A 430,958-nucleotide genomic window follows, 5' to 3' on the forward strand; every position below is an offset into this window, starting at 1 on the left:
GAACACACAGGAAAAAGTATGAAGAAAAAGGTGACAGCCAGGACTGGGAGATAGTACTCCTTACTTCAGTGTCCTAAATCAATCCTGTGTCCAACAGTTGATGCCACACTCATTCTCACAATTTGCAATCCCCTTGACAAGTCAGGATGTAAGATTAAAAACTACAAAGTGATGTGATGTTTTTGTGCAGATACAAGGCAATGTTTTAGGCAGCTGTGCAAAGTTTATTTTTTATTGGGGGTCAGAATTCCAGCAGCACTCTTCCACTCAGGATTCCTTTGGGCACTGGCAGTAAGAAAAGTTAGTCTTTGATGTTTTCAAAGTGATAACACCCTGGCATCCTCTCTGCAACTCCTAGTAATGCAGTTAGATAAGATAATCCACAGATAACACAACGTATACGTGAACTGTCAAAAAGAATACAGAGTTCAGATGGCACCATGGAGTTCAGTCATACCCAATTTTGCATGGCTTCAGGGTACTGGGGTGGTTTTTAGTTTGAGCATGCCATTACACCACTGCAGCCACCTGAGGTCCCTAAAGTCATGTACTCTCTTGGCCATGACAGCTAGCTCACCTTCAGAGCCTGAGGGAATGAGGTGGACAGATACTGACCAGCCTAACTCCTTTCTAAAACTTCACTTGCAAGCTACACGTCAGCAGGCAGTACAGTTATCCTGAGAGCTTATGAACATGCAATAAAGTTTCTCAAGTTTGCTCTTCCTTGGGATGTTAGAAAGCTGGCCGCTGTAAGCAAGCAGTGATGCAAGTGCCTCTTTTCTCACTTCCACTTCATGAGGTATCAGAAGTAAGAGGAAGCACACTAGTAATTCAGCTACAAAATAAGAAAATAGCAGCCAGGGTGCCACCAAAATGTTGGGCTGATTTGATGCTTTAATCCAGCCAAGAACTAAAGTGATGAGGGTGCATCTGAACACTTCAAGCAGGAGCGGAGACCACAACAAGCCTCACAGACTTCCCATGAACTACTCCTACTATTCAGTGCAAAACAGAAGAGTTTCACAAAGGCAATAACTAAAGAGCCGTAGTGGAAGTCATACTTACAGTGCTTTTGTGGTGAGAAGAGGAACGCTAGCCCTGAAACAACGGTGATCAGCCACTTGGAGAAAAGGCAAGCACTTCCCGAATGGGCTGCAAGCACTGACGGCGGGGACGACGGTGATGCTGACAGAGCAGCAGCAGCAGCGTGAACTCAGGTCAGCGGGAAGGCAGCAGCAGCTCAGGCTGTGACAGCCCCACCTCTTTCTGCAGCAGTCACCGAGTGCCAGCCAAGCCCCCGGCTCGGAGGTCTCACCTGGAGAGAGGGCACACGTGCGTGTGAGGGAGCGCGGCCAGGGCACGGGGCTGCTGGGGACACAGACACGACAGACAGCACATCTTTCACCAGACCAGTAATATGAATGCTCTCCTCATTATATCAACCCCGTCTGCAATCCTGTCCACCCACCAGAGACCCTTACCTTGGTTGCCAGCATCCCCAGAGGGGTTTCTGAAGCTGTTTTATTTCACTTGGCAGCAGCCCCTCCGGGCCACCAGAGCCAGCACCAGCACCACGCGCTGCAGTTTGTGTCCCACGTGTGCTAGCCAGGATGTCGGAGCAGATGTTGAGGTGTAAGACTGAAAAAAAAAAAAAAAAAAAAAGAGAGAAACAGATTCTTGATCCAGCTGCTGTGGATTTTCCACGTGTCTATATGTTGTGTTTTACCCCAGCCAGACCCAGTACACTATATACAATAATTTCCACATTCTGCTAAAAAAATGAAGTTAAAAACAATATTTTAATTGACAGGGGTGTCAGGGAGCCCAGGGCATTACAATCTATAAAAGCCCTTGGGATCCTCTGAAGGAAGATGATCTGTTAGTGCAAAGTCTGCTCCCAAGGGCAAATGTTTTTCCATAAGTTTGCAGTTCTGTTTCTCCCTTGGTCCTGGTACTCCTTCTTGGATAGCTCGGGCAATGCCACACTCAGGTAGCTGTTTTTCTGGCCCCAGTTCTTGATATCTAACCCAGAGACAGACATAATTCAGGACAGGTTGCTCAAAATTGAATTCCACAAGGAGGAGGGTTAGTACAGCTACCTTGTCTTACATAATTGATACTTAGATTTCTATACACAGATTTTTCTGACAAACTTTTCAGCACATATATTCCAATCCCCTCTCAGATCACAAAGGAAAATGATTTGGGTCCTATTCTAAAAGGTAGATAATTTATTAGAGAACACCTCATACACTGCAAGCATGCTTTCTAAACTCTCCAAGGACACATTCTCTTTCAAGGAAAGTCACCAGCCTTTCACCTGCAAAGGCACATGAGTTTATTCAAAGTTTGTCAGAGCAAAACCATCAGCAGCCAACATCATTAAACTCCAAGCATTTTCACAAATACACTGCAGTTCCATGATTTTTCTAACCTGCAGTGGTTAGGTGTAGATTATAACTCAGCATGTAGCTGCCTCTCTTCCTGTCATAAATTCCTATGGCTGGGGAAAAGCAACAAAACCAGCTATGAAAAATGGCAATGCTACCGATCATTTTTGTAAGCCCCCCTTAAGAATTAAAAAGCTGCAATGAGGTCACCCTGGAGCCTTCTCTTCTTCAGGCTGAACAGCCCCAGCTCTCCTCAGGAGAGGTGCTCCAGCCCTCTGATCAACTTCATGGCCCTCCTCTGGACCCACTCTAACAGCTCCATGTCCTTCTTGTGCTAAGGGCCAGCAAATGGCGACATTCACAATAACTAGCTCTCTTTGGGAAACCTTTCTAGCTTAGCAATGTAAACTGTTTCAATATCCTTTCCAGGATGATACCTACACAGCAGTATAGAAGAAAACATCTGGAAGACTGCAATACAGTTAGCTTACACCAGATCTCCTTGCACCATCGGAAGAAGTTAAAGCTGTATTAGATGTAATTGCTCCCCCAAACTCTAAAGCAGCATTAATAACCAAGGAGATTAAAGTACCGTGCTGGTTGTGCAAGGAACCTACCTTTAAGGAAACTCAAAATAGCTTTCAGTATTCAGTTTTCAAATTAAGAAAAGCTTTTCCTCTTTGTACTTGCTTTATGCAATATCAAATTTATCAGCATGATCCTTCTTTCAGTGAAACAGCCAAAATCTGAAAAAAATTTTAAGGCAGTAACATTTGAACAGCATGTAGAGAAGCAGGTAGGTGCATAGCTTCTCAGCCACTGCAACAATTCCTTCGTGTCATTTAATTCCCACTTTAAAGACGTAGGTGTGCAAGCACTGGCATAAACGCAGTGGTTCCCTTCTGCTTCCAACTGCCATTGATGACAGTCTACCATCCCTTCCCTTCATCATGCAGAGTTATTCTTATCACTCTTCTCTTACTTTTCCTAATCTAGTTAGTGAATTCACCAATTTTTGGTCTTAGTATGTCTACAGAAGACCTACTGAAGTAATCAAAATGCGCAGGAACAAATTTTTCTTAGGAAAATCTTTTCAAATAAGAAATGGAGTTCACTTGTTCAAGTCCCTTCTCATCACTAATATTCTCTTAAGAATCTATTTATGCAAAAGTTCTTTGATAATACCTAAAAATTCACCTCTTCAACTGAAAATGGTTCTGAAGGCTACTTTCATATTTCATTTCCCTTTGTGTTATCATTTATAGTTGACAGTCGAGCACTGAAGGATTACCAAGGGAGGGAGAATGTCACCAGGCACAGGGTGAACCCTTGGATTTAAACTGACAGGGATCAAAATTATTGGCAACTGATAATTCTGAAGGATGTTCCGTGAACTTTGTAGGATGCAACTAAAGAAGCATGACGATGAAACACATTGACCCCATTTACTAGGTAAGCATTGTTACTACAGTTCCTATTTCAGAATAGGTAAGGTCAAAGAAAGTCAATTTGTGACTTTCTTCATAAATCTGACATGCTTAAAAGCTACATAAAGGCTTGGATTTTAGGGAAAGCCTTTAAAATAAAGACCCTGTCCGCATGCTTAAGAAAGCAGATTTTTTTTCAGTTGGTGACTAAATATAAATGAGATTTTTGAGGAGAATTTTGTTGTATTCACCATTCTTCAGGGGTTCAGGAAGATGCAGTGAACACCAAGTGTAAAGCCACGGACACCAGCACAGCGTTTCGCACAGTAGGTTTATGAGGCAGGAGAAGACACGGGTAACTCTTTCCATAATTTTGAGCTTTTTAATTGATAACCAAACTTATGCAAAACAAAATGTTTCCTTCAAAATTCTTCCAGCATCGATGGTTTTCTGTAGCACAAGTTTTGAAGAGTTATACTTCAGCTCAGTCTTACTATTGCAGTTGAGGGATCTCCATCTAGTGGCATTTTATTGTAGTGAAGAGTCTATCCTTGACAGTAGTGAAAACTCTTCCTTTAAAAAAAATAATTAAATACAACTGTAAAAGCATTACAACATTTTTTTTGGAGCATCTGGACTTTGGATATGCTGGTATAGGTATTTCGTGCCACCCCTATGTCAGCTTTGCAGCATTGTAAGGAAGCATTGTATGCATGGTCATAAAGGCAAGGAAAGAAAACTGACCTGTATTTTTTTTACCTATTTCGACTCTACTTGAAAATAAAGCTATGTTGCTACAGACTTCTCAGTTATTTTTAAAAATACTTCCATTGGTGTTAGTTCTTCTCTTAACTGAGAAAAAATGCACATAAAGTCCACATTTCAAAAACTGCTGCTGGAAGCTTTAAAATGCTTGTGGAAAGAGAATTGATGGTTTCTTGTTGTTAATGTTGATGACACAGTTCACTATCTAGCGATTTTTATCCAAAGAGGAAAGAAACAGAGTGGTACAACTGTGATTTGATGTACCTTTGTGATTTTAAAGGTATGTTATACAATATTTGAAGTATACAGCAAGAACAGAAAGAGCAGAAAACAAAGCCTTATTTAGCATGGAACTCAGAATATGTATTGACTATGTATAAATCAGTTTGGAGAGTTTTAAAAGGCTAGCCTCTGTGACTATACTCCTGCAAGCTCTTACGTAAACAGGACTCACTGAAGATAAAGAATTGAGTCACCCTCCGCATCGCTGATTAGCAGCATCTGAAGGAAAGGAATAACAAAGTGATGTTCCCTGATCAGGAGTGACAGTGCTCACGGCCCTGATACTTCAGTTCAAGTACAGCACGGCCGCTGTGTGATTAAACAGACTACGCAAATCAAAGGAAAAAGATGATAGAGTCAGCGCTGCCTTGGCAAAACACAGTGTCTCTTCCGGTGAACAAACACATTTTCTGAAGTGAAGTACTGAGAAAATAAACCGTCTGAACATCCTAAAACTTTAGGTTTTTAAATGATTGCAGCATAGTTTCAGTAATTCCTAGCATCTTGTATGTGTGCTCATGTACTTAGTGGTACAGAAGGTTCCAGAAAATGCACAGCGGCACATTTCAAAGGAAATGTTACCTAACTTCCTGCTGGTAGGAGCTTGTTGGTATGGGCTTGCTCAGTGTGGTAATAAATCCAGAGTCAATGTCAGTGGATTTAATACCTTCAATTCACAACACACGTAGGAGACCAGTTTTTCCTTTTTTCTCTTTTCTGAGGTTGAGCTGTTAATTGATTACATGCAGTTGAATTAACATTAATTAGCAGCCCTGCTAGTATCCCTGGACTAGTCTACATGTTATCCTGTTGTTGGGTTTGATCTCCTGCTGGGTGTTAGGGAAGCTCAGCACATCGAATATAGGGCTCTACTAAGTCAGCGAGCTACAAACTGAGCTCATTTCCATATTAAGAACCTTAAATCTGGACAAAATGTTCTGCTCTTTTTACGATGCCTTTGCATGGTAACATGGAACAGAAAGGTCCTCCTGAATCATATTTCCCGACACTACAGAGAGCTCTGTTGTACAACCACCTCATAGATTTACCAAGCGCCATATCAAAAACAGGTATATTTTTGTTCCCACTACTTCCATGAAAAAGCCGTTTCAGAATCTGATTGCCATAATGACTAGAAACATTATTCTGATTTCCCGACTAAATTTATCAACGAATAGTTCATATCTGTTTGTTCTTGTATCAACATTGCCCTGCAAATTAAATGGTTTTCATCCTTCGTGTTTACTTTCCTGATGTATTTATAGAGAGCACTCCTACCTCCTCTCTGGTTTTGTTTTATTGAAGTAAACAGGCTGAGCCAAATCTGTTCATATGAAATGCTCTCAGTCTCTCTGGCGACTCACCTAATCTCTCTGCTTCAACTCAACCTCAGCTCAACTATAGAGCAATTAGAAACTTTCACAATACCCCAAATGACATTTCACCCAAGTCTTAAACAATGACACTGATACCTCCCTACTTTAAATGAAAATACATCTCCTGAGGCATTTTCTGGACTTTTGATGATTCCTACGCATATATCATCACCAGATTTCAACAGTATGTTCTTATTAACCTTATCAGGACTCCTAGAAAAACTATGAAATATCCTAAAACCAACCCTTAAAGACTGATATCTTCCTTTTCAACCTTACTTGTGGCTATCTCACTTCACCATCTCTTTCCAAACCTCTGTATACTCATTCATTCCTTCCCAGGTGATACTATATCAAATGTTTTATGGAAGGTTTTTGTTTGTTTGTTTGTTTGTTTGTTTTCTGGAAGTACATCTCTCTGGCAAATCTGAACTTCCCTAAAGTTTTGCATGTGACTGAGACCAGATTTACAGGTCTGTGGTTGGGCATATCATTTGTCTTCTTTTCAAAGATAAGCAATCACAGCCCAGGTTCAGCTCACCTGACTTCAGAGACAAGAGAGAGATGGGGATCTACAGGAAGACATTCATGATGTGACTTCTCTCTGCAGATGCCTCTCTCCACCAAGTTACAGAGGCAGTCTAAGCCAACAAGCCTCCCAACTAGGATCACTCAGACAAATGCCTCGAGTAGGAGGCTGGGCCCACATTTCCTATTCTCTAGAGATCTTGTAACATTCTTAATATATCTGTTGAAAAAACTTGCTACTAGATTTTATGTATCAACCCTTTCAGAATTGCAGATGTTGTCTTCACAAAACCGTAACAGGGAGTTTTGCATTTGTTGCTGCTGTAGTAATTTCTGTTCTGCCACTCACGCTGTCCGCCTTGCTTTTTTCCACGCGATGAAACTATTTTGATGGTCAGGACAGGCATACTTTGAATTTGGGGAATTTAACTGAAGCTCACTAGGATACAGTCACATCTTTTCCCACTTTCGCATTTATATCTCTGAAAAGTTTTCTGCTCTTAAAATTCCATTACGATATGAGGCAAGTACATCCACTAAGTAGAAATTTGGAGTAATTTTAGCTGAAACAGAATATGTAGTTTATTAGTAAAAACAACAGGAAATGGCAGAAAAAGCAGGTCAGAAATAATCAACTAAGTAAAAAGCTTTTGAATTTATTTGTTCCATACATGTGGGTGGAAAGAAAGGAAATATAAAAGTGACAAAGGCCTTCTAAAAATAATGCTAAAAATAAAGAAAAAAAAAAAGAAAAAATCAACATTGAATATAACACTTCAAAACCAAAAAGAAAAAAAAAGGCATTTCATACTGTAGTATCTTGTAAAATTTTACTCACTTGAAGTATTATTTTATCCATCCACCAAAATCATCAAAAGCCATCAGGTCCAATCCACTACGCTTATTCTGCACTCTTTTCTGACTGACCCAGTTGCAAAACAAACTTTTTTTTTTTTTTTTTTTGTCATAGAGAAGTGTGGGCCAGCTGAAAGGTACATGATTAGGAGTTCAGATTTTTTATTCATTCTTTGCTAACTTCATTCAAAACCAAACTTTTTCCTAATTTATTTCTAAGATTTTTGCAATTTAGAGATTCCTTTACCCCAATTAACTAAAGACTATATGGAACTATACATAGGTAGTCTTTTTTAAATATAGGTAACTCTTATTTTGTACAAAATAAAGCAAAATTGTAATAGACTTAAAGTCCAAACAATAATACACAGAAGGATAAAGAGATGTAGCTACTATTTTGCATATATTTTGTAAATCCTTTCCAAATCTTGTCCTAGGCCAGGAAGCAACCAAGACAAATTCTTAAAATGGCACTGGACGACACCCCCTTGTTAGGACACATCCTGAGTTTTGATTAAATGTTCTGTTGGGCTATTTAGCATGGATATGGCACTCTTTTGTAAATTATTATTATTATGTAACAGGTAAAATAAGGTTGAACTTAGTTTAAGTATTAAATTACCGGAAATAGTACTGACTGTCCTCAGGTAGCTTATGACTGTGGTTGAGAGTGTATGGCCTAGCGGAAAGGCTGTAAGAAGGAATGAGAGTATTTACTTTTTCATGAAAATTTATTAAAATTTATTAAATTTTCTTATATATATATATAAGAAAAAAAAACATACACACTGAAAAGATGCTCATGCTATCTGAAAACTACCTATCTCTGAAAAAAAAGACTTGTGAAAGCATGTAGTCACGATCACGGTAATATATTTCCTGAAAACTAATCTCAGTGAAAAGCCAGGTCCTGATTTCTCGGAGTTTCTTGCAAGTTAGTAGCACGTTCAGGAGGCTTTAAAAGCCAAAACCAGCAGTAGGTTTTCTCCCTGGCTGGCATACAGCTGCCAAGGAAAGCGCAGACACCGCGGATTTTGCCAAGAAAACGTGCAGCGCTGGCAGCCGGGACCTCGTTCCAGCCTCCAGAGGGGCCTCAGGCGCCCCTGCCCCTTCCTCGGCCAGGAACGTGAACGGGTGACAGGGCTGAAGCCAGGTACCGACCCCCGCCACGCCTCCCTCACGCCCCGGCGGGCCATGGCCGCCGCCCCCCGCCAGCCTTGAGGGCGCTGAGTGCCGCGCATGCGGGCCGAGCCCCGCCTCAGCGCTCATGGCGGCGGGCTGTAGCCGGGTGCGCTGGGCCCTGCGGGGCCGCTGAGCCGCCCGCCCTGTGCGCGGCCGGGCCGGAGCGCAGCATGGTGCGGGGCAGCGGGGCTGCGCTGCGGAGGGTTAGTGCGGGCAGATATTAGGCGGGGAGCGGGCTGGCGGGGTGGACGGACGGATGGACGGACACGTGTAGGGCGGACGGACGGACACTGGCTGCCCTCCCCTGGCCCCCAGCCGCCTTCCCTGTGAGGCGCCCTCCGCGTCCTGTCCCCGTCCCTCAGACCGGTGTCGTTGCCGGGGATGAAATACTAAACCTTTCCCTTACTATAAACCGTCTGGAAGGGTTGCCTGGCTGTCTTCTGCGCTTTTTTTTATTGCCAAAGCTTACAGTGAAAAGTTCTACCTCAGGCGTTTCAGCCCCGCTGTACCTCATGACTAAAGCGAAAGATAAACAAAGCGTAATGCTGATGTGAAATGTGTTTCCTTGTCAGTATGGCAACTTTATTGATGATTTGCGGCTCTACGTGAGAGGAGGAACTGGTGGCATGGGCTACCCTCGTCTGGGCGGGGAAGGAGGGAGAGGCGGCGATGTCTATTTCGTTGCCCAAGAAAGGACAACCTTAAAGAGTGTTAAGAACCGGTATCCCCAGAAGCGAATTGTAGCTGGAGCAGGAGCCAACAGCAGGTCAGAATCTGTTTGGTGAAAGCTGTTATATTCATTATTTTCTGGAGAGCAAAATGCCAGCTTAGCTTACTCTGCCTGGTTTAATTTCTCCCAGTGTTAGAGCGCTAAAAGGTGAAAAAGGGGAAGATTGTGAAGTTCACGTGCCACCAGGGATTTCAATTCTGGATGACGATAGGAAGCAGATTGGTAAGAACTTTTGCTTTGTTTTAACATATCCTAATAGGTGCTGTCATATTTATTGATAGCGTCCATCAGACTTCCAAATGTACCGATGTTTTAAGATTGCACATCTTCCCCAAATATTTTGTTTTCCTTTTCATGTACAAACAGAAATAGACAAAAATTACACTGCAGAAGTTGTTGGACAAGCAAGGACTCCTTCCAGAAATTAGCAGTAGTTAGTTTGTGATACTATTTGCAAGAGAAAGGAAATTAGTGTTGCAACAAGCCTTTTACTTTGGAAGCCATTGTGATCTTCCATAGGACCACTAATGACCTTATGTAAGTCATGTGTCCTTAAGCTCAATTAAGTGTCCCCCTGACTTGCCTGAATTGTGATACGGCCTAAAAAAATACAGATTCTTGCTGAATTATCTAAAACAATTTTAAAAAATAGTATCTATTAATAACCACCACAGCTCTTTCGGTACAGCATTCTTGAAATAACGCTCTGTGAAAGTGTACAGAAAATTTGCTCTTCATTGAAGATAAATTGGGTTTAAGTAGGAGATCACAACTGAACTATTGCAGGGGATTATGTGTTTTCACTAGTGAATTTATTTTCAGGAGAAGTTAATGCAGCAGGAGAGAGATTCCTAGCAGCTCGTGGAGGTCTTGGAGGCTCTTTGGCCACGAACTTCTTGCCTTGCAAAGGTCAGAAGCGAATTCTTCATCTTGATTTGAAGCTTATAGCTGATGTTGGCTTAGTTGGGTAAGTACTGCAGTTCTGTATTGTAGTTTGAGAACTGACCTTAGAAAATTGAATACTAAATCTGAAAAGTGATTTCACAGAAATTCTAGAGGTACAGTTTGGTAAAAATAAGAGCTTAAAACCATTTAAAATTAATTCTAGAATTTAGAAAATATGGACTGTGCTTTTGTGGGTGAAGGACTTCATGAATCATGGCCATTGGTTTAACATATGTGAATTTAGCAATTGATTATCAAGATGTTACTAGCTAATATTTACAAAGTAAGTAGGAGGTGCAAAACAAAGCCAAGCACAGTGTCCATACTGCACCTTCCATGTTTTGGTACTGGCACGAGTGGATTCTTTCAGTAGTAGTCTTAGAGAATTTCAAAGGCTATGTAACCTACTCTCTCAGATAAACACCATGGAATGTGGGAAGGAACTTAGGAGCTAGAGCAATAGGATTTGCATTTCTTTTGCATTCCTGCTTTTCAATCTTGCTGCTTATTAACAACACAGATAAACATATTTATTTGGAGAAAGCTTTTAACAAACAGCTGTGGAAATGTTGGTCTGCTTAGCTTCTACCAATATTTTCCCCTATGTTCCCTATTCATAAAAAAAACAAAAAGTGTAAAGTGAGAAAAGTGGTTCTAGGTTGAAATAATCTTGATTGATATATATACAATTATATCATTATATATATATATATATATATAATTATATATAATTATATAATATTATATATATAATATATATATAAATGTATAATATAATATATATATACAATTATATATACACTTACAGAATGGAAACTTGATTTTTCTTTTTTTTTTCTTACTATAAATAACTTAATTCTGTTATTAATAGAGCTATTAATTCTGTTATTAATAGAGGTATCACCTATAGTTAAATAATTTTTCAAGTGGTCTTCAGTGACTACATGATACAGAATTTTTTTTCTCGTTTCAGAGTTTGTGAGAAGTAAAAGACTTCTATGACACTGGCGCTTCTTTAATCCTACACTTTGGCTTGTATTTTAGTTGGCGGTTTCCCTTTAAAAAGCATAAAAAGAATCATCAGTTAATTTGAGGAGAATGTTATTTTCTTGTTCTGAGTATGAATCAACCTCTGATAGTTTGTGATTGTACTTTGATCTCTTTGAGTTCATTATTTTTACTTCAGTAGATATGCAAGTGGTTTGTTATTAGATCAGGTCAAAAAAAAGGTAGACTTGAGAAAGGGATATCAAGTTTGGGTACAGGTTGTGATGGGCAGTGTAGGCTGCAATTTAAGCTTCAAAGAAGATATTGTGCCTCAGTGGAAACAAAACACTAGCTTGAGGAGATGACCACGGTAACCTTCAGGTTGTCTTTAAGGCACCTTTTGACATCAGAGAGTGTTAAAACTACCCTTAATAATTTCACTGTTATAACCAGATTCATTATGTATTTCTTTTTGAAGAAAGCTCCTTAATGTAATATTAGTCTTGTTTTTCATTAGCTCACATTCTTATTAGCTGTCCTTGTTAACAGGTTATGATTGTGTGTATTCAAGTGAAGAGTATATAGTTTTTTTGTATGATACATTCTGAGTGACACATGCCTTTGTGACGAGTAATCAGTTGCCTGTGGACAGTTGTTTTTGATCCCTGTTGCAATGAAACACTGTGATGAGTAACCGTGAATTCGAGTGGAACACAAGTCTTGTGTGGTCTCCTGGATGGAACAGATGGCTATAAGTAAAGACGATAGTCTATATCCTGACTACAGCATTAGTTTAATGTTTGACAGGGATCAAGGCTATTATATCTTTTACAGCTCATATTAATCTTTAAAATAAGCATGGCCAAATAGAGCAGGCCATTCCCAGGACCGCATCCAGGTGGCTTTTCAAGTTCCCCAAGGAGGGAGACCCCACGGCCTCTCTGGGCAACTTGTACCAGTGCTTGGTCACCCTCACAGTAAAGAAGTGCTTCCTGGTGTTCAGACAGAACCTTCTGTGCTTCAGTTTGTGCCCACTGCCTCTCATTCTGTCATTGGTCATCATTGAAAAGAGCCTGGCCCTGTCTTCTTTGCATCCCGCCTTCAGGAATTTGTACACATTGATAGGATACCCCACTGAGCCTTCTCTTCTCTGAGCTAAAGAGTCATGATTTCAGGATGGCTCATACAAGTTTGTTGCCTTAAAAACATACACAAACACATCTCACCTGCCTGCAGCCCTTGGAAGCATTGTTAAATGTATAAAAACAATTCGGGTTTGATTTTCAAAGAAAAAAAAAAAGTAATGATCTGTTTCAAAAAGAAAAGTGTGTAAATGAGTCTACATAAATGAGTCTATAGCATTGAGTCTAAGGTAATACAGCATATTTGGTAATAAAATATACAGGAATCACATATATGTTTATTCACTGTACAAATGCTGACTTTCCTTCTAGGTTTCCAAATGCAGGAAAATCATCCTTGCTAAGCAAGATTTCTCATGCCAAACCTGAGATTGCAAATTATGCATGTAAGTTCACACTCGTATTTTAGTGCTGTAATATTTAATGAGAGCAAGAATTCTTTCCTCTGGCTTGATTTACAGGTTTATAATAAAGAATAGGGGATAACCTTGTTGTTGTACTAATTATGTTACACAGATTATTAATTAGAAGAAATAGAGGGAATTTGCCATTTCCTTTTACAACCTCACTTTTTTTCCCGTGTTCACCCTCGTAGTGCTTGAAACTGCTGGTACAGGGTCTATTTAGCATTCACTTCAGTATCAGCACGTTTTATTTCTTCTGGGACTCTCCACGGTGTGCAGTATCCTTACTCTGCTGAATATGCACCGTTGTGTCCCTTTGCATAAGCATCCTGTGTGCTTTGGAAATAGCTGCCACCTGTTCTTGTAACAGTAAGATTTTGGTTTTGAATCTGTCCACTAAAAATGCTATTTTTATTAGTTTTCTATCAGTAAATAAGGATTAGCCATCTGAGCGTTCTTTAATTAAAAAGCAGCCTAATTTGTGCTGCAGCTGCCAGTATTTTGCCTAGGTTTTGCCCAGAGTTTTACCTGCGAAAAGGTGTTATCCTCACCTGCTGTCTCTTCAGATGCTGTGTGTTAAATAAATACATGTTGAAATCTACAGTAAGGTCCGGTAATCCCATTGGGGATTTCATGCGTGACGAGAGGTCACCAGCCAGATAGCCATCACAGTGAGCTTATTGAGAAAACTTGGAGGCTAGTCAAAATTATTTAATTAAGCAGATAGTAACTTGCAAAACAAGCTGCCAGAGAGAAGAATAATGCTTTCAAATAACTACAGTGGTTTCACAGATGGAGGCCACAGATGTTTGCCCTCCTTCCCTTTGTTCTAGACTTTAGTCCCAGATTTACTGACAAAAACACCAAGTCTTTGCATCATCATCAATTCTGCTCCTAGTGATAAAATGCAACAAAACAAAACTGATCTTTGTGATCTCCATTATCGTGGCTGTCTCCATCACTTCTGTTTTAACGTCAGTCTTGAGTAAGCTCTGTAATAGCTACCATTAAAAATAGCACAGCTACAGAACCTGTATTTTCCTTTTTTTCTGCCAGTGAGCAAAGGGATAGGCTGCCTGTCCTAAAATAATCTTGAGGTTTCTGATAACTAGGGTAGTAGAAATATTATGTAGGTAGAAATATAAAGAAATGATAACCACACAATGTTGAAGGAGGCATTCATCAGCCTTCTGAGTGGAACCAAAAGCAGATGACTGGGGAGGAGTACAAGAACGTAGCAAACTTCCCTTACGTGGGCTTACATTTGAGATTCAGGGTGTTCCTGAGCCATCCACGACTTTTATGTGTTTAGTAATCTTCTTTGCCATACCACTCTCTCATTTCCCCCTTCTCAAAGGAAGAGTGGAAGGGAGAAAATATGATGGGGGGGAGGCTTACAGGTTAAGATAAGGATAATTTAAATAAGGGGGGAAAAAAGAAGAAGAAGAAGAAAAAAAAAAAAAGCAAAGTCAGTGCAGAGGCAAAGAGAGAAACGATTATTCTTTACTTCCCATCAGCAAGCAATGTTCAGCCATGGCTTGGGAAGCAGGGCTCACTCAATAGGTGTAGCGGTTGTTCAGGAGGACAGATGGTTTTATAACGAGAGCCTCCTCTTCTCTTTCATCTTTCCCAGCTCTTACTGCTGATGTGACACCATATGGTATGGAATATCCCTTTAGTTGGTTTAGGTTAGCTGCCCCGGTGATGTTGCCTCCTCACCTCTTGCCTTCCCGCAGCCTGCTGGGTTTAGGGGAGGTTGGATACAGTCCTGATGCTGTGCCAGCACTGCTCAGCAACAGACAAAACACTGGTGTGATATCAGGGCTGTTCTAGCTATCAGTGCAGAGCACAGCACTGTATGGGACAGGGAAGTTAACTCCAACCCAGTACATGCCCATAAGTAACTGTTCTGAGTGGTCATGCATCTTGTGGCAAGGGTTCCCTAGCTTTAGCTGTGGTGTTTTGAAAACCACCCCCATCTTTTTGTGTGTGTGTTCTGAGTTGGATGCCACACTTTCTAGTGATGGCCCCTAATGTTTATACTGGAAGAGTACAAGAATCCCAAGTACTGATAACTCCTACTGACCTTCTCTTGCCACTCCTGATTCTGTACAGCCTTTTAATGTTTTTCTTCAGGTTGAAGAGTCCTAGCTCACTTTGCCTTTCCTTATTTGGAAGCTGTTCCATATTCTGGATAATCCTTTTGAGTCCAAGAATTTCTGACTCTTCTACTCCCTTTTTGGGATGAGGGGATCAGTACTGCACGCGATATCAAGATTTGGCAAACCCTTTGGTTTATAGAGTAATGTAATTTTTTTCTCTCTTATTTTTTCTTTATTCCTTTTCAGTAATTAACATTCCGTTTACATTATTTTTCTGCTACTGAATACTTGTTTTATGTAAATATGAAGTGAGAAAATTCTGCAACATTTAAATATTTTCTAACATTAACATTTTTTGAAAATGTTAACAACCGTTTTGTTTTCTTCCCCTCTTCTTTTTCTTCCCTTGTCATAGTTACAACAATACAGCCTGAACTAGGAAAGATCATGTATGCAGATTATAAACAGGTTAGTATGAAAGTTCATTCTGGTTGGTTTTTAAAATGGTATATAATGGTTATGTATGTTGCTTAACATCATTCCAAAAAGAAATGGAAAATTAACTTGTAGGGGTTTTTTGTATGCGTATATATAACGCATACATATATAGTACAATTACATGAATTTAATGGAATCTGTGGAGAAAACACTATTTTATCCAGTAGTACAAGAATATCTTATATAATCTGACAATAATAAAGCTGTCTTATGTAAAGTTGAGCTGATTTCGTGTCACTAATAAACGGCTTCTCATTTTCCCATCTCTTTTCTGTTTCTAATCCTGCTTTATAATCTTGATGAAAATAATTGTTTCAGAGACTAAGTTGTTATTCAGAAGAAGCACATGTTGTGCAAGTTGGCTGTACCGAGAGCTCTGGAATGAATTCTCAGAATGAATTTTAAATAGGGGCAAACTTGTCTAGCAGGTACAGATCCATAGTAGTGAATGAAAAGGAAAATAGTTGCTGTAACTTACTGTTCTGCCTTTCTGAGTTGGCTGTCCTGACTTCTTTTTTTCTTTAAATGGAAAACTAAATAAAAATGAAGTTAGAGTGATTGTCTGAACAGCCAGAATAGCGCAGTACCTGAGGGGTGAGGTACCTGGGTCCAGTTCCTTTTGTAGTGCTGGAGCTCCAGTCTTCTGGAGCTACAAACCACCTTACATATTGTGAACCCAGTTCCTTCCAGCTTCCTCAGTTAATGTTGTCAAATAATTCTGGGGTGCCTGGAATCCTTTTTACAGTATCCCCTGGGGGGAAAAACAATGCTAAATGAGAGTCCTACTAGTATTGTGGTACAGAATTAGACCCCTGGTTCATGTAAGGCTAAAGCAAACATTTTGATTCTTCAAGCTTGAAACTTTGATGTGTTTTTAAGTGTATGACACAGGCAGTGCTGGGCTCATCGCTTCAGAGATAAAAGGCAAATGCATAAAAGAGTTTCACATGAGTTAACCAGAAAAGCATACCCCTCAGATATGAAAAGACAGAAAACACTTTTCCCCTTCAGAAGGAATAATCTTAGAGGATTCAGTAGCTGATAGTCAAAACCTTTATTTATATACCTTTAACAAAATCGTGTGTTAAAGGAAGTAAATTTAATTTGCCAGGCTCTTAAAAATATGCAGGATTTCAGGTGATCTGTACAAGTTCAGACAAACTGATAGGTCTGTGGAATATATGAAGTGTAGCTTTCTCAGCAGTTTGGGTTTTTGCCTTTGAACTGGACAGTTCACTGCAGAGATGCATACATCTAAGGGAAACTTCCTGTATATTCATTTTAGCTGCTAGTTAAAGGTAACCTATCCTCAAAAACTGTGCTGCAAATAACAGGATTGTTCTTAGTCTGAAAAATTACCTGCCAAGAGTCAGGAACTTTTGCTCTTACTGCTGTATTATATTCCAGGAGGAGAACTGCTCGCACTCCTGGCTTGCTTTTCTGCAGCCCGTTTGATGTCATTTTCAATGACCTTTACTTCTTGGGTGATTCTGCATTTCATAGTTTTTACACAACAGTGCTGGGTGCTATATAAGAACTGTCTGGACAACATATCCCTCTTCTAAAATCAAGGGAGCTGCTGATTGCGATCACAGTGAGCAGCTGTGAGTAAGAGGAAATAATTCAGCTCTCAGTACTGCAACTGCTGAAAACAAGATGTGAGCAATTATGAGCAATAATTGAGGTGACTGTCCTGTCATACACGAGAGGGGGGTTCATTGTATCTTTTTTTTTTTTCCCTGCAGAACACTGAAGTTTTTCAAGAAATGCATAGCACTGCAGTTATTTTAGCACATGATAAAGAAGAAAATAAATGCTAGTTATGTGTTGCCATCTGAGTCACTATCTTCTCTTTGCAAAAAGACCTTGTTATCCGATGACACAGAAGTGGAGGATCTGAGCACTAGGCTGGTTCAGGTCCTAGCACAAGATCATGGAAGTTGGCAGATGCTGTCACATATTTTACCAGAATATCTGAACCAAATGCTGTTTGAGAGAATCTGAATTTCTTTGTGCTCTATAAAAATATTCTTTGAAAGACAAGTCAGGAAAAGAGTGGCGATGCCAGTACAGCACCAGAATGCATCACACCAGAAAGCGGATCTTTCTGTTCCAGCTCTGTAGTTATCGACTCCCGAGTCTACAGTTCACCCAGCTCTCTCCCATGTCCCTGTAGATCAAAAATTACGAAGCAAGGACTGAAATATTTAGGAAAATGGTTAAAACGTGACAGAAGGGAGAGTGAAACTCACTCATAGCAGAAAGCCGCCTTCAACAGTACGTTGCATGCTGGAAGTCTTAGCATGCTGGCTTTGGGCCCTGCTTAATTGAATCCAGTTGCTGTCTAAATGGGTATCAGATAGATTTGAAGCCCCTGCTTTTGCCTTTTACTTCACTCTGTCTTAGCTTTCTGTGAGTTACTGAGTAGATGTGGAATTTAGTATTATGCTCTTTTTCAGTCTTTCTTCTTTACAACTGCACCCACCCTTTCCAAGCAGCAGAGAAAGTGACAGGATTCCTGTCCATTTTGGCTGCTCTAGCTGGGCTCTGGTTGGCAGCTGATACACTAATCAAAATCTCATTTCAGCTGAAGAGCACAAGAGAGCTTCTCATGCCCGTAGGGGGCAATGTTTAGTGGGATTGCATTTGGAATAATGATTCTCTGTAGCCACAAGGAACAAACTTCATTTTCTTTTCCTCTGACAGTTTGAATGGCATACAAACTTGATAGCCTAGTTTCCCGCGTTCTAGAGTCTGTTTTATTCTCAGGTAATAGGTAAATTTTGCAAGATCTTTGCAGAGGAGTTATTACCCTCTATTTCAGACAGCTACAAATAAATAGATGGGGGAACATGAGGAGCACAGTGCCTTTGTAATAGTAGCATTTTGTTTAAATCTGCTTCTGATGATAGGTTCTAAATTAAAACAGCCCGTGCATACTGCCAGAGAACTGGCTCTCCACGCTGTTCCAAGGAGTACGCTGTTGTAACAGGGGCCTCTCAAAATAGATTTTCCTCACGTTCCTGTGTCTGGATTCTTTTCTTTATATAAAATCGTAATAGATGTTAATAGTTTAAAATTACTGGTTTTGCTTATTGGAAATCTTCTATTTGAAACCTTTGTTTTCCTAGATACTGGTAGCTGATCTCCCCGGGCTGATCGAAGGTGCACATGCAAACAAAGGGATGGGGCACAAATTTCTCAAACATGTAGAAAGAACCAAACATCTTCTCTTAGTTGTAAGTTGAATAAAATTTACAGCTCATTGAAATCAAAGGCAGTGCAGTAAATGCATCTTAATTGCAGTGTAGTTGGAATTTAGGAAATTGTTTGTAATTTGCATGTTTTTTAATAAATACAGCTATAATACTGTTTTTAGAATGGAAAGTTCAGACAAATGTCTGATGATAAATCCTTAAAAAGAATTTATGACTAAAAGTTGCCAATTAATTTAGAACAGAGATGTGTTGCAAGCATAATTAATGCTGATTGGTACCTTTTTTTCTAAAACTCCTCTCCCCGCCCCTCTAAGATCTTCTTAACAAAGAGGTTTAAAAGTCAGAGCTTTCAGAAGCACCCTGTCAGAACCAAACAGTTCGGGCTTCTAGTGTCTGTTGTTTTCCTTTGGTGTATAGTTGCCCTCTGGTATTAGGCCAGGAATGAGGAGATGTTCATGGACATTGCTCTGCGAAGTAGTTGATGGAAGGTATAACATAATTTCAAAAACAAAAAGCTCTTTTTTTTGGTAACTTTTTCAGGTGGATATTTCTGGGTTTCAGCTGTCTACCAAGACTCGGTTCAGAACAGCCTTTGAAACCATATTGCTTCTAACAAAGGTAACTTCTCAACTTCCTAATTGTCAGTTGTAGTTGTGTGTTGAGCCAAGAAAGAGGCTCAGTTTTGATCAAGAAGTTCCAAATCTTAATGTGTTTTCTGGATTTATGGTACAGGGGCCAATTAGCAAGTTTAGCATTCTTCAAAATTACAAAGTCTTTGTTTAAATCATGCAGATGAAACTGCTTTACTTTGAGCATAGCAGCTCCTTCATTTATCTGTGCAGCAACTGGGATATTTCTCATGGTCAAGTGAAGGTGAAAAGATACAATTTTTTCAGTTTTCCAGGTTTGTAGCCTTTTAGGAAGTAGAAATACACGGGTATAGTTAGATCCCTGGCTCAATGCCCTTGCTACATAGCCTAATAGAGATGAAACAGGCCTCAGTTTTGCAGAAATTCAGTGTTTCCATCTCTTACCATTTCTTCTGATTAAAATAATACAATTTACCTAATTTCAAGTTCAGCAGCTTTTCTCTGTAGCTCTACAACTTTAGATGATGAATCTTCTGAGTTTCAGCTTGTTGCTGTGTTTATTTTTAGCTGAGTCATGCTTGTGATTTTTCTGGTATAAACCGTTGTCCACTAAAATGCTTAAGAATTAGAAAACTCTCCAAAGAATTTCCTTAAGCTTTGTAGATGTGAACTGTTTTTCTTCTGTCAGACTGCTTTGATACATCATCGACCTTGAGCTCCTGAATAAATCTCAGAGCTCTAGGCGCAGAGACTCTTTAGACAAACAAAGAGAGAGTAGATGTAAAATTGAAGAAGCACTTTTTAAACTACAAATACTTACTAAAGTGTATTTACTCGTCTTCTAAGGAACTGGAGCAGTACAAAGAGGAACTTCTGACAAAGCCTGCACTTCTTGCCATTAATAAAATGGATTTGCCTTGTGCAAAAGATAATTTGAATGAGCTTCTGAAACAACTACAGAATCCTCAAGGTAAGTTTCAGCGATTAACTTTGACAAAAGTACTAAAAAGATGTAATTTGGGTAACTTTGCATTGGCAAGCTGTTGTTAGAGTCTAAATTGAATTCAGTTTTTAAATGTATTCTTTGTGTGCATCTTGAGTGCTCTGGCCTCACTGTTGGGGAGGTATTTTAATGAAACAGAGGAATCCTGGAATATCTTGCCCAGCTATTATATGGGAGGGTAAACTTCCAGTTTAGGTATCTTGAATAACAATAGCATCCTTTGAAAGTGCCCTTATAGACACCAAGGTATATACGATTTATGGCTTAATGACTTTGGAAAATGCCCTTGAAGATGCTGGGCAGTCCTATGTAGGTATGCTTCAATTTTGCTGTTAAACTGGGGTGAATTTCTTTATATCTCTTGGAGTGTATAACAACCAGGAAACCTTAAAAACATTCACCTTGCATATTCTACAATGTGGAATTTCTTTGTACTCATCTTAAAGTAAGGATATAGACTCATCTTTTGATAGCTTAAGCATAGTATGATACAAGTGCTATGTTAGTGCGTATCTTCTAAGACTTCAGCTATTCTTTAAAGATGAGTTAAGAAACAATGCTTCTGTAATAATTCTAGTTATGCTTTTCTATTGTAATTGATGAAAGTCTTTTTTTTTTTTTTTTAAATAAATGGGCTTAGGTGGGCTTTTATGGGCTTTGCAGTGATGTGCTCTATGGGCTTTTACTGACTCTTTCAATATGATGTTTCAGACGCCTTACACTTACTACAGGATGAAGTGATTCCTGAGAATACACTCAAATTCAGAGATGTAATCCCTATATCTACGTATACTGGAGAAGGAATCGAGGAACTAAAAGCATGTGTAAGAAAATCACTAAATGAGGAAGCAGAGCAGGAGAACGCAGAATATCGGAAAAAGAAACTATTACTTTTACAAACTTCAGGAGAACAAAAGCACAGAGGCTAGCATTCTTGGCTAGACCCAACGCATTTTAATCTATTTTTGTAGGTACATGAGCCCATTGCTACGTAGACCTTTTTATTTTGTTCCTTCTACCGTCACTGCCCAGTTCTCTGCTCTCCTCCATTGCCTTAATTCCTTTTGGCGCTTGGGTAAAGCGGAATGCAGGAAAAGAACAGTTTTTCAGGTTTATGTTGGCTACTGACTCAACAAAGTAGAGAACAAAGTATGTGCATCTCAAAGCATTGCTTAACAACTAATGAACCCCAAAATATTGTTTGCTAAATGAGATGGAAAGAAGAACTTAAAGCCGTCGGAGGTAGCGAAGGAGTAACTTGAAGCACTTGCGTCTTTTGCTGTGGATGTCAGAAGTACCCAGGGGATGGGGTGCTGCTGGAGAAATTTTGCAGGGTCCAGTGCTTCACAGGTGAACGAGTTGTGCTACTTGGACGGGTATCAGGTGGTGGGGTTTTGTTGTTGTTATTTGTAAAGTTGTAAAGGAAAACACAAATAAATGGTCATAAGGAAGTGACTTGTGGGAGCATGACAAAGCAAGGTTGATGTCTGGGTTTGTGTTTTTTTTTCTGCACATGTGCTAGTGTCTACTGTAATCCTCTTGATTGTGTAAATCCTGATTCCAAATTCCCAAACCTGTTGTGGCAGTTGTGCCTTCTGTGGAGACGTGGCTGTATGTTCAGCTCTGAGGATGGACGTGACTGCTTTTCGACAGAGCTGTACGGTTCGGGGAACAGTTGATGTTCCAGTTTTTGTGTTACAAACAGGCAGGTTTACATTTCACTTAAAAAATCAGAAGTCTGTTGTTGAAAATGGTGTTTCCTACTTCAAAGCTATTCTGATTGCAGAGCAAATTAAGGCAATTAATGAAAGGGTTCCCAACTTGATCCCATGGTGTATGCCTACCAATCGAACCGTTTCTGCACATTGTGTTAAAAGCAGTCACTGGGAAGAAAGCTATCATTACGCATAACCCAATTATTTTATCATTAGTGTTAGTTTAGGATTATTTCCCCGTTAGGGTTATTTACAGCGTTCCCCTGAATCGGGGACAGCGTCGGGGCCTGAGGTGAGGCGAGGGGGCGGCGCGGGGGGCGCTGGGAGTTGTAGTCCGCGCGGGGCGGCGGGGGCCGGCAGGGCGGCGGCGCTGGACTACAATCCCACGATGCCGCGGGGCGCCGCCTCCCGACGGGCGGAGGGGAACGGAGCGATGATGATGATGGCGGCTGTGGTGGTGGCGGTGCCCCGTGTGCGCGGCCCCGCGCCCTGACGGCGAGGTGAGCGGCGGCGGGAGCAGCCCGTACCGCTGCTGCACGGCCCGGCCGGCCGGGGGAGGCTGCGGGAGCGGGGTCCGAGTTGGGCCAGGGGAGGTTCAGGTTGGAAATGAGGAGACATTTCTGCTCAGCAAGGGCAGTCAGGCGTTGGGACGGGTTGCCCAGGGAGGTGGTGGGGTCACCGTCCCTAGGGGTGTTCAAGGAAAGGTGGGACGTAGTGCTTAGGGACACGGCTTAGTGGGTGACACTGGTAGTAGGGGGGTGGTTGGACCAGGTGATCTTGGAGGACTTTTCCAACCCTGCTGATTCTGTGACTCATTCTGAGGCTGCTCACCTCCTGTGGGGCTTCACCCAGCAACAGCCGGCCCCAGACCGGGGGCTTCTCAGGGCCGTGCCCAGGAGCAGCCAGCTTTACTCAGCGTGGGATGCTTCTCTATTAATTCATATAACTTTGCCGTTTATCCTCTGTCTTCCTTTTGTTTCATTTCATTAGCTTGTGGGTAGTGAATTCATTTGCCAGGTTTTGACCGGTTCCAGCCAGCAGCTCTTGTTTCAGCAACATGGGTCTTTAGGCTAAGGTAAAATGTAATGCTGTGGGGAAATGTATTCCTGAAGTGGTATTAGGACTGGTTGTTTTTATGGATTGGGTACAAGAGCCTTGAGTATTACAGCTGTAAGGTGCTTTGGATGTAAGAAGCTTGAGTCTGGACTCTAAGGCAAGACCGAGGTTCCTAGTTGTTCTACACTACCAGTGATAAAGAAAAAAAATCAGGTGGCCTAAACCATGGCAGAAAAGAAAAGGAGCTCCATGTCTGCAGAAATGGAAGCCTTCCTGAACTGGGTGTTGCAGAATATTCCATACTTGCTCCCTGTATGTGTGTTACAACACCTGGTGACCTCAGGTTTTCATCATTTAATGGGAGGGGACTCCTAGGCTGGGCACAGTGCCCTTCTGACAGGTATGTTTGCCAGTACTAATTTTCTACTTAATTATGGTTGTTAGTGAGCAGTGGCTGATATTTTTGGGGGTGTGAACCTCCAGAAGGAGATCTCTACATTTAATTTTTTTTTTTTTAGTTTAGGTTGCTGCTAAATGCACAGAAAACTTGACATTTTTATTTTTATTTTTTAGTTCAGGACTCAAAAAAAGAGCTGCTGCTTCTGTTCCAGTGCAAGTGAACGTGGTGACACTGACCTCTGCTGCCCTGCGTAGGTAGGTGGCTGCCGGATGGCAGCATTCAGTCATAGCAGCCCTGGCTGTTTAACCTGGCAGTGGAAATCCAGTGGGGTGCTTGAGCTGGTTGTGCCTGCATATTGGTGTCTCACATTCATATTGCAGGACTCTAGGCTCAGAAGTTCGCTTTCTCCTTTAGTGAAAAATGTGAGGTTGTGTGAATAAAGGCTGTAAAGCCTCTCATGCCCAGCTGGTTTGACAAAAGAGTTTCTTTTATGCTGCAGACCAGGACACTGTGTATATGAATGTTATTATTTCAAGTTTTGATATAGGAGATTTAAAATAAACTAAGTCTTTGAGCATGGTAGTATGGCAAGCTCACGTTTAGGCTGTAGCTCTTGAAGTTATATAAAAACCTGCTTGTAGGTCTGACACCCTGTCTGGTATAGGAGTGATCCTCCTATTAGGACCTGCAGAGCTGGTCTTGGGATGCTGCGGTACGATTCCCGGATGTAGGTGTAAAGATAATCCACAAGAGGATCCTTTGTCCTCCTCTGGAAGCGGTGGCCAGCCACTGAAAAGCCGTCACCAGTACTTCCTGCCTTTCTCCCTTTTCCTTCAAACCTTTATGTAGAAGCCAGGAAGGAATAGAGAACCACAAGTATATAAACAATTCAGGGTCTGTTTTGTTCTCAGACATGAAAAGTCATTCAGCTTCTTCCTCACCGCTGTGAACGCACAGCCTGGAACCTAACATCTGAAATAGTAATTTTGTATTGCTTTATATGGGTTTTTTTGTTTGTTTGTTTTGTGTTTTTTTGCTAGAAATGTAAAATTCAGGATGTGAATATCTCTGTGCCCTAGAATATCCATGGAAAGGTAGTTTTCTTCCACTCTTCTTACCTGTTGCATAATGACAGGGATGGGTAGACAGAAGGAACGTGCTCTGGGGAAAAATCTTCAGGGAAGGAACAAAGTAGCTTGGCTTTTTTTTTTTTTTTTTTAACAAAAGAGTAAATTCTAGGAAGGTGATGGAGTTGGCCTAATGCAAGTGTACCTGAAGTTCTGTGTCTCTGAATTGCAATGTAAACACATGCTGATACTGCATGAAACAAGTGTGAAGTTGACTCTCTCCTTGTTTTGTTTCCTAGATCCAGCAACACCTCTTTTCCTACTTCTCAAAGTTGCTAAGGTTTCTCTTGATTTGAACACACCACGGGTGAGTACACTGGGTCTGTCTCTAAGACAACAACTATTTTGTTCCTGTCTTAATCAGGGATTTGTAAGTGCTAGCTTTGTAACTGTAATTATAGCTTCGGTATTTGCAAGATGGGACAAGTTTCCCCTGCTGGGGGGATTGTGTGTAACATACCTACAAATTCACTTTTCCTTGATAGCTCATTTTCCAATTAGAGGGCATTTTCTACATCTTTTCATTCCAGACCAGGTCAGATGAGGCCCTGAGCAACCTGGTCTAGTGGGCGGCATACCTGCCTATGGCAGGGGGGTTGGAACTGGGTGATCTGTGAGGTCCCTTCCAACCCGAGCCATTCTGTGATTCTACCCCAAGAGCAGCACTGAGGAGTCTTTCATTAAAAAATGAAACAAACAAACAAAGACTTCGGGCATCTACCAGGAATGGCTAATAACAACAAGTTGTGTATGGCAGCCTAAACGTGCCTTTAGATCATCCTGTAGTTGCCAGGTTAGTCTTCTGTCCATGTAACTGGTTCAGCAGAGGTAATAGGAAAAAGTACAATTTTTCCCATGCTGTCCCAAGACCTGGATGTGTGGTCCTTGCTGTAACTATGCTTTGAGATATCTTCTTTCCTTCTAGATTATTTTTTCTCTCTTCTGTCTGCTTGTATCAGAGAATATGGGTAAACCTCACCCCACTTCCTGCACATCCTGCATTAATTCTGCCCAGATTTTCATCCTCTACTATTGCAAATGAATTGCAGAAACAGTGGGTTTCTGAACATGGTCGGTCTTGTGCTTATTCCGACTGCTTTTGGTAGGGCTCCATCTCAGAGCATGCCCTGCCTGCGTGGAAGTTTTATCCAGGCAAAGGCAAACTCTTTAGGGAAGAGCAGAAGTGGCAAGCCCACAAAGATCAAAATTAGATGCTGTACTACACTGACCCTCCAAGCTCGCTTCTTAGAATTCCATATTTTTTTTAAGTTGGTTGCTCTGACCATAATGAGGTAAAGCTTCAATCAGTTATGATGAAAATAAATCTTGGGTCCCCCTACCCAGGGGTGTTCTATTAATGACGTGCTATCTGGAAAGGTTACTGCAATGAGAGCAGTACTTTGCCCAGGCTCAGCTGTTCTTAGCAAACATATAATGCCACCTTTTCGATGAATAAGGTGCCTTTCAGCATAAACGTGGTTGTCATTATTTTCTTTCAGCAGTGCTTCTTTAAAGAAGTGTGGTCAACAGTTAAATGTTACCAAGATGCCATTGCAGTCATTACATGAAACTCTTCAGGGTTAGATGGGAGAAGAAGTAAATAAATGCCTAATGCTTTCTTGTGAAACAAATTGAAATTTATTTTTCTATAAAGTTTTCTATGAAGCAATGGAGTGCTGGCTAGCCCTATAGCTTGACAATGCTTGTGGTCCGCTGCCAGTGTACAGGGCCTTATCTGATAAGGTCCCTGGGCATTGGATGTTTCCAGGTACACAAAAGTAGCAGGGGATCAGATCCAATTTCCTCTTTGGTTGCAATTGCACCTTTAACCTTTCTAAGATACAGATACTTATTCATCTGTATGTGCGTTAGGCAGAACTTCTGGTACCCATAGAACTGTTTTGTGACTTCAGACAAATAAGCACAATGCAGTGTAACGATTCAGAAGAAATTTCAGTAGGAGTTCATGACCTAATGGCTCTCAGTGGGCAGCATAAAGAATCTGCTGATTTTTTAGGTTCTATAATTTTTAATGTCTTGCTTCAAGTACGCTCTGGAGTAGGTGCTCAGCATCTATTATGTATTAGGCCTTTATAAAATATCTCGGGTATCGAGGGATGGGGTTACTGAAATTCATTAAGCATTTTTTGGAAATATATATGTGTATTTAAAAAGACCTGTTATTGGGACTGTGTCCCGTAATCTCTGCAAGTTTTCCCTTGTGGTCACATAAGAGGCTGTGCTACTGGCTGTATTGAAAAGGAAGCAGTACTCTTTAAGACTTCCTCTGAAGAGGAAAATGTGAAAGCTGCAAAGCCATCAGCTTTCTGGAATTGTTATGTGCTTGGACATCTGATTTTAAAAGGCAGAAGTAGTGGGCAAGAACTGTTAATTGCATTTGGATAAAAAAAAAATCAGTAAATTATTCAACAGCGCCTTCTCCACAAGTTTGCAGCTCTGAATTTGGCCCATCTGAATTGTGGATCATTGCCAATGAATGCAGTCCTGTCCAATCTCTCTAACAATGCTGTTTTAAACAATTCCCTTTTACTGCCATGGCAGCGTGGCAGGACTGAACACACACACTCCGATGTCACATCTAGGCTAAAGAGGGGGAGAGGTGAACTTAAATCATGCGAACTCAGTGGCTGAGCTTCTCCTAGCAGGCTCTGTAAAAGCCCATGCAGTGACACAAGTTGATTTAGCTAGCACAAGTCAAGTGAGCTGTAATCACTCCTTTCGCCATAAACTTGCACCCGCTGATTTATTTTTAATTGAATTCTCCTTTTTAATTGCAGGAAACGTCAGCGGGCAGACATGGGCTGCCGGGACGTTCATGCAGCAACTGTGCTGGCCTTCCTCAGCGGAACAGCCTCGGTGGCCGGACTCCTGGCGGCGGTTCTGCTTCCAAACTGGAGGCAAATGAGACTGTACACGTTCAACAAGAACGAGAAGAACGTGACCGTTTACACCGGACTCTGGATTAAGTGTGCTCGCATTGATGGGAGCAGAGACTGCGTGATATATGACCCACAGTGGTACACGGCCGTCGATCAGCTGGATTTGCGCGTTCTTCAGTTTGCCCTCCCGCTCAGTATGTTTACTGCTGTCTCAGCTCTGTTTCTCTGCTTGATTGGCATGTGTAACACAGCCTTTGTGTCGAGTGTGCCAAACGTCAAGCTGGCAAAATGCCTTGTAAACAGCGCGGGCTGCCATCTCGTGGCCGGCCTCTTGTTCCTGCTCGCGTGTGCAATTTGTCTCACTCCGTCAATCTGGGTCATTTTTTATAACAATTATCTGAACAGAAAATACGAGCCTGTCTTTAGCTTTGACATCTCTGTATTTATTGCCATCGCCAGCGCCGGCGGTCTGTTTTTCACTTCCGTTTTGTTATTTCTGTGGTATTGTGCGTGTAAGAGCCTACCGTCTCCTTTCTGGCAGCCCCTCTATTCGCATGCCCCCAGCATGCACAGCTACGCCTCCCAGCCCTATTCTGCACGCTCTCGCCTCTCTGCCATAGAAATCGACATTCCTGTTGTGACACATACGTCCTAAAGAGATGAAGTCCTGGAAGTCGAGCTCTTGTGCTCACTTGAACCGTGAAAATTGCAGGCTTGGTTCTCTACTGCCTTGTACTGAGCGTAATCATTGCTCTGCACCCCGAGGTGCAGAGCAGTGGAGACCTGAGTTCAGCAAGTCTGCTGTTCTCATGGGTTCTTTCCTGAACGTTTGCAGTTTGGTTTTGGATTTGTTTTGTTTGCTTTTTCCTCTGAGCTCACTACAGACAAAATTGCTGCTAATGCTGGCACAGTACACTAACAGTGGTATCCGTTCATGCAAGTTGTCTTGCATTTTTGTTCATCCTTCCGTTTCTTCAGATCAAAGCAGGCTTGAACCTCTTTGATGAACAATTTTTAGAGTTTGACCCCATTAGAAGAGCTGCATAGATGGAGCCATGCAGCCGTGTGTTATCCAAATGCAGAGAGTGGAACTGGTTGTAGGGGTTTCACTGAGCTTATTGTAACAGATCAAAGAATAACCTAGTACAGTCAAAAGTGTATTGTCATTTAGGGGGAGCAAAGGTGATTAAGAAATAGGTTAGCAAGTTTTCATCTGGATGCATATATTTTAAGATGTGAAGCCTCAAAAGTGAATTTGGCAGCCTAATTCAGTTCTATAGCACTGCTTTTTGTTTTCTAATGTGCACACAAAAAGCTAACTGCTTATGAACCTCCGCAGTAGAATTAGTGTCAAAATACCTTTTATTTTCAAAGTAGCTCTTGGAAGAAATAAGCGATTTAGCTAATAATGTTCTTCTGTACTGTAATAACATTTTGTGAATCACCGGAGGCTAGAAACGGTTTTGTGAATTTTCTTTTCTATTCTTTTTTTCATAAGTTAGTGAATTCACTGGATCTATTTTGACATTAAAACAAAGACCACTTGTATTTTTAAAAAGTCTGTTGAAAAGATTGAATATTTTATTTGAAGGCTATCCTTCAGATCTGAACAATGGATTTGCAAGTCAAACAAGTTTAAAATTAATAATGCTTTAATGCTAAAGTATTATTCAGTTCTGGAGAGGAATATCAGTCACTACAGAATGGATTAGGAAAACCATGAAGAATTCTAAAGGCTATGAAGGATTGTGGACAGTGTTCCAAAACAGCGTCTCTCTAGAAAGGGGATTATGACCCTGTGGAGAGATTTTTAACTTTATTTTTTTTAATGTATATAGAAATAACGACGACCTTGTGTATTTTTCACCATTGATGTTTACAGAAGTTTTATAGTCTGCAGTTGCTAGACTTTCATGCTGTAGCTTATTTAATTATTGATTAAAACTTTCACCTTACAGCTCTGTAAGTATGAGGAAGGGTTATAGATTCCCAGCCTGGGATGTCTAAATCATTTTTCTCTCCTCACATGCAGAGTAGGTCAATCCTAGGGATCAAAACTTTTCGATATGGGCTTTAAAATTACTTGGATATTTGATGATAGTGAATTGAATGCTATTATAATTAAGGCAAATACTTGATTTGCTCAGATTTTGGCAGACTGAGATTTTGGATGTAAGATGTCATTCCAGTACAGAAAGTTATTTTAATTGGTGCCATTGTGGAGCTGAGTGGATATTTGTATTTCATTAATCCCAGAACAGATTTGTTTTGCTGAAAGCAAATTAAGAGTCCTTTGACTCCAGTTCTGCAAACTCGTCCAAGGTCTTGATAATCAGTTCATTTCATTTTGCATTAGAAATGAGCAAATGCTTTACTGGGCAAATGTTGCCCTGTTACAACGTGTGCAATAACAAACACTACGTTAAGAGGAATCACTTTGTCCTAGCTGGCAGGCCTCAGGCTCGGGTGGACGAAGTGAGCAAGCTGATCTCTGCTCTAAGTTCCCAGCAGGGTCAGCAGAGTGACAAGCCCTTCCAGAAGGGGACGCAGAGCGCGTGATGAAATTGCTACTAGGGCATCGATGCCTAAAGATAAAGAATAAGGAATGGGTGATAAAGGAGACAGGCCTCTGAAATTGCATGAATTTAATACCTTCTTAAGTTTTCAAGGTGTGATGTTAGATGATCTTTTTTAATCGGCTCATGACTTGTATCCACTTCTGTTCTTCGGAATTGAACTTTGCTTTACTGTTATCACTCTGTCCAGCCACAGATACTGTTGCCGCTTCAGCTGCCCGTGCCAGTAGATGCTTTGTAAGGTCAACGCACAGGGACCGCTGGTTTGTGACTTCACGTTGCCTTGCTTCCCCATCCCTCCAGTGTCTTGCCTTCTTTGTGCCTTGCTTAAGTTATGAGTTGGCTAGCAAATGTTAGTTTATAGTCGGTGTCTGGTACACTCTTAGAGCCTGAATTTACAACTCACTTTGTACAACTCACTTTGGGAGAGATGATGAATACATCTCTCAATGACTTTAAAAGGATCCGAATTTTCAATATCTCCAGAGCAAGAAAGGCAGCCTGGCAAAGTGATGCTTTCTTCGGAGAGTAACTGCAGCCAGGGTTTTGTTCTGTATGGTTTAAATAGCAGATGTCTGTCACAACTCTTTTGCATTCCCACTTTGATTTTTATGCAGTAAACTTTCAAGTAGTATTTGCTGCTGCCTATGCCTATAACTTGTTGCTTTGAAAATTGTGTCTTTTCAAAAGTCTGAGATGGACCTGAGCTATGAAAAGCGGGGATCCGAAAGCTGGCGGATTCCCGTGTATGCTGTAGTTAAGGTAATCGTCATCAGAAAGACTGTGGCTCCGTGTTGTATCAGAAAGGCACAGCTGAGTCTCTTTCAACAGTGCTGTTACTTACTGTGAGTTGCCTCTGGACCCAAAGTGGAATTACCTGGAAGTGCTGTGCTGTATTTCTCATTGTTTACAGAAGGGGTGGCCAACCTGTGGCAACAGGCCCCAGACCTGGGCAGAAAAACACACGTGTCCTGCGTGTATCCGTGCCAGGGAGCAGCTGCTGTGGAGCAGCACCCCTGCCTCTGCCCAGCTGCTCCTGCCTGGGCTCTTTGCTGGGTGCAAGGCAGACGCTGTGGGTCTTAAACAGAAAGATTTTAATTTGTAGCTCATGCAGGCAAAGGGTGGGTGCTGTGAGATTATGGGAACCTGTATTTTTTTTCCAAGTAATTCCTTTCCAACTTCTTGAGTTGTGTTTAATTACAGTGTAGGTTCTTTTTATGTGAAACAGAAGATATGTATTTTTAATAAAACATTCTCATACAGTTGCAGTTTATTTCAATTGTTTTTGTGGAGAACAGTAACTGTTAGAATATGAAAGACTTTACCTGTTTTGGCATTGATCACCAGACTTGTCAGACTGTTTGAGATACCTTAACAGGCTTAAAACACATTACGTATACTGTATTTTTAACTCCCTAATTTATAGTCCTGCTGCTTAAAAAAAATCTTTGGAAGCTTGACTGTTACTTATTATTTCCTCTTTATTTTTATTGTAGGCTAGTCCTAAAAAGTTCGCGGATTCCATTTTTCCTTAGAGGAAGAAAGTGATTTCCCTTAATCTAGAAGATTCTTTTTCTCTGCTTGTGGCCAGGATGCAGGCTGGGGGCCAGCATCGGGTTCAGCCCCAGCGCAGAGCCAAGGTAACAGTGTGCCGTGGAAAAGAGCCCAGTCCTCACCGTCGCCTTGCAGCCAGCACCGCGTCTTTTCCCCTGTGTCAGTTCTGCTGCTCGCTCAGCCGTTGCTTGCCCAGTGGAACTTGCTAACCCAGGTCAAATGTCTTCTGCGTTGAATTAATTTTCCCCTAGACTGGTAAGATTTGCTTTGTGCGTGAATATGCACAGCATAAAGCAGTTGTTGCCAGTGCTGCACCTTACTTGAGGGGGTGGAAAAATGATTTGGTATTTTCTGCTTCTCTGTTTCTTTTTTTTCCTCCTGTGCTGTCATGTTGAGACAGTCCTCCTGTCTTCTGAGAGCTGGTATGAACCTAGAGGCTGGCTGGGTGTCGGCAGAAGTGCTGTGATGTGGAGAACTCAATTTCTGCCAAAAGATGGGAGTGCCCCATTTTGGGGATTAAATTTCCTAAAAAGCTAGCCTGTGTTCATTGAAAACAAATCTCTCGGGGCAGATTTTCCCGTGTTTTATTTCACAGGAGCTGAGTTGGCACATGTGGTTCAGCAGCTATGTAATGTTACTTACCCCTTGTTCTATCTATAGAGCAGGCAGGTAACACGCCTTAGAAGCAGCGTGTGCTTTTTTTTGGCATGTTTTTTGTTCCACTGCTGCATCAGCACTCAAGCTGGATGCACAGAAGCCTCATCCAAAGGTGAGCATGTGGTTTCTGATTTCAAAACTGCTTTTTATCTGTGTTTGGCTCAATTTGCTCATCCAGGTATTAGGCTGTTAGGGATGGGGACTTTGTCTTTTGGGCGTATCAGCTTGAAGGAGACGTAAAGATTGAGCACAGGGCAGTAGAAATTGCAGTGAGCTGGACTGTATTAGTGGTTAAAGGTGTTTTGAGAAGTGAGATTAGAAAGTTGGACCTCAAGGGCAGGGTTGTTCTCCTAGTTTTGGCTCTAACACAGCGAAAAATATGTAATTGAAGCTCAGCATTCCTTGAAAAAAATCGAAGCCTTTATAACAGGTTATTTTTCAGGTGCCTAGACTACCAGAGTGAATAAGCTTTGCTCAGTATCAGACTCCCCGAACACAAGCACACTTTGAAAGCACAAGGTATGCGTAGTACCCAAGCAGTGCGTGACCTCAGCAGCCACAGATCCTGACCCAAGCGCTGCACGCTACTTCCTTGCAAGGTGCTGTGCCAGGAGCAAAGCCTGGCTCCCTCCCGTCTGTCTGTAGTCTCACTACCCGGTGTTAAAGCACTTCCACCAGTGGAGGGTCTGTAACCATTGACACCACACTCGGTTTCTTCCCAGATCCACGATGTCTTGATAAACAAATAGGCAAGATCACTTACAAATTCGCGTTGGAGTTTACATGAACATTAGTAGTTACATCAAAAATTAATAAAGCATTTCCTAAAATGGGCCCCAGATGTATCTTAACTTACTGCAGGTGCTGTTTGACCTACTCTTCAAAAGGCTTCAGCAATGCAGTTTCTTGATGGGCTTCAAGCAGATGTAAATATAGTCTTAAAACAGAAGATGAAATCCCATCATTTTGCTCCTTTTGTAATTTATTTTCCTGTCTGAAGACTTAGTTTTCAGCCTTCCAGACAGCTAATCTGATTTCCCACCTGGTCACAAGAGCTCCACTGGCAACAGAGGCAGCAGAAGAGTATGTGAATAGAAGGGCAAGACGGCAGCCTTAGGTTGATTCTTCATAAAACTTTACTTTTGAGACCTTTGTTTAATTGTTTAATGAGTATTTTACATAAGACAGGCCATGCTAATTCTGAAATTTTCTTTTAAAGTTAAGTGTGTTTATTAATTATAGAGGTTGTTTAAAAACACTACATTTTGAGAAAAGCATGGAACCCTTATTAGCAAGGAAAAAGTCATGTTTCAAAAGTCTTGTTTCAAAACTTTTTCAAAGTTTGTTCCTATTTTTTTTTAAATCCTCCCCATTCTCTTAAGGTGCAGCAAGGAAAAAAAAAGTGTTTTGTTTTTTTTTTATGAATTTGAAGTTTACACTGCTTACATTATGTCTTTGTCCTGGTTTCAGCTAGGATAGAGTTAATTTTATAATTAATTTTAAATTAAGTCTTAAATTTCAAGTCTTTTCTTTTAAATTTTCAAGTCTTAAATTTCAACAGATGCTGATATTGGTGAAAACTGATTTTGGAATAGGTGATGGTATTAAATATTTGCACTAGCTTATAGGTTAGATCTGAATGGTTTAATGTTCTCTCTGAAGGCAATATAATGCACATTGCACCATTTTGACTTTAATCAAGTCAGCAACAATGAGATACTCAGGTTCTTGCTACTGCTATGCTAAAATGTTCTATACACAGGTTGAATTTTCTGGCAAAAGTACCACCTCAGGAAGCAGCTGACACGGAATTACCTTCAGGCTCAGTGGAAGGGTATTTTTTTTTTTTTTTACAGTACAGCTGCAGATAAATCAGCCAAATTGCACTGCCTTCTGTGGCTGCCTGTTCTGCTCGAGTCAGCTGTACAACTCCCAGAGATGGCCATGAGCACGAAAGCCCAGCCATGGAAAAAAATGACTCCCCTTGCTGTTCTTCCTCAGAACGGGGGGGCAGGCACCTCCAGATCTACGTAACTCTGACCGAATGGTGTTGGCTCCACGACTGCAGAGGTGAGGTATTTCCCTTGAGAGGCGTCGGGAGGGTGAGCCGGGCAGTGCGTGGGCAGCCACAGCGCGAGCCTGCTGGCGTTGCTTGGTGAATCCTGAGGTGCTGGTGGGCTTCCAGCAGTTCTGTGGAATTCCTAAGTCATTACGGTACGTCAGTTCCACTTAGTTTGCATGTACGCTTTCAAATGCCATGTGGCTGCATCTTAATTAGCCAAGGAGTTATGAGAAGCCTGAGAACCACTAATCGTGGCGGCTGATGCCTCTCTGCCTCACTTGAGGAGTCATCTGAGAGCTGTAATTCTCTCAGGATCTCAGCACTAATCTCCTTAAAGCTCCTGTCGGAGATTTTGAACGCTGGGTAGAACAGAATTTGCTTGGGTTGGATTTCCCTACTTATGGCAAGATTCAAACACATAACAGAGGTATTTTTATATATTTTTTTGGTTTAAACCACAGAAAAATAATTCAGAAAGGTCTCTGAGATAACATGAAAACGATAAATTTGATGAAAAATGCCTCTGAGCTGCTTGTGTATTTATACTAAAGTATAAAAACCCTGCAGGCTTTTGACCTTGATTCTCAAGGCAGCTAACTAAATTACTGTTTTCTCAGAAGAAAGGTTACTTTTGACAGTTGCTGTCCCTAGAAGTCTCTCATTTTCTTCTAAGACCCTTTCGGTTCCCTTTCTTGGGCAGCCTTATTACTGAAGGAATTCCTGTCCCTTTTCCCTGCTTTCCTAGCCTGGGCAAGTCACTGCTGTGGGGCCAGGTTTCCACAGCAGCCCTCCTGGAGTCACCTCTGCAAGACGGTGTCTTAGGTGACACCTTCGTATTTCTGCAGGGCACCAGAGAAGGCAGGAGGGTCTCTAATGCTTCTGCATGGTCTGTCATAGATGACATAGCACACATCTGGATTTGCTAGAATACTACTGTAAATTAGCAAACCAAGATTGATTGTGTTGCTTGGACTGGCCCTGGAAATTATTATTTTTTTTTTTTTTCAGAGCTATTTTTACAGTGGTTTGCATTTCATTTAGTTACAGATAATCCTCTACTGCAGCAACTTAACACACTTTCTTGGGTTTATTCATGGGCTCAGCTGCTACATCTTTTTCCTAACAAGAATAAACACAAGTTCCTAATAGATGAAAGCTATTAATTTGATTTTATGAGCTCTTAAACTTTCCTATGTGGCTTCAAGGGGCAGTTGTGTCTTCTGAAAATGTGTGTCCAACCACCACACATCACCTATCCACGCCTGGAGACTTGAGCAGGGAGCCTGTCCACTGGAACACTTGTAATGCTATTATTTTTGAAACAGTAGCTCGCTGCTTTGAATGATACAGGTGAGTCTGTATTGTGAACTGTAGTAACAAAGTAATCAACACAACTCTGTATCTCAACTCCTCCAAAGGAGCAAGATCCAAGCAATTGCTCCAGTCAAGACTCCAGGTTAAGTAATACTGTGATGTGTGCTGGAGTGCTATGTTCCTGCTTTTAAATATGAGAATTTTGTACTGCAAATGAAAGAACAGAAAGGATTTCTTCAGTGGTGTGGAACTAGTATTGCATTAAACTCCTGGCAAATAATTAGGTAGAAATACAAATGCTTCTTAAGTCTCCTGAATTAAGGGGATGGACAGGGGAAGACAGATCGAAGCTACAGCAAGATGTTTTGGCATTCGATTCTTGAGTTACTCCAGTTGATTCCAGGAGAAAATTGTATCACTACTTTATGTTGAAAGTAATCAGGACAGAGCTATGTGAGATAGGTACAGTCTATCTGTAGATAGATAGACAGCATTCTGAACCAAATCCAAGTGTGCCGCAGGGGGAAAGCAAAGCTGAAGCCCTGACAAGCTGGTAAATGTACTGTATTGAGACTAAGATCCAGTAACCAACTTAAAGCTTGTTAAGTCATACTTTATAGATTGTGAAATGTCAAGGGAAAATCTGGATCCCTCACGGTGTAGAAAATGGACTAAATAAGAGCAGCTGTGGGGGTAAGTACTTCTCCCATACTTTGGCACTAAATTGTTAGCTGATCTTTATCAGTTTTAACAAAATAAATCCTTCAGAAGTTAGGTAAGGCCTGGGAAATGGCAGCCAAGGGGTATTTTCTGACAGTTTGCTAAGCCAATAGCTTAAATCGAGTGGAGTCATTCACTGCTGAAATGCAACAGGAAAGCCCTGCTTTTGTTGGGCTGCCCTATTTTGTGATGCTCCTGTTTACCCTACCCCAGCTGACTGCAGTTCTACAGTGTCTCTCTTGCTCCAGCTATGGTTAAGGAAATTTAATAGGGCAAAACCAGTGATAAATGCAAAACATATAATTAAGTCCACAAATACTTAGATAATAATATAGAATTCTATTTATTCTGGGGGAAAACACAGAATCTTGGAAATAGATTTCTGTAGAGGGCAACAGCAATTTTAAGCAGCAGAAAGCAAAGCACCGTGATCCGTGTGGCTCTATAGCCACGTTCCCAGGGCCTTGTTAAACCACGACGCAGAAGGCAACCCACAGGAAATCATGAGTTGCTGATCTTATTTCACAGCTGACTGAACGCTGGTCGGCCCAGTTTTCAATGACAGGGGTGCTGTAGCTTTCTTTGATCTCCTCTGTACCAAGGCCAGGAGCTCAAGCACTTCTCATAGGGTGCCTCCGAGTCCAGCAAACACCCGTGTTGTCTATGCACAGATGTGCCACTCACCAAACCCCGAGTACAAACAGCAGCAGGCATAATTTATATGTTTTTCTACACTGCTGCTCCCCAGACTTTACGCACTCCTAGCTGCAAGGTCACCTGTGCATATTTACAATCCTCCTCCCCAGCCTTCTGTTCTGATGCCATCCTCCTCGCCAACCTCCTGCTTTTGACCCATTCCTCCCAACAATGCACTACTGAAGTAGTCACACAGGATCACCCAGCACAACCAGGGTTGTGAGAACTGAGCAGAGAAGCAGTTAGGAGAGTCTCACCTGATCCAGCTGAAAACACTTGTGCAAGGAAGGACTCCTGTTGCTACTGAGACTGCAACCACCTTTTTGGGAGATCTGAACAATACCCTGTGCCGAGGTCCCAAACTTTTTTTTTAAATACTGTCCATTGTTTGGTGCAACACTGTTCAGTCAAAAAACAAATCATTCTTTCCATCCAGAAAAGTTGGACTTACCATTAGCTTTTTGTCCATGGTTTCTAAAATAAACTAGTCCGCCCTGCTACAACTGATCTGTTCAGTACAAGTTATAACAGAAAGTTCAATGCTCTCCCTTGCTTGAAATATCTGAGAGGACTAAACGTTAACAGCTGTCTATACATTGCCAGATTTTACTGAAATACAATCTTTGAAACACTTGGCTTGTCATTTTGTGCACAGAGGTATTACCATAAATCCAACAGTGGGCTATAATTCAATTAGATTGCAATTCAGTACCATTAACCATTCTGCCAAACTTAGCAGTGATATTCACAAATATTCCTCTGCCAGAAAAACCTTATATGTAATATGAGCTGTGGGAATCAGGGGGAAAAAATCACGATGAGATTTTTTGATGAGACTAACATTTCTATCTCTGTTAGAGCCACAAGATAATGGAGTAATTATGTAGATACTCTTTAAAAAGTATGATTTACTCCCTAAATATTAAGTGTGTGGTCACGTGAGTATGACAATGACAGACAGAGAGAAAAATCAGACGCTTCTTACCACTGCCCTTAGCAAAGATACTGAACTGATCCTATGTATACCCCTAGGCAATCTCTTTGCACTGTAGGTGCAAATCTTACTTGCATGAGAGAAGGCCCCCCCCATCAACTGAGAAGGCTGACTTATTTTAACTGTCCCAGTAGCATTCAGCTGATCATGTCTGAATTTATTAAGACTGTTAACAGTTGATTTAATGTCTGTTTTAATCACAGGGTTTGCCTGAAAGATGAATTTGGGCCATCATATTTATAACAAAATTGCAAAACCTAAAATACACACACACACACACGTCAATTCCTCTCTATACTGCATTGTTCTAATCCCTGAAAACATCTCAAATGTGCATTTGCAGGATTGGAGCTAATGTGTTTATGATATTATTTCTAATCATTAGGATCTCTATGAGTTCTGTTTCAATTAAGATTGTTTATAGAATGGTGGTTATTTGGTTAAGGCAGAAGAAAGATTTTCATCTGGAAGATCTAATGTTCTTTTATTTGACCTTAAGAAATAGCCTCAACTTGTGGCTGGAGCTTTTCCTCTATAAAATGGTGTTATTTAATACTTCAGATTTGAAGAAGAGAGTTGTAAAAGCTAGTTTATTAAAATTTGAATACCCTCTTAAGGATGACTATATAAAGGCACACATACAGCAGGTCTGCTCCCTGGAGGTATTTAATCACAGTTAGTACCCCACTTGAACAAAATTCTAGACCTCACGTGTACCTTCTTGCATGACTTCAATGAAGCCTTAATATGACGCCAACATGCAATTAAGCTGGTCCTGCGGCTGAAAACAAAAGAGGTCCTTCTTCCTCCCCAGGGTATTAGTTATGTCCCCTCAATTCCTCCTCTGATGTGCCAGCACAAGAATTGGTCACCTGCTCAGTGACCGAGACGGGGTATCACTGATGTAGCTGAAAAACAAGTTTTCAACAGTATCAGCTCACTACAGGACAGCAGAAATGTGTTTGTTCATATAGTTTTTGTTGGATCCAAAATCAAGCATTCAGGGAGAGGCAGCACAGAGTACTTTTTGTGGGAACAACACTGATCTAAGTGTATGTCAAACTGAAACCTAGAAACATTTGTGCTCCAGTCAGCACAAACTAAAACAACCCCATTAAGTGGTGTGTTACTGGTACCTTTTACCAAAGCATATGCCCATAAGCCCAACACAGCAGAGAAAACAGCAACAACAAAAAAAAAGAGAGACATTCTAATCACTTACATGATTTATCAGCTGAATTATTTATGCACATTGTAATCAGACAAGCTGGATAAACTCATGGTGATGAAGCAATACTGTCATTAAGGGTATCAACCAAACACACAGACTTTATAACTGCTATTTCACCTATGAGATTGTTACCAGTGGTAATAATGAAAAAACAAACCAGCTGAAAAACAGCCAAGTCTGTCCTTTGTTCAGCTACCGAGTGAATGGCTCCTTCAGCTGTTCTCTCACATGGGAGGAACTGGAACAGAGGTGAGGAAAAGGGGCCCTGGCCAGAGCTGCTGCTGAAAATGCACATGGACAAACCCTGTTCAAAATCCCATACAGAGTCTGTGGAGCTGGCAGAAAAGTTCTTGTTATCATTTCAAATGGAGTTACAGGAAAAAGAAAAAAAAAATTGTTTAAATTTTGAGATTGTTTGCTTGTTTGTAGTCTTAATACATACTGCTTGTTCCAAACCCAGGTTCTTGGTAGATTACATTTTCATGTCTTCTACACTCCATTTCCTGGGAATTTACATCTGCCAAGGAAGTGGGTACCTAATCAAGAAAAAAAAAATGGTTCATTACTGTAGGTATATCTATTGTGAGAGAATTACCAGAGCTGTTCATAAAATATATTAAAGTTTTTGTCCCCCAGAGGAATAGCAAGGGTAGATCAGAGAAGATGGATATAGCCATGCTTCCAAAGAGCCCTCAGCAAATTCTTTTATTTCCCCTTCTCCCATAACTCTTTACTCCAGCTGAAAGACACGTCCTTTACAATTACCATGCTAGAAGCAATTCAAGGAAAAATTACAAGCTCTGGCTTGGTATTTGAGCTGTTTTATGAGAAGTCATTCTTTACTGCATACTTAAAACTATCTGAAACTAAGATATGTATAAAAAAAAAAAAAGCTAGAGAACTTCCATGCTGCCTCAAATGTAATTCAGTACATTTAATCAAAAACATATGGATTATAAAAGAGGTTTTTGAGAAAAAGAAAAGAAAATTAATGAGAACAGCTATATAAAGTCATTTCAAGGGCACTTTAGCTCAGTATCTAGCCTGAAAAGGCAGTCAACAACAAATGCCTAAGGAATAACGTCAGAATAAGGCAAGCATAATGCATCTTCCTTGGAAATCACATGCAGCTTCTGGCAATGTGGTTCGGTTACTTTCTGAACCAGAGGTGATATCTTGGTGTTTAATGTTTGCAAACAGACATATTCATGGGGAGAAAAAAAAATCCAATGTTTTTGGACTAATCTAAGTTTTTAGTGTCCTTAACATCCAAAGACAGTTTCACAGCCTAGCTATACTTTAAGCACCATATTTCCTTCTGAGTACTTTTGTTTTCCATTTTCTACTTGCTAGTTGTGTTTACTGCCCTTTATGTCTTGTATTAGAAAAGATAGCCATGATTTTCCACATCTCTGTCATATGCCTTCTTAGCTGTAGTCTATTGAATTATTCCTATATATGTGAGCAGTTTCATACCTTTGATAATGTTTGTCACTCATCGGTGTGCCTCTACTATTCCGACATCATGCTCCAAGCGATTCAAGAGTATGGAAACATGAAAAAAAAAGCATTTCAGAGCATAAAGATTTAAGGACCTTAACACGTGGCAAGACTTCGTCTTCAGCCAGCTCAAGAAGGCTGAAGAACTCATGAATCAGTATTGTCATATATTAAGCTCACGTAAAAGCATCTTGATTTGCATATGCTGCCTCAGCCCACACTTTGGCTTTCGAACACTCCCTGCAGACAGAGAAGCAGAAACACTAGCGCTGCTGGCAGAAACCCAAAGATGACATACGCTAAATGAAATGTAAATAATTTTTTAATGCATCGGTTGGAATTTCATTTAAGGTAAGGGCAACTTCCAATCTGAAACTGACAGATCTCTCATAAAGCCATCCTGGTGCAATATATCATCACCCTGTCAGCCTTCCTGTGGGGGATTTTAGTGAGAATAATCTCTGCAGTAAGGTGAACCAGATGTCTAAGGTTAGAAACTCAAACACTATGAAGAACACTCATCTTATTCCAGGCCATTAAGGACCCGATAGGCACCTTACCAGTGTCCTACTGCCGTTCAGACGCCCAAAGTCTCAGGTGCACCCTTAGTACCCGGCTGCCTCAGAGAGTTTGGGCTCGGTCTCCTTCATCCCCATCTCCTATCTCACAGCCCTGTCTGGGCGTTTTCTGGACCCCAAGGCACTTTAATGAGCACTACAAGCCCCAGGAGTCACTACTGAAAACCAACAACTCGTTAATAGTTTAAAATGAGAAGGCCACGGCAAATTTTCGTATTTCCCTCAACATCTTTATTCCCTTCTCCAGCCAGCCCTGACTCGGGGCAACGCCTGTTCTCGTTGGCTCCTCACAGCAACGTGACACCAAGAGGCAGGAGCAACGGGTCCTTCCGGAAAAAACAAATTAATTAATTAATTAAACCCAAAGCCTGGCGTATCAGAAATACGCATCTACGAATGCTGTGAGCATTTCAAGCCGCAGCCCACACAGGCGCCAGGTGCACGGCCACCGCTAGCCACGCGACGGGGAGCTGCCACGAGGAAGACGACGAGCCCCCCGGTGGCAGACGGCACGCCTCACGGAAGGCGACGCGCTTCCCCCGGCCGCTCCCCTTCCTTCCCCGGCCGCCTCAGCGCCGCCCCTTCCCCGCCATCGCCGGCGGCTCCCGGTGGGCGCGGGGCCGCGCCATGGCGGCGGTTCGCTGCTGGCCGCTCTGGCTGCCGGCTTTGGCGCTGGCGTGGGGCTGCGCCGGGATGGTGGCCGCTTCCTTCGCCACCGCCACTCCGCCGGTACTGGTGCAGGGTAAGGACGGCCGCAAGGCGTCGGGGAGCCGCGGGGCTCGGGGTTTTTCTCCATCCGGGGGCTCCCAGCCCAGCCCGGAGCCCCCCGGGCTGCCGCCCGCCCTGAGGGGGCCGGGGGGCGCTCGGCTCTGCCCTGCTGCTCGGGGCGCACGTGGGGGCTTTCTCAGTTTGTTCGCCTTTAATAGATGTGACCAGAAAGGTATGGGCCAGGTGAGCTTGTATTAAATTGAGGTATTTCAGATGGACCTTGCCAAGTGTTCTTAGAGCCCAGCTTGCAGGGGCACCTTTCTTTGAGGTTAGGGCTTATGCTTGATGAGAAATATCCAGGTTTTGGGACAGCTGACTTGAGGCAGAAGAGAAAGGGAGCAGTCAGTGTTTCTCAGCTATTGGAGAGGAAGGGACCTGCTAACAACTGCAAGCTAATCAGTTTCTTTCTGGTAGCTTTGAGGAACATCAGCCAAGCTGAAGAGCTTGGCCTGAGCCAAAACTTGGGTTGGTTTGGCAGTCAGTCTGCTTATGGGTGCCCTAGGATTGAACTGTTCACAAGTTTTTATTTCTGTGTGAGTTTAGGAGGTTGCACATGACACAAAGTTTGTTGTTGGTATGGAAAAGGATCCATATTATACAGAGTTAAGGATCTGTATCATACAGATGGATGCGAGGGACCTTTAAGGGATGAAACGAGAAATAAGATTAAGGTTAAAAACTTCTTTTTTCAGACTTTATGGAAGTTTGGCTGTGGGAGGTAAGAAGGGTTTAAGTTGAGAATGTGGGCAGAGAGCAAATTAACTCGAACTACCTTGGTGTAGGTGCGGAAAGGTTTCTGACTGAGTGGTTGTGTCGGTTTTAGAGGCATAGTAAGAGCTCCCTCCCCAAAGGGTCACCGATCCTAAGGCTATGTGGCAGTCCTTAGTGTACAGTGGATGGTTTAAAGCCCTGTCTTCCTTTAAAAAAAAATAAAAAATAAAAAACACAACCAAAAAAATCTGCGTATGCTACCTCCATGCATATTGGAAAGGGGCAGTTCTTGAACAGGGCTTTATTTTCTGTGCTGTTACGTTTTACCCATATTTTGTGAAAGACAAAATAGCCTTTGTGCTGTTACGCTGGTCCCTGAGGACACCTCCCAGAAGGTGAAGTCACACAGGGTGTCATTTTACAATGGGTGCTTCAGTTACTGAAAACATAATTAGTTATAATTAATGCACTACAATTCCTGTACATGTAGGCAGGATTCTAGTCATTTAAAAAAAAAAAAAAAAAAAAATAGGAATGGTAATAACTTTTTCCTATCTCCTTGTGAGAATGTAATCCTCATGCAGCTGTAGCTGAGCCTGCAAGGTGCATTGCATTAATGAAGCTGCTTTAGTAAAACTGATACAGCGTATCGAAATAATGACAGCACTTCTTGGTAAACCAGGCTGGGTATGTAAAAATGAGTTTTCCTTTTCTTTCATCTTAGATGCTTAATGTTGACGTTATCTTAAAATAGAAGGAGTGATTGTTTGACAAATGTTGGCTAAAATATAGTGTGAATGATTGTTGGTAGTTGTGCTGTGGCTTATGCTTTTTTTTTTTTCCATGAAAAAGACATTACAGTAGTCCCTTGAAATATTAGAGGGAGTCTGTAAACTTTATATGTTTGAATACAAACATTTCAAAGTTGCTTTTGTTTAATATGCTGGTATCCATATTGCTTTTGCAAGGTGCGTTGGAGGGGCTGAGTATGTTCTCAGTTGGAGAGGTGGCTTTTTCTGTGCTCTGCTCTTGGAGAGTACACCATGACTGGTGGAAGGCTTGTGTGCCTTGTAAGTTAAGGGACCCAGAGAAATGCATAAAGCACAACTACACTTTTTTTTTTCCTGGTTACTCATGGTAATGTAACATTTTGTAACGGAGTACGTAAATGAAAGTCTGATTTTATTTTTTATAATTTGGGTCTCATTCTTTTGGTTATATGATCTTATAGGCTATATAGTATGTCAGGAATAAGGCAGTTAAAAGAGATAAAAAAAAAAAAGGTGAAAAGCTTTTTGATAAGGATTTAAGGGATGATGAATTTCTTCATTTGATGGTTCAGTTACTGAAAATGTAATGTAAATCACTGGAGATATTGAAGTGTAAGTTTGAGAACTTCTGCAGAGATAGAGGGAAGCTCTCGGGTTGTGTCTCCCATCTTGTCCGTAAAGAATCAATCCTCTCTTGATGGGTTGGCTTACCTGTGCCTTCACTTTGAAAACCATAAATTGTTTTCCTAACGATTTCAGAGGTCAAACTCGACTGCTTTCTATCTCTGTTTGCTACAGTTCTTCTGGAGTGAAAATATTAAGCTTTCATTATTTAATCAAAATTGTTGCACATACCTAGTAGTGGGGGAAAAAAAAAGCCTAAATAATTTGTTAAATGTTTGATATTACTGAATAAAAATAAATGATACCTGTTTTTTTTTTTTTGTTCTCCAGCCTGTTCAGAGTTTTCCTATAGGTCCTGTGAAGAATGTCTAAAAAATGTTTCGGTAAGATTAAGTATCTTTTTTTTTTGACTGATAAGAATTTGGTGATTTTTTTTTTTCCCATTTAATATTATATTGAGTTGTTGGGTTTTGTTTGGCTGTTTGTGGTTTTTTCTTTAGTTGTCTTAAAATGATGAAGCTAGTTAAACTACCCTTAATAACAGGAAATCCAGATCAGTTGGCTCTCATCTGCCCTCAGTTGGTAAAATTGGCTGCCTGATGTCCTTCCTCCCCTTGGAGCCACTGTGCTTTCATTCTCCCAGGGTTACAGGGTGGCCTGTGATTTGGTTGCTCAGGGTATTTCTCTGCTTTGCCTGGAGAGGAGTGACCAAGCAGTACTCAGGCTTCCCCTTCCCACAGTGCTCAGTGCTTTCACAAGTGCAGCAGAGCAAGTTGCTACTACTGGTTTGGATTCTTACCCTCATTTTTTGAGCAGCATTGGTTAAATTTCCATCTTCTGGGAGGGCTGGATGAACTGAATCCTATGCGGATGAAATGCCTTGTGTTTCTTGTATCCAGAATATGAGAGCTGACAAATTCAAGTAAGCAAGCTAGAAATGCCTTTTTCTAGAGATGCCCTGAGCACTAGCACCATGTTCAGCTGAGGCAGACTGGGTCAGTGCTTTGTAGCTGTTCAGACACTGGCCTCTCTGACTACGTGAGACTGAGTGCTTCAGACTGTTGTGCTAGATCACTGCTTTTGTAGCAACGTGTTTAGATTTCCAATGAGATTGTGGTAACGTAGACATTTAAATCAATGGAACCTTATTGCATGCCCTTTGCTCAAAGCCTTTATAGCTACACGGTAAGGGTTGTGATAAGTATCCAAATGTGTCCGTCACTGCAGCACAGAAGAAAACTCATACATTTACAGTGAGAGTGTTTCCAATTCTGACTTTGGGTGTCACTGAAAAGAAATATTTCAGGAGTCTTGAAATTATATAAGTTACCATAAGACTTTTCACTAGGGAAAATTGAGAAATATCTAAACATTGTTCTAGGCATCTTTTGGAATTATAAGAAAAAAAGGGAAAATACAAATTGTGTTGTAGTGGTGTAGCCATTGACTGTGTGCTGCCAGACCTCTATTTGTCATCGTAAGCCTGGCATACTGTAAAGAACTCTTAATCTTCAAAAATACAATGTAGGAAACACAAAATACGGGTTATTAAAGATTAAATGTTTGTCCCTACCACTGGTGTGCCTGTCACTTCAAATAGGTGCTGCAGCTGATGCCTGTAGGTGCTGCAACTGGCGTTATGAGCACCACTTTTATTAGTCTGAGAACTGTGTGCTCACCTTGTGAGCAGAATAAATCCTTCAGGTGTGCACTGAAGCCACTAACAGAGCTATAGATACATTATTCTCAGAATCTGTCAAACCAGTGACAGAGTCCAGGCTTGTTCTGATGACTGAATGGATGATTCAGGGCATCTGCTGCAATAGCATCAGTGTTAACCTTGAGGAGGTGACTTTAGACTTGATTCAGACAATTCATGCATACATCTAAGGAAAAAAGGCTATAAATAAAGCCATTAGGATTTGTGTAAGCAATATGAAAACAAAGGATTGCTGAAGTTACCTTAATTGCCTTCGTAGATGAAATTACCAACTGATGATAATGTAGATAGTAGCAGCAGATAAAAATGAAAATTAAACTTTTCGTGAATAGATAAAAATAATTCCAAGCAAACCATAAAATGTTACCATTTAGTTCAGTTAAATAGAATTGTCATTCAAAACGATCAGATTTTTTTCTGAATTATAATTGCGTTGGTCCTTAGAGTTGATTGATACCAATTTTCTTGTTTTTTTAATCAAGAAGTTCTGAGTGCTTGGTATCTTTATGGAGATGCTGTTGTGTTTGATTTTATTTTTCAATGGTACTGTTTTGTAAGTAATAACATATAAAGGTTTTGGTTAGAGCTTTAGAATCCTGAAACTCTACTTTAATGTGTAAGTAGCTATTGCTTAATGTCTTGAGAGAGTTTTCTCTTTGTGTGATTCTCTTCTTCATTTGATTTACTTTTAAAAAAGATATTTTTAGCCTTCCTTTGTGGGTTGTGTAGAGAGGAATCAAAGTTAAGGAAATGTTATGCCCTTGGGTGTTTAGGCTTTTTTTTTTTCAGTCAATTTTGATAATTAGATCAATTTTTAGTGTCAGGAATAAGTCAATTGAAATATTTTCTTACTTTAACCTCTGCAGTGGTTAGTAGCAGCATCAGCTATTGCCCTTAGGGCTGCGCACCTTTTTAATAGTTGCGTGCAGTAGTCTCCATTACAGGGACACAGCTGGCCTCTTATGCAGGGTGTCACTGGCAGTGCACGTCGTGAGGTCATCTGGTGCCTACTGGAAACAGGGTGACCACTGCATTCAAACCAAGTTTAGCAGTGACTTCCAGTCTACTGGTCTTATTATTTTTCAGCTGCTAGTTCTTGTTATTAAATAGCCAGGCTAACAAAAATAAGCACGTTCTGAGCAAACATGGTTAGATGCATTTTACGGATGTCTGTGACTCAGGCTACCGGCTACAACATGTGAATCCATTGGTTTTGTTGCTTTCCTCACTCATTTCAAGAGAACAGAACCCACTACAAAGGGGTTCTTTCGTACTTAACATTTTCTAACTCTTGAGAGCAAGATAACTGTTTTTGTGCAACTGAGGATGTGTGAGAGATGTTCTTGATAGTCTGGTTAGATAAAGCACAGTTCCTGCATGTGCTCTGTCTGTAATGAATCCTACACAACCCCATTCTGTCAAGGATTCCCTTTACTGTTATCCAAAACTTCTTCATGGATTGCATCTTTTGTTATCTTGCTGCAAAACTTTCTGTAGAATTGTAAAGGTTCTTTATGGTTTTCTTGCTGTTGATAGCCAAATATAGGACTAAAGTAAGATTCTAAGTGTATTTTGTATTCCTCAAAGATACTGCTGGCTTTAAAATTTTGCGTGGTTGGGTCTGGGGTTTTGTAATTCTTGTTAATTTCAGTAATTCTAAACCCAAAGCCTTTTTATCCTCAAGTGTACGGAGTACCTCGGATTGTCCCCAGATATTTTCAGGTTAGTGTAAATATTTATTATCTAAAAGTACAAAATTCAAATTGGGCTTAGTTAGGAAATGTACCAAACTTTAGTAGGTTTCATGCTACTAAGTGCTATCAATGTATCAATGCAATATTGTACTTGGTTAAGAATTTCCTCTGTGGAGAGGAGCACTAGATTGTAAACTGTTTTCTGAAGATCAATAATTTGTTTTTGTTTTTCTTTTTTTTTGCACAGTGCCTTTGGTGTTACACCAACAACACCTGTATTGATTATCCTGTAAGAAGCATTCTTCCATCATCTTCATTATGTTCGCTCTCAAATGCTCGATGGGGAGTTTGCTGGAGTAGGTACTAATTTTACTTTTGCTGTAGAGAGACATTTGAGTGTTTAGTCTAAAACGGGACTGCCACTTACTGCATCTTTTTCCTGATAATTCGGTTGGAGGGTTGGGGAAAAGCAGTAGTTATGATTTGGGGTGAAAGGAGCGGGGAGACGAGCAAAGGAAATTGCTCACCACCTCCCACAGGCAGACTGATGCCCAGCCAGTCTCAAAAAAGTAGTCACCATGGAAAACGACACCTCCTACCTATCCACCTGCTGCTGACCCCTTCTTCTTCTTCCTCTACCTCATTTTGTATTGCTGAGTGTGGCACTGTACAGTATGGAATATCCCCTTGGTCATTTCAGGTCAGATGTTCCAGCAGTGCCCCCCTCCCAGCGTTTTGCCCGCCACCAGCCTACTCGCTGCAGGGGGAACGAAGTCAGAAAAAGAGCAGCCTTGATGTTGAGCAAGCACTGTGCAGCAGTAGCCAAAACACTGGTGTGCTACCAATGCTGTTGCAGCCACAGATCCAAAATACAGCACCATATGGGCTGCTAGGAAGGGAGTTAACTCCCTCCTAGCCAGTAGAGAAAGACGTTTGTGCTGTGTCCTTTTGCAAAGCAGTGATCGCACCTATTTACAGATAGTAAGGGTGCTCTTATCCCTTCACTTTTGTTAGAGAAGGGATTTCTGGCTTGGGCGTGGTTCATGTTTCTAGATTGAGTATAGCTTAAACACAGAATGAAAACTTTGTATTGAAGCACATTCTCAGCAGAAAAAGAGTGTAAATAAATAAACCAACCAACGAAATTTAGAGACAAATTTGCATTTCCTTAATATATTTTTTACAGACTCTATGCAGCAGCATGTTGTGGTCAATACATAGGCTTATTGAGAATATCCTCTTCAGATGTAGCAGGAAACTTAATTACCTGTGAGAATGCTGGGCTTGTTTTTCCTTTCTGCGAATAAAATGAAGAGCCAGGTATTGCCTAAGTGTTGCTGCAAATGGAGTTGAATATTGCAGCTCTCAAAATTCAAAAACAAACGACTGGCTTCCAGTTACAATTTTATATGGAATAAGACATGTTGACGGATCACTAACCAGCAGTGAAGAAAAAAATGGTATGGAAGCAACAGAATACAAATTAGCTTAATTGTTTTGTTTTTCATAAACAATAAGCAAAGAAATAGCTGAGACAGGAAAGCAGACTGGATACTGACAATTTTATTGTGCACTTAATAGCTTCAAATTACTTTTTTTGCTTCAACTAAATGGCAATTAAAAATATAAATAGTATACTTTATTTTCTTAATGGAGATTAAACCATTTTTAGAACACTGAGCAAATTATATTTAGTCGCTTATAACTTAGCGGAGTAACAGAATGAGAGAAGTCATGTGGTGAAATGTTTTCATATGAAAATGTATAGGTTGAGGAACTATATATTAAACTGTATTATAAACCATTCCCAGTAAATTACAATGCACAAGCAAAAATTTGCCCAGAGAAGCTGTGGATGCCCCATCCCTGGAGGTGTTCAAGGCCAGGCTGGATGGGGCTTTGGGCAACCTGGTCTGGTGGGAGGTGTCCCTGCCCATGGCAGGGGTTGGAACTGGGTGATCTTTAAGGTCCCTTCCAACCCAAACCATTTTGTGATTCTATGAAATATTTACAACACTTTTCAACTTACAACTTTATAATTTTGTTACGTATAAGAGTTTATGCATCTTCATAATTGCTTTGATGCTTTAATCAGCTTTAAGCTGTTCATTAGGCTTGGGACACTATAGATATACTTTATCGTGTTCATATTTGTCACCCCAGACAAATAATGATTACATTGTGTCCTGTTTAGAGAAATCCATAATGTAAATGAAGAGCACAAACTACTGGGGAAGTGTTGTAACCGACTCTAGGCAGGGATTATGAAACAAGAAATTAAGATTGCATTTAATTTTGTATATATAAAGCAAAGGTATTTACAGTTAGAGCAGTCAACCTTTTATGTATGCTTACATCCCATGATTAATTCTTTAATTTTTTTATATTGAATTATTTTGAAAGACCTTTGTAAAACACTAGCAAGACTCTTTTCTTTAATCGAAATTCATGTTGTTTGGGACCCTCAATATGTTGAGGCTTCTATTTTAAAACGTGTGTGTTATATGTAAGCAGTACACAAGAAAATGAAATGAAAATTTTAAAGCTATTCTAATGTTTTGAGTATACATACAATAATTATTGTTAATAGAATTGCATGCTGCTTGATTTGGCTGCATGTTGTCATATATCACAAAAATGACTTGAGTTCTATTATCGAGGGTGGTCTTATTGGCAGGGCTCATAAAGCTATAGTGGGATTCAGGGTATCTAAATCTGAATGTCTCTTGCTTGTGGAATGAGCCATCGTGGTTTAGGGGAATAAACAGTGAAGTTGTTGATGTGGTGCAGTAAAAAGGTTGCGAATGCTACAGATTGCTGCTTGTGAAGAGGAATAGGAGTACATCTTCTACTTGTATGCAGCACCATTGTGATAATACTTGAAAACTTCGCATGGTTCTTGTGTCAGTATTTTTTAAAGGATTTTGAGAAAGAGAGGGTTCATGTGAGGATGACAAATTATGATTTAAAAGCTGGAACAATGACTCAGTTTCTTAGCAGTCTGCCTACAAAAAGAATGTTGAGAGGATACTTGGTTAATGTATTGCTACTGAGAAAAGGAGATCATCTTAAAGATGTTTTTAAAATGCACAAGAAGGATACAGAACCAAATTCAATGACTGGAAGATCAAACTGGGAATACTGTCCAAGTCATATGCTGTGTTTCAGTGTGGTTTGACTGTTAAAAGAAACTACTAGGAAACTGGTAGATTGTCCATCGTACCATCTTCGAGGCTGGGATCTAATCTTTCACAGAGCTTGTGAAAGATTAGATCCCAGCCAAGTGTCAGACGCGAGTTGGTGAGGTCAGTGGAGAAGTAACAGACTTAGCAGAAGAAACTCTTCGGCTAATCCATGTGGTCAGAGAGGGCAGACCTTCCGAAACTGACTTGCTGAGTTTGAGTTGCTCATCACTAGTACTCTGAAACAGTAGAAGCTAGAAGTAGCATGTGCAGCTGCTTTTTATTTAGTATGCCAGCATAAGGCTGCTGAATTTTGACAGTTCAAAGGGATTTAGGTAGGAGAAAGGAGAATAGAAGCTTCACTACCACCCCATCATGCTTTGAAATAGCAAGACAGTGTGGGGTGGAGATATTTTTTAATCTGTTGTTAGAACCTCCCTGAGTCACTTCATTTTATGCCCTTTAAATAGCTCTCCAGAGCTGTGTCCATTGCATTGCTTATATTTTGTGTTTGTTTGCTTCTTGGGACGTGTTTTCCAGAACTACACATTTCTGACTTTTTTTTATGAATGCAGTCCTGTCTCTGTTTAGACCAGATACAGTTGTTGGAGCTTATGCTATCAAAATAATAACCTCTGTCCATGTGTTAATTGCTCTTTGGATGTAGGAGATGACTTAGGTAGTGTGGAGTGTCTTTTTGTTGGGCCCCTTCAAATCCCCTGACTGATACTGTCATATCATTTGATTTTGCTCTTTCTCTCCCTTCTGCCTGTAGTGTATACACACTAATGCTGCACCTACGGGACTTGTTGTTCGCCCTGTACAGAGGCTGAGGTAGCAACTGGGGGACAAAACTGTGGAACTGCACCAGAAGATTTACATAATATGAAGTGTTACAGAATGAATGTTTAATAATTTGGTGTATGTAAAGAGCAATTTGTTTTGATGTCTTCTCAGTCTAGATCATGCATAGCACCCAAATTCTAATATGATATACCGAGGTTTAACTGGGGTGACTACACAGAGCTGTGTTTTGTGGTTTTTTTGTACACAGAGTAGAAAAAGGGGTCTTGGGAAGGCGGGGAAGAATTATCAGAAAGGTAAATGCTAATGCTGGAGTCTAACAAGTTGAATGTATTTGTATCTTTCAGTCAACTTTGAGGCTTTGATTATTGCCATAGCTGTAATAGCTGGGCTCATTCTGGTGTCCATAGCTGTCTGTTGCTGTTACTGCTGTTACTGCAGAAAGCGTTCCAAGAGGTAAATGTGTATTTGTTTGTTTCCTTTACCAACTTTTTGGGTGCTGGTCTCCCCTACCTACCAACCTACAATTCTACTTTCCAACATACTAAGAGTCTTTTAATTTGGCGGTTAGTTTTGATCACTTTGTATTTGTTTGAGAAAACAGAACAAAAAGGAGGTGTTTAGTGACATGTAGTGATTCTGAAAATGATGCTGGAAGGACAGTGAAGTGATGTTATTAGGGGCAGAGTTATAGATGTGTTTTTTAAATAAGCTGTTGCTTTACAATTCTATGTTGTACGTTTCCGTATTAAGACTGGACATGAAATATTTGCACGGCCAAATAAATCCTTGCTTCTTGTGATAACAGAACGGATGACTTCTTTTAAGGCAAGCTCATGGTACAGCAAAAAGGTGGGGAATGTGTAACAGAGCAGTGTCCTACAGTGTTTGGTAGTCATGCTTCAGAGTTTGCTCCAGGGTCTGTCAGCATGCTGTCAGTGTCTAAGTGTGTTTGTCAATTCAATTAAATATCCTAAATGTAAGGTGATAATTCTTTGCTCTAAGATACTAAGGAGGACTGACTTATTTTCAAGTAAAGTAATACTGCAAAAATTAAATGTCTCTTAGATCTTGGAGGACTTGTAAAACTTATTTTCTACTGGTGTACTTCTTTGATTGGCTGATGTCCCTCAAAGTGGGGGTGAAACAGTTGATGAGCAGCTTAAACACAGACTCAGTGCTGCCATCTGAAGTGATCAGTGCTTATTTCATAACGAAACACCCGAAAAGCCATGTTTATTGGTACAGCACAACGTTCTCCTCTGCATTGGTCAAGTTTTAGGTTTCTGGGCAGGGTAGTTTGAGCTCGCTCTGTACCTTTCATGCTTCAGTACTTCTCATGTGAACAAAATGTGGACCTTATTTCTTGGTCTGAAACGATTTTGACACTATTTCAAGTACTTATAATTCATTGTTCTTGTTTGATTCTTTATTTTAGAATTTATGCAGTCATGCAGTGGCTTTTTTCAAGCCACAGTAAAATGGTACGCTGTGGCTTTCAAGGAAAAAGAACAATTGTCACTCCCTTCTCTTTTCCCTGAGGAAGATGCATGTACCTGTTTTCCTGGTAGATTGGTTCATCTTAGTGCAAATCCATCCTAGTGCAAAAATTGGTGGCTCTTTAGCCCTGTGCTGATAAGCCCTGAAGACTGTTTCAGGTTTTTGTAAGATCTGCCAACTTCCTCTCAGAAGAGCTGTATTGGCTCCAGTGGCTGACGTGCCAACAAACAGAGCTTGATTCTTGCACAAAAAGAGATTTGTGTCAGAGCTCAGTGTAACTAGCTAAGTCGTCAATCACTGCTGTAACATCTAATTCTAAATATAGAGGGTTAGTTGAGAGTTGGTTTATGTCATGGCTCCAGAGGTGTCAAGCTTAATCTTCTGACACTTAAAAGCTTTAAAGGTCTTGTCAAAGTGGAGTCCAGATTATTTCAGGAAGATCCAGAATGTATTATTACACTGAAGCCTGAGATATTACTGGCTTTAAACCCTCTCATTCCCAGCAGGAATACTTTTGCTTTCTGCTTCCTTAGGGTTGGGAACTCCTTCCACAGAGAACAAAACCAAAACAAAAAAAAATACAACAAAATTTTAAGTATGAATTGGAAAAAGGAAAATTTGTAAAAGTGTAGTATTAGATCTGCTATATTGATTTTTTTGATGCATCTTCTCGCATCTCAGATATAACCTTGTTCGGCAGAAGCATTAGTGTTCCTTTGGAGAATTTGCAAGCTGGGAGGTTTTAACGTTCAGATGACAAAGTTTTTTCTTGAACATGGAATATTTAGAAGCATTAATGCCCTCATTAATGATGTAGTTGGCTCAAGTGACTCCATCCCTACCACAAAATTTCTAGGACTATTGGTGCATCATTTCAGTTCTTTATTTTTTTTATCCTGCATTTGGACTTTGAGTCTGGTTCCATGTACTTGAGATATAATTAATCGTGGAACTATACCAAGTAGACTCCTTGACAACTTCAGGATATTAAAAAAAAAGTGGTTGTTAATTCCAGACTTCCTGAATTTGAGGAAAAACTTAATTCCTTTGCAGTATCTAGAATTGGATGTTACTTTATGCTTTTTTTTGTTATGGGGGAGAAATACATTTTCTGAATCCTGTACCATCATTTCATATATTTGGTGGTTTTATATTTTGCAACACCAACGTGAAGTGAGACAATTGCATAGTTAAGATACCAGCATCTCCAATGAAGTAGTTTTGCAGAAGGATGCCCAAGAATGAGAGCTACTAGTCTTCCAGGACATGCAAAAATGGGGAATTAATTAGTCAAACAAAAGGATCTAACATGCCTTTCTAGTAAAGGTGCATCTGTTTCCTGCTGCTAATACCCCCATTGTCCCCCAGGCTTTCTAACTCTTCAGCTGAAAACAAAAATGGAGGGACTAGAACATCTGTACATGAAACATTACATGGATTCTGAATTTGCTTGCACTTGAACAGCTAACATGTGCAAATATGTGATTGAGCAGATGGAAAAATTGAGTTCAATTTACAGTTCTAACCTGTGACTTTTGTATCTGTTAAAACATGACACATGCTGTAATTAACCACCGGATGTCACTCTTGCTTAACTTGTGTGCTGGTTGTTGCAGATGTGTGGTACTAGAGCTGTCCATTGCTCTATTAGCAGGTGTGTTAATAGTGTAAATATTTAAATCAGACATTTTCAGAGTGCATTTAGTTCTGAAAAACTTCTGGAGAAGCATGGCAGGTGTCCATTTACAAATCCTGAAGAATTGACATTTAATTTTGTCAGAAACAAATAGCAGACAAATATCGTGTGGCATGTGTTTTAGAGTTCTACAACTCTCATGTGGCACCTCTGAATAAGCGAAGCTGAGCTTTCTCAAAGGCAAGTCACAAAGCTTTCCTTCTGGCAGGCAAAGACTGTATGTTGCAGCTCTTACTGTGCTATGCGGCTTAAGAGCATGCATTCAGTAGAGCATACCTGCACCTGCGCAGCTCAGCTCTACCATGTAGACTCAGCACTTCCCAGAGTCACACAGCTGTTGCACTCAGGTAAATTCTTGCTTACTCCATAACGAGGCGGGCAGCTGCCGAGACAGTTCATACAGACCACTTTCCTGGGGCCAACTTGAGATTGGATAGTGATGGTTGTTGGAAAGATAAATAGTTCTGGCATTGAAGGCTTATAAACTATCGATCTTCTTCGAAGGTGCAACAATGAACTTAACTGTGTGTGCAGTAGGCTTACTCTAAATGGGGTGTGACACATCGGGAAAATGGCAAGCAGGAGAAGTCTGCAACATGTTCTTCAGACGCTTTAAATTGTCCTCTGGAGTCTGAATGGCACATCGCTACAGTGGGCAAAGCGTTTGGGTGTAATAAAATTGTGAAAGGGTAATTGTACTTTTTTTCCAATTATACAGAAACGAAGTTATACATTGCTGTGAAGAAGTCTCAGATGAGACTATAAACACTCTTCAAAAATAAGTGTCAACACTGTATAGCACTAAAAATGCTTTTTTCTCCTCTTACGTTTTCCTTCTCTTGTTATTCTTCTAGTAGACGAGATGACGAAGAGGAACAGTTAGCTAGAAAGAGAGAGGAACGAAGACTACAGTCTCTTCAGAGGTAAGTTTTGGCAGCTTGGTATACAGCTATACACTTCTTGGTAATACAGGAGCACTCTGCCCTTCTAAGGAATACACGGAGTACTAAACAAAGAGTCCAATAGCTATTGTGAAGTTTGGCATGACAGTGTTAGATTTTTACAGAACTGGGCTCAGTGAGATTTACAAACCTGGTTAGGAGACTGTATTTCCGTGACTGAACAGGTACCTCTGAGTTAGATACCTATTAGGAATTTTGCTCAGGAAATGGAAAACTTTGCCTCAGGTCTCATTTTAGACTTAGTCCCACGTTGCCATTTCTGTTAAAACTGTAGCACAGCTTAGAAAGAAGTACAAGACTAGTATTGCTACAAAGAGTCAACCCTGGTACAGCCCTGCTCAGTGAGAACAGCATCTCTCCAGATGGAGGATTTTATTACTTTAGTTCTCAAGTGACTGTTCATGGTTTTTACATTGTCTTTATATAAACACTTTTTATAAGTAAGATCGTGATACATGGTACCTACCAAGCCTGTGTACATTTTGAATCGTAATTCCTTCTGTAGTCCTTATTTTGGAGATTCACAGTGGATTAGCTTCAGTGGATTCCTCTTCAGCTAAGAGGAGAGTCCTAACCAGACTAATGCTAGGCTTGGAGCTGTCAGGTGTGGGTCTAAGTCCTTACAGACTTGGCAAGGAAATTGATCCTAAGTTGCCACTTCCTGGTTATGTTTGCTAAATACCTGGTGGCAGTATAACAGGTGGGCTCCTTCGCTGCTGTTGCTGTTTTCTCCTGAGGTCAGATTCATTTTTAATATGATTAGGGACTGCAGGGGGCAAAGGTGTGCTTCCAGGTGACTCCCCTTAGGGAACTTTTGCATGGAGGCATTAAGTTTCTCATGCAGAAATACTCTTTTCTTTGACACCTTAGTGTGGGGCATGTCGCAACAGCAGTGCGATTACTCTAGTAAATTGTGAATTCTCGAGCTCTTCTGAGACATTGTTATATCAGGGTGTATGCCCATGAGACCAGCCTTCACAGCTGAGCTAGCAGTGATGACTAGGTTAATAATTATTGTAATGTGGTGACTGGCTCCCATATGGTGTCAGTCACATGCTTCTCCATAAATTCCATAAATATATGGAAAAAGGGCTTTTTCCATATATCCCTATCCTTTCTTTCTTTCTGTTGTATCCTCTTTTGGCTCATTTTGAAACCAGCGTGTCAACTGGTGGTCTCGTTTCTCCTGAAATGCTGCCATGTGCAGTTCTCTTAGCAGTAGTCTTTCCTATTAGTCATTGATAGTTTCCTGCTTTCAAAAAAAGGCATTCACCAAGTGAAATGGTCCAGGAAGTGTTAATTCACAGGTAGCCAACTATTCTTGTTTTCTTGTTAGCTCATATCGCTCTTGAAATCCGTGATACGGTGAGAGTACAGGTGTCCAGGGCCGCCTTGCTGCAAACATTTATGACAGCCTTTGCCTAGCAGCAAACTGCTACATCCTGTTGTTGAGGAGCTTCCTCCTATACATCTGATAATAGTGCTGTCTTACAAAATACAACGAAATATGAGATGGCAGGAAAAGAAAGAGGATTCTGCTTGATTCTTGGTCTTGAATTCTATTGGTTTTAGGTAAGACTTGCACAAAGGCACCAAGAGGAAAAATACGGAATTCCCAGAGCCTAGCAGGGGTACAGAGTATCATGAAATGAATCAAACTGCATTCTGGACAAGTCATCTGAAAAATTCAGTGTTGTCTTATGCAGCTAACAGCTGGGCGTGATATGCTGCTGTTGCAGCGTTTTTGTCTAAAACCTTAAACTCTATTCAGTTTTTTAAAGAGAATCAAATGGGTCTCGTAGGGAAGATGTAAATGGCTATAGTAAAACAGAAGCCATCCTGTAGGATTGCTTAATGCCTGATCACAGTTCACTAATTGATTTCGAAGATGAAGGGAGATGAGAGAGAAATGAAGGCAAGTGATACTGTATGCTTAGAATGTAGCATCTAATGTGATTTCTCTCCAAGAGTGTCCTGGCGTGATGGAACAAGTCATGATGGGAAAAATGTCCTGAATACACTAACATAAACAGGCATGTTATGCATTCGTTTGAACAGTCAAGCAATTGATATTTTAGAATGTAGAGCGCTCTGATTCCTCTGTCCCTCAAGCTCACTGAAAAATACAAAGAACTGAAAATAAATTGCTTTTTTTTGCACTCTTTCTTTGTAGGTATTCTTTGGAATTTTTTCAGTACAAGTCCTACACTTTGCACACCTGTGCTTGCATTATGATTTTATTTTTAATATCTTTAGGGATAACCTCACCTAGTTGTGCAAGCTTTTAAAAAAAGTCATAGCAAAATATCCTCTAAGATAACTTTTCTGACACCATGAATACCTCCAGAGTTGGTATGAGATGTTTTTTAAACATCGCATCATCCCAACACAGCTTGTTAAGACCAATTGGCTCCATTTCTTGAGGTGTACCAATGTGGACACTGGTTTTTCCTCAAGAACCTTGACAAGTTTGGTGTCTCATTCAATGTTTGTCACTCTGTCTAATGTCAGGAGATGACCTTTACAAAATACCTCAAATAAGCATGATTTTCAATGTCAGCAGTATGTAGCTGATGTGTAGCTGCATTTGTTATTTACCCTTCCTAGATAGCAGTTATTCTGACTGGTTTGGTTTTTTTGAAAACTGGATTGGTGAAGGTGAAATAGAGAACAAAGGAAAAAGAGGAAGAGCTTCAATCTAAAGAAAAGGAGTTCTGTGAGGAATACCAGCGTTTTGTTGTATGTCAAAACCACGTGCCTCGTTGTGCTGAAACGTCTATCCTAAATAATGTGATGTTCAGTGAAATCGGCACTTAACCTGCATTCATTCTAAAGCAGTGGCTCATGACCGGGGGCACAGGGGATAATTGTGTACCATAACCTTTCCACTGTGATGTGTACATCAACTTCAAATTCTTAATACGGTTAATCTGTAGGAAATGTGGTGCTTCTGGAGGGTAGGGTTTGCTGTGCACGCACTGGGCTACGTGCAACACAGAGCTAAGGTTGAATCCGTTCTTGAATTAAGGAACAAGCATCTCTGGGAGCAGACTGCCCTGCCAGAGCGACTGCTGCAGCTTTGGAGCAGTAGCTGTCTTTCCTAGCTTGTGTCAGGACTGTCTGAAGCAGACAAACTGCTCCAATTGCTGCAGGACATAGTCTTACAAGCCTTTTTTGACCAGACAACTACAGAGGAAATGCATATTGTGTTATGTGGGCTATCCTTTCTAGCCGCTAAGGACTTGTTCTTTGCCAGCAGTTTGCCCACTGGAACTCCTCTTTCTCTCCGTGTATTTCTGATGTCTTGTATTGTTGGAAGACTTTGACGGAGCACTGGCACGGTAGCACAGAGAGGCTGTGGCAGTCTTCATCCTTAGAGGTTTCAGAAGCTGTCTGGAGACGGTCCTGGGCAGCCTGCTTTAGGTGGCCCTGCTTGAGCAGGGGGATGGAACAGATGACCTCCAGAGGTCCCTTTGAAACTTAACCAAAGCGATTTTGTGAACTTAGAACTTAAAAAGGAATATGGTCAGTTCCTGTCCAGGAATGTGTTAGTGTGTATTTACAGATCAGTACCTAGACTATTATGTTGTTGAAGAGAAACACAAGTAAATATCTTAAAATAGCTGCTACTACACATTGGTGTTCAGTAAGGATGCTTGACAGCCAGTCTCTAATAGTCTGTTTTCCACCACTTTATCCTTCATCTTCGTGGCTCTTGGCCAACCTACCTTCTGCCAGCCATGTAAAGACATCTAGATCATTTTTTTAAGAGGTTACTTGAAATAATTAAAAATTTAGTTGTTCTGATAGTCTTTAAAACCCAAACCCACCTGATGTTCTTAGCCCCTTGACCCTGTTTATGGGAATTCTACAAAAATACTTCGAGAAGATTGAAATCACTGTTGAAATGTAGAATTTGTACTTAACAAGGAGCAAGAGGCAAAGGAAACTTGGATTCAGTTTTTAGCTACAAGTACGGAAGAAAAATTGATATTTTATTGCATAGCTTTAAACCTTTATTTGAATTTGTTATCTACAACACGAATTATCATATTTAAAAAGGCATCAAGTAGTATGTCTGTCTTCTTTTACAGCTGCAAATATGTGGTACCTTTATGTTAGATTTGTGTAATTTGTAAATCATGATTTGTTAGAAGCTGATAACCAATGAAAAGCAGTGATATCTTGAATGAGAAACTGAGTATAATTTGGTAGGGCTGTGGTAAGGGAGAACAGTGGGGGAGAAAAATAAAGGTTTGCAATTGATTTACAAATAACGAAGTATGGAAAACTATGAACTATTATTATCAGGAAAAATACATTATTATAGCACTGAGGGCAAATTGTAAGAAGAGCCAGGAATTTAGCATGCAGAAGGTGGAATAATAGCAGTAGTATTAAGAAACAGAACCAAGTTGGAGGCACTGTACGATGACATTGGTTGATCGTAGTGTAAGATGTTAATAGTAAGGCTCCTTTGGGTGGCTCATTCAGTCACTCTTCAGAATTGTCTGACTCTGCTCAGTTGATGTGTACCTAAGCCTTAGTGTGCACGGATTTAGTCATGGATTCTATTACACGGTAGTGGCTGCCTGGCAAAGTTTGAATGTTCCTCAAATATTAATAATTTTACCCTTCAGACTAAACAATTTAAAGCTTTTAGATTTTATTTTTTTTAAATAGTCTTGGGGTGGTATCCTAAAGTATTTTGAGATTTAAGGCTTACACAGGCTGATTTCAACCCCCCTTCTGCAGATACTTAGTGCTTTCTGTGTTCAGGGCAGGTTCAGATGGACTGCTGAAGCACTGAGATTTCAATTGAAACTGCAGCGTGAGTCTCCATTATTGGAGTTAGAGCATGCAAAAAGGTCAAAAACATTAGTACCACCAGAAAACTTGGTTTGAGGTCACATAATGTCACATGAAAACCATATAGGAATAGGGATAGGCTTTATACAAGAGAAGGCTGCTTTATGCAGTTTTTTTCCATTCTCTTCCTGAGATCCTGTGCCTCGTGTTTGTATCTTAATGTGACAGAAAGTAGGAATCCTGGGGTCAGCTTACCATCAGCAGGTAACCCTGACTATTCTTCTTGTTCTCTTTAACCTCTCAGCACCCCAGTTTTCTTCCTCTTTCAATTTGGCCAGGTTGTTTTGTTTCCCGTGGTGCCTGAGCCCAAATAGCAAAGTGGGATAGAAAGGAGGGTAGGTATCTCAGGGAAACAGCAGCAGAAGGTTTTGAGTCAATCTCTTCTTGGTTTTCTCATCACACTTTATCTGCAAGCCTTCCAGAAGTGCAGTTGCAGGGAAAGGCCAGTTCAACCCTTCAGACCCACAGGAAACAGGATAATTGCTTCTGAGGATGCACAGAATCTGATTAGCAGTGGGAATTGTTTGAAGGTGGAATATGCATAGGGCAGATGGGATCTTTGGTGAATTAAGCTGTCAGTGCCTAACAGCTTTTTGCTGAATATGTGCAAATTAGAATCGGGGAAAGTCACAACTTGTCTAATTGGGCTGTTTTTTTATAGGGACAACAAACAGCTGATTTTTTTATGTTAGAGGGACATTCTTTTTTCAAATTCTATGTTCTTTCTGCAAAATAAATAGAACCTGGATCATCATAGTGAAACAGTTATGTAGGATCTTGTTGTTTTGTTTTTAAGCAAAATATATGATCCCTTTGAGATGAAGATACATTATCTGAGAAATGATGAAGGAATTTTAAATGGAAAACATCCCATTTTTCCCCCTTTGCCTTTACAAAAGGGAGGGGAAGAAGAAATCAACTCATCAGACACTTGGCTTGTGTGAATGGTTGAAGTTTGGCAATGCGGTATTGAAAACTTATAATTAGATGAAATAACTAGAGGCATCATTTTTTTTAATAGCACAATATTTTAATTTATTCCCTACATGGTTACCATTCTGGATTTTAGAAACTAATAGTTTTCACTTACGCTTGCTGTACTGCTTAAACAAAACAATTACTACAGCACCTTTTATCTTCATGAAATTATTATATTGAATAGTGATTCTGAAGCACACTGTTTTCACAGCTATATTAACAATTATACTCCCAGCTGGAAAGCATCAGAGAATCCTCCAGTATTGCTACTTGCTTTTTATGTGTGTTTATGTATATATGTACATACATACAGGCACATTACTTCTATATAGGAAAGATAATGCATTTCATTACGCTTGGAAATGTATTTTATTTATTGAAGCTATTGATTAGTAAGAAGTTACAGAGAATATTAAAGAGAAGATAAGATGCATAACAGATGTGACTTTTTTGAAGCTTGTAATTGTATACTAAAAATGTTGTAATGTCTTTCAGATATAATTATATTTTGCTCACAGCTTAAAACAGTCTGAATGTTCTGATGCTTTTATTTGTTGCAGGAGACATGAAAGAAAACAGAAGCATGATGAAATACGTAAGAAGTATGGTATGTGGTAATCTTGTTTCGATATTCAGTGTCTAAATTTATTCCTTTTTCCCCCTTTTCCTAATTATTTTTAAAACTCATAGAAGAATCAAGCTGCTTTGTGAGCAACAGAACTAATCAAACCCAGTTTCCTACTGATGCGTGTCTTCTGTCACCGGAACACCTAACCTCGTTGCTGTTACACTCCTTCTCTTCCTCTGCTGTCTCTCCCACTTGGCAGGAGACAATGTGCTGGATGAGTTGTTTGCTTGGGGTGGGCATTTAAATATATTAATTATAATAAATTGTTCTTTCTGTGTCTTCCTAAGTAAGAGCACTCATTTTTATTCTTGAACTCGACAAAACAATCTGGTTGAAATTGGCTAGCAGGCCCATGGTTATTGAAGGAGGACAGACTGACTAGCAGATAACAAACTTTTAAAATCAGGTTGGTTGTTTTTTAAAAAAAAAAAAAAAAAGAGGATGGAGGATGCAGCCTAACATAATGATTCAAATTGTTGGGTTTTGTTTGTTTTTAAGTGGAGCTGTGGTCCAGTAGGAGACTCCTATCACAAGATTGTCAGACCAGATGTGTTGTATAGGAGGCTTTTATTATCTAGGCTTGTCAGTCCTTTCGGTTTTCAATTTGACTTGTTCATAGGGTTAATAGTACTATGTATTCAGAGATAGATATGCTAAAACTATGCTGCACTTATTATGCAAATTGCAATAATGTCAGAGAAGGTGATTCTAGGGGTCTGAAGAGTCGCTCAAAACTGATAATTTTCATCCTCCTCTTAAACTGATTGGCAGTGTCTGGCAGCGCCTTCATGAATCTGCAGCGTGTCCTTTGGCTGATGCAGAAGTAATACAGACAGTCTCTGCGGGGAAGTCTCTGCCTGGGGAATATTTGCAAAAAACACACTTCTTTGCTGGAATGGAGGAAAAATGTAGTGTTAAGCTTGAGCTGCAAGAGGAGGAATGTCATAGAAACAAGTATTTTTGCTAAAGTCCTGTGGTATTTTATAGGATAGTTGTTGACCCTGTTCCCCAGCCGCAATTCAGTTTCAATAGGTTTGTTTGAATTAAGCAGTTTACAGGAGTAGTCCAGATTAAATAACGTGACAAACAGAGTAACAAACTTTTTGTGCTTCTTTCTCCTTAGAAGAGACCCTAGAGTCAACCTTGACAAACTTGAAGCATTGGGATAGATCTGGTGAAGAACTTGTATGTTTAAGACAGTGGCTATGTCTCCAAAAAAGCATGTGTTGCTGTATAGATAAATAACTTTGTGTATCTTTAATGCAGCGCGGCTAAGAGGAGCAAGATCACTAGGTTCTGACTTTGCTGTAACAGTTAGTATATCAAAGCACTGCGCAAGGGTTAAGTGACATTTCAGATGACTGCGTTCTGCTCGTGGAAGTAGTTCACTTGTCTCTGGATGGCCCTACATCTTAGTGAAGACACGCTTCTCTTCGGTGCTTAACATCAGGACTGCTTGGTTGGAACTTGTTGGAGTACTTGAGTTTTCTGACAAGTGTAAGTGTGATTCTGTGCCTCTGGAATAGATACAGCAAATTCAGAATCTAGCTATACTGTACATAGCTGAGTGAGTGTGTCATTTTGCCCCCACTTGAAGCATGTTAGTCCATCAGTGACTTAATTAGGAACAAGTTCCTGCATTCACTGTGTTGGTGGAAGGTGTACCTTCTCAGAAGGAGTCATGCATATTCTTCCCTTTGAGTAGTTATACTTTGCAATGCAGTTTACCCCCAAAAGATCATAATTTAACTATCAGACATAAATTTCAATAGCAAATCTCAGAGGCTTATTTGTTGTCAGGTTTGCTAGTTATAGACACTACGTAGTCAGAGATCAATTTATACTATCAAATAGGTTTGAGGCCTGAATTCCTCTAATTCATTGTTTGCCCTATAGAAGAAAAAACTCTTACCTAAATATTTGGCACACAGTGAGAGGATGGAAATAACTGAGGAGAAATGAGACACTATAAATTATGAAATTCCTAAATACTGCTAATCTGTACAGTTTATATTCTGATAACGTGCAGCCAAATGGCTCTCAAAATAAGTCAGTGGGACAATGCAGTAAGTCCTACTATAACCTTCAATCTTGTCTTAATTTTACACTGCCTAGTAAATACGTATGTTAGCATATTAAACATAATCTAATAAAAATTGCTGCAAATAATTATGGAGACACTAGATTACTTTTGCACTCTTAGGCAGGGCAGAGAGGATTCTCAGTTAAGCAGGCATGGATGAGTGGCAGAATGACAATGACTTTGTTAACCTGACTCTGTAGATTAAGATGATCATGCCTGAAATTTCAGTATTTGGTTGGCTTTAAGGGAATGCCTTTTCCCATTTCATCCACCAGCTTTCCTTACCCTATTTAAATGGTAATTACACATTTATAATGCATTGCAGGTGTCACTCTAGCCACAGTCCTTTGGGAGCACTGGAAGCCATAGAGAGCTTTAGCAACCAGGAATACACACTTTGAATTGTTTCTTTGTTGCGAAATTTGATAGTATTTTTCATTTGCTCACATATGAATGCAATATGATTACACAAATTATATGTTGACTGTTAGAAAATTTTAAAGGAGAATTCAGAGTACTTTGCAGCTTGTATAGCATACAGAGGAACTACAATTTAATTGCTGCTGCATTTGCTGCTATTGTATGTTCAGTATAGCATTAGTAAGAAGCTGCTTTATTCTTTATTTCAGGATTTTGCCTGGTATTAGTGGAAGGCTTCTGTGTCTCCATTTTTACAAAATGATTGCCTCTCATGATTTTGGGCTTCCAAACCACTTGCTTCAATTCTGCAAAGGTTTTAATAGCTACTTTAGTGATACATAATCCTATCTCCTTTATTTTATGTAAGATGCTGATTTTTATATTCAGGAGTTTGTTACAGTAAATGTTCCTTCTGGTCAGGATGCATACTTCTTCATGTTGACCTTCTTTAGGTCCCCTAAGCAGGGAGATCATGTATTGCTGCGCATAAAGCTGTTTAGTTTGTATGTTAAGAATAAACTCGTTAATTTGGGGGTTAAAAATAGAGGAAAAATGTAATAAGGGATGCAGATCTGCAGCATATCACAAACTAGTTCAATTTTTGCAGTATATATGATCTCTTGTAAGAATTTCATTAATTCTATTTTTAGGCAGTGCTGATATGTGATGAGGGTCAGTCAGGTCTTGATGACTGAGAAGCTGCATAGTTAGCACAGTACATAAATGAATATGCTAGAAAGAGGTATTAGATTCTTACAATTGCCTCGTCATTTCATATATTTTAGAAGGCCTCATTATTCCTTAGAAGGTAAGGAAAGGTACTTTACCATCATGCCTTTCAAATTTTCCAGTGCTGCTTAATACTGGTAAGTAGGTCAAATAGTAATCTTGTAACAAAGATGAATAGAAGATGCTCTTAAGTTCTTGTAATTGTCCTGCATATTGATCTTTAAGTTTACAGTAACCTAAAATGGACTTTATTGCAAACAGGATGCCTCAACCTACAAACAGCTAACTTCTTTGAACCTGTAAATGTAAATTACAGGTTGGGTAGTTGCTCCCATGTCAAATGGGAAACAGTTGAGAGACAGCCTTCGTGTCTGGTTCAAGGCAGTCTGCGAGCTTTAGTTGCACCAGACATGCAATCCAATTAGCATAGGCTTGCAGCCCCTCTTTAAGTGTCATGGCTAAGAGCAGCTGTGGCAGCTGACAGGAGCTTTTTGTCATGCTGCTTTTTTCATCTGTCTCTCTAGATTGCTTTTGTCCACTTATTGGAGCCTGAGACAACTTCTTCAGTAAGAATATTGGTGCGAGTGATGAGCTGCTGTCTCCTTCTCGTTTAATATAATCTAATGATCTACTTAAAATGCTGAAGATAAAAGAAATTTAAACCTTGGATGCAGATTTCAGCACGAAGTTTATCTGATGTTGTAACCTCTGTGGCTATCTCCACTCAGGAGGAGGGCTTGTCATTTCTCGTGAAGTACCTCCTTTCCTGGGAATAGAATTTCTGAAGTCACAATCAATGATACTCACACAGGATTCACTCACAGTTCTTAAGGCCTGAACAGTTTGGTTCCAGTATTGTGCAATAAAACAGATCAGAGAACTTGAAGTGAACTTAGAACATGCTAATGCCTATTGGTGGAAAATACCTGCTCATTGTCAAACCAGTTAGTTCATTAAAATTAAAGCAAGTATTGCTGAGAATAGTGAGTAAAAATGGCCCATTCACTTGAACTATCAGGACTAGTTGTCTGAAATAGCTTTGAGTGTGTTGGAGGCGGGGCAGCTAAAAGACTACTTGCCCTCTTCAGAATGATATATGAAGATTTCATCGTAGAAGTTTTGTACCTACCTCTGATTCATTTGAAATTGGCACTACTGGATGTAGAACACCAATTCCAATGAATCTCAGCAATTTAAGCTGCGAGAGAGCAATGTTGAAGGTTTTACTATGTTACCTTCAGATGTATGAAGTGTCAAGTTTGTATTTTGAATGAATTATAGGAGACAAACACTATATAGAGATACTTATGCAAGCTAAGTAAAAATCAGAGTTACAGGTGTGCATGTTTGTTCTTTTCAGGTAGAAGGTGACTTTTTTGGTGTACATTTTGTGGCTGTAATAGGTCACAGACACTTACTGGTTGAGGCAACTCAACCAAGGGGGGCACCTTCTTGATGATTATCTTAGTGAGTATTTTTTTTAAAGACTTAATTTTGATTTTGAGATAACCCCCTTTATCCTTTTATTCCTAAGTTGTTGTTGTCAGGAAATCTGGCACCACCTCTTACAGCTTTGTGGAAGATTGTTTTGAAGTTTGGTGCCTAAAGTTCTGAGTGGAACTGCTTTCTGCAAGTTTAAAGATACAAAAATCTTGATCTCAGTAGTGTTGATAGCTCCCATCAATGCTGTCATCTAGCCATATTCTTATTGCAGAAATGCTTGAAAGATGACTTTTTCTTTAATTGTTTAAAGAAGGGGTAGTACCTCTGATGGCAAGGTATCTATCGGGTAAATAGACTGTATTTCTTTTTACCTGGGTGAAGCTTTATAAATGTGGCTGACTGATGCTTTGGCAAGTAACAGCCATTAGGCGTGAGAGCTTTTGATTTTAACTTCTTACAAACTGGCTGCTTGAAATCTTTACAATTTGAATAATTATAATAGGAATTTTTGTGCATAGTCCTTGATACTTGCTGTTCCCTATCAGGTAGTCAGTCGCAGTTACTGATACAATAATCAGCCATGCTTCTTGCTTGGTATCTTAAAATATGCTGGTAGTTTGAAAGAAATGCCACAGCTGCCACAAGGTAGACAAGACTACAGTCTGCATTTGGTGTTTCTGAGTTTCAGATAGAGCAGTGAATTTTGAATATCTGTGCAGGTGCGTGTGGAAAAAGTATGTTGTGTAAAGATCTGAGGGGGATTCCTAAAAGATGTGGTAGAGACGAACGAGTGCAGTCTTTTCTGCTGTTGTGAAGCTGAACACTTAGGAATTGGGGCTGTTTGGCTTTGCTGTATTCTTGCTCTGTCCTAAATCAGTGATCTAGAGAAGAGTCCAGGCTTGCCAGTCATCAGTATAAAAATGTTGGCAAAAAGGTACTGGCAGTTTTGCTGTTCTTTCACAACAAAAGGTCAGCCTCTGGATTCTTATGGGGCTCCTTTATTTTCAGTGTACGCTTCTGCCTAGTCTAAATCTGGTGTGTGGTTTTTAAGTCTTTTTGAAATAATTGTTGTATGGAACAGTGATTGCTCAACTAATCCTTAAAGAAGATGGTATGCATATCCAGTCACTCAGTAGAACTGGATGGCTTTGCAATGCTTTCTGTGACAATATTCTGGTTAAAACATCAAGAATCTTTGTGATGGAAACACTGCAATCTGCTTGAAGTGGTGCACTTGTTCTATCCCTGGAGGTTTCGGTGAATGCAGAGGTCATCTTCATTTGTTCCTAGAGATTGTTGTCCTGTTCTGGAAATGCAGCAAATGGCTGAAAGTGACAAATGGTTGTGCATATTCAAAGCAGAACTAAGTCAAAATAGCAGTGCCTTACATTTAAAAGGGTGGTGATCTTATAATAACTTTAATTTATAAACTGGCCGGTCTGAATTTGTTCTTCCTGGGCCATCCCTGCTTAGGTTTTGTAAACTCGTCTCTCTCAGAAATGTGCTCTGTGGAGTATACCTCACAAATGAGAAACGTTTTCTCCATAAGAACTTACAGAAATGGTTTCTCCCTCCAAAATCATGAAATACCTGTTCATGATTATAGTCTGAGAAATAAGAGTGTTTTAGAACAATTTCAATTTATTATTTTGAGTGTCTGGGTGGTGATAGGTCGTCTATTACAAGACAAGAATTGCATTTTAGTTTTGTTAAATAGAGTACCTATTTCAGTGGGCTCAGTAACTCAAGCCTTATAAGCAATACTGGTAAGAAAATGATAAATGTAATAATCTTATTTTTGTTTTGCAGGTCTTCTCCAGGATTCTGATAATCCATATAGCAGATTTGAGAATGAATAAAGCTGAGCACATTCCATTAGACATATAGCTCCAGAATACAAGGAGACTTTTTTTGTTTTCATTTGCCCTTTGAGATCTTTTTCCAAAGATTGTTTTCCTTTTACCTCCCCCACTCCCAGTTTTAAAACTAGCTGTGGATGAGGACTGCACGAAATACATCTTTTACCTATATAGAATGATTTTTTTATAAATGCTTTTGGTTGTTGAAATGTTTGCTTATATTGACATTTGTGTGAAACATTACCTTTCCTCCTCTGTCTTTTGTTACCTTATTTAGATGGTTTACAGTCATGATCATGTATTTGAATTCAGTCTTAACTGCCACTTAAACAGTTGTTCCTGTGTTCCTAAATAAAGATTTTTTCCTTACTGTATCCCTTGTATAAAAATAAAAGGCAACAAGGAAGCATAGCTTCACACAGCAGAAATAGCTCATGTTGGTATTGAGGAGGAACTACAACATGCACATTCTTATGTGTTATCATAGAATGAGGAGTGTTTTATTCCCCCCCCCCTCTGGAAAAAGAGGAAAGACTAATGTGTAAGGGTTGAGTGAGGGGAACATCTATGTGTTTGAGTAATTAAATGCAGTAACGGAAATGTTAATGTATACTTTGACTATATTACTGATTTTGAAAAAGAAATTGCACAGCAATATTGGCAAGACCTACATTTGGTAAAAATGTACCAAACCTGATGATCGACTAGATGAACATGTACCTAACTTTAACTTTGTGAACACTTTCTTTTGTAAGCTTAGTGTTTAAAAAGTAAAAATCAAATGTTACCAACATTCTGCAGTTTGTAATAGAGTAAAGGTGGTGGGTTGACCCCTGCCAGCAGCTAACACCACCCAGACACTTGCTCCTTCAAAGCGAAGGGATGAGAGAATGGGAACAGCAAAAGTGAGAAAACCCATATGTCAAGATTAAGATGGTTTAGTAAGTGAAGGAAATGGGAGGAGGAAGAAAAAGCCAAAACCAAGTGCTGTGATCACCACCTCCCTGAAGCAGACCTCAGCCCAGCCAGTTTCTGGGCACTGACCAGCTCCCACCAAAACACCTTCTTCCCTTTTTAGTGCTGAGTATAATGTTGCATGGCATGGCAAATTGCTTTGGTCAGGTCGGGTCAGCTCTCCCAGCTGTGTCTTCTCCCAGCTTCTTGCAGAGCCCTGGCCTATTTTCTGGTGGGGGCAGAGTGGGGAGAATGAGAACTTTGGCATTATGCAAGCACTGCTCAGCAAAGGCCAAAGAACTGGTGTGTTAGCAACTCATTTTAGCCACCAATACAAAGCACGGTGCCATGGAGGCCATACTGTGAAGAATGTTAAATGCATCCCAGCCAGACCCAGCATAGTAAGAAAGTGTTTGTTTTTTAACCTTTTATTCTTTTCCATAATGTGATTTATTTCCTCTCTATTTTCCTAGAGGTGTTTCGTTGAGCATTTTTACTAGCTTACCAGTGTAATGCAACAAGCAAGGAGCTTGTAAGGTTTAAATAACCCCTCTGTGTATTATCCATTAAATAAATGTACAGTATTGAATATATTCATGTTATTTTTATCAATGTTCTTAAAATAAATGCTTTAACATCCTTAATTTGGTTCTGTTCAGTTCTGGTCTTTACAATGTTAACTTGGTTTAAAAGAAGTGATCAATAAAAGAAGTGATCAAGTATGAGTTAGAGAAGGAAAAGAATGTGCTTTTGCTTTCACTGTTTCCTGACAAAAGAATAAGAATGTAATGCCACATAGGTGTGGTGGGAATTAAATCTTGTTTGTGCGTACAAAGGTGAATTGCCATTCCTTCCGGTGCCGGAGAACCTGCCTGTACTTCAGCTTTGGTAACTATCTTCTATTGCTGATTTTGGTACAGTGTTCACTTCCACTTTTTTCACTGTATTTTTCTCTCTGAATATACAGTTCCTCAGGAATTTATGTAAAAATATGGCTCCCAGTTCCTGGATCTGTAGTGGAATTAACATTGATGAAACAATGGCGCAGTTTTCTTTCTTTTTTTTTCTTAACTCATATTTAGCACTTTTTAATTTCATGTTTTCTCAACTCAGCTGTTCTCAAGTCTGAGGTATTACTCAAAGGGCTGTCTTGGGAGAATGATGGTCTGTGATAAGAGTGAGTTGATAGTGTGGAAATAAAACGTGCTGATGGTATTCCCTGGAGAGAACTTCTGCAAAAATGATGGTCTGCCTGCTGTCTCCTGATCCAAGTAGTGACATTCCTGACTTAATAGAAACACATTTTTCTTCAGCACCTGCTACAGTATGTGAAGGGCGAGCTGTCATGCCTTCTAACAAAAGGGGGAGGAGGGCGAACCTTTCTTAAGAAAAGACCCAGGATACTTCGGGGGTATGGAATGGGTGGAGGGAGAATAGTTGCCTATTATATTTAAAGAGAAGGTTGAGTGAAATAAATGTAATTATAAATATGTGAGCCTGGTGGTTGTGGGCATCTAAAAGTAAGAATTGGTCAAATTTATTTTAACCAGTCTGTTAGCATATGCTAAGTTCACAGTGTAGGCTATAATTTATACAAAAGTCAAGCTGGACATCTAGCACTCTATGATCTTGCTTATGCAGTTCAAGACCAATTCAAGTTCAATTTAATGAGACTGCTGTGGGCAGCAGCCTTAAAGCTCAGAAAACACAAATCCCCGAACAATCCCCAGACTTCAGATTATTTAACCTATATTTGCGTGTTCATTGGAGGAGTTAATTGGATGGAACATATCCTCATTTCAGTATATTAATTGCAGCCTTCTCTAGGCTCTCTTGTATATGTATATGTTGTTTCTTACTTTTCCAGAAATAGTGGATTTGGCTTATCAGTAGCAAGGTTGCTAGTCTGGTTGTTGTAGTGCAGTCACAAGAAATTGGGAAAACTACAGTAAAAAGAAGTAACGTCATATCTTTGGTTACCAGGTGGGTGAACAAAGGCATTTATCACTTTCAGTAATGAGCTCCCCCTTCTTCATGCTCCAACAAAAGAATTAGAAGGGATGCAACATATAAACAGAGTGAAGCTACCTAAGGAAACAGCACGACCTAAGCCATAATACCTCTGCTAATCACCTGGTTTTGTCAGGCTTCCCCCCCTTTCGTTCAAGCTCTATTCCCTCTGTCCTCTGGAGGCTTTTTCAGTGGTTATTGCTCATTAGTTTTAGTAGTGAAGGCGTTAGTGTCTGAAAAGGGCAGGCTAAGAAACTGAGAAGTCTAAATACACTTTTATCTTTCAACAGAACGGAACTTCCAGTCCTGAAAACTCAAATCGGTTGGTTTAAGTTTGATGTTGAGAAATGTAATTTATTTATGTAAAGAGAATTTAGGTAGATTGAAGTCTGCTATTTTAACTTTTTTGTTAGTGCCGGAGGATACTTTTTGCCACTTCTGAAATCCTGGGCTTGATGATGAGTCCATTTAGTTTCTGCACCGTCCTATTTATCTGTTATTTGATTATGAAATGGGCATATGAAAATTGTTTTGAAAAATAGTCAATTTTTTATTTATTTATTATAGTGTCTTCTTTGTGCTGGACTTCCATACACAATTTTTGCTGCCTATCCTTTCAAATAATCTGTGTGCCAAACTGCTATTTCTTATTACACCAAGTAAGCATCCAAGGAGGTGACACGTCCTGTGGTTATAGGGTGCCTACAAAAGGGCTGCTGAACACGCAGTGCTTGAGATTTTCAGTTTGTCCTGAAAGGAGTGCAAGAATTAGCTGGCATACTTTTCTTCCCCTCTTCTTTCTGCCAGGAACCAAACAGGAAAATAATAAAGAAAAAAAGAAATTTTTGGAGGAGGCGACTGGGGAGAGTGGGGAAGTCAGTGGCTGGGAGACAGCGATGTTGGCAGCAGTTGCACTTCCTGCCTGTCTCTGAGCTTGGTCAGCTCTGGGTTTGGGGCTGCAAGCAGCCCGGACTGCCCTGTGCTGCAAATCGTGGCTCAGAGAGGCTGCGTGGGTGGAGGCTGTTGAAGGCACATACGTGCTCTCATCTCTCCAAAAGACAGCAGCACCAGACTTGTTGCCAACTGGAGGAGAGAGAGGAAGGAATACTTGTCAAAGTATTTCCCAGACCAAAGTATGGTTAGCTCCAGAATATTCCTGAAGCCAGGTTTCTCCTGGCACTTCACAGAACTGGCTGAGACCACTTCCCAAATACTTCTTTGTCCAAAACTCGAAAGAAAGGGTTATGCTTGTGATACCTTCAAACAAAATCCCAAACCTATAGAACCTTTTTTATTTAATGTCTTCATTATTGTGGTTTATGCTCTGGCTGGGAAAATGCATTCAGTCTTTCTTGTGGCATCATTAATGGTTTGGATGCAGCATAAGAAGATCATATGACTGAACACTTAGAAATATGTGCTGGCTCTCCAGCCAAGCACTTTCATTTTTTCAGCTTCATGGTATCTTCATGTCTAGGTCTTCTTGCCATGTATCACTGGTTGTGTGAGTTCAAGTGCATTTGTCCTCACCAACACATTTTAGTAATTAAAGAAAAAAAAGTCACTGCTTTATCTTCTGATGCTGAGATCCTTACAACAGATATTAAATGCCAGAATGAGAACAAAATTCTTTGTTCCTCTCTGGTTCTTCATGCTTCTTTAAGTTAAAGTGATGTGGTGAAGGCTGGGCAATATGCAAGCAGTGGATGGACCAAACTCTCCATGAAAGGGAAAGGCTGTGAAGGGAGGCAAAAGGGAAGTCACAGCACTAAGTGGGGAAACGGTAGAGTGGTGGTCTTTTGTATCAAAATACTCAGCTCCATTGAGTTGCCTTACCAAGCATTTTCATGTCAATTTATTTGCTGTATCAACAACCAGGCTTACGGTGTATAGGAAGAGTGGCTGAAAATGCCAAACTTTCCTCACTTATCTTACACAGTTTACAAAGGAACTCTTTGGTGGTGTCTTATGTGAGCTTCCACAAAGCAGGAGGGGCAGAAACTAAGTCTAGACCTAGAGAAAACTGCCAATGGGTTTCAGCAGTTTAACAACTTTATCTGCTGACTGGGTGGCTGGACCAGTGGTATATACTGTAAATCAAATGTTGGAGTGACTTTTCTCTTGCTGATAAAGCAATTGTTTCTCAACATGAAAAAGTAATAGAGGGCAGAGTTTTTCAGCTGTCACTTTGAGTCAAATGCTTGCTTGGCAGATAAATGAGTAGGAGTAAGCAAAGTCACTTTGAGAACCATGTAAGCTTGAATCTGTGTGTATATTAACATGATAAAGTAAGACGCAGGATGAAGAAAAAGTTATTTGCAACCTGTCCAGAGACATATTTTTCCTTTTTTTTTTTTTTTTTTTTTAGTTTTGACCTTCAGTCCAGTCTGTGCAAGGATCTGTCAAATGGAAACACAGCTAAAATGATTAGGAAATGTTTAATTATCCCAAGTTTAGGTGGATTTTCATAGCACTGTTTCTGTCACAGTTCCTGAACTAACTGTATCTCTGACCTGCATCTCAAGGGCAAACTTTCCTACACCCTAGCTGTCACCTGGCTTGAAATAGAGTCAGGCACTTGCTGTTCTCAGACCAGCCCTAGTTACTGATTTCCCAAGCAGCAGTTCAGGTATGACACACACACACAACTCTTGACCTCAAGAAAAACGGCCATCAAGCTCTCATCGAATCATGGAATGGTTTGGGTTGGAAAGGACCCTTCAGGATCACCCGGTTCCAACCCTCCTGCCATGGGCAGGGATACATTCCACTAGACCAGGTTGCTCAAGGCTCCCATTACTTCTTTTCCTTACTTCTTTTCCTTTTTATCAATATGGCACTTCTTAATTTCTTATAACCCAATGACCTCTTAAGTCCTCAGCCCTGGCAAAACAGGGCTTACAACTTTTCAAGGTGTTGTGGGAATCTGCAAGGTGACAATTTTACGTATTATATTTCAAATGTACCAAAGTTTTCTTTAGTGCTGCAGTCTTCTTCCTGCATGTTCTTGAAGTTCCACTAATCTACAGAGTAAATTCAGATCAGTGAAGTGCTGGATAGATTAGATTGGCATGGAAAAGATTCAACATGTCATTTACAATGGGAAATCCTGCCTCTCTGACCTGCTGGAGTTTTGGGAAGGTGTCAGTGAGTGCACAGATAACATTAATCTAGTGACTATGGCACAGCTGGAATTACAAAAAAACTTTTGACCAGAGGTTACTAAAGAAACAAACTTGACTCAGGATTGGAGGAAAGGTTCTTTCACGAACTGAAAGCATGTCAAAGGGAAGATGGGAAACAATTTTTAAGAATGGTGAAGGGTGAGCAGCAGGGATAGGTGCTAGGACTCAGCATCCTGGTCACCTAGAGGGGTGAGATCTCCAAGTCTGATGATGATAATGCTGGACTATTGGTGAAGCTGTCCATGGAAAGACCTCACAAAACTGAGTATGTGGACACGTGGGCTTTAGTGCAGATAAAAGTGAAGTAATGCAACTGAGGAGAAAGACTAAGCCTACATGATGCCGAACTTGCAATTGGCATCTGCAGCTCCAGAGAAAGATCTGAGTCGTTACTGACAATTCTCTGAAATCATATAACAGCCAAAAAAAAGTCACTAATCTAAAGTCACAATTCTATTTGTGACTCTTTCCTTATTATTTTTATTTGCGAGCAATGAATTAAACAAACAAACAAAAAACAAAACAAAACAAAACAAGAAGTTTTGTGGCAGGACTGACACTGTTGCTACACACTAGTGAAGTGCTTTGATGCTTTATTTGACCAGCTCACAGCCAGAGCCAGCAGAACACAGGCTTCTTTCTCTCTGCCTCATCTCATTTTGTGGGTGCCGATTGCAGGTACAGCTATGCTACTTTCCTTGCAGTTACAAGCAAGAAGAAGGTGAGCATCTGCATGGCATCATGTTGTCATGGCTGCATTTTGGGGCAAGCTGGTGGAGGGAAGGCTCATTCATGCCTCCACACCGACATGGTACCAAGAGCAGAGCATGCTCCTGATGGAGCTGAAAAATTGTTCCCACCCTTCCATACTCAGCAGCAGAGATTAGGTGCTGTGGTTTAGGAGGGATAACTTTGTTCTGGATTTTAGACTTGACAGTCTTAGTTGTGTCACTGGACAATCACCCTCATGGGTGATTGTCTTTTGGAGTTTTTGCAAAGATCCAGATGTCAGCACAGCAGTCAGCCTCCTTAACAGGCAAGAGAATACTGGCTAAAGGCACCATTGGTCTGACACAAGAGAAAATTTCTTTTGTTTTCAAGGCTACGTCCCACTCCTCGTGTCTGAAGCTATTTGTGTTAAGAGTTGGAGATGGTTCCTTGCAGTGTGCAGACATCCAGAGTTAATCTTAGCCTACGCATGTTAGAATAACGCTAACTGGTGAGAAGTCTTCAAAGTCAGGGAGCAGAAGTCAGTGCATGGGAGCAGGAAGCGTCCTGCAAAACATAAACCACTTCATAATCTGCTGTAGTGTACTTTTTTCCTGCATCATCTTTTCCATTCCCTGTTTGGCCCTTGCTGCATCCATTTATTTTCTTGTTTATCTAACATTAAGAGCCTGGAAGTCCTTCCTGCTGCTGCAAGGATCTCTTATCTTCCATTTATTCTCAAAGTCTGCTTCAGATCTTCAGCAATATGCCCTGTCATGGTGCACTACGATATCTTTGCAGCTTTTACATTTTAAGACATAAGTAACACTTTCAGTTGTGCTGAGCTTGAGTTTTCTGACATGTATGTTTAAGAATTTCATCTCTTTATACATATGCCATTATTTCCTACAAGCTGTGGTCTTCCATCTGAATTTTTTGCATGGTGTTTCACAACTGCATGTCTCAGTGATGTGAGACCTCTTTTAAGACTAAGCCACGTTTACATGGTCTCGTGCATATTTCTGCACTCTACCCTAAATAACAAGGCATGCAGTTTACTTTTTTTCCTGCCCCTCTGTATAGTTAATGGTCTTGAGATTCATAGTACTCTATCTAGACAGTGCAAATTGTATGGATATGTTTGATTTCATCAAGTGATTTGATGTACAGCTGGGGAGAAAAGAGGCAGAGAACCGTACAGATATCTAGTTCAGAGCTACCTGAAGAGTGGTTGGGTTTAACATCCAGTAAACTCTGCTTCTGGTACATTTCTCTAAAGCACGTAAAGAGGCTGACATTGCTTTTAAACTACTGGGAGTCAGTGCTGCTCCCACGTGCTCTGTTGGTTTGACATTTGAGGTCCTGCTTCTGGGGACGCTTAAAAAGCACAGCGCGTGGGAGCAGGAAGCTCAGTGGTGAGGCCAGCTGCAGGCAGTGCTGGAAACCCCTCAGCTTGTAGGGGGGGGTTGAGCCAGTGGAGACCAGTGCCAGAAGAGCAAATGCAAGCGAGGAGCTCTCCCAGGATGGGAGCGAAGAATTTTAGCAGTGGTTTTAGCCAAAATAAAATATCTCACTATTTTGGGAGATTTCAGTTTCTCTTTGCACTTTTTCCTCTTTGTTCATTAACAGCATTAGAAGAACTTTCAGAAGTCCCTTATCAGGAATAATTTCTTACTTTGTGTGCTGTTATACATGTGGTAGGTGGAGTGTGAATAACACAGAATAAAAACATTTAGGGAGGTATTTTTAAAGAGATTAAACATCTATTCTGGGCTACAAATGTCATGACTAGCTGCATGCTCTGATTAGTTTTTGCTTCTGCTGAAACACACAATTCATTTCAGTGCTCAGCCCTGTCCTGTAAATCCAGTCAATTCACAAGAGACCAGAACTCGATGCAGGCTGATATCGTGAATTTCTTTTGAGGCAGTGGGATCAGGTGGACTAGGCCTCTAGGGGAGGAGATACAGCCCATACACACAAATTATGCTAAGGTCATTTCCAATTTTCTTTTTTATTATAATTGGTTTGTAACTGCCATTCCCATCTGTGAGGAAAATCATATTAAAAAAAGAAAGAACAAAACGTTTATAAAATCAAATCTATCAACACATGGGAACTCCTCAGCCATGGCCACTGTTGTCTTTGTCAAACACCCACATTCTAGGAGTATCAGAAACACCAACTTCATCAGACAGTAACATGCTTGGTGTTGTGCAAATATATTAACAAATTGTCCCCTACAGCTTCTCATCCATACATATGGGCATCCTTGTCATATTAAGAGCATTTAAGGCTCAAACAGGGGGCCATGAAACTGTGAAAGTAGGGTATTCAAGGCCATCTTGGTGCTGAGTTAGTCCTCTCATCAAATATAGCATATGGTGGTTCGCCAAAGCTACCAAGTCTGCTGTTATTACAAAACTGACAATAAAATCGCTGCATGCAAAAAATCCTCTAGCAGAAAGATTTTTTTTCCCACTCAAAATTGAGAAAAAGAGTGCAAGGCATGGTATAAAACCTGTTTTCTAGATGGGCTTTGGAGAATCCTCTTTTCAGTGGGTCGATTTCCTGAGAGCTCCTGAGACCAGCTCCGCTTTGCAATGCACTCTGCCAACTGTGCTTAATTCTTAACTCTGGGTTTCACCACTCTGTGTGATCCTTTAAAATGTTATTGTTCTTTTAGCTCATTTTTTGTTATGTAACTTGCAATAGTTCCAGTTATTCAACTCTGTATTTCTATAATTGGCATGCAAACTAATCACTCAATTAGACTGTGTAATGATATTGTAAAAAAAAATAAAATAATAATTAAAAAAAATTAACTGAGCAAGGAAGCATTTAAAAAAGCTTTTAATAGTATTTACTAGACATGATAGTAAAAGAGGAAGGATAGATAAATGAGGTTTATTACATGCTGATAACATGGTACTTTCTGAAATAACTTGAAAGGACAATACCCACTTCATTAGTGTAATTACTTATATGACAAAATTATCAGAATGTAATGAATAAATTTAAAATGTTATCTATACAGTATGTTATCAGTCTAATTCTCAGATTGGAATTAAAACGAACACTAAGAATTACAAGAATTTAGGCATGTTGGCATGACATTCAAAATACTTGCAGATCCTTTGTTGTGTTACAATTGGATTTAGATAATCGGAGATAGGAGTCTCTCTGCTTTCATTTGAAAGGATACATGACTTCAGTAATGTTTTCAGGCATATATGCCTGGATGTGGCAATTTAAATGCTAAATTTTTCTTCCTCAAAGAATAAATCATGAGTTTGAAAACTATTTGAGGGAGGAGGGTGTAAACAAAGGAAAGCCTTCGACTCCTTTCACTTACCTACACAACAAGGAAAGTTCTACCATGTATTAACCTTGAGACAGCGTTCTCTTTTTGCCACTTTCTATTTTGTTTTGTCTTAAAGTCTTCCAACTTTATTAGCATGCTTATTATAAATATGCCTCCGTTTCCAATGTCAGCAGCAGAACTGGGGAAGGCAATGTGGTGTGTTAGTGCAGAGACTTCATCTGGCTGAAAATTAATCACTTTTGGAGGGGAGGGCCTGTGGAGGGTGTTCATTTTCAGCTGAGTCAGGTCCCTGAACTGGCTCATTGAGCAGCCACCCAAGCGTCAGCACCAGTTCACGGGGGGAGGACTGGAGCATGCAGCCATGGAGCGGGGAGCTGCAGCTGCCTGCAAGTGGCTTGGCGCAAATAGCTGTGGAGCGATGCCATTTGAAGAAAAGCACTGTGCTGGTTTAATTTTAATTTGTGTTGAAATATTTTTTTTTCAAAGAAAAATATTTAAAAAAAATAAAAATATGAATGCTTAAATTCTGCAAATATACAGAATTATATCACTCAGAGAAGATATTTAATGCCCTGGGGCTAGGCACCACCAAATCTGATCAGACAGTTCTATGATGGATTTGGATCTTGGATATGATGGAGTAGTTCTACGATGTTGGTTTTAATCATTGCACAGGTTATTACTTTTCTTAAATGAGTATCACAAGGGAACTGTCATTTGAAGGAATACATAATTAGATTAGGATGTGAAGCAAAAAAAGAGACATAAAATCTGTCTTTTGTTACAACGTCCTGACGTTCTTTTCAGTACACCACATAGATTAAAAAAAAATAAATTAATATTTTTTCTTTGTATCTTCTAGTTGCATCACATGATGAACTCCCATTTTAAAATACAGATATATGACATCAGTCAAATTAGGAAAGACAAAACTATACTTATTGAAGTATATTGAAGCATATCTTGAATTGGGACTTGCAACAAGGAACAAAGTGCTGAGCATTTGTTTAATTAATTTTGAACACAGTAAAGCAAACCTTCTCTTCAAGTTATCCTGGGAAGAACTATGAAACAAAACTGCTCATTTACTTAATGTGAAAGCTGCTCAGACGGATGGAAGGATAGATGCAGACTGAGCTGTTTGTCATTACTGAGACCAATGTTCTTGCTGACATCAAACACAGACCATGTATCACAACATCTGAGTTCTGTGTCTGAAAAGACAGATGATCTTTGGACACAACGCACCACAGAAAGCCCTGCTAGGTCACTGACTGTCACCTTCCAAGGCCAACCCCTAATCCTCACTATAGAAATTGAAAAAAAAAAAAAAAAACAAAAAAAAACAGTGATACTGTGCTATCAATGCTTTTATTATTAAACAGCAAAAAAGCACATTTATACACAACACTGAATGTGGTTAAATTTCAGTTAGTGGAAGAAAATTGACATCTTTCTGTTCCTTGATAGCCTGTTTCCTTTATCTCCAATCTGTTTTCTCCTGAAGAATGTCCCGTATATACTCCCTTCTCTTCTGCTTGAGTCTTTTCTTTTTCTCTGCTTTTGCTATAGTACCAAGGAACTCTTTCTGAGGACATGGGTTATTCTGATTTACTGGCTTTCAGTGTTTCCCCTTCTTGTTCTCAGTAAAAAAATGAGAAACAAAGCATTAAAGTTTCATACGGAGTAAGGTTCTTCCATGGCAAAGTAGCTATCTATGAACTGGAGGAACTAGGTGAAAAGGTGGGTTGAAGGCAATAGAGATTTTGTTTCGTTTGACTGGTATGGAGTAATGAGGGCTTAAGTTCACCTCCTTTGGGATCCTTGGAGCACGACATGCAATTATGAGAGCCTTGTTTTGTTAACTCCGGGAGATGAAATTATCAGGGGCTTTCCGTAGGACTGTGTAACCCACAGACTGTTTTTTCTGAAAGACATTTTTCTTAGCAGCACTCTGTCAAGGAAAGCTTTCACCAAAAAAGAGTATACATATATATATATATATATATATATATATATGGAATTTGTCTTGGGAATCACTCCCCAGGGATATTTTTCTGTGGGTATGTGCATTTATTTATGTTGTGCATCACTTTTTATAAATCTTAGAGATATGTCCATCCTGGATGATTGCGAGTGCCAGGGGAATTTCAGAAATATTTTAAATACTTTAGCAAGTAATTTGGGACTACTTACTGTCTAAACTCTTAGTATACTAACTGAATCACCCTGAAAGTCCTGTTCATTTTATTACGTTTTAGAGGTGCCTCCTTATAAAGGAGAAACAAAATATGAAATCTGGAAAATTATATAGAAGTAAATTGAGCCCTGTTAGAGTACCTTGTGATTGGCAAACTTTTCTTATATGACCTCAGTAATAAAAATGCTAATTAGTCCTGAATTTCATACTTCTTCTGATCATACGTGGAGAGTTTGGGTACTTAATTTAAAGCTTGAGGTTAGATGACATGAATATATACTGGGCTTGAAATTTGTTTTGAAATTTAATCATTACAATTGTGGTAAAATAAATAATGAAAAGTTGTAAACTTTGAATAAGGTTAGATTTAGTTGCAATTTCACAGGTTTTTGGGATCAATTCATTGCTGATGTAAGCAGACATATCTTGTAATCCTTGTTTATATATAGACCAACAACACTAATGGATTTGCTCATCAAAGTACTAAGACCTCTGTATTAAGCTCTGGAGTTGCCATGCAGCTCTGGCTAGCAGCTTTACAGGGATGATTTTCTCTCTACCAGACTGACTTCCTTCTACTTAGATCTGAACCTACTTCTCTGTTAATTCTAGCCTAATGGTTCCAGCCCACTGCTTTCCTCTTGCTTGTCATCGTCTCACCCAGCTCTCTCCAATTTGCCTCCTTGCCTCCAGCTGTGGTACCTCAAAACCGTTTTGAACATGCTGGTCAGCCCCTCCTGTTTGAAAGCATTCCCTTCACCCAACATCTCCCCATGATATTCTTTCAGGATCCGATCCTTTCCATCACCCACGCATGGCTGTACGCTTTAAACAATTCTTCCAAGAGGCAGCAGGATCCCAGCTGAGACCAGTGCAGTGCAGGATTGGTGAGCCAGAGTTCAGGTAATGGATAAAATGGACTCCAGGCAGCACAGGCTGCCAGGAGTGAAATGAACTAAGATACCATTAATTCTAACGCAGATTTTCTCTGCTGCAAATTGTTTCTTGCTAGTTTGTTTTGAAAGATACTTCATTAAAATAACTTGTGTTGTCACCTGACTTATAGGTCAGGCAACTTGAGGTTTCACAGCACTGTACTGACAAGGCTGTCACAAGTCCCGTAATTAGTTGGTATGCCTGGAGTTCATCACAAATTTAATAAAATAACCTGGACTTTTCTCCTCCTAATTTTGCAGGAGGTCTCACCTTTTAGCATTTACTCAGTGTGTTGCCTTTTTTTTTTTTTTTAATTTTAACAAAAGACTGAGGAAATTGTCACATCTTATTTTCACAGAGGTCCAGACTCTCTAAACCTGGCAGCTCCTTTTTTTAGCATGGCTTTTCCTCTTTCTCCGTGCAGCTAAAATCCTCTGCTTCTCACAGGCTGGCTACCACAAGTTTCTACTCTTTATTTTTGACAAGGTTTCTTTATACAGCTTCCAAAACCTGTTTTATAGGCCATATTTCCAGCTTATGGTCCTGAGTATTTCTTCCATCCTTTGTTTCTTTCTGCTGCCTCTCCATCTCCTGCTGCATTACACACACACACTCTTTTTTTTTTCCCTTCTAAAACTTTTTATTACTTAATTCCATGTAATTTTCTTCTTGCACCAACCCCTACCTCTAATTAGTGTCGCCAGCTCCTCTTTAGCTGAATTTTCCTTAGAATGTCTTTATGCTTCCTCTAACTCCTGGAAGTAGGTCTTTTAAAAAACAGGCACAAAGCCTCTCTTTAATCTTCCTCAAACCTCATTTTTTACTCGGAAATATATTCCATAGTGGCCAATTTGCTGTGCCTTGTGCTTCTGACTCATTTTGCAGATGATGTGTACTACCATTCTCCATCTATCACATCTACTGGCTGCCTTCCATTGTAAATTTCAACTGCAGTGTTTTTGCGACAGAGTCCGTATCTGCATTACTTGCATGGACAACACTTAGTCCATAAAGGTCACTAAACAGCAACAGGAACCTCAAACTGCTGCTGCAATGTAAGAAAGACCGGGGCTGAGAGATCTTCGAGCACTGCTTTGTGCTGCCTCTACGAAGACCAAAATACATTGCAAGCTAGCAGTGAAGGACAGCACTTATTTTGTACTCAGTACTTAATGGTGGGCAGTGCTTTGTTACCACAGTGATAGGAACTAAATAAAACTGTGAGATAGTTTCCAAAACCTTTCCTGAGCAGAGAGTGGCATGTGGGCTGAACTGTTTTTCACTGGTTAAGGTGCTGATTTTGGGATAGAGCTGAGTGTAAGCAGCAAACCTGAGGAAAGAACAGATGATGTTGGAGTACATACCTGAAATCCATCTCGATTTTAATGTTAAGAACGCAGATTTCCATTTGACACAGCAGTCATTCATGTATAACCATTGCAAATGTTTTGCATTATTGGGGAAGGCGGCTGGGGAGGAGCTTATCTCTCCAAGGGGAGTTGATATTCCCATTATACTCTCTCCTAAAGGTCTGAGCAGTCCAAAAAGGCAGAGATCATTGAATAAACAAACTCCATCCAATATGCTGCTTCTCTGGCACATCTGGTCTAAATGATAGCCATTGCAAATGACTAAAGTATATCAGAAATGGGGAAACATACAAAAGCAAACCAACAAGAAGTTGAATAGATCTTATAAATAAAGTAGGGTTTACCTTTCAACCTTGTTTGTCCAAGATATCAAGAGATATATGTGTTTCTAATTTCACATGTAGCATTTAAATATTCACATCCAGGATCAACTAGGTTTGTGTGCCTTCCCAAAAACAGGGATCACTTATGAGCGGATCCTTGCCCATGAGAAATTTCCTCTGCCTATTCTAAGTATTGTGTTTTCCCAGCCAGTCAGCTGGGCTTTGTATGCATACAGGCGTGATCTTCAAGTTGTACAAACAGAGCTATAGCTCTGATAGCCAGGGACTTTGCTGCAATGAAAAGTAGTGATGTTACAGTAAACACCCTTCACCCAATATTTGCAAAAAAATGACATGATTCACACATGCTTTTTGAGTGCATCTAAACAGATCATCCTCAGTCCTCCTGCTATTTCATTTTGCATCATTTTCATTATGAAAGTATTTTTTGAACACTTCAGTGACTTCAAAGCTTTGGGATCTGATCTCACAATGGCTGAGGCCATTACATTTGAAATCCCACTTTCTTTCTTACTAGACCTTTATCAAGATGTCACAAGAAAATGAGCTCATTAAAAGTTTTTTTCTACTTATTTCACAGGAACAACATCCAGCTTTAATGCTATGTTGCTAGGTAGCCAGGTGAACTTAAACTGAAAAGCATCTCAGCATACAAATCCCTGCAAACCTACTGTACACGTGCCTGCTTAGCAGTATCTCTGAGATTGCACAATTTTTACAGCAGCTTGAATTCTAAAAGCTTTACATTTATAATTGGTACTTACATTTCTTTATTAGTTTGAAGCATGTAGGTTTGTGATGCATAGTCGTTCATGATTTTTTTCTCTCTACATCCTCAGTGTGATTTCCCTCCATCTGTGTGTACTGGGACTGGCTGGGATGGAGTTAATCTTCTTCCCAGCAGCTCCTATGGTGCAGTAATTTAGATCTGTGACCATAATAACACTGATAGCACACCAATGTTTTAGCTATTGCTGAGCAGTGATTGCACAGTGTCAAGGCCTTCTCTGTTTCTGTCTCCCCTCCTCCCCCACCAGTGAATAGATTGTGGGTGGGCAAAAGGTTGGGACAAGACACAAGAAAGCAGATGAACCAAACTAACCAAAGAGGTAATCCATGCCATATAATGTCACACTCAGCACTCAAACAGAGAGGATCAGGTGTGGGTAGGCTAGCCACCTTTTGATTGGGAACTGGCTGGGTATCAGTCTACCTGTGGGAAGTTGCGAGTGATTGCCCTTACATCACTTGCTATATCCTTTCCTTCCTTCCTTCCTTCCTTCCTTCCTTCCTTCCTTCCTTCCTTCCTTCCTTCCTTCCTTCCTCTTCCACTTCTTCTTTGCACATAAATCTATTTTGTCTTGACTCAGGACTTGTCTTACTTTTGTCTTTTTTGTCTTCCTTTTCTCTTCCCACTACAGGTGGTGGTGGTGAAGTGGGTGAGCAGCTGTGTGGTGCTTGGCTGCCTACTGGGGTTAACCCACAACACTCTGCCATAGGCAAACCAGAAAAAGCTCACACTTCCTGATGAATTAAAGTGTACTTGCTTATGTCAGGAGGGAGCTGCCTAGCAGGTACAGGAACTGTAAACATCAAAGCTGAAGATGCTGTGTTACACCTACAGCCATTTCACCACTAAGGTGAGTATAAGGTAAGAAGAAAATAGAAAGTGACCCCACACATCAGTACATGAAGTAAATTGACCACTAGAGGGTACTTGAGAGGTAAATCATGGGTGGCTCAAAGGGTCATTCCTAACCAGCAGCCAGCCATCAGGTGACAGGAAAACCAAACCCTTTGCATTGTGTCTTTGGAGCTACGTGAGCTGTAACTCATCACTTCCTAACCCAGGGAGCGGGGTCTGACAGCAGCAGTCAGGCCTGAGATGTAACATCTGAGTCTGTTTGCCCCCCATTTATCTTCGGGGATGCACCAAATACAAATAAGGTAAATTTCCACAGGTTCATAAAAAATGGGATTTAATAACAATGACCAAAAAGGCAAAACATGACATGTCAGCTCTGAGAGCTTTTGGGGGAACAGCTTATGATGTGGACGCAGATTACACAGGTACTGTTCTTCCGTTACTGCTGAAGTTTAATTTTTGTCACTAATGCATTTTGCTAGCAGAGCTTAAAGGTCACGTCCCTAAGGATATGGCACCGTTTGTGTTAGCAGAGCCTGCCTTTCTCTTTGGATAACAGTCATCATGGATTGAGTATTTCTAGAGGACAAGTGAAAGTGAGATTGCAGGGGTGGGGGGAAGAGAATGGAGGGGTGTTTTGTGGCTTTACATCCATCTTCATCAAAGGAGGGTCACTAAGGAATTGCTGTGTTAACAAGTAACCCAGCTCTGAGCACTCAGTCCCACAGGCCGTGGCAGGGAGAGAGCTTTTCAAGGTGAGCAGACTGGGCTAATGGAGGATGTCTTCGGCCGGGGAGATTTATGAAGATCTACTTTACATTGGCAGTGAAGGCCTGATGGGGCTGTGCCCTCCCTGCAAGAGTTACAGCAGACAATCCTGCTCACTATTTCACTCCCGAGGGAGGCACGGCACTCGAGGTGAGGGCGGGCTTGCCCAGCACCCCAAAGCCGTGGCATTAGCTGCCTCTTCTACAAACACATGCTGCCTTGTTTTGTGCTCTTCGGGTTTTGGAAATTCAAACCCTTGGCCCCACATGGGTTCAAATAGAGCAGGAATGTAACACACTGCCTTTGCGGTGTCCCTAAGGAAAAATGGTGGGGGTTGGGGATGCTGGGAGATCTCAGACCACATGAAGTTACTGTGTGAATCCAAACAGCAAATGCCCAGAGATCTGGAAAATGCACAACTCTCTATTACTCTGCGAGCCACCACCTGTATCACACATCGCAGATTTGGTTTTTGTCATTTCATTTTACCCTGCAAGCAACGAACAGGGCAACTGTGGCCGTCCTATCTAAAGAAAGCAGATTTCTGCCGTACGGAGTGCTCCAGGCCCATTACCGCACTGTTTACAGCTTTAAACAATATGTCAGTTTACACAATAATAAACAACTGCCAACCCTGCTGTCTCCTCTCCTCCAGAAATAACAAACCCAACCCTGTACCTCAGTGCAAAACATTTACATGATTAGGCTCACTGGTCTGCATGATGCATGGAGGCAAATGTTTCCTGTTGTTCAACTTGCAATTGATATCTTGGCAAATATTTTTATTGGACTTGATAATCCTTACATTTGCAGACTGATTCAGCTTGACTCAGTGGCTGTGGCAGAGGTCAAGATTTGTAATGAATTCTTACCAAAGCCAGGCAAGGAGTCATAAAGTAACTGCAAGCTGCTTTTTATGTAGGGTGTATCTTTGGGGAGTTGATGTGAAAAAAGGATGCTTTAAATAAAGTGCCTGGCTTTTTATAATGCAGCTGTCCCATTAAATGCAAACGAGCTTTAACTCTGTAAGACGCTTGTGGAAGAAGGCAGCAAACAGCAATATTCTTTAGCATTTTGTTCATGTTAATTTTCTTATGCCACAAATTGCAAGACTAAAACATAAAAAACAGAGCCAAAAGCTTGCCCCTACAAGGAAGCAAAATGTCATCATTATAATAGCTGCTATCTCTGTGGTTTGCAAATCGTGCATTTCTGCCTTACTGGTTTCCTGAGATGGGTGGTGGAAATACAGAAGAAGAAAAATAACCACCAACTTATGAACTTGATCAAAGCTGCAAAAGTGATTTCACATTCCTGAATTCAATGAGTTTTCAACGCTTGTGCCCCTGGAAACAGAAAAGGGTTGGGCGGGGGAGAGAACAAAGAAGGACTTTAACATACATGTTTCTGTCAAGAGAAAACCACACGGGGAAGAATAACAAAACCTGCAACATGCAGTTTGAAGGTTTCTGCACAGCTTCAACCTCTTCCTTCCTCTGGTGGAGCATGTCTGTGTAATATCTCTGCAGACTGAGATTGTACAATTTTCAGGAGACAAGGGCTGTGTTTCTCTCACTGGCACCACACTGCCGTCTAATTTAGGCAAAATTTTCCTTGATTTAAAAGAGCCTGACATGTGCCTGTAGATTGCTCCCAAGCAGCTGCAAAGCCAGACACTTGTCAAAAATTTGAAGTTGCCTGTACCGTCACAGAAAGCAGAACACACTGCAGTCGTCTGGCAGAGGCTTGTCCTCTGCGCCTGATACCGTTAGAGTTTACCTAGAAAATAGGGGGAAAAATGGGAATGTTGTTCCAAATTCACTAGGTGCTAGAAACATTGGTTTACATTAGTAAGACAGCATCAGTTAAGTATGGTTAATTACAGGTTCCTCAGAAACTATATCCCTAAGTGCCAAGAGAAAGCCACAGACTGAATTACAGCAGTGTTCGTGCAAGTCTCAGCCGGGCAGCGAGGCTGCCTGGCGTGAATGGTATGCACAGAAAGTGAAAAGGGCTCAAATGCTCAGCTTTTGCTTCTGGACCAGAAAATATTATTTATGTTGACAGCATTTTCCTCTTCACTTGGAGTAGGAGTGTTCACAAATATTAGCATCAGATGTAAACAAAGATCAAATTATTTAACTATTATTAAGGACTTAAATGTCATTTTTTTGAACGGACTGAATAAAATATGATGAAGTGCTTGTGTCCTCCCTTTTTTTCTCCTTCCAGCCTCCTTGTCTGTTTCTTCTTCTTCTCCTTCTTTTTTTTCTTTTTTCTTTTTTTTTTTTTTTTTTCCTGTGCCCGTCTGTAAGGTTTCAGCTTCCACCCTGTCTCCAGTTCTTTCCGTAATATGACATATCCGACATTAATGTGGCATTTTAGCTCCTATTTCAAAGACGCTACTGGGGTCATTAGGATTCACACCTCTGAAAGCCTTTTTATCAAACAGGCTGTACATTCAGGGGTTGTGCACAGGACGTTTTGCCAGTGTTACTGTACTGCTATATAGCACGACAATTCCCGTAATCTGGTATATCACAAGAGCCACGCACGTAAGTGGAGAGCAGATTTCCACCTCGAGAAGCTCCATATTTGCCATCCCTGCTACATTGAAATAGACAGATCTGATCCCAAAGAGCTCAGAATTGCAGATGGCTTGAACCCAACTCACCTAAATGCTTGTCTAGACAGATGTGCTTTTAAAATTGAGTTAAAAACTCTTAGCTTGGGCAGCGTCTAATCCCAGTGAATTGCATTAGCTAGCCTCATTAAAACCCAAGTTCATTTTAACCAGATAACACGCATCAAAATACAATTTGAAACAGGTAAACCCAGGTTTTAAAATGTGTTACCTAGCATGTATTGTTCTCGAAAAGTACCTTCTTTCTGTTTTGGACTAGACACGGCCATCCATCTTGATGGGTTAAACTGATTTGTTTTTCAGCAACGTTGGTTCAGTGGAGTTAACAAGATCAAACGCTCTCAACGCTCATTAAGCCGCAGGCTAACGCATCTGCAGGCTTGTTGGCCGGCTGCGTTTTGGGACGCACGTGGGGAGAAGCCCAGCTTTCCACTTGAGGGCTGGAGTGCGTCCTGGGGGGGCAAGGCACCGTTGTGCTCCTGCTGCAGTGGATCTGGGTGATGCCTCGGGCCAGAGCCTCTGGGCTGTTGGCGGAGGGAGGGAGGGATGGATGGGGATGGATAGAGGGATAGATGGAGGGATGGGGTTGGATGGATAGAGGGAAGGAGGGAGGGAGAGAGGGAGGGATGGGGATGGATGGAGGGATCGGATGGATGGATAGAGGGAGGGTTGGGGATGGAGGGAGGGATGGACGGGGCCCGGGGCCGGCCCGCTGTCTCCCCGCCTCTCCCCTTTCAGCCCCCGCTTCCCCTCCCGGCCGGCCCGGCCCGAGGACACCGCCCCGCAGCCCGGCTCAGCCCGGCTCGGCTCGGCTCGGCTCGGCGCGGCGGGGCTGGCTGCAGCCCGGCTCGGCCGCCTCCTCCCGGCCCCGGAGCGGGGCGCCCCTGCCCCGCCAGGCTCCGCCTTTCTCCTCCTCCTCCTCCTCCTCCTCCTCCTCCTTCTTTCTCTCCCGGCGCACCCCTCCCTCCCTGCTGCCTCCCTCCGTGCCCGCACCCGGCCGCACTCCCCGCTCCCCTCTCCCCTCCGCGCGTTCCGCCTGCCCCCGGCTCCCCCCTCGGGCCGTGCCGGGGCAGCCCGGGGAGCGGGGCCGGCACCGCGCTATGAGTCCCGCGGCCGCTGCTGCTCCCTAGGGCTCCGTCCCCGGAGGGGCCGGGACCGGGACCGGGACCGGGACCGGGCAGAGGGCTCCCCGGGCAGGGGGCTCCTGGGGGGAGAGTGGGCAGGGGCCGTGCCCGGCCGTGCCGCAGCCGGGATTGGGGTTGGCGAGGAGGGGGGTGCCCGCCGTGCGTGCCATGATCGGCTCGCAGTCCGCCGAGAAGCTCGGCAGGATGAAAAAGTTGCGGAGAACTTTGTCGGAGAGCTTCAGCCGCATAGGTGAGGGCCCGGCGCGGGGAGCGGGGCCGGGGCCGGGCGGGGGAACGGGGTGATGGTGGTGGGATGGGTGTGCGATGGTGGTGGGAGGGTGGGGTGATGGGACGGTGGTGGTGGGATGGTGGCGGGGTGATGGTGGTGGGGTGATGGTGGGGTTCTGGGGGAGGTCCCGGGTTGCCCAAAGCGCTGAGGGGCTCCCCCGTACCCCCCGCTCCACCTGCGGGGGCTGTGTGGGGAGCGGGGGGTTTGGCGCCGTCACAGCCCCCCCAGGAAGTGTTTCCTACAAGCAAGGCCCGGGGAACACCGAACGGTCCCCAGGCGGTGTGGAGCTGGAGCCGAGTTGGCCCGGCAGAGGGTAGGCTCCGTTGCCAAAGGGAAACCTTGAGAAAAAACGTGGGAAAGGGAGTTGTTTTTGTGGTGTTGTTGCAGGTCTGGTCATTTATTTTTGGTTCAGGCTGCACATTCTTTTAAGTTGAGGCATGAGATGCTGAGGCAGATAATGCTGGAGCAGGGATTTGGGAGGGCAGACAAAAGAAGTCTGTCTGTCGGCTGGTGCTGAACCTTGTCGTGCTTTCCCCGGCATAAAGCATCGTGAGGTAGCGTTATCTGAGCACCACTGCCGAGCGTGGTACCTCCCGGTGTCACCGCCTCATGCCTGGCTTTGACAGCAGGTTGTTTTGCTCCAGGGTCTGTTCCTGAGAACAATGCCAAAGAGTTGCTCTGGTGGTCTTGGGCCAGTGTTTCTCTTGGTCTTCAGCACAATGCTGGGCTTCATTCAGCATTCAAAGCATTAACACCGGCCGCCAGCATCACTGTGCAGCTGGGCAGGGAGAGAAGGCAACCTGGGCGAGGTGTGAGGCGGCTGTGGCCTGAGGTAGTGGGCAGCTGGCACTGGGAGCCCGGGACAGATGAGGGGACACGGCAGCCCCCGTCCCTGCAGGCCCACCAGAGGAGGGCCCTTGGGCAGCCCTCGCCCCTTGGCTGTCCCATCAGGGCACCTTCCCTTGCAGTTGGTCAGGCTGTCAGATGTAGCTCTACTTTCAGAGCTGCGTTGTCCCAGAGAGAGAAAAGGATGTGCCCAGAGCTGTGACATTCAGTCCTCCCTTGACAGCCTCATTGGGGAGGCACGTTAAAGTACATGGGCACTGCAGCTTTGCACGTGTTGTGTGCGTGCTCAACCTCTAGCTTTTAGGGACTGCACACCTGAAGTGTAGGGGAACATTTGAAATCGTCTGTCTGTCTTTTTTTGTCTGATTGAAAGATGGAAAAGACTGAAAGTTCATGTTTGTAAAAAGAATTTCAAGGGTAAATGTCAAGTTTCAATTCTGAAGTGAATATTAAGTCGCAGTTCTGTATCTCTCTGTGCCCATATGAAAATAGCTTTCACCTCTAATCAATCTAATGTCATTTAAGCATATTTTACGAGTTTGATTTAAAAGAGAGAAGTCGGGTGTTTGGTCTCTCACATGCTCGTGTGCCTGTATGCACACACGGACACCCCTGTACGGAGCTGTGGGCAGGTTTTAGCCAGGGGAAGTCATTAACAAAGGGAGGATTTTGAGTGCTACCTTATCATAGCAGTGACAGCCCCCTTAATGCCTTCTTAGCATCAAGACCTCTCTGTGTGTTAATTTCTGCACATTTTAGTGGCTTTGTTGGGTCATCGTCTCTCTTGTCATTTTCCCAAATGAAACGTTTTAGTTTCCTTGGAGCTTTGGCCTGCTGGAGGTACACATGCTGTTACATCTTCCGTATGCTGGCTCTTTGTGCAGTGCAGGAGCAGGGGAGGCTGGCTTGTTTGTTTGTTGTGGCTGTTTTGTCATTAAACTCAGCTGCTACCAGCATGACTGCTCCATCCTCAGATGCTCTAATAGCGGGACCATCACACCGGGGACTGCACTGTGAGCAAAAACTCTAATTTATCAGTGTGAGGTTTGGACCTAGTCCACTCCCCGATACCCACAGCCACAGATAAGCCCAAGCAAAGCCAGCCTCTGTTTAAAACACTCTTAACTTGCATATCAGGAAATGCTCAGGTAAAACACGCGCTCTACTTGTGTTTTGAAATGTAGGAGAAAACCAAAGCCTCATTAGGAAAGGTCTTCTGGCTTTTTGTCACTCTGGTTTTACACCTCTTTTTGGCAATAAGGTGTTCTGTGGTGAGATTAGTAAGTTACTGTATTTAGTCTTGAGTCTTGTCAGTCTTCTGTTCAGTTACAATCAATTTTAAATCTACGATGATCTTTAAACTTTTCCCTTTCTTCTGCAGTCTATATCTTTTCATAGGTTCAAGTACACAATAGTGTTATGAACACAGTCATGTAAGCGAAAGAGTAACCTGGTATTCAAGTCAAATTGTGAGCTGAACCTTCCCCTGCTGCAGCAGCACCAGGCATCCCCCAGTGTTTGCACTATCTGAGCTGCCAAATACAATTCTTCCCATAGTACAAGACCCCTTAATTTTGATACTGATGTTACTTTTAGCTTCTTTGATAAGGGGAGCGGAAACGCATCCGAGTTGTCATTGGCAGCGTGTTTTTGCTAGGAGTTACAAGTTAATACTCACTGAACTACCTTCAAGACCACTTTCTCCCCACAAAGTACTTCCCTTTATTTGAGAGGCTGTATCAGCAAGGAATTCAAAACTTGATTTTTTTTTTTTCTTTTCCCAGTGTGCAACGGTATGTAAGTTATGTTTGAAGCTATTTCCCAAAAGAAGAAAAAAATGAAATGTGGTATGGATGTTCTGGATATTTCCCCAGCATCTCTAGATAAAAGAGAAGGCAGACTTAAAACCAGCTTAGTTATCCCTGGGGCGCAAAAAGGAGCCATTATTTTGTACCAACTGTAGCTTCAAGCAGACTTGGCCCATTTTCCTAACTGTGATCTGATACAGTTCAGCCACTGCATCCAGAAACTGGCAGGGGGTCATGTATTTGTCTGTATTGTATATCCTTATCCTGCAAAATGATGCAGGCTGATCCAGACCATAGCTGTCAGAGTTCCTAGCATTAAACTGTTTATTTTGCTGCTTATGAGCTGAAAAATGTGATGTGTGAAATTGTCTACCTCTGAGCCTTCATCCCAAGGCTCAGAGGTAGACAATTGCCTTGTCCTATTTGCAAGTCTGGTAAAGCACAGTATGACACCATGGTGTGTTGGAAAAAATGCACGTGGCCTGTGGTGCTAAGCTGAAGTCTATATTCTAAAACAGACAGGGTGGCCTTTTATTGCAGAAATTACATGCTGACAGTTCTAGAAGAATTAACCATCTTTGCTGCTTAATGCACCATTTGTGCTGCCAGAAGTTTTCTGGTGTTACAAGGAGTATCTCTTAAAATTTACCATGTCGTGAAGAACTTGCATTGCTAAGAATCCGAAAAATGTACAGAATTCTTTTTATTGATAGGTTTCCCTTCTTACACAAACAGCCAAATTAGTTTACAAATTCTACTTTCCTTGCTTACACACTGTTGTACGTATACACAAACACATCATACTACGTCAACCAACTTTCTGAGTTTCGGTTGACTCCTTGTTTCTTTTAGCATTTAAACCTTTATTAGGTTTGGTTCTTAGTTTTACCCTTTGATAATTATGTAATGAAAATCAATAATCAGTAATTTTATAAAATTGTCATCATCTTGTAGTTATGTAAAGAGTTCCTGGCTATGCATTTGTTGAAGCGAATCTAGTACCAAAATCATATTTTGAGATCTTTTCAGTTCATGCCATTTAACCTCTTTTTTTTTTTTTTTTTTTAATGCAATCTGTTTAGTCAGAAACTAACACCAGGGTCAAAAAAAAAAAAAAAAAGAAAAGGAAGCATTGCTGAAGGTTGTTCACAATGCACTAAAAGTAGTCTGTGGCAGCTCTGAGCATCTATGTGCTGTTACTAGCTCCTCACTGATACAAAGGTTATCTCCACTAATCTCCCCTAATGTACACTTGCATAGCTGGCATACCTGAGATAATGAGAAGTGCATTTCTAAACAGTTTATTTATTTTTTATTTTTTAATTGGGAGAGGCTTTTTTAACTTGCAAAAAAGGATTGCATTAATGAGAAAACATGCTCATAATGTCGTTAGTTGTGTAAAATATGCTGGTTTGATTTTTTTTTTTTTGAAGATGCTATGTAAATTTAATAATTGTGTTGTTTAGCAGAATCTGATTTAATGAGGGGCTAGGACTGTCATATTCCTATTTTTGAAGGTTCATTTAAAAAAAAGCTGTTTTAGTCAAAGTTAGAAGTGAAAGTAAAGACAAGCCAGAAATATGCAGCGGATCACAGATTCCCATTTCTTGTTCTGTTATGTTGTGAATTATGTTGGTTATCTGTTGTTTGGTTATTCCTGGAATGTTTTGGCCTCGTGAAAATCAGGAGTTTTGGTGAGGGACAAAAGCTTGTCAGCATGACCCAGGTGTATCATATTCCATATTTATAGCTTGCATGTCCTTGTGACCTGAGAAGTAAATAAAAAGATTAAAAATATGTTCTTAAAAACTGGTTCATTTTTTTTTTCTCTTTTCTCTATGTCCCAACTCATAATTTTTGGGTACTTGGGAATGACAGTCTGAAAATGTTTTGTCAGGCCTTTAAGACCATAAAAATGCATTTCATGATAAAAATGTACAGTGTGCGCGCCTCAATCTTCTCAGCAAAATCTTTTTTTTAATTTATTTTTTTATTTTTATTTTTTGTTACTGAACATGAAATCTGGAATCTAGATGAGTAATTGTAACACAGCAATTTTCAGAGATTTTTTCAGAGATGGGGGAATACATTTTTCATGTCCCAAAGAAATGCCAATATGAAAGCAAACAAAGGCTGGAGCATCTGTGCTTTCCTGTGCAAGGAAAACTGTGATTTGTAGCTTGCTGCCTGGGGCAGAGGTTGCAGAGCTGCAACACTTTTCTGCAGTGCTGTCCTGTGACAATGCAGAGCTCACCTGCCTCAGTTATCCCTGTGGTACAGCTTGCTATGGTTTGGGGTTTTTATTTTATTTTAAGCTTTTGTTTCTGAAGACAGGGTTTGGAAGAGGTGGTGGATTAGAAACTCAAGTGATTTGAAGGGAGAAGGAGCACCTGAAAAAGGAAACTACCGAAGTCTAGATCCTTAAAGATGCTGCGCACTGCTGAAATCAGTGAAATTTGGGTGTAAGAAATGTTATATTGCTTAAGTGGTCAGGAGCCATCTGAGGTCTATGGTCATTCAGGTTACCTCTGTCGAGTTGCGGACATTCATTATTAAATGGAAAAGTAGTAGTGCAATCATCAGCTCAACGGTTTGTCATACTTTTTTTTTTTTTTTTGACTCTTCAAGAAAAGTCAAAGCAGAGCAATTTCAGGGTGCAGTGTGCAGTGCCCAGTCCCTGGTTGTTCTGTTTGTGGTGTGAAGAGCAAAGAAAGACCTTCTACCTTCCGACTGATATGGTTCCAGTGGAGATTTGGAGAAGTTAAATTGTGTTCTCAGTTCAGTAAAGACACCCAGTATGCTAAAGGAAAAAAGTTGCATCAGATTAATGCTTGCTACAACTTTAAAGCTATTCATATCTGTCTCGCTTCACCAGTTCATGCATTTTTGGTACTGTTTTCATGCTTTCTTTTTTGTTGATTTAGTGTAAGAAAGACAGAAATCTCATCTGTTTTAATGCAAGTCATGTGGTTTAAAGAAAAACACCAAAAGCCTGCTACAATTCATACTTCAATGTAAAGATTTAGTACTTCACAAGCTGAATAGATGTTTAGGTGTTTATTATGCTTTTGCTTTATGAAGTTCAGTCAGGCTCTCCGTAAAATGCTCAGTAAAAATTAAAATAAAGAAACTTGTGGACTTTTACTTTCCTTAACCTGGAAGGATAATATTTTTCATAAATATGTAAATGTAGTTTCTTGGAAACATGCTGTGCAGTCCTACATTCCATTTAGTTTCATATTTTGAGTATAAAATTGTTATTCATGCCAGCATGTTCTTTCATAGTATGACAGGAAAATGTTGCTCTGTTTTTCTCTTTCCTGGAGTTAGTTGTTTTGTGCTCATTGAAATGCAGTACAGATAACTATTTCTTTTTTTCCTTTTATTTTAAAGCCTTGAAGAAAGAAGATAGCGGCTTTGATGAGGTAGGTTAAATATCTGTGTACCTCACATAGTCCAAATCTGCCTTACTATTTCTCACTAGTGCTCAGAGACCCACAGACAGTAGTGTTACTGCATGCATGTGTGTTAATACATGCATATTGCTTGAACATGTTTTCATTTCCCAAATAACTACCAGATGAATTTGTTGGTTGAGGGCTCTGAATGGAATGCTTGTTTTCTTGAATATAATAAAACTGAAAAGTCATATGAGTAGTGTTCGTGTAAAAAAAGTCACATACAGAGAAATGGCGCATGCGGAGCAAATACTTTATAGAACTTTACATACCTGAGTTCTTGTAGGTATGTAGACAATATAAAAATGTAATTCTTGAGAGAACACTATATAAAGTGCTGCTGCATTGTCTTCGTATTGAAGATCTTAAATGAGATAGATGCTGCTTATGAAATTGAAACACACACACACAGAAAACCAACAGCTAGCTTTATTGATAAAACTGATACTTGATTATTCACTGCAGTCGTGTTTGGGGTCTGTCCTATCTGCCATATGATGCATATGTTAATTTTTAAAATATGCTGTTCACAATTTGTGCTTGATTTATTTGTGACAGGCTTTGAGAGGTTCAGGTTAGCATTAGTTGTCCTGCAGCACAAGTGTATACAGGAACAGGTGTAGTTCTTAAGTGTGGTGAGTTGTAAGTATTGAAGTCAGTGCTTGCCTTGTACTGCCCTCCACCACCTTAGCTGGAAACAAACAGTAATATTTTCAAGCGTTGATGTTACGCTTTTGGCAATTCTGTGTCTTCCTTATTGGATGCAGTAAGCTTAAGTCTCGGCGGATTACAGCGAGATAGCTGGTGAGTAATGCCAGATTCTGAAATAAATGGTGATGTAATGTCCTTGATACTGGATCAAATTAGACTTCATCTCTTTCTGAACAGATCACATAAAATTTTATACCCCTCTGCTGAAATTCACTAATAGCAATATAAATGTTTTAAACTTTTCTGGCATGTTGCAGAGTTTGGATACAGCTCAACCCCTCTTATGTCTAGAGCGAAGATCCTGGAGTTGGACTGTGTCAGAAACCCTTGTTGTATGTCAGTGGTCCTGACTATTGCAGTTCTACTACAGCACTGTTAGAACTTGATGCCTTTTTAAAGTTATGACTATTTTGATAAGTGGTTGGTAGCTTCTGAATCCTTCTTTTACAAATCTGGTCTATTTTTGTTCAGTGCTTTCTTTATTCTGAATGCTTCAGTGTTATATCTGTTATAACCTACCCAATAAGTACCTTGTATTATATTTGATACAGAATTTGAATGGATCTATAAAAAGTTAAAAACGCTGTTTTACAAAGATGGCAATTCTTCTGTCTCTTCCCCTTCGGATTGTTTATCTACAGGTTGTATATGTTTTCTTTAAACTTGGCTTTCTGTTTGAACAGGAGACAACTTGAATGTGCTTTCTATTTAAATTCAGGGGTGTGTGTGTGGGGGAAAAAATGTCAGATATGTTTTTAATGGAATCAGACATATTGTTTGTGTGACTTACTGCAGTGGTTGCAAGAGAATGCTAGTGGGAAAAAATGCACAAAAGAATTTTCTTCCATCTCCTGTAAGTATGGAAGAGTTTGGTGTGATGTTAGTATCAATCAGTTCCGTAGTTTTAGGTGACACTTATTGGAAGGAAGAAAACCGGGCATAGTTTTTATATTGTCCTCATTAATCCCTTCAAATTCTTGGCGATCATCTAGCCTAAAGTATGAATCAAATGGACTGTACCATGTATCACTTAATTCCTTTCTTTTCAAACATCCTTCAAATCAGAAAATAAAACAATCTTTGGTAACAGTAGTGCACTTGATTGTAGTTACATAGTTCTAAGGGAGATGACATTTACAAGCAGAGAAGTGAGCACATTTGTTGGTCTCAGAGGGCTATCCTGAAAAACGCTATTCAGACCATAGCATGATATGAAAGGAAAGAATTCTAGTTTTCTGGCTAGTATACATAATATTGGTATTGCCAGGAATGCAGTTATGAACAGAGTTATGATGAGAAGAAATGGGAATATCAGATGAAAAGAAGGGAGAGTAAGTAGTTATCTAGGTAGTGTTTTGCCTCAGCTTTTTAGGTCTTATTATGAAAAATGGTATGGCCAATCATTGAAACTCTAATTGCATTTAACAACTGACACAGTCTCCCTGTTCAATTAAAAGATTATCCTTCTGTGGTGCTGAGAGATGCTGTGCATCTCTTCTCAACAATCACTTCCAGCTTCCGGGAGAAAAGTTGGCCTGTGAAGTTGGGGCTGAACAAGAAGCGATGAACAATGAACTGAAGGCGAAGACTCAGTGGAGAAGGAGGATTCATGGTTTTAGCCATTTAAATTGTGGCCAAAGCACCAGTAGCAAAATCAGTCTAGCAGGGACCTGAAATCTCTGAGGGGAGAGGGAAAATGACCTACAGGGGAAGAAGACCTTTCTAAAGCTGCAAGGTCTGGGTTTGCCGCTAAGTCAGTTGTCAGGTTATTCTGCACATTTTAGGTGTTGCATCAGGCTCTTACTTGTTTATCCTTTGGGAAATGCGGAGGAAATAAGAGCTTGTTTAGTGGATCTTTTTATACCTACTTTATACTTGTATGCAGTAGCTCAGAAATGTACAACGCTGCAGGAAGTCTTTATTTTGAAGAGAAACTAGTAAAAATTAAGATATCAAACATGGCAGGTAAGTGTGTCACATAATTGCTTTCTGTGGGTTATGAAATTAATCTGTCTAGTAAATTAGGACCAAAAGAATCATGAACAGCAAATCCTATGAGTAAGATGCATGCCAGAATATAATTTTAGTTGTTCCTGAAGTGTTATAGTGATCTTTGCAGTGCATTTAGTCCTGCCCATAAGCTTAGAGCACAGCAGTAGCACAAAGGAGTAGTGTAGGATTTGTCACTCTTTTGTACCTGCTTTTAAGTTACTTTGGTTAAATTTTAAATGACAAGAAAAAAAAAATATATGGATGCTGCTAGCCTTTACTTCAGTCTGTGAAAACAGTCAAATTAATATGGAAGTTCAAATCCATTTATATCCTATTTGCCTTCATTAGGATTTATGGCATCTTCCAGGGACTCCTGTGAATAAATGAGTGGGATACAGACCACTTTTTATGTTGTCTTTATGTTGTCTTTTCCTTTTTATCATACCAGTGTTTACTAGTCACCTTTTGACAACTGGAACATTGGCTTGATCCAATACCTACTGAAGTCAGCGAGATGTTCTCATTGTTTTCAGTTGTTTATGGATCAGTTTCTTGCAGAATGAAATATCATAATTTGGGGGTGGGGAGTACAGGACGTTCTTGCCTGTTTTCAGGGTTACTTTGAGCAAGAGGAAGTAAGAAGAGTTTTTTATCTTCTTGTGTCCTGGAATATTGTTACCTGCTCTCTGAAGAAGGCCAACTGCAAAAGATAGTTGTCCTATTTCTTCAAGCAACCTAACCTAAACCCAAGGATCTTCCCTTCTCTCTGAGTGCGGATTTTGATATAGAAAGCATCTGTTTCATTCTTTTAGGCAAAACATTGAGAAGGGATTATGTGCAACGTGCTGCCTCATTATCTACTCCGGATAGCAAGATATGAGGTAAACACTTACAAGGTGTAGTGCTACATGCAAAGAGCTGTCTATAAACAAATGCTTGGCCTTTGAGTGAACCTTTTTTTTTTTTTTTTTTTTTGTATGTGTGTGTGTTCCAGTAGTTTTTTCTGTTACAAGTAATAACTTCCAACTATGCAGGATTATTTTGATGCCTGTGGACTTTCAGTATAACAGGAACTGTGGAATTTGGCCACTGTGTCTTATAAAGGTGAAACTACTTTCTTTTTCACTTGAATGTGATCAAGGCCAATTGGGTGTAGCTGAATTGCAGCATATTTGTTGGAGTGACACCCAGTGTTGATACTGTGACTAAGCCCATCACAACGCTTGTAACCTGTTCCTTTGCTTAGCTACTTGCACTTATGATTTATTTCTAAATTATTGTTAGTCTTGAGCTGTTAGTTCTTGTCCTTCTGTTGTTAGCAGTTTCTCTGAGCCCTTAAATTGTAATTTAAGACCTTTAGTCATATGTATGCACACTGGCTGAATTAACAACAGCGTCATAATGAAATCAAAGTGAAATAATCTTAAGTCTCAGAATAATTTATGGGATTATTGTTTTTTATGTATTTTGTTGTATTGCTGTTGTTTAGCTATATTTTGTTCAGTTTCAAGAGCATATCAGAGAAGTAACTGCAGGGTTTCTTATGAAATACTGTGATTGTGCCTGCCACATACATAATCCTTTCTGACTCCTCCCAGTAATTTTGAAGTTGGCCAGCACTGGCCTCCTAGATACTTGACGAAAAAGCATGTGAGTTGGCTGAGGGACAGAGATAAGAATCTCCTCTGACTGAAAGGCTGGAATGCAAGGTCATGTAAATATAAGAGAATCTGTGTGGAAGGGTTATAAATACTCGGACCTCAGTAAAATCCTTAATACTCATCCACTTCTTACTTCATTTGTAGTCTCCAAGCACAAGGAAGCTGAACTTCATTTATTTAGTTGTTTCATTCATGGAACAACCTCTGTGTTTTTGAAGTGGAAGTCTGTGAAAGGGGAAGGAGTTTTGCCAAACTGCTTCTTGGTTCTGTAATACGTTTGCTCTTGCAACCTCTCTTTCAATAAAACAAAACCAAAAAGGCTATTCCTTCTGTGGGATGTTGCCATTGAAAGTCGTAGTTTAAAAGACATCTATGCTTGAACCAGAAATCTTGTATAGAGAACTTTTTGAATTCAAAGATTTAAAAGGAAGGATAGAGCAGGAAAAAAAAGTAGAGGTCTGTAAGGAATGAACAAGAGGAATACGAATGCAGTAATGCAGGAAGCACATAACACAATAAGTAGCATTTGTGCAATTTTTTCAATGTTTTCTTTGTATGCTTGAGAGAGCAGTGGATATTGGAAAGTATAGATATGGAATGATACCTTTACCTTCTCCTCCTGCAGCAGAGGATCTGGATTATGGGAGCCTTCAACAGAGGTGGAGGAGAAAGAAATTTAGCCTTCTTGAGACTTAATGTTACTTTTTGTGGTATCTTGGAATAAGCATTAGCAGTTTCACACCTGGGAGACTTAAAAGTGTGAGGTTGGTGTGTGACAGACATAGGGAAGAACATGTGATACAAAGGATTCTGGAAACCTGCTTGTTATTCCTCCTTCTTGGGTGGGGTAATTCTTTATTGCTCAAGGTACTGCAAAATCATTACAGCCATGGACTAGTTGTCTGCTTCTTGGTGACTGTTCGCATTTAAGAAGCAGTGGACTGGTGACTACTGAACTGATTTGTGCGGTGGAAAGTTCCAGAGAAGTGGTTAAAATAAGTGTTTTGTGGGTAATGTTTAAGATTAGCCTGCAGACCTTTGGGGAGGGTGGAGGGAGGGCGTTATCAGCAGTGAGAACTGAGGTTTGGCGTAGGGTTTACGATGACTCTCAGCAGCAGTTTTCATCTGCTTGGTGCAGAGGCAAGCAGGTAATATATGGATAACAGTTGCAATATGTGAACGAAGGCTGAGGAAAAAGAGATTTGGGAAGAAGTGCTAGGAAAAAGAAAAAGCTATAATTAAATCTGGAAAACAAACAGAAGTATAGGTGTCATAGCAGTTTCTAAATAATAAGTAGGGAGCTGGGTCAGAAAACCTTCATCTGGTGGTTTACATTAGTTTGCCAAAGATGTACAAAGGTGATTGAAACATCCTGAGAGATGGGTCTGCTCGGACATACATCACAAAGTAAATGAGAGGAAACATAATTCCAGGCAGAAGATAAATTCACTAGCAGTAACTTCCAGTACTGAATTATCACTTGGGACATAACAGAGACGAAAGTTTTCTGGGGGAACAAGGGAGGTGAAAGCTCAACAATCTGGTGGTTCCTGTGGGAGACCTGTCTTCATTTATGCAATCCTTGGATTCACAACGAGGTCTTTGTGTTGTTGATAGAGATTTCTCCAGTCTGCCATCTTTGGGAGAGAGAATGGATGGGGATGATGTCTCCTGGGCCTTTCCTTTACAAAGTAAATTTCCTGGGAAGTGATTTGGTTGGGTCTGTGTTCCTACCTCTCCTAGCTCAACTTCTTCCTACCTCCAGTACTGTTTGCTTACACTGCTGAGGATCTGGTGTTGATCCAGTGGCTCTCTAGAGAGAGAGGGTTTAGCAAGCAGCTTGCGCTACAGATTTTCTCATCGTTGTTGCCATATGCTGGGCTTTAAGGCCATTTTAACAAAGTATGAATCTGAATTGTGGACGGATGTGTGGTGTGACTATGTGCGGGTTTGTAGCAGGACAGTATAAACACTTCAGTTCTTACAAAGATGTTCTCAGCTGCTTAAAGGGAATGATCTTTTCCTCTTGAGAACTGATCATATAATTAACAGAAGTGCTTCAGGTGAGCCTGAGGATGAAGAGAATGGATGGAAGACTGCAAACTTTTGACTGGAGTATGGCAGCTTCTTACTCGATTGGCTGTGTGAGAGATGTGTCTTTCGTCATTTATAAAAAGGCTTGTTTGTGAAATTTCTTGTGGGTTAAAAAAAAAAAAAAAAAAAAAGGCCAAAACTTTGGAAAGCCTCACTTAACTTCTCAGAGAACTACCGAAGTTCATTGTTTTATATGACTTTAAGAGATTCCTGTCACTTCCCTGTGCTGTGTGGCATGTGGAAGAAAGAAGGGTTCTGGAAAACGTGAGATGCTTCAGAAGCAGGCCTAGGTAACCACAGTGCAAACTAATAAGTAATTGGCAGATGGCAGAGAAGCAACAGAGCAAAACTGACTGGAGCATGGCTGCCCCATTGCATTCAGTTTCAAGGCCTTGAAGCAAAATCAGAGACCATTTGGAAGATTTTCAGGTTTACTTGATGGTGACTTTTTACTCAGAACAGGAGTTGACCTTGGTGGGGAACCTGAATTTGATGAGATCAGAATTTTAGAACTTTTCTGTTGTGCTCAGGGGAGGATTTTCATCCGGGGGCATCACTAAATCTGTTGAATGGCAGTGGTTTGACTCTTTGCCCAGCCATGTGCTGAGTCGTGCATTCTTCTGCCTGGTGCGTTTGTTGACAGCGCATCCAGTTACCTTTCAGAAAGTTTACATTATTTACTTTTTTTTTTTTTTTAAAAAAAAAAAAAGGATAAGTCAACCATGAAACTGCTTACTCTCCTTCTCTGCATTCCCTTCTCCTATCGGTAATGGATGGAAGAAGGGTTTGTGTCACTAGTTAATGTGTATGTGTCTTGTGATTAATTTTTCTTTGGAAAAAGACAAGGCAAAAGATCAGAACTTGATCTGAATCCGTGCCTATGGCAGTGATTTGTGAGGATCTGGCCAAAATGCTGGCATATAAGAGTTTTAACCTCTGTTCTGGCCATCAGGGAAATGTTTTAGATATCAGAAACATTACAAAATGAGATGAGTTTCCAGGAATACTTCTCTCACTTGGGCACACGTATTTGCGTGTGGGGTGTTCCTGTGGATCAGACAAGTGGGTATATGCATTCCAGAGACATGGAGTCTGAATGCAAGCCGTTAAAATTTTGGTGAAGTGCACTTATGTGTAAATCCTGCTGTTTATTTTCTTTGTATAGATGGGATGTAGTAATTTATTTGTTACTCTGCTTTGGTTTATCTACCAAACAGAGTACGTTACATATGGGATCAATAGCTTCTTGTTCTTGACCTTGCTGGGTAGTCTGAGCTGCAAGACAAGAAATAATTCTGTGTCCTTCTTGATGGTTCTCTTTCCTACCTTCCTTGTACTTAGACTTTATTGCTTTTTTATTATTTCTTCAAGCCACAGTACTAGCATACGTATGACTATATTTAAATATTGTTCCCTTGAAAGAATCTAAATGAAAATAAATGGTTTCTGTCTATATTTTTTCTTTCCTAAGAAATTCTGTGTGTACGATGCCTCATCTGATGTGTTACAGTGTCATCGATAACTGCGTATTTGCAGAATGCCATCCACAGTAATGAAGGTTCTGAGTCAATTGACATCTCTTGCTTATTTACATGGAAGAAAGAAGAAAGGGAGAATGCAGGTTATACTTGTTTATTTAAGCAAAATGTATTTTATGTGCATGACGCAATGTCATTTTGATGATGATATTAAGGCCTAAAGAAATTGTCATTGCCCTACACCTCTTTCTCTATTTATTCTGGTGTTTGTTTATCTCTTTCCTCTTCCAGCAAAGCTTTGTACTTCAGTGCCAGCTGCTAGTACTTCTTTTGCTCTTTCCAGGTACAGCAGTTTTCAAACTTAAGTTTTGTGATTCAAATGCGAGTACTATAGGTTATTTAAATGTGAAATACTGGTAGTGATTTGATAACCACAACTGAGAGTGAACACTGCTGAAAACTTAGTGATAAAATATGGTGGCAAGACCACTGACAGGGCCTTGTAAAGGTCATTATCGATAATTCTGATTAAGAACTGGAATTGGGTTCTCCTGAGCTGGTTACTTAATCTGACTGAAGTTTCCCTGTAGGATCCAGATGTTCATCTTTTTCAGTCTTGAGAAATAGAAGCAAAGTTACTAGCTTCAGAAGCTGTTCATTGCTGTGCAAGCCCAGAAAAACCAGTGACTTACATAGATATATTTTTTTTTTCTTGCTGTCATGCTCTGTAGGGCTTTTCTTTGTATGTGAACTTCTGAGTCTGATAACACACCATGCAAGATTATGTACTTCCATACATACATGCTTGAGGAATTTTCCTGTTTCTGTTGGAGTAAAATGAAATTCTTGTTACTGGTGGATTTTTAATTGTGCAGAATTGTGGTCAGTACTATTTACTTTAATGGGTTCTTTGTCTTCCTTTTCCTTTGTTGGAACTGTTTCACTGGATTTGTGGCCACGCTGATCCTGAAACCATACCTGAGGCTGGCTTCATGCTGTTCTTGAACTTGTTTTCTGACTACAGTTTTGAAAATTTAACAGTCTCGGGAAATTTGTTTGAGGTCACTTGCTGTTATTAGTTAGGTCAGAGATGCCCTTCAGCTTTGAAATCTGGAAGGCTTTCTGTTATCCTAAGGATGTTGCAAGAAGCAGTGTTGAGACTAGGACGTGTATTTTGGTTCATACTATTTTCTTAAGCTAATACCCTCTCAGCAAAAGCATTTTTCCTCACTGTTTTGTTAGGCAGTTAGAGAGAACAGTTAGAAGAAAAATTTATTGAAGCTGATGTAGTGTTTAGTCAGTATCCCCTTGTTTTTAATCTCCATCTCTTTATTACCATAGAGTGATTTTTCCTGACAGAGAAACAAGATTTTTCACATTATTTTTGATAACTTCTTTTGTCAGAAGACTAGTTCCCTTCCCCCCAACGTGGGGCTGGTGTGTTAAACCACTTCTGTATCATTTGGAATTAATAGTTGTCTTCTTGTAACAGTTTCTGGCTTCATTTTACTTTCATTCACCCAGTACTGTGACCAAAACTGCATTATAGTCAAAGGTGGTGTCCGTAGCTCTTGGTTAAGTCTTAAGGCATATGTATGCTTATTTTATTTTATTTTATTTTATTTTATTTTATTTTATTTTATTTTATTTTATTTTTCCCCTCTGTTTTGTGCCTGATTTTGTTTACGGCTTAGTCTCAGCATGTAATTATCAGTATTCACCATTTATCTTTCTTCTTTTTTGTCTTGTTCTTAGACTGGAACGGTTTCCTTGTCCGCGGTGACAGGGCTGCTGCTGAAGTGCTTGCCAGTTGTAGAGGCAGCTGCAGGCAGCACGGGAGTGCAGCCAGAGGTGGGACCACACGTCCCAAACACAGCAGGCAGGGAGAGCAGGGGAGCACCTGCGGGCTGCCTGCGGCCGTGGGGCAGTAGCAGAAGTGATGGTGGCGCCTCTTTACTGACTTTCCTTCACTGCTTTGCTGATGCCAATTACTGATGCAGTTTTACAGTTACAATAGCAATCTATACTTGCTCAAAAAAAAAAAAAAGTATAGCTTATCCATACAAAGAATGATGCCACTTTGATTCATCAAATTAATTATCATTCTGAGTTTCTTTAAATATGCAAAATGTCTCATGATTGCAGGTTTGCTCTTTCTGGAGGAAAAAAAAAGGTCTCTGTCTATGTATATATTTAAAAAGAAATTACCAGTTAGAAACAGGATGTTACAAACTTCTCATGCTGACCTTGGAGATGCACAGAATTCCAGAAACCAGAGAAGAACATCTGGAGAAATACTCGAGGCTTTATTTATTTATTTATTAGTGCAACATGGCTCAGTTAAATGGGATGCATCTGGCCATTGTCAAGTCGTGATAGAAGCTCAGAGAAGATGAAGGGATACGCTCAATTTGCTTGCCCTTTAAAAGGTGTACTGTAACACTTCAGACTTTTTCTGTTCAACTCAGTAAGAAAATGATATTTTTGTCTTTGAAACCAAAGTTTGAAGTAAGCAAGCAGTTACAAATTAGACTAAGTACGTGTATTTCTTATATCTCCAGAACAGTTATTTTCAGTGGTGTGGAGAGAATACTTAATCATACATTATATGTGGACATAAGACAATGTTTGAGCTCATACTTTGAACCCAAAGTGATGATATTTAGCAAAATACTGTATCAAAAGTAAAAATCTAAGTTACTGTTAAGAAAAATGGTTCTCGTATATTTGAACACTCTTGCCAGGGAAGCTCTTTTTCTAAACGTTGTTTTCTGCATTAATATCAAAAACGTTCTAATTGAGATACTGGTAGGTTTAGTGTAAGCACTGATTATTTCATTCTTCCAGAAGTGTGGTAGAAATAACATGGATTTTTACAGTTGAAATGATGTTTCATTTTGGTGTCACCAGTCAAGCTTCAGGCAGGACACCTATTTGAATCTATGCCTGTAGAACCTGGCAGAGCTCATGAGTATGTTTAATACTCACTGATAAGTTGGTGAGTCCAAGAAGGGATTTCAAGAGGCTGCTAGGGTTCAGTGATGATGTAAGACTTTGGAGCAGATGTTCTGCTGTGAGTGAGTCCTCATTGTGGAAAATTGTGTGAATCCTGTTTATTTTATTGTCAAAGTTTGGAAGAATGCCATGACTATCTTCCTTGCTCAGTTTCTATCTCTTGTGAAAAATGCAGAGAAGAGGCCTCTTGGAGGGGAAGGCAAAAATTTGATTTTTTCTTTTGCCAAAGAACGTAAACGGAATTAGAGTTATTTAGGGGGAAACTATTAATTATACTCAGAGTGTGCTTCTTAGTTTTCTTCAAAACTTAAAATATGAATAGCAAATCAGTGATACAGGCAGGAATTAGATTGAACTTCAGTGAGTTGCAACCCCCCTGTTTAACCCCAGGACAACACCACTTGCACTCGTGGTCTATTGGTGTATCAGTAATGCCATGAACTGCTCCTAGGGACAGTTACATTGCCAATAAATCCTGCGGGCATCCATTACAGCCTTTAACTGGGTACGAGATGAAATCCAGATCAGGGAAAAGAGGTGACTCTGTCTCTAAGACCAGTCAACACTGTTTCCTAAAAATGATTACGTTGGGTACCAACCAGGTAGAGAGCAGCTTTGCAGAAAAAGCGCTGGGGGTCCTGTTGGACACCAAGTTGAATATGAGCCATCAACGTGCCTTTGCTGTGAAGGTGCCTAATGATATCCTAGGCTGCATCAGTATGACAGTTGCCAGCAGATCAAGGGAGGTGACCCTTCCCCTTTATTCATCCCTAGTGAGGCCACACCTGGAATGCTGGGTCCATTTCTGGGCTCTCCAGTACGTGGGCATGTATGTACTGGAGAGAGTCCAGCAAAGGGACACAAAGATGGTTGAGGGAGTGGAGCATTTCTCCAATAAGGAAAGGACGAGTGAGCTGGAACTGCTTAGCATGGAGAAGAGAAAGCTCAGGGAGGATCTTATCAATGCGTATAAATACCTGAAGGAAGGGTACAAAGAAAATGGAGCCAGACTCTTTTTGATGGTGCCCAGTGACAGGGCAAGAGACAGTGGGCACAGACTGAAACACAGGGGGTTCTGTCTGAACATCAGGAAACATCTTATTGTGAGGGTGGCAGAGCACTGGCACAAGTTGCCCAGAGATGTCTTGGAGTCTCCATCCTTGGAGCAGAAGGAGATTGGAAGGCACTCCAGAGGTCCCTTCCAACCCCAACCATTCTGTGATTCATGCACTTTATTGCAGGCTTCTTTTTGCAATCTGTTTGAAGCTTTTTGCATCACTTGTGTCAAAAACAATTGACTTTTAGTTATGTTGTATATAAACACTAATGATATTTTAAATGTTTTTGTGAGGAGAGGTGATCTGCTTCAGATGTAATTCCATACGGTGCATTGCAAGTTTTTGTGGTTCAAGTTCTATAAAGAATGTCAGAGGTGCTGTTTCAAAGCTCTTGTTTATGAAAGCTTAAAAGAAATCCAGATGTGAAGATTCCGTAAAAGCATTTGTAGTGAAAAGCTTTTCTTTAGAAGCTCATTCCTATCCATCGCTCGTCTGCCTAAGACATCTCTGGAAAAATCCCATTTCTTTCCCTCCCCAAGCCTCTAACACTTGATACTCTCGAGTAAACAACACAGTGCTTTGTCAAATGAGGGGAATTCTACACCATGTCTTGATTTTTCTCTTTTTAAAGGACACTTTTAAAACTGGGGGAGGGACAGTGCTAAAGGAAAGCAAACAACTTTCTTTATGTCTTGATCAGTAGTGGTTTTAGGCAGTATGGAGGAGAGGGGAGATACTGATATTAGTATATGGTTTTTCCTTTGTAAACCTAAGGGAAGGGGGAATATCCCATTACGTTTATTACTTACTGCATGTGTTTGTTTTCCGTAGTTTTCTAATTTAGTTGCTCTTCAGACATGTTTCATCCTCTTCACAAATGCACATAGTGTGGAGTTATAAGAAATGAGTCTGTGCTGGTTGAAACCTCTAAATTCTTGATCTAAAATGTGGTCATTATGTGCTTCCTGTGGTGAATGTCTCTGTTTATAGGCTTAATCCTGAATGAAATGTTTCTGGTGTTGGAACTGGCATTAGTATTAAGAAATATCGTATGGAAAAAAGAGTCATGGAACCAGAATGTGACCAGAATTTCTCATTTTCCTCTTATGGACTGTCAGAAGGACTCCTGGTTGTCATTCTTGGTTTTAATGCGTGAAGGCCTTACCCCTGGTTTATAGGAAGGAGTCTGAGAGCTGGTGATGATAATGGGGTTGTATTCCTAATGGGAAGGGTAACGTTGTACCTATAACTTTGTTGTTGTTGTTTATGCGTAAAGCTGCCATCAACAAAACACAGCTGAATGACTTGTATTTCTGAATGCGTGGCATACCTGTATTTCAGTTTTCTGTCTGAGATGGGCATGTGATCACGTACGTAAGTTAAGGCGTAAACTGCTTCATATTAACTTTCTTTCATTTGTCTGGAATTGCCCCTTTACATGCTCTTATTGTGGAGTACCTGCCATTCTGTAATAGCAGGAGAGCTTACATCCTGCTAACTTGTTCATGAAGCTCTGTCTTGATCAGCAAACTTCTTCAACAGAAGAGTTCAAAAGATTGTGCTCATTATGCTAAAAAATAAAAATAAAATAAAAATGGCACCCCTAGGCTCCTGCATGATCAAACTTGGGGACGTTTTAAAACCAGGCCATAATTAATTGTACAGTAAAACAGAATTATTAATTAATGTTTTTAAGAGAATGGACTAAATTATGTTCACCCTCTCTGTACAGTTTTGGAAAAAAGAAATATGCATTAATAAACAACATGACTGTAATTAATTGATGATCCCCTGGAGAGGGTTTGCTCCCAGAGTAGCTAATTACTGTGTAAAATACTAAAAAATTAATCCCAAAGCACATCATGAAAAATCAGCCATGGGTTAGTGAATTGTGGTGATTGAAACAGATTGCTTTCTGTCTTAATGGCTAAAGTTAACAACTGAGACAAATGATGAAATGCAAAACAAAACTCCAGTGTTTAGGTGCATTTTGGCATTTCTAATTAATGAGCTTTTAGCTGTGCCACTAAAAATAGCATAAAGATCTTAGTAGAATTAGTGTGAGCTATAAACCTATCTCTTTTTTTATTACTTGTGGAAGATCTAGACAGGTCCTAAACGTTAGAGTCCTCAACTTCATCATTCCCTACTTCTTTGTTATCTGTCTTCAATATTCTGCTGGGTCTATTAGTTTTCTCCTATTTCAGATAGAATTCAAGTGTGTTTTTTTTTTTTTAATTGTTCACAAAAATAAATTTCAGAAGCTTACTATCCTATTAACATAAATGATGACATAAATTTAGGTACCTTTTAATGAGCAGTTCATTGTGTGTTTCTCAGTTGGCAACTGAGGTAGATTTTGCAACTGGCTTCCTAAATTCTTAGTAAATTTTTGCGAAGACTGAAATTCAGTCTGCTTTGTGCCTCAAGAGCTTCAGTGATTTCCAGGGAAATACATGAATATATCAAAAACTTGAACAGTTGTAGAATCAAGGCCTTGATTTGTAAAATGGTACTTAGTAAGAAAAACAGGCACAAGGTAGTATTTTTTTTTTTTGTTGAAAACAATGGTTATTGCTCAGATAAATGTTAGCAGCATTGATTGATTGCTGACAAGAGGTGTAGAAGTGATTAACATGACAATGTACAAATCATGCCATAAATATTTTTGTCCCTTGCAACTGCAGCAGGCATATAAACTCAACTTTCAGGTATTTTGTAATGTGCTTTTTGAAGGAAAAGCTTTCTTTTTCCTTTGGAGAGAAAATTAAAATTGTTTCATACTTAAGTTTTCCTTGTGAAGTCTCTATAATTCTACTTCAGCCTACCTGGTGCATCTTTTGTACAGTTTAAGCGAAGCTTTGATGCATTCGTAGATACCTCCCCTTCTTCCTTTCCTTCCTCACTCCTAAATCTTATTATGTGGCTTTACTATGAAAATGGACTGTTCCCTAGGCTTCTTTTCAGAAAATGAGTTTTCTCACTCTGCAGTCTGTTTATAAGTCTATATATGTTACGTACATATATCACTCTCTCTCTCTGTAGACTAATAAATAAACTGCAGTGAGAAATGTATAATAAACTATATACATTATATAATTTATATTTTGTATGTTATATAATATATAACATACTGTAAAATAAACAGTTATAAATAAGTATGTTTAAGAGGTAACTAAGGATATCAGAAATATAGTGTGACTTTCAGTCTTTATAGGTAATGATTTAGAAACACTCTGGTCTCAAATATAAGTGAAAATTGGTCATTGGTTCTAAGCCTATTCAAACAATTTTTTTTTTTCTGGGGATGAATGCATGTACAAAATAAATTAATTGCTGTCTGTAAAATGATGTATTCAAACTACAGATTTCCATGTTTGGCAGGTTGGGTCTTGACTTGGGCATTTCATCCTGCCTTTATCTGTTATACATATTCTGTATAAACTTTACCATCTGCATGCTTGATGTAAATCACTTCCCTCACGTTGACTGGAAGGATTTGGGAGGGGAAGCTAGCAGTTACATTGCTGGTGTATTCTCAGCTTTTATAGATAGGAGGCATGCTGCCCAGCTCCTTCTCTGTTTCCACCTTGATGCTCTGAAGGAGTTGGGGAGGTGACAGCAGAAGGAGTTATATGTGGTTTTCCTTTGCATACCTATAGAGGAGGGGTCACCATTTTTTTCTTTGCTCTCGCTGTCTAAGGTACTTTGTTGAGGTGCCTTTGGGAGTTTCTTGGAAAGGCTTGGCTGGAGCTGGAGAAAGTAAGAACAGTTACGGGGATACAGCTGTGTTGTAAGGAGAAACTGAGTAGATTGGGATCATTACGTCTGGAAAAGACCACCAAGGCTGAATATGACAGATATGCAAAATTATGAATGATGTAGATGAGGTGATTAAAAATAAATTGAAAAGACGAAAGTTTTCTGTGGAGAGCTTAATTGAATTGATCTCATCACCTCGTGTTGCTGTTCCTGACTTCCCACAGTAAAGGTGCTCCGGGGCCTGTTCTGGAGGTAAAAGCCTTTACAGGGCCCTTGGTGTGTGTGGGATTTTTCCCAAGATTTGAGAGAGCAAAGCATGTCTGGGCAGCCAAGCAGATGTTGGAGGAGGGGACAAATGAAAACCATCTGGAGGTGACTCTCACTGGAAGGGTATGTGCTCCCTCAACAGAAACCACAGAGCTTATCTATTGACTGTCAGAGAAAGCAGACTGGGCAGAGCAGTTTGATCCAGTATTGGCTTTCTTACCTTTGGTTTTTACTGCACAGAGCTAGGGACGTTTTGAAAATCGCAATGGTCTGGTAATGTTTCTTGGGGCTAATATTGTTAAACAATACTACTACTTCTGGCAAACCTCCAGGCGTAGTCATAGCTTTGCATCGGTTAATCTTTTGCAGTTCATGATTTATCTTTATCAGATGCCTGGCATAAGTGAAGAGAACTTTTTTTCTTCTTTTTTTTTTTTCCCCTGAAATGAGTTGTCTCCTAGAAGTCTACCTAATCTGTAGAGCTGCTGGCAAATCTGATGCAGTATAACCTGGAGCCAAGAAAGAAGAATGAAGAGAAGAACAGTGAAGAAAAGTGGGAGCATAGTGAAGGCATCTGCATGTTTTCAAGGGAGAGGAAGATGTCTTATCACTTAAATAAGATTCAAAATGTGACTTTATTCTCTCCAAGTTTTGTGAACTTCACAGGAAACACTACTTAACATAATAAAACGTTTACCATTAGACTTTTCTCTGCTTTCTTAATAATTCTTAAGACTTCAAAATAAGTTATATCTAAACTGTTTTCCTCCAGCTCCTGTTAACATCTAGTGTTTTATTTCCATTCTTGGTAGGTATAGTTTTACCGTATGGCTTGTATTCCTGTGCATTATTTTCAAATGGGACCACAGGGACTTGCTTTAATTTGTTTGTATTCTGTTTCCTTCAAGCTTGGATATCTCTGTAGGCATTTTTCTTGTGTGCATATATACATGCATATGTGTTTTTTTTTTTTTTTTTTCTTAACATCAGATTAAGAGTTGTGAGTAAAGATTTCTTTGCGGTATAAGCATATAACCTAACTCTTTAAGCTGGGAAATAAACACTTTATCTGTCCTTCAAAGTACTGAGATTTCTGATGCTTTTTTCTTTCATAATGGGACCAAAACCCTCATTTCTCCTTTTCTCAAAGAAGATTCAGCCCACTGTAGAAAAGCTGATCATGTTTCAGCCTGCGTATCTTACAGCCCAGCTGAGTTTGGTGATCAGCAGATAATTTTCTGTCTTGGGAGGCTGATCTATCTCTAATTTTGGTCCTGAAAAATCTTTTCTATAAGACAGCTTATCTGAAACAATTTTTTTAGGGGGGAGCTGTTTTTTTTTCTTTTTTCTTTTTTTTTCCTTTTTTTGGGGGACCAGCCTAGTTTTCTGTAATGTTCAGTTTATTTGAGACTTAACTGTGCTTCATATTTAACAAAGATCATATATAAGTTTTGACCTCTTTCTTACAGTCATGCTTGTCATCTGTATTTCAAAATTGTTTATCTTATGTTCAAGTATCTTGCTTGTAGCTCTTATAGTAATACATCACAGATTGTTGTATATGTCAAACAATTTAGTTTTTGTACTATATATGACTACTTCTGTGGAGTCACTTTCATTTCCCATTCTCTTCATGTTGGTGCTTATGCTTCAGAGTACTACTTGTCTCAAATTAGTGTTTGATTTTTTTTCCTAAAGGAACTATTAGTTCTTTATTTTTGCTCTGTCGTGTTGGAGTTCTTGCAGTGTTGGTGCTGTTTGCACGGCTGTTGTTAGGGGTCTGTTAGCTGTGCCATTACTATTCAGGATTTGCATGAGCTCATAAGTATGCAATAAAATAGCTTTGTATAGGAAAGTGGCATACAAAAATTTAGACTGAAAGACAATCAGACAATTTATGCTGGAAGGGACCTCAGAAGAGGTGAGAGAGAAGGTCTTGATGCTGTGCAAGCAGTGCTAAAACACTGGTGTGTTATCAACACTTGGTCACAGATAAGAAAAAGATAAACTCTATCTCAGCCTTAGATTGTTTTCCAGGTGACACTGTAACAAACAGCAACACCTACAGCAGTGCTTAAATGCTTTGGAAGGGCATTAACCCAGGTGACACAGGACTCTAAGGCTGGAGCTCCTGCTCTAAGGACACTGCTTTAAACGTGATTTCCCAGAAAGAGTTGGCTACCAGGTTTTATGAAGGAAACTTTTGTTTTGTCCGTTAAATTTAAATGAGTCACGATACCACATAGTGTTAACTGACTGGTGACACCTGAGAACTTCTGCTAATAACTGCTTTACTTAATATCTTTCATATTAAGTTTAAAAGGAAAAGTATGTTACATGAATAATTTCATGGCGGACGTGCATATGCATTTTTAGAAACTGATCACACTACTTCTATAGTGAGTGTCGTGGTGTGCCTTGAAGCTGTTGGACATTCTCTTTGTCCACCTTTCTTTGTTGGCATGAGTGCTATGTGGTGACTTACTCTAAAGCTTTGGGGGGTTCCTTGCTGGAAGGGGCAGGCCTGGAGTTCTGGACAAAAGGTCTCAGACCTCTGAGAAAGTGAGGAAACAGCATTCTAGTTCCCTTTATTTGTCTAGCAAGGCCGCATTGTCAAGGACTCTGTAGCTGTTTACAGATCAAAAGAGAAACAGTTGACCCATTCATGCCTTTTAGCATAATGGTATCTCGTATCTCTTCTCTCGTATCTCACTGTTTTCCCAGTAGATTTTAATGTGCTGAATGGCTTGTATTCAGGAGAAAATAATTAGGGAATGTCAAGTCTTACACACAGTTATTGATAAAGAGACTGTGGTAAAGGGAAAAATGAAAATATACTCTGACAAATGTCTGTCAAAGACATAGAAGAAAGGAAGAAGGGTGACTGGAAGTGAGTATACGTCTTCTTTTATCAGTGCAAATGTTGGGGTGTGGGGGATGGAGGGAGAACTCCATCCATTTTTAACTGGAATGGAAAAGTCATTGTTACTGGTATCTAAGGAGGTGCTCTCCTCAGCTGGGCAGGCTTTTGATACTGTCATTTTCCCAGGCATGGGGATGAGAATTTGCAACCAAGGATGTGGCTGCTACATTTTCTTGTTTAAAGTCAGAGAGGCCTATTAAGGGGTGGCTAGAATTGGAGAATATTCATAGTTCTCTGGATGAACTTCTTCTGGCTATACAGTTTAAATAGAAAATATTTCCAGAGTGCATTCTTCATTTGCGTTATTCCTGTTCATGTGGTAAGTAAAGATTACTGCCTCCACTTCTGATAATGAACTGAAATACAGGAAGATGGAATAACTTAAACTGAAAATCCATAGCTGAGGATTGAACTTAGATTTGGTATAGTCTACTGAGATATCATCTGTTTCTTTAAATAAGTCTTGCAGATGGAGTGAACCAGAGTTTTATTACCGCTTAGGAAAAAAGGGGAAAAACAGAGGATTTTAGGAATGGTTCTGTGCATGTGCACAAGTGCACTGAAGAAAAAAAAATCTTGGAAAGTGATTAAGCACTTCAGAAATGTCACATGTTCAAGGAATGGAGATTCTGACATGAAGCTCTAAATGTGGTATAATCGCATCAGCACTCATACTGCTAGGATGAATGACTCCTTGAATTGTTTTAACTTTGTCTGGGAGTCTTGTCATTTGAGATCTCCAGCAGACAAGAGACAAATTTCTATTCAGTGCACTAGAAAGAAGAGCAGGAATTCATGCTTTATATAGCATCTTAGCTCACATGCATTTTAACGTTTACTATCAAAATAATAGTGAAAGAAAAAACAACTCCTATTAATTAATGAGAAAGAAACATTGACTGTATTTGACCAACCTTTGCCCAGAAAGGAATTTAAACAAATTTTAAAACATGCACCAATAATCAGAAATCCATGTGCTGTATACGCAGGTGAACCATTGTAGCAATTGTACGTGATACTTAAAAGGGAATGAGTGCGAGATGTATGTTCTGAGAGACTGCACATCCTAAATCTTCATCTGCAGTGCTTATTTTCCTAGATTTGTTGACATCTTTGCTCAGTAATTTATTTGGTACTGCACAGAATGAGTTCATGTCAGGGGTACATAAGGATACTGAGGGAAGAAAAGACATCTTGGCTTGTAGAAATTAAATTGGAAAGAAAGTGGAGCTTTCTAATAGGGCAGTAAAGGCTGACTTGCCTTTGACAATCAAAATAAAAGTTGAGAAAGGCTCATATGTTAGTGATTTCCAGGTTCCTAAGAAGGGCAGTTTCAGTGTCCAATCACATAGATAAAGTTCTTCCTAGACAAATTATTTGAAAAGTTTGTCAGTTTTCAAAATGTGATGGAAGGGAGTTAAATAACTTATTACAGGTAAGTCAGTGTATAAATATAGGCTGTAAATGACACCAGTTTAATCATCAATGCTGTCTGTTTTCTTTAGCAGATAAATAGGGTAATTTTGTCAAGATAATTAACAAGTGCTTTAATTAACATTTTTGGTGAGATTCAGGCCACAGAGAGTAACGATGTGTCACTTCACCATTCTGATTTCCTGCCAGTTGTGGCACTGAGAGCTTGTCTCTGGTAGAGTTACTGAGGGAAGGCAGTGAATTTGGATTTCTGAACTCTTTCTAGCTGGAAGTGCTTCATGGAGAAGGGTATAATTTTCTGTTTTACTCCCACGACTAGCTTCTGTATGTGGAAAACAAGAAATGTGTAGGAAAAGAACTAAACTGTTTATAAAATGGGGATTTTTAAAGCGGTACTTAAAATTCCTCTTGAAATACTTCACCATTTCTTTTCACTTATGTTTCAGGTAGTAGTCTTACAGGAAAGCACCCCTGGCTTAATGTTTTTGTAAATCTGTTATGAATTTTTTTTTTCTGGTTTTGTGTTGAGGTTGTTGCTGTCTTTTCAAGCTCTCATTGTTCAGCAAAATGCATGACTTATTTTGTCCAGCAGTTCCCATGCAGTAATGTCTCTCTGGTTTTGATTTTGTTTTGTTCCTCAGTCAAAGGACAAAAGTAATTCCATACTTTTGCCATATTTTAAAAATACAAGATGAAAGCAAAACTTGCTAAGGTACTGTGGAGCATATACCAATTAAATGGATGTATATTCTGCTTGTTGTTGCTCTCTCTTCCCCTTTAAGCACAAATACCCATTTTTTAAAAATTAGGAAGGCAGATTGGAGCACTTCTCCATCACGGGAAGGTATGCAGAATATGGTGGGTATATATGTTTGAGGACTGGGGTAGAAGCTTGCTGTGTGGACATGGGAGTCCAAAGGTGTTTGTTTCTTTTTCTTCCTTCCCTGGGTCTTCTTCCGGGGAGCATTAGCCATTTGAAGACACCTATACATGCTCAGGAAGTAAACATTTGCCTAAGTAGTTCTGCAAACCGTACAAATAAACTAGACTCTGTAGAAGGACATCAGACAAGATTTATGACTGGGGGTACTTACTGTCACTTCCTTCAGATTTTTAGCACTAGCGTGATCCCTCTAGGATGTATGAGTGCTTCATTTCTCTAAGAGTGTGTGTGTGTGTAGACTGTTTTGTGGTACTAAGCAATAGCACATGGGAAAGAGGAAGAGCAAGACACTACCGTTTATTTCTCCCATCAGTGAGCAATGCTTTAAGGCATTAGGCAGATTATCTTGTAGATGTGCTCAGCACATTGGGGAACAAATAGGAAAAAGGCTTCTTTTCAGCACAGAAGGCAGAGAGGAGACGGAAAGGGGTAATTAGAAAAGGCGGCTGGCCTGGTGGCATTGTCAGAGTGAAGGATCAGTGGAGAATGAGGAGGAACATGTGGAAAGACTTGGAAGCTGAAGCAGTAGTTGGGAATGTGTAGGGAGGCTTTTAATAGCGCATCTGTGTGGGTTTTTTCTTTCTGAATATCATACATGGAGATGTCCGTGAGGAAAAATATCCCCTAACCTTTTGTAGTTTACATGTGAACTGAGGCAACTGGTGGGAGGGATGCCAGAGGTTGCAGCTTTGCTGTTTAAAACAATTTCCTCTGAAGTGTTGCAAGAAATGAGCATAATGGAGCTGGTAGTGCTTTATGGCAAGAAGTCACCCTGGAAAAGGTGATCTGATTCTGTTATGAGCCTTGTAAAAATCATTGATACATCAAATCAGTGCTGCCTTTGGAGCCTAAGGAAAACTATTGAGGATATGTCATTAAAGGAGATGGAACCAAACAGATATGGGTAAGATTCTACATTTTGTTGCATTTTCTTCTGGTGCAGGGAAATGGTGCTGAGGTGTACTAAGACAGCGTGCATTGGTCAAAGCAGAGGTGAACCTGATCAGTAACCCTCGACAAATAGCCCTGTGCTGGATCTGCATCAACCCATAGCACCTGCGAGGCTGGGGCTGGGAAATGTGTGGGTTTGATTGATTAACTAATAAAGCAGTGTCAGCAGCTGGGTATTAAGCACCTGATAGGAAAGCGTTACGAATGTACACAGCTGCAAACCAGTGCCTGATCTAAGCAGAGTAGATGTGAATGGGACGTACTCCAAATGAGATTAAGGGAAGCATCCCTTTTTCTAAAACTGGCCGGATGAGTCATATGCAGAGGTATTTGGTACAGTTTCGGTTAGAGCTGCAAAATTTAAGTCCCTCTAAGGTAACTGTTTTGGGGAATCTAAACGTCAGTGTGGAAATGTGTCCCAGGCCATGTGTGTGTGTGCCTCTGCAGCCTAAAAGTAATGCAATGCCAGCTATGCAATATCAGCTGATGTCACAGCTTCATAAGCATTCAACTACCTATAAGTCCAGACAATTCTTTGTTCTTATATTTATATTTCATTGCCACAGTATTCATACAGTGTTAGAAGGCACTTTCTCCCGTTGACAAGTCAGTAATAACAAGCAGCTAAATAAAGGACTTCGGTGGCTGAAGAGCCAGAGCCTTCCAAACAGAAGCCCTGCCTTTGAACCTGGACAACAAATGCCGTGTATATGCCAAATATATGCTGTTTGTGCTTTTCTTCTCAGATGTGGTAACTTAAAATTTCATCATGTGAAGGACTGTATTTATTTTACTCATGTTACTAATCTGTGTAATTTAACAGCAAGTAGGGACATAAACTTCACTAAGATTCAGATGATAAAAAACATTTCTGGCTGAGGTCCCGCCTTTCATTCTAACAATACTGAAAGTAAGAAGTGGCAGCAGGAAACACAGGAGTGCATTTAGCTGGGATTACAAGAGCTGCTATTTTTTTGTTGATTATTGCATTATAACCTAAGGTGGTGGTGCAAGTGTGAGACATGGTTTACATTTCTTCAATTTGTATCCTTTGGTGCTTGTCTGATGTGTATTTAGTTGGATTTCTTTTTGTTTGTTCATTTGTACTGGAACCTAGGATAAAAACTAGGCCTTAAAATAGCCATGTGCCTTTTACCTGGGGCTGCCGGTACCACATCCTGCCAAGGCTGCAGTAGGCGAGTGTCCCATCTGTGACAGGCAGGGCAGCAAGGAAGCCAGCTGTGTTTTTCAAGTCTCCAGACAAATGAGAAAACTCCTGGTTTTTATGTATCCTCACAGGCTTTCTTTTGGTGCCACCTGCAATCCGTTCAGAGGATTCCCCCAAACTGTGGTGTATGGATTTCTCACTACTCATTTGATTTTTTTGGTAATTTTATACTTATTAAAATACCTTTAATCTGAAATGTTTGTTTGAATGGATCTGTAGAGCTTCCTCCCAGCTGCTTGTATCAAATGATTAGGGAAGAGGATTGAAAAAAGCCAATAGCACTGTCAATTTCAACACAGAGGTGTTTTTAAGCTGACTCTTTATACTTTTGGGCAAATAATTTGGTTGCCTTAGAGAAATATTTCTTCTCGCAAAAGTCATCCAATAGTGAGGTGGGAGATCAAAATGTATTTACAGCTGATAAATATTGATATTGATTATTCTTAGATGTGATGGATCAGATTTTTTTTTTTATGGTGATGTTAAATTTGAGGATATGATTTCTTATCGAAAGTTGCAATCAAAATTTGTCTCATTTTTTAATTGTCTCAGACATTTCTGCCAGATTTGTGCCTAGCAGATATAATAGGTATATCTTTGGTTTTTATTCTTCAGTGTGTTATATGTTTGTGGCTATTTAGATAGCAAATCTAAAATCTCACTAGGTGAGAATTAATATATATATATATATATGCACACAGTAAAGCTTATTATGGAATAGTCACAATACGCGTGAATACCTAAGCTACCACCATTGGCACAGAAAGTTAAATAAATAAATAAATAAATGCCATGCACTAGTATAGAAGCCAGGTTATCATTGTTTAAGAGGTAGTTATAGAAATGTGCAGCCTTCCATGTTCTGCTCAAATGAATTCATTAATTTTGGGGAGCACACTGTACAGCCTCTAAGAAGAAGTTTTGAGTAAATGATTCTGTTGCGTATTCTTAAAAAGAGAAAGTGGGTTTTTGCAATGATAAGAATAAAGAAGGAATACACATTCTTAATTTGAAGTTGGTAATTTTGAGAGTATAGGAAAGGCAAAGGTTACAAGTGCAAAAGAGGCCTAAGCTGTAGCTTATTTAAAAGGTGTACTCAGAGCAAAGCAGTAAATAATATATTAAAAATGTGTTTTGTATGGCATAATGAAATGCTTTATTTTTTTTCAATAGGGAAGAGGGTGTACAAGAATGCAAGTAAAAGGAGTGGAAGTAGATATGAAAATTAGGATGATTTAATTGGCTTTATGTTTATAAGTAGAGGAAACTACTTTATCAGCAGGAAAGTAATAAATGGTGAAAGAATGAAGCAGCCTGGAAAGCTTCTGATGTAAGGGCATTTTGTGGAAATATTGTTTATGCAGTGAATAGGTTCCTGTTTGTGTAAGTTCAGGCTCTTGTTTGCTTAATTGCGTGCCCCCTAGTACTTGTTCTGAAATCAGACTTTAAAATAACTACAGTAGCATAGATCAACAACAACAGTACCCCAGGGCAAAACTCACTGCAAGCTATGAAGAATGTGAAACCTGAGAGCTGTGAGCTTGGGTCACTGCCATTCGAAGAAAAAAAAACAACAGTAATGCCTGAAAGCTTTGGACACAGTTTCTTGGAGGTGCAGAATTTCTTGACCATAGGTTTGTCAGTCTTGCAGGGAGTCCTTAGAAGGAGTCATTCAGGTCTGGCTTTGACATCTAGTGTCAAACTGCCTGAACACATCTGTACCACGTTTGGGTAATGGGTTATGAGAGCGTGAAATGTATTAACTACCAGCACACATCTAATGCCACAGTTAGATAATACCGAAACCCCTCTAGTCTTCATACCTCTGTATTTTTTTTCTTTCCTATGCTGATAGATGAGGCTGAAACATATCAGATTAGTATGTCTAAAGGTTATCATGTGTCATGCATTCTTTGAGGAAATTATTTCGCCAAACCAGTTTACAACTTCTAGCCCTAGAAGACAGATTTTTAGCTGTTGCATCCAATGTCAGTAACTGTGATTTTTTTTTTCCTTTGTGCAAGAGTGTTTGATGTGTTTGCTGCTTTACTGCAGCATCCTTTCTAGTATATAAATCTCTTTAAAAATAACTGTGTAAGAGAGGAGAAGAAATAGTTCCCTTTCCTGGGAGTAACTTTTTGGGAGGGGCATATACATTTAAAAAATATATCACGTCTCCAATTTAATGAATTAGTATGTTTAAAAAAACATTAGTATAGAAGACAGATACAATGGTGTCTGTATTTGTTGTCAGTAAAGGTTAATCAAATGAATTGGGATGGTATTTGATGTAAACCAGCTATTGTGAGGAGTTAGTGATTTGTCATTCAATGCATTATTGTAGGGTGGTAAAATAGATCTTGCAGTAGACATTTTTTCTTTGCTATGAAATTATTTTTCTTGTTGACATAATAGAGCCCTGAAACTAGGTGTCATACGTGTATTTGTCTGACTGACTAAGTTAAATGTGAGTTAAAGCTTACACTGTGACTGAAAAAGCTGGAAAACTTAGTTGTGTCCGGTGCACATTGATTTAATTTGTTGAGTATGTCCTTTTGACATTTGAAAGTCTGATATGCAGTTGGGTATATTGTACTGCGGGAACTATTTTTAAAACCAAAAGAATAAGCAATGGGAATGTCTTGTTGAAAATGAATTCTTTAGTTAGAACTTTATAAAGTAGTTGCAGTCTCTGGGGCAGTTCTTTGTGCTTTTATCCCCTTGGATTTAAAATGTTGTCGTGGCAGTAATTTGTGGGCAAAAGGGCTATTTTGTTTCCGTATTTTTTTTGTACATTGTGTTCTTGAGCATGCAAGTTTCCATCCAAGTGTCCATCTATAAAACACAGCATGGATTAAAGCATTTGACAAGCTATTAAATTAAGCTGTTTTTGGCAGGATTAGTCAAATGGCATTTGATGCTCAGACTACATTTTTGCTTTTAATTATACAGCTGAGAAACTGACCAGGAGCTATGTTTCAGCAGAGCTTGAGAAGGATAAGGTGTAAAGCTGTGGGCTATGCAAAATTCATAGTAGCCTGGCATTCTCGGCTCACAAACTTAGCCTGAGTTTTGCACAGAACACATAGACAATCTTTCTCACTTCTGTTAGTGGTTGGTTTAATGGTCAGTATTCCCTTTTTTGAAAAAGCTCAGATGAAATTGGTGTCAAATTTTGTGTTCCCCCCCTCCCTTCATGTTATGTTACATTAGGTATTTAAAGTATTGAACTTAACAAAGACATTTAGGTAATAAAAATAAAGTAAATAAATCAGAAGAAAATTTGCTTTCTCTCCATGTGGATAAAGGATGTGTAACTCTTAATCTGATTTCAAACAAACTGAAGAAGGAGTGATGAAACAACTTTCACTTGAATAAACTGTGACTTATGCAAAGTTCAGTGACTTCAAGCTGGAGGTTATTAAAATGGGGGCAAGTAAACGAGTTCTTTTTGAGTTTTCTTTCTGTTATTGAACTCTGTGGCTTCTGCTACAAAATATGGAGGCCATCGTTGCTTTACCTCTAAGAGAACTGCTGCTTCTGTTAACTGTTGTCCAAAGAGAATATTATTTGGTTTTACAAATTGTCTTAAAATCTTCACTTGCATTTTTAAAGGTGCTCTTTTCTGTGTTTAGTACCAGCAAGAGACTCACGGAAAGTACTCCTCTCTGTCTACATTCAATATAGGAGAATCAACTTCAGCAAATAATATTTGAAGACCATTTTACATGATTCATGAGACCAGAAGAGGTAGATCAGTAGTGAGCAAACTTTTTCCTACAAAATATTTTTACAAATATGGTTCGAGTGGATGTGGAATACAACATTCTCAGCTCCCATATAGGGGGATGAGGATGACTGCCTACACAGTAATTCTGAGAACCAATTGTGTCATGATCATCACCCTCGTATCCCTGTTATGAATATTTAAATGGATAGCTTTTCTACCAGATCACTCTTAAAACCTGAAATTATTGCAGCTGGATAAAGGGTTTTCAAAATTGTAAAGCACAGTGGGACCATTCAATTATTCTTTTTTCCTCCAAGGTTTATTGGAAAACGTAATGGTGCCCTATTCCTACTGTTACCCTGTTGTGCCCTATTATTACCCTGCAGTAGTAGGGGACAACAGTTAGACTCTACAGATTTTCGTACAAATAGGAAAAATGGAAAAGTTTAACTTTCCCTATGGCCGCTCTGGATACTGAAGTGATGCTGTGAAATTGGGATTAGTGAGGATGGGAGGGCCTCTACAGTCTTGAGGCAGGCCCCCTGTTCAACTGTTTGGGCATGGCTTTTTGACTCCTACTCTAATGAGAAATCTCCTTCCGTCCCTCTCTCATTTTTGGTACAAAATATTTTAATGTGGCAAAATGTAGTATACTTGGAACTGTCAGTAATTATTTTTGCAAGGATATTTTAGGAGTACACTGAACCTAAAGGCTTTTGAAAAAGTCTTATTTTCAATGCTTTAAAATGTCAGTTTCAAACCAGTCAGTTTCATTCATTAAGTTTCTTCAATTGACTAAGTATGCAAAATAAATTCAGCGGTATACTGGATAAAGAAAGAAAGTTTAGATGAAGAAAATGGAAGTGTGAAAAACTGTCTTGGTTACTATGACCGTGTTGCATAATTGTGCAGCAGTTCTTCATAATATCTTCTGGTGTAAATTAATTATCCCATGTAAAATATACCTTTTAACACAAGATTTGCCAATATATATTCAGCTGTTTTTTTTTCCCAGATTTGCCAAAATAATGCAGCATTCTTTCTTTGTCACCAGGAATTGTGTCTATTGCATAATGAAATGGGAGTGGGTTGAGATCTTAGCTCCAAGCATTTTTTAAATCATATTAGGTAACTGCAGGATTCATTATTTAATACAGCATATATATATATATATATATATATATATATATATATATAAAAATTAGAAGTGACTGAACTAATACGTTTTTTGTGCATCTCCTTGTTCTGTTTGTCTCCCCTTCCTTTCATCACCATACAAATCCTAATTCTCTCACTTCCTTCCAAAATGCCCTTTGTTTTCCCCTCTCTCTTTGCACATCTGGTTGTCCTGTTCTTCCCCCTCCCCCCCTCCAGCCTGATAGTCTCATTTTTAAAGCTTTGTTCCACAAAGTACATAATTAAGCAGTAAGACACGACAGGTCATGAATATTGTTGTATTAATTGAGGAGGGGGGAGAGGGAAACTGAAGGGAAACTACAGAGAAACAATACCAGCTGGCACTCAGTGTGGATATAATTTGCAATTCATTTAGGATAAAGCTTGTCCATGGGGTGGAATTTTCATTTTAAATGTCCAAACCCATGCAGCAACTGGATGCTACCATCTCTCAGACAGAAGGCTTTTATTTGCAAGGGGGAAGTGTTATTGCTGTAGCTCCTGCGTGTCAGACCTGCAACACTCCTACTGCTAGCCTGTCGTGACCAGAGGGGCTCTACAGCCAAAAACCTATTAACCACTAAACAGAGATAGATGGTTTCCTCTGAAGGAAGGAATATTGGAGTGCAAGTGACATTCTTCTGCTGAAAAGTAGGTGTTCATAATATCATTCTGTTGTTAGTCAAAGTGACTGCAGCATCTGTCTGGGTGGTAGTAATTGTAACAGCCATTTCCACTTGAAAATGAGCAAAGAAAACACTAATGAGTGCTGGGTGAGGGCCTGCCAGTGTGACGTCTCTACTGCCTGTTAGTCAAAATGACATACAGCAGGACTGCAGCTTTAGGGAGGAGGAGAGAGGGCATATGTAAACTCTCTTTTGGCAACAGAGCAAGTTGGTGGCAGTCATGGTGTCCTGGTAATTTATGCACAGAAGAAACTCCTGTAGCGACTTTTGTGCAAATGGGTTGTGTCAGACTGAGAACTTTAAAACAAAAATTTTGAATTAATCTCAACCTTTGTCTATTTCATGGACATGTTCTGTTTTGTATTTCAAATACAATACTGAACTGAAGCAAAGCTGTAGAACGTACCCATGGATATTTGAAGCAAGAAGGCCTTGGTATGTAAATATCATTGGCTATGAAGCATGTAGTTTAACTTTGTCCTGCACGTGTTCATAATAATCCATTGCTGTCATTGTATGTAATAGTAAAAAATGTAAAGTACCAGAGATGCACTTCACGGCAGCTCGTAAACTAGTGAATATTTTGTCTGCTGTCTCAGGTTTCCATTCCACTCAGCTGGTTGTTAGCTCCCAAAAAACGTCCTAGTGCTGCTCTTGAGTGATGCAAGAAATGCTGAGAAGTTTTTCAAGAAATAACTGATTTGGGTCACGGCAGTTTGCTTCCTCCTCTTCTGTATATTTGTAAGTCTGAAGTAAAACTTGAAAAATTGTGGTGGTTTTACCCTGCTGGGCAGCTAAACTCCACCACATCCTCTCTCTCAATCCCCCTCCTCAGAAGAAGAGGGGAAGAAGAAAGTATGCTGGAAAGAAAAAAATAGAAGGCTCATAGGTTGAGATAAAGACAATTTAAATAAAGGGAAAAGGAAGAGGGCAAAAAAAACAACCAACCAACCAACCAACCAAAGGCTGCACAGAAACACAGAGAGAGAAGGAAAAATATTATTCTCAACTTCCTGTCAATGAGCGATGTTCAGCCACATCCTGGGAAGCAGGGCCTCAATATGCATAGTGGTTGTTTGGGAGAACAGACATCTACCTAACAAGAGCTTCCCCTTTCCCACCTTTTATTGCTGAGTGTAACACCATAGGGTATGGAATATCCCTTTGGTTGGTTTAGGTCAGCTGTCCTTCCCACCTCTTGCCCACCTGGGGCCTACTGGCTTTGGGGGTTTGGAGGGAGTCCTGATGCTATGCCAATATTGTTCAGCAATAGACAAAACACTGGTGTGACACCAACACTGTTCTAGCTGCTCTAGTGCAGAGCACAGCACTGTGTGGGCCGCTGCAGGGAAAGTTAGCTTCATCCCAGGCAGACCCAGTACAAACATGCAGGTGATTTTGGTGGTTTTTGTAGACTCATAGAATATCCTGAGTTGGAGGGGACCCACAAAAATTGTTGAGTCTGACTTCAGGCTATGAAGTGGCAATAAAATATTCAGCACTAAGAATTAATCCTAAATGTAATTTGATTACCTGGATGCTGTGCAATGTCTATCTATACATAAATTTTACATCACATATGAGATTAATGTGTTTGTGTATGATCAGCAAAGCTCTGGATGCTAACCGTTAACTGCTAAGCAGTTGTTTTTTTTTTTTTTTAAGAAGAAGTTATGATATTGTATCCTCAGAACCATAGTAGGAACAAAATTCTTGTGGGCAGTCATGCTGTTCAGAAGAAATTCCAGATAAAACATTCCAGCTTCTTCTTAGTAATTATCTTGGGCCAGAATAGGAAGTGGGACCCACTGGGATTTCATGCCTTTTTCTAGACACTTGAAAAGATAACCTTGTTCTAATTTTATATTTAAAATGAATATAGTCCTGTTTGCTCCATATTCCTCTGGTTGGCAACTCTGCTTCAAGTAGTGATTTTGACCTTCCAGAATTACCTACATTATACTGATTTATTTTTTCATCATTCTCACAGTGAGAGTAATACTTTGGTCTTTTTTACTAGTGGTGCTTGTGAGTACTAGCTTGTGTGCTGTCAGGTGCATGTGCATGCAGTTGATGTGTTGGTTGCTGTTCCCTGTGAGCTGGGTGTCAGTTATTTCTCAGGTTTGTAGAGGCTAATGATTGTCATGTGTGGGCAACGCCTGCTGATGTTGCTGAGAACTGAACATGAATATCTGTGGGCAGAATGTGGATCTGCCTTGAAAACTGTTGAAGTTAATTTGTTAATTTATTCATTCTGTATTATACTAGAACAGCTTTGAGAAGCTTGTTTTGGTCTCTTGAGAGAAATTCCCTCATAAAGATAAATGAATATATAATGAAAACTCATTGAATCATCTTTTCAGTTAGAACAAAAAAAAAAAAGGAACTGAACTTTAGTCATTCCTTTTATCATATTCTCCTTAAAATTTTAAAATATAACAAATGAAGAGGGGAAACAAACATTTTTCTCTTAACTTTTTGGTGTTTCTTCTAAGTTCTGTGACTGCTGCTTTAAAAAGTCTCTTAATTCTATATTTGCATCCAAACTGAGCTAGACTTTTCTGAATCAGGTTACTCTTCCCCCTTCCTTGCCTACCCCCAAAAGCTTAATGATGCCCATAACATCATCAAGGGAATGGAAAATATGGGTTTGGACTGAAATTTGCATAGAGGAGAGAGGGATGACGAACTGTTCGCCTGGTTTTGTGCCTTTTGGTGCCCACGATGGTTGCAGAGACGTGTATAAAGTGCACTGAGGCACCGCGAGGCTGTTGCTGAAACTGTTCTGTTTCTTGTCAGAGCAGTTGCAGTTTACCTCTTAAGACTATTTTTTACCACATTTATCCAGTGAGCTCTGTGGTCTGGTTGTCAAGCCAATGTGTTACAGGCATAAAGGGTGACCTGGAAAAAATGCACATTCCATACCTTCATTTCCTCACCTGTCTAAGGGAGAGTGTACCTGGCAACTTGAGACTTCATGACTCTATTATTGCAGTGGAATTGAAAGTCCAATTATTACATGTTTGTCTGTCAACTTCTGGCAACTTTCCTCCTTTCCTTCCAGCACTCAGCTGTGCAGTAGCAGACGCCGATTTGATTCCTGTCATTTTTCCTGTGTTTTGGCTCACCTTTTCTGTATGTGCATAGGAATTCAATAACTCTGCTTTATTCTCCCTTTATAGTTTTAAAAGTGATATAGTAGGCTTCAGGCTTTTCAGCTTTTCCATTATAATGGAGTATAAAAATGTCTTTTTGCTTTAGTACGTTTTTGTCTTTCATCAGGAAGATTCCTGTCCAGATTTCCCCACTGGGAGGAATGGATATCTTGCCCTAGTCTGACTCTAGGGGAAGAAAAAACCCAACATTCTTACTTTGCTTTTGTTGTTTCTTCTTTATTGCTATAGTTTCTTAAGTTTGTTATATGATGGCGTTTTTTTTTTTTCTTTTTTCTTTCCAGGTGATGATGACAATGGAAGCTCTTTCTGCCTAGCTGCCTCTTGTGATTCATTTAGTTCAAGGTTCCACCTCATGATTTTCATGTGGCTAATGTTTTTTGTATATGTTTTTTATTTATTGCAGAATATGGGAATATTTCTGATGTGAGACGATGACTTTCATAGAAATCATAAAATCAGGAAACCCAAACCCCAGTTATTTATGCTTAGTTCAGCAGCAGAATGCATTCATTGTACAGGTTGCCCTGAAAGTCAGAGCTGGTAGTGAAATGGCTAGAGCTCATATCTTCTATCTCAGCATCCTTTAGTGCCTGAAATACTTTGGTAAGCAGTGAAAAAACAGTAGTAAATGATGAAATGTTGGTGAGACTGCAAAACCTACGGACAACTCTGGCAAATTTGACTGGATTGGGATGGCTATGGAAGGATAATGCTTAAAAATAGTAGTAAATGTTTAAACATTTGAAGATGGATAGAATCATAAAGGCTGATGTAAATGCTACAAATAGAGAGAATTCTTCCCTCTCTAGACAATCTGAGTGAAAACCAAGGTTTTTACAGAGTACTGGCGGAATCATAGAACAATTAAGGTTGGAAAAGACCTCCAAGATCATCTGGTACAACCGTCCCCTTACCAACAATATTACACACTAAACCATGTCCCCAGGCACCACTTACAACATTTCCTTGAACACCCCCAGGGATGGTGACTCCACCACCTCCCTGGGCAACTCGTTCCAATGCCTGACTGCTCTTTCTGAGAAGAAATGTCTCCTCATTTCCAACCCGAACCTCCCCTAGTGCAACTTGAGGCCATTCCCTCTAGTCCTATCACTAGTTATCTTTGAGAAGAGTCTGACCCCCAGCTCCCCACAGCTTCCTTTCAGGTAGCTGTAGAGAGCAATAAGGTCTTCCCTGAGCCTCCTCTTCTCCAGACTAAACAACCCTAGAAGTAGCAGTGCAGTGTTAACCCCAAGTTAACAAAGGATTGCTGCATGGGGGGATTGGATCTTTGGCTCCCTGGGTGTCTCCTTCCCAGGCTGCCAAAGCTACCTCCTACATGATGCACTGCGATGGAAAAATACTTGGGAATGCCAGGTACAGGTTGTGGTCTGTGACCGAAAACGTAACCTGTATGTGAAATCCTGCCCATGGAGAAATTGGTGGGGAAGTAGAGCAAAAGGAGCATAATGTTGTTCTGTCTAAATAGAAATAATTTTGGCATGAGGATTAGAAAGGCTTTAATGTTCTTTAGTGATCCTTTTTTCTTGCTGAAAAGTCAGTTTCTTTTTCATAAAAATAGAGCAATTTAGAAAAACCTTCTGCAACCAGTTTTCAGTAAAAAAAAGAATTTGACTGGAATTGATTTGCTTTTTTGTCTATTTGGGAGGGGTGAGCACGGGGACGTCAGTTGAGGTTGGCTGTGGTATGTGTTTTCTCCCTCACCCCCAATCACCAAGGAAGAGTAAGTAGTGAAGTTCTGCAGTTTTCTAAAGCTATTGTAGAATATTCACCATTTAAAAACAGTTTAAAATCTGTCTAAGATGAACAGTTTTCAGAAATTGTTTTAATTTAGGCAGCTCTTCTATGGGAATGTCTGTTTAGTCCTACATTCTAAGACGTTTAAGGACCAATGTGGATGCTTTTCAAGAAACGGAAAAAACTGAAGGCCCTGCAAGTCTCCCAGCTGTAAAGTATTCCCAATGCACCTAACTTCACAGTAATGTACTGGGGAGAAATTTATTCCTGATCTCAGCTGGTTATAAGTCTGTGCCCTGGAGCATGACGCTTGAGGTTCTTGCAATTTTTAGTCTAGTTACAGAGGCTATTAATCATTATGTTCAATCCCTTCTTGAATATTGCTAAGCTCTCTGCTCAATATGTTCTGAGTTATTGAACCTCACAGGTCAATTACACAATGTTTATAAAGCTAATTCTGTATTTTGACCAGGAGTGAAAACATAACTCTCAGTGGGATCAGGTATTGCTTTTAAGTCAACTGTTGTTTCTAACTTTACATAGGGGAGGGCAAGAAAAACAAAACAAAACAAAAATCCTTACTGCCAAGATATTCAGACTTCACAGAGAAAGAAAGAAAGCTAAATGCAGATGAGCTCTTGAAATTTCTGGAATCTTATCTTTGATTCTGTTCAGGTTTCTCAGTGGTAATTATTGAGTTAATGTTAACTCTTAACAGATTGTTGACCTTCCCTGTTGCAGTGTGTGATTTACTCCAGTGGATGGACGTCTGCTACTGCTGCGGTGCTGGGATTTGATTCCCTCCATCTGGAGTACAGTGATGCTCGGAATATTTAGATAGTGTGAAATTTCAGTCCTCACTCCCCAAAAGGCATGACACCTGAACGTGGTGTTCCTGGATAAAGACCTGGGTGATGATTCCTATGTTTGTTTTTTTTTTTTGCTCAAATCAGTGGTAATTTCACTAGCCTAATTATGGTGATGTAATTAAAAAATAAAAATAAAACCAAAACAAAACAACCCCACAAATGGAAACAACTCAACTCTAGTATTTTATTGTATATTCTGAATATTTCAGGAAATCATGATTACTGTTAGGATAGCTGTCAATTTATAAAAGGACATCAGCTTCCCAGCCAATTCTGTAGACTTGGGAGAAGACCATCTGGAGGAGAAACGGAGCATGTCCAACAACTGCAGAAGAGAATCATCACCAGTATCATACTCAATTAGTGCAAATGCTCAGCTGCTGAGTTGCTACATAAAAAGCTGAAACAACAGCACCTTGATTTTTCCTTGGGGAAAATTTTAGTGAAGCATCACCCTATTCTGGCAATGAAGGTTGCCTAGCATTAAGATCATAGGCCAAGAGTAATATGTTTCTTTCTCTTCTATTAAGTGTATTAGCTGGGTAATTTGTATGCCATAAAATTAAAGCTTTTTCCTGAGCCTGCCAATAGTTTAACACGTAATTCATCAAGGTGGGAAGAATAAAATCTGTGAGGTTTTCTCCCAAAATGGAAGGTGACACTTTTAGAAGATATTTCACCAGCTTGAACAGGCAAATATCACAGTCCTTCTTTTGAAATGCTGAATGCCGAGAACCTCTGAATCAGTGGTTCTTCATGTAGGAAGTGACCTTCCCTTTCTCCCACATTCATTTACCCTGACTGGCCTCTGCTGGGAGGCTGTTTGGGAACTGGCCAGTTTCTGTTGATTACGTAGGAAAGATACCAACACTCTCAAGTACTTCTGTCTGTAGGTATCAGAACATTTTGCAAATTCAAGAATAAGTTGTAAACCACAGTTTAACTTAATGGGGTTTACTTGAATTGCTTTGTGATTTTTTTCTAAGCAAAACAAATGTATTAATTCACATGACTAAGAAATTGTGCCTTTGTGGATTGCATGCAGTTTCCATCAGGTCACTTCTCCAGCCTGTCTGGGTCTTTCTGGATGGCAGTCCCAGCCTATCAACTATTTCTCTTTGTACAACCACCCTCAATCAACTGCAAGCTCAATGAGAATGCGCTCCATCACCTCCTCTTCCACTTCCAGGTAGCTGGTAAAGATGTTAAACAAGACATGTCCTAGGGGGAAGCCTTGCAGTACTTCATTTTGTACCAGCCTCTAGGCATAGTACAACCTAAATGTCTTTTTTCTACCCAATTAATTGTCCAGCCAGCCAGAGTGTAACATCCTAACTTAAAACCAGCAATGCTGTGAGAGACTGTCAAAAGCCTTGCTAAAGCTAGTGATATTCACCGCTTTCACATTGTCTGGAAATCAGAGAAGGCGATTCAGCTGGTCAGGCAAGATCTACCCTTGCTAGATCCCTGTAGACTGTTCTCAGTCACTACCACTTTCATGTGCCTGGCAACGTGCTCCAAAAGAGGACACATTTTTCCTAAGGACCTTAGTGAGGGTGACCAGTCTGGAGTTCCATGATTGTCCTTTTGATCTTCTTTTTTTTTTTTTTGAAGGTGGGCACATTTGCTATTCTCTAGTCATCAGGTACCTTTTGCAATTTTCATTCCTAAGAGATTACAATGTCTCTCAAAGTCTAGTTCAGGAAGATTGCAGCATTGCTTACTTTGGAAACCTAAATTCTTACTTCCAGGCTGTCTGAAAATACTTGAAAGATAAAAAAAAAAGTCCTTTTGCTCTTGAGAATTTAAAATATTTTTCATTTCTTTCTTTCATGTGTGTGTGTGTGGTTTTTTTCCCCTCTGATACTCTATTCCCTATAGAAAAGAAAGCGTATGGTTAATATGGGTGATTTCATATACGGGGAAGGTGTTTCCAAGTTTTTAATATGGTTGGTGGTCAGCTTACGCATCTGACTACTACATTATCTGGAAATTATTCTTCAGAAACTGCTGTTCAGCACACCTCAGCCTTCCTCCTGTAGCCGGAGTTTGTCAGAGGCTCTGTGGTTGCCGTGACTTGTAGAGATGAGGATGCCAAGTGCTAGCACAGGATCACAGTGCCAAGGCGGTTTGCAAAGTTTGGTGTTTGACAGCATTTCTGTTTTATTCCTTAGTGAGGAGGTTGGTGGAGATTCTGGAAAAAAAAAAAGTGGTAACTTTTTTTTTGGAGGTATTGTTACATAAATACCAATATCAAAGATGCTTATACACTTTGAAATGACTGTGTGCTGTTTTTTCATTGATGTCTGATCTGTGGCTAACATCACCTGGATTTTGAGTACTGGTAGCTGGTGTTTTGACAGAGTTTATTGCGAAGCATGAATGAGAGCTTTTAGTGTTTTATTTGCCTGAAAGAGTTCTCTAGATAGCATCTACGTCTGCCCAGCTGTTTTCCTAACTCCAAGCATTACTCATTTAGCTGAACACTCATTTAGCTGACCTTCTTGCTTTTAGTAGACTCTTGGCTGGATTCTGGAATGCCTGAACAAATATTGTGGAGATCTTAATCTCTATTTTGACTAACACAAGCAGCGGCCTTCAGGTGTCCCGGAAAAGGCTCTCTGATTATTGTGCAAAAACCAAACCTTGGCGTTTTAGGTGAGGAATATGCAAGGCAGATGGATTTGTCATTGCACAAAGCCATAACATCTTGCTGGGCTTGGGAAAGGGCACCTCTGCCTCTGTTTGCCTGTGGCCCATCCGACATGGACATGGCACTGGATCTGGTGCTCGGCCTGGTTTGCGGTGGTGCCGTGAGGCCGGGGCTGCCCGAGCACAGACCGACTGACCTGCCCTCGGGTGCCTGGAGCTCATGGCAGCCTTTTGGCTCTGCTGCTATGTGTGCACGTGTGGAATGAAAGAAAAAATCAAACCTCAAATGGCTCGTTTGCCTAACTATTATAAATGGCTGTAAATACACTGTGCCAGTCCAGCTTTGTTAGCTCATAAAGCGATGTTGTAGGACGCCAGTGATGGTGTTGTCACTACTCTGAGCAGCAGTTATTTAGCCATAAATCATACTTCTGTGCACACGCTGGCAAATATGTAACCTTATTTTGGGGTGTGCACGCATACTGTGTCCTTAAGTCTACCAAGTGTTACTGGATTGAAAAACAAGAGATGCAATAATATACAATGCAGATATGAACACTGATACCCATAGCATGTGTAGTAGGGTCTTACAGAGAGACATTCAATTAGTAAATTCAGTCGGTAACACACTGTCCTGTGCTTACTCAAAGAGCAAGAGAAATAGTGTAGAGTGTTCACTGGTAATGATTTGTGCTGGGGTAAGTGTTGCAGTATGTACGTGCAATTGGTAATTAGGTAATTATCTGAGCTTTTTGTTGGACAACTGTCCTAAAATACTGCCTACAGTGGAGTTGATTTGAAAATGAAGTTGTTTCAGAATATGATGTCCTACAAAAGCATTGTTTCAGGAAATGTTTGTGGAGAAAATTGGAGGCATTTTAAAATTATAATATTCTCCATTTTCAGTAAAAAAACGTTTAATCAGCCAAAATCAGTCAAATATGTAGATTTGCAGGCAGTGTTTTGTGTACTAAAATTTATTTAGCAAAAGATGTATTTTTTTTAAAGGCAATATGTTGGTAAAAGCATATTTTTCTTATACCCAGGCTGGCTATTGTGTGTTGATCGCTATGGTCACCTATGTGTGTTGGCCCATTTTGAAACCTTAAGTCCTGCTGATTTGAACGGATGGTGCTGAGCTCCGATTTCTCTGATCTAATACTGCAGTACCTTCCCCAAATGAAATGAGCAGATTGGCGTTTAGTTTGTTTTAAGATAAAGCCTTTTTATCCCTGCTTCGTATTAACTCCAAACTCTTCGCGTCAGAGGTCTCCAGACCTGCTTCCATCCGCCTATTTGTGTTACCCTTGCCAAAAGTGTTTTCTCCCTTTCTTTCTGCAATTTTGTCATTTTACCTTTTCCCTGCTTGTGCTCCTTTTCCCTTGAGCTTTCTCTCAGTAAACAACTGCTAAAATTGCTTCAACCCTTTTAAATATATCCTGCTTTTTTTTTTTTTTTTTTTGGCTTCACTGCTATCCCTTTCCCTGCATGCTTGACTCTGTGTAGCATACAGTAATGCAGGACATTCCTGTCACGTTAGTCCATATAAGTGAAGAAATGTTCCCAGTTTGTTCTGGTTTTCCTATGGCACACTGTGTCAAATTGCAGGTCTATATAATGCGTTGCTGAGCAGGAGGCTGGATTAGCTACTTGAATCAGTAATTTGGAAGGTAAGGAAGTGTCAGGTCTTTGTAAAATTGGTATCTGCTCTGTGCACAGGAACAGCTTAATCCGCTGAGATGCCAGCCGTTTGAGTGGGTGAAATGTAAGCAGAGGGTTTCAGCTGCACCAGCTGTGCAACTGGAAAGCAGCTGGAGAGCTGCAGGAGAGCAGTTGGCAGCGCCGAGGAGTGACAGAGGGGCTGCCGAGGCAGATAGGAACACAAACATTTGTCCAGCTGAAGTGATTAGGGGAAGTGTTTCTATACCTCCATTATTAGCTGGTTATGAAAAACGGAGCTCATGTTTTAACCCCAATCTCTGATACTACACGTAGACTCATTAGGCATATAGCTCATTTGTGACTGCAGTTGAGATCATTGGGGTGGAAGCAAATTTCCTCTGCATGTTTGGTGGAGGTGGGGGGAGCTAGTGATGATTAAACATCATTGAAAAGTAATTTCAAGTATTTCTTGAGTTTTCAAGTTCAACTACCATGAACTTGAGCAGTATACAAATGGGTGTGGTGGTGGGAAAAACGTTTTGAAGACAAGTGAGTAAAACACAAACCAACCAACCAACCAAAAAACCTTTACTTTTTTTTTTTTTTCTAACATGTTATGACAACCTGTGAAGCACTGTGGTTTAAAATAGGTTTCAACTGGAAAAAAAAAAAAAGTAAAATTTAACTGGGTGGTGGGAAGAAATACCGTTCTGCTGAAGTTTGTGCTAGTTGCATAAGAACATACAGAAAATACCTATCAAGCTGAAGAGCAGTTATTTCTGCAGAAGTAAAATTTTCAACAGATGCTTTCTTAATTCAATAACTGCTTTATTCACAAACCAGAAACTAGTTGGAAGCTGAAAATTGGGATGCTTTCTTCTCATCTTCAGAACGAACCTGAAATGATGATACGTACTGGTTCTCCAGGCCATGAAAAAATAGCAATGAGAAACCTTATTTTACAGTAGCTGCAGATAAGAGTATACTCATTTGAAGTTAAAACTTGTTTTTGTTGTCTACTTAACTGCCTTTAAAACAGTTTTATTTATGCAATTTTAAAATCATGATATTTTAGTTCCTATTTTCTTTAAACTGCTGCTTGAGATAAGTTTTGTGGAAATAATTCTTACTTTCAGTTTACAAGACCTCAGCTACATGTTTCTTAACACTTAAAATTACATGGAGTATTTCAATACACATGTTAAGTCATTTCTGAAGCTTATAGTTATGTTGTGTATTTCTTGCTTGGAAGAAATGTCGAATTTAATATAAAAATTCTGGTTGAAAGCATCTTCTAATGATTACCAACTTATAATATTTAACAATTTAAAGGAAAATAATTTAGTACAAACTTATAACAAGATCTAAAATAATTTTTGCCTTGAATAAAATGGATGATGGTACTTAATTTGCAATGGAGAGTTTTTATATTGATGGAGTTTTTATATGTATAATATATATATTATATAACTTTTATATTTGTCAGTGGTTTTTATTCCTGAAGGCAAAAAAACCCGACCACCTGCCATTAGCTGCCCATAAAAGATCCAAGCATGCAGATAGGTGGGGTTAGATCTTGTATCTGAAAATGTGCTATAGCTAAAGATGTAGCTGAGAGTCAGAGCTCGTCTTAGAAGCTACAAGCTGATTCCTCTGTGAACAGGTATTTTAATTCTGGGAATATTCTTTTTTATAGTGCACAGAAAACAGTTTTAGTTGTTTTCATTTAGTGCTGCCATTTCTTAACAAAGCCACGTACTTGTTGCAAAATATTTTCCAGTGACAAACTTTTCGGTTCTTATGTAACTGTGTCTGGTCTGTGTTTGTGTAAAAATAAAAAACCTGACATGAATCAAAACAATAGTAATTTAAAAAGCACCTAAGAACCAAGTCTCCTGTACAGGTTGTATAAAATGTAATGATAAGTAGAGTCAGGACTTTTATAATTATGAGGGAGGTGAAACAAACCGTGGAGTCATGAGCGATGACTTTCCTATTTGTCTTCTGAAACCTCATTACACCTTGCAAATCTCTTGCCCCTATTAATGCTGATCCACTAATGCTGATTCTTCAGTGCTCAATGCAATATATTACTGGTCTTTTCTGGCTGTCATCAGTAACTGTGAAGACACTATTTATATTTCTCATTGCATTTTTGGGGGGCTTTTTATTTGCTGTTGCTGCTCATCAAAGTTAAGCTAAATTTTTGGTGACATAAATCCAAGCAATGTTGTTATATAGAAAATGTTGAGGGAAGAGCAGTACTAGTTGCTCTGAGAGCAGACAGAAAGAAGCTCTTTCTTCATACGATTGTTAACGTGAAATAACACTAGGAAATGACACTAGGAAATAAGGTGAAATGATTTTAATCTGAATTATTATTTGGTGTAGGTTTGTTATGTTCAAGTGTAATAGGCCATGCTAGGTAGGTAGTGACAACCCAAAAACTGCTTCAGAACTATTTAGGTAATTCCATGTTAGTGCAAAATGTGCTCAAATCGATTTGAGCAATCCATGGTTAGGTCAGCAAGCCTGCGTGGCGTGTAGTGGGAGGTAGCAGAGAACCACAGTCGTGATCCCTCAGGGGTGTCTGGGTGCATGGTGGTTTGAAAGCACACCTTTGTGTCGTCACACGTAGGTAGGTGCAGTCATGCATGCGTATGGGTGGTGATCCAACAAAGCTGGCAGCCTGAGTTAAATACGAGATGCTGACGTCTGTATTTTTGTTCAAAAACATAAGTGCTAAATTTTGCTGGTTGAGAACAAATTAAAAAATCCACTTGTATAAAATGTATTTTAAAAATCGAAGTCAAGAGATGATGACGATGAGGCAATACTGACCCCGTGCTACCTATGGTAAAATGACCAAGCATTTCCGTAATGTGATTACTTTTCACATTAAGCCGAGTAAATTACAGTACATTTTCTCTGAAGTGTGTTCTGTAGTTGTGGTACAAGTGAATTCTAGGGCTTTTAAAGTATTGTAAGTGCTCTGTAGTCATGGCTGCTTTTCAATCAGTTGCAGTTCTGCACTTACTAAGAAACAATTTCTTTTTTAAAGGAAATGTTATGATAGAGACATTTTAAAGGATTACAGTGAATGAAAGATGATGGTTTTGGAAGGAAGAGGTGAATGTAGGGAGTAAAGATGACATGTTTATGGGATTGTGCATAATGCCTTACATCTAATTTTAATACACCGCTTTAATAATAATTGTTGGTGCTAAAGTTAAGCCAAGGTATTTAATAGCACACTTTAAAACTCTAAGGATGTTCTACTGAGTGGAAGTCATTAAAGTGACATTGAAGGATTTGTTTTCATTGGAGTTTACTAACCTGACAGCAGAATAAAAATGGTATAAAAGGCCAGGGCTAAATGACTACATCAGATTTCTTAGTACTTTTAACCACAGAACCAACCTGCACAGAAATGTTGTTTTTGTTCCTCTGGCAGGGAAAGTGCACTGATGCTTTTGGCAAGTTATTAAGCATCTGAGCCATAATTTTCCATCTGAGGGACAAGGAAGTTATTATCGTTCTCTGGATATCAAAATACATTTCTTAGTACAGCTTGAAGATATTCAGATGTTATAGCATGAGGGCGGGAGAATGGCCTTGGAAGTACGAAGATGAAGTCAGACAAAAGTTATTCAACGTTGCTTCCCTTTGCCCCCATAACACAAGGAAGTTTTATTCTCTGTAATGTAGTTTTTGGATTGGTATAGTTTTTTTAGCCTTTTGGTCAAAAACAGTGAAATGAACCTCTGCTAGGACTGAAGTTTGGCATCTTCTTGTGAAAGAGCACTTCATTTCTGATTTTACAAATAAAGACCTTTTATGCAACAGTCTAAGGAAAATCTGTCTTTGCTAGAAAACAGCTTACCTAGTTCTGTTCTTTTGATATTTTATTATGATAAAGCCACTTTTTGCAGGGCAAATTGACAAGCAGCTGTGCATCATTCACCTTGTCACTAATTGTGATAGTAGCATAAATGAGAGGAATGCCCTTTTAATTCTTTACTTTATGAACAAGAGACGTAGTCATAATATTTTCATATTAATATGTTAGCTGGACTTATGCCATGCTTATGTTAATATCCTGGTTTGTTCAGAAAGGATATACATGCATTGAAGTGTGCCAGTTTTATGCAATGTGTGAATCAGGGAATGCCTCTAGCACTTAAGATTTAAATATTGTTTTTATTTATTTTTTTTCACTCTGTATGTGTATTCATGGTTCTGACAAGCATATCTTCATTTGTGTGTTGGCCCTTGCCAGCAGAAGAGTCAGGTTTGTGGGTTTCTTAACTCTATGCTTACATAACAGAGTGGGATTTTATTTAGTGGCTTTATTTTCTTACATATATGCGTAAAAACCTGCTGCTAGAGTGTTTTTTTTTTTCTTCACAGCGCATTGTATAGAAATGGAGTCACAACTCTCATATTTTTACTTTTACTCGAGATTTTTGGTTAAAGAACAGCGGCTTGATAAGGGCATGCTTAATGTTGTTTATACTACCTGGGTTTGGAATGAAAAGCAGCAATTAAAAAATGTAAATGAATATTTCTGGCAAATGACCCCAGGGATGCCCTTGACGCATGTTATTTCCTTCAGTTTACACAATGGAGGCATATTACACAATTTAATATTCAGTGGTATCTTGCTGCCTGTATTCTCAAAAGTTGATCATTAGGGGAATATATTTGACAGAATAAGAATAGAGATTGAAGGATTAATTTTAGTGCAAGCAAATCCTTGAAATGTGGGATCAGATCAAACAGGGCACTACCTTTGAAACCTGTGTTGTCTTTCTGACCTGTACATGCTCTCACCTAGTAACCTTGTCTGCTCCCACTGCATGCTTGTGAAAGAACCACTGCAGCTTCATTACTTGCCTTGAAATGGCTTGGGAAATGGCCTTGCATAATCCTTGGAATTACGTGGCTGCAAACGCTGCTTCATTTGCTTTTGATAGTCAGACACAGACACAGATTTCTAGGTTGGAAGAGACCTCAAGATCATCGAGTCCAACCTCTGACCTAACACTAAGTACTCCACTAAACCATATCACTAAGCTCTACATCTAAACGTCTTTTAAAGACCTCCAGGGATGGCGACTCCACCACCTCCCTGGGCAGCCCGTTCCAATGCTTAATAACCCTTTCGGTAAAGAAGTACTTCCTAACATCCAACCTAAAACTCCCCTGTCGCAACTTTCGCCCATTCCCCCTCGTCCTGTCACCAGGCACGTGGGAGAACAGACCAACCCCCACCTCACTACAGCTTCCTTTAAGGTAACTGTAGAGAGCGATAAGGTCGCCCCTGAGCCTCCTCTTCTCCAGGCTGAACAAGCCCAGCTCCCTCAGCCGCTCCTCGTAAGACTTGTTCTCCAGACCCCTCACCAGCTTGGTCGCCCTTCTCTGGACTCGCTCGAGCACGTCCATGTCCTTCCTGTAGCGAGGGGCCCAAAACTGAACACAGTACTCAAGGTGCGGCCTCACCAGAGCCGAGTACAGGGGGACAATCACCTCCCTAGACCTGCTGGCCACACTGCTTCTTATACAGGCCAGGATGCTGTTGGCCTTCTTGGCCACCTGAGCACACTGCTGGCTCATATTCAGCCGACTATCAACCAATACTCCCAGGTCCTTCTCGGCCAGGCAGCTTTCCAACCACTCATCTCCCAGCCTGTAGCTCTGCTTGGGGTTGTTGCGCCCCAGGTGCAGGACCCGGCACTTGGCCTTGTTGAACTTCATACAGTTGACCTCAGCCCATCGCTCCAGCCTATCCAGATCCTCCTGCAGAGCCTTCCTGCCCTCGAGCAGATCGACACACGCACTTAGCTTGGTGTCATCTGCAAACTTACTGAGGGTGCACTGGACGCCCTCATCCAGATCATCGATAAAGATATTAAAGAGGACCGGCCCCAGTACCGAGCCCTGGGGGACACCACTTGTGACCAGCCTCCAACCAGATTTGACTCCATTCACCACAACTCTCTGGGCCCGGCTATCCAGCCAGTTTCTAACCCAGCGAAGCGTACGCCAGTCCAAGCCCCGAGCAGCCAGTTTCTTGAGGAGAATGTTGTGGGGAACGGTGTCAAAAGCCTTACTGAGGTCAAGGTAAACCACATCCACAGCCCTTCCCTCATCCACCAAGCGCGTCACTTTGTCATAGAAGGAGATCAGGTTCGTCAAGCAGGACCTGCCTTTCATAAACCCATGCTGACTGGGCCTGATCGCCTGCTCGCCCTGCAAGTGCCGCGTGATGACCCTCAAGATAATCTGCTCCATGAGCTTTCCTGGCACTGAGGTCAAACTGACAGGCCTATAGTTCCCCGGGTCTGCCCTCCGGCCCTTCTTATAGATGGGCGTCACATTGGCTAGCCGCCAGTCAACTGGGACCTCCCCCGATAGCCAGGACTGCCGATAAATGATGGAAAGCGGCTCGGCCAGCTCCTCCGCCAGTTCTTTCAGTACCCTCGGGTGCATCCCATCCGGCCCCATCGACTTGCGCACATCCAAGCTCCTTAGCAGGTCGCCAACCATTTCCTCATGAATAGCAAAGGCCACATCCTGCTCCCCATCCCCTTCCGCCAGCTCAGGGCACTGGGTATCCAGAGAACAACCGGTATTGCCGCTAAAGACTGAGGCAAAGGCGGCATTAAGCACCTCAGCCTTTTCCTCATCCTGAGTAACTAGGTTTCCCCTCGCATCCAGTAAAGGATGGAGATTCTCCTTAGTCCTCCGTTTCGCATTGATATATTTGTAAAAGGATTTTTTGTTGTCTTTAACGGCAGTAGCCAGGTTGAGCTCCAGATGAGCTTTGGCCTTTCTAATTTTCTCCCTGCACAGCCTCGCTACATCCTTGTAGTCCTCCTCAGCGGCCCGCCCTTTTTTCCAAAGATTATAAACCCTCCTTTTTCTGCTAAGCACAAGCCGCAACTCTCTGTTGAGCCAGGCCGGTCTTCTTCCACGCCGGCTCGTCTTTGGGCACGTGGGGACGGACCGCTCCTGTGCCGTTAAGATTTCCTTCTTGAGGAGCGCCCAGCCTTCCTGGACTCCTCTGCCCTTCAGAACCGCCTCCCAAGGGACTCGGCCAACCAGCGTCCTGAGCAGCTCAAAGTCAGCCCTCCGGAAGTCCAAGACAGCAGTTTTACTGGTCCCCTTCCTGGCCTCGCCAAGAATAGAGAACTCTACCATTTCGTGGTCACTCTGTCCAAGACAGTTTCCGACCACCACATCTCCCACCAGTCCTTCTCTGTTTGTGAAGAGAAGGTCTAGCGGGGCACCACCCCTGGTGGGTTCACTGACCAGCTGCGTCAGGAAGCTATCTCCCACGCTCTCCAGAAACCTCCTAGACTGCTTTCTCCGTGCCGTGTTGTGTTTCCAGGATATGTCCGGGAAGTTGAAGTCCCCCACGAGGACAAGCGCCGACGATTTTGCAACTTCTGTCAGTTGCCTATAAAACTCCTCATCCGTCTCCTCATCCTGGTTCGGCGGTCTATAACAGACCCCGACCAGGACGCTAGCCTTGCCGGCCTTCCCGCGGATCCTAACCCACAGGGATTCAACCTTATCATTCCCAGCCTGGAGTTCCACAACATCAAAAGATTCTCTAATGTAGAGAGCCACGCCACCACCCCCTCTGTGCTGCCTGTCCCTCCTGAAGAGCCGATAGCCAGGCATTGCAGCACTCCAGTCGTGGGAGCGGTCCCACCACGTCTCCGTGATGGCAACCAAGTCGTAGCCTTCCTGCTGCACGATGGCTTCCAGCTCCTCCTGTTTGTTACCCATGCTGCGTGCATTAGTGTAGATGCACTTCAGCTGGGCCATCGCCTTCTTCCCCAGCCTAGCCATTGTTTCCCCCGGCACGGCTCCAACAAGCCTTGTTTGAGCCCCGTCCCCCTTCTCGCCTAGTTTAAAGCTCTCTCTATGAGCCCCGCCAGCTCCTGGCCTAGGATCCGTTTTCCCCTTGGAGATAGGGACCCGTCTGAGGCCATCAGGCCGGGTGCCGAGTAAAGCTCCCCATGGTGAAAAAACCCAAAATTTCTGTGCCGGCACCAGTCTCTGAGCCACCTATTAACCACGTGAGCTTTCCATGTCCTCTCCGTGCCTCTCCCTTCCCCCGTAGGGATAGACGAAAACACCACCTGCACTCCCGCTCCCTCCACCAACCGTCCCAGCCCCCTATAGTCCTGTTTGATAGCCTTGAGGCTTCTCTTTTCAACATCATCACTGCCAGCCTGGACTATCAAAAGAGGGTAGTAGTCAGAGGGGCGAACCAGGTTTGGAAGCTTCCTGGTAACGTCTCTGACCCTGGCCCCAGGGAGGCAGCAAACTTCCCTATGCGTGGGGTCAGGCCGACAAATAGGGCCCTCCGTTCCCCTGAGTAGGGAGTCGCCCACAACAATCACCCTTCTTTCTTTCTTGGTGGAGGCAGTCCTGAGGCACGGAGTCAACTTCCTTACCTCAGGCATCCTCCTGGGCAGGCTTCCTACATCGTCCTCACCCACCGGTCTCTCAAGCTCCAGGGCCTCAAACCTATTGTTCAAGGGCACCTGGGAAGGCAGCGCCGGAAGGGGAGGGCATCTCCTGCGAGGCCGAGAGGGGACCCGTCTCCATTCCTCCTCAACTCGCGGGTCCCCTCCCTCTGCCCGATGGCAACAGGGCAGGGGGTCCACCCCCCTTTGGGGCGTCTCACCCCGGTCCCTCTCCCTCCGGTCCTGCAGGGAGTCACTCCACCAGTCTATCTCCCGCTCGCACTCCCTGATATCCCTCAACCTCTGCACCTCCTCCTTGAGTTCCGCCACCATGCGGACCAGGTCGTCCACCTGCTCGCACCTCACGCAAGCAGTCCCTCTGCCTCCCGCCGATGGCAGCAAGAGGCTCAGACACTCCCCGCACCCGGAGACCTGAACCGCCGCATGTTTGGACGGGCAGTCGGTCTGGGTGTGTACTGACTTCCTAGAGAAAGCACCGTGCCTGGTGGAGACCATTGCAGCCCAGCTGACGGGAGAGTGCCGTTAGAGGAGGTGTCCCTATGAGCGGGTGTGAGCGCACCGCCCTTCCTGCCCGCGCTAACTGCCGCGTCACTCCCTGTTTGCCGGCCCTGTTCGCCGCGCTCCTGGTCGCTCGCGCTCCCTAAGGGCTGCCTTTGAACGGCCGGGGGGAGGAGCTGTCGCTGACGCTGCTGGCTCCGCCTACGCCTCGTCAGCCTCCCTCACGAGGGCTGCCGGTGCCTGGCGGCTCCCTCACGTAGGCTCGATGCCCGAAAAATAGCCCTGCCTGTCCCGATCCCGCGCTCCGCTGCAGCACGCGTCTGCCCCGGAGCCGGTCGCCTCGGCAAGTGGTGTCTGAAATGACGGTGGTGCCCGATTTAAAAGGCCCGCCGCTGACGCTGTCGCTGACGCTGCTGGCTCCGCCTACGCCTCGTCAGCCTCCCTCACGAGGGCTGCCGGTGCCTGGCGGCTCCCTCACGTAGGCTCGATGCCCGAAAAATAGCCCTGCCTGTCCCGATCCCGCGCTCCGCTGCAGCACGCGTCTGCCCCGGAGCCGGTCGCCTCGGCAAGTGGGCAGTGGCAAGTCACCTGCTACTAGCATGGAAGAACAAGATAATGATAGTCTAACTATTCAGGTATGGAGCAAGAATTTATTTCAGATCTCTGTAAACACTACTGACAGCTTTTGCTGGTAATCTTCATATTAAACAGCCCTCAGTGAGCCAACGTTATTAAGCTACACTTTTCAATGACAGATTTGAATTGCTTGACCTCCAGTTACTGGCTGCTTTGTTGTTGTTGATTTTAACTGTACAGTCAGCAAGTTGGCCTATCAAAAATCAGCGTGTGAACCATTTTAGTTTCAATGCCTGTTTGAAGCAGAAAAATTGAAGGATGTGATAGAAGGTATCCTTTATTATGCTGAATAAAAATCCAAATAATTCTATGTGCTTCCTCTCCACGTTCATAAAGGAACAGAAATGCAGCCTGGAGCCACTGTATGTCAGTTTTCAGGGAAGTTTTAAGCAGGTGTAAGAATGAACAGTAAGTTTAGAAATCAATCATAAGCTCATTACCTCAAATACTTAAAGCTTGGGAAGTCTTCATTCCAAAAAGGATTTCTTCTTTTCATCATTTTATCCAGGTTTTCCCGAAGTTGGAATCCAGAAAAAGCATTTAATGAATACTTATCATAGGTTTGTTAGACAATGGCTGAAACTTTTCAGGATATTGTGTTGTCAAAGTATGTTGCGGCTCCTTATAGGATTTATGCTGACTTACCCGTGCATGTGCTGGAGGATGAGAAGGGACACCCAAATGGAAAGGGACAAGGTCTACCTTGTGCTGCACTGTACCTCCTCAGTTTTCTCCAAGGCAGAATATTCTTTAGAGAATTGGAGAGCATTTCTCCTGAGTATATTAAGTGCTTCTCATATATGCAGAACAAGGAATTTGGAAGGCTTAGGAAGACCTTGCTTGGGAAGTACAAGTGTGTACGTGGGCTTGTGCGGAGGGCTAAGAGTGGAAGCGGTATCGGAAGCTGTTTCAGGGAGGCCAGTAAGAGGTTGGAAGCTAATGGGTATAAAGGGAGAATGGACAAGAGTTCTGGAGTGTGGGGGAAGGTGACCTCTAGTATTTGGAGAAAAGTTGCTTTGGGGAATTCAAATCTTTTTATGGAGTCCTCAGTATCTCCATTCCATTTCAACAGATAGGCATTAACTCACTGATATGCACGCCCTACCTGTGGCTGATCCATTTTGGGGTCGAAGCTATTACTGTTGTCACTGTTCAGGCTTAGTAGTAGAAGCCTGTGGTCTGTGATCTAATCTTGCTGATAGCACAACAGCTATAGATGAATCTGTATGAGATCTATATTACCAGGTATTTCAGAGGAAGGAGCAATATTACAGGCAATGGATTTGAACCAAACTGTCCTGTTAAAACCTAGCTTTAGCTGCAAAGACTGTTTCTTGCACTTATTTTACTCTTTTTTTAGTGTTGCCCTTCCTGACAACTTAATTGTGAATCTCATAACCCTTGATCTTGTTCTGAAATGTTTAGAATTTGTCATTTATATGACAATCATTTTAGCTTTCCAAAAAAGAAAAATCTGCATGGTTATGAAAAGCTAAGAGCTGAAATCAATGTGTACGCTGAAGAGCTACTTAAAATTGCATTGGGGAAGTTGAGTGTGTAAATTACTATAAAATACATTTTTTTTTGATCAAATAGGGCAACAGGACCTGAGGGGGCTAGACACTTGAATTGTTCTTGGGCTATTGTCACTGGCCTTCAGAGAAAATGAGAATGGTGGTGTCTGCCTTCCCCGAGCTGTGAAAACTGTGATAAAACCAATTAGCCATCTGTGCATGTATTGTAATTGGTAGCTCATGCTGTCATGGGCATTTAAAGAACACCCAGTCTTTTCTGTGTTTCTCTCTCAACATACTGGTTGCACTGAGGTTAATGAGACTCCCCAGGATCATAAAAAAACAGATGTAAGAGTAGAATATGAGGTATATATGTTTATTGTAACATATCAAATCGGAAACCTTTTATTTGGGATATGTCAAATCTGTGCTTGACATAGGAAATTTAAAGGCAGCCATAAGACATTTTAAAGTGATCTTGTGCTAGTTTTTTATATCATGGTGACTTCTGTAAAATCTTAGATGAAATTTTTCTTGTCTGAATTTTTATTACCTCAGTAATTCTGTCTGTTAGTACTCTTTACATCTTAAAATATTTCCACAACCTTTTCTGAGGAAAGACAAATATACTATTAGACACATAAGCCTTCAATATTATAAATTCTGAAAGCATTACTAGATTTTTGTCAGTCATTTTTGTCAAAATTGTGTCAGGCATCAGCCATAATGTTATGCTAGAATACCTCATGCATATATGTTCCCACAGACATCCAAATCCATTGGGAATTGTACCTTAAAAGAGTTGTTCTGCAGCATTTACATTTCAAACCTGTCCAAAGTGAAACATTAAGTTGCAGTTTATCATTTAAATGCTCTAGGGGAAACATAATTTTTAATGTTTTGATGCTTCTCCTGTTCTAAACCTCAGTTTTTCACTTAACTTCACTGTAATTAAATGCAGTATTGGTTTTTATGGTAAAACCTTTTATTATTATTATTTATTTATTTTTATTTATTTTTATTCCTGATGCTGTAAAAGGTTTTGTAAACAGAGTTTTATCCAATAAATGGGGATCTATATGCACATATTTTTGTGGACTGGATTATTTTTTCTTTGTGCAACATCTTAAAAGCTGAGTAAAGAATTCCTAATATCATGTGAGAGGCATATTACTACTCAGTGGCATGATATGAGGCAGGCATAACCTGGCCGAAGATGGACTGCTTTATTTGAATATGAGATTGTGGATTGCATGAGAGAAACAATAGTTGCAACAATTAGCTTTAGTTTGCAATCTGTACAATATATGCTTTACAGAAAGAAAAGATGTATAACAGTTGAGAGCACGCTTCTAAAATGACAAGTACATGTCTCACTACAAGTTTCCTTCTTATTTTTTCCTTTTTAACAGTTAGTATAATTACACTTTTCTAAACCAGTTCTCTTAGCTCTCTGCTCAGAGAGAGCTCCTGTCAGCTGCTCTGCTTCCTAACCCACCACCCTCTCTGAAACAGAAGGCAAGGAAAGGTGAGATTCTCTCCCTCTTGCATTTGATTTGGTGGCTAACTGTGACATGGAAGTTCCCCTCAATTCTCTATCAATAAAGTATCTAGTACAGTGGAGTCCTATTTTAATGACTATGCTGCTAGAGTAATGCTAATTTTATTTTTAAGTTTTGGTTGAGAAAACATTTTCTAATTAAAAGAACAACAGAAAATTGAGTATCAGTGATCTTTATGACCACAGTTTCTTAATATCTCTTGTTGAGTTCCCTGCTCCTTTCTGGAAAAGATTTCTTTTAGGAAATTATACAGCATAGCATATTATCATTCTAACTGTATGTAGATGGTCATAGGTCCTCTTAGGTTATGACAATGACTGATTTAGGGGGCTTTGGTGTAGTTCTGTGGTGCAGTAAGAATTCTTGTCATAGTAGTCCTCTGCTAAATCAGTCTAAAACTAAATTTAGTGCCAGTTTTTCTTCCACAGAGGATTTTGCAAGTGAGTTTTGTCTTGTGTGAGTTCTGAAGAAGGCTTGTAAATGTATGAGCACCAAGGCAGCCGTGCTTCAGGAGAGATGCATTGCCACATCATTCTTCTGCTGCAAAATATCTTGATATGTGCGGACTTTAGATATCTTCTGGAACGGTCAAAATAAATTCAGCCACAGATGCTGAAAGAGGTGGTCTGAGGAGGAAAAAACAGTTTAGGTAGAAAATCGTGTGAGAATGGGTGCTCTGTGAACATGTATACTGATGTAGCTGTGCTACCAGTCACTGTATTTTGTACAGATTGTTTTTACAGTATGAGGACAAGGTAGGTTTTTTTTTTTTTTTTTTTTCTTTCTTGTCCTTTCTGCAGTTCTGTCTTTACTCCTCCTCAAATGCTTTCCCTTTCTGGCCTAACATGTCCTGGGAAAATAGATAAGCTGCTCAACACGCATTAAAGCTTTATCAAGTTCTGGACTGAAGTGCCCTTCAGTGAGAATGCCCAGGTGGATGCAGCCCTCTTATCTGAAATACTGAGATAAAACAGGACAAGAAAAGCAGTCTTCAAGGGGCTAGTTACCCAAACAGTTAAGATCTTTATAGGTCAAACCCAATACTTTCTGTTTAACTGAAGAACAGATAAATATCAGTACAATACCTGCAGTGCTGGTGTTTATTTCTTATGAGCACTTGACTCAGCATTGCATCAGGTAGAGCTTTTGCATAGCATTTTTTTTTAAATGTACATTAATATGTGCCAATTTAATATGTGAAGAACAAAGGTATGGATGATGAAGTGAAACTGTTGTCTGTTAGTGCAGCTTTCTACAGAAATACAGCTGGAATAAGGCAAAACGTTTCTCACAGTTTTTTCCCATATTTGATCATGAGAAGCAACATATATTCCTAAATCAGGTATTACTTTAGCATTTCTATTTACTTTTTTTTTTTTTGGTCAGCAACTCCTTCAATCTCATAGTACATCATTATGTAACCTATAGCTTTGCTGTCATCAGACTTGCAAAGCATTGTAATTTGTATGATGCTTATACACTTGTCAGATCTGTCATATATGCCATAGAGAACAGATAAAACATCAGTTTTTGAGACTGAGAGAGGAATGGCAACTAAGCCTTCAGGTAGAAGACCAAGACATGAAAAAAGAATGAAAAAGTGACACATTTTACAAAACTATTGTTTAGTTGAATTGCCAAAAGTTGCTCAAGAATTTTGCAGTGTAGACTATTTGGATGATAACGACATCTTTCATGATGATATTTACAAACTGATATATATGAAGAATTTAACTAGCTGTACATGTGTAATAGCGACTCTAAGCAATTCTACATTATTCCAGGTAAGAATCACAGGGTCATTGAATAATAGGTTGAAGATATTGACCCAGTGTTCAGCAGTAGTCTAAAAATAAGTAGACCTTTAGAAAATAATAGGAAAAGAAAGGAGAAAAAAAAAGCCATTGTTATGCCGTTGCAAAAAACTTATTTATGTAAATACCATATTAAATACTGTCCATCATATAGCAAAAATAACACAAGGTGACACAGAGGGAGAAGACAAGAATGATTAGTTAGATGTGCAATATGGCTTCCATGTGAGGAGAAGGTAATTAGACCCATTAGAATGTAAAACAGAGGACTGAGGGAAGATCAGACAGTATCCTATAAGATCACAAGCTGAATTTTTGCGGGTGAAGAGGGAATACTTCTGCAACATTGCTTTAACTGCTTTGTAGTTCCTACCTACTGAGATATATTCAAAGATTATGTTTGTTTGTTTTGGTTTTCAAGAGAAGGAATAGTTTCTAATTGCACAGTGTCGTGAATCTCTACCACCTGGAGCTTGAGTTATAAATGAGTTCAAAAGTGAATTTCAGAGTTGTAAAGGATAGGTCAAGATCTATTTTTTTCAATTAATAAGTTAACTGCTGGTGACTAGAAGGATATACAGGAAGAAAGATCATATTATGTAACTCCTTATCCTGCAACAAAATTGGCTGCTTTCAGAAACTGACTAGATGAATTTTTATTCTGATGTTGTATGATTATCACTATATATGTTTCTCTGAACAGCTTTTGAAGAGGCTAATATTAAAAATCATTTCATAAAAAATTAAGGTTTTATACCTGTTCCACAGAATAAAAACAGCGGTGACCTGTTCACCATCTAGATTGTAGCATCTCTCGGAGAAAAGCTGAGAACTCAAACTCCATTTAGCAGAACCAAAAGAAAGGAGATTGATTTATACAACTTACTATAGTACATTGCACATGAGCATGTAATCTATACTAGTTAAGCATAGCTCTTTCTCCAGTGTAAACACATTTGTTGCCTGTTACTGTACCCATAATAATAAGACTACAGCTATACTGACTGATAAATATCATCATGCATGTTGAATCCAGTAAGACATCTGAGATGGTCACAAACCAATTATTCTTCCACATCACGAAGTAAGAGGGTCACTTTCTACAGATTGCTCTAATAAGCATGCTTTTGTAGTGTCACATATTTCTCAATAACATCCTGTGACACAGAGTAGCCTCTTAGATACCCATCAGTGATACTTCCCATGGAGAGTGCCACCGCTCCTGGTTTGGTAGGTCTTCAGCCACTTGTCACAGCTCAGAGATGAACATTGTGAAGAGTAAGAATATAAACATGTTATTGACCTGATAAAAGGAACTAAACTTGTGAGGAGCCTGGAATAATTGCTGAAATTCTGACACTACTCAACATCATATTTAGGGTTAAATGTCATTGCTATGAGGTTCATTTATTAACAGTTGCAGTTATCTCTGAAAACAAAACCAATCAGGTGGTTCTGCCTGGAGAAGATGTCTTGGGAGATTTCTCCCTGTCTGCCCTTCAGATTTGGTATCTTGGTACCAAATTTCAGGAAGAACAGAACATAGGGAAATTGAAGAACATAGGGAAATGCAAGGATTCCACTGGAGCTATATGCAGATGAACCTCAGGTCATGTAAAATGTCATGTAAATCATGCACAGTCATGTAAATGTTGTACACGGTTATGTAAATCACTTGGGTTTGCTGATTTGGGGTACTTCAAGGTCCCACGTAAGAGAATGAAGATGAGAAAATTATAACCCTTCCTCAGTTTCTTCTTCCCAGTGAAAGATGACCTCCTACTTCTCACGTCTTTATCAGCTTTTCTGTAAAAGTCCTCACTCTTCTGGAGATACTCCATCTACCTCCTTCAGTGCTAAATGAGTCATCTTTACTTAATGGAGCACTTATGTTCACCTCAACATTCATCAGTGTCCTTCATTTAATAAATGCAGGATAAGCTAAATTTTAAAGTAGATTACATTTGGGGCTTTAGAACACTCAAGCTATCTGACGTCCTGCAGAAATAGTTCCTATGTGTATTGCAGAGATTGCAGAGGAAGCTCTCAGAAGTTCCGATTAATATGTTGAAAATAGTGCATACAAGTCATGGGGTAGTTGGCTGTATCATCTCTACTTTGGGGTACCTTCAGGGTATCATCATTTCATAGTGTAGAATCGCTTAATGCCGTCAAATAGTAGAGTGCTTATTTTGAAATAGCTTCTATCGGTTCCACAGAACACAACCAGAGGTTTGGTCTGTGGGACTTGAATTCATAGATCACATACTTTTTGCCATGATCCTCAGTGGACTTTTCACCTGAAGTTTTGATTATCCTTTTTAATAAAGCCTGTAAGGGAGGGATAGAGGTTGCTGAACAGTTCTTGTGAACAAAAGTCATTCACATGCACTAGACTTGAACTACCAACATACAAGTGTTGAGTCAACAGTTATTCCCATCTGAAGGCAGTTGTTTCACTGTTCTCATAACATAAATTCACTGTTTGAATGTATGGCAAGCTCAGCAGATAGCAAAAGCCTTAAGGACTGAAACTGTGCTCAAAGGAACAGTGTATAAAGAAGAAGAATAGAATAGTTTTTTTTTTTTGAAGTGGACACTGTAAACATGCAACTTATTCTAGTTTATCTATGTTGTAGCGATGCGGGGATTGATTGGCTTGATTTTTATTTTTATTTTTTAACTATGGTAGCTTACATTCTGTACGTAGATTTTTTTTTAGTTGGAAAGCATTTTTTTTCCTTTAGAATGTAGGAAAATGGGGGAAAAAGAAAGCCTTTCATGTGAATATCTCAAAGTGAAAATGAAGGGAAGCTAAAATGCAGTGCTTTCAAATAAGACTAGAATTTTCCGTGCATGACATATTCAGACCTGAAAAAATGATGAAGGCAAACTTATCTTTTTATGTTAAGTTTTAATTCATTTATAGAAAGCTTTCTTCTCCTAGCTATAATACTATGGATGACTTTGAAATGGGATATCATTGAGTTTCAACCCTGTATGAGATCAGCTGTAAGAATAAATGTAGCTTGAAAATGAAACATTTTCAGTGGTTCTTCCCTGGGGATTATACTTGTAGATATCAAAAAGCTATTGTTAATTCTTTAAAACTGTCCCTTAAAAAAAAAAAAAAACAAAAAAAAACAACTTCATAAACTCTGTCTCTAGTATTTGTCATTAAAATTTTGTCACAGAAATATTAATACTCTTTCCTGATTAGCTTAGAATTTATTTTTTTGGACTGTAAATGTGAGAATTGTCCACTACATGGTTTTATGAATTGTATGTTATAGTAGATAGGTTAGTTTAATGTAAGCTACTCCAGTAAGCCATCTTACTGATCGTTGTCATCTTCCAGATAGAGTGCATAAATTTGAATTTTATACTGCTTCAGTTCTTTGTGGTGTTTTTGAAAAATTATTGACTGAGATGTTGATTTAGATGGCTTCTTTCTTTCTCTCTTTCTCTCTCTCTCTCTTCCTCCCTTCCTCCCTTCCTTCCTCTTTTTACTTTTTTTCTCTGAATAGTCTAGGTTGTTGTGCTTTGTACTCAATACATTAAGAGTTTGCAACTGAACGTAAAGTTCTGTATATGCATACATCATAATTCTTAGGAGCTATCGCTTGTTTTCTGTGGAGAATTTTGTGTATTGTGAAGGCACTTCCATTTCTGTAGTGAAATGTTGCTGCTGTTGACAGCACGTGTAACTGTATGATGCTAAAGATGAATGACTCTTTCACTTTACTGTCTTTCAGTTGCTGATGAGGAATTCAGGCAAAAGATGCAGATTATTTCACCTGATGTGGTGTAGGCTACATACACTTTCCAAATTAGTCTTTTTTTTAACAGCATGATTTTAGTATATTATAAAAGCTTGAACACAGTACTAGCTGAGATAGAATTCTGTCCATGTGCAATAGATAACTCTTTCTGCAGGTATGAAACACATGGCCAGTAGAGGAGTATTTATGTATTTATTTTTGTATAGCAAGATGTGCTTTATTTTTGCAAGGTAAGGTATATCTGAGTCCTCTCTTGCGTTTATCTAGATGCCTACCCCAAGTGGAAAAGCATACCGATCTGATCTCTCCTTAAAAGTAACGTAATTAGGAAATTCCATACATTGACTACATCTTGTTCTACCTCTGTTATCCTTGTGTATCAACTGCAAGTCTAAGAGCTAAAAAGAAAAGTTAAGGCTTGGAAAATAGCAGTCAGCTTCCTGAAGAGGAAATCCTAAATCAAGTTAAAATTCAAGATCTTATCATAGATGCATTGAGCTAATGTGTTTTAGTCTGGATTATTTTATTTGTATGAGGTCTTTGCCAGCATAGCAAGAAACACAGAATTAATAGTAACAAACAAAACAATCTAATTGTAACTGTATTAGTATTCATAGGAAAATGTGGATTTGCTAGGAATTTTAGTTAGGTTTTCCTATTGCACACAAAGATTATAATTGTCCAAAGTCATTGAATTGATCTTTTATGTGCAAAGAATGCTCTCACCAAGTTGAAAATGTATCTAGACTGTTTTAAAGTATTTTTTTAATGTGTGAAATCATTACAAAATGTTCTCAATGTTGTTGTTCCCTTTGAACTTGTACTTTAAACATTTTTTATAATGCAAATTATATTTGGAATCAATCCATAAAAACATAAAATATCGTCTTTTATAGATAAAGGTTGCAAAGATAATTGACACCAAGTGTTACATTGCATTTCATTTCAGACAGTGACTATTTTTTAAGTGAAGTCCCACCATGGCAGATAATGCAGATGGTGTAGTTCAAATATTGGTATTGCAAAGCAAGTTTGACAGCATGTTGTACTCAGAATAACTTGTCACACATTCCGTTGTGCAATGTTATTCACTGCTTCCCTTGCCATCTTAAGCAAAAAATGATTTTCTTTGCATTCAACACATTTTTGTTGCTGCTGGGTTGTTTTATTAAGGTCATATCTTGTGTACTCTATGTATTTTAATTTCAAATTAAAACCAAACTGATCAGTTTAGGAAAAGTATCATGTTTTGTGATTGCCAGTGATAACAGGGAACTGAACTGGAGTTGGACAGGTGTTGTCTCATCCAGTCCACTGGTTTTGAATACAACTTGTTAGCCATCTTTTAAAATCAGTTTTTATGAAATATTTTCAGTGGTTTATAAAGTGTCTGGCTAGATGGCCAAATCACTTTCACAAGTAAGAAAATTTTTGAAACTGTAAAGTGTGTTTATTCTTTCTTTGTATATTCAGTTGGTGGGTGTTAAGAGGTGTGCGATGAGCAGTGGCTTTTCTTAGTCATGCAGTTTCTTGTATGAGGAGGAAATGGGCGCTTGTCTGTAAGATACTTGTACAAACTATTGCATGTGGTTATTACTTCATGGGAAGGGTGGAACAGCTGGCCTTTCTCCCTTGTCTTATGTGGAAAACATCCTCTGTCTTGGATGATTTAAAATAGACTGAGAACATTACTTCTAAGTTGTATTTGGACATTATGCAGTATGACCATCGCAGAACACAAAGCAACTAGTGATATTCTTTTCACTATACAGTATTAATAAATGATGGATTGCAATGTTTAGTTCATTGACCATCAGAGCTGTATAATCAGTCTGTTCTAAGTATAATGATTTGCAGATGACTGTACAACGATTATATTGAAAAGCCCCAAAGATGCCCCCATATACATGAAAGATTGTTCTCAAGTGCCACAATCTGCCTTAGGTTGAAAATGGCATGACTTAGAGTACAGGTAATATGAAGCTTGTACTTGTAGTTGGTTTCCATGCAGAAAACCATAGGTATTTGACCTTTTGATTTGTATTGACTTTTTTTTTTTTTTTTCAATTACTCCTCTAGCCCCTTGGAAAACAAACCAGCCTCATGGTACAAGGGGCTCTGTGTGATCCAGATGGTGAGACTTACTGAATTCCAATTGTAATTCTAGACTGCCTCTGACTACCAGCCAGGTTTTCCAATCCAGTTTGTGGTACCATGAGCAGAAACAGCATATATTTGTGCTGCAGGCATGTTGTGTTCAACCACAGTCAACAAGTGGGGTTGGGAGTAGAGATAGGGATAGGGATAGGGCTAACACATGGAGACAACGGGGATAAAGAGAGTAGGGAGTTAGGCAAAAATGCTAGGAGGCCTGCATGGATGAACAGTGTTCTTAAAACTCAGACATAAAAGGGAGTATACAGAAGGTGGAAGCTGGGACTGGTAGCCTGGGAGGAATACAGAGACATTGTCCATGCATGCAGATATGCAGTTTGGAAAGCCAAAGCCCAACTGGAATTGAATCTGGTGAGGGATATCAAAGGCAAGAAAAAGGGCTTTTCTAAGTACATAACTGGGCCAAGGAAGACTAGGGAAAATGTTGGCCTGTTGCTGAATTACAGGGGCCCTGCTGACACAGGGCATACAAAAGACTGAGGTACTAAATGCATTAGTTGCCTCAGTCTTTACTAGCAAGACCAGCCTTCAGGAATCCCTGGATCCAGAGACTGGGGAGAAGTCGGTGGAAAAGGATCATGTTAAAGAAGCAGTCTGGACATACATAAGTCCATGGAAGCCAATGGGATGCACTTGTGAGTGCTGAGAGAGTTTACTGATGTCCTTTCAGGGCCTCTCTCAATGTTTGCTGAATGATCATGTTGACTGCAAGAGGTGTCTGAGGACTGAATTAACTGTAAATATTATCCTTATATTCAAAAATGGCAAGAAGGAGTCAGGGAGCCACGGGCTGGTCAACCACACCTCTATCCCTGTTAAGGTGATAGAGGTGATAGATAATCCAGAAAATCATTTCCAGGCATGTGAAGGGCAAGAAAGAAATCAAGAGTAGTCAGCATGGATTCTGAAGGGAAAGGAATCCAAGGGGATGTCATACTTGACCAACCTCATAATTTTATGGTGAAATGGCTGGCTAGGTAGACCAGGAAAGAGTGGTGGATATTGTCTACTTAGGTATGGCTTTCAACTTTTCTCCTTTGATATTCTCACAGAGAAGCTGTTGAATTGTAAGCTGGATGGGCAGAGAGTGAGGTGGACTCAGACCAATTTGATGTTGGTAGTATAAGGACAAGAAATATAGATGTTTTGAACATGTTCTCATCATTTCAACTCTCATGTTTACTTCAGACCTCCACACTTGGGACACCTGAGAAGAGAAGTTTTGGCTAGAGTGGAACTCTTCTTTTTTCAGGTGAAGCCTCTATCGGCTTAAAAACCAGCCTAGGAAACTGAGTAGTCTTCTGGAATATGCCCCTGTGACTGAGACTAGGAAATAGATGAGTGGAACAAACAAGTTCTACTTCATTTTGGGAGCGTCTTACAGAATTTGTTCATGCCATTCAAGTTTTGTTGCCACTGAAGCCTAGTGATGGTAGACTCAGCTGTGAGCCTTGAGATGAGAAGTATTTAAACATGTCTTTGTGACTGCAGTGGGACTCGAGCAAATGTGTAGAGTTCAAGCATGTTTTGCTTTCTTCAAAGTGGGACTCTGCAGAAGAGCGTATTTCTGATGTTTGTGTGAGGTGGGTCAGTGGAGCAGCCTGGTCATGAGCCAGGGTTGTGTTTTCCCTACTGGATTAATTGCACCTCTTTGTAATGTAAAAATGCTGTCATTCTGTGCTGTACTTTGTCTTTTTTTTTTTTTTTTTTTTTGGGTGTGTGTGAAACAGAAGATATTTCTATGTGATCAGGATGTGTTTTTCCCCATCTTAAGGTTTCACATGAATATATTAGTCCCCTTTCCTAGTGTATTCTCTCCAGTGCTCCCCCAGTCCCAGGAGGTTTCTGGGGAGCCAGGAGCCATCTGAAGCACAGGCCAGCAGGGGTTGCTGTAGGAGTAGGAGATAGAGAAGATGTGCTGCCTCCCCTTTGGAGAAGCCCTCTTTGTGGGTATGCTTCTGCTGCCCTCTTGTACCACACCCAAGCTTGCTTGGGCTCGGCAGTGGCTTCCCAGTACAGAGTAGGTGTCGTTGCTTACTCACAGCTCTGTATATATTGTATGTTCATAAACATTATGTTTCCTCATTACAGTGCTGGAATTAACTTCCTAGTTCATGTTTTGGCTCAATAAATTTTAAATGCTTTTTTGTATTTATTTTTTTTTTCCGTAAAATTGGACAATGGCATTCATAGTGCTTATTTCCAGATGCCCTTAGATTATTATTTTAATGTCATTTGTCACTCAAGAACTTGCTGGCTTCCTTCAGGACTGGAACTTAATCGAATTGGGAATGATTAGTTGCATCCTTTTGATTGAATGTTGAGTTTTTTTCCTTAATTCCTCTGAAATCACCATTAGCTATTTTGGCTGCAGTTCTGCATTCTGTTGAGGCAATACTACATTGTAAATCAATATCTTTTCAAAAAGACTGCTGTAAATTGCCTAGATAGCATATGCATGGTTACTTTGGCTGCAATGCTGCTGCAGAGCTTGGATAGTCTGCCTTTCTGGGAACTCCACAGGCAAGTCCATCATATATTTAAAAAAAAAAAAAAAGTGGTTTTAGAAAGAGCATGGTATTGCTGCTGAAATTTAGACAGAGGAATATAGTACCCTTGGTGCTCATCTGTACCTTTTATATTTTATTCCACTGGGATTATGATGTCTTTAGGGATTTCTTTGTTTTCTGCTTTAGATTTCCCCCTTTCTTAGCTGTAGTACAGCCGTACCGTTTCAGCTTGCTAGTGCAGAAAGATGTTGTGAATTCATTCAGTTGCTGAATGAGCCCGGCCTGACTGCAAACACTAACATTGCCAGAGACATGTCAAAGAGTTGCCGGTGAATGTAACCTGATCGAGGCAACAGTAAAACGGTAAGATGGGGCTTGCTTAAATGTCTGGGATTAATCGAGTGCTGGGGTTTCCCATTTAAACCTGCAGCCTAGTTATCACATGCTTCCAACTTGAGCAGGATTCATTCTGTGCATGTCAGGGTGGGTTTTCTTTGGAATGCTTAAAATCCAGGCAGAGGAAGGCGGTGGGAAGCTGGGGATGCCACATGAGACCTCTCAGCAACCACCCTGGTGAGACTCCCCGGCAGTGTTGCCTGCGGTTTGTAAATATCAGGGAAAAGGTAGGAGAAGGCTTAAAAGCAATGCTTTTCTTGCTATGGCTTTGTATTTCTTCTCGGCAGCCTTATTTATTATTGTATTAAGAGGATAGTATGAGCAATTTTTTCCAATATATGCTTGGCTGAATGCCCTCTGGGACGAGCGAGTGAAGGACGTGATCAGCCACTTTCTCATCTCTGCTAACAAGTCTGTGCATCTTGCTAGATTTGAATAAATGCCTTTATCAGAAACAGATTTGCTTGATATAGGAAGATAAAATTAAAACGATCCCTTATAAATGCAGACTATATCATGTTTGTCAGAGTATCCTTTTGCCTTACGAACCTCTGTAATTATTTTATTTCTGTCACATGCTGTCTTTATTTAATAAAACAAAAAGCGAGGTAGTGGTTTTAAGTAGTCATTCTTGAACGCTTATGTAGGAGTGTGTTGGTAGCATTTTGGATCTTAGTGTAATATTTGAACCTGCATGAGAGCTTAGGGAAGCAGCATGTTTAGGAAAAGAGAGGAGGGAAAAAGCAGTTATGATTGGTACAAGATAGAAAGATCAAAACATGATCATTGTATGGAATAATATGAAATATTTTTGATGACTTAACTGACAGCTACTGTGTTTCAGTTGTTAGTAAAGCCATAGATTAATCTCAATAGAAATCCAGTGGAATTGAACAAAAAAATATATATATTTCACCATATGTTCTAGCACATAAAGCAAACCAACTGTGGTAGTAATGGTAGACTGATGAAATATGTTTTTTGCTGTTAATGATTAAGGGTAAAAGCTGAGGAGTTTTATTTGTAGGGGTGCATGTTTATGCTTTATGCAGCATGTGAATTATAATCCAAGAAGAAATCAGTTGTATATCAACATGGGATCAAGTAACTAGTTTGACAGCAGTTCCTGCTTGTTTTTTTCTGTACTTGCCAATTAAGGTTTTTTTTTTTTTTTTTTTTTTTTTTTTGTCACTGAATACTATTAAAGGGGAAAGATTCAGTCCTATCAATTATTTTCTGAAGTTATTATTTTACTGGAGCTCCTTAGTAAAACCAATTCTTCTCTAATGTGTGACACTATATGTACTGCAGTGTAAGTGATGTGAAGTGGGCTGTTTCACACTGTATACAAACTTAATTTGCATAGTTTTGTCTCAAAAAGTAGAGATGCTTCTTTTGTTTGAGAATAACCTTAAATGCTTCTATTACAATAGCTGCAAGTGCTTTTTATGGAAGTTTTCTTTTGCTTATACCATCAGACCTTTAGCAAACCTTTAGTGCATTTGTCATTGTTTGATACATAGAAGTAATCCAGCCACTTGAGTTTGCTTTTACTTTGTATAAGGAGTGAAACTCCAGAAGCTCTTATGAACGTAAGATTTTTTAAAGCAAATTTTAAATTAGTGTATTTCTTAGTGATGTGTTTTCATTCACTGTTGCTTTCCCCCTAGCTTTCTTTCTCAAACAGTTTTTTCTTCCCAAATGCTAAAACCACCAGCTCTATTCATTGTGTTACGACTGTCTCTGGGATTCTCCTATTTTAGCTTTCTGGGCTTAAGAAATCAATAATGCTTTGGAAATTTTTTGATGCTAAGATTCATTAAACACAAATGTCAAGTAAATTAGGGGAAAAATAACATATAATATGGAAAATGTGACCAGAAGTTAAGAATGCAGATGGGAAAATTAAGAAATACATAGTTTAATCAGCAAGTAGAGGTGAACACTCCATAAAGATTATGACCTTCACTATGTGGATCAGTTTTGTAGCAAGGCTGATGTTTGTCACAGCAGGAGATTAGAAGTTACCTGAGGAATGAATATTTGTCACATTCTCCTCCGTGTCTCTGATTCCTGATAGGAAGAATTTCAAAAAGTTGTAATCGAGCAAACTAATGATCATCGAGGCTATTGTCTTTGCAAAGGAGGTTAAGCAGTCTTTGGAAGTCCTTCCTACAGCAAGACTGGTTGCCTCATCTCTTTTTTATCCATTTTGTTGTGTAAATCTTAAAAAAAAACCCACAGTTTTTAATATTTTTTCCCTAAACCAGTAAGCTTGGAGGAGCTGTTTAAAAAGTAGACCTATGCACTACTTCCCACATGGACAGGCACACTCTCTCTGGCAGGCCGTTCCTGTTTCCCTGAGACCCTACAAACAAGAAAATTGATAGTACTATTAAAAGAGTTTGTGATTACACTGCAGTACAGAAATCCATAGTCAATCACAACTATGGTTGGCGCTGTGACCATGAGTCACGAAGCTCCGGTGGAATCCAGCTGTCGTAGGTAAAGGATCATTTTGTTCTTTGAGAAGAGTCCTAGAACCGTGCCAGCTACCACTGAGCGGTTTGCCTTGTGCAGTTTTCGGTGTGCTGTCCTGGCTTGACCTGTGTGGTGATCAAGAATTTGCTGGGAAGAGAGCTTGTGGCAATGCTCAGCCTGGGTCAGGTGAGAGTCTTGGACAATAAAATTTGGTGACTTCTTTATAAATGTGAGAGCTAGGGTGCTCCTTAGAGCACACAGGAGCAGCAAAATGATCCTGTTTCACAGATCCAGATAGCTTTGTTGGGATTGTTTCCCACTGAAGTCCCAGCAAAGCAAAAATATTTAGCTGTCAGGCAGTGCTAATGCATGGTTTGTAAATTTGATTTGATAATAATAGTGTTAAAATTTCCTAAATGTTTCAGGTAGTGGTACCTTGATAATTGTACCTTACTAAGCATGTTGAAATGAAGGAAAGTGTCCTAGCAAATATAAGTTGAAACAATGGAGAGGCTGTGTGATAACAGTACCCCAAAGCCTATTTCAGAACTAAATAAAATTTTATATTTTATTTATATACTCCTATACTATTTAAATACAATTATATAAATACCGCTGTTCTTGAATCAGGAATCACAGATTAAATATAACATTTTTAATGCTTGAGTTTCCTTAGGTAGGTCCAGACTGGCTTTCAGCCTCTCCCATAGGTTTTTCATTTGATACCTTGGCAGGAAGGTGCATGAATGGAAAGTTGGTTAGTTAAGGAACAGATTCTTATGGGCTTTTTGGTTATTATTATTTTTTATTAACATTAGAGTCAGGAAAACTACTCCTAGCAGCAGCTCCATCTGTAATGAAGTGCTTTTTCCATGTACGTTGACTTCTATGTTTTGGTGTAGTTCAGTAAATACCTTTCTGTGACTACTTATTGCTTTTGAGATAAGTTTATTACCTATTTTCAAAAGTAATGATTGTTTCAAGTGTGGCTTGTTTTTCACTGATACTTCCACTCCATGTCCTAATATAAGCCTATGTAGAATTCAGGATTTAGCAATTTATCAAGATCAAGTAGTCAGATAGCAATATAGCTAGTGTTGGGTGTTGCGTTCAGAGGGTGATATTGTGTTATCAGATTTTTGAATCAACAGCATAAGCAGAGCATTTTGCCTTTGTAAAAGTAACTTCTGGATTTTTTCCTCTGTTGTTGGTGAATTAACGTATTGTGATCGTGCTCTTTTGTTTATCATATTTTTAGGCAATTGAGCTGTCTCTGAAGTTCCTATATCAGTTCTGGACTGGCCCGCTTAGGATGCAGCAGGAGGCAGTTTTATCAGTTAATTTTCTTATTCCATGACAGTGCACGAGTCAGAAATGGTGTGAAAATTGTTAGGTGAGGTTTTTTGATTTGTTTTGCAAAAATGTTGAGAATTTATTATTGGAATTTTTATATGTCACTACTATTATAGAACTTACTGTCTTGTCATAGTGACTAGGAGATCCATTGCAGCTTCTGATTGAAAATAAATTTATGACAAATCTCAGCTAGACTTTTACATAAATGTAAAGTAAGCTAAGTTAGTAACAAACATCATATCAGCAAGATTTTGACCCAGTTTATATCATTCTGTTCTGGAACTTGTATCAGATTCATGTAAGTTGTATTTCAGTTTTGCTGTGTAGGATGCTTGTAATTTAATATTATATTGTATATGACTTACCTGAAGAGGAAAATACCAAAAGTGCCAAGTGAGCAGTGGGGAAATAAAGACTCTAGGAAAAAGCATAATGCCTGTTCGTGTATTGTGAAAGCTCAGCTTCATTTATTCATTTCTGATGCCTTCCAGTCTACAGGTTTAGTATGTTTGAATATGTCCTCTTTAAGTCTACTAAATCTTTGTAGGAGCGCAAAGACAAAGTATTTAAAACTGTAGAGACTACATGTAAAATGTTTTGCCTGGGCTTTGCATAAATAGTGTTTTTATGTAAAAACAAATATTTTCCATTGATTAAATATCAGTTACAGGTATGCTGTTTTAATGTCATAAAGAAGAGTTGTCTTGGAAAATCCTATAGCTTGGTGATGGGGGTGGTTGGTTTTGCCGCTGCCATGGGAAGTAGTGGAGCCACCACCCCATAACTTTCGAGTTGGCATGGAATTACCTGTATTTGTCAAAGTGGTCCAGATACTGAAGAGGATATAATTACAAAATGTGATTTTCCTGCTGATAGACAGGCAGCCATGCAGGAAAAGCCATGCATAATATCTGCGGTCAGTTTTGTTGATGTATTTTCATGAGAAATTTAGTGTACTATATGGATGGAGGACTTCTTACTGGTGTTCGGACTCGAATGCTAGATGTGATTTTTAACCAATTTGCTGCTTGGATTTTGTTGTTTGTTGCAAGTCATTTGAGATGAACTCACAGCTTTGGAGGCACAAATTGCCACTGACTGTAGCAGGCTCAATTGTTTTGTACTGTAGCTTTTTCTCCAAAATTGATTTGAGCACAGCCATAAGTCTACTGCAACACACATTCTCTCTTGAACTCATCAAAGAAGCAGCAGTGATTTTCACTTTTCTGTTGAATTACCTAGTTTTTTGAAAATTGAGCATTATCTCTGAGCTGTTCAGAGAATTCTTGCAAAATTACAGTTGTCCTTATAATGAGCTCTTCTCACTATCATTTCAAAACCTTTCCGTTTAAGCTTTATACATCTTTGCAAGAAAAGATGTATTGGAGTGTTCTTCATATTCTGAATAATTTTGGATGCTACAATTTTCATTACAGCCCCTGACAAAATTCTGAATTATGGGACGTAGGATATTTACAAGGCTTCTGCCATTTTTTCCAGCATTACACATTATGTACTGAGAGGCAAGTTTCATTATGCTTTCTTGCATCTTTTTGCTTTGTAAGCTATTGTGCTACTGCAAGTCTGACAAATCTGCAATGGCTGCTGGAAAATTCCTTTAAGACTTTTCATTCAAGTTTGTTAGAGTTCTGTAACCAGGACTTCTATCTGGGGGGAATAAAAAAGTAACAAAAACAAACAAACAAACAAAAGTCAGGTGTGTGAGAAATCCAAACACAGATGAGGACTCTTCATTTGTTTGTGAAGCTGGACTTGTCATCCTCATCTGAACTCTCAAACTTTCACAGAAGAAAACATTGGCAGAAAGATCATGGATGGCTGTTTCAAAGATTTTTGAGAGACTGAATTGGAATACAGGGTATTCAAATCTCTGATGGTACTTGAACAATAGAATAGTAAGTTTTAGCTTTTTTTCTCTATATCTATTTATACTGATGTGGCAGAGGATACCTTGTCAAATTCAGTGGCTCAGAAGATAATATGTAAGGCACCTGATCTAGCATCACTGGGAGAGCTTTTCTTTCCTAGTGACGTTGTTCTGCCTTGGAAGCTGCATTTCTTAAGCTGTAAGGTTGTTGACCTCAGGGATGAAGCACCTAAGAGCAGGAGAAATTTCTTTCTTGGTACCAGAATGAAACTTTGAAATGCATTAGAAGTGTAAAATAAAGAAAAATAAAGAATTCTTGTTACCTATTTTTTCCTCTAGCTTTTGGTAAAGATAGTAAAAAGGAACTTTAGAAGATAAGGAAGGAAAGGCAAGAAAAAAAAAATGAAGAGAAGAAGGAAGCGAATAAAGTAACTAAATACACACCAACACACACACGTGTATATTAACATGAGAATTAATCTGAATGAAAGAAAAAGGAACCAAACTAACTTACTCTTCTAATCTTGAGTTATTTTTTGCAAGGCACTTTTAAATGGTTTGATGGTATGTGAGATGGTATATTGATTTGTAATGGACTGTAGAGCATGCTGCTTTAGTGCATGAAGGCAAATGGTTGTAAAAAACTTTCCGTGTGAACTGCATATATTTTGCAAAGATGGTTGTATAACCTGTCCCCTTCCTCTTTTCTTTTTATAAGAAAAGTACTCTTTAGCCTATGTATGAAAGTTGGTCTTGGGTTCTTGAGATGATCTTTGACTGATTTTTCAGTCTGAAGTGAACTCTCTGGTTCATTGTAATTATATATATATATATATATATATATTTATCTCATCATATCTCATTGCTTTCATCTGACTTCAGGCTCACCAGATAGAAGAATTTAGTTGAGTTTTTAATATAGCAGTTGGCCTGTAGTCTTACACTATCAGTTGCATGACCAGATTTGACCACCAGCAGCATTTCTGTTGCAGTCCCTGCTTGTAAGAGAATAAATATTGTTTTTATTTTGCAGTGGAAGTACTTGGTGATGCCTGTAAATGAATCAAGTGGCTTGCAAGCATAGGCAAAGGAGCCTAAAAGAGCTAAGCAAAACCTGCTTTCAAGTCATGGAGTTGTTCACCATTTGTTTTCCTAAAAACCCTATTGACATAGCCTTAGAATTTAGCAAGAATAGGCATTTTGCTGTCAAGTCTCTCAAGATTTCTCACACTTCAGTGTGGCAGTGGAAAGACTTTCTGCATTTATGGATACACCCTTGATTACTTCATGACTGGGGGGAGTGTTGGAGGACAAAATAAAAATATAAACCTGTAAACTCAGACTTAATATAATGTTCATACAAAGCTACTAATAATGTGCTTAAGAAAAGAAAACTGCGTGAACTTGCATTGGCACATGGAGCCATCTGTTGGAGCAGGAGGTTGATATGGGAAAGGGATTGAAAATATATTTTTTAATCTTTATTTTTAAATGCTGTTCATATGGTTACAGAGGAGGAAAGACAACAGCTACAAATGGATAACTAAGTAAAAGAATATAGAAACCACCTGTCACGATTTCATGGGAGACACTTTCTCCCCTGTTCTGCCGGTTACGAGGAGCTGTTGGCTTGTGGCACTTGCTGGAAGCCATCTGCTGCGCTGATACCTCCTGCTCCGGTCTGCTCCACTGCCCTCCTGCTTGGCTTGCTGGAGGAGCAACCCTTCTGCTTCTGGGTACAGTAAGTCTTGAACTGGGTTAATGGAAGCAGCAGCCCTGTGCTAATTCGATGATGTGATACTTGTAGCAAACCTGAGCATCGGGCAAGTGAAAGGAAGAATTTATTTAGCAGAGTCCTCAATGCTAACAGTTGTATTTTTAGGGCATAAGTACAGAGAGAGAGCAACGCTCCCCGTTAGATCAGCTCCATTGAGTTTGTCTCTTTTCATGTACGTTACTGGCTGTCAGGGCTTCTGGGTGACCTTCAGCTGAGACCCTGTCCTTAGGTGACTCCTCTCTACTGTTGTTGCAGAACAGGATTTTGTTGTGAGGACATATGGAGGCTTTTATACACCTAAGGTCGAGTCTGGGCTCTCTTCAAAATCAACCCTTTTTCCCTGTGAGGAGAGGAGTATCAATTTTAATGGACTGAAAACCCACTTTTTCTGAAGCTAACCTTTGCTATGAACAGAACAAAAAATAATAATTTTAGAAATGCTCTGCTCCACCTTGCCTTGTCCAAGGGACATATAATCATGTGCAATAATTCTTCACTCGTAGGATTATGCTTCATTTGGTAATCAGGCTAATTTTTAGGTATTAATTTAGCAGATTAAATAAGTGTTATAGTGCAGGTTTGGCTGGGGAGTTGTTTAAGCACTGACCATAATAACTTAGAGTGGAATACTTTATTTTTCCTTGAATCAGGTGTTAAAACTTCTTTTCAGATTTGTATGATTTTGGGATTCCTATTTCAGGTCTGATCAGTTGGCCTTTATATGAGAGTGACTTGTTTCGCACTTGGCAATGCAGCACAGACATTTAATCTGCTCATTGAGTTCAGCCTTTCAGACAAACAGGGAGAATTAATGCCAGAGCTTCCAGTTCAAAAATGCTTCCATCTGGCACTCCAGTGACCTTTTTATATTTGTGTTCTTCCATATGACAAAGACAGTTGGTTTAACATCAGCTTTGACTTCAGAAAGAAAAAGGCCATTTTTGGAGTAAGCCTCTGAGATGGGCTGTCTCACAGATTTATGAGCAAGTTTGTGCGAGGTACAGCAAGGATCCCATGATGTCACTGGATACCACTTTCAGTCTCCAAGCTCTGTTTTCAGTAGTTGCTAGTTCACAGCTAACATAGCTGGCAATATCTGTATCCACATAAAGTTAAACAAATAATGCCTGCGAGTTGTAGTTCTGGGACATTCATTGTAGAGCCTGTTACACCCAGAAGTTACCACACAAAAATGGCAGGCCATCAGGACAGGAAAATAAATGTCTTATTTTATCATAATTTTTTTCCTCACATCTTCCTTCCTTGTCAGACTGTTACTCTGTTTCTTGTCCTTTGTTTTTTCCCCTTTATTTTTCTGTCTTACTCAACTTCTCTCACTGCTTTTGTAGCTGTGCCCATCAGATGTTCGAACCAAAAACCTGGTGCATCTAAGTACAGGGAAAGGTGAATGCTGAAGGGCATCTCTTAAATGTGGGCCTGACTATGCTGGTTGTTCCAGTGTGTCACAGGTGTTGTCTTTTAGCATTACGTGCTCTACTTCCCCTTTCGTAATTTTTGTTCCCTTATCTCATCACTTGTTCTTCCTTGATCTTTTTCCTTAGCACAGCCCGTGCTTTCCCACCAGTTAAACTCTCTTTTCGATCTGTTCTTGTCTGGTTTTTGACTTGTTGGTGCTGCAGCTCCTTGCTGGGGCAGCTGCCGGCCTTCTCAGGGCAGAGAGGGAGCGGCCTCCCCTCAGGGGAGCAGCTGAGGGCAGGCCCGCGGTTGTGACATGACAGGTCCCTCCCGATGTTTTGTTCTCCAAAGAGAATGATCCTCAAGACTGTCAGTTCCCTTTTTTATTTTGAACAAAGCTGCTTATAATACTCCAGAACATTCCCAAATGATGTTTTGTAAGTAGCAAATGTCAAATTCCAGTGCTGCCAGAATCGGCAAATGACTTGTGTAGTTCTCAATTGCCATGGTACCAAGGCACGACAGAAAACAACATGCTTATAGAAGATAATGAAAACTCATACCCAGATAGGATTTTTCAGTGAAAATTAATGCTGGCCGTATGCTCTCAGCAATTCAGCTGTTGGGTTAGTAGTCACTTAACTATTTTTGATTCTTTTCTTTATACATCTGTCAGCTAAATGCAAGTGCTAAGTCTTATTCTCAGCAATAATGAGATTGTTGTGCCACCTTCCAGAGGGCTTTGGCTCTACAAATTATAATCGATATCTTCATAACATTTCACTTAAAAAGCCCAAGTGCTTTGCAAAATTAATTAGTGCTCCTGGTTTCTCCTTGTGACAGGGGCAAGATCGTTATTACAAACAGAGAAATGGAACTGCAGAGAGGTTAAGTGACTTCCTTGCCTCAAGTCATTCAGTATTTTTTTTTCACATCATGGGTGCTAGATCTTGGATTTCTCTATATAGGGTCCTTTCGTATTACTTCTATTGAAAACAGTGCAAATAGGGGAATTCAGATGTTCTGTTTGGATTTTTTAGTAAGAATTTTGGATGTTTGCTCTGGTATTTACCCAGTTGACCACTTCTTCCCAGGATGCTCACAATGACAATGTCTAATAGAGAAGAGTAGCACTAAAACATGGATGGCATTTTTTTGACATTTTATGTAAGTATGTAGGTACTGGATGACCAAAGTGAAAATTTGTAGGGTGCTACATGTAGGAATCCAAAGTCAGGTATAATGCATCTTTCTAAAAGATATGATGAGGTTTAGAATAGTATGTCTTTACACTTTACAAGCATATATATTTTTTTCCTTTTGTGTGGTAGGATGTTTGGTCTGTCATGCCAAAGCTAAAGAAAAGATTGTTCTTTGTTACCGAGGATGTCTTTATTTGTATGAATAAATTCCAGTGATATGGGACAGCCAGTCTTTTACTCAGCACCCTAACAGGTAATTAATTCAGGGGACATTCATGAACGTTTTAAAATTCATGAACCATAAGCACTATAAATTACTTACATGTTTTAACTGATTACTCTCACTCTTTAAATGCTATATAACTTGAAACAGTAACTGAATTAATCCAGAAACCTTGAATTCTAAAAATACTGTTTGCTTGGGAGCTCTGAATCTTGCCGACAGTGATGAATTGAAAAAAGCTTACACTGAAACTGTATCAGGGCAACTAAATTTGATAGTTTTATTTATTTATTTATTTAACATTAAACCCAAATGAAGATTAAGGAATATTGCGTGAAATGATATAAGGTGAATCAAAAGATAACTTTATTTAGAAATGGTTCCATGAGTGGTTACACTGCCTTTATTTAATGGGGCATATTATGGAGTCTTGGATGGAGCAAAAATACACTAGTGATTTCTGTCTCTTCAGCAGTAATTTTTATGGGAAAAAAAATGGGCTGCTTGCAGACATTATGTCTTGAGATATGATAAATACCGTGATGTTGAGGTGGGAGATGTAGGAAACTGCAGCCCAGTGATCCTTACTGATGTAATGATGATTAAGCGTGTTTATCCTACAGCAGCCTTGGGATCTCAAACTGACTGTGAGACTGAGTAGGATGAGAGGGGAAGAAAAGGCTGTCCGAGCTGCTTTGTTGTCTGTTGTACACCATCTCCTGATTCTGATAAGCAACTAAGAAAGTTGCGAAGTATGATCTGTTTTATGCTTTTTTTGTGGTTATAAAATTAGGAATTGTAAAGTGTATGATGTTTTAATGTTCTGGGTGTGTGGTAATGTTTTTTCTTACTTTAAATAAATAAAAACACACACAGAGAAGCACTAAAATAACCTCTAGTACCAGAGTGCACTACCTTTTGTGGGGCTGCTTTTTATTTTGGTTTACATTGCCAGAACCTATAATAGCTCAAGTAATATTAGAATTGCTATGACTGTTTTGATTTGCGACTTAAATAGTCCTTTATTTGTTTATTTATTTATTTTTCAAAAGTAGAAGAAGAGCACTTCAGGCAACTAGAAGGTGGATCTTTGTCCTGTAGGTTTTAAGTGGCAAAAAGACTTCTGTCTCATCATCTCTCATTTTGTCTTAGCTTTTTAGTTAAGACTGACTGAATAATTGGGGACAAATTTAACAAGTAGGTATAGATCAGCTATCAGGGTGTGCAGAGTGATTGAGACATCAGTGATGGTTCTGGTTACTACGTGGGGTATTGGCATAGTGTTTGGCAGCAGGGAGAGAAAAAATGAAGGGAAGTAAAACTGTATTTAACATTAATGATCCTTATGTAAGATGTAATGGGCAGGATGTTCATGGAGCGGTGCTTCTGTCTGACAACACCTAGGCTGACAGGCATCTTTTTTTCCAAGACTGGGGTCAGGGACTCTCAGCTATTAATACTGCTACCTCACTGGGTAGGAACAAACATACATGGCTATTTTCAGATTTCCCATGAAGACGCTGAGTCCCTGGACAATTTCTAAGTGTTGCTTTGGAAATGCTTTTCCCATACAGTAACTTCAAAATAACAATAACAATAAAAAGAGTTTCTGTATAACTGCTCTGTTCTCTACGGAGAAGAACAAGACTCCTTCCAAAGGGAGGTTCAGAGCTGGAGTCTAGTAGGTTGTCTAGGACTTTGGTCTTGGAAATGAAGCAGAGACTTGAGGTATTGATGTCCTATATGTAGAGATTGTTTGTGTGAATACCATACATACCATTCCCTTTGTTTTTTGTTTTTTTTTTTTTTACCTTTTTTCCTTGGAGGCAAGTGTCACTTCCATTGAAATTGTCTGTCCCTTGTCCTTGCCCCTCTGTAGCTGTTTTTGCTTTCATCTGTTTCAGCATGCTTCCTCAAAGAAACCTTGGTGGGATTCTTGCCAAGCTGGAGCTCCAGTGGTGGGAAGTAGGCACAGCTTCCCTTCTGTTTCGTGGCTGGGCAGCCGAAGGTTCCCAAAACGAGAGGCAGTGAATCAGCCAGTGACTTTCCCAAGCCTTTACAATTTGGTGCAAGGTTGGGAAGGAAAATAACGCCTGCTCAAACAGCCCTGGCAAGGCAGAATGTTTTGCTCTATTGTCTGTTGCATTTGTAATAATCTATAGTTATTAAATGTATTAAGTCAATTGGCTTTTTCTTTATCCTGTTTTCTATGAAGAAGAGAGAAGGCATAAACTGAGAACAGATTTCTCCGTTCCCCAAAGTTAGGGAATCTTCTGCCAGAAATACCTCTTCTGAAAGAGAGAGCTGTGACTACACTACACCTGTTCTAAACGCCAAGTAGTTTCTGAAGTAGTCTAGACATCTGAAAGTTATGCTTTGTATATTATTTATGGTGGGAAAAGTATCAAATCATGGTAGAAGCTCCAGAAGGGCAGAAAAAGTTGCTCAGTGTTGACATACCTGAATGTTTATTTGTACAATGTTTTAAGTTTAAAAAAACACACAAACAAAAACACAGTAATTGAAATGCTTAATAGCTCATGATGTTTGCTACATTTTCATTAAATGGATATCATATTTATACTCTCCTCTTTCTCTTGATGACATTTTTTAAAGCATAATTATCATCTCGTGTATGACAAACCAAGATACCACCTGTATTCTCTGTGGGTGCATTTGGGGTAAATATTTGTAATGGTTAAGGTGCCATTGATCACATCTTCTTGTAACACTGCTTTTAGATTATTGTGACATTTACATCCCAGTTGAGTGTGTGTGCTGCACTGTGTTAAGTACAGCATTACATAGATTTATAGAGTAAGGGCAAGAAGGGGGTAATGAATCATACGGATTGACTTCCTATATGTCATGAGCTGTTACACTTGTTTAACTTTGGTGTTCATTCCAGTAACTGTAGCTAAGCAGATATTCAACAAAATCATCCGGTCTTGAGGCAGCAGTGGATGATTTTGTCATCTTTATTGGAATGCAACAGGGGGAGTTCTGCACGTAGGTTTAGTGAAAGGGTAGTCCCCGTTCTAAAGAGCCTGTGGCTTAAGCAGATAACACATGAAATGAGGTATAAAGACATGCTCTGCCTTACAGATGGCAAAATGAAGTTATAGAAAAATTCTGATTGACCCTGAAGAGCACACAGGAGCTTCTGAAAGAGGCTTTTGTGACAAATACTGTGTTTTAATTGAAACATAGTCCTTTATCTTTCATGCAAAAAGCAAGCTGGAAATGAGACATTAGACGTGTGACTACCAGCAAGGAGCTACCAGATGGGACAGATTTACTTTTGTAAGAGCTTCTGAGAAGAATTTTTATCTACCTTCAAGTAGCTGAGATTTATAAAAACCACTTTTGCAGTGCTGGCATAAGCAAAAATGATAGTTAAAAGGCAAAATCAGTGTAGTAGAAAAATTCAACCTGTGCTGTTCTTCAGAGTGATCTGGTCATCTCAGTGAAATCTAAAACCATTTCTGTGCACAGGAAGGTTTCCAAAACATTTGCACTGTTAAGTCACTGTAAAATAAGTCACTGTCAAATAAGTTTGACAATTAGCTGGAGCTCAGGGTGGCACGTCTGCATGCCCTTTACCCAATGGCAAAAGCAGGGTTATCGTGGTAGTTTAGTTCTTGCCGATGGAGGGAAAGCTGAAGTCACTAACGTGTTTGCTGCAACGTTACAGTGTGTAATGCTGAAGCTATCGCCTGTGCTCAGTACTGGTGTTTTAGACTCGCTCAGATTTTATAGAGCGGAATTTTAAGGTTAAGTTTGACTTCGTCTGTGACGATGTAAAACAAGCACCTAGATACTATTTCTCCCAAGAAAAACTCTGAGGCAAGGTAGATGGGTTGGAAATGTATATCCTTAAAGAACAGCAGAAGCTTGGCCCCGTTAGTTTCTCAGTGCTCAGCGGTCACTTGGTGAGATGTTTAATTAATGCCAGCAGACTATTGCGGTCGTTGAGAGAGAAGTGATGAATGAAACAGCGCTGGCATGAGAAGTGCCCCAGTAACAGAGCAGGGAGCAGTCTCTGGTTTTGCACTTCTCTACCATCTTCTGTCTTCTTCACTGGTGATGCTGCTGTGCCGTGCACCCTCTGGGGTGCCTGACTTCTGCCCGGGGGGTTGGCTGCTGCACATCTTGCTTCCAGCCATTTGCAAGTTTGAGGGTGGCTGTTAGAAGATGATGGTGGGGAATTTTATCCCACTCCTGACTCAATCAAGTGACCTGCAGGTGAAAGTGTTTCCCTGCAATATCTAATTCCAAACTATTACTGCTTCCAGTGTAGAGACGATCAATAGTAACAGATGTGTAGCTTTTATTTTATTGTATTTTCTTCCTTTTTTCTTTTAATGCAAGGCCTACTTAGCCCACATTAGTGTACAACATGGAGACTTTCCAGTGGACAAAGAAATGAGACACAGCAGTCGTGGCATTGTTAACCATAGCATGCTTGTAGCTGTGGATTCCAAACACTTTAACCAGTCACAGGTGGCATTTTGTAATTTGGAAGGAAGACAAGTACAGCTTTTCACCTTTTCTCCCTATCCCCTGTCCCTGTTTTCTAGATCATAGGATTTCAGAGGCTAAGAGATACTTACTAATTTATTTGCATCCACGTTGATTAAGCAAAATGAAAGTGTTGCTATTTTAACTGGAATTTCAGTTTACGTTATGTCAAAACATCTTTGTTGGTAGCAACCATCACAAGAACACGAATCTGGAGAGGACAGTGGGAAGTATGTGGGTGCATGCCTGTGCATAGTAGGTTTTTTAGGAAAAAAAGAAAGCCAATTAATTTTACAAGAAGGCTAATTAAAAATTCTTTGTGCAGCAGCTCTTTATCTTTTCTCTCTGAAGTAATAGACCAAAATTACATAATTGCTTTAATTTTGGCCTTAGAGAGTACTACCATTTGGATAGAAGGGGGGCTGTTCCTCTTCTCTGTTAAAAGTTGGTTGTGTTTTAGTCCTGGAGAAGCCACGTTAATGAGAAGAAACATGAACCCTTGTAAAGCTGGCTTGTAATGCTAGTAATGGCCTTAATTGGAGCTGAACTGGTGCATGGTAGTTTGGCCAGATGGCACTGTGTGAGAAGTGCACTTTAAATTTTTAACGTATGAAAAAAAATCTTTGATCTGCTGTTACAGCTGATCATCAAACCCACGAAATGTTAAAAACTCAAGGTATAGCCACATGGTACTTCTGTAAACAATTGGAATAAGTTGGATTTCAAGGCACAGAATTCCTCAGCGGAAGAGGCAAAGAATAATTTTTTGGAGAAGTCTGTGTTGGAGACATTTGGGTTATGGAGGAAGAGTCCTGTTTACATCTTATTTTTTTTTTTCTTCATGTTACCCAGTTTATGGCAGCAGCTTTTCCACAATGCTCAGATTGTGGGTGCTTAAATGGAACATTATGCTTGTTTAAGTGTATGTATGAGAACAGTAGAGTTGATAGCAAATTATCACTTTCTACCCTTAAAGACTTGCAGATATCTTGGAAAAAATACATTGGAGATTCTTTTGATTTGCCTTAAGTTTCAAGGAGCATCTAGGGTCTGTCTGCAACACCTCTCATAGCTTTTCCCTATAGCCTGAGAGCTAAAAGCGTTTCTGTTCTTCCTTACATAAAAGTGGAATCTCTTGTGCAGTATGCAGAAGCTGAAACCTCAAACACCCCCAACCACACCCCAAAACTTGTGTGATTTTAAGAAACTTCTTATAAATTGCAGTGTGAAAAATACATAATATACATAAAACTATGTAACTGGAGTATCTGAGCTCGCTGTGCTGCTCACCGAGTTCTTTTGCACGAGCAGTAACCTATCTGGGTAGCTCGGGAAGCAAGTTGCAGACTTCAGGGCTTGGCAGTATCGTACTTGACCGTAAGGAAGAATTGAACTTCTGAGCTTTAGTGCGCTATTAAGCTGTGGTCTCACATTTCAGTGCCTGGGAATTGATTTACTGATTTCATTTTCTGAGACATATGGTGATAATAATAATAATAACACTGTATAAGCATTATTTAAAAATAAAGTAATATACTGGTATTGGCTCTCTGGCAGGCCAGCACCAAAGTGCACACCCAAACTACCATCATTTATTTAAGTTTAGGCTCATCCAATTTTAAACAAATGGAAATCAATACTGCTTGCAGATATCAGTGGCTAGATTGGAGGAAAAAGCAAAATGGCGTTGTTGCTAGGATCAAACTGTATGAGAAAACACACAAATGAATTTGATGTATGTTCCTCTTCTGTTTTTTTTTCTTCTTTTTAGTACAGAGTAAAAACATACAGTTTTTATTTTTATGACTGTTAGTGTGTGTCCCCTATGTAAAATGCTTGTGTGATTTTAATATTTGAATAGAAAGTAAATGTCTTTGTATTCCAGTGCCTTTTTTGATGGCTGATACGTGGATCGATAAGACTTCAAGCCTGTTAAAATCAATAAATGCTGTTTTTTCCTTTCAGATATGTGTCACAAAGATGTCTACAAGGAACTGCCAGGGAATGGATTCAGTGATCAAACCTCTGGATACAATTCCTGAGGACAAGAAAGTCAGGGTCCAGAGGACACAAAGTAGTTTTGATCCATTTGAGAAACCAACCAACCAAGTGAAGAGGGTTCATTCGGAGAACAATGCTTGCATTAACTTCAAAACTTCATCTGCAGGGAAAGAATCACCTAAAGTCAGACGGCATTCCAGTCCTAGCTCTGTAAGTTCACAAAGCTGATGTCTGCACGGCAAAATGGTGGATTTAACAACACTGAATAAATGGTTTCTTGCTTAAGAGGAAAATGATTGCTTAGAAACAAAACAAGAAGCTTGTGGCTGCCATTAAAAATGTTTCCCATGTATAGTTGTACTGTTTCATTTAAAATATAATATATAAAAAGAAAATGAAATTTTGAAGATAATATGTTTCGAGATTCCTCTCAGATACCAGCTAATATATCTTAAGGGATTTCTAAGCATTTTCCTCTCCTGATCCTGCTATGGCTTTACAGCTGCTACAATGTTTATGTTGGAAATTTTGTGGAAGATTGCTTATTTGTGAGGAAGAATTCTTTCCCATGAAGTTTAGGAAACTGCTTGAATTGTGTCTTTTTTTTTTTTTTTTGAGTTTTAGATTTATGTTTCAGAGAAACTCGAGAAACAAATCAGATTTGACAGATTTTGTTTCCATTTTCAAACTCTCTTTTAAAATCAAGTAGTAAAACTAGCATTTATTTCCCTGTCAGAAACTGTCTGTGTGAGAGAGAGAAAACAACTGAGAAGGTGTTGGTGATACATCATCATTGTTGTTTTATCCTCAAGTACTTTGAATGAAACCAGATAAATAAAATGTCATGTCTTTCATGAATAATGCCCAGACAGATTTCCCCCAAAAGACCTTCAAAATTATTGAAAAACTATTTCCGTTATGCTTTGGCAAGAAAAAATCCATAATAATGTGACCTTTGAGGTGAAGACTACAGATCTAAGCAGAACGTGTGCAATGCTTCAAATCTTAGTTAGCATGAAATAATTTTAAAGGTTGATTGCCCTTTTTTCTCTCTTTTCTTTCTGACTTTATTTTTTGTTGTAGTTTTTGTTATTGTTTTGTTTTGCTCTATCTTCTGGGCACCACCTGTCCTCTGTAGAGAAGTTTGACTGAATTCTGTCAGACTTCTAAGGAGAAGCGACAGAGATTCATTTTCTGCAGATGAGCTTTGTTTAACCCATGTGAATTTAATGGATAAGATGTCATGCCTCTAGGGGACTGTCCTTTGGAGAAAAGGTTACATTTTAAAACGTAACCATCTGTAGCAAAAAGAAATTTGCTTTTCCATCATTATATAGTGTTATATAGCTGCTGCCAAAGATGTCTCCTGCATGTTTCAGATCAATCCATAACAAGGAGGTTTTTTCATAAAACTACTGTAGTCATTAAGGAAGGATGGAGTTTTTTTTTTTTTTTTTCTCAGCTTGTTTTGGGGGTAGTTGGGTGGTGTAGGCACTACAAGCACTGTATATTCAGCATCCTACCCATTGGTCAGACTCCAGCTATTTATTTCTTACCAACACCTTTTAAATCAGAAGTTTCTGGAAGATGAGGAACTCATACATTTACAGTTTGCTCCTTGTTTACTTGTGAGTGATGCCTCATTATTATTTGGCAGCACAACTGTCAATTTAAGTGATTTTTTTTTTTCCCCTGAAAGTTCCTGAAGTTTTTTTGCAGTGTTAGCTTGCTCTACATCTTTGCTGTTTTTGTCTTGTTCCATATAGAAATCGTTACTAGTTTCTGTTAATGCTTTACATACTTTCCTAATAAAAGTGAAGGTTTTTCTTTGCTTTGCTTCCAGAATTTGGAAGCAGATTCATTTTGAAAGTGTGTTATTGACATCTTGTTCTTTTCCAGAGGGCTGGTACTCTATTGTGCCCAGGCAGTGTCCTGCAGTCCCAGTATTTTCTCCTGTTAATGATGTTAATGCTTCCCCTCCTACTGTGCTGCTGGTTAGGTCCCTAGCTAAACACACGCTCTCACCAGTCTTCTCATGGGCTGAGTCACACAGACTTGCTGGGGATGCCTCATGTTGGAAAGTAGATGCATAGGCATTTCCTGAAATACAATTCTGATTTCTTAACTTCCCGTAATTCTCCCTGGTTTTTATAGCTCTGTTCAGTGAACTCCCTTCTTCTGCTTCTAGGCATTGTTAGTCATTTTTTAACTCCTCCTCACAAAGAGTGCTCAGAAGAGCACCTGGCAAGGAATAATTTGTGGAATAATGAGGGTATTCATGTCAATGATAAGGAAGAATAGAACTTCACAGCAAAAGGCAGTGCTGCTGCTCCCCTGATTGCAGGTCACACCTGGTCCTGACTGGCAGACCCGAAATTCAAACATCCAGGGCAGAGATGTGATCAAGCCGTTCCCTTCCCCTGAGCCTGACTACATCGCCTCAAGCACAAGATGTTCTGATGCACATTTCATTGAGCATATGTCTGTGTGGTTAGTTGCAGGAATTTGTCATTCTCTGGTTTTGAGTTACAGTTGAATCAACTAAGGGCTTTTGGTTTAGTTTTTTTTTTTTCTAGTCCCACTGCTGTGTAGCAGATGCCCTTGCCACTTCCTCGTCTGATTATTACTTCTTTTTCTTTCGTGTCAGAGGGCTGCTTCACATTCTCCCTTATAATTCAATAAGTTGCTTCCCTGGAAATTCTTCTGCTGTGCAGATGATGCCATTCTGAACTGCATTTCAGTTTCTGTAAATATGCTTGAGCATGTTATGCCCTGTGGATTGTACTGGCTACAGTCGTGTAGTTGTGTTGCAGTTTTGGCTCTGCTTTGTATGAACTTTCTTTTTAAGATACTCCAACAGATGTATACTACCTTCAGTTTTCACTTTCTATGCTTGATTACTAGAGGCTCTGTATTAGAAAAAGGTTTCTTTTTAGTCTCTTTCCTTTCATCATTTTAAGTCCTCTGTAGCCATCAGGTGAACTGATGTCTTGCAAAAGGTACATGGCTGAGGCTTGCAGGCTCTGTATCAACCTGTATATCTGTCACGCACTTTCTACTCAGATGAAAGTCCCTAATTTGTCTCAAAAATAACATTTTTCAAGAAAGACCTTATTTATAATGCCCCGGGGTGCCATGCTCTTTTTTGTTTAGTTTCAGAAGCTTTATCAGCTCCCTGGCAGTTATCAGCATCAGTGTTTGGTGAAGATCACCAGATAGTACTCAGCAAGTGGCATGTGATCCATTTTATGTTTTCTGTACCTTCTGAATGCTCTGTACCTTGTGATGGGAAAGACGAAACACAGAAGTTTATGAAAGCTGGAACTCAATGTTCCTGCCCACAGATTGTCACTTGGAAAATAAATCATTTGCTCTTGAACACGAAGAAATTGTCTACAGTTACTGTCACACCTCTTTGCAACCCTGTAGAAACTCTGTTGTTAATTAGTGCAGTAGCATTCACTGAGAAGCTAGCACATTATTTTTTCTTCTTATAAGACAAACTGAATTTTTACATTTAAAGTCTTTCCCCCGATATTTACATTCTCATTATGTAAAACAGTGACATTGCATTGCATTGCCCCACCCCTCTTTTAAACGTAAGAAAACATCTATGAATGTGACTTCCCAAATTTTTAAACTGTTTGAAGTTGAATGTTACTATGTAGTGAAATCTACAGCAGAACAGACATGCTTTTTTTACCCAGGATAATGGATGATCTTCACCTTGGACAGAATAAAGTAGGTATTTGCCTACCTGTGGATCGTCTGTTAGTACTGTTAGAGGCAGGCAACTTGACTGGACAGGCCTTTGCTCTGATCCAGGGCATCACAATAATAAGCATATGTACATGTGTACGTATGTAAATATGTATATATATCTTTCAAAAAATCTTTTGTTGAGTCTTTTGCTTACCAAGAGAAGAAACTTGTTTTTCTCTGCTCCCTGTTAGAAGAAAGAGTAAGGCTATGAAACCAACTCGACAAAAGAGAGGGGAAAAAAACAACAAACCACAATTCAAAAGGACAAACTTATGCCCCTCTTCCCAAAATAACACTTGGTCTGGAAGATGATTTGACTAATTCTCTGAAAATCCTGCTTGAGATCCATGCTGTTTGGGCGTGTAGCCATATTTATTGTTCTGTATTTCAAGGTGAAGTTCTATTGTATTCTTTATACATATTTTATATACTGGAATAATACTTTTGCAGAGTGTGTAAATAGAATATTGCAGCTTTTATGAGCTAACTGTCTAGTCAAGATTTAGGTTCGTGCTGGTACACATCAGTTTGTTCTCCAAATGACTTCAGATCCATGGCAATGAATTCAAATTACGCGCTAAGTTATATATACTACCTTTCAGCAGTAGAAAAACTAAATGCAGTGAAATACTAATTATTCTTTTTACCAACTAACATAAATGTAAAAAAAAAAAAATTACAATATGCAATGCCCTAGTGCACTCTTTTGGGGAGAGCAGCCTCTCTTCTGTTTTTCTAACTTCTGTTAATTTTTGGTCCGGTTGCACGTAACTTTCCTCCAAAGAAATACAAGCAAAATCATGAACTGATCCTATTAACTCATTGTAAATTGATTGCATAAAAGATCTAACTTCAAACAGAAACTAAAGTTAGAATTTTGTGTAAGCAGGAAGCATCATTTCTGTCTGCCTAAACACTTTGTGTGTATTCTCACTTGTGTTCCTGTTCAGGTGTATGGAACCTTAACCATTTTTAGGATCCCACCAGTTACAAGGGTAGGTGCATCCTTCTTGGGTAATACTTTTTTATTAAGGTAAGGTACGTTCAGAGCTCTGTGTAGAGAGCTGACTTTTCTTTTCGGGCTAGAGGGAAGCTTCAAGAATCTTAACCCGGGGGATAGTCTTTAACTGGTAAGGCAGATAAAATGTGGCAGCTGGTCCAGCTACTGTGCTTTGATAGCCTGCAGAACAAGTAAATATCTTTACAAACAGCACCAAGCCCTTTCACAGAGCTCTGTGGTAGCTGTGGCTCAGATTGCTCATTTATGGCTGTAGGGACGGAAAGATGCAGGCAAGACGATGGAATCTGGTAGTGGGAGAGCTCAGATTAATGCTCAGATTGGATTCTTGAACATCTCTGTATCCCTTGAACGTGGTCCTAGACAACAATCCACCTTTTGCAAAGTTTAAAATGAAAGAAAAGAATGGGATTGCATTGGACCTATAATTGCATATGGGATCAAACCTTAAGGCCACTCATTACTGTGAAATCTGTGTATAGTTTTGTAAAATGGTTTTACCATTGTGAAAAAGAAGACAAAATGTAGAATGGTTTAAAAAAAAATCTACAAGTTTTGCAATTTAATCTGTTATGACTCTTGGCCTACCTTTCACTTTCAAGTTATTCTAACAATGAATTTATTTCTTTTCAGTCATAGAACAAACCAGATCTTTAGTTTTGGTTTTAAATAATTTACAAGGGTACTGTGAACACAATATTTTTCCCTTGAGGATGGCTTTATAGTGAAGTTTAATATCCCACAGTTTAAAAAAAAAAAAAAAAAGATATTTAAAACTTAAGCTTAGGAGTGTGATGGTTAAGTGTGACATTCACAAGCTGTTTTGCAGTTATGAAAAATGCATGAGAACATAACCCACACAGCTTGTATAAGAATAGTCAGGTGATTTTCAATGTAATTTTCCATTAAAGTTCTCTTTACTACATAGATTTTGAAAAAATCTGAGGAAGACAGGTATTCACATGAGAATATAGTGTGAGGACTCATCCTGTAAGATCTTGGAATAACTCTGTTACCTTCCTATGGTCTGTATCAATGAAATGTTTACTTGAAATGACCTGGTCAGAACAGACTTCTTCCTCTCACTTCTTTTTCTCTCAGTTATTTTTAATACACTAATGTCACTTTGAAATAGCTTCTTCTATTTCTGTATTCAACATTTTGGCATACTCTTTCTATCTTTGTTACTACGATCTATATTTCCTTAGCCAGAGAAAAAAATCTAATCTTGGTTGCTGAAAGCTGTCCTACAAAAGATACCCTCTCCCGGTGCTCAGTGGTGCTGTTAACCTAATCTTGCACTGGGAAAAATGTGGGCTACTAGTAAGAAAACTATGTGAACAGCAACTATTTTCTGAAAAAGCAAAGCGTAAAAGCAAACAATTAAAACTCTCAGTCTGGTTCTTGAAGGGAAAGAAGTGCACCTCTTTGTGCTCCGCTCCTCCTTGGGGGTGATGTTATCCATTGCAATCTGTGCTGGCTTCTATGGTGACTTGGGGCTATTTGCAGTTCTTCAAAGGCTTGAGAGCCTTTACTCCTTTCTGTCTCAGTATCTTGCCTATCTTTCCCATCTGAGTTCTCCAGAAGATTTCTCCCAAGCATGAAGATTCACTTTCCAGTGACTCTCTAATAGTATCAGTCTCTCACTGGTTGTTTGTCTCCTATTTAACCTTTGCCTGTTAAAGCTGACCGTGTTGAATCTTGGTCACATGTACCTGTATCTATTTGTTTTTTTTTAGCTTTCAAACTTTGTTGTTGTTGTCTCCCTCTCTCCCTCCCTTTCTAGTTGTGATGCTGAGCAACGGGCAGTTTTATGCCTAAGCGGTCCCACTGATGTGCAGTATATACAAGCCTGTGTAGCTGTAGGGAGAAAATCTCTCTTTAGCTTCTACCTCAATAAAATCACAATAAAAATGTCATAGAAAAGTTTTGAAAGCTTTAACAAACCGAAAAACAGCACTGTTAGAACAGCCGTGTTCCACTGGTGTTTTGGAGGGGTAAAAATTACCAAGGAGGAGTAAGAAAAAGGAAATAATAATAATTATATTAATATAATTTATTATTTATAAATAAATTTATAAATTTATAAATAAATTATAAATTTATAATTTATTATTAATAATAATAATAATGAAAAAAAGGGAATAAAAGTAAATAGTGGCAGAAGTATTCTAATAGTTGAGCTTCAAAAGGTAGCTTTGAACAAGCATCAAAATATGTGCATTCAGCTAAAATTAATACTCTTTTCTGTTGAGAAATCTTGTCTGGGTCAAAGTGGAGGACTGCAGCAGTTTTCTAAAATGTAGGAAGACTTCTTGAGAGTCTGCTGCTTGTGAGATATGTCAGTGGTTGATGCAAGCATTGCAAATGTGATGTGCTCTGGATATGTCTTGCTTGCTATGCGTATTTCAGTCAACCGTATCCTGGGCAGAATATGGGACTCTTGTGACTCAACAAACACAGATAGATCTCTGTGAATATATATTCCAATATATTTTACTGGAAGGAATAACATATTCAGAACAAACAAAAGATGATATTTAGAAGTGAATTCTAAATGTTGGATTGTAATATTGCCACTAAAAAATTGGTACCATTATCTTGCTCTAATAAGGTGTATTTTTTAAAACAAAAATGGTTGAGAAAGCTAAATATGGAGAAATCTGAATAATAAAGTTCATGGCTGTGAATCTGGAAAATAGCCATATGAAACAGGGTGCAATAATTTAGTAGGTGGAAATTGTGATAATTTTTAGTAGTCACAGAATTTCAGATTATTTAGTTCCATTCTGTAGCCCATTATTTAGATCCTTTTAAACTCCAAATTTAAATTTTAGAAAGTTTCATATTTTTTCTTTATGTAAGTCTGACCTGGTTTTATAATCCAGAAATAGAGGTAAGAAATGTCTGAGCTAAGCAAATGCAAGCAGTTGTAAGTATGAATCAATATGTGAGGCTTCATTAAAAAAAAAAAAAAAAAAAAAGTCTTTTGCTCCCTCAGAGTATTGTCCTGAATCACTGTGGGTAGTATATGGAGATTTTTGATGGTAGAAGCAAGTATGGGAATATAGTACAATTCAGAGCATCTAAGCAACTGCAACAGTCTGCTGATTATTATTATTATTATTTAATTTTTGAAAAATCCTCTGAAGTGCTTTTCTACACCAAATACCTTCAAGAACTGTAAGTCTTTTAAAATTGTATATGCAAGGAAGAATAATGGCCATTTTCTCAAAGGGAGATCTAATAGCCTGAGAGTATGGACCTGTGAGCAATCCCATTCAGTGATCCAGCTGGAACAAAGGGATGAGCTCCACTGCTGAGGAGCTGTCACCTGGAGAGGTGAGATCAGCCACATTCTTTTAGTGTATGTAGGATGAATAGTGGCTACTAACAGGTTGGGTTTTTGGTTGGTTTCTGTTTGTTTATTTATTCATTTCTGTTTTGCTCTGTGTTGAGCGGGCACCAGACAGTGGATTCAGGCTGCTCGTGAGGGCAAGGGGAGCATGGCAGATCAGTCTTGCTGCTGCAGAGCTGAGCTCTGTGACACTGCATGGGGTGGCCGCAAGGACAAATTGGTCAAAACCAGCACCTTTTTGGGGCAATAAGGAATGAGCTTTTCCTCCCAGTCCCGCCAAATGCAAGCTTTTATCATTTAGCTTGTTCTTGGTGAGGATGCATCCGCTCCCAGGAGGAGAATGAGTCAAAAGGCATGACCTTAGGTCAGTGCCTCTGGCAGCTGGAATATGGGATATGAGCCTGAGGTTGTAGGAATAATTACTGCTGCTGATTTACTGTGTGGTAATGGATTAAAGGCATCCTGTTTCTTATCAAGATCTTAAGGCATTACAAGTTGTTGTGACCTTTTATATTATGGTTTCCAGTGGTATAAAATTAAAGTAAATCACAGTGTGAAAATAAGAGTGGATGTGAAACACATGTATAAGCTGTGTCCTTTTTCTTCCCCACTATATGAGGAAACCAGCATTGAACTATTTACTGTTAACTGCAGCAGCATTACCACTCCAAGCAAAGCTACTCACTGTGTGTTTGTTCACTGCTGCCTGTAATGTGGAAAATACTTTGCTATCCCTCCTCGTTATATGGAATACATTTAAACATCTCGATACTTTTCTTCTGTAGTTTCATAATGTTGCATTAGCCCATAATTAGACACTTAAATGAGAAAGTTATTTGAATAAATGTTTTAGTCACCTCTGTTAGTGACATCTGTAATACAACTGTGATAAAAACAAAACAAAACAAAAAACAACAACAAAAAACTTGCATTTCTAACCAGGCAGAATGCCTTTTTAAGTGCAGATTGGGAGATGAGCATATTACTCCCTTATCTATAATTAAGTGGTCCCAATAATGCAAGAGGAAAAAGATCAGAGAGTTCCCATATGGCATATTTTCATCAGTCCATTCATGTTTAGGACTTGGATAACGAAGTAATAGATTGTTCTGTGTATTGGAAGGAGATGAAAAGGCACAATTTTGCAAACATACATGTGTATAGCCTGATATCATTCAATAGAAGGCTGGGATCTTAATCCCAGAAAATGCATGTGTATGCCAAAGTGCCAAAATTATGGTTTAGGACATATTTTGTAAATTTAGTTAAGTAAAAAGAATGTTTGTATTTTCTGGTTCATGGTTAATTGGCAGTAATGAGGATTATGAGGTCTCAAGTTATCCTACCTGGGATGTTCTTGTCTGTTTATTGGAGCAATTTTTAGGCTCAGATGATTTTAAACTTTTGACCATGGTTTTAAAAGAATTTAGACACAGCTGTGTTCTGCACTGCAAACATGCACTGCATGCTTGTCTCCTTCCAGAAAACTGAAACCTGAGTACTTGTAAATCAAGCGTAAGATCCCAAATGTGAGTCTGTACTGTGTGCAGCGCAGGGCATGGCTTAGAGTCTCCCAGTTGAATTCAACCCTAAAAAAGCTCGATTTGCTTGGCTGCTTTCCTTTGCAGTATTACAAACAGAGTGATACTGAGTTAGTCCCTGAATCTGAAGTGAGCATCAGTGCTGATTCTCCAGAATTTCTGCCCTGTTTTCTTTTGGTTGGTTTGTGTACAGAATGTCTGAGTGCTGCAGTCTAAAATATCTGTAGGTGATGCTGGTGGCAGTTGCAGTTCAGTTTTTTACAGTGTCCTTCTGGTCTAGGGGGAGAGTAAAAAGCACTTTTCTTCCAGACAGCTGGAAGACGTGGATGCCTGGGAAAGCAGGGTATACTTCAAAATGTCTGCTAAACTCAGGTATTTTCCAAGAACTTCATCATATGTTGCGTACAAAAATGCTTATCCTAAACTACTTCAGATTACTTCTTTTTGTAAAAGTTAGGATTAATTTACAGCAAAAATGGCCCTTTAACTGAATTTAAAGTACTTAGGATTAAAACTTTCAACTAACCTCTTCATTTCTGCTCTACACTGGCGTGGTCTCACCTCAAGTACTGTGTGCGGTTTTGGGTGCCACAATATAAGAAGGACATAAAACTATTAGAGAGTGTCCAAAGGAGGGCAATGAAGGTGATGAAGGGTCTGGAGGGCAAGACTTATGAGGAGTGGCTGAGGTCCCTTGGTTTGTTCAGCCCAGAGCAGAGCAGGCTGAGGGGAGGCCTCATGGCGGCCTGCAGCTCCCTCACGAGGGGAGCGGAGGGGCAGGTGCTGAGCTCTGCTCTCTGGGGACAGCGACAGGACCCGAGGGAATGGCATGGAGCTGGGACAGGGGAGGGTCAGGCTGGGTGTGAGGGAAAGGTTCTGCACCCAGAGGGTGGTCGGGCATGGGGACAGGCTCTCCGGGGAAGTGGTCATGGCACTGAGCCTGCCAGAGTAGGCAGTAGTATTGACGTACATTAAAAAAAAAAAAAAAGATTGTTTATTACTGAAAATGTATATCATTCTAGTCTGTGTAATTGTAGACCAGGACTTCATTCATGAATGTTGAAATTATGAAAAGCAGATATTGCATCATTTGGAGCAACATTTGTTTCACAGAATAAAAATCAGGAAAAATGATTTTATGCAATGCAATTCCTCATAATATGTCTTCTCTTTCTCAATTTTTAATATCAGCTTTCCAAATGAATCATATTCATGTCAGATGAATTTCTCTTTTTGCAGCTTTTATGGTGTTCTTTGTGAGGCGTGCATAGCAGCAGGGCAGGCAGCAGCCTGGCACAGAGGTGGGCTGAGCTGTCTGGCCCTCAGCAAGGCGCCGTGTTCAGCTTGCTTCCATTTTCAACCCTGCATTTAGGCTGCAGATGTTGAGGCTACAGGATTTTATTCCACTGTGCGGCATATACATGCCATTAAAAACATGGTGTGTTTGTATCCACAAGCTGAAGACAGTAAACATAATTCAGAAGCAAGATACTTTCTTTAAATGTGCTTTCTTTTAGTATTTTGATGACTCTCTGAACAGTGGTAGACGTGCAGAAGGCACTGACTACTTATACAATGTTTTTGGGTGGGCTGTAGATTAAAATATATATATTTTACTTAAGAAGCTTGTGTGATCTGATTTTGTAGGGCAGATTGAAACTGTTGCTTAGATCTCTTAACAAAGATGAGCAGGTTTAGCTGCTAATGATACTTTTCCCTGTACGAAATGATATATGTGAAAAATGAAACAGAAATCTCCCCTTGATTGAGAACAAAATCCTTTTGATAATTCCAGTGATGTAAGTATATAGTTGATATTGAAAACCACCATCTGGGGTGTTGAATGATGTTTGCTTGAGTAGCCTATTAAGACATTTTATTAGCTTTGCGATTAATTTTTTCTTTTATTGTTGGCTGTTAATAACGTGCAGGTCTATGAGTTTTCATAATGGCCTTTGATCTCTGAAAGCTGAATCAAAGCAATTAATGGTGTGGGTGCAATAGATTCTGAAAGGTGTTTTTTTGTTTGTTTGTTTTGTTTTTTTCAGCCTACAAGCCCCAAGTTTGGAAAAGCAGACTCATATGAAAAGCTGGAGAAACTAGGGGAAGGCTCCTATGCTACAGTATACAAAGGGAAAAGCAAGTAAGTGCTGGTTTCTTCTCTCTCTCTCTCTTTCTTTCTTTCTCTCTTTCTCTTTCTCTCTTTCTCTCTTTTTCTTTTCCTTCTTTTCTTTCTTTCTGTAAATGAAAGTAAGCAGAAAGTACTAGGTGATGTTAGTGCACCTTGTGAATGAATGCACAGTGCTACTGATTTCTGTGTGCTCTAGTGAAAGAGGTTGAAACCATATTGCAGAGGTACCATTACTTCAGAACAAGATGAGATTCCATCTTGTTAATCTGATGGTTTCTTTGTGCTTTATTGTTCTATTACTTTTTCAATACCTTTACCAAATTAAATGTAATATATTTGGTTTATATAGATAAGAGCACAATACATGGTCAAGTAGATTTTTTTTAATGTCCTAAGAGCAATGCTGAATATATGAAATGAGTTTGTTGGTCTTTTGTTTGTCTTTATAAAAAGCTTGAATAAAGTACCATGAAGTGAATGAATGGAATTTTGGACTAATGTAAGTTCAGTTTATTTACAAGAGTAGCCTTTAGGAAATAATGTTCAGACGCATCATTGCAACCACTCCAACTCAAAGGAATCTACTCTATACATGCAAAATATATGTTTTCTGCCACTTTAATGTTTTGTTATGACTTTTTTTTTAATTCCTAATGTGCTAAGTACTTTTATATTGTATAAAATAACTTGGTAAAAATACATAAAATACACTTCATGAGCTGTTGCTTCAGTTGAGCATTATCTTCTATCAGACAGTTTATCTTATGCTATAAAGAAGTTCATATATTTAATCAAGCTTTCATAATCAAATTTTCAATAAGCGGTTTTAAGAGGGACATTGGGTATATGCAATATCTTTATTTAAAAGTTTGTCTAATGAATGATGGATGAGGCAACTTTTCATTCTCAGCAGAGTATCACAGCCATGATACAGCCATGATACAGCCATGATACAGCCGTGATACAGTATGACAGCCATGTGACAGTATAGCTACTGAAACAAGGAAATACATAGAATCACAGAATAGTTGAGGTTGGAAGGGAACTCTGAAGATCATCTGGTCCAAACCCCCTGCCAAGCAGGGTCACCTAGAGCACATTGCACAGGAATGCATCCAAGTGGGTTTTGAATATCTTCAGAGAAGAAGACTTCACAGCCTCTCTGGGCAATCTGTCCCAGTGCTCTGTCATCCTCACAGTAAAGAAGTGCCCCCTCATATTCAGCCAGAACTTCCTGTGTTTCAGTTTGTGCCCGTTGCCTCCTGTCCTGTTGCTGGGCACCACTGAAAAGAGTCTGTCCCCATCCTCTTGACACCCTTCCTTCAGATATTTGTACACATCAATAAGATCCCCTCTCAGTCTTCTCTTCTCCAAGCTAAACAGGCCCAGTTCTCTTAGGCTGTCCTTGTATGACAGGTGCTCCAGCCCCCTCTTCCTAATGCAGCCCAGGATACCATTGGCCTTCTTGGCCACAAGGGCACGTTGCTGGTTCGTGGTCCACCAGGACTCCCAGGTCTTTCTCCGCAGGGCTGCTTTCCAGCAGGTCAGCCCTCAACTTGTACTGGTGCATAGGGTTATATTCTTCCCTAGGTGAAAGACCTTGCACTTGCCTTTGTTGAACTTCATGAGGTTAATATGTTAAGGCGTTAATATTTTCCAGTGTCATCAAGTTGTAGGTACTGATTTTTTTTTTCATTGAATATTTGCAGTAAATCAGAATAAGGGATGTTGTCATCTCTCTGTAGCTTTGGGATTGATAAACATAATAGCAGTTAGCTGTTTGGAAAGCATGTTCCAAATTCTACATGTAAAAGATGTATTTACACTTCTGCCATGTCGGTACATGCATTGTATTTCACTGGCAGCATTCTTCAAGAAAATGCAGTTATTTTGTGTTGGTAATGGTTCAGGTATACCTCACTATAAATCCCAGACATAATAAATAAGTAAGCTTTTTATTGGGGTCTACATAATCAGAGAAAAGTGTATAGATTTCAGCTTGTGCCTTATCGCTAAAATCCCTTTGTAAAATCATAACACCTATCTGGTGATAGTTATCTGATATGCCTTGACTTTCAATAGGATCGAACTAAGGAAACAGGGTTACTAGATGTCCCGTCAATCAGTGGAATTGACCAAAAGTTAAAAGCAAAGCAAAGCACTTCCCTGAAGCTATTTCATTCAGTGGTGATTTGTGCACGTGTTACAAAACATAAATTGGTTAGAAATACTTCATTTGTTTTAATGGAGCTGACTGCAGATCTGTAAGAAATACTTCAATGATTTTAGTGGTAGTTGAATAATAAATTGATATTACTGGGTATTCTGCATTCTCCATTACAAATAGCAAGCTCTAAATAAGTGGTGTGAATTATAATAATTATACATAACTTTATTCTGCTGCTTCATAACATCTTTTGCAAAGTCTTTAAATTTTATTTTGAAAAAGCTTGTGTAGAGTTTGGTTAAGAATGCATTTGCAGTAAATACTCTGGTCTCTTCCTAATGTTAAAGTCATATTCCTTCACCTGTTTAATTTTTTTGGCTGTTTTTTTTTTTTTTCCTTCAAGAATTGAATAATTCTCATATTATGTAGCACCATCCAGATTCAGCACCTCCAGTCCAGGCTTCTGTTTCTTGAAATAAAGAAACAGTTGAATTTTACTTCAAAGAAGCAGGAGGTAATTCCTTAAGAGTTGGGAAATAGTACAGGGCCTATCTGCTATTTCAAAAGGAGTTGTTGGACAATGTTCTTCTGTCCCCATGATAAGATGAGGAATCTCTGGCCCTTATGATATTTCAAAAGAAGAGAGAGCATCACTGCTGCAATGTAGTTTCAGTGAAAACAAATGGACAGAGGGGCAAATGGATGGGCCAGCGTTGGCTCCTGCTGTTTCAGTAGATCCTAATTTTGCTGATGCTTTTCTGGCAGATTGGCTCTGACTGTTTGTAGCTTTGTCTAGAATGACACAGAAATAGACAGAGGACTGTTTTCTGGCACCTGCTGTAGATATACAGGCTAAGACTTTGATACGCATAACGATGTTCCCTTGGCTGTCAGTTCAGTGGGAAATAAAATGGGCAAAACAGGTTAACAGAGGGCTGTTTTTAGTTTTGGCATGGACTGTTTTTGACTACTGAAGGATAAAGCCCTCATGGCATGCCATGGAACACAGGAGTACTGTTTATTTGGAGAAGCATGTACTATGTGCACAAAAAGTGTGTTTTTGTCAAAATGTTTAGGAATCCCTAATTCTAGTCTAGTCTAATCTAACCAAGTCTAGTGCTTGGCTTTGTCATTTTGCCAAAATATTTCAGTGATGTGTCCTTAACTGTAGTGGAAGCTGGAGAATTTAAGACCAGGTAGAGTTGTTTTGAATGATGCTTTGTTCTCAAAATTATTGTGCTTAGTATTTATCACCAGGTACACGTGAAAAGTTGTGGGGTTTGGTTTTCTTTTTAATAAATTTCATGAGATGCATAGGCACTAAGGTAATAGAACTGAAGGCAATGTTTCTCAGCTGTAAGAATAAAACATCTTCAAGGTGAAGGACAATACCATTTTGAAGAGTTTAATGGTACAATTTCTGCTAAAGGCATTTTGTGACAACATGAAGTGCTGTATGCAGGTATTTGCTTATTAACACATTGAAAGCTGTAGATAAATATCAAAGTTTGCTTTATAATAATATCTTGCAAGTATTTTGAGAGCAAATTGGCCAAATTACATCTGGAAGAGTGCAAACAGTTCATTTTTTGTCTTATTTATGTTGTTATGTAAGTGTTTAGCTGTTTGTAATGTAGACTTTATTTTTCACCTAACTGCTTAGGCACTTTTGGTTATCTTAATATTTGTTAATAGTAATGACTTATTTCACTTATAGTGAGTGGATCCCATTTTCCATTATGAGCTGTTCCATATTCTTATTACAGCTTACTAGAGAGTACTATGCTATAATTTTGAGTTTTCCAAACCCATTTGCTCTTTGTGTTTATATTTCACTTATATATTCAGTTGCTTGAGAATGTTTCATAATGATCCATGATAAGAGTAAATTTGTGTTTGAAGGTTGGTCAATATATCTTCTTAGCAGTGTGTACACCTCCTAATTCAAGTTTATTCCATTAAACAAAAAGTATCTTTCAATATGTGGGCTTCTTGAATCTCTAGAATAAAACCCTCTGTTTACATTGCAACAAACTGGATCAGGGAGAGAAATAAAAGGAAAACCTGTTTAATTTCTAAATCTACTTTTTACACATTATAGAAATGACTGCTAGCTTTCTCGTTAACATACCACGTTTCTGTATTTGACATACTTAGGCGTGTCACTGAGAATGCCTCCCAGAACCAGCTTGTGTTACTGATCAATGCTATTTAGCATAAAATGGTTCTTGATAAATGACAGCTTTCATTACCGAAGTCTAAATGAAGTCATCAACTAGCTGAAAAAAAAGGAAAGGACACTATCCAAGTACTACAAAGATACTATTGCATACTAAATTCCAGAGCAAATTCAATTTGATTTCAGATTTTACAGAGATTTTTAACATGGAGAAGCCCAGGATTTTTTATTTTATTTTTATTTTTGACAGTTGCTCTCAGATAATTTCTTCTGTTTGTTTTAATTCTGTTATCACGTGCTTAAGCAAGGTATTTCTTCAACAAATAGATGGACTGTAAATGCACCGCAACTGTAATTTCTAAGTCCAAATAGTCGAAAAAGTAGTATATTGTTTGCATGCATTCAGCTATGAGAATCCAAATCCAAATTGATATTTAAATATAAATAACATATAATAAGAGAAGGTAGATGTTAGGAAAGAGGGAGGAATCAGAGATGACCCCAGGTTTGGGTGTTAGGCATCTCTATGGATGGTGATGTTTACATATAACAACTGCAAACTGAGGAAGAGGTTTAAGAGGTTTATAGCAGTGCATATAGCAGTTGTATTCATTTTACATTTCCTTTAGCTTTTTAAACTGCTTATCTCTAATCTCCATGATGATATATCCCTTGAAACAATGACTTTATCAAAATTCCAGAATTTTCTGTCATCTGTTTCTTTTTTTGCTAAATTTCTGATGGGAATTGGCAAAGTGTTTCAATGCTGTAGGTCATCTGGGTTTAGCCTCGTATGGTCTCCTTTTTTTTTTTTGTGTGTGTGCTGCTTTGAATATTCTCATGAGTGTTCTGAAAGTACAGCTTGTTGTGCTGAAGGGGCTTAATGTGTCCTTCAGTAAGCTATTTTATAGCAAAATTCTGAAATAATTAATGTTTGGGATTTCAGCCGTATGGTATCAGTTTCAAGCCTAAAACTTGAATAAATGACTCAAAAAGTTGTATCTGAGGAAGTCAATGTGTTCAACTAATGATATTCCAGGCTGTATTAGGAGAAGTGTTGCCAACAGGTCAAGGGAGGTGACCCTTCCCTTCTACTCATCCCAAAATATTCCTTAGCTGCATATTGGCTACCTGGTAGAAGAGAGGTATGGAAGTAGTGGGGAGAATCCGGAGAAGGGCCACAAAGATGATGAAGGGACTGGAGCACCTTTCCTATGAGGAAAGGCTGAGAGCTCTGGGACTGCTGAGCCTGGAAAAGAGAAGGCTGGAGGGGATCTTATCAATGTATATGAATACCTGAAGGGAGGATGCAAAAAGGACTGAGACAGGCTCTTTTTGGTTGTGCCCAGTGACACAGGTCAAGAGGCAATAGACACAAACTGAAACACAAGAGGCTTTGTTTGAATATCAGGAAACATTTCTTTATTGTGTGAGTGATGGAGCACTGGCACAGGTTGCCCAGAGAGGTTGTCTGGTCTCCCTCCTTGGAGATCTTCAGAAGCCACCTGGGCATGATCCCGTGCATCCTGCTCGAGGTGGTCCTGCTTGAGCCAGGGAGGGTTGGAACAGATGACCTCCAGAGGTTCCTTCCAACCCCAAGCATTCTGACTCTGTAATTACATCTTCTTTCAGAGGTTAAGGCTTTCCCTAATTTTGATGCTTATCTTAAATTTGAATCCATGATCTATTGGAGATACAAAGTCTACAAAGCCCTCTTTGAATCAATTCAGTTGAGCAGAAGTTTCCAGAAATAGCATATAGCTCAAAGTCATTTTTAACTGAGTCTGGTTTTATAGGGTAGTTTGCTGAAATCTTGACAACTTTCTTGTTTCAATCTTTCTTTCTTTCCTTTTTTTTTTTTTTTGCTAAATATCTGCATGTGATTTCTTTTAATGAAGAATCCTTCAGTCTTTTAAATTATTCTCCCTGCTGATCATAATGATAGAATAAAAACCCCATGATCCTAGCTTACCACTTGAAAAGATGAATAGGTACATACCTGCCTACAAAGACATAAAATTAGCCATTCCTTTCTTAAAGTAATGTGCACAGTAACTTGCTTTCAGGGGAAGCTTGGCTTTTTTTAGAACATGGAGCAGAATCAGCAGTACCAAGCCCCTGTCTTCCTATCAAACGTTTTCTTCTGTCTATCTGAGCATCCGTGGATAGTATCCCAGGAATGTGAAATGAAGTGGGCTAATTCCTCTTAACGGATGATGGATTTCTCTTTTCGTAGTCAGATTAAAGTGATTCCCTGGAGTGTGGGGAAGCAGCAGAATGAACAGGACTGTATGACTGAGGAAAGTGAAGCAGTATTCTCTTAGACTGGGCTTTTTTGTGTGTTGGAGAAATAGCCACACAGCCATTTGTTTTTTGGCTGACAGTTGCATCAAGAGGTACATCTGTTTGAGTTCACTTGTTGAACTTCAGATGTGCACAAGATGAGCTTCATTTTCTACTTTCTTTCAGGTTAATTTCTCGCATGTTACTTTGTTGTATAAAATTACAAATGGCTTCTTATTGCATACGTTGATTGAAATTCAGATCACTGAAGGGATTTCTGCTTCTTTTACAGTAAAATTTTGGAGAAATAGACTGAGTAACTTGCTAATGGCACTCTACAAAAAGATGCAAGTTGCATTTACTCTGTGTTTGACTAATGCTGTGAACATGTCATCTCTTTTATTAACCTTGACTTTAAAAAAAATAAAATAATCCTACTGAAGTTAAAAAGTGTCGCAATTTAACTGAGAAACAAGGAGTGGGTAGTGTTGCTGTCATAGTCTCTCTGCCTTGCTTTATATTTTTTTTCTTGACTCCTTTTCAAGGTTTCACATTATTGTTGAAAGAGAGCTCATCATAACATAAGTTTATATACAACATAAATGCTGTGGCTTAACTCTTTATCTCTGCATCCTCCTTGGAGGGAAACTTTGCAAAAACATTACTGTATTTGTAATTAGTTTGCAGAGAACAAATGTTAGAGCAATAGGTTCCTTTTGAATTATCATATCATTTCCATTTGTGATGGAACTGAAGAAATTCTGTCTGTATCAACACACGTATCTTCCTGCTGCCGTTGACCTTCTTCCTTCTTGAGCATGACTAGAAACTTGACTGAATTTACAGCAATGTCATCTTGCTTGATCTGTGACAAATAAATATTGATGTGAGCCCTGAGAAGCCAGGGACAGCAGAGGAGAGACACTCCTAATCGGAGCCCCTTGCAAAGCAGTGTGAAGGCCTTCCATACTTGCCCTGGAACTCTGCACATTGCCCTTAAAGGAAAAAACTGTGCTGTTGGCGATATTATGTGTTGGTACGGTTTGTATCCTCTCATCCCACTGTGTTTAATTGCCCTTCCAGCAAAGAATTAAAGCAGATTACTTCAGTTAAAGTGATGTGGTCTGTGACTGCTGCCTGCACAGCATGAATCTGTGTTTTGAGAAGCAAGCCAATGGTATATCCACTGCATCTCCCCACTGTGATCTCGATCTACCTCTTGCTTACCATATGCTTTTTAGTGCACTGGAAAGGGGTGTTTGTTAAGTTGCATGTGGTCAAAGTATTGCAAAAATGCATAGAACTCTTAACAGAGAGATCAATCAATAAACTTTTGCCTAAAATCCATGCTAAAATTCCATCATTTCAAACAATTTATCCCAAATAAAATGCTTGTATTAAATTCAATTCTGGTCCCTATTCCTGTTAACTATTAATATGAGAACTGGTCTGATGGGGCATGGAGTAATATCCTGTCAAAGCTTGTGCTGTCCCCCAGAGTTCAGCTCCACAAAGGCTGTGGAGTTGTGAAGTTCTTCATTTGAGGTGCCCCTGCAATTGTTGTTTTTTTTTCCCAGGGTGATTCCAATGTGCACCAAAGGATGAACTGAGCTTTTTCATTTAGCCAGGGCATTTTACATTTATATGCTTCAAAGGCAGTACTTTTTCCTATTCACTCAGAAATCAATAGGGAGTTAGTGATATGAAGTGCAGATCTTAAAGAGAAATCTTGCTCTGTAAGACAGTCCCCATGCCCTGCACCAGCTGTGGTTTCTATGCGGTATTATTCTTGTGGCAACAGGGAGTAGTTGAATGATCAGAGGGAACCACCTGTATTTGTTGTTGCCATGATGTATTGCAGTATGCTTTATGAATATATAGCTGACTGTAATATTTCATATATGTGTTTGTGGATGGCTGCTCACAGGAAAATGATCACTCAAGGGTTTTGATTTTTATGTTTAGGGTGCTGAAGCTTCTACCGAAGATCCCTGACAGGGCTAATTGTTATTTTGACTTTATCTTTCTTTTAAGCTGCACTATTTCATTTATTTGTCTTGAAACCTCTATGGCTCTTTTCATCATCTTTTCCTTTGTTTTATGTGCAATCTATTGCAAGTGCCATAGGCTTTGGATAGCCTGAAGAACTTGCCATTGTTTTGTCTGTCACACTTTTTCTGTTTAGTTATTCCCTAAGCATTACTCTATGCGAAGCGAAATATTGTATTCACATGCTCCCTGATGTATTTTATGTGCAACAGTCCAGTTCACAGATAATATGTTTTGTGGTTCATGTCACCTTAGCAACTTAAACTTTCTGAACTGTTTCTTTTCTTTCTCGGAAATTGTGTGAAATCAGTGTTCATCTACAAATGAAACTGCTTTCATCTGTGGAGTACCAGATGGCTGGAAAAGGAATATATATTCATGGATTATGAAAATGCACTTTATAGTTACCTACTTGAGCTGCCTGATATGTTTTCTTTGTTTATTTTTTTTCCCATCAATTTCTTTTTTCAGTTGATAGGTTTTGAAGATTTCTGTAGGCTGCTTTTTATTATACATTTTACAGTCAAGACACAGGTTTATAAAGCGTGTGAGTGGATGATTTATAAAATTTCTAGTATTACTAATCCCTCATAAAAACAGTAACTACAAGATGAACTTGATGTAAAGCTAATAACTTGTTACTGAACTAAAATGCCAAATGGTGAAAAAAATGTTAGAGCAGTGTAAGTACTAAAATAAGTTATTAAATAATTATTCTGTCTGAAAACATTTTAAAATCATGTAAGCTTAAAGATTCTAACTAGAAGATGAGTCATTAACTATGTCAATCACTTACTGAGTGAATTTTTCCACATCTAAAAGAAATACGGGAGGTTTTTCTCTGTAGTTGTATAGATTGAAAAGAGTGTTATACTATTTGCTTCGACCTGTGAAGTAGTTTACAAAGGTAACAAAGCATTATCATCTCTTGTGACAGGTGTGGAAACCAAGGAATGAAAATTCATCGTATTACTAATTGACTGCACAGAAAAATGTGGTACAAAAACTAGGATAGAACATAGCTATATTGAATACAAGTGCTAAAAGTTATTGGATAGTAATTTAACAACACTATCATGTATATTCACAATTGGAATCATAGATTCATAGAATGGTTTGGGTTGGAAGAGACCTTAAGGATCACCCAGTTCCAACGCCCTGCCATGGGCAGGGACACCTGCCACCAGACCAGGTCGCCCAAAGACCCATCCAGCCTGGCCTTGAACACCTCCAGGGATGGGGCATCCATAGCTTCTCTGGGCAGCCTGTGCCAGTGCCTCACCATCCTTGTAGTAAAGGAATGATAGACAGAACACTGAAGAAATTTGCAAATAAAGTGCCATTATGCACCAGTATACTTCCTAGTTAGCCATGGGACTCTCTGGAAAGATCCCTGTAAGTAGGCAGAATTATGAGGAAGGCTGCTCTACTTACAGTAACACCACTACATTTATCTTTGAACCTTCTTTATAAGAAAATCAGGTTTTGTGGAGCCTGAAGGGATGTGAAATGCATTGAGGAGGACTAGGGCTGTACCTCTCTCTCCCTGTTGCCTGTCTTGTGTCATTTCCTTCCAACAGGGACGGAAAAGTGCAGCCCACATGCTGTGGCAAGCTGCTGATATTAGTGCTGAGTGATGTAGGTTGGGAGGTAGAGAGAGGGACCTAGAGTAAATTCTCTGATGTTGCTCACCAGCTCCTGTCCAAATGAGGGCTGTGGTATTGTTTGTGTGGGATTAATTTGAGTCCTGTGAAGAACTAGATCCCTAGGTTCCAGTGGCAATGCTCATTAATAATTCAAATCCTTCACATCTCTTGGAAATCTTTGATCTCTTTTTTTTTTTTTCTTTTTTTTCTTTTTCCCAACCCTAATAAATGTCAACAATGTGAAATATCTTTAATCCACTGGTCTCTTTTAAAGCAAGGTAAAATTTGTTTAAGATGGAGCTTAAAAGATGATAGAAGTCAGAAAGATAAATTGATGAGCCAGGTTATTCCCTTGAGTATTACACAATAGAACTCTAGCAGGGCTGTAAATGTTTTTGTAAATTCCAACTGTAAGTGATTTTCAGTAATAGAAATATAATCCATGTTTACATTGAACAGTCTTCCATGTTAATGATTAAAAGAAGTGAAATCAGTTACTCTTTGATGGAGTAATCTGAGGCGACTAAACCTACAGTGACTTTGCTTCTGTCAGGTTTCTTTCAAAGAAAAATTTTCGCAGAGCTTGGTTTCATTAGGTGATCATGGTCTGATGTGGGTTTCAGACATGCATTTCTGACCTTAATATCACTACAGAGTATGTCTAATTAGATATATTCTGAATTTGATCATCACACTGAGCCTTTCATATAAATAAATATTTAGCAATTGAGAGTTGCTTTCCTTCATAAAAATTAATTCCTTGAAATAAGCATCAAAAACATGAGCATCATACCAGTACTGTCTACTGATTTTTCTTTGCTGAAGTGTTCCCAAGCTTAGCACTTGCTAGAGTTATGAACTAAGTCTCAACTCCAGCCAGCGGTAAAAATCTGTGTTAAATAAACAGATTGAAATCAGAGTGGCAGATTTTATGTTAATTGAATCTTTTAAATGTGTTATATTTAGAACATTTATTGCATCTAAATATAACTGAAGAACTTGTGAAAATAGTGTTATTGTACTCTTTTGTCTTCTGTGTGGCATCATCAGCATTATCCCCAGTAAAGCCCATTAAGTCATCAGTTACTTTATATTCATCACTATTATTTGTTCTTAATGATGCATTAAAGCACTAAATCATTTATAATCTTCTATGCTTTCTCATAAATGGTCATTTTTATCAATGTATTTATTTTGGTAATACAGATATGAGCTGTTTTAGAAAAGGCTGAATGACACATTATATTAGAATTTTTTGTAACATCTGGCTCATTTGTATTTTTTATAATATACAGACTTTTACCATATGCCACATAAAAGTATTCGGACTCGTTTTTCTTTTGCCTACATTGCATGTAAAATCTGAAATTTATTAGAAGAGATTATATAACATTAAAACACTGAATTTCCATAAATTTGAAAACTATCCACCAGCTGCTGGTGATTTAGAGTAATGTTGCTTTGTGTGATCGTTAGAGAGGGGCTTCAGGACTTCTGTCCTTCTCCTGGAGATTTTTGGATAAGCGAGAAAGAGAAGTGCTAGTTTCAGAAGGAGGAAGGCTTGTAAGTTAGAAAATAGGAACTTTATAATCAGTGTTGTCCTTAGTAGAAATTAATGGGACAGCTAACAGGATGGACAGAAGATAAGTGAAATCCTTGGGCATGTTAAGTGTGTTGTTTTGAGATGACGTGGAGTTGTTTACTTTGGGCAAGTGAGCACGAGAGGTGGTTTAATGAATCCTTGGTGTGGAAAGGTGCAGCAGCATTGACTTTTCCCTGTCTAAAATGCTCTCTGCCTACCAGTTTTCTTCTTATATTTGGAAAATAATAAAAATACTGAGCATGCTTTGAAAGTTGTGGAAGACGAATGTGAAGTAATATCTGGGGGGAGTTCTGCTAACCTAATCGCTACTGAAGTCCCAAAGTCAAATTCTGATGGCTTGCAGAAGTAGTTTTCTCTGTGTCTCTTTTTTTCAGTGTTGTTTCTAAGGAAATTCTAAGGAAGTTGCCACATTATTTTGGCAAATCATTACAACATTCAGGGCATAATTTCATGACATAGCTGACTTGATCCCTTGGTGAGCTGCTCCTCAAAGAGGCGGTCCCAGTTCTTGTATATCTTCTAGTGTTTTTCTCTTTTTAAAATAAAAAAAATGCATTTTTCATTTTTTTAAATATGATTTTTTTTTTTTTGAAGGTTCAGTCTTTTCCTTTTTAAGCTCCCCAACTGTCTTGCTGTAGGGTCAGGAAAGAACGAGAGCTGATACAAGACAGCAGCAGGAGTGTGTGGCAGGGATTTAGCAAGAGGAAAGCTTTACCCAGAGGTAACCATTAGCTCTTCTCTGCAGTATCATCTAACTGCATCCTGAGATTACATCAGTGGGAGAATAGCTAAAGGATGTGAATATACACACCTATCTCTTTTAATTGATGATACTTTGTCGATTCTCGTATCTCCAGATGTCCTCTTAAAAATTGTCCTGTTTATAGAAAATGAGCTGAAGAAAAAAAAAGTTTTAATGACTGAATAGTAAATAAGAATAAGGGATGCTTTTTTTTTTTTTTTTTTTCCTGGAAGATGTAGATTGGTATTTTGGATATAAAAAATACTAAAAGGGAGAAAGCAATCCCAGAACAACACTGCTTAAGATTAGCTCAGTCATTTTAATATTGTTAAAAGTTGCCATAATACCTGTCAAGATGATGGTAGGTAACAATGACAAAGTGGCAGCGATAACTAAACAGCACAGCCCACCTACCATGTTTAAGAGCACTGTGTAATTGTGAATCCATCAAAGCGAGTTCCATACTATTGCTGTTTGTGTTATTTATTACTATTAATAAATCAAAGAAATGCAGAAGTTCAGATTAAAAAGAACATAATCTGCACAAAAATAGGTGTTACTTTTTAGTCTCTCTGGCAAGAGAGTCTACATCCACGTTCCTTAGTACCTCAGTGATCTGCTTTTTCCATTTTCTTCTGCATTGCCTTTGCTGAATAGAGATCCATCCTATTCTTGATCTGCAGAATGAGCTTGCTTTTCTTATTTAAATTCCTCCTGCACAGTTATTTCATCTATTGTAAAATAATCAAATTGTCTAGGTGTCTAACTTATTTATATGCATGTGATAGGTGGGGAGGTGTATTGACGGAGGAATTGAAAACTGCACGTGTATATGAACCACGTCTGTCATCAATCTTTCTACTTCTGCCTTTATTATGGTTTACTCTTCTGCCTGTGTATGACATACGAAGTTACATGGGGCAAGAGGTATCTTTTTCTGATAATCACAAGGAGAAATCCAGATAATGTGGTAGGGCTAAGCTGATAATTATCTTTCAACAATGACTAGCGGCTTGAGACTTGAGCTGATGCCAGTATTTTGAATAGTCGGAAGGTGACAAGTAAAGTGTCTTTTGATAATCAGGGTTTCTGAAGTTGTTCAGAATCGTTGTGCACTGCACTGTATAGGTCTAATGAGAATCTGGCAATAGTAAAAGTTAATCAGAAGAAATAATACAGTAGCTGTCATGTCACTGAAGTCATATAACTGCAAAAATTAGAAGCTCGACGGAGGAGATGAATTCAGAGCTGGTGGGTGTCCATGTCGTCTTGCTTAGAAAAACGAATACATCTTCTAGGGTCCAGTGCAATAGGAAATTGCTTCCATGATTGCAGGAGTGTGAAAGCTCCAATGCTTCCTTGGGTCTTGTGCCTGTAAAAGCCAGTTTTGCTTTTAGAGGAGAAAATCGAAATATTAATAGTATTTATTTGGAAACTTTTTGGTAACTTACCCTCACAATTGCTTGTCATATCTTGGGAGTCTATTAAAGCTTCAGAGGTATGAGTTCCTTCCTGAGGATTTTTAAATCCGATTCAGTTTTTGTGAGATTTAATTTGGCTAAAGTGGACCAACTGGAGTTTTAAGGCCTTGAATGGGATTAATGCATAGTGAAATTTTGAATTCCAGAAGTGAAATCAGCAAAGAGATTTGAGAATAAAGTGACTTCTGTTGTGAAGTTTTGTCCCTTGGAGCACCAAATATTTTTAAGGGTATAAAAGAGATTCTTTATAATCTAAAATTAGTCTGGGTCATGTAGTCAAGAATGTACCTCAGGAACAATTGTGCCCTGAAGGGAAATGACCTAGAATGACCTAAAAAATATTTCCCATCTCAAACTTCCACAGCTTTTGGAGGGTAGTAATTATGGGTGTGATGCAGTGGGAAGAAGACAATCAGTATAACTATGGATTTACTGCGAGTTGAATGATTGATTAAAATCATATGCCTTTTTGTTTGAGGGATTTGATCAAATACAGGACAGATGCATTAAAACCAGATTCCGCAATGTGATACTTCTTAACAAAGCTTCAGTTTAGTGCTGTGATAGAAAGGAAACAGACTGACTCACAGAAAACTGAGATCATTTCTTGAATTACATATGGGTGTGAAAATATAAAGTTGACATTATGGAAGCTATGAAGTGTTTCTTACAGTGCTATAAATGAATCATTGGTATTGACAGGAAGAAATTGAATAAGTACATGATGGGAAACAAGTTTTATTAGGAGAAATACTGTTCCTGCTTTAATTTTGTTTTTTATTTTTCCTTCCCTTCCCCTTTTCCCTTTCAGGGTAAATGGAAAGCTGGTGGCACTGAAGGTGATTAGATTACAAGAAGAGGAAGGAACCCCATTTACAGCTATCAGGGAAGGTATGCACAGACATTTAATGAGTATACTATTATTATTATTCTTTTTTGTAATTATGTTGCACTTCTTATTTCAGTGCAATGCTGTAGTGAATAGCTTGAGAATTCAAATTGTATGATTGTGTTCTCTGTAGGAAGAAACTGGTTCTTCAAAAACAAAGACTCTAGTGTCGGAGTTGTTAAATAATGCAGCTCTGCCTCTGCTTTGGCTTGTGTGATTTACTGTGTTTATGAGTACTTAAGAGCTCACTCATGTTTAAGGTGGGTGTGAGAAGTCCCGCTGGAAGATGAAGGAACTGTGTAAGTAGTGCTTCTTGCCTGGGGGCAGCACCTTAAAATGAAGGTAGATGTAAATTGTCATATACCTGCGGCATGAAGAGAAGAAAAGCTTTTCTTGATGAACGCAATCAGAAGATCAGGGCACACAAAATAAAACCATCATAAAAGCTGTGTAGCGTTTGGACTAGCTTTAGTTTGTTTTCCCTTCCCCATGGGTTTGGGAATAACTCTTCTCTAGCTCACTCTGAGATGTCTGTCATCCTTTCTGCTCTGCTCCCTTTATCCTTCCTTGTCAGCCTCTTTCATGCTCCCTGGTGACAGCTGCTTTCTCTGAGCCGGGCGGTCTCAAGCTCCTTTGCAGAAATTGTTCTGTGTGCCTTCTCTGTGTGAGCCTCCCCTGTAGGATGACACTAAAAATGAGCTTTGGTAGAGAAATAGTAAATAAATTGCCATCACAGAGCTGACTCAAACTCAGCTAAAATTGATAGTGAACTGAAGAGCTGAGACTGTTGTGGCTTTTGAGATGTCATTTAAAATAGTGTTGACTGTCTCAGCATCATTCCCGAAGCAGGAAGAGCCAGTGACATCCCAGAATCTCAGCTTCCATAGGGTCCAAAGAGCAGGTCCTGTGTGTGAAGGGTGTGGTTTCATGGACATGTCACCCAAAGTCCCAGCAGCTGCAGCCCTGTTATCCCTTGCTCCTGCCCTCAGGCACATTTCGCACCATCTGCACACCAGCAGCAGTGTTCCCGTCTGCTTGTGCAGTGAGCCAGCCTGGCACTGGACTGGGAAGACATCTTGGTTTAGTGGGACTGGCATCCCAAAGTTAGAAACTTGTAAAATACTGTGGATTACCTTCTTGAGATTTAGCTACATTTTACATTTTAAAGGAGTTTCTTCACAATGGAAGAAAAACTGTGGGTGGCCAAAATATAAAGGAATTTCATCAGTTTTTGTGTGCTGCTTTGTTTGAATCATAATAAATGAATGATCTGACACATTTATTCATAATGGTATACATTTTATCTGAGTTGCCTGTTTCTGCAGCTGTGCCATGATAACGAGGTGTGTAAGGGGTTATGAGCACAGCTTTCAATATTTGCAATGCCGAGTTCAAGGCATACCAGCCTGTGTTTCAAATATGTTTATTATTCTCCAGTCTTTTAGTTTCTAGGGTACTGACTTAATAAGAAAATAGTATGTACAGTTTTCTTGTGCCTGTTTAGTGACACTTAAAAGGTTTTTTAATGTGAGCTTGGTCTAGATGAAAGATCATAGCGACATAACTGTCAAATACAGAATAATGCTTTTTCCTTTACACTTTGTTGTATCAGCTCTGTATAAATAAGTATTCTTTAGGAGCAAGAATAGAAAATTTCTCGTTGATTTTTTTAATTATAGAAGCCCACTTGCATGAAAATATTTTTCACACTGTCTTTGGAGAAGTTTTACTTTTAGCTGTGAGTTCAGCACCATGGTTATTGCTGGTTAAAATTCTTGTACTTGGTATTAATAAAACAAAGCTCTTGTCTAGCAAAGCTCATAAGGGTATTAATTCATATATATTTTCTTAAGTATGCAGTATCTGAATGATTTTGAGAGGACTATATGCATGTTTTGTATTTCTAAGTATTCATCTAGGCTGGGACTAGATACAAAGACTATTATGCTAATGTGAGTTTCTTCTGGACTTTTGAAGACTTTTGGTTAGGAGGAGTCAAATCAGGTTACAGGTAGATTCTTTGTTGTTTTAGTTGTGTGTAAAAGTACTCCTGTCTTCTGGGTAGTGGAACTTCATTTGGATCTGTGAGAGCTGTTAGAAGAAATACAGTCCTAGCTGTTGTATATATATCATGTAGAAGTTAGACATACCTGACATGTAAGTGAGAAGGGGAAAAATCTATATTTAGATTATTTTGGCTCTTGCTTTTCTTTACTTTGATTTTGTCCAAAGAAAATGTTAGGGCCTGAAAAGCAAGGAAGACTGATGGTAAATTGCAAATGTAACTTTTAGAAGGTAATTTTCACAGGGTGGTGCCAGACCTGTATTATTTGACAGTAATGCTGCAGCTGTGGGCTTAGCTAGTAGGACGTGAAGAAGCTGTTGCTTTCCCCTCTGCAGCATCCAATCCATCTCAAACGTGCAGTATTCTATAGCATAGCAGTGGCTGATCTTAGCAGCATAGGTGGGAAATGGAAAGGAAATGCTTCTATAAGCTCTCGAAGTTACCTGATAAGCTTGAGACTGAAAAGCAGTAAGAATGAGACACTGTATTAAGCAGATCTCTGTTGGCTGACTGAGGCCTCCTGCCTTATAATTTAGACTGGGACAATTAGAACAAGGGTAAATACCACTGAAGATGAGATCAACTTCTAATTTTGGTTATCTGAGTAGTAGTGTTGTCCTAATCAAAAAAATGCATGTATGGATGGTATCGTGAGCCAGAGGTCTGCAGGAGGGCGTTTCTTTCCAAAGTCTTTCATAATGGAGGAGCCAGGCAGGTTTTGACTTTGACTTATTCCTTATTTTCTAATTTTCCATAAGTGCAAGGCAAATTCAGGCAGAAGTCTGGTTGTTTGTAAATTGGAACAACTGTAAATTAACTGTTTAACATTTCTCATGGCTCCTTGTGTAAAGAAATGAGAGAAAATAGCATTCCTGCACTGTGTTCCTATTGGGGGTGTTCTGTGATGTTAATTAGGGGGAAGTTACAGGCTGAAATCTTAAGCAGTGGTCATGCTGAGGGAATTTTGTAGCTGTCTGTGCAGAGGGAAGCGTATTGTTACTCTTCTGACAGCAGCAGAATGAGGCTCAAAGAAAACCAAAGCTACATAGAAAAAAAGATCAATTTAAGAGAAACAGGAAGATGTAGAATTTAAATATGGATTATGTGACTGTGGAAAAAGGCACTAACTTGGCTGAAACAACAACAAAAAAATACAATAAAAAGTAAAAGAAACAAAAGAAAAGCCAAAACATACAAACAAACAAAAAACCTCAACCCACCAACAGTAAAGCAGCATAAGAAAAATCATAGTTAACCTTGATGATTGGATGAGGTTTAGCTGAAACTTCAGTGAAAGCTTCTGCTTATAAAGTAATTCTGCTTTTTCAGCAGATGTGGTTTTGCATCTTCCACCATTTATCAAAGTTTGAATGAAAGGAGGTAAATGTGGCTTATCTGTGAGTGCCACTCTGCTCTCTTGAATATGTAGGATGAAATTCAGAGGCAGCCTTTGCTAAACATTCCTTCAGCCTGGTCTAAGTCAGTTGCACCAACATAGGCTTTCATTTAGTGGCATGCAGTTTACAGAATGTTTCACTCTGAATTTAACTCAGTCTGGGGAAATCAAATTTACTTTTGAAAAGCCTGAAACTAAAAAGAAAAAAATAATAATCAAAGGCATCTGATTGGATGTATGTATATGACTGAGATAACCTATGTTATTTTCTGGACGTGGTGCAGGCTTAGTTCCTGTTTGTACACCAGTATATTACAGTAAGGATACTAAATGTGTTGCAACTGTGATATTTGAGACAGTATGGAGTCTGGAAATCGTTTATACACTATTTTCTCATGCTACTGAATACAGATTAGCAAATGATTGGTTTTCTGTGTTAAGTGTATTCTTTTGCTGTATTACTAGTTTAACCTTTTACTGTAGCTATCATTATCAGCTGTTCAGAGATGTCTCAGTAGCAGAGTTAAAATGTGATTAAATCCACTGCAGCCAGCAGAAAAGTTCACTGACCTAAACTTTATCTCAGATATTTCATTCCCTTAATTTCCTGTAATATCATACTTTCATTTAGGCTAAATACTGAACTGTGTGGTAGGTTATAAATCTGGACGCAGCTTGATTTGCTATTCCATAGTTATCATCTTTGAATTCTGAATAATAATATTCTTTTTAGCCAGTATGACAAAGAGTCGACTTTTTAGGTATTTAGACAAACATGCCTTGGTTTTATTGCTACATTGCTTGTAAGGTTACTTGGGCGGTAAAATTATTTGTTCCTCATTCTAATCATGAAAGCTGTTTTTTAATTTTTGTTCCCTCCCCCCTCCCCCAAAAATATTGCTGCTCTTTTGCTCTGCTTAATTTGTTTTACTGTTATTAATAAAACTCTATTCTAGTGGTGTAATATGTAGTTATGTTTTATTTCTGATAAGCCTGGATGAACTTTTGAAGCATCGTGTAAAACAGGTATCTTTTGAAGGTATTTTTGTGCTTTGCCATTTAAATGTCATGATTAGGCAACTTTTAGTCTATTTTTCTCATTTTATTATTATTTTTGTTTACATCTTTTAATTAATATTTATTTGTATTTAACATTTAAAAGTGTTCGGGTCGGAGACTGTCTCTATGTCTTTGGTTTGACAGCTGTCCAGATAATAATTTTCCATCTAATCCAGTATCAAAGCCTGTTACCTTAATGCCACATGTGGATAGCAGTGTGAAAATTAGCACACAAATGCTTTGGGAGCAGCCACCTGTCTTGCATTATGCAATTAAAAAGAACACAGGATTTGCTTTAAAAATTTCTTAAATTTTTGTAGAGAAGGTCAGTGTGTGTACTGAATAAGTTTGTTATGTGTGGGAGAAAACTTAATGCATTTGATTGCTGGCGTAGAGCAGGTGTGGAGATTCTTCATTCTTGGCCACGAAACATCTTCAGAGTTTCAGGCCTCTTCCACCCTTACCTCTGTGTTGTACGAGGGAAGAGACAGGAGTCAGCTGCACTGCTGGTACTGAAACACTGCTGAGGAGGGCCGTTCTTATACAAGAGCAAAATGTGAGTTAAGCCTCCAGCCCTCTGAAGATCTTTTTGCTGTCTTCCCTTCTGTGCTCTACACCTTTTTTCACCTGTCCTCTTCACAGTAAACCTGTTTGGGAATTGTTGACATATGCCAAATGTTTCAACAGTGGCCATGTTACAATTTTAAATTGTAAAGTATACAGTATGAAGTTTTTCTTTGGAACGAATACAAATCTACATTTTTGCATGCTATATGTGAAATCTCACTTCATCCTTAGACAAGAGAATAAAGGCACACAGCTATCGTTCTTAGTAGAAGATCTAAAAGACCCTCGTCCCTTATAAGGGGCCCCCCAAACAGCCCCCTCCTGAACAAAAAATGAAAACCTAAAGGGTCTTCAAGAAAGAAATCCAAGTCCCCCTTTATGCCCCAGACCGGACAGACTTCCTGAATTTGGGACCTTTTCTGAGGCCTCCTGATCTGAAGCTGGCTGTCTGGAGGGTATAAATCTTCACAGAACTTTTATCTGCAGAAAATTGATGCAGAGTAACTGCTAAGAGAAAATTACAGGGAAGATCTGCAATTTGCCAAGAGAGACTTGTTAATGTAAGTGACTGTGAGATTTATTACACAGTATTCCTCATAGGTGCACAATGGTAAGTACTGCTTCGTAGCAACAATACTGCAAGTGAGGTAAAGCATCCATGTTTTTAGATTATCCAAGAGAAATAGCACGGTCTGTACCCATGCCATTTAAGGAAGTGCACCAGAAAATTATATTTCTCCTCAGTAGACATTTATTCTTGTGACCTCATATTGAAATATTACCTGAAAACAGTAGGTGAGTTATTGCACACATCCCAGTTCAGTGATTTTGGACTGATATGTAGCATAATAATCTTTACAAATTTAAGTCAACAAGTAACCTCGTGGCACTAGTTAGATGACTGATGGTGATAAGCCATTCATTGTATGAGAGTAGGTCTGGAAGGTTATATGCTTTAGGACAAGGGCACAGTGAAACAATATCTGTGTATTTCTAGGGGGTCATTGGTCAAGCTACTGCTAGGAGGTAGACATGAATATTGGAATTGGAATCCAGTTTTTGTCTGCCAGTAAAGAATAAATTCTTTTTTTTTTTGTTAGATCATCCTCATAAAAAAAACACAACCCAACCCCCAAAAAAACACAAACAACAACAACAAAAAAACCTGTTCTTTCTTCTCTGTACTAATTCTTTGCTTTTAATTTATTTTTATTAAGTAAACTTGACAGCTGCTTTCTTTTGAGTGATAGGAGTTTGAAGGACTTTCAGATTTCCTTCATGAAGTCCAGTCAAGAAATTTCAATTTCTGTAACTGAAATGCCTTAAAGCTTCATCTATGTCTGGCTCAGCAAGCCTCGGCGAACTTTATGAAATTATGTTTAAGATTACGGAGATGTAACTATTCTAAGCATTCACGTCACATGAGTTATGATGGGATTTTTGCATCTCTGTTTTTAGAGTCTGAGGATAAGTTCAGTCTCCCTAGACGCTGTATTGATTTGGAGTTCTGAAGTAAAAAAAAAAAAAAAAAAAAAAAAGGGCAGTAGCTTGGCAGTAGCTTAGGGAACTTTTTCATTGCCTACAGAGTTGGCAAAGCCGGTGTCTACTGCAGGCTAAATAGCTAGAGCTCAATTAGCTGTAAAGTCCCCGCAAAGCCATTGCAGCTTGTAGTCATAACAGCTTTGATTTTCTTTGTTGTTAAAAATAAAATGCACAAGCCAAAAACCTCTGGGACACGTTGTCACTGGATATTTAAGGTCAAGAAGTATTCAGAGGGAAAAAAACTACAGAAATTATAATTATTCTGTCTGGTCTCTGAGTGTTATGGACATCCTGCAGCCTTACCCACAGTTTGTACTGCATCAAATAGGAATACAAGATTTCCAAATAAAGATGATCAGGGCTTCAAAAATGACAGTCCATTTGGAGAAGGATGTTCCTGGGTTCCTTCTCATGGGAATGGAGTCAGATTTTAAAATTCCCAAGACTTTTGGATAGTACTTATTAATAAATACTCTTTCAGTGCTGTAGGGAAGTGAATATGTATTCCTTCTTACTGAACCTTGATAAAAGAAAAGTGACCGTTAATTTTGAGCTTTTATGACTGGACAGTTTTTTAATAGCTCAATTTTTTTACCATGCTTCATTTGTGCTTTTTTCTGCATGTGAGTTTGTGTGTATTTGCTTAGTTGTGAGAGAAACATGTTGGATCGTCTGCTATGTGGGGCTACGAGGCAGCAAGAGCATTCATCTTGATTCCACTTTCCTCCCTGCTGTTCTCCCTAGCCCTGACTTGCTGCTATTTTTTTTTTCCTGACAATATTCATTTCGTTTTCTTAAAAAGCAGTTGGACTGACTGGCTTAAACAGGTGAAGTGAACTTCTGCTCATCTCAGACGAATGTGGGAGAGCTGTTAGTTGGCCAGTCCCATTCAGATACAGTGCGAGTGGTTACAGTGATGCTGTTTTGTATGGCATTTCAGCATGTTCAAATTGTGCTGTGTTCCTTACACCTTTCTGGTGTACTGAATGAAGGCTACTGTCAGTAGCGTGCTCAGAATTGGTAGAGATTGAATAAGTCTGTCCTACTTCTTTCTTTGTTCCTTGCTATTCATTGGCTGAACATAACCTTTCCTTTTTTCCTCTTTTTTTTTTTTTTCTTTTACCCTGTAACCTGTTAGTGTCTCACAATTATGAATCCTTCAGGAGAGTTGGAATTACATAAATGCAATATAAATCATGATGTTTCCCTTTGGGAATCATGATATAAATTTTAAACTCTTTTATGAACTCCCATCATGTGGGAAAACTGTCATGCTTTTCTGAAAAGTGCAAATGAAAATTCCAAATTATCCAGCTGCCACAGAGTAGTCGTGTGTCCCCCCCATATTTTAGCTGTAGCCTGCTGAGGCTGAGTACAGATGTATCAGTTGCATCTTCATTCTGTACTTTTGAAGTATGAGCTGTGACCTTCTTCTGCCTTTTTTCCGTGGGCACAGTTCAAGAAAGAAAAGAACGTGGTAACACTTTAAGGAAAGATGGTTATTATTTTTGATACCATAGTTTCACCATTTGGATTCCTAATGCCTGTTGTCAGTTAGTTTAATGGTAGACCTTTTGGACTCTGCCCTACTTCCATTCAAGAAGATGTCTGTGCATCATCAGTATTCGCGTGGAACATGATGGATAAGGGCTCTTCTGCTAATTCCAGCACTAGAAGGTTCAGGGATGCCATTGAATATCTGCCTAACCCTCCTCAGAAAGGCCATCTGCCTGCAGTGCTGGCTTCACCTGAGCTTCAGGGTTCTCTGCCTTGACCCAGCTGGGGTGTTCTGCTTTGAGCAAAAGTTTCTTCTGCACAGAAAGTCAATTTCTTCTCTTCCCATTTTTATGCATGATTCAGAACTGTTGCCTTACAGATTTGCCTGGTCTTCTGTTCTTATATGACAGAAAGGGTAGAAAAAGGTGACAAATACAGAACATGACAGATAAATGGAGAGGGGCAATCCTTTCTTTATATACAACTAACTCTAGCACATAACTGTAAATCACACAGAACCCTTGTGCAGCCCTCATGGCTTTCTTGTTTAAGTGGAAGTTGGTGAGGGTCAGTCTTTTTACGTTATATGTAAATTTACCCTCTTTTTATAGCATACGATACCACCATAAAATGTAGAGCACAAGTTAATCCTGCTCAGAGTATTAGCTTTTACCCTGTGACTTGGAGTGATTTGAACAGGGGATACAAATACTAGCTGGTTGTTAATGTGAATGGAGATGATAGCAAGTGATGAAATCCCTGCTTGAATTGGTTAGAGACCCTCAGGGAGATGCCTTCCAAGTGCCAATACCTTCCACGGTCACCTAGTGAAATAGGACTGTGATACCAGCTGGTGTTGAGGCAAAGAAATGTCTCCTAAAAGTAGCCAGTTCCTCAGCCTGTTTTTCCTTTGTTGACTTTTTATGAAAGGAATAATCACAGCAGCAGTGCTGTTTAGCCTTGTGATTAAAGTAACTTTAAATCTGTGCAAGACGTTTGTCTTTGTTAAGATCTTTGAGTGTTTTGTGTGTATTTTTCTGCTGCCGTGTCCTGAATTTCAGAAGTATCAGAGCAAGATGGCAATTCAGCATTCGAACCGGTGCAGTTAGCCTTATTTTTCTCCTTAGTCATTTGTGAATATTAAACTAGTAGGTGCCTATTGTATCTCAGCAGAAGTGTTTTCAAGTTTGGGCAAATGAAAAATATGGATATGAGAAGGTTGTGTAGTCTCCTGGTGTGTTAAACCTCTCCCCCAGGAGAAATACATCACTACATGTATGGATAGGAATGTGGGTGCATATACGTGCATGTGTGTCTCTTGTATGTCTTTAAGACCTGACATAGTAAGCTGATTAACACCATGCACCAAACAACCAAATCCTTTGTGAAGAGCTGTGTGCTGGTTTTGATCAATGCATTGAATGTTTAAGGTGAGTTAGATGTGTATCCAAGTCTAGACAAACGCTTCCAATGAAGGACGTCCATTTCCATCAGAAAGTTGTGTTTAAGACAAGTGGCTACTGACCACAGTCTTCATTCATGAAGTCATCATCAGAACAGTTTTGTTTGTTTTTTTGTCACAGAAAGTTCGTGAATGAATTATCCTTGTTATTCTGACATGAGTAATTTATTCAGAAATTATGAAACAGTCCTGGTTCTTTAGCCATGAGATTAACAATGAAGACACGAACTTCTGAATCAACAGTCGTACCTTTCTTTTCAATGCTTTTGTCTCCATCCTTAGCACAATAACTATTTGTTTTTTCTTTTAAGAAAAACCTAAGTAGTTTATTGCAAATTTCTAACTTCTTTATAAACAGCTGCTAAAATTAAGCACCATTATTAGTCCCTTTCAAGACGTAAGATACTATTTTGTCTTAATATCTATATAAATCACTCGCTATCGAAGGGTGAAGGATACTTATTATTAAATGATGGGGTCATGCCTTCAGAAGAAGCTTGCTAACTGAGAAGACAGGAAGTCTGAAAGAGAGAGGATAAAACTGCTGCAGTATTTTTGCATTCCTGCCTTTTATTCCCTTATTTTCTGATAATTACTCAATTTTTCCTTAAACGTCATATATTCAGGGAAGTAAATGATTCCAGTAAGGTAAAATATTCCATTTAGATCACCATACTTTGCTTAAGACTGTAATCATGAATTGTTTATAAACTTTGAAATACTTTGGAAATATTTTCAGTAGCCTGGATCTTTGTACTGTCACAAGATACAACAGCAGCCACTATAGTGAATAAAAAGCATACACTAACGCCTTTCTTATGGGAAGAAAAACATCAGTTATAATCAAAACAATAGAGAAATGTTAGCAAATATATCTTAAATTGAAGTTATACAGGACAGAAAAAAGTCTTTTTCTACCTTGTTTTTGTTTTCCTCGTTTTTCAAAGGCTGCTCTTTTTTTTTTCCCCCAGATGCTGTTGCTAGATGCTGTAGGCTCAGGTGGCTGGGTCAGGCCCTGCCTTAGGGAGATAGCACTGGTCTTTTTCCTCCCTTGTATTTTCCCATAAACTGAAGACTGTGTTGCAAACATCTTAGTTCCATTTTCCAGTTGTTGTTCTTGTGGGAGATTTATCATTCAGGAATTATATGGAGTTGAAATACGTGCTTCATAAAGGGATCTATACTTGCAGCAAGGGTGGAGTTACTGCTTTCGGGCTTTATAATCAATATGAAGAGAGCAGTATTACAAAATTAGAAATTGACCTTCACTGTCGTCTTCAAAGCAATGAAAATGAATATCCACATTATTTTACTTGGGAATGTTCCTCCTGAATAAGCAATATTAAAAAAAGAAGCTGATAATTTATCGCATTTTTTTTCTGAGATAAAGGGGATCTGGATGGTTCAGGGACTGGTAATAGGATATCATGACCTTCCACCTCTGACCCATTTATTAAAATACAAGCCATGATAGTGGTGTCTAGAAGTTATCAGTGTGGGATATAGTCTACAGCTGTGGAATCTGTAACTGTGTAGTTTGTGAATTTTTAAGGTCTGGTCCACTTGGTACAAACTTCAACAGCTTCTCAGCTGCCAGCGGATTTAGCTGGAGCTAAGTGAAAATAGAAATGAGAACAAAATGAATGGAGGAAGCCTTGTAAATGAGGATATATTAGCTGAACTTGTATCAGTTCTGATCTGATACAGCTTGTTTGTCCTTCTTTGGTGGAGCTTGGTTCAGAGTTGCATTAATCGACGCAGAAGTGGTACTGACAAGTTTTCTTTGCCTGTTACTTTGGGATGTTAGGAAGGGGTTAATATGAATAGAGCTGATGTGGATTTTGCCTTGAAAAGATGCTCAAAACTTGCACTGTCAATGTGAGATAACTTTATGCATGTAGCTTTTTTTTTGCTCAGAACCTCCCAGGGAAGGTTCCTAACACCCTTTTCCATCTATTAAACCGTCTATTAAACTTAAACCGGGAGTTAGGTTTGTAAAGCCCATCTTAGCTGTACAGGTCAGGTAATTAAATATCCTTGGGCTTTATTTAGTCTCATTTATCACTTGTTTTTTCCCTGAGCAGAAACAATCAAGAAGGTCACAAGGGTGGCAGGAACGGTGTACCTCCATGCTGGTCGCACAGACAGGGTGATAACAGGGCTGGTATGGCTGGCTTCCATCTGGAAACATACTCCCTTCCCTCATATCTCCTAAAATTTGAGAGGACAAAGTAACCCAAGTTACTTTGATAACAACAGTCTGAAAAAATAAATAAATTGTACTTTCAAAGTAAAAGGAAAAATCATTAGGTCAATGTTGAAGTTATAGTTTGGATGCAGTTAAAATGGACCACCTTTTACGCGGTCCAAATATTTCTGAACTTTTATAACTAGAGACAAAATAATCTACAGTACTTCTTACACATTTCACCCTCGAACAGCAAGGTAAAGCACTCACACATTCACTTCCTTTCCCTCTGTCTTTGGAATCCAGGAGCACTACACTTGCTCTTTTGTGTACTGTGAAGTCTAAAAATGCGTTTAATACAAGAATGTTTTCATAAGAACATGCACTGGATTGTGTGAGGGTTTTATTAAAAAAACATAAAAACACAAACCCTGAACGTTTAGCACATTAAACGCTGGACAAGACAAAATCTCTCTTTTGGTATTTCGGTTTGGCTTTTTACAGCATAGCAGTGCTACGTTGCTGCCATTAGGAAACTGTCAGTTACTGAAGGGACGTGTAACTTAATGCAAACCCAGTAGGTCGTAGACCCATTAACAAAATCTTGTTAAGAACTTTCACACTTTTCCAGGTTACTTTATCTCAATGTACTTGTGATCCTACAAGATATTTTTCAATTTGCAATTCTGTGTTTGTCAGAAAGTCTTGGTTATAAAACTGACATGGTTGAAATGCTGGCTTTGCATCAAGACTTCTAGCAAAATTAACATCTGAATCACTTGAGGCCCTATTCACAAAGCAGAGGACTATTTGCATAATCAAAAATGAATTATTTTGCTTGTCAGTGGAGAAACTAAGGCTTGTAGCAGCAGTTCACAAGTAAAATTCAAGTGATAGGTATTGATGTGTGTCTGTATGCCACTGTCTCTCAGCCTTCCTTGCACAAATAAGCACATATCTGTATAAATGCCAAAGAAAAGATTTTGGAGCAATGCATATTCTCTATTCAAAGTCTGATTAAACAGGCTTTGGTCAAGGTATTAGATTAGCTGTGGGATTAGATGGACTTCCCATTCTACCAAACATGGACAGGGCACTTTTATGCCTGGCTTGTTGCAAGAGGATAGATGTCTTTCTAAAAATATGCTCAGTAAAAATTTATGAGCTTGAAAATTGCTCCTTCTATTGAGGAGGTCAAACTAAATAACCTGTAAGAGTATATGCCTGTGGATAATGGGTTTGCGACTTTCTTAACACCTTTCTGGCAGATTTCTGGCCGGTGGTCCAAGAGGTTTATGAGTTGTATTAATAACCTTCCCATCTCCCCATGAGCCTGGGCATTTATGTCCTCCATCCTTTTCTGTGGCTGTGGACAGAAATTAGAATGTCACATTCAAATAATTCATTTCTCTGAATGCAAATAACTCCCAGTCAGAGTTCCAGAGTGTGAAGCAACTTCTAACATCTTTGAGGTAGTAGGAAACCTCCGGACCTTAAAAAAACAAACAAAAAATTTCCTCCCTCCCTCCCTTCCTTTCTCTAGAACAAACTTCTGTTTCTGGTAAATCAAGTTCTTCCATGATGTTTAGATGTCCAACCTTTTAGTTCCACAAACAAATTTGAGATATAATTATTGCAACTTCAGATTATTTGACCTTAAAAAGGAGTAAGATGACATCCAGCCTTTGACTTGCTAATGGATGTCAACTAACTGAATTAAAAAAGTCATGAAGGCAATATATGAAGTGATATGCAACTTTTAACAAGTTTTGTGGCATTTTCAAGTCTTAATTGGCTTTCTTTTAGACAGATTGATTAAGACTATATATATATATTTCTAGAGTAAAGGACTTAAAACTTCCATTATAATTGCTATTTAGCTCTAATTAAATTCATTTTTTAAGTTATTTTTTATTTTTTTAGAAAATAAAGTTATTAAAAGCTTGAGGTTTAAACTAAAAAGAAAAAGAAAAAGTGAGGTTTGAGGTTTAAATTAAATGAATAACATCTTGGATAATAGATATGCTCCTAAAAAGATAAACTATAGTTTTGAGCCTTCAGTATCACAATGTGAGCTTTTATTCCTCCCCCTCATCCCCCCCACTCTTTTTTTTTTTTAAATTTGAAATTATACCCATGTAGTAGTATACGTAGTATTCTCAGATGTATCTAGGAGATTGCCTTAATCTCTGGTTTTAGGATTTTAGGTTTCAAAATGTTTTTGATTCTAAGCGTAACATGGCTTGTCATGAATAGGAGTTAGTTGTTTTCTGTACAAAGCTTTCCTCTAAAGCTGTCACCAAAAAGGTGTTGTTTTTTTCTCCATGTTTCATATTTCATATGCCCAAGTTCTCTGCAGAGTATGCTGTTTTTATGGCTGACTGAAGTGCATAAAATTAAAGTAGTTCAGTTTCTCATTCATCTGTTTGATTACAGCAGCCATTAACCTTGTAAAAGCAGTGACAGAATTACAAATCAACATCTTTGAGAATTATGTAAACAAGTTTATAAGAGTTCCTTGAATTAAATGAAAGCCAAACTATACCAAAGAACAAGATTTTATTAACAGTACTTGTTAAAGCCTAACAAAATATTGAAAATAAGCCCTCAGATAATCACACACTTTCTCATGGCACTGACACCACCAGTTACTGTGATGTGTAGCACTCATTGTGAAGTTAAGGTTAAAGATACCTTCAAGGTATGGGTTCCCAGCTTAATTTCTTCTCAAATAGGTGGTGGTTCTTAACATTTTGCAGGTAGCTTATTGCAGTCACACAGAGCTTTGGGAAAGAAATGTGTTTTACTGCTTCAGACCAGGTTTGTTTATCTGTGGAGATCTTGTCTGTTTGTTTCGAATGTTATCGAGTTGTCACATATAAGCGTCCTAGCCAGCTGGGGGAGAGGCATTTTGATGGGCCTACTGAAGTCTGTGATCTGTCATCACTGGGTTGCTGAGCTCTAATTAGATATAAATGAGAGGTGTTCCCATGTCTGTTCCATCAACTGATCTTTCCTTTTTCTGTTGGGGAATATTTTTTTCTGCTTTCAGGGGGCTGGTCCTACTTGAAATATTGAACCGAGGTGGGAATTTAGGAAGGATGTTTAGCATTGCAAGTGTTAGCACTTTGGCTGCCACTGTTTTAATGTGCATGTCTGAACTGGAATGTGCTCTTAGACTTTTGGATGTAATCAGTTCTTGATTTTTAGCCAAAATTTCTGGCATGTGTTGGAAGAGGGCTTTGGTATTCCTCATTTAGTAAGTTCCTTCAGAGATGCAGTTTATTGTTAAGAAGTGCCTGAAGTAGCATACACACTAATTAGCCATGCTGATAAAGAAATTAATTAGCGTCTATTGGTACTTGTTTCTGTCCTAATTCCTGTGAATTTTTTCAGATTAGACTGTGTTCCCTTGACAGAGAGACTTGGCCCTGAAAATTTGGTGGCTTTGTTGAAGTCATTCTTTGATTTACTCACAGGAGGTGATGAGCAGCAAATCACTGGCAAAGAGCTGCAAGGACTCAATAATACTGCTTGAGCTGTGTTTTCCTGCATATTAAGGTGTTCTCACTGTAGCTGTGTAGGTTAAGAATGTGTTTGACCTTGTGTGGTATCTCAAAATACTCTTCCAAATAAACTTGCTTCAAGAGCAAGCTTAAAGCAACATGTGCTCCAGAGGCTTCCAAAGTTTCAGAAACTGCTTCAAATATTCCTGGACCTTGGTCTTATATGCATAATATTTTACTTACACCAGAAACATTCAAATTCTGTTGTGCCATTGCACAGCATTGAGGAGCTTAGTGTCTGTGTTGAATAGACTTTTGGGGCTCAGTTGGTGAAATGATAAGGGTCTTGTCTTTGACCATGCCATACTGATAAGTTTGTAAGGAGATGCTCAGGCCCAATATTGGCTATATATTGGTACCCTGGATGATCTAGTTCAATCTGTGTTTGGTCAAATTGAATTAGAAGCTAAAATTTCATTTCTTCCTCACTTGAGTTTTGTAAATAAAGAGGAGCTCATCAGTTATAGTTATGCCTATTGATTCAGTCACACAAGCTATTAGTATTTTATTTGCTTTAGTCCTTCTGACTGAAAACGGTGTTACAGAAGAATGCAGTGGTCTAAGCATATTGTAGTTCTTCTAGATTCAGCTGCTCACTAAGGTACACTACTTGCTTTCTGTTCTGCTTCTTCTTGGGGACAAAAACCTTCATGCCTCATGTTTTTGGTTAGCAGGTCACTTTTGCGTTCAGCCACAATAACAACTAAGAAAAATTAAGAGACTCATTAAAGAATTGTGTTTATCTCAGGAAACATGTACTCTGTGGGATGATGGACCGAGACCTAAACACTAGGCTTTTGGTTTGTTTTCTTCTCCTGAGTTTGTGGATGGAACTTCAGCCAGTTTCACAAGAGGACTTTTCAAGTGGCATATTTATATTTCGTTGCAAAAGTGTCAAAAAATCCACCCTCTTTTTTTTTTTTTTTTTTTTTTTTTACTGATACTGACAGAGTTGAAAACTCTGCATGCATTATCCATGCCTTTTTTTCCTGTTTTCCCTCCAGTCTTCACTTTACCCTCCTTGGTCCCCTCTCTGCCGTGCTGTAGCAGCCTGGAAGAGGAAGGCTGCCTCATTGTGATGCCTAGCACTGTCCACAGCTGGGCAGTGATAGAGAGGAGAACTAGGAGAAAAATGATGTCAAAAGCTGGTGGTTAAGAATGGACGGCGGTATGAGAATTGCAGGAAGAGAAAGATTACCATTAAAACAATAGGTCTGGAAGAATGTAAATTATAGAAGCCATTCAAAGAAGCACTAGGTTAATTGGAGGATGGAAAGAGTCAGTCACCTCAGCCAGGAGCCTGTGGGATTGTGTTGGGGATTCTTCTTGGACAGGGGTAGCAATTCCCAGCCTTTTTGTCATTAGCAGTGATAAAGAGTGAGAGGGGAGCAGAAATGAAGCAAGGGACTTGGAAACATGTTCATCCAAGAACAGGTTTGGGTTTGTTATTTTGGGGGAACTGTCAAAGAAGTTTTATTGCTAACATGGTCCCCTCTATAGCTGACATTTGATTCCAGACTTGTTGGCTCAAAATTCTTTTGCTTCTGCCAAATGTCTGAATGTTTAAGTGTGCTCAGGGAGGATGGATTCTTCGGGAGATTTTAGCTGTTAAAGTGCAGCTTTGAAGTAGAATTTTCCACTGACCAGATATAAAATTTGACAGACTGGACAGATTTTCAGGAAACAAGAAAAAGCATGTCCTTGACCTGAAGTGTAACTTTTGAAGGCCGCCTTTCAATGCATGAGATCTGAGAACTGTTTGAAGAAAAGGTCACCATCATTAAAGAGCGCTTTTGTTCTCGAGTCCTTTCTTGGAAAAGACTGACCTGTTTTGGCTGGAACAAACTGTTAGACACAAACTGTAAAAGATAGGACATTTGATTAAAGTTTGGCAAGGTAATAGTGTTGTCTTACAGGTACTGGGTACTTTAAGAGGCAGTGCTATCAGTTTTGCTACTGTCATCGTTAATTACTATGATTCTATAAAAAGAATCTTATCTGGAAAAGCAAACAGTAAATTGCCATAATTATAATTGATGCATGACACAACAGGATGGAAGAACTGAGTACGTTTTCAAGAGGGCTGGGAAGCGATGTTTTATATCTGCATGTAGTAGACAGACAAGCTGTTGGTTGTTGAGTTGGCCTTTTAAAAAAGATATGTAATTTCTTACCACCTGTGGTGTTAATGGGTTACTCTGGCAGATTTCTTAATGTATTTTCTCACATTTCTTGGGTGTGTTTTAATTATGTGGTTGCTCAGAATGACTTCCAATATGTATATAGATCCATAGTTTGGTTGGTATCATGCATCCATGTAAGTAAATCAGAATCTACACTTGAAAATTATGGGAATGTTTTTGGCAAAAGAAGGAGGGTAGAAATGTCTAGCTTACCTCGTCTAGGTCTTGTTAGCATCACTTAAATTTCTCATCACCCTGTCACTATCAGCTGTGGCTGTCAGCTTTATGAAGCTGAGACATTCCTTCAGCCCTTCTTTTCTGTTCTAACACCTCTCTTGCTTCCTCTGAGGGCCAGCTGCTTTTTAAAGTAACATGCAGTGCTTACCAGCTCTTGCTTAAAGGGATTTTATGTCCTTTAAAAAGTTTAACATTGTCCACAAGGTTTTAAATGTAAATTTGTGAAATTTGCAGTCTTCCTGGTTTAGATTCAGTTGTATTCCAGGGTGAATAAAACAAAAGTCCTGTGGGTCTGTTTATGGTTTTCTGTTTCTTTCCAATCGCTTATACCTTAAATTCAACTAAAATTGATGATGGATGCTGTGAAGTGCAAGAGTAAATGACAATTAAGGTGAGAGAGAATATCCAGAACAAAGACTGAAGGAGGACAGCACATCAATTCTTTGTAAGCTGATGTGTCCTTTAGATGTGAAAAGAATGCTTAAGTTGTATTTTCAGATAATATGATTCCTAAGTTGATGACCACCAGTGTTGGCACCAAAGTGCTTTGCTGTTGGTGGTACAGCATCCTAGTAGTTTCTGATACAGCCTCGGTGTGTTCTATTTCCTGTCCTTAAAAAATATTTCTAAATGTTCCAGATATTATTCATATTGTAATTATGCTTAAAAGTCCCATAGTTCATTATTTTGAGTTGCTTTTTATTGTAAGTTATGCTGACTGGATTTCATTCACTATATCAGGAAATCCTTGTTCGTTTCCTGTACCCACTCCATGTCATTCTCCTTTCAGTTGCAGAACAGTATGCCTTATCTTCACTGTGACTGATTCTTTTTGCTAAAATATTTGTAAAAATAAGTATTTGTTAGCTTCTTACCGAGTCTGCCTTTCTTTAATCTTTAAATCGTCCCACAAGAGACAAAATAATGCCATGTTCGTTCCAGTGTAATTTTCCAGCTGTAAGTGAAGAGGCATGTTGAGCCTCACCCACCCAGAAAAAGAAAATTGACATGATCCTTTAAAGTCTTCTGTCTCACTCTCTTTTCGAAAAATTGCAGGACATATGCCAGTAGCCTTTTTTTCCTGCAGCCTAAAGTGTATGCTGACAAAAGGAATTCTTTCTTCTTTTTGTGCCGTGTTTTTGCTGGAGGAAATGCCCCACTGAGAAATATAGCAAAAGCATTTTTTTTTAACAAATAGTTTTTCTGTAGCATTCCTCATTTGTTAGTAGTGGATAAAATATGCTGGTGGGCAACTTGGTTTCACGTTAATGCAATTAAATACTTTCTTAGGACTCCTTCCTATCTTCTATGTACAAAAAAAATAATAATAAAAAATCATTCATTGGGGGTATATGCAGTTAAGTGATTTCTTGTACTCTTCATTGGGAAGAATGAGTAACAAAGCTCACACTGACTTCAGCAGTGCAAGGATTTCAGTACTGGTACTCAGTTAATTAGAATGTGTAATACTAAAATTGCAGGTGTATTGTAAAGCAGCAGATCTTTGTAACAACTACAAAGTCAATCATTCATAAGTTGTAGGAATAAAGTTTATCTGTGAAAACTTAATTTGGTCCCTCTCCCTCTGTTTGTACAGCACTATTCTTTAATTACACAATAGCACCATATTTGCTCCTGCTGTGTGATCTCTGCCTGTGTCAGATGATGAACAATTAATTTGTGTTCTTGATGTGTGGCTCTAGCTACATGCACCTACTGTGCATTACTAAAACACAGATGGTTTTGTGATTTTCTAGACCACTTATCACTGTGCTCTGACTAGTTAGCAAATATTTGTTCATCTTCCCAGCACCCTGTTTGTTGAGAGTTCTTTTAAATGATGATTTTGAGATGTTCACTGACTTTCAAAGTACTTGCATAGCATTGCTTAATATCAGCATACAGAGTTGCTTGGCATTCTGTAGTAAATGCCTGCGCTTTTTGGTACTGATAATCATGAATGAAGATCTGAAGTTGACATGGCCAAAAAATAAGGACCATGGTGATGGTCTCAGCTTTAGTGACTTAATGTGATGCTCAGCCAAAGGCAAAGGTAAAGGTCAGGATGATTTTGTTCTGATTTGATCTATGTGGACTTTTAAGCTTCTCTAGTGGATGGACAAGGTCCTACAGAGAACACTGAACCTTCCACTGAAGCTGGACATGTTGCCGGATCAACTTCACACTTGATCCTGCATGTGGGAGGAAAAAATAAATAAAAGAAAAAAAGAAAAGGAGCTGAGAACAATTAGTGGCTTTAGGTGACCTTGTTTGAGCAGGGGATTTGGACCAGATGACCTCCAAAGGTCTCTTCCAACCTCCAACCATTCTGTGATTCTGTACAAGCCCACAAATCAGTCACTGCAGGATAAATTAGACTGTGAACTTAAAGTTGTCAAAGTGCAAGTTAAATACAAGATAGCTAACGAAGCAGCTGTCTGCTGAAAGCTCCTACTCTAGCTTATCTCATAGTAGCCAGTATGTAGAAGCCACAATATACGTATTTTTTCTTAGCTTGGCATGGCTTATTTTAATTCAGATTTCTGTTTATGTAATTTTCTAACCGTTTGAAAAAGCAAGTGGAAATCCATGTTCCATTTTGTGATGTTGTGTCTATACTCCCATTTCATACAGCATTTTTGAAAGCTATAGATCTTGTACAGACGTGTCCTGTTTGAACTGAAACAACAGCTGGTAGCTGTGATAGGTTGATACTATCTGTTGCCTGAAATTAGATGGAAATGAAGAAAGCTGTCAGGTGTTTTCATTGATTCCTGCTGAAAACTGCAGGTTGGTGATCTATGGGAATCTTGAGTTCTGATATGGGCTTAAGTGGAGAATATGTGTTAGTGTCTGCACAGTCTTGTTTACTTCCCCCTAAGCATTAATGCTCATCCATCCCATGCTCTATGCTCTGTAACTTTTTGGACCTGTGTATGCACTCTCCCTTTCATTTGCCTGCACAGCCTGTTCAGTTTTCCTCTGGCTTTTGTTTCTCTGTACACTGCAGTCCTATCTTCCACTGTGGATTATAACCCTTCGAGCAGCCTCCCCTTTCTGTCTTCCTTGTTCCTTTTACTCTGCTGGTTCTCAGCTCCAGTGTCATTGCTGAGGTACTCTGGGTCTCCTGGCTGTGTGTCCCAGTATCACGCCCTGTCATTCGCAGTCCATCTCTGAGTCCAGGTAGCCTGTCTTCTCTCCCTGAACAATCAAGGGTCTTTTCCAAAATCTCACTTCTCCTTCTCCCACAGTCTTGCTCTTAACATTTTCGTGTGTGTTCATATCAAGCCATTGCATAGTTGAATGCTGTCAGCTGCACAGCGTACAGAGGAAGTACCTAGAGTCAGTCTGACCCAAGGAGTAGATTTTAAAAGCTTATAACTAGGCCAATTTTAGAGTGTTTTCATGGAGATGCCAAAATGTGTATTTCTCTTTTAAAAGCCAAAGTATTTCCAATTTTCAAGTATTGACTCCATTAGAGGCTCCCCACGCCCCCCCCCCCCCAGGAACTGTTTACATTGAAAACTTCCAAAGAAATTATACTGAAGTATTGATTTTTGTATGAAATCTGTCTGAAATTCAGCAAAATACCAAGGCTAATAACAATAGCTTATAATAAAACAGTGATAGTTTTATTAGTAGGTCGTGCTTCTAGAGCAGTCATGGTATGTGTGTATAAAACGGCAATAGATGCTTGCTCTCCCATGCTTGCCTACATTGTGGTGTTGTTTTCTGTACACACTGACATATTTTTGGTTTACACAGTTTCCTCCTCTTGAATACTGAAATGGACAGCAAAGGCAAGATATGACTGGCTCCGCCAAGATAGGAGTAGCATATTACAGTCTTTTTCCGTAGTCTGGCTTTAATAGGATAATGTCTCATTATTTTTAACCTCCATCTGCACTTGTGTTTAAAGAACATCGGGAACAATATACAATGCATAAATTTGTATCTAGAAAATAATGAAAGAGACATTCATTTTATATGGCAGCAGCCTACTGTGTATCTGTTAGAATAATATTTTGTCGTGCTTTTCTGAGCTTATTTGATCAGCCTTTCCAACGCATCATTACAGGTCAATAGGCAAAGAGGCTTCATCACATTTTTGATTTGCCGTTTGCTTAGGGGACTACAGCTGTAGTGAGAAGAACCTCTAAAGGTGCCTCTGTTGTTATACATGCTCTTTTTCTGTATTTCTTGTTTAAATAATATACTGCACTTTCAAGTAGGAGCAGCAAGTTGAAATTTCACAAATAAAATGTACTAGGATAAAAGTTCAGCCCACTCATGTGTCAGACTGAATTTCAGCCTGAAGAGGTAGATGCAGCTAATGTGATCCAAGTAGACCAAACTGTCTTTATTTTTTTTTTAACCTAATGAAAACTAGAAGAAAGGAATAAGGGACATTTGTTAAACCTGGCAGAGACTGTCATGAGGTTGGAACTGGCTATAAAGAAGGTAATTCACCTAAGCCTACTTCATAACCAGTTGGAAAAATTTGTTGCTTATTTTCTTGCTCTTCCTGTAGCTCACAGGTTCTTTTGAAATTTGTTAAGAAATTTCTTCCTAGAAATCTTTCAAAGTAGAACTGTGATCTGTATATCTTTATTGCATTGTGCTCATGTGGAAGCTGTCTAATTCTGTGCATTTATTGGTGTGCAGCTCTGAAATCAATTACTTGGGATTACAACTAACGATCACTTTGCAGAATGTATCCTGTGGTGAGCAGATGGGTAGTCTGTGGTCATTGTGGTCTTAGCTGGGATGTACAGTTTCACTGAATTGAATTTTGTCATATCACGGTTGTAGGAAAATACATCTATTAGCTCTTAGTAAATTATTTCAGATGGGTGAACTGGAAAATAGCAAAGCGTAGATTTGGGGACTGCATTTCTGATGAGGAAATTTCGGCACGTTTATTACTGCAAAACCAGCAAAGATTGACAAATTCCTGTCCTTGTGCTATAATTTAAAGTAACTTTTTGCACACAAAATGTCCCTTTGTGTGGGAAGTGGATAAGAAGCATAAGGGACATTGTGCTTCTAGGCCAAATTAAAAAAAAAAAAAAAAAAGCTGTAAAAAATGTGTAGATGGAAACATAAGTTACTGGGAAGGGAAGCAAACTTCTATAGTTTGTGCAGTAAGGCACATTTGGGTATATTTGTTCTGAAGACTTGATGAGCAAAAAGCTACAAATGTTTTCTCACTAAAAATGTCTTTCCAGGAGAGCTCAGAATTAAGAGACTGAACCCAACTGTTTTTGAGAAGAAGTTGGCACTCTGTCAGAGAGCACCGTTGTGTCTGCAGAATGTGACAAGCCACAGAATTTTGCAGCTATCTTGTTTGGCTCTGAAACACAACAAATTACTTGCTCTCACAAATTTGTATTATTGACTAGAACCTGCATGATATGGTGCCTCAGAAATTAAACAGGGCAGCAAAGATGCCATGTTATGTAAACAACACTAGATAGGAGCAAACTGCCATGATGTGCTGTCTTCAAGAGTAAAACTCTCCTAATGAGAAATGTCCCCCTAGAGTAATAATGAGGCTAGAGAGAAAGGGTGAGCAGTGCGTGTGAGAAGTAGCATGGGAGTTGGCCAAGGTGGCGAGCACTGCTGCATGGTTGCCCCATAGGACACCACAACTACTATATACTGAGCAAAGCAGGCATTTTCATGGTTATACTTTTTGGAAGAATAGTGTATCACAGCGTCTCGATATAATAGGTAATCTGATAGAATATCAGCAGTATTTGTACATGAAGGTAAATATGAGCAGCATGAGAGTTGAGCTCTTCTCTTACTGCTGAGAAAAGTTTTAAGGCCACTGAAATACCAGACGATGTGGAAATATTGAGAGATTCTTTTATCTAGGGTTACAGTGGAGACTTGTGATTTTTCTCAGAGTGAGAACAAGATGATAGCCAGGAATTGCAAGAATGAATTAATTGTGCTAGGATGATCCAAATACCATAATTAACGTTCTAGCTCTCTGTACTCCCCATGTCTGAAAGTACCATCTTTGTTAGTGTCACTGGTGAAATGTTCTTCTTCCTGCATGAGGCTTGGAAGTTGTTAGTAATAGCTGCTTCTGTTGATTTTGGCATACAGCTTTGAAATGTTACATTATGGGCATGCTGGAGTAGCATTTTTCAAAGAGAGCTGTTCTGATCCTTGCCTGCTCTCCAAACCTTCTAGAGGTAAGTCAGGACTAATCTAAATGCTGCAAAGTTTTGTTAACGGAGTGCCAGGTTTGAGCTGATGCTCTAACCCCTGCAGGGAGCAAAGCACTGATTTACTGATGCTACTCAGGTTTTGGATAAGAGTTGGCTGCTGTCCATCTGGATTGGCTTGCTCGTGGAGGGAGCATACTTTAGGAACCAGATCATCTGGGAACAGCAAAAAGCTCCTTGACCAACACAGGCAATAAGGCAGCGTGCCAGGAGTTCATAATAGATGAGAGCATCCCCTTGTTGGAGGATAAATCAGTGATGGTTATTCAGGCAATACAGTGTGTTTCCTTTAGGTATGCAAATACGGTTTATTAGCCCTTGATGAAGAAGTGCTGAGTGTTGGTACTTTTAGCGGCTCAGGTCATGAACTTCTGTACAAGTTTCAGAAACGATCATCTTGGATGTCATTAATTATTGAAGTATGTCGCTAATTACGCTGCCCTGTTCTTTATTGCCTGAATTTGCTGTAAGAGAATATACAAAAATGTGTGACCTGTCCATTCAAACGCATACAATGTTTTGTCCAAAGTGTTTTAATAAAGCATTTTAGCATCATGTGCTACTGTGCTTCCTCAAAACTCTTCGGGGAAATGAATTAAAAATGTTGCCATCTGTTTATCTTACATTTAATACAGAGGGTAGAAAACGAATGCCAGCAGTATTGAAGTAGCATTATATAATTCTGTTTTTAAGAATATGAGCTAAGGATACAGAGAATACTAGTATATTGTTCCCACATTTGTGATTTGTAATGCTTCTCCACCAATGTTTTACTCTTTCTATCTTAAAAGTAAACATCTTTGTGTGAAATTCTGTGGGTGATAGCCACTGGATTGAGCTGGTAGTCTGCGGGAGAATGTTTTGTTCCAGGAGTAACGTCAGGCACAGCAGCACCTGACTTCTCATGCAGCTCCAGTGGCAGCTGCACTGGTAGCTTCAAAGTTGAGGTCAGATTTGTCTCAGAGTGATGCCGATAGATTCCCTGGACTGCGTTTCATTCTCTTCAATGTGACTTTCTGGGTTTTGTCTTTGAATTAGTGGAGTTTATCCGAAGTTCTATCCCCTTCCAGCAAAAAGTTGCCCAATCAAGTATTGTATTAGACATTTGTTCTGAAATAGGATGTTTCTGAAAAAAACACCAAAGAATCTTCAGTTGATATTCCATTTTGTTTTTAAAGTATTCCATGGAAAAAGAAACAGCTTTCTTATTTCAGATGGATTTATTTATTTTATTCTTTATTTCTTTTTTCCTTTTTTAAGCAACAAGTCAGCATTTTCATGAAGACAGCTGATCGTACCAGTAGTAATGCTGATAGATGTGCACATGGGGATAATTCTGTTACTGCCACCAGTTACACCCGACTTGTCATAATGGAAATTTACAGTGAAATTGCTATTGCTGTCACGTTGTAAAATTAGTGCAATTAACAAGATTTTGCTTTCTATATTGTATTATTTACTGTATGTTGCTTGGACTAAGGGAGAAGTCAGAAATCTCAACCCGCAGGTGATGTTTGGTAGTTCTTGTGGTATATAGTAGATATTGAATACTGAGGCTATAAAAGGAGAGAATTGGTTATTAGAGAAGATAAATAAGAGGCAAAATAGGGGGAGGGGACTGAATAGGAAAGAATATTTGCAAAGGCCTCAGGGTAGGCTGCTTTCAGTGTACTGTTTAAGCTTTAATGACCCATATACAGATCTTAGTAACATAGTAATGGCCAGCTAGAGGAATTAGAGGCCTGAGGTGATGGACTGAGCAGGAAAAGCTGACAGAGGTCATAAATATTATTATGGTATGGTTTGACAGGCTCTGCTAGGACACAGCTTTGTATACAGCAATCTATCTGCACGTAGGGTCATTTGACAACAAGATTTGAAGAAAGAATTGGTAAAGGCTCAGTTACTGTAAGTGAACTCTGATCAGGTGTCCCCTGATTAAAAGTCTTCGTTTCTGATAGAGGGTTTCTGTATCTGTATCCATACCTCTTTCAGTAGCACTTTTTCACAGTTGTCATTAAAAAAAAATAATAATTCAAATCTCTCTGAGCTTTTGCTCCAAGAAAATCTCCAAATCCTAATGTGGGGATCATGTGAAAATTGCATGTCTTTTTCTTGGGGATTGGGGAGAGCTTCTACTGTATTTGTGGAATGCTAATAATGACTAAGGATGTACTGATCAAGTGTTTAAAAATGACAATAATAATTGCAATAGGAAATTTACAGCTCAGTAGCAACATATTCAGAGCACAGGAAAGATTCCTTTGTGCTGAGCTGTGGAGTGCAGCCCAAAGCAAGCTCATTTGAAGCATTTCTGCTCACATCTTCAGCCAGGCTGAAGAGTTGCCTCATTTCTGGTCATGGAGTTCACTTGCAGGTTTGGAAATCTGTGATCAGGATATTGCTTTGAATCTGCTATGTGCCTTTTTTTTTTTTCTCTTTTCCTTTGCCCTTTGCTATCTACTTTCTGCCTAGTGTAAACTCCCTTTGGATTTTTGCTTGTAGAGAAACAGTGATCAAGTCAAATCTGTGTTGCCATTGTGTTGCTTCCTCAAGTGGTATCGGCTTCTCAGATCTCTTAAAAAACATTATGAGATATGATATGTACTTACCCTAATTCAAAGCTAGATGACCCCTGGGGTTACCTCAATCTGAGGGAGCACCTTCAATAGAATACCAAAGAGTAATTGTGTTGTGGAAGCTCCTTAACTTCCATTTTGCACATTAGTGGAGAGAGACACGCTGTCTTAGAGGTTGGGGGTGCCATTTGGTATTCATTATTTTCTTTGACAAAAGAAGAAGGGTGACAGAAGAAAGTTCCATGTTATTCACTTCTGAAATATGCCAATCATTTGCATGTCTTTGTATCTATTATTTACTTTGCTGTTGTGACTGATAGTCCTGCTCAGATATATGCAGGAGGTGACAAGGCACCAGTGGGGGGAATGACGTTTGTAACAGCACATGGCTTTTCAGCATATATTGCTGAAATATTCCATACCTGTGGAACATTAATATTATGGTATTAACATTAAATATGCATTCTGATGCAAGAGAAATTTAGTGAAGGAGATCATCTAGAAATTCACCAGGTAAATCTTTACTTGCCAGTAGGTTGGAAACATGAGCTGATGCTATTAAAGAAAAAATATATGCTCAGAAAACACCATTTATTTATTCTCGTGAGCTAATAGAAGTGATTCAATCAAACTGTGTTTTATGAGAAAGGGAAATTACTGCTTAAAATGACATTCATAGGATAGATTTAGAATTTGGTTAGAAGTCAGCTTTATTGTGTTAGGATGTTTTGAAAAAAGAAACACACGTGACTTTTATTTGAGACAAAAGCATAATATTTGAGTATAGAAGCAAACTTGGTGTTTGGTTGATCAGAAGTTAATGACTGTAGAGGGGGGCTGCTAAGGAAGGCATCAGTAGCCACAGCTCATTTTTGCCTCTAGGGCAGGCTGCGTTTAACCAGCAAGATGGAGAAAACAACACTGAATAGGAACACATGATTTTCAAATGCACTGAATAGAAGCCCATATACGTAGAAGATGAAATACAACTCTTGGTTGTCAGGTTGTGAAACCCAGGTGTCAAATAATCATCCAAGTCACCAAAAAAAAAAAAAAAGCCAATTAAAGTAAAACATTTTGATCCTTTTTAAGATAATATGTATGTTTTGCTTTACAGCTTCTCTTTTGAAAGGACTGAAACATGCAAACATTGTGCTGCTTCATGACATCATTCACACCAAGGAGACCTTGACACTTGTATTTGAATATGTGGTGAGTAAAGTAACTAATGTTCTGTATATGTTCCAGATTGCATTGAATTCTATGGAAAGCTCACCTTACCATCAGTGATCTATGGATCAGGCCAAAACAACCCTGTACTTTCTTTAGGAGAGTGGAAGCTATGTGAGATGAGGCTTTATAATGGAGTGTGCTAAAAGTAGAAGGCAGGCTGGACTAGACCAGAGTCAGAGCTGGAGAAGTGGCTGCTAGGGCTCTGTAGGGACCTTCACGTTGGTTCATTACTCTGCTTCCTAGGTAGTTTCTTTATTAGAACATTTTCTTTACAGATGTAGTATGGACAATTTTAAAATAGGTGAGGATAATGTAGGTAAGAAGAAAAAATTAAAATTCTTAACAGGTAGATCCTTTATCAGAAGCATGTGACAAATTTAAATGGCTTTTGTTGTGACTGGCTTATGCGTGGTGTCTCTTTATAAGCAATGAAAGTAAAAAAAAAAAAGTCTGACACGCAATTCAGAATTTTGGATTTTTTTTTTGCCATGACTCATTATTTTAGCTACTAATTAAAACTTCAGTTTACACAGTATACAGCATAACGATCTAATTGTGTTCAGAATATTACTTTGCAAAATCTTGGGCTTGAACTCCTAATTAATCTTTTTAGTTTTCCTAAGACAAACATATGGTATTTATGTAGAAGTACTTCAGCATTTATCTGTGGAATTATGCAATATAGTATCACAATCAACCTCCCAGTTTTCACAGATGGGTCCAAGAACATGTAATTTAAAAGAAACAAATGGCTTTAGAGAAGGTTGGCTTTTCAGTGTAATATCTGTTATTGTTTTGCAGTCAGTAAGGCTCCGCATTTATAAAGTAAAGCATTTACTAGTTTGGTTTTTAAAATAGGAAATATTCTATTTACTCTTAGCATGTCCCTACTTCAGACAGATGGATTTTTTTTTTGATTGTGTTTCTTGAGAGCATGCCTAAATTTTTACATGATAGTGCACAGAACTTCTTGTCTGGAGAATCCATTCAGCCTGTCTACTTACATAGAAATACTACATTTTAATAATGTGGGTATTCAGCGACAGGAGCCTGCAGAGCAGTTGCATGCATTACATACGTTTTACTTCAGGTACAGGGACATTATGCAAATCTAATTCTTTTTCTTAAAATAAGTGATTCCTCTGCCTCTAATTTATAAACTGAATTAGCATAGGAAAAGCTTTCATATCTAATTTTATTTAACAGTCAGTGTAGACTTATTTGCAGAACTTTACATGAATACAATTTGCATTTCTTTTTATCATTGACTGTATTAGTTGCATTCATCAGAAGTCATCGAGAAATGAGATATATGGAACATGTTACTCCTCAAAATAGATGTTTTTGCCTGTTATCATAATGCCAAATTCCTGAATTTTTCATGCAGTAACAGTGTGTATAAACGTTTAACTCCCAACCATGCGTTGTTATGTTGCAATCTTTGATCAGCGTGGACACACACTGAACCTCTTTCAGCAGTTATTTCTTTTGAATTCACTTAGGTCTTTGTTTTTTAAACATAGTACTTTTGGGATCAACCCTTCTGGTGCTGCACCTTTTTATTCCCATCATGTTTGGTAGAAATTTAAACTGTGGCAGGATCTTGTTTAATAACAGTTTCTAGCAACTGATTCAAGTAGTACTTTATTATTATGCTATTTTGGCTGGTGAGCAGTGTCTAGAAAATTTGTGTTCAGGAAGAATGGGAAGGATGTTTTGTTCTCTCTATAAGCCTATGTAATATATCTTAATGACATTGTAGGTTACTCTATTCTTTGAGATGGCAGAGCTGCTTAAAAAAAGTCTGTTTACATTGTTCTGTAATGTAAAGTTATGGGCCGATCAAATAGGTAATGCTCTCTGACAATGCTTCATGCTTGAGAATGTTCTAAATTGTGTGCATGATACAGTTCTGATGCGTGTTCACATACATTTCTATAATTGCATGATCGCAATTTTTTTTTTTTGGTTGGAGAGCTCTCAGTGTGATATATGAAGAGACAAAAAATAAGGTTGCCTATTCAAATCTACAAATTTTGGCTAGTTAAATATTCAATCTAGTTATGTAATTGATGTTATAGAGCTCTATGTCTCTAATGCCTTTTAAAACACCTGTACACCTTAGCTCAATAATATGAGTGATTTTTACCAAAATCAATAGAAATGTTCATGCAATTAAAATTACATAGTGGCGGGCATTTTTGAAGGACTGAGGCTGAACAAACCTAAAAGGATTTGAATTTGGTTTATTTCATAAAGTTACATCGTGGAACAGTTACACTATTGCTATTAATTACTATTGACCATTTCAATTGTAATCTTTTGAGTGAGATGTTGTAATTAAATTAGAGATGAACAGTTAGTTATCCAAGAGTTCTCAGCAAATGGAAACTTTGGGTAGATAGTTTGGTGACAATTTCATTGAAATTAATACTGATGACACATCTGAGGTTATCAGAGGTATTCAGTTTCAGCATTGACCCTGAAAGAGTAGAATGAAATTTCATTTCATGTAGGACCTTTCATAGCAAAGTGCATTACAGTAATAAGTGAAAAGCTTCAAGCAGAATATCCTATGAAAGGAAATATGGCAGTAATGAAATTTTCTGGGTACCTCAAATTAGATTTTATTTTTTTTTTAATATGGAAGTCTGTTAGACAAGTAAACATGACAGAACTTTCTAACTTTAGCCTTGGTAGTTACCCAAAGCAAGACAAGACAGTCTTTAAAAATCTGTGTGACAGTTGAAGTGCAGGAGAATTTCATTCTCCACATTGTAAACATTTTGGTATTGAATGGAAAGCTATACATTATTGTGGGAGAAAAGAAAAGGGGCTTGCTCCTTTTGAAGGAAAGAACTTAATTGAAAATAGGTTAGTATATACAGTGGACCATATATTTTTTTGTATGCTTTGGTAATTCTTATGTCAGCTATATGGGATTATTGTTGGTCATTCAAGTGTACTGAAAAGGAAGATGGAACTCTAATTTTGTCACTGGATGACTGAGAGCCATTGCTTATTACCTGAGGAGTTGTGAGGATGAGCTGTTCAAAACCTGAAAGATTGATGTAGTCTTTCTTGTATGAATGCTAGAGAAAATGTTTTTTTTTTGTGTGTAATTAATTGTACCAGTATACACTAAACAGGACCTGAAAACAAAAGACGAAATTTTGACAAGTTTTGCATAAGGTGTCTGAGACAGTAATGGCTTCCAAATGAAAAAGATCAGTTCAGCTTCACAGTGCTGTGGAAGATTATGGCTGTTCATGTAAGTTTATTTCCCCTCCTCTCCAAGCTCTGGTTAGGCATTACTGTATGTCACCTGGTGGATATGCCAGCTGTAGTACTGATATGCCAACCTTGTCAAAGGAAATTATGAATTTTACAGGTGAGATCTCAGACATTTTAACAGTCATCTTTAAAGAAGATGTGTTCACATCTATTTCTTTGAAAATTGTCATTAGCCACTATCATTTGTTTCTTCATTTTTTTAAATATTGTGTAAAAGGAAGACAGTAGTATTTGTAAACACTCAATTCCTGAACGGCAGTCCTAACCAATACATATTACAACTGACTCGTTAGAATGATAATGAGGTTTTTAGTGTTATGTATAATTACATAAGTATGTTATTTTCAAGAAAAGAACTGGTAACTTGTCCTATTCCTGGCATACAAAAGTGAGCTTGTGTAGCAATACGTTACATGATGCTTTCAATATTTATGAACTAGGTTTGAACCAAGAACAGACACATTTATAATTGGAAGTATGAGTAATGAGTAATATTATTTCTGCCTCAACAGTACCAAAAAAAATAAAAAAGCAGAACAACACAAAAACAAACCAGACTAATCTAATAGTATAATTTTAAACCAAGCATTTTCAATTACCTTGCCTATTTTAGTCTTTGTGTATGTTTTTCCCTCTTAAAAATTACTTTTTATTAAAGAAGAAAACCTAATTCTCCTTGCTTGATTACAGCAACTAAAATAACTTGTTATACAATGAGTTGGCTTAATAAAGTGCACTACTTTCATTTTTATCCCATTTCCTCCAAGGGAAAAAAAAAAAAGTAGGTGCAAGTTTCTTATTTTCATGCTGATTGGAAATTCAGATATATATTATTTTGTGGAATTAAGAGTTGCAGAGCTGAAGATCCAAAAACTGTGATTTCGAGCTCAACATGGGACATATTAGAAAAGTATGGTGCAAGAAAATGATCAACACTCATTAGCTAAAAGGATCGCCTTTTTTTTCATTGAAAATTTTATTTTTTTTAACATTGATGATGATTTGGATCAAAATGTATTATTGGTCTCCTGTTTATTTTATTAGGGAAAGTGTATAGAAACTAAAGGTCGGATGGAATTGGTGGTATGTGAAAATAAACAAACAGACAGTGTTGTTTAAAATGGAAGAGAAAGCATGGAAAACCCGTAGAGTCCCAGAGCTGCTTTACTTTTGTCTGAGTTACCTTATTTTGGTGTGACTGAAATGATGGGGCCATTTTCTTCCCTGTTGCTGTGCTTGTCAAACCAGGGGTGTCTGGGAGGACACCCTGCTTGCGGTCCACTTCCTTTGTCTACCTCTGGGAAGGAGGTAGTTTTTGGGGGCTCCCAGGCACAGGAACAATGAAAAAGGTGGTTTCCATGTGCCTCAACCAAAGAAGGAGCCATTCTCCCGTTGTTGTAACCCCTGCCTCGTGTCCTTGGGTTTGCCACAAGTTGCCCTGCTAAAATTGCAGTCAAAAAGACAATGGAAAAAGGCTGAGAGGGAGCAGAGAGAAAGGAAAACCTGTACTATTAAGAACAGGCATTAAGGGAATACTGCTCCTGGGAAACCCTTATTTTTCAAGTATTAATGAGCAGATTGGAGGTGGGAGCTGCTAATGTCCAAGTATAGGGTGGAGATGCAAAGTCAGCTTCAGGAGGCAGGGATTCAGAAGGGATTTCAGAAGGAAATTGCTTGGTGCTTTGGTGAGAGGTAAAGCCTGTGCCAGATGCTGGAATCAGCAGGAAAGAAGGAATCAAAAAATGTATTTTTAAAGCTCATCAGCTCCTGCTAGGTGAAGAAGGCCTAGTGAGAGATCTGCAGAGGCCTAGTGGGAGGAGGAAGGATTTCAAATTCAGTTGCGTCATCGTCGTGACTTTGAAGGTCTCACAAAGTATGTGTGGACTTCGTATGAAGAGTACATACTTATGAGTACATACTTACGAATAGATGAGATTAATCAAGACTATCAATCCAACAGAGTGGGAGGCTGTGTGTCAATTGTTTGTACAATTTACTGATGTTTCTTATAACCTTATCAAATATTGTTTAGTTTGGCACTGTGCTTTCTCCATCATTTAATAATTAACATCTATTATTTATTCTTCTTTTAATGAAGTATTAATAAATGTATTCAATGTAGAGGTGTTTTTTTTTAATAATAATAATTAAAACAGAAATAAAAACAAAACAAAAGTCAAAGCATAAAAAATATCTAAAGGTGAGCAGGCAGATGAAACACTAGAAAACAAGGACGATATTCTATGTACTGAGACATCTCCATTAGTGTTTTCTAAGTTAGAGATGAAAATTTAGAGCATCATTACAGTACATTTAGAGCATCATTACAATCAAAACCACACGCACACATAGCAAGATGCATATGCCGGTGCTAATACTCCACTCAACACAGGTAAGGCCACCAGCTAAAATGGTATATTTGTACAAACATGGAAAATATAAATCAACTGGAAAGCTGAGGGGGAAAAATAACAGGAAAGAGCAACCATCCAGAATAAATGGCTTCTGAGGAAAAGTCAGAAGTAGGGCTGTTTATAATGGGGGGGGAACAAAAAAAAAAAAGATGAGATGGTTGCACACCGTTAAATAGATCATAGAGAAAGACATTGACCTATTTATTTTCATGTCAATAGTAAAGAGAATAAAAGGTCCCTTCCAACCTGAGCCATTCTAAAAAAGAAAAGGACCTGAAGTTACAGTGAGGAAGAGTGAGATTAAACTATTAACCTCTTTAATGTTAAGTATAATAAAGCATTGAAGATAGTACTATGTAGTGATGGTTTCTCTACTACTATCATTCTTTAAGAACATCTTAGACAAATAACCAGCAGAATGATGTCATTTAGAGTAGATTTTGATTGAGGCAATTTTTTTTTTTGTTTGTTTGTTTGTTTTTGAGATCCTTTAAATTTGTATCTTTTTGTATTCTTTATTTTCATCACTTAAATATGTCTACTCATAGTCTTTCAGGGAAATGCATACATTTTCAAGAAAAAATACATTTCTTCAGAAAAACTGAAGAAAAAATATTTGGTGAATATTGGTTTATTTCCATAGTTTAAACAAAAGTAAAAAAAAAAAAAAAAAGGTCCTATTTTTAGAGTTTGGGGTTAATTGGTTACTTCTATGTTATAGACTTCTGCTCAGCTTTACAAAAAGTAATATTTTGGCTGCATCCCACACATTCCTCATCTTTTAATTTCAGTAATAAACTGGCATTGTCCAATTCCCTCTGAGGTAAAACCTGACAGTGTCTCAGCTCCTACTAGAGACTGTCCAATCTAATTACACTTTTTTCTCTGTCTCTTTAATAATGTGGGTTGTAGCTGCACTTTAACTTCTCTTGCAATGAGATGCTCTGATTCACTTGGTGCAGACTGGGGGGGAGGGACGACGGGGGGAAACAAAAACAAACAAACAAGCAAACAAACAACACCAAAAAAAAACCTGTCTGTTCAGAGAGAGTGATGATTACCATAACTCTAAATCTTAAAAATTGATTTTTCTTCCTGAGGTAACAGTATGCATCGTATGCATCTTCATACTTTTTTATTCTTATTGATAGAAAATACATCTAAGAAAATTTTAAAAATGGAAACTTGGGATAAGCAATTCTGGCAAAATAATTATAAAACAATTTCCTGGGAATCAAGAATCAAGCTTGAGTAATAAACAGAGTCAACAATTGAAAGTAAAAACAGGCCTAATTGTTTCTTCTTGTTTTACTGCTGTGAGTAAAGAGGGTATTATCCATGGAAACATCATTTTTTCTTTTGCCTGCCTTGGTCTGAACTGCAAATTTTCCTATAAAATTTTTATTAATTTTTTCTGTGATCATATATGGACAGTTTGGACTAGGAGGCATGGCAGAAAATAAGACACTCAACCAATTTAAAGAGACGTCTGCCTTAGACACTGAAGTGTTTAATGAAAGTGTTTGGACTGCTTTTTTCCTGCCCTGAAGATAGCAGTTTCTTTGCAGCACAGCACATGAGAATAGAAAAGACTCTTGAGGCAGCCTAGCTTGTGCTGGGAAGTCTGTATTGTCTAGTGCTAGTATTGAGACCGTAACGGTGTGGATACTTTACACACTGTGTGTGTGGCTTGTCAGCCTCCCTGCTGTGTGTTTGTGGTCGACTTATGTGATCCTGGATTGACTTCTGTCTCCACCAGCTTAGGGGTACCTGCCATATTCTAAGTAGAAACTTGATGTAACTTACAAAGTGATTTTTTTATTATTATTATTATTATTATTATTATTATTGTATATGTGGATTTAGTAGCTATAAGGATTATAGGTCAGTTTTGTGAAAACCTAATGATTTAGCAAATTAAAGAAAAAATGCACATATAGATATGTGTATGTATATGCATTACAGGTTGTTCATCCCATAAAAATTGTCTGAAACTGTTTACCTCGGGGACTGTAAGTCCATCATGGTTTACACAAGCTGCTAGATTTTTATCGTACTAAACAAATTCCCATGTGTTTTTGAGATGTGATTTTTTTTGTTAAAGTAGTCATGCTCAATTAATAGTGTTTACTGTCCCTTTAACATGTTTTATGTAGAAAGCAGAGTTGATACAATTATTAAGGTGGCCAGAGAATAAGGAAGAGGACAAAGATAAATCTATAGAAAACTGGATTTTGCTGAAGACCTTGCAGTTTGCTCACCAGCACTTTGCACAGTGCTATGTCCTACCTATCTGACTCTCAGACCAGGTTGTTCTCTGTACAATGAGAGAACTTTGTGCAGAGACTTTGTATCAGTAAATATATGCTGTCTAATACCATCCCAAAATCAGAAAACTGTGCATTCCCTTTTCTCTCAGGATTTTCAGGTAGGTTTGTATTATATATCATGTTCTCCCCCATCTCACGACCTCCTTTTCTGTATGGTATTGTTCATGTGTTTTGAAGTGTATTTGTCTTGTTGACAGTGTGTGAGAGATCCAAGTCACCAGAAACATCTGTTAGCAAAATTGTTTTCATTAAAGGTGTCTTTTTTTTTTTTCCTTGAATCCCTAGTATATATCTTTCCCCTGCTGCTCAGCCCAGCTGCTGCTGTTGCCTTCTGCTGATTTTCTGAAAGTTGCTCAGAGATGGCTTGTAGGGTATTTTTTGTTAGCAAGGCTAACACTTTGTGTTCTCATATGGGGAAAAAAATGAATTGTAGAATGTCATAGAAATGCTTGAAAGTGAAGGTCGGTGACACTTCTGAAAACACCAAAAGCATTGAACTGTTGTGCAGTAATCTGCAGATTGCTTTGGCTAGAGGATACATTCAATTTAAATAGAATTAACTTCTCTTTGTTCTCCTGTCACTTCAAATATTACCGCTGCCTGTGCTTTTATTGGTAAATTGTATTATCAGTTTAAGAATTTGTTGGTGACAACAGGAACAGTATTTTAGTCAGTAAAACTGCTAGGGCATAAATAATGTGTGCTCTCCTTTTCACAGAGAAGAATGGCTTGCAACAGTCTTGCTGCCTGAGTGAAACAATACAATCTGTCTGCTGCATGATGTCATTGCCAGAAGCCAAATAGTGTAGTTTTTGTTTTAATGGCAGGGTCCTTTCACATTGCTGGTTTTACATGATGGGAATGTGGTTGGAAATGCTTCCTGTTCCGTTCACAAGCCCCGGGCTCTCCATGCATTTCAGCTTCAAAAATGACAGCTGAAACCAATTAGGCAGAATTATGGGACAGCGAAGTCACATGTAGATTTATCATCACTGAGGATGAGGAGGGAAAGGGAATGTATTGCATGGGACGTAGAAATGGCTAATTTAATTAGAAGAGAATGATGGTCACATTATTATGGAAACGGGCTGCGAAGTAGAGCTTATTTCATGTCACTGGCCGTGCCTTTAAAAGGAGACGTCTTGCCCTTTGTCTGAAAATATTTTATGTTGGCTAGCAGAGTCTCTGATTTCTGAACAAGATAGTTGAACAAAATATTTGACGTTCAAGTACAGAGCATATCTGAGGACATTCATAGCTTGTGGTTTACTCCTCTATTCATAATTCAAATTCTTTCTTCAAGGGGAGGAGGGAGGAGTCTGTATTGTCAACATTTGTCTCATTCTTTTTTCCTGTTTGCATACTCTCTTTCTTCCAGAAGTAGAATGCAATGTATGTAAACCTCGGTTCAGCTGTATAAATATCAGCCTGGTTTCTTTTTCTGTCAGCAGATGACTATACACAGTATGCTCACAAACACACATGCATGTGTCTGCTGACATAAACCAGTCTTACTGAATAGAAATGACCTTCATACGCATATACACTGTCACAAATTTAAAGCAAAACCCAAATTCATTTTTTCCATGTGAACCCAAAGACAAGATTTCGTAAGGTAAACATAAGGTAATAATATTTCATAAAAAAAATAAAAGCATTCCATAAGCTAAACTTTTTGTGGTATTCTTATGGTAGTTCGTGGTATGGGGAAGTGGTGAACTTAACAGAAAGTCTGAGGACATGTACATGTTCTGTTTTTTAATAGTACTATGGTGGTTTTTTTCTTATTCCTTGACCCAAGCTTGATTTTAATTGACCCTTTTATAGCTTTATTTTTTTTCTTTAGACTATATAATTATACTAGACAACTTAATCTTTTTTTTTTTCCTTGTACGTACTGGATTTGAGATACTTGTCTTCATCATAGGGAGGAAAATATTTGAAACTTACTGAAGCTGGAGTGGATCAAAAATAGGCATTCTCTTATGTGCTTCTACATACAGTTTAGAAACAGGAGAAGGGTAGAAATAACCTGTCTTAGTGTAAGTTTTCTCTTCCCTGTCCTAGGAGGCCATGTGCAGTGTCTGTCCTAACCAGAACTCACGCTGCCCATCCAGGGAGGGTCAAGGCACTTGCAGAGGTTTCCTAGTGGAGGTCTAGTTGCTTGAGATGGGCATGGAGGGATGGATTTGTGTTTTATCTTGCTGAGAGAAGGCAGCACAAAGGCTTGACAGAGCCTTCTCAAGGACATGGAGCTATATGTGCCAGAACCTCAAATTCAAGTCACATCCCTGGAGCAATGATCTTCTGGTATGATTTAGCAAAATACAACTCTGAAGTAATAAAATGCCAATGTGTGCTGTGGGTGGCATTTAGCTATGATTTTGAAAATTTCCCCAAATTTGGTCAAGTGATAGGCCTCAGAAAAATAGTCATTTGCACTTAAGACCTATGTCTGAAAACTCCCTCTCCCTTCACAAAGACGACTTTCACAACTTTTAATAATGTAGATTGCATCCACAGAGCAAGTGAATTTGCTTCTGGAGGAGGCGGTAGTGGGAGGAGAGATCAAATTGTTTACTTGAAGCATAACAGATTTTGCACAAAATGTTGTTGTGTTAGTGATGTGGCAAAGTCAAGTTCTTAAAAATTAGTGGGTGCCAAAGTAAACGTTGCATGTGCAATCTCCTTTTGCCATCCTCGTGGAAGAGCCTGTTGTGCAGATCTGTAGAGGACTGTGTAGTGAAGGCATGGTGTGGTGTTTATTGCACTTTTCTCATTTTTTGTGGATGCCACAGTGGAAATTGTCATCATAACCACCGTTTTATGGTGTTGTCACGAGTTGTCTGCATCACAGTTCAGAAATGACTGACTTCTGTTGTCCAACCTGAGATTCTGTCTCCCCTAAAAAGTGTTTTATCCTCACACCTGTAACTGATGTCAGTCAAAACACAGAAGGCCAAATACTCAGAAAAGTCAAAACCAAAGTGCTTTATATTGAGTTCCCCAAATCAGTGTTACTTTGGACTATTTTCCCTTTGCTTTAGTCCCCTACCTGATAAAAAGGGGTAATGCCACAGCTCCCCTGAATTGCTCTCGAAGTCATTTATGTTTGTGAAGCATGTGAATAGAGTAGCAATAAACAGGGCAAGAAAGCCTGTGAGATTAATATTTCTGCCTTCAAAGTAATAAATAAGCCAGAGATTTCAAGCTGTGTGAGAAAGGAAAGGGGAAAAAAGGAAAAACAACAACACAAAAACAGAACAGCTGTTCTGTAATCAAGTACTCCTATTCTGTTCAATGAGTATGTCTTATCTGGCAAGGGGAAAGAAGTGATGTGATCACATCAGGCATTTGTAAAGTTAACATAATGTACATTCATTGAGCAAACAAACAAAAGGTTGGATAAACACCGTTAATCATGGAGTTTTCTAGCTTTTGAGTTCTTCATAGTGGAAACTTGATTTATCTCTATTTTTTTTCGTGTAGCTGTGATAAACAGATGACTGCTAACACACTATTGATACATATACCTGGGTAAATTAGTAGAGTTTTAAGAGCAGGAATGAAGGTGATTCTGGATTTATCTAAAATATCAAATAATCTGTCAGCGTGGAATTACTTGTGGTGACTTATCTGTGTTGGGGATTAACAGTACAGCTGATAGAGTTGTTAAAAGCTAGCTTGAAGCAGAATTGGTCTAGCCATGTCCACCTGGGATCAAGTGTCTCAATGTCTCAATGTGTGAGACAGGCATTTGCAATTACTTGGAAATCTCTGCACTGCGCTTCTGCTGTATCCTGTTTCCCTGTAAGGCGTCTTCACCTCTGAGACAGTGGAAAAAGAACTGAAGAAGGTGTGTTGGTTCATTTGTTTCTTGTTTTGCTACCTTGTTTCAGCATAGTTTTATGTTATGACTGATACGGAATTGAATCTTGAGTTTTCCTTCAGGGTGTGTGTTCTATTAGACCAAGGTGCTAAGCACAGCAAAGCCCTGGTGTCAGGGTGTGTCCTGCCTTATCTGCAGCTACTGTTCCACATGGGGCCTTCTACCTTGAAATATAGTGTGAAAGGAAAATACTTTATTCATCTATGTGGTACCGTAGAAATTCATGGAATATTGTTAGAAGACTACTTTTGTCCAGTTTTCTCCATTTCCTTTTCTAATACGTTCCTGAAACTTACATTCATGTCGTTGTCTTCAGTGTCACTTAAACACACAAGCACTGGAGTGGACACTTGCCCGCCAAAAGGGAAAAAGGTTTTAGAAATAGCTGTCTGTGCAGCGCTGTCGGCTTTCCTGGTTATACTAATACATAATTCAATGTGCATTGAGCCCCTACCTTGGGAAAAGAATAGCAGCTGATGCTGCTTTTGCTTTCCCTCTACCTTTTTTTTTTTTTTTTTAAAGTCAGGAAAAATGTCTTATAATTTTATGAGCTGCTTTCCCATTTCGTACCATAGTGTTCAATTGCTTTTGTGAAAAATTTTCTAGCTTAGTTTTAGGAGGAGAAATTCTTGAAAAAATTGAACAGAAAACACTTTGTATTTCTGTTTGCTGTCTGTCTGAAGATTTGGTAGAGGCTTCTCTGTGTATGTAGCTTGTGTGAGGGAGAAAAAACAGATTCCAAAAGACTGCTGCAACTGCTGCACAATTGGCTTTGTTAGTTTTCAAGGATTCTGTAGAAGCTGGTGCTTACATGAAATTTTTGGTAGATACAGGCAGTCAATTTTTGTGGGAGAGAACTACTGGTGCAGGTTATAGCAGGCTACCAATTGGGCAGGTCCTTGGTTTAGGAAGAAGTAGTGAATGATACATGATACAAACATGATCATGACTGATGTTCATGTATGGAGGAAAACCATCCAAATGATAACTGTAACATAAGGGGAAGAAAATGGTTTTATCCTCACAGGTCATTACAAGTCTCCTAGAAATAAAAAGACATTTTTATTGCTGTTACTTGAGATGTGGCTGAAAATGGTGGTCTGAGAAGGCTTTTGGTGAATAGGAAGGGACAGCTAGTGGGCAGATGCTGGTAGTTCAGAGATGGGACCTTTAGAAGTAGCACTGGGTTTGTCTTCTGGTCTGGTTTCTGTCAGCCGGCTAGTTGCAAACTGTAGAAATCAAGAGAAGGTGAAGGAGGCAGTAGGTTTCCCACTGAACAGGTTATGTCATGCTGACCTGCAGGGAAATGATGGTCCTCCTTCAGCCAACCCAAATCAGTGAGTGTGTATTGCTGGGGAGAATGTGATAGGAATGGTACAGAGGTGCCCTGATCTCCAAGCCTGAGCTTCTAAAGCAGAAATTCAGACCTCTTCTTTCTTTATTACTCCATTCACTAATATCAGCAGTTATGAATTGAAGTATTACTTACTGTCGCTTGTGTTTAGGAAGAAGCTCTGTTCTGCTGTACTTGATGTAGTACATCCGTTTCAGTGTGAGATTCACACAGTTCATTTTGGGACCCAAGCAACATCCTGCAGTGGAGACACTTGCTATCTTAAAGCCATGTCAGAACTTCTGAAAAAATGTGCTAGTGCACAATGTAGTCAGTTAGTGTACCTTATGTCATTACAATGTTAATTCTACATGTACAGTGCGTTTTTCATAGGTTAAGACTTCAGACGAGGAGAAGATGATACACAACAGTTGGGGTCAGCATTGATCTTGCATCTTAGCAGATGTAAACTTCCCTGTGTAACCATATGATACATCTCCAAAAGAGCACTGGAATGGTTCTTGGACTCAGAAATGCTGCACAGAGAAACCACTTTGGTATGCCAAAGGCAGGTTTTCTCCAAAACTCTCACCTTGAAAACTGCCGATATTTTGTCGGTCTGTTTTGTATGTGAGGCAGGCATCGCCAAGTAGCTTTTCAAGGAATGCAGGATGATTTTTGCCAGATGTGTTCTGAAAACAGATGTGGAAGGCAGAGTCAGTCTCAGTTTTTGGTGGTTAATCCAGTGCATATTTTTTCCTTGTTTATTCTGAATATAATTCCAGAAGCTGAGTTGTGCAAACAAATCAGAGAAGCAAAATGCCACTTCACTGACAGTGTGCTGCTGACTCGTAGGAAAGTGAAGAAGTACGAGAGAAGAATTTAGAGAAAATAGTGATTCCATAGTAAAAATAATAAATGCTTATTAGTAAGTAATAAGTATTATAACAGTGAATAACATTAATCTATGCATCGCAAGTCTACTTATTTTCTGAAAAGAGTTTATGGTATATTAGCAGGGAATGTATGCGACTATAAAGTGAAAATGTAAATGTTTGAGTCTTCAGTGAGGCTGTTTGCTAAAGTATCTGTAATTAATAGCTGTACATGTGCATAATGTGTGCTTCTTTTTGAGCTGAAAAGTGTCATTGAGTAACCTGATATGCAGTGCCTTTGACATTTATTTTCTAAACCATTAAACCATCTTAATTTAGAATCACCATAAACTCATATTTTAAAAGGCAACATTTTAATGTGAATAATATGAGTAACATTTGAGGTTCTCCCTTAGTTTCTTCCTCTTCCACCCCTATATTACCTGTATGGCATTGATGGTGATATGGTCCTTACAAGTTATAAAATGATACTGAGATTCAAATAATTAATTTATTATATACAGAACATTGGAAAAAAAATAAATTTAATTTGCATTTGGTGAATATTCATATCAGTCAAGTTAAGATTGTTTAAAGAAAAAAAAAAGGAGCCTAAAGGTAAGTGGAGGGGCAGGAGGGAAATCTTATTTTCCATTTGTTCTTTCCACTCTTAAGTAGGAGAATATTTATTATTGTAGTCTTACAGATATTAATACACATTTTTCCATCTGACTTTCTTTTAGCACACTGATTTATGTCAGTACATGGACAAACACCCTGGAGGGCTTCATCCAGAAAATGTGAAGGTAAGAGTCAAAAAGAGCACACATTCAAGGCATGCACAGTAATGATGAATGTACAGAAAAAGTCCAATCAGTGGTTTTATTGAAGCTGATCATTAACTAAAGTGAAAATTATCAGCATATGAAGTACTTTTAATATTTTTTCTTTAAAATAAAAATATTTGAAAGTTCTTATAAAAAGAACTTGTCAGAAGTCTTTAAAACTGATTCCAAGCCAGAAGAACAGTGTTACAATGTTGGTAACCCCTCTCCTTCGTTCAAACATTGGCTCTTAAGACAAACAATACTGTCTTAAAGCACCTAAGCAAACATATTTTAGGCTGTCAGTACTAGATCTTCAGTGAGGTAAGTCATTGTAGGTTCACGGAGTCTGAGGGAACTATAGTGAGTTATATTAGGTGAATGTACTTTTTACATGAACATATAAAATCTTTTCACCTCCTTTATTTTGATTAGGTACTTTCGTAGCTGATCTCACAGTTATTCTGTTTTTCTTATGTTCTAAGGTAGATATTAAGAATCACTGTGCAGGAAGGGGGTCGTTATTAGAAGGATTTAATGAATAAATAGATTGGTAGAGACTTGATCCAGTTACTTTCTGGGAATTAAGCCAAATTATTTTAGCATAAAAGGGAAGCCAGTCAGACATGCAGAATGTGTCTTCTGTGTATAGATCACACAGATGATATTTGTTACACTTGTCTTGCACTTTGACATCATTCCCTTTGTTGTTCTACTTTGGAAGTGCTTAAATCTTCACTTGTCATACTGAGAATTTTATTCCAGTATTTAGTTTCCTGAACACAAAAATTGAGAAATTCATGGAAAAAATAAATATATTTTCCCTGGAAAACTCAAAATGCCTGTTTAGTATAAGAAAACAAATATTTTAAATGGGGATTTTTTTTTTTTTGCAATACCTCATCATTGTTGTACATCAATTAGTTGTATAACATTGATTAATTTTCTGTGCTCATTCACTGAAAAATGACATGCAGTATATTAAATTAAACAAGAATAACTACCATCAAAAAATAAATGGTTCAATTCCTCTGTATTGCACGTTTGGCCAAGCTAAAAAAAAAAAAAAAAAAAGAATTATTTTTGAAAACAGATGATGTGTATGCTGCAAGATAACATCCTTGTAATGTACGACTGTTGCTCGAACATTTTGGTAGTGTGGACAGGAAAAACTCATGGGTGTCCTCCCAGTTCCTCTGTGAGTGTGGGACTTGGACACATGGTGGTGGGTGAGGTGGGACCTGCTTTTCCATGACTAAAGCTTCTGAGCTTTCTTCACTGCTCAGTTTCATAACTTTAGTTTCATGTGCTGAATACGCTTGTTAAAACACTGGCTCTGTGCTTCATTTCCCTACATAGAAACCTGTACATTCGGCTCTGAGAGGTTAGGGATAAGCTAAGATTAGTTTTGAAAGTCCTTTGTGCCGTTTCACACTCAAAGGAATGCTCCAAGGCTGCAGCGCTGTATAACTTAAGATGTGATATGCAGTAGACATTGTAGCTGTAATTGTTCCCCAATGAGAGGACATCATAATTCACATAACTACTTTTTCTTGACAATATCAGGGCCCACTGAGCTTGTCTTTGAGGAGGATAGGCCTACACGGGTAATTGGGCTTGCTAATGCATCACTCCCCTAAATCCTGAGTTACCTGTCTTCTAAAGCAGATTTATTGCAGAAACCATATATAATTGTGGAGGCAGAAGGAAGATTTAGCAGGAAAGCTTTGCTGCTAAGCTGGCTAGCTGCTCTACAGGTGCTGCTGAATGGGGAGGGAACTGCAGCAGCAGCTTTTCCCTTTCCAAGCTTGCTGCAGCTGTCTTTACAATCTAAGAGCAGTGTTCAGCAACACTTCTGAAGTTTATGGGCATGTTAGAAATATTCCTCTGAGTAGCCAAGTGTAGAGCCTGATGTACTGCTAGTTCAATATTTTTAATGGCCAGTTGTATTATTAATAAAAAGGAAACTGGTATAAAAGGGAGAAAACATGGGGAAGTGGAAGCAGATGAATCTGCCCTTCTGCAACAAGCATCCCATTGGAGAAATAAAATTACCATTTTCTGTTAAATAATATTAATGAAAATCGATTGTATGTATTTTGTAGTATCTCTTACCAGGCCAGCAGCCAAAGCTAGCTTTAATTTATAATAGTAATTACTAAAATCTAATGTGGTGTTTGGAGCTCCTACCAATCTAAAACTGAATCAATCTGTCTGGGCTTTTCAGTGAAATCTTTACCTGCTCTCAAGCTCTGTGTCAAAAATATCTGCTCAGCCGAACACAAGGTTTTCTTCAACTGGGGGGACAGGCTGTGCAGAAAGGAAGGAAGGAACCCAGTCACAAACACTAACAACTCCCAGATCTCAGCAAACATGCCAATTAAAAGTTTGCATCGCTCTTGTCTTGCAGAAGAGATATGATGGTTACTGCATAATATCTTAACACTTTGTTGCACTGTACTCAATTTGTTAACGCATGTAATCACGGTTCTGAGGCTTTGTCACCTATTTTGGTTCTTGCTTCTGGACGCAGTTGTCTATCTGGAGCTCTAGTTGATATTTAAAGGTTGAACTGAGCCATGTTAATTAGCCTTCTCTCCCTGCCAGACCCTTCTTGCTAGAAGTCTTTCAGGAATTTCAGTTTCAGAATTGTAGACAATGTTCGTTCAGAATCACTGGTTATGTGATCCACAGATCCATTTTTAAAAACTTCCAGTTGAGCAATTAAATTCCAGTGGCAACAAATTAGTCTCAGCTCTCTGGGGCTAACCTGTGGGGTTAAGCCAGTGATGCTCTCACAGTGTGACCAAAGGCCCCCTGCCTTTTAATTTTGTTCTTGAGGAAACTGCAGACTACTAATGGATATTCCTTTCCTTTCTGTCTTGTTGCAAGCTATTACAAATACAAAAACAGGTAATCTTTCTTTTTCCAAATCTTTCCTTTTCCAAAGAATGTTGTACATTATTTCCTGTAAAACAGTTCTTTTGCAGAAGCAAAGCCATTATTTGCTTATGTTTTGGTTTCTATGGCATATGTTCATCCTAATTATATTTCTGAATTTTATCCATATTTACAAGATAAAGACAATGCTGTTCCCTCAGGCCTACTTTAAGATGAGGAACTGTAAATAGAATAAAAATCCAAATTACTTTGATGGACACACATACTGCTGTCCCCTTGGGTCTTGTGTTTGACATTGCCTTTCTTTGTGATAGGCTTCAGATAGGCTATTTGCTGTCACTTAAATATTTTAAATAAAGAGTAAGCAGAATATTACAAGTATTTGGAAATATAGAGAACATCTTAATTTGCAGTTGTAAGAGTCTTGGGACAGTATGTTTAAGCAAACAAAAAAATACTGTTTTCTAACATATTAGGCTTAGCTTTTTTAGTGGGGTGTATGTATTCACACATCATGATTTCAGAGTTTTCTACTTCTGTGTGAAGGCCCAAGCCTTACAAAAAGCACAAGGATTTAAGTCCTTCAAAGAATTTGTGTGTGAGGCTGTGAGGCTATTATCTAATACAGTTTTAAGTATACCTGTCCCTGAGAATGTTAAACCAAATATCCTGATGAAAAAAGTGTGGTTAGGTGCCTGAAACTTCTCTATTAGCTAGAAGGGAAATTGGAAAAAAGTAATAGTTTCAGTCCACAGATTCTCCAAATTCTGTTAGTTCCAAATACAGAGTTGTATACATCTTTGGTAGCTACCAAGCCTGTATATCTACCATTTATTTATAACCATATGTTAATATACTGTGTGATATTACAACTAGAGGTGAGGAGAGAAAAAGATAATGATTAAATAAGTCCTGGTTTATAGTAGGCGCAGACACCTCTTCTCTAGTTTTGGAGATGTCTGTTTTAGTTTTTCCAAAAGTGAAGATAGGCAATGTATCTGAAGTACATGGCCCCACATGTAAGTTATGCCCCGTTCTGTTTCTGTTGGAAGCTATTGCTGCAGACTGGATGGAGCTGAGAGCTGCTGTCTTTTGTAGGTGCCTCTTGTGTGGAGCTTGCCAAGCTCCAAAATGTGGCTGTGGCAAATGGAGGTACAAGACTTACTCCTGACTCCCCTGACACTGTTCATTCTGGTCCAAACTGAAATCTGTACTGCAGGCTTCCTCTCCTACCGCTCACGCCTCTTGGACCCTTGAAATATCTGGGTTGCTTCCTACATCAGAAACTCAAGTGGTCACAGCAGCAAACTGACTCTGCCAGTTGTTTTTCATGATAATCTTCATTCTGATTTGTGCATCTTTCTGTCTGGTACAGGGCCATCTCCCCCAGCCTTTTCTTCTTGGCTCTCCTGAGACGTTGTTTGCAGCTCTCTATAAATGGGTCTTGTTTTGTAAACTTATAGTTTAGTTTTTAAATACATTTTCTGTGCACTTCAGCACATCCTGTGAAAATGTATCACACTGCTAAAACTGTTCTTAAATATTTTTTTTACCTTTGAAATAATAGCTCTATTTAACTGCATCTTTTACTTCATATTATGGCATTCCTAGTTGCATTTTATTTTTATCTGCACATAAGATTATTTTTTCATTTTGACGTGTTTGTTTTGTAGTTGAGTCCATTTTCTGTAACTCCTATCGTTGGTGAACAAGTGGAGTGCAGGCTCGCATCTGTCATGCCTGCATTGCCTGCTTGCATTCCTGCCTTAAAAATAAATATATTTATGAAAGCTGTTTTGCTTTTTAATTAGTGATGCTGCATTGAAATAGCTGCAGTCTTTTGGGAAAAGCATCCGTAGTTTTTTCTCTCTGCACTTCTTTCTCTACTGGCAGCTTTAGAGCTAATATTACTTTTTATGAGCATTTGACTTCAATAAAATATCTTTGACAAAATAAAAAGACACTTGCCCCTGAACCACTGTTCCACAATCTGTACAACACCAGACTGAGTGACAACGTGGTTGTCAACCAGACAAAAACTGTCTCTGTCTCTTAAAATCACTCGCTAAATCTTTTACTTCAGGCAGCTTGGAAGGCTCCTATCATCTACCGTGACCAGAGGGAGAAGGAACTTCCAGTTTGATCTTCTTCCATCTAATATTGCTGCTCTGATTTGTTCTTCTCCCTGGACACCTTTTCTTTTCCCAGGGCCAGAAAGCAATAAAGAGAAATATGCAGGCCCTGCTGATGAACTTTGCATGTAGGGAACAGGAATATTTAGCCTTCTACCAGGAGCTCTTACCCATCTCAATTCTGAGCCTTCCTTGTTCCTAGGAAGAGAGATGCAGCAGTCTTCCATGTACAATTTATGGACATGTTTTGAAGCAAAACCTGAACCAGCCAAGTCCTATCTCCACCCACAACCTTCAGAAGTGTGTTTTACACTTGTCTTTACTCACTATAAGACTGAAGGTCTGAGGCAGAGAAAATAACTCACTTTAAAGGTGGCATGTGATATCTGTGGCAAAGTGTGGGTGATGAATTTCCAATGACAGTGCTGTAATCTCTGGTACAAATATGCTTAAAATTCAGAAAGAAAAAAGCACAACTAGTTTCATTCTTAAAACTTTTACAAAAACAGATTAAAAGTAAAATACTTAATAGGCATTATCGGAACATAACGGGGTGCTATAACATTTTTCTGTGCTAAGTGGTCAAAAAGAGATCAGTCAACTTTTTAGTGCTCTGAGTTAACAAAAATGAACAAAACTCCTGAATCGGATATTCCAAAAATACTGGATTTATTAAACCAAGGTTTTATTACTGGCCTCCTGAACAAGATGAAGTGCGGGATGAATTGAAAATGTTGAAATACAGTGACCGTTATGTGATGTTATCAGAAATCTCAGGCTTACTCTGGCACTTCAGTCACTTGCAGTATTCATTTATTCCTCTCCATACTGCAGTGCTGTGAACATTGTCCTTAGCTAATGGTTGCAGTTTTTAAAGTAGAATCTGTTCTTGACAAGATGAATAATTTTGGCTCATTTAATGACTAATATGAAAATTAATAATCTGAGTCAAAGCTATCGGGTAGTTGTCATCGTATGTCTTTTGTAAACATAAATATTTGTAGTTGAATTGATTACTGTTGTAGAATAATCTGAAGCACAAAGGATAGGGAAGCATTCAGAACAGGGAAGGATTAGGTAACATATGTAAGCTACACAACACTTACTGAGTTGGAAGTGCAGCTGCTGAAACTTTGGCAGTAGCAGAGGATTACATACTGGCTCTTGCTAAGCAGAAGCTCCATTCATGATTAGTAATATATAAAAACATATGCTTGTAAGTAAAGCATAGTATCCAAAAAATATGATACAAATGATATATTTTTTTCCCTGGATTTTGGTTGTGGCCTCCCTGTTGTGCTTCTGTTTTCTTTCCATCACATGATTGGTTTGCGGTGTGCTTTGAGGGAGATTTACACTGAACCACATGCAGGGCCTGCCCTGCATCTGTGTGGGACAAATGTGGGACAAAGTGATGTTGGAGAAGTTGTGGCACATGAGCACCTATGTGTATGTAACTAGCGGTGTCTGACGAGAAGGTTGACTGCTGTAGACTTAGATACACTGGAGCTGGGCAGGTGAATCCTGATAGTCCATCTATCTATGGTGAATTTTCATATCTTGTTTCACCCATCTCATTGACTCCCTGCAATCTGGCAAAAACAATCTTTTACTCTAAAGTGAATACATAGTATGGTGGTCCTTTTAATTTTATCGGTCATTACTGGAAGCAAATCAAATTAATGTCATGCTTTTGAAGTCTCCTACTCACTGAATTTAGTGATGCTGCTGATGTAGAGCTGAATTAAAAATGTATTTAAACAGATATGCTAAGTAGGAAGTGAGGCTGCTTAATGTGGTTGAGAAGTTGCTATTTTTCATTCCTCATTCAGAGAACAAGCAGGTGTACGGCAGACAGAATAATGTTATGCCAAATTAAGGTTGTCTTTTACACATGGCATTGAGAATTGATTATTTAAATTAGACTTTTTAGTTATCAGACATTAAATATGGCATCAGCATTTCACTCTACTTTATGTCAGTCTTGTCACTTCAAGTAATGATTTGATAATATGCACAACTGTGAACAGTAAATGCAGAATCTTTATCAGTGTGTTAAAATTCACGCTAGAAGAATGTCACTTTTATATTTACTGCAGCGAGTAATGTGTGCAAACCCTAAACTGAAATGAGTGTGTGCATGTGTAATTTATTGTCTGTATGATCCACATAGTTCACATATGGAAAAAAAAAAGGGCTGAAGAAAACACTTTTTTCTGTGTCTCTAAAAACTGTTGAGGCACCAACTGCCACCCTGACCTAGTTCAGCATGGGAGTGAGTTGATGAAAGGGAGAAAAGGAGATTTAATTATTTAATTAGAATTGGATTTTATTTTTACTTTTGCCATTCAGGAGTAAGAATCTGAAAGTGTCTTCTACTTATTGAACATTAGCAGATGACTCTAACTGATCATAAGGGAGTGTCTTTATATTCAGTTAATTAAGCACACCTTCCTCCTTGCAAATGACTGTAGTTGAACCCAGAGGGGAGAAAGAATGATTAAAAGAACATCAAAGAGAATAGAAGTTAGCCAATTAACACTTTACAGTCTCTTTTCTGTACAGTTCTGCTGCCAGGAAGTGGAAAAGTCTATAACATATACATATATTTTAAATTCTATGATCTGCTTCCCAGTGGCTGTATTGTTATATATTTCTTCATGAAACTGTCTTTGGTAAGACTCTTATGTAAGGAAGGCAGGAGCAAGTTAGAAGCTTTTAAAAATGCTTTTTGGAGAGAAGTATTTTAAAATTCTTTTTGAGAGAACTCGGTTTCAGGGAGGTCAAATAGAAGTACCTTTAATTGAAATAAAGCTTATGATTATCAAAATCAATCTGATTCAAATGGGTAACAATTTTTTATTCAGATAAGTTCCTTTATTCTGTGGGATGCAAACTCATATCAAGTTAACACTGCCCCTGAAATTTTTTCTTGTGACTATTTAAGCAAGAGAGTGTACAAAGCTTTCACCTAAAAAGTTCAGTATTTCCCCAGGACATTGTTAGAAGTGAACAGTTGCATTTTATCTTGTGGGTATTATACTGTTTGGAAGGAGAGAACAGAATAGCAAACCAGCAGTGGTAAAAATAAATAAATAAATAAATAAAAATGCTTCAATAGCTTTTGACTTGCTAGCCAAAGTCACACAGATATATTTCTCGTTGCCTCGGTGATAATACATCTTACCAGCTAGGTTTTTTTGTATTGCATTGGTTTAAAACAACTAGATCTAAAATTCCCAAACAACATAGTAAACCCAAACCTAGCTGAGCATAATGTTTAGTTGAGTTTATTTCTAAGGCTGTGTGATTGTACTGCGTGGATTCATTACCTCCTTTTGCCTTTGTAAGTAGCTAGTAATTCACAGAAGCCTGTATTATCCTCTGGAGGATAGGGAGAAGTATGTTGGTTGCAAGCATGAGGTGTCCCGGGTTGGGTTACTTTTACAGGTATTTTTAGATTTGATGGCCTATTAAGACTGAGTATGATATGGATTGATTCTGAATACACACTAGAGAATTCAAATGATTATGTGATACCCAGCTGGTGTGCTTTAATACGTACAGCAAGCAGGAGCATTTGTGTTATTGGTGACGAGTGATGATAAAGTTTGTGCAGTATGGTGTATTACTTTTCAAAAGTAACTATGCTAATACAGCAATATGAGCTTGCTAAAGGAGTGACACATTAATCTTGTCTTGCTTTCAGCTTTCTTCTGAACCACTCAAGGTCCAGCTTAGCTCAGCTCCATTTGTGTTCTTTTGCTGCAGAGAGAACAGAGCAAAGAGTTGGACTTCTGTGCATCTTCTGTTGTCTAAAAGTTTCCATGTAGCTTTCTACTTTTGTATCTAGGGCCAGGTCCTTTATTCCCACGATAAAACATGTGGTAAGGGAGCTCAAATGCAAGAAATCATTCAGAAATCATTCTGTGCCATCAGGAAAAGATTGTTCCTCACTGAGAAAAGTCCCTTAAAGGGCTTATTAGCCTGCCCTCTTGGGCAGCATCCGTACTGTCATTGGGGTCCTTGGTGCCTCAGCAGATACTGTGTGGAAATGCTACATTTCCTGAAGGATCTCTCTGGGCATGTTGTGAATTTCTTCCTGCTTTTCATGTACCCCAGCATCCTTTGCCAGGAACTCTCTTTACCATCTCTGGGAATGGAGAGCAATGATGTGGAGTCATCTAAGCAGTTCTACACAGATGATCTGTACATGAGCATCCCCCTTTATCATTAGATTAGTCAGAGCTGCCTGAACCAAAGTCAGAAAGCATTAACTCCCATCAGTCCCCTTAGATGTGTTTTGGATGGCCTGTGTCAGTGTTTAGTTTACAAGCTCATTTGGATGAGAAGAGCTCAAGATCCTATGTGACATTCAGAGGCCAACAAGATAGTAAAGCATGTTGCTGCATGTGATCCATCTTGCAGCTGTTAGATGTGTGCATTTAATGGTCTAGCTTGTACCCTTGCCCAGACTCATGAAAAACACCATGAAAGCAGAGCTGTTAATCAAGGCAGCTGGCAAGTCTTTCAAAAATTCCATTGGTTTAAACAGGCATTTGGTCAAATGTTCTGTGTAGCTCAAGTGGCCATCCAGGACTTATACCTTAAAGACTATGTTTATTTGTTGTAGGTGCTGCTATTTTTGTGTAATTGAGGTTTTTCTCTTGTAAGTTTCAAGGACAGTTAATAATCACAGTCCATAAACTCCAGATTAGCTTTGACCTATGTGCAGTTTTCTCATTGTGACAATGAAAATTCTTCATTAGAATATGTAGTTCAGACTAAAGTGAAAGCTGTGTAACTGTTAGGGTAGAAAAGATTTTTTTGTTTGTTTGTTTGTTTGTTTGTTTTTACAGGTATCTTCAATAAACAAGGCCTGAAACACAAATATACATACTGTCTGAATGTAAAACTGTTAGGTGTTCTCCTGCGAGATGAAACCATGCCAAAACCCTGATTGCTATAGACTAACCTCACTTCTCTTTTTTCTCTATTCCAATTTTCATCACAATGACTCTTGCCATTTTATGAGTCTTTCATTTTATTGCTAAAGTGCCCTTCTCACTAATAAACTGCAAACAGTATACAAGTAGTTTGTTTATCAGAGGTTATTTGATGGTTATATAGCTTTGTTTACGATGATGCAAATATAAAAGCTAGTAACATATAAGCTCAAGAACCACAAATATCTTCTGTAACATTTCTACTTTCACAAGCAGCAGAAGGGAAGCAGAGAGGTTTCTCAGGGAGAGCTTTCCTCAAAGACAGCAGAGGGATCTTGTCTGAGAGGAGGCAAAACTATTTCCTGAGGCTTCAGAAATGATTCTTTCCAGTTCATTTTTTCTTCTTGTGGAGTAGGGAACACTTGAACATAGAGAGGCTCTTCTGCTATTCTTGCTTTCCAAACAATCTCAAAGGGCACACAGTTTGCAAAATGTTCTACAGCCAGGACTTAGGTTTGTATTTTTACTTAAATAATAGAATCATAGAATTCTTAAGGCTGGAAAAGACTTCATAGCCCTCCTCTGGACCCACTCTAACAGATCAACAACCTTCTTGTGCCAGGGTTCCCAAACCTGGACACAACACTCCAAGTAAGGCCTTACAAGGGCAGAGTAGAGGGGCAGAGTCACATCCCTCAACCTGCTGGCCGCTCCTCTCTTGATGCAGCCCCAGATGCAGTTGGCCTTCTGGGCTGCAAGCACACACTGCTGGCTCATGTTGAGCTTTTTGTCCACTACAACTCCCAAGTCTTTCTCTGCAAGGATGCTCTCAATGTGTTCTGCTCCACGTCAGTGCTCATGTCTGGGATTGCCCCGACCCAGGTGTAGCACCTTGCTGCAGAGTTCTTGTGCTCTAAGGAAAACATCCTTAAAGAGTTGCCAGCTCTGTTCAGCTCCTTTGTCCCTATGGACAGTGTTCCAGGGAATCTCATCCACTAGGCTTTAAGTAGCTTGAAGTTCACTCTTTAGAAGTTCAGGGTCCTGACCGTGTCCCTAAGTACCACATCTACCCCTTCCTTAAACACTTCCAGGGACAGTGACTCCACCACTCCCCTGGGCAGCCTGTTCCAATGCCTAACCACTTTGAGAATAAATTTTTTCCAACCTGAACCTCCCATGGTGCAGCTTGAGGCCATTCCCCCTAGTCCTATCACCTGTGAGAAGAGGCCAACCCCCAGCTCCCCACAGCTTCCTTTCAGGTAGCTGTAGAGAGCAGTAATGTCTCCCCTGAGCCTCCTCTTCTCCAGACTAAACAACCCCAGTGCCCTCAGCCACTCCTCACAGGACTTGTGCTGCAGGCCCTTCACCAGCTTCGTAGCCCTTTTCTGGACACGTTCCAGGGCCTCGATGTCCTTCTTGTAGTGAGGGGCCCAAAGCTGAACACAGTACTCGAGGTGCGGCCTCACCAGAGCAGAGTGCAGGGGGACGATCACCTCCCTGGTCCTGCTGGCTGCACTATTCCTGATACAAGCCAGGATGCCGTTGGCCTTCTTGGCCACCTGGGCACACTGCCAGCTCATGTTCGGGTGAGCATCAATCAGCACCCCCAGATGCTTTTCCTCTGCACAGCTTTCCAGCCACTCTCCCCCAAGCCTGTAGCACTGCGTGGGGTTGTTGTGACCCAAGTGCAGGACCTGGCCTGTAGCCATGTTGAACCTCATCCCATTGGCCTCTGCCCATCGACCCATCCTGTCCAGGACCCTCTGCAGGGCCTTCCTACTCTCCAGCAGATTGACACTTCCCCCCAGCTTGGTGTCATCTGCAGACTTACTGAGGGTGCACTCATTTCCCTCATCCAAGTCATCAATAAAGATATTAAAGAGGATGGGTCCCAACACAGACCCCTGGGGATCACCACTGGTGACCGGTCACCAGCTGGATTTCACTTTGTTCACCACCACTCTCTGGGCCCGGCCATCCAGCCAGTTTTTAACCCAGCAAAGAGTGTACCTGTCCAAGCCATGGATTGCCAGCTTCTCCAGAAGGATACTGTGGGAGATTGTGTCAAAGGCTTTGCTGAAGTCTAGGTAGACTATGTCAACAGGCTTTCCCTCACTCACCAGGTGGGTCACCTGGTCATAGAAGGAGATGAGGTTGGTCAGGAAGGACCTGCCTCTCATGAACCCGTGAAAAATCTTCTCACGTTTTAGTATCACCAAAGTAAAAAAAAAAAAAATTGCTAATGGGGAAAGGAGAAAACAACAAAACTTGACAAAGTTTACCCTGTAAAGAGTTCAAGGAGATTTTTCCCCTTCTATTTCATGATCTTCCTTCAAGGAGGAAGCAATTCACACAGTGTATGTGAGAGAGTTAAGTGACTTTTGTGGAAGTCCTTCATGAGAAACATGTCTAGAAGTTTGGAACAAACCTATGCTCCAAAGCTGTCCTCAAGAGCAGATGTTTATTCTGTTTAGCTATGAAATTGCTGTTGTTTTTTTTCTTAGTACAATGTGTCAAATCACTTGATGCTTTGCATTAAAGCCAAATGAAAGGCTGCATTAATTAATATATTTTGAATTATAAAGATGACAGTTCTGTAAGATAACGATGCTGAAAATAACAGTTGAAGTTTAATGTCATTGAGTTAGTTTAGCAAAATGGCTATTTTCCATATCTTTTATGAAAAGAAGTTGGAAGTCATTTAGTAGAATTTAACTTATATTTTAAGGCTGTAATGAAAGCCATTTCTGCTTCCTGCCTTTAAAATAGTTTTTGTGTACTGTGAGTTCCATTTTAACCACAATTCAAAAAGGAATGTGCGTGTTACTTATGACTTTCCTGCTATTCTTTCTTTTGTTTCTGTATTTTGCTCTTAAGTTTCCTCAGCACATTGTTAGACTCTACCCTGGCAAGAAGGTGATTGATATGGCTCTTTGTGCCCTGGCTAAATAGCTACACGTACAGTGTATTGTGTCTGCACTTGGGGAAAAAATGAAATGCAATTAAATTCATTTCAACTTCAGTAACATGACATTTCTGTTTCTTTCATGTCAGCCTTTATTCTCTTCTATAATCAGATTTTGTAACCCCTTTTATATTGTCTCCTCACTTCAGCAGTCACTAAATAGGATGCTTGCATTGCAAGTTAATTAGAGATTGTTATGTGCTCAGGTTGACTTTTCCCAAATCTTTGGTGTGGTTTCCACAGCTTCCAGGGGAGCATGTTTCACCAGCTGGTGAGCTGTGAGGCGTGAGGTCCATCCACTCTTGAATCTTCCATTTTGGGCATTACAAATGCTTGTTCTGTTCCAACTCGGGAACTGTAGTACTTCTTTAAATATTTCAGGCAATAGGAATGATCTATGTATTAGGAGAGATTTTTCAAAACTGCAAAGAAAACTCCTAGGAAACAATTAATCACCCTTTGTATTGACAGATATCTGCTAGTGAATGATTTACAGCCTTTTACAGCAGGTGCCACTAGAAGAGTGCAGGAGAATGATGGGAGAGGAGTTGAAAAGGGGAGGACAAAAGATCTCCATCATCCAACTCTTTGTTCATAATTGTAAATTACGAAAATACAAAACATCAGTGCTTAGTTCTAGGGAAAGCATTTGCAGAGTACAGTGAAGAGTTAAAATCAAAAACAAAACAACAACAACAAAAAAACGTGGGAAATGAGTTAGGTTCTTATTTAAACTTAAGACTATTATAATTAGGTTTAAAGAGTAATCTTTTTGTTCAGTGTGAATTGTCATTTCTTAATGAAATATACATAAGCAACTCCCATGAAAGACTTTGAAGGGGAAAACCTCTCATACTTACAGATTACCTTGGGTACACAGGCATTATTGTTATTCTATTAATTTCTTTGTTTTAGCTCCAGTCCCATCCCCCAGCCTTATCTCCCCATCCCTATCCACCCTGTGCTGTTGTTTCCTATAATTAGGGAAGATACACATCTGTCTTCAGGCTACCACCTAATCTTTAAGGCCATATGGGTAAATGGAATATAATTATAATTTAGTAGAAATCGAGCCTTCTGCACATGGGTATATTGCTCTTGTTCTTTTTAAAGAAGGCAAATTGAATCTACAGTATAGTAGGGCTTGGAGAATGGGGTTAGTCCTTGCAAAGTACATATTTTTTAGATTGAAATTTCATTGTGTTCAATTTGGGTGGGGAATTACGCAATTTGGGAGGAATTCTAACACAATGTTACCACAATATGCAAGCACCCTGCATATTGTGAAGAAATCAGCTGTGGTTATATGCAAAATATTAACAGAGGTCATTTTTTGTCCCCCTCTTTTTCAGTTATTTTTATTTCAGTTGCTGCGAGGACTGTCTTACATCCACCAGCGTTACATTTTGCACAGGGACCTGAAACCACAGAATCTTCTGATCAGTGACACGGGGGAGTTAAAGCTGGCAGACTTTGGTAGGCAAGCAGTTAATTACAAGTCTCTTATAATGTTGTAGGAATGTCAGACAGATGGTTCCATTGATTTCTCTTCCCCCCACCCTATTCCTTAGACACACCTTCTTCATTGTAGATAATTGCACATTTTTCTCCTGAGCAAAGAAATTGATTATGGTCAACAAAATGTTTGATTAAAAGGCAGCAAGTGAAAAACAAATATATACTCCTGTTCTCACCAGGAAAATAATGCTGGAAGTATTTCAGTTTTACTTGCCATGAGACCTCTGAATTAAAATTCAGAACCTTTGAAAAGAGAGATTGAGAGAGAGAGAACTGAGGAAATACAGAATATGTGAAGAGCACAGTCACTTTGTGCAAGCAGCTCTCGGGTTGTGGAGATCTGGAAGTAGGATTAACTTTCATAAAATGATGATTGATTGAAAGAGACTGAAAGATTTAAGAATATTTATTCTTTCTAAAGATAAAAGGAAGCTAAGATCATCTGGACTGCTTTCAGTATCCATTCTTAGTCCCTTATGGGGAAAAGCCATATGTGAAGTATAGAAGCAGGAGAAATTGTCCACTGAAAGGTTAGCCCTTTTGTGATATATATATTTTTTAAATTTTGATCTTTAAATACTTTTTAGTGGCTACACTGGAGATGTAATCCTTCTGAAAGTCATCGTGAATGCAGATATGGCAAATGGCAATATTTTTCTTTAGTGATTTTCCAAAAATGTTGTAGGAATTTCTCTTTTTCCAATAGGTCAACTTCTCAGCTACTGACTCCAGCAGAACTTCTGAAGTAAGCTGAAAATATGACCTATCAATTTTTTCAAATGTCTTTTATTTTTATGACTGCTATCCACATCAGGCTTCTCATTTCATTCACCAGCAGTAATGAGGAAGCCTTATGTGCTAATTGGCAATTTCACTGTTAAAGTAGTCCTGTTTTTTGTCTTTTAATTAGTATTACTGCAATTAACAGCTCAGTATGTATTTGCTGTGCTGGAGAACAGAGCAGAAACTCAGGTGGACGCTCCACAAGAACTTGATTGTGAGGTGATTAAAGAAACAGTATTAGAAACAAGAATAATTTATTTTTACATACCATTTTCTGTGGCTGTTTTTCAAAACCTGGAGGATGCCAAAAGTTTCTTAAAGAAACACTTAAAAAAAACATTCCTGCATCTTGTATTTTACTATAATATTTCATTTCTTAAATACTTGAAACAAACAAATCATTAAGTGTTTTTGTTTGCAGTGAAGTATGAATTAGTCTTATGTTGATGGTGTGCTGTTTGAAATAGATAGTTTTGTTGTATTGTTGTTGTGTATAATACACTGTACAGTTATCTGAATCCCAAATATCCCCATATTATAAATCCTTCAAGAGATTATTATGACAGTGCTCCAGCTTTGGAGGATACTGAAAACTCTGACCTTACAAACTCCTTTGTTATGTACAGTGTCTCATATGATGCTTTTTTTTTTCCTTTATTTCTTCCCCACCCCTCAAGCTATATGGCCAATTTGAAGCTATTAAAAAATTAAAAAAGAGAAATGTCATTCAAGAAGAATTAATCTTTTGAAAATATCTCTCTTGAAAATATTCAACTATATTAATAATAAAATAATAATAATATAATATAAATATATAATAATAATAATAAAATAATCATCTATCAGATACAGATATAGTCAATCTGTTATAATTTCATGTTTTTAGTTGTTTCTCTGACTGTAGTCTCTCTTGGGCTAGAAACCCATTTTAAATCAGTTAGTGTACATAGTCATGCTGATCCTCATCTAGGACTGCAAGACATTGCTGTATATTACCAGTACTCAAATAAAGTTAATAGTCCTACTTTGGTTAAATTTGTGGGTTAAATCCTGCTCCATGTGTGGTATAATGAAGTTCTATCCAAGCAATTTGACAAACATGAAGCATCAGAGCAATAACTCTTAGTTCTTTATGTTTTATTATAATGTTAAGTGAAATCCCTGGAAAACCTGTTAAAAATGAAGAGAAAATTAGAAATTTGAAAAATTCAGTGACCGTTGCTTAATTCCACAGTAGCCAGCCCTTTCCTTGAGCTTGGTCCAGTAGCCTTCCTTTTGTGGCTGGGGACAGGAGGCCTTCAAACTTTTCAGATGTGTTTTTAAGAAAACAAACAAAAAAACCTTTCCCCAGCACTGCTAAATTCTTTGTTGGAAATGTGAACCGGTCAATGTGATGCCCAGCTCAGACGTGCAACTGACCACTGGTTGTGTTGGCTGATGTTCAGTAGAATATAAGAAAGCTTGGGACATTTATGTTCCCTATGTGCTTTCACCTTGTTGTAGTAGGAAATGGAGCTCTTGCTTCTGAGGACTTTTTTGTACCTCAGTGCAGCATGAGGCTAATGTTCTTTTGCTGACATCAAAGGCAATATTTTCTCAGCTTTGTGTTGGCAGGAATTAAAGATTGACCGTTATGTATTCTTATGAAATGAAGAATAAAGGTGTATAAGTAAAACTAGAAAGAAATACCAAGTAATAGGCATGTGAATGTATAACGTAGTGAGGATTTTTTTCCTGTTGTAAGTTTGTCTTGATGTAACAGAAACACCTGCATAACCACCTCTTATTTACTGAGAGGAGATTATATGACTCCATATTTTTTTTCAAGCTGTATTTTCTTTCATGGCTAATGAACTTGTAAAATTCAAAACCAGATGGGTTAAATTTCTCTGAGAAACAGGATGAAAAATTAGACGTGATGAGGTTAAAGTTTGAAGGGTTGTGACCTCTTTCACTGGAGGCATGAGAAATGAGAGCATAAACATGTGCATGCACACAAACATGTTCACGAATGCATGTTTACCTATTGAAACACTGTACTGTTAGAGCCCATCTTCCACTTTCCCAGTACGAAAGACTCTTCTTAAACAAGATGTAAGATACAGTCTTGCTTCTTTTAACATATTTCTTCTGCAAATGACTAATTCATGATAATGGCTTGGAAAGGAAGTTGATTTAGATTATATTTTTGATTAATTACATGAGAAGTGGTATGGAAATTAGAGAAATGGGCGCTTTGTTTTAGAATTCACTCAGGGCAGAAGAGAACTTATCATGAAATCAGTTTCTGACAGAGATAGCGTTGACTTTGCTAGCACAATAAATATAAAATCCTAGAGCAAAGGCCTTTTAGTCTCTAAGGACAAGACCTTCAGATTTTGTTTCACAAGTTTATAAAAAATCAACAGCTTGGCCGAAGGTTTTTAATTTGGCATCAGGCTTATTTAATCTCCTCAGTGTGGGATATCAAATACTTAAAAGCAGGCTGCAGTAGATCATAGTTCTTGAATAAACAAGGTAAAAGAAAGGCTATTCATGCCTGCCAGTGCATTGCATTGCAGCTGAAGTGGAATCTTTGAATAACCGTGGGCATGTGTTTTTCTATAGCACAGCTCCCAGACATAGATACTCCACTGTGTGGGAGTGCCTTTGTTCAGATGAACGGGAGTTTGCTTTACTGTTCTTTGTGCTATAGTTGCTATGAAATGAACATTTATGAGAAGACTCGGCAGTAAAATGAAAAGCGATAACAGAACACAGAGACTTTATCAAATTAAAAATTGATGAGGTATAAAAAATAGCTTTCTTGAGAAGATATAATAGGGAAGACTACTTCTTGAATAGTTGTTGCTCTGAAAAATAGTCCTTGAATTCTATTCTTGCATTTTTTTTTCTTCAATCTAATTAAAATTCCAGAGGAAATTAAAGTATATAGGAATTTTCCTTATGAAATGATTAAATAAAATGCAAGAATTATTTTTGATCCTGCACTGTGAATTTGTCTAGCTGTCTGTAGTTTCGGTTATTTTCTCCTGTACAGATGTCTGTCTTGAGTAGAAATAAAGTATTATAAACCTCTAATGAGTATCACCATAAGCAATTACAAACTTAAATGAATAGAGCCTTGTGCTGAATGTTAGCCACCACACACACTGGGCTGCGTAACTGTTGCTTAGGCTTTGGTTAGTTATTTCTTCACTTTAAACTTTTCTGTGCACTATTCACAGATGTATTTATTTGGCCTTTGGATGTGTATTGACTTTAAAAACAAAAAAAAACAAAACAAAACAAAAAAAAACTGGGAGCCTTTTTTTAGGAAAATCATTGAGCAGCTTTAAAATCAAGGTGTGTTTCTAGAATAAATGCATTTATGTTAATTTTAGAGTGTCAAGTGGCTGTACAGCAGTGGATAGGAGCATGAATCCAAAGACTGAACACTAAGAATATCTTTTATTTTTTTCCAAGAGTTACTTGCAATCAGGTGATTATTACTCTAAGCAGAATACCTTTCTAAAGTATGTAATTTGTATTCATACTGAACAATCATTCAAGAATTCTTTGTTTTATTTATATATGAGGTACATATAACCAGTACCACTTGTCATTTCAGCAATCCCTTATTTTTAAGTGTGACTTCAGACCTCTAAAAGATACCTACCAAAGACTGGAGAAGCAAATATAGATGACAACACTAGAGGAACAGACAAGCTCTGCCAGTCACATTATCTTTGACTCGTCATGATGGTGCTTCTGAGTGACCACTCAGGCAGGAGGGTCTACAGTGTTGAAAGGTCTTAGATGGCAGCAGCTCTGCCACCAGTGAGGAGTTTAAGGCACCTGGGAGGAAAATAAGTTGGGGCGAAGGAGGAGGCAGGCAACAACAGGCTGTTGAGGAGGAAAAGGAAAGATGCTGGAGGAGCATGAGGGAGAGAAATAATAAGTGGTTGTGGAAAATGTAGTCCCTTTGCTAAGTGGGGCAGGTGAGGTAGTCACAGCAGACGCAGATAGGGCTGATGTGCTCAATGACATCCTTGTCTTGGTCTTCAAAAATGAAATCTCACAAACCTTTGTTGTCAGAGACACGGTTCATGGAGGAGAAGAGTGAGTGGAAGAGAACTGAGTCAGGGATCTTCTGAGAAATCTTGACCCATGCAAGTTCATGGGTCCACACATGAGACCTCTTGAGGGTACTGGGAAAGATGACTGATGTCATCGTAAGGCTGCTTTCTATCACCTTTGAAAGATTCTGTCAACTGGGGGAGGTCTCCAATAACGGCGGAAAAGTGAACATTGTACGTATTTTCAGAAAGAGAAAGAAGGAAGGTCTGGGATGGGAAGGAAGGTCCCAGGGATGGGAAAATGATGGAGCAAGTCCTCCTACACACAATACCTGCTGTTAGTATTTAGTTATTGTGTATGCCAATATAAATCAAGATTGGCTAATCAGTTTTGCTTACATCCAGATTATTACATTTAAACTACAGCTCAAAGTCTCTGAATGGCTGATAGCAATCAGGTAGGAGATGGGAAGTGGATCCTACTTTCCAGATGGGACTTTCCAGGAAGGATTTGTCTTTCTGTGTTGTGTTTCTTATTCTCTGTCCCCAAAGTTCAGTTAGAAGCCCAATATTCTGGCTCTTCTAGGAACAATGTGGGTGGACCTTTAAACTGATCATATTATGTTTTCTCTTACATATTCTTTAGTTTGAAAAATGTTATGCTCTCTGGCTTGAAAAAATACATGTTCTACTTGCTTGTTATTCTAAATTTTCAGATAAAACAGTTACGGAACTTCTGAGGGCAGGCACATTGCATGTCACTTGCTGATGTACTGAAAAACTCCTCAGGGCATCATAGGTGTATGGAACAAAACATTTGAGCTTGGCTTGCATGTGAAGCAGTCATAGCACCTCTGACAATGTGAGAGAAAATGGCCAAATTATTAAGACTCTTGTCCTGCTTTATCTGTTAGTTGATCAACATGCTGATGGGAATTTTATTTCAGGGGATTTCTTGTTGGTGAAACTTCCCCGCAGCCACTTTTCCCATTTGTCTTTTCTGCTAGGCCTGCAGTATAGGTGAACTGTACAAGTTGTGTGGTTGAGAAGTTTGAAGATCTGTTTGGTCTGCATTTTGGACTGTGCAATTTTCTCAAGTGCAAAGATCTCCTATGTAATTACATCTTTTAATTGGGGTGCCATTCTTTTTAGCATGTACACTGACTTTCTTGCTATGCCATGGCTCCAAGACACAGCGTATGGCTGTGACTATGCAGGTACCCAAGAGGCAGACGTGCAAAATACAATTTCAAAGTGTGAAAGAGAAAGTCTAGAAGGTATTGTTAGCTTGACTGTAATTTGAAAGGATAGAAAAACTTGTTGATTGATTTATTAACATTATTAATTTTTTATTACATTTTGTAAGGCTTGCATAGAAATTGCCCCTTCACCCCCTTCTCTGCACTGATTCTTCTTAGTTTCAGTCTGTTTAACAAGCTTCAGGCTGTGGTAATGCCCCAAAGAGTTCTAGTGTTGCAAGGTGAGTGTGAAAGAACATCAGGAAATAGGTACTTTAATGCTTTGGGGCTTGTTCCTGCAGTCAGAGAGTTGCTCTTTCTTGTCTGTGGGAGTCGGCTTTATAGAAAAAAATGGCAGAAGAATCTTAATGGAAATTTCTTGGCTTTAGTCTTCCAAATAACATGGACCCTAAAGCCTTTCATTTCAGCTTTTTGTTATCTTTTGGGATCTTCTTGGATGAATAAGGAGCTGCAGGAGGTCTGCATCATGGTGGAAATACTGCCTTACACTTTCAGAATTTTCTTGATATAAAACCTTGCAATGTAAGAAAAGACAGTATCAAATAGGTATGATTGAGCCTTGCATCCTTTTGGATATATAGGGTGATTAATAATAGATAACAGGAGCAAAGAGGCTTGAGGATTGTAATAAAGAGAATTATACTCCATAGAGTTGCAGTTTAAAACTGCAGCTGAGTATTAAAGAGGATGTTTCCATGAATTTCCATACAGATTTTACTGCAGGGAGCATGTTGGAGATATGTCATGAGGGACAAAACTATTGCTGTATAGTTAGTTTACTGTTAGGATGACTAAAGCTATGTTGATAACTTGAAAAAAATAGCTTTTTTTTCACAGTAAGAGTCCCGTAAGGAATTTCTTTATATAAATTCATATGAAATGTTGGATAGCATAAAAGATTGCTCACATGAATAACCGCTATGTTTTTCTGTGTGAATGTTCCACAGAGTATCAATTCTTGAAGATATCAGTATATGGAGTTGTCATGGTGCTGGAAGTTTCCATTTTCAGTGATGCTTGGTGTAATTGTTTGTAAAACCCCTCAGGGAATGTCTCTAGCTGTGGACTGGCAACCTCTAACCTTCCTGGCTTTAGGAAACAGCAGGCTGGGTAGCTGCAGTCGTGCGGTTTGAGGATGAGCTATAGGAGCTGCCTGGGTCATCTTGGAGGTAGCTGACCCACCATAAGCCCCTGCCGCTTTAGGAACAGGCTGTGCCAGGGCTGGAGAAATCATGGAAGGTGTTTGAATGTTTTTATTAAAGGCTGCTGCTGGTGATGAAGGGAACCAGCATACCCAAAATGTAGGTCCACAGACTCCTCAAATACCTAGTCTGAAATTAACAGAATGAAAAAGGCATTTATTTCCCATATTCTTGTTAGAGGTTGCTGTTTCCCCAGGTGCAGTCTGGTCCCCTTTGATAATAGCCTTCCAGCCTGAAGAATTCATTCGCATAGCCCCAGGTCAGTAACAGGTTTCTTTGAGGGGCATTGATAACATTTGTATTAAATAGCAAGTAATGAAGATGGCTCACAATGTTGTGAGTTGAAAAAAAAAGGAAGTAGGAACCTGGAAAGTGAAATCTTGAGTTAGCTTGCAGATCTTCAGAAAATACAGTTATTTCTGTAACTAACTGTAACACGGTGGTTTTTGTCGAGAGCAGAAGTTGAGAGTGCTATCCACTTTGACACCTTGGTTCGAGGCCTGGAGCAGCAGAGCAGCCTGTGTACGTTTGGCCTGGCGTAACCTTGAATGCATGCTACCAGATCAGTGAAAAATGCCCCATTGCTTTCTGGAACCAGAGAAAGGGATCCCAGAGCTCATTGTTCATTGTTCAAGTTCATTGGTAGCCAGGGGACCTTCAAATATGTTGTCTTGGAGGAAGGATTAAAGCTGTAGGCTGCGGAGGCTGGGGGTGCTGTGGACCCAGAGACCCTTTCCAAGCTGCTATATCAGTTATTTGCTTCCCCCAGACGACAAGCTGTCCCTCCACCCCCAGTTCTTCTTGGTTTCTAACAGTACAGCTGACTGCTGTCGGGGAGTAGCCAAAGCTGCCTCCTTCCCCTCTCCTCACAGAGGCAATGGCTTCACGTGATGCTTTTCTGACCTTCTTGTATCTTGCCCAGAAAACATGGGGAGTGAGATGAAATGCGTAGGTGGCAGGAAATCTCAAGCAACAGCAGCGCAAAGAGGTAGATTTGATTTCTGGTGCTTGGGCTGATGAATTCTTTTGTGCATTGTTTTAGAGATTAAACTGGAGGAGAATTTGTGGTCCAGTGCTGTGCAAATGCCTTTTGCTTCTCATATCTATTTAGCTTGCTGTTCCCATCATGGACCTCAGTCTAATTTGTTTCATTGATCTGATGGGTTTATTGAGGAATTAGGCAAATCTAATTTAAAAATTGCCATTGTGAGAGTCGATGCAAGAAGAGTATCTTATGGCTGGAAAATGGGTTTGCTGACCTATGGAAAACAAATAGATTTGACATAGGTTGCTTGGAAACAAACTGGACTTTTTGTCCACGTCAGTCTCCACTGATTGTTTTTTAATTGTTGAAATTAAAATTCTTAAAAAATACCCATTTTTTCAGCTATAGCAATAAGTAGATACTGTAACTTGAGCTCTTCCCGCTAAGAAGCACTGTGTAGGATTATTGGCTGATGAAGAAAAAATAATAATTTATTTTTAAACCAATAAGGAGCTGGAGATTGGTTTGAGTCACTAAATGAGTCCCCTGTTAAAAGCATCTCAGATTACCTAGGGTTCAATCCAGTTTCCAATTGTTACAAGTTAGAGATATATTGAGCCTTTAAATAGGAGGAAAGCATCTTAATTATCCATTAAGGGCAATAAAGGAAGTTGGTTATGACACCATTAAAACAACTGTGATGAAAATCTGTTTCAGTGTTTTGTGCTTAGGAAGAATGTGGGATTTGGATGTCATCTGTAATGTGGCTAGCTCAGTGCTGATTGTGATCTTGCATTATTACCACAACCACTATTACCACAAGAGAGGCCCATCAAGCCAAAGGAATCTGTAGATGTATTTAAAATCTGGGCAGCAGTGATAAGCTTTTTGCTTTCATTGCAAAAAAAAAGAAAATATTCAGTCGTGTCCACGATCTCATTTCAGTTTTCTCTTCCTACACATCTTGCTTCTTCTATAGCCTTAGCGTGTAGCCTTGTAACTACTGTGGCTATAAGCCCCTGTGTTTTATTTTTCCAAAGTTTCTTTGCTCACTTCTGATACTGTAGATACAGGGAAAAAATATCAGTGGAGGAAATGATGTAGTCACTCTAATGGTGGCACTTAAAAGGGAATGAAAAAAGTAATCAGAAGTGTGACTTGTGGACTAAGATGGGCCACCTTCCCCCTCCTTTCTCTGTTTGAAAATTGACTGAGAAACACCTCGGTGTGCTGCGTTGCCAGTCTGATTTTGAAATTTCATAAGTAACGTGAGATTTTCACAAGTGTTGAGCAGCTGCAGCCACACTAACTTGTCAGAATGGTGCTTCCTGTGTCTCAGACCCTGGTGATATTTCATTAGTAGTTTTCCTCCTGCCTGAGAAATGGCAAACTGCTTTTGTCAGTGTAGCTATATTCAAAAGCCTGCTAGCGTCATGGTAAAGCTTTTGAGTATAGGTGTCGAGGTTGATCCCCTAGTACTTTCCCTGTTGGCCTTCTTGGTCTGATTATGCTTTTGTTTAATGTTTCCTTATTTAAGAGAACATACTATATTATAATGGGAGAAAATTATGCCAAATTGTAATCATTTAAATTTCATTGATGTGTTAATAGTTATGCAGATTTATTTTGCACAGGAAATAATCAACTATGTGGAAATTAAAGGATAACTGGAAAGCAGTGTGGGTTAAAGAAGAAAAAAATTATCATCAGTCAGAACAAAAATATTGATATGCAAAGAAAAAGATTAATGTGAAAGGAGAATGGCAGTTCATTAAGAGAAATGTGCTGTTTAACACGATATGAAATAATTCCATAATTGAGATAGCATTTTAAAGAAATGATTGCTCTGTAATCTATATCACGGTTTATTTTGTTCTAGATGGTGTAAAACCTTACTGCAACAGATTCACTTTTTATCTAGGTAATTTTTAATAATTTATGCAGGGTTAATTTTCAGTCTTTCTGAAGGATGCAGTGCTGGGTAATATTAATATTTTTTATAGTTGCATGATTCCTATTCATGTGTTAAGAGGAGAATTTCGCTGCAGCCACTGGCCTCCACAGCATCCAGAAGCCATCAGGCACTAAGTTACTGATGGTAAAAGTGGGAGCTCAGGAATCGTGAGCATTTGATCCGGGTGAGGTAGCAACGTTGACAACTGCTTTGTATGAGGGAGGAAATGCTGTTCCATGATTTTCATGTTACATGTTAGGGAAAAAGTCTGGTTAGATCTTCACCTTGTTAAAAGGTGGCCAAGCTCTCCTCCAAGGTCACTTTCAGCTTTTCCCACCTTTGGCTTTTATGCCTTATATAACATATCAGATGTTAAAGTAATTTTTTCCAGAGGCCATTAGAAATAAGGGAGAAGAAGATATTCAGGTGTCATCTCTTTTATCCCTACCCCCAGATATGAACATACTTCTTATCCTTCTTATTTCAGCAATTTTTAGGTCACTTTTTTTTTTTTTTTTTTCTTTTTTCTCCCAGTATTCACTCTTGTGGCTGTATTTGCGCTTAAGGATATTTCATTGCAATGGTCTTTAAGTTAGATATTAACTGTAGTGGGTTGAATTGATTGTAAAAGCAGATACCAAGCATGAGGCACTATAAGGGAAAAACTTTTCATTATATCAGTACTGTCATTGCTGATGGTAAGTTCTGTACTCTTCAAGCAGGGTGAAAATTTTATTCAGCCTTGAACTGTGTGTAGACCTTAGGAAAAAAAAAATATATATATTTTAAAAATCACTGTCTTACTGAAATGCACTTTATGAAAAAAAAAATCCTAATTTACCTTCTTGAAACTTGGACAATTCTTTGCTGAGGGTTACAGCCAACTTTGCCATGTAGGTTGCAGGATGTGATGCTGAATGGATTGTCAGAATGAGATGTGCTCACCTGTGTACTTATGATTTGTTTGTACATGCAAACTTGAAATAGGAAATGGTTTATATAAAACATGAAATGTTCCAAAGTTACTAAGAATATGACAGTAGTATTTTTTCTATGATCAAGATACTGTTAGGTTTACTTTGCTTGCAATCCAGAAAAAGTTTATAATCAAGCACTGCACGGAGAAGCACATCAATAGTCCTTAACTTAAATAATAGAAAAAGGAATGGTTTAACTTCAGTACTAACAATTTTTCATTTGTTTTAGTGAGGTATGACACAGGGATTTGCAATTCCCCTGACTTAGTAGTGTTACATCTGTATATAACAGACTAGATATGGTCCTATAGCTCCGATTTTGCTACCTTGGCAGTGGCATTTCAGCATTTCAGTGCCACTATACAGAAAGTTGCCACATGAGGAACATTTGCTTTTTAACCACACGCTTCCAGAATCATACTGTTAAGGCACAGCCTTAATCCTTTTCCAATGTAACTTTTTAAAAATGAAATTGTCTGTTTTCATTTCTTCCTTCGCTGTGACAAAATTATATTACGAACTGATTAGGTGGCTCTGCAGGAATACAGATGCCTGACTACTGATGTAAAGTCAAATAATCATTTAGATCTTAAGCATATTGGAATGTCTCTCACAAAACTTTCCTTGTAAGATTTGTGATTCAGCTAATTAAAGATGACATAGATATTAAATGAGTTTTGAGGAGCGATTCGATTGAACAGGTGAATCTGAGAGTCCAGAGATCCCTTTCGTAATATGTTGCTCTATAATGCTGCTTTACAGAAGCAAAAATATTTACGTGGGTTTCCTTAATGTTTTCACACTTTAAAGCAAAGTGAAAATAAAAAAATTAATTTAGTGAAATCTTTAGGTCTGCTGCAGTTATTTTGTTTTTTTGTAATAGCTTAGATTTTTTTGTGTTGTTAGCTTTGTACTGGTGCTTGTACTGTATTGTACTGATGTTTTAAGATCATTTTTCTCTGACTTTTTTCATCTGCCAGTGCAGACAGATGTGTGTTTAGATACTGTGGGTATTGTCTAGTATGTGAATGTATCTACTGATGTGGTAACACATGCAAAATGTACTGGAGTTCTTCAGCAGAATGGCCCAGACAGTGTTTCACATGCTAAGGAAATATGTAAGCTGCAGAATACAATGTAATGTATTGCAGTGATACCAAGAATTAGCTGAGTATTTTTGTTTTCTATAAATAGTCTGTCACGGGTCCTGGAAGCAGCCTGGATTAAACTTCTTGTTCACTACAGAACCATTTGTGTCAGTCAAGGTGGCTGTGGTTCAGAAGACGAGGCTGTGAAATGGAACAAATGCCGCTGTGTCCTGCAGCAGGGAAGTGCATGCTGCAGTGACATCGTACCTGGAAACGTGGGCACATCAAACTTAATTGCAATGGCTGTGCAGCGTGGAGGCCAGGAGCTGGTGAAGTTGTTAGCTGAGGAGTTATGCCATTCATGGAACGTCAGACATTGCACTGTAGGAAGTGATTGTTTCAACACCCATGTCGTGATGGTTTTGCATGGTAATGTCAAACGGCCCTATCGGTGTTGGATTTATAAATCAAAATAATAATTAGATCTGATTTTCAGAAGTGTTATTTCTTAGTAGATGTTAATACTCTTCAAATACTTGCTTTTTCACGTAGCATCACTCTTGTTAAATTATCCTAGACTAGTTCCTGGGATCTTAACTGTTTGTAAGTAAATTTACAGTCACTTAGATAGGCTTTTACCTGACCATTACTTGACCTATTATCATCTTTAAATTTCTCTGGCTATTTTACCTCTAAGTTAGAAATGATGAATCAGCAAAATAGTATTATTCCACTGGCATAAACCACTCCACAGAGCAACATCCTAATAGTCATGCAACCAACTTTGCATTTGACCAGAGTGCGTGTTTGTTTTTTTTTGGCACTCTCCAGAATCATTGCACTGAGTTGTGGACCTTGTTAGTGGGAAAAGCAGTACGTATTGGCTGTGGCATCACCTTCGCAGGCTCAGTGTTTTATACTCCTTGAAGAAACAAAATTATCTGAGTGTAAACTGGGATTAGATGTTCAAATATAAAACTTTCAGTGAAACTTAGCTTTTGTGTTTCTGTTTGGATGACTGTGAATTACTACACTAGCAACAAAATGTGCTTATTTAACAGTTCTTCAGCTGTCAGATTTAATGAAGTGTTGCAGTAGAAGGATTTAAATGGTACTGCTGTCTTGTATACAGAGGGATTGAATCTGGTGTGTGTTCAGTCCCCTTAGCACCTCAACAAAGGGGAAGGCAGTTTGTCTACATGATGATTTTCTGCTAATATAAGTCTCGCACAGCACAGAGCAAGCTTATTTATTTCTTTGCCAGTATGTCCTATTTAGCCTGTCTCATGCAATATGTCAAGTACCTACTGCATTTTATCAAGTGATAAGTTATCAAGATACTAGTTGATGAAGGCTGGTTCATTTTTACTTGGACTCCAGATGGAGTAATCCAAAATTGGCTCTTGCAGTCATGCTTTTAGTTTTACAGATGGGGAACAGTTGATTGTTAACTTAATACTCAATAGCACTGTGGTGAGTTGTTGACTTCTGTGGCCAGTGCTTGGTGAACTATTACACTTCATCAAATTGTACATCCATAGTTCTCTCTTTGTCTCCATAGAACAGTTTCCCCGATGGTCTGTAGCACTTAACTTTTTCTTTTCTGAGTTCCTTTTGGTTTGTTAGGGAAAGGTAATGAGAACATTATTCCTCAAAAATGTATGAAAGTAGTCTGTTAAGTTTCTTGTCTTCAGCAAGATCATTGTTCATATGTCTTAAAATTCCATGAATATATATATATATATATATACACACTATTCTTCCGTTTTAAACTCAAATTGTTCCCCAGTGCTGTGCTCATTGATTTGTAGCTGCTTCCCAGTTTTCTCTCTTTTCTTAGGGAGTATTGAAATATTCTGATGTATTACTTCTCATTTTCAGTGGAGAAGTATTTTCTGCCTGTTTGTCCTTTCTAGAACTTCCTTCCCGTCCTTTTGCAGATCTTACCAATTTAAAACCATCTGTTCAGGCTTTGTTAACTATTTGCTTCAAACTTAATAACTGGAATGAGCAACTCTGATATTTTCACTTACAGCCTTATTAGCAAAGTGGTGTGTTCGTGCTGGGATGTTGTTGGGAGGAGAGGTCATCATTTTTCATATAGAATTTTTTCTGTGAGACAACAAAATGAGGATCATTAAGTAAAAATCCAGAAACTGGAAAGCAAGACTTGAATCAGTCAACTGTTAAAATATCGTGGGCACGTATCCCATATTCATAATGAATCCAGGTCTTTTCATTAATGCAGAAGTTATCTTTGATGTGCAATTGCTTGCTGTCCTTGAGTTCTGTTAGCTGTCACGGCTGAGTGCATGTTTACAGTGTGGATTCTTTTTTTTTTTTTTTTTTTTTCCCTGCCCACACCATTATTTTTCTGCTTCTAGACTAGGAGAGGCAATTTGAACATGTTCACACTGACCCAGAAGGTCATGGGGATACATATAATTTCACTGTGTTGAAAGTGAAACATGCATTTCCTTTGCCCTTCCATGCCGCCTACTTTTTGACTGGAACAGAATTATTTGTGTGTTCCTTTCTGCTAATGGAGAATGAATGAATTTGGCAGTCATGGTACATGTTCAGCATCAGTAGGCTTTTTCAATGTGTCAGAAAGTTTTTATAAGGATTTTAAAGCAGAGGAATAACCAGCTTTATAGCTAGGATGGCTTTCAGTCAAATTATTCAAAGAGGTCTTTAATATACAACCAACAGCTGAGCTCTTTTCCTTATCCCACTTTTCCACTGCCTATGATCTTTTGGGTGTCTTGGGATGCAGTCAAAAGAGATGATGCTGGAGTAGTTGAAAAAAGAAAAACTCTTTTCTTGGGGGCTAAATTCTTACTTCCCGTTAACAGAAAAAAAAATACTTCTCTATCTTCCCTTTTTGTAACTTGTGTTTGTCAAATTGATAGTCGAGTCCCTTTCAAAGGCCAGGATAATTATCATCTACATTATTGTAAGTGATTGTCTGACGACATACATGAGATAAGATTTGCAGGGAGAAATCATCTTTTATTAGACCAACTGATACTGCTGGAACAAGCAGGCTGTCAGGCACACATGCCTTTTGCCTTACTTATTGCTCTCTGTCTCTTGAAGGTTGACTCATGCGCTCTGCTTCGGAAGAACAGTCATTTTCCAAGTGCCTTTGGGGAATATTAACAGGGGAACCTGATTAGCCTCTCCCTAGTAGTGGGTAACTTTTGTAAATGAACATCACTACCATAATCTGGTGTCTGCATTAGGACTCAGACGTAGGGTATTGTAGGCAATTTATCATATTTGAAAGGAATTAAAATCAGATATTCTGACAATGCTACAGCTTAGGGGTAGATATATTCACGTAGACAGCGGAGGGACCTACAGGCTGCAGCACACTTTTCCGTGCCAAGAACTGACTTCTGGGCAGAGAGCTGACTGCTTTGTCAAAATAGTGGCAGTGTTTCCACCCATTTTACTTCAGTTTTGTTGCCATTCATGTATTCACTGAATAAATACGCCTCTGTTGGAAAATAAGTACCTGGATAAATAGATTAAGTGAACTTGACAATTCATGATCTACAACAGACAGCATTAATAACATTTTAATATAGTTACTGAATAATGGTTATAGTTTTATAAGCCATTTACCCCAAACTCTAAGTAAATCGTTAAAATAAATAAACATGAAGCTAAGGAAGGAAACATGAAAGGATCCAAATCAAGGAAAAACAACAGAAAAAAAACACTTTCTTGTTTGTTTGTTTGCAATATGTCCCACTAGAGCTCTTTTTGTTATATCTAAATAAAAATAGTAAACAAATAAATACATTTAAGGTATAATGGAAAAGGGAACAATGCACATTCTTGGCAAGCCCTGATTTTTGCAGCCGTGACTGTTTTTTCTCATTTGCAGAATAATGTTCACTGTGAACAAAGGCTTCCTGGTTGTCATATGAACTTGACTAGAAAGCTATCCTGCAGCTAAAGAGATATCAAATATTAATATTTATGCTTATAGCCAAAGGTGTGTGTATTGAATAGGTCTTGTGTCTGCATATAGCTACTGCCTCTTTTAAAAGCCAAATACAATTAAAAAAAAATTACAGTGATAAATCAGTGCAATGTGTTATGTCAATAACTGATGCTAGGTAAAATCAGATACAACCTCTGGGTGTGAGATGAAAGATAGAGCCAGACAAAGCAGAGAAAATTGTGTTTACCACAGAAGGAAATATCTTTTTGTCATTTTTTTTTTTTTTTTTTTAATAATTCAGATTATGAGGCGGAAGGAGTTTTTATATGTTAAAGGCGCATACATAAGCTCTGGGCAGCCTCCCGAGGAGGGGAGGCGCAGAGGGAGGTGCCGGCCTCTGCTCCCTGGTGAGCGATGGCAGGGTGCAGAAGGGCACAGAGCTGCGCCAGGGGAGGGCCAGGCTCGGCGTGAGGAGAAATGTCAGTGCCACGAGGGTGGTCACACACCGGGACGGGCTTCCTGCAGAGGGAGGTGATGCCCCGTGCCAAGTCCTCAAGGGACAGTTGGACAATGTCCTTGGTGACACGCTTCAGCTTGTGGTCAGCCCTGAAGGGGTCAGCAAGTTGGACTTGATGGTCTTTGTGTGACCCTTTCCCTTTCCCTTTCCCTTTCCCTTTCCCTTTCCCTTTCCCTTTCCCTTTCCCTTTCCCTTTCCCTTTCCCTTTCCCTTTCCCTTTCCCTTTCCCTTTCCCTTTCCCTTTCCCTTTCCCTTTCCCTTTCCCTTTCCCTTTCCCTTTCCCTTTCCCTTTCCCTTTCCCTTTCCCTTTCCCTTTCCCTTTCCCTTTCCCTTTCCCTTTCCCTTTCCCTTTCCCTTTCCCTTTCCCTTTCCCTTTCCCTTTCCCTTTCCCTTTCCCTTTCCCTTTCCCTTTCCCTTTCCCTTTCCCTTTCCCTTTCCCTTTCCCTTTCCCTTTCCCTTTCCCTTTCCCTTTCCCTTTCTGTCGGTCAGCCTGTGCTTTAATTAAAGGGCATTGCAGAACATCCTGAGGTTTCGAATGAGTTAAAAGGAAGTTGTGCTTTGTGGCACAGCACAGGTAGATGATGCTGGGGAAGCCTTGTGGCGTGTGATCTGTGAGAACAGTTTCTTCTTCCAGTTTGGATAAATAATGGCCAGAGAAGTAACTGCCTGGAAAACGTTAACCAGTGTCTGTTCTTGCCATAATTACACGCAGCAGGGCTGATGCAACCTGACTTTTTTAATAGCTGTGCCTTACGCTTGGCTTCCTCCTTTCCAAACAAGGCCGTAACAGTGGGACGCGTGTTGACCTTTTATCTTTTGGAAGACGTAGGACCTGGAAGGGAGTTCACCAGCTGTCAGCAAACCATCACTGGCAAAAAGTGTGCAAACAGCAGTATGTAAGTGCTGTGTACTCACCTGGCGATCTCGTCATTTACCTTTTGACTTTTGTTCGCACTATCCATTAAGATTTGAAGTTTTGATGATCGCCCATAAGCTCTGTCTTTTTCAAAAGAGATCGTCACCCTTCCTGTAGAGTAACCATGGAAACATACAGGGAACCCTTAAAGAAAGTGATCGAACATGCTGTGCTAATTAATCCTACCCTTCAGTTTTCTTTCAGCTGAAAGATGTGGTTAAATAAATTTTGCCTGAGTAAGCATATTTGGAGGTGCAAAAGGGTATGAAATACATAGCATCTTTTTCCTGCAGAAGGATATTTAGAAAAACAACAACTGATAACTGTCAACTGTTCGCATCTGAAACATCAAAATAAGAAATGCAGTGTCTTGTTAGTGTTTATACATATATATATAGAGAGAGATAGTGTTGCTTTTAAACTGTAAATATATCTGAAAGATGAGGATATTTTCATGCCTCAGTCATGTTGAGAGACATTTACATTAATTCTGAATCTTTAAATGAAAGTGCTCATAATTGGAAGTGCCTTATTTACGCAGAACGTTCTTCAGAAAAAGCAAACTTTGTTCCCTTCCAGAGACAAAGAAGCTCCTCCAAGGCATTAGCCTAATTTAGGACCTTTGAATTCTGCACTAGAGGAGCTATTGACTGAAACAGAGGGACTGTTCCAAATCTTCCCGTGCCAAAATTTAGCCTTTCTGGGTTGTTCAGTTCTGCTAAATTTGGCCATTTAGTCTGCAAAGTAGTGTTAAGTGCACAAGCAGGAAACCAGTTGGCCACTACATAAAACATATGGCCTGTACCCATAAACCTTAAACCTGGTGCACTGATGCTGTTTGATGTCAATGTATGGCTTCAACTTGCTCTTACAAATTGAAGTTTTACTAATAACTTTCTCCTTTTCAGTAATGATCCTCTTATAACTGAGAAGCCAGATGTAGCAGCTAACCTCGAGTGAGGCTTTCATGGTGTTTTGGAAATAAAAAGCAGATTAAAGAAAAACATTTAGCTGTCCAACCATCTGGGATTAGCCAAAAAGGGACATGCTTTGAAAATTTGATGTATCTTAGCCTGGACCAGATTAGAGGTAGAGGAGATCTAGAAGTAGTCAGCTGAGGAAATAGGAAGGTCAGCAGTCCCTACCGAATGGGAGGACAGGCTGAATGGTCACAGAATAGGAGGAAAGACATATTTGGGTTGGCTATAGTACTTGCAATGCTTCGTTTTGGTCAGCAAGGTGGCAGAAACTAGCTGGCAAGCACAAGCATTGTATTATTTGCAGTTTGATTTCTGGTATGGAAAGGTAGCTATTTATTCCTCCCTACTAGGGAGATTTCTTGAGTCTGTGTGGGTCAAGCACTTTGTGTCGTAGACACCTGCATTTGTTTATCACCGCACAAGCTCTAAAACTTGCCAGTTTTCTTCATATCATATAACATTGCTGGCTTCTTAACAATGCCTTTTCCCTGCCTGCCTGGGCCTTTTCTCCTACCAAAGCTAGGAAGAAGATTAGAGAGGTAAGAGTTTGCAACCAAATTCAGTCATCCTAAGCAACAGTGAAGGGATTCTGGAAGGGCGGATCAGGCAGGCAGAGAATGATGGGGACATTCTCAAATCTTTTCATCATTCTTGTTTAACTTAATAATAGCAAAACCAGATTCCCACCTTCAGGGAGTGCTACTTCAGATTGGTCATGTGGGGTGCGAGCGCTCAGAAACTGAGGCTTGTTTGTAAATGTTTGTGCTAGGAATAAGAACTATTCATCAGTTAGAGCATTTGCTGGTTTGCTTGTAGAAGCAAAAGCACTGATCAGAGGTACTGCAGACAGTATGAGGTTACCTCTTTTCTTTGGGGTTGTGCTGCATTTGCCTACCTTGAATTGTCGGCTTGAACCAAGTGTTAGTCAAGCTGGTGACCAAGTGAACAAATGTAAAGGAGATGGAAGTCTGAAAGCTGGATAAAAAAGAAGAAGGAAAAAAGATTGTTCATATTTGATTTTTTTTTTCAAAGAAATTTTGGCATACGAGTCAAATTATTCCCCTACACTGGTCTAATTGCTATAATCAGCTGATAATGCAATCTACTGGCAAGATTTGCCATCATTACTATGGAGATGTATTCACTGAGATTAACTGTTCTTAAATAGCTTCTCCAGTGTATTGAGAGTAAAGATGCAAAGGACTCTCATCTTCACTTTTATCTGAATTCTCATGTTGCACATTTTTTCTGGAGTGTTTGACTGCTTTTTGGGTTCTGTGAGGTGTAGGACATGACCTTCTGTTTTAGTAAGTTCATTTTTTGTGTGAAAGGGAAATCCATAGTTCTTTGTTTAGGAAGACAAACAGCAGTGGTGCGTTCTCCTGATTTCTGTTACTCGTCCAGTGTTCCCAGTGAGGGAGTGGATAGTCTCAAGGCAGTAGGAAGGAACAAATTATTTGGAAAGGTATTTGCAGGCACATGATGGGAACAGGCACCAAAGTCCTGAAAATCTTTTTTCCAGTCCCTGGATGCGTGAAGCTGTTGTAGGAGAACTGTTAGAAAAGCTTGCTCGTTACTGCTGTTTTTAGCACATGAGAATCTCTCCTAAAATCTTTCCAATTTTCCACGAGATATATGGTTATGCAGTTATGTGAATTATTTTAACTAACTGACAAGCTTGAAAGACAATTATTGTAAATAGTATATCTTTAGTAGGTCAGAGATTTCATAGAAATGATTTCTGTTTCTGAGATTGTTGCACTGCCAACATACATTTGTTGAGAGAGAAGAATTTTGCACATACCATTTTCTGACGTATTACGGCAATATTAATATTTATTTGAATGGAAATGTCTGAGTGTTTCTACTGCTTTCAGATATAAATTTGAATAAGCAGACTAGGGTTTGCAATGTAAGCTGTGGAAGTTTTTTTTAGGCTTCCCTAAAAAAATAAATCTCAAGTATGTCACTATACATCTGGGAGTTTCCTTTCCATTTCTTTTTTCTGAATAACACTGAAATGAAAGACTATTGATGCCCGAGGATGAGTGGTTAATGGAAATGAACAACTTTATTTATTTGTCTTTCATTTAGGTATACCACAATGTACCTTTGCATCTCTCCTGGGTCTGTAGTTGTCAGTATGAAAATCATATTTTATTATTCCTTCATAATAATCACAGCTCTTTTTAGCCAGGTACTAGATGATAGATGCTACCATGTTCTTTCATTAAGCAACATATTTCAATACTAGAAGAAAAAAACACTTGACATCAAGTGATATGATGTGGGCTCACGTATCCTTTTAGGATTGTAACCATACAGCAAACAGTTTCTTCATTTTGTTTTTATTAATTTCTTTGTATTTACCCCACAGGTCTTGCAAGAGCTAAATCAGTTCCCAGCCATACATATTCTAATGAAGTGGTAACCCTATGGTACAGGCCTCCAGATGTCCTTTTGGGATCAACAGAATATTCCACCTGCCTCGATATGTGGTCAGTACAGCATCTTTACTGAGACTATATGTAGGTGTTTTAGCTCTGATTTTGTTTAGATGTTTGAAACAAATATGTGGCAAGATCAGTGGTATAGTTAAAGCTTCAAGTTATAATAGTGTAGCTCATGTGTAGTAATCTCTGTGTGGTTGACTCAGTTATTTCCTTAAAGGAATCCCCTCCTGCAACCCACAGCTTGGCTACCTGGTGTTGGTACACCAGTAGCAGAGCCAGTAGTGCTTTTCAAGAGACTGGGTGAGTTGCTGTTGATTGCTGTTCCTTGGCAAACAACTGCTCGCCCTGAATGCATGATACAGGACATGGTGGCTCATACTATATTAGCAAAACCAGGTAAAAAGCATGGTGGCTTGAGCATTGCAGCTGTGACTGGATTGCCCAGTTTTGCTATGTACGTCAGATCTTCCCAGCTGTAGCAAGGACAAACCCAGAATACTCTGGGTGCAAAAATACAGCCTCTCTTAATCTGCTCTGCTGGTTAGCAGTAAATCAGTATGTGACACATTGCTGGACAACTTTCTTTCACACCTACAGGTTTTGTTTAGACCTGTAGGTTTGAAAGAACAGTTTGCGTAAAGAATACAACACCTTGCTTTTGATAACATCGTTTAATCCTGTGTTGAACGACGGAGGTGTGTGTGGTTTTTTGACTGTTAAGAGACCAAGGCAGAGGTCACAAATCTCTGTAATCTGTACACATTCTGCTGTTAGTTAGAGCATCAACTTTATTGGCAGAAGCAAAGCAGCCTGATTAGAGAAACAGAAATCTGGAAGAAGAATATTTTTATTTATCAAGAAAGTCTCATGTCATGGAATAAGTTAATTTGTTTTGAATGTATATTTAATCCTTTAGATCTACAGAACTCCTTTATTTTGAGGAAAAAATATGTACTGAACGAGTTTTAAAAAAAGTATAATGATTTGTTTTGTAGCTTGCTGAAGTACCTTTGTTTAATTTGTGCAGCCTAAATTTAGAATTATGATTATGTAAAAATCTAGAGGTAATTGTAAGATAAAATAAAAAAGCCCATATGTTTTTCAGACCCGCTTTAACAATGGATAAATATTATTTGTCAAGGTAATCTTGAACTGTTTAGTAGTACTGAAAGCGTTGACCAAGCAAGAGTATTTTCTTTGTTGAGGAAAGAAACTAAGCATGACGAACTTGTGTTTGCTCCTGTAGGTGAGGTCAGAGACTGTGGCATAAAAGCTCTATTTTCCTGGAAATCTCATCTAGTTTTGCCCTGAAGCACTGTAAGTGTTGACTCCTAGAGGCAGGCCTTAGAAGCAGCAGGATTGTTTCAGTTGAGGAGGTTACAGTGTATAAATAATAGAATATCTAATGCTGAAGAGAACATTTAATATAGCTGGGCTTCTGGCTGCAGGGTTGGTTTATCAAGAGGCAGGAAAGGGTGGGTGAACAAACATCTCCAAATGTGAACCTTGTGATACTGCAACTGCAGAGAGGCAAAGGCAGCATCTGTCTGGTTTTCTTCAAGTCATTCTCTACCTCCCAGATCTAAAATCACTTTTCCCTGCATCTCAACTTCTCATCTGTGCTAAAATTGTCCTGTTTTCCCAAAGATCAGTTCAACCTGATGTCTTCACAGACTGCATGCAATCTCTGCATCCCATCTGCTCCTGACGTTTTGCAGTCATCCCAGATACACCTCTGACGTTCTCAGCAATAAGCTCGACTTGCTTAGGGTAATAGGAGGTAGACATAAATAGTTCTTTCTGCTCATCTTCTTATAGTTCAGTCAGCATGTGCTCAGTTTTTCAGAGTCCCGCATCTTTTTGTATATGTGTACGTGTGTGTCTGAACTTCTGAAATACAAATACAATGACAGAAAATATGGAAACCACTAAAGAAAATTTTTAAATGCTTTAACAGAGTAAACTACTCCGTAAGTCCTGAAAAATGCTTTTTAGTCAAAATAGACATTGGATTTTTTTTTGCTGTTGCTAACATTTACCAATTCAAAAAATGATTACACTTTGAATTTAAGGCTTTTTTTTTTTTTAACCAAACAAGGGATTTTTAAACATTTTTGATTCTCACAAACTTTTTCCATGAAGAAAAGTAGTTCACTCAAAAGTTTAACAGCTCAAAAATAGATCTGTTAACATTCCCGCCAATAAATGATTTTAGTAAAAGAGCTATTAAAATGTGCAGTCAAACTACGTGGTATGACTGAGATAGAGATCAAATTGTCATGCAGCTAATTAAAAGCATTTTAAACTTACTATAAATCCAGGCTGACATTGCCTTCATGATCCTATGGGCTGCCGGGAACATCAAGGAAGGACTCAAAATGCCGCTTCAGGAATGAAGGTCATTTTTTACAAGGACTTTCAAAATAAGGCAAGAATACTGTGGAAGAACACAATAATTATATCTTCAACAATATCAATAAATGATGTCCTCTTGTACAGAACACTTCATATAGGTGCTCAGGGACAGAGAGCAGCGTGCTTTGTTTCAAATGCAAAATGAAGTTGGACTGCATTAGATTTGTATCACTGATAAAAGGTTCTGCTGCCCCATACAATCTGGTGAACTATGGAAACCCTAGAAAAAAAAAAAACCTAGTAATGCAGTTTCTTTCACATGGTAGGAATTTATGTAAAGGCTGAGCTACTGCCATATCAGAAGTCAGGTTAGAGCAAATACATATCGTATGTGACAGAAGAGCTTTAGGTTTTCACTTCTATGCTTTGCTGGGTTATCTGCAACAGCTCTTCCAGTGTGGTGGCAAGAGGTGTCGTTCTGTCTTCAGGCCACTGATGCTTGTTTGGCACATCTCGCAGGGAGCTCTGCTGGAGCTCCGGCAGGCTTAGGGTTTTATTCATACAGAGGTTGTACATAGCTGGGCCGTAATTACATTAAAACTGCTTAGCGATTTCCCAGAGTGGGAGGAAGGGAGAGACGTGGAGAAACCTATCTTCCATCAGATACAAAGATAATTTGGTAATTTGTTATCAAAAGTGTGTTTCTAGCATTAGCATTTTTATGCAATTACTGGCATTATGTCCTTATGGCAGATACTGTGTGCTCTCGCGTGTCCTTATTGATAATCTACATTATGACAAAACAAGGCAGCCACTTCACTAAATATTTAAATAATGTTGAGGCACAAAGCACAGCTGTTTTTTCCATTTAGGAAAAAAAATACACAACAGGGTCTTTGCTGTAGGCGTGATAAATGACATTTCATGGTGGTTCCCAAGGAATGGAAAGTGGGGCTCCTATTGAGTAGAAGACCAGCTGCATGAAAAAAAGAGTCCAGATATTAACCACTGGACAGCAGCTAGGAAGCAGGTGGCAGAGGCTGCAGGCTATTTTTACACTTCATTTGCTGGTGTACGGCATTAGTAACTAAAAGCTAATGATCCACACACTGTATTACATTCTCCTGCTTTCTTTTTAAATAGCCACTGGCAATAAAATAATATTAATGAAGACATACATGCATTAGTCGTGTCAGAGTAGTGATGGAAATCAATGCAGTGGGCTTTGTGATTTACTGCTGACAGCATTTGATACAGTGGCATTGTGTGAATGTGTTACGCTACCTAAGACTGCATCAAAGAGTTGTGATAACCTTTGATATGCTTTTTTTTTTTTTTTTTTTTACCTCCTCTTGATGAGGACTTACTATTAGCTTATGAAAATGGCTTTGCATTGCCTCTGGTGTAACTTTTCCTAATCCTTGAATTTTACAGTCCTTTGAAAGTCAATCCAAGGAAAATAAGCTTCAATAGATAAAGGACGTATAAATTACTAAAAACCATAAATAGGTAATACAGAAACATAGGGAAGATCCCCAAATGAACCTATTTTGTTTGTTCCTTACAGAAAGAGTTTAGTATAAGTAAATGATGTAATTTAAACAGGTTATTAAATCATTTTTGGTTCTGGTAATGCATGTACTGCTACATCTGGGTTTCTTAGATCAGGAAGTCACTAGGGATGTTTTATTTTGAAGTGCAGCTGGCTATAAACTGTGTTTGCTAACAGCTGGCAATTTTTTGCATATCCTGTTTTTCTTTTAAAAATACACTGTTAGTCACAATTCAGGTAACATGGCCATGCTATTTTTTAAATTCAGTCTTATTAACTAATCACTCTTATTAACATCAGCTGTGTTTAGTGCTGTGAAAGAAATTGCTTATAACTAGGCCGGTCAAATGTTATGAAATTGCTTATTAAATCACTGTTATTTAACTTTGTAACATCTGGATCGATAGACAAAGTCTTAATTCTGATCTTTATCTAGGGAAAACTATTCACATGAAGTTTTTTTATTCTACTGTTAAAAAATAAATGCTGTTTATCAGGTACATGGCACTTTCCACAAATAGCCTGCTCTGAGTATAGATTTGAGTGTTCACTGTAATTCCATGCGTGCTTTCATGAATATTTGACCAATGAAGACCTATGACAGTAATTAAGTTATTTATTATATAAAAATGAATCTTGTGTTAGACACAGGTGCACCAAATTATGTTTTTACACAGGGGAGATTACAAAGGCATCTTTATCCCATATCTGCTGTAAACAGTTTGCAGTGAAATAAATCTGAGAGTAGGAGTCCCCATGCACACTGAAGAAATACTTCTTGGGGCCCAGGAGAGAAAACAGTGTAGGGAAAATTAGTTCTTTTGCCCTTGATGTTTGTTATGATTGTGACTTCCACTCCAAAGAAATGCTAATTTCAGGATTAGGATATTAAGGTGAGGGTATTGCAGTAACTGTCAGGGTATTGTTAATTAAACTTCTCTCATTGTCAGTGAGGTCTTCAAAAGTTTTATCAGCTGAATTAGCTTTTGATTGGAAAATTCTCATGGGGTCTTATTCATAGGAAGACTGTGTGTGAGGAAAAAAATTTTGTCTCTAGGAAAGGCATTTCAGTTCCTGTCTAAAAATTACTTTTATCCATTTGAAACATGAGATTTACTATCGTTTTCACACAGCTAAAAATATGTAGCGTATGTGTGTAAGGAAAGTACTTCATAAAAAGTATCTGGATCCATGGAAGGAAAAGAAAACCAGGAAGAACGTGTTGAACAGGAAAATACCTTATGGCAGGATGTTGTTTAAGTTCAAAGGTGATTTTCTTGATTTATTTTATTTTGCATTCTTCTTTTACAGAGGAAATGAGTCTAATTGAAAGATTCTAACAAAAAGTAATTAAGTACAATTTAATCCTTCATGAATATAATATTTCTTAATATAGAAATTGAAAGTTTCTATACAGAGGATTGGGTGACAAAAACACTTTCCAGAGCTTTTATTTCTAGTAGTTTAGAGATACGGGCAAAAACATGAGCACCCTATTCATTTGTAATTATGGTTAGTTCAAGAAATCCTGTGAACTATCATACTTCTGAGGAATTTATTTTTCATTCGTCGTATCTGCTTTTTGTGGAAATTTTAATACTGTTCTTTGTCATTATGGAAGGGAAATTTTGCTTCACCCTTTACAATTCTCACATGGGAAGTAATTCATTTGCATTACGCCCCTATTCTTTGCTCAGACTGTATCTCTCACGGTGTATTGCTTTTCACATATCAAATATGAGTAATCATGAAAGATGAAGTCCAACCAAGTTCAGTGTCCACGGCATTTGCCAGAGGCAATGAGCACTAACTGGACCACAGAAGGTTCCATCTAGACATCAGGAAGCACTTCTTAACTGCGCAGATGACAGAGCACTGGCACAGATTGGTCAGAGAGGTGTGAAGTCTCCCTCCATAGAAATCATCAAAAGCTGCCTGGACATGCACTCTACTCTGGGTGGCCCTGCCTGAACAGGGGGCTTGGATCAGATGGTCTCCAGAGGTTCCTTCCAACCTCAGCCATTCCAGGATTCTGGGATTCCGTTCTATTCTGGCAGTGTGCCATTGCAGAACAAAATCAGGTTTTGGTCAATTAAATAGACAGAAGTCCTTTGCTTTTCATTCCTATCCCCCCTCAGAGTTGTCATAGTTCTGTTCATAAGCAGGATCATATAGGAACATGACTTTTTTTTTTTTTTCTGAATAAATCTGGCAAGATAAAAAGCCTCTGTGCCCTTCCAACATGGATGTAACAGGTGGATTTAATGGAAGAAATCCCACCATTGCTTCTTGGTAATGAGTCCATAAAACCAAGCAGGCTTCGTTTTTTATTTTTTTTATTTAATTTTTTTTTTATTACGGTATATTTAACAGTGCAAACTGCACGTACTTGGGAAAGTTTGTATGAAAATTCTGCTGTTACTCTGTATTTCAGAAATCTTATCATGAGGAATTCTGGAAGCAGTTACTTGCTTTTCATAAAATGCTTTCCTCATCCAAACTTTTCACACTGAAACAACCTTCACAACCAGATACAAATCTTATCTGAAGAGCGAATATACAACTTTGCTATGAAGAATATGCTAAATGTCATCACCTGCAGTGAGCCTGTTGGAAAGCATTGCAAATCTGTTCAGGGCAAAAAGTTCAACAGTTTTTAACATATATAGTAATTGTTCCTCGAGTTTCCACTCAGGCTTTCTATAATTTCCATTTAAGTATAAAATAAAATTCAGTTTGTAAAAAATTCCTCATTCCAAAGTGTATTTGTAGTCTCTTTTACAAATCCATCAGGAAAAAAATGGAATATTAACTGAACGGGAAAAAAATAAAAATCTTATAGATTGTGCCTCAGCAGAGCTTTTATGTTATTTTCTTGTAGTATTCAACTACAAATAGGTTGTAGATTCTTCTTGTTGCAATAAGGATCTTTGTTGCACAGAGACAGGAATGGAAATTCTTGAAGCAAAAATATAAAACCAACCTCCCAGTAAGCAAGTTAATTTTAAGAGAATAAGTTCTTGAATTATAAAAGTTGTGCAGAAAAAAAAAAAAAAGGAAGGAAAAAAAAAAGGAAAGCAGTTTTGTGAGGCAACTAACTTCATTTTTACAGGCTCATTTACTGTGTCAGTTCAAATGCAAGAGTAACTCATTTAGCTGTGCTATTAACTCTTACTCCTTATAAGGCTGTTGGGTGACAGCCGGAGTCCCAGCAAATTAGGCAGGACAATAGAAGAGCAATATTAGATGGTATGGCCACATATGGTCTCATCAATACATCAATAGGTTTAGTCATGCTTTTTGTCATCAGGGGGTAAGCCACACATTTCAACATTAAATGGCTGTCACATTTACTTTGCAAGGTTATCCCGTGCTGTTCCATTGGGAGGATCTCTGAAAAAAAGTCTCAGAATTAGCAGCATTTGGCTTATTTATTGAAAATCAGAAGTCCTGCAAAGAAAGTAGGAAAACTTGATTGAAGGTACTGAAATCACACAAATGATTTCTGAAAAGCTGCCTGAAAGTGACATTGTACAATGCTATGTGTACACAAATGATACATAAATAACGCATCCTCAGAGGTGCATGCACATTGCAGCCAAGTTAATTGGTTGTAATTCGTATTTCAAGATGTAATCTTCACATTGCAGAAACTGGAGATGGGAGTGATCTGTGAGATCATCTTATCCACCCTACTGTTAATGCAAGTCTAGTCCCAGAAGAATATTCCTAAATGTTCCAGCTTCTCTAGTTTCACGTGACTGTAACCGTGGAGTTCCCAGTCCTGTGGGAGGCTGGGGTATAGCACAATTGTTAAGTGTATTTCTCTAACATAGCCTAAAATTTTCATTTCCTAAATGCATTTTCCTATTTCTGGTTATACTGTCTTGGACCTACCTACAGTTCTGGGAACCATTGAAATCCTGATCCATTCTTTCCTATCCTTCATTTTGCATAATTTTAAATACAGAGTCGTCATGTTCTCCCTGTCCTTCTTTTAGCCAAGAGTGACATAGTTCTTTTAATTTTTTTCTTACAAACCAGTTCTTCTGGACTGTAAATAAGCTTTGCTTTGTTCAAAAATTTCTATAACCTGTTTAATGGTTTGTGAGGTCTACAAAAACAAGTTTAAGTATAAAGGCCTTGCAGAGACTTTATTTCTGTTCAGGTTCAAAGTGTGTGCATTTAAGTTTTGTGATTCAGGGATCCTACCATATATTTAGTTTCTACTTGCTAAGAGCCTAAGACAAAACTCATGGAAAACTCTAAGGCATCTAAAATACCATTCCAGCCATTCAAAGTCTGTGTGATATTATAGCTTTCTAGGTATTTCATATCAGTTCAATATCATATTCCTCCTCCCTCCCTCCCCCCCCCTTCTTTCTCTTTTCTAATATTCATTTAATCTTAGTTTTCAAGTGAGCCAAAGTGAACAGCAGTCCCCCAGCTCAAATCTGGAAGCTTGTTTATGTTTCTCTCTTCAGTGATTTTAATAACCTTTTCATTTTTTTGTAGTAGTTGTTTATCTAACTCCTCATTTCAGCTTATGACTAAATGGAGTACTACGTTCTACAAGAGTCCAAGCCACAAAATAGGATTCTTCTTTCCAAGCAGGAAATTTTTCTTCAGTGGTGTTTGCAGTTCTTGGCTCACACTTGTGTCAGACCCACTAGAAACGGAAAATTTTGCAAATAGATTTTGGGAAAAAAAACATGAAACAATCTGGCAAAATCTTCATGTTGCTTGTACAGTATTTCTGGTCAAACAGCTAGGTGTAGTTTCTCTGCAGATAGCAGTACATGCCCTAAAATGATAAACTGGTTTAAACAAATGCCTGCTTTCTGGTTGCAAGAATAGAGCATTAATCCTCTTTTTTAGTCTAAATTCAATTGTTTTATTTTTCATCTTGAATAAATGGCTCCTGACTACAATCAAATTTTTCCTTGCCTGAGATCCTGATACTGTTTGTAAGGATTTGACTAAGATATATTGTGACTATCTGTGCCTAATGAAGCACTAACCAGAGTGAATGATGAGTGGCAGTTTAATCAATTCCATTCATTCAGTAACCAATAGCAGCATATGGAACATAAATTTTAACCTTTCTCTTTTATAAACACCTGAATTTTTCCAAAATTGGACCAGAGCTGTGCCTTCCAAAGTTTTCTTCCACTTTTCCAATGGCTAGGGAGAAACTTTGCTTACTGTATCTGTGCTTTGGGATGTAGAATTAGATAATAGTGATGCATGTCTAATTTTTTGTTAGGAAATTTTACTGTCAACACTCATTGTCTTGGAACATAAAATTATTTCATTATTTGGTAGTGGTCAAAGCATTCAGAGATGAGTAAAACATGGCTTATCTTCTGATAATCTTCGTTATAATAATTTACTTCAAAAAACAAAGTGAAACCAGATGTTATTGTTAGGATTTTCTGAGCTAAAGGACACAGCTCACAATTTAAGGAAAAAGTGGTACTGTAGTTAGCTTTGGGAATTCTTGATTCATTCCAATATATATTTTGGGTTATTGACTTGGTATTTGTGTTGGGTTACTTACACAGGTGTGGGTATATGTCATACATAGTAGTTTGCTTGTGTAAGTTGTACATACATGGAAAATTGTAATTGAACGAGTGAAAATATGTAACTGAATTCTACAATTTGCAATTACTTTTTGCTGATGGAGCAAGCAACCGTTGAGCTCTTTTCATCCAGAAAAGAAGCAAATGCAAATTCATAATTTCTCTTGCTTCTCAGATGTGGGAAGTCCACAGGTAATCTGAAATCTCTGTTAAAGTCCTGCAGAAACTTTCCTCAAATCTTAAGAATCCGTTAATCCATTCTTTGTGCTGTGTAGTCTTCTCCCCTGATTTCCTAGTACTTCTGCCAGTGGCTTTAAATGAGTGGGATGAGGGAACCCTGGTGAAGTAGCTATTGGAGAAACTAGGGAAAGGAGCTGTAAGAAGGTGGCTGTCGTGGTGGTGAGAGGAGGGTGCATGTGGCTGCAAGCCCATCCCAGGAGTCATCAGCATTTGGGCAGTAGCTTAGTTCAATGGCTGTGAGCAACTACATTCCCTTTTTACTCATTTTTTCCCCAGACTTTATCTCCAGCCCAAGCCCTTCCAGTGTGCCTCTGTGCTGCAGTCCATCCCTGTTCAGCTGCTCCCAAGGGTGCTCTCTCAGTGCCATTCCCACATCCACAGAATTTATTTGGAAGTGTGAGCGTGCTGCCTGGGAAGCACTCATACAGACAGGAAGCTGTTGCTGTGCCTTTATTGGTGTCAACAGCTACTCATCCATATTCCTCCTATCTCTACACTTAGCCTTCAAACACCTCAAAAGTGAACTAATCAGTTTGTATATTATTTTTCACAGCATTGATTTAAAAAGTAATAATAATAAAATACATTATTTAAATATTGGTGATGGAGATAAAAGCGTTGTTGATAACTGTTTAATCTAAGATAAATCCTTCTAATGTTGCATGCTTTCTTTTTTTCCCTCTGTAGGGGAGTGGGATGTATCTTTGTAGAAATGATTCAAGGGGTCGCGGCTTTTCCGGGAATGAAAGACATTCAAGATCAACTTGAAAGGATATTTCTGGTGAGTTCTGTACTGCTGAAGGAACATACCTAAGACAACGAAGGTTGATTGGTAAATGTTCATACATGTTTTTGTGTTTTATTTTTTATTTTTTAATTAAGTTGCTGACAGAGCCAAGGACAGAAGCTTAGTGCACTAACGAGGTGCAGTTTGTATATTCTTGAGGACTATGTAGTAAGTTCAGATCTTGTGCAATATTATTTTTTTTGGTAAATGTTTTTCAAGTAATCCACAGACGGGTTTGTATACAGTTACGGAAAAAAAGTTTCGCAAGTGTAAGTTAGTGGAAATTGAGCCAGTTTGTCATGTTCACTTTGCAAATGATCAAAATGAGAACTTGGTTGCCCTTTTAATGTTATACTAATGTAATGTCAATGGGAAGTATCCTTCTGTGAGATAGACATATAAAAAGAAAAGCAAGATAGAAAATGAGGTGAGAAACAGAATGGGAAATCAGAAATCATGATTATATTCAAGTTCAAAAGGAGTCTTTGGCTGCTGTTTCTGCAGACTGGTTGGGCCCTTCATAAGGTGTGGATAACAATATGGGTGGATTGCATGATGGGAAAAGTATTCTAAGAGCAGCTTCTTCTTCAACCTGTCAATCTCTGTTTTGATTCTGACCACAAATTTAGGAGGGAAGCATGAGTACACCCTTGCTTTTATAGATTAATCCGTCATAAACCATTGATTTCAAATGCAGAGGATTTATTTGAGATTCTTTTTTAGCCCATGGGAAAGAAAAAAAATCTTTCATATTGTGTTTATAAAATTTACATTCTTCATTTCATACAGACTTGCCTGTATTCTCTCTCTTTTGTGGGGACATCACTGAATTTATCAATTTCTTTTAGGAGATACTCAAAAAAAACCAACTCTATAAAACAAGACCTCGATTGATTGGGATATAGAAATGTCTCATTTTACATAAAATATTTTGTTACTCTGCCCACTTGGCCAATACTGTGAAAAGTTCTCTGCTAAGGAAAAACAGCCGTGCTGCAATGTACCCAACAGGAAACTGTTGTGAAGGGTTTCTGTGACATGTCCAATTGCTTTTTTTGGTTTGCCAGCTTGTGTATTTCAAGCTAGCAACTACTGGGCCAGTTTTAGAGTTCTGCTTTTTAAAAATTATTATGCTTCTCACTTACTGGGATGAAATTTCCTCCCAGGATGAGTTCTGAGGCCTGCCAATTTATTAATTCTGTTTTCAAACTGCAGCTGCAAATACTGAGAACAGAGTTGAAATAGCAAGGGATAATTTACTGATCTTGTTTCTTTAATTTGATCTTTTACAAACCCTAGAAGAAAAAGATAAAACTTTGTACTGGAGAGTTTTATGATCTGTTGTAAATCAGAGTTAATTTTAAAATCCCAATTAATTAGGCTTTCTAATGGAAGAGCCTAGTTATCCTTAGCTAAATAGTTTCAGTGAATGCTTTCCTAATATACTCTAAGCATCATTAAGAATTTGGTATCTATTTAAAAGTTATAAAACTAAGGATTATTCTTGTTTGCTTTTGTACTTGAACAGAAGGATTAAATTCATCCATTCTCCAGTGAATCATGTACAGTATGGTAGTTAATAGCCCTGAAGTACAAAATTAATCAGGTTGTTACACAAGATAACTAATACAATTAGCTTCCCCACAGTGACCACTTACACTGCCATGAAAGGACCAGATCAACCAATAAAAGATTTTTCCCACAAAGTCTTTCTGTAGTTCACCTTTTCAACGCCCATGTGTTTTTCTCATAATGAAGAAATCATCATCTTTGAAAATGGTGCATGGTGTGGTCCACATCAACAATTCTCCTTTTGGTCTCTCGCCCTCTTCTAAATGGTGCCATTTGCAACAAAAGGTGCATTAATCTGTCTTATACCTGTTGTCACTGCTACCAGTCATAGTGACAGTGACTTCCATAGCCCTTAAGAGTCCAGGCTGCTGATCAGGACTTTTAGGGACCTGTTACTTTGTACTAGGAAAAGTTACAATATCATAAGAAAGAATATTCAGGAAAACTGAACTTAATTTAATGTGAATAACAGTTTAAAATTCCTAATGGGTGGTTGTTTTCCTATTGTATAATTCTCCATTGTTATGTAAATGAAATTAAAATATATTATGTGCTATATCAGTGATTATCAAGCGCAAGTCAGAGAGATTCTGTAAATGCTTTTGCATATCTCTGCCATAGGCATTCCTTACATATCTACATAGCAAGAATAGATCCCATGCAGCAAAGCACATACATTTCTTCCTGGTTATGACTGATGTTTGTTTATGTTTAACAATGGCTTAATTAAGTGATTGTATATAATAGATTAGGAAAATAGGTTGATCTTTCAGTAATCTTAAAGAACTTATCTATGTAAGCATGTTTCCTGACTTTTATTATTTTAAACACTTGTGGATTTTTAAAAAGAGGAAAATAAACTGAATTTATGTTTATGTTACAATAGTTTTATAAACGTTCTCAGGTTCTGTTACTGTAATAGGCCTCAATAAAATAGCAAGGATTTATAAACCAGAGTCTGTTCTCTGAAACAGAACAGCACAAAGGAGGCACTGACACTATGAACATGCAAGCTGCAAGTTGTTATTATCACAGTCTGGATCTAATAATATGAACTCTTTTTCCCACATATAGTTGAAAGTGTGGATATTTTAAAAACAAAACTGTATTTACTAAATATCACAGAGTCATAGATTGGTTTGAGTTGGAAGGGACTTGAAAGATCACCCAGTTCCAACCCCACTGCCATGGGCGGGGATGCTACCCACTAGATCAGGTTGCCCAGGACTTCATCCAACCTGGCCTTGAACACCTCCAGGGATTCTCTGGGCAACCTGTTCCAGGGTCTCACCACCCTCTGGGTGAAGAATTTCCTCCTAAAGGGAATAAAAGGGAAATCACACATGTAAGTAGGTTGCTTTTTCAAAGAGCTCTAACAGTGAATAAACATCTTAATGCAGAAGTCATTTGGCTTAAGTATACTGTTACATCTTTACTCATACTTTTTTCCCGCTTATTGGGACTCAGGTTACTTCCTGAATAGAACTGCATCATACAAAATGAGAGAGAAATTTGTAATTACAGTATGTAAAAGCTAACAAGTCTTTTGCCTTGAAGTATAACATCAGTGATGTGTCATTATTGTTCCCCACATGTATTCCAGCATAAGTGAGAAGATCCAGAAGACTATTTCTTTTGCCATTCTCTGAGATAAGCAGCTTGAACTTTTGTTGCAAGGTGCTAGATCTGCTGGACCAACAATCTGATAATCTAAGCACTGCTGTTTAGTCTTTTAATATGTGCCCAGGAACGCTGAAGCTTCATTCAGGTACTTGTGAGCAGCAAAACCATTCTGGCCTGGTAACAGAAAAAATAGGAGGCAATCTGTTGGAACAAATAAAGCTGCACAAAACTGGGCAGCTTTATATGGCTTCTGATACAGAGTAGCTATGTTCTCTATCAACAGTTTCTTCCTTTTGATCATTTATCATGCATTTCTGTAGATGCAAACATAGACGTTTCCTGTATCAAGGAGAACCTGCCATTGCAAATATGGCTTTAATTATGTCTAGAAGTAAAAGCCGCACCAAATGCCTGCACGTTAGCCTTGCTCCCTGGGGAACTGACAGCTCCTTGGATCTGATGATGATCAGCAAGAATTAGTCGAGTGTTAAAGCTGCTTGCATGGGGAAGCGTGTGGTCTGCCTGTGCGCGCCCTACCCTGAGCCAGACTGGAAGCACCAGCTTGGTTACAGCTCTGGTTTTGATGTAAGGATATGCTTTTATATGCTTTTATACTTGATGCTCTTAACAGATTCAAACCAGATCAGTGTTGAATTGCTTGTGCTAGCTTTATTTTTCTTTTAGAGAGATTTTTTTTTAAGTGGGAAGGTATTTCTGTCTCCTCCAATTTTTGTGAGGTTTCTGTGAGCTACCACAGATCAAAGTGAATTTCCCTCTCAGGCTCTGAAGCCCTCCTGATAAGGGAATAATCTGTGTGTTGGCTGAACTTCAGTCTTGGTGCTAGCTACACTAAAAATTACATTGCACTGGGAGAGTAATGCACAAACAGTTCTCCTGATACTTTGCAGGTCTCTGCACAGGCAGGGCAATGGCACTTAAACGATATTTTATCTGTAATTGAGCATTCACTCTGCAAACAGGCTTGTTGGATGGGTGCACTATGCGGGAGATTCGTGCCATAGGTGACAAGGCACAGTGGGGAGCGGAGTTTGCAGCCAGCAGCTCCTCTCCTTCCAGACATGCATATTGCAAAAAGCAGAGAATTCCTCTCTGTTACTGGATGCTATTGGTCTGTTGGGTGCTGTAATGCACAGTATTAAAAAGCAATTAAAAGAGAATCATATACGTTTGTTGAGCCTAGCAGCCCAGTATTCCAAAGGGCGATGCCAAAATTGCTTTCTTCATAGAGCTGTACAGCAAAGACTCACAAGAGTTTGCGATTTCATGTAACTGTGAAAAAATGGGATTTTCCTTTTAAGTGGAACTGTAAGTATTGCATCTGGTATGGAAGATTTAAAAGGCTAGCATTGTATTCTTTAATATATATTTATAAATACATGCCTAAAGTGTCTTGTGTCATGCAATGAAAGATTGCACAGTGTTTCCTCTGAGATCCAAATGGTAACAGGCATTTGTGAAGCTGTAGAGCGTCCTCTCTGTAGTTCTGTATCTGAAGGGTTGCTTCATGTCAGGTACATCCTTTAAAGCCAGAAATAATATATTTTAACAGGCCTCAATTTCATTTAAGCTTATGACAAACACATAGGAACCACGTTGTGTGGTACGTCGTGTTAATGACATCTTTTGGGAAGCAAACAATGCCCAAGGGAGGAGTACTTTTAACTATTTTTATTTTTGTTTTGAAGTTTACCTGAGTAATGAGATGTTTTTGTTTCCTTTATTGGTCTTTTATTCCTGTTTCATTATTCAGTGCACATTTTTTCTGTCAGTTGTTAAACACTTTGGCCCTGAAATTCAGCTTGTTCATATCAAACAGAATAGACGTACTTGTGAGGCTGAACCTGAACTGAAATTCCATTTTGTGTAGGCATGGTATCTTTGGTGTCTTGTATGTTACAGATGATGAATCAGATTCAAGAAAAATTCTTCATCTTTGTAAAATGGATAGTTCTTGCCTGGTGGAGGGAGTTCTGTTTTCTTCCTGTCTCTCTCCATTTCCCTTCCACCAATGACTTCATGATGAAAACAATTTATTTTTTTTTTGGAACTGTATTTTACTAGAAACCTGACTGCTGAGTTCTCTTCTAAAACAATGTGTAACTAGAGCAAGAGGAGTGCAATGTGTTATATCTTGCTAAGGAATTTACCTCTGCTTCACATTACTATAGCAATACACAAAGTATTTCACTTCTTTACAGCAACACTGAAATGAGTTACATAAATAAAAGACTCTCTGAGCTGTAGGTCTTGTCTTTGAAGTCATTAACACTTATTCAGTATTTTGCAATAGTTGCCTGCAGGTTTTGCACTGATACCAGTTTTACATGGTTCTTCTGTTAGAGCGGGTCCAGAGGAGGGCCCCAAAGATGATCAAGGGGCTGGAACACCTCTCCTACATAGAAAAGCTGAGAGAGATGGGGCTGGTCAGCCTACAGAAGAGAAGGCTCTGGTGGGACCTCATTGCAACCTTTCAGTACTTGAAGATGACTTATAAAAAAGATTTGAAGCAACTCTTTGCTCAATTGGATAATGACAGGCCAAGGGGAATGGTTTTAAACTAAAAGAGGGAAGATTTAGATTAGAGGTTAGGAGGAAATTCTTCACTCAGAGGGTGGTGAGGCACTGGAAGAGGTTGTGGATGCCCCATCCCTGGAGGTGTTCAAGACCAGGTTAGATGAGACCCTGAGCAACCTGATCTAGTGGGTGGTGTCCCTGCCTATGGCAGGGGGGTTGGAACTGGCTGATCTATGAGGTCCCTTCCAACCCAGGCTATTCTGTGATTCTCTGGGCTTTGTCTTATGCCTTCTGCCAAACTTTAAATGAAAATAATTCTGAACTAGTAAGAGGTGAAATAACCTTCAAAGTGTTATTTCAAAACTAAAGTAACTCTTCTGTCTATTCATGTGTTGTAAAGGACTGTGGATTTTTAAGAGTTTTTTTGTAAAGATTTTCAGCTCCAGATTTTCTCTCTCTGACTGAACTATATTGTTTACTGTATCACTGCATGTATATTCTTTTTCCCTTATAATAGGGCACGAGGTATTTGATGCTAATTTGCACTTACCGCCTATAAAGAAGTTCTGTCCTCACCATGTCTGAGTAGACATAATCTGTGCTTTTCTTTCCCTTATATCATTAAACATATGTGGTATTGGGCAAACAAACTCAACCTAAGATTTAATGATAGCAATCATTTCAAAATGTAGGAAATATTATTGAGAGATATTGCCTTGACAGTAATATTGTGTCAGAAGAGGAGGCTTTAAAAAAACATCTGTTATACCTTGCACTCTGTTAGAAAAAGTGACAAGAAACCTCCCATTCATCCTGTTTAAAGTGATGAAAACACCCAGCAGTAAGTATATGATGGACACTTACGAGGGAAACTACCAGCTAGCAGCAGGAGTGAAGAGGGGAAGGGAAAAAATAAATTAATGTACGACCCCATCATTGACTTTCAAGGGGTGGCTGGATGTTGGGCCAGCCAGTCACACAACCATGTTGGTTTTGGTGGCTTCCTTTTAACATTGGTGTCATCTTTTGCTTGTGGAAAGTTGTTCTCATCCAGCCTGCTAACTCTGAGCCAAACCCTGAGCGTGGCTGAGATTGCAAGAGTTTGGCTCGTTATCAGCTTGGTAGTGCAAAATGTGAAGAGTAATTGGCTATCAGAAAAAGAAAACAAATTAAGACATGGTTCAGTGAAACACAATGGTTTTGTGGTTTTCTTTGGAATTGGAATGTTTCTTCAGTATCTGCCATATTTCAGTTGCTGAATGACAAATGAGCTATAATTATAAAGAAGTATTGTTTCTTTTCCAGGCTCTCCTCTGGCCTTCAAAAGGGTGGTTACAGGCAATACTTTGAAAAAACGTGCTGAGACTCTGCTGGTGTAAATCAGCACAGCTCTAGTTACTTACATGTGTGTCACTGCAGGCACCCTCCTTGTTGGCCCCATACATCCTGGAAGCAAATTGTGCCCATGTAAAATCCTTCTCAGTGCAGGTTGTGTCCATATGTGTTACAGAGTTTGTAATTTCACACTTTTTTGGATGCAGGTAACACCGAACAAAAGTGCAATTTGTGTGTATTAAAAATTGAATTGAAGCCTGTTCTGAACCATAGTGGTTATCCAAAATTTTTGTTATCCAAAAACTTACTCTGCAGGACAGTATTGTGCCGTGTAAAAGCATAGGCCCGTTCACAAACCTGTTCTGATGTGCTGGCTATATATATATACTAGGGAAGATAATAAATGGTCATACATTGAGTAGTCATATTATCTTCTCTTTCCATTTCATAAATAAAGGAACAATGTTTAATACAGCAGAAACTTCTCTTTCCCCTTCCCTCTTTCACTTGTATCTAAACTACATTTCACATGCCAAAAGTGGGTTTTCTGAAGAGTATCTTGATTGACAAAATTGTTGCTTATAATCTGTAGTTCAAATTCAAACATTCTTAATGTTGGAAATGTTTAAAAATCATTGTGAGGCAATTTGAGATGATGTTTTTAGAGACATGTTATGAGAACATAAGATTGATGTGTCTTACCTGTCTCCATGTTTCCTGAAAGACGTCAAGACTAATAGCTGATTTCTCCTCCTCTCCTAAGAACTGATAGAAATATATAGAATTTTATTATCATTGTATGGTTCGCATTTCAGGGAAACATCCCATTTAAGCCCAGTCAGTAGGAGCCATGTATGTGCCAGAAGTCTAGTTTGCAATAGAGCTAATTTGAATAAAGATGGACTTTAATACCCATTTAAGTGTTTCCTGTATCAGTGCCCAGGAGTATATCTTAATTTAGAAAGATGCTGAGCACTTGGGAAAAGGTTGTCTTCAACTGTCACTGACATTTCTACAAGCTGCTGATTCTCAGTATCTTTCTGTAAACTGAATGTGAATCTTAGATAAGCTTAGCAATTTAAAGAGATTTCAGGTTTCCAAAAGCTAACATTAGTCTGCCTTGATTAGGTCAGCTGCTTTTCTAATTGGTTAAGTGGCTGTGGCTAAATAACCTGGGCATTTAATTTCACCTGTATAGAAAGTTTTATGTTATTTCACCTGAGTTTTAAATATGTATATTAAAATGCTGTCAGGTAATTCCTGTGTCCACTGTTTGTGTGTTGCCATTATGCATGTGATTTGCATAGAGAACAAAAAATCAAGAGAACAAACCTCTCCTGATTTTTTTTTCTAATTGCCTTTTTATTGTTATTGTCTTTTTACTATAAGAGAAAAGTAACCAACTGAAAATAAGCTGCATTAGTTTGAAACTGCCTGGGGAGTAATGGACAAAAACAGTTTTAAGTGGGAAAAAGAAAGAAAAAAATTTAAAGAAAGAAAGAAAAATATATTCTTTTTCATAAGAAGATGTTCAGAACAAGAGCTTTCATGCAGAAATTGAGAGTAGGAGAATTACCTGACTAGGCTCTTAATGTGGTAGGTATTTTTAAGTGAATATGAAATAAATAGTACCAGAGTATACATTATTAAGTTTAATTCCTGTTGCTCTTGTTCTTCCTTCCCCAGTCTTCTGAGTTCCCTATTTAAAATAAGTCACAGGCAATACAAAACTGGATTCTCTATTTGTCAATTACAGAAAGAAAAATGCCCACTTTTCACTACTTGTCTTTAGAGTGCATATAGTTATCACTGCATAGCAGTATTTCTGGCAGTTGAGGTCTGTTTCTGAGTACATCAGAGAGAACTAACAATATATATGGTGAGAACATAACGAGAATTATTCACGGTGCTTTTTCTGGGCACAACATGATCCAAATAGCTGTGGTGTAAACTCTAAAACCTGTCAGCGATGGAGCAGAGAAGCAAGAGGTAAATTCTTAACAAAGACCGTAGTATGGTGCAGAGGATATGTTCTCACAGAAATACGGTAGCCTTCATGATAATTATTTCCAGAGGAGATATCAAAGGAATTTTTTGAGGCATCTATTTATTATGCTGAAAGTTTTTGATTAGATTTTTGTAGCTTTTGTTCGGTGAGAAATCAGTTGACCATGTAAACTTTGAACTTGATTAAACTTTACTGTGTCGTAAAAAGAGACTTATGTTTTTAAGATAACATTTGCTTAATTCCTTTAATGATACTTAAAGTTATTCTGCAGTTATTCTTACTAAGATAATTTTTTGATGTGTTATGAGCCAAGTACAAGGCTGTGTGTTTAGGACACTGGTCTGAACTGATCCAATTCCCCACAAGTGTGTGGGGGAACACACATAGGATGCCTGGGATGTGCTGTCGTTAGGATTCAGGCTAATAGAAGTTGTCACAGCCGTCACACTGTCTTCCCTTCTCTTTTTCTCTCTTTCTAGTTCTTCATTCAAACACACCTTCCTTCTGGCTCTGCCATTTTTCTGATGTTGGTGACCTCTTGATTCCTGGAACTAAACCATTAAAAAAAAATGTCTAAACCTTTTTGCTGGGTTAGTTTTCTGCAATGGTTCACCCATGAAGCAACCTTTTAAAGCAGTACCACTCCATAATGGATGGTATTGTTTAAGGCTTCTGACTGAAACTAGATCAAGCCAAAGCCTTCTGGTAATATCTGGTCCTACCCCTGGCTGTGTGACTCTTCTCTCCTATGCACACTTGTGCACTGGCACTCCTGCACAGAAAATTGAACACTTCCCTCCCAATAGAATGTTTTTAAGTTTAGTAGGCAGAAACGGCAGTACACCATCAAGAGTCCACTGCTGTTTGTAGTCTGCAACTGTGTAAAAATTTTCTTATATTCTTAAGTAGCACTCAGTTTTGCTGCCATGGCATTGTCTGTTTACAAGGGTGTTATTTTTGTGGCTCCATTTATAGGCTGGCAGAAGCCCTGATGTAGATTTGAATATGCCAATGCAAGAATGGTTTTGCCCATACTTAGCTAACAGCATCAGAAAATTAATGAGCTATAAATAATAGTTTAAAAAAAAAAGATAACAGTAAAAGCTGTATCTAAATTCTGTATAGCCGTATTCACAGACTTTGCTAGTATAGTTTCTAATAGCGTTGGAGAATACAGCCCCTCAGTTCCTTAATCTTTCCACCCTGTAGGCCTCCTTCTACTGTGTGTGGTTCAATGAGATTTGAGAGGTCGTTGAGTCAGGTTTTGTTTTGAAAGCATTTTTAGTGTCAACTGCTTTTCCAGAGAGTTGCCATTGTCAGGAGTATAAATCAGCAGGTTTGCTTTAGATAAGTTTAAGTGCGTTCAGCTGGTAATATGGAACTGTGTTCATCCTTTCTCACAAACTTTTATAACATTATTTTCTGTTCTCGTGTATGAAAAGGTTATGTTTACTGTTAAGAAAGTACTGCTCATCAGCTCTTGTACTCAGCCAGCACGTTTACTGTGTGGCTGAGTCAAGTGTCAGTGTTGAATAGTTCTAGGAGGAACTTGGAATCACCTTTAAAAACAGATGTGCTTTAGTTTTCTCTTGTATTATATGCTGTTAGTTAGTTCTGTCTTCTAGTAGCTTATTTTTGTTCAAGAAAGATTCAGGAAAAAACACAGGGATAGACAGATAATTTTATAGAAGGGTGTAAGAGGAACCTTCTTCAAAAGAGAATTAATTGTACTGTAACTCATTTTCAGCATAGAACATATATTTGTTGCTTTCCCTCCCTCTCTATATCCAGATGTAATTGTTTTACAGCAGCTGGTAACTGTGCTCCTCTCAGACGAGAAAGGAAAGTTTCAGAAATTTTGTATCGCTAAAATTTTGTATCAGTAAAATCAGAGGGAATGCAGAAAGGGGTTTTGTCAGTCTGCTAGCTGTCCTTTGTGTCTCATCTTGGTGTGCACACATACAACAAGTTGCCGTAGTTACTTAAAAAGAAGCCTCAATAATTTGGATACTCGAGATCCTGGGCATTTTAGTATAGTCTGCTTTGGGCTGATAACTAAGACATTTGGTGGATAACATTGCTGTGCTGCTCAACCAACTGGTCAGAGTGCACCGGTACTGCTCCTTTCTCACAGGAAGGGGTAGAGACACAGTCCTGCTGACCTCCCTTTATCAGACCTCTTTATCAACTGCTCAACAGTTCAAGGGTAGCCAGGGTAAATCCTCTTTTGTTTGTTTTACATAGTTTTTTTTTGTTTGTTTGTTTGTTTTGTTTTTGTTTTTCCATTAAATCCATGCAGTACAATATCATATCAAGAATATTTATCAGACCAGTGAATGTAGCTGAAAACTCAGAATAGTGAAACTGCCATTTCCTAATAGAGTCGTCTCTTCTTTGGGCTTCATTTGGTGCTAGTACTTTCAGTGCAGCTTCCTACCACTTTTGTCTTACATTATCTTCCAGTGCTTTCATGTTTTTGTTGCTTTTGCGGCCTTTTAACTTCTCTAATGATAAAATCCTGCTGCTAATCTGCATTCCTCACATAGTTCAAGAGATCAACTGCACCTATGCTGTTGAGAGGTTGATTTTTCTCTTTAACTTGTGTAGTTAGTTACCCTTGTTTCACTGGTATAACATCTCCCTTTGTGCTAATTCAGTGAGGTCTTTAAAACTTACCTATGAAGTGTTGTGTTTTTTCCGTATAATTGCAGCATTGCTCATGTTAAAGAATGAACATAGCCATTTTAATATTCTTGTTCCTGACCCCTAATCATTATTCAGCCTTTCATGTTGTCAGTATTTCAGGCCATACATTTATATGGACCTTAATATGTCGGGGGTGGTGGATAAGCAACTGGAACTCCATTCTTTTTCATCCTCTCCATCATTATTGACTGTTAGTGGTTCAGAAGTTCTTTGTCACGCCTGTGCTAATTTTCTTTTCTGAATTTGCACATAGTATTTATTTATTTATCTATCCATTTCATCCTCTGCTTTTTGCTTGTTTCTTTGTCTGTGGGTTTTGTTGTTGTTTTGTTTTGTTTTCTGAGAAAGAATATACCATGGAATGCAGGTGTTAAGCAGATCTGGATGCGTAGATATGTTAAGCAGCAGGATATGCCTTCATTCATTCACATGTTGTCATCAATCGTTTTGGTGCAAGCCTTCCAAATTCCTTTTGGAGTTGTAAGCAGTATGTTCTACAAATCTTCCCCAGTCCTCACAGCTCCCTTTCACAGCCTCCTTCCCCGGTGAGTAGAGAGGAACAGTTGCTTTTCAGCAGCTCCAAGGAAGTCTCTCCCTTTTGCCCAAAAGAGAGTCTGCAAAGAGCAGACTGCCAATGCGGCTGGCTTGTGTGTGGCTTAAAGCATGTTCATATGGAGACAGTAGATGACTACACCCTAATTCCTCTTGCCTGGTGTTTCGGAGAGCTCAGAGGTCATGCACAAAGTTACTGAGCTGCCTCTTCCAGTTGAGTGATACCTGCTTCCACCTTCATTTAAATAAGCAAAATGGAAAGTCTTAGGCCACCTGCCAACTGATTGTTAAAACTTCAGCTGCTAAATAATCAATAAATTGCTAAATCTCACAGTTCCCAATTTTCAGGAAATTTGAGTCTCAAAATCTGGCACTCTTTCAAAACTCACTTTGTATCTCTACCCTCCCCCTTGAATTTCTCATCAAAGAAGTATCCTCAAATTGTCATTTCAGAACCACATAACATGGTGGTTTTTCCTCAAATGAAACAACACTGTCATAGGACAACAGATACATTACTACTTAATGGTAAACAGAAACATAATTGGCTAAAATCACCTCAATTTCAGCCACAAGGTGTTTGGTGTTACTGTGGGTACCACTTCTCTTTCTTCACTGTCCAAAACTCAGAACTTTTTGGTCAGACTGGGGAAGTCTGCAGCAGGGTTCTTCTGGTGTTACGGAGAGAGTGGCAGGAGAGGAGAGAGCAATCTGAAAGGGATGTACTGATCATCCTGGTCACAAGCAGCATCCAGCAACGGAGTAGTGGACCCCAGGAGGAGTTCCTGTTATCTGTCGTCTGCAAGCAAGTTCTGGACCTCCATGTTACTGTGGTTGTCTAATGTATTTGGTATGTCTCCAGGTTCTTACCCATGTGAACATCTAGGCATGGTGTCAGGGAAAAGAGCCCATCATGCTTACTGGACTTCCAAGGAAGTGTCTAAAGAAGGCGCCAGGGAAATGGGTAGATGTTCTAGAGAAGAATTCACTGGAGACTTGCAATGTGCTCTGAAGTACAGTGTGCTAGCTCATTAGGCTGTAGTGGAAGATACAGGTTATGTTCAGCCACAGCCTTCCTGTTTATTTTACTGTGTTCTGGATGAGAATTAGCATCTTCCTCGTATTCTGCCCTGATCCTACTTAAAATATCCTGGCTTCTTTTCTGGCCAGTGCCTGTCCATCAAGATAGGCTGGCATTTTCCCCAGTTTTTATTTTTTATTGTTAGAATTTTCTACACTACTTGGAGACTTCCATTTTTCATTCTGCTTGCCTGTTTTGTTCCTATGATTCAGAAGGACAGTCAGAAGTATAAAACTCTGGCGTTTATAGGAGCAAAATATTGCTGTTTGGAATGATTTCTGAATGCACCAAGTATTGTGCTGCAGTTTGGTGTAGGTGGCACACTTGAAACTGAATCACTTGAAGTGGTTTTTAGTGATAAGGTTAGATGTTTTTAAAAGTGATTTGAATTGGGAATTCTGATGAGGCTCAGTGCAGGAAATCATCAGGATATTTAGACATCCAGAAGTGCACTTATGTCCGCCACATATACCCAACACAATTGGAGCTCATTATTAATGCACTCACTGTTTCAGAAATATTGTAACACCTGGACCCACACATTCTTCAAATGGCAGCATGACTGGCTGCCTTCATTTACCGCAGATTGAACAAATGGCTGCCTAAAAAAAACTTCACAGAATACCCACTGCTTCACTGAGCACCATGTGGCTGCATGGATCTATTCAAAATTGAGATTATTGCAAAATCAAGACCTTAGTTGGCAAAATAAGGACTTGGAAAACTTCTGGATGATCTGATTTGGTTCTAGTATCATGCTGTTCTGTGATGCTGAGCACCAGGCTAAATATACAGGTCTCGGTATATATTATATCCCAAGGATTCTTAGGGGAGAAAAAGAATTTTCTCGATATCACCATTTTTTTTCAAGCCCCTGAACTCAGCCGTTCACTTAGCTCAGCTACGATATTCTGTCTGACTTAGTACAGCAGCTTTCCTTTGCACTGCAAATGTACTTCTGTCATGTAATGAGCTTCCATTGTGCATGCATATGTTGTTGCTTGTGCATGAGGAATGACAGGTCCTGGTGTAGTGTCATAACGAGATACACTCATTCCTCAGATGTGTCGTGGCTGGGCACCAGGCCAGACAGGAAGGGTTTCCAGTATCAAAGAAGTAGAGTGCTTCACTGCTTGGAGTGGGATTTTGCTCTGCGAAAATGTAGATTGGTTTCTGTGAAAACTAAACCATTGGGGCAGGTCCTGGTGTGGTGATGGTACTTGTCAGGAATGGATCTGATCTTAAACATGCTGATTTGGTCAAATAGTTTTAGTTAAACAATGTAATACTGAAGAAATGCCATTCTATTTTAAATAGAAATGTTTTATTTACTAATTTTATGGTGATTCATAGGAACTTGCATAAATTAGGTGTGTTATTTAAATAAGATGTCTGGCTTTCAGCCTTTAGGTATCCGAATGAAAGGGTGTATCTTTGTCCATGCCACTGAGATTGGACAGTGGTGCTTGCTCCAAAAACAGCATTGTTTTTCTGATAGGCCAGCATTTCAAAATAAATAAACAAAACAAAAAAGAAAATAAAACAAAACACCAAAACCACCACCACCACCAACAACAACAAAAAACAATAACTGTATAGTGCATACCAGGAATTCAAATGAACCAGCTGCTGAGCCAGCACAGCAGGGCTTGTGGAAGTGCGTTTCATAAAAGCCTCCCACAGGCTTATGGCTTTTTATTTCCTTTTTTTTTTCTTTTTTTTTTTTCTTTTGTGGTTTAAAGAAAAAAGTCAGTTAGAAAAAAATAAATTAAAAAAACTTTGAAATCTTTAAAGAGCATATTTCGGAGAGGGTTGTCTTTGGATGTGTTCTTCCAAAGATTTTACAATTCAAACAGGATAGCAAATCAGACCTGCATAATACATACCTTTCAGTACACTGTAAGTCAGAGCATATTTTACAGGATACATAAACAAGCATGACTTGTGAGCTAGGGGGTCCTTCTGACAATCTCTGTGCTCCTTCTCCTTCACAGTGAAGGAAATAATTCTGTTCCCAAATGGTAAGGAAGAGACCTATCAGCACAGAAATCAGAAGCAGGTGCTTTTTCACATGTATTGTCATGAAGGTCTTCCTTAGTGAAGTCCATCTCTGCTATTAGATTGCTCACAAGTGACCATGCTAGAAGAGCAAGCTTCTCTCCTTGGAAGAAGGGGAGAGAAATCTGTTGAGGTCAGCTGTAGTTTTATCCATGAGTTCTCTTCCCAGGCCTATCCCCATCCACATCTTCAAGGCATACAAAAGCTTTCAAATTCTCTTCTCTTTTTACTAAGACTCTGCCTCATCCTATCAAGCTGCTTTATCTTCTGCAGATCCAAAACAGATGCCATAGTTTAAAAGTCTAGGATTTTTTATTTTGACGATTTGATTGTTGGTAGAGGGAGACTCAGCCACTTCACTGACTTATCCTGGCACAGGTGGCTGGGAAAGCTAGGAGGACAGGATCCCAGTTCTTCTGCTTCATCCCATTTGGGCCTCGAGCAGCCGTCAATAAAGAGCCCTCTTTAAACTTTGGAGCTACACAGTGTCTCCTTTTAGCATGTTCTACAGTTTCAAATTAAATTGTTGCATGTTTTCACTGATTTGAGTGAAAGTGCAGTCTGTCAGGATTTTGACTTTTTTCCCCACCACCCCTTACTGATAATTTCAGATCCTCTCTCTACAGCATAGACCCCTTTGTTTTCACAAGAAGTTTGTCAGATCTTGTTTTCTTACTGTATTTGGTATTTGTTTCATTCACAGTAATGCTTTATTAAGAATCACTACATCAAAAACCATTTTCGTCCACCATGTGAACCTTTATGAAAGCAGAAAGTTACTAGAACAGGATGTTGTGATGTGTGCTGGTAAGCTTTAGGAAGAGGACACTGTAGCCCAGTACAAGCTGTTTCACATTGCCTTTTTTGTCTCATTGTGAAATTGAGATGGAATGATTCTGGTCTCTCTCTCTCTCTCCAGTTTAGATGGGATTGTGGACAGAATTCCTTTCTAAGAGTCATCTCATTGACAGAGCTATTTCTGTCATTCAAAAGAAAATATTTATTCCAGAAAGGACCTACTAGATATACAAAACTCACTCCTGGTGAGTTTTGGCCAAGCAGTTAAGGACAATGACAAATCAAACCTCGGTAGTGTTTTGTTGTATGGCTGGGGATTTCATTTCATCCTGTCCTGATGGTTTGCGGAGTGCTTGGTCTGTCTCGATGCCTGCTCTGTTCCTGCTTCTCCTCTGGGTGCAGGGCAGTAGGTACAGCCTGGCTCTGCAGAGGCAGAGGAGTGTGCTTGTGAAGTCTCCAGGCCCTAGCTTCTCCCTCCTGTTGGCACAGTTGCAATGGTCTCTGCCAGTGCCCCTCAAAAAGAGGGAGCTTTGCTTATGGTGGGGATGAAGTTTGTTTACTTTGAGTTTGTTTACTTGTGCTGCAAAGAGAGTGGAAACAGCGTTGGGGAAAATTTAAATGTTCAGTGCAAGCAACTACTCAAATATCATTTAAATACACAAAGTAAGGCTGGAAAAAATCACATATTAAATAGGTTTCCTGGCAAGACTTTGTTGCATTTTACCTCTGTGGGGAAAAGCATGTCAAGAACGGTTGGGTCCTCTACTGTTTCAAATACCTCATTTTTGGTCCTTGACTGAGCTAAAAACCACAAACATTAGTTGAACTTGATTTTTTTTTTTAATTAATGTGTTTTGTTAAGATTTTGTGGGAATGTTGATATTAATTCCATGTTTTGCTTCCCTCATCCATACTGGCACGTTACCTAAATGTTTTTGAAGCTAGCTTCGTCATAAATCACTCCATATGCTCAAAGCAAATGTTTTTATTACCCTTTTATAATGGAATGATGATATTCCACTTAATGCCTGAAGGAGTCAGCCTTTGATTGTAGGTGCACGTGGTTCTGTTTTTGCTGGTTCTTTTTTCACCATAGAGAATAAGCCTTGGGAACTTTTGTTTTTCATAAAACAGTGTCACTTTATTGTGCAGGAGAAACAAGCTTATTAGTTTGGTGAGCTGTGCCTTCTCTCTTTTCTTGAAATAATTTCATGCTTAGAGTTTTTTCTTTATTTTTGATAACACAATGCTTTTATCATTCACAAAATAACTTGCAAAATAAATAATAATATAATAATAATACAGTTAATATAATAATAAGTTAATACAATAATAATAATAAATAAAAAGTTTTCAGGCTCTGAACAAGTGTTTTCCATGAGGGGGTGGGGGGTTGGAGGGGAGACTGTGCCTTGATCACACAGTCTCAGTTTAGTTGTTTTAATTTTGAACTTATGGGAATTCCCAGATGAGGGATTGTATGTACTTTTTGCCATTTATTTGAGGAAGTAGGGCTTCAATATTTTAAATCTCAAGGACAATGAATAGGTTCTTATTTTTGGGGAATCCAAATAAATATATTGTTATCCTAGCTGATCGACTTTTACTGTAGATAAAAGTAGGGTGACTCTCATTCCAGCTAGGAATCCTGGAATAACCAGTGCCTTCCTTAAGTTAAAATATGTTCGTCCTCTAACAAATGTGTAAGTGCATTACACAAACTGATAGATTTATTTTCCCTTAAGGAAACGAAAGAGCTAAGCTCCTGATGTGAATAAAAGACTGGTACTGAGACAATTCCATTTTTGTCTCTATCTTTTGTATATTAAACTTGACACTCAGCTGTCATCCAGTGTGCCCAGCAGAGTGTCGAAGGGAGCATAGCTGCAGTTGTCAGTCAGCAGAGGCTGAGCCAGCATGCATAATACACAAATAGTTGCTGAATTTTTTTTTTACCCATTAGGCAGAATGCTAAGATGAAGGACAAAGTTGCTCCTTCAGACCTCACTACTACTCTTTGTGCTCACTGACATTATCAGATGGTAATAAAGGCTTTCCCTGATGGTGGAAGTTGTGGTTAAGGTCTATCTACCAGGGAGCCCTCAGGAGGGGAATGCAGCACTAGTTGGACCACCAGTGCAAATAGCTTATCGCCAGGGAAGGCTGAGAGAGAGAGAGATTCCAGAATGGATGGGGAATTCCATGTTCAGAGGTAGCTCAATGAGTGGTGGAGAAGCTATAGAGAAACCTTGGACTTGCACAGCTTCTCAAAAATCTAAACCAGTAACTGACTTTTGTCTAACTAAAATGAAAAGTTTTAAAAAGAAAAGAAAAAAACCTAAAACTAAGTTGAAGTTTCACTAGGAATGTATGGTTTGGGAGAAAATAGCAGAATTTTGCTGAAAAATAGAACAACCAAATACCACTAAAAAGAAAGAGATTGCTGATTTGGAAATGTCTCTGCTGTACTTATTCTCTTACTCTCTTTATTAAGTTCAGTTCCTTAGACAGATACAATCTACTGTGGTGTCTCAGAGCCAAGGGCATGCCCTAAATGCAGTGTGTTTTACTTGGCAAATAAGAAGACTGGAACAGAAACCTTGATGACCTTTGGAAGGAAAAATAAAGTAAAATAAATAAATAAATAAAAATTACATACAGCTTGTAACTTGTTCTAGTTAAAATTCTAAGGTCTTTTTCAACACAAGCATATTTTTATTGAAAAAAATAGAATTCACTGTCCTGACATTTTTTGACTGAACTTTATTTATTCACCAAGTTGACCTAACACAAAAAAGACTTGAAAATTCAGCAAATTGCTCAGCCTGATTTCCATAAATTTTGTCTAAGGAAAAGCATCTCATTTGCATGCTGATCTTGTTTTTCTTTCTGCTCTGTTGCTAGAAAATCCTGAATAATACCACTGGCTGCACATTCTTTGTCTTGTTGAAATCCAGGCCATTGCCTTTCTTGAGTATCACCATATTTAACAAAGAATGAAAGCACTATTTCAATAATATACAGCTTCATATATTCAAAAGTTGTAGTAGAAATGGAAATACTTATTCTTCACTAATTATGCCAGTACTTGGGAAAGATGTGTGCTGCTGCTTATCTCACAAGCAATTCAGATGGCTTCTCCGGACAAATTGTTACCCAGAATGACCTTATTACATGGCAGTAACAGGGAATGCTTTCGAAGCAGAATACAGGACAACATGACTAATTGTGTTGATGGACTGGCATAATGCTTACCATAAAATAATGATTCCCTTGGACACAAGGGAGCACGTTAATTAGGTGAATGATGAGTCTTTGTAAAATCAGATGGAAAAAGCAAGCAAGACTTTTTCCTTTATCAAAAAGTTACAGAAATGGAGTAGACCTTAATGCATTTGTCTTGTGTTTCCTGGACAATCTTTCTATATTATGCTTGTATATGGAGGTTTGAACAGCAGGTTCTGTTTTCATAACTTCCTGTATATTGCTGCTGCCAAACCAGCACAATGTCAACTGGCAGTGAGGGTATTTGGCCCTCAGTACCCTGATGTATTGTAAATCTGTTATTTTCATATAAATAGATTTCTCACCATGCAAATTAGATCAGAATCTGATCCTGATTTTGAACAGCAAATTTCAAATGACAAATTAAGGTCATTTTATCTTGTTTGTTAAGGAATAAATGAGTCCAGAGTGCTTCATGTTATAATTGTGTGTATTGTGGAGCAGCAAAATCCCAGGAGGGTCTGGAGTTTTCATTACAGAAACCATAACCCTCTTGGCCTGTGGCAAACACTAAATTGATTCCAAATTTGAGAATTGTAGGTTATTTTTGCATAAGTAATTCAATTAAAAATAGGACATAAAAGCATGCAAGTTGAATGTTTACCTTGCTGATATGCAAATTATCAGTAGAAAAAATACACAAGTTATTTTTTCCAAACAATTCCCAGTGGTAAATAAAAGCTTATTTCCAATCTTGCATTGGGCTTGAATGCTGTGACAGCAGTGGTTATTTTCATGTTTTTTTGAACAGGCTCATAATTGAAAGAAAAAGTGTTAAAATGTAGAAAAGGGAGAACTCTAGGTGACATGCTTGGGATGAGAAGTGGTTGCCCATGAAGAGATAGTTGGGGCTGGAAGGTCAACCTTATACTAAAATAACATCTCCTGGTGTTAGGTGGCTGCCCTGGGCTGCTGTATCTTCTGTATCTTCCACTTCCACCAGTAGTTGCAAGGTTAGGTTCATTCTCAGGCACTGGCAGGCTAGTGGTTTGCTACAGCCAGATGCCTCATATAGTTGGTTAGATGCCTTTCTGCAGTGCCAAGATGTTGCCTGTGTTCAGGTCTGGACTCTTAACTGCTAAGGGACAGTGTTTTAGAGCAAAACCAGAAGATTGTTGGGCTCTCCTTTCCTCTTCCATGTTGGTCCCATAATTATCTTTTGCAAGCCAAGGCAGATCTTTCTCCACTGTGGTGTTACATGGATTCCACATTGCTTTGTTTATAGCAGGTGTCAAAACTCATTACTTTAAGTTGCCTAATCCCACCTCATCAAAATGGGATTGATTGCTGCTTAGAAGCAACACTTGTGGAAGGTGCTGCTTACCAATTGCTTTATGTAGACATACCCCTGGACAGAGACTGTTTCATCTTATTAAAAACACCATTGTTTCCCTGCTGCCTTCTCCTTGTTTGTTGATTGATAGTCACATATTGTGAATATCTGCATTGTACGTGTTAAAAAGTGTAATAGAATAAGGATGATCTTTATAGCGTTTTACAAAGAATTGAAATACAGTGTCTGGATCATTGCCTGAACTACCAGCTGCCCTTACCTGAAAATGGTAGGCATTTAGATGATAGAAAAACCTGCTTGTTTCTAAACTGACTGCTACCGTTGACAGAAGGTATAAATGTTGTAGGCAGTTTGAGCACTCCATTGCACAGAACTCGTTCATAGCTGGCTCATAAACACTATAACAGCAGATGTGCTGGAATATTATTAAAGAAATGGATTGGAAAACCGGTGAAACAAAAAAACCAAAACCCTGTGAGTCACAGAAAACTGAGTCATTACAAAAGTGATCTCCCATCAAGCCTCCTGCTGCTATGCCTAATGTTACTTTGAACATCAGAATAATTCATTTCATATCTTCAAGTTCTACATTAAATTGGTCTGATAAAGATTCCATCTTTCACTGAAAGTTTCAGATTTTGTTAGTGAGTTTTAATATTCATCTGTACTGTGCCTTAGTTGCTTACGTCTCATCTAAAATACAAGATGATAGCAAGCATGCATTTGGAAGGACGTGGCTAATTTTATTATATTCACAGCATTTTGTGAGAGAGTATTACTTTGACTTGCTAAGGGGGGCTGCAAAATTGATGACGGTTTTTCTCAATTTAAACCGAGAGGAATGAAGAATCTCTTTTTCTAATACACGGGCTCCCCCTCCTGGCCTGGGAGATGCTTGGTGCCAGCAGCTTCATTTATACGGAAGCCAGGTGAAAGTTATTTGCAAAAGCAAATTGATTTAATCATAACATAGTGGGTCAACAGTATCTCTGAACTTCTTTTATGCTTAATCAGAGCACTATTCTCTCCTTAATAGCAATAATGAAGAGAATACTGGTGTTGTGATGAATCAGGGTTGAAGGGCCAGGTTTACCTTATTCAAATGCTGATTAAGTCTTGTTTCACAAGTACCGAAAGCGACGTTCTGGAAATAATATTTACAAATACAATCAGTGAACTTGCATCTCCAAATAACCACATGTACATATATTGTCTAATTGAACTGATAGTGTTTGTCATCTTTGTTTCTCTGACACCTTAGTGCTCCACTTTCAATTCGTGCTATCATACAAACAGTTCAATTTAGTTGTAGTTTCTTGTATTTGAGGTATTATGTATGGTGTAGAAGCATCTTCACAATATTATTCTTATATTAGAAACATGTAAGTATTGCAAACTGCTTAACAAACTTGAGGCCCTAGAGTCATAAAACTCACCTTGCAGGTAAGAGTTGATTCCGTTTAAGAAGTCACTACTTCTAACTTAAGTCTTTAAGCCAATTTCATAATGTTATAAAATAAATTTATGGCAGAATGAACAGACTTTTATTTGTGCTCCAGCTTCCTAGTCTTCCTTCTAAGAATTTTTAAAGCTTTAATTTATAGATAAGAACAAATGTTTATGTAGCTATTTTGTGCTGGTGTAAGTGACCACACAATGTCACGGTGATGCAATCTGTGCAGGCCCGAAAGATTTATTCAGAAGATCTACAGTGCAAGTAGAGGCAGGGCTTGCAGAGAGTTTTTGTACATTTATGAGAGTGCAAAACAAGTGCCATACTGGTGTGACATGCTTTCACTTTATAATATCAGCCTTTTATTCCAGGGCCTGAGCTATTGCTATTTGCAATAGCAAATCTTGAAAACAGTCCCTAGAATTTTGATTCATGTTAGAAATTGTATGAAGATTTGTAACAAGGAAACTCTGAGGAAATAACAAATTCCCCATCTCACTCAGAAACCCACTTTTAGAGCTGCTATTTTAGATGTTCCTCCCAGCTCTACTGTTGCAACTCTTGTCAGTTATGTTGCATGAAGCAAAAACAGTTTTGGAAGAATTAATTACAGCAGTTCTTTCAAATAACTTATTTGTGCCAAAAACACATGGGGTTGAACTTTTCATGTGAGCAGAGTATATGTAAGATGTACATGAGAAGTCTTAAGCACTGCTGCTGAAAGTTAGTCTCATTTACACTACAAGAGGGACAGTTGAAGTGAATAGAAACAAAAGATAATGCATGAGTCAATAACATCTGTATTTTCTAAAAATTTACTGGTTTTATGCTTACTATATCCATTTGAAATTACAGCTCTTCTCTGTGCATTCTTTGTCCATGCCATGCTCTTGGTCATCTGCTTTACCACTTGTGTGTCTATCCTGACATCTGTTAGGTGTCTGTTCAGCTTATTAAAATTTACAAGGATTGAAATTATTACTGAGGTAAAAATCTAGCCTTGATAACATCAGTGTTCTTTGACATACAAATAGCTTGAACTTGTCAGTGGGAACAAGTATTGGTCAAACAAGCAATCTAACACAAACACAGCACTGTTATGTCCTTTACTTACTCCACTGGTACCTCATAAACATGGAAACTGTTTAATTTTTTGTACCCCCAATAATTAAGCCTATTTAAAGTTTAGATTGTAAGTTACTTTGAACTCCTTGGAAGAATGCAGTGCTATGAATTGTCAAGTATTTTCCACTAAAACATGTTGTATGTGTTTTTTTTTTTTCCTTTTTTCTTTTTTTCCTTTTGTGTACAGGTACTTGGAACACCAAATGAAGATACGTGGCCTGGAGTCCACTCCTTACCCCATTTCAAACCAGGTAGGTCTAAGTACCAAGTTCATCCACATTTTCCTTTTCCTGGAACTACAGGACAAAGATAATTATATCCCTGACTACGGTCTGGGAGCTGGCTTGTAAAGACATCCATTGGTATTTTTTTGGCAGCTCTTAATTTACTAAAGAACCTCTAAAATGTTTTTCTAAATGACCTGAATGCAGTGCAGAAACCATGATGTGCTTTTTTCTTGCTGCTCACTTCTTGTGCTCAGGATGTTTTTTTTCTTTTCCTTTTTTTTTTTTTTTTTTTTTTTTTTTCTCCTGTATAGTACAGAATGAGCCCTGACCTGCTTGCATTCTCCTGCCATGTTTTGCCGAGTATCATACACCTTAGTAGGCTGATTCCAGATTAACATTACTTTCCTGTAGACTACTCTGAACTTTGAGGAATACTGAAGGGAACCAAAGAATAGGGGAAAGACTTAGTGAAAGCTGCAGCTACTACTAAATCATCTGTTAGTACCATTCTACGCCCATTACTTTTTTGTGTGTGTAGTAATCTAAGTTGTCATACTCTATGACCATTCTTGAAAAGTTATTCTATCATGTGATACATTTGTATAAGAAGAAGTGAACAGTTCGCTCCCTGAAGACTGAGAAGTACATGGTCAAATTATGTGTGAATATGTATGTTGTAGTCTTGTGACCTTTTGACTGGCAATCTTAGAAATACTGTTTTTCAAACATGCGCTTTCCAGCACTTTGACCAAAACAACCCCATGCAGTGCTACAGGCTTGGGGGAGAGTGGCTGGAAAGCTGTGCAGAGGAAAATGATCTGGGGGTGTTGGTCAATGCTCACCTGAACATGAGCCGGCAGTGTGCCCAGGTGGCCAAGAAGGTCAACAGCATCCTGGCTGGTATCAGGAACAGTGCAGCCAGCAGGACCAGGGAGGTGATCGTCCCCCTGCGCTCTGCTCTGGTGAGGCCGCACCTCGAGTACTGTGTTCAGCTTTGGGCCCCTCACTAAAGAAGGACATCGAAGCCCTGGAGCACATCCAGAAAAGGGCTACGAAGCTGGTGAAGGGCCTGCAGCACAAGTCCTGTGAGGAGCAGCTGAGGGCACTGGGGTTGTTTAGTCTGGAGAAGAGGAGGCTCAGGGGAGACCTCATCGCTCTCTACAACTGCCTGAAAGGAAGCTGTGGGGAGCTGGGGTTCGGCCTCTTCTTACAGGTAACTAGTGATAGGACTAGAGAGAATGGCCTCAAGTTGTGCCAGGGGAAGTTCAGGTTGGAAATGAGGAGACATTTCTTCTCAGCAAGAGCAGTCAGGCATTGGGACGGGTTGCCCTGGGAAGTGGTGGCGTCCCCATCCCTGCGGGTGTTTAAGGAGAGGTTGGACGTGGTGCTTAGGGACATGGTTTAGTGTGTGATATTGTGTGGGGGGGTGGTTGGACTAGATGATCTTGGAGGTCTTTTCCAACCCTAATGATTCTATTATTCTATGATTTCAGATGTCTTACTCCTTGCATGCCTAAGGTTTATCTGTAGACTCCTGGTTCTGCTTTACTGCAGATGGTAGTCCCTTCAGCTTTTGTCATAAACTGTGACAACTTGTCATTGTTTCATTTAAGACTAATTTCCAAGTCCTCTTATAAGTCAGATGTAGAGGAGATTCCTCTTTCATTGCACCTGTCTTACTCATTAGATTCCCAGTATCATAGTGGCTTCTCTGGGACAGAGAAGAAGTGGGAAGTGAGGCACAGGATTTGAAAAGGAGATATCTAGGTAGTTCTGAAAATGAAAGAGAATGAAATAAATATATTGTCAGGCTTACTTAAATAATAAAGCTAGGCTATGAGAAAAAGGGAGGCAGACATCTTGCTTGTATTTTGTTTTTCAGTCTCTGCCCTAGCGCAGTCTTATTGCTGCATAGTCAAATCGTTCTCTAGTATTCTGCAGTGAGTTAGTAGAGAGAACTTTTTAATAAATACAGTTTTTCACTGTATTTTTCCTAAGCCAGTGTGTCATTAAGTATTCAAGCTTTTGCCTTCTTCATTCATGGTGCTGATTAATTATTGAGTATATATGCAAAATCCTTACAAAATACAGTGGTTTTTAACTGCATTCCAAAGGCACTGTTTTTATTCAAGGAAAGTAAAGGAAAGGAGAAAACTTGGAGACACTGGTGTATGTTCTTTGGATTTGTTTTCTTCTGTGTGTTAAAGAAAAGTTTTGAACAGCAGATGGCAGCCAAGAAACTTCTTGGTTTAATTTTTGTTTGCCTTCCAAGTGTGTTAAGGGATGTGGGTTTATTACCACAGAAGAACATCAGGAAATAAATCCACAGTAGGCACTTCATTAAATCTAATTTTTAGGCAGGCATTGTGTTAAACTTCTTTTTATTTTCTTTGTCCCAGACTGGGGATTTTGTCAGCTATGAATATATAATAGTTGTAAAAATGCAGAATGGGGAAAGTACGAAAGATGCCTCTTAAGACAGATAATGGTCACTTGGTATTTTCACAATTTCCGCTGGTGTCCTCTTTGTTCTCTCAGATCCTTTCCACCTCTGTGAAGTACGTAGATTTGCAAGTCAGAGTAATTATTATCCTGGCTGGCAATTATTTAATGATTCTAGGGCCTGTTAATGCAAAGTGCTGAGCTCCTTAATTCCCATACAGTGTGGAGGTCTGAGAGCACTCCAAAGGAAAAAGCCCTCCTCTGTAGTTGCTTGAAATACATATTATGTTCTATGCTCCCTTTGTAAAACCCCTATCCTGCATCACCTTGGGGAGGAAAAAAAAAATAGTATTTTTATTTCTTTTCATTGATTTTTAGAAATAGAAACAGCAATAGAAAAAATAATCTAACTAGACAAGCAAATTTGGCTTATGTACCCCAAAACTGGGTAATTGCTAGTAAAATGTGGAGCTGTGAGAGCAGCAAAACCATCACTTCTGGAATCACACTGGAATGCCAACATCTAAAGCAGGCTCTGCACATAGTGCTCTGACCTATGGACTGTGCTGGATTTATGCTGTTTGCTCATGCTGTTAGGGTCACTGGAGCTGTTTAGTCATGGATACCAGGTTCTCTGTAGCTACTTAAAAAAATAAAAGAAAAAAAGAAAACAAGAAAAACAAAAAGCCTTTCTTCGTGCCATTCTGTGCACAGAAGTTTTCTGGCTATGGCAAGGCTGCTTGTCTCCATCCACAGATGCTCAGCCGGCCATGATCCCCTTCTTGTTGGTCTGAAATTGTTGTTACACTCTAGACAAAATTTTCTCAGTGTATAGGACTGAAAGACTCTTCTTTCCTGACGGACTTCTTTGGAGCAAAAATCGGAGGTTAATGCTTTCATTTAATTTTTAGATTAGTACATTTAAGATAACTTAATCTTTTCTTTTTCTTAGCTCCAGAGTGCAGGAGGGAATCTGAAATGTCTCACCCAATTCGAATCAATTCCATTATTCTTTAAAATTTGTAAAATTACTGCATTTGAATATATATGATATGTGGTTAAATAACTCTTGTGCTTTATGTGTCTTTGTGTGGACTGGGAGTTTTAAGACAGCACTGGTGATATCAACATCCACTCAGGCAAGGCTTTGGTGCTATAAACTGACCTGCGTAAGCATAAAAGGATGGGATTTGAACAGAAAGTATTAATACTTAATAGTTACTATAGTTTAAAAAAGAAAAAAAAAAAAGTACCGGGCAGGGCACATTAATTGTCTGTGGAGTTGGGAAGACTAATGAGAGCAGAAACAAAATGTCATTGTATTTCTTGTTTGCATAGATTTAAATAACTAATTTTCATGCTGTGATTTGATAGGACACACTCCACTGCTGCAGGGAACTAATCACATTTTACTAGAAGAAACAAGTAATGGCTGAAAAACATGGCATTAGTCTCTTCTCCACTAGAATGGCCAAAGGTCTGATTATTCTGGGAAGCAGCCAGTGCATAAACGATGATCTCTGACATCTTAATATGCAAGAACTTTTCTGATGCTGAATTACAGGTGCATTTCTAACGGTAGCTGTGGGTAGCTCTACATGAGCTAAACTCCTAACTTCAGTAATTTTAACAGCCTGTAACTGTGAAAATAAAATGGCCATAATTTGTTTTGCCATTAACAAAATGAGAAAATAACTTATATTTTACCTGTGTGCTTTGAGATCTTTGATTGTTGTCCATCTCACAAATACTGAAAGTAATATATGGATAGTTAATTCTAAAAGTTGGCCTATTCTTTGAGATTTCTCTGTGTCTCAGCCTCAGTCCTCACAGTTTGCAGATGTGTATATTCATGTGCACACAAACACACATGCGCACGTCTTGCTCAGTAAATTACTTCCATGGATGATCTAAAAAATGCATTTGAAAATCCTGAAATATGTCAAAAGTTACTTCTGTGATTCACTTTGAAGCTGTCATGACTGCTATAATCTTGAATGTGACTTCGTGTATTAAGACACCACTGAGGAAACCCAGCCGTTCAGGCTGACTATGAAAATAACTTATCCACCCTCAAATAGAAGGCAGTTTGAGTAAATTATGACAAAGTTGGACTTGATGATCTTGAAGGTCTTTTCCAACCTAAATGATTCTGTGATTCTAAGTTTGTTTCAATAAATTCTTGAGTCTTCATTCAGCTTAGAAGCCCTAAGTGAGAGGTTATTGGTCAGAGAGATTTTAAATGATAAAAATTGTCCTCTGACACATGACTTGGAGAACAGATCTTCACTGTTAATATTTTGTTACAATACTTTAATAAATATGTAGATTTGATGCTCTAAAACAGATTCAACCACTGATTGTATTGCTGGAGCAATGTCTCCAAGAACAAAATGGAAGTACGCATTTACTACGTCTGCATGAGTAGAGAGAGAGCAGTATTCCAAAGCAAGCTCCTTCCCTACCAGTCTCATGTCTGAGTATTCCTCATTTCTGTGTATTATTCTCTCCATCTTCATTAAATCTCCCATTTTTCTTAGTTTGGAGTCTTCGTTTATCCTCCAGACATATCTCCTGGATTCAGAGTCCTGTCCAAATAATTGAGCAAGATAAGCCTTTCATATCAACATCTGCACTTAAGTTTCTGCTTTTCCTACATTCTCAATTAGTGTCTGGGATGGCCACTGTGTAACCTCTGTCCTGGGAAGTTAAATAGATATTTGTCAGAAGACGCTGTCAGTGAGCAAAGGGGGAGAAGGTAAGATGTGGTCAGAACAGAAGATAAATGAGGTGATGGTGGACATTAAGAGATGTTAACTGTCAAGGAGAAGAAATAACTTGATAACAAGTAAGGTAGAGAAAATATGAGAATGGTTTGCAATGTTCAGTGTGCCTCAGTTTCCATACATTGCTGTTTCTAGGTGAAAGAAAGTTAAATATTTCATCATGGGCTGAAGGTGTGGGAGCCTGAAGCTCAGTAGTTCAACAGACTATCAGATGTAATATAAACTAATATACCTGAAAACCTAAAGTAATATACCTGAAATACCTTTTTTTGAGACAATGGAAACATCCACTAAGCACTGTTTTTTAAAAGAGAATCCATAAGATGAGGGTGAAAAGAGTTAAGAGAAAGAGACTCTCCTTAAGGAGACAGCAGAAGACTGAAAGAAACTAGGGAGGGAAAACAACATTCATAGGAAATACTGCATAATTTGGAGTCAGCCAGAAATTGACAGGTACTTTGCAGATTTATTAAAAAAATCCTGAGTATGTGCTTGACAAAACCACTGCAGAGCTGGTGTTCTGACTGAGGAATTCTGCTTTGCTTCACAGGTGATCAATAAATATAGATTTGGTTTATAAATACAATCTATCTACCTGCATCTTCACAGCTGATTGACAACCAAAGATTAAGTTTTTGTTTAGAATAGGGATGGATTGAGAGAATAAACTCTTCTGACACAAATCCGTGCAAATACTTTATGTGAGCACATATGGCTTTTCAAACTTGCATAACTGTTTTTCCTACAGAGTTTCACCAAAGGCTGTCAACATTTTGTTACACACTGAATCAATATCTTGTCTGTTTGCATCTAGACCGATGACAAGTGTTCCCAGGCAAACTGGGAGTCTCTACTGTTAAACTGTTAGAGCAGTCTTTGGCGTGCATTTAGCTCATGACAACTTCCAAATAATTAATTCCGAGGCATGTTTTGAGAATCAGCATGGACTGGGGACAGTTCCCAGTAAGAAGTATGCCTCACACATATATTGGAAGGCAGAATTGGGAGTGTGCTGTGGTTGTATGGACACAGGACAGTGGTCTTAATTTGGCCAGACAGCAGTCCCAGGCACATTTAAGTTACTGCTATGGATGTAGTCTTGAGGAATTTGAGTACCTCACTAAGAGAGGAATTTGAAAAGGAGAATTAATTTCAATTTTTTCCCTTCCTTTTTTAGTTTTGGCAAAACTGTAATATACAGTGTTTCCTCAAGTCTCGGGTATCCACAACCCAAGAGAAGCAAGGCTGTCAGTTTTTTTCATCACTCTTTAAATAAAATTGCATCAAACTGAAAAGTTAAAGTAACTCGTATATATGCAAGGGAGCCAGTGTGAGCACTGCTAAAGGGTAGAGCCATTTAATATGGCACTGTAATGTAGTCCAGTGCTTCAGACAGTGCTAGCTAATAAAATTACATTATCTGTTCATGTTTAGCAGAGATTCTAGAAATAGCTTCTCTCCTTCCTCTTTGCACTACATGTGCTCTGCTAAAGCTGTTGGAAGGGAGAGGTGGAGAGGAGAAGCGATGGGAATGGAGGTCAGGGAATTGAAGTTATTTTTCTCAAGATGTTTCACATACAAAAAAAGCAAAGTTTAGCTAATTATTGTGATAAAAACCCAGTTTTGAATGGTCTTCAGTAAAAATTCTAATTGCAAATTAGTGGTGCAAATAGGGCTTGAAAATTTTGCTTGTCAGCATGGAGGCTTGTCTTTGTGTCTTAAGCTAACATAACGTTCATATTTTTAGGATCAAATCTTCAATAATAATAGCATATCTAAGTCTTCCATATCACAATACAGTGACAGTCACTTTAGACATTTAATTTAAAGAAATATAAAGAAAACCCATTTAAAGAAATTGTGCATTAGACTTTTCAAAATATTAATTATAGTGATGTTTAAATATTTGCATTTAAGCTAATCACATTTGGTTTTAAATAGAGAAGAACATTAATCAAGGAATGCATATTAGCCAGCATGTTTTGATTAGCAACATAAAAAATGCCTTGAAGTCAAACTGTATTTTAAGTTCTTTGGTTTAGACAAGAAGCTGATTATCAGTAGTGTTAAAAAGGAGCTAAAAATCAAAATGTAGTCTGCTTCTAATTCCTTATGTAGCTCTTCTTACCTCTTCTAGGTTCTTTCAAGGCAATTGTGCAAAAGATGTAATAGTTCACGTGTTTTTCTGACAGATAAAGGAGAATAAAACCTAATGGTATTTTATGTTACTTAAAATGCAAGTGCTTATTTTTTCAATTCTCACAGCAAACCAGTAATACTTCCATGGTCTGCTAATAAGCTCACTAGTGAGTTCTGCTGAAATTCTCTTCTGTTTGAACCTGTCCTTGATGCAAGGCTGTCAGATGGAGCGTATTTATCAGGCGGATAATGATGTTTGCCGTGGAGAGCGTATAGGTATATATGTGGGCACACAAGTATGCATATATAACAGAGTTGCTGTAGAGCAGTTGTCTAAAAGAAATAAGAGGCAAGCTTTGTAGAAATGCCACTCTTTCTAAGACCAGTTAATACAGCTGGGTATAATGGATGAGCTTTCTGGCATGTGCTTTCTTTTTTCTTTTCTATGTCTTCAAGCTGAGTACTATTTAAGAGCAGTTGCTCTAAGGGCATACTTTCTGATGCATCAGGCTTGTCACATAAACCAGCTGAAGAAACTTCTTCCCTCTCCTACCTCTGGCTGCTCACTTCTGCTTCCATTTTGTAGTTATTTCTTCCAGTAGCTTCATTGATGCTCCTCTTTGTGGGGCAGAATTGTAAAATCCTCCATGGCACAACAGGCATTGAGTAAGCTATGCTATAAGGTCTGGAATAATAATAATATTAATAAATAATAATAATTAAAAAATCAAATCGGTTTACTGTCAGAAGAATAACTTGTGTAGAATAAACTCTACAAGAATACCTTGTGTAACTGTACCCACCATCTCTGAGTGGGTCAGTTGTGGTGCCCCGCAGAACAGTGACCATTGGCTCCGAGGCTGGTCTTCTGGAGGTGTGGATGTAGTACACTAGCTTACTCTTTGTCTATGCTGTTTCAAAATCTTAAGAGTAAATGGTATGCTACAGGAAGATTGTGTGATTGGTACTTCTTTCCAGTAAGGAATATTAATACTGTGTTTTTGCTCACTTATGTGGTCCTGTGTAGAGATCTCTTTAGACAGCATTTGATTATGAACACACCACTTGAATCAAGATTTAGCTAAATTGGTCTTCTAAGAAGCAAACAGTAAAACAGCTTTAGGTGCTGTGAGATTTAAACAAAAAGTGAAGTCTCCCTTCTTTCATTACACATAATGAAAAGTCACCTTTGACTAGTAAAATTCAACACCCAAGTGAATAGCAATCTCTGTAACAGTGAGAACGTGGTAGCTAGTGAGGCTGACAACTATATACGTGGGATCAAATTCAGAAGATCAAGGTTTGTTTCCTGAATTTGTTCCCAAAAGATTTGCAATTATTTAAGTGTTTGCGTAAAGTAAATTAAAATCATGAGCTTTACTTTAAATTTCAGATAAGCTTGCCATGTCCGTCTTCCAATGTTTTAATTTAAAATAAGCACATTTAATAAAAATAATCAGAAAAGGTTTGGACTATAAAGATTCAAAATATACCTTAAACCAAATCTTGATCTGTAAATGTACAGTTTTTCAGGTTTCTTTAATCTAGATGTAGAGAGTGGGCATATACATAAAGATGGTGAGCTCTGCATACTTGGCAGTGACTTTTATGTGCTGAAGCATGGCTACATGGGTGAGTGATGATACGAATATGTGTATGAAATTCTTGCTTGTGCCCGTTTGCCTTTCAGTTCTGTGGGAGTGGTAGTAAGTTTTGGCTACGCAGGGTTCTTTCCATATGGTTGGACTGAGATTTGGACCACCTATGCTGCTACTTTTCATAAGGCAGAGATTTCTCTTTTTTTTTTGGAGGAGCATTCAAGGTAGTTCTGCAGTATTACAGGATCTCACAAACAGTCAAGATGTACTGCTGATGTTACTAATTTTTATGGTCAAATCAACGGGAGCATCTGGAAGATAAATACCAAAACTATATGGTTGAAAATATTATAAAATATAATTTCATGCAGTTAGTCACAGTCACATATGTGTAGCTTTAGATTTGTTTATATTAAATCTATCTAGTAATAAAGAACAGGAGCATCCATATTGGTACATGAGAGTAGTTCACTCTGAAAAGAAACTCAGAGGAAAACATAGAGATATAATTGTGAGACTGAATTCCAGTTATCATTAATTGGACGCAAACAGGAGTTTCTCAGATAAAAGTGAGGAGGAGGTCATGTTACCTCTTCATTGCCTCTGACTATCAGATTGGTGTTCGTAGGTACATTAAATTGTGTTGACACAATTCAGGACTTAAAAAAATGGATCATGATGGAAAAATTGAGGACAAGATTGTTGTAGCTTTTCAATTCTGACAGCTCTAAAATCAAAATCAGCTGGTTGTGTTATTCTGGTTTTTATTCTCTGAAGAAGGATTAGTTCAGAAAAGTACTAAAAGCTGGGATGTTCACGAGACTGGCTTAATTACCCACAGTAGTCCCATCTAGTCTGTGAAAGTTAACAAGCTTCTGGTTGGAGGCATGACCAAAAATTTGTGTAGAAAAATGAGAGATGTATTTTATTCATGGACTTTCCTTCCTTATCCAGAATTTAGAGAGGATCCTCTAATCTGCTTGGAGTAAAGGGAAAAGAGTTCACATCAGTGGTTAGGAGAAGCATGGCCTCCTGTCACAGGGCAAATGAATGGAGTTTGAAATTAAGGACTCTGGACTAAACTTTGTATTTCAGTAGAGAGGACTTCACCTTTACTGTGCTTTTCCCCTAGTTCTTCTACTGATTGCCTGATAAATATGGTGAAAAAAATACTTATTTAAAAAGAGGTTTAGAGCAGGGCAGCAGGCAGAGGAAGAAGGAAGATCACTTTGAGATTATTCATTTTGATTACACGTCCTTTATAGCAGCATTTACATAACTGATTCCAATGTTTCCCTTTTTTACTAAAAACTCATCTGGCATAGCAATGTTTTTTTTCATTTTCTTGCAGAACTGAAGCAGATCTTTGGACATCAAGGCCTTAGAGCAATTTGGCCAAGTAGCTGACACCATGTTTCACAGTGAAAATAGGTTAAATTGATTAGAAAGAATTTCTGACAGTGCTTTGAAGAAATAATGTTGGATATGACAGTTCTCAACTGTTTAAGTGGATGTAACTCTGTTGAAGTCAGGGTTGCTGTGCCAGTTTGAACCAGCTTAGTATCTGGCCAAACCTAAATGAGGGGTAAAATCAAGATCTGTCTTTCCATAGATTTAGGTTAGCTTTTCAGCAATGCTTCAGGTCAGTTCAATTCTCTTTCTACCCAGCGCTTTTCTGCACCCGTATTAGCCAAAATCCCATGTGTATCTCAGCCTCATTGGAATACAGTGCTGTCTAGCTGCAGGTACTTTTTCTGTCCTTTGTCACAAAGGAATGCACAGTGTTGTGTTTGGACTATTTACTTATAAAGTATAGAATGTCTTCATTTTCTTGTAGTTTTTATGGGTATGTATTTTATCTGATTGCAAATACATTTGTAATTCCCATTTGTAAACTTAAATTCAGGGGTTTGTTCAGGTCCTGCTGAGGCCAATGCAAGTCGTCTGTTGGAGCTCAGACTTCTCTGGAGAGCAGAAGCTGAATCAGTAAACAACAGATAAAATTTCAATTGTAACACCCCTCTCTCTTGTAAGTTTGGATCATGTCCTCAATGCCGTCATGATGCTTAAACTACTCACCACAGAAGAAGTAATTCAGTACTGAGGTTTTATTTGTGCTCCTGTACACCCAGGATCTGTAAACCCAGTCACAGGCACTGACTCCTATGCCACATTATTGGTACTGAATTGTGGTTGCATCTAGTAATGATCTTGACTACTTTGCTCATTTGCTTTAAAGGTCTGCCCTTGGGAATTGTCATACCTGTAGTAGATGCATTGTGTAACAGGGATAAAAAAAAATTGGCATTTCCTATAGTTTTAATCTGGGTGCCTCAGGTGTGATTCAACCAAATAGTTTTAGTTTGTTACGTTCTGTGTAATGACAGTACATCTGAGAGTCTCTGTGAGTTGTCTCTTTTTAACTAAAGAACTTTCTTTGCTTCATAGTGAAATTAACATAGGGAAGCTGACTAGGTGCTGCTTTAATGGTCATCTATAATAGTCACATATTTTCCAAGTGGAGCAACTTTTTGTTGGCAATACAAAAACTGAAAGCCTTTCAAACTTTTGTTTTATATGTTCATCTATACCTAAAAGTCTTTAATGGTATGCTTAAGTCTATTTGCATAAATTTAGATACAATATTACAGAAATTATATTTATGTTTTATATCAGTGTTTAAACTGGTTATGGTGGTGTAGCTTCCACTTCCCAGTACACTTGTCAGATGTATCTAATATGGAGTGATTTCATTGCTTTAACTGAATCAGTATGATTAAAGCAACAACATTTTTAAATGTGTAGTGGCCCTCAAAGTCTGCAGGTCTGCAATTTGTCAAAAACTTCTGATAACAAAGTCAATGAGAGTTGAAGTTTTCGCATACATCTTTTTAGATAAAGAAAGAAAAGAAAATATGCATAAGAAGCAAAATCATCCACACCGATGCTAGGTTTTTGAATATGTCATGGGGTTGTTGCTTTGTTGCACCTTTAAAACCAACTCTATTGCCATAAGTGAAGTATACAAATACAGGAATTCAACACACACACAAATTCCACCCCCCCAAAAAACCTTACGTTTATAGCTGTGTGTACATATACATGTAAACATAATGTTTGTCCTGGTTTCAGTATAGGATAACTGTACAGTACATCTATTAACTGACATTCTCATGAGTGAAGTGGAGACAAAATTAAATATTTTTGTGGTTTTATGGAGGACTTTGCAAATTTAGCATTTCTTCACAGCAAGTAATGCCATCACACTAGGGTAGATGGCCAGGGTGAGTACCAGTCTACATGGTAGGATTTTGGTGTGATGAGGCTTTGTGGAAAATGTTTTTATATTTTTCCAGCCAGATAACATTTGTTCCTTCCTGAGTTGCACATATGTCCTGTTCAAAGGACTAACAGAGTATGAGCTCTTCATTTTTGGAGCAGTTTTCATAGCATCATTCTCTGCCAACAAGAGTCCTAATGCAGAGCAAGCATCTTCTTGGATCTGGGAGGGAAAGTGCTTACATCTGAACTTAAGCATTTAATGTTTGATGAAATGAGCTCCCAATGTACTTTGTTACTTCTGTTGATTATCTGTTATATGTTCTTTAGATAATGAACTCTTATGTAGCTCTCATGTTCTGTGCCTCCCGAAGTGTCACACAGACCCCCACTTACTCTTACACCTCCTGGGAAACGTGAGGTCACAGAGAATTGTATTTGTGATAAGGAAAAAATAAATTAATTGTAGATTTTAGGCATTTATTTTTCCCTAGCAGTCAAAAGTATTTGAAAAATAACTGTAAACATTACCTTTTCTGGTGATGTTGTGGTAAATGAGTTTTTTGCCATAATGCTTTTTTGTTTTTGTTGGGTTTGTTTGTTTGCAAGTATTTTGTTTGTTTGTATTTACATGACATTTGCTCCTATGCTGTCTTTCCTTCCCTGTCTTGGGACTTGAGCTGCAGTAGTTACATAAAAATGATGAAAATTGAGAGTAAATAAATAATTTTGAAAAAATAATCCTGATTTTAGGGTAAATAATTGAATGTGCCTCTTCTCTTTTTTTACAGAACGGTTTACACAGTACAGCCCTAAAAACCTTAGACAAGCATGGAATAAGTAAGTTTTTTTTTTAATTACTTTATTTTATTGCTTTTTATTCTTAAGGATATGATTCATGCCAACCTCAAGTTATCATAACTTAAAATGACTTTAACCTTTTAATTATAGTAAAAGTATTGTTCTTTCCCATGTCTCTCAACTTTGAATGTTTTTTGAATTGCTAGCTTTCTGTAAATAGGGAGAAACTGCAGGGCATACAGTTTTATTCCTGGGGATGGATGTCGATTGGCAAGAATATTGAACTCACTGAAACATGTTATAGTATTGCTTTAGACCATCAGTTTTAAATCTTGTTTTCTTTGTTCAACTATAGAGGTTAAGAGATTTTTAAATAATCTGTTTCTAATCAACTTTGAATGGAATGTTGTTTCCAAATAGTCATCCCCTGTTGCAAGGTCCATCTGTGCATTGCTGTGAGCTAACAACCATACTGTTGTATATTTTAATTATTTTGACTGAAAAAGTCAATGTAAATTCACCTTTTTCTTTTTTTTTTTTTTCCTTTTAATGTTTCCTGATACTTGACACATATATATCAGATGGAGAAAAATATAAAGGTATTGTGCTCAAAATCCAGAAAGGTTGCCTGCTAAACCAGGAATGCCTAGCCAACCATCTGTATAAAACTTACTGGAAGATTTCTCAGCATATGAAGATTCTGTGCAGACAGAATATTTGGGCAGTACTGTCTTGAGTGATTAACGTCTTTTATATTTGAAGAAAGCATACACATTATCAGTTGGATGAGTAGGATAAACGGTTATTTCAACAATTTGTCTGGCTGGAAAAAAATCTTAGAATTTTGTCCACCTTGTTTTGACCATTATTATTGTTATCTTCAACAGGGCTAAGCCTTTGCTGCAACAGCATTACTGTTTTTTGTTTGTTTGTTTGTTTGTCTGGTACTCATTCCAAATTTTAGTGTTGGTACCAACTGGCTATCTTGTTGGTAGTTTACCAGGAAGTTCAAAGAGGAGGTTACCAGGAAGTTCAATCAACAGGAGTCTGAAGCATCTCCTCTTCAGTGTTCACCACTGAAGTTGAAGAAATGAAACATTTTGGTGAAGGAGCATCCTTGTTAAAAGGGAAAAATGGTTACTGGTAGAGTAAAAGTCCAAATCCTTTTTCAATACCATAATTTATTAACACTAGTGTGTGTGTACAGCTCTGAAATTCATAGCACAGTCATTTGCCCAAAATGTAATTAGGTTTATGCTCACTTTGCCATTCTGTTATTCCTTCTACGTCTGCTCCTTCCCATCCCAATGTGGTTCAACATGTTGGACTGAACCAGAAAGGCATACTTCATTGAAAAACAAAAACAATAAAACTTTTGAAATTATGGTTAAATGAGAAAGGAGAAATCTCTTAATGTACCAGGGTCGTTGCTAAAACTAGTTGTTGTTGGATGTGATAGCATCAAATGTACACCTGTTGAGTCAGAACCTTCATTTCTACAGTGCCAGGTGACTGTCATGACCATGTAGCTTCTTCTGCATTACTACAGAATCCTTCGTTAGGCATTCTTTCTGATTCTTGTAATGAGGGAGACAATGCTGGCAGAACTGAAGCCAGTGCAGACCTTCATGAAGGTTGAGTGTCGTCACCTACCTAAGTCAACTGACTTTCAACAGTCTGTAGAGAATTTCCTGGCAAGTATAGTTCAGACTGAAGCCTAATTTGGTGACTTTTGTCGAAGAGGCTACCTTCTAGTTTTTGTGAAGATTTCAAAGTAATTTTATCAGTTCTAGTGATCATTGCAGGCATCTTGCAGTGTTTGACTCTACCGCAGTCTAGCTGCTTGGAATGATGTAATTCCCTGAAAGTCACAGCTTTCATTTTAAAAAGTTAATAAAATTATCTATTTTCTGTCCTTTAACAAGGAACAAACTTGCAAGTTCATCGTTTCTTTGAAAGTGGTTAATGAAATCCAAAAGCTTGGAAAAGGCAATTATATTACAACACAGGCAATTAGATTTGGATTGGGAAAGAGGGACAAGGAAACTAATACTGATGTGAATGTGTTTGCTTGGGGGCATATACATACGTGAGTAATGTGAATAGATACTGGCACACTATTCCATCCATTCTGCAGGAGCGAGCTGACTGTTTTTCCATATTTTAACAGCAATTAGACCTAGCATTATCTCCCGTGTATGAATCAGGGCAACAATAGATTTGAATTTTAAAAGCTGATACCTCACATTTCTTTTAAGAACATTGCACGAAATTTCTGTTTTCTTAAAATATCAAAAAGGAACAAAGCCCAGTTTGCTTAAAACAACTCCTCAATGTCCGAGACTTCATAACTGACACAAGTTATGATCACACCACAGACTGATTCAAGGAAGACCAGAGCTTTTTCATTTCTAAGAAACCCCTTCAAATTTACACATTTGCAATGTTCCATGCATAAAGGATTTGCAATTTTTCAGCATAAATGAAGGGATCGAAAGACTGAAAGCAATAACAATGCATGGAGTTCGGTGCTCCATATGTGCAGTTCTACTATAATACAAAATATTTATTGCCCCCAAATTATGTATCATTTATATTCAGAATGTAAAGGATTTTCTTTTCTTTTTTTTTTCTATTGTAAGTCTTTATCTGTGTGCTATATTAGAGTGCTGTTGCTTGCACAACTGTAGTTAAGGAAGTATAAATATTTCTGTTATAGCCAACATATTCCCAAGGCTTTATAATTCAACTGTAAACTTATTATGTGAACAGACTGATTCATACTTGAGATTTTCTTTCTTTATTGGGATGTTTCAAATAGCAGCAATATCTAATCTAAACACACACACACACATATATATATATATATACATATATACTTTTAACATCCTGATTTAATATGTAGAAGATGTGATGGTGCAAAGATGTCCCATTTAAAATAGAATTGTTTTAAGGATAGTTGGGATAAGTGTGAGACCTAAATAAAACATGAAGAAAAATGTGTTTTGTTTTTAAATGCATGTTGGTATTATTACAAAGATACTTTCTCTTGTTGGCTTAGTACCTTTGAAAGATACACTTTAAAGAACAATATTAATGGTCTTGGAAGGATTTACATGTGTGCGTAAACTTCAGATTTGATGCATACGCTTACTAATTTCAGTGAAATAACTTCTTGCTATTCAAGGTTGGCATGGACATTGGCCTTTGCAACAGGAAAATATTTTAGAAAATCTCTGTGCCAATCACTATACAGTGTTAAGTAAATGCTTTATGGATATATTCTAAAGTATATACCAGGATGTCTTTTGTAGGTATGCAACTATATATTTAAATAATATTTTAGATGGAGAGAAAAGATTGTCTACAAATGGCTTACCATTAATGCAGCCATGAATCTCTGCAGTCTCAAGCTGCAGTAAATCTTTCTGCCCAATGCAGGTGTATGCCAGTCAGGGACAGGTCTGTGGCAATCCACGATCGCTGAACTCTGCACCTCTCAGGTTTACAAACAGAAAAGCAACAGAAACTCTTCTGAACAGTTTCAACAGCCTCTATCTGTAACTCTATTCCAGTGGTGAATATATTTATTCACCTTCTCTGAGGTGAAGTCCTGCCTGTTACTGCATTTATAGAGGGGGGATTGAGGTACAAAGATATTAAATAATTTGGCACAAAGAAACTGCCTTAGAAACTGTAAAGCAGTGCAATAATTGAATGCGGTGCTCCCAGATCAGGAGATAATATCTTCAACTTTCTGAATGCAAGGAAGTTTTCTCCAGTTACTGATCTTTCACAGCTAGGCACAGTCCAGCCGTTTATCTTGTTTGTGTATATACTTCGAGGCCCTGACATAGAAGAATAACCATATGGGTATAGAAGTCTTCAAAAAGACTTACTTCAAAATATGTTATAATTTATGTAAGTATAAGTTACTAGAAGGAAGAATAATGCTTGTCCAGCTTCCATAGAACTAGCTTCACATACATAAGGTAGAGAAACAAAAAATAAAAATAAAAAATAAAAAATCCGCAACAAATCCAAGACCCCCCAGAAGGCCATAGCTGGTAGATTGGATGCAGTATAATTGCACCTGACTGATTACACCAGCTTCCATGAGATGTGAAGTATAAAGCCAGAGCAGGGCCATGGAACAATGATGCACACAACCTAGTGGCTCTTTAATTTTCAGTCTCTCTGAAAATTAGCAAAAAAATGTGGAGTGTAAGAGTAATGTCAAAGTGAAGCCCACAGTTACTATATAAGGAGTCAGATTCCTAAAATTCTCTAAATGGAATAGGTCAATACTTAATCCTACTTTTGGGAAATGTTTGAGGGAAGTAATATAACTGTCACTCAGAGTGCATTAAATCCTTTTGAGACTGAATTTTCTCACTGACTGTGAAAATATCTGAAAATTATTAGGATAGTATTTACTAGGTAAGATGTGATTTATAAGTTTTTCAGAAAATTCTTATGATGTTGGAAGCATTCCAACATTTTGTTGGAAACAAAACTTGCATTGACGTTTGCTTCTCTCTAATACGAAGCTTCATGTACATTGCATGACCTAACACTGTGGAATGTGTTTCCAAAATACTGGCCCAAAAATAATTAAGATGTGGTAATGTGATCTTCCTATAGAGCTCACAGTGAATTATGTTTTCACCTTTAAAAAAAAAAAAAAACAACAAAAAAAACTTTTCTGTTGAATTACATCTAAACAATAAAAACCAGGAACAGCTCCTCCTTCAGAATGCAATGCAACCTCTTTCAATTTGCAAAAGCTTCTCCACAATAAAAAAAAACCTTACAGAAGAATGACAAAAGAGAACTAATTATCCTTGTGTATATTTGGTAGGACATAAAAAGCTTTTTCAGATCCTTCTGTCATAATGGGTTTCATTGTGAGAAATTAGGTTGAAAAGAAAAGGTGCAATTGAAAACAAATTCTGCTCTGCATAAATAGGACTGCTACTTCATAATTCCCCAAAATGGCTGTATTTATTATATAAATAAGACTTTATTCTCCCAGCTAGTCCCACTACTGAGGATTTCTTCCTCCAACAAAATGGCCTCTGTACTTGAGACCTCTCTTCTGGAGGATACACTGTTTCAAAGTTGCATTCCAGGATGGGCTTGCCTATTTTGGGACTGTTATTCTGTGAAAACTTCCTGAAGAAAGCAGTGAGTGAAAATAAATGAGTGTATTTGCTTTGAATCTGTATTTCATTTCAAACCTGACATAGACTTTGGAATTGTTAAGAGCTGAGACTTGGGAGCATTTTTTTGCTAGTTTGCTTTGCTTTTTTGAAACAATCTTTGCCTTAGTGAGGTTCTGAGTAAAGACAAAACTCTCTTCTCATTGTCATTTTTATCTCGTTCACTCCATGCCCTGTAAGCAGCATTGTTCATTGCAGTGGAGTCTGTAGTGCTGCCAGAAAAATATTCAAGATCTCAAGCACAGCAGGAGCAAAAAAACCTGTCCAGTGTTGTTAGTAAAACCTTTCTGATAGACAAAAACAAGCAATAATGGTTTAAAACTGTGCCTGTGCAAAAGTTGGGGTGCATTCTGGTCCAGGCTGGTTTATATATGTACACGTGTTTGCAGTTGGAGCATGTCCTGCAGTTGTGCTGGGGCTGTCTCCTTGTTTGCATTTAAGGAGTGATCAGGAACCAAGCTGAGGGGAGGGGTGAGGATGGAAACCGGGCACGAAAAGAGAAGATTTTATAGAAGTATTTGTGATTTAGAGGCATATAAACCTGCCTCTGTCTCCTGATGATTTTCTTGGTGTGATATTGCTGTACTTTTTTTTTCATTTCCTATTATGTTTCATGTTTCCCATAAATACCCCCTTTATCAGTCATTATCTTCTCTCCGAGGGACTTTAGGAAGCATACCGTGGCAAAACCTATGTTAATATGGGAAGCAAACAAAAAGTCATTTCACAGGTAGTAAATTTATTACGCTATTTTGTTAAATAAATAAATAAATACATTCTCCGGGATGTGATAGCATGCCGATTGACCCTTTCTGTGCAGTAGCCACAGGCTGGGACCAGGCAGAGCCTGGCAGCGAAGGCCGGCAGCGGGATGCTGTGGGGTGGGCTCCAGCCTTAGCACTGCGGAGCTCTCTGCGCTAGGAGGAGCGCTTGAGCTCACCCAGCAGTCGCTCCTCTAGTGTTAAGAGACCCTCAGCAGAGGGGAATTTTTGTTATATTTTCCTGACGCTATTTTTTTGGTTTGTTTATTTCACTAACTAGCGCGGTTTATTAAATTAATTTCAGGGGGGATGAAGTTGCTTGTTTACACTTACGTGTCTTTTTGTGTGTCTGTTACTACGCATTGCACTCAATACAATTTGTTATGATTCTGGCATCATAAAGGGGCTCAAGTGCAGAAGTCAAAGTTCCCAGCCTGGCTCAGGAGTGTTTAGTGCAATAGCTGAAATGCACCGTATGTCTTGTCAGCTTTATGGTAATGAATTATATTACACTGATTGAAACCAATGACTGAGAAAGACAGAGTTTCTCTATTTATACCTTTGCCAAGATGAAAAAATCTTTACACTTTATATTTGAATGTTTCTTTCATTCTAATTGTAAATTACTCAAATGTTACAACTTCTATACATTTGGATGGAGATTATTCCTCAGCCTAACAGACCTCATTGTTATAATGTTTATCCTGATATTCAATTTATTTTTGCTTCTACCTTAATTCCCCCTCTTTTGTGATGTTGATAAGCTTTATGTATTGTGTTACATCCTCCTGGCCCAGTTAAAAATAATAATAAGCCTCCTAACTGGACAACAAAAGCCTTTGTCCTCTCTAATATGAAGCTTTTTTTTTTCTGTATACTACTAACTCTAGGTTGTTTCTTTAGTATAATCACATTGTTATCATCCTATACCTATATCTGTGACAACTGTGAAAATATAGCCCTAAATTATATGGCTATTCTTTGTTGTGCAACAACTAATTCAATTTCTGGCATTGGACTAGAGTTTTTTGGCATTATATCTGGCCTATTATCTCTGAACCTATCCATATTTTCAGTTATTTTTCCCTGGAAGTAATTGTTTATTATCCTCTATCTTGTGTGTAGATTTTCTGCCCATGTATCTCACTTCTATTAGCCTCTTTGTACTAATTTTTTTTTTGTCTTTGTTGGTGTCTTCAGCATTTAGTTTTGTCTAAGAACTGATTCAGTATGCAGCATATCCTTTAGTCCAGTTCATTAATAAAGATGTTAAATAAAACTGTGACTAACACTAATCCCTCTGGCACACAGCTGGACACTTCCCTTCCAGCTCAGTACATTGCCACTTATCATTACCCTTTCCTTATGGTCTGTCAGCCAGTTTTCTGTCTATGAGATAGTATATCACATCCCAGCTCTTCTGAGTTTGTCTACAGAGCAAGATTTTTAGAGAAACTGCATCAAACACTGTGTCCTGTCACTTCGTTCCACCAAAGATAAAGCCAGTTTTTAAAAATAATCTGTTCATCTGATATCTTGTTCATTAGTAATCTGTTCTTTTGATCACCATTTTGTCTAAGAGTTTACAAAGCCATTTCTCCCTAAAACTATTTTTGCTTCTATAGTGTCTGTATTTTGTTTTTATTGTCTATCTTTTGCTACTATGTTGCATGTCAATGTCCAGCAAAATATTTGTCAAGATTCTCTTCCTTATTTGAAAAACAAGAAAGGAAGGATTTTTTTTCTCTAATAAAATACTTCAGAATGCAGTGCAAATTTAGTTAATGTCACTTATAACTTATCTACAGTAATGTCTGTATACAGAAATACGGAAAGAGAGCAAGCTGTTCTTTTGTGGATTTCATAGAAAGAAACAAAAGGTCCCTTACATTTGTTAGCTATCCTTACTAATTCTGTAAGAATTCCTAAAGATATTGAGACGTATATCAGATAGACATGTTTATTTGGTGTTTCCAGGTATGATTTTTTTTCAAAGTATGTTCTCTATTAACGTTTTTGAGTACTTACTGATCAACTCTTTTCAGATGTTTCCAGTTGTGTTTTTTTTCTTTCTTTTTTTTTTTCCTTATGCATTTCTGCATGCCAACATTTTATTAATTTCTCAGAATTATGTTTTTGGTAGTCTGTTACTCATGTGTTGCCATAGTGTCTGTGTTCATTTCTTGGTTTGAAGTCTAATATGTTCTGATCGGAGGCACCAAGCATCTTTATATCCTCATATTTCCAAGTCTGGTCTGTTGCTACAATTCTGTACCGTTGGCCTCTCTGCTAAAATCTTTGTTCTCCAGACAATGACATTGCTGACAAAATCTGGTCTGAGATGTGTTTTGAAAATATTGGCCTGAAGAACTGAAGACATACTTTGAAGTCAATAATGTAAATGAAGTAGACCTTACTGCTGGATATGTCATTATTTGTGTGTGTCCGCTATAGACAAGATTTTTCCAAAATGAATGCCAAAATGATAGGCATCTTAAGAATTGGGCTGGCATTCAAAAATGCTTAGCACTAAAGCAACTGTCATCGGTGTAAGTGGATTGACATTTTCAACTGCTTATTGTCATGTGTTACAGATAATTTTTCTTCAACTCAACAGTTTCTGTGATTCTTACCTTAGGGTCTCAGAAATTGATACCATTTTGAGATATGGTGCAGAGAGGCAATTAAGTGCTATAATATCAATAATGGCACTGAATTTTGCCACCTCTGCAAATACTTCAAGGCAATCTCAAAACCCGTGCTATTTGGCTCAATTGCTAGCCAAGACTTATGACAATAGTTAAGGTTTCTGCAGTAGTAAAAACATCACAAAGTATCTTCCCTTAAAATACTTATTTTAGTGACTTTTATGATGATTTGATGTGAGTTTTTCGGTGTACTTTTGACCACCACCTTTTGTGCAGTAGAAAGGTAATCACAGCTATTCAGATATTACCATTCATCAGTATCTCCTGTGATGTTCTCCCAAAATTCTTTGCAATTTGACCAGAAAATCTTAAAACACCTCTTCCTCATTGCTTCCTTTCCTGTGTTTCTGGTTGTGGCACTTCTTTCCTGCCATGTAGGACTGAGAAAAAAAGAATTGTTGCTTTTTCATGCAGTGGTTTTGAATTGGAGGTGCAAAAACACACGGTATTGTAGGAGACTAGTGAAAAACATTGATTTGCTTCTAAACTTGGAGTTATTTGCTAGCCAAACAGTTTTCGTAATTAAATTTATTGATGTCTTTCGGGAGCTTATTTTAGAAAGTTTGAAGCTATTGTTTGAGAATTTGTGAGAGATGTTGGCTGCAGGCAGATCAGCATGTATATAGGTTCAGTGTCTGCTTGACCTGATTGTCAAAATGGGAAGATAGGAGATAATAATCCTTGCTGCTGTATTAAAATGGAGAGGTTAGATTATGTATCTTCAGCAATACGCTGTGAATAAAGAGATTCAGCATAGGGCTGGTGCACCTGTCATTGCTGGAGGGCAAAGAGGCAAGTGGTTCCAAAGGGAACTGACCTTTTTCTTTTAGGCATTGAGTCAATCCTATATCCTAAGGCACATGATCTGCGTTAAAACTATTATAACTCTCCTGGTATTAGGCTGAACAACAGACTGTGGTGAGAATCTATGAAAAGAAAACAAAATGAGGGTGATGGTGGTTCGTGTATTCTTTTAAATTAAACCTTTATAGGAAATGCTTTCTGTAATTCCGAAAGGTTTCACTAAAACTGTTAAGTTGTTCTCTGATTAGGATAAACTTATATAAGGTTTAAAATAATGTTTTGAAATTTTGTTTGTCTGAATTAGTGGGTTGCTGGATACCAAAATGTAAATTATGGTGTTTATCAGTAAATATGAATTCACAAAAAATAAAAATAAAAAATGACTGCATCCTTTTAAATAATACAATGTATAATACAGTGTATATCCAGTCTGCTACTTCAGCTGAATTTATATCCATAAGATCTACAAATAGATTTACAAATAGACAACTTTCTGTTAAATTATTCACATCTCATAATAATTGATCTTACAGAGTTGAACTTATGCTGAAGCATATTTGATCATAAATTCAATGAAAGCAGCCACCATCTTTGTGATGTTTGTCCAGCTAGATCCTTCAGTGAATAAAATAATAAAGATGCCAGCTGTGTGTGTTTTATGATCACTGTCGCAGTAGGAGGGTGAAAATACAAATGAATAAAAGCTCTAATTTTCCATGCTGAATTTGTAATCTCAGAATCTTACTGCAAAGAATTTAAATGGAAAAAAGAAATTTTTTTACATCTGTCATGTTTCCATAAATGTATTGTTTGCTTTTATTTAGGAATGGAGAATATTTTTTAATATTGCTATTGTTTTTACGTAAACATAAAAAAAAAAAAAGAAAAGAAATCTTGTAAAAATAGATGAAATTTATGTTTTTCTCTCAGGTGCCATTACAAGTTAGGAATGGACCATTCTTTTTGAATCAGTTTCTTTGGTTAGATTCTATAGCAATCTTAAAGCTATGTTTTCTACTTAGTACTAACTATATACAGTTAGTGTGGCTCAAACTAATTTTACCACCCTGATATAAAAAATCATGCCCCAGAATATTATTGGCCTTCCTTCAGCATTATGACTTTTGTGGACTAGGGTGTTCTATCCCTTTTATTTCTTTCATATTTGATCCTTAAAGTGCCCTTGAGTCAAGCTTTATTCTGCAAGCATGAGGGCATGAATCTTTCCTGAGATGTTGACACATAGTGTTTGGTGAATATCATTTTTCTGTCAGATACAGCCTATGTCTATACTGCTAACTAAAGCAGAGCCAGGGACTATCTTCTGGCCCTGAGGCCATGTGGCAGACCTTAGCTACATCTGTACTAGGTAACGCTTGGGCATGCATCTCCTGAGGGTTTTATGTGGTTCCCATGCAGCTGGTGGTGCAGTTATTATTTTGGGGCTGTTTGGTATTAGGTTTTGAATTCAAAAATTCCAGAATAGCCCAAGACCCATGCTTCAGACCACAGGAACTGTATTTTCTAGCATAAGCTTGAAGAAAATGTATTGCGTGCCCTGCTTGTAGGAGGCTGGCATGTGCAACCTTTTGGAAATGGTTCCTGGCATGGGTTGCCAGGAACAATGCCCAGGAATGGTTTTGGAGCATGCTAGTTGGCATGGGTCAAAATTATCCAATGAGCAGTGGGGACACTCAGCAATTGAGTGAATGGTCAGGCTCTCTCCCTAGCCCTGCTTAAGTCATCGGCACAGGCTTTAACGGTGAGATTCTTAATATTTCCTGCCCCTTGCACACTTGAGCTTGTTCCCAGTGAAGTTTTCCCACATTCCTCTCTCTATAACACTAGCATCGTTACTCACCTTGACCTGAAGCCATAAGGGTGTTTTTATCTTTCCTTTCTTTATCCTCTGCATCCAGACTGCTTTATACATTCTTGCCAAGATACTTTTTTTCCTTCCCCAACCAGCTCTGTCACTCAGATCTTGACATCCTATTTTTTCTTGATTATCATAATACGCTTCCTATATCCTCTCCTGACTAACACCCTTCTTCAAATCATATAAGAAACAGCCCATACACCCAGTTGTTTGTGTGTGTGTTGTTTAGCTCCCCTTCCAACACTGGCTGTTTCATTCAGTCACTTCTGAGCAGCTTCTACCCTTTTCAAAATCCTCCATAATTAGGCCTCTTCCCTTCTCCCTTCACCAAGCTCCCACTCTTCTCTCATTCATATTTAGTCCTTCTTCTGTCCCCTGGATCCTTCTGATAGACTCGCAACTGCTGTCATCTTTTCTGTGAATCACATTGTTGTGTGCCCAGGTAATGCATTTTTACCACTTGTTTGTAGTCCTTTTCTCCAGGGTTCTTGTTCTCAGTGTGGAAGCTGCTAAGACTTGCCCTTGTCTACCTTGAATGCCTAAGATCTGCCTCCTTTCCAGCAAAGCATCCATTTAGGCACCTAAATGGGACCCAGATATTTACCTGCTTGTCCTGATTTGGTGGCAGTACACATGACCAGCTGTGTAGCAGAGCTCCATGGATTCCACATTTTCACATGTGCAAAACTCTTTTGGAAATCCACCTGCTTATTTTGGGTCATTAGAACTGGCTTGAGCTCTTCTGGCAGTCAATTTTAGTGATAGCTGGCTCTTTGGGAAACCTGACCTTTAATGGTCACTACTATAGATAACGGTTTTGATTTTAGTTCTTAAATCACCTATGCTGATTTATGTCTTAATAGCAGTAACTCCCTGCTTAGCTGTATCTCTTTCATGCTACTTTGACAGGTTAGGATTTGCAAAAATAGTTCAGTATTGAGTCCTTCCCTACTGCAAGCCAATTTCTGAGTGTCAGATAGCATTGCATCCTCATACATATGTGAGTGCAAGCACTTAAAATCCACATTTCAGTAATTGATAGCTAATATATACGGAATTTGTGGGTTGGTCAGTCATTTCCAACCTGTTTATAATTAAAAAGGCATAAGCTGTTGAGTTAAAAAACATTTCAGTAGAGGTATATGTGGATATGTACTGTTTCACTTAAAAAATTTAAAAGTTCAAAATTATGTTCGATTTTCTCCAAATTGCATACCAAAGAGCGATCGCTGTTTTCTTCTATAATGGTCTTTTGTGCCTGAGAAACACTTCTTTAATAATTATCCTCAGTCTTTCCCTGTCCAAGTTTAAAGTTAAATTCAGACTTGTTTTAATGTGTTGGCACATGCATATTTGTCTCTTAACAAGTATTACTGCTGTCCGTATCAATATCAGGCACTGGAATTTCAATCCACCAACTTCTTCCTACTGGAGGATTACCAACGTTCTTTTTAGAAAGTATTTCCATTAGTGTAAGGAGAAACAGTGGTTCTCCTGTGCTAAATCAGGAGAGTAAATTTGAAGAAGGAATGGCACCTTCTGCTCGATGGTGCTGGTGTGAATGTGGCTTCCCCATTCTGTGATCTCTTCTAGTGTCACCAGAAGCAGGTAGCTGAGGGTCAGGGAGGTGCAGCTAGTTCTTTATAATATCTATCTAAATATATATGTGTAATAATATGTAATAAAGTATTTTTGACTGCATAGCTTTGAATATATTGTCCATATGCTCTTATAATAATCTTGGTTTACTCCTCTCAATGTTTACTAGGTCTGCGTCATTTCCCTGTCATGTCTTAGCTTAGGATTGTAGTTCCAAAAAGACCAGGTTGCCTCCTTGCACATAATTGCTTAGTCTCATTGGGTTCAACCAGGCAACTCATATACATAAAGTTAAATACATGCATATGCCTGGGGTCTGTCTTCATGAGCTTTCTAGGCTTGGGGCATTCTCTCTGCCTCCAAATCTCTATCCACCTTTAATGAGCTGTATAAATAAATACAAAGTACTCTTGATCATTCCATATCCATAAAAATATATTTTATTAGCTGAGAGGTATACAATAATAGAAGAGATCAGACCAATCTGATGTTTGAAGGAGCTGTGGGAGGACAGGACAAGTAGCTGCTTCCAAGTGGTTGACAGACCTGAGGCCCCAGCAAGACAGATTTGTAGGTTAACTGTGATAAATGATCTCCGGCTTCACTGACTAAAGCGAGGTCACTCTTCTCGGGGCACTGCCGGCATGCTGCAACCTTGCAGCAAATTCTTGGGGAAGTACTGAGCAAACAGACCAGTTCTTATTTACATTAGAATGAAATTAAGACTCCTCAAAACCAAGATGATAAAATATTGGACAAGAGGGCAGAGATTTATCAGGCAGTGCTAATGTTTATTTACTAGAACTTAATTCTTTTTTTTTTTTTTTTACTTTACAAAAGGTAATAGGTCCAAAAGACAGCTGGGTTGTCCTTCTGTAGCCATTTAATGAGGGAAAATAGGAAAAAAAAATGTTTACTGCTCTAACAAATTTGAAATCCAGACTTTGGTTGATTTTCCTCTGGTGTATTTTTATTAGGATTTTTTTTGGAGAGAAACAATCCAGGTTGTTGAGGATGGGAGGAAGAAGAGCACAGAACTTTGACTGGGTCATGTGCCAAAGGTTTATTTCAGCTATTTGTATGTTTTTTGGGGGTTTTATTCCCTCCCTTTTTTTGGCTCATGTCCAGCCAGTGAGGAAATAAATATGTGAAGAAAGAATGCTATGGAATGTTAACCTCACTGCCGTATTTTCTTCCTTTTATCATGCCCCAAGATTCAGTGAAGTTGATATAAATTCACCATGCCTTCTTTTAAAAAGCATAACAGAAAGGCATTCTTCCTTTAAGAGTCAGACTCTAAAAGGTGATTTTCTTTCACTCAGTTTGGTTTAAGCCTGTAAAAAGCATTAAGTGAAAAATCTGATATATTTGTTAGGGCATTTATTGCATTACTAACTTATATTTTCAGTTCTCAGTGAAAGGTTTATAGAGAACATAAACCTTGAAGAGTTTTTGTTCAGGATTAAAGATATATTTTCCCCATTTTCTGGTGAAATAATAGCTCATAAAACGATTGAGGTGTTAGTAATTATTTTTAGCTCTATTTATTTTCCAAGGATATTCTGTTCAGCTTGCTGAGGTGCATGAAGAAAGCCATTAAAAAGCACCCTCCTAATCAGAAGATTCATGCCCTTTAAAGAATTTCAAAATAATCAAAAGCTCCTGATTAGATGTCACCACCATGTTGTTGTTTTTCATTAATTACATTTACAGCAAGCAAAGACCTTGCAGTAAACTGTAAATCCAGCATACTCAGTAGTAGTCTGTCATTGTGTAATATACCATGTCTTCCATAATGAATATCCATAGTACAAGGCTTACTGCGATGCTGAAACTATTTAGATAGATACCTGATTGTTGGTGGCATGTAAAATCAAAAAAAAAAAAAAAAAAGTAATTGCTAAATTCTTTCTAGGGTAAAATGGTAAGGGATGTTCTAATTACAATTTCTTAGGAAATTCTTTCCCTGGGAAATATATGTATCTGAGATAAATCTGCTGAAAACTGGGTGAAATAAGGAATGGAAATGAAATACTTAAGGTAGAAAATATTTAGCGTTCAAATAATTTGTTGTGGTTTTAAGCAGCAGCAGTACCCAGCAGTCACGTTATTTGGAATATCAGAACCTGAGAATTCCCTGAAATTAAGGAAATGGTATGATCGTATCACGGAAAGCCACACTCTCAAGTGTGGCTTGAAGTGTGCTATCATTTGACATTTATTGTATATTTGCTGCTTATATACACTTATTTTTCTTCTCCTTCCTGTCTTTAATATCTGCCATGCAGACTCTGTAGTTCTCACTCACTTCATCTGGTGCTCCAGCATATGTTATACTAGCAAAAAAGATACCTAGTATCGAACGTTTAAACCTTATACTTTATCAAAATGGCATAAAATAGTGGAGGAAAACTGCAATATTTTCATGATAGTATCTTTATGCATTAAGCTCTCAATAGTTGGTATTGGGTTTCTTTGGAAAGTTTCATGGTCCAACATATTTGTTTGGAGGCATCAGATAGAGCAAGAACTAGGCTGGATGTATGTCAGGCTACAGGAGGACAAAAAGCAGGGTACTGTTAAGTCTGTTGTATATTGCCTGATTCTCTTTAGGCTTAATATTTAAAGTTCAAATTAATCAAATTCAGTTTTTAAAGGTGTTGTGTTCTGTACGGGTGTCATGTTCTGCTTCCTATATGAAAAAAAACTTTCAAACAGGATATCACAAGCAATGTCATGTTGTAGAAATACAGTAATACATCTGACACAAACACTAAAAAGTCAAATATAGTGCAGGAAGAGTCAGGGAGAAATAGATTCATATGGAAATTTTGTCCTGAGTTATATTTGGTGATATCCACAGAAACAGATCTGAATGATTTTATGATCTAGTCATGACTGAGCTTAATAGCCATTATCAAATGTGAATTGCTGTGAGGGTCTGGATCGCATCATTGACTAGTTTAGGTGTGACAAAACTGCGTCTCTGCAGCCTCACATGATTCACAAACAGTTTCAGTAAACCTGTTTTACTACAGAAATGCCACATGAGCGGTGGCAAAGTTGCTTGGGCATCGGGACTAAGTAGTAATCATCTCTAGCTGTGGAAGAAGCAAGCCAACCCTCGGTGCTAAAGCAGCAGGATCCAGTCATCTGTCCCCAGCTACACGCCCAGCCTGCCACTGGAGGAAGGCACTGCAGACCGCTATCGCTTCCTGCCATTGGAGCTATTGGAGTTGTTTCTTCCCTATTTGTTTCTATGGGACACGTAAATGTTGTAGTTATGTGACTTGGACTTGGGAAAACTGATCAACTTTGCTATTTGGAGACATACAGGAGTAGCCTGTCCTGATTCTTTTGGACTGGAGCATTACAAGGTTTGATAGTTACATGTATTGGTGCTTGAGAGAAAACTAACAGTTCTCAAAACAGAGAGATTTGACATTGTAGTGCTTCATTCTGAGCAGTTCAGGAGCTGCAACTATAATAATGGTTTACGTACAGGGTCAGTAGATTCCATTTAAAATTTACCAAGTATACAAGAATGATGTAGCTAGAGGTAAATGTACAGTAATTAAAGTAAACTAAAAGAACAATAATAAAAAGTTGCCTGTAATGTTAGAGCCTTCATTCATTACATTCACTCTTTTCAAGAAATGCTGTTCATCTTGGCAGCTTTCCAGCTAATGGCATCTGGGTAACTGTCGAGTGAGAATTAGCTCAGGTGTGTCAGGGTTATTACCTTGCTGGACTGCACTGAAAGAACTTACCTCCACAGCTTCCCAAAGAGGGCTCTCACCTCTTTTAATCTATGTCAACAGCAATACTGAAGAATCAAAGACCGATACTTCTAGCTCTATGCAAATATCCTGAGGAGAACACTCAGCATTGGTTGTCATGGTTTTTATTTTAATAATAAACATTTTGACCACCTTTTCAATACTTCAGCAGATAAGACTGCTGATACTGTAATATGCATATAATTAAAAAGGATTAAACTAATTTCTGAATTGCCAAAGAAAGATTGTTTCATATGCCTGTATGGAAACTGTGAAGGCCTGAAGACTCTGGAGTGCAGTGGTGCTCAAGGATACAGACCAAGGATGCTGGTAGCAGTGTAGCCACATTAGTGCAGGATTTGTCCCAGCTTTGCTGATCTAAGAAGCCTGAACAGGATGCTGCACTCATGGCTACCTTGCTTCTTGTGAGGTACTGAGTTGGAAGTGTGCAATTGAACTGGCGGCCTACAGGGCCTGGAGAGCTTGCCTTGCCACGCTGCACACACAGAGAGCTCAGTGGTTCTGAACCTAAACCACTGCCAGCACCTCAGTTTGTCGAGAGCAAGAGGGACATTGGATGTCTGGGGACACACCACTTCTAAAGAAAGCACACGACCCAGCACAAAATGGCAGCCTCAAGCTGATACAGGGATGATCCCCAAACTGAAATATGGGCCCTGTGACTGTGCCTGTAGGCTGAAAGGTTAGTGTGTAGTTTGGCTTGAAGTATCCCTACCCTGTTCTGTAGAGCAAATTTTGTATCCTGTGATTGATCAACCAGGCTGAGTAATAAAATATGGCTTCAATGAGCCTTCAAAAGCTTTTGCCTCTCTTTGTTCATCACTTTCAGTCCTCAGTGCCTTCTGTGTAAACCACAGAGAAAAACGATACCTTCTTTACTTCATTAGGTTCCCATCCTGAGGTACAGGCTTTGTGCCTTCATTTGTACCAAAAGCTAAAAGCGTTGCATCCAAACTGGTGCTTGCTTATTGCAGGGTTCATGACGGCTGAATTACCCGTGTGGCACCTCTGTGGAGGCACACCGGGCGTGCTGGGGATGCAGCTCCCGAGTGCGTTTCTGTGTGCTAGGGCTGCCATGCCGCTTCTCTGAGGACGGCAGGTGTTCTCGGCAGGGCTGTAGCAACAGAAAATGCTGCTGATATTACAGAAAAAGGAAATGTTACTTGAGGTGGGCCTTGCTCGGGCCTTTTTGCTGTATAGCTGCTCTGAGCAGGGTCGCACACGTATCCAGAGATGCGAAACAGTCAAGGCACAGAGGGGCATCAGCTGGACGCGAGATAAAGGTATTTGCAAAGAAAACATTGACTGTTTTCTGTGCCATATGATGTTGGCACAGCTTTGTGTCAGCAGAGGCTTAGAGCCTGAGAGAAGATGGAAAGACTGCCAGCCTCAAGCAGGCTTTAGTGAAAATCCTAAAACTGGGATATGGCCCTTGCAGCCGTGCCATTGTAGGTAAAATACCTGTAAACTTTAAACTCTGCTAAATGGTGCGATTGTTCTAGTTAACTGTTGTTTTGTCTTTCAGCACTTCAGGTGACAAGGGATTACTTAGAATAAAGAAGCAGAGCTGGGGTTTCCACAGGGAGTTAGGTGCCTCCCTCCTCCAGGCCATGCTGTAAACTCCAGTCAAGAAATGAATTAATGATATGCTGTGAGAATTGTATCTTGAAATGGAAAATATGCACAGTAAATGTTTTTTGCTTTGGGAAGTATTTACCTCATGCTGTTAGGAGTACATAGACAGCATATTATTTCTATTTGTTTTAATGCCCATTTGTCTTAATTATTAATGTGAAGTTGAGCTGCATTCTTTGTTGCATTTAAAAGCAAATCACCCCAAGTTCAGAAGTTCACCGCACATGCCCCAAACTTTTTTTTTTCTCAGGAGCTTAAACCAAACTTCAGTGATCTTAGCCATGTTCTGCTTGACCAAATACTGACCTTCGTTTGCAGTAGAAAGACATCCAAGCCTGTTTTCTGAAATTAAATCAAATTCTCGTAATCCAATGAGATTTACAACTGCTCAAGTGTAGTCAGATTCATATATGTTTAAAGTGAGTCAGGTTCATATAATGCTTGTTTTTGTTCATCTAAGGCAGTATATTGCATGTGAGATTAAGCCGAAAATTAGTGTGTTTTTGCAAATGTCATCAGAGTAGGTCTGTAAAAATATTCCCAATATTTCTCAAAACAGCATCTAGATGTTATCTAATGCTCATTGCCAAAGGTTTCTCTGTATTCTGCTGTACACTACATTTTCTGAAAGCATGCATGTATGCTGTCATGGCTAGTAACTATTCCTCAGTGATTAGTGTGACAGTAAGTGAAGCGTGAGTATTGAGACTTGCCATATCACGCATGCCAAGTTACTATATGGCCCAACTGCTGTGAGACAAAACATGCTATTATGTTTTAGACACAAAGCCATATTGTATGAAATTCCATCCTGTCACATACTGAGGGAGGTGTATTTAAAAATCAAATCTTTTTTTTCTTTAGTTCTTTTTGTTAACTTTTTCTGCCTTAGATACTTAACTACTGAACCCCATCAGAACATTCAGCCTTTGTCCCTGTTGAGGAATCATGTTACCAACTTACATCAGTCAAACAGTTAATATTTGAAGGAGGAGACTTTAAAGAGACTATTGGCAAAAACGAACAAACAAACAATAACAACAACAAAACACCAAAACCAAGCGTTCTGACATTCCAAACCACTAAGGTGATGCATTAAATGGGTTTCTCCAAACAATTCTGATATAGTAGAGGTGATTTAAATACATGATCATACAGTGCATTTTTCATAAGTGAAAGAATAGCTTGTCTGTAAACAAAGCAGCAAAATTAGTCACGCATTCCACTAAGGCATCAGTTTTAAGACTGACAGCCTTAGGATTCAGCATGCATATGACTTTTTCAGTGTCCAGAAATGACCTTAGCAGAAGACATGTTATTTGGAGAATTTTGTCATTGCTGTTCAAATCTCCATAAACAAAGCTAAGATGTTTTTGTAGAACTTTGCATAGTTAGAAGTAATTATTTTATCCATGAGTTAGTTGGTTGATCTTCTTTGGCCTGTGTTACACAAGAGGTGAGACTTGATCCTTCTGGTCCCTTCTGACTTTAAAATCTATAAATGCTTGGAAACTTGATGCTAATAATGTAGCAACTGGAATCTTCAAAGCACTGTATAAACAACTAACCCCCCACAGCCCTACTTGGACTATTATCAGGGCAAGGAAATGTAATAATTAGAGCAGAAAGAACTATTTTTGCAGAATGTGTGATGATTTTTTTTCTATTTATTAATTCTTAAATCTGGTTCTAATTTTGACTGATTTATTCACAATTCACAATATTAGTGGATGTGATTATGTTGCAGCCCTATATACTTTTGTTGTTTTTATATTGCATTTATGTATAATCTGGTGATTACTTGATACTTATCTGTGGCTTCTTGATTGACTTTGGTTAACTGATATCTTTTTGGTTTCTGAACTGAAAAGGTGACTTTGGTTTCCTAACCCATTCCTACTCAAAAGACTTTACATTTATTAGTAAATCTTATTTTCTTTTTAAACAAATGACAGCAATGTGGCAGATACTTTGATGACCATTCATACAGTCAAAATAATGGTATTACTTTATTCAAGAGCAGTAAGGAACTAGCATTTCATCATCCATAATTTCACCTGCAATTCAGAATTCATTAATTTTTGAATGTTCTTTTCTATACCTACGGATTCGTTAAGGATGGTACAATTCTTTTTCTTACACTGGAAGGTAATATTTGATGATTTACATAAGTGACCACATTTTTTTTAATACTGCCACAATTCTTTAATACTTGAATTAATACTTAATTCAATACAGAGCAATTATACTCTGGCTCCTAAAAAGGATGCAACTACCTTTATGGGGGAAAAAAAACTTGGTGAAATGATTTGCCAGGACCTCTTGACAAGTAATTGGTGCAGGTGGGATTAGGACACAAGACAGGCCTCACTGACTCAATATAATCACTGGTCCATGGGAATTTTGGATGTGTAGAAGAATTAGTGCCAATTTTCTGTGGGTATTCAGCCCTCTTTTTCCTTTTCTTTGTTGAGACTAGCCTTTTCTCTTGGTATGTTCTGTGTTCTATAATGGACTTTCCTGTGATTTGCAAAAAGTTGAGTGAAAGGATTTCTACAATCTGGTAGTTTAAGGAGTCTGGAATTAATTTTTTTCTAGATTTTAATTTATAGGCAATAACTGTCTCATTCAAGATGCCTTCATTTTCTCATGAACTGAAAATTGGAAAAGTAATATATATATATATATATATATATATGCCCATCAGAAACACTAGAGTTTTGCATCTGTTTGACTTAGAATACCATTTCCAAATCCTGAGACTTCTGTAAGATTATCATATCACAGAATCATAGAGTGGTTTGGGTTGGAAGGGACCTTAAAGATCACCCACTTCTACCCCCCCCACCATGGAGGGACACCTCCCGCCAGACCAGGTTGCTCAAAGCCCCGTCCAGCCTGGCCTTGAACACCTCCAGGTGTAGGGCATCCACAGCTTCTCTGGCTGATGAGAATTAATGGCTTAAAGTGGTCAACATTTCTGGGCAATTGGTCCCTGGGTAATTTTTGGATAAATATCCTGTCTGTTCTCAAGACCCAATCAGATAGGTGCAGTAGTCAAAAATTCCTGTACAGCATATAGTTGCTAGAAATGAAGAAGAGAGACAATTGCATATTTCTTTGAATCATTATAAACAGTAGCATGTCATACATATGCTAGCACATGATTTAGTCTACTAATCACTTATATGTACTAGTATATGTGCTAGTAGATTTGCACTAGTATGTTACGTGCAAAAATCTCAAGGGAAGTATGAGGACATGCTTTTGACTTGTGTTTTTTGTTTTTTTTTTTCACACTGTGTGTGGACAAGAAAGGCTGTGTCTATGACATTTGAGACTTAAAGCTCTCAGTAGAATAACAATTTATTTATTTTTCAATTTATCATTTTCAGTGTTGTCTATTCCTTGTTGCAGGGTTTTCACCTGTGTATCCTTATACCTTATGCAATTCAAGTTCATGAAAATATAAGCGTAGTGCTTTGTAATCCATGTTCCTTGAATGGTACTCTAGAAAGCCAGCTTCAGCTGAACAAGAATGAGAATTTGCATGAAACATCCTGTAGGTTTGCTGATTTTAGAGGATGCCAACACTTTCTTTTTCAAATACTGAAGTATTTTGGACTGCAGTCTACTATATCTGTATTGATAAGCTAGTACATTGGAAAATAGAAGACCTTTAATATATTTTAGCATTTTTACCTGACAAGAGATCTTTACTGAGCAAAGGCATGACTGAATTTCTACAGTTACCTACTAATAGTAGTAACATGATGTCTACAAGATTCAGCACCTGTTTTTGGACTGTGTATTACAAGAAGTTTGGTGGCTTTGGAAACTTAGGAGGTAGCTGTAGAATAGCAGAACAAAACCACATCCTAACGATCACCATTTTAGTTTGTTCCCTCCAAATCTATTATTTTTTATATTTTCATATAATACCCCCAAACATAGGGAGGTAAGTTTTCTCAGAATTCCCTAGGTAGCTTAGAAAAGATAATTCACTTACAATTTAATGTTTGTGTTGTATTTACACCTAATGAAGAGTCAGCCTCCTGCCATGTGAATATATGAAAAGTCAAAAATAAATCAAAAATACTTCACTAAAGACAAATGCCTTTATGAAACTTGATGCATATGTTATGCATTAATTATCATTGACTTTTAAAATCTGATACTTCACAAGATTGTGTAAATACTACTGTTATTTTAAACTTGGATTTCAAGGTTTTAGATAGTAATAAACGTTTGTCTCCAGTGCTGTAAATTCTCAGCCTGTCAGTATGCTCAAAGAAAATGTAAATGAAGGAATCAGAAGTTGCTTTCTAGATGCTGTTGCTCACAGTCCTTTAGCGTACTAGGTAGGGCATTTATGATACGGTGTATTAGGTGCTCTATATATGTAAAATGTGCATGAATTTTGTGTTGTCAATCCAGGAATAATCCATTGACTTTCTAACCTGAGGAACGTGTTTCCCAGTAGCACTCCCAAACAGACTTTGTCTTTATACTGGCTAGCAAGACTCATTTCAACTGTGCTGACTGCAGATGGTATTAGTAAACAGGGTACTGAGATTGTTTTTCAGAAAAAAACTTCTTGTTTGTGTTTCAGGCTGAGCTATGTGAATCATGCAGAAGATCTAGCCTCCAAACTACTCCAGTGTTTCCCAAAGAACAGATTGTCAGCACAGGCAGCCCTGAGCCATGAGTATTTCAGTGATCTGCCCCCACGGCTATGGGAGTTAACTGACAGTGAGTATAACCACCTCTGAATCAATTTTAAAAAAAGACACTAGTTCATACAGATGCATGTGTGTATACTTGCATGTATGCTAACACTCACATGCAAACTCCTTCATGGACCTGTACATCCACACACAAAATACGTGAGTGCAATTGTGTATCTGAAATTACATAGTTAGCTTAACACAGGAAAAAATGGATTTTTTTTTTTTTTGCTATCTCTGCTCTGCAGTCTGCAGCTAGCTATCTTTGTATTTGATTATGTGTGCAGCCAAGAGAATTATCTGAATTGTCATAAAGCAAAAGGAAAAATACAATTTACATATTTAGTGCTTTTCACTTTATAACATACAGTACTTCTTAACTAGCTGCAGCATACAGGATAAAAATCCAGCTATGTTTGATTCATAGAATCTCTATCTGTTATAACAGTAACCTTTAAGAAAGGGATTGGCATTCAGAAGTCTGAGAAACACAAAGCAGAAAATTGCTTAATTTTCTGAATTAAACAGTGTAAGAAGAGAATGGGAGATGATATTACTAAATGAGAATGCTTTCGGTATTTATATACATCTTTTAATTTATTTATTGAACAAAATTCTTTCCAGTTGACTTGGCAAATATTATCCTATTGATAAGTATTTTGTCAGTTATCTCTTTAATATTTGTAAATCATTTATTTCATACATGTCCATACCTTTTCCAGAGTGTTAAAAGTCAATACTATTTATTTTGTGGAAAAATATTACCATGCATGATATTTTTGATGAAGATTCTGGCATTAAAAATAGGTTTCACAGGGGAATACCAATCACTATTTTGATTTAGCGCAATATGAGGAAGAGAAGCATGCTTTCATTAGAACAGTGGTTGCTATTTTCTGCTTTCAAACATGCAGTCATTAGCAAAATATCTAAATCCAGTACGCCAAGGCAAAATTTTCAGATATGCAGCAACAGAATGTGTGTTTAATTACGGCTAATTTAAAGCTTTGCGTGTAAAAAATGAGTTCACATTCTGAATATTAATCCACAATAGATTTTGTTTACTTCAGTCTCATTAAGAAAACTTTCATTTCCCAAAAGTTTAGCTTTTCCATCCTCAACATCTGCAACGGTTACATTTTGAGCTAGTTCTATGAACTGGCACTCCAAGTACCCTACTGTACCTGACTCTGCTCTAAAGACTCTGCTCTGTCCCATTTGTAGAATGTGAACATTAAAACTGAACTGGCAACACCAATTTTTGTACCGCATAGGCTACATCACAGACATTGTCCTTGCTCTGCAAAAAGATTCCCAGTTTCCTTCTCTGCCACGAAACCCTCTGCCCACACCACTCAGTTTTCTGACTGCAGCACTTCACAAGCTGAAAATTCAAAAGGTGCAGTGTAAATTAAGGGTGCTGTTGAAAGTCCATCTTTGCTGAAATTGATGCAAAGAGATTCATTTCTTCAGGACTAATGAAACATCAAGAATGCCAGTTCATTTATCCTTTTTCCACTAAATGGAAAACAAAAATCACTCTTCACTGGTGACATCTCAATCCTTCTGACTGTGTGATTCAGTCTAGCCAGGATTTTGAATTCTGAATTCTGCAGTAGTACTTTTCTGTTAATATGGACTTATTACCCACTTGCCACTTAGTTTATCAGTCAGTGGTTAAATCCAGTTCTATCAGTGAAGTAAATGCCTACACATTATCACTCTGCAGCAGGCTGCCAACAGAGACAGTCTTGTCCTAGTCATTAACAGGCACAATGTATGCAGAACACCAGAGGGGAATTAAAACCACAAAAAATACCTCAGGGTGGTATTTTTAATATGAGAATTTAATTTGTAATTTCACAGATTAAGAATTTTGGCTGCATTAATCCTTTTATCAGCTCACAGCAGGTTATTTGCAGAAGCATAACCATAAGGCGATATTCATTGGCAGAAACACGTCTTTGCATAACGTTAAACATCAGGAGCAGTGAAACCTTTTGAAGGGGGGAGAATAAAGATGAAAAATCATTATATTTTAAAGCAAGGTTCTTCTAAATGCCTCCAGTAAAATTTTGAGTTAAAGAAAGACTATTTCTGTGGCTAGTAGATAATCATTATGAAGCATAAATCCAGATGCAAGAAAGGACAATCCCAGTATCAAATACTACAATCATTTCTATTTAGTATGACTTGGATATACTTGTAAACATATTTCCAAAACAAAGAAGTCATATACTTTGGAGAGCTGGGAAAATGTTTACTGTGTAGTGAAATTACCACTTTTTGCAATTCTAGTTCTCTGGGTTAATATTTTACATTGGGAAGGACTTGCTATTGATAATTCATTAAATGCAGATGTAAATACACTGAGACTTCATGCACGATGGAAATGTGCATGATAGTATTCATCGTGAAATCTGTTTTGTCCAATTTCATCCTAGTGCTGAACTGCAAATTTGGGGATTTAGTACCAAAAACAATGAAAGACTCACATGTGAAGCAGAAGAAAGAGAGAGAAAAAAAAAATCGATTGTATGATTTTCAATCAGAAAATTTTGTTTCTTTGTACAGAAGTACAGTGATTGTGCCTGAATCAGAAATGTAAAAAAAAAAAAAAAAAAAAAACACACAAAAAAAACTTTGACAATGACAGCCCTGTCTCTTTCTGTTTTGACTTTAGTACTATGTATTTATATTCTATGTAATATTTTACAGGATAACATTTTGGTCTTGTGTTTTATTTTTAAATATGTGTCCAAAATTTATTTGAAAGATTTGAAAGTTTATTCACAAAAAGGTTGTTTTTTGGTTTCTTTTGGTTTCAAGCCAAGGCATAATTTCAGTTGGCTTGGAAATTCAATTTCCAGGTAAGCTCTAACATCTAGCCACTGTCAGTTTTTAAAAATGTTGCATTAAAAAATCAAGACTTTTGCAATTCTGCTAAAAAAAATCTTGTCTGTGAATACAATACAGTTTATGAAGTAACACCATCCTCATTCATCTCAGACCTGAGCAGTAATCTATAGATTAAGACCTGTTACTAAATATGTGTACTTGTTATTTTCTATTGAAAATAATAATTTTAGTCTTTCCCCTTTTCTGCTTTCATACCTGAAAGCTCATATTGATTTATTTGGGTAGAATATTCATAATCTATGTTATCAAGGACAGCGGAATACCACATTCATGAAAACACAAACAAGCAGAAAAACAAAAAAAAAATAACCAGGTATTATGGCCCTGATTAATTCTTTAAACAGGCAGATTATTAACATTTTCTCATGCAGTCATTCACGGGCAGCGATCTGAAGATACTTTTGTGTGGACATTTGCTCTCAGAATATATTGAAAACCAGCCATTTTTCCCCATCAGTTTGAGGCATCCAAAGTAAAAATGAGTTTTCGTATCATCAGTGTGTGTCCTTAGCCATTTGTAGTTTGATCCCTATGATTAACGTCATGTCTACTACTAATTAGTTGCCTGGTGTTACGTGGAAAATCTTCAAGGTTCTTATAGCTCATGCAGGAAGGGTTTGCTTTTTGTGAAAGCCTTTTGAATTTTTGGAATATTTTAATCAAACCTAGTTGTTTTTAACACTTAATAAAATTAAGTCTAATAACTCATTTCTACTGACATTAAGATTTGGAAGACAGAATATGTGATGTTGAATTATTGCGAAACCCTGCTGTATATTTTCATGTTCATACTGAATTCTAAATGCTGTCAGAGAGGAAATTTTAAAATGGAAAATATGAATTACACAGCAGTGCAAGGACTAGCAAACACTCCCCCTGGAACCAGTTGTGGGTTGTTTTTTTTGTTGTTGTTATTTTGTTATGTTTATTATTTCATTTTGCTTTGTTGGTTGGTTTTGTTTTTGTTTTTTTAAAACAAGGCTTAAGCAACAGAGAATGTTTGCATCATACAGCTTCCATCATAGATACCATTCCTTTGCATTCAGAATTTTTATAGTGCTTATTTGCATAACTGAAGGTATATATAAAAACTGTATTGATTTATTTAGTGTTGTGTTTGCCACAGATATTAGCCAATTACTTTTAAATTGCTACTTTTGGGGGAAAAAAAATCAGAGTTTCCGATCTGATGTTCTTTTTTGCAGTGTCTTCTATTTTTACTGTACCGAATGTAAGATTACAACCAGAGACTGGAGAAAGTATGAGAGTCTTTGGAAAAAACAATAGCTACAGCAAAAGTGTATCAAACAGCAAACATTGAAGAATACCTATGTTCACAACAGATAATGCAGGTAAGACATGATTATTGGAAGGTATATCTTTAAAAATACTGTTTACTTTAGTTTTCCGAAGACACAATATAAAATTGAACTGCACATTTCTTAAATTACACATGATCAGGCAGATAATCTGTTTTTGCAGTATAGATTTGTCAATATGATGAGTGTAAATTCTTGGCCTTGTGGGCAGGATCAGTGTGACTGACAGGTTGAAAACATTGCTGAAGTCAGTGCCAGCAGATTAAACATTGTGTTGCCTTTAATTTGGACTGATTTTTTTTTTCCCCTGGTACGATAAGGAAAGATAAAATACCTCTTGCCAGTTCTCTAGTTAAAATCTGGGGCAAGGGCAAAAAAAAAAAAATTATTTAGTAGATCTGGTAGTCTTGATAGCAGAAGGATGTTCTTGATGGAGACAGAAGTGTTGACATGTTAATAAATTTGATCAATATCACTGGATCTGCTAGAACTCTTCTTGTTCTTGGATGGCTTTGATACCCCTTGGGGGTTTGATACCCCATCTTCAGCATAGTTCTTCAGCAGTGAAATAGCATGTAATTTAACTTCAGGTAGTGGAACAGAACAACAGAAGGGCAGGTGAGTAGTGGGGCTGCTTACTGACTTAAAGCAGGGAATGATTGTTATATCACAGTAATAACTCTCTTCTGCTGCTCTTGTACCTATTGAAAGGTATACTCTGGTATTTATGTGGTTTATATTTGCATGAAGTCTATCTTCAGCTATGTCTGCTTGGTATGGTATCAGATGTAACTTTCCCTAATGAATTATATTCACTTTTTTACTGCTGTATGTTTACATGCAATGCTTTTTAACCCTGTAATGTAACAGAGTTCATTTGCCTGGCAGACAACTGCTGAAAACTGAAATGAATAGATTTCAGTCTTGACAGACTGCCCCAATTTTTGCACATGCTCTTTCCCAGCAAACCATTTAAGATTTTCTAATGTCAGAAATGAGGCTGCCTCAGAGCAGTCTGTTTACATCTTTATTGACAAGCTAATCCCTACTTTTTCCTGGGGCTGTGTCCCTGCAGACATCTCTTCAACCTTGTCTGTTCTAACGTGACATATCATCCATCTAAAATAAATTTAGAATGTGCCCATCTGTGCTAAAGACCTTTTGTGTGGAAGCTTAAGTACAGAATCTCATTCCTAATGTACAGAATCTCCTTTCTCTTGCCTCCAAACAAATGAAATTTTTCATTTATACAAATACGTAATAGAAAGTTTTTATTTGAAAACCAGCATGTAAGGTAACACAAAAGAAAACAGATTGATCATTCTTACTGAATCTGCTTAAGCAGATACAGACGACTCTTAAAAATTTTATCTGTAAGCAGAAAGAGAGAGCCATGTGTACCTTTGATGTTCATTGCTGTACTGTTGTGGCTATTCAACCACAGCTTTAATACAGAAAAGCATCTTCTATTATATAAGATCTGGAGATGCTTAACAAATGTTAAGTTGTGGTTTGTGTACGTTATTGATTTCAGTTTTCCGTCATTGCTTGGGACTGTGTTGTGTTAGGTGTGTACAATACAATAAAGACCAGTTCCTGATTGTAGTATTTGATTTGTTCCTTAAGATGGGGGGAAACAGGTAATACTGGAAGAGTATCTGTACAAAATAAAAGTCCTGTTACTTATACTATTTAGAGAATTGGGGCTTGATCAGATGAAATTAGAATATCAGGGGAGGCAGAAGAAATGTGGACATGGAACCTGGACCTTGGTGAGGAATCATTAGGATGGATGGAAACCTTTAAAGGAATGAGACCAGCAAGCAAGCAGAAAGAACAGTCAGTGTGAAGAGTGAAAGGAGCTGGAAAAAAAGACTGAAGTTTTGATAATGTGAAAGGGAGGTCTGCTGAAGGCTTAATCTGAATAGCAGGTGGCTGTGATTTTAAGCAGTAGAGTAGTGACTGGCAAGTAGGATGTTCAAACAGTAAAATGAGCAGTAAAATGAGTTAGGAGCTGAGTCAGTTATTGTAGCAGAAGAGCAAAGTTGCAGTAAGCAGGATAGTAGCATTAAAGTAGGGGTATTTATTATGAGATATTCAGTTAAGGTTTCCATTCACAAAGCTCAGTGAAGCAACAAGATGCACAAAAAGAAAAAAAAAACACATGACAGTAGCTCTTCAGGCCCATGAAGGTAACAGGTAAGTGAGGTGATTAGGAGGTAAACAACAAGCTGTTGAAGTGGCAGTGAGAATGGTGGATAACATCACACCCAGTGGGGATAAAGGAAAAGCGCCAATACTGCAAAGAAATAGAACAGAATATGAAAAAAGCAGAGGCAACAAAATACTCTTAGCCCATCTCTTGGACAAGGCAATACATGTTCTTACCCATCTTCTTGAACAGACTTTGCATATATAGTGTTGGTAAGGAGGTTGGAAAGGGGTGGAATCTATTGAACCCTAGGTAGATGTTTGCATCTAAGCTAATCGCTAGACTATCCTTTACAGTTAAAGGGAAAAAAGTACTTCTGGAGCTTGGGTCTTCTTGTCCCAGAGATGGCATCTAAAATAGATCCAACAAACTGCACTTTTGAAGCAACTGTTCCTTACTACATGGTGTAAAAAGGAGCCTTTTTTCAAAACATATCTGAGTGCCTCAGTATCCAGGTGTAGAATTACTGGTGTACATGAAAATAGAGCATTTATGATGGCCTTGTCAAAGGGATAGGATCCTTGTGTTTGCAGAGAACCTGAATTTTGGAGTATGAACAGTCCGGTTCATTTGTATAGTTCTCACCTAAAATAGCAGCTATGTATTTCCATTGCAAATGTTTTGAAGTATTCCAGTATTCATCAGGAAGCTGCAAAAGAGAAATATCTTTAGGCACTTGATCTCTAAATCCTCTCAGGTGAGGGAGAAATGGGAGGGGAATAGTTCTGTCTTTTTTTTATATATATGTATATAAAATATTTTTTTTACACATTTATGCATTATATTGGAATTTATTAGAAGATAGATGCATAATAATAATAATAATAATAATAATAAAGGAACCATCTTCAACTGATTTCAGAACCACAGTGGTGCGGAAGAAAATTCTAGTTTTATGTCTTTTGTCTGTTGTGTCTGGTCCTTTCTTCCTCATTTCCTTTTTTCAGGATAGAATAGGGAATAAAATAGAGAGCTCCAACAAACAAACAGTGCCAAATCTTGCTGTGATAATTTAAGAAATTATCACCTCCTGCTGTGCTCTCCACATGCTTGCCAGAAGCTACTGCCCCAACAGTGTACCTGCTGAATTAAATCCACCTTTCTCTAGATTTTAGAAAGCAGAGAGACTGGGCTTTGCCCAGGAGTGGCTGAGGCACGGGTGAACGTCAGCATCTGCCAACTTTGGAAGCAGCAATTTCTGGCAGATTGGTGAAGGAGAGGAGCTAAAGGCAGTAACTTTGTAAATGGCTGTGTCGTCGTTTGTTAGAGCTCTTCTGCTGCCCTCAGAAATAGCTTCAAGGAGCAGCTGAAGAAACTGGTGCATCCCTGAGAATTTTGCTCTGTAAAATATTGTAGTGCTTCAGTTGCCTGACTGCAGCATAGCTGCTTACAAATCCAAAAAAATTCCCTGAAATAGCAGTAACCTGAGACATGTTTCTGAAAACCTAGATAATGCCTGTCAGACCTCTACTCCTAATAGGGTCTTTGTGGACTAAATTGTGTCATTGTCATGGACTCCAGGAGAGAGACAACACATTACTTCAGTGCCCATGGGGAAAGAGATGACATTTGAAGGTACCAAGGTCAATTTTCAGACTGCACCCAATTGGAGAAAATTAGTAAATATGTAGTAATGAGCTCCATTTTACAGAGAGGAATCAGTCAGCAGTGAATTAGATGGGGTGTTTCAGGGAGAAAGGGAAGAAATCTTGTGACCGTATCCAAGTATCTTTAAAGCTTTGTGATAAGGCAAAAAAAATATTATTTTTAATTTGTACCTGATGGTTTTCACTGTTTTGTTGTTGGTTGGTTTTGTTTGTTTGTTTGTTTGTTTGTTGTTGTTGTTTGGTTGTTTGTTTTTTGGTGGTGGTTTCTTTTTTTGGTTGTTTTTTGTATTTTGTTTCCCAATGGGCAGGAAGCATCTCTGTGGAAGTGTTCCCCATCTCTACATGTACTGTTGAGATAGATTGTGTATTATCTTCACTCATCTCTACGTGTTGTGTTTTATCAAGACAAGGATGGACCATGACAAACTCTAGAGCTACTTTTTCCTCTGGTCCACGTGGAATATGTGGTTAGAGCTAGCTCTTCTCCGGAGAAGGATGAGTCAAATTGTAATTGGAAAGACAAAGCAGTACCTGATACCAGATAGCACGCCGTGTTTTCTCATGGTGATCTATAATCCCTGGCTCCCATTGGTTGGGCAGAGACACGAGATGTGCTTCTGGCCTATTGTGTGCTTCCCGCAGTCGGCAGGGACAGCTTCATTCAGGACGGTAACACCATATGCTTTTAAAGTATTTAACCTGTATTATCATAATGAGATCCCCTGGCTTTCGAAATCTCTTTGACAATTCACTGGAGCAAAACAAAAAGTGTATTGCTTCACCACGCGCACATGCGTCCGAGCGGTCCTGAATTTCAATGGCACGATGCCGAATTCTTTCTTCTGTGTCCATTTGAGCTGGCAACTGACACAAGCCCAGCCAATCAAAGGGACGATGTCGTCATTCAGGTCAGCTCAGCTGTGTAAAACAAAATAAATCTGAATAGGTGACAGTTACCAGTATAATGGCAAAAAGGGCTACCTACTGAAGAGCCTGTCTGATTTCCTTGCTTCTGACCAGGGGCGCTCAGAAGCCCAGAACCACTATGTAAAATTACCCTTTTCTGCTTGCTAGCTGCAGAGGTGACTGCTGTAGCCCTATCCAAATAGTTTCATTTTTTATTTTGGGGGGGGATTTTAAATCTTCAGTGTTGCATTTACAAATTGTGTAAGAGTGCCTCTTTAGCGCTGCTGTGGGGAAACCGAATTTTGCCTGCTTTGCCCTAGCCAAGCTGCAGGGAAGCTATCGCCCAGCAGTGTACGTGTCAGCAGGCAGTGCTGAAAAGTCATTCTAATTCACCACTTGCCTGCTTTTAGTCTGTCCTGGGTATCCCAGTGTTGCTGAATCACTGTAGAAAACAGTGTACTGTGCTTCTAAGTCTTCATCTGTCCAGCTTCAGGGGATGAAACCATAGTAATTATAGTGAAGGAAGGTCTGCATAAAAGGGAAATCCTGGACTCATCTACTGTATGTGAGCCACATTTTGTCATTGTAGATTTAATCAAAAGCTGAAAGTAGCCAGTAGTGTTTTTTAGGTCCTAGATTTTGAAATTCAGTGTAAACCTGGCTTAGGAGAGAAAAGCAGAGCCTAAGAGCACAGCAGTTGAGCTTCATTTTGAAATGCACTTTTTATCTTAATAGATAAATGCAAGTAGATGTGTACAGTCATTGTGCTGCTGCAGTGTTTGTGCTGCTTGAAAAAGATGGAGTGCTAAGTACTGAAGATGGGAGGTTTAAATTTCTCTTGCATCTTTTAGTACCAGACAATGTCTATACATGAATGTTGAGGGTCAGTTTAATTATTTAACTAATACTGGATTTGCATAATCTGGCTTTCATGAAAAGGCTAATAAGATGCAGTTGTGGTGGGCAGCTGAAAGCAATTTGGGTTTGAGTCCAGTAATAACAGTACTAAACAGAGTTGAAATTGTAACATCAATTTTGTAAAATGTTAAATTAGTGCTAAGCTGTGAAAGATAACTGCAGGATCCAAGATATTTATTGGCTCTCTGATACTTTTAGTGCCATTATTTTCATATGTTAACAACATAATGGTTTTATGAGACTGTTCCAGCTGTGCTTTACTTAATATCAAAGAATAAGATCACCACACTGATAGAATATGCCCTAAATTTAACACACAAGGGAAAAACTCCAGGCATTGGACTACATTCTTCTCTTGATATCTGAGAATTTATCATCTTATTCCTATTAGTTTAAAATAAGAGTTATAGACTGAATTTTGCCCTCTTCAGCCATAAAGAAAATCCCACTATCATCAGTAGAATATGTGCAGATGGTGAAATGGACTGAGGGCATACCAAGGCCCTCGTCACACAAAATCCCCATCTCCCCTAAGCCACACGTGGGGATGGAAGGTGGAGCAGGTGTCCACACAGAAGTCCGCCAGGTGCCCACACAGAAGTCTGCCAGGTGCCCACAGTGTGCCGCAGGAAAGGGTGACTCAGCACCTGACCCAGGAGTCAGGGGGACCTGGAAATAAGTTTAATGGTACTGTAACAGCTCCTGTCAGCTATGGCAATAGCCATAAATACGCTGTCACTTATCACTCTCGGCTTTCACGATAAAAAGTCTTTAGTGAGAGCAGGTAACCTAATGCACAGCTTTGGGGAAGGTGAACCAGTGAAGGCCTTCTTGAGGTCTCTCTAGGCTGTCTGAACACTGGTGCTCAGAGCCTTTCCAATCCACAGGTCAGGCCAACATCTGCACCTGTGCCTGAAATTCCTGTATCAGAAGCAACACTTCACAACAGGAGTGCTGAAGTTACGGTTGTGATGATGGAAGGGTCAGAGAACTCTGGAAAGGTTTTGGGAAAACATTTGTCTGGATAGGATGTGGCCTCCATCTGGCATACACCTATTGAATGAAAGAGCATTGTTCATGCGTCCTGAGCTACATGGGAAGAGTGTAAAAGGGATTTGAGGAAAGGGGAAGGCTACTGCATGGAAATAAGGAAGCATTAATGGGATTTCCAAAAACACGGAAAGGATTCTGGGTGGAGAGTTAGTCTGGGAGTTTCTTTAGGGCTGAAGACAAAGAAAAGAAAGTAAGCACGACAGAGAGAAAGCGACTTCACATTTGTTATTACCAATTACACTTGGTAGGACAAGTATTTCAAACCTCCATAGCTAGGAGAGATTGATATCTTCCTTGCAATTATATACCCTATGTCATTCTGCATGAAATTACTGACTACATACTTACTGTCATGATTTTTTTAAGTTGCAGCATTCTGTGGCCAAATCAGCTAGAGTTGGCAGAAGAAAAAGGAAGCATTACTACTGTTACAGATGAACTTTTGTCAAGGGACAATATCATGTTTTCTTGTACCGTCGCATAGTCTGGAGCCTATTTTTAGTTCATTTCTAATGCATGATAACTTGCCTTCAGCACTGTGAAGATTCACTTCTAAATCATTTTTAGTGTAGAGGTTTTTAATTTAACAGTGGCTTATGCTGTAGGAGAGATATTAGTGATATTTCCATGAATGCATGTGCTCAGTTGCAGTGCTGTTTTTCTGTCTTTCCAGATTGTTTAGGACGAGGTGGAATCCTCTATGCCAGAAGTGCACTGTATTGTATTATTAATATTAGGATAGCAAGCGATTCCCACTAGACAGGCTTTGTGGTCCATTGATGCTTTAAGAAGTGTCTAGGCATAAAAGGTGGTTTGAGTTGAAGTGGGCTGATAGCCTGGGATGACATTTGAATGCAGAGGGGACAATGTATAAATGACAATGACTGGAAGGGAGGCAAAAGCTGTTCTGAACTATCCCTATTCTCCCATGGACAGTCATCTCTCCTCTAGGATTATTTCATCACGTGACTCCTCAGTTAGGCTTTGTCTAAGAGGAAAAGTGGAACCACTGAAGGGGAGAAACTGAGGTTTCCAGACAAAGCAGAGTCTTCCAGTGCTGACACACGGCCTGTAACCTAGAGAGACAGCAAAGCTAATGAGAGGCATTGCCTCTGAGGCATCATTTGCAGCATTCAAAATTAATGAAACATTTTACTTTCAGCAAAGTCAAAAAAATAAATAAATTAGTAATGCCATATACCTTTTTTCTTTTTCTGTGAGGAGAGAGCTTTATGTTGGTATTTTGAGTATATAGTTTATGTTGCCTGATTCTCTGTGAAACAAAGGAACCAAACCAACCAGTGCAAAATTCTTTCTGAAGGCAGCCCCCCTGAAAGTATTTATGCATTGAATACTCCTAGCTGTGGGGAGAAGCTTGCTTACAAACACAGCGATAATTTAAAACTCAGCTAATAAAAATATATGGATGTATTCTGCCCCAACAATTTGTGTGTACATGTGGAAGGGGGATGTCCCACATGCTCCATTGTTAAAGTAGTATGAAAAGTCAGAGGGGGGAAAACAAAAAAAGAATCAGAAAAAATACTAAATTCTCTGACGTATAAATAGATGATATAGAGGAATAACTGAAACCATTCGTTCTGATATTTTAAGAAGATGAGACAAAGTTGGCTATTTCTGTAATTTGATGTCCCACTTATAAATTATTAATGTTATTTTTCAGTGTAAATGTATTTTGAATTGGGAATTATGGGTGATCATACTCTGCTATTAGTACCTTGCAATTAATTCTGTACATCCATTTCTATAACTCTTTTGAAGTTAATGTAAGGACTAATTGTGCATTATACTTTCTGGCATGTCTATTTTAACAATACAGTCACAGCATGTAATGTCATAGTGTAAGCCATTTTATTAATTTTCTTCATGAAATTTTTATTCTGCAATTGCTTTTAGTACCTCTCATATTCACTATATGCATGCATGTCTATTAAAGTCTAGTTAGTTAACAGTCTATCTGCTAAGTTTGATTAAGAATAAAGCTAGTTATCTGAAGGCAGGAAAACTCCACAATTAAATCTGTTCTTGTGCGCTTGAAAGATTCAGCAGTAAGTAACTTGTCACATCATAAAAAGAACAAAATTGAAACAACTTAGTCATTCTCATGACTCTGCTTGGTTTCAGCCCACAAAGTCACATCCAGACGATGTAGGTATTGTATTTGTTGTTTTATGTATCTGTGTGCAGACGCTTGTAAACACAGAGGTGTAAATGTTGTCAGCATTTAAATTAGGTTAAAAATGCTATTTATGGCTTACTTCAACAACAAAAAATATTCATAATCATCCCTAGGTGAAGACACTCATTTAACAAGCTTACAGCTCCTAATTAATTCTGTAAAGAATGCCATTTGGCAGAGCAGAATTATGAGGTTTACATGCTGATGGTGGCAGGGAAAGATATATCTGTTTTCTATTTATATGGTAAAATTAATTTGTGCTCTTCAGAAAATGGCACATCTCGGAGGTATTGCTCTCAAAATGATCTCAGGATGGAAAGAAATCAGTAATTACAGCACCAGGCATTCAGTTCTGCCCCAATTTTCCCACCAGTTTTTCAATGTTTCAGCTGCCTCAGAGACCTAAAGCACTCTCATTAGGTAGCTGCAGAGGCTGCCTGCTCGCCTGCTCCATCACTCTCACGCTAGCTTTCTCCCTATCTCTCCATCTCCTGCTCTCTCTTTCTCTCTCTTTCCACCCCCCGCCCCCCACCTCCTGCCTTGGGAGTGACTGTGAAGATCATTTGCTGGAATGATTGGCAGGTTAGAGGATTCGATCAGATGAGTTCCTCTTAGTGTGGGTCAAAAAGGCTAGTTAGCAGGAGCTGTTGAAAAATGCTAGCAGCATTCGAAATGGGAAATGTCATGACTTCGAGGCAGGGGGTGCCACCTGGAACAGAAAGCCCCCAGCTCATTAGCAAGTTACAGGATGCAAGCTTAACTGGAGGGAGCAGAGGAGGAAAGATAATACCCAATAGGGAAAATTATTGTGAAGTGGAATTGATTTCATGTATAATTTGTTTATCACTAGAGGGGACAAATGCTGTCCTCCTGACATGTGCGGAGGAGTGTGGACTATGAATGAAGCAACTTAGCATAATCTCCAGGTTGAGCTTTGGATTTAAAGCATGTGAACTTCTTTCTTCCTAACTGTGGAAATGATCAGGTCATGTTGTATTAATTAAACCTGACATACTCTCAAATGGTTTATCTGGGCAATTTTAGCAATTTAACTTGGTAGATATGAGCTGCATTCGTTATTGACACGGGACACTGTTTTGTTTTCTGAGTGCCTTAATGTTTTTTTCTTGTAAGCAGCTGTTGTAAAAAGACATGTTTCTATTGCAAGCTGAATTATAACATAGCTCATTTTTAAAGCTTAGTCAGACTGCATAAAATCAGAAGCCAATTCCAGTTGCATGGTATAATTTCATTTCCAGGAAAGACTACACACTCTTAGAAAATATGGATTTAAAAATAAATAAAGCATTTAGATTTAGTTTACGAAATTTAATCTGAAATGAAGACTACAAGGTCTGCTGGCTGTTAGGGACTTAAAAGAATGCTTATATAAAATATCAGCATTACAAAATGCTTATTTTTCTCTGAGACATTCTGCAATGGTAACATTGCAGAGAAACTCTTCATTCCAGGCACTGTAGCTAGCCTGTGGTTATTCATATTGGTAACCATTCGATTGTTTCACTGGTCTGTATTTTCATATAAACAGCATATTTCATATCAGTATAAATCAACTATATAGATTTTCTTTCCCATTATTTTTTTCAGAAATGTGAAAAACATAGTATGGGACCATGGTACCTTCCAGAGTCTTTTATCATGGTATGGTTTAGAGGCTCTGACTCGAGCTCTGCTTGTCCTGAAGACAATGGGGGAATGCCATGGTCTTCGGTGGGAGTAGAGCTGGCTCTGTTATCAAAACTAACCTAGACACAGCAATACCATCATGGGCTGAGTAAATGAGATTTAAAGGCTGCAAGCTGTTCCTGATGAACTGTTTTGTGAACGATATCTCTTCTCATTGAGGAATTTTCTCTTTTATATATTACGTCTCTCAGAAGTTTCGGTCTTGTGCTTATACAGTCTCTTGGTTGAATGCTGAGGAGTGTTTGCTTAATGTTCTGATCCTTGATGATTTTTTTCAGCTTTCATTTTATTTCATCCATCAAAGATTTCAAGTTAGTAATGGAGTAGCCAGGGTTTGTTTTATTGAGTAACCACAGGCTGTTGAATTTCCCTTTCTCTACCTAATGTGAATCAGAATCAGATTTTTTGAAAAGACTTTCTTAATCAAAATATTTGTACAGAGACTTACAGATGAGTGTTTTCTGTTTTGTATTTCATATAAAAAGCTTGCCATTAACAGTCTGCTAGTTTGCCAAAATGAAGAGTTAATAAAGCACTGTAAACACAGGCATTCTTTACCTTTCAGTTAACTTTTCAGTGCAAAGTTCTTTCAGAATCGCGCTGTGAATATTGGCTGCCATAGTCTGCTCTAATGAATGTACAGCCTCAGTCCTTTGCAAAGCAATAAAGAGAGAAGATTGGAATAAAAATATACAGATATACAGATACCCAGATATATATATATATGTATATACAGATATACAGATACCCTGGGAGAATTTTTCACACCTTGGGTAGCTCTCCAGATGCTCAACTAATGTTTAAGTAAAAATCTGGAAATGAGTTTGAAGAGTTCAGAAGGTATCCATTACTCAGTATCTGCACTGCTGCTTTGTTTGGGGAAGTGATATGCATTTAGTTACTTGTATGGAATTTGAAAATTAGACTTCTGTTACAAAAGGAGAGCAAGTTGTCTGGGAAATCTCCAAGTAGGTTATCTCAGTGGAGTAAAGACGGATCAGTAAGCACTCAAACCTGGGTAGACCTGCTAGACTTTAAACCTGAGATATATTTGAGGGACCTATGGTGTCTGTCTGCATCTGGCAGCAGCTGTTTTGACATGAGCAGAAGAATGTTTTGGCTAGGAAGTCAGGCAAGTACAGATAACCTCTTTTCCTGGGACTGTGTGCCACAGGTTACAGACCTGTACATGTCCTATGTTCACAACCAACCAAGTTATCATTCAGAATTAGAAGAATGTAGTTAGACAGCAAATATTCCCCACAAATCCACATTTTCTTGGAAGTAAAAGAAATGTAGCCTAAAGTAGAAAAAGGAATTTAACCATAATTCCTCCTTTCTTTTTTTAACCAGATGGCTTCTGTTTTTTCAATTTTGATTCAGGGATTTCTTAGCTTCTAGGAGCTTCGTAATCCAAATGAAGAATAGTAGCAAGGAAGGAATAAGTGTCTCACTGTCCCTCAAACTTACCAGGAAAGCATTCCTGCAGTTCTTTGACATTCACTCAAATCCTGAGTTTTCTCTCCTTAATGAATCCTGTTTTGTTCCTTGACTCTCTAGGGAAGATGAGGTGGCAGCAGTGAGTGAGGGAATCACATACTCATCATCTCATTTCTGTCTCTCTTCTGTTCTCCAAATTTCTGAGGCATCACTGGAACCTGCTAGTGTGCATTCTGTGAAGTTACCCATCTTTGTGAATCACTTTACAGCCAGGAAGGAGCTCAAGCACGCAGTCCATAGTCCACGTCAGTGACTCCTTTCATCATTATTTGTGTGTAGAAACACTTACTGTATGAATTGCATGTGTCTTTTTTTGAGGAGGTAGATGTGTAGAAAAATTCAGTGAGGCCCAAGGTCATCTAAACAATTCTATGTAATATGAGCAGTTGTTGATGAAATGTGGTTCAATCAGTAAAATTTCAAATTTTGTTTTATGTATTATGTTTCAAATTAAATAGGGCAGTATAAAACAATCCTTAACTTGAACCTAGGATTCAGCCATGTCCTTTTTTTTTTTTTTTTGTCTGCATTCCATGGCTTTAATACCAATCGCTAATTTTCTTTTCCATCTGCATTGTTAGCTGCGTTTTGAAGTAAACCAATATGTGTCTCTCAAAATCTTTTTTCTAAGACTTTGCCTTACACCTTTTATTTATTTTTTTAACCAAGTCCTACCCCTACATTAAATATCTGAAAAGGCTATTTACATATATATTACAATCTGTAGTAGGCATGTTTAGTTAGAGTAAGGCACACAGAAGACTTCTTGACCTGACCCTGTCAAAATCCTTGACCAGGAACTTTAAGCATAAGTCTTGAATTTGATTTTCTTAGCAGATGGAACATTGATTTGGATCATTAACCCTTGCCATATTTCCTCAAAGAAGCTAAAAAATTCTGAATTTCTGAAGAGAATTTCTGAATTTTCAAGTACTACAGTTGCTGTCTTGTGTAGGCTGTACTGCTCACTTCCCGTAATCATCTCCAACTTCATGGCTTTCCAGGAAGCTACTGTACCAGTTTGTGTGGATATTGAAAGTAGGAAGGTTACCAGTAAGCCACAACATTGCTTATTTCACAAGACCGAATAATGTAGTCCTCTCTCCCTTTGTGAGAATCCTAAATGCAGGATAGAGAAACCACAACATACTTGGGGATTTGGAAAGATGTTTGAAATGTACCTCAGTGGAACAGAGTGATTTAGAAATCTAATTCTTTCCCTAAGTTACTGTGAAAGACAGAGAGTAAACAGAACTCAGTCTGAATGCATGAGTCTTTATAGAAGCACAAGAGGTAGAAAAACATCTCCGCTTGTAAGACTCTAGGAAGAAATTCTACTCGAGATCGGCTAAAGCAAAAAAGGGCAAAAAAGCAGGAGGTCCACCAGGTAACATCTGCAAAGCTTCTTTTTTTTGTCTGGTGTTTCTCAGCTATTTTATTTGTATGAGACCAACACAGTTTCTTGCTAACATTGAGGAATCATCAAAATTTTCAGGTCATGTTTTTAAGAGAAGCATACTTTTTGCTGTATATTCTGACTTTCTGTTGTTAATCCACTATGCATTGTGACCATGATAATACATAAATTTAAACAAACAAGCCCGCCATGAACCCCCATCTCCTAATAAATAAATAAATAAATAGATCCAGACTGTGATGATGAAACAGTTGATCATCTTACATTGATCTACAAGCTTGCTGTAGTCGAGAAATAACGGGAGGGAAAGAGGATTTTAGAAACATATTATCCAGTTTATTCTTAACATTAAGATCTGTTTCTCAAAAGATGGTTGTACTTCAATGTTTGAAGCAAAAAATGGCAGTGTCTTTTTAGTCTAAAATAGTCTACAAGTTCAAAGCAAACATAGTATAAGGTTATGCTCTACAGGTAAGTGGATACTACTAAAAAACAAAACCACAATGATTAATATATAAACATACTTAAAATGAGTTGTTCCATAACTCTTGTTTGAAGCTTTGCCCTCTCTCCTGCTTATCTCTTCCTTTGTTTATTAACTTTATTTATTCTAAGATCTGAGACCTAGGATGTAAATTTTGTAGATTTCAGATTTTACTTACCTTGTTCTTGGAAGTTCATAGCCCATTTTGTGGCACTGGAAAAAAATGCCATGTAATAAAAAGGAATTTCAGTGCTGTGTTTGGCCCTTTTGGCACAGTTACTGAATCTGTGATGTGTAAAACACACACATGTATACGCATGCACATGCACACCCAGTCCCATTGTGAATTCTTTGCAAAAGCAAGTGATTTCTTTGCTTTTGGTGCACATCCAAGTGGAAAACAGATTGGAATGTGAAGAGACTTAGCTTTGTAGTCGCTTGCTTTTGTATATGGACTGTGTGCAGTTATGATGGATAGGTGTCCTGTGAGTCCCAGATTTTCTGAAAGACAACAGAATTCCAGCAGAAAGTAGTCAGTAAGTACACAGAGAGCACTGTCAGTCCTTCCTTCATTTAACCTAAACCAGAAAACAGATAAGGGCAGACATGAGGTCACATTTTACCTTTTAAGGTAAGTAATCCATGTCAGCTTCCCCCAGCATTCTGTCTCAAAAGGGATAAATGTGGTCTGTGTACAATGCTGAGTCCATCATACCTTATTCCTGTGAGAACCCTGGCATGCAGGGTGCATTTCCACGTGCAACACAAGGAAGGTTTGGACTTGGTCTGTGCATGTGTTGTGGGGAGGGTCAAGAGTAGTGGATAAAATGCATTAAATCTCCATAACTTTTGAAGATTTTAGATTGGTCAAATACATATACTCTGGCACTAATGGAAACAGATCGCTTATCACCATATCTAATGAATTAGAAATGTATATTCATTACTCCCTGTTACCCAAATAGGATGTCCATCATTCTGTATTAATGACATAGCTTCATTCCACTCATTTCATTTTTCTTTATGTTTTACCCAGCTGAATAACTCAGTGCTGCCATGGGGTCCTTTATCATATAGCAGACTTTGCCTTTTGAACTGCCTACATCACAGTTTTCGGCAGCTCCCTATCTCCACCGTCATTCCTTTTCTTTACTCTAAATGTTTCTAGGGCAGAGGAAAAGGGAGAGAGAGAGAGAGAGAAAGAGAGAAAGAGAGAGAGAGAGAGAAAGAAAGAAAGAAAGAAAGAAAGAAAAAAAGGATTAAAAGAAAAAAGAGAGAGAGAGAGCAGGGAGAAAGAGACTGCTGTGGAAAACTAAAAGTTTAAAAGAAAACCAGAATGAATGCTTCACTTGTTGGCTTTTAGCACAATTACCATACCTTACGAAATATGCAGGGAATAGTTAATTATGACTAAATGAGCTCCTTTTAAAGCTCATGGCAGGCCCCAGCATCCAACTGTCAGTGTTGTGAAAGATACTGAATTGGAAGGCTGGTCTCCCTGTCAGCCAGTAGGATGGTCTGCCTGAGTAAAATAGACAGTGAAAAGATAGCTGGGTTTGAGTAGCCTCAGCAAGGGAAACATGTATAGCATTTGCATACTTCTGCTGCAAAGGGGGTTTAATCCGAAGAAAGGAGGAGATTTCTGTATTGTCAGCCAAGGCTTTGTTCAGGGCGAAGAGCAGAAGGAAATCTGATGAAGGGGCCTTTCTGAAGCCCTTACTCACAGACGTGAGGTTGTTCTAGTAAAGTTATGTACTTTGGGATTGTTTACACACTATTGTCTGTTTGGAGATCTTCTAAACTGAAAGACTCAAAGTATTCCTCTTTGCTAACACAAAAGCGGGGAATTTGTGTGGCAAAAATAACTTACGCTGCAAAACCGAACAAGTTCTTTTCATTATGTGCACAAAATACCCTAAGGATCCTTTTTTGGTGTAGACGAAGTTCCCTGATATTTCTCAGCCGAACTCATATATCACAAAATGTTTTCAGACTAGGAAAAATAGAAACAGGAGAATTATGTTCTCAGAGTAGAGACAGCAGAAAAATCAGATAACCTTCAGGCTTAAGTCAGCCAAATTCTTACTGCCTCCTCCAAAACAATTCTTTGCTAAGCAGTTTCCTGCTAACTAAAAATAGTGTTTTAAAATTCATTCAGAGTAAAGGATTGTATCTCCACTCAGATCTCTTCTGTACTGTTTTTTTTCTCACCTGAGAGATGGGTCAGAAGCCCTAAACTAAACCCATTTTGTAGATAATCTGTAGCAGAACCAGTACATTCCTAAAACATTTCCAGATAAAGTAAGTGATTAGTATTTAAAAACCAAAACCTATTAAGTTACTCCTCCTTGGAATAACTGTCCACTGACAGTGTGCACTACCCCCTTCCAAGGTTTTCACATGGAAGAAAGTGCATCATCTCAGGAACATGATTAATATTTGAGGACCAAATAAGCTATATAACAATATAGCATCTGAAATATATGGCTTTTGTTTTTTGCTGCTGTAATTTTTGTGTCTTTCCCATAGTCCTGATGATTTTTGATAGTGTTTAATTATTTTTGTCAATCACAATAAAGATCACATTCCTTGTGGAAGTAGTTTATACACTATTACAAAATTTTGTTCTATAAATATCTCTGTCGATATTTAGTTAGCTCATTTTCCCTTCAGCTTTGTAGCTAATAGTCATTGTAAAGTAACATATGTTTCCCTATCATGCTTCGTGAGTGTGAGGGACAGCAAAGTCTTTGCTTGAATTGTCTTTAACAAAAATCACTGCTGCTTTTAAGGCTTGGTCACATTCTGGGAAAGAATATGAAGAATGCTTTCTAAGATATGAAGAGTATCTGGATATATCTGTATGGATATATCTGTGTTTGCTCCACAGTTTTTTAATAGCTATAATCCAGGAGAAAAAATACTAATATTAATAAATGACTGAACTTATAATTAAATTTGGCACTCAGTTACAGTGACTTCTTTTTTTTAACCTCAGATGCTTCCTTGTGCTCATTCAGAATGGATGTTGGTGTTTGGGCATATTTTTTGTTCAGTCAATAATAATAAACATGAATCATTAAATACTTAATCATCTGTTAGCCTTGTTTGCTCCCACATGGATGTCTCAAAACCTGACAGAAACACCAAGCAGAAGCAGCAGAGCACCTCTGGTCAGAGTGTTGATGCAACCTGAAAATCAGGCACCAGAAAGGTGGGTAGGTGAAAGAAAATGTTCTGTATCCAGTTGCTTGCTGAGCATTAACTGCCATCTGGACTCAAGAAAAGCCTGAATGAATTTTGGCATCTCCCTTTCTCTTCCACCCTACAGAAAACTAGAAGGGGAGATCAAATGTCAGCCAGGATGGGAGCTGAACTGAGGCATCAGCTGGCACTCACTGTGCACTTCACACCGTCTTCTACTAGTTTAATTTATGCCTTCAAGTGTTTACATTTTTGCAACTAATTTGTGTAGTAGAAAATAAGGTACGCTGTGCTGCAAGGATTATTTACCAAAAGGTATTTTCAGCCAGGAAGCAAAACGGTGCTATCCATAAAGTAGTTTTTGACTGCCTACAGAGACGAATAAAGAGTTTGAATCCAACGTGGGTATAATGTAGTATACAATTTCGGAACAGTTAATTTTATATTAACTCATAAGTTTTTATTGCTTCATAAGAAAGTGATAGCATCCTCCTACAGTTCTTACCTCCTCAAGGAAATAAACTCATGTGGATGTCTCGCATGCTGGCCATCTTTTTTGTGCAGCCTTCAGTGGTTATAAAGGACTCATGCTCAGAGAGAAGCAGTGTTGGGAAAACAAAGAAAGGAACGCGGTAATAATAAACATGTCATTTAAACCTTACAGGAAAATGAATGTGGTTTATTCAAACATCCATTTTAAAGAATAGCTAATAATAATATTTTAGTAACACAAAGGGAGATCTGCTGCTGCTCCCATTCTTGGGCTCCATTCCCATTGAAGGCAGCAGGAGCTGCACGTACAGATCCAGAGTGCTTGTATCTCGAATACCATCTAACACAAAGTTGAACAGTGTTAAAAACTAGGAAACAGGCTCACTCCAACACTTACAGGCAGCGTGTAGCAGGAGGAAGGAATGTTTTCACTTTTCTTCTCTTCCTTTTTGTTTCAAGGTAAATGTGCGATCTCCAATTAGAAATTACCCTTTGTTAGCAGCAGTCAACCGCGCCTCATCCCGGTTTGCGTTTTTCCTGTGAGAAGCGTGTCAGAATTTGGGGGAACTAAATATACTTCTTTGTTGGCGAGCTTGTCAAGCACAGCGCTGTGTTCGCTTTCCCACCAGGAAGGTCAGGCCGCTGGGGGGCCGTGCTATTTTCTGAAATGATCCCTACTGTCTGTCCATGCTGTCTGACAGATTGAAACAGTTGTCTGTGTCACCGCTTTCAATGCTTTTTAAATGCCTTGCTTTCCATGAAAGACATAAAATATGTAGGCAATGGGGAAAAAAAATGTTAAAGGAATGATACTTTTCCCTGTGTAAAGAAGTATTAGGTTTTCTTTTCTAAAATAAACTTAATTTTGTTTAAAATATGTTTCTAAGCTGACTTAGGAAAAAAAAAAAGTTGATCTGGAAGAATGGGTAAATCACTGTGTGCATTCTGTTTCTGAAACCTCATTTTAAAATCGGGGTAATAAAATTATTAAATACATGCTCATTCAGTAGCTGAAGTGAAATAGCAAGTTTTCTTTGTTCACTTCTACTTCAGTTTAATGTATTTTGATCTGAGGTATGTATAGAGCCTGAAGAAATTGGTGCTGTGCTGAGCCTTCAATACTCTCCAGATAATTGAACTAATTAAATCTTTACCAACATTAACACAACTCCAGCATTCCTTGGACAGTGGTTAATTATTGCATGAACATGGCAAGCTTAAACTAAACAGATGAAAATAGAGTCCTGTGGAATGGGTATTGAGTTTATTCTTTATTCATCTTTTGATAAGGTTTAATTAAAACTGCCTCTCTCCATTGTGGTGAGAATGAATGTACTTGTTTTCTTAGTGAAAGCCAAATTATTCACTTCAGCCATGGTTCAATAATCAAAGCCTTTGCAAAGTTTTGGGTTATATTGTAGCTGTGGAGATATAATTGCTGCAATTCTCTATGAAGGTTTTATCTTTTTATTACATTTTCTTTTATTTTTTTTAATTTATTTAAAAAGAAAATTAGAGCATCTATTTTCTGATTCGCTGTTGTACTGTGTTTTATGCAGGGCATTCTTTGTAAACAGGGAGTGAGCTGTTAAAAGTAACATTTAAAATAAAAGATTTTATAACTGGAATATAAAATTCTTTTTAAAAATCTGTATTACAGTCTTTTAGACTATTACACAAAGTAAAATTTAAGCATATATCAAAAGATATCCTCATTAACCATTGAATATTAATAAAGGAATGGTCACTTCTTTTAATGACGGTAATGGCATGGAGGTTATGTAACTCACCATGCTCATGCAACTGCTAATTACCCCCTGGGCAAAATTTGTTGAGAGAACTGGTGCCAGCTCCTAAGGTTAGAAGATGAGACTTTGAAAAGTATACCAGCTAGAGCTACATAATTCTGCATATGAAGTACAAACTACAGTACCAGAGATACAATGGAGAAAACAAGTCCCTGGAAATAATGTAAAATTTTAAGCAATACAAATGGGATACAACTGAAGAGAAGTTAGAAGTGGCTGTGACCATGTATACACGGATGCAGACTGATATCACGTGTGTTGCCGTGGATTTGCTTTCCAATTGGAGTGCTGTAAGCTGATTAGGCTTTAACTGTTAAGTATAAATTCATCCTGAAAACCCACATACATTCATTGAGAAATGGCACAGCAGGTAGGAAAAGGATCATTGTTCATTATAAATAAATAAATACCGCTCTCCTTTCATACAGTTCTGCACATGACTTAGATGGACCACAAAAAGGTCATCAAAAGAGTTGCACAATTTTAATGGTGTTCTGGCGACTCAATCCATGTTTGGAATAATGTTCTGGCAGAACCTTGGCTTCCTGTCAGCCTTCTGCATTTCTGAAATATTGGTTTCACTTTCTGTGATTTATCATAAGTGACTGTGACATTGTTCTGTCTTGAACTCATGTTGTCATGAGCATATTCTAAACTGGCACAGTGGTTTTGATTTAAGGGAGGAAAAAGCATATGCTTCATGTTTTTTTGTTTTTGTTTTTATGAGTTTTCTCTTACAGTGAATTTCACTGGGTAGTAAAACATTTAAGACTATAAGTCAAATCCTGTGCCAAAGGGGAAAATAATCTCAGCAGGGTCTCTTGAACCATGGAGTTGGACTTAGCTGGTTGCTCTTCCTCCTTCCAAGTGAAACCCAGAGCATGCTTGGTGCACGTCTAAGGAATCCAGAACCGTTCAGAGTCACAGGCCAAAGGGTGGGTTGTTGGAAAGCTGGAGTCAGGTCTACAGCAATGTGGTACCCCTGCTCTTTGCCATGAAGCAATAGCATTTTTGTCCCAGCTGACCTGTGTAAGTTTTCTGTAAGCCATTTACACAGGTTTTACACTGAAGTCAAGATTTGCTCTGTTCTGTTTCTTGAGGTATGGGAATGTCTGGAAGAGTGGGGACACTAGGTGCTAGTAGTGCCTTTGGAGTACTAGGGAGTGCATGCATATGATCAGTTATATTATGGTGGTAAAAGCTGTATTCTACTTTCCCGCTGTCAGTATAGCAAAGTCATTAGAAATTCAAAAAACTATGTTAAATTAGGTCATCTCTGAGACCAGATGTTCACTCACAGTTTTTTACTAAATAGAGCTTCCCTGTTTTGTTAGATTTATTTTTATTTGGCTTAAAGAAAGTAGGTATGGCAGAACCGTTATTTTTTTTTCTGAGCTCCTTTCTGCTACATTTTGTCTTTCAAAGCAGTGGAAATGTGTTATTCTATAAAGTAGATTTCTTAATTATTTTAAGGGCTTTAATGTATTTTTGCATGAATTTCACTCCTTTAGAGCTCTGTTTATATATTGCATATAGAGATTTTCCAGCATTTAATACAATTAGCTGTGGTTCCGCAGTTGTTAAGACGGGGTCTAAGCACTCCTGCTTTGCCCAGCAGAAGAAATTTGATCTGGATCAAGAACGGACACCTGATCTGATTTACTGAGTGTACAGTGGCTCTATGCTGTTAGTGGGGAACAGAGAACCTGGCCTACCGTAAAGCTCCTGGTTCAAATTAAACCCATCAAATTTTTTGATCAGATTTGAAACTACAGAGTTAGATTATACTGAGTCGGTATGGTTTTCACTAGGTCATAGGAGCTCTAAAGCTGGATTTGTATCATTGTCACACATACTTCTGTCAATCAGATTTTCTTGAACTCTTAACTGAAAAATTATCTTCTAATATCTGGTTACATTAAAATAATTTTGCTGAGTAATTTATTTTAAATGGCGATAATAATCTTGAATTGAATAGGAAAAACCTGATGTCCTGGAAATAAGAAAAAGTTTAGAGCTAGATTTTCTGAAAAACTGTTTGCTCAAGAGATCATAATCTAATCTGAGTGGATTGAAAGATTTGAAGATGTCTTCTTTAAATGTGAAGAGATTGTTGCATGTTAATTATTTATTAATTCATGTGAGTTAATACCCATTAGCATTTTTGAATATGGGCTATAGTGCACTGTGACAGCTTTGCATATCATCGCTACAGATGTCTTAATTTAGAGAGATTCTTATGTACTTGGCTAATACCAGACATTCACTAAAATGTGTGTAAATGTGTTTATTAAGGAGCTTCCCAGCACTCCCCCAGAAGCCTTGGGGTAAAGAGGACAGACTGGACTATCTTGACTTCTGACTGCATTAATTCCTTTTAAATTAATGAGATGTTCCTTTACCATTTTTTTTTCAAATGATGAGACCTCCACGTTTCTTAAAATTGATATGTAAGCAAGAATAGTTCTGCTTACATCCTTGCTTTTTGATTTAGCATAAAATCTACAGGAGTGCAAAAAGGTGATTTCCCTAAAAGCAGGCCCATGTATAATTTACAGGGCTACCACAAAGAAATCCTAATGACTTACGCATACATGACTTATTAACTTGCCTCCAGCCACAACATTTACATGGTAAGAAGTTGTCATCTTTATGCTATCAACTGCTACTTGATCCATTTCAATGTTTCCATTTCTTTATAGTTATTATTTTGTGATGAACAGTCTTTGTATTTGCTGTCAACTTTGTTATTCATTCTTCTTAGGAAGTTCTTCATGATCTGTAGAAAGTGACTGGCCACTTGTCTGAAGTGGAAAATAAGGTTTTGACATTTCGATATTTATAAATTTACCACGTTTTTGCCTCTAGAACTTTTGGGTTTTCTTTAGGAGTGTGTTTTCTGTATCATGGAAGAGTAATCTCATTATTTTGTGTTTATCTTCAGATGTGGCTCCCTTTGCTCGGAATAGGGAAAGTTCAGTTGTGCTAAGTACCATGCAATCGTATATTAAATAATATTCTTTCATGCAATGATCTCATGCCACGTGTTCAGCTTTGCAGACTGTTACCCCTCTCTGCATAAATTCTGCTTTTATTCAGGTAACTGACTAGCCTTTTCATTCATGATTCATTCCTGAATGTTCGATGATACTTAACTGCTCCAATCATCATGTTAATTTGTAGATGGGATTCTTGAGTAATTACTGCATTTCTATGTCTTATAATATATTCTAGGTGCCTTACAGATAGTAAGATAGCAAGTAAATAAAAAGAATATTGCTTTAGGAAAAATGTTAATTTATGCACAATTACAGACAACGTCTTGAATACATATTACTAACTGAATTCAGGTTATTGTGAAGAACTAAAAATCAGATACAGAAGTAAATAACTAAAATTTATTGAACTTTCTTACCTATAATTACTTGAAATGTGTGAAAACAACTTATCAAATGGAGCACTTTTTTCAGCTAGAAAATATTGCTGCTAGGTCCCCAATGTAAAGACTTCCTCTCACTTCCTTGTCTCCTTCAATGAACTTGAGTTGCTTTAATTCATGTGTTTCAAGTATATTATAGAGCAATCCTCTGTCTTAACCTGACATTTTTTCTTAGTCACTGACAGTAGAAATGTTAAAGTAACATTATGTTAAATGTTAAAAGTAACATTATGTTAAATGTTATGTTAAATGTTAAAATTATGTTAAATGCTAAAGTAACAAAGCCTTAACTGGCACTTTCATTGGATTAATTCTCTTTCATTATATTAAGCATTCTATAGGCTGAATAAGTGGCATGAACTTTTCAATTAGTGTTAATCTAGAATGAAAACAAATAAGCCAAATTGTCCTTCATTCATGTTGGCAGGCTGTTAACAATTTTGAGATGGGAAGGGAATTCGAAGTATGGGTGCCAGGAGTGCTGGAATAGGTGAAATTAACTTTGTTTTATATAGGGCTTTAAATCCGATAAGTACAATTCTCCCATTTTTTTTCTGTTCAACTAGAGGTGACAACTAGAACATAAGCTATCTATTTCTACTTCAGCTTCACTCTGCCCTTTCTTTCCTCTGCTTCAGATGGTTTGTACACCTCCAGAGCAAATGGTTCTCTCCCTCACAAGAATCAGAGCCACCTACAGTAAACAGTAAACTTCCTAAGACATGTTTTTGACTGCATTTATTAACTCCATCATCTAAATAAAAGGAAATCTAGGCTTTTTTCCCCCTTCTGTCACAGTACTATGGAACAAAAAGCAGAGACTCCAGCATCTCTTATTTAAGTAGGAGCTGATAATGGAAGAAAAAGATCTGAACCTTCCTAACTAAATGGCAAAATATATCTTCCACTATTTCTGAACCTGTCTCTTTCCAGCAAATTCCAGACCTTTATATGAAACTCAAGGGAACCTACAACCATACAGATAACTGATGGAAGAAGGGTGTTCCTGTCCTTGCACAAAGGCACAGATGTCACTGTCAACGTCCAAGGCTCCATGCTGATAGAACTGCTGTGTTGAGCAGGAGAGGTGACTGAGTGGAAGAATTTGTTCCGTTTCTTGAGAACACTGTCAGAAAATGTCTTTATATTTACAGAAAATAATGTAGCCCCGATTGTTTTGACTGTTTTGTTAAACAGGCTATATTCACTGGTTTAACTACATTGGACTAGAGCATCTGAACCAGGAAAGACTGAGTGAATCAAAAAAAAAAATCCTAAAATCCTAAAAAGCAAAATTCATGAACCATCAGCCAGTAACAGAGGTCAAGGTGTACAAAGCCTGAATAAAAACAGAATACACAGACATACCTGTGATTAACTCATTACAAAGGGTCACAATTATAAAGATTTCCACTCTGTTGCCTCTAGTCTATTGTTGCAGATATTCCAGTCTTTGCCTCTGAGTATATCTGATGGACAACTGACCAGTAAGATAAGCCAAAAAGATTTTGAATACAACATTCTCCAGACAAGATATGTGAGGGGTCTTCCCCGCCCCTCACCACCCCCCCAGAAAAAATAAAAAAATAAAAAATAAAGTGCTAAGGAATAGCCTTGAATAGCCTTGTCGGTTATTGCCAGGCTTGCTATGCACAGAGCCCCACTAGAAAAGAAAAAAATGTATATAAAATAAAGATCCCATTCAAGTGAAGATGCATTCATTCATTCATGGAAGAGCTGTGTAGCTCAAAAGAAGCTGACATGTAGGAGCTAACATGATACCACTCAGGTATCTCTGCTTGCCATCACCCAGATGCAACATTTGAACAAAGTAGCAGAATCTATTAGAGATAAGCAAATGTAATGAGATAAAAAAGTATAGAAAGGAAAATGACCTTGCGATGAACTCAGATGCAGAGCAGGCCTTACCAAAGGAACAAGGCAAAAAAGCCTCTCAAATTCAGAAAAGAATGTGTCTAACATACTGTGGAGGGTTCTTGAGTAGTCAGAGGAATTCTTAAAAGATGAAGCTATACAGCTTACTGCTGGATGAAACTTAGTGTGCAGGTTTGTCTGAGTGATTTCACATTAAAGTATTCAAAAGATTGTTCTTCTGAATATAGATAAGCTAAATTCTTGAACACATCTTGAAACCTTTCACTATGTTTTCACTATTCCTCAAGCCAAGAACTGACACCCCCCACTCCTGCTACATCTGCAGATAACATTTTCTTAATTAAAGGAATCCAGAAGTGGAAGTTAAACCTTTCTGTGTTCCTTTGGGTTTTATACAATCTTTCATCATCCCAAGGAAATTGAATACTCTTAAGTGAAGAATCAAATCTCAAAGCACTGCACAAGTAAATGAAATCTCTTTTGCACACTAGGGACCTTTTCATCGTAGTTTTGTGTTTCAAGGGATTTCACAACCTTTACTTGAGGGAAACAAATATTCAAATCCCTGTTAGACTGGGATAGAGGAAATATGCCAGGTTCAATTACCACTGGAGTTATTAGCCTCTGAGATTTTTCCATTTGCATCTTCACCGTCTTTTTCTTGAAGTTCTGCATAAGTTGTTCCTGGGTTGTGGGTGCACAGAAAGGGAGTGACCACTTTGAAACTAGTCAGACAAAGGATCTGCTAGAAGTCTCAGAAATTGCTGAATTCCCGAGCAGCATGTTTCAGGCAAATTCTAATGCTGATGGTTTTTTTTAATCTTTAGTCCTCTGAATTTTCTGAAGATGAAAATCCACCTACATGCACAGATGTGTATGTGTGTGTGTATATAGTCAATCTATTTTGAAGAGAGTACCTTGCAATATTTTTTATTATTTTAGATTAGAGGAAATTTATGAAAAATGCAGTTTACTACCTGGTGTTGCATTTTTTCACACTTGGAGAACAAGAAGAAAAAATATATTATGCATTAAAAACAAACAAACAAAAAAAAAACAAATTAGCAAAAAGGACTTTATATAGAGAGAAATGCTACAAGAGAAGTTGTGACATCCTGGATATGTAAAATCTATGGATGATGATGATGGCCAAAGAACAAAGTAGGTGGTATGAATTGTATTTTCTGTGATTCTTCTGTTGTCTGGAGCTGATGCACTATAACTATATTTCACTTGCCGTGTCAAGGACTGCAAATTTTTGGCCATTTGCAACTCTGTGTAATCTGCTGACAGCATGTAGTATGTGGATAGCTTTGACATTTTAAAATAAGTAGTATTGTTGATTCTGTGTAGCTTCAGGGGCTTCTGACATATTTTATCTATTTCCTTGTCCTTGGAGATTGATAAATGGGAACATGATTAGCTCCCATGCTTATTACCTGTCAAACAAAACCTGCCCCCACACCCTAACATTTTCAGAATACCCTGTCTATAAGCTGTTTTAGCCAACTGTAATATATTGTGTCATTGTGTCTGTCTTTCTGAGGTACTGCTAAGTACTTTAGTATGTGTTATCCTTTGTCATTTCCTCCTTTTTTGCTGTCTACTGTGGCTTCCTCCAGTAGGTGAGGTGGACTTTGTGAGTCCTAGGTTCTACCTCTGTACATGAAAAGAAATGCATTGGGAAAAAAGTTGAAAATTGCTGAAAATTGGAATGACTCTACTCAAATTTCTTATAATCAATATATTTTTGCCTTTGCTGCGTTTTTACTAAAATAGTACAAGTGTTGAAGTGTTGAATTAAATCACTAATATTACCAGCCTTAGAGTGGTTTAAAAAAAAATGGGGGGGGGGGGGGGGAGTAATCTTGGGAAACCAGCAGACCAGCACAGTGGGAAGGTAGATCGATCCAGTCTCCATTTGTGTAAGAAATGAGAGTTCTGATTCTTCTCACACTTACTGCAGGACAGGGAGGAAAAGCTCTACTGAAGTCAGTGAAGTTGCACCAATTTAAAAATAACATGAGGTGAGAAAGGAATCAAGCCCCAGGGTGTTTCAAAGCTATGTGCTGAATCACTGAATCATAGAAAATAGGGCAGGAAGAGCCTCGAGAGGTCATCTAGTCTACCCTGCCTTCCCCAAGGCAGGATCAGCTGTACGTGTGTCATTCTGACAGATGTTTGACTAACCTGTTTTTAAAAACATCCAATAACAGAGATTCCACATCCTCCCGCAGGCAGTCTTTTCCAGAGCTTTGCCATCCATACTGTTAGACATCAAGAGAAACTTTCCTGCTTGGCTGCTTCTGCTACAGTTCAAGTCCATTATTACTTTTCCTGTTTACTGCAAACATGGAGAACAGTTGGTTTTACAAAAGCCATTTTAAATATGTAAACACTTTGGGCTTCTATGGATTACAAATCAGCTTTTTTTTTTTTTTCCAGTCTTGGTACTTTGGCTTTTTGAACTCTGTAGAACAGGGTTGGAGGAGAAAGGGGTTTGTCTGAGATTTAGGAGAGAGACTGAGAATGGAAACTACAAGTGAAGAGGCAAATTCCCACCCAACAGTGAGATGGGTGACCTTCTTTGGACAAGTGAGCAGATTCTGTTGTGGTAGAGGAAATAGTTTAACAATGTAGACCTATAATAAATTCACTGTTTCTAAGCTGTTTATATCAGGAGAGAATTCAACCTCAGGGTTTTTAGCAAACAACTTGAATAGGGTTAAATGGTCTTCAGGATTACATTCAATACAGCTCTAAATCCCTCTGTGATGGCTGTCCTCCAGATCAAGGCCATTATATCATATTAATATTAATAAGAGACAGAGATTTTCCACCAAGAGTGTACGGGCTCAACAATGTGAGGTTCAACACACATTGCAAGTATCAGTTCAGAAATGGTACACTGACACTATTTGGCTTTTTGCAAGAATAATTCCTGGGAGTAAGAGTCTTTGAAGGTACACAGGGATGGTTCTTTTCAAATACAGAAAAAAAAAATCAGAGAAATGTTTGATTATGCAGAAGTTAAGTTGTAAAAAATGTAGGTATGTTCTCTAACAAAACAACAAAAGAAAAACTGTATGTATATATATATATATATATATACAAACAAACAAAAAAGGCAGGATACTTGGCCTGTTCTTCCTAAATGATATGTATCATGTTTGTGGTCTTCCTGAAGCAGATAAATTGTCCTGACTTTTCATCAGGCCTCATATTAGGGTTTGTTACATGGCCATCCAAAAAGTGGACAGGGTGAAAATTGCCTACTAAAACTGGTAGCAGTCTGTAGTGACCACCTTTACATTACCAACAACTTCAGGCATGTTTGGGTCCATTTCAGGCTGCATCTAGCATTTTTCAGCATGGGTCAAGCAAATGGATAGTGCAGTGGATACTACCATGCAAAAAAATTGTTGGAAATGAGTCAAAGTCACAACTATGTTGTGGAGAAGATTGGCCCTGATTCTCAAGCTCAAATATATCAGCTTAGCCCCAAGCCTTTATCTGATCCTCCTTCCTACTAATTAATGCAATGAAAGTATCACCCAGAAAACTTAGCAGTTTAAACCTGTCACTTAAGTTTACTCTCTGCTTAATGTAAAATGTTGCAGTGTTTTTAAAGAAATAGTAGATCTTTTGAATGTAAAGCATTGTACCATCAAGATATGGCAGTGCAGGCTGCACCAATTGCTTTGTTATCTCCAGTCTCATGTGAGCTAGCATTTGAAGGGCAGTATTAACCACTAGGTTTTCTTCATTTTTATAAATTCTATCAAGTGCATTTTTTTTTCCAAACTACACATCATTATAATGAAAATAATCTTACAGCTTGGAATAGATTTTGTAGCTCTCTGCTGTTATTTCCATTTCGTTCCATGTGCTTTTTCTTCTTGTTGACCCTAGCATACAAATCTGTAATGAAAAAAATTGATTGACTCTTAGAGTGGGGGATGGCAATGTAGTGATTTCACGCTCAGTTGTTGGCTAACAAGGCTCCGTAGTTTTTGTTTAGAGAGGCCCAGTTGCAAAAAAAAAAAAATAATGAAGAATTGTGCTCAGCCCAGCTGCCAAGGTTACAGAGCAAGCGGCTTAAAGGGCTTCAGGGTTCCAAGTGAGAGAGGAATTGTCTCTGCCCAGCAGGTAAGGGATAGATCTAGACAGGAGCTGTTGTGCGCAAGATGCTGACTGACCCCATCAATTCATAAATCCAAAAAATTACAACATTCTCTGCTTATCAGTAAATGGAGCAGACACTCAGATGTGTAATTAACCCTTTGAATGTCAGGGGCATGGTGCATCCAGCCTGTGTGAAAGAAGGATACCCTTTTCTAAATGCCTTCCTTGTAATGTCCTGGAGAGATCTCAGTAGCTCAAGGTACATGCGCACTACTGACCGTCTATTATATATTTTATAAAGGTACTTTACATGCTTCATATATTCATTATAAGGATCACTTTTTCTTTGTTCTTACGTTTCATGTTTGGCTTGTAATGTTGCTATAACTGCGTATAATGTGTCTTTCCATGTGTCACCTAAAACGTTATGCTGAATTCTCCGGTTTGGTTTAGCTGCATGAAAGGAGAGTAGCCCAGATGCCCAGCCCTTACACAGCCCAGTTTCAGGCAGATCTCTGATTTTAATTGATTTAAAGCTGCCCTAAAAAGTCAACTGCCAAAGTTGTCGAGCAATCATTCTTGCCTGAGGATTATCTGAGGCTTCTTTTCAATCTCCACATATGCTCTGCATGAGGCATCAAGTTGTAAAGTGCAGATAGTTGTATATACTTTAACCTTTTTATCTTTATTGTATTTACTAGTGCTCCATTTTAGTAATTCATTTTTTAATAAAGCCCTGTGCAACTAATACCCAACTTAATCTGGAAGCTGCCAGTTCTGTGTTCCATATACATCTCCTGTGTGTATCTGTATTTTCCTTGTAATGGCAAACCAAGAATATCCACTAACGTAAGCCATGCATTAGAGGGAATTGTTATATTCATACACATACATTGTCTTCTTTTATGGACTTTGTGAGGTTTGGTAACCTTGGCTAAAATTAGTGAGCAATATAGCTATTGCTCTCTCTTTCAGACTTAAGTGTGATATCTTTATTTTTAATGTATCTTACTACTGTATTTTCTCTCTCAACTGCTAATACATACTTCGCCTTTACCTTCTAGATACCATTTGGCGTTACCCAGATGCTATTTTCCCATAATTCCACTCTATCAAGATGCTGCTTTCTTGTACTATTTGGGTCCAAGTACTTGACATTCCTGAGTCTGAAAAATTACATTTCGTGCAGATCGCTTCCTTCTCCTCCCCAGGATATCTGATCTGTCATGTGCATGCACTTGCTTGTATTTCATTATCACCTACTATTCACATTTGCATTTATAAATCATGTGTGAAACTCATTTGCAAATCTGCAGGCCTTTTTCTTCTACAATATCTTTTACTGTAGTTAATATCCTTTAACATAAACTAAGCTACCCTTTCATTGCACTGCTTAATATCATGGTTATAGGAGGTTTTCAGGATGTGATTTTTTTAAAGACCTGCAGAACTGTGCAAATATTTTTAAGACCATTATCAGGAATCTGGAAAAAAATAGCCACATTTTATTAACAGTAAATGCTTGCTTTTGAAAGTAAAGCTACTTCTAAAAATTATACATGCATAGCAGAAGTTCTTATGACCACAGACATTTCAATTTGTTTTATACTTGTGTAACCTAAAGTCAGCTGAAAGATCTTCTTAAAATCTTTTCTTGAAAAGATTTGCATCGTTACTGGTATTTTTCAGGTCAAGTTCAAACCTTTGTGCACAATTTTTCAAGCCCCAGAATGCATTGCTTACCCTATCTGATAAATAACTACCCGATTAGATGAACAGGAACATCAGGCAGTATGTTATTTCTGATCCTGTGTTGCAGAGCATATTGTTTTCCTTTTAATTAAATTGTTCCATGGTGTTCTACCCTTAAGATTGTGTGTTTGCATTTCATTATCACTTGTTATTCAAACTTGCATCTCATTTGAAATTTGCAAGCATGGCAGGTTTTTTCCTATCTTTGTTATAAATTATTGCTTCATTTCCCATATCATCTGTTAAGAGAGCAGCCTATTTTTAATGGTATTTTCTCATGTGTAATGTTTCTCCAGCTCTGGATTCAGTCAACTTCGACTTCATTTCCCCCCACAAAGCTTGCTGGATCTGCATGATTTTATTACTTTTGATTTACTTTCCTTATGCAGCTTCCATCCTCATTTGCTGTTTTCCTTTTGCTGCCATAGAGCACTTCTGTTAAAAACTCCTCCTTCTAGTTCAAAATAAATGAAAAGGAAGGAAGTAATATGAGATTTATGGAGTGAAAAGTACACTGGTTTGTTTAAGAGGGGGCAAAAGTGTAGTTGGTTCCTGTCAGCAAAGAAAGAAGCTTCTAGCACATAGTAAGTTTTTATTTTATCCACTCTAAAAAGGCTAAGAAATCTGTTCAGCTTATAACTAAACTATGTACATTATACTCAGCTTCCTATTAAATAATAATTATTATTATCTGCTTATAAAACTTTTAGGAAATTACGAGACTGCCATTCTGCCATTAAGCTACACAGTAAATTGCTTTGATACTTGGATTGCTTTTTCCTTTCCCATTTGCCTGCGATGAGAGTGGAAGTCGGTCCCGTTTTTTTCTTGGTCCTGCCCTCTGTTCCCACTACATGTGTTTATAGGATCCTTAAAGTTACCCATGGAGAGACCGAGAGAATAACTGAAACCAAGACTCTGGATAGAAGCTGCAGGAGTTTCAAAAGGAGTCCCTGAGTGCTATTTCCCCTAGTGTTTCTTTATACTAGATAAAGCTAACCAAAATCCTCAATGTGTTTTACATTCTGGCTTTGCCAGTTTTTAAATTCAGCTGTGAAATGTACATCTTGAATGCATGCCTGTGCACACATACCTTTAGATATTCATCCTGAATTTACCATGCTGTGTTTTTATGGCCTCTATGGAAAGACCACCAGAGGAGGTAGCTGCTGGTGCAAGGGAGAAGGCTGTGGGGGCTGTGTATGCTGATTTAGTCCTGGTTCAGCATTGCTGCTGGGGGCTTGAGCCGCCCTGAAGCCTCTGACAGCCTAAAGCTTTCCTCCTGTTACCCTTTCAGAGGAAAACCCAAGGGGGTAACAACAGGGTTTCCCTCTCACAAAGAGAAAAGTGCATTTTACGTCTCCTGGGGCCAGCTTTGCTGAGCCTGGTGTCATGGGTAGAGTACAGAGGCAGCATCTCCAAAGAGAAAGCCTTTACCAGCCAACCAAGAAGAATATGGTAGAGAGAATTGCTTTTCTCAGAGCAGGAGTCAAATCCACGATGCAGGAGTTCAAGCCAAATGTTACCTGCCCTTACACCAAGGAGTTGTGCTCCTTGGGGTCATCTTTTGCAGCGCCTTGGAGGCAGATTGGGTAATAGGCAGGAGGTGAGGAGAAATAATAGCTTTGCATCTGTGCAGGCCATCGAGCCATTCTTCATTTCCTGCGGAATGGAAAGCAGAAGCAGAACAGCACGGCCTTCATCTGTGCCAATTTCCATAAGCTTGGTACAGCGATTGAGAATGGACCTGTATGATTTTTAGTTGCACACGGCAAAACCTCTTTCATTTGACTTAAAATTTAAGTATATGTATGTTTTTCCCTTAAAATATTTCTTGGGAGGAATATTCTTCATTATGTCTTTAAGTGGCGTAGGAACTTAATAGGAAAAGAAAGATATAATAAATTGTCATCCTTAAGAGATGATAAATCTTTAACCCTAATACAAATAAATGCACATGGTAGAAATATTTATTATAGCAAATACGTCTAATTTAAAAATGATGAAGTAGGTGGATAAGACCTGTCTGTGTAGAACCAGATTGTAAAGATTAAGTCTTTAAACACATACCTCATGACTGCCAATAAAAATGGCAGTCACACTGCTTATCGGTGGCCTTATCCATTTAAGGAAAATGCTTGTATATAGTGTTAAAGTCTGTGAACACTTTATTTAATATTCAGCAAACATTATATGTTGGCAGTAGAAACAACATATTATAGGCTTGTGGTTTGAATTACGGCTCCAGCGCAATACTGATCTAGCAGTCATTTGGCTGTGGAGATAGCTCTCTTAAATGAAAACCAGCACTGTTTTTTGACAAATATTATCTGGCACCTTTGAATCGCTGTTAACTGAAAACTAAAATACTTGCTCAGGTGTCAGGTTCACTGAAAACTGTAGGCTAACATTATGGGTGATATCACTGGAGGAAATAGCTGGGAATTTAGGGCTCTTTGTCAGTTTCTGAAGTATTTTCTCCTGTCGGGAAGCCCCTGGAATTAAATAGCGGGTTTTTCCTTCATCACTTAATCTCTACTACTGTAACTGCGAGGAGGCTGGGCATGATGAGAATTTAACATGATCTGTCATCCGGAGCTATCTTTAACTCAGAGGCTCTTCCATATATAGGAACATTTCCCTCAACCGTTTCTATCTACTGTCCTCACAAGTGACAGTATTTGTTGGGGGAGGGAGGAGAGGAGGTATAATGGGAGAAAATATGTATAAAAGGCTTGTTTCCCAGCTTTGCCATATAAGTAAAAGAATCTACTTAAACTTTGTATGCCACTTCTAAGGCTTGATTTTGTCTCCAGCTTCCAACATTCACATTCTTGAGAGTGGGGCCGATTGTGCAACCACCTCTGCATGCTGCCCTTGCAGCATCCCTAGCCTGGGAGGCAGTGTGGGCATGCCTTGGCTCATTTACCTGGAGAAGTACTTGAAAGCATTGGTTAGATAGGTACACACTGAAAAGATTGCATTGCATTGGTGGGAATAAAGGGAAATGGACATCTAAAGAGATGTTACACATTGGTGGACAATGTTTAATTACCATTGACTGATTTTCTTTGCAGAAGAACTGAGGGTCTATCATGGATGATCAGGACAGTTCTTAGTTTTTGCTTAGTGCTCTAAGATAAGTATTTTTATCTACTATTATAAATATGCATTCTTATCATAAACTGCTGTGTTTTACTGCAGAAAAATGGAATTTGTAGGACACGTACTGAGATTGAATCAAATCCTGGGATTATGTATTTCCTAGTCATTATAATCAAGGAGTTAATGAGCTGAAACTCAGGAAGCACTGAAGTTAAGGATTAATATCAAAATATGTGCAAATAGAAAAGAAATTTAGTGTAAGAATACCGGTAGAACACAACAGTACAACTTTAAAATAATGTTTTAGGGCTAAGAACTATATTTCTCAGAAAGTACATGAATAATTTTGCCAGACAGATGGGTTACCTGAATAGTCTCAGGGTGTCAAGGTTAACTGCCTCCCAAACCAGAGTTTTCAAGGCTTGTACAAACATCAAAGCATCCATATTGAGGCAGACTGAAAGTCCATCTAAACAATATCTCGTCCCTGACAGTTGCCATTTGCAAATGTGGAAACTTTTAAAGATTGAATTTAGAGTTTTCCAGCAGATCACATAACTGCTCCCACATCCTCTTCCACCAACCTGTTTCTATTTCTCATCTTCCTCTGAATCATTTAGCACTCCGTGCTAAGCTTTTCTCCCATGCTTCTAGTTCTGTGGGAAAGACGCACGTGTTTTTGACAAGAAAACCATTTATGGATATTTTTTCCTTTACAATATTTATGATAGTAGCATAAGATAGAAGAAAAACAACAGCACTGAGTGTTCATACCTGTCATAGGTATGGGCCATGTCCCTGAAAATATCTGAAATTTCATGTGAAATAACGATACGTTTTCACTGGTTTTCTGTCAGATCTGTACAATTACTGTTTTCTGATGCTTTTTTTGTGTGTGTTAAACAAGAGAAAAGAAGCCAGATATTCCTCTGGGCACACTTTCTCCTGTACCTAAAGAAAACGAGTAAAGTTTGTAAAACATGGCAGAGTCTTTGTCGCCACAGTGCTGCCTGGCAATCCAAGGCTTTGAGTGTGAAAATCAAAACAACAGAGGCGAAACACCCACCAACCTGCCATTGATACATATACAACGATGAAAATATTTTTATTTAAAAGACAGACAGCTGAGCAGCAATTTGATCCATGCTGCTTGAGGGACAGTGGGGAAAAAGGTATTTTTGTGATTGTTCTTCAATGATTCCTGTGCAGCTTCATTGTGGCAGTTCCAGCAGAAGCTAGGACTGGAATAACAGCACTGCAATAGGCCAGAGTTGTGTTGCAAGCGTTTTTGGAGTTTTACTTCACATTCACATTCAGTTTGATTGCTTCCAGACTTCAGACATTTTGTTAGTTTAAAAAAAAAAAAAAAAGCTTTATCTAGCTGAAAAGAACTTGCATGCTAAATAGCACATATTTCTAAATGTGAACTTGTATTCCGTGGACTTAAATTAAGCAGTTCCTTTGTTTTGGAAGTATTATTCCTTTTCCTGTCATCAGCCTTTGTCTTGTAACAGTCCAGAAGGGACAGTAAGCTATGCTAAAAAATCCTCTCCTCCCCAGGGGCTGGAAGTACCCTGTGTGAAAGTTGTGTCCACGCACGCACTGAGGGTTGGGCAGAGCTCGCAGATGGATTCAGCATTCAGACAATCCATTGCACTCACGGGGCTGAGATTGTCTAAAGTATAGAGGTCAAAATGGAAATGTGGTAGTGTTTATATACTTAAGAAAATAATCTAATTATATGTGCATGTGATATATAAACAAAATATTTGGTCACATGGTTTTCCAGTGCTCTCTTTGGATAACATACCTTTTTTTCTTGCCTTGCCATTTCTGATTAATAGTATTATCCCTATTCCTGTTGATAACACCATAAGGCCTCATCCTGCCACTATCCTATATATGAAACGGATTTTATAAAGTTATCTTACCCTTCTAATGTATGTGTCATGACTGCTTCTTCTACCTCCTACTTTCTACCAGGCAATGTGCACTGAAATGTATAAGAAAATGAAATGACTCCCAAATAATCTAAAATAGTGACTGTCGAGGTTGTTGGATTTTTTTGTTAGTTTATTTTTTGTTGCTTGCTTGTTTTTAAAGATGGTGAAACAAGTTCTATGCATACTAATATTTCTTACTCTTACAGTTGAAATCAAGTTATGAACTCATTTCAAAATGTGGAAATTCCACTTAGCAGTTGCAACAGATCTGGTTGCAAGTTCTTAGGAATGTGAACCATTTGACCTCAGAGCTGAGGTATTTTTACATACATAGAATTGCCATTTCTGGTCCCAAACTGAATTATTTAGAGGCTGCGTCTTGCACTGTCAGAATGCAGAAAAGCTCTGTCACTGCAGGACTTCCTTTTCCTTACTGACTCTCCCAGACATGCTGCAGTAGCCCTTGCCAAAGTAGAAGAGCAGACAGGGAAAACAGTGAGGAGCCAACGATGAAAATGCAAAGGAAAAAAAAGGGGGGGAAACATGAAGAGTGTGGTTCTTTGTTGTTGTTTAGCAAAGTGTAAGGATGTTCCTGAAAAAAATCTAAATGTGTGCAAGTATTATTTTATATCTTTCTAAAGATACTGATAAAAGGTTTTTCTCTTCTCCTCGTGTAATCAAAACATTTGGAATGTTTTCCAAAAGTACAGCTATTCATTTTGTAATAATAATAATAATAATAATAATAATAATAAAATTAGGGACCATAAAGAATTTAGAAAATCTATTACAAAGGTGAAGATTGCTGTCAAAATATTTTGCTGCATTCCTAATTTATTGCATATATTTTAAGGGAAGGAAAGATTGTTTTGCAGCTAGAGATTATTTTGTTAGTGGCTGTATCTCTGTTTTGAAAGCCTGAATATCTTTGTCCTGAAGATCTCAGTGGGCCTGGCCTATATGTGCATAAGTACACGATTTAGTTTTATTTATTTTGCAATGAAACAAGTGCATAAATTCCAGGCTCATGCGGAGATTCTCAATCAGCAATTCTCTCTGTAATTTCAGAAAAGAAATCATGAGAGCTTTGTGTAAGAAAACAATGTGCCAAATAATGAAATCATTATGAGCTAATTGTGAACTAACTGCTATAAGCTAGCTACTGTTTGCCCTACTCCTCTAATATGGTTAATAATTACATATGCAATTATGTTACCAGCCTAACATAATAATTATAACCAGGACATTTTTAATATAGAATTATTGAAAAGTTCTTAATAGTAGAGTTCTGATACTAATTACAGACTTCTTCATTTAGAGCACACTTTGGCAGCTGATCTTTGAAGAGTTTCGCTGATTCGCTGTGACTTATAAAAGCTTGATAGCATGGGACAGTGAAGCTTTCTGAATCGTGTACTCCATGACTAACTAATGCAAACTCCCCGCACCGCTGGCGTGCTGTGACACACAGCGAGGGCAGCCTGCCGAGCAAACGTGCAGCTTGTCCAGCTCCCCAGTTCAGTTTGCAACACGTGTTGAGCTCAACACAAGTGTGTATCCCAGTCCAGGGCTGCAGCCAACGCTGGGAGCCGAGCAGAGGGCTGTGCTCTGAATCATCCCTTCGGTGGCTGGTTCTGTGGAACTCGTAGTGGTGCCTGCTCTTAATTACAGTATTTCGGATGTAATTATCATGCTTACAGGATGACTCTCAGGGCCTTTTGGTCTGCGTGTATTGATTATGTAGCTGGCCAATCTACCCAGTGGAAAAATTGCTACGCCCCATGGAAAAAAAAGGGAAATAGTTATCAGTTGTGTGCCCAGAACTGGCACAGAACTGGTTGTGGAAGCTGGGGGTTCAGGTACACAAGTTCTGTGCTGTCTCCATGTGACTTCTCATCTCCCACTGTGCTGTTCAGGCTGTAAGACATTGATCTCTGGCCTGTGAATTATGCTGGGAGAAGGAAGTGATGGGAAAAAAATATGTACTGAACTGTGGTTTTGCACTAGAGGATGCAGGAGAGATTTCAAAGTGAAATTGATGGCAAAATTTCTCATAATTTTGGTGTAAAATATTTTTCAGATATGTTTGTCTTACAACTCATTGCTCCTCCTGCTTTCTTTGGCGTTTTTCTCTTCTGAGGAAAAGCAATCCTTAGGAAGGGCTGAAACATGAAAAAAAAAAAAAAAAAAGGAAACCTACTGTTACATGAAAATAAGAGTAACTATTTTCTTACATGGAAAGAAGGTATCGTTTGCAGGCTTTGTTGTTGGTGGTGTTTTTTTTTGTTTGATTGTGTTTTGAAAGACCATGTCTTAGTAGAGTAGTCACAGGGCTGAAAGCTGTGGGAAACTTTCCTCTTTCTCTCATTTCTGCCACCAACTGTCCTTAATCCTTTTCATTTATTTAGACATCTGCGAAGAAAATTCACTTAAGATTGAGAAAACATTTGTAAAGCAAGTTAAGTATATTTGGCAGGTAGATTGGGAGATGCAGCACTTCTTTCTGGTAGTAAGAATGTCACTTAACGGCATCGGGTGTATTGGTTTTCTCCCTTGTTGGAATCCTTCCAACAAGGTCGGTGCTTATAAAGCAGTGAGCCCTGTAAAAAAGCTGCAGATGTAGGAGGCTGTACCCCGGTCAACAGTGGCAGAGCTGAGGAAAGGGCTTGGCACTGCCAGGAGTGTTTGTCCACATTTATTCTTCAATGTAATCGTGCCAACTCGTGCTTGTCCAGTGTAAGGGTAAGCCTTTCCCAATAAAAAAAGAGTCCAGAATCAGAGCATCCTGCTTCAAAGAAAACAAAACTGGAGAAGTCCAAAGATAGACAAGCCCTTCAGTCTGAGTCTGGTGGCTGAGAACAAATCTCTCGGAGCCCCAGTTGTATTTGGGCCAGCGGTTAAGAAGACAGGGCTTCGGTGTGGGTAGAGATGAGGTGGAGGTGGATACATATCAGTGAAATGAGGATGTGTTTGTCCAGGAAGGTTGAGCAATGAACGGGCGAGGGCAGGATGATAATCTGCTGTGAAAAATAACTGCAAATGCATGTGTGATTGAATGCCAGGCATGAAGGGTTTTGTGACGAAGAGATTAAAGGGTTTACTATGCAAGTGGGTGTTGGTATTTATGGTAAAGAGAACAGGAGGTTTGTAATTTTGTAATTTACTTCTGCTTAAGGTGGTAACATTTTTATTTTTTTTGGAGAACTTTGCAAACTTTGCCAAGATCAGCAATTCTTGAAGTGGTCCACATGCCCATGATGAGTACTTCACAGAAAGAGATTAAATAGTAAAAATTCAGAACTTTTTGCAGAAAAAGTATCTGTTGGTTCAGATATTTGGGAGACTTTCTTCTAAATCATATGATTTAGATTCTTTCAGCAGTTCATACTTCACAACTGAACAGTTGGTAATCAAGATGCTTACATAGCGTTTTCATCTTTGCACCTATTCTTATATTTTCTATTGCTGAAGGTGATTACCAGTAATTGTAAATTTGTGGAAACTATTTTGAAATTGCATTAAATTGTTATAATGTCATCAACTTTTTAACTTTGCAGACAGATGTGGTTTGATAAAACCTTCTTGTCTGAATACTTCTACCAGCTTTCAGCTTGCTCAAGATTGCCAGGAGTGCAAGACATTGTCTACTGTCTAGTCATCTCATTTGTTCAGCGCTTCAGCCAAAATAAATTCTGTGTTGCCCTACCCATTTCCTTCTCTGCACACAGGATGTTGGCCCTGTATCATTTGTTTTTTGATCGGGGAACATGGTTTTGTGCATTTGGTTGAAACACCCTAACAATGAGAATTACAAACGCCCGTACCCTGTGGATTGTCTACAACATAACAGATACAGCATGCAATGTCCTATAGCTGTCCTCTGAAACAGACTGGTTTGAGGCTGATTTGTGTGTACCCATGCATCAGAACTATGTGTTTGCTACCTATCTATCCTAATCTGAAGGCTATCTTGAGAAGATAAAGCTACTTATAAAAGTGAAGTTTCATGAGGAAATACTAATAAGCATTTTATGGGAAACTATTGACATATGTGTACAATGACAGATGTTTATGTATGCTAGTGTATAGCATTCAGGGAATGTTATCTGATTTCTCTTAATAGTCTCTTCTACTGTGTAATTAATAAGAATTATTTTGATCTCATTCATGTTTAACCTGAATAGTTTATGAAAAGTAGTTCTTGGTCAACACATCTCTACTGTATGTGTATATATATATGTACATATTTAATACCTTTGTGAATTTAGTAAATCCATTTGAAAGGACAATGCGAAATTTTGTGTTAAACTGTGGTCTGCTACACACATGTCCAGTTTCCTTTTATTTTCTTTGAACGGAGAACACAGTAAAATGTATTGTATGGTGTACCAGTTTGATATCACTTTGATAGACATGATGTGACCTTATATACACACTCCAATGTACTCTAATCCATGGTCTCCCAGCTCCCACTCTGCAGGATTTCTGCAATGTTGATGGAACCCTGTGATTTAGCAGAGCAGCTGCGGTGACCCCTCGCCCTGCTCACTGCTTCTGACAGCTGCCTACCATGTGTAGAGGAAACCTCACAGACTAAAATCTCTCTCATAAAGTAAAGATCTTTAGATAAACATGCAGGTCCGATCATGCTACTACTTTAAAAATAAATAGTTTAAACCCAGAACTTTTTGTGTGGTGCTAAAAGAGTGGTAGCGAAGTATTCGAGGCATTCTGCGTGGTAAAAATAATGTATATGTGACACAGTATCTCCCTTTAAAAAAAGAAAGAAGAGTTCAGTGTAAACAATGAAAGGCATCCTAAGCATAAATAATCTGCATAAGAAGTTAGTTAATCTGTCTGTTAGGACAGGTTTGACTCGCTGAACAAGGCTCATCAGGTTCTTCTAGTCTGTGTTAAAGAATAGTGTCATAACCAAAGGCAGACAAACAGCCAGCCAGTAGTTCATATATCAGATGGGAAAAGCTGGTTTGATCTGAATTGTAACTTTTACCCACACAGTAGATTTACTCTTATCAGGATTTTTATTTAGGAAAAAGTAAAATGGGATGAAAGTGGGAGCTTAAAATACAATTGAAGGATACAGTGGTTTGTTGTCTTTTTTAAATACCAAAACTTTAAATCATTGTTAGGTAAAGACGGATTGCTATTGTACTTGTTAAGGCATTTCATTCACATACAGTACCAAGAGTTATATCATCGCTACAGTTTTCCTGCTGAGCTACCATCATCTTTTGTCTTGCTGTCATGGTATTACACTGAGGTACCTTCCACATTTGGGTAGGGGTCATTATCCTGGTGCCTGGTTGTGTTGCCTCTGCTGAGCAGGTTAACTGCTTGAGGTCTTTTAGCTAGACAGATGTTTTACCAGCGCTTTTGCTCCACAATGACACAAACTGTTCTTCAGAGGTCAAATACAAATGAATTAGCAATGCTGTGCTGGCATGTTCCCTGTACATTCCCACACCAATGCAGACCCTTGGGAGTAAACGTATCAGGATTGTGAAATGAATAAAAATAGCGATTAAAGTGCCATTTTTTTTCAAGATTTGCTTGAATTCCCAAGTATTTGTCTGTTGTCTTAATTTACTGGTTTTAAGTGTCACTGTAAAACTGGGTTGTCAAAAGATTGCTATTTTACAATCAGCTTTGACATCCGTATGATAATCATAATAGCCTCTTCTCACAAATAAAATGTGTGCATAATGAGCACGATTCACAGTTCACACACCTTTGATGTGTTTAGCTATTTCTGTCAATATCTTCACTTAAAATAGTAGCTTTGAGACTCTCAACCATTCCCTGGGCATATTTTAGTATTTTCTTCCTATGCATGAGTGATAATCAGGAGGCCAAATAACAGGTGAGAAAATGCCCTAAAGCTTGCTCAGGTGGGCAACATCTGACAACATCTAATATAGTAATATTAGATAAAACAAGACGTAAGAGCATGCTTAAGAGGCATTTTCAGGGTACCAAAGCTTTCAAGAGTTAAAGTAGAAGTTCATGTTAATGTCCATTTGAACAACTTTATGTTGGGCATAATATAGATGTGCATCTTTAACAGTAAAAAGCAAAGAGGTGGCAAAAGTAACAAAAATTTGGTGTTTGAAACTAACTTCTGTACTATCAATTTTAGGTGAAAAGGTTTAAAAAGTGCATATTTCATATGTTCAGGGTTTTGGTGGATTTTGCCAGTCCTGTCCCAAACAGGAAAAGATGTGTGCAGCATCTAATCCTCTGCATCTCTTCACAGTAATTTAAAGATATTCCTTGATTTGTGAAATGGTATTTGATATGACCTTGCTGAACAAAAGTGATGAGCACTGTAATTTGTCATACAAAGAAAAATCTCTTTTCATCTCCTGTTCATACAAACCTCAATTTAGGAATGTAGCTGAACAAATATTTAGCTTTAGGGATGTGATTAAGACCTACTGAAGCAAATGAAGTTTCTGGATGTGCCAGTGTGGGAAAGGGGAATTCTTCTCTCAAGCTGGACTAAATTTCCTTTAAAAATTAAAAATTTAAAGTTTAGAACGACAGAGGCAGGACCAAGGTCGCTTGCCTTCCCAAAGATCTAAAAGGTATCAATGTGTAGTAGGATGTCAGTATTTATTGCTTTAACTGCAAGTATTTAATTTATGTTGAAAATACTAATACACAAATTTAACTCAGTAATTCCTGTCTCTTCCTGTCTCCCACCGGGAAAACCACATTGACTTCAAACAAGCTCTGTGTGGCTACCGGTCTCTTTGCATGGAGTGCCTTCAAAGGTTAGGGCTACAGTCTTCGTATGGTAGTACAAAAATGAAGTTCAATTTTATCCACACATATGCATAAAAGCAGGAACATGTATATCAAGGTATTCCTTATTCTTCTATACCTTACAAAAATGAGCACCCCTGAGCTCAGAGCCAACTCTTACTGGTCATGGGTGGTGATTGCAGTTGTGTAAGAAATACATCTACGGTACAGAGAATCTAAGGGAAGATGCTTTTTGTATGAGGAATGTTTTCATTTTTTGTTGGCCAGGGTGTTTGTGGGTTTTTGTATTTTATTTTTGTTTAAGTAGAGCTTCTCTAGTAGTACATACAAACAAGATTTTAGAATACATTTCTATATGAAAGCATTGGGAGCCAGAGTGAAAGAAAAATATTATTCAGTCTGCAATTTTGTTGGGGAAAAAAATAAACCCCAAAGTATAAGCAGTTTTGTGGTGATAACATTTTGCATGTGTGGAAACTTTGGTAATCAGAAAGATGAACTTGAACAGGTTTATGAGCACATTCCAGCCAGTGGACATCATTGTATCTCAGAGCTGGAAAGACCTGTAAGGGAACAGAGCTGGGGTGATGCAGACTATGATACAGGCCTGGCAAAGTCTTAGTTCTTTGGAGCAGTTTCACCCTTGAGCGGACGGAGATTTTCAGGTAAATAGGAACTGATTCAATTAACATTTAAATTAATGAACAATGTCTTCTCACAGTCTGCTGTCCTGTCCGCCAGGAAGAATGCAAGGCTCATCTGGACTACCGAGACTGTAAGGATGCAGTGAGGGTATAGACAACTTGTATTTTTATTTTTCAGTTAGGGCAATTAGTTGTGTTAGCTTAATCAAGTGCATGTAGCTTGGTTCTCACGTGGAAATTTTTCTGCTTTGGTACTAAAAATGATCAAAGACTGTTGCTAGAATTTGATTTTTGTTTGTTGTATGAGTTCATTTAGAGTATGCCAGCGGCTGCTGCAGCCAGTGAACCTAAATAAATGTCTGTTGGATATCTATTTAGCAGCAGGCTCCATTTTTTTCAGCACCGTCTCCATGTAACCTTTTAATCTAGCTCTTGTCTTTGACTTTTCATATTTTATATATTTAACCCCTTGATGCAGATATTTTGCATTAAGTGCTTTAGAAATCCTGATTTACTGCCTCAAGGGATTAACTAGAATTCCAGTATTCTCGCTTTATCTACATTCATTTATACAGCCCATTTATTTCTAATAAATACATTGGCCAGATCATATTTCTCTGAAAACTTTAAGCCCTGAAAATAAATTTATGCAGTGACATAATAAAAATAATAAAAACTGTCTTGTATATTGCTCTTATTCTTGCTTTAAATATCAGCTTCCAAAGGCACAGTGGGTTTATATTCTCCAAGTAAACACCGCCTTTGAGGTTCACGCTGCAAAGCTCTAATTTTTAGTTGACTTCTAAGAGGATTTAATCAAACTACAGGATATATGATTCAAAGCAAAAAATGTAATTAAGAAAAATCTTTTTCTGTAGGCAAAGAGCAGCTTGTTTTCATTAATTTTATGAAGAATGTTGTTTTTCTTGGCTGAAAACTTAAACTCATGGGACAAAGGAAGATTTATGGGGTGATCAGCAAAATCACACAGGTTTTGTGTTGCAGTGCTGTTTTTGCAGTGACCACTAGAGTCCCAATAGCTAAAGGTTTATCAGTGTTTCTTTTTATAAATCTCTATTTTCAGAAAGGGTTTTTACTCAGAGATTAGCTTTAAGCTAAATATATGCACACAGAGTCTCAGTGTGTATGTAGTGTAGTAAGCATGTATATTTTAGTGTAAACAATTTATAATGCTTTAAGAGCTCTTACATTAGAAGGAAAAATGAGACTGAACTAAGGATGGATATTTAGACCTCCCATTCATGTACTGCATGTGCTGCTTTGTTGTTATGCCTTATATGTATACATACAGCTAACTCTCCAGCAGTTGCCGAAAGACACGAGAATAGAAGATCAGAGACACGATGTCTCTTGCCCTAATCCTTCAAGGTGTCAACACCACTTGTGCGGTACTTGGGCCAAAGATCTGTGCGTTGTATCAATTTTCACTTTTGTGATTGTTAGAATGGAAGTAAGGAGCCCGCGATGAGACTGGGTCATTGTGCGGTTGTTTGGCTTATTTCTCCCTTCTGAGTTTTGACCCCCTTAGATGTGAAGTTCAAATTCAGCTTTGACTTTGACACGCATAGTTTTAAACCAAATAATACATTTGTTTACTTAACTATATCAAATGGAATACTTACTGTATCTCTAAAAATCTCTCTTTTAGAAGATCAGTGGTTCGTGAACAGTAATGAAACAAATATCTTAACAGAATGCTCTTTCATTCCCCATAATGTCAGCAAGAGTGTCTACTTGTTTAACACTGTAGTAAACAGAAAAGTTCATGGTTCAGTGCTTAAGCCTCCGAGCTGTCTCCCCAACTGTTCCTGGCTGCCAGTATTTTACTTACTCAACAGGAAACTAATTTAATTAGTACAAAGAACAGACCAGTACAGATGCCTGCATGAAATTCTTTCAGTTTTCAGAAGGCATATACCGAAGCCGCTACATCAGATGGAAAAACAGAGATCAGAAAATTGACACAATGGAATATATGTTGTCCTGTGTTATCAAAGACTGCTGTCTCAAATTAAATTACTCTGGTCTTGCAACATCAAACCAGACAAAATATTTCAGTTGAAAGAAGTAGAAGCTGATAGTAAATTTGAGCCAGGCTTATGTTTTATATTATAAATCTCTTCATTGTGTTTGTGACTAACTGGGAAGATAAACAATCCATTAGTTCTTAGCAATACTCTTATCTCCTAAAGTGTCTGTTTTGAGAACTTTTAATAAGGTGGCAAATTCAAACAGTAGTTAGGAAATACAAAAAATAAGGTTTCAAATTTAATTTCTTCCACATGTGGTTTATTCGTTCATCTATAGTCTTCATTTACAGTATCATATACTATCATTTCTTGGGACCTCAAATCACTTCTTTTTTTTCCAGGATAATGGATTGTGAACACAGATGGATAGTTAAGGTTTATCTTCATCTTCATCATTCACTGCTTGATCCTGTGCATTACGGCTACAATATCTGTAGCCTGCACCAGATACAGACCCATTAATTTCCATGGAGGCTTTTTTTTATGATGCATCATACCTTAGTTCCTCCCAGCATCGGGAAGCCACCTTCACAGTACCTCCAACAGCTGAGTTGGTACAGAGGTGTCTGCTTTACACACTAGGAGCTGAGGCACAGGTATTAGGATGGCAATTGTTAAAAATAAATCAATTTTTCCTGCCTGATTTCTCAGAGCTCCTAGCATCTTTTAGTGCTTAATATGTTAAGGTTGGATTTCATTTTGCAGTGACCTCAGCTGCAGCAGTGAATGCTCAGTGTATCAGCAGTCCAAACCAGAAGCCATCTCATACTATATGGAAAATGAGAATTGCCAAATTAATTTCTGTTAGAAAAAAAAAATAAATGAAATAAACAGGTTAATATAACTTCCTTAGCATCATTTAGGAGTTCTAATATCTTTTCTAGCATCATGTAGGTGCTCTAGCAGAAGCAGGACTCAAATGCAATTTTCTAGGCATTCATCTACTGAAACTCTTACTTTTTCTAGTCTCCTCCACTTACTTGAAGCCTTCCAGCTTCCACAATAAAGGAGTCAAGGGTCTAATTTTCAATAAATCTCTCTGTCTTGCAAAAGCAGCATATACTTTGGGCAATGAATGTGTCAAAGGCTTCATGGGGGAAGAAAATAACCACAAGTTAAAGAAGGCATAACACAGACATAGAAGGCATAGATACAACATTGCACAAACATTTTTAACTTCCTGAGCATTTGGAAACTGAAGAATTGAAAGAAGAAAGTTTACATGTAATGAATCACAATGATGCTTTCTTTCACCTTTGTCAAGATGTGTTGTCAGTGGGATTCATACCTTTCAACCCACAGTGTGAGGCCAGTATGTAGCAGTAGGAGGTGATTATCCTCTGTGTCAGGCTGACACAAGAGAAAACACCGTGCACTATGAAAACAAGCTTACCTGCTGTTTGTTGGACAGGATATAATCTTGTGTGACCCAGGAATAATAGTTTCTATTGCTGCTGCTGAAAAGACGTGAAGCCTCCTGGCTGCCTGCCCTTTGCCTCTCCATGTCTTCTGCTCCTTTTCTGACCATCACATCCCTGGTCCCTGACCTGGTGCTTCAGCTTGTTTCCCCTCTCCTTGTCAAAAAGGAGTCAACCACAGAATCCCTCTCAATTGTGCTTGTCCTGATTATTGGGTGTTTGACTCAAAAAGTATTTTTTGTATTGCTCTAGTGCTTAACTACCTTCACCCTCCCAAAAAATACTTGGTATTTGTGAGGATGAGAAGAGGAGATGTCCATCCCTCTCCCTGTCCAAGTTAAATGTTATGAAAGTTGCTGTTTTCTTTTTCAGCATGTTACCCTTCTGTCTGTTTTGTTTGCCTGCTTGTCCTGGTCAACAATTGAATGACTGAGAACATGACAAATCCTGGCTTTCTCATTTAACCACTGTTAATCACTTGACATTGCATTTAGACTTAGTTTGCACAAGATATATGAAAAGCAAAGAGCCTCACTCACATGCTGGCTTAACTGCCGGGAACATTTTCCCCTCCCATCTGCTTCGTCCATTATTGTTTAGAAGCAAATCAGGAAGCAGAATTGCATTAGCAGAGTGGGTGGCACCAGTGGAAAACAAGCCCTGTGTTGGCAGTTACCCTGCCAAGTTCATGTGAAATTGCCCATTTTAGCAGGCAGCTTCAGTTTAGCTTGGTGTGATGACATATGGGCCTGGAGGGTAAGAATCTATTTCCATATTATAGCAGCTTCTGCTGTGATACCTTATCGCTTGTAGCTGTGCTGTTGCCTGGCTTTGGCTGTAGTTTGTCCTTCTGCTCTGTCCTGCCATGCTGGGTGCCTTTGCTGTCATCTCTGCTTTTTGAGGTCCACACCAGCAGTTCTAACTACGTCTTGGTACCCACAGTGCCCCCAGCTACTCCATTGGTCTCAAGCCATAAGCGTGTTGAACGTCAAGAAGCAAAATAGGGAAGCTCATAACCCCCTCATCTGTGGGGCATCCAGAATCAAAGGAGAGAAATCAAGCCCTCACTTTGACTTGTAAGGGTCAGTAGTTTCTCAAAACAGTGGTAATACGTATTTTATGTTCTAAAAATAAATAACATAGCATGTACATTACACGTCAGCTCTAAACTTAATCACCTCATAAATAGACATTTACAAAAGAAAGAATAACTTATTTGAATTAATAAAAATCCCCTGTTTCAAATATTGGTGTTCTAAAATTTTCCAGGATATGATTTCAGTGTCCAGTGTTGTGTATTGTGCTTCTGCATAAAGGAAGTTTTGGTGCCTTGCATTAAAATCCATGTGAAAGGGATACCACCAACTTAGTCAATTTCGTAAAATAAGCTCAAAGATATTTCAGAAACCAGACTGCCCCTAAGTCCCTCAGCTGTGATTAGTGAGTTAACAATAACATTTCTTATTTAAAAAAAAAATCTCTTTTTCAGCCTCCACTTACTATATAAGGAAAATAATTAAAATAACTCTAAGCTCTTTCAAAGCACAGAGTATGTATCTCATTGAGCTTACAGTACCATTATTGTAGCCCTTACTTGTAGGGATAAAAATGTTCTGATGAGTGAGAGTTACAGGCTGTTGACATTCCTTTAAACTATTTATTATAATTTCCAGAAATTCCAGTGCCTTTTTTGATCACTTTTCACTAGACATTGCTTTAGAAACCTTTGTTTTGTGGATACTCAAGGGGGGGAAGAGAAACCTCATTGGTGAGAGCCTATGATCCACTTGCATGCAGTGTGAAAAATGGAAGAGTTTATTCCCATTAATCTTCATTACCACAAACTGTGTGTGGTAACAAACCTGGTCTAATGCAGTTTGTCAAAGGTGGACAAAGTATGACGCATGATGCCATTTAAAAAATAAAGCTGAAGCAGTTGTACTGAGGAGAGCAGTCACACCTCAGAAGATCTGACATGGTGGGCAGGCCTCCCTCCCTGCCTGTAGGCCTACCTCTCTGCTCATACTGCTGGGAGAGTTGTCATATACCTGAGATGACTTTCTTGGCATCTTCCTGCTTTTAGTGCAGCAATGACAAGTTCAGAGAAGTATTAGGAAATGATACCAGGAAATGGAGAAATCCATCCCAATCAATCAACTGCAACCAGATCCAAATCAAATGCTCTTGAATGTGTGTGTATTTATCATCTAATGGCTACAAAATCAGAACATCGTGCTAGTAGCTAGCAAGGTAGCTAGGTTCTGTCACTGTTAATGTATCAAACCAAAGGCTTACATTTCATATAGATTTCATTCTGTGACAAACCCAATATATGAAGTTCCTGCTGGGGTTAGAGATGTAATCGCTTCTCAGGCCCCAGTGGTAGCTTCTTTGTCACTGCCTGTGTGAGGCCTGAACACATCACTTACAGACAAAGAGGTAGCTTAATTCTTTGTTCAGGCTTTATAAGTAAGTGAATTACTAATTTATTCATATATAACTGTTATGATCTTTCATACCTAAATTACAGTGTGTTTCTGGATAAAATTAAAAGAAGACCATAGGTTTTTTTTGGAAGGGCCTAATAATCAGAGATGATAGGCTGTGTTTATATTCAAAAGCCTATATTTTAAGGTGAAGAGGAAATCACAGTATACAGGAAATCACAGTATCTGCTCATAGAGAGCAATGCAGTGTTCTGGTGCATCTATTTCACCTTCTTTTGAAATTAGACCCAGAGCATGTGTCACAGAAATGCTGGATATCGTTCTGTATTGTTACTATCGGCCCATCTGTTCTCCCATTTCTTTCTCCCCTTTCCTGTAACCATTTCCAGCCTCGTGACTTTGATATTTTTCGTAGAGACTAACTATACTTTACATGACTTATAAAATGAATACAAGTTAATCAGGCAGATTGAACTTCAGTCACCATGAACAAATGAGGACTTACTGGAGTGCCGTGCTATTCAGTAATGCTAGAGAAGTTTCAGTTTGAGAAAATCCATCATAAATGAATTTATGTGCCCACCCAGATTTATTTTAATTAAAATCATCCATGATTCTTGGATGTTGCTTTGACTACTAAGTACTTACAAATAAGCTTAATAGACATGTTTGTTTTTTCCACAGCTGTAAAAATACATATTCTGCTACGATTGTTTTTTTATCTGATTTATTTAAATAGAGTTAGGTAAAGATGCAATTTATAGGGAGGTTAGAGAGTCAAAATCCTATTTAATTAACTTATACCCAGTTGGGAAGCAGCCAAGGTAAAAGAATGCAGTGAAAGTAAGCTTCAAATAATATGAGATCTTTGAAAAGGTCTAACCACCTTTGGTGAAAGGCTTTCCTGTTCTTAACCTTGTGTCATTTAAACTATTTAAATGAGCTATGCAAAACCTTACGTTTATAATGGAGCTTCAGAAAAAAAAAAAAGAAAAAAAAAAAAAGATTAAGTATTTCTTGCAGTTACAAGAAAACTGATGCTTATGGTACTGAAAGAAAAGCCTTTAGTACTCTATCTGACCATGATCCTTGTTTTTGCATACCACAAAATGCATGGTATGTTACACCTGATTTGTTATCTACCATTTCTGCCACATGTATAAAACCCCTTGAGTGTGTGAGACTGCTTTTTTAAAATGTGTAAGTCTTTCAAAAAACAATCAGGATTGTGAGGACAGCCTCTGTAATATCTGAAGGAGGCCTGATTTTCAAAGGGTGTGGTTGCTCCACATTTTATAAAAGTTGTGTCTGTGAGAAATAACCTCATGGTGGGTTTCCCAAATCATGCCTTGTGTTTGAGCGTCTTAGTCATACATGTGGAAAAGGCTCTTACCGCAGCCAGAGTGGCAACTATGAGAAAGAAAATCACTGGGCTGCTTTGTGATCTCTTTATACACTAGATAGGAGATCTTCACTGCTGTGTTGATGCTCTAAAGAGGTGCCAATTCTGGAACATTTTTTCCATTTAATGCCACAGAGACCAGACCGCACTGTGGAAATATTTCTGTTTCAGTGCTCCATATGGTTTTGTATGTAAAAATGGGATTGACAGGGAAAAATGCAGCTGGCCTGAAGCTGCCAGTAACTGTTTCTAATGTCGCAGATTTTCAGCAGGAATTCCAAGTGGGAGTTGGATAGATGAAAGGACTGCAGTAAGTACTAGCAGAGCCAATAGGGAATGAGCATGGAGGCAAGCAATATTCCATATAGACACCAAAGCATTTCCTAAACTGAGTTTTTTTCTCCTCTGCCCCATTTGAGTCTTAAGAAGTGTTGGGTTGGGAAATAATTCAGGCTTGGAAAGGTCAGCTCCAAAGACTTCCTGATCTCTCTGTCAGTAATATCATATGACATTCGTGGTGTGGGTGGACGCATAGCTTAAGAGCTTTGGACATAATGGAAATTTGGAAATATATTCCAAAATTTAAATATATCTATTACTTAAACTTAACATTAATTTAATATACTGCAATTGTGGGAAAGAGCCTTGTGATTCAGCATGTGAGGTCTACATTCTGTTTAATTTTATGTGTGCTTAAGGGTTGCAATACTGCCCTAAAATTTTATTTTAATTGACATGACTATTTTGGCATGATGATCAGTCTCTGAAATCCACAGCAGCAAATAGACTGTATAACCAGATGGTTCTTACAAATAGCAGCTTTCAGCTAGAAGGATCTTTGCTATCCGGAATGTGACTGTAGAGATGTCTGTGTCCAGCTAAAACAAAGGCTATTCTAACTCCAAATTCTGGATTAATTAAAAATTCTCTGCTGGTTTGAAAAGTAGAATCCTGTTGGAAATAAACTCTAGGAGAAACACTAAAAAAAGGTAAAATACAGGTGAAAATTGATTTTTTTTTCCCTCTTTCTTGTTTCTTCTCTGCCTGAACATTCATTCTCTCTTTCCTTAATCCCAAACTGTCTGTAGCTACTTTCAGGCTACCATAATGGTTTTTAGTAATGAGAAACATTTAAACATTGCTTTCTTAATGTTTAGCATTTATCTGTGAGAACTAAGGTAATTTGCAGTGTTGTGGATCCCTCACAGAAGAACCTTTAAGTTCCAAGGAGTCTTTGCTTCTCTAAATCAACCAGCAAAATGGTCCACACCAGTCTCAAGACCATGTCATTGCTACTTTGCACTGATTTGCACTGGAAGCAGTAGATTTGTTCTGAGAACACTTATCTTTCGAGAAGTAATGTGTAATTTTAACAATCGCATGTATATAAAGTGCCCTATTTTTAAGTACATGTGGATACTTTAATCTTCACATGAGGTAGTGCTTGATTTTGGGGAGAAGGTGAATGCTAATGAGTCATCTGGCAGGCATTTAGTCTATCGTATGTCATCTTCTCCGGTAGACTGTTCCAGCAGGGTACAACCTGGCAGCTCTGTGGCAACCATGGGGATAAAAGCCATGACAGGGAAAACCAGGAATAAATTTCTTCTGGATGGGGGGAGAGGAGGGAGATGGTCTGACATATCATCACATCTGCACTGGGAGTTGGCCAACTGTTCAAGTTGATAAATAGCCCTGTTAAATAACAGTGACCCTGTCCTGACTGTTAAATAACAGTCCTGAGATTGGCAGTCAGTAAGTTTCATTCATGCTATTTAGATTGGGGTATAGTTGATCCGCTCTCCCTGAACTCCAGGTTTCTTCACTCTAAGCTAGATACTAACATACAAAGAATCTGAAGTTTTTCTGTCCCATCTAAAGTTTCTGAGTTCTGGTTAAATATGACTTGAAGCTTCACAATCTGTTTAACATCTCCTTGATATGTTGGCAGGCCAACAATTTTTTATTGAAAAAAAAATGAAAACCAACCAAAAAAATCCAAGAAACATTCAGTCGGATGCATGGGCTCTCAGCCATCTCTTGTTTGCTGTTCCCTTGAAACAAGTACAGGAGATTATCCTTATTAGGCAATCTTAAGGGTATTCCCAGATCTTTTGAGTATAGTTTTCCTCCTTTTTAATTAGTAGGTCATTATGAGTCTTCTGTCTGCTTCCCTAAGTGGCCGGCTAAGGCAGATTTTGCTGTGTTTCTGGATACCTGAAAATAATTAGCCATTTGTGAGTTGGGAGGTGGCTTCAGACTTCAGAAAGTGAAGCTTTGCCATGAGTAATGCACTGGGGAACTGCTGTTAATGAAAAATAAGGATGTAATTCCATGATTTTGTCTTTGCAGGCAAAAACAGCATGATAAGTGTCCGCCAAGCTCTATCCAGGCCCTTCCTTCTTGCTCCCTTACAATCCCTCTAGTTTGCAATCCCTCTAGTTGTGCTGGTGCATCTATTTATAAGTTTCTATCAAGCTGGATCACAGAGAAGATCTTGGTTTAAAATAATCCCGCTGCTGATACTTTAGTTGATCCAGAGTCCAGAGTCTGGTATATAGACAGTTTCATTAGAAGTGACAGGGACACAAGGTTTGTGGGCAGTGGGAATTTCTTGACTTTTCCCCAAAGATAAAACATTGTGGGAGGGTACAACAGCTCAGCTGACTTAAAACCAGTTGCTTTGCTTGAATCTCCAGCCCCTTTGGCTGTTCGGTTTAGTGAGAGATTGTGATGAAGAAATCTCTCACCTGCTCTTCCTGATGCTCCCTTTTGTCCAGAGAGGGATTAAATCCAGTAACCTGTACTGTAATGGCTGTGTATTGTCTTTCAATATGTGTTTCCTTTTTCTGAAACCATACTGAAAGATTCTTTTTTTTGCTTTCTGTCAGTTATTTTAATTAATTAAGCTATATACAAATTTAATTCAGGCATAGCATTTACTGATGCATTTCAGAGTAGAGAGCTGATGCTACAACTGAGATATGGATCCTATTGTGTCAAACATTAGCAAAAAAAGTAGGGTTAGGCTCTTTCTTTGTAGATGCAGGGAGAAAGCATTTCTCCAGTTCACATTCAGTCAGTTCTTCTTTGGCAGGCTTTTTCCACCCCCACACCCCCCCACACCCCCCCCCAAAGTATCAGGGTGAGAAGCATAATGATTTAGACACATCGCATTAATCACAAAATAGAAAGAGAGGGGAGGGGTGGGGGGCTTCTTTGGGTTTCCTGCATATTGGAGTCTAGAGAATCTTTGGGTTACATCCTGCAGCTTTTCTACTGATGTAGTCACAAGTAAAAATTTATGCCTTTACAGGGACTGAATTTGAGAAGAGAGAAATTTTTAAGCCATTAAAAATATAAATAACAAACTGAATCCTGAAGCCTTTGGAAAAGGAAAAACAAAAAGTAGGGTGTAAGAAGTTGTAAGCATTTGGCTGTTTGTCAGGTTTGAGAAGTATATTCTTGCAAACAAACAGCACTAATATTTTTCTGGTCTTGATGTGTACTGAAATCCTCAACTTTCTTTTTTGTTTTTAATAAGGTTTCTGTGCCTTTGCTTGCAAAATATATTGAGCTCAATAACACTGCTATTTTTGTAGTATCTTCGTCTGAAGTATTAGTTTTCCCAGAGCTCGCTCACAGAGGGCTGTGCTTTATTCTCAAAAACTAGAAGACGTAGTAGATTCAGTCCTGGCCATTTTTCATGTGAAGCCTTATTCAAATGGTAATTGTAAAAGGCTTTGTGGACTTTGTTCTCAACTCAAAGAAAAAAAATCAGCTGTGGGCAGCTAGGGTAGTAAAGAATTTTTGCTGAAAGACTTGGAGAGAACTCATTTGGAAGTTACTACAGCCACTCAAAAGTTTAAGGTATACCTACAAATCAGCTGTGAAACCAATCAGTTACCAAATGGCATTGGAAGTGAATATTGTTAATAAAACATTACAATAATAATCAGAATTTGTGTTCCTTTTTCCTAGGAAGACATAGTATGAAAGAATTAATTCTAATATTCTGAAGAGAGCTATGTGCAAAGTATGCATGGTTGGTTTGCAATTATTGATATGCATATATGCTACTTAGCAATTAGTGTAGAATTTAAGGGTTAGTCTTCACTCTACAGAATCAGCCTCCCGCACTGGGCTGTCAGATGCATGTTCGCAAAGTTCTAGGTGAAGCAGGACTCTCATTTTGGATTCTTATTACACATAAAGGCACAATTTGGAGAACTGATAGTCCAAGTAAGGATTTCAACAAGTTCCAAAGTTTGCAGCTGTTCTAATTATTTTTTTTATTATTATTATTTTTTAACTGTATTGATGTAATTTGAACTGTTGGTTGCTCTAGCCAAAATTGGGCACTCATTTTGGGAGACACTCTAAACCCAGAGGCTGGAATGTAAAACAAAGCCTCTGTTACAAAACAGAGGTTACAGAGGGATAAAGTGACTTGCCTGTGGTGACATCCAGTAGATAAGTCAAAATCTTGTTTTCCCACTTCCCAGCCCATTATCCGCTGAGCCATGGACTGCTCACCTTTAATAAGGTTATGTCATGTTGTTTACTTTAATGTATGTATGCTCATAAAATTGCTTTGTTTATAAATTAGTGTTTCTACTCCAACGTTTTATTTTCTGACTAGTTTACAGTCCTCGTCCAGCACTCGACTCTTTTAGGGTCATCCCCTCTCACCCTCCCTGACACTAGACAGTGATCCTGTGGTCATCTCACAAATTCCTTTACTCGGAGTTGCAGTGATCTGCCCAAAGACAAAGTCCATCTGGGAAAAAATTTTGGCAGGAAGACAAATTCTGTAAAGAGTCATGTGTTTATATACAATCTGTATTCTGATTCATACATTAGCACTCTGTAGAAGAATATACAGCAATATTTGTTGCTGAAGATGAGAGTCTGGGAGATCCAGTGTGTATAAGACTAACAACACAGTAACTGAGACTCAGTAGAAACGATCTAGGAAAAGGAAAAGAGCTAGAAAATGGGGAAAAAATACTAAATGCTTTGTTCCTTATTTGTCAATTGTGGCTTATTTTTAATGACTGATAGTAGTTATTATTATAATGTATAAGTATCCCCTACAGTACTACATTTTGTGAACAGCCAGCAGTTACCATGATAACCCAGAAGTGTCATCTGAATATTCAGGAAGATTAAACATTATTGAATCAGTGCAAAGTGAATTGGGAAAGATATGTATAAGGAGAGGAAGATGAGGATGTTCCCTCTTTATTATGTCCCATTATAAGAAAAAAATAAGTCCCATTCATACTGTATTTAGTAAAGGAGGTTATATCTGATGTTTTGGCCATGCCAGTATTTTGCACATACTTAGCTAAGGCTTCTTTAATTTGTTGATACAGCAAAATCTTGAGTTGAACTGACAATGTCAACATGGGCTTTGGCACAAGCTGAAATTAAATTGACCTAATAATTCAGCTTCATTAGACTCCTGAAAATTCCTTTATAGCCACATCTCAGTGAAGAGGATATTTTATTTCAGTGCTATTTTAGCCATGATGCAAAACCACCATTTTTCTGTGTGTTACAAGGTATTTGAGTTCAGGAATCGCATATCAGCCCATGGCAGAAAATATTTTCTTCCACCCCTTCTCAGTCTGTAAAAAAACATAGGTTTTCTAGTGTCATTTTTTTCTTTTAAATAAATTTTTAATGACAGCCTTAAGTCTTGCCTCTCCAGTGTATTTTGGGACATGGGTAACTAGATAAAGCTAAAGCCCAGCAGAAAGCAATTGTAGTAATCTTATATTGAACGTTAGTGAGCAGTGTTCCTCAGGAACCACAAACAAGGTGTAGTCCATCGAAGAAAAGCTTTCAACAAAGCCAGGCTCTACATTGAAATAATCTTTGAGCTAATACCTCTGAAGATATGCAGAGAAACTTTACAGGCAGCAGTCTTCTGAGCCTTGTCCATGGGGTAATTCAGAGCCCAGGCTAACAATACTGCAGATCATTTATTTTTCATATATTAGAACAATTGTGTTGCTGTTAAATCTCACGCAACTAGAAGTTCCCTGAGAAACAAAGCACTTTAAACAATGTGACAATTCCATATTTTGAAGCATATATGTATAGAAATGTCTTTATATGCACCCATGCCTTCCACACACACTCATACATACATGTTATTTGTACGTCTTTGTTTGTGCACATATCTTATAGACACAGATATGAAATAAGATGTGTATGTATTTATATATGTGTATATATACATATATATATTTGAAGGGGAAAAAGAATTTATGGGAGGCTGGCCAGATTTAATTTGTCTGCTTGTATTTAGCTCTTAAGGGCTTATATACTCAGTTTGCTCAAAAGAGTGAAGAAGTACTCCTTGCTTATGCCTCAAATCAGAAATGCATGAAGTGCAGCTGCAGAGATAATACATTCTCCCCAAAGGCTTTGGCTGAGCAAATTAGGTGTCAATGGGGTGCCTGCGCAGGCAGTACTCTCTCTAATTAGTCTCTTGAGCCTAGTTGGTGGCGGGTATAAGATGATCTAATCAATTGGTCTGTGTCTGATGGTACGTGTAAAAATCCTAGCAGGCAGAGCTGTCTCCCACAGGTCACTCACCTGCACAGCGGGAACGCTCATTTTCATTTTTCATCTCTTCCATCACATGATGCTGACAGTTGGTTTTAAGAAAATTGAATCCAAAAAATATCTAGTTCATAGGGCATGTAGGTCAAAATAAAATTGCATTATGGGTATTGGTGATCCAATTAATTAATATTTATAGCAACGAATTGCATGTAGATATTATCTGAGTGCAAATAGTATTGATAATGTTTGGTTGGCTTTTTAAAATGACTTCTCTAACAAAGAGAGGAATAAAAACTGGGGGGGAAAAATCACCTGTTAATAGTGTACTTTTTTTTAGAGAGGATGAGCGGTGGCTGTGTTGTGTGCATGTCTTTTGGAGGGAGAGAAAGAATATATTGTTGATGATCTTAAATACCCCCACGTTTCAGCTCATAGGAACGTAGTATCTCCAGTTGTCAGCTCACAGTTCGATTTTAAATCTGGTGTTGTAGAATGAATACTCTTATAATAATGCTAAATCAGCTGCAACATAAATAGACTTCCACTCTGAGTATGCTTTGCATGCTAACGACACCGCGGGAGCACAGCTCCACCCTATTTTATAATTTATACAAAAACTAAAAACACCTAGAGAAGGATGCTGATGCTGCCAAAAAGAACACGTATTGAATTGGTGATTTGCATTTTTAAAGGAAAGGGCATTTTATTATTAATTAAAAGGAAAATATTTGGGATGTAAGGGCTCTTTGGTCACCCTTCTCTGCCTCATGTCTTGAGAGCATGATTAATGTTTACACTATAAGCTTTAGTGTTACATCAACAGCTACTCTCTTCTGACACTGGCCACTGCCATTTTTAGGTGTGTTAACACCTAATTTTGTCCCATTTAGGATCTGTGAGAAACAGGATGTATGCAGCAGATGATTTCTCTAGATAACAAACATACAATTGAGTTACTTGATTTAGGTCACTTGATATTTCAGGCACATCATTAACTTGCTGTTATCATCATTGTAATCTTCTATTACATTTAGTGAAAATCAAAACTGCCTGGACCTGTGGTGAAAAAAAATACAAGTTCATTTTTAAGACAGTCTGTTATATTTCAGGGTCCTTAAAAAAAAAAAAAAAAAAGAGAGAGAGAGATCTGAAAGAACCCTATTTTGCTCTTGGGAAATCACAAGTTGTAAATATCTCATTTAACAATTTACGCTTTTATAAGCAAAGCTGTGACCAGAGGCCATAAACACAATCTGCCAAGTCACCAAGCAAAGCTTTGATTTGTATGATCAGGAAAATGTATTAAATCCTAAGCAAGGGTATTTCTAATATATAACTTAAAAAATGCAAACGTGGAATACTAAGCGATCTGGGAACTGAACGGCAGCGCTGTATGGAGAGGCCTGCTTCAGGAACTGCCCCAGGTCTTGGTTGTGTGAACAACCCGTGTTTCACTTCGAGAGCCTCACTGGGGAAACAATGCTTTGCTTTTTTTTTTTTTTTTTTTTAATAAAAGGACTGGTTCTCACCCATATAAAATTTCATGTTTGTGTTATTGTGGATTTTCTGCTGTGGACAAGTAGACACCCTCTTCTTCCTCCAGTTTAAGGGAGGTGTCTACTTGATGTTACATAGTGAGTCTCATTGTAAGCCAAACAAAAAGACAGAGAAGGACATCTTCTGTCCCATAGCACAGCAGTTACAGCGCTTCTCTGAGAGGTGGCATCCCTGTGCTCAGTTTCTTCCTCTGCCTCAGGACAGGTAAACCTCGGTTTCCCATTTCCCAGATGAAGGCATTAACCATGAGGGTGCTCCGAGGTATAGACAGAAGGGATTTCACCTGTTGACCCCACTTGGAATCAACAATGAGCATTCAGTGAATTAGGGGCTCCAATGCAAGCCTCAGATATTACCAGTGTGTATATTCCTAACCATCAGGCCTGTTCTCCGTGTCAAAGCTCATGTAAGGATTTTATACAAAGTAGCATTACCTCGGCAGCCGTACCTCACAGTTCAGCATCAGAAGGACCTGGCCATTGGCGTGCTGGTGGGGATGGCGGGAGGTCTTCATCCATCCCTGTTTCCCGAACAGGGCAGGCAGTGCGTCTGAATGCATCTTCACAGAGACTGTGATTGCCAGCCATTCTGTGGCTTTGGTTATGCTATGTCTTCTAGTTTTTCCCCAGCCAGATCCACTTGGGAAATTTGGAATGAAATCACCTCTTTTTTTTTTTTTGTTTCCCTCCCATTGAGTTTATTGTTTGATCTCAGCCTTGTTCCACGTTGATGCTGGCAGCGGTTGCCAATATGCTAAGGTTATTCCCCGTGTTAAATGGTGGCAGCTTTGTTCATTTCTAGGGAAGCTTTTAATGTTACAGGGTTTGATTCTGAAAGTGCAAGCTTCTGATGAAGGTATTCCCCATCTCCTAGGCTCAGGCCCTGCCTTGGAGAATGTGTGATCAGTTTTGCATACACAGCCAAACTTGAAACAGGAAAATGTAGTGTTGTCACTGGGATATTTTATCATATACCTGGGAGAAGTGTCGTGCTGACCTCCTTTGGAAAGTGTTCTGAGGTCCACTGATAGAAAGGAAAACGTTTTCTGTAATTAATATAATTATCTAATTAAGATGCAGTTTTTCTCCAATCTGAGCAAATCGGTAACTCCGGAAAGAGTTCTTTGTCTTTTATCCAAATCATTTTATCACCTGTCCTAGATGTCCCTGCTGCTTATGCCAGGTGCTAGAACTCCAGCAACTTGGGTTTAGCCTGATATCAAGCAGCTGTTCTGGATCTGGACAGTCATAGTTTCCAAACTGCAAGCCCACATTTCACAGCTGTACTGCTGGTGGCGGTGGTGGTAGGGAATGCAAGCTTGTCATTGGATGGAGTCTGGGGAGTTTCATTGCTTCTTTCATTGCTTTGGGGCTCCAAAGAGGTAATCTCTAAAAGGTATTGTTGGTTTGGTTTGGTTTGGTTTGGTTTGGCTTGGCTTGGCTTGGCTTGGCTTGGTTTGGTTTGTTTTTTTTGGTTTGGTTTGAAGGAAGGAGAATGTGGAATATGGGCAGTAGTGGCAGCAGTGTTTCCCCGGTAAGCAGTTGTGAACCTCTGCATGTGATGTGAATCACTGCTTTTCTTTTTGAGCTTATGAAGGGTAAACTGAATGGGTCAACTCTAATGTATTCCTTGAAACAAGATTGACTGGGGCTTCAGCCAAACTCCTAGACCTTGGGGAAAGCGGGACTTTCATGTGGAACAGACATTCCACGAAAGCTCCAAAGGCATTTAGGAAACAACCCAAGCAGGACTCAAGAGGTGGTAGACCAAGCCCCAGGAGGGCCCAAGATGCTGCCATGCATCATTAAGAACAGGCTTTTGTTAATCCCAGTCAGGTATTCTGGCACTTAAAGGGCAGAAGAAGAGCTATAAAGAACCATGACAGGAACCCTGGAAATTATGAAATGTAGATGCTGTGTAGAGATTAGGCTGTTTTGATGAAAGCCACAATTAAAATATTACACTTGAAACTACAATTCAATACTGATGTCTTGTTTTTCTCCTGTTTTTGAAATGCGGGCTAGACTAGATTCACTGGCACCTGCATTCAGTTTGATTTAAATAGTTCTAGGACATGCTAATACAAACCAGTTCTATGCTTGATGAATATTTAATTTTAAGTTTTCTTTTTCTCATGTGCTAAAATTCCTCCATATCTGACTGTCTTTCTGCAACAACATTTTAAAAATGTAGCAGGTTTGTAATTAAAACCCTTGGTCTTGAAAATCCCTGTAAAACAAAGATATTTGAACTTTGTAAAACTGCAGAATTTCTCAGCATTATCAGGAAATGAAGTCTCACTTTATTACTTGGCAAAGAATTCTACTTGGACGTTTATTATGAGCTAAATCTGTTAATTACAGAATCCCTCTAATGGCTCCAGTCCATCCAGCCTCTATCTGGCCCTCACCTAGCTCGCCTTCAGTTGTTAGTTTTGCTTTAAAGTGATCCTTCCAATGTTCGTGGCCTGCCTCCTGGTTTGTGTAAATCTCAGGGACATCGTGGTACATTCCTGCAAGTCCAATCACAGCATGGAGCCTCTGTAAACAGCAGTCATTAGCAGAGTGAAAGATAATGTAAACGAAACTCTTGGTGTAATGTTTACTTTCTAGATATGAAAGGAGTGGATTTTGGTATATTTTTATAAGTAGGAAAACACCCAAGTAAAAGGGAATGTGTTTAAATGCAGGACACCACGGAGCTCCGTAACCTGGCCGTGTTTACAAAAGTGTCCGTGACACCTCGAGGTACCTCAAATAACTCTTGGGAAGCAAAGCTGAGGAAACCTTTTCATAAACTGGTCACAAGCACTGCTGGGAAGGCAATCACTGGGGACTCTGAAAGAAAAGGGGCAAAAAGAGCTCATAAACTCCCGAAGCCAGCATTTAGCAACCTTCCTTTGCATGCGTGGGGTGTGACCACCTTTAGCAGAGCCAGCTGTCTATTTATAGCCGCCTGTAATTTCCATGGAGAATGTGAATGCTGATGGCACCTCTGAAGATTAGCACTTGGGGCAGATATATATGAATATGGATTAATATATCCCATTTAGGCAACCACCCTGCAAACATTGGTGTTCTAAGCTCATTTGCTTGAGGTACCAGCTCTGAAAGTGCTTTGGATGTCTGTCCTTTGCTCTGAGCTGGTGTCTTCATAACTGGCTTTAGACTAACCTATTATTTACCAAGTAAAAAAATCATTTAAAAATGCAAGTCGTGAAGCTTATTATAATTTATATTGTTTCCTTACAGGATTAAATTTACCAGTTTGGAGGAGGGAAACAAAAACCTAATGAGGAGGCCGACACCAGGAAGGAACCACGGCCTGTTTCCTTTCTTTCTCTGTGGTGGATTTCATTCAAAAGAAAATTGAAGCTGGCAAGACCCTGTTTTTCCCTGCAATTTATTTAAAACCTTGCACGTGTTTGGATACCTTGTGATTTCAGAGAACTATGTGAAGATTAAGCTTTTGCTTACTGATACATGGCATGTACTCTTTCAGTCTTTTGTGTTTGATTTTGTTTGATTTTCCACTGCAGTGCTGCATCTTTGTAAGGATTTTTATGCTTTCACCAGCAAAGTCTTAAATACATTAAGACTACACGTTTGGTGTTCACACTTCTTCAGTAATGACTGTACAAAAAAAAAAAAACAATGGTGGCATAAAGGACTGTGTGTTTTCTTTGAGAGTTGTGCACATTTTGCAACCAATGGGAAGACAATTTCTGCCAGAGCAAGCCCAACTTGTCTGATCGGCTGACAATTACAGCACCTTGCCACTATTCCTGAAGTGTTGTTGGGTTATTTCTTTTTTTCATTATCTCCTCAGACCATTTATATCCATATTAAAAACATGGCAATAATTGCATGTTTATTTCAGTACTCTGAATTTGGTTACTCTCCTTAGGCTATGTAGCATGCCAGTTTTCAAAATAGGCCTGTGAGAAGGACAAAGCAAAAAATGATGAGATGTACTCAGCTGACAGATACAAGACAAATTCTTTAAGGTTTTACTCCCATTATGCATATTTCTTTCTTTGTTGGGTCTTGGCTAACATCTCTGTTTTTCCTCACGTTATTTACCTTTCAGAAAGTTTTCTTGAAAAGAAAACAGAGATGCTGAAACTGTTCCGTTTAATTCAAGGCAGATACTAAGGTACAGAGAAACTTTTGTTTAATGAACCATTAAATCCAGCTGTGTTATTTTGCTGCTTACAGAGTGAAATGGAGAATTTTCCTTATCCCAAGCTGTTTGCTGTTCCACACCAAAGCACCTTTCAAGTTATTTTCTATAGGTATCCTGATCTGATTGGAAGGCACTGCCAGATGACGTGTCTTTAGATCACTTTTGTGAATGAATCATTCAAATGCAAACTTTGCAAGAAACAAAGTTGTGTGATTTTAGACAAGGAAGCCCCTGCTACATTGTGTTTGGGGAGAACATTGTGTTCAAGGGTGGAATAAACCTGCCCTGATCATAATACAATGCTTTGCATTCAGAAAGAGCAGGGTACGGTGCAAAAACCACTGCTGAGTTATGCTCCTGCTCGGACAGAACCGCTTGCTAGGCAATATTATTCTACACATAAATTTGACATCCTTTGCTTGCTGGATGCATTGAATTACATTTTTAAGAAATGCAGTAACGCTTTGGTTAGCTTTCAGTGTTTAAAAGGAGGGGAAAAGGATTTGTGCTACTGCCATCTTATTAAACTCCAGCGGTGTTTAATAAGAAAAGAACACCCAATAAGGCAAATCCTTGAATGCTCAAGTAGCTACGAAAGGCCTCTTAATGAACTAGGATATGAGTCTACACTTTCAAAGTGTAGATATTCTCAATATTTGCACAGCCATTAAAACACAATTTTCCCCAATGACATCTCTGTTTCAGGATCTGGTAAAAGCCATCTGAAAGCCACTTTCAGTCACAATCCTATTTAGAAGTTACTACAATTTTTCTCCTGCGTTTATGAGGGGGGAAAAAGTGACCGGTGAATTTTTGACTTTATCACACACTGAAACTGCCTTAGACGTGGTTTGTTTGGGTTTCATGTTGCTTTTTTTTGTAAGAGAAAAGTCTTTTATACATTATCTTTGCTACTTAAATTGTGTGCAGTTTGATGACTAAAATTAGCTATTTTTAGAAAAAAAAAACTTGCTGCAAAAATCTGAAGAATTTTTGAAAATGTAACAAAGATTTCAATTAGGAATATAAGGGTAGTTTCATAGACACATCTACTTGGCAGCTTAAACTGGGAGGCAAGCAATTATGCTGCTCAACTAAACATCTGAAGGTTTAATATAGAGAGTAATTCCCTAACTGTTCCCACAAGCCTAGCACATTGCTATCCATAGTGAATCATGGAGTATTTGCTTAAGGTATGTGTGTGTGTGTGTGAGTGTGTGTGTATGTACACACACGTGCGTGTGAGATTATCTTCTCTGCCCCATTCCCACTTTTAAGCAACCACTGAAATAATTAAAGTTCATCCACGCATCTTCAAACTCAGTTGCCCGAAGGGAAGTGCATAAATACCTAGGTTCCTAAATAGTAACTTGATTTTCAGCACTAACGGGGTTATTTCAGCTGCAGATCAATTAAGGGATGGCTGGGATTACTTATGTTCCTCCTTTCGGGTTGTTCTGATTCCCTGTGGTGACTTGGGTTTGCTGTCACCTGCGGAGGCGCTGAGTCTTGGGGGTGTTCCTGCACCAAGGCACCTGGGCTCAGCCAGCTGGTGCCATTCGCATGAGTGCTGCACGTTCTTTTCCTGGATCATCCAATCTTCTGGGAAACCTCAAATTTTAAATTTTTTATTGCTTTGAGAAAATGGAAGCTCCTTTGTCCAGGGAACTGACTGTACAGCCTTATTTCCCCTTTTCTCTTTCCAGCAGAGCCCCTACCAGCATCAGTAACCTGATTTGACACCCATCGGTTAGGATTCCCCGACAACTAGCCCATCTCTCCAGCATCTTGCAGAAGTGAGGTTCTCCCCGTAGCTCTTCTCAGTGCTGATGAATGGACTTCTTAAATCCCATCAATGCTCTTGGTACAGCTTCAGGGAATATCAGTAGTGTTACTCTCTTTTTCTCACATCCTTCCCAAACCAGTTCCCTGCAGAATCTTCAAAGGGACAAGAAAAATTAGCCTGGTCTTCCAGACATGCTGCCGGTGCTGGGAACGTAGTGCTTCATGCCATCAATAGTCAAAAGTTGGTTTAAATGACCCGTAGTCTGTGCAGCCCAGTCCTTGAGAAACTGCGGGACTCGCTTGGAGTTGATAGCTGGCAGCAGTGTGACTTTTTTTTGGCTGACCACTTGGCTGAGCCCCGGGAGATCCTTCCTGATGATGCTGAGAGGATGTGGCTTAGCTGCCAGAGGGGAGAGCAGCCACAGGGCAGCAGGTGCAGTAGGCAGATAGAAGTGGGAGGCACATTCTAACAGGGTATGATACCTGATATTAGTGACTGGGGAGGGAAGATGGTGACAGAGATGGTCTGCATGGTATGGAGGTTCCTTATGAGTCCAGGTTCACAGAACCTGACTTTAAAGCCAGCTATCTGGAGATGGCTTCGTCCCCACTCGTGCTGGGCTCAGAGCAGCTCTAACCCACACCCAGCAGGCACAGCACCAGTCAGGACACACCAATGCTGCCAACATTACATTCTTATGTGGTGTCCCGGGTCGGTTGGGTCCTTTCGTTTCTCACTATTGTTTTTAAACAGAACCGTGTTTTAGGATAACGTCAGTACATGCAACACTGAAAATTCAATCTGCAGTAGACAGAGGCACTGGGGTTTTCATTTTGTCGTTGTTGTGCAGGGGTTCTGGACTTCAGGCACCTGTGGAAAGAAGCTAGGGTGATAAATTCCCTTTGGGCTGGTGGGTGACATCCACTCCTGTGTACTCTGTGTCAGTGCACGCAATTGAATGTGTAGTCAGTGCTCTGGTATGCTCACACACAAAATACTCATCTGTGAATACTATTGGGTTTTGTAATCTTTGTTATATAAAATGTTTAGGCTGTACAGATGGGGGAGCAAAATACTGACGCCCCATATAAATAGAATTATGTTGCATTACTGAGCATAACAATACTCTCCCCTACCAGCATTTAGGTGGAGTGACCGTATGTTACTGCCTTGCATTTTTCACATAAGCAAAAAATCTAAAAGTAAAGGATGCACTAAAAATTCCCATCCCCCCAGATGCATTTCAATGGTGCTGCATACAGAATCCCAGCTTGCCAGCTTCCACGTGGATTTTTGTATGGTGCACTAAGAGGTGTTCTTTTTTTAACGAATAAAAAGGGGAGGGCTGGTACATGAAAACAATGTTAATGTAATTAAATATATATATATATATATACTTCAGAAGAACAGCATAGTAAGCAGTACAGTAAAATAAATGTTGCATTATTTGTTACACCTTGTAATTTGTCTGTATTATGAAAGATGTAATGGTTTGTCAGCTGTAACTGTTGTTTTCTTGTAACATCATATTGAATAAAGTGTAGCAGAATCTCTCTTCTCCCTCATATATGTGATCTAGACCACATAAAATCCCTAAATCGGGGAATAAAGCCTTTCTTTTATTTTTTTGTTCTCCAGAAAATGAATGAGGAGATGTTTGTAAACAACAGATTTTTATGGAATGAAAAATACTTAGAAGCAGGCAAGCACTTAGGCAGTAATTAGTTGAAAAGATTAGGCATTGAATCAGCCAAACACATGAGCTTAATCAAAACTACAAGGCAGTTGCTGGCTACACTGGGCAAGGTTTTTAGCGCAGTGTGTTTCTGTCTGTACTAGTTAGTAAGTACATTATTTGGTGTCTCCATTTGTTATTTGTATGTGTGACAATGGACCTCTTTACAACACACTGGGATTTAACTGAAGGGCCAGTTTACTGACAAAAAAAGAAAAAAAAAAAAAAAGGCCTGATTTAAATATATCATTGTATGGAGAATAAACTCTGGCTTATTGCAATTTCTTTTGAAATAAAGACCTGATAATTCTGGTGGAAAATTATGTAAAACACACACTCTGCATTTTTCACAACTTTGATGTGGGAGCTGGATTTGCACCTGTTCATACTCGGTTATTTATCTCAGTAAGTAAGTATATGCTGCTTGGGTTGTTAACCAGGAATTTATTTATTTGTGCATTGCAGCATTGGATAGGCAAGTGCTCACTTACAGTGAATGTAATCAATATGCACCTTCAGTATTTTTCCTTCCTTTCCATTGCTTCTAGCTTTTGGGTACCAACATCTTGTTAAGACCTATTTTTAGACGATGCAAGTTAAATCGATGCAGCTTGCACAGACTTGATTAGAATATTTGACTGAAATGTCAGAATATGCTATTTTAGCAAATGCAGAAGCCTGTAGGAATCTGTTGGTTTAAACATCACTTTGTGCTGGGATGGGAGATGGCTGGAGAGCAAGTGCTTGTACCGCCTAGGCTGATGGGGAAGCCGCTAACCTCGAATACGGATAATGGAGGGCCTAAATTCTGGTGTTGGCTCTGTCCATCTAGGAGTAATTGAAGATAAAATGGTCTTTTTTAGAGCTAGCACAATATAGCTTGATCATAGGACTGCAGTGTCCTGGACTTTATCTGATAGAATCATGTTCTGGCCCAGCTCTGATGGCAAAACTCTTGAAGAGGTTAATTCCCATTTTTAAATACAGAAAGGTTCCACAAAATGACATCAGCTGCACCCCAGAGGCATTGCGCAAAAACAAAACAAGGAAACGCAGGCATGTTCATCTATTTCTAGTTTGCCCCCAGTTCTCACTGGCCAGGTCAGATTCGGAGAGGTGTTGCCTTTTCAGAGCCTAGATGAAAGGTTTGTGTTTCAGTTGGGTAGCTGATTTGTTTGGCATTCCTGATGCACTACCTGTGTGGCAACTTTAACCTACAAATCTCTCCGATACAAATGAGGACCGAGAATTATTACTTTAAAGGTTTGTGTGTGTTTGAACACCGGGTACCAGGAAGCGTACTCAGAGTGAGCTGCTGATTATGTAGTCTAATCGTTAAAACCGTCTCCTGACCCCCTTGGCCGCACTCCTAGCCTTTTTAGCCCCAAGGCTTTCTTTCTAAGCAAGCCTGGCTGCTGCTGCAGAGCAGGAGATGCACTTGCTACAGTAGCAGCCACCCCTCCCCCGAGAAAAGAGAAAAAAAAAAAAAAACAAGGGGGAAGGTGCTGGAGCAACCTTGTGCCACTAGGTTAACACATACAGTTTCTAAATAAAGCCTTTCCTTGTAAACCTTTGCAAAGTAAACCCTACAGCAGCGGAAGGACTTGCTGCTACCAGTGGGGGGTGGTGTTATGGACATTAGATTTGAGCAGCTTATACAGCACATGGGCGAGGATAAAGGGATACAAATCAGAGAAAAAAAAAAAAAAACTGAGGAGATTAAAAAAAATCCAGGGCCAAGTATTTACTGTTCATTCCCCTTGCGAGTGGTGCTACATATTGTCTGCAGTGAGTCATGCTGAGAGCGAGCCAGGCACAATAATAGCGGAGAGCAGTCCTGCAGCCCCTTCGTTATTGCCTGCGCTGGCTGGTACTGAGTTGGGCGAGAGAAAGTGATTCCAAAAAATATTCCTTTCTTTTCCTTTTCTCCTGTTTCCCAGAGGGCCTGGTAGTGATTGCTGGGGATGCGCTGCCTGGAAAGAACTGCTAAACTAAAATCAAATGTATTTTTAAATTAATTTTCCAAGGATCAATATGGTGATTCACATAAAGACATAACAGCTTTAAGAGCTATGCAACAAAACGTTGCAGTGCTATACACCCTAGTAAAGTCTTGAAGCCTAAGGAGATTTATGATATCATAGAAAATTTCAGCCTCACCTTTCAACTGGAATTAGGACTGCAGTGTAGATTTGCTTTACTATCAAAAGGGTAGGTGTGCAGCTTACAATCCAGCTAATTATAATAGTTTGCCCCCAGCTTCCACCTGAGGAGCTCAGAGATATTAATACATTAATGAAATGAGCTATACACACAGCCCTGGGATATACCGTGAAGACAGAAAGATACACATTTTGTGGAAGGGAAAAAAAAAAAAAAAAGAAAAAAAAAAAACAACGCCCAAAACCAAGGCACAGATTCAGCTCTCTATTTTCAAAGCTTTTCTTGGGCACAAACAGCCAGCAGAGTACTTTATCTAGTGTTTAGTGAAGACTGAGCATTCAAGATACTTTTCTGGAATGGTTTATCACAGCAGAAAAGTGCAAAACTTCTGTGTTTAAAACAAGTATAGACAGATGGAAAGATACCAATATATTATTACATGACAATATGTTGTGGTCAACTGCTAAGAGGTAGTCATTGACCAAATGATCAGCATCATGTCAGTGGGGAGCGGAAGACACTGCATGTACCATGTCAGCTTCCCTGGGAAACACTATAAATGTGGACTGCCACTTGGGTGCATTGGGAGACACAGCTAAAACTGTCAAACTCTTCAGAGGCTGTTTCAGGTGCCCTTCTATATGCACACAATACAGACAGTAAAGTAAAATTGATGTTTCTGCTTTTGAGGTTTCTGCTTTTTTTTTTTTTTTTTTTTTTTTGTATAGAAATGACCCCTTTCATATAGATGGTTAACATTTTATATATACTTCTCTCCCAGAATGCTGTTCTGGCCCATTACATTTAATACATGCAAAGTACTATAGCCCTAACATGCCCTTTTTATGTACATTGCTGGCTGCCACAGGTGCTTGTCTATCTACTGAGCCCTCGGAGAGCAGCCCAGCACATTTTGGAATACTACTTACTGCCTCTTTGGTGGAGACGTGAATCATGGAAGAACTGCACTTCTGCTCTCCCACATCAACAATGTCCTTTCTAGAAATGCCCGCATGCATCTGGAAATGTCAGTGTTTTTACTACTGGCTGTTATTTAGCTTGCACATGTGCATGTGGAATGACTAATCCAGAGTAGCAGGAACCCGTAATTTTTGAGCAACTCCATTAGAAGTCACAGGTATCTCACTCCTCTGCCAGCTCAGAGACAGCCATGAGTGAGCTCTGTTTGGCAGCATGCGGCAGCCTGGCCCTTTGCTGCACCTCAGCTCCAGCTGCTTTTTTTGATCTCTGCTCAAACACAACATCTGTCAGTGCAGCAGGACTGGAGGTGGAGGAAGCAGGAGAGAGGGCACTAGACAGAGATGTGTGTGCTGTCTGGGGACAGGGCCATGAACATGTTAGTCCTTAGGTCACAGGCAGGTTTTCTTGTTTTGGAAATCAACTAAGTGTTCACCCTCCTGTTTGTTAACTGGGCTGCGCTTTTCTGACCCCCACATGAGTACGGGACATTTAAATATCCTTCCAAGCCCTCTTCCCAAGGAAACTGTAATTTAGATTTAGGACAATCAATTGATCAAAGGAAAGGGAAGAATCTAAGAGGTTTTTGGATGAGCCCTTACAAGTTCCTAAATATGAGGAAGCGTGCTATACACTCACCTTCCGTAATAATACAGAGCTTTGAACACTTCAGCGTGTTCCTGCAATATTTAGTCAGCTTGGTTTCCTGCGCCAGCACTGCAGAAATAAAGAAATGTGAAAATACCTGGTTTTGGGGAGAGGAGGCTGGTGAAAAGCACCCGTTCTGCAGGAAGCGGCAGTGCCACGTGGGTTGGAGGAGACACCAACTTAACAAGGGAAAGAAAGGAGCCAGAGTCTGGAAATGACACAAGCCTCTTACTGGAGGACTGATGACAAATTGGAGTTAAAGCCGGCTTTGCCTCCTGCCATCAGGACTCTCAGCTGCCACTTATTAGTGTGGTGTTTGTTACTGTGCATAAATCAAACTACAACCTCTGTGACACAGCACATCATTTGTTCACTTCTGTTTTCTCTCATCCCATCTGCCTGATATGAATGTACCAGGTATAAAGTAACTTTATGAAGAGAAGCCTGCAGTGCCCTTCAAAAAATTGAGCTCAGTGAAATCCTACATCTGTAAAGCTGGCTGCTGCACTCGCTTCTCACCAAAATATTTTGACTGCAGGAATCTGTCTGGTACAAGAATGTGCCAGTAACAAACAAGGAGCACATTTACATTTGCTGGGCTTGCTGAACATCACTTCAGGTGCCCTGTTTTGAACAAACAGCCATTTCTCAGCAGCCCTGCTGGCTCAGGCCCAGTGGCGCAGGCTCGGCGTCACGGTGGGAAGGCCACAGAAATGTTGCACACAAGGCATGAAGGAGGCCCACCGAGAAGAAGGAACCTTAAACTGAAGCGACGTTCAGGGGCTATCCCACAGAAAATGGCACCTCTGACTGGAAAGTCTGCTGTGCCAGAAGATACCGTTACTAGCAACACCAAGACCCTGCTCGTTTGTCTGTCAGCTGGGCCGCAGCCCAGGCCCGGCAAGCAGCCGCAGCCTGCCCAGCTCAGAGGGGGCCCCGATGGGAGAACCGGCCCACCCACTCCCATCACACCTGCAAAAAATGTTCACTGACATTTTTTGGAACATTTTACAGAATCCCTCTGTGAATGTGGGCCCTTTTTGCCTCAGCTGCGGCTCCAGGCATGCTTAGACCTGTGTGGCAGTGTGGGGCAGAGCAGACACAGGGTTTCGTATGCTCAGACAGCCCCCATTCCTTGTGCTCCTCACATCTAACTTGTCCCGAAAGTGTGTCTTTGAAATGCATACAGTATGGCAGGGAGGTTCTGCAGGTGCAAGCTGGCGGCAAGTTGCTTGTGCTAAGAGCCACAGGGGACTTCACCCCCTCCCCCCAAAAAAAACCTTTCCTCTTTTCCATCCAAATATTGTTACCCATGAGCGAGACCAGGGTTTCCAGCAGCTGGAAACATGTTTGAAGGCACTTTGCTACAACCCAGCAGCTCACGTGCAACGCCCATAAATTTGAACACCTTCAGTCATGTTTATGATATTGCCTCAGATCCATAACATGTATTCAAATACATCCATGCAACAGCTGGTGCAATAACAGGCATTTGTGCTTGTGTGTGAACACCTGAAACTGGAGCTGGACGTCATGCCATCCATAAAACACAGTATCAAAGCTACACGTGCCTGAGACATGGTTCTTTTATTATTTTCTTCCATACAGAGAAAAAACAAATTGCAACCAAGTTATTTTAAATGTATTTCTGGAGCCTGAGTTATAGGAATGGCCTTAGGTGGGCTATTTTATTTTATTTTATTTTATTTTTTTTCAACTTGGACATTTACTACAAAGAAGGAAAAGATGCCATTTAATCTCTCTTCTCATGTGATCCTCAGTCTCTACCTGGTTTACTCTCCCCCCTACAGCCTTCTGTGTTCTCTAGTAGCAGTCTTCTAAACAAGTGATTAACAGACGAGGGATCAGCCTGCAACACGCCTAGCTGCAGGATGCAATGCAGGTAAAAAATGAAATTCACACTGGTTATTTTTCTGACTTGCCCCCCAGTACTGCAGTGTCCCAACAGAAAAATCAGTGTTGTAGCTGCGCACATGCTTTTTTCTTTTGAGGTGTCCCTCAGCACTTCCCCAAATCTCCCAAATCTCCTTGCACTTTCTTTCAATTAAATTGCTTTCCTTAACTTAATTTGCACTGTCTAATTAGAGTTGGTTGGAAGTTTTCCCCAACACAAGGTTATTCAATATCTTTGAAAAACCCTGATTTATCAGGAGAGAAATACTTGTCTTTCAATTAACTCCCTTCACCTGTGGATTGCCAGGAGCTGAAGTTTCTCAGCTCTGTGACATCTCCAGCTGAATGACTGTGGGGCTGGAGACCTCAGGGTTTCTCTTCTCTTTGCCATACAGCTGGGAGCCAACATGATTTTCGAGTGTGTGCAGCCACAAGGCAGTGCAGATGCTGGAAATTAGTATGATTATTTTGATTTCAGACACCATGGACTTGTTGGACGTGAAACTGGCCAAACTACTATCCCCAAATATTTCAATATTTCACAGTTTTGACACAGTATTTCAGGTCCACAAACACTTCCATACTTTTGCTGTTAGTTCATAATTAAGTGTATCTAGAAAACATTTCCCCATGAAAGAATGAATTACTGATCATCATTAGCAATGTAACCTAACAAAAGAAGATACAAACTTCACTGGCTGTAGGAGACACTAAGTAACTTCGGACTACAAATAGGATATATACTTTCTAAAGAAAATAATGACTTAATAAGGCATATTACCACTCATGCAGGAGAGGTGTGTTTTTAATCAAGTTTGAAATCAGTTGGAATCCTGGCAATCTTGAATTTTTTTTTTGCGTTGATTTCTATAGCATTAGGACTTTATCTCATATGATGTGCTAAGATAGACACTTCAGTTTAAAAACAAATCGGAGCTTGAGGCTAGATTTCGCTTTGTGAATGTCAATGGCTTATGCAAGCGGGAAGTCACACTTGATAGCCTTATAATTTGTTAATTATTTAAGAGGTTGCAATGGCTACATGTATTACTGGTGATAAAATTTACATTTTGTCCTGTTTAAACATATTTGCAGAATATTTTACTGGTACTATAGGTTCATGGTCATCTTTTTACCTTTCTGTGATGACATGTTTTTTTTCTGTTATGAATACTGCTACATGTATTGCTGAGAAAAAGAAATGTGATTGTCTAAGCAACACAGTTCAGAAAAAAAGGAAGTGGAACACCTACCTATGTCCAGTATTAAATCATTAGAGTTATCTCAAGAATTTTTAAGCATATACCCTGCATAATAGTGGAAAGATTGAAATTTTAGTTCCCAATAGCATGAAGGTCCAATTTGCAGTTGGAAAAATCAAGAGTTTTAGGTTTAAAACCTATTCTTTCTGCAGAAGTAAATTACGTCTACTGTAGCAAGAAAAAAAGTCACCTGCAGAAGAATAATATTTACTAAAAATATATTTACATTCTGTTAATTGTTCCTCTAAGAAATCTTTAATTGAAAATATATTGCAGTAGGATGTGGCTGGCTGGATAAAGGTTAAAGTGAGGTAATTCGCATTCTCTTTTGTTTGTACTCACAATTGGTTGCAACCTTTGCTTTCTACTGTGATTGTCTCTAATCAGCATTCCCACTGTTCTAAAAAAATATTTGAATTCTAAGTTGATACAGGACATGCATACAAACAGATTTCAGCTCCCCTCCTGTGCGGGCAATTTATGCAAAATAAGTTTAGGCTCTCTGGGATTTAAAGTTTACTGACTTTTGTCTGTGGGAACCAGAGCACCACTTTGCACATCGTGAACATCATTGTGAATTACCTGCCTTAAGGGGGATTGTTAGCACATGAATCAAAAGTGGCTCACTAATGTAGAACATCCCAAACAAAAGGATTAGACAGTAGCTCAGATGCACCACGATGCATTTTAAATCAGATGAAGTGAAATTAGGTGCTTTTTAGTGTAATACTGCTCTTAAGTATAATGTTGAACAACAATTGTGAAAGTAGGAAGATCTGGATACTCTCATTTTGCTACAGAGAAGATGCCATCTATTTATTTTATCTTTATAAACAGTCTACTTTCTTTACCTGTGTATGGCTACTTGCTCCATCACGTGCTTCATTCATAAGGAAGCAGCAATGTATTCCTACATGACTGTGTACAAAGTCCATAGTGATTTTCCTTTGATTATGTGGGTAACGCTGGGGAATTAGACAATTATGCACACATATTTTCCTATATCTTTATATTGTCTGCATAATTTATGTTTTAATAAATTATGCAAAGAAAAAGAAGGGGGCTTCCAGATGCACCAGGGCTACTTTGTGCTCCTACCAAGGAACCTTTGTAGTGGCAGCCATAGTATGAAGTTTGTCCTTGAGAATCCTGCTCTGAAGACACTCAAGCCCGAGCTCCTTTCTGGTCACCCATGACATGGGATCCTGCAAACTCTGTACACCATCAGTTCCAAACTTTCAGGGAATCATCACCTTTAAAATTCTCATCAAGGTAAGTGATTGAGCTTGGTGATAAATGGAAAAAATTGATTTCATCTGGTGTAAGGAGGAAAGTAGTCAGGTCTGCTGTGGCCTCCAGTGGCACACCTCTGCTCAGTTTGCTGAATCCTCCATTTTGGTGTAAAGATGAGTGGGCAAATGTGCTGTCTCACTCCATCTCCAGTCCAGCCACCACAGGATTCTGCGACAGATGACGTTCATTAATTTTGGCCAATTCTGATCCTACTGAAATAGGACTTTAATTCACTGAGATTAGAATTCGGCCCTTTGGGGCAGTTTTTACTGTGGAGAGGGTTTCTTTGATAAGTATGGCCATTTGCTCTGGGCAGCAGCAGAAACACACAATTCATTTGAATTTGTCATAAAATTAATTTTAGGCAGATGCTGTAGATAGAAAGTGCTCAGTGCCCATCCAAGGAGAATACACAGCCCACAGACCTTTCTTTCCCTGTCTGCAGAGAAAGGACAAGCTGATAATAACACACACTGATGCTGCTGAGCTCAAAGAACTTGGTT

General features: G+C 38.8%; 4 protein-coding genes and 1 long non-coding RNA gene across 17 annotated transcripts; 4 read left to right on the forward strand and 1 right to left on the reverse strand.

Annotated features, from left to right (window-relative positions):
* Nucleotides 1–8,755: 8,755 nt before the first annotated feature.
* On the forward strand, nucleotides 8,756–21,898 carry GTPBP10 (GTP binding protein 10). Of its 2 annotated transcripts, XM_035545569.2 has the most exons (10): nucleotides 8,756–9,008; nucleotides 9,378–9,571; nucleotides 9,666–9,757; nucleotides 10,358–10,502; nucleotides 12,922–12,995; nucleotides 15,531–15,583; nucleotides 18,745–18,852; nucleotides 19,372–19,449; nucleotides 20,268–20,391; nucleotides 21,136–21,898. In XM_035545569.2, exons 1-10 carry the CDS (start codon nucleotides 8,976–8,978, stop codon nucleotides 21,351–21,353), a joined length of 1,119 nt encoding a protein of 372 aa, XP_035401462.1. In that variant the 5' UTR covers nucleotides 8,756–8,975; the 3' UTR covers nucleotides 21,354–21,898. The 2 variants fall into 2 exon arrangements, with proteins under 2 accessions (XP_035401462.1, XP_035401463.1); XM_035545570.2 differs by lacking the exon at nucleotides 18,745–18,852.
* Nucleotides 21,899–22,529: 631 nt separating this feature from the next.
* CLDN12 (claudin 12) lies at nucleotides 22,530–31,460 on the forward strand. 2 transcript variants are annotated; one of them, XM_035545571.2, is made up of 4 exons: nucleotides 22,530–22,639; nucleotides 23,769–23,849; nucleotides 24,962–25,029; nucleotides 27,521–31,460. In XM_035545571.2, the coding sequence occupies exon 4, from the start codon at nucleotides 27,540–27,542 to the stop codon at nucleotides 28,275–28,277; it is 738 nt and encodes a 245-aa protein (XP_035401464.1). In that variant the 5' UTR covers nucleotides 22,530–22,639; nucleotides 23,769–23,849; nucleotides 24,962–25,029; nucleotides 27,521–27,539; the 3' UTR covers nucleotides 28,278–31,460. The 2 variants fall into 2 exon arrangements, with proteins under 2 accessions (XP_035401464.1, XP_035401465.1); XM_035545572.2 differs by having other exon boundaries at nucleotides 22,577–22,639; nucleotides 23,774–23,849.
* Nucleotides 31,461–35,676: 4,216 nt separating this feature from the next.
* On the reverse strand, nucleotides 35,677–41,693 carry LOC118247529 (uncharacterized). Its single transcript, XR_004778471.2, has 3 exons — nucleotides 41,487–41,693; nucleotides 40,903–41,166; nucleotides 35,677–39,962 (listed from the first exon to the last, which is right to left on the reverse strand). It is a non-coding gene; the product is annotated as an uncharacterized LOC118247529 (long non-coding RNA).
* Nucleotides 41,694–41,834: 141 nt separating this feature from the next.
* LOC118247528 (pituitary tumor-transforming gene 1 protein-interacting protein-like) lies at nucleotides 41,835–70,542 on the forward strand. Of its 2 annotated transcripts, none has more exons than XM_035545573.1 (7): nucleotides 41,835–42,246; nucleotides 44,708–44,760; nucleotides 48,039–48,147; nucleotides 52,125–52,233; nucleotides 55,828–55,896; nucleotides 62,343–62,389; nucleotides 68,895–70,542. In XM_035545573.1, the coding sequence occupies exons 1-7, from the start codon at nucleotides 42,132–42,134 to the stop codon at nucleotides 68,942–68,944; spliced, it is 552 nt and encodes a 183-aa protein (XP_035401466.1). In that variant the 5' UTR covers nucleotides 41,835–42,131; the 3' UTR covers nucleotides 68,945–70,542. The 2 variants fall into 2 exon arrangements, with proteins under 2 accessions (XP_035401466.1, XP_035401467.1); XM_035545574.1 differs by having other exon boundaries at nucleotides 41,867–42,246; nucleotides 55,831–55,896.
* Nucleotides 70,543–89,965: 19,423 nt separating this feature from the next.
* Nucleotides 89,966–422,027, forward strand: CDK14 (cyclin dependent kinase 14). 10 transcript variants are annotated; one of them, XM_035545538.2, is made up of 16 exons: nucleotides 89,971–90,407; nucleotides 96,494–96,525; nucleotides 129,125–129,185; nucleotides 176,005–176,250; nucleotides 187,768–187,862; nucleotides 202,812–202,891; nucleotides 230,587–230,681; nucleotides 245,581–245,643; nucleotides 259,958–260,081; nucleotides 281,175–281,295; nucleotides 291,670–291,763; nucleotides 315,382–315,445; nucleotides 328,457–328,505; nucleotides 351,487–351,626; nucleotides 355,726–355,872; nucleotides 417,743–422,027. In XM_035545538.2, the coding sequence occupies exons 4-15, from the start codon at nucleotides 176,020–176,022 to the stop codon at nucleotides 355,839–355,841; spliced, it is 1,272 nt and encodes a 423-aa protein (XP_035401431.1). In that variant the 5' UTR covers nucleotides 89,971–90,407; nucleotides 96,494–96,525; nucleotides 129,125–129,185; nucleotides 176,005–176,019; the 3' UTR covers nucleotides 355,842–355,872; nucleotides 417,743–422,027. The 10 variants fall into 10 exon arrangements, with proteins under 10 accessions (XP_035401433.1, XP_035401434.1, XP_035401435.1 ...); XM_035545537.2 differs by lacking the exon at nucleotides 129,125–129,185 and adding an exon at nucleotides 162,915–163,049; XM_035545532.2 differs by lacking the exon at nucleotides 129,125–129,185.
* The last annotated feature ends 8,931 nt before the right edge of the window (nucleotides 422,028–430,958 follow it).

This window comes from Cygnus atratus, chromosome 2 (assembly GCF_013377495.2).
Source record: "Cygnus atratus isolate AKBS03 ecotype Queensland, Australia chromosome 2, CAtr_DNAZoo_HiC_assembly, whole genome shotgun sequence".
Classification (NCBI taxonomy): Eukaryota; Metazoa; Chordata; class Aves; order Anseriformes; family Anatidae; genus Cygnus; species Cygnus atratus.

Bases quoted from the DNA above. Each gene is read 5' to 3' on its own strand.
- LOC118247528 (XM_035545573.1), top strand. From the start codon at position 42,132: ATGGCGGCGGTTCGCTGCTGGCCGCTCTGGCTGCCGGCTTTGGCGCTG. The intron at 42,247-44,707 runs GTAAGGACGGCC...TTTGTTCTCCAG, and splicing joins TCCGCCGGTACTGGTGCAGG to CCTGTTCAGAGTTTTCCTAT. The intron at 48,148-52,124 runs GTAGGTACTAAT...TGTATCTTTCAG, and splicing joins TCGATGGGGAGTTTGCTGGA to TCAACTTTGAGGCTTTGATT.
- CDK14 (XM_035545532.2), top strand. From the start codon at position 90,326: ATGATCGGCTCGCAGTCCGCCGAGAAGCTCGGCAGGATGAAAAAGTTG. The intron at 202,892-230,586 runs GTATGCACAGAC...TTTGCTTTACAG, and splicing joins ATTTACAGCTATCAGGGAAG to CTTCTCTTTTGAAAGGACTG. The intron at 351,627-355,725 runs GTGAGTATAACC...TCTTTTTTGCAG, and splicing joins GCTATGGGAGTTAACTGACA to TGTCTTCTATTTTTACTGTA.
- GTPBP10 (XM_035545569.2), top strand. From the start codon at position 8,976: ATGGTGCGGGGCAGCGGGGCTGCGCTGCGGAGG. The intron at 12,996-15,530 runs GTAAGTTCACAC...CCCTTGTCATAG, and splicing joins TGAGATTGCAAATTATGCAT to TTACAACAATACAGCCTGAA. The intron at 20,392-21,135 runs GTAAGTTTCAGC...ATGATGTTTCAG, and splicing joins ACAACTACAGAATCCTCAAG to ACGCCTTACACTTACTACAG.
- CLDN12 (XM_035545571.2), top strand. From the start codon at position 27,540: ATGGGCTGCCGGGACGTTCATGCAGCAACTGTGCTGGCCTTCCTCAGC.